Here is a 467,704-nt window from a genome sequence, read left to right on the forward strand (position 1 = left end):
GTGCTGTCCCCATATTTCACAGACCCATTATAGCTAATTAGATTCTACAGATAGGCGCTGATGGCCTGTATGAAAAAAAAAATCGCAGCATGTCCTATTTTTGTCCATATCAGATACGAGAATCAGACATGCAATGTCCACTGGCCGCGGCTATCAGACGTCACGCCGACATGTGTCCTGTGCTGTTCAATGAGAAGTCAGGTGCACCTCGCATACAGCTACCGTATGTGAATTCGGCCTTAGGGCCTCTTCAGACAACCGGATTTTCGCATGTTTTTGTGTGCGTTAAATATATGTGCATAATGTACAGAGAATAGAACCCATGGAAGTCAATGAGTTCGTTCTAATGAACGTTTTGGGTGTGCGTTTTGTGCGCGTGCAAAAAAGTAGGTGCCACTTTTTTTCCTGCGTATTTGCGCACCAAGGGCCCCATAGAAGTCTATGGGAGATGCGCAAATACTAGAGATGAGCGAACACCAAAATGCTCGGGTGCTCGTTACTCGGCACGAAATTTTCGCAATGCTCGAGGGTTCGTTTCGAGTAACGAACCCCATTGAAGTCAATGGGCGACCGGAGCATTTTTGTATTTCGCCGATGCTCGCTAAGGTTTTCATGTGTGAAAATCTGGGCAATTCAAGAAAGTGATGGGAACGACACAGCAACGGATAGGGCAGGCGAGGGGCTACATGTTGGGCTGCATCTCAAGTTCACAGGTCCCACTATTAAGCCACAATAGCGGCAAGAGTGGGGCCCCGCCGGCCCCGCCCCCCCCCCCCCCCCCGCACTGTCAGCGTAAAGATCGTTCTCCTCTGGCACAGCTGTAACAGCTGTAGCAGAGAAGAACGATGTTAGCCCATTGAATTCAATGGAACCAGCAATACAGCAGGTTCCACTGAATGCAATGGGCTGCCGGCGATCGCAGGATGAATGGTCGGGAAGGGGTTAAATATATAACCCCTTCCCTGCAATTCATCCAGAAATGTGATACACTAAAAATATATACCGGCGTATAAGGCGACGGGGCGTATAAGACGACCCCCCAACTGTCACCTTATACGCCGGCAATACAGTGGAGCAAAGAATAAAAAGCATTACTTACTTCTTCAGACGATCTGCGGCGCTCCTGCAGACTGTCACTCCTTCCTGGTCCACGGACTAAAGCTTTCTCTATGAAAGGCTTGAAATCCCCGCCTCCAGAAACACAGCCAATCACAGCAATTCAATGACATCACTGTCATTGGCTGTGATTGGCTGAAGGCACGTGTGTTTCTGGAGGCGTGGATTTAAAGCCTTTCGTAGAGAAAGCAATGCTCTGCCGGGAACCAGGAGGGAGCGACAGCCTGCAGGAGCACCGCAGAACACCAGGAAGGAGTGACAGTCTACAGGAGCGGCGCAGATCGTCTGAAGAAGTGAGTAATGCTTTTTATTCTTTGCTCCACTGTATTGCCGGCGTATAAGGTGACAGTTGGGGGGTCGTCTTATACGCCCCGTCGCCTTATACGCCGGTATATATTTTTAGTGTATCACATTTCTGGATGAATTGCAGGGAAGGGGTTATATATTTAACCCCTTCCCGGCCATTCATCCTGCGATCGCCGGCAGCCCATTGCATTCAGTGGAACCTGCTGTATTGCTGGTTCCATTGAATTCAATGGGCAAACATCGTTCTTCTCTGCCACAGCTGTTACAGCTGTGGCAGAAAAGAAGGATTTGTCTTCTATATGTTCTCAATGGGGTCGGCGCTGCTGCCGCCGGCCCCACTGAGCGCATATAGAGACGATTTATGGCCTTTAGAAGGACCGTTGGGGTTCTTGAAGCCTACAATACACCTAACACTCTCCCTATAGCAGCTCCAACACGATACCACTTTCCCTGAACTAATGTCAGAATACATCCGTAGCGAGCCGCGGGAAGGGCAGATTTCAATACTCGGGTGACACCTAATCTCGCCAGCCACTCACAGCAGGGGGGTGGTATAGGGCTTAAACGTTGCAGGGGGAAGTTGTAATGCCTTCCCTGTCTTTCAATTGGCCAGAAAAGCGCGCTAACGTCTCACAGAGGAAAGTGAAAGTAACCCGAACACCGCGTGGTGCTCGTTAAGAGTAACGAGCATCCCGAACACCCTAATATTCGCACGAATATCAAGCTCGGACGAGTACGTTCACTCATCTCTAGCAAATACGCATTCAATATGAAAAAGAACACATCTGGACCTCATTGGGCAAAATAGCCTTTTAAATTACGGAACGGCGTGTGTCGCGCGTCGTGGGAACTGGCCCTTTGTGGGCAAAAAGTACAGTACTGCGCGCAAGTAACCCATGTTAAATTTACGAATACGATTCGCTGATTCAAGTGTATTTGCACATGTGCTCATGTAAAGCTGCCTTTAGAATGTGAAAATCAAGAGATCTGTGCAGGTTCCAATGAAGCCTGGTTATCAGTGCCAGACTACCCGGGGTCAGGATTTTATAGATTGTGGGGTTTTCTCCTTTAACAGTGTAAGAGTATACCAAGAATAGTGTGATCAAGGAAAAACATCCAGCGAAAGGGGATGCTGTGGTCATAAACATCTTATCAAAGAAAGGGGTCAGAGGAGGATGTCAAGAATCATTCTGATGAACAGGCGCTGCACAGTCAAGTATATTGTAGCAGAATACAATGCTGGGGCTCCAACTTATATGTCCAAATGCACAGCTTGCCTTTCTTTAGCACAGATGGGCTATAACAGCAGACCACCAGTTCCTAAGAGAAACATAATGGCAAGGCTCCAGTGGGCAAATGAGTGCGAAAATAGGATCACTGAGCATCACCTGGTCAGATGAAGCCAGATTTCATTTACTGCAAGCAGCATGAATCGATGACCCCTTCCTGTTAGCTGTTCACAGCATGGCAGTACCTCTATCTAATTTATGCCAACTACAAAACGTTTCCTGTCCACATGGGCCGATATTCCTAAAGAATGATTTCAACACCTATTCTGGAAGCTTCAGACATTGTGGCAGGGCTGTAATGGGAACATTGTGAGGTATGGCCACACAAACACAATGGCTGCACTACCTATAAAGGTATATGTACATAGTGTGGCCGTTCTTGCTGTCTTCTATAATGATGCATTTGAAATCTTCTCCCCTTTTTAAATTAAGGTTTTAGGCACAAAAAAGTTGTGAGTTTATTTTCCAATGTTGGTTATGCAATGTGTACCCATAAGGGGGGGGAGTGCGTTATGTCATTGGTCATCCTGGATCTCGCTGCAGATTGTTTTGGAGGTGACATCACTTAAACATGTTTCATGGAAAGCTAAGGGTCTTAATGTGCGGATTAAGAGAATGCTAGTGTCTATATTTATCCAACGGATCACAGATTCTTCCATCAGACCCGGCACCGTTGTAAACTCTCCTATTCTGTCCACGGTCTGGCTCTACATCTCATACCTCTACATGTTCGCTGCGGAGCTGACAGATGGCATCTTCCACTGTGAGATAATTGCTCACCAATAACAGTACATCATAAAGAAAGATTTTTTATTTGAAACTACTCCGTGCTCATTCATATCCAGGGACCATCTGGCTGCTGATTACTGGCTTCCCCCTTTATGGCTCCATGCGGACAAACTATGTGGACACTGGTTGGAAGTGAATAGGTAGTTTATGGCACTTTCTGGGCAATGTATTCACAAAAGTTACTGTAGAACATTATTTATGTAGGGCACTGGCATGCATCCACTGGACCATGGATGGCTGTAGCTACATGCAACCTGTGCGGTCCGCCAGCTTGTAGGGGGATCACCAGGCACATGTAGGCTTAGGACAATCACCCCCACCCCCTAAGGTCCATCTGGCCAGGTGATCATCTTCCTCTATGTGGCAGTGTCTTTTGGAGTGACATGAATCACCCTCCTCTTCTTGGCTCTGCCTCCTCCCTTCTGATATTCAGAGGCACTGCTGTTAGGCCATCAGCGCCCCAACAACGCAATTGTTGATTTCTGCTACTGTATTTGTTATGAGATTGGTTCTGGTATTGTATCTATGTACTAAGGTTGATTTAGGCCGTTTTTATGTTAAGAGTTTGATTCTGGTGCTGTATTTATGCCATGAGGTTGGTTCTGGTGCTGTATTCATGCTATAAGGTTATTCTGGTGCTCTATTTGTGCTATGAGGTTGGTTCTGGTACTGTATGTATGCTATTAGGTTATTCTGGTGCTGTATTTGTGCTATGAGGTGGTTCTGGTACTGTATTTATGCTATGAGGTTATTCTGGTGCTGTATTTATGCTATGAGGTTATTCTGGTGCTGTATTTGTGCTATGAGGTTGGTTCTGGTACTGTATTTATGCTATGAGGTTATTCTGGTGCTGTATTTGTGCTATGAGGTTATTTTGGTGCTGTATTTAGTCACTAAACTGTTCTGGTGTGGGTATGCTGCTATTTTGCTGCCTTCTCCACAAGCAGAATACAGGTAAACTACTTATCAGTACAATATATTTTTTTTCTTATGATGGGGAAATGCCAAAAAATGTTTTGCATAGAATGCTATGTAACCTAAGGCCGGCACTGCACTTTATGAAAACCCTGCCACTACTGTGTGGCCCATGGGTTGGGGTAGCCTGCTACCTAGCAGCTCCATCAATGTTAGGAAATTTCTCTTCCCTTTTAGCTTCTACCACTTCTACTTTCTCCTTCAACATGTTGCAAAATTTGCATAAAATCAAAACATTTGTTGTTTTACAAAAGTGTATTATTTTATGAAATAAATGCAGTCTATGAAAGGAGTCAATAAAGGTAAAAAGTGGAAGCAAAAAAATGCAACCTGTAAAAAAGCAGGGAAGGATCTCTTGGTGTCCTCTGCATTAAGGTGAGTTCATAATGGATGGATTTTCTGAGGATCCTCACCATAGAAAGTGAACAGACGACTTTAATACAATGTAGATGAATGGAGGTATTGAAGAATTTAAAAGGGATTAGCATGATGGAGTAACAACTTTTGGCTCCCTTCTACATAATGGTTCGTAAATTGTAGGCAGTGGATCCTCAAGACCCTTTCCAGTTGTCCTCGCTTGCCATGATATGGTTTCTTATATACTACTGTTCTGTATTATATCAATAAACTCTGGAGAAACCTTTGTAACCTTCTACCTAAAAGTAAGAATTATCTTACAGTACATTATATTTGTGATGAGGAAATGCATCATCTTCAGAAAGCAGTAAGGATATGTTTCCCAAAAAAAGATGATATTGTAATCTTTCTTTAAAGGGGTTGTCCGGGACTTTTACTATTGATGACCTATCCTTGAGATAGGTCATCAATAGTTATTCAGTAGAGTTCCCCTGCTCGGGATCCCCACGAGCAGCTGATGCCTGGGTATGCTGTCTGTGTGGACCATCAACATCACTGCACGGGAGCTGTGTCTGCAGTACCAAACTAGACCACTGCAATATGGGCAGCACTATCTGCTTCCAGCGCTGTCCACACTGACAACAGGCTCCGGAATCAGCTGATTGGTGGGAATTCCGATTGGTGGACCTTCGCTGATTACCTGTTGATGACCTATACTGAGGATAGGTGATCAATGGTAAAAGTCCAGGACAATCCCTTTTAAAAGAGATTTTTTTTCTGAATTACCATGTAATGCTTTCTGGGATCTGCTTATGGTCTAAAATAAGACATTTACACTTATTCACTATTTATATTGGGACTTTTCTTTATATCATCTTGATTTTAGCTTTTATCTCATGACCCCTTTAAGACTGTATAGTATTTCATGATAACCAGGTTGTCTCTTTTCAGTGTCCACCTGCAGAACCATGAATACAGCTTTTGGCTATAACTCACAGCCTGCATCAAATAGTCAATATTGAACAATTTAGGCTACCCGCACGGGTGGATTTGCATTGCGGAATCCGGAGCGGGTGTCCGCTTCTGGATTCCGCCGCAAATATCGCCCATAGAATGCAATGGAAAAGCAATTTTTTTTCCCTGTACACGAGCGGAAATCAATTGCGATTTTCCACTCACGGAGGAAAAATTGCAGCTTGCTCTATTTTTAGGCGGATTCAGTGCGGACGGCTTCCATTGAAGTCAAAGGAAGCTGATTGACCGCAATCATCATTGCAGAAAAGTGACAGGATCCGCGTCATCGCCTAGCGACGGTGCGGCAAAATCTGTACTGCGCATGTGTGCCTGCCAGACTATCCGCAGTGTAGGTTATGAAGATTCCGGACAGGTACGCAGGGTCACCAGCCGGACACAGGGTCAGATTCCGCTGTGGGATCCCGCATGTGGAATCCAACCTGTTTGTGTGCAGGAGGCCTAAAGAAAAGTATTTATAAAGTTACCCAACTGTTTATGTAAATGATATCTGACTATATACTATGAAATGATGATTTTGAAGCACAACGTTACCACCTGGAAGTGTGAATTCTAGAGGAATATAGAAAGGCTCATTTAAAGGAGTATTCCTATCTCATGGTTGGCAAAGGCTATTCACCCTAAAACTGCCCAAACACACATATTTGCCATTAATTGCCCCGGTGGGAGATTGTTACACTCAACAGGGGAAATTCTTGACAAATTCCAAAAATATTATAAGGATCTGTATAACATTAAAAATAAAATAAATGAAACTCATTATGGCGAAGACGAAACCTTGAAAGCTTATCTGAACGAAAATGCTCCCACTAGTATCCCGCTGGAAGATGTGCAGGCATTGGAAGCGGATATTACGGACCAAGAGGTTGCGGCAGTAATTAAAGACCTGAAAATGGGCAAAAGTCCGGGACCAGACGGTTTTACCCCACGATTTTATAGGGTGCGTGGGGATTTGTTGGGCCCTATGCTAACAAAGTCATTCAACGCCATATCCAGGGGGTGTCCTTTCCCCCCGCAGGCACTCCAGGCCATCATTACGGTGTTACCTAAACCAGGGAAGGACCCTCTCGAATGCAGTAATTATCGTCCTATTTCCCTCCTAAATTTGGATACAAAAATTTTCTCCAAAATTATAGCCACTCGGTTACAGCCACTTGTTTCATCTCTAATTCACGGAGATCAGGTGGGTTTTGTGCCAAGCCGTGAAGCTCGGGACAATACTCTCAGAACTTTCTCCATCATATTGAGGGCGCGGAAATTGGGAAATTCACTCAGCTTATTAACAGTTGATGCGGAGAAAGCATTCGACAGGGTCCACTGGGGCTTCTTGGAAGCGACGCTACGTAGGGTAGGTCTGGGTGACCGAGCGAGGGAATGGATTATGGCCCTCTATAGGAACCCCTCAGCTAGAGTGAGGGTTAGTGGATCCCTGTCACAACCGCTGCAGATAAGAAACGGGACAAGACAGGGATGCCCTCTCTCACCTACACTTTACATTCTGGTCATGGAATCACTGGCAAATGCCCTGAGAAATAATCCTGATATTAGAGGATTTAAAACGGGGACTTCGTTCCAGAAACTGGCCCTATTTGCAGATGACCTCTTAATCTATATGACCAATCCCAGAATTGATCTCCCTAATATACTCAAAGAATTTGAACAATTTGGTAGATTAAGTAATTTTAAGGTCAATGCGCATAAATCCGAAATTCTGAATGTCACGCTCCCACTAGAGGAAGTGTCCCAGCTAAGTAAATCCTTTCCCTTTAAGTGGCGCGGCAATAATAAGTATTTGGGAATTATTATATCTTCAAACCCAGATCAGCTATATGAACTTCACTATATACCGGCGCTATCTAAACTAAAGAAGGATTTACAACAGTGGCGGTCCATTAAGATGTCATGGTTTGGTCGAATCAATGTCTTAAAGATGGATTCTCTTCCTAGATTCCTTTATTTGTTTCAGACCATTCCCATTAAGCTCCCTAGAAAGTATATGCTTACTATTAGAAGAGAAATAAAAAAGTTTGTCTGGGGGGGGGTCCAAGCCGCGATTAAAATTCTAAACACTATCCAGAACGAAAGACACAGGAGGAACGGGCTTACCCAACTTTGATCTATATCATAAAGCAGCGATTTGCAAGTGTGTCCTGGATCTCCTACACAATAGGAGTACCAAAAGGTGGGTGGCCATGGAACAGGATTTTTCATCAGGGCAGGTGCTAGGTATGTTTTGGATACCCGGGGGAGAAAATAGGAAGAAACTGAATCTATCACCCCTCATGACAAAAATTCAGAATATATGGGATGGTTTCGCAGAAAAGAAGGGTCTAGTATCACGCCCAGGACAACTTACACCTTTAACAGGAAATCCCGGGCTACCAATTCCAACAGATGACAGCTCTCTGCTGGCCAAATTGGGGGTTATGACCCCTCGTATCAGAGATTTATTGGAGAATGGGAACATAAAAACACTACAAAGTATTTTGGGATCTGGGGGACCGGTGACGGGAGCATGGTTTCAGTACCTCCAAATTTGTAGTTATGTCCACTCCCTGGGCACAATGGGAGAACTGCGTAGGCCCTTGACTAGGTTTGAGGAGTTGTGTGTGGCAGCTGATCCACCTAAAGCTGAAATCTCTAGCTCATACCGCATTTTGCTAGCAGAGGAGACAAAGAACGAAAAAGTGGGGTTTAAATCACGCTGGGAAAGGGAGTTGGGGCACCCAATATCAGAAGGAGATTGGGTAAAGGCATTAACTTTAACACATAAATTATCTATTTCCAACAAACTTCAGGAAACAAACTACAAATTGATCCCTCAACGGTATAGCGTTCCATCTAAATTAGCCAAGATATATCCACAGCAAACAGATAGATGCTGGAGATGCCTAGTAGAGGAGGGCACGTTGATTCACATATGGTGGTCGTGCCCTTTGATCCATAGTCTATGGACAGATGTAAATAAACTTTATAACGCACTGACGCATGCTGGGATCACCTTCTCCCCTGAGTTGGCCCTTCTGTCGATTTTCCCGGGTTCCATCTCAGGTGCAGGAAAAGGATTGCTAAGATTTTTCATTCTAGCCATAAGACAGGTAATCCCGAGGCTACGGAAATCAATAACACCCCCATGCAGAGTACTATGGTTGGAAGCTGTGGACACACTGAGGCAACTAGAAGAAACCATAGCTACAGACGACAACAGATTTCAAAAGTATTATAAAACCTGGGCGATATGGCTAACAATACGTTCTTCCAGTCGACTTAGGCCGCCTGCACACGGGCGGAAATCCCGCCGCGGGATTTCCCGGGGGATTTCCGCCACTGAAAGTTTGCATAGGAGTGCATTACAATACGCACTCCTATGCAGACGGCCGCGGTTTAGCCGCGCGAAATCTCGCGCGGCAAACAAACCGCGGCATGTCCTATTTTTGTGCGGGGCTCGCACTCACCCGGCTCCGGTCTGCGCATGCGCCAGCTGCGCCGCAGCCGGCACATGAAGGAGCCGGGGCCGCCAGGCGCAGGTGAGTACGCGCTCGTCCCTGCAGGCTCTCGGGTCGGGTCCCGCGGCGAGAATTCTTGCTGCCGGATCCGACCCGCTCATCTGCAGGCGGCCTTAGTGACTGGCTCCTTAGAGGGGAAATTTACTCTTAAACCAGTAAGAAACTAGCAAAAGATGATATAATTAGGGCGGGCGGCCCGACCTGCCGAACACAGAGAAGCCTTTCTTTTCCTTTTTTTCTTCTTGTCGTCTTTTTTTTTCCCTTTTCACTTTTCTCTATCTTTACCTTGAATACTTGATGGCTTTCGCTACTCTATGTCCTGATACTTTATACCTGCACAGGGAGGCTCTCCTCTCGAGGACCTCCTCAAACTATTTTGTTGATGTTGAATATAGTTCTATATAAGGAAGATTCGATACTCATATAGTGAAAGTTATATGAACAAAAATTATTTTTCAAATTTTTTTGCTGTGACTGTGTATGAAGCTGTCCTTATTGATTGATTGTACGATCAAATAAAAAGTGTTTGAACCATAAATGAGCCTATCTCGGCTAATCATGGCCAAAATCGCAATACTTCTCTGTATGCAGCAGCTGGGAGTTTAGAAACAGCCGAAGAAGCTATTCTATGGTCTTTCTATAAAACTCATCAAAGTGAATGGAAGTTATGTAAAGAGTGTAGCACAGGGAGCTATGCTGTTTTTACAACTTGGGAACTGCAGAAGCAGTGTAGGTCACTGTGCTACATGGTTTCTGTTACTCCCATTCACTTCTATGGGAGTTATGGAAACAGTACGAGACAGCCTGCTAGGCTGTTCATGTACTCCTGACCACCTCTGACTACTGTATACAGCTGGGTCGGTGACCAGGGAGGCCAGACCTGGAGACAGGTGTGAATCACATAAGTGAGACCCATATCTATCAAACTTTTATGACATATCCTATGGAAATGCTATAAAAGTGTGAGATGGTTATACCAATTTCAGGTAATCTAATATAAATAAGACTACATGCCTTTCCGTGCACCGCACTTTGACCCCTTTGCTGTAATGGTGGTGAATGATGCTGGTGTCATTAGATGACACACATGCTCACCGCTGCCTTAAAATCATCAAATGTGAGTTTAATACATTCAGGGACTGTCAGGCGGGGGGGGGGGGGGGGGGGGGTGACAATGTTAAGTCTACGGGCGGCGCTGCTGTACTTCAGGCATGTGCTGGAATGAGTGAAGCGTTGCTAAGCAACACAGCATACACTGCTCAACCAAGAGCAATAGGGAGAGCAACAGACAAACAGAGAGAGACAGACAGAGAGAAAGACAGACAAACAAACAGAGAGAGAGAGAGACCTGTAGGCTTTTTTATATTAGATATCTGCTCCAAATACAAAGTGACACTCTAAATAATCACCTAACCAAGCAGATTAGAAGTTCGCAACAAAACTTTTGAAATATTTTATGTTCGCATAGCGAACACCGGGTCAATCTTATATAATGAAATTGAATACGTATAAGGCTATTGGCTCTATGCTCACCCGTGAACTGTACATTGCAATGTAAATACAGTGGTACCTCGGGATGCGAGTGCCGCAGCTTGCGAGTTTTTTGACTTGCGAGCAGACTCTCTTCCGAATTTTTGCTCTGATTTAAGAGCAAAAACTGGGGTTACGAGCCTACTTGTAAGTAAAAAAAACTCGCAAGCTGAGGCTCAGTGGGGGTGTCTATACTCACCTATCGCCAAAAATGGCAACAGCACGCAAAATAAATTTACTATCAGAGGCATACATACCTATAATCCATACTCTAACCACATTAAATAATGCAAGGTTCTTGGTATATAATTTGATCAAAGTTCTACTTACCTGTCGCTGGCGTTTTCAATTACCTCATTGAATGGCTGTGATTGGTTAACCCAGCGCTGGCTTTCATTGGCTGACGCAGTGCTGAGTTAACCAATTAGAGCATTAGCTTGCTGGAGGCGGGGCATTCAAGCCCCGCAGCCAGAAAGCAATGCTCTGTCAGCGTGGAGGAGGACGCGACAGCCTGCAGCAGCGCCGCAGACCATCGCAGAACGCCGGAGGTAAGTGAGTATTGATTTTTTTTTTTACTTGTAGTTAGTTTCCCTATTGAAATGAATTGGAACGCACTAATAGCGTTTCAATTCATTTCATTGGGGAAAAGTTTTTTGACATAGGAGGCTTTTGGCTTACGAGCTCCGTGACGGAACAGATTAAACTCGTATGTCAACGCACTACTGCACAATACTTTTTATTGGTGATTATTGTAAACAAGTACAAAACCAACTTGGATACATTTTTATTGCTCGTTGCTTAAAATAAAAATGAGAGAAAAAAACAATTTGCTGTATTACTTTTTAACATAACTTCCTGTCTGAGGATTGATAGAAAAAAAGCCTGGCTGTAATCAATTGCACTGGATTCTATGAAATAAGAAGTTATCTATTAAAATGTAGCCTCATTTTCACTTTTGCCCCCCTGTAAAGGGAATATCTTAAATAACAACTTACAACTGCAATATAATTCTTGAAAACTCTCATAATTTCCAAAAATCCATTGCATCAATTTCCAAGTACTCATTTATACTTGGCTGTAGTCTGAATGATGTAGGGTTGGAATGGGGCAGGTGGTGGGAATTAGTATAATATCACTCCCATGCCTATACAGAACATATTAGAGAATTTATAGTTAAAGGGGTTGTCCAGATGTAAACGCTCAAAGGCCTATTTTTAGGATAGGCCACCAATAGTAAATGGGTAGGGGTCTGCCACCCAGGATCCTTGCCAATTGGTTGTTCGCTGGGTAAGTTTACTTGTGCACTGAGCTTATTTCTGTAGGAAGTAGATGGCTCCGTTCCTACTGCAGTGGCCACGCTTGGTATTACAGACAAAGTTCCCATTCAGTTCAGTGTTATCTTCGCCATCAAAAATAGCAGAGCCTCACAGAAATCTGATGGACACCTTTAGTTAATATGATTGCTCAAGATGTATGGCGATTTTTACATTTTGGGTGAAAAACCACTTTAAATTGGTATTGTCATCTTACACATTAAAGCATATGTATAGAATGTGCTATAAATGCCTGACAGGTTGGATCTAACATATGGGACTTTCAATTATCGGTATAATGAAGGTCCTGTAACATTCATTCACTGATATACAATGATCAATTTCCCCATTGAAGTCACTAATTATAACCCCTCTCAATTGAGGAGAGTTAAGAAAGGGGCCTAGCAAGAAACCCGGCTATCTCTCTATAGAAATGAATGGGGAAAGCGGTCAATGTAAATTGGCAAATGGGGTTTATCAACATTTACAGTATATCAAGTGGATATGACAGGGCAGGAAAGGTATGCACTGTGCCACATGTAGTGGTTATTCGGAAACACTATTGCATTTCAGAATAAACACACTTAAAAATTTAAAGTCGGAATGGATCTCTTGAGTCATGGAGGTGGGTCGGGCCGGCCTGTTCCTGCCCGCAGCATGTTGACTTGTAGTGGCCCAGAGTTAGCGGAGCCCCCTACATAATGTTATGTGTATGTCTCGTGCTAATTGTATTGTCAGTGTCTTACATGTAGTGTGCATTTGATGTGTATTGCACCTCTTCAGCACTGAATGGGTTAATGTCTGTGTTATGTCTGAGAAATGTATCTTGTTATATGTCATGTGACTGTGTTTCATATATATGTTTGCAAGGTGAATGCAGGAAGTTGTTGTTGCGAGTCAGTCTAGAGAGAGAGTCTAAGTCTGCAAGCACTTTCTGGTCTGTGTGGGAAAGAATGGAAGAGGCTGAGAGATACCCATCAGCTTGGCCTAGGACTGCTTTACCCAGGATGCGCTGGTGCTACTACTAAACACTGAGAAGGAGAGAGAGAAAGCAGGGAAGCACCTGAAGTGTGAGTGGTGACTGGTAGAGAGTAAGAGAAGAAGTGAGTCGCCGGGAGTAGGATCACACAGATAACTGGGACTGTGGATTGTCTGAATTTCCCAGAGAGAACCTCCCTGTCACACCACCTTCAAAGAGTGTAATTGTCATTGTTTTGCTGTTACTCTATTGCAAGTTGAAGTAAATGGACATTATTGACCGTTCCCGGTTGTGTTCAGAAAGTTATCTCTGTGCGTGGACTACTTTATTGCAACTTCAGGATTCACCACAGAGGATAGAACAGTGGCGTCACGAGTGACAATGGACTTTAAGGTAACCGCTAGTTACCATTTTCCTGTGACCCCCCCCAGCAGTAACTTGCAGAGGTCACAAGCTAACCTCAGGGGAGGAGATGTTAGAGCCACCATGACAGAAACCCTTATCTACTCCGCCATCTCTTTGGCTGTGGGCCCACTCCTCGGATGCTGCAAACTGACACCTCTTTCCTTATAGGCAAGCAAGGAGAGAGCTGTCACTCTACATGATCATGGCAGGGAGATGCCAGCGCGGCCCAGCTTTTGACTCGAGGGCTCTGTTTTGATCCAAACTTTATAGTGTGTTTATTCTGAAACACCACAGCACTTCAGAAAAAACACTTACATGGTGGCAAGGGGCGTATCTATCTTGGATTTATGCTGCCTATGGTTCATGCAGCATGTATCTGGTGACAGGTTCCCTTAAAAAGGAGAATACGCCTTTTAATATAATGTAGTACAGATTTTCCCCAAAATAAGACCTGCCCCGATAATAAACCCTACCCTTATTTTCAGGTGGGGCGCCTTGAAATATAAGCCCTCCCCTAAAAATAAGGCCCAGCTACACTACAAGATAAAAAAATAATAATACTCACCTAGGAAGCGGCGTTCGAGTCCCTCCCACTGGGCTGCAGTGCTCCATCAGGCTTTCATTTAGTCCTCAGCGCTGAGCTAGCATTCTCTTCCTGCTTGAATGCCACGCCTCCAGCAAGAGATTGCAGTGATTGGATCACTAGCGCCGTGCCTCAGCTAATCAGAGGCGGCATGATGAACCAGCCCAGCGTGAGGGACCCGAACGCCACCTGGTAGGTAAGTATTAAGACGCCCTCTGACTCTTTTGGGGCCAAACTTAATATAAGACAATGTCTTATTTTCAGGGAAACATACTATTATCTAAGGGTTCGCTACCAGACTATCAGCTAGCAAGGCAGAACATGCATCTCAGTCTAAAGTTTTATTTCTTCACAGTAATATTTTAGTCAAAAGATGCTCTAACTTCTCTCCCATTGAGGGCTTGGGTGGGCCGGTAATTGTTCGCCATCTTCACTGCAGTTTCGCACTCCATAGTTGATAAAATGCTTCGAAATTTCTCCATCTGCAAGAATACGATAATAAATGAAAAATATACATTAAAATGCATGAATACAACACAGCCATAAGAGCAGTTACTACTAGTACCACTAGCAGTGACTCCTCCATAGGGACACATATTTGGTGTGTATATACACTACCGTTCAAAAGTTTGGGGTCACATTGAAATGTCCTTATTTTTGAAGGAAAAGCACTGTACTTTTCAATGAAGATAACTTTAAACTAGTCCTAACTTTAAACAAATGCACTCTATACATTGCTAATGTGGTAAATGACTATTCTAGCTGCAAATGTCTGGTTTTTTGTGCAATATCTACAAAGGTGTATAGAGGCCCATTTCCAGCAACTATCACTCCAGTGTTCTAATGGTACAATGTGTTTGCTCATTGGCTCAGAAGGCTAATTGATGATTAGAAAACCCTTGTGCAATCATGTTCACACATCTGAAAACAGTCTAGCTCGTTACAGAAGCTACAAAACTGACCTTCCTGTGAGCAGATTGAGTTTCTGGAGCATCACATTTGTGGGGTCAATTAAACGCTCAAAATGGCCAGAAAAAGAGAACTTTCATCTGAAACTCGACAGTCTATTCTTGTTCTTAGAAATGAAGGCTATTCCATGCGAGAAATTGCTAAGAAATTGAAGATTTCCTACAACGGTGTGTACTACTCCCTTCAGAGGACAGCACAAACAGGCTCTAACCAGAGTAGAAAAAGAAGTGGGAGGCCGCATTGCACAACTAAGCAAGAAGATAAGCACATTAGAGTCTCTAGTTTGAGAAACAGATGCCTCACAGGTACCCAACTGGCATCTTCATTAAATAGTACCCGCAAAACACCAGTGTCAACATCTACAGTGAAGAGGTGGCTGCGGGATTTTGGGCTTCAGGGCAGAGTGGCAAAGAAAAAGCCATATCTGAGACTGGCCAATAAAAGAAAAAGATTAAGATGGGCAAAAGAACACAGACATTGGACAGAGGAAGACTGGAAAAAAGTGTTGTGGACGGATGAATCCAAGTTTGAGGTGTTTGTATCACAAAGAAGAACGTTTGTGAGACGCAGAACAAATGAAAAGATGCTGGAAGAATGCCTGACGCCATCTGTTAAGCATGGTGGAGGTAATGTGATGGTCTGGGGTTGCTTTGGTGCTGGTAAGGTGGGAGATTTGTACAGGGTAAAAGGGATTCTGAATAAGGAAGGCTATCACTCCATTTTGCAACGCCATGCCATACCCAGTGGACAGCGCTTGATTGGAACCAATTTCATCCTACAACAGGACAATGACCCTAAACACACCTCTAAATTGTGCAAGAACTATTTACAGCAGAAGCAGGCAGCTGGTATTCTATCGGTAATGGAGTGGCCAGCGCAGTCACCAGATCTGAACCCCATTGAGCTGTTGTGGGAGCAGCTTGACCGTATGGTACGCCAGAAGTGCCCATCCAACCAATCCAACTTGTGGGAGATGCTTCTAGAAGCATGGGGTGCAATTTCACAAGCTTACCTCAACAAATTAACAGCTAGAATGTCAAAGGTGTGCAATGCTGTAATTGCTGCAAAAGGAGGATTCTTTGACGAAAGCAAAGTTTGATGTAAAAACAATGTTATTTCAAATACAAATCATTATTTCTAACCTTGTCAATGTCTTGACTCTATTTTCTATTCATTTCACAACGCATGGTGGTGAATAAGTGTGACTTTTCATGGAAAACACAAAATTGTTTGGGTGACCCCAAACTTTTGAACGGTAGTGTATATATAGATATATACATATATGGTTTTTAAAGAGTTAATAATATATACAGTGAGACTTTGCGGGGATGGATTTACCTGTTCTGAGCTGAGTGTGATCGGTTCTCTTAAGAGCAGCCAGGTCACACATTCCTCACATGGCGGGGTTGTGTAAGAGCCTTGGTATATCCAGTAATCCCGGGAAGTAGGGAACAGGACTGAAGGGTCAAAATCCGTAAAATGAGCTTTCTTTCCCTAAATGTCAGAAATGCAATAATTATGGTCAGGATGATAAATGAGGGTTTTACCAGGGAGTATTAAGGCAGCTATATTTAACCATATGGATTTCATTTAGCAACCTTGTAGAAGTAACACATTTTCTATGTCACCCAGTAATCCCAATGAAGCAAACATCCTATTGTTCTGCTTACTCTATAAATCATCCCAGTGTGACGTCGCTTCATTTGTACCACTTGTCACCGGCTGGGAAAGAGATTAATTACTGTGCTGCTGGAAACAATAGCACAAGTCCCACATGTGAAATAATTGTAAGAAATTGAATCAATGGGCAAAAACTACATAAAATCTGCTTGGAGGTGAAACTGCAAGAGGTACTTTATCCTGCTGAAATGTTGCAGGCACGTTTTGGGTGAAAACGGGGATTATCTAGAGGCACAACGCTCCTAACAGTTGCCACCTTATGTGGTACATAAGCAGAATAGTTACAGTCTCTACCAGAAGAACACAAGTGTAACTTTGTAAAGGGGCAAGTATCTCATTTGCAGTTAAAACAATCCCCCGGGCTTGAAGAAACAAAGATGGCCAAATCGCTTTTCTGACTACCTGATGCATAGTATCCATCATTAGGCGAAGACACTACGTGCAGCTCTGACTGGTCAATAGTACTCATGTGGACAGCACGGGTTAATCAAAAGAGATGTAATGTCTTAAGGCCCATTTAGACACAACAATTATCGCTCAAAATTCGTCCAAACGATGGCTTTTCAGCTATAATCGTTGCGTCTAAATCCTAACATTGTTTGCTTTTCTGCTGAATGATGGATTTCATGTGAGCATGAAATCCATTGTTCGTGATGGCAGAGACCACATGCTGAGTTCTCCACGGGCAGCATTGAAAACATTATTATTAGCCGGCAGCCTGCTGGTAGAACAAAGGAGCTCAATTTAAAGAACAGACCACCTGCTGTTCTGTAAATACATCTCCTGGAGGCTCATTAACATGCAAATGATGTTAATGGACATTAGTGCCAATTGGCAGCTATGCAAAATGATCGCTCAAAACTGTCACTGAAACTGTCTTTTGAGCGAATTTTGAGCGACCATCTTTGTGTGTAAATGGGGTTTTGGACTAATGATGCATGCAGATAGATGAACAGTGTCCATCAAATAGTCGGAGAAGCGGTTGGGCCATCTTTGTATCTCCAGGCCCGGAGGGTCGCTTTAACCCACCTTACAGCATGATCATGTCACTGCATCAATATGCTTCTACTCATGGCTGAGTGCTTATGATGCCACTCAGTGTAGTTGATGATTGGTCTCTAATAGAGATGAGCGAGCATACTCGCTAAGGGCAATTACTCGAGCGAGCATTGCCCTTAGCGAGTACCTGCCCGCTCAGAAGAAATGATTCGGGTGCCGGCGGGGGAGAGCGGGGAGCGGCTGGGGAGGAACGGAGGGGAGATCTCTCTCTCCCTTCCCCCCCCCCCCCCCCCCCCGCTCCCTCCCGCAACTCACCGCTCCCCCGCGCCGGAAGCCGAATCTTTTCTTCCGAGTGGGCAGGTACTCGCTGAGGGCAATGCTCACTCAAGTAATTGCCCTTAGAGAGTATGCTCGCTCATCTCTAGTCTCTAACCAGACAGAAAGAAGAGCAAATAAAGCTTGAAAATGTATTTTTTTTGTTGTCTGGACATGGACTGCTGTGCATGGCACCATCATAGCTGAAGCAATAATTGGCTCTAGGGTCACATGAATGATGCCTGGCACATGACCACTGCAACAGCTTATAGGAGGAGAGCAATTGCACTGGAATGATAGGACATTAAATAGGTGAATGGTGTTGAGCAAACTGAACCATTAGAACCCTGTTTGCGGTCAAACTTTGCTAAAAGCTTAGTTTGCTGAAAAAAGGAGCTTTAGGCAGTTTGCTCTAGCCGAACCAGCAGTTCATAAAACCTCAAACTATTATTAAATAGTGTCTAAGAGCCCTGAAACAACGATGGTTGTGGTGGCCCTTCAATGGATGACGTGCGGTGGTTATCTTGTCTTCTATCAAAAACAACATCTGCATGGAGATTTTGAAAGTCCATGGAGGTGTTTTCCTTCATGAGATTTGAAACTAGGGCTACAGCACTGCAAGGCAACAGGGCTAAACACTGAGCCACCATGCTTCATCTTTGGAGGAAGAGGAGGAGAAAAAGAAACACAAAGAGAACATATGAATACCATGCAGATGTTGACCATGGTTAGATTTGAACCCAGAATCTCAACACTGAAAGGCAACAGTCCTAATCACTGAGCCACATCAACTGATGGACCACCGCTGTTTCAGGTCTCTTAGACACTGTTTAATACTAGTTTTAGGGGTTTTTGATTCAAACAAATTCCGACTGAACCAACAATTTTACGAAATTTGGTGAACCACCGAACTGAACTTTTGAAAGGTTGCTCATCTCTATAGGGGAATGCTGAAGACTTTCCTTTTCTACTCCATTCCCTGCCATTAACCAGTTTTACAAAAGTCCTCTGAAACCGCTTTAATTGCCGTGTGTTGTCAAGCAGTTAAAAAGCATTGGTTCGAATATCATTCTCATGTCTCAGATATGCTAGAAATACTGAAGTTTGTATTAACAGTTCATACTTCAAATTGAAGTTCGTTTCATTACACACCTTCACCTTGATGCAGTCCAGTGCTTCTAAAACTGCTTTCAGCTGCGGCCTTGCTTTGCCAAGCTGTTAAAACATAAGTTAGAATCAGAGGCGTAACTTAAAGCTCCTGGGCCCCAATGCAAAACCTGGAACAGGGCCCCCAACTATAATGCTTTATTCATAGTACTGGGCTCCCTATATGGAGAAGGGAGGCCTTATGGGCCCCCTAAGTCTCCTGGGCCCGGGTGCAACCGCATCCCCTGCATCCTCTATAGTTATGCCCCTGGTTAGAATCAGAGGTATAATTTAAAGCTTCCAGGCCCCGCCATAAACTATCATATTTCAGAATTATTGGGGCTAGTACACAGAACACACATGGGCTCGATATCTATTTCTTGTACCTGTGCCTTGAAATGATCCAGCCAGCTTTAGAGCCTCCCATATTACCCTATGCCAATATCCAGTAACACCAATGATAGGTTCATCTTACTTTTAAAAACACAGATATTATAACCACTCCATCCGGATGAATCTTGGCTTCTGTAACATTGTCATACTTTGAGTTCCAATGAATGAATTGCATCTGAAAAACAAAACAATTGTATTTCAATTTTTTAAATGCCCTTGCCAATGAAGCGGCATAGACCTTACATTTCTTTTATCTTGATTTGATAAATGTAAACTACAACTATTGTCCCCAATAGCATAGTGTGTAAGGATGAAAAAAACACATGTCCTTCCAGTTCAGCCTATTGTCCTGCAATGTTGATCCAGAGGAAGGCAAAAAACCCCAATGAAATAGAAGCAAATTTTCCTTTTTTTTTATAGGAAAAAATTCCTTCCTGACTCCAATCTGGCAATCGGATTAACTCCGGGATCACTGACCCTTTTGAAGTAATCAGTGGCTATAACATGTAATATTGTTACACTCAAGACGTCCAGGCCCCTCTTGTACTCTTTTAGTGAGTTCGCCATCACCACATCCTCAGGCAAAGAGTTCCATAGTCTCACTACTCTTACAGTAAAGAACCCCCTTCTATGTTGTTTCTCATCATTTTTAATTTTTGGTCAGAAAAGCAAAACGTCATGAAAAAGTTTGCAATTGTGTGACGCCTTTAGGGCACCTTTAAAAAAAGAAAAAAAAAGTGCTATGTACTTCAAAAGTTAGCAGAAGCTAAATACTCTATGTGGGCCTTTCTGTATCTAGTGGCTTGGAGGTCTAAGAAGTCAGAGAAACAAATGAAAGAACAGTCAAAGGCAGTTATTCAACTAGTCTGGTAAGGTTTTGGTTCTGATGACCCCATTAATAGGGCTTTCCCATCACAAAAGTGGTGGCATATCGCTAAGATATGTTATTATTTTTGATCAAGGGGTGCCCAACTTCTGGGACAACCAGTGATCCTGAGGTTTAAATCCAAGCTGCTGTACCCAAGTGTAAAATCTGTACAAAGTCCCCCAACGTTAAAGGGGTTTTCCAGGATTACACTATTCATGACAGGTCCTCAGGATAGGTCATAAATAGTTAGTTGACAGGGGTCTGTCTGTACATGGTTATCTTTTCCTTCTGGAGAAGACTCTGGCTTATATCCCCAGTCATTGTTACAAGGCCTTTTGAAAGGTCAGACAGTGACTTGCAGAAATGCTGCCTTCTAATAGGTGGCGCTGTAGAGGCACTCTTCAATTTTCTTATTTACATACATTTCCCAGGAGCATGCATGGCTTTATAAGTCTCCTCACACCTACTAGGTGTTCTCCCTAAGGCCTCATGTCCACGGGGAAATTCAGGCCCGCTACGGATTCTACATGAAGAATCTGCAGCGGGTCCCTCCTGCCCCGCGGACATGAGCGCTGAAAATAGGAATTTAAAAGAATTTACTCATCCGGAGCGGGCGGGGAAAGCCTTCTCTTTCTCACGGCCGGATCTTCTTTTTCGGCCGGCGGATGAACTCGTCACGGCGGCGGCACGTCGCCAGCACGTCGCCGACGTGCCGCGCGCATGCGCCGGGCACATCCGCCGAGCCGAAGCAAGAAAGATCCGGCCGTGAGGAAGAGAAGACCTTCCCCGCCCGCTCTGGATGGGTAAATTCTTTTAAATTCCTATTTTAGGTCTCCCGCGGATCCGGACGGCTTCCATAGGCTTCAATAGAAGCCCGTGGGAGCCGTCCCCGCGGGAGACCCGCATGAAAATGGAGCATGGTTCAGATTTTTTAATGCTCCATTTTTTTTAAAATCCCTTTTATTGACCATCCGCGGGTATTAATCTACCCGCGGGTGGTCAATGCATCCCTATGGGGTGCGGATCCGCGGGCAGGAGAAGAGTCAAAATCTGCTGCGGATTTTAATTCTTCTTTTGCCCGTGGACATGAGCCCTAAGGAGAAACTATGCTCTGACCCACATCATGGGAAAATGCTTTTTGATCCTGTGTGTAGCTAGGCATACACTATTGATGGGATGCAATGTACTATATCTTGACAAATCATTTAGAGAAAGCATTAAACAATACACCCTTAAATAAGCAATATATGTTATATTCAGTACCTCTCCTGAATATCTCAGTCCGTCTATAACATGCTCAGACCCCTGGTCATCTGAAGAACCCCAATGAAACTGCAACTGGCGCAGTCTGTAGCTTCCAATGAGAGGCCCGTCTTTTAGCACTAAGGAAGACAAGATTACACTATCTTCATTCATGCAAAGGTCACAAAAAACATTTTTTATATAATTTGCTTTCCATTGCTTTTACAGTCATTGAGGCATATCTATTATTCTTTGTACATTACATTTCTGGCATACAAAAATAACAATTTTGGCACACACACCAAAATTATGATTTTTTTTTTTTTTCAAAAAGTCAGTCAGTCCTAGCTTTAGGAGTGTAAAATCCATCAGATTTCTTATAATATATTCCAATAACTGGTGTACATTATAGCTGGAACTTATGCTAGCTCAAAGCTGTCTCAGGTTTCAGTCTGGCGCAGAGGTGCTTCCAGACAGGACAAATCTATTAAAGGGGTTGTCCCGCGGCAGCAAGTGGGTCTATACACTTCTGTATGGCCATATTAATGCACTTTGTAATGTACATTGTGCATTAATTATGAGCCATACAGAAGTTATAAGAAGTTTTTCACTTACCTGCTCCGTTGCTAGCGTCCTCGTTTCCATGGAGCCGACTAATTTTCGGCGTCTAATGGCCAAATTAGCCGCGCTTGCGCAGTCCGGGTCTTCTTCTTTTCTCAATGGGGCCGCTCGTGCAGGATGCCGGCTCCGTGTAGCTCCGCCCCGTCACGTGCCGATTCCAGCCAATCAGGAGGCTGGAATTGGCAATGGACCGCACAGAAGCCCTGCGGTCCACCGAGGGAGAAGATCCCGGCGGCCATCTTCAACCGGTAAGTAAGAAGTCACCGGAGCGCGGGGATTCAGGTAAGCGCTGTGCGTTTTTTTTTTTTAAGTCCCTGCATCGAGGTTGTCTTGCGCCGAACGGGGGGGGGGGTTGAAAAAAAAAAAAACCTGTTTCGGCGCGGGACAACCCCTTTAAGGCCGAATGCACACGGGTGGGTCGGATTCTGCCCGCAGAATCCCGCACGAAATCAGACTCTGCCTGCAGCTGGCATCCGCGTGTACCTGCTGTTTCTTCTTTTCTCCTGTACTGTGGATGGTCTGCACGGCGAGCTGTCGGACATGCGCAGTACAAAAATGTTTTTAAAACCGCCTACCGATAACACAAAATCCACAACGGCTTCCATGCTGGAGTAGGACATGCTGTGATTTTCCAAGCCGAAAATCGTGATTGACTTTCGCTCATGGACATGGAAAAGCGATTTTGCACAGCATGTCTATGGGCAGTACTTGCTGCGGAATCCGGAGGCAGACGCCCGCTCCGGATTCCACAATGAAATTACGCCCGTGTGCATTGGGTCTAAGACATGATAATATATATATTTGTCTCGCTCACAAATATTGTCCCTTAATCTAATTGTCTCACTGAAGCAAACTCATAGTTTACTTAAAGGCAGCACTGGCCAATCAGATCAGCATGTAGTGTCTTAGGGCCCTTATACATGGAACGGTTGTCCCAGTGAAGATTGTTCTTGTACGTTTACACAGGCGCGATCATCGCTCAGTGACCGGAGGCGGAGTGGGTTGGAGATCGTTCCATCCCGCCTTCTCCATTCATTGCAAACTGGCAGTGGTTCATAGATGCAGAGGCGTAACTTGAGGCTCCGGGGCCCCAATGCAACCGCATCCCCTGCATCCTCTATAGTTACGCCAGTGCATAGATGAATGATTGCCTGTTTACCAGGCCGATGCTCATTCACTTTTTATGCCTGCACGTGCATTCGTGCATTTCAAAATAATGCACCAATGCTCCCAGCCTTTGAAATGGCTAATTAGTCTGAGTTCAAGATGTATCTCGTGCATCTCCTAGCATATTACATACAGATTTGCGCATCCCCATTGACTATGGGGACTTTTGGTGCACAAATGCACAGAAAAATAGAGCATGCTGCGGGGTTTTCTTGACGTGACTGAAATGCACAGAAAAATACATGCATGTAAACAAACCCATTGAAATCAATGTGTTCTATTCACAACGTATTTCGCGCCCAAATTTTGCATATACAAATACGCCCGTCTGAAACTGGCCTTCGACTACCAATGCACTGCCAATACACAGTGTGCAACAAGTAGTCAGAGAAGTGATGAAAACCCCAACCTTAGTCTGAAAAGGACCTTGTTGACTATTGGCACTTCTTCTTTTATAAAAAAATGAACTTTACTGAACAGCAACCGGGTGAATATTTCCACCCCATAGAAGGGCTCGGTACTTTAAATGTTACTTAAATTAATAATCTTGGACTTGTTTCAACTCGGACTGGCAAGGCACTTCTATTCTGCTTCTTATGACTATTCATCTCCATCTGTAGTGCAGCGTACTTTATTTCCAGGGGTCCGCGGCACGCACTATCCCTGTGGCCTCAATGCACCGTAGGTGCCAACGTACATCCAGTACAGAAAAGCCGCACAGCATGTGGTACATACCACTTCCCTCCTCATCATCTTACATGGCGTGTAGCGACAATGTCAAGTGCCATGCAGTCCCGTTTCACATAGCGCATTGTTCCTCTTCCTGATACTAATTAACCCCTTTGTAACAATACACTGTATTAGGCCGCTCTCACGTGACCAGGTTTGAATTGTGGAATCCATGAGCTTCACACCCACGAACGATCCATGGTATTCCGTATTCACTAAAAAAAATAGAACATTCACAGGGCCGCTCACATGAGCGGACAACGATTGCGATTTCCGCTCGTGGAAATAAAATCGCAGCATGTTCTGTGTTCATGCGGATTCTGCACAGACGGCTTCCATTGAAGTCAATGGAAGCTGTCCGAACCATGGCCCATCCACGTTGACGTTGCAGATAGGTTGCAGGTACCCGCGTCATCTCTTAGTGACGGTGTGGGAAAAAGAAAAATTAAAGAAAAAAAAATCTGTGCTGAACATGTCTGACAGCGTCTTGCCGTGGCCATTCGCAATACGAGAATTAAAGGAACGTGTGGTGGCCGGCCGGGAACAGGGCCAGGTTCCGCTGCACGGTCATCAGCTACTGATTCTGAGCGGCTGAATTGCTGACATTGTAAGGGAGGGGTCTGGACACCTGCCTTACAATTAGTGATATGCAACTGACAACAACACATCAGTATGTAACCGGAAGATCGCACTAACAATTATTTGGCCATATACAGTAAATAGAGCCAAACAAGCGTTATTTCACTCGCACTATTGTATCATTGATTGGCGCTTATTACCAGCAGAGAATCTGCCAGTGTACAGAGCAGGAGAAGCTGAGCGGACTGATAGTATTATGGGGAAAGATTCAGTATAACTTGTATTTTATTCATTTATATCTCTGCACATCCTGAGCTGAACAGTCCAATGGGCGGAGCTATCAGTGATTGACAGTCTTCCATTTACATATAGTCATAGCTGTCAATCACTGATAGCTCCGCCCACTGGGCCTCTAAACTCACAATAAGCAGGGATGTAAATTAATAAAATACAAGTTATACTAAATCTTTCCCCATAAATCTATATATCAGTCCGCTCGGCTCCTCCTGCATGTTGCCTGCAGTTTGGACTTCTTGTTCGAGCTGACAGATTTTCTTTAACGTTTCTCTTAGCTTGAGTCAACATTTTAATATGAGTGGTTCAAGATTACATAATCTCCCATGTTACTAAGTGTATACATGTAACGAATGCCGCTGATGGATGCCATCCGTATCACATAAGCTTCTATGTTAAACAAGAATCTTATGTTCAATAGGGCACATTTCTTACTGGAGTTGTGGCAGAATTCTGGCATACATTACAATTTTTTTTGGCACAGAGCCTTTTAGAGAGATTTACTATAGATTTGTGCCAAAAAGAACAGAAGTTATGCCTCTGACTTCACTTTTCAAACGTGTCTAGAAAAGGGGGCGTGGCTTGCTGCTTTGACAGAATGTAGAGACATTTATGACATGTGACTTATTAAAAAGTTGCAAAATATGTTGCAATCTCACTCCAGCAGTTGGGTGTTGTACAAAGTGACTCTACATCTCCAGACGTATTTAAAAGTGTATCATATATGTATACATATTTATCAACATTGGGTAAAACTGGCAGCAAAAAATCCCTAGATGAAAAATGCTCCCCAATGTATGTACTGTATGTTTGGGTTTTTTTTCTGGGTGGAACAAATGTATATCTACTGGCATGCCATCGACCAGACATGCCATCCATCGGCCATAAGAACCCAAGCTAAAGAAATGTATACATTTAACGTGTACGTTTTTATTGGATGGCATAAGAATATATTGATTTTGTCAGTAATTGGAGTCCTTAGCCGAATTTAATCAAAGTTATGGATGACTCATCTGTACAGTTATCCTGTCTTTTTGGTGATATAAACTATGTTTTGCAATGTATGCTCTTGCCTAATGTTTTAGACCATATTTGCTTTCTATCAAATCAATTGTCTAAATTTATCAATTGTTTGTACAACTTTTTGTAAAGTGTTGTAATTCTGGAACCCCAAGAATGAGTAATCCTCAAGGGTTAATGTGATTACTATATGTATATTATTGAAGGTATACAAAATACATATGTCTCCATACGAGCTCAGGTGTACCATACATGGAAGCATCATTTTATAGAATACAATGAAAATTACCCGATGAACCATCAAACATCACTTTGACTGTATTTCCATCATTGGCAATAGTCATAGAAGATGCTGAGCGGTAGGAAACAGTCCATGGTCGCAGACTGGCATCGTGCTTAATATATCGCGTATGCAGTTCAATAGGTGATTGGTTTTGCCCCTTGGCACATGGGAAATAATCTGCCCATGTGTCTGGACCTATAAGAGTGAAAAATCATATACGTTTTAGTGAGTAGATACCGTTTACTATTTTCATACCTACTTAGCCACGTGCAAAAAATAATCAAATAATGATATATAGTACTCACCGTAGACAGCACCGTATCCCCAGTCGTGTCTTCGTGACATCACTATATTGTGTGTCCTTTTTACAAGCACCGATCGGCTATTTGTACTTTCCCCTCCGTCCTTTATAGATTGCTATATCCCTCAGTTCTGAGGCTGGGTTGATTCTACCCCTCCCATATGTGTTGGGTGGACTTCGGGGAATGGAAATGTTATGTCGACTAACAAGCCCTTCTGCCCTGCAGGATGCCATTCGAGATATTATGATCCCACTTCATATTTAGAAAGAGCAGAAGATAAAAAGCTAATCTGATCACAAGGATGCATCACAAAGCCAAATGCATTCAGACACGGGCCATTAAATTTTGACAGTAACCAAATCAGCCGAGATGATGTGCGAAAATGTGTCACCCAAGCAGATGATATTGTTGGTGCTTAGCACATACATGATTAGAACATTTATAAGTTCGTCTCGCCATTCTACAACGTGTCATTGAGGTGAGTCTGCTACAAAAGAGACGAGCAGTTTCAGGTTTCAGGATTATATCAATCATAATTAAGTTATAACAACAATAACTGTTGAAATCTCAGAATGTGAGCAATGCAATTTGTAGAAATAATAGAAAAAATGGACATATAAGTCAGCGTGCCATTTTTTCCATTACTTCCTATTACGTAACCATATTCTCATCATATAAGGGATCTTTCACCTGTTCCTGAAAATTCCACCATGGATCAATTAACCTAAAAAATCCAGATGTCTTATAAGCTGAGTGATTTAGCTTTGGACTATTTTTGAGGCTTTTTCACCCTTTAAACCCCTTCTAAAGAATCTGGTCTTCACAGCAGGGAAACCTTCAGGTTGCTTCTCCAGGAGTAGTCTTAGTGACGTGACAACTAACCCAGGCAGGTCAATGCCACCAAAGCATAATACCAGAGGAGTAGGGAAGGACATCGTCAATATAACAGGCCAAGGTCTGGACAGGGGGAGTTCATGCACTATGATAAATAGAAGAAAGGGAAAGCCAGGCGGCAATCAGGCAAATTGTAGTCAGGAAAAAGGCCAAGTGTTATGTCCGTGCAACACCAGGGCACCAAGCCTCAGCACGGACACAAGACAGCGTTCACACAAACACCATAAGCACACAAAATGCACACTGAACACCAAGGTATGACTGCGTACTAGTCTCACAGGCAGACATAACATATTCCTGTAGTAACGGGACAACCACCATGTGAAAACCTGCCTGCAAGCAGGGGGATCGTCCCGATAAGGACGACCCTGCGCTGGAACCTACCTATCCCTGGATGACAAACAATCCACAGCAGGACAGGACGTAGCTCACACCAACTCACAAAGCAGGATAGTTCACACCTGATGTCTAGAAACCTACAGACACTGAACATGTCGCTGTTCACACCAACATATTTGGGATTGCATGCAACACAGAACAGGACTGTTCATACACCTTGTCTGGCGCCTGCACAGACCCAATGAACACGTAACTGTTCACACACGTCTGGCACCCTGCACAGACACGCACCACACATAATGCATAAAAGCAAAACCCTACGCTGACAGAGACACCCAACACAGAAGCTCCACTCTGAGCTCCCATGCATACAGATACACCATTGCTAGCGCAAGTGTCCTCACACCAAGGGGAAAACGTGGATTGTAGCACAGATTTGTCCGTGGCAGACATGTGAAAGCCTCCTAAGACATTGGAGGATAGAACTTGAATTCAAACTTTAGCTTGGATTTCTTTTAAACAGGAAATACATATCTATAATAGGAAATTTGACAACTGGAAAAATACAGCTTGGATTGGGAATAGGTGATGTGGGGTGAGCAGTGTTGTGGTCAAAGACCGGGGAACAGTTAACATATTCTGGCAGTGATTAGAGACAGACTGTTGGACAAGGAGACAATCCTGAAACATAGCCTGATGGTACAGTGATGAGATAGGCTGAACTGTATATTAGGAGAGATAGTATTACAGGGACCCAGAGATAGACTGGGTACAATGTGGAGGTTAGGCTCTTTGCATATTACGTTATGTGAATCCAGCGATGGTACCATCCTGACTTCTGTCCTCCATGTACTGTAGAAAACTGCATGGCAATGGAAATCAGGACAAAGCCTGAACAGCACCATAATTGAGAATGCGTGTGACGGAAACCTCTCAGGCCTCTGTCTCACATAGTTTCCATCCCTATCAGCCTTTTACACTGCGCACTGGGTGACTCTCTAAGCTAATAAATGAATTTAGTAGCATCTCTGGGGAACAAGAGACAGACAAACATAGATGCAGCAAGTAAAAGATCATCTCAGTCCAAACATAAATCCATAAATCTAAATCCCTACATGGGGGTGTAGAAAGCCATAAGCAGGGTGAACTCCATACATCCTCAGCATGTACCTTAGATAATCATAAAGACCAAAGTATGTATCAAATAAGTAAGAAAACTTGTAGCAGAAAATCATCTATAAACAGATAATAAGAGAGTAAAAGCAGTAGAACCCCAATATATGTAGCATAAAAGCTAGGTAAACAGTTTTGCGTGGTGAATTCATAAAAGTGGCCAGAAGTAAGCAAGGCCGGTTTATTGGTTGATGGTTTATTCTATATTATTTCCCCATCATGTCCGTCCCTTGTCTCTGAAGTGTAATTTCTGATGAGGGAGTGTGGGGGGATGTCCAGGAGGATGAGCCCAGTCACTGCTGTGGGGTCCTACAATGAAATTCATCTCATTATGTATCTTGCCTCATCCTTCTCATCATTACCCTCCAATTCCTCAGTCTCCTCCATGTTTATCCCATCTGCAGCATCCGAGGAGCGGGCCCTAGCCTAGGAGACAGTGGGGTAGTGTTTGGGCCTTGTCACGGGGCTCTACCATCTCCCACCCGGAGGGTAACCAGGGACATGTCCATGGGGCCGAGGACAGGCTATTAAATAGGGGATAACCCAACTGCTTTACGTTAAGCCCTTTTGTCTTGTGACGCCACCGTTCCATCCGCTGTGGTGAATCCAGATGATGTCGCAAACAAAACAGTCCACTCACAGGGATAACTTTTAAGGAGCAGAGCCAGGAACGGACGTCAAAGCTCGTTTACTGAACAAACTTAGTAAACAGTCCAAAACCTTTTACATGCAGCAACATTTGAAGGAGCAAATCGGTATGCGTTGTGACAAGGAGGATTCACGGGTAGGCAGGAGAAACCAGAGTCCCATTATCTGTGGGTCCTGGTCCCAGTAACACCCTTTATTCTCTTAAACTCTCTACCGGTACACACTCACAAGTCCCATTGCACTCTGTGTTGGCTGGCAACTCCTCTCATTCCTTTCTCTCTTTAACTCTTTAGGCGGCAAAATCCTGAGGGTAGTAGTCCCCAAGGGTATTAGTGTATCTGGATGCCACCAGGAAGTCCTGGTGGAGTCAAGATTGAAAGGGTGGTGACACCCCCTGTAGCTGATAGGCTGCATAGCATCCAGTCACAGTAGGTCCTGGATGGTCACTAGAATGTGCAGGAAAATACATTGAGCGGTCCGTGGTGCAAAGGCACAGCCGGCGCGCTGTCCTGCCTGCCTGCTGGTAACCACGAATACAGCTGTGGAGGGGGGGGGGGGACAAACCTGCTTCACCCCCCTGTAGCCTCCATCATTCCGACCCAACTCTGTGCTTCACCAGAGATCGAGGTGGGCGGCTTCTGCACGTGCATTGTGGAAGGGGTTACAGCATCCATAATGGCCGCCTGCAGCGGACGCCGGGAGCCAACAGACCATGGCCCATGGGGGAAGGTGTTAGATGCCGGCAGCCAACGGAGCACAGCCCGTCAGGGAATGGGTTTGAGCTGCCAGAATGGCCGATTGCAGTGGGAGGCAATAATGCACGGCTGGAGCAGGGGCCGGGAGCCTACGGAGATGCAGGGCGGCCTGACGGCGGCAGGCAACCGAGATTGCTTAAACCGTGCAAAGGGATTTGGCGCAGGAGCGCGAGGAGGTGCAGGGAGAACAGCATTCCAGCAGCAGCATTAGCGTTGTGGGCTGCCAGGACCTGAGGCAAACCCACATTTTCAGCCAATCAGCTACAGGGGGCGTCACACCCCCCCACCCTCCACTGTCAATCTTGTCTCCACCACTTGTTCATGGCACGTCAAGATACACTAAGACTGTCCCCAAGCAGCCATTAGGCTATTCTCTCGGCCTCCTCCATTCTGGGTCTCAATCAGGCAAGGCAGTTTCTCCTAGGGCATAGCAGACTTGCTTGTGCCCTCCTCTGCAGAGTTTCAGACAGACTCAACTAGCTCACTTGCTGACTTGCTTAGACTAACTCAGACTGACTTGCACTCACTTTCTGCATGCATTAATATAAAGCATGGTCAGGTGACCACAAAATCACCACACAAAACAATACATTTTAAGACAGCGACAGATCATTTGCAGACATTAACCCTTTAATTCCTGCGAACACCAATACACATCCTGCTGAATCATACCACATTCAAAGACAATATACATAGAATTATAGAATGGTAGAGTTGGGTCATCGGGTCCAACCCTCTGCTCAGTGCAGGATTTACAAGACAATACAGACTACATATAGCATGCATTTCTGAGGGGCCGCGTTGTTCTGGGCCACTACATATCCTTTTCCATCCTATTGCAGACACTTATCAATCATCAATTACACATCTCTAGTGTAGTGTAATATGTGGTGTCTTATACAATGCTCTCAAAGCCAAATACTTTCTCTGTATCCATCACTGCTAGTTCAGCATTGTCTCCCTCTGTATTTCTTCTATCTGCATCTTGTTCTTTGTCTTCTTCACTATTTAACAACACATAACTCTCTATCTATCTATCTATCTATCTATCTATCTATCTATCTATCTATCTATCTATCTATCTATCTATCTATCTATCGTATTTCCACCGGAACTGTGGGTGGAGACACGGGGTTGTGCTGCTGGAGTAAAATGCGATGCCCACAGTTGACTATTGGTCCTTGACTCCCAGGTAATTTCCACCCCCACCCCCCTCATTTCATCTTGCTGCTGTCAGGGTCCCTGCCACTTGGATTTATCTGCTCCTCGTTTCGGACAACCACTCTTCGCCGATGCTGTCACTGTCACTGCTGCTTGGAGTTATCAGCTCCCCGCTCCAGCGCTGTCCATACTGACTCTCCCCGGCGGCCTGCCATCAGCACTGCAATATGTCTAGCGCTTTTAGACTCCCCTCCTGTCACCCCTCTCTGCTCCAACTCTGTTCGGTTCCCACTGTCATTCTCCGTTCTAAACTTACATCAGCGCTCCCAAATCTTGCAACGCTGATGGCAGGCCGCCGGGGACACTCATAATGGACAACGCAGGAGCGGGGAGGCAATAACTCCAAGCAGCAGGGACAGTGACAGCAGCGGGGAGGTGAGATTGCCAGGTGGGAGAGTGCTTGTCCAGGTGCAGGGAGCAGATAAATCCAAGCGGCAGGGACAGTGACAACAGCAGGGAGGTGAGATGAGGGGGAAGGGGGGTGGCCCTAGGGGAATTAGCTGGGAGTCAGGGACCAATAGCCAGCTGTGTGCATTCCATGTTACTCCAGCAGCACAACCCCTTGTCTCCATTGTCTCCACCCACTGTTCCAGTGGAGACAAGATACAGCATCACTATATATATATATATATATATATATATATATTACACATACATACTAGTAATTGTTAGGAGATTATAGTGCCAGTGTTTCTGATTGTGCAATGTGCCACACAGCTCTGCTACATACACGTCACACACACAGCTCTGCTGCTTTCTTTTGCATATGAGCTGCACGAGATTTACAAACTTCAGCTGTGGCTGAGGTGAAATCGTGGCTTGTCGATGTATCATGTAAGCTGCATTAGCTTCACAGCGGCGTTGAACCCTCTGTGGTAACATGTTTGCCTACAGTGACAGTTTGTTTCAACCCTGGACAATGGTTAACGATTAGATGAAGACTGGACTCTGTGGCGGCATTAGCACTTGAGATGACAGGATATCACATTCAAGAGATGTGAAGATAGTGGGGAAGGACTATGCTTCATTGTTGTTGGTCAATATGCACCACCACCTGTGTTCGCGGAGATTTGTGAGGTGTCATTTATTGGAGTCTCCACACAGGTGTCCAGCTGTCTCACAACTAACTACAAACTGCCAAACTGAGTACTGCTGTATCCATAGCAACAGAGACCACGGGGGTTTGTGGGGGATGTAATCTGCCTGTAATCCCTCATTCAGCTCAGAGACCAGGTAACTGATCACATGATGGTGACATCATCACTGGTCCTGTGAGCACATGAGCTATGTATGTTTTAATTTTGTGTGGTCTCATTTATTGGAGTCTCCACACAGATGTGCAGCAGTCTCACAATCAGGTACAAACTTGCAGACTGAGTACTGCTGTATCCATAACAACTGAGGCCGCAAGGGTTTGTGGGGAATGTAGTCCACCCATAAGCCCTCATTCAGTGCACAAGGAGGATTAAGGACCTGTGATGATGTCACCATCATGTGATCAGAGGGCGAAGCTAAGAGCAGGTAACTAATTACAAGATACTGACATCATCACAGGCGCTGCGTATAAAACAGTCCAAGAGCAGTATAGAAGGTGCAAATATTCACATTACATCAGAGCTTGATAAAGACCACTATATGTGGTCGAAAAGTTGTGGATGTATGTGGAAACAATAAAGATGCATCTGATGTGATGCGAATATTTGCACCTTACATGCTGCTCTTGGACTGCTTTATACACTGGAATATTTGGATTTTGGGTCGAGATCCCTCCATTGAGCGTCCATGTTTAACACTTCCCGTTTATTGGTATGGTGTTTTGTGCTGCTGACTTAACAATACATTGCAGAGCATCACAGGTGCTGTTGGGCTCTGCATGTAACTCACACAGCACACACGGACTGACGGACAAGTGATTGTTAGCACTTGGAAATGTTGCAACATCTGGACCTGCATTACATTCTGATTCTTGCGGGTTATCCTGAAAAGCAATTTTCTGGCACACTGCCTCCCACAAGTGAAATAAAAAAATTCTCAAATGCAACGAACTTACAAATATGAACAGTGCTCTAAATTTCATCCCCCAAAGATTGCTACGCTACATGTTTTTTCATACCTGGTTGCAAAAGAATATGTCCTCTAGTAGGCAGCACGAGCAGTGCAGATATCATCTATCAGTGTGCTAAGACGGCACATAAACCTGTCATCACTTCTGAGGCTATTAAAACTCCTACATCTATACAACATTGAAGTAGGGCCCACAACACCGCTGGAGATTGCAGTGCATAATAGTACTCAGAATCTGCCTATAAATGGGCCAAATGAATTGCGCATGCGCCAGGCAGCAATCTCCTGTTGCATGCACAAGATTTCAATCACCCTGTGGATGACATCTTGTACATCATTCATGTGACAATGACAAGTGGGACGACATTATAGAACGTACTATGTGTATCCTAAATGGCCTGACTTGACCACTGGACCACTCAGTCACTATCAGCATATAAATAAGAGAGCTGGAACAATACCTCTGCAGCTCCGCCTATTGGAAGGCAGCATTTCTGCAAGTCAATGTTAGACTCTTTATACAAGTTTTTTAACGATGACTGAGAATTGAAAGCCAAGCCAGATACTATACACAGACAGCTGTTTCAGGGTGTTTGCCCCTCATCACTGTGCAGTAGGTTTCTGGCTTGGCTAATGAGAGGCATACAAAAATGCTAAAAACCTATTTTTCCAGGTATGATTTAATCAGTTATTATAAAGGAATACGTTTCAGAATGAACACTTCTTCAATGTTGTACACATGAAAGCAGCTTGATAGCCTCAGAAGTAATTAACAGGCTCACTTTAAGGGTGCGTTCACACGAGCGCATAAACGGCGCATTTTTGCGCCCAATCGTATAAACGTGGCCATCTGAGGCGTTGGTTTCCAATGTATTCGTTCACACGGGCGATTTTACGGCGCGTAAAAAACGGCAACCAGAAAAAAAGACGGAACATACGCGACCGAAATACGTGCCAACGCATATTCGATGGCTGAAAAGATAGTTTGCAAAGTAGGAACAAACGATAATACGCTTTCTAGCTCTGGTCATGATCGCCGAAAAACGTTCTTTCCGGCGATTAAACGCTGCGCATGTGCGAACGTAAATACGCCTACGCTCGTGTGACCGCACACTAAGGGTGCATTCACACGAACGTATATCGGCTCGGTTTTCATGCCGAGCCGATATACGTTGTCCTCATCTGCAGGGGGGGAAGGCTGGAAGAGCCAGGAGCAGGAACTGAGCTCCCGCCCAATCTCTCTGCCTCCTCTCCGCCCCTCTGCACTATTTGCAATGGGCAGAGGCGGGACGTGGGTGGGGCTAATTCTCGGAACTTAGCCCCCGCCCCCATCCAGCCTCCTTTCATTGCAAATAGTGCAGAGGGGTGGATAGGGGGTGGAGAGGAGGCAGAGAGGGGGTGGGAGCTCAGTTCCTGCTCCTGGCTCTTCCATCCTCCCCCCCCCCCTGCACCCGAGGACGACGTATATTGGCTCGGCGTGAAAACCGAGTCGATATACGTTCGTGTGAATGCACCCTAAGTCCCAGCTTGTAGAGTGTGTTAGTACTTGGCCTCCGTGTCTCTGCCTATAGCACAGCTGAGGAGTCTTACCCAATCAAGTCCTAGGTGCTTAGCTAGCGGGGCGGGGAGCGGAATGCAGAAAGTAAGCATGCTATTACATTAGCGCTAGCAGCAGCCACCAGTAGTTGCTTTTTAACAGTGTGTAATAGCGCTAATTGCCGGGCTACAACTGCACTTGCAAGTGCAGCCCGGCATTTGTCAGGAAAGTAATAACTGCTAGTACTCCTGTGATAGCACTCTACAGACAGAGGAGAATGGAAGCTCCAGACCAGTGTTCATCATCAGTAATCCCTGCCTCTTCTGTCTGGCTGTGTATATGAGTAGCCGGCTCCTGGACATGGACTGGGAAGATGTCCAAAGATTTGTGATCAGCACGGCCCTTATCAGGGCTTAGGGTCTTTTTACACGAGGCGATTGTCGACAGCTTAAGCAATTACTTCTCCTGTGCTTTTGTAACCGGTCGTGGGTGGTGGTGCGACACAGGTTCAGGATGGCATAACGATTACAGACAGAGGCAATTTATAAAAATATATTTGACTGAGCGAACAGGTTAATTAGTGCTTTTGCTCCATAGGAGAGTACGGGGACTTTAAACGTTATATAAACATGAACCGGACGTCACACAGCAATAATGTATATCTCCGTCCCAGTATTCTGCAGCATGCGGGTTAAATGCACTAAACTGCCGGATTACATCGTTCTCCTTCCTCAGGATGACAAGGCAGCTTGTAATATCCAGTGACTCACATCTTAGTAGTGCAACACCCCAGAGGGGAACTCCAAACACTTGACAAACATGAAGTGCTGGGAGGGTTGATGCTGGCTTGTCACGGCGGCACTTACCAGGCTCCTTTCCCAAAAGGATGACAGGTAGTCAAGGCCAGAGCTGGATTGCAGGCCACCTTCGACACCCCTAGGATAGGGAATGCCAATAAACTGGATGACGAGGGTAATAGTTATCACGCGTGACGCCACCGTTCCCACACACCGGTGCACTGCAGAGAATAAACACAGAGACTTGTGTATAGTACCTGGGGTCCCCAGGAACGGTTAGGGCCCGGTATAACTTTACTTTTTTTACCTTTTGGCAAACAATTATTCACAGTAATGCAGGTACAATTCTTCACAGTAACAGTAGAACAGAGCTCACAGATCAGGGAGGTTACACAGGATGAAACCGGTCCTACAGTCCAAGTTATCTGTCAAACACCGCTCCTGGACTGGGAGCACTCCGGAGAAAGCTTGACAAAGACCATCTATGTAACGGTTGAAACGTCGCTGTGTCTTATGATGATGTGATGTTCTGATGAAAATACAAGTCTTTTATTGCACCTGAAGATTTGGACTCTGCTGCCTACTTTCTCTTTCTATTTTGCTAACCTGTGGGATTAGGATTCATTCCCAGTTAGGCGTGCAGTACCCTGCGTGTGGAAGAAACCCCCCTCCCTTATGGGTTATGGTGAGTGCTGCTGAATACAATTTTTTTTGTCTATTCCACAGACATTCTGGCAGCAATTATTTACTTAAAGAATTATCAATAACACCCCACACCGGAGACGTGTGGGTGTGACTAGTAGTGTACTTCTGCGCGGTAATCCTATCTTTGGACAGTCGTACAGGAACAACTTGTAATTTGAATTAGTACCTTTAGGATGTGTCTCTCTGTACAGAAGTACGGTTGTCCAGCGAAACAAAGTGGGGGTATACACTTCTGTATGGCCATATTAATGCACTTTGTAATGTACATTGTGCATTAATTATGAGCCATACAGAAGTTATTCACTTACCTGTTCCGTTGCTAGCGTCCTCGTCTCCATGGTGCCGTCTAATTTTCAGCGTCTAATCGCCGGATTAGACGTGCTTGCGCAGTCCGGTCTTCTTCTTTTCTGAATGGGGCCGCTCGTGCCGGAGAGCGGCTCCTCGTAGCTCCGCCCCGTCACGTGCCGATTCCAGCCAATCAGGAGGCTGGAATCGGCAATGGACCGCACAGAAGACCTGCGGTCCACCGAGGGTGAAGATCCCGGCGGCCATCTTCACAAGGTAAGTAAGAAGTCACCGGAGGGCGGGGATTCAGGTAAGCACTATCCGGTTTTCTTTTTTAACCCCTGCATCGGGTTTGTCTCGCGCCGAACGGGGGGGGCTATTGAAAAAAAAAAAACCTGTTTCGGCGCGGGACAACCCCTTTAGGAATTCTCTCTCTCACAGTTGTAGGACTCAGTCCACTCACATCCAGATTTCAGTCGCTACGGGATATCTCTCCTTCTCCATCTTCACCATAAGGAAGCTGAAGGTGCTTCCATGTGGTTCTGTATTAGGTCAGGAATAGAGATGAGCGAACACGTTCGGCTCCGCCCCTTTTTCGCCCGAACACCGAACTTTGCGAACACTTCAGTGTTCGGGCGAAAAAGTTCGGGGGCCGCCGTGGCAGCGCGGGGGGGTGCGGCGGGGAGTGGGGGGGAGAGGGAGAGAGAGAGGGCTCCCCCCTGTTCCCCGCTACTGCCGCCCGCGCCGCCGCGCATCTCCCCGCCCCCCGGCGGCACCCGGACACTTACGCGCGAACACTGCAGTGTTCGGCAAAGCCGGTGTCCGGGTGCGGATGTGTCCGTAACGGACACGTTCGCTCATCCCTAGTCAGGAACTATCACTGAAGATGGAGCTCAACTACCCTCCCCGCTCTCAGTCACTCCTATTTATACTCTCACTTATACCACATGACATGACAGACCGCTACATTTGCAAGTATGCAATGATTTTATTAGAGTTAACCTCTCAAGTGCTGCAGCTGTGCAACACGCACACTTGATATGACAGGACAAGCCTTGCATGAGATGAGATGCGCTAAACAGCCAAATATAGAACAACCCGCTCGAAAATCACAGTGCTGGAAAGCTCCATCCAGCGCTGCGATTGAATGCATGTCTGTGAAGCTACATTGATTTCCATGTGATCGTTATACAGCAATTAACACGGCGTTCAAAACTCTGCGTTAATCACGGTAAAAAGCGCCTGTGTGAGAGAGGCCTGTCAGGTTGGACCATTCTTACGCCATTCCTGCAGCGTTCGCCATTTCCAGGTCTACTGTGCAGATCTGTCTTGGATTGCGGGTCATCGGGGCAATTACAATCATCTCTTGGCATTATGGCAGCACTAGGGTCCCCATACTGACTGGCCGCAACAAGGCAATCCACGAGACAAATGTAGGGAAAAAAATAAACTTGGTTGTATGCGCAATCCCATTTATATCAAGGAGGCGCGAGACGAGTTTTTGAGTTCAACTCCTCTTTTTTTATTGAAAATTAATCCGGCATATAGACACGTTTCGGGGGTGTTACGCCCCTTGCTGGATATTTTAGCTGGGAATGCACAGCCAGCAATGGTGTGTTCTCTATGCATAGCCCTAATTATGGTCTTGCTGAACACAGATCTGCAGGCACTTTCCTCCCTTCCTGATTTTTCGATTAGGGCTTCTTCAGACGACCATATTTGCACGTGTATATGCACATGTAAAATATCCGTGTGCAAAACCCAGAGGCTAGCACTTATTGAATTCAATGGGTTCGTTCTCATGAAACGTTTTTTGTTGGTATAGGACCTTCTATATTTTCCTGTCTATCTGCGCATCAAGAGCCCCATAGAAGCCTATGGGAGGTGTGCAAATGCGCAATACGCTGTGCATCACCGCAGGGAAAAGAACACATCTGGACCTTAGCATTTTAAATCAAGGTGGGGGTATTTTGTGCACACGTGAACATGCCATGCATGCGCAAAACATACAGTACTATGTGTCGATGTGCACGCAAAAATGACTGGCTCATTCTCCTCCTTGTTTCTGCAGGAGGAGAGAAGAAGGGAGGAGTAGTCCACGCGCATAAACTTCCACCTGCAGCAGCGCCAAGCAAAGGGGCAGTGGCGCCGTGAAGACCAGGAGATGGGTGAGTATATGGGTCTCAGGGGGCTCTCTTACTACTAGGGCTACTGTGGGGGTCACTGCTACTATTGGGGTCGATTTTAAAATCAGGATAGAGGTGATTCCCCCGCCTATGTGAATGAATGGTGGCTGCGCAAATATGCTCAGTATTTGTGCAGGCACGGGCGCATGAAAACACTCCTTCACTGTACAAATACGTTGCGCAGGAGGGGGCGTTTTTATGCTTATGCTCGTGCACGGCTGCCTTTATCCTGCTAAGATCATTTGAATTGGATAGCTTACCTTGCTCCTTATCTTTCTGTCTTGTCATTGTCTATGGCCGAGCACACAAGCATGTTGTAAAACGCTGCGTGTATAAAATGCGCAGCTTGAATTTCTTTTTTAAAATCTCCTGATGTGTCGTTTAGCGATGTTGCGTATAAACACCGCACCTAGACAATATTATTGCATATGTACAGAGTTTATTACAAACAATGGGGCTCTATACGCGGGAAAATAGAACATGATGCATTAATTTTTACATGCCTATTATACGCAATGAATTACGCAAGTGTGAATGGATCAATGAAAACCAATATACTTTTGTTGACTCCAATCACGAGTTTACCGAGGAATCTACAGTCCCAGTTATCCGTAGGGCTCCACGGGAAAGTTGGCTAATGGGAGATGCAATATACTTCATCTGTAGGGCTGGCTTCATGCAAGCATAAGTGTATTTGTGTGCGCCTGAGTGCAGTGTATTTGCGGAATGAACAATGCATTTTTACGCAAGGCATGCGTATTTGTGCGTAACAAAAAATAGCACTAGCGTCCCCGGCCATTGAAATGGTTAATTAGTCTAATGAATTAACCCCTTCCCGCCCCATGATGTAAGGGTACGTCATGGGAGCGGGGCAGATCTCGCGCTATCCCGCAGTGGGAGCCGGAGATGCGCCCCCCCCCTGCTGTTAACCCCTTTCCTGCCGCGATGTAAAAAAAAACTTTTTTTATGCTTTTTCTCATATTAGCATAAAAAAATAAAAATACCACATATTTGGTATCAACACATCCGTAACCATGCGTACAACACATTTAATGCACTTATTATCCTGCACAGCAAAAAGCCTTTAAAAAAAAATGCTAAAAAACTGAGGCAAAATGCTAATTTTTAGCATTTTTTTCTCCCAAAAAACGCAATAAAAGTGATTGAAAAAAAACGTGTGTACACCAAAATGGTACCAATAAAAACTACAGCTCGACTCGCAAAAAATAAGCCCGTCCATGAAAAAATAAAAAGTTATAGCACTTTGAATGCAGTGAGTTTAGAAAAAAAAAATAATTTCCAAAAAAAGGGGTTTTACTGTGGAAAAGTGGAAAAACCTAAAAATAAATAAGAATTTTGCTAACGTAACGTTGTAACCGTACCGATCCGCAGAAAAAAAAGTAGTGTGTTATTTATGCTGCATGATTAACGCTTTTTAAAAAATCCAAAAATCTATGGCAGAATTGATGCGTTTTCTCTTCCTACGATCATAAAAAAATTAAAGTTTTACAATGTAGTCTGTGTACCCAAAAATGGTACCAATAAAAAATACAGTTCACCACGCAAAAAACAAGCCCTTACACAGCAGCGTCGACGGAAAAATAAAAAAGTTATGGCTTTTAAAAAATGGAGATGAAAAAATACCAAAAATCGTTTGGTCCTCAATGCCAAAATAGGCCGTGTCATTAGGGGGTTAAAGATGTGTTTTTCCTGTACAATTACACAGTGTTTCATGTATCTCCTATCATATTGTGCGCACATTTGGGCATCCCCATTGATTTCTTTGGGAATTTTGGTGCACAGATTTGCCAGACAATAGAGGGGGCTGCTTTTTTAAGGCCAATTTTCCAATTAGGATCTGCTGCAGAATATCCACTGAAGACATTCTGCAGCACATCCACCCCGTGTGAATACAGCCTAAGGTCTTCTTCACTTGACCATATTAATGCATGCATTTTGGCGCGTAAAGAAAATCGCACAAAAACGCGACCTGGGAAAAAGAAGACAGCTGGCCGTAATTAGGCATTATTGGTCATTCAGAACATTTTACAATAATCGCTGGTTTTCATCGCTTCTGCATATTTTTTGCCAATACGCAGCAGTGGCCGGGTGAATGGCTGAAAATATGCGAATAAAGATCAGGACTCAATTGGGTCAAATATTCATTCATGCGAATAAACGCTGTATACGTGCAAAAGCGTGGCTGAAAGTGTTTTCCATTTTTTTCTATGGGAAACCTTGCATCGCATTATACTGGCATGCACCTCGCATGCTGTGCGATGCTTTTGCCGACCCCATTTTAAACAATGGGTGAGGGAATGCCCAAAGATTGGACATGCTATAATTTTTTCCTGCATCACATCACGGTGTATGACCCCATTCAAAAGAATGTGGTTCATATTTGCGCGTCTCACAACGCACAAATTTTGTGAGAGTTTCTCGGACGTGTGAAAGCGGCCTAAGGCCAGGAATCCATGAACAGTCCTTTTGCTTTTGTGGTGTTTTATTCCTCTGCGCCTTATTACTTAAGCAAACAGGATTGTTCCTCTGTGCCTTGTGGTTTAAACAAATAGGATTGTTCTTCTGCCCCTTTAAATTAACAAACAGGTTTCAAGCCTCTGCACCTTAAAATGCAATTTCAATCTAAAAGATGGGTTTTTGTGCTGTAAAAATTGACTTTGAATCTGTGTCAGCACACAAAGGGTTAATTGGCCATCTTGGAAAGCTATGTGTCAGTTATTTAGGCCGCCTGTAGACGGGCGGGTCGGATCCGGTGGCTAGAATTCTCGCCGCGGGACCCGACCCCAGCGCCTGCATGCGCAGACCGGAGCTGGTGGCCGGGTGAGTGCGAGCCCCGCACGAAAATAGGACATGCCGCGGTTTGTTTGCCGCGCGACATTTCGCGCGGCCAAACCGCGGCTGTCTGCATAGGAGTGCGTATTGTAATGCACTCCTATGCAGACTTCCAGTGGCGGAAATCCCGCGGGAAATCCCGCCGCGGGATTTCCGCCTGTGTGCAGGCGGCCTTAAAGAGAATGATGGAAGCAGAATGTATTCACTGTTAAGACATGCAAAAGAAAGTATGTGATGTGCTGTTTTTCACTGTGAGGCCTTAGTCAGACGGGCGTTTTTTCGCGCGATTTGCGCATGCGTCCGGCGATTTTATAAAACCATTGCTTTGCAATGGTATCGGACACATGAGCGCTTTTTATGCGCTCGTCCGTTAAATTTTAGAACAGAAATCGCAGATCGCACCTATCTGCGATCTGCGATTCCTGTTCTCTTCTCTATATGCGCCCAACGGGGCCGGCGGCAGCAGCGCCGACCCCATTGAGAACATATAGAAGACAAATCATTCTTCTCTGCCACAGCTGTAACAGCTGTGACAGAGAAGAACGATGTTTGCCCATTGAATTCAATGGAGCCGGCAATACAGCAGGTTCCACTGAAAGCAATGGGCTGCCGGCAATCGCGGGATGAATTGTCGGGAAGGGCTTAAATATATAAGCCCTTCCCTGCAATTCATCCAGAAATGTGTAAAAATAAAAAAAATATATATACTCACCTTGTCCCGGCAGACGGAGTTCAGCACGGCCGGCCTGCAGTGGGTGTGAGTGAGAGCTGCCCCTGATTGGCTCAGCGCAGGGACCAATCAGGGGCAGCTCTCACTCACACCCACTCACACCCACTGCAGGCCGGCCGCGCTGAACTCCGTCTGCCGGGACAAGGTGAGTATATATGTGTATATATATATATATATATATATATATATATATATATATATATATATATATATATATATATATATATATATATATATATATATATATATATATATATATATATATATATATATATATATATATATATATATATATATATATATATATATATATATATATATATATATATATATATATATATATATATATATATATATATATATATATATATATATATATTTTTTTTTTTTTTTTTTTACACATTTCTGGATGAATTGCAGGGAAGGGCTTATAATTTTAAGCCCTTCCCGACAATTCATCCCGCGATCGCCCGCAGCGCATTGCTTTCAATGGAGCCGGCTGTATTGCCAGCTCCATTAAATTCAATGCGCTGGACAGCTCCGGACTGTTTCTATTGAAACACGGCTAGGAGCAGTTTTTTCGGGCGATTTTTCGGCCACGGTCACGCGATTTGCGGATGCACATCCGTCATGCGATACGCAAATCGCAGCAAAAAACGCCCGTGTGACTAAGGCCTTAGGCTGCATGTCAGCCGCTGGATATTGCTACGCCCGTGGACAGGCAGCTTTAGGGCTTCTACCCACTAGCATTTTTTAAACGCTACAATATCGCTGCATTTTTTAATGCAAATGTCAATGGGACTTTCTAATGTTATAATTGCATTGCACAAAAATCGCAGGTTTGCGCTTCTGCGATTTCTGAGGGATGCGATTTTAACATTAGAAAGTCCCGTTGACATTTGCATTAAAAAAAAAAACGCTGCGATTTCACAGCTTTAAAAAAAAACGCTAGTGGGTAAAGGCCCTTATAAGAGACTTTCTTAAACTTTTTTGCCACACTAGAGATGTTCAAAGTTGCGCTAAGAAATTGGAGAATTTTTGCTGCGCCACAGATTCACCAAATGACACCAGACAGCATAGGAAAGAGCGTGAACAGAACGCACCTAAGAGAGCCCGCCAAGACACAGGTCAGAGAAGGGGTGAAACTAGCCCCCACAGTGGAACGTATAGAGCAGCAGGGAAAGCCCTGCCCCTGGGCGAATACTTGCACTAGTGGCGCCAAGCTCCTGCTGAGAAAGTTCAGTTGCACCCTGGAGTTTGAAGAGAAAAGAGTTCCACAGCAATTTGCAGCAATGGAAAGCAAGGCCTTTAGGTGCTTCCCTTTGTTCCATAGAATGTCTATTAAGGGAACGCCAGCTGACTATTCTTCGTGGGAACCTCAGTGGTTCTCTGGGGATGAAATGGAGGAACAGGAGCTGCTGCCCGAGAAGGAGCATACCTCCACTGCTAATCATGATACCCTCGCTACTGCCGCTGATATGGTCGCTAATGCTGCTGATACCCTTACTAATCCTGGAGAGGGTACATCGGCAGGTAAGGGAACTACTACTGCCCTTATGCCTACTAGTGTCAATACAAGCAGCCTTGCCCTAGCAGACATTACAGGCCCGGAAGAAAGAGAGGTGTTCAAGACGTCCCCAGAGGGAATTGCTAGGTGGAAGGCCACAGTGGCAGATAGAGCTGTGTTTCCCTTAGGAAAAGACTACACAGGCACTTCAGAGTTTCCCCCCTGGATCTTATGACTTAATTGGGGGATGACTACCCCATCACTTGTGGCCACATGTGGTCCTAAACCCTGCATATGATGTTACTTTCTTATTGCGCCCAAGGGGGTGGTCGCGGAAACCTACTCTTAGGAGTGAAATGTTGGCCCGGGCTGAAGCTGTAGTACCAGCAGTTTGGGGGCCTATCCCTGCACTGAAGCCTGCCCAACACACCGCAGCCCAGGCCATAGTCAAACCTGCACCCCGACCTATAATGAAAAATGCACCAAAAAACATGCAAAATCCCGCGCATTTAATAAGGCCCACATCTCTACTAAAATCAGCGCTGAAAACCGCGCAAAAGCCTGCAATAAAAGGCATGTCTACACTTACACCTAAATCCATGCTGCAAACTATGCAACAAGCCACCCAAGAAACCGTGTCTCAGACGGGCACGTCTGAATATACGCTTAGACCTATGCAAGCTATCGTGCCAGAAGAGGCAACATCACTGAGGCCTGCCTCTGATAGAAAGAGACCCCGTCAGCCCTGGAGGACTTATGTAGATGGATCGCTGAGAATCAGGGGAGTGTTAACTCAACTTTGGATCGAACCTCTGCCCTGATATCAGGGTCTTTCTCAAAGTAAACCGACCTCACATGGGATCATGATGAGGAGCTCTACTTTTATTGGAATGCACCGCCATTTTCCTCGGAAGTCGGTAGCTCTTTTGTGTCCGCAGTGTCGCCAACAGGTTTCACTACAGACTTGGACTCCCTTTCATATAAATAAATCCAGCAAAAGGGCTGTTTATGGACTCCTGTATTGTTGAACGATTATTTTTTTATATTCCCAGTGTATTTATTCTAGTAACTAAAACTTCAAAAGATTCCCACAAGCGTTGAGCATTATTTTCAATTTACGGATGACTCCTGTTATATGGGACGCCTGTTGTAGAGCCATTTCCATGTTTATCAGGAACACCAAATCTCATGGACTCCCCTATGCAGAGCCACTATACTGTTTTCCAAGAGTGTTCATTCTAAGCATTATTATTACAGCCCGGTGCAGAATATTTAAATATGGTCTGTGCGCCCTGAGCTGCACCCAGGGCCGAAATAAAGAAGAACCCATCTTTATTTATGGCTGTTCATTAGAGATGAGCGAACGTACTCGTAATGAGTACTTACGCACCCGAGTACCGCCATTTTCGAGTACTTCAGTACTCGGGCGTAAAGATTCGGGGGGCGCCGGGGGGCGGGGAGAGGCGCGGCGGTGCGGGGGGTAGCAGCGGGGAACAGGGGGGAGCCCTCTCTCTCTCCCTCTCCCCCCCCACTCCCCACTGCTACCCCCCGTGCCGCCACGGCGCCCCCCGAATCTTTACGCGCGAGTACCGCTGTACTCGAAAATGGTGGTGCTCGGGTGCGCAAGTACTCGTAACGAGTACGTTCGCTCATCTCTACTGTTCATCTTTCCAAGAGATGTGTTTTGCACTTTATCGTTTAAAGTACTTTTCTAAGATTGTATTTCGAGGCCCAAGTGCCATTGTAAAACAGTTCTTATAATGCTAAATAGTCGGTTATGGTTTGAGCAATGTTAAAAAATGTGCTGGAGGAAGTAAGAAGCAGATATGTAATTGTTATGTAACGTTTTTTAAGTATTTTGCAGGAGGAAGTAGGAGTACCATCATTGTAAGTCTATCTTTAAGAAAATGTAATTTTCCTGTAGGGTTCCCCTTTAACATTAAAACAACAGTAGAGGGTTAATTTAGTGTTTTGCTTGGGACCCAGAAATAAATTTATTATGACCCATCGCCCCATAGTTCTATATGCAGGTTGTGAGACAAAGTAATTGCCGTACAGACATTGGGAAGCAAGTAATATAGTTTCCGCTCCTTACTGTCACGTCTACCCAGGACGTCCTGGAACTGTAACCCACTGATCTCGCACATAAACACACAAACTGTGTCAAAACTATATTAACCCTTTGCAATCCAATTTTGGATTCAGGGTTTCTTAGGCGGCTTTCTCTTTGTGCCATTATACAATGGCGCCATCTGCTGGCTAGAGCCAGTACTGCTGTATTAGACATCCTGGGAAGGCCCCAGACAACAGAGCAGCCAGTAATATACAGTAAGAATACCCTGCCGGACATCTTCCAACATCAGAGCTGTACAGCCTTCAATCAGAATATCTTCAGACGTCAGACAGTGGATTTGAAAGGGTTAAACTAAAAACATGGGAATTCTTTTCCCATCTAAATAACCTCAGGGACGGGGACCTGCCTATACGCAGGCAATTTGCCCTGACAAGGACGTACTTGACCTTGTACCTCGATCCTTAGTTAACCCAAGTGGGACAGGGGAATAACATAAGAAACACAAAAGAAAAAAAAACACAAACTTAACTTTGAGCAGCAGCCAAATGATAGGTCCAGGACCAAGCTCTAACTGAGACCACGGTCAGAGCTAGACCAAAGATTCAATGGCAACTCAGTCCAGCATCAGTCAGACTAAATAGCCGTGACAATTCCCCACATGTGCGGCTAAGCATGTCTTACCTAAAACACACTCACCACGGCCAGAAGATGGAGAACCACCTGTAAAACCTGCACCAGCCTATCAGCATGGCAGCAATCCCAGAACCGCCGCAACACTTACCCTTACTTTCCTCTTACTTTACTCTTCCTAGCAACTCTTTTCTATCCATGTGTCAGTTTCAGTGTGCTTTCTCTGTTTATACATTTTTGGGAATAAGTATTATGAAAAAGCCCCTTAGCTATTGCTGATGTTCCCAGGTTATGCCTGGCCCAGCACAAATACTAAAAAGAATTATGGTAGATCGATCTGTTGTTATTTACCCTATTGGTTACCGGAAGTGATGCTCCCTAGCCTAGGCCGGAGTGGATTGAAATTTAACAAAGGGGGAAAGTGTAGTGATTCATTCCATGGCACTACCTCCAGCTCAAGAAGGCTTGGACCTCTTCTCATGCTTTTATTTAATAAGCAGCTTTGTTAGGGAATGAAGAAGTGTCTTAATGTGGGGTCTGCTTACAGGTAAACTGCTCATAAGGAGCTCAGAGTGATCATGTAGCAAGTGAATGGACGCTCGTTGATTTAACAGTTATGTCACAATTATCATAGATTTTTTTTCCCTATGAAGAATCGCTCGTGTGATCCTTCGTCCTCCACCTCATACAGTTCCCATTGTTGTTGGCACTGCATTGCTGTTTACACGAGGGGCTGCGTAGCCAACAAATAATAATTTTTACGGACATTTTCTAAAAAATGCGATCAATGACAATTGAGAGAATTATCGTTTTTCTTGTTCATTCATTGGACATTTTTACACTGGGTGATCATTGAGAACGAATGCTCATACAAATGATGATGGTTGTCTATTATTACCCTGTGTAAAAGGCCTTTTACTTCTCGTTATCTTATCATGTGAACCCCTCCTTTCTTTATGAGCTCATCCATTATCATTATTTATTTTCAATCCTTTGATGTGTTAGTTGTCTCATGTAAAGCCACACTGTCGGCCCAAAAAAAAATTGCTCGAACAAGCAATTTTCAGTGATAGCTGTGCCGTGAAAACACAAAGGCCAACAGAGTACTGGGTGAGAAATCACTTGTTAGTCGCCAGTTGCTTTCATTCAGCTCACTGAAAACGAAGTGACTAACAAGCGACTCTGGCGCCGTATGAACAGGCAGTCGTTCATCTTTGAATGACTGCCTGTTCACTGTGAATGGAAGCGAGCTTCTGGAAAAGATCTACAGCATACTCTGGCTCCATTCACTGATCAACTGCGATATTCATTAGGGCAGCAGTCAGGCTCTTATGCATCCTACATTTGCCTTGTGTACAGTAACCATTAGGCCAGTATCAAACGAGGGTATTGTAACAGATTCGTGATACGGATCTGTAATACAGATGTGTTACAGATGACATTACAACCGTATGTCAGTATTTTGATCTGTATCTTCTGCTGAACAAATACTGATCCATATTTACAGAGTAGAAAATAACTATATGCAGGCGAAAATGGAAAAAATAGGTCATGCTGCGTGAAAAATACCGTCATATGAATAGATACTGCGGATGGTCGGCACGTCGAGCCGTCGGACATGCACAGTACAGATTTTTATTTTAAAACCTATGCTTTTCCCGCGTCATCGCCTAGCGAAGACGCAGACTCTGCGAGTGGGGAAATTGCAATTGATTTACGCTCGTGTATAGGAAAAAGCGATTTTCAATAGCATGTTATAGGTAGAATTTGCTGCACAATCCAGAGGCGGACGCCGGCTCCAGATTCCGAAATGCAAATCCACACACGTGCTTGCAGGTATTCCTCAGACCAAATACGGAGGTGAAATATGCTCATCTGGAAGCTCATCTGTTCTGTCATTTATGGAGATGCTGCTACTGTGTTTCCCTGAAATAAGACCTAGTGGAGGTTTTGCTGAAGTGCCAAATAAAGGGCCTCCCCCAAAAGTAAGACCTAGCTATGTCCCTGCTGTGTGAGTCTGCTGTGATGAGCTCCCCCTGGTGGCCGGAAGCTGCAATACCGTCCCTGCTGTACAATGGTCCAAGAACTGCTGTTGGTGATCGTTACAGTCTGCAGACAGTGTGTGAGAGCCAGGTACTTTATAGCCCTTATTTTTTGTGGCCCTGTGTGTGAGTCAGGCAACCAGTGTGTCACTTTGATTCTTTAGGGGGTGATCATTACAGTCTCCAGACAGTGTGTACATGGAAATAATGGTACCCTGTTTCTCTGAAAATAAGACGTGTCTTATATTAATTTTTGCTCCCAAATATGCGCTACGTCTTATTTTCATCAGGTGTCTTATTTCGCCGCGGCAAATCCGTCTGTGGAAGCTAATCCCTCAATTGGCCAGCTTTGTGGACGAAATTTCTCAGAAATCTCGTCCACATGGGACAGCGAATCTGTCACGGCAAAGTTGGGAGAAGCCTGCGTTGTGGTGCGGATTCACCGGCCACAGAAACTGAAAAGCGTGTAGCCAGGTCACTTCAAAACCCGTGGCTAAGTGCCGTGGGTTTTGAAGCAGCGCTTTCCCGGTGGATATCTCGCTGTTTATCGCTGTGGCCAAATACGCTCTGTGAGAACCCAGCCTTGAGAATCACACACAGGTTGCCTGACTCACACACAGAAGGTTCTGTACCACTTGTAATCAGGGATGGTATTGCAGCTTCCGGCCACCAGGGGGAGCTCATCACAGCAGACGTGTACAGCAGGAACAGAATGTACAGTATGGCATTTTCCGGCCAGCAGGGGGAGCTCACGACAGCACAGTCGTACAGCACAGCAGGGACAGGATAACGGCGTCAGGAGAAGGGGTAACGGCAGACTGTCTACAGATCTACCGATACATCTGGCAGTAGGAGACAACGGGGATGGCAGCAGGGGACGGGCCTCTTGACATGCCTGCACATTTACAAGCGATGGCCGCGGAAGGGAACATCGGGATTGGCGGCAGGTGACGGTCTTCATATCCTGCATGCAGCTGCTCTGCAACGGACGGTGTAGGTAGGGGACAGCAGCGGTGGGCTAAAAAGCATCACAGCTGCATGCTCTGGTGTTCTGTTCGGCGGGCATGCTTACATACAAACACACTTTACTATGCCTTACTATCGGGCGGGGGGGGGGTGCCTTATATTTGGGACTTCTTTAAATGTCGTACTATGTCTTACTTTCAGGGAGTGCCCTATTCCTGGGGAAACACGGTAGTAACAAGAAATTCTTGATAGGATTCACAGTTTATCTGGTTATGCTGGTTTGTGATGACAACTACTGTGCAGTATATAATAAATGTTCATTTTTTTGTTCAACAATACATGTGAATTCTTCTTCATGGAAAAATAAAACATTCCCTGAAAATAAGACCTAGCACATCTTTGGGGGCAAAAATTAATATAAGACACTATCATATTTTCGGGGTCACAGGGTATTTCCTGGATGATGTGTGGGGTGACTATAAGATTTCCCATATAAATCCATATTCATAAAAGAAGCCTGGAAGTGTCCTTGTGTCGGGGACGTCCTGATGTCTTTAATATGACAATCTGCGCCTAATAAGCTCCTCCCATTATATGACATCATTTCACCTAATATAATTGAGGCCATAGTCTTTCCTGGTATAATGGGATACTTCAGTAGGATCCATATTGGACAGTTTGTAATGATAAAGCTCACCTGCAGCAGCCGCGCCAATTACACATGAGCAATCCTTCAGTGCTGACGAGTCCTGAACCTTCAAGGGAACCGTCACTCCCCCTAAATACCTAAAAGATACATTTGGTGGTATATCTTGTAGGGGAGCATCCGGAGGGAATGTACCCGGGTCTGGATAAGACAAGACAGATTTCTACCAATATCTGATAGGCCAGGAAAAAGTTAGATAAAAAAAGAAAATACTAATTATGATAGAGATGGCAGAAGTGATATTTTCTACTTATGAGCATATAGGGAGACCTTTCTTGGTTCTGCGGCTACATACATTCACAGGGGTGAGCGTGATATTGGGCCGAGAAACGCAGCTGGCAGTGGGGCATTGTGGGAGATATAGTTTTTGCACTCTCTAGTGGCCATTTTGAATAACAATGGGAAAATCTGAAGCCGACTGGAAAGCAGCAGTGGCGCAGGTCAGCCAGGATCCTGCTCTGAGGTCCAGGAAAGAAGAAACTTCAGTCATTTAACCCCTTGCATGTCACTGTCAATAGAGGTGGTGCCTTATAAATGGTTGACAGAAGGAGGTGCTCCTTCTGTCGCCCTGTGAAGTTGCCAGGCCAACCAGAGGCTCGTCCAAGGCCTCAGAGTCTGCGATGTAACCCAATTTATTAGACTCGGGCAGGGTCTAACAGGAGAATATACCTCACAAGTGTCCATATTTTGGAGGGACGTTCCCTACTTTTGATACAAAACCCTATATCCTTCTTTGCCCTTAAATGTCCCTCTTTTTGACCTGGAAAATAGATTTGCACTAATAAACTTACTATATTGCTTCATAAACTATCAATATGGTTACTAACTGTACCCTAATTTGCATATTATTTCATCATATGGTGTGATTTAGAATTGTAAAAATTTTCAAATTCCAACGATTTTCATGCTATTTAAATTAAAATTATACTAAGGCATATACATATGCAATGTGAAAATGAATCTATTGCGCAATGAACCATAAGTGAGCGTCCAAAAAGTTGGTAGGTGTGGGTGAGCTGTCATTGGCATACTACTCTGCACTACATAAGTACACACTAAACCCTATTTTTAATTAAAAGAAAGGGAGAATGAAAATATATCTAATAGATATTGTTACATTTGTAATTACCCAAACTATAAAAATGTTTTAAAACGATAAATGGAATGGGTGGACTAGAATACCCAGAGAGTTTATCAAAATTGGGGTTATTTAGTTTAGAAAAAAGATGGTTGAGGGGCGACCTAATAACTATGCATAAATGTATAAGGGGACAATACAAGAATCTCTCCCATCATCTATTTGTACCCAGGACTTTGACTGTAACAAGGGGTCGCTCTCTATGTCTAGAGGAAAGAAGGTTTCGACACCGACATAGAAGAGGGTTCTTTGCTGTAAGAGCAGTGAGACTATGGAACTCTCTCCTGAGGACGTGCTGATGGGGAACTCAATAAAAGAGAATAAGAGGGGCCTGGATGTCTTTTTTGAGAGATACAATATTACAGGTTATAGTCACTGATTACTCAGAAGGGTCAGTGATACAGGGATTATTCTGATTGCCAGATTGTAATAGGGAGTAGGGAAATAATTTTTTTCCCTTAAATGCAGAAATTGGTTTCTACCTCAATGGGGATTTTCTTTTGGTTGAACTTGATGGACATGTGTCTTTATATACTATGTTATGGCTCTTTCACACGGGTGCTGCGATTTTTGACCGGCCATGTCACGGCCACAGCGCGATCGGAAATCACATGAACGAGAGGCAGCCATGACCAAGTCATGGCTGCATCTCCTGTTTATGTTCCCGTTCAGACGGCCCGGGTCCGGCGAGTATACGCCGAGCACAGTATACCATCGAGCAGGGGGAGAGAGTTTAAACTGCCACCCCCTTACCCCTCCCTCTCTGCTGGCAGTCTGGAATTGGAGGGGGTGGGAGCTAGATTTCTAAACTCCTCCCCTTCTCCGCCCCTTGCTGACTGTCTGCAATGGGAAGTACTGGGCGGGAGCCAGTGTGCTTCCCACGCCCTCTCTTTGCCAACAGCCATTAAGAGGCGGAGAGGGAAGTAAAGCAGACACTGCTAAGCTCCCTCCAACCTCCTTTTTTCACCAGCTCCTATAAGCTCCCAAATTCTAGAACTATTTTTTCCTGGCAGCGTAAAAATGGCCGACCGGAATGCGTACCATATGTGCTATCTTTGCTAGCCGTCCGTTTTTAAGCACCACAAAAACGGCCATCTGAACTAAAGCACTAGAAACCAATGCCTCAGATGGGTAGCGTATATCGTCCGACCGTGAAAATGGGACCAATATATGCTCATGTGAATTAAGCCTTACTATGTTATGCTAGTTATCAAATTTTAAAAACTCTGCTAGAATTGCAGTTTTTCATTCCTTCGCCTCTGAAAAACACAATAAAAAAGCAATCAAAAAGTCACATGTACCCCAAAATGTACCAATGGAATCTACAATTCATCCCACAAAAAGCAAGAACTCATACAGCTTCATTGTCAGAAGAATAAAAATGTTACAGACGCCAATAATATATTTTTAAGAAATGTTTAATCATGCGAAAATATTTTTAAAAACTGTATATATTTGGTATCACCATAATTATATTAACCCTCAGAAAGAAGTTAACATCTTACTTATATGGGTGACTACCCACTACAGGTTTTTTTCACTGCGAAATTCGCAGCGTTTTTTTTCTGCAGGGGTCTATGGGACTTGTAATGTTAAAATCGTGATCACGCAAAATCGCAATTTACCACAAAATGCGATTTTTAACATTACAAGTCCCATAGACCCCTGCAGAAAAAAAAACGTTGCGAATTTTGCAGGGAAAAAAAACTGTAGTGGGTAGTCACTAGAGATGAGCGAACGTGCTCGGCCACGCCCCTTTATCGCCCGAGTACCGCGATTTTCGAGTACTTTCGTACTCAGGCGAAAAAATTCGGGGGGCGCCGTGGGTGAGTGGGGGGCTGCAGCGGGGAGTGGGGGGGAGAGGGAGAGAGAGAGGGCTCCCCCCTGTTCCCCGCTGCTACCCTCCACTCACCCACGGCGCCCCCCGCCCCCCGGCGACCCCGAGTACTTTGCACTCGAGTACTGACGTACTCGAAAATGGCGGTACTCGATCGAGTAATTACTCAAAACGAGTACGTTCGCTCATCTCTAGTAGTCACCCTACCACAGAGTAAAGAACATTTAAAATTTTTTAAAAGATCAGTGTCTGAATTGCTGTTTTACGTTGATCCGTCTTCCCAAAAACTTTATAACGGGTCAAAAAGTCATATGTATCCCAATATTGTACAAATTACTATAACTTGTCCCATAAAGAACAATACCTCACACTGCTCCGTTGGCAGAAGAATAAAAATGTTATGGATCACTGCGAAGTAACTTTCAAATTTATATTTTTTAGTGTTACTATTTTTCCAGACTAAAAACACTTAAAAAAAATTGTATCACCGTAATCATGTTGATCCACAGAAACAGTGTATGGTGGGCACTGTAAAAACAAAATGCAAAAAATGATGGCAACATTTCTGATTCCATTTTTCAACCCCACCCCCCTCATAATTAAAATGTATAAATGTTAAGTAATAAATTGTATGCATCTGAAAAGTAGGGCCATTAAAAAATACAACTTATTCTCCAAAAAACAACCCTTCATATGGCTAGGTCAATGAAAAAATAAAAATGTTATTCCTATTGGCTGCAAGGATGAAAAATAAAAAATATTACTTGATAATAAATGCAAAATAAGCCAGTAACGAAGTGGTTAAAGAACTTTTTTTTAATTGTTGACAAGCTACTGTTTACCGATGGGTTATATGTTAAACTACAGCGTGGCTTTCAGGGTGTTTGTGGTATAATCCAGCTTATTCGCCCATTTCCAATGAGGTAATGTCCCAGACATGTTGGCACCTGTGAATTTTTGCAGGAGGGATTTCTGGAAACAAGGACATTGCTATGTTTGGAGACATATACCAGTTGATGTTTGCTTTACTAGAAATAAACTCATCAAGCCATTGATTTAGTAAAGAATGGCTTTAGGATGGGATCTGAACTATTAATGCACAGCTGCCAAGCTGGTACTTAACTAAACATGCCAACATCACGAGGATATCCTTTAATACCCTCAGATACATCCCGCCAGGTTTTGCTGCAGCTGTTTTGTGGTTAGTGATTCTCCAAAGTAAAGCCATTTCATTTTGCAACTGAGAAATGATAAATAATTCACTTCTTTCTAGGATTTAATTATTTTACTGTCGGACGGTAAAAAAATAATCACCAAGAAATTATGGATTTTGTTTTATGCGAATTGTCTACATTTTTATGGAATTTGTCTGCAAATGTAAAGGGACAATCATTTCTACATTTTTAGGATAAATTTCATCTTTTCAATAGTTATAACAGTATATAATATCAGGCATTATACTTCGTTATATTGGTGATTCTTTAACCCCCGGTATCCACTGTGGAATACCGCAATGTATTAATTTACTGTGGGGTCATTTTTGTAAAACTTTATGGGCCTGAGCCCATGGGAGTATGCGCAAAATGCTGCATGTCTCCCACAGAGTTTTACCCATTACAGACCATAGACTCTACCGGCAAAGACTGCGTATGGGTTGAGTATGGCACTGCGCATGCCCGTGAATGTGACATCACGGAAACACGCAGTGTGTGGTTTTTTTGTTTGTTTGTTTTTTTATTTCTCCGCTCTGTTCATAGCAGGGATGCGTATCGAGACGCTGCCTGTACACTGAGAAATAGAGCATGCTGCGATTTATTTCTCTTGCGTATGGATACACAGTGTCCACATGCCGGTGTGCATGGAAGAATGAAAGTCCATAGACTTTCATTGCCTCCATCCACCGTGCATCATGTGTCCGTGCAATGCACGCGTAATACGCGGTGAAAAAACGCTCTAAGGCCTGGCTCACACCACTGTATCATATTATAATCGCAGCGTATGACTGGAGTATTACTGCCGAACCGAATTGCATATGCCCACGTTATGTCGTGTATGCATACGTTTTGATGTGCGTATGTACAGTATGCAAAAAGAAATGCAAGGAGGGAATGATGTCAAAAAGTTGCCCAACCCCCTGGAAACCGACTTTTATTGCCCAGGTGAAATGTTCTTGTGCTTTCGTCGTGGTGAGAGCTGTTAGCTTTGCTCTGAGGAGCATGCCTTCAGAACGGGATACTGCTCTCTTGGCTTGGCTGGTCTATGCTACTTTTTTTGCACAGTCACATCCGATACTGGAGGAAGAGCCCAGAAGAAAGAAGTGGTGGTTCTGGGTTTACCCTCTAGTGTCGCAGCGAACCAGTAAGGGTGACTTCAACAGCTTTACTGCGAATTGTGCCAGCATCTGGAAACGTTTTCAGCGTTCTGTCGCATGCCCGTGTCATCATTCGACAAGCTCCTTAGGGAGGCACGTTCCGGATTGAGTTAGAATGTGTTTCCTTTCTTTCTTTTGTAATAGCTTTAATACTTGTGTCTCTTTTGTCTTTTCAGGTTCCACACCACCAGGAACTCATTTGCATCACTGCATTTTGAGTTATACCCTCAACCGGGCCCTGTTTCTAGCCTGGCCTCCAGTGGATCCGATGTGGCCAAAACCTGACCCAGCATTATATGCAGTTGCAGTGTCTATGGCGGAGGAGAATTCTAAACTAGTTGGTCGAGGTAAGCCAGAACAAATGACTGTTTTACTGATCTGTTCCAATGAGCCTGTACCTAAGGCACCAACTGCCAGCAGCCCCATTTGCTGGTTCACTGCTTGTCCTAACTTGAACCGCTTCTGGTAGGTACTAACCACTACATATACTCTGTTGTTTTGGAGGTGCTCTGACTTCTTCATCTAGACATCACCTTCACAGGTGTCATGTAATGAGGTAATCACTGTTATTCACTTCAGTGGTTCTAATATCTTGTCTAATCGTGGAACAGGGGTCTATGACAGAGTCCTCTGCCCAAGTATCGGGATCCTAATAGGTGTTGTAGTACTCGGACTCAGGGGGCTACTTGCGTCATGTGATGCAGCGTCATCCTTGGGATACCTGGCTTCCAGTTCACCAACATTTTTTCAGTAACCATTTTGCTCTCCGCTTGGTAACCAGTTTTCCTTCCGCCCCTCATCACCGCTGGCAGTAATCCAGTCTACACCCATTGTTAAATTTTTAACTAAACTTTATTCAACAATGCGTGGCTTTTCTCCCTGGGCGCTGGGGTGGCACACACTGTGGAGTCAGAATCTAGTTCACACCTCACTTCCTCTTGCTGGTCTGTAGGCCTGCCCACTAGGTACACTAACTCAGACTGGCTTACTTCTACTCTGCCAGGGGACGGGTACCACTGGGGTTGGTATAACAGTTTTATACCAACCCTAGTGTAACGGGGGCTTTTGGCATGTTGAACGAAACACGAGTTCCCTATCTAGCACCCAGAGGGTTCAGTGTTTTAACCAAACGTTGCAAAACACAGTACTCTTTGTAAAACACAGTACAAATATCATGTATAATGTCCATATATAAACTCAGCGACTATGCACGACCTTCTTACATAATTAATCTTGTGGTTTTAATATTTTGTCTACATGAATGAGACAATGCCAAATCCTCTGAACTACATCAAGGAGAAAAGAGCCAAGATTGTGTGAGTGATGCAATGAGGACGCTGGCAGTGCTAGGAGGAACTGCACTCTGCATAATGCTCATTGTGTTTTTGCTTCCTTTATGACAACTCTTCTTTCAAGACGGGCACCCGGACCAGAAGATAGTTCAGTAAGTCCTCATCATCACTGTGTAATATTCTTTATTGTGGTCATTTGTTAGACTGATATCTTTGCTTACTAATTATTATATAACTAATGGAACAATTGTTAACTTACCGTTGCTAGCGAGCACTATCTGCAGTAATAATAGCCCTATCTGCAGTAATAATAGCCGGTTAAGGATATATTTGTTGTCTAGTTACATGTAGACTGAATAGTCACTTCATTAGAGACACCAGAAATATGCAAAGTTCCACCAGCAACACAGAGGTAATCCCACTTCAGGGTCAGGCTGGTAAATGCAACGCCAGACAGGAGTCCAAAACCAGAAAGACTCCAAGTAATCAAGCAGCAAAAGAAGTGACTGGCAGCATATGCGGATGTAGATAGCACAAAGACTTTTTATTGCCCCATCACAATAAAAGCGACGTTTCGGCCGTGGTGGCCTTCCTCAAGCTTATACAAACAAGTACAAATACATACTATTTATAAAAACATCACCTACAATCTACCAATGACAGTGCTGAACACACCTTTGCCCCATGTGTAGATCCCGCGCCACTGATTGCCTCGCCACCGTCACATACCTTCTCCACCCCATGCCTGCACTCAATGAAACAGAAACTCCGCTGTATATGATAGAGACCAACCGCGCATGTGCGGGAGTGTCAGGATCGCGAGAATACAGCGCCAACAGGGACCAAAGCCCTGTCCTACAGCGCATGCGCGGGAGTGCCGGAATCGCGAGACTCCGGCCTGCTTGGGGATTGTTCTCCATCATGCATGCTAAACAGCGCATGTGCAGAGGTCCACAAACCTCGTGACCTCAACACACACCGCATCTTGTTAGCGCATGCATACCGGCACTACAACCGCCGCAACCATCAGTTACTGAACTACACCATCCGGACATCACTACTCGGTACCAACCAGCTGTATCACCGCCAAGATAGCCATATGTATTATGTATTCTACAATACTCAATAGGGAAGATTACATATCTAGATGTAAGCTATCCCATTTATGTCAATAATAAATATACCAATGTATATATGTATTCTATTCGGGTCTGTGATATTGTATACATTCAATTACTCAAAATACTATCATATGTAAGTCTATTCCATAGAGGAAAAAGGAAAATACTATGTTGAATGTCACAATGCACACCCATAATCAATGTCTATACATATAATAAAATATACCCAATAGATTTATTTGGTTACTAATTCGCAGAACGATATAGTGTCCAGGGTATCCCAAATACACCGCCCAATAATATAAGCGGGTGATGTATTGATAGAGGCATACAGCTAAATTCACCCAACCAGAGAATAACACCCATATGTGGGCAAAATATAATAAATGGGGTTTGTTGTCTAGTTACATATAGACTGAATGGTCACTTCATTAGAGACACCGGCCTTTTCACGGTTAGAGTTTCTCTGTCTGGAAATTATCGCTGTGACCCGTGAATCATTTTCACTGTGAATCCATATTAGATGGTAGAATCCAGCAATCTGAGCGACTTCCAACTTGGTCTGGTCATCCGTGCTAGACTAGCCGGGCCTCACCGCCAACCTTGTGGGGTTTTCTCATGCAACGGTGTGGAGACTATACCCAGAATGGTGTGATCGAGAAAAAACATCCGGCGAAAGGAGATCCTGTGGACCAAAACAACTCATTGTCGAAAGGGGTCAGAGGAGGATGTCAAGAATCATTTTGCTAAACAAGCAGTGTGGAGTCAAGTAAATTTCAGATGAAAACAGCGTTAGTGTTCTAATGTCTGAATGCACAACTGATCCTTCCTCAATATGGATGGGTTATAACAGCAGATTACCGGTTCCAGCACCATTGTTGTCTAAGAGAAACAAAAAGGCTACACTCCAGGGGGCAAAAGAGCACAAAATTGGATTACTGAGCAGCAGAAAAACATCACCTGGTCTGATGAATCCAGATTTCTGTTGCACCGTGCTGATGGGAGGGCAGAATTTTATGCAAGCAGCATAAATCAATGAACCCTTCCTGTCAGGTGTAAACAGTTTAGGCCGCTGGAGGTGCAGTAATGGTGTGAGGAATGTCTTCTGGGCATATTGTGGGTTCTCCGATACCTGAAATTTGATGCTATGATGAATTGCTGCTGTTCTGAAAGCCGAAAAAAATCTAACCTGCTATTGAGTGAATGTCTTTTAAAGTGACCATTCTTTACATAATTAGCATAAATAAACTATAGTTCTTGCACCATTATAATACAATGTAGGTTAAAACATACAATATGCAATACTTAAGTATTTATCCTTACTAGAGATGAGCGAGCATACTCGCTAAGGGAAATTACTCGAGCGAGCATTGTCCTTAACGAGTACCGGCCCGCTCAGAAGAAAAGATTCGGGTGCCGGCGGGGGGCGGGGAGCGGCGGAGGAGAGCATGGGGGAACGGAGGGGAGATCTCTCTCTCCCTCTTCCCCCCCCCCCCCCCCCCGCTCCCTCCTGCTCACTCCCGCAACTCACCTCTCACCCGCGCCGGCACCCGAACCTTTTTTTCCGAGCGGGCAGGTACTCGCTAAGGACAATACTCGCTCGAGTAACTGCCCTTAGCGAGTATGTTCGCTCATCTCTAATCCTTACATATCTGCACTTGATATACTGTGTATGTGCCGGACAATTTGCTAAGATCTGTGTTCTTGGAAGAGCACCTCGATTGTAACACAAAAAGCAAGAGCTCGGGACTTGATGGCAGAAAAATGTCCACTCATGCGATTTGAGGCCACATTAGACTGATGTGTAACCAGAGAGCAGATTGGGAACTTTAAGTGGGCTTGCAAAAAAACTAAAAGTAGCCTTATGCTGTAGTTGAGTCCGAAGTGGTGGCAGGTAGGGCCAGTGTAAGTAGGTGAAAACAGGAAACAACTAGCCATTACCATAGGGCTGTAATAGCGATAGTAATAGTGATATTGGTAGGGATGGATTGTCAATACCGTAAGACTTTGTAATGTAACATTTTCTTCTGTTCCACAGATACTATGAAGATAGATACACAAGGATCTACCTGCTTCCAGGTCAGTTATCATAAAAAAAAAAAAAAACGCCACAGTGTCCTCTCATAAGAAACTCAATGTTTATAGTGATATTGTATACCTACTGTAGTTTATCTTGTAGGCACACATCTAATATGTAAAGGCCCATTTAGACACAATGATTATCGCTCAAAAGATGTCTTTTGAGCGATAATCGTTGTGTCATTTACAGTGCAAGATGATCGCTCAAGTGCTGAGCGATCACCTTGCGCTCCGAGCGGAGGATGCAGAAGACAAGTGGGGCCGCTTGTCTTCTGCATCCAGCTGTTCCCTGCTCAGAGCGCCTGGCTGTTATACAGCCAAGCGTTCAGAGCGGCTGATGCAGAAGACAAGCGGTGCCGCTTGTCTTCTGCATACAGCTGTTCTCCGCTCGGAGCGCCTGGCTGTTACACAGCCAAGCGCTCCGAGCAGGGTATGGAGAACAGAGCTGGACCGCTCTGTTCTTCATACACAGCCTGTTATCAGGGAGCGGGATACAGCTGAAACAATAGTATCAGCTGTATCCCGCTGTGAATCCCTGATAAGGCTCATTGTCATCTTTCAGCACGCTGAAAGACAACGATGAGCGATGGCTTAACGAAAACTGCACAATGTCAGTGGAGTTAGACACAACGTGACAGGCTTGCTGATTGCAGCGATATGTCTGTCCTATATACATGTGAAGCAATTTGTCAGAAACTTAACATAACATTTCTTCACGTAGCACCCACACATAGAAGACTACAGGAAGTAGTCCTCAGTGTTCGTGAGCTGCAGGTTAACTCTGCCCATCAGCCATTGATTGACAGCTGTATTTCTATTACTGTTCATAGAGAGATAGCAGTCAATCAGTGGCTGGAGGGTGGGGTGCGCGAAGCTAGCCTGAAACTCATGAATATAAAGAACTACTTCCTGTAGTCCTCAATGTATGTGCTGCTACTGATAAAATGTAAGTTTCTCCCAAATACACAAACAGCAGACATATCTCTGATCAGTGAGCCTGTTACTACCTTATGCTGCCCTCAGAGAAGACACCATAAGGGTCGTGGCAGATGCCCTTTAAATAACAGTTTCTGTTTCCCCTATTTTTTAACATGAAATCAAAGCTATTTCAATGTCAAATATCAATATTTACATATTAATGCAAATTAAGTAGAAGGGATGATTAGTGACATTATTATTACTGTATGTTGTTTTAGATTTTTCTTCAACGCTGTTTGCTGTGGCTCGGCTGTAAAAAGAGAGGTAAAAGTTCATCAAAGAAGAATGTAACTAATTCGTTTAATTATAGAGAATATGGGTCTTCTTTTATATTACATGAGTATTTAAACACTGAAATGTGCAAGACAATTAGACAACATTTGCATGGTATGGTTTCACAGCATTTTAGGAAAAAGAAGGTTTTTGTGGTGTTTTCATGGTGGGGGTTTTTTCAAGCATTTTTTTCTGCAGCCAGATGTTAGTTTACAGCCAAAAAACAGACTACAAACTATTTGGGCTGGGGTTGTGACTAGAGATGAGCGAGCATATTCGATAAGGCAAACTACTTGAGCGAGTAGTGCCTTATTCGACTGCCTGCCCGCTCGTCTCTAAAGATTCGGGTGCCGGCAGGGGGCGGGGAGCGGCGGGGGAGAGCGGGGAGGAACGAAGGGGAGATCTCCCGCTCCTCCCTGCTCACCGCCGCAACTCAGCTCTCACCCGCGCCGGCAGCCGAATCTTTAGAGACAAGCGGGCAGGTACTCAAATAAGGCACTACTCGCTCGAGTAGTTTGCCTTATCGAGTATGCTCGCTCATCTCTAGTTGTGACTTTTTTGTTTTTTAATTTACTTTTCAAGTATTGTTTTTGGAACAGTAGTAGTAAAAAGTTATCTCACCTTCTGAAGAGCTTGCAGTGCTTGTGGTCTGTACACGCATAGAAAATCAACCTCCGGTCCGTTTAGCCATCCGGTCCTGTGGCTTGTTCAATGGCAGAGAAATATGTAGGAATCCGGACACGTGAGTTGAATTTTCTTTGCTTTATTTTCGTTTAAGCTTGCATGATCAGGTACATGGTATCACAAGAAGGCGTTTCGGGTAATGCCTTGTTCACCTCAATGTATGATACATAGCTTACTAATTTATAGGCTAAAAACAATCACTACTGATTAGTAATCAGGTATTTGGAATCAGTAGTAATTGTTTTTAACCTATAAATTAGTAAGCTATGTATCATACATTGAGGTGAACAAGGCATTACGCCGAAACGCGTTCTTGTGATACCATGTACCTGATCATACAAGCTTAAACGAAAATAAAGCAAAGAAAATTCAACTCATGTGTCCGGATTCCTACATATTTCTCTGCTTTTGGAACAGTAGAGTGTTTTTCAAAACACAGAATACTCTTGGTATGGCTTTTTTTCTTGCATTTCCTATAAGATTATCTAGAGGACTAGAAAAAAACACAAGTAAATAAAAGTATGAATTATAAAAAGTCACCCCCAAAAAATTGACAAAACTCTTGAAATGCGTTAAATTCATAGCAATTCAGGCCATAGAACTGTGCCCAAGGACCCTTGGCTAGAAAGGGGGCACAGCTCTTGAGTTAGGCAGGCCATATACATTAGATGTATATCAGCTGAACCAGCCAATCTCAGTTGGATCAGCCAACCGTCTAATATGTAGGAGGGCCTCCCGATCCTCTTTTGCCAGCATTTGGAAAAAAAATAGGGGGAAGCGAAGTTTGCAGTTGAATTTGGAATTATATTGTATGAAATATTCCTTATTTTAATCCCACAGATAATGTCAATACAATTTCAAGCAGTAACTTTCCCCATAAAGAGGAAGGTACAATAGATGACTTACATGTAAGTATATGTTTTGTATTCTGGCCTTTGTTTACCTTTTATGATATTTAACATATTAATTAATTTGTCATAAATTATGTTTTTGCAATACTTATAATGTCTTTATTAAAGTAATTGCCGCCATGACAAAAAATGATATGTTCAGTACCTACACAGTATGAACATATCCTTTATCTGCCTCAGTATTTGGTCTTTGACTGTTTTTAGCTTATCTCCATTAAGGCACAACTGTGATCTGTGCTTATAGTTTATCTACAGTGTCTTCACGAGTTTGTCGTAGTCTGAGACACACCTCCTCTCTCATCATTGGTTCAGGTTGCTGCACTCTCTTCACCCAGCTACACTGCCTTCTATGGTTGGTTGCTGTGCATAATACAAGTCTATCACGGCTCACCAGGAAGTCCGTGCATGGAGAGCTGATTGATATTACAGCAAGAGAGTACAAGTATAAAGTACAGAATACAAACTTCCATTGATGGTCTTTTGCCATTCAACCACTGTAAAAGCTGTGTTATACATGTAGCACAGCATATATGCAGGGCCCAAGGCTTGTCTTGGTCGCCAATCTTGCATCCGAAGTAAAGATGATATGCCTTCTTCACTTGAGAAGTGATACTTTTCTTCTGGTTGGCAAATGTCACTTTCCCACAGATATAGCAAAAATTGATCACGGTATTAATGCATTTTTGAGGCATTAGGCCTCATGTCCACGGGGAAAATCAGATCCGCTGCAGATTCTACATGTAGAATCTGCAGCTGGTCCCTCCTGCCCCGCGGACATGAGCGCCGAAAATACAAATAAATGAGAATAAACTTACCTCCGATCCGCTCCGTTTCTTCTCTTCGCGGCGGCGTCATCTTCTCTCGTCGCGGCCGGATCTTCATTCTTCGGCTCGGCGGATGTGCACGATGACGTCGGTGACGTGCCCCGCGCATGCGCCGGGCCGAAGCAAAATGATCCGGCCGCGGCTGAGAGAAGATGGCGCGGCGCCGAAGAGAAGAAACGGAGCGGGTAAGTAAAATATGATTTTTGTGTCCCGCGGATCCGGACGGCTTCCATAGGCTTCAATAGAAGCCCGCGGGAGCCGTCCCCGCGGGAGACCCGCATGAAAATGGAGCATGGTCCAGATTTTTTCATGCTCCATTTTTTTTAAAATCACTTTTATTGACGATCCGCGGGTATTTATCTACCCGCGGGTGGTCAATGCATCCCTATGGGGTGCGGATCCGCGCGCGGGAGAAGAGTTAAAATCCGCTGCGGATTTTAATTCTTCTTTTCCCCGTGGACATGAGCCCTTAGTGTTCTGTATTGTAACTAAATGGATAAAATAATAACAGTTTTATGTAACAGCAGCTTAAACGGTATCCCACGAAGTTTGAAATATATTTAATGCTCAGCCTTTCCGACTGGGCTTAGTACACTAGGGATTAGGTGTTGAAACATACACTGGTAATGTGGGAGTTAACATGCTGTACTGGTTATGTTGGGGTTAGGTGTGATGGAGAGTTGAGCGAACATACTCTTCCTTGCTTGATGCTCGTTCGAATACTAGCATACTTGATGGTGCTCGGTACTCGAGTGAGCATCATGCCATGTTTGTCCCCGCCCCAGTTTTGGCCCCTCCCCGCGGCTGACGTGTCAGATTTGACCCCTCCCCGCTGCAACGCTGTGCACGTCAACAGTAGTTTGTGGCTGGAGGAGAGAGAGAAAGAGAGAAAAAAAAGAGCTCGGCAATCGGCGGGTCCCATACAACATTGCTCGAGTCTCCCATTGAAGTCAATGGGGTTCGTTACTTCAATAGAGCTCTCGAATTTTACGAAAAGCTCGACTCGAATAACGAGGACCCGACATTTCGGTTATCGCTCATCTCTAGTGTGAGGTAATGAGCTCACAGGCAGTGACTGACCACATGATGATGACATCATCACAGGTCCTGTAAGCACACGGCTGCTGTCTGGCTCAAACTGTAAGGATGTTGTTACAGTGCTACTGGATAGATTTACACGGTGAAACAGAAAATAAACTATATGAAATATCTTCAAAATGAAAGCCAATAAAAATCTTTCATGGTCATATTGGTGTTCAGTACACCAAGATACTACAGATTAGGACCTTTTTAAGTCCATAACAATTTCAGTGTCGACCAGTGTAACAGACCAGAGGTTACTACAGAGATACAATACCAGACCAGAGCTTACTACATAGCTACAATACCAGACCAGAGATTACTACATAGATACAATAACAGAACCAAGCTTACTACATAATAACAGGTGATGTCCTCTCTGACTGGAGTTGTTCACATTCTCTTTTCTTCTCCATCTGACCCAGATCACTTCATCTGATCGAAAATGTATCTGTAGAATAATATGCACAGACATCCTTGGCTCCAACCTGATTTTGTTTCCCACACCTCTTTATAATTTCCATAGTGCCCCAGATATTCATCACAGTAGTTAGCGCCACTCCTGTCCTCCACTGACTTTGTGGTAACGCGATGACTTTATGTAATTGCTGTGGCTAATCCCAGGTCTTACCAACGCTGAGCTTGGGGACTAGCCACGGTAATCACTTAACTTGATCGTTCTGCCACAAATCAGTGGAGGACAGGAGCGCCACAGACTGAAGCAGCCAGGAGGTGAGCATAAGAGGTTTTTTTAATTTATTCAAAGCCTACACACTGGCCATAGCACCCAGCCAGCCAGCCAACCAGGAATGTCCTGGTGAGGTCTATGGCCAATCCGCTATTGTGTGGAATGTTGGGATGGCGGCGAATAGCGGATTGTAATAAGGGCCATGTTGGTGGCTGTGGGTCTCCCTGGAGACTCAGGGCCAAAGTTGCTGCCCCTACCATCCCTATTATAATTTGCCATTGCTACTAGGTGTTACCATTTATCTTGTCAATGGACCATGTTCCTACATACACTAATATTGTCCAGACAGTAGGTATTAGGGAGTTTTAGGAGCAATTGTGAAAATCAGTATTTTCCCCATTTAACCCCTTAACGACCACCCCATAGTGTTTTTACGTTCTCCCGAAGTGGGCTTTATTCTCTGAGGACGTAAAAACATGCGTCCTACAGAGAATAAAGCCCCTCGGGCTCTGGATGTGACAGCTCCATGCTGTCGGTGCCCGCAGGTAGCCGACAGCATGGAGCTGTCATCCCGGGCTGCGGGGACACCCCCCCAGCATAAAAGTTAAAAAAAGTTTTTAAAAAGTTAAAGATTCAGCTGCCCTGATGGATCGGATCCATCAGGGCAGCTGAAATCACTCACCCCCGTCCGCCGCACCGCTCCCTGCTGTTCTGGTTCTCCGGGCCCTGAAGCCGGCCTTCTGCGCATGCGTGCCAGGCGGCATTACATCAGCCGCATACGCAAAAGGCCCGGCGGCGCGGGAAATTTAAAATCTCCTGGCTCCCGGCTCCTGTAGGTAGCCGGAAGGCAGGAGATGTCAGCGGTGACCGCTGGATAACGGCGGTTGCAGAAAAATGAAGAAAGATGTTAATAAAAAGAAAAGTTCACCTCCCCTCATGGATCGGATCCATGAGGGGAGGTGAAAATACTCACCCCGCTTCCTCCATGTTCTCCGACCGGTCTCGGGACCCCCCGCTGGCATCTGCGCATGCGTGCCACATCGGCGATGTGGCACGCATGCGCAGAAGGCCGGCGAGCCCGGCAAATTCAAAATCTCCCTGCACCCGGCTGTCACAGATAGCCGAATGCAGGGAGATATGACTGGGGACCGCTGTATGCGGTTTCCAGTGATATGATCACCGTTATCCATCGGATAACGGTGAGTTTATAAAGTTAAAAAGTAAAAACAAACAAAAAAGTTAAAGTTTCATCTCTCCTCACGGATCGTATCCGTAAGGGGGAATAAAATTACGTACCCAAGGTCCTCAGATTTATTCCCTGATGGGACCTTACCCCAGCTTTGGCGCATGCGCCCGTCAGCATGATGGCGGACGCATGCGCAAAAGTGAAAGATTGCCCAAGAAATTTAAAATCTCCCTGCTCCTGGCTACCAAAGGTAGCCAAGAGCCTGGAGATATCACGGGGAGCCGCGGTATGCGGTTACTGGTCACGTGATCGCTGTTATCCAATGCATAATGGCGATTACGTAAAAGTTCTTTAAAAAGTGGCAGTTTCATCTTCCCTCACCAATGCGATCGGTGAGAGGAGATGAAACATCTTCTCAGAGGCTTCCGCATTTGAATCCAGATGCGATTATCCTCCATGGACCCTTCCGGCTGCTGCGCATGCGCCCGCCGGCAAAATGCCGGACACATTCGCAAGAGCCGGGGAGCCCAGGAAATTTTAAATCTTGTTCCCAGCGACCAATGGTCGCTGAGTGCTTCGAGCAGTGACCGGAAGCCTCGTTGAGCGGTCCCCGATCACGTGATAAATTGGCGATATAACATTAGGCCGGTCACGCATGACCGGAGAGGAATTACGGGTTCTGCATCCGCTTGTGCTCTATGACCGCGGAAATACTCGCAGCCCATGTGCAAATACATTGTGTACGGGCTGCGGGTACCCGGGTCATCTCTAAGCAACGGCGCACGAAATATAAACAAACAACGGTGTACTGCGCATGACCGCCTGTGTGAGTAGGCAGTTATGCGCAGTACATTACGCGGCCGTACGCAGGGTCACAGCCGGGCTCACAGCTGGAATCCGCTGCAGGCCTCCTCAAGCGGATTCTGCATATGGCCGTGTGAGCCCGGCGTTATTCAGACCGCTACCTGTAATCCGTCATTTACAAGAAGCCCCGGGAACGTTCGCCTTCATGCAGTTCCAGGAGCAGCTTGTTGAGCGCCTTCTCTGTGAGACCGCTGCACCGCAGCAAGATTACAAAGCCTCACAGAGCGCCACTTTTTACACCCCATCCCTGCCGCTGAGGTTACGAAATACCCCCCAAAAAGCATGAGAGGAGGGGGGATACCCGGTTTTCTTGCCCCATGTGCCCAACCCTACCAGCCTCCGTAATTACCCCTGTCTTCGGACATAAAACGCAGTTTATATTATTACCTTTATCTAATATTTAGGGAATGCCAAAAAATGGGGATGGGAGATTATTTTTAGGAAGTCAATTTTTTTCCGTATAAGTGAGCAATGGGGCCTGGAATTTATTCAGTTCTGCCCTGAAATCCAGAGGGCATTCCCTCCATTATGGGCCTAGCGATGTGTCCTGTAAGTAGATTAGGGCCACAATGGGTATGTTTCTGAACACGGGATAAACGGGGGTATCCATTTTGGGGTGAAAGTCTTCATTCCTGTACAAAAAAACTGTTTTTAAATTGACAAAATTATCAAAAAAATGAAAATCGTAATTTTTTCCTTCTGCTTTGCTTAGATTCATTCAAATACTGGGGGTTCAAAATACGCAGTACACCCCTAGATGAATTCGTTAAGGGGTCTAGTTTTCAAAATGGTGTCATTTGTGGGGGTTCTCTATCGTTTTGGCCGCTCAATGGCTCTTCAAGTGGGCAATGGGGACTGGAATTTATTCCGTTGTACCCTGAAATCCAACGGGTGCTCCTTCCAATTTTAGGCCTAGCCATGTTTCCTTTAAGTAGATTAGGGCCATAATGGGTATGTTTCTGAACACAAGACAAACGGGGGTATCCATTTTGGGATGACCGTCTTCATTCCTATGTACACTGTACAAAAAAACCTGTTTTTAAATTGACACCATTGCCAAAAAAATGAAAATCATAATTTTTTCCTTCTGCTTGGCTTAGATTCATTCAAAAACTGTGAAGTCAAAAAAGTCATTGTACCCCTAGATAAATTCGTTAAGGGGTCTACTTTTCAAAATGGGGTCACTTGTGGGAGTTCTCTATCGTTTTGGTCACTCAATGGCTCTACAAGTGTGCAATAGGGCCTAAATCTCCTTCAAGCAAAATTTCTGTTCCAAAAGCCACCGGTTGCTCCTTTCATTTTGAGCCCCATTGTACATCCAGACATAACATTAGGGCCACAATGGGTATGTTTCTGAGCACGGGACAAACAGGGGTATCTATTCTGGGGTGCAAATCCTCATTTTTATGTGTACTATAGAAAAAAGTCCTGTCTTTAAAATGACATATTTGCAAAAATATGACATTTTAGTTTTTCTCTTCTAAATTGCATTGACTCCTTAAAAAAAACTGTGGGGTTAAAATACTCATGACACCCCTCAGTGAATACGTTAAGGGGTGTAGTTTTTAAAATGGGGTCACTTGTGGGGGTATCTATCATTTTGACTCCTATGAGCCTTTCCAATCTTGGCTTGGTGTAGGAAAACAAAGTGTTCCTCAAAATGCTGAAAAGTAATGTTAAATTTGTACATCTCCTAAATGGTTTAAAAAAAACGAAAGTTTTTCCAATGTGCGCCCAAAATAAAGTAAACAGATGGAAATATATATCTTAGCAAAAAATTCTATATTATGTTTGCACATATTTGAGATATTGCAGTTGGAAATGTGAAAAAATGACTATTTTTTTCAAAATTTTCCCAATTTTGGCGCTTTTCATTAATAAACACTAGGGATGAGCGAGTATACTCGCTAAGGCACTACTCGCTCGAGTAATGTGCCTTAGCCGAGTATCTCCCCACTCGTCCCGAAAGATTCGGGTGCCGGCGCAGGGCGGGGAGCTGCGGGGGAGAGCGGGGAGAAACGGAGGGGAGATCTCTCTCTCCCTCTCTCCCGCCCGCTCTCCCCTGCTCCCCGCCGCAACTCACCTGTCAGCTGCGGCGGCCCCCGAATCTTTCGGGACGAGCAGGGAGATTCTCGGCTAAGGCACATTACTCGAGCGAGTAGTGCCTTAGCGAGTATACTCGCTCATCCCTAATAAACACAAATTCTATCGCTCTTTTTTTTCCGCCTAAATGAAGTACAACATGTGGCGAAAAAACAATGTCAGAATCGCTGGGATATGCAAAACCTTTCTGGTGTTTTTCCATGTTAAAGTGACACATGTCAGATTTGCAAAATTTGGCCTGGTCATTAAGGCGCAAACAGGCTTGGTCACTAAGGGGTTAATAGCTACTGAATGAATTGTAGAGGTACCTGTGATCAAATTTGTATTTTTTGCCTCCAGTTTCTATAGTGTATAAATTCTTACATTATAGTCATTATCCTTTGTATTAATACACACAATATGCCTAATATAAATGGAAATAAAGATGTATTTGATTTTTGTAATTTTGTGACACAGGTATGGGAAAGGAAACAAATAATCTGTGAAGATTTACGTAAGATCAACAATGGCTCATGGAGAATGGAGGATATCCTAGAAGCTGTTTCGTCCTGTCCAGATTACAAATCTGCTCTACAGTACTTATCACACGAGTGTCAGATATGCTGTGAACAATACCCATATTCTAAGGTTACTTATTTTATATTACTGAAAGCAATATTTTAGGGCAAACAGAATAACACAATAACTGCTGTCAATAATGTCACAGAATTATAAAGTCCATGGTACAATAGCATCAGACCCAATGGTGTACCACGAGGGGTCACAGTTGCGGGCTGGCTCTCCCTGTCTATAGTCATATGGAGCATGCTGGTATAACCTGGGTATCTCCTGTATATAATTATATAGGTACAGCTGGTATAAGTTATACGTCTCCTGTATATAGTGACATGGACCATGCTGGTATAACCTGGGTATCTCCTGTATATAATTATATAGGTACAGCTGGTATGAGTTATGCATCTCCTGTATATAGTGACATGGACCATGCTGGTATAACCTGGGTATCTCCTGTATATAATTATATAGGTACAGCTGGTATAAGTTATGCATCTCCTGTATATAGTGACATGGACCATGCTGGTATAAACTGGGTATTTCCTGTATATGATTGCACAATTAACACACAATTAAAAAATGCATCAAAAATCTGCATTCAGTTTAAAAAATAAAAATCGCATGTATTGTTTAAATCCCCATGCGGTTTTAATAGTGTTTCTTAAATCTATATGTGGTTTTGGAATACTGCATGCCAATTTTTGATGTGTTTTTTGATTGTTCAAAAATGCTACAAAAAACATGAACACAAGCTTGCTAAGAACTCCTGCACACTGGCGAGAGCGATTAGGCCACGATTCACGGCCCAATATCATAAACCTTCTAAAAACCCCTGGATGCGAGGCGTTTTCATGTGAAAACAGCCTCGCATTACTGCGGGGGTTCCCTTCCTCCCATTGCTTTCAATGGGGCAGCAGCAGCACTAGCCGCTTTGAAAGCAATGGGAGAAGATCGTGATCCTCTGCTGTAGCTGTGACAGCAGCGTCATTGGATTCCTTCATCCCCGTGGGGAGTCCCCTCATCACTGAACACTGTGACAGCAGCAGCAGGGGATTTCTTCATCCCTGTAGGGAGTCCCCTCATCACTGAACACTGTGACAGCAGCGGCAGGGGATTTCTTCATCCCCGTAAGGAGTCCCCTCATCACTTAACACCCTGGATGAAGCAAAACAATGCAGTATACTCTGTTGGAAGTTTGCATTATGGCAGTATTTGCCTTAAAGCATGGCGTTGTGGAGGCGTATGGAACTGTTCGCTGCTATACAGTGTAAGTGTTGTTTATATGAAGCCTTATCTAGACTTTATGGTTTCAGCCGGAGTTAGACCTGAAGCTGCTTTCACACCAGCTAGACTACGTCCCTGGGTTCCATCTGAATCCTGTTTTTCGAGACCCCATGATGGAACCATAGAATTTCATTGATCAAATGGAGTCCAATAAGGACTTAGTTTAAGCAGAGTTCTGCTCATGTCTGACCTTACCACACAATCGCATAGTTGACCTTACTGCAGCATGATCTATAAGAATACAGATGGCCCAGGAAGCATATCCCATTCCCACTCTAGAAAGATTCATTTTTTTTAATGCCAATGAATCACGCCATGCTCTTTTGTGTAAATAGATGTGTTTCTTCAGACATATTGTGTTATACCAGCCTGATGAAGAGGCCTGAGTAACCTCTGAAAAAATTGGGCCAAGGAAAGTGAATGCTAATTATTAATTTTAACGATTATAATCGTTAAGTTTAAATATGAGCCAACAGCTAAACAATGAAGGAGAAACAAGAGCTTCTCATTCGTTGTTCAGCTTCAGCCGGCATAAACTTCAGCATCGGCTCATTAGGAATGTAAACCACTGAGCGAGACGTTCACGATTCTCAATGATGATTTGCCCGGCTGTGATGACGTCTCCAGCTCGTTCGCTCGGGCAAATGAGAATTGTGAGGTTCTCATTTAGTGTAAAAGGGCCATTAAAAGGCGTCATATCATCAAGATTATTTAGTTTTTTCTGAGCTCAATAACATTTTGTTCCACCTGCCAACAGAGTACCAAACCTTTTTCTTTTTAGGTAATGGTATGGGCACACAGCTGTAATCCATTTAAAAAACAGTTTTTGGCCACCTGTAGCTGCCGCTTCCTGTGCCGTTACCGAAAAAGAAGCGTCAATCTGTATTGACAGCACAGTTAATTAGAGATACAAATTTACACAATATGTTTCAGGTTGTAGTAATTTTTAATTACAAAAGAACAATTAGTCACTGCATAGAAAAAATAATCTATCCATTTAGGCCGGCTGTCCACGGGCGATGCGGTATTCCATGGCAAAGCTCTAGTAGATAGGCTGACCGAGGAGAACCGGGGCAATTCGCAGCAATGATTCTCCACTTGTGAACAGGTGCTGGCGCTTTCCATAGTATGGAAAGCGCCGGCCGGCGGGATTTGCCGGCGGTTTACCGTCGGCGAATACACTGCTGTGGACAGGGGGCCTTAGTCTTGTCCGACTTGGATGACTTTATAGGCGAAAATTCTCCATGCTTTCCTGTCAAGCATGGCTTCTTTTAACTGCTTGATGCACCTATTGGTATCCATTTTGATGGCGTCAAGTCAGAGTTGTTCTTTGTCTGCCCTTTTTCTGGATCCACTGGTTATTCCCAATGTCATTGACTTCTCTAGCGAGTTTGCACACATGACGTGGCCAAAGTAAGTCAGTCTAGTGACTTTAGCTTTTAGCGATGTCCCCGGTTTTGTGCAATCCAATACTCATCTGTTTGTTACCCCAGGTGTCCATGGTATTCTTAATAATTTCCTGCACCATATTTCGCATGCATCGATTTTCCTTCTGTCAGCCTTTTTTAGTGTCCAATTCTTGGACCCATACATCACCCTAGGAAAGACGATGACTCTAACGAGTCTGCTTTGGGTAGTTAGAGTGATATCTTTGCTCTTCCAGATCTTATTCATGCCAACCATTGCAGAGCGGCCCAATGTGATCCTATGCTTGATTTCTGGGGTGGATTCACCATCGCAGACGATTTTTGAAAAAATTATAGAAAGAGTAAAAAAAGCAAAAGGGAATAGTTTGGGGAATTACAGAGGTACCAAGTAAATATATGTTGCGGTACACATTTCTCAGAGGTCACCATACTTTCTTTCAGTTTGTGAAGATGACACACTGCGATTGCTCCTTCTGTGAAACGTGTTTCATTTACCATTTCTCCTCGGTGATCAAAGAGAAGAATATCATCCATGCAGTGTGTCCTATCTGCAGAAAGCCTGATCTGGAAAATGAAGGTAACCCTGAGGAATCCATGGAGTTCTTCAACTTACTGGACACACAGGTATCCTATGGAAATGTATATTTATCCAAGGGGAGATGTAGCAGTAAAAAGAATGTATAGTTATAGGATAAAAGGAAAGCTTTACCCATATGTGGTATAATCGTAAATGTTTACACAAACTTAATAACATTTTCAGTTACTCTGATCTCAGTCTCTTTCTGCATGCAGTTCATTTGATGTTACCATAAATAAATGTCCAACTGCTTAGAATGATAAAATGGTATGGGAATATACATCATATGAGAAAGCGAATTTTCTGATCTAAAACCCACCTTGACCCTGCCCCTGATTAGCATGACCACACCCCCTAAACCACCCCAGCTTAAATTTCTCCGACCTTGTAGCTTGGCTGTAACAGCTGAATTATGAATTAAAGTGTGGCAGACTGTTCCTACAGTGTGCCACATAGTACCTACATAATTGTGCCACCTTACAGATATAACTCACAGTAATGCCTATATAGTAGCACTGGACAATTAGAAGTGTCAAGAGTTATTAACAGCTACATTTCAAACACAAACTTTTGACAGCGATATAGTAGTGTCCATAAAGTACTTCAGTTCATATAGTGCTAACATGGTGGACATCTCCAAAGATTAGCACCATCAATATAAAAATACCTATATAACTATGGCAGCCATGACAGTTTCTATATAGATTTTTCAATTGCGAGCCATAGCAGTACCTACACCAATATATCTTGTATTGCAGCGTGTATGCAAACCATAGTAGTATCAAATACAATTGTAGTGGCCCTACCAGTATCCATGTAAATGTGGCAGCCATGTAACTTTTGGACAATTTTTTTCATGTCCATTCACTCAAAATATTTCTTTGCACGTTTCAAAATCTTTGGTGATTATTCATCCTTAACCCCTTAACTCTACAGGTCATATATTTACATCCTGGAGGTTAGGGGGTTGTATGGAAGGGGATCTGGAGTCGACCCTGCGCCATACAATGTGGGTGTCGGCCAGAGGCGTAACTTGAAGCTCCCGGGCCCCGATGCAAAACTTGTAACAGGGCCCCCAACTATAATGCTTTACTTATAGTACTAGGTTCCCTATATGGAGAAGAGAGGCTCCTGGGCCTGGGTGCAACTGCATCCTCTATAGTTACGCCCCTGGTGTCGGCTGTTTCTTACCCTCAACAGCTCTGATCAGCATTGCCGCTGATCAGAGCTGTTACCCTTTAATGTTGCCATTAGTTCTGATATTGGCATTTAAATCCCTTGATTCATGTTCTGAGGTCCCGCACTGCCCCCCACATTGTGCGGTTATCATGGCAGGTGGGGGCCTTCTGCCATTGCAGATTGCCTATCAGATCATGATATACCATTGAAAGTTCTTGTCCCCTATGGGGACTAAAAAAAATGTAAAAATTAATTTTAAAAAGTTTTATTAATTGTTGAAAAAATAAAAGGTAATAAAAGTTAAAAAAGAAAAACCTTTTGCCATTATAATAAAAATCTAAAAAACCCCAACATATTTGGTATTGCTGCGTCCATAAAAGTCTGATCTATCAAAGTACTGCATTATTTATCCCGAACGATGAACGTCATCAGAAAAAAAAATAACAATCCCAGAACTGCGCTTTTTTTTGGTCACCCCGTTTCCAAGAAAAAATGTAATAAAAAGCGATCAAGAAGTCATATGTACTCCAAAATTGTACCAATAGAAACTACAGGATGTCCTACAAAAAAATGAGCCTTTGCATAACTATGTCGACGGAAAAATAAAGTTATGGCTGTCAGAAGATGGCGGCAGAAAGTAATTTATGTTTTAAGTAGTAGATCAAATACAACTATAAATTTGTTGTCGTAGTAATTGTACTGACCCATAGAATAAAGTTATCATGCCATTTTTGCCGCAGTGTGTACACTGTAGAAACAAGACACCCCCCCCCCCCCCCCTCCATCCCCAAGATCGCGGATTTTTTTTTCCACTTCACACCACTTAGAGTTTTTTTAAAGTTTTTCAGTACATTAAATGGTGTATTAAATAGTATCATTGAAAAATACAACTCGTCCCGCAAAAAACAAGCCCTCATACAACTAATGCTGATAGATAAGTGAGTTATAATTTTGCAAAACTGGGGAAGAAAAAACTAAAATGAGGAGAAAAATAGGTCTGCGTCCTTAAGGGGTTAAACTTAATATATAATTTCTATGCATATCTAATGTAACATTTGTATTTCCTGCTTTTTCAGATTCATCACTATCTTGATTCAGCAACACATGAGTTGTTTCAATGTAAACTGAGAGATAGAGCTCTAATGGAGATGCCCAACTTCAGCTGGTGCAGTCATGTAAGTGACGAATAGTAATCTGTATGTACTGAAAAGTCATATACATTTATCAGATGTCACCTTTCTTATTTGCCAACATACTTTTGCATTTAATCATAGTTATTACTTATGGAGGAGAATATGGAGGAACCTTTAACATGTGACAAAATATTTTGCAACAGTGTTGCGGAATACGCCACCCCTGAATACTGCACCAAAATCTATACGGTACTAGTGCAATATGTTGACACCAGAACTAAGGGGGGTGACATGGGTTGGCCGGCATGAGTGAGAGGGAACGCCCACGTAGCACCGCAGCTGTGATCAGCACCCCCTCTGGCGCTCTGCTCGGTTGCCCTCCCGAGGACTAATAGCCCATGTTCCGCCCCCTCACTTTCTGTGTTGGCGGATTGCTGTGGCTTCAGCAGATTCTAGTCCCTCATCCCCGGCGGACAGCTTCCACAAGGTTCGGCCTCTGCTGCTCCCTCCTGGATGAGGAACCAACATGCACCATAAGTGGGGTCGATGTCACCCCGCGCAAGTTGTACATGCACCCGGCGGGAGCTCCGAGAAGGTTGCCATGTGGGTCTCTAGATGAGCGTTGATACAGGCAGGAGGAGGAAGCGACAGCACCCGGTAGGAGCTTCTTCCCTTCATGCAGGAGGAAGTGACATGCGGTATCAGTCAATTGATCCATGCAGCCGCTGCTACACTGTCCGCTATTGTCACTAAGCTGGCCACCGCTGCATGTGCGCATCTGGCGCTATTGCAGAATCCACTGATGCGGGGAATGGAAGAACTCTACTGTACTAGGTGTCCACGAAGGGAGCTATGGGAGGCGTGCACTGGGAGTTCCCTGTCACTGAGGCTGGCCAACCTATTTCCCCACCCATTTTTCTGGTGGAGACATATTGCACTAGTATCAATCTATATAGCTAACAGCGGATTTCGATGCAGAATTGCCAGCAGGATTCTGCTATTTTCAATTCTGCACAAAAATCTGCACGTAAGCAATGGGGATTTTGGTGCTAAATATTCTGCAAGAGGGCATATTCCGCAATGCTGTTGCAGAATATCCCGTCCTGTGTGGAAGGTGCCTAAGGCATCATATAAGGGCATTTAGAGTGGTTATGAGTCCATAACAAACTCAGTGTGCACAGATTCTGGGCATGTGGCTTTGATTCTGAACTAATTTGATTATATTAGGAAAGCATGCTAAACCCAGTAGGGTGTATTCATATGTGATGAAAAAAAAACACAATAATTGCAACAGCAGATCCGCGGCAAATCTAATTATTGCTGCATATATTTTGCCCTGTTTACTGCAGAATTGCAAATTTTGGTGCTATATTAACATAGCATTGAAGTATATGATCCGTTAAGTCCCGTTTGGACACACAGATGATCGCTCAAAAAGATGGCTTTTGAGTGATCATTTTGCATAATCTGCTAACTGGTACTAATGCCTATTAGTACCAATTAGTAGCCTGTGAACCACCAGGAGCTGATCTCTGAATTAATTCCTTGTGTTCTGCTGGCGGGCCTGACAGCAGAGAACAGCTGAGACAATGTTATCAGCTGTAATCAGCTCTCCTTGGGCAGAACACAGCGTGTGGTCCTGCTTATCAGCTGTTCTGCTGAATGACAGAAAACTGAAAGATGGGCACATTTAGACACAATGATTATATCGCTCAAAAGATGGCTTTTGAGCTATAATTGTTGTGTCTAAATGGTCCTTAACACAATGTAGAAAACATAGCAGAAAGTATTTCCGCAGCGCAAAAACTCCACTGTGAGAAATGTTTCTATGTATGTGTTGTGGATTTTTTTATCCCCATAGAAATCCGTAGGGTAAATTTCTGTTATGGATTTTTGTGCTGCTCAAATTACGTCACGCAGACACTCCATCTGCATGTTTTATTCTTGAGCGAGCCTCGCATGAAAATAGAACCTGCTGCGATCTTTCTGTATTACAGCATCGCTGAGAGAGAAAAGTCGCCCATGTAAATAACCCATTACAAGTAATAGGTTCCATTTTCATGCATCTCACGAAACCCGTATACAATATGTGCGGTACCTAAAACTGGCCAGTAGAAGGCACTGTACCTCTCTCTTCACTCGTGCTTCTCCTCTGCTGGTATAGTGGCATTCCATGCTAATTGCTTCTGCAGCATATAAATTGAAAACCGTACTATATTTCTCAGAAGTAATTTTCTTATTATTTGTTTTGGATTTAGTGTCAATTTGGTGTTTTGCATGAAAGTAAAACTTTAGAGATGAAATGTCCAACATGCTATAAGAGCACGTGCTTCAAATGCAAAGAACAAGTAAGTGAATGATTTCAGTATGTATATAGGATCTAATCTATGTACACTTCAGGCTGCTCTCACACAAGAGTTCACAAAACACCGTGTCCAAAACCACAGCGTTTTACTGCGATTTTGCACAGCATTGTCAAACGCATGTTATAGCATTTGACAGCGTTTTTTTAACACACCCCATCATTGTGATGGGTGATGAGGTGCGTTAAGTGCTAAGATGCGCGAAAATAGAGCAGATAGCGCTCAAAGATTACGGCGATAGAAACGCTGCGTTCCACCGCTGGTCTGTGAAGCTTCATTAAAATCAATGGAGGCATTGTGCCGCGTTTGAAACGCCGCACTAATTGCGGTAAAAAGTGGGATGTGTGAGAGCAGTCTTAGCCTTGTGGTGCTAGTCGATATCAAAACTCTGCCCTCATGTGTATGCATTATGTAACTACACGTTATGCGTCATACTCATCTGTATTTGTATACAGTGGTGGCTTTAGGTTAAATGGCTCCTCCTGCAGGATTTTTTTGGGCACTTCTCCCTTCATAAGAAAACAATATATATTTCACTAATAGGCAGCTTGTACAGAAACCAGAAAGATAGCAGAAACACACACCAGAAAAGCTCAGGGAATAAATACTGTACCAGAACCAGACCACCATAGTATAAATACAGTACCAGAACCAAGCTCAGCACAGATACTAGAACCAGGTTCACAACATAAATACAGCACCAGAACAAATAACATGAATACAGAACAAACCAAGCTTAGAATATAGATACAACCCCATAACATAAATACAGTAGCAGAACAAAGCAATTGTGTTGCAGGGGTGTCAGTGGGCTGACAGTGGTGTCTTGGAACATCAGAAGGGAGGAGACAGAATCCGGAGGATGATTCAGGCAGCTCCATAAGACACAGAAGATCAGGCGGACCTGCGCAGTGGGGAGGGGGTGACTGCCTCCAGTTTACAAGCTGGTAGCCGACACCCTGTACTACTGCATAAGTCGCACATAGCTAAGATTTGCCATGTTTGTATAAGGGTTGATTTTGGAAGAAATCCACACAATACAAAGAGACAATACTGAAACTGCATTAGGATGTTACTTTGGTTAGATTTATATTTGGGAATGTAGTGCTGTATGTGACAGTATAAACCATTTATTTAGCCACCATATACTAGAAACCTATACCCATCACATTGGGGCTACTCATTTACCTTAGGAAAAATAGTGTGCCTTCCTATGTCTATTGGGTTTCTAAACTATAGTCCCTGAACTTACAATGGCGCCATGTTACAATGTGGTCATGCATGTGTACTACCGCTCCTTCCATTTCAATGAGACTGCCAGATAGCCGAGTGTTTGTGCTGTAGAAATGAATGATGCAGTAGTTCGATGCATCCATTCATTCAAGGACACCTGGGACATGCATTCTCAGGAATGGAGGGGGTACCAGTGATCAGACCCCCACCAATCAGATACTTATCCCCTATCCTGTGGATAGCGGATAACTTCTTTTCGTAGAACAACCCCTTTAACATTCACTAGCTTGAAGATGACTTTAATATGTAAGGACTTGATTTATCTGTATTCCTTATCTACTTAATTGCTCTTTAATCCATAGATTTATGGTTTACACTTACAATCCTGGGCCCAATGCAATATCTAACAGGACACCCCACCTACTATGTGCTATTTGTAATATTGTGCTGGTCTCAGAAAAGTCCATACAGCACAATATTGTTGGGGTAATGGAAAGATATTGGATAACTGGCTCAGTCCACACAGCAGATCATAAAGAGCAGATTCCTAAATCCCTGTCTCCCCTCATTACATGCTCTTGTATAATAGTCGTCCAACCCTACCTCTAATCAGTGGTATGTTTTAATAATATGTAAATTTCTTAGCAAATTTTATAATGATATGTACATAACTTTTTTTGCCTAATTTGATGTTTTAAATGTTTGATTTTCTGTTCCGCAGTGGGACGATGTCCATAAATACATGAGTTGTGATCAATTCAAGTTGTGGAAGATGCAATGTCAAGATGGAAAAGTGTGGGTTTATCTTGCCAAGAATGGAATCGGTAATATTCATGTAGTTGGCTATCCCAATTATCATGTATAGAAGTTAATGTGACAAGCCTGCAGTACTCAGAATGGCTGCTATGAAAATGATGGTGTTTTTGAGTAAGAGCAGCTTGCCTTGACCAAAGAAAACATTGAAGAGGTCTCAGTACTTGCAGAAGTGCCTTGGGTTCTTCAGTCATTGATCTGGGGTGGGGTGTTTGGAGTGGAGGACTCCCACCAATCAGAAATTCATGGCGTATTTTGAGGATACGCCATCACTAGAGATGAGCGAACGTACTCGTCCGAGCTTGATACTCGTTCGAGTATTAGCGTGTTCCAGATGCTCGTTACTCGTGACGAGCACCACGCGATGTTCGAGTTACTTTCACTTTCATCTCTGAGACGTTTAGCGCGCTTTTCTGGCCAATAGAAAGACAGGGAAGGCATTACAACTTCCCCCTGCGACGTTCAAGCCCTATACCACCCCCCTGCAGTGAGTGGCTGGGGAGATCAGGTGTCACCCGAATATAAAAATCGGCCCCTCCCGCGGCTCGCCACAGATGCATTCTGACAGAGATCAGGGACAGTGCTGCTGGTGCCGGAGCTGCTATAGGGAGAGCGTTAGGAGTTATTTTAGGCTTCAAAAACCCCAACGGTCCTTCTTAGGGCCACATCTAACCGTGTGCAGTAGTGTGGAGGCTGCTTTTTGCAGTGTTGCACATTTTTTTTTTTTTGTATATCGGCCGTGCAGAGCATTGCGTCCTGCAGTAATTTTACATTGTCCAGGGCCAGTAGTGGTGAGGCAGGGACAGAAGACATATTTAGTGTATATGGGCAGTGGGCCTTTCCAAAAACATTTGGGAAAAAAAAAATATTTGGGCTGCCTGTGACCGTCCTCAGTGTACTGGGTCTGTGCTGGGGGTAGTTGTCCTAGTTCATACGCAGCCAGCTAAGTGTTACAGCAGGCTTGCGCAAAATTCTTTCCTGCCTCTGTGTTGCCTCTTACATCACCGCTGTATTCCTGTCCACAAGTGTACTGGGTCTCTGCTGGGGGTAGTTGTCCTAATTCATACGCAGCCAGCTAAGTGTTAGAGCAGGCTTGCGCAAAATTCTTTCCTGCCTCTGTGTTGCCTCTTACATCACCGCTGTATTCCTGTCCACAAGTGTACTGGGTCTCTGCTGGGGGTAGTTGTCCTAATTCATACGCAGCCAGCTAAGTGTTACAGCAGGCTTGCACAAAATTCTTTCCTGCCTCTGTGTTGCCTCTTACATCACCGCTGTATTCCTGTCCACAAGTGTACTGGGTCTCTGCTGGGGGTAGTTGTCCTAATTCATACGCAGCTAGCTAAGTGTTACAGCAGGCTTGCGCAAAATTCTTTCCTGCCTCTGCTGTGCGTTCCGTAAGCGAAGTCAGCCTCCAACCACAGGCCAATAAGCGGCACATTTAATTACAGCGTTCTGTTTCTGCACTACTGGTAATACAGCATGCTGAGGGGTAGGGGTAGGCCTAGAGGACGTGGACGCGGGCGAGGACGCGGAGGCCCAAGTCAGGGTGTGGGCACAGGCCGAGCCAGTGCGGTGGCCAGGGGTAGAGGCAGGGCCAGACCGAATAATCCACCAACTGTTTCCCAAAGCGCCCCCTCGCGCCATGCTACCCTGCAGAGGCCAAGATGCTCTAAGGTGTGGCAGTTTTTCACAGAGACGCCTGACGACCGACGAACAGTGGTGTGCAACCTTTGTCGCGCCAAGATCAGCTGGGGAGCCACCACCACCAGCATGCGCAGGCATATGATGGCCAAGCACCCCACAAGGTGGCACGAAGGCCGTTCACTGCCTCCGGTTTGCACCACTGCCTCTCCCCCTGTGCCCCAACCTGCCACTGAGATCCAACCTCCCTCTGAGGACACAGGCACGAGTGCCTACCGGCCTGCACCCACACCCTCACCTCCGCTGTCCTCGGCCCCATCCAGCAATGTCTCTCTACTGCCAAGGTCCACTTAACAATGGACACGTGGACAAGCACAGGCGGGCAGGGCCACTATATCTCCCTGACGGCACATTGGGTGAATTTAGTGGAGGCTGGGACAGAGTCAGAGCCTGGGACCGCTCACGTCCTACCCACCCCCAGAATTGCGGGCCCCAGCTCGGTGCTGGTATCTGCGGCGGTGTATGCTTCCTCCACTAAACCATCCTCCTCCTCCAACGCAACCTCTGTCTCGCAATCAAGATGTGTCAGCAGCAGCAGCACATCGCCAGCAGTCGGTGTCGCGCTGCGTGGCAGCACAGTGGTGGGCAAGCGTCAGCAGGCCGTGCTGAAACTACTCAGCTTAGGAGAGAAGAGGCCCACGGCCCACGAACTGCTGCAGGGTCTGACAGAGCAGACCGACCGCTGGCTTTCGCCGCTGAGCCTCCAACCGGGCATGGTCGTGTGTGACAACGGCCGTAACCTGGTGGCGGCTCTGCAGCTCGGCAGCCTCACGCACGTGCCATGCCTGGCCCATGTCTTTAATTTGGTAGTTCAGCGCTTTCTGAAAAGCTACCCACGCTTGTCATACCTGCTCAGAAAGGTGCGCCGGGTCAGCGCACATTTCCGCAAGTCCCACACGGACGCTGCCACCCTGCGGACCCTGCAACATCGGTTTAATCTGCCAGTGCACCGACTGCTGTGCGACGTGCCCACACGGTGGAACGCTACGCTCCACATGTTGGCCAGACTCTATGAGCAGCGTAGAGCTATAGTGGAATACCAACTCCAACATGGGCGGCGTAGTGGGAGTCAGCCTCCTCAATTCTTTACAAAAGAGTGGGCCTGGTTGGGAGCCATCTGTCAGGTCCTTGGAAACTTTGAGGAGTCTACCCAGATGGTGAGCGGGGATGCTGCAATCATTAGCGTCACCATTCCTCTGCTATGCCTCTTGAGAAGTTCCCTGCAAAGCATAAAGGCAGATCCTTTGCGCTTGGAAACGGAGGCGGGGGAAGACAGTATGTCGCTGGATAGTCAGAGCACCCTCATGTCTGTATCTCAGCGCGTTGAGGAGGAGGGGGAGGAGCATGAGGAGGAAGGGGAAGAGACAGCTTGGCCCACTGCTGAGGGTACCCATGCTGCTTGCCTGTCATCCTTTCAGCGTGTATGGCCGGAGGAGGAGGAGGAGGATCCTGAAAGTGATCTTCCTAGTGAGGACAGCCATTTGTTGCGTACAGGTACCCTGGCACACATGGCTGACTTCATGTTAGGATGCCTTTCTCGAGACCCTCGCGTTACACGCATTCTGGCCACTACGGATTACTGGGTGTACACACTGCTCGACCCACGGTATAAGGAGAACCTTTCCACTCTCATACCCGAAGAGGAAAGGGGTTCGAGAGTGATACTATACCACAGGACCCTGGCGGACAAACTGATGGTAACATTCCCATCCGACAGCGCTAGTGGCAGAAGGTGCAGTTCCGAGGGCCAGGTAGCAGGGGAGGCACAGAGATCAGGCAGCATGTACAGCGCACGCAGGGGAACATTCTCCAAGGCCTTTGCCAGCTTTATGGCTCCCCAGCAAGACTGTGTCACCGCTCCCCAGTCAAGGCTGAGTTGGCGGGAGCACTGTAAAAGGATGGTGAGGGAGTATGTAGCCGATCGCACGACCGTCCTCGGTGACGCCTCTGCCCCCTACAACTACTGGGTGTCAAAGCTGGACATGTGGCCTGAACTCGCGCTGTATGCCCTGGAGGTGCTTGCTTGTCAGAGAGGGTGTTTAGTGCGGCTGGGGGAATCATCACAGATAAGCGTACCCGCCTGTCAACCGACAGTGCCGACAGGCTTACACTCATCAAGATGAACAAAGCCTGGATTTCCCCAGACTTCTCTTCTCCACCAGCAGACAGCAGCGATACCTAAGTAATACGTAGGCTGCACCCGCGGATGGAAGCATTGTTCTCTATCACCATCAAAAACGGGGACATTTTTGCTTCATCAATCTGTGTATTCTATTCATCCTCCTCCTCCTGCTCCTCCTCCTGAAACCTCACATAATCACGCCGAACGGGCAATTTTTCTTAGGCCCACAAGGCTCAGTCATATAATAATTGTAAACAATTTTTATACGTTTCAATGCTCATTAAAGCGTTGAAACTTTCACCTGAACCAATTTTTATTTTAACTGGGCTGCCTCCAGGCCTAGTTACCAATTAAGCCACATTAACCAAAGCGATTAATGGGTTTCACCTGCCCTCTTGGTTGGGCATGGGCAATTTTTCTGAGGTACATTAGTACTGTTGGTACACCAATTTTTTTGGGCCCTCGCCTACAGTGTAATCCAATTAATTTTTTGCCCACCTGCATTAAAGCTGACGTTACATCAGCTGTGATGGGCAATGCAATGGGATATATTTATGTACCGCCGGTGGCTTCCTGGCACCCACCCATACTGTGGGTCCACAGGGAGTTGTAGCTGCATGTGTCTACTTCTAAAGAACCCCAGTCTGACTGGGGCATGCAGTGTGGGCCGAAGCCCACCTGCATTAAACATGACATTACCTCAGCTGTGATGGGCAATGCAATGGGATATATTTATGTACCGCCGGTGGGTTCCTGGCACCCACCCATGCTGTCGGTCCACACGGAGTTGTAACTCCATGTGTACACTTCTAAAGAACCCCAGTCTGACTGGGGCATGCAGTGTGGGCCGAAGACCACCTGCATTTAATCGGACGTTACCTCAGCTGTGATGGGCACTACAATGGGATACATTTATGTACAGCCGGTGGGTTCCAGGGAGCCACTCATGCTGTGGGTGCACACGGAATTCCCATTGCGGAGTTATACCTGCCTGTGACTATTTATAAAAAAACGCGGTCTGACTGGCGCATGCAGACACCTTGACAGAATGAATAGTGTGTGGCACATAGGTTCCCCATTGCTATGCCCACGTGTGCAGCTCCTGATGGAGGTGGCACAGGATTATATTTCTCATTGCTTCTGTACAGCATTGTGGGCTATCGCCCCGCCTCTTTTAAAGAGGGTCGCTGCCTAGCCGTGCCTACTCTCTGCAGTGTGTGCCTGCGGTTCCTCCTCATGGCAGACGCACTTATAAATAGACATGAGGGTGGTGTGGCATGAGTGCAGCTGAAGGCTGCGCAGAGACACTTTGGTGTGCGCTGTGGACACTGCGTCGTGTGCGGGGGGGGGGGGGGGGGGTTGGGCAGCATGTAACCCAGGAGAAGTGGCAGCGGAGTGTCATGCAGGCAGTGATTGTGCTTTGTTGGAGGTAGTGTGGTGCTTAGCTAAGGTATGCATTGCTAATGAGGGCTTTTCAGAAGTAAAAGTTGTTGGGAGGGGGGGGGGGGGCACTCTTGCCGCTATTGTGGCTTAATAGTGGGACCTGGGAACTTGAGATGCAGCCCAACATGTAGCCCCTCGCCTGCCCTATCCGTTTCTGTGTCGTTCCCATCACTTTCTTGAATTGCCCAGATATTCACAAATGAAAACCTTAGCGAGCATCGGCGATATACAAAACTGCTCGGGTCGCCCATTGACTTCAATGGGGTTCGTTACTCGAAACGAACCCTCGAGCATCGCGATAATTTTGTCCCGAGTAACGAGCACCCGAGCATTTTGGTGCTCGCTCATCTCTAGCCATCACCCGTTAGAAGACCAATAGCATGCAACAGTGCCACATTATGTGTAACCATTAAGGTTTTGTGTCTCACCTGCGTATTCCAACTGTCAAGTTGTAGCACTGAATGTGAAAAAGAGTAAAGCTGAATTGTTTGAACTGAACTTGGTGTGGAATTGTATTTTAAGAGGAACCGCTCGAGAACCCCACATTACACATGTATGAGGCCTGAGGAAAATTGATTTTATTCCATTGCCATACTCATGTATTCTGACTGCCCATCTGACCTCAAAAATGGCATAAAAGCTGGAAAATGTCCCCAAATGTTATTGTAATAATTGCTTTATTGTTGTACAAAATTTGCATTGCCTGTTCTCATATCTTTTTGTGTCTCCATACAGAATGCCCTTCTTGCAGATTTCGGTTTGACTTGTGGAAGGGTGGATGCTTACACTTCAAGTGCACACAGTGTTTGCATGATTTTTGTGGAGGATGCAGAAAACCTTTTAATCAGGGATCTGTACGTGTGAACTTACTGTTCCTAAAATCTCAAAACCTGTTGAGTCTGAAATTTGAACTCTCCACAAGTTGTACAATTGGACAGATGATATTTGTATATCCTTATATCTTGTTTTTTGATCATAAAATAGAACATATGTCCACTTCAGCCCTCACTTTTATTTCCAAAGGAGATACAATCTGGTCATTAAACTGGCTAAATAATTCTAGCATCTGTTCACATTCACATAGATACCTTTACAACAGGTGTTGGAGTTTTTTTCTCTAAATGTACCTGTTACATTCTTGCCAATTTGTGAGAAGGGACACCGGGGCACATGATTTTGGGGCCCTCTATCTAGACATTTAGAGCATCTATTAATTTTGAAAATAATCTTGATTACAAATATCCTTCAGCTTTTTGTATACAGGTCTCATACAGACCTATCTGTATCTATGGTTACAGACTACAAACAAAATCTCATCCAATACATAGAGGTCCGGCAGCACTCAAACACAGATTTCCCAAATGGGCGAGGTAGATATATGCACAACTACCAGTCAATGGGATCATGGACCTCCAATCCCGGGTCAATCCATAACAGTAAGGCAGAGGCGGCAGCATCAAAGGTGTAGAATAAAGTTTAAAATCCTTTTATTGCTTAAAGGAGATGTCCCGAGGCAGCAAGTGGGTCTATACACTTCTGTATGGCCATAATAATGCACTTTGTAATGTACATTGTGCATTAATTATGAGCCATACAGAAGTGATAAAAAGTTTTTCACTTACCTGCTCCGCTGCTGGCGTCCTCGTCTCCATGGTGCCGACTAATTTTTGGCCTCCGATGGCCAAATTAGCCGCGCTTGCGCAGTCCGGGTCTTCAGCAGTCTTCTATGGAGCCGCTCGTGCCAGAGAGCGGCTCCGTGTAGCTCCGCCCCGTCACGTGCCGATTCCAGCCAATCAGGAGGCTGGAATCGGCAGTGGACCGCACAGAAGAGCTGCGGTCCACGAAGACGGAGGATCCCGGCGGCCATCTTCAGCAGGTGAGTATGAAGACGCCGGACCGCCGGGATTCAGGTAAGCGCTGTGCGGGTGGTTTTTTTAACCCCTGCATCGGGGTTGTCTCGCGCCGAACGGGGGGGGGGGTTAAAAAAAAAAAAACCCGTTTCGGCGCGGGACATCTCCTTTAAATATAGTAAAAGGCAATGTTTCGACTACATGTCTTTTTTATCCGAGTATATATTACCACGATGTGAGGACATAGAAAACAGTTTGACTGTAGGGTCAGCACTAGAGATGAGCGAGCGCACTCACTAAGGCAAATTACTCGAGCGAGTATTGCTACTTTTGAGTACATGCCCGCTCGTGCCAAAAGATTTGGGGGCTGGGGGAAAAGCTGGGAGGAACGGGGGGGGGATATCTCTCTCTCCTCCCCGCTCCCCCATGCTCACTCCCGCAACTCACCGCTCACCCCTGCCAGCCCCCGAATCTTTTGGCACAAGCGGGCATGTACTCGAAAATAGCAATACTCGCTCGAGTAATTTGCCTTAGCGAGTATGCTCGCTCATCTCTAGTCAGCACCCAAAGACTTAAAACTAGAGTAAGCAATTCACTTAATTCAAACCAATTATGTTCTCCTATCTTGTAACTTTTAGGAATGTGGCTTCTCTGAGAACTGTTGTGGGAGGGGTTTACACGCGCATCACCCACGTGATTGTTTCTTTTACTTGAGAGACTGGGATGTAGAGAGACTGCAGCAGCTTCTTCAGGTAAATGATCTGCACATAAAGATACTTGAGATATCTTGAGAGGTAAAATCTGATCCATCTAATGTTAATACTTACAGCACAATGAAATACAGTACAAGAGTGACTTCACCAAAGGACCCTTTGAAGGTAAGTTATATTCCAGTAATGAAAGTCACCAACAAATATAAATGATATGCATAACTCCAATTTATTAGAACAGATCTAAACTCTGACTCATAATCCCACGGATTATGCCTTTTATGCTTCCCGCAATTAAATATCAATACTCTTGTGATAGACATGATGATTATTTATAAAATGTCTATCGATTTGTATAACCCAAATGTATTATGCTATTGTAATGACTTCAGCCTAATGTGGAACTCTGCTGCATAAGGAAAGAGTTAAATCACAGTGTTATATACAAGATAGATATATATATATATATATATATATATATATATATATATATCTATCTTGGATGAATCCCCAGCTCTGCCCCCCACGCTGAAACTTCTACAACAAAGGAATTCCTTCAGCCTGAGCACATGTTGATAAGACTTGCCACATACACAGAAACTGCTTAAGGTTGTCTGCATGCTAAAGAAGACAAAGTCCATACTATGGCGGACGTGAGAGAGGGTGGGCAGAGAGGTGGGCAGAGAGGTGGGGGATTCTATATGATCCGACGAATGAGAATCTTATATGTTACTGATGTAATCTGTTGCACGCCCATTGAAGGGCGGTTGTCATGTGTTATAATAAAAAGCCTGAGCCTCTACACATGGTAGAGACTCTCCCGGTTTTAGACCAGCATTTGTGTCTGATTCTGGTCGACGATGTGTGCACACGACATAATTCGGAAGCGGCAAAATACCCCAAAGCCTGCTGGAGAAATCATATTCCAGATCACTCTATTCTGGTAGATCATGCAAAACAGACCAATTTTCCGATTTGCAATCATTTAAAAAAAATGTTCCTGCACATCCGTATTTTGATATGGCAGTTACAGACGTGTAGTGGCGCCCCCTGCTGAAGACCCACCTAATGTGTTCAAAATTATTATGTTTTCTATGAACAAATAATTTTGTATTCATTGGACAACTCTTACCCTCCTGTTTCCGGGTGTATTGTACAGTCAGAGGTTCCTTGGCCTTCTAATAAGTGAGGGTTCTAGAGGTGGGACCTCACCTATCAGTCATGTTTGACATATCCTGTGGATATGTCTTGAATGTTTTTGGTCCTAAAAACCCCTTTAAAAAACTTGGTATTTGACTTCCTTACTTAAAGGAGTTGTGCCAAGATATAAAGTTATTCCTTTTCCACAGAATAGAAAATAACTTTATGATTGATGATGGTCTGACCATTGGGACCTCCAGCGGTCCTGAGAATGGGCTTCCAAAGACCCATGTATGAATGAAGCAGAGGTTGTGAATGCATGCAACTACTTCATTAATTTCAATGGGAGTGCCAGAAATTGGCAAGTACAAGCACTTGTAGTGTTTGATGCTCCCATTGAAATGAATGAAGGTGCGCATGCGTGACCTTCAGGGCATCATTCTCAGGATCAGTGAAGCACAAAGATAGAGAAAATCAGCGCTCAGGGGCCCATAGAGAACTATATATTATATTACAGGAAAGATCAAAAGTTGATAACTTACACTTTTCAGATATGTGGCACTACCGTGAGGGGGTTGGATTCCCTTGTAGAAGAGTAAATGATCAGATTTTGATCTTTTCTATAATACACACTTTGTAAAAAAAAAAAATTCAGCCCCTAGAAGGAGTAGCCATTTGTTGCAATATCTACTCTCAGGTAGATATGCAAATGATTAGAGTTGTGGCGTGATTAGATGAACGGTCTTGCCACCTGAGACCTTAAAAGTGGTTCTATCTTTAGCCTATAAAAAGCCTCTAAGAAGCTATTAGGGTGTAGTGACCTCTTCTTCCACTTGTGTCAAGCTTGTTGACCAGTAGTCGTGTCTCCACGACACAATAGAAGGGATTTTACCTAGTAAATAGAATTTCAGAGGGGGTGCATTATTGGAATGCTAGAAGCTGGATGGTCGTATCAACAAATTGCCTGCCAAGATTGACTAGCCTGTTAGGTGATGGGACCAGTGGATGCGTCGAGGCACCAAGGCGACCGGGCTCAGGATGCCCTCGCCAGACCACCAGTAGAGTGGATCATCTGATTTTCCGACAAGTATTAGCAGCTCCAACTGTTTCATTGACCATATCCAGAGACAGGTGGCACAATCGTTACACCAGTGTCTGTCTGAACCATTTCCAGTCGCTTAGCTGAAGGATATTTGGTCTCACAGCACCCATTACATCTACTGCATTTGACACCCACCCACTGTCGCCTCTTTCGCAATGGTGTCATGAACGACAAAACTGGACTGTTACGGAGTGCAACGGGTTTGTCTTCAGCAACTAATCTAGATTTAGTTTGGGCACTGACGAAGGCTGCATTTGTGTCTGGAGACCTAGGGATAAGCACCTCAATCCTGCCTTTGCTGTGCAGGGGCACACTGCCCCCCCACTGCTGGTGTGATGGTCCGGGGGGCCATGACATACAACAGTCAGTCACCCCTAGTAGTGGTATGAGGAACAATGACAGCTCAGCTATATGTTTAGGATATCCTACAGCCACATAATGGATAATGCCCAGCCGCACACACAAGGGTGTCACAGGAATGCCTTCACAACATTGCCACACTTCTGTGGCTGCCTGATCACCACATAGTCCCATACATGTTCTATTGGGGATATATCTGAAATGCCAACTTCGACAGCCTATGAGTTTGCATGACTTAGAAGCCCACTTACAGCAAATGTGGACCGATATGCTGCAGGATACCATACAGAACCTGTATGCCTCCTTGCCCTACCATATCACATCTTGAATCCAAGCTAGAGGAAGCCCAACAGGGTACTAGAGACTCCATACCCACCCGTATCACATCTTGTATCCAAGCAAAAGTGGTAAAACAGGGAATGAGAGCCTCCAATGTCCGCCTGTATCATATCTTGTATCCAAGCTAGAGGTGGTATAACAGGGTACTAGAGCCTCCATGCCTGCCTGTATCACATCTTGTATCCAAGCTAGAGGCTCACCTTAAAAGTGTTCAGTTTTCTGCAATAAATACTCCTTTTGCTCTGATATTGTAATCACTTACTTATATCAATATTAGAATCACACAGAGGAAGTTCCATTTGATTCTGAGAACTCTTTCTAGGTGCGTGATTTTTTTTACATTAAGTGTATATAGTTTTCTATGGTTCCCTGACTACTAATTTATTCTATTTATGTAATACTGCACCAAGACCATTGTAGCCTGCGGGTAAGAAGCGCCCTCCTTATGTGGATGTCTGAGACAGGACGGGGAGTCTAGTGAAGTCTTTAGACTATCATTATAAAGGCTTCTTTGGCCATCGGTGTTGGAGACGGACCGTTAGTAGATCCAGTCCCAGCATCCGGTGAGGGTGTTCCTTTGTTTATATCTAAGGTGTGGGGTGCTGTACTCCCAAGCTTTCTCTATACTAACAGGATATGGGAGGGCCCCAGTGTTGGTTCTCCACTGAGTCGAAAGTTACCTGCATCTTGTGGATTGGGGATAACTTTTAAACATAGAACCTCTTACCAATCTTCGGTATGCTTGCCTATCCTGTTTCTATTTGAATTGGATGCATCCTCATATTAACCCTGGCAGCTGTCAAGGGTTACTACTTCTTCTTGTGGAGATCCAGTTGATGCAGGGAGTCTAGGGATACTTTTATACAGGCTGACATTTGCCTGAGTAATCACTCAAAAGAGCAATTTACAGGAGACAGTCAGCCCATGTAAACTTGAGTCCCGACAGGGCAAGTGAGTGAGAATTGCTCACTTGTTTGTAGTTACTCGGTTTTCAGCTCACCTAAAAAACCAAGCGAGCGTAGGCCTGTTTTAAACAGGCAGCCGTTCATCTATGAATGACTACATATTTATTATGAATGGAGGCGGGCGGTCAGAAGACATCTCCAGCACATTCTGCCTCCATTCGCTGAGTGATTATCGCTCCGGTGTGAAAGCACAGGAACGATAATCGTTGGGAGGACTGAGCACTTAAGCACCCGACAGCCATCCCTAGTAAAAGTATCCTTAGAGGCAATGCATTCTGGGAAAAAAATATGGAAATTAGCTCTCCTCTATAAGATAAAAAAACTGCCTCTTTAGTGCCACCTATAGGCAGCTACCAACCATGACTAACCCATTTAAGAGACATGACTAACAATCTCAGCCAAGCCAGAGTGGCTCTAGATTATATAATGATACACATGGCAGGCAATGTGTTCATAAACTTATGAAATGCATGTAGTCAAATACTCAACCAAATGTATTTTTTTAAGGTTTCTTTGAATCCCTAAGAACCACATTTCAATTGGACATGGAGACAGACGAAGAAGATAATGCGAATGATAAGTAAGCACTTTACAAATGTGTTTGGAAATTTGACTATATAATGCTCACATTATTTTAGGACTTGATTAAATCTCTGTATTCCATGGCGTAAAATACGTTGCCAAAAACCAGTCCGGGATGCAAAAACATGGCCTCAATCCCAATTGAGTATTTAGTCAGTAGTTTTCTTTTTTTCTTAAAGCCCAAATGAGTTTTCTGTTGCCACCTAATCTGTCACATCCCGACAGCATCATAAACTAAGCTATGGCGCTGTTAAGGGATGTAAGAGGGCGCCAGGTAATGTGTGTTTTTTAATAATACTCATCTGCTTCAGCATTGTTACCCAATGAAGATCTGACTCTCTTCGGGTTGTTGTGTACGCACTGTCCCATAGATTCGTATAGGACAGTGTGTGCATGGCAATCGAAAAAGAGGCAGATTTTCGTGCACTTTGCTGGATGACGGCACTGGATCGTGGGCAAGTATAAAAAAAATAATACATATATCCGACTGTCATGTCCCTTAACAGCCCAATAACTTAGTTTAGGGAACATGACAGGATCCCTTTAGCTTCCATTTAGGGGTATAGATGCTTTTTTGATCACCTTTAATAACAATTGTGGGAGGCAACATAAGCAAAAAAACAAACAAACACAATTCTGCCTTTTTTTTTTACAGTGTTCACTAATCAGTATGAACACAATGTTAAGTTTACTCTTGTCTGGAGTAGAGGAGTCACTGTAGCGTCGCAGCCACTTCACTAAGCCGCTTAACAGACATCCTGGGAATTGAACCCCTACTGATGTATCTCAAGCATAGGCCATCAATATTGTATTCCCAGAAAACTTTTAAAATTTTTAGTTGGTTAACATATCAAACTTTTAACTTTATTACAGAACAGAAGACAAGGAATACTTGGTGAAAATAATAAATGCCAATGTCCTGGATCCAGTTGACCTGTACACCGAAGAAGAAATGACAACAGAGCTTCTACGATGGAATGTACCTAGTCCACAGAAGTGTGGCGAGGAGAGTCCGCAAGCATACCTAAAAAGTCTTCAAATGGTAAGAGATCAGGGCAAAACATACCATGTAACTTGTCTCTGTGTTACGGAATTGAAGATCCACCAAAAATCTAGTGTCCAAGTATGCAAATAATTTTCCACATAGCTTTAAACTGCATGTTCCTCAACCCCTTCCAGACCAACTCATGTAAATATACAGCAGCCAGTTTGCTGAGCTGCCGTTTATTTACGGTCCCCCATCAGCAGCGATTACTGGCTTCCAGCCTCTGCTATGGCTGTAATTAACAGCTCCTGGTCTGGATGCTGACAATAGGAACTGATTGGTTCATCCGGATCAGAAGCTATTAATTGCAGTCATAGCAGGAGTTTTGAAAAAGCAGGAAGCCTGTGATTGTCCCACAGAACAGGAGGGATCAGGTCAAGCTGTGAAGCGGTGGGCTTCCATATGCACACACAGGCTTGGAGGCATGCAGAAAGGACATGATGAGCATCCTTTCTTTAGGTCTGAATATAGATACTGCCAACAGTGATCAATAGGTTGCTACAAGTGATCACTGTTCAGTGATGTGTATGTGAGGACAGCAGGGAACACAAAGAGAATGTGCTCTCTGCTGACCTGCACCCCTATAGTAAATAATAAAAATAGTACACTGCATACAAAATGTAAAATTAAAAGGAGGAAAGAATAAAATCCCGTCATCCCTCCAAAACCTTGTGTACTATGTCTCGGTCACGCAGAATGTTTGAAAGCTAAATCCCCCCCAGCCATCAATTTTACTTTCTTCTACCCAGAACCTAACTGCTTTTGCACCATTTAAAAAATTTATATATACACTTTTTGGGGTAATTATTAATAGAACAAAAACTACCCTAAAAAAAGGCACAGAAAAATGAAGGAAAACTGTTTTTTCCTATTTCTGACCATTTTTCCCTAAAAAAAAAATTAGGCAAAATTAAATATCCATTACAATTTTAAATAAAAAGCCATGTGTTTAAAAAAAATATATAATTACATTTTTGTAGTTACTGAAAAATCTTTCTTGTCTTGTTCACAGCTTAGAACGATGGGTATGACTACTGCCACGCCACTAGGTAGCGGATACTAAGTAAAAGAAAGTGTCAGCTGCTCCTACCAGCTATACCCCTGCTGCAGGCACTAATATAGCCAGTTTGTATGCAAGCAGTAGGAGCAGCAAGTAGGATAGAAACAGGTTAAAAAAAACAGTTAGTGAATACTATGCAAGGAGAGATCCGCCTTCTACGGCCGCCAAGCTAAAACTGACTAGATTGGTGCCTGCAGTAGGGGTATAGTTGGTAGGAGGAGCTAACACTTTTTCCTTAGTGTCTGCCTCCTTGTGGCAGTAGCTATGCCCATGGTCCTAAGCTGTGTCCCCCAATGCAACGGACAAGAAATAAAACATTTTGGTAGAAACAAAAAAAAAAATAAAATAAAATATTGCCTTTAGAATGTAGAATTCCAAAAGGTTAAATTTTGCTCTGGACACGAATGACGAAAATACTCCTGGTTCATGAAGGGTTAAAACGGGATGTGCCAAGATAGAAAGTTAAACCCTACGCCAGTGGTGGCGAACCTATGGCACGCGTGCCAGAGGCGGCACTCAGAGCCTTCCCAGCTGGCACTCGCCACCATCGGCCGCTCACCACATTAGTAAATACCGGCAGGGGTGCCGCAGCTTCCCTGCTGGTATTCACTCAGCAACGCAGCTAGAGGCGCTCATCCCGGCGCACACTGTGATGTCAGTGTGCAGCCGGGATCCTCCTCCCCCTCCTTTGACGTCTCCTACTTGGTTCCGCGAGAGCAGGGGAGAAGGTGTCCAGCAGCACGTCACATTGTGCTCCTGGGATCAGTGGCAGCAACAGCACCAAGCAGAGGAGGTGGGGGGTGGGGGGGAAATTTGGGTCTCAGAGGGGGGCGCTATTACTACAGGGGCCACTATGGGATGTCGCTATTACTACTGCTCTGGGGTTGGTCACTATTAGCACTGGGGCTGCTCTGGGGGGGGGGGGTCACCCTTACTGCTGGGGCCGCTCTGGGGGGGGGGGGGGTTCAATATCACTTCTGGGATATGTTTACACGAGGTGGAAATGCTGCAGAATGTCCTCAGTGGAAATTTCTGTGGCAAATTCAACAGCATTTCCGCATCCAAAAGCAGTCAAAATCTGCACCTGGTCTATTTTGAAACAGACTTGTCCTTTTAAGAACGACGGGGGTAAAAATCATACGTCGTGACAAGCCCCGCCCCCTGACATGTTGGCACTTTACAATAAATAAGTGGGTTTTGGGTTGCAGTTTGGGCACTCGGTCTCTAAAAGGTTCAGCATCACTGCCCTACGCGAAGGATAGGCAATAACTCCGTGACTGGTGTGAAAAATGTACAAAACGTATCAGTTTCACAATGTAAACGTTACGGTACAGTGACTTTTCCGAGTAACAGGATCTTGTGTAAGATGTACCTGGTTAGTTTATTTTTATTTTTTATTTATTTTACAGAAAATAAAGCAAGAAATTCCCCTCTGTGTGAAATAAAACAGCTGGTCTGCCCTTTGGATTCATTCTTCATATTAATTCAGCTTCACGCTCAAGCAATCGTGAACCTTCCTAGCAACACATGGCCAGTGCTAAATATCAAATACACTTACATAGGAATGAGCGCACAATACTGGTTGTATATTTTACAAAAGAGGAAAGAGCATGTGCAGGTTTACAAAGCAGTCTACATTACCTCTCAGCTACAAGGGAGCGAGGTTTGGCTTCCACAGGTTTGGAATATTGGACCTGGTTTTTCATGGTTTCCGCCCCCCCCCCCCCCCCCAACATGGCCCGCTCCACAAGTCAACGGGGGCCCGTCCAGCACTATTCAGTTTCATTCAAGCAGTTCGGTGACAGGGATTCCCATTTCCATGAACAGAGCAGGAAAGTTGTCCCCCGGGCGCAGGTGCAAAACACCAGTTCTGAGCAGCATACAGTAAAGTAAACTGCTGAAAGGGGAGGTAGCAGGGGAGCAAGATACTGATGAACAAGCACTCATACCAGTTATCTTTTTTGGAAAGGGGCTGCTTAGTATTGGGGCTCTTTTAGAAGGAACTATTATCATTCAGTTTATCACTGAATCATGTAAAACTGAATAATTTATTCGCCCTTCAGTTCATGCAGACATAAAAAGTAAATGATCGGCCTGTGCAAATTGGGAGTGATTCAAATATGAATGACTGACTGTTTAAATGAAAACAGACGGCCAGAAGCCATCGCTGGTGTGCTCTGCCTCCATTCACTGAATGATTATCGCTCCTATGTAAAGGTACAGGAACAAAAATCTGGGATGACTGCGTGTAAAAAGACCCTTATACCTGCACATAGATTAAGGCTAGAGATGAGCAAGCATACTCGTTAAGGGACAATACTCGAGCGAGTATCGTGCTTTTAGAGTACCTGCCTGCTTGTCAGAAAAGATTTGGATGCCGGCAGGGTAAAGCAGGGGGGCAATCTCTCTCCCCCTCCCCCTCCATCCTGCTCACTCCCGCAACCCACTGCTCACCTCCGCCAGCACCCAAATCTTTTCTGACGAGCAGGCAGGTACTCGACCAGGACGATACTCGCTCGAGTATTGTCCCTTAACGAGTATGCTCACTCATCTCTAATTAAGGCCCCTTCAGATTTTCCTAGCATTTCAGTGATTCCATCCACCAAAAGTGCAGGGTACCATATTATGGCTCTGTACAAGCAGAGCCTGAACTTTAAAGAGTACCTGCACTTTCACTGTGCAGTGCTCCTGCTCCATCGGCCATTTTCATCTGCTTCTGGCACCTTGAGACAATCACATATAGCTTTATATGTGGCTGCCTTCAGCTGCCAGAAGGAGCCAATAACAGGCGACGGAGCAGGAGCACTGCACAATGAAAGTGCAGGGACTCTAACTGAAAATTTTGACAACTTACACTTAAAGGGATGCCCCACAAAAAATATTCTTGATAATCGGAGAAACTCTGATCCGCTGTCAGCCGCGGCGGAGGATTGCTACTTCCTCTAAGTGGTGTGGGGAGATTTTAACATAAAAAGGTCTTCCATCTGCGGGGAATTCACATGTTGGCGAGTGCAATTTTGGGCCGTGATTCACAGCCAGATATCGTGCTCGTCCATGTGTAGTTAGCCTAAGAAGAAAGGACAGCTTATATACAGAAGATGAATTGAAAGTCTTGAACTGAGTTAAGGCTCAATTTACACCTGTGTTTTCCCTCCATTCAGGGTTTCCATTTCTGTTCCGTTTTTGGAGTGGAGAGACGGGAATAAATGTATCCAGGTTTTTTCTCCATTGATTTTAATAGGCGTTTAAAAAACACTAAATAACAGAAACCAAAAACAAAACAGAAGCAAGCCGAAAGCTTTGCTGTTTGCGTAGTTTGCAGCACTATTTCTTCCAATTAACACCAGAAACCAAATACAAGCAAACTGACAGCTTTCCTTCTGCTTCCTGCCTTTTAAAATCACACTGAAACCAATGAGCGGGTTGGGGGTCAGATCCTGTTTAATTCTGTCTCTCGCATCACAGCATGTTCTATTCAGTGCGGAAAATCGCGCGGACGGCTTCCATTGCAGTCAATGGAAGCAGTCCGTCCCGTGATGCTTCCGCAGTGAGCACCGCGAGAATCGGCGTCACAGCCCAGCACTTGCGCGTCAGGCGCTGCACTGCGGATGCACGCCGGCTTGCTGGGCGAGACACTTGCTGCAGATCCGGAGAGGCGAGTATAGGGTCTTTGAGGGGCGCCGAGTCTGATTCCATGAGGCCTTATGCACAAAAAGTATTCATCAGCACATTACTGGTACGAGGAAATGACTTTTCAGACGAACTATTATTTTCCTACTATTCAATACATTAAACAGTTGACGACATTCAGAAATAAAAATAAATAAATACATCTTTATTTCAGCTTAGCAAACACTGGAATCGCTCAGTGCAGTATTAGAGATATACAGTACATGTGGCCAGTAAGGATACACTCAGGTGCGATTGCATACGGGGTTACAGTAAATCTACTATACATGGATGATTTCACGTTCTGGGTAGGAAATCTTACAAGGCAGCAGCAGCCGTCCCCCAAGACATTTCTCACTTATTCAATTCTCCATTGTATGACTATTTTTTGTAAGGGATTAACAAGCATTTACCATTGGAATGTCATAAGACATGATGTGGCGCAGATACTGGCATAAGGCTCTTGGAAATGTTGTATTTGGAACTGGAATTATTCTCTAAAGATAGAATGGCTTATTCTTAAATCAAGTGCAAAGTGAATAAATGCCAGAGTATCTCAAACCAACACATTTTGAAATGTTTACTCCTTCTTGCCATCATCTCGCACCAACGGTATGAGTTGAAGTTCTTTGGAGATTCGTTCTCCAATTTCCTTACTGCTTGCTGCAATCACTCTACAGGACATCAAGTCAAAAGGTCCTCCTGCAAGAAAAGGGATACATTTATGTAAAGCCTTCGAAGTGTTCTTGATTGCTTTGTATCATCAGATTGGACAGACAGTTATCGTCACATTTCAAATAAGCGAAGGTTGACAATTTGGATATGGTGCACCCCGATACCCAGGTATGAATGCAGGACCGCCCCATGGGAGAATAGAGAAGTGTCTATTTTGCTAACATTTGCACATCTGCTTGAGATGCCATTTTGCAGTTACAACGTCTAGGGGCTTGATTTTTTTTCTTAAATCACATTGATTATAATGTAAAAAACAGAAGTGTCTTTCCTGTTTGCTTTCTGTTTTTTGCATAAAAACAACAACACCGCAATCTGTACAATTATGTTTAAAAATACAGAAATCAAAAACAGAATGGAGGTAAGCTGAGCTGAACTAAAGCACTTTAGTTCCCACTGAATTCAATGGAAACTTAAAAAGTTGTCCAGGCAGTGACCCCTGCCGGTGCCCGGGCATAATGGGGTCGGAGCAGAGGCCATTGGCGCTTGTAATTACAGGCGCGGCTCCTCACTGATTTATTGAGAGCTGCGCCTGCAATTATGAGCGCCGGCCCCTGCACGGGGTCAGAGCAGCAGCTTCCGCTCCGACCCGGCTATATCCTAGCTTTGACAGGAGCCGATGCCTGGAAAACCCCTTTAAAAGAAACGTGTCTTTTCTGTTTGGATGTTTTCCTCAAACAGAGCAGCTAAATGGAAAACAAAAGCACAAATGTGAGAGAGCCCTTGGACGGCTTATTCCATGACAAAGACCCCCATGACCAGTAGAGCAGTGGTCTCCAGCGCCCTGTTCAGGTGGTATTTGAATGGAGTGATGGTCAGACATGGACCCTGTGGCTCCATTTAGTGCCTACAGGGCTAACAGATATAGTTGAGTGCCGTATATTAGTTTCCTACAGCGTCTATTAATGTTGCAATGCAAGATAGTTACAAAGGATTACCAAGGGTTGTCTAATAACCCCCTTACACTTTCTTTAACTTGAACTTTATACACATACAAACCTTTTGCATCCAGGACAACCCCTCCAGCCTCCGTAACAATGACTGCTGCAGCTGCCATATCCCAGCAATGGATTCCCATCTCATAATAAGCATCAGCCCCTCCTGAAGCCACCAAGCACATATTTACGGCAGCCGTCCCCACTGCCCTGATCCTAGAAGGTAGAAGCAAAAAGATACAGCTCATCGTTGGATGATCGCTTTATTACATTCTCTCTTGGTGATAGGGTGACCAATATATATATAAAAAGAAAAAAAAACAACAACAACCTCCACCAAAAACAAACGGAATTCTGGTGTGCATTTTTTTTTGTTTACTTTTGGTGAATGCAGATGTCCGGGTCGGATCTCGCTGCGAGAATTCTCACAGCGGGATGCGAGCCGTGCCCCTGCAGTGACCCACGGGCTCACCTCCTCTGGCGTCTTCTCTCTGCTCTGCGATGTGCCGGATGGCTCACAGCCGCAATGCAGAACCGGCACATCAGTGGTGACGTTTCTGTGTGGGCCTCTGCGAGGCTCGCACAGAAATAGGACATGCCGCAATTTGTTTACTGCGCAAATTTTCACGCGGTCAAATCGCAGCTGTCTGCATAGTATTGCATAAACAAATGCAATCCAATGGCCGTGTGCACGGGCGGAAATTCTGTGGGAAATCTCGACGCAGAATTACCAACCGTGTGCATTTACTCAAATAGATCGGACTTTTATGGACGCAGAGTTACTAGAGGGGTTACTACTGGAATACCACAGGGGTTGGTTTTGGGCCCTATTATTTTTAATATGTATTAATGACCTGGTGGAAGGATTGTGCAGTAGAATATCAATATTTGTAGATGATACAAAAGTATGTGAATAAATAAACACAACAGAGGACAGAATGTGGTTGCAAGAGGATCTGGATAAGTGGCAAATGAGGTTTAACACTGATAAATGTAACGTTATGCACACAGGCAGGGAAATACATGTCACCATTAGACACTAAATGGGAAACCACTGGGGAACACTGACATGGAGAAGGACTTGGGGAGTTTAGTGAACTGTAAACTTAACTGGAGGAACCAGTGTCAGGCAGCTGCTGCCCTCTGCCCAACGACGTGCTGATGGCAAACTCACTAAAAAAAGTACAAGCGTGGTCTGGACGCCTTTCTTGAATGTAATATTACATATTATAGTAAATGATATAGTAAGTGATCTAATGAGTTATTCTGATTGCCAGATTTGGAGTTGGGAAGGTTTTTTTTTTCCATAAAAATGAAGAAAAATGGCTACTACCTAATGCATTTTTTTGCCTTCCTCTGAATCAACATTGCAGGATAATACATTGAAGTGGATGGACATGTCTTTAGGCCTTACACACGCTGTGTAACTATGTACATGTGTGACATCATTGAGGCTGCTGACGTCACTTCACATGCACCACAGCTGGAAGTCTGGCGCAGACACGTCGTATCCGCCTGAGCTGGGGACATCCGTCATCGTGGTGAGAGGAAACCTTTACCAGCTTGAAGCGGGGAGAGAACTTGTACAGCTTCAGCATTAGAACTGCCCATAGGATGGTTCTATACTGACATATACATAGAAGTGCATAAAGCGGGATACTTCATGTATGAAACAAGAGTGAAAAAAAGTCTACCTGTAGCCATTATGAGCACATGCTATATTGGGGTTAGCGTCATATGCTAAACGTATCTGACAGACTTCCAGCATTTAATATACCGTAGCATTTAATATACAGTATATACTCGAGTATAAGCAGAGTTCTTCAGCACATTTTTTTGTGCTTAACAAGACGCCCTCGGCTTATACTCGAGTGAAGTAAAAAAAAACAAAAAAAAACCCAATACTCACCTCCGAGCCGGCGTCTGAGTTCCCGGTGTGATGGTCTCCCCGGAAGGAAGCGCTATGATTGGATCAAGCGCCCGGCAATCACAGCCAGCGCTCGATCATTCACAGCCATTCAGTGAATGAAATCACTGAATGGCTGTGATTGGCTGGCGCTCGATCCAGTCACAGTGCTAACTTACACAGCACTGATGGCGGGGGAATTCAAAGAGCAGCAGGGGGATGACAGCAGGAAGAAGTCTCAAGCAGCTTGCCGCACCGCCAGGGAGACCATCACGTCCGAAGACATAGATAACGGCTGGGTGGGGAGTATTGCGTTCTTTTTTTTCCACCTAGCATATTCGAGTATAGCAAAGCTTATACTCGAGTCAATAAGTTTTACCAGTTTTTTTGTGGTAAAACTTATTGACTCGGCTTATACTTGGGTCGGCTAATACTCAAGAATATACGGTATTTGCCCTTTAATTCTGCATTGATCCCATGCTGTTGGCCATCTGGACTCCCATCGTGACTATCGTCCTAGGCAGCACAATGTTCTGTTGGCTCATGGGCATGTGACCGCACAGAAGGTGCTGGTTATAACTATGACCTCAGTATACACAACATGCCATCACACTAGATGCAGGAAGGAGACTGTTCTGTATGTACTAGTAATTATTAGGAAATTATAGTACCAGTGTTTCTGGTGGCGCAATGCACCAAACAGCTCTGCTATGTAGCTTTTGCATATGAGCTGTATGTGATTTACAAACTTCAGCTGGTGGCTGAGGCGACATCGCGGCTTGTCGCTGTATTATATAAGCTGCATTAGCTTTACGGCAACGCTGAACCCTCTGTGGTGACATGTTTGCACGACAGCGATGGTTTGTTTCAATACTAGACAATGGCTGACAATTAGATGAAGGCTGGACTGGTGTTGGCGGCATTAGCATTTGAGATGACATGATATCATGTTCAGGAGATGTGAAGGACTATGCTTCAATGTTGTTGGTCAATATGCACCGCCAGCTATGTATGTGGACATTTGTGAGATGTCATTTATTGGAGTCTCCACATGGGGGTGCAGCTGTCTCGCAACATACAAACTGCCAGACTGAGTACTGGTGTATACAAAGCAACTGAGGCCCACGGGGGTTTGTGGGGGATGTAGTCCGCTCATAACCCCTCATTCAGTGCACAAGAAAAATAGGACGTGATGAAATCACCGCCATGTGATTAGGGGGTGGAGCCAAGACGGTAACTGGCATTCACAGGTGGTGTCATGCTCTGCAGTTAACTCACACACGAATTGACAGACAGGTGGTCGTTAGCACTTTGATAACACAAGGAAGTAAAAGATAAAGCAAGTCCAATCACAAAAGGTGTGATTAGTTTTCCTGAAAAGTCTTTGGTATCGATATATGAAAAAGGTAATCACCCGTGGATTGGAATACACAGCAGCCTCTCCATGTTAGACAGAACTATTTTAATAATCTCAGGGTTACGATTTGACCCCAGTTCTGTGATAATCATGGACTTTGTTATATCTGAAAAATATGAAAACACAGTTAAAAACATTTAAAAATATTAGGGTGTGTTCACACACGGGTGACTGCTGCAGGATATCCACAGCAGAGCATCCAACTTTGCAGCAGCTTTCACCTTTTCAATTGAAGGGGTGAAATCTGCATCAAAATGATCACCAAATAGTGCAGATTTTAATGCAGATTTGCTGCAAAATTCATCCCTTGAAGTAAAGGGTGAAATCGGCACCAAAACTTCTGCAGACAGTCACGGGTATTAACCCTTAAAGGGAACCTTTCACCATCTGCAGCACCATAACCTGTAGGTTGAGTGATGTAGCTTTTACACTCACCAGCTCCCTTGATCCCACGGGGTCCCCCGATGAAGTCCGTGCGCCGTATGAAAGTTTAACTCTCCAATATCTTAGTTTTTGAAGCTGTACGGTCGGTGACAGGGATCCCAGCCTACCAAGATTAGAGCTACACAAAAGTTTGGCGCACCACTACCTGATTTTTAACTATCTGGCTAGAGCTAAAATTGTACAATGAGCTGGATGAGATCGAGGACTACAGCCGTCACTCGATAAAAAAAAAAATCTCCTGCTGGCAGTTTAGACACAATTTCAGAAAACCATGGCAAAAACGGCACAGAGAGGAGTCAATATCTAGCTAAGCATATTGTACAGAAGTTCTTACCTTTCTGCCCCGAGACTTGCAGTTTCTGACCATTGCAGTATGCCCCCTTTCCCTTTCTGCCAGTGTACATCTTATCCTCTACACAGCTGTATACAACACCAAATTCAACCTAGGGGGAGTAATCACAAAATCATGTCATTCTTGGTCTTCAGTAGACTCCCTCTATGGTGACTGCAACAAAACTATTTACTAAGGCACATTTACACGGGAAGTGCAATATTAGTCCAAGAAACTCGTATTGCAAAATCGCGATTGCAAACCCGTGATTTTTTGCAAGTGTGATGCGTTTTGCGAGAAAATTGCATCACTGCACTTGCGATATTTACTCGTGTGAGAATTACCTATTATTCCCAATAGAAGCAAAAGCTCATTCAAACACACTCATGTACATGTGAGCGTAATGCAATTATTTTCCAGCTCCTATAGGGAATCGTCCAAAAATAGGACATGCTGCAATTTTTCTCTCACATTGCTTCTTCTCACAGCGTGGCATAAGAAAAATCGCACATGTCAATGCACCCATTAAAAGCATGGCTTCTTTTCCCATGCATCTCGCAACGCACAGAAATCATGCGGGAAAATTGTCCGTGTAAACGCATCTTAAAACTAGCTTTCACTACCCGCTGATTGATTATAGCAGTCACATACAGTTATGCCGGGTTCACACAAACGTATCTGCATTGTGTATTATACGCTCGTAATATGTGGTGATTGGCGTCAATAAAAGTACATTGATTCATTGTTCGACTCGCATTACTACTGTATGTGGCAGATTGCTGTGTGCGCACTCGCCCATACAGATCTATAGGAGAACGCGTGCATGGCAAGTTGATAAGTGTCATATTTTCGTGCGGGCTTCTGCGGCAGACACCGCAGGGGTGAGGGAGCAGGCGAGTATAACAAATACATCACCCGGCTCCCTGTCACCTCACCTAACAGTGTTGTAACTTAGTTAATGGTGCTTTAGGCAGGTGACCGCTTCCCTTTAATGTGCTAACTTATGTAAAGATCTGATACTTCAGCTACAGGTCCGTAGTAGCCAAAACGACATACAGAAAATGGTGTGCTGTCTAGGGGCACTGGAAGAATACAGTTTACGAGTCTGCTGTTTTCACAAGACCCCTTTTCTTGCCCCCTAGGGTGGTGAATGACAAACAACTGTGTGTGGGAACCTATACCCCACCAGCCAATGAGCTGCGCTGCTCTAAACCACAAATTAAAGGTTTTAAGTCTAAATTTATATATAAATTTCAACCTTCTGAAGAGATTTACTAATGACAGGTCTGATGCACGTTATTTATAAACATTAGTCAGCGCTTCAGAACACGGTAAAATAAATTACCAGTGAAAGCTCTTCAGTGCTAAATGTAGGGCTTCGTGGGAAGACAAGAAAATACAACAACAGACACAATGTGTTACACAGTATTTTCTTCTTCCCATTTCTTGCTGTATCTTCAGGCAACACAACTACTGCAGCTCTCTTGGTGCACGGTGAGATTAAAAGGTTCACAATTGCATTAAAGTTCCCAATTAAATGAACATTATGTTCATCTGATTGGCAAGGCCAGACTTGTATCATGAATTGTCACCTATCAAATTAATTTACTCAGAATTTGGTTTCAAATTGGCATATTTGTTACCGTTGTACGTTTTGCCAATCAGCAGTGATTAACACAAACGAGGCATCTGCAAACAGCGGATTAAAATCCCTAACGTATAGCCAGCATTTTGCCTGTTCCGCATGCTGCTGGGAATTGGTTTGTACCTGCCCATGTACCCCTCTGTATTAGGAAGGCCCAATGTTCATGGGCAGATCCGATTGCGGGGTAGATCCGTCAGGGGCTTCATCACCGGCTCCCTACACCCATCTCCAGATAACCCCTTTAAATTACTAAGCCAACCCACCTGCTTGTTCACTGCAAAACCAATTGATACAGCCACAAAGGGAAACCTGGATAAACAAGAAAAAAAGAAAAAAAAATATCACACAAACAGCTTCACCATGCTTACAGCTGCACATAATTATATATATATATATATATTATCTGTACAATACAAACCACTTAGGAGTATAGAACAACCCACAACATACCGAGGGAGTTGAAATAGTTCAATTAGCACCCCCCATCCTACTCCCGCAGACAACAGTCAGTAGAACTATTTGTAAATGGCCTACTGCTGGGGGCACTGCAGGAGGAGCAATAGAGTGAGGAGGTGGCCACCTAGCAGAGCCTACCTGGTCCGGAGCGGTCCCTAAACTGCCAGTTGCTAGATGTGGTGAAGAGCACATCAGAAGAACCACTGGTCTCAGTAGGTTGCAGGGAAATGTGCAGGAAGGAAGAGGAAGGTGGGAGGCAATAATGTAGCTGATGCTAGGCGCAATCAAGAAGGGCATGCGAAAAGGCAGAACGTCCTCCCCTTTCCAGAAACAGGCTATGATTGGCCTATGGCGGTAGCGAAGCAGGTGCTGCCTGAACTGCCACGGCTAGGCCAAAGCCGAGGCCCATAGTAGTGAAGGAGCCCATAGCTAGAAAAGCAGGCTGCAACAGTGTGCCGCGAGTCCCTCGCCGGCACGGTGCTGTGAGGATGATCCCGCACTACGATAGTGTACACAGGACAATAGAGAGGGGAAGGCTAAGAGAGCAGAGGGTAAAGTGAGTGTTCATGCCAATGGTGGTGGTGATAGGACAGGATACTTATCTGGCGGAGAAAACACTCACCTTTCCACCATGGGTTGGAGGCCTACAGGACCCTAGCAGTGCGCGCCCCTGTGCGCGACTGCCATTGGATAGAAAGCGAGTGCTGTGATAAGGCACTACTGTAGTTGGTGGGTCAGGGCCAAACAGAAATTGACCACCTTGTCTTCTGAGGGTCGGGCTGACAACAGACTGGTTAGCTGCAGTCCGTTTGCCCTCCTCGGCGGGGTAACAGGGAGAATTCAGTGCCAGCCCTGCATTTCCAAAGCTGGATGCGTAACAGTTGAAGATTGGTGGATTGAAGATATCTGCCTCATATGGACATTAGGCTAAAACTGATTAGCTTGGGGTCCACCTTCTTGTGGCAATAGCTATACCCCATTGTCTAAGCGGTGTCCCCCAATGCAACGGACAGATATAAAAAAAAAGTTATTCCCTATCCACAGAATAGGGGATAACTGTCTGAATAGTGGAGGTCCAACTACCAAGCCCACGCACTACCACTGCATTCTTTTCAATGGATCTGATGGAAATAAGAGTACAAATGCTTGGCTATCACTAGCAGCCCCACTGAAATGAATGAAGTATCAATGGTCATCACGCTATTTGTTCGGTGACTCTCAGGATCCTAAATGCTGTGCTCAGGGTCCCCGCTGATCAGCTGACCACCGGATGGACATAGGGGCGCCCATCTCTTTTTCATATACATTTCAGATTCCTAAAACTGTGCTGAATCCACAAATTTACCTGTGAACAAAATTAGTTGTGCCGTCAATGGGATCGATAATCCATGTAGGGTTCTCTGTCAAAGTACTTTCCTGACCGGCAGCCACAGACTCCTCACCAATAAAGCTGGAACAGATAAAATGGAACATTTTAGCCACTTTTCCTGTAATATAAATTGACGGAGGAAGATTCCCACCGGACATGTCCTTTTTTCTATTACAGTTATGTTAAAGTATATATCATATATATCCAGAGCAGGTTTATATAGCAAAAGTTTAAAGATATTTCGCCATGCGAATTAAAGCGACAGTCGTCCAATCCTAGATAAACAAAGATGGCCGCACCGCTTCTCTGACTACCACATGTGCATTGGTAGGCTAAGACACCACATGCTAATCTGAGTGGCCAGTGCTATTCACATAGACAGCACTGACCAATCAAAGCAGTGTGTAATGTCTTAGAATGATGTACATCAGGTAGTCAGAGGAGGAGTTGGTCCATCTTTGTTTATCCAGGACCGCAGGAGGGTCGCTTCATGTCCTGCCACATACGGAAATCCCCGCAGCCCATTGGCAGCTTGACGCAAATCTAGACTTCTCAAAAGAAATGACAGACAAGTAGATTATACAGAACTGCGGGTGGAAGTCATCACTGGCTGTAAGCTAGAATTGTGATAGAGATTTGGGTCAATTTAGGTCAAATTTTAGCATATATCAGTTTCCGACAAAAAAACATCAGCTGAATTTCACACACCTTCCCCCCTACCTTTTTTTGCGACGTGCTCGGCGTTTTTTTTTTTTTAAAGTGGACTGGGATTATCAGCTTGGGTCCTTCAGTGACCTGATAAAATTAGAACAAATTTACGCCACTTGATAGCTGCTGCAGATTCGCTTTTCTGGCGCACTGATTAGACAAAAATGCATCAAATTTACAAATTTGGCCCATGTTACTGCAGCACACGGCTACTAAAAACATTGAACCAAGATCGCTAGTCTCAACGAAGTTTCCCACTGTATACGTTACGAGTCATGCAGCCAATGTCAGGTCCGGTAATTTTTTTTTTATTTATTTTTTTATTCATTCCAGGGTGGAGGGGGGATAGGTTATTTATTATTGAATCACTGAACAGTACTGAGCTGCTCTCAAGCCATGTGAGCAATGAACGTAACGTCACATGTCCTTCAGATAACTGATCGGCAGGAGTCACAATCAGGGGACCTCCACCAATCTGATGGCTGATCCCGAGGATAGGTCAGCAGTATTTTAATCCTGGAAAATTCCTTTAATGTGACCACCACCAGCCAACCATCTAAAGGGTACGGTGGTGTCCTGACTTTTCCTCAAAGGCAGATGTGGATGGAGGAGAGGGCATGCTGACTGAATACGGACACACTGGATTAAAATGGCGTTTACAGTCGTACGTATTTCACAAGCATTTAATAAGAAAAATGCATCAAAATAGTCTACAGACGTCTATGACAGCATAAATATCCCATAATTAGAGATGAGCAAGCATACTCGCTAAGGGCAATTACTCAATCGAGCATTGCCCTTAGCGAGTACCTGCCCGCTCGGAAGCAAAGTTTCGGCTGCCAGCAGCAGGCGGGGAGTGGCTGGGGAGAGCGGGGAGGAACGTAGGGGAGATCTCGTTCAAGTAATACTCGCTCAAGTAATTGTCCTTAGCGAGTATGCTCGCTCATCTCTACCCATAATGAATATGGAGGTTACAAGTGTATTCAATACTTTTTTTTAATGCATGTTGCCAGGAGACACTGTGTTTAAAAAAAAAAAAAAGTAACATCAAATGGATTGTTTTTTTGCAAACATCAAACTACGCACCACATACAATGAGTTTTTCACAAAACTTTGCATGTGCAGCAGATCGATATCGGCATGGAGGATCCTCAGCTAAACGTGGGCATTGAACAGCATGTAAAATCACTTTTTCGCTCACACTTACGAATACGGATTGCATATTCCATGTGGGGAGGAAAAACAGCAGCATGCTCTATTCTGCCGCAGATTCCGCATGGATGGTCAAGTCAATGGAGGCCGTCTGACCCACAGCCCGTACGCAATTAACACTGCGTATGGGCAGCGCGTACCCACGTCTTCGCTAAGCGAGGGAAATACAGACCTTGAAAAAGAAAGAAAAGGTACTGCGCATTTACCGACAGCGAACTGCCATGGTCATCCGCAATACAAGGAAAGACAATACATAGGTTAGCTGGCCGGGCTCACAGCTAGATCCAGTCCGCCCGTGTGAGCCAAGTCTTAGTCAAGCCTTATAGGAATTTGTGAATAAAAACAACTAAATATATTCATAAACATGGGGCACATTTTACAGCTACACTTCAGATATCTGCTGAGCTTATCACACATAACAATTCACACACAATCCCAGAACAGTACAATAAGGCCTCATGTCCACGGCAAAATAACATTTAAAATCCGCAGCGTTTCTCCTGCACACGTGATCCGCGCCCGATAGGGATGCATTGGACACCCGCAGGTAATTAAATAACCTGCGGATGTCATTTTCCCCTGAGGCGCGGATTGCATGTGCGGGAAAACACCCGCGGCATGCTCTATTTTATATGGCCTTGCCTGTGATTTGGATATTTCTCTTTGATTGATGAAATAATCATCTCTTCCACCTTCTGATCCGTAGCGGTCACCAGATCCGCCGGCGAGCTCTTCAGCATCACGGACACGTCCTCTTTCAGGGCTTCGCGTATCACCTGCAATCAGTTTAGAAGATCATAATAGTTTACACGGTTGGATACTTTTTAGGACTATCAGCGTTATCTAAAAGTCATTGATGTGACCAAAATGCTGCATAATTCAGAAATATTTAGGCGATTGACAAAGATAAGCTTTTAAATTGTGATCAAAGGTAGAACAAATGAAATCTTTCCCGTTCACAATCTTCTGAGGGGGGAAGATGCCAATGATTGTATACCTGATGGAGGAGCAGTCTAACAAATGAATAAGCTATACTCTGAACATGTCCACGTTGGGCAACCCTGTCCCCTAAGTTCCATTAGCCCCAATGTGAAGAGATACATAATGTCCTATGGTGGCCATTTCCCTGGTAGAAGATGAGTGTTAGACAGCCCATACACATCAGATAGGGGTCTGCCAGAAGCTCGGCCAAGCATGCTTATGTTCTGGATGTAGAGAGGAGGGGAAAGCCATTGCCAGCGCCTTTAGCAGTAGCTTATCTCCCGGAAAACAAAAAGATGGGACAATCCAACAGGCCAATCCTCATCTCCCCTGACGTCTGCCTATACACATTACATTATACATCTAACGTACGGTCACCCTCAGGGACGTTTCACACAGATGGGATATTTTTGCAACACCACTGGAGAATTTTTTCGCCATGCCAAAAATTCCGCATCAGATTCCAAATGTCCAACGTGCCCTGGAGACCAGCGATCTCTATGACATACAGCTGCCCACTCCCGATTGGGACACTGTCACTGCAAACGCCTTGTGATTTAGCTTGAAAAAGGGTCGCTGACTCAAAACGTTGAATTTTCTGGAGTTACACAATAAAAAAATATATATATATACATTTTTTTGCATAACTATTTTTCGTGTCCTCACTCTTTCTATGCAATATAAAATCATTGACAGTGTGGCTTACAGCTGTGCACCACATTCACACTTCATCTGGGGTTGTGCTACTTAAGGCCCAACGCACACGGGTGTATTTGCATTGCGGAATCCAGAGCGGGTATCCGCCTTGTATTCCACAGCAAATACTACCTATAAATATGCTATAGAAAAATTACTTTTTTATGTCCATCACCGGAAATCAATCACAATTTTACACTCGCAGAGTGAAAATCGCAGCATGTTCTATTTCAGCGCAGATTCCGTACGGTCAGCTTTCATTGAAGTCAATGGAAGTCGTCCGATCCACAGAATCCACGTCATTGCCAAACGAAGGCGCGGTATTACGTGTACTGCGCATCAGCAGGCACATCCACATACAGATAAGAAGAAATCCGGACAGGCACACAGGGGTCACAGGGTCAGATCCCGCATGTGGAATCCAATCCGGCAGTGCGCATTCGGCCTTACTCTTCTATAACATGCGGATTTTGACACGGAACTGAAAATAGCTGAGTTCTGCATCAAAATGCACATTTAGACTTGCAGATTTTAGTTGTGTTGTGGAAATATTCCACCCGTGAGAGAGGCTTTTATTGAGAAAAACGCCTTGTTTTTAAATGGCGCTTTTCCTCAATTTTGCAGATTTTTTGGGGTTCATGGCGTTTTTTCAAAGGACACAGGGGGCTTTGGGTCTGGCAATTTGTCTGCAATTTTCCCACTGGCTTCTCTAAAGAAAACATCAAAGAAATTAAAAAGAAGCCGCAAAATAAAAGGCAGTAAAACAACGCAGACATAATTCAAAAACAGATGCAAGTTCTCTGGCTTTTCTTTCCTCATACAAAAAAGTCAAAAAATAAAAGGACTGTCTGAAGGAAACCTAAAAGGAACAGTACCAAAATGTAAAGTTACCCCCTGCGTAGGGAATGACTTTGCGATCGGTGAGGATCTGACCGCTGGAACCCCCAGTGATGCCTAGAACAGGGCTGTGGACGGTTTCTACATGAATGAAGCAGAAGTCGCACATGCGCATCTCCGCTCCAATCATTTCAAAGGCAGTGCCAGACATGGCGAAGTACGAGAGCTCAGTAATCCCCAGCACCAGCACTGAAATGAATGGAGCCGCAAATGCAACCACCACTTCATTCATACAAGGACTGTTGGGACTTCAAGATAATGGATTGCCAACAGGGGCTTACAGTCAGATAACTGCGGCGGATTTTAGCAGATCCACACGAGGATTATTGATATTCAATACAACTTTTCCTACTTATTTTCAATCGGTATTTTAGCACGGTGCCAGCAATCTGAATGGAAAACGGTTGTGGCATGTGAACGGGATTGTGGAAACCTCATTCCCATGTATGGGCGGCTCATTGACGGATCTGACATAGCATCCTTGTAAGGGACACTTCATCGCAAATTTTCATGCAAAATTGACGTCGATTTAAGCCATTTTCATCAAAATCAGCATGAAGCCGCCGTGCAGATGTTGGTGCGGAATGTACAAGTCTTGTGGTGAAAAGGTCCCACCCGTGTGAGCGGTACCTAAAGCTGCTCCGGGACCTGTGAAGTGATTGTTCATCTTCAACCTTCCTGCTTGCATATGGCTGAACTTTATATGGAAGGGGTATGAAGACGCGTAGTGGAGATACTGCAGAATGTACTTAGATAACAATCCCGAGCGTTCTACGATAGCAGCAGTGAGGAGGAGACTTCAAGAAATCTGGGCTACATGCTGCAGGAAGAAAAAGGAATCTGCAGCACAAACGGACTTGCGGTGAAGAGAATTTATGCTATGAATGTTCAGAGCCGATTTCCCCTCTTTCAATGAGAGGGCGATATCTGTCGCAGATTCCCATGATGCTCCAAGTTCAGGTCAGGAAACCCGCAGTCAATCCAGGATACACGTCTGTATTAAAGATACATAAATGCATCTGGAATATGCTGCGAAATCAGACCCGGCGCCCCCCAGAGACCCTATACTCGCCTCTCCAGATCAGCCGCAAGTGTCTCGCCCGTGAGCCTGCATGCATGCGCAGTGCATGCCGACCGTCGCTGGGCTGTGACGTGGATTCTCGCGGTACTGCCGCAATGCTCACTGTGGAAGTATCACGGGACAGACGGACAGCTTCTATTGACTGCAATGGAAACCGTCCGTGCGATTTTCCACACAGAATAGAACATGCTGCAATCCCCCCCCATGAGCGGAATATCGCAGTTGATTTCTGCTCGTGGGCAGGGGAGAATCATTTACCACAGCATGTCTATGGACGGACATTTCTGCGGAATTCGCGGCGGGTGTCTGATCGTGAATTCCGCAGCAATTATCCGTCTGTGGGCATTCGGGCCTGAGGGTTTAGAATCCACAGCATTTTGCAAAAACACTGCAGATTTGTTGCCAAAAATGTTCCGCTCCATGTGCGGGAGACTTGAGAAATCTCCTCCACACGGATTGTACCGTAAATTCTGCAGAATTTCCACACCTGGGTGGATATTTCGCAGCATTTACACTGTGTGTGAAGATACCCTTAGGCCCCCTGTCAACGGGTGTCGCGGTATCCGGCGGCGGATCTCCGCCGTCACCCGGGAGCAGGAGCCGCAGGCAAATCTCCGTGGGTCAGCCTATCTGACAGATAGGCTGACTGCGGAGAATCGCAGCAATTCACAGCATGCTGCGAATTGCCGGCTGCGAGCGGAGAATCTCTAGGATTCTCTGCTTATGGACAGGGGTGCTGCGCTTTCCATAGCAAAGCTCTGGAAAGCTTCAGACTGCGTGATCCGCAGGGGGGCCTTACTGTGGATTTTGGTACGAATCTACAACATAATCCGCAGCTGATCTTCTACTGAGGACAATCCACTGTGTGGCCGTAGCCAAAGATTTCCCACCCCTATGGCACAGGCAGTCAGAAGCCCTAGGAAGATACATCCACACAAAGTACATTGCGGTGCTGATCCGCATTCTAACATGTTACACAGCCATTTAATATCTTCAATACATACCGCTCCGGCTTCTTTTGCTACTTGGACAGCAAACTCCATAGCTTCTCGCCACTGATGAGCCATTATAACCTAGGGGGGGGGGGGAATAAAAAAAAAAAAAAAAGCTTTAAATACTATTTCCATACTGATCCTGTTCAGTGTTAATCACAGAGGCGGCAATAACCGTTAATTATGCAAATTAATTACACCTATTCCATCAGTGCAAAAACATCATGCTGAAGGAGAATCTGTAACGTCCCCAACGTGGCCAGCTGCAGGCGTTACAGGGTAGTGACAATCGGATTAGCGCGGTCCGTCACGCGACGTTTTTGAAAACTTACATTCCAAAGTTTGTAGCGGGGGAGAGCCGAGTCCTGTGCAACTCATCACTATATCCCCAGCTCCCCCTCCACTGACTGAGGGGCCTGTCTGTAGGACAGCGCACACGGCCTGTCAATGCCGACCTGTTAGTCAGGGGGAGGCGGGAAGAGCAGCGACTATACCAATATCATTGAGCAGCACCAAACTCATCTGCAGTTAGCTGCAAACTTCAAAATAAAAGTTTTCAAAAACTTCTGTAGATTTTAGTCACGGGGAATCCCGCGGCCCGATCATCCCATAGGAACATTCCTTCATCTGATCACCGGCGCACGTGGAAGTGGCAGCGATCAGTCGCTGATTAAGCAAACGCTCATTCGCCGGGTGATCCCATCTGTTATGCGGCATCAGAAAACATTGTGCCTGCAGGACTAAGACGCAATACGGACGGCGCGATACGCTTCCAGCGCGGTCTGTACGGACGGCGGAGTTGGAAAGCAGTGGGGATCCTGGAGAACCCCTTTAAAAGGAAGTCTGTCACCTGCAGGTTTTTTTTTTTGCGCTCGCATATTACGCAATTCTGACACGCAGGGGCACTATGTATGGCAACATAACCGATGACCTGCGAATTAACCGCTAACGCACGGGCGTACAGAGCACCTGTAATACGCGGTAAACATACCCCCGTGTGACCCCGGCCATACACAATATAATTGCGTTTATTACGCACCTATAGAGAACTACACGGCTCTATCGCGCCTAATACGCTGTAAAATACAGCATGCTGCGGCCTTTTTTTATGCCAGCGTTATACGCAATTAAAACCGCTAGCGTGCGTGCGCCAGCGAAAGTCAATGTATTTTCATCAACCCCATTCACCGTGTAATACGTGATGGAATTACGCTCGCGTGTATCAGGACTAGTCTCACAAGCGAGCGCGGTATCGGGCGGTGACACTCGGCTTGGTATCGCGCTCGCCGGTGTGGGAGGTACCCACGGGTGCGTCAAAACCACCTCTAATCACTTCCGAAAGCCACGCCGGAGAATCGGCCAGCGTGTCTCACCGTTGTCACCCCGTGCGCTGCGTTTCACAGCCCGCTTTCGAGGAATGTGAGAAGATCGGACGCGCAGGACGCACCGCTCATGTATATGACTCCATTCAAAAGAACGGGGTTAATATTTGCGAGTCTCACAACGCACACATCTCACGCGGTTTTCTCAACTGTGTGAAAGCAGCCCAAGAGCAAAAACCGAACTTCAGGTACGTTTATATTAATCGCCATGGATGCCAAATGAAGTAATATTGTCCGCCACGTGTGCAGCGCAGCCAATCACAGGGCGGCGAGGAAACGCTAAAAGCGGTATAGATTGTGCGGTGCGACAACCGCGTGCAACAATACGAAAAACCTCAATAGGAGATACAAGAGAGCATCGGAGGCGATGAAGACGCCCAGCGACCACTAGAGAGGGGGGCGCTGCAGAGCTGAGGGGAGTTCCAGCACTGCTATAGTGTGCGACTACTTATAGGACTCAGTCCAAGTCCCGGTAACCCGGACTCCTGCATCGCTCTATGTCAGACACTGCATCACCACTACAGCCTCCATTGCTACAGCGTTACGAACTTGCCTCAGTCTCTGCGCTGCTTCAGCCCGGTAGCAGGAAGTAGAGTGCGCCTCACAGACACTGCCGGCCGCCTGATAGAGTGCGCATGCGCAGACACTGCCGGCCTCCTGCGAGAACACGCATGCGCAGACAGCTGGATTCCCTCTTCCCGCCCAGATTCTGTCATCGTCGTCGCGAGCCGCTCTGGTAGGAATGGCTGTCCATATTTACCTCACGTGAGGCGGGGGAGTAATGGCAGACTACAGGGCGGTAATATGTGAAAACCTAGAAATGGTGGAAGTCAAAAATGTCATTCTTTTACCAGGAGAACGGCCCCTTCACACAGTTGTGTTCATGTTCGCACACGCCCGAGCGCTGCATTTTGGGGGAGTGATTAGCGCCTTTGTGTGTACGCATCGCTTGTCTTTCTCACATTTTGCGCCCGCACAGCGTGTTCGCACAAAGACGCACCGATATAAACGTCTAATTAGTCCACGGAGTTCTTTTTCCATCACAATTACGCAGCGTATCACTGGACTCACGTAAAACGGCAGCGTTTTACCACCAGAGGGCGCTGCGTATTTTCATCTCTTTGTTCGCGTATGCTTGTACAGCGCATTTTACGCACGCAATCCTGCATCTGCATTCTGGTTTCTTTCTCACGTTTCCTAGCAACGGGCGTAAAAAAAAGCCACACCTACGCAATTGTGTGCGATGTGTCAAAGCTGTAGCTAGGCTGATGGAGAGACTCTGTCCATAAGGGCTCTTCACGATGGCAATCGCTATATCGCTGCTAGAATGTCGCAGTTTTGCTCATGAGATGTCTGGGCGTCAGAGATGCTTTTTCTTGCAAAAACATGTCTGCTGCTCGCGATTTTCTCACGCGTTTCTCACAATAGACCGCAGGAGCTTCTAATGTTAAATCGCATCACACGAAAATCGCAAGTTCGTGCGATGCGATAAAAGGGAGGCTCCATAGGGAAACATGGGGGCTAAAAAGCCAAACGCAGAAAGATCGGACGCTCCTTATCGCTTGAGTGAAAACATCTCCAATGGGAATGAAGCCATTGAAGATCATTGGTTTCATAATTCTGTGTTTTTACTCTCGCTTCGCTCCAAAAGCACACCATTTTCTTGCGAGTGTGAAGGCACGCTAAGGGCTCCTTCACACGGGCGCTGCGAATTTTGGCTGGCCGTGCTGCGGCTGAAAATCGCATGAACAGGAGGCAGCCATGACCAAGTCACGGCTGCATCTCCCATGTAAGCGCTCATTCCAATGACCTGGGTGCGGCAAGTATACGCCACGCCATGAATCCCGTCGTCTGACGGCAATAGGAGGAGGCGGGAGCTAGTGTGCTAATGTCCCGCCAGCAAGGGCCAGAGAGGGGGAGGGAATTTAGTAGACATGCTGCTAAACTACCTCCCTTTTCCGGCAGCTCCCATTGGAGTCTATGGGAACGGCTGGAGTATGCTGGTCCAGAACCATCTTTTCAGGCCAACGTAAAACCATCTGTCTGGAATGCGCACCGTATGCACGATCTTTTCTGGACGGCTGTTCTTACCCACCGGAAAATCGCCCATCTAAACTGATGCATTGGAATCCAACGCATCAGATGGTCGCGTACATCGGCCGGCCGTGAAAACGCGTCTGATATATGCTGGTCTGAATAAAGCCTAAGGCCTCCCTCACACAGGGCGTTTGCAAAACGCTGCCTTTTCAGCTGTGTTTTCAGCTGCCTTTTTAGCTGTGCTGAAAACGCTGCCCATTCATTTCAATGGAGACTCAGCTGAAAATGCCCAAAGATAGAACATGCAGCGTTTTTCAGCGCAGCATTTTCAGCCCTGTGTGAGCAGCCCCATTGAAATGAATGGGAGCCTTGTACAGCGTTTAGCACAGGGCTGAAAGCGCCCTGTGAGGGAGGCCTAAGGCTCGGTTCGTACAAAGCGTATCTATACAGTGCAAAATCTGCTTCAAAATTCAGCACAGAAGGCCACTTTACACGTCCAAGAAATGTGCATGAGATTTGTGTCTTGCAATACACACAAATATTGCACGAACCTGAACCCCATTTTTTTGAACAAAATTGTGGCACGTTCTTGCTTTTCGTGTTCATTGGAAGGCATCGCCCATTGATTTCAATGGGAGCTTTAACGACCGCCAATACTCCTTTTGACGACCTGCAGCTGCATTTAAATCCTCCAAACTCTATTTAGGGGTCCTGTACGGCTCCCCACGATGAGATCGCAGGGCGCCATGTGGGTGTCATGGCAGGAGGGGCCTTCTGAAAAGCCCCAAGGCTGTCATGGCAAAATGCCTCTCAAGCCATCTGCGTGGTGTGCATTTTTTTTTGCAGGATGAGTTATATTTTTCATTGGTACTATTTAATGTACCAACTAATATACTGAAAAACTTTTACAAAATTCTAAGTGGAGTGAAATGGAAACACACCGCGTACTGACTGAACACTATAAGGGCTTATTTACATGAGCGTATATCGGCAGGTTTTTTCAGAGCCGGCTGATATACGCTTCCATCAAAGCCATCCTCCCCCATCCATTATACCATGATTTGACCATGGGCAATCTATCAAGCCACTCCACAACCATGGCTTGATAGGCAATCTGCAATGGCAGCCCTGGAGCCTTTCAGAAGGCTCACGGCTGCTATGACAACCACACAGCAACCCGCAAGATTATCGCGAGGAGCAGTGCGGGACCCCCGAATATCAATCGGGGCATTTAAATGCCACTTTCAGAATTGACAGCAGCATTTAAGGGTTAACAGCTCTGATCAGCGGTGCTGCTTATTGAAGCAGGCGAGTGTCCGCTGTAAGAAAGAGCCAGCACCCACATTGTATGGAGCTGGATCGACCCCCAACCCCCTCCATAAATACCCTGAACCTGTGCGTCCTGTAGCAATAAGAGCTCACGCCCTCAGCCGTATGCTTAAAACGTTGCTTGTCTCATGGCAGCGTTTTGCACATTTTGCAGCCATATGCTCTGCAGGCAGAGGCCGAGTATCAATGCGTATGGCACTGCCCATGCCCACAAATATCACACGCACACAGACGTGTGCAGTGTGATATATATTTTTTTATTCCGTCTACAATGTATAGGGTCTCGATCACGTACGTACACAGAGAAGTAGAGCATGCTGCAATTTATTTACCATGTGTATCGATATGTAGTGTCCACACGCTGGTGTGCAAGGATCAATGAAAGTCCACGTATACGTGATACGTGGTGAAAACACGGTCATGGACATGAGCTCTATCGGGTTAAGGGGGTGCAATCAGTATAGAATCTGCCATGAGGGCCCCTTCACACAGGTGTATGCTTATTTGCGCGTGCCTGAGCGCTGCATATTTGTGGAAGGAACTATGCTTTTTTTGCTTGCTCATTGACCTTTTTTACTGTACTTTTTGCACCCGGCAAGCAAAGTCACACCGATTGAAATGGCTAATTAGTTTTAGGGCCCATTCATATGAGCCTGTACTAAAATGCAGTGTTTTACCACTGCGTGAGCCGGCGTGTCGCAGCGGTTTTGGACTACGCCTGACGGCGTATTTCATACAGGCTGTCATGTGCAGTCTTCCTGGTTTAATTTTTTTTTTTAATTTCCCTCTCTGTCAATTAGCGACATTGCATATTATCGCCGCACATATGCAATGTAATTGCGTATGTACAGCGTTTTATAAGCACCCATAGAGAATAGGGTTCTATCGCGATTAATACGCCGTAAAATAGAACATGATGCGTTCTTTCTTTCGCACATATTATATGTAATTGTGAATGGATCAATGAAAATCGGTGTACTTTCATTGACTCCATTCACCGCCTATTATGAGCCCTTACTGAGTTCCAGATGTGTTCGTTTTCTACACAATTGCCCAGTGATTCACTCATCTCCTTGCGTATTGCGCACGCATTTGCACACACGCCGATTGTCTTCTATGTGGACTCTGAGTGTACAAATACGCAGAAAGATAGATCATGCTGCATTATTTTTTACTGCTACCGAAATGAGCACGAAAAATACGGAAATGTGAGCAAACCCATTGAAATGGGTTCTATTCTCTGCATATTGGGCACACAAATACTCCCATGTGACATTGGCATTACTCGCGCAACACACAGAAAATAGAACCCATTGTTTTTCTGTGTATTTGCGCTAGGAGATGTGTGATACGCTGCGTAATTCCGCTGGAAAAAGAACACATCTGGGACTAATTAGTCATTTAAATCAGTGCGTCTTTGTTTGCCCTGTCGCTTTCCCATGCGGATCTGTGCAGAAACACATCGGTAATTCTGCACATACATTTTGCCCATTAACAGAGCAAAATCCATGTGCAGATCCATAGCAGAATGACGGGGGATTTGGCACAGAAAATCAATAAAGGAATCAACTGTGTGAACGTACCCAACATATTTTGCAGTGACCTGGCTTAAAGGGCCATGCGCACGCAGCTTCCTGCTCTGCGGTACATCAAGTCCACATCCAAAAGGGAGCAGCTCTGTGCTACTTGAACTGAGGACAAGGGGAAAAAAGTAAGAGCTAGGGCCGGGCATACCCTCGTGTGTCATCACAGCATATTATGCGTGCAGGTTTTGCATGCGTAATGCTCTGTATCAATTTCCCATAGGCTGACACGTTGCTGCTGACACGAATAGCGACACATATGCACACAATTAAATCGAAGCATGTACTATTTTTGCACGTCTTACGTGTGCATACATGCCAAGAACTGCATGGCGAATGGCACGCAGCGAGTATGCAATGTTATTATGTACTTGCTGTGTATCACGCACGTGTTTCTAGTGGGTGGCACGCAGAGAATTACGGCTCTATGAGTCCGGCGTAAGGAAAGATTCAGAGTTCGAAAGAAAGCGCAAGATAGGCTTGCAGCAGGAGGTGGCGAAAGGGTTGACAGCCATTGGTTGAAGCCTGTCAGCGGGCTTCTCTTTTCTTCGACCCCTTCATCTTCTGCTTCTGTTGCGCTCTAGATTGGCCTGCAGCGCATTGCCTCCTGCAGCCCTGCTGCTGCTGTGGAAGATGTACGTCGCTCCTGTTCTCGCCAAGCCTGCCAATACAATAAAGAAGCAACAACGCTGCTGGCCGCCATCACAAGGATGCTAGGCTTCTGCAAGCTTTAACCCTTTAAGAACATGGCCTATTCTAGCCAGAAATATGCCAACAATTACCTTAACACATAAATATGTGCGAGTGATCCTTGATTGAACAGTCCTTACTGGTTTTCAGAAGAACATTCGCTGCTGCAGTCACTCGCTGGTTGGCCTTTGACAAAACACTTAGTATTGCAGCCTTTTGAAGACCCTATGTATGTATTTTAATGTGTGCTAATTCAACTCAATGAGCATGCATTGCAGAGGGGTCAAAATTTCAAGTACACGCCAGCCAAAGATCCTCACACCCCCTATCTAGTCTACAAATGATGATATGATATTTCAGCCCATATGTATTCTCCCAACAATTTGTTCAGCAGTTGGGTGCAAAAAGCTGCTATACGTCATATCGGCCACTGACACAGAGGTGATATTACAGACTTGGTCCTCTTATTATCTATGTATGGATAAATTATGTTTCATCTTAAAAATGGAGCCGAACAAAGAACAACAGATGCAAAGATGTCTTTTTTTAAACCAGAAAAAGTTTTATTTATAAGATACCACTGAACAATAAGGAAACAATACGAGACCGTTTCCAATCCATGCTCTGGTATCACGACCAGCTTCTCCTGGGACCAGCTTTGGTGTGATCACCACTCATTATCTATGGTTTGTTAGAGGTGTTGGAGGATCCTTTGCTTATTTCGAGTTGCCATTGCACTCTGATTTCTGCCTTTCACTCTAAAGAAAAAGAGATAAGTGTTGGGAATTAGTTTTCTTCATACATATATTTTCCCTCTCCCACCTCCGTTCTTTTTTACCCTTCCAATTTCTCATAAAGATATTCCAGCAAAGTTTGTTTTCCTTTTTTTTGGTCAGTGCAGACCAGGGTATCTAAGCCAGACACTATTTCAGCAACGTCAGTAGGAGTTGCCATTGTAGCCCGTGGCCTAATGAAGGCTCCCAGGGCGAATGAAAAAAGTATAATATAGTGCAACACAGAGGTATTGCAGTACATTGTAAGCACTAAAACAGTTAAACGCTCAAGTCCCCCAGTGGGAGCAAACTTCATAAAAAATTTAAAAAAAATAGGGGAAATATGTTTCATAAAATGTTTTAAAATATTACGTTTTTTAAGGTTTCAAAATAAAATCTCATTCTTTCTTTTGAAAATGAAAACAAAACAATAAAGAAGTAAACAGAATTGGTATTGCCATGTCAGTTAAAGTCTAATCTATCGTATTCTTGCCAGTTAAGTTTGTCGATACATTATATGGTACCTTTAAAAAAATACAACTTCTCAAATGCAGGCCGCATTCAGACGACCGTATATCGGCCGGGTATTCACGCCGGCCGATATACGGCGTCTCTCTCTGCAGGGGGAGGAGGCTGAAAGAGCCAGGAGCAGTGCTCTGAGCTCCCACCCCCTCTCTGCCTCCTCTCCACTCCCTCTCTGCCCCTCTGCACTATTTGCAATGAGAGGAGGCGGGATGGGGCAGGGGCTAAGTTCTGGGAATTAGCTCCGCCCCGTCCCGCCTCATTAAAAATAGTGCAGGGGGTGGAGAGGGGGCGGGAGCTCAGAGCACTGCTCCTGGCTCTTCCAGCCTCCTCCCCCTGCAGAGAGGGATGCCGTATATCGACCGGCGTGAATACGCGGCCGATATACGGTCGTCTGCATGCACCGGAAAGATTTTAAAAAGTCCTCATACGACTATATCAATAGAAAAATAAATGTTACATTCTTGAAAGGCAGGAAGATGAAAACGTTGAAAAATAGCTCCTGAGTGAGGCCGGGCTCACATGAGTGTGTGGTAAAACGCTACGTATATAAGTGCTTATTCAGACAACTGTATTTATGCAGGTACTTAGCCACGTAAAAAAATCTCTGAAAAAACGCAACCATGTGATGCATTGGATTTCAATTGCTTCATTCAGATGAACGATTTTTTGGCAAGTAAAGTAATCGCGATGGGAAAAATAGCACATATGCGAGCGTTTTTGGTCACCAGTTTTATAGGTGTTGCCCTATCTTTTGCCGAAACACGCAGCAAACTCCCATAGACTTCTATGGAAGGTGGAAAAAAGGGAGGGGGAGGGCGTTACCCTGCCTCTGCCCCTAATTAAGCAATAATTCTCAATCCGAGGATTTCTGCCAATTGTTGTTTTTAACTCTCCTGAATATTTTTTTGCTTATACGCAGCAGCGCCCCGTGTGAATAGCATGAAATATGTGAATAAAGATTAGGACTTCAGTGCGAAAATTCTTGATTCATACAATTATATGATGCATACAGTGAATGTAAAAACTTTTTTTTTTTTATTTTACGCTCTGTTGCGTACCGAGATTGCATATAAATGTCACACATACGCAATGTATGCAGTGTTTCGTACGCACCCATAGAGAATAATGGGCTCTATTGCGTGTAATACACGATAAAATAGAACATGATGCCCAGCTAAACACAATGACTCATGTGGCAGAAGACAATGGCTTTTTCTTCGCACCAATTAAAAACCTCCGGCCTAGAGATTCTTCGCGTATACGCACGCCCACCTGAGCAAACAACAAATGGTTATTTTTACGTGTAAACGCTCAGCATTTGAAAGCAAAAAAGGTGTTGAGTCGTTCAATCGCTCAAACGACAATTGATGCATGCTAATAGGCTTTAAGACAAGTGACTCTGCGTACCTTATTTTGTTGTATTGCGGAGAACCGTGGCGGTCATGCGCAGTACAGTTTCTTTTTTTGAATATGTGTATTTACCTTGCTGTCGCTTAGCAATGACGAAGGTACCCGCAGCCCTTACACTATTTTAATTGTGTATGGGCTGCGGGTCAAATGACCTCCATCGACTTCAATGGAGACCTTCTGCGCGGAATCTGCAGCAAAATAGAGCATGCTGCAGTTTTTTCATCATATCAGCAAATGTGAGAGCAAAAAGCGTTAGTACATGCTTTTCAATGTTAATGACCGCAAGGTTTTGCAGGCAAAACTGCTATTTACCTATAAAAGCACATAACTGTTTAAAAAGCTCAACAGTTTGCAGTCAAATCGCATATCGACGCGGTTTGTGGTTGCATTGCTACACGTCAGCTCATGTGATACACTGTGGTTTTAATCACTGATTAAATAACCACTGGCAGATGTATTAGTCTTTGATAAGTGCTGCACACATACATAGACCATCGTCACACAAGAGTAATATGGGTACACCTATGGGACTATATTACAGATGAGTATCCTACCTCAACCGTGGGTCTACTGATCCTAACTCACAGCATCAGGGCTTAAACTGATGGGCGTGTTTTAGTCCCGATAAGCGGCCGTGAAAATCATGGCCGCATAATGGCACGAAACAAAACCATTGATTTTCAATGATTTTATTTCCACTATGGGGATAATCACACGTTAATAGTACGCGCAAAAAAGATAGGGCAGGACCTATCTTTTTGCTTTTTTTTTCTTCAGACTCACGCACAATAGTGCAGAGTTTAAATAGTCCGAAAAAAAACCCCTTGGTTCATTCGCTAATACGCTCTGTAATGGTGAGCGTATTAGCGCATACACCCGTGTGTCTTTGCCCTCATAGTGATTTATGATGCTGTGAGTTGGTCATTAGTACCGCGGTCAGACCAGAACACTCAACCATGAAACGGGCGCAAAAATACATCCATATTACAGTCGTGTGAAAGCGGCAATGCACACAATCACATATTCAGTGCTTTATTATTAGGTCCTAATTAGAGATGAGCGAATATACTCGTTTCGAGTAATTACTCGATCGAGCACCGCGATTTTCGAGTACTTCCGTACTCGGGTGAAAAGATTCGGGGGGCGGGGGGAGGTGTGGCGGAGCGGGGGGTAGCAGCGGGGAACAGGGGGGAGCCCTCTCCCCCCCACTCCCTGCTGCAACCCCCCACTCACCCACGGCGCTCCCGGAATCTTTTCACCCAAGTACGGAAGTACTCGAAAATCGCCGGGCTCGGGCGAAAAAGGGGCGTGGCCGAGTAGGTTCGCTCATCTCTAGTCCTAATTTTTTTTGTCGACACACTTGTTTACTGCTGTTCTTAATTGTTTCTGGCTTCATCATTACCTGTTTAATAATAAATAAAATATAAAGAACTTACAGGATTTTTATAAGGTGACCGGTTTTGTCCCCAAAATGCATGGAACTAGAATAAATACAAATATGAAAATTCACAGTGTTTTTATTGCATGGAGAGCCAGGCCAAAATAATTGATTTGATGTGCGCTTGATAGGCGCTCTGCATAGGCAGCCCTAGGGCCTTTCAGAAGGCCCCCGGCTGCCTAGCAACAGCCCAGTGTCCCACGATCTGACCGGACAGGCTTGATAGAAGCCTGTCCGTTCCCTGCACAGCATAATGTAATGCCATAGCATTACATCATACTGTGCAGGACAGATTGTTCGCAACTTGCAAAGTTCGTAACTCGAACGTTTGCAAGTTGGGGACTATCTGTATTTGGTGTGTATGCATTAGCATTTAAAGGGCCACTCTGGTGAAATCACATTTTTCCATTCCCACACCTCTAACCTGATTGCTCTCTCACACTCTAGAGGTCTCCTCTGTTTATTGCAGTCAGTCTTATGCAGCCTCCTGCCTGATGCTTATCAGGCAACATCTTGATGTTGAAATTTCTACTTTCACTATTCTATGCTATCAATCCCATGATGCATCTGTTCTGCAGTGAAAACACTGCCATTAACATTGTGTATTCACCTAAATTAGGTACAGACCATAAGTATACAGCAATGAGAATGAGCCCCGATCTGAAACCTATTGAAAATCTTTAGAATGTCAGGTCAGGAAATATTAAGAGCGTCCATCTTATTTGAGAGAACCCGCCAGATGTTTGCTCGATGAATGGAGGGACATAGCTGAAGTGCATATTCCACGGAGGGTATCCAATGTCATTAGAGCCAAAGAAGCCCCACTAAGTATTAACATATGGAAATAAATACTAGTACTGAGTCTTGATCAGGTGTCCAATTACTTTTGGTAGGATGGTGTATTACCTGCAGTTGTTCTTTTCTGCCAATATTGGGCCTTGTTTTTGGATGTTCAAGATGGCCAACACAATCTTCAGCAGACTATCTAATAGTGTTAGGCCGAAAGCCCACGGCCGGGTTGGATTCCAACTGCGAAATGTCACAGTGGAATCAGCCCCGGTGCCCAGCCAGAGACACATACTCACCTGTCCAGATCTGCCGCGAGTGTCTTGGCCAGCACGCATGCGCAGTGCAGGGCATGAGGCGGCCTGGCGATTGACATTTTGGAATCGCTGCGGATCGGACGGCTTCCGTTGACTGCAATGGAAGCTGTAGATGCGATTTCCCGAACGAAATAGAGCATGCTGCGATTTTCCCCCGCGAGCGGAAAATCACTGTTGATTTCTGCTCGTGGGCATGGAAGAATCTTTTAACATGGCATGCTATGGATGAACATTGCTGTGGAATTCGTGGTAGGCATCTGGCAGCGAATTCCGCAGCGAAAATCCACCCCTGGGCATTGGGCCTTAGACTACCAGTGTACTATACCTGCTCTCTGATTGGTCAGTGTTCTCACGTCATCAGCACTTGTCAATCAGAGAGCAATGCATATGTGCTACATAGAGAATTGCAGCAGTCATCTTGGACTACTGAAAATCAGAACTGATTCGCTAGATTGACGGCAGAGAAGGACAAGTGCAGGTAATATACCCCCAAACCCTCTGCTCCTGACATGTTAAATGGTCACTGCGCTTTTAGACAACTTGTGTTACTATAATAGCCAATGTAATAAGCAAAAGTGAAAATTATTTCAATTAACTAAAATGGCCATTTAGTGCAGAAAAATCTCGCTGCACACTAGGGTCAACCTTCATTCTAATTTACTGCCCACTGCCTGTTGTCAAGTAATACCTGTCACGGTCTGTTGGCCACAATGGGGTCCTGGCATGGTGGTCTCCACACGTAGATGGACTGCCTGCACTGTTCCAGTCCGTCAGAAAGGTTGATGTTAATGCTCTGTTCCGCAGTCTGCTCCCTTTGTAAACACAACCTTATGTTCATCCTGAGCATGGTGAACGGAACAATGCCCATCTCTCGTAAAGGAGATGGCAAAATGGAACACAGGAAGTGGGGCATGCCAATAGAAGGGTATGGAGAGGAGGAGAGAGAGAGAGACTCACACAGACTCTGCTGCACCTATCTGGTAAGTTATTTATGCGACTGAGATCACATCTACACTGTTCAGTACCTCTAGTATTCTCCATGATGATGTTACTTATTCTCTGTAGTATGAAAAGAGAACTTACAGAATCTGCTATTTCCATGAGTTGTGTATGGAAGATGCATAACAGCTAGACTCCTCCCATCAGTTTAGAGAGAAGGGACAAGCAGCCGATTCAGTGTCATATAATTTTATACTTCGTCGCTGTATCTTGTGGCATGTACCCAGCATTAGAAACATCATGAACTATTTTATTTGTAACGGCCACTCATATATTTATAGAGATATAATGTGGATATACATCTTTATGAACTTACCATTTTAAGCGTTAGCGGATCAGGAGTAGGCATATATTCCTGCCAAGAGTAAAAGAAGTACATCACTTTATCAGTCAGCTTAATGCAATAGAACATATCTAGAATTGTCTCTTAATACGGAGTTATTACAAATGATCTTCAAGATCTGAACCTCTCAAAACTCCTATTTAATGACACTCAGATACAGAAATTTGATATCAATGGAAACAGAAACGCAAAGATTTTAATTTAGCAAAACTGTCTATCATGGTCCTTGTTGTCCATAACAACCAGTCACAGCTCAGCCTTCATTTCTCAGGCTGCTGAGATAAAATGAAAGCTGTGTCGTTACTGGCTGTTAGGGGCAACAAGGATAGTCTTACTGCTAGACAGTTTTGCTAAATGAGGCCCAAAAAGTTTTATTCTGCTGTAGTAAATAACTAGGGGGATATGAGACAAAATGTCTGCCAGCAAAAACAGGAGAGCTTTTTGTGTCCTTCCTTTTCCCATTTACCAGTCTGTTATTGATTTGCAATGTCATTTTCGTCAGTTATTGATGTGCAACGTCATTTGCCACACTCGTCCAAGCCTTTCGTTGTTGAGGTGGATGCTTCAGAGGTCGGGGTGGGGGCTGTTCTGTCTCAAAGCGCTGGCGAGTTAAAGAATCTTCGTCCGTGCGCATTTTTTCTCACAGAAGTTTACCTCTACTGAACAGAACTATGACGTTGGGGACAGAGAGTTGTTGGACATTAAGTGGGCTTTCGAGGAATGGAGACCTCTTCTGGAAGGGGTTCAACATAAGGTGACAGTTATCACCGATCACAAGAATTTGATTTATTTAGAATCAGTGAAAAGACTTAACCCTAGACAAGCTCGGTGGTTGTTGTTTTTTGCTCGGTTTGATTTTGTGGTCACATACCGACCTGGCAGTTGTAATGTCAGGGCGGATGCTGTCTCTAGGAGTCTTGTTCCGGTGGTCTCTGATGAACCCCCTGCACCCATTCTTTCTGAGAGGGTGGTGGTGTCCGCGGTGTCCCTAGATCTTGAGGAGCAGATGCATAAGGCACAAGATTTGGCTCCTGCTGGCTTGCCTTAAGACAAACTTTTTGTTCCGCTACATTTGAGATTTCAAGTACTTTCGGAGATGCATAGCTCTGTTCTGGCAGGTCATCCTGACATCAATAATACTTGTAAGTTAATAAGACGAGCTTTTTGGTGACTGTCTTTAGGACGTGATGTTTTTTGTTTTGTGTCTTAATGTGAGGTCTGTGCTAGAGCCAAATTGCCTCGTCATCACCCTCAAGTTGTTGCCTCTACCGGTACCGAAGAGACCCTGGACAGATCTGTCCATGGATTTCATCATAGACTTGCCCTCCTCTGAGGAAAACACAGTTATCTGGGTGGTGGTTGATCGTTTCAGCAAGATGTGTCATTTTGTGGCTCTGCCCGACTTACGTAATGCTAAGAAATTGGCTAAGCTGCTCATAGCTCATATTATTAGGTTACACAAGGTACCGTCTTACATTGTCTCAGATCGAGGGGTTCAGTTAGTATCTGGGTTCTGGCATTTTGTGTGTCACCAGTTAGGCATACAACTGTCTTTTTCGTCCGCTTACTATCCAGAGACAAATGGCCAGACGGAGAGGTGTAACCAGAGTCTTAAGCAATATCTGCAATGTTTTGTTACAGAGAATCAGGATCTCTGGTCTGGGTATTTACCTCTTGCAGAATTTGCTTTGGTAAACAAATCATTAGAGTCTACAGGCACATCTCCTTTCTTTTGTAATTATGGGTTCATTTACTAAATTCTCGTCAGCAAAAAATGCATTAAAAAAACTGCATGCAGTTTTTGGAAAAATACCCATAACTCCTTTTGTAAATTACCCATAATTCCCATTGTAAATTATCCCTAATTTTTATAATATAAAGAGAGATTTCCTGCCAAATGGATGTGTGGATCATCTTGTGAAGCGTAGAACATCTTCTTGTTACTTTCTAGTGTAAAGTAGCCTGGCACTATTACCCAAAAGAGACGTCTACAGAGCAAGAGGAAGATGAACCCTAGAGACTTAACTTGCGGTTCATTGGTCTAGGTCGCCGGTTACTAACTCACTCGTCCTCCCGAGTTTTCTCGATGTTATCCAGTGACTTTAGTTGTTTCTAACAATTTAGAAGACCTGCCAAGCCACGATTGCATGCCAGACGCTCATAGGTGTCAGAATGATAGATACTCCCACAAATGAACCCATTTTAAAAACTACAGCCCTTTAGCCTTTCCAATCCACTGTCTGACATCTAAAGACATTCTGATTGAAGGCTGTACAGCTCCGATGTGGGAAGACGTCCGGCAGGGTATTCTTACTGTATATTACTGGCCGCTCTGTTGTCGGGGGCCTCTCCAGCATGTCCCATACCGCAGTACTGGCTATAGCCAGCAGATGACACTATTGTATAATGGCGGAAAGAGAAAGCCCCCTAGGAAACCCTGAATCCAAAATTGGATTGCAAAGGGTTAATGTATTCACTGAGGGATGTCATGAGTATTTTTACCCCACAGTTTTTTTTAGGAGTTGATCCAATTTAGAGGAGAAAAAATAAAATGTCATATTTCTGCAAATATGTCATTTTCTATAGTGCACGTGAAAATGAGGATTTGCACCCCAAAATGGAAACATACCCGTTGAGGCCCTAATCTTATGTCTCTATGCACAATGGGGCCCAAAACAAAAGGAGCAGTCGGGGCTTTCAGAACAGACATTTTGCTTGAAGGTGTTTTAGACCCCATTGTCTACTTGTAGAGCCCTTGAGCGGCCAAAACAATAGAGAATCCCCACAAATGACCCCATGTTGAAAACTAGACCACTTAATGAATTCCTGTAGGGGTGCACTGCGTATTTTGACCCCACAATGTTTGAATGAATCTAAGCAAAGAAGAAGGAACAAATTACGATTTTAATTTTTTGGCAATTGTGTCATTTTAAAAACAGTTTTTTTGTACAGCATACGTAGGAATGAAGACTTGCAAAATGGATCCCCTGTTTGTCCCGTTTTGAGAAACATACCCATCGAGGCCCTAATCTTATGTCCGTATGCACAACGGGGCCCAAACCGAAAGGAGCATTAAACTCCAACTGTCTTTTAACTTTTACATGATCGCCATTATCCATTGGATAACGGCGAATATGTGACCGGGGACCGCCCACTGCTGCCCTCGGTCACAGCTCCAGGCTCTCGGCTACCTGTAGTAGCCAGGAGCAATTAGATTTTAAATTTCCCGGACAAGCTTCTGCGCTTCCGTCCCCCATTTTGGCTACGGTCACATGTCCCAAGGCTGGGGTAAGGTCCGTGAATAAATCTGGGCCCTTTGGTAATTTATTATATCTCCCCTCACGGATATGATCTGTGACGGGAGATGAAACAAAACCTTTTCCCCTCGTCATCCTGACAGCATACACATGGAGGTTGTCCGCTGGACACCTGTTGGGACAGGAAGCGAAAATACAAAAGGCAACTCCCACCACCGGCTCACCAGTGTCTTCCTGTCCCTACAGGACAGTCCAAGCGGGCCTCCAGGTGAATGCTGGAGGTGAACAAGAAAAAGAAAACTCCCATGCAGCCTGCCCGTCCATGGGGGGACGTCTCTCTGTTTGGGCTGGCAGGGCTTGCGCGGGTAAGACCCTACGTGGGGACCCTCACCCGCAGGAATATACCCAGCACTGTCCCCCTGTGGGAAGATCCTCCCCCAGTACGCTGCCCAGTGGGGTTGTCGTACCGGTAGGAAAACAGCCCCGGTACCTGCAGGGCTCGGATGCCGACATCTCCACAAGATCAGGTATGCCAGCGGGGTAGAGGCGCTCGGCGCGGTCCGGTCGGCGGGAGAGCGGCACCGTGTGGGTCTCCTAGGCGGCGGCTCTCGGGTGCGGGTCTGGTCGGCGTGCGCGGCGTCCCCACGTGTATCCTAGGCAGAGCGTCCCAGCGTATTCCCCGGGTCCGGCGTGGCGGCGTGACGTCAGCGTGGCCGCGTCACGGGGGGCGGGGCCTCACTTAAAGGGGGCGTGTCGGCGCCAAATTTGAAAAGTTAAAAGGAACTGGATTGCCCTGAGCTCTCCTGTCTGCACCTTACTAAAGATGTCAGCCAGAGAGGACGCTGAAAGCAGCCTGCTGGTAAGTAGACTGCTTTGGATCTTGTAACGGGGGGGGGGGGGGGGGAGATTGGAGAAATAAGTATCTGGTGCTGGAAGTCCTTTTTGCTGTCTCCCTCTCTTTGGACAGGGATGCACAAAAGGGTAGAGAGGCCAAAAAACGTGTGCGCAAAGGCCCAGTTTGTTTGCGGCGACTAGAAGAGAGCCACACCAAGCCACTATGTGCGGACTGTACGGAGAAAGTGGTCCGTGAAGAGGGCTCCTCGGGCATGTAGGACGTCCGGTCCATGATCCGCGAGGAAATTGAAGCCTCTCTCTCTTCTCTTTCTCTGCCACCCCCCACGAAAAGGGTAAGGCGGTCACGTATAGAAGAGTCAGACTCTGAGGAGGGACTCTTAGAAGACTCTCCTTCAGAATCCATGCTGCCCATGGAAGATACAAGAAAGTATTTCTTTTCATCGGCGGATCTGGGTCAGCTGTTATCTGCAGTCCGGAGCACCATGCAGGTGGAGGAAGAGGTGCCGCAGCAGCCATCCTTTCAGGATAGCCTGTTCAGGGGGCTCCTACCACAGCCAAAACCGTCATTCCCAGTCAATGACATCTTGAGACAGCTGATCCTGACAGAGTGGAAGCAGGCCGATCAAAACAATTTTCTGTCCAAAGAATTTAAGGATCGGATGGTCTTCACACCAGGGGATATTGAGTTCTTAAAAACCGTTCCTAAAGTAGATCTGGCGGTCGCCAGGGTCTCAAAAAAAGCAGCCCTCCCCTTTGAGGACATTTCCCAGCTGCGGGATCCACTAGACACCAGGGTGGATTCGGCTATGAAAAAGGCCTGGGAGACCGCAGCCCTAACGCTCAAAGCCAACATCACGGCAACATCTGTGGCAAGATCTATGTCGGTCTGGTTGGATCAACTCCAGACGCTGGTTTCTCAGAAGGGCTCGAGGGAAGACATCTCCAACTGCCTTCCCCTGCTCCAGCAGGCAACCGGCTTTCTGGCAGATGCCTCGATGGAGTCGGTGAGATTCGGGGCCCGTTCAGCAGCCCTCTCGAACACGGCCAGGAGGGCGGTCTGGGTTAAGGCCTGGACAGGGAACAACGCTTCCAAGAATAGGCTCTGTTCCCTGCCCTTCCAAGGACACAGAATTTTCGGGCCCTCCCTGGATACTCTCCTAGAGAAGGCATCGGATAAGAGCCAGGGACTACCATCGGAGAAATCCTTTAAACGGCCTTCCTCCTCCTACCCTCCTCCCTTTGTGTCCTCCAGAACATACAAGGGGAAAGGGAAAACCGGACGCTGGTCCTATCCCAAAGGCGGAAAGGGTGAGAATCCACCTTCCAGGATCCTACAAGTAGGGGGTAGACTGAAGGGGTTCACCCTTAGATGGAGTGAGATGACCTCCAATCCCTGGGCCTTACGCCTAGTCTCGGAGGGTTATAAAATTGAATTCTACTCCCCGGAGGTTCGTGGTCACCCCCTGCCAGTTACCTGCGTCTGCTCAGGCCCTCCAGTTGGGGGTGCAGGAGCTGTTGTCCCTAGGGGCCATCACTCGAGTTCCCGCAGAAGAACTATTCAAGGGATGCTACTCCCCCTTGTTCCTAATTAAAAAACCCAACGGAACCTATAGGACCATAATTAATCTGAAATTCCTGAATAAATCTATCGCATATCATAGATTTAAAATGGAATCGGTACGGTCAGCAATCCCCTTAATTGCGCCGGGTAGCGTCATGGCCACCGTGGACTTAAAAGACGCCTATTACCATGTCCCTATACACACAGATTCCCAGCAGTTTCTGCGGTTTGCCTTTACGTGCCTGCCGTTCGGGATTTCCTCCGCACCCCGGGTGTTCTCCAAACTGGTGTTAGAGATGGTGGCGGCACTAAGGACTGACAAAGTGTTGATCGTCCCATACCTCGACGACTTCCTGATTATAGCAGGATAGGCCGCAGAACTCCGGTTCCAGGTCGACTGTGTACTCCGTCTGTTCGAGTCGTTGGGCTGGATCATCAACTCCGCCAAATCCAGTCTTCTGCCCGAGCAAAGGAAAAAATTTCTGGGAGTGATTCTGGACTCACATCGCCAGTGCTCATCCCTTCCCCTAGAAAGGCAAAAAGCGATCCAAGACGAGTGTCGGGCACTTTCTCTAACCACCAAAGTCTCCCTTAGGAGAGGCATGAGGGTCCTCGGCCTCATGACATCTTGCATCGGGGTATTCCCTTGGGCCCAGCTACATTGTAGAACTCTCCAAGACTTTATCCTAAGCAACTGGGATAAATCCCCCGCCTCCCTGGATCGAGATGTCATCCTTACCCACAAGATAAAGTCCTCCTTGGAATGGTGGATGTCTATCTCCAACCTTGCCAAAGCCATGGCTTGGTACCCCGCATCCCCAGTATCCATCTTTACTGATGCAAGTGCAACTGGCTGGGGGGCCCACTTAGGCCGTCATTATGTCCAAGGGGGGTGGAACCGGGAGGAAGCTTCTCAATCCTCCAACTACAAAGAACTGTGCGCTGTCTGGAAGGCCATTCAGGGCCTCGAGACAGAGATCAGGGGTAGACACATTAAGATCTTTTCGGATAACATAACAACTGTGTCCCTCATTCGCCACCAGGGATCCACGCGGAACCCCTGACTCCAAGACCTAGCGGCGAAAGTTCTCGGGTGGATACAGCAGCGGACACCTTCCGTCACAGCATACCACGTAAGGGGCCCAGAGAACTCCATGGCGGACCATCTCAGCCGCAGGAAGATAGATCACGGGGAGTGGACTCTGCATCCACACGCATTCCAGTTAATCTTAGAGAGATGGGGGACACCCAAGGTGGACTTGTTCGCCTTTCGAGAGAACACCAAGTGTCCCCGGTTTTTCTCCAGGGGAGCAGATGGGGGTTCCCTGGGAATAGACGCACTGTCCCAGGCCTGGGATTGGGACCTTGCATACGCCTTCCCGCCTATCCCCCTGATTCCTCGGGTCCTAAGGAAAATTCAGGGGTCCCCAGGCTCCGTTATCTTGGTGGCCCCATTTTGGCCCAAGAGACCCTGGTTCCCGCTCCTGGCCGCTCTCTCGACACAGGAGCCTCTACATCTGCCGCAGAGAGACGACCTTCAGCAGGGTTCCCTGATATGCCCCAAGGTCCGACAGTTCAGGCTGGCGGCCTGGAAGCTGAGCGGGTAAAGTACCTGAGCCAGGGCCTATCAGGGAGGGTAACCACTACCTTATGTGAGAGCCTTAAAAGATCCACCAGAAAGATATACTCTAGGGTGTGGGATACCTTCTCTAGGTGGTTGGGGCATAGTATACATAACCTCCAACAGCCCGACATTAACAAAATTTTGGAGTTCCTACAGGATGGATTGGACATGGGGCTAAGGCCTGGTACCCTTAAGGTCCAGGTGGCCGCCCTTGGGGCCTTCTTTGACTTCCCCTTAGGCGACCATAGGCTAGTTAAGAAATTTCTTAAAGGGGCAGTCAGACTCCATCCCTTTATAAGAGAAACCATGCCCCCATGGGACCTGAACCTTGTTTTGCAGGCCCTCTGCGCACACCCCTTTGAGCCCCCTGGAAGATCTATCAGTAAAGATCCTCTCCTACAAAGTTGCCTTTTTAGTGGCCATCACATCCGCCAGACGGATCGGGGAGATCCAATCCCTCTTGATTAGGACCCCATACATGACCACCTTCCCAGATAAAATCGAGTTCAGGCCTGACCCCTTCTTCCAACCAAAAGTTCTCACAGACTTTCACAGAGAACAGCGTATAGTACTTCCCTCCTTCTGCCAGGAACCCCGTAATACCACGGAACAGAGGTTCCATAACTTAGATGTTAGACGAGCAGTCCTGAAGTATTTGGAGGTCACACATTCCTTCAGGAAGTCTAACAACCTCTTCATTCAATTTCAGGGTCCACGCAGAGGAGGGGCCGCTACTAAGGACTCCTTAGCGCGTTGGGTCAGGAGGGCCATAGAAGAGGCATACAGATCCCAGGGGATCCCACTCCCGGGCGACGTTAGAGCCCATTCCACTAGGGCGGTCGCCTGTTCCTGGGCGGAGAGAGCCCAGGCGACAACCGACCAGATCTGCAGAGCCACCACGTGGTCGAGCACACATACTTTCGTTAAACACTATCGCCTGGATTTGGGGCCCAACCGTGATATGGCCTTTGGGCGGAAGGTGCTACAGGCAGTGGTCCCTCCCTAAAGCCCTTGGGCGTTGGCATTCCTCCATGTGTATGCTGTCAGGATGATGAGGGGAAGACAGGAATTAGGTCCTACCTGTTAATTCCTTTTCTTGAAGTCATCCTGACAGCATAGGGGCTTTTCCCTCCCCTTCGGTTATTTTTTACGTGAAGTAACGTATTGTACTATGATTTCTATATTAAAAATGATTGGTTAAGCAAAGTCGGGTCACTGTAGTTATTTGGTACACACTGGTGAGCCGGTGGTGGGAGTTGCCTTTTGTATTTTCGCTTCCTGTCCCAACAGGTGTCCAGCGGACAACCTCCATGTGTATGCTGTCAGGATGACTTCAAGAAAAGGAATTAACAGGTAAGACCTAATTCCTGTCTTTTCCTACACTTTAACTTTTTTTTTCATTTACATGTTCGCCGTTATCCAGTGGATAACGGCGATCCTGTGAACAGGCACCGCATACAGCTGTGCCCAGTGACATCACCCTGCTCTCGGCTATGCATACAACCCGGGAGCAGGGTAATTTTAAATTTCCTGGGCCTACCGGCCTTCTGCACGTGTGCATGATGTAATGACGTCTGGCTCGCAGATGCCGGCATCATGTCTTGGAAGACCAGATCGCCGCGGCACATAACGGAGGATGGGGGTGAGTACTCTCAGCTCCCCTCACGGATCTGATCCATGGGGGAAGCTGAAACTTTAACTTTTTTTACATTCTATTTACTTAAATGCGATCGCCATTATCCATTGAATAGCGGTGATCGCGTGATTGGGGGTCAGATACCCTGGCCCCCCCCATGACAGCTCCAGATTGTCGGCTGCCTCCGGTAGCCATCAGCATGGAGCTGTCATGTCTGCAGGCCCCAGGGCTTTAATCCTCAGAGCGAGCATCTTTTAACAGCCCTGAAGATTAAAGCCTACAAAACCAGGATGTAAAAAGGCAATGGGCGGTCACTAAGGGGTTAATGCTTCCAATAGTCGTGTTATTCTTACCTTGAAAAGCTGCTCATAGTCAAACGGGATTTCTGTCTGCAGGATGAAAATATGAAAAATATGCAGAAAACATGAAATATTACAGTCTATGGTATACAGTAATTTACGTTGGCAAGAATTTCTATAAGGTAACAAAATTTGCTTTGAACAATATTAAAATGATGGAAAGTTGTCTCCCAGCCGGGATTCGCAGTGATCAGAGGGACCAAAGGGGAAATGGAGTGTTTTTCTTGAAATCAGTAAGGGGTCATCCAGACTAGCTTATTTGCTGTCTGTATTACATCAGCATTTTTTACGGGTGTAATGCTGACAACATGAAGGCGGATTCAGACGAACATAGATTTGTCCCCTTGTACAGTCGTGATAATCACAGCTGTATAACGGGAACAAAATGAAACCACTCATCTGTTATTTGTACAGCCGGGAAAAGATGGGACCTGCCCTATCTTTCCCGCACGTATTTAAACTATGTACAGGTAGGGTTGCCACCTGACCAGTGTTTTTCCTGCCAGGCCAGTGCCTTTTTTTTCTTACCGGCCCTATTAAAGGCAGGTATTTTGGTCAGGCTGCCGTGTCCCCCAAGAGGATGAAGAACACTTCTGCAACATGCGGCAGATGTTTTCTTCATCCCCGTGGGGAATAAAGAATTCCCTACTGCAGCTGTCACAGATGACAGCTGCGGTAAAGGATCCAGCTGCCAGCACCCCATAATTGTTTATCAGGGAAGGGCTTTAAATATAAAACCTTCCCTTCAAAACAACCCAAATTGGTGTAAAAAATAAACAAAAAAATCATACTCAACTTTCTTCAGCTGCCGAGGCTCAGCCACATCCTGTCTCCGCTGTCCTCGGCTCTGCACTGAAGTTCTTTCAGCAGGCGAGGAATTAAAATCCCCACCTGCTGAAAGAGCTGCTTCTGACTGGCTGAGGCGCTCAGCCAATCCCAGGCAGCTCTCGCCTGTCATTCATTGAATGGCTGACAGCTGCCTGGGCCACTCTGTGGGATGTCACTATTGCTACTGAGGGCCACTGTGAGATGTCACTATTACCACTGGGGCCACTCTGTGGGATGTCACTATGCGAGCTTCTGCAGACAGCAGCGTGTTTCCCCGAGTAGTGATCTGCGCCTGCGTGTAAACTGTACGCGAGCGTCTGCAGCGTGTTTTAGCGAGTAGATGACGTTTAGTGTGATTCACACTAAATGTCATCTACTCGCGAGAACATGCTGGCCTGGATCCATGCTCACAGCCGCTAGACGGGATCCAGGAGATAAAGGAGAAAAAAATGCCTTAAACTACGCCTCCCCAAGACATGCCCCTTTTTAACCATATCCGGTGTTTTCTCGTGACAAAAGTGGCAACTCTTTGTACAGGGAAGATCGGGCAGCCGCTGTCTTCTCGCCTCTTTTTCCAAACTCCTGTGACCTGGCGCAGAGTTGCTGAGTTTGATCTGTCCGTGAAGGGGAAGGGATTCTCCTTGTTCAGGTGCAACTACGCTCTGTGCTGCCGAGCGTAGTTGGGCCTACGGTACTGTGAAAAAGACCCATTGATTTGCATTGGGCTATTCGGACATATGTTAAAAAAAAACAAAAAAGCAGCATACCCTATTGGTCCGTATCACGGACTGAAATTGCCTGTTAAAGTCTATGGGATCACGTAAAGGTGCAGCAAATACACAGTTGCGACAATATTCACTTTGTTTTTATGTATGATAGCAGGAGACATTGGTTAAAAAAAAATAGTGACACGTTTGCACCAAATACTCACCAAAAACACACACATATATATTTACTAGATGATATACCCGACCTCGCCCAAGTTAACTTGGTACAGGTGTTTACCTGTTGTTCGCACTGAAAATTTTATGAGGTCGTGGTTACGTCAGAAGAACTGAGGAATAAAATGTGTTCAACATTTTGCATGGTTCTTCATGTTACCTGGGAAACACCACGTGGAGGTGACCGCAGGCAGGAACCATCAGGAGGAATATTTGCCACATCAACAAGAATGCATTCAATAGACATTTTTTGTTTAGAAATAACTTTAGATAAGATAGATGCCTACAGCTCACCATCAGAGCTGCAGGTGCTGCTGGAGATCACTCCTGGCACTCCTCTTGCCCTGCTCTATACCTTCTGTCTCGCTCTATAAGCTATTACAGCTAATTCTGCCTTACTGAATGCAAGCCTTATAGCCAGTTTAAAATGCTTTTTGCCATTGTGGCAGTTACTAGTAGGTCTTAGCCTGAAGTGGGGCTGTATATCCTGCATGCTATCACTGTGCTGGGCTAATAGGTGTTTAACCTGACAGTTATTTTTCCAAGAGCCAAGGTCTCTTGGTGTTAACCCTACGAAAATCACCAAGGATCTTGAGACACGATTGGAGGTGGACAAAATTCTGGCTATTTTGCACATGCATCATCGCCGTGTATAATACACGATGCACAGTTACTTTACTCTATCTTAGAGTTACACTATCTAATGCGAATACGGCATTCAGTTGCGAGGCAATAGGATCCAGTTGAATAGCTTTCTGGACCTTATAGTTTTCAAGCATACGTAGGATTCACTCTACAGATAGAATCCAAGCGCAATTTATAAATGAGGCAATTTTGAGGAATCTAGGAATCTCTTTATTGAAAAGTGACAGGCACATTTTAGCTATCGTTTTGGTGATCATTTCTGATAGAAAACTCTCTCCTACTTCTCTAGGGGCGTATTGTTGCCCAGCTCCTGACGAACTATCGGCTATCCCGATAGGGAAACGCGTAGAGCAAAAACAAATGAGAGTCAAAAATAATATGAATACAGTGTAAACAATGCACGAAATGATACAATGTAAACAATGCACCAAACGACACTGATTTAAATACCATACTAAAAATCATACGAGTCCTTATAAATAAAAGGGCTGTCTGGTTCGCACTAAAAAACAATCGCCATCTCAAGGGGATGCGAATCATAACAGCTCAAGTACTAAATACTTACCTTGATAGTGAACCATCTTATATAAGTGACTCCTGAGGACCTCTGGAGGGCTACACGGGAACTGTAGATATACTCCCCCCTCCCTTACCCCCCATAAGATCCTCCCTTTTTATGTTAACTGTTTGTCCTGTCACTATGTGACTGTTTTTTTGTTGGTAGGCTTTGACTTTTTAAATTAATTACTAATAAAATTTATTCTTTTTAACTCTATATCTGTGACGGCCTTAACTTTAGATAAGATAGATTTAATAGTTCAATGAGAAATAGATTTAATTTTACATACCGATTTTTCAAGATTTGCGTTTTGATTGAGATTTATTACTGTTAGACAATTAATTTCTCAAAACGCCTTCGTGACCTGAGAGTAGTGTGTGTGCAAAAAATAATTTCCCTAGGCTTTAAGGTTTCTGAGAAAAAAACTAACTCATGTATCACTTTTTTGTGAATTTTTGCGCTTAGAGTTAAATAATCATGTTTTTTCCTTCCCTTTTTAGGACCTATAAAACAGTTGTACCAAATTTCACATTTGTACAACAACAGGAAGTTAGAAAATTAGTGATGAGCCAGTAAGTCAGTCAGTGGGTGAGGGCTTTTGCACTTATATAGATGTGAGGTAGATTCTCCTCAGTATAAACTTTTATATAGGTGAGGTAGATTGTCATCAGTATATACACATAGAGGTGAGGTAGATTCTCCTCAGTATAAACTTTTATATAGGTGAGGTAGATTCTCCTCAGTATGTACACATAGAGGTGAGGTAGATTAAAGTAAAAAAACAACAATGCACTCATCTCCGCTGCTCTGGTCCTTGCCTTTCTACTCTCCCCTTGTTTCTCGACATCAGATCACATGGTACTGCTGAGGCCAGGGATTGGCTACAGTGGCCGCGGGCTTAGACAGCACATGACTGATGCAGCCAAATCCTGGCCTCATCCGTACTAGGTGGCAAGAAGAGAGCAGAGGGAGCTTAGAAGTGAGTATAAGGCTTCCTTCACATGGGCGACATGGCATTGCTGCGGGAAAATCGCAGCGGTATCGCATCGCTGGTCCGTGCAATATCGCTGCGTCTTCTTGCGACAATACTGCAATTTTGTAGCACCACATGCGAGGATTTTCGGTGGGAGGGGGCTTGGAATATAAGCCCTACCACAAAAATAAGCTGCAGTTGAAGAAAGAAATAAGTATACATCACCTCTCCCGTGCTGTCCAGGGCGCCACTGCAGCTTCTTCTCAGTCCCCGGCACGGTTTCTCTTCATCATCTTCTGGCCAGGGAAGCGCTGGCTGCGATTGGCTGACACTTAGCCAATCACAGCCAGCACTCGATGAATGACTGTGATTGGTTCAATCACAGCCATTTATCGAGCACTGGCTGTGATTGGCTAAGCATCAGCCAATCACAGCCAGCACTTCCAGGAGTAGGGCAATGTCAGTGCCCGGCCAGAAGATGATGAAGAGAAACAGTGTCGGGACCCGGGAAGAAGCTGTGGCGGCGTCGGAGAGAGCTTCTAAGTTGATGTATGTGTTTTTTTTTAAATTTCTGCTGCTAGGGCTTAGATTAGCCTTTAAGAGTAGGATTTCCTACTGTCAAAGTTGCCTCTCACCGCATGAAAATCGCGTTTTCGTGCGATGCAACAGAGAGAAAGGCTCAATTAGGGAAACATGGGCTATAAAACCTGGCGAGTCGCGGGCATATCGCCGAACCCGTGAGGTTTTTGTGTCAGGTTGTTGCATGCTACAAAAAATCACATGTGTGAAGGAACTCAGGAAAGCATGGACTTCTCATACATGCGATTTGTAGCAATGCGACAACGTTGCACGACGTTGTCGCCCGTTTGAAGGAGGCCTAATGTTCATGCTAGCAACTAATAGATATTCGCTATTCTTACCTTGTAATAACACCCAGCACCCCTTCGGTTTCGATGGACTTCCTCTATTTTCTCGGTCTGCAGGATCAAAATATGAACTAAGGGTTGGCCCAATAAGTAGCATAGAAATATCACAGCATTTATGATGTAGTTCAAGTTGGGGAGAATTTTTACAATGTAACAACATTTTCTTTGGACAATATTAAAGTGATTAAAGGTGTTTTCAGGCAGCGCCTGGCACACCGGAGTCTGAGCGGAAGCCACTGCTTTGACCCCTGTGCAGTGGCTGTGCTTGTAATTGCAGGTGCAGTTCTCATAGAAATCAGTGGGTCAATAAGAAATCAATGGGAGCTGCACCTGCAATTACCAGCACAGCTCCCATTGATTTCAGTGAGAGATGCGCATGCAATTTTAAGCGCCAGCCACTACATAGGGGTCATAGCACTGACAGTGGGTGCTGCCTGGAAAACACCTTTAACTCCTTGAGGTTGGGCTCACAAGAACATATTTTCGTTGCATATTACGCCCTCAATGTACCCCTGCATAATACGCGATAAATGGCGTCAATGAAAGTACATAGATTTTTATAGTTCCATTCACACTTGCGAATATTTATTGTGTATGTTACGCGCGTTAAAAAAAGAATGCAGCATGTTTTATTTTACTGCATATAAAGCTAATAAGAGCTCTATTGTTCTCTATGGGTGCGTTGTAAACGCAGTGCATACGCAATTGCATTGCACATTTGCGCCACTTTTAATGCATGTTGCTAGAGGAAATGAAAAAAAAAGAAGAAACCAGGAAGCCTGTGCAGGACAGCGTGCGTAAATTGTCCTGTGCATGTGCAGGCATACACAAAAGAAAATGCAATAGTACACAGGGATGCGGGATTCCTTATACCGGTTAAACACTGCGGATTTTACACAGCGTATTACCATACGGTTGTGTAGCCTAGCCTAAGGGCTTATTCAGGTGTGCGTATATCGGACGGGTTTTCATGCTGCGGCCGATATACGCTGCCCCTCTCTGCAGAGGGAGGAGGCGGGAGGGGCCAGGAGCAGTGCACTGAGCTCCCGCTCTTTCTCCGCACCTCACCACTATTTGCAATGGAAGGGGGTGGAACGTAGCTCTGACCCTGTCCCGCCTTTCCCATTGCAAACAGTGGCAAGGGGCAGAGAGGGGGCGGGAGCTCAGTGCACTAGCTCCCGGCCAGGCCCGCCTCCTCCCCCTGCAGAGAAGGACAGCGTATATCGGCCGGGCATGAAAACCTGGCCGATATACGCACATCTGAATAAGCCCTCAGGACCAGGGTGTTTGTGCCCTGATGGACCAGACACTTTTTAGGGATTTTACCCATGTGGTTGTTTTACTGCCCTATTTTTTTTCTTCAGCTACCAAAATTATTTTAGCTAGTTGTTTGTTCCTTCTTGACATATAGGGCTTTTTTTAATATCTTTTTTCACTAGCTTTTTTTCATTTCATTATTGGTGAAAAGCAAAGAAAAACATTGTTTTTATTTAGACTTGTTTATTTTTAAAATTAGTATACTTATGCTAAAATAAAGTACAGGAATGGGTTCCTCATTTTGTTGTAGCATTTTGATATATAATTTGTATTGTTTTGGATTACAGGGCGCATACGGCAACAGTTTTGGTTGCAGGTGGCGATGGGTCAATTTCTTTTTTGTATATATACTTTTATTTTATTCTGTAATTTTTTTAACTTATTTTTGTAACTATTTTTTTAACATCTATGTATCCCCCATTACGACATATAAGACCTCTGGGGGTCATTCACATTGTCTTTGAAAATGGGGCAACCATAGGAGTCCTACCTAAAGGAAAAAACATCCCACTGTAGTGAAAGTCACCAACGGAGTTGATGTGGGCCTGCTAGGATCCTGCAGCTCTGTCTTGGCAGGTAGGGTAGATTCTCCTCAGTATATACACATAGAGGTAAGGTAGATTCTCTTCAGTATATACACACCGAGGGTAGGGTAAATTCTCCTCAATATATACACACAGGGGTAGGGTAGATTCTCCTCAATATATACACACAGGGGTAGGGTAGATTCTCCTCAGTATATACACATAGAGGTGAAGTAGATTCTCCTCAGTATACAAATTTCCATCTCATGTAGCACAGATTTTCGCAGTTTTTCACACTTAGAGTTGAATATTGAAGTTGCAACCCCTTTACTTTTCCTGTTTAGGACCTAAAGAATGGTCATGCCAAATTTCATGTTTGTGCGATACCGGGAAGTTAGATAATTAGATTAGGTACTTAACATAGGGGGGTCACTTACTTTTGCTCTGGCAATTGAATAATCAAGTTGCGACCCCTTGATTTCTCCTATTTGGGACCTAAAAAATGGTTGTGCCAAATTTAAGCTTGTGCGGTACAGATGTGTGTTATTAGTTATATTTCATAGGGGATCACTTACTTTTCCTGTTTAGGACCTAAAGAATGCACGTGCCGAATTTCAAGTTTGTTTCCAGTACCAGGAAGTTAGAGAATTAGTGGCGAGTCAGTCAGTCAGTGAAGGCTTTCGCATTTATACATATAGGTTAGGTTTTTAAAAAAGAAAACAATTTTACCTTTGAAGCGCGTTCCAAACACGTTGTTGTGTTAGCATCGGCGCATGATGAATCATTCCGTGAAGTTGTATTCTGACTTGGTAAAACTAAATCAGGCAGCATGTATTCCACACATAAAAATAAGCAGTTAAGTACTGTAAATCCACACAAATCTTAGTATACAGATAAAATGTGGTAACTATACTTACCCATGCAGACACTGACAGCAGCCAGTGCTAAGAATATGATGATCTTCATTGTGATTGTGTAGATCCTGAAGTTCAGCACAAATGTGTCTCAACCAGCTGTGCCATTCCCCTTTTATAATGAGAAAATCAGTGACTTCATCACCTGCCCAGTATGGCTCCGCCTTCTTGGAAACTTGTTTCAGTTTCTGCCAGATTTTTTGTGCAAAGATATAAAAACTTGGAAAGAAAACTATCAGCATCTGCCATTTTTTTTCTCCCTCTCATTATGGGTCAATATTAATTTGCGCAGTTTTTCAAAAACAGGTTTGTAAAACCTGAGTTTTCACCTCCTAGCCCACAAATACACCTAGAAGACCATCACTTCTGCAATTTGAGGGTCCTGACAACCATATCCCCATGTTTCTGTTTCCTGGACTCCTATATGTGCGGCATCAAAGTTCCAAAATTGTTTTAATTGAGTTTGCAAAAATCATTTGGATTATAATTTTTTGCAGGTTATATTCTGTTTTTGGGCGACATCTCCCGACTTCCTGTTACCTCACCAACCATTCACTGATGTGGGAAAATAAACCAGGAAGTGAGGAGGACAGGGGAAACGGGACCTCCTTTCTCGGATCGATGGGGGTACCAGGGGTTGGACCCCCACCGATCTGTCAGGTGCAACTCTGTCAGGGGATGGAAGAAAATTGGAAAATTCATCCCCTAACTGGAATACCTCTTAAAGGCTTTCTCCCCCACAAGGGGGTGCCTACTGTCTCTCTAGTATGCTAAGGTATGGTATTGTCCTGTTTGCTATCCTGGGTTCGATCTGTGTTTGTTCAATTGTTCCATCTGGCTTTACTGTCTTCTCCACCGCTGACTTTGGCTAATTTATTGACCACTCTTACTCTTCCTACTGCTTGCCCTGACTCTTAACCTGTTTCATCATTACATAATAAATCTGCCTGTCCTGACCTCAGCTCTGTTCTGTGACCAAATTTTTGTCTACCCCTCTAGTAGCGCATTACAGTAACCCTGATCAGTTTACGTCAGCTGAATCATAACCAATTCTTTTTCTAGTTTAATGGTCAAGAAGACCATATCCAGATCAGTGGGGCTAAAGGGTGAAAACAAGGAAACACCCATATCTAACTCTAAGCCAGATTGGTTTTGTGGCACTGCTGATCCTCATCTGCTGCCGTTACAACTTCAGTCCCGTCTTCTTTCTATCAACCTATATACGCGGTTCACAGAAAGAAGACGTATGTCTCGTATGTCTACTTGTCTTCCAGAAGATTGTTAGTATTATATCGTAGTGCATTAACTTCAGGCTAGTGATGTTTTAGGCATATCCCCTCACAACGTTTTGCTTTTTTATATTAAAGAGGTTGTTTGGTTACCAGACAACCCCACTTCAATAGGACTGTATGGGTTAGGATAGCAGACTGTAATATACTTACCACTCTGTTGCTGCCAGGATCCAGCGCTGCATTTCTGCTATGGTCTCGGTGGTTGTCGTGATGGCTGCCTTCACTTTAACTCAATTGACCACTACAGCCAATGATAGGCTGCAGTGTCACGTTCACGAACTCCTGGAATCATGGTGCTCAGGTTGTGAGGGCTGATGCTAGGAGAATGAGTGGTAATGCTGCAACCTTTCATTGGCTGTAGCAGTCATTTGAGTTACTGTGATCGCAGCCATCACAACAACCACTAGGACCACAGCAAGGCTGCAGCGCGGGATTATGGTGGCAGTGGAGGAGGAAGTATGCTTCAGTTTGTGATTTTTTTTTTAAAGCCATACAGCCCTATTGAAGCAGGGTTGACCGGTCAATCACAAAACAGGGATTACACACCCCATATAGTGAGCGCACCCCAATACTAATATGATTTTTTTTTTCCCACATTAGATTTTTATTAGAGTTTTTTTGTAGACATGAATATATATTACAGTATCATAGTATTCAGAGAGACTTGTGAATAGGGAATGACATTGCGTATAAACATAGATGTCCATCAGTTATATTGTAACTAGAGATGAGCGAGCACCCAAATGCTCGGGTCCGCGTTATTCAAGTCGAGCTTTTCATAAAATTCGAGAGCTCTACTCGAGTAACGAACCCCATTGACTACAATGGGAGACTTGAGCATTTTTGTATGTGGAACGCAGGGTCCCGAGATTTTTTTTTCTTGGTTCGTCTCTCTCTCTCGCCAGAGTACATTCGCTCAACTCTAATTGTAACATATCCATAGAAAATGTCAATAACAAAACAATTCTTGTCCCTTACATCCATATGTTAAAGAATCATTAGCTTATTTAGACACTTTCTCATATTTTTTGCAACAGTTTAATAAAACATAAACTTAAACCAACTAGGCATTGTATTTTCCTCTAGTAGATATTAATGTGATCTTTTTCCATTCGTCCCATACTTCACCATATTGTTTCATAGAATTATTGCGAATTGCCAACCACCTTTCAGACATACATTGTTCTGCCATACGATCCAGAAACTCCCCTATATCTGGTGGGAGAATTTCCCTCCAGTGCTTAGCAATCATGGCCTTTGCTGTTATTAAAGAGCGGCAAAGCAAGTACCTAGTACACGGAGGGACACTCTCCGAGTCTATTAAAAGTAATATTAACTTGGCATCTCTGGGGACACCACATCCTAGGACGCCCTGAAGAACTTTCTCCCCAGAATAGTTTTAATTTGGGACAGAACCAGAAGATATGCGATAGGGAGCCCTTCTGCCCGCACTCCCTCCAGCATAAACCATTTCCGTTTTTTAATCTACTGTCTAGCAGTGAAGGGGAATAATACTATCTTATTTGCAATTTTGCTTGGGTTTCTAGTATCCCTGAACCTTTGGTAGATTTTAGAGATACTCTATATGCCTTTTCCCAAGCTTCAAAAGATATCGTTTATCCCAATTCCCTCTCCCAACTTAACATATGTGCTTTTTTCTGCATATTTTTATTATCTGTCATTATATCATAAAATAGCCTGGTTTCTGATTTATCTACAATACTAATATGATTTTTGAAAGTCAGGCACATGAGCTCTGACCACGTGTAGGTTTCATCATCCTATTCATAACGGCAGTATTGTCATTTGCTTTATCCTTTGTTGTATAACCTCGAACGCGGATACATTGGCAGATGAAACTTTATTTAATGTCCTAACTTTTATTTACTCATCCTATTCTTCCCTATAACAGAGTGCTCGATCAAACATTGTTGCTCATCTTATAATGGAAGTTAGTTCCCATTAATCTGAAGACTTGGGGCAATGAAACAATATAATAAATACTGCTATTATTCTTCGATGAACATTGTGAGCCGATACAGACTTAAGAAAGCTTACATGGAAATTAGGAAGCTCTTTGATTTTTCCAGTGACCTGGTCCAGTTTACATCTGTTATTGCATTGAACCATAGATTGTAGGATTGTCACACTTTTATATAGATAGACCAGTACTCATGGTACAGTTTTTATTCTAGGCAACTCATTGGCTACATAAGGGTACACTCGCATGTATGGGATTTGCATGTTGCAAATCTATCATGTATTTAACTGCGAGATCTGTGGCAAAAATCCAAGGCTTACATAGGAATATTAGTTACGGTGTGCAAGAGATACGCACAAGAATGCCATTCAATGGGGTTAATCCTTGGAGTTTCAGTGCAAAATAAGTAGCATTCTTTAAGTGACCCGCCACTCTAATATAAAAATGTAATATTATAGTGGGAATGATTAGTGGGATTTCATTCATTGCAGATTCCTGGGCCCTCCATTTTTCTGCCAACATGGCCGCAGCACTTTGCAGACTGCGGTGTATCGGCAGTCTAAGCATTCTCACTATTCTCGGAATGGCCAAAGCTGCTCACTTGCTCCATGCTCTCTTCTCCCTCACAGATGTCTCTGCATTTCTTTCCGTCTTCCTCACAGACTGCTCTCCTTTTGTTCTTACTCCCTTACTTTCCTCCACTGTAGCATCTTCTTCCTCTCCACTTCTTTTCCATCCATTCTGCATTAGGGGTCAGTTCCCTGGTGCAAGTGTACCATGTCTCCACTGGAAGTATGGGTTGGCCGGCCTCAGCTAGAGGTCATGCCCAAAAAGCTCCCTATTGGCTCCTGCACACACCTTCACAGTTTCTCAAGTTCCAAAGAGCTGTCCAGCCACGCCAACCTCCGACCTCCCAACTTCCGGTGGAGACATGGTACACTAGTACCCAGTCCCCTTTCAGTCCTGTCATGTGAGCTCAAGACCATGTGACTCTCCAGGATAACCTCCACTCTAGAACATTTAGGCCTTTTTCACACACCAAATTGTCACCAATTTGATGTGGCATCTGCACTAATTTCACAGCACATTTGGTATGAAGTTAATGGGGTCATTCCGTGACAGTTCAACCAACGCTCCCGGTCGACCATCTCAGATTTCAATGAAACTTTGCACAAAGATAGACCCTGACCCTAAACTAAGATAGCCAGAATATTAGGCTTCAAAGTGCTTTGGTTCACGAGCTACAGGTCTTAATCTAGGGGGTTGTCATGTGATTACAGCGCGCAACCTGAAAAAAATGGCGATTTCAATCCATTGCCAAGCCAGTTCCAATGACTCTAGAGCAATGAAACTTCACACACTAGGAGAACTTTTGGTGCTGAATCCAGCTAAGCTACTCAGACTGCCACTCTTATCATCATTCTGCCACCATTGCATGTCAAAGTAGCTGAAAAATTCTATCGCGCAAAATAAAACTCATATTTTAAGCAGTAATAACTCATAATCAATGCAATCCAACTCAGCTATGAATTTATCAATGTGTACTCCATAGAAATGTTTCTCATTATTCACATTATGGACCCAAAAGGATGCATAGCTCTTAAGATACAATGAGTCAAAAATGGCAAAAAAAAACACTTTTTTGCTAATTTTTCCCTTTTTCAAAGGCGAAAATCGGAATGTACTCCTTTTTTTTCTCATTTTTGTTCTATTTGGAAGAGAATTTTTTGCTCTACAAGATTCAATGTTTTTCATTTTGTTCCCAGACCTTCTAGATGGGAAAATATCAATGCCTGTGAAGGTCCTATGCACTCGCGGAGGTCAAATAATAAAATAAGTGTAAGTTTTGCATGGATGTATAATTAGTTTAGAAATCATGAGAAGGTAAATTATTTTTGGAATGAGACAACTTTTTGTGCTCAAGAAACTTATGTGATCAAAAATTGCATGGCGAGTTCAGGTGAGCCACAAGCTTTGGCCTAAGATGGTCAGAATATCATTGAGTGTTGCATAATGATTGTGGTATATTACAGTGATCACTGGGCTTATTTAGCACTCTATCCATATTGGATACTAAGATTATCTAAGGCTAGCATTTGTGTAATAAATAACTAGTTATGTGATCAAAAATTGCATGGCGAGTTCAGGTGAGCCACAAGCTTTGGCTTAAGATGGTCAGAATATCATTGAGTGTTGCATAATGATTGTGGTATATTACAGTGATCACTGGGCTTATTTAGCACTCTATCCATATTGGATACTAAGATTATCTAAGGCTAGCATTTGTGTAATAAATAACTAGTGTAATATTAAGTGTTTCATTGCTCTAGAGTCATTGGAACTGGCTTGGCAATGGATTGAAATTTTCACTTTTTTCAGGTTGCGCGCTGTAATCACATGACAACCCCCTAGTTTAAGACCTGTAGCTCGTGAACCAAAGCACTTTGAAGCCTAATATTCTGGCTATCTTAGTTTAGGGTCAGGGTCTATCTTTGTGCAAAGTTTCATTGAAATCTGAGATGGTCGACCGGGAGCGTTGGTTGAACTGACACGGAATGACCCAATGCCCAAAAATGTCCCATTCATTAGAATGGGATTCTGCACCATAGTGTATATGGCATTTAGTTTTTTCCAAGACGTGTATGGAAAAAAGTAGTATGTCATGTCTTGACGTATATTTTGCTCAAAGTCTGCATTGGGAAATCCACATGTGGATTTTTCCTATTAAATTATGTTAAATCTGTGTGCAGATCTGCGGTGTCATGTTTGTGCTCCTGGGACGTAGTTCTGTGGGTTTCCAGGAGCAAACATCTACAGGTGTGGGAAGATTGAACTGGCTGGGTGTGTATTGCTCCAGTCAGCCAATCACCACCGGTCTGCTGCACATAAATACCAGCAACTCTTGCTAGTGGGAGCTGGTCATTTATATTTCTTATCATTTCCTCTCAGAACCCTGGTGTTTGGAGGCATACATGTTTTGCTTGGTGTTGCTGCATGCTTGAAGTTCTGGGTGGAATTCCCATGTCTGTTGGTGTGAACAGTGTCCTGTTCTGCTTGTACGCTGTTTACCATCTATGGCAAGCCGGGCCCCTAGGTTCTAATGTGGGGCCGTCCCTATTCGGACAATCGCCCTGCTTGCAGGCAGGACTTCCTGTGGTTTAAGTTGTCTTGTTAGAGTAGAGACTCACGAGACAACGAGGACCCTTGTTGTGGGATTGTGAGCTTAAGTATCTTGGCCAAAGTATAAACTAATACCTTGTATTAGTGGTAGAAATGACATATTAATTTAACTGTATGAGGCAATATCATTATGTCGATACTAGCTTTAGAAATCTTTTTCACGTTTTACTACTTTAATGACAATGAATAACTCTAAGCAAAAAAAAGTTTTTTGTCGTCTTATTCAGTCATGAAGTTCTAATGTGCCTTTTGCAAAATTGTTTCGGTTTTTAGATCAATTATGCCAGTTTCAGCATGACTGTTGTCTGGATTCTGGCATAAAGAAGATGCCCGACTTCATTTTTTTATTATTATTTGACTGTTCTCAGTAAGAGAAAACAAGTAATCTTGTAGATATGATACCTTTTAATCGCTAACAAAAATGCATGATGTTATAGCGAGCTTTCAAACCTACTCTGGGTTCTTCCTCAGGCTTAAATGAAATAGATCAGAAGCGGCATGCATATATACACACACACATATACATATGACAAGGCACAGACATGGTGTGATTAATTTGCACTTAAAACAATACCAAAACAGAATTAGTAGAGGAGTGAATACTTAATTAGTCCACTGGTAAGGAACGTGAAAGTTTTATGGTCTCTGAATTTGTGTTAGGGGGTCACCAGGCCAGCGTGTTTTCTTTGCTCCAGATTTATCACATGCTCCACTGATTCAAGAAGCCTCTTCCGAAGTTCATTCTGGTCCTGACAGTGTCAAAGGTTCTTAAAAAATTTGTACTCCCAAATTCTTCTATGACGTTGGGTTTTGAAATTGCCTTTTAATATAATAATTTTCATATTTTCTATGTTGTGCCCATTACTAGAAAAAATCTGGGCCACAGGTAATTCTGTCTTTCTCTCTTTAATTGTGTGGCAGTGAGATCTCATCCTGGCCCTAAGTTTTTGTCCTATTTCTCCAAAAGGACATTTACTGCACAGGATCAGGTGCACAACATCGGACATGGGACATGTGAATGTCCCTGGGATCTTATAGTCCTGCTGTGTGTTGGGGATTTGTATCCTGTCCGCAGTCAGTATATGTGAGCAGGTCTTGCAGCTCCTTACATTACAGGCATAAATTCCCTATTTGTGTGCCAGAGTGCAAAGCACTCCTGATTATAAAGTTCCTCAAATTTGAGGGTTGCCTGTAACACAGAAGGGGAGGCTCCGGGAATATGGTTCTCAGACGGTCATCCTTTGTAGGGTATAATGGAGTTTCTTTGCAGTTTTCCTTAGTTCCTGAAGCTGTGGATTGTTGGGCACTACTAGAGGTGCACAATCATTTCCTTCCTTTTTTGTGTATTGGAGTAGTTGATTTCTGGGTATCCTGGTAGCTCTGGTGATTTGGTCATCAATTAAGGTGGAATGGTAGCCCTGATTTAAAAATGTCCTTTTAAGATAGGATAGATGTTCCTCTCTGTCTGCTGGGTTGGAGCAGATCTGGTTGTATCTGATGGCCTGGCTGTATACAATGGACTTTTTGATGTGTTTATTATTATGCTCTAGCTTTTCACTTTGCATTTATAAACTTCAATGTACTCAATCGTTTAATTATCCATGCATTTATTCTGTTACTTTGTATTTATAAATTTTATTTGAGTATTTATGTAGCTTTTACTCCAAACGCTTTGCATTCATTCTTCTAACCATCATAATTGTTCTTTGTACAACCCATTAATTCTCCCATTTCTATTAATACTATGTTTGCTTAAAGGTCATAAAGTCCTAGTATATACATAAGGTCTATATTATATAGCCACCCTGGTTCCACTACCTGTTATGGATGGAACACTATTAGGTTCTTCCTCTCGTTTACTTTAACCCCTTAAGGACCAGGGTGTTTGACCAGACACGTTTTAGCGATTTTACCCATGTGGTGGTTTTACCGCCCTATTTTTTTTTCTTCAGCTCCCAAAATTATTTTTACTGCATCTTTTTTTTTCTTGACATATAGGGCTATCTTTTTTCACTGACTTTTTTTTTTTCTGTTTTGTAGTTTTATTAGGGTACAAAGCTACATTTATCTCTCTCTCTCTCTCTCTCTCTCTCTCTCTATATATATATATATATATATATATATATATATATATATATATCGTATATACTAGAGTATTAGCTGACCCGAGTATAAGCCGAGTCAATAAGTTTTACCACAAAAAAATTGGTAAAACTTATTGACTCGAGTATGAGCCGAGGTAAAAAAAAAGAAAAACAATACTCACCTATCAGCCGGCGTCTGTGTCCCCAGCAGTGCGGCCAGCTGCTGCATTCTTCTCCCCGCTGTCTTCTCCCTGGCTTGCTTTTAAAATCCCCGCTGTCAACGCTGTGATTGGATCGAGCGTCGGCCAATCACAGCCGGCGCTCGATAAACCAATCACAGCCATTCAGATGCCGGGAACAGCATCGCGCCGGGAACACAGACGCCGGCTGATAGGTGAGTATTGAGGCTTTTTTTTTTTTTTACCTCACTCAAGTATAAGCCAAGGGGGCTTTTTCAGCACATTTTTTTGTGCTTAAAAACTCGGCTTATACTCGAGTATATACGGTATATATAGTTTATTTTTAAAATTAGTATATTGCATTAAAATATAGTTTGGGAATGGGTTCTTCATTTTGTTTCAGACATTGTAATATATCGGATTACAAGCCTCATATAGCCTCGGATTACAAGACTCATATGGTGACGGTTTTGGTTTGCGTTTGCAGTCGGTCATTTTCTTTTTTCTATAAATTTTTTATTTTATTCTGTAATTTTTCTTAAACTTATTTTAGCAACTATTTTTTTCATCTATGTCCCCCATGATGTCATAAAAGACCTTTGGAAATCATTCATACTGTATTTTTTTTATTTCACACTTTACCACTGTAACTGGGGCATCCATAGGAGCCCCAGTTACAGGGGAAAACATCTCCTTGTAGGGACAATAGTCACTAACATTGCTGATCTGGGTCTGTTACGACCCTGCAGCTCTGCTGGGGCAGGGAACACTCGTTGGTCACGTAATCGCTGGGTCGAGTAGTGGAAGTAACACTTTCACTACATAGTATTCATTGAGCGCTATGTAGCCTGCAAGAATGAAGGCAGAAGCAGTTGAAAATGTCTTCTGCCTTATCCTCAGGGTCCTTGGCTGCTCAGCGTTTTTGCTATCGGCTGGGATTAAGGCCTAATTTACTGTGCTTGGTCCTTAAGGGGTTAATAAGGCTTAGCATGCAATACTAACCTGGGTCACTGCACAGTGTACTGAGATGTCACAGGCACCAGCCAAGGGGAACAACTGATCACCATCGGAGCCATGCGGCAGACACTAGCCAATCTGCTATAGTTGACCTATCTTAAATGGGTTGTCCAGTTATAAACTGCATATAACCTATCTGGGACCCCTTTCGATCAGGATCAGTTGTTTGCAGGACTGCTGTCCTTCTAAACTGAGCTTATTTCTGTAGGAAGCAGACAGCTTCATTATTCACTGCAGTGGCCAGGTTTGGTATTACAGGAAAAGTTCCCATTGAAATGAAGGAGACAAAGTCTGCAATATCAAGCTTAGCCACTGCAGTGAGAACAGAGCTACAAAAATCAGCTCATTGCATTGACACAGGATTCTAGGAGGCAGACTCCCCGCCAGTTGTCTAGTGATTGCCTTTCCTAAATCTAGGCCAATGGTTGTTTACAATTGGACAAGCCCTTTAGGTATAGCTTATCAATATCTAGAAGTGGGAGAACCAACATTTCCTTTCTGCTCCCAAAAAGTGATCTGACTTGATCAACATTCAGATAAGGAGTCTATGCTAGTGGCTATCCTAAAAGTATACTGGCAGCAGTACACCTACTGTAGCATTGTGTAAGGTTAGGATAAGATTATATCAGTCACTAAATGTAAATACCGTATGGTGTTTCTGTGAGGCACTGCATTCTCTCCTAGACACAATGGTGCTTATTTATTATATTATTTGCACTAGAATTCTGCTGGGAAAAAGTTGCAATTATGATGCAAATGACAAAATTCCAAGTTTTTGATCTTTACCCTTGAACCCCGCTACTTTTACAAAAGTCAGTCAAGTGTAGCATAAAGGGGCATGGCTGCATCCGGCCCGTTAAATTATAATAAATCTATGTCAGAAACTGAGTTGCCACCAGATGCGATAAGTTTATGAAGGTGCTTGTGCATCTTGGTACATTTGTCTCAGGTAGCCTGGCACAAAGTTTACTTGGACTGACGTTCATATTAAATGCCGGTTTAAGTAAATAGGTCCCAATACTTGTAGGAGAACACACCTCTCTAAGGCCTTAGTCAGACGGGCGTTTTTTCGCACGATTTGCGCATGCGTCCGGCGATTTTTTTTAAAACCATTGCTTTGCAATGGTATTGGACACATGAGCGCTTTTTATGCTCTCGTCCGATAAATTATAGAACAGAAATCGCAGATCGCACCTATCTGCGATCTGCGATTCCTGTTCTCTTCTCTATATGCGCTCAATGGGGCCGGCGGCAGCAGCGCCGACCCCATTGAGAACATATAAAAGACAAATCATTGTTACAGCTGTGGCAGAGAAGAACGATGTTTGCCCATTGAATTCAATGGAGCCGGCAATACAGCCGGCTCCATTGAAAGCAATGGGCTGCCGGCGATCGCGGGATGAATTGTCGGGAAGGGCTTAAATATGTAAGCCCTTCCCTGCAATTCATCCAGAAATGTGTAAAAATAAAATAAATATATATACTCAACTTGTCCCGGCAGACGGAGTTCAGCGCGGCCGGCCTGCAGTGGGTGTGAGTGAGAGCTGCCTCTGATTGGCTCAGCGCTGAGCCAATCAGGGGCAGCTCTCACTCGCACCCACTGCATCTCGGCCGCGCTGAACTCCATCTGCCGGGACAAGGTGAGTATATATTTTTTTTTTATTTTTACACATTTCTGGATGAATTGCAGGGAAGGGCTTATATATTTAAGCCCTTCTTGACAATTCATCCCACGATCGCCGGCAGCCCATTGCTTTCAATGGAGCCGGCTGTATTGCCGGCTCCATTGAATTCAATGGGCAAACATCGTTCTTCTCTGCCACGGCGATCGCCCGCAGCGCATTGCTTTCAATGGAGCTAGCTGTATTGCCGGCTCGATTGAATTCAATGCGCTGGACAGCTCCGGCCCGTTTCTATTGAAACGCGGCTAGGAGCAGTTTTTTCGGGCGATTTTTCGGCCCCGGTCACGCGATTTGCGGATGCGCATCCGTCATGCGATCCGCAAATCACGGCAAAAAACGCCCGTGTGACTAAGGCCTAATATGTCATGCAATGCTGCCTGCCTTGTTTTCTTAAGGAATCGTACTGTATGGGATCTGTTAGAAAAATGTTTAGCTTTATATAAAAAGAAAACCATACTAGGTGACCATTTACAGATCTTTACATCTTTGTATAGTAGGCGACAAGGCAGACTACAGAGTTACAAAAATAGAAACTTTTATTACAACTAATGAACTGCAAAGGAATAAGCTTACAGAATTTGTTGTCAAGAAATGTAAATAATTATAGTAACATTCTTGGGCCATCCTGTGTGATATGACCAATCCTTCCAGAAGACTGCTGTCATCCATATGAGTGAACAAGCAGTCAACAGTACACCTATAGGGACAGAAGGAAGCAAAATATAACTTTACTTGTAAATCCATGTTGACTATTGTATTCTGTGGAAAAAAGTGGGGTGATCGGCCTGATAAGGATTGCTCCACTTTGTCCATAAAAAAGATGACACTGTTATAGTCCTAACTCAGGTTCCAGAAGAAAGTGTGCCAAGCGTTTCACCCTACTAAATTGGGACAGACTATATCAATGTGATGACTTCAGAGTTCCATCTACAGCAAAATAGATTATAAGGATTTACAAAAGACGCTGCAATAAGAGATTACAGCACAGCAGCATTAGTAATATGGACAAAATACTGTTCCAAAGCATCCTAAGATGGAGGTACTACCCATATGGGATACTGCTCTTTAGAGGGACCAAATAACTACTGCAACAGTGTAACAGTGAGTTAATGGAAGTGAACTTATGGTAAATGCTGAATAGGAGTTCACGATTATTTGTTTTGGGACAGTTTCTTTTGAGTTAGGAGGATCATCCTTTCCAGGGCCAATGTAGAGCCGCCCTTATCAGAGCAATCGCCCCATATTTTTCCATAAGACATAATAGTCGATAGGGATTTGTAAGGACAGGTGTACTATTGACTGCTCATTCATTCATATGGACAACAACGGTCTTCTGGAAGGGTTGGTCATATCACATAAAACGTGGTAAGACTGCTGTGAGCCCTCCTGCATACCGAAACTCTGGCGACAGACGACCCCGGCCACAGCAGCATTGTGGTTCAACACGATACAAGGGATTATGAAAATGGAGGACCTTACGACATCATTTAGAGGCACCCAAGAAAAGTTCACGAAGACATGGTACTACTGGCTGGAGTTTCAGAACTCGACGGAATACCGGACGCTTCTAAACACCAATTACCAGAGGTCATAGATTCTCCTCCGTAGCATTAAGAAAGGCGCTCCATTAAGAAAATTCAACACCTCTAAAATCCCCCAATCATACACTATTCAGGTAGCAAACAGATTCACACTGCTTTACACATCAGAAATGCATCTAGAGGAACTAAGGCACGATATACAGTCCACAGTTATGGAAACAGTCAGTGAGCATCTCACCTATAAGAAGCAGGAAAAACGCTATTGGTTTTCCGAGCAAACCCTCAGAATAGCCGATAAAAGAAGAGCAGCAAAGGAGGCCGGCAACAAAGACAAAGTTCTGCAACTACATGCCAATTTTCAGCGAGCGGCAAGGAAAAACAAGGAAATGAACCTGAATAAGAATTGCAAACAACTTGAAGCAAAAGTCATGAAAGGCCATATCTGAAGGCCTATTCTCACAGGCCAAGACGACCAGCAGCAGAATCAAAGGCAGCAATGGGAAGGAACTGAATGACAGAGTATCAAGGATAGGTGGAGGGAATTCGCAGAGGAACTCTATGCCTGCAACCTCATACCTGGACCATTGCATGAGGTGGAGCCTGTGGGTTTGTGTGGTGGCCCAGAATTAGTGTCTCCCTGTGACATTTGTCCTCTTCTGGTGTAGTCATGTTTGTCTATGTTTTGTGTTGCTTCAGCCTATTTTGGTGGTGTGTTTTGTCTACCTAACCTGCTGATGTGTGACGTCTGTGGTTGGTTAGGAACATTGGGGGAATGAGTTAGAGAGTGAGTAGCAGTCGGGACATGAAGGAGAGAGGAGGTGTGATGCGGTGGTGCAGTAGTCAGCGTTACCAGAGAAGAGAGTGGATATGCAGTTGGTAAAGGAGGACTTGCGAGGAGGAAACAGGAGATCTGATGCTGGTACCTGAGCCAAGTTTCAGGCCTATCCTTGCACATATGTGATATCTCCCCTCTGGGGAACGCGGAGTGCAGAACCTGTTTTCCTGGAGTCGGCGGTGGCAAATGCATAGTCCCTCCACTTAATTACCTCCATGTTGGGAGCGAATCAGGACTGAGTAACCAAGCTGGTAATTTTGACTGGAATGGTGAAAGAAAGGACGTAGCGAGAAAATGGAGGGGTATGTGTTGTGTTCCTTTCAAGTGTCAGAAGCACCCTCAGGGATCGTCTGTCAGATAACTGAGACTGCGGACGTTCAGAGGTTGAGCAGAGTGATTCCTGAATACAAACCTGCTGAGGTGAAGAAAAATACTAATGTGCTTGAAAATGTCATGCCTAAGCCTGTTGTAACACTATTGTCGTGGAAGAATCTAAGTTGATTGTACAAGTAAAAGAAAATCCTGTGCCTTCCCTTTGGAACTATTCTTTTGACTGTTGACTTTGTTATTCAGTTCGCTTACTGTAAATAAGCACTGGCATCATGAGAACAAACAGGTAATAAAGATTATTCACCACGGTTGCTATTACCGGGTCCTGTGTGCGGCTGGTCCAACTACGCTTTGGATCTTCTTGGAGAAGTTCGTAGAGCCACCCATGACACTTTATCAGGTTGTACCCTGCCATCTTCTCCAGCCAGAGAGCTGACCCTGTTCGCTACACTTGGAGCCCTCCATTCTGGAGTCAGAAGTGGTTATGGCAATGAAATAACTAGCCAAAAAAAGCACCAGGCATAGATAACATACTAGCAGAGCTACTGCTGTCAGTACCAGTGAAAACCATCACAGCCCTCTGCCAGGCAGTATGGGCATCCACACAGTGGCCGCAGGACTGGAAAAGATCTGTTTTCATCCCTCTACCAAAGAAAGGCGGCTCCCAGAATATCGAACAATAGCCCTCATTCCGTATGCAAGCAAGATCCTTCTTAATATTATACAGGAAAGATTGAGATCAATATTCGAAGCAGCACTCCTTGATGTGTAGGCAGCATTCTGGCGAGGATGCGGCACCCACAACCATATTGCAAACCTGCAATCGACCATGGAAAAAGCTTGAGAATACCAAAAGAATATCTACATGTGCTTCATCGAGCACATCAAGGCCTTTGACTGTGTCGACCATGACAAACTATGGCACACCCTACAAGAGCGAGGCGTATCGGCACATCTAGTCAAGCTGATAAAATCACTTTATACCAATCAAGAAGTCACTGGGAGAACACAGTATGGGGGCACAGATTGGTTTGGGATTGGCAAAGGCATCTAACAGGGTTGCATCTTCTGACCTTTGTTTAACCTATAGAACCTGTGGAAGTGACCATGTGTAAAATGGACCTAGACAAATTGGGTTAAAAATAGGTGGAAGAAACATCAGCAATGTCAGTTATACAGACAACACAACTTTTCTTGCAGAAACAAAAGCAGGTCTGAAACAGCTGATATGTAAGATTAAAACTGAAAGTGAAAAAATGGGTCTCTACTAAAGATGAGCGAACATACTCGTTAAGGGCGATTTCGCAATTCAGCATCGCTATTTTTGAGTACCTGGCTACTCAGGTCAAAAAAGATGGGGGGCGGCAACCCCCACTCACCCCCGGCGCCCCCCGAATCTTTTCACCCGAGTAGTCAGGTACTCGAAAATAGCGATGCTCGATTGCGAAATCGTCCTTAACGAGTACGTTCGCTCATCTCTAGTCTCTACATGAATGCAAAGAAGACAAAAATTATGACAACTGCAAAAAGTGGCCAAATTCAAATCAACGAGGCTGTAGAATGCGTGTGAGACTTCATCTTCCTTGGCTCAAAACTTGACCAGGCTGGAGAATCTATGCCTGAGGTAAAACATAGGATAGCATTAGGCGAAGCGCGATGTTAAACATGGACAAAATCTGGAAAAGTAGGGATATCAGCATAGCAACTAAACACAGGATAGTGCGAACCACCATTTTCCCCATAGCCATGTATAAATGTGAAATCTGGATTGTGAGCTGTGGTGCTGGTGAAAGCTGCTGCATATACCCTGGACGGCGAGAGGAACAAACAGAAGTCCTGAATCATATAAGACCTGATATATCACTGGAGGGCAAGATGACTGGGCTTAGGCTCACGTATTTTGGCCTTGTAATATGAGATGTTGTGGGAATAATATCATATTCCAGAAAATGTCACCAGTCTGCTCCAAATTGGTTATAATTAGAAGATTCATGCATGAATATGTATTTGAGCTTGACTGATGTTATCAGTCAGTCTCTAATACCCTTCTGATTTATTCAAAGGAATACAATTTCTTTTACGGACAACCGTTACATCACCAAATAGGAGTATACAAAAAGAGTAATTATGCTCATACAGGATTGGTTAATACAATAATATGGCAATTCACATGTTAGTAAACTATCAAAAGTGAAAGGATTATTCCTCTCTGCAAATTCTATCTGTAAGGGAGTAGCTTATCCAATCAGAATACACAACTACTCTGAGAATCATGTGTAGGAGGCATACACATGATTCTAACACATTCTGATGTTATACGCAAACACGTTTAACTGCTAACCATCCTTTGCCTAGGCTGATTTAAGAAACACATTTATTATTACTACAACAGAGCAGAGTTCCTAGAAAAATCTATAATGCTTGGACAGATCAGATGGTAAAAGAAGACCCGTCCGCCAAAGGACACGATGGCTGATACTGTCAGAGCTGATGCTGGCATGGATATCACACAACTGTAAGACCCCCTGTCCACAGCCGAGGCGGAATATCGCTACGGGGGAGGAGGGGTGTGTGCTGACAGATCTCCGAGGTGAGTCTGTTTCTGCTGCACTGTGTTCAACCAGCTCCAGGTTTCCTCCCCACAAACAATAATATTATGGGTGCAAATTACATTTTTTTTGCGGTCCGGTTAAGCCCACTTAAAAGTTACACCATTATAATTTCTCTGCCAGACATGTTTCCAAGGGAACTTTGCTTCTTCCTCTCATAGAGACTGGCTGTGTCTGTGATAATATTACATGACTATCCATACCTGTGGAACCGTCTCACAACAATACTGTGCCTGCTGTGCTGCCCAGTGCCTAAATTTAGTATTGCAGAGATAATAGTGCCATAACTATAGTCAACCCCAACAAAATATTGCCACACACATTGCGCCCCCAAATAATTATGAACAGATAGTGTCCCTGATTGTTATTAGTACCACACAAAGGACCATAGAAAATAATTATGAGTATATAGTGCCACACAGTGCCCTCTGAAATAATTATGCTAAGCAGATACTGTGTCCCCATATGGTCGCAAAAGTAATACTGTCAAAAGTGTCTCCTAAAATAATTGTCCAAGCATTGCACCCCCATAGGGCCTCTGACATTAACTTCCTTCACCATACGTATTCCAAAATGCTAGTTGACACTGTTTAACCCATTAAGTATGCAACCTAGTTTGGTACTTTAGGATGCAACTATTTTGGGGGGATTTTCACCTCCACTTTTCAAAAGTCATAATTTTTTTTCTGTCAACACAGCAAGATGAGACCTTGTACGTTGTGTTATGAGTTGACGTTTGGTGGCACCAAGGTTTATGCTAGCCAGTGACTGATGTGATCCACCAGCAGCAATAAACATTAAAGGGGCTGTCCCACAAGAAAAATGTATCCCCTATCCACAGTATAGTGGATAACTTGCTGGTTGGTGGGAATCCAGCTGCTGGGACCCCCACAATACCGAGAAGGGGGGTCCTGAGCATTCTGAAGTGTAGACAGCAGCAGTCACACTTGCATATCACCATTCCATCCATTTAAATTGAACTGCTGGACAAAGCCAAGTTTAAGCACCTTGCTATATTCATAGTCCCATTCACATGACAGGAGCAGGAGTGCGAATGTGCGAACACTGCTGCTTATACTTTAGGACACGCCAGAAACCCATTCTCATATTTGGTGGGCGTCTTGTGAGTAATAAGTGACTTGTATGGTGGAATAACTCCCCTTTTCCAAATATAGATTAACCCATTAGGGTGCATTCATATGAGCATGTGTGTATGCGTGCTGTAGAGGTGCACTACAGAGAATGACCGGTAGGGGGCAACAGACAGGCAGTCTGGTGCCTGAGACAAGGGGAAAACACCAACAGGTATGGTCAGTAAGTAGGATAAAGGTGTTCCCTCCTGCTACAGTCAGTGGTGAAGTGGGCTGCAAGGCCGAGACAGGTCCAGTGTGAGGGACCTGGGCTGTGAGAGCCCGAGACGGGTCCAGTGAGAGGGACCAGGGCTGTGAGAGCCCGAGACAGGTCCAGTGAGAGGGACTGGGGCTGTGAGAGCCTGAGACAGATCTAGGGGGAGTCCTGGACTGGGAGCAAGAGGTCTGGTGAGAGACCTGAACACTAAAGACAAGCTGTGCTTCTGGACTATTACAGGTCTGTGAAAGTAAATGGATTTATTGCTGTTTAGCTGAGTTGTGGACTTAATTGCTCCTCCTGTGGACTGTTGGAGGAATAAATTGATGGACTTTGCAAACTTTATCATTCTTCTGGAGACCCAGTCATTTCTATCATGCTAAACGTATGTTGAATAAACTGAACAAGAAGTAAAAGCTACCATTGATGTACCCATTAACCCCCGTGTTGCTACATATGGTGTAGGATGCGCTGGCACAAGCGGTGAATGTCCCAGCTCAAAAACGGCAGTGAAAATTCAGACAGCCTCTAGGAGTATGGAGGAATTGCTGAAGCAATTAATAAAGGAGAAGGTGCAGCAACAGTAGACCATGGCTCAGCGGCAAAAAGCCCATGTAGAGGCTATGCAGGTGCAGCTGGAAGAAAGGCAACTCCTAATGAGGCAGTGATGTGTGAACAAGGCTTGAAAAATTCGAAGACACAGCAAGGAGAAATGTTGAATGGGAAGTTCAGATAAATCAGCTCAAGGAAAAGCAGGAAATGGAGAAAGCTGCTTGTAGCTGAGCAGAGAAGCAAGCAGAGGTATTGAGAAGCATACTGGACTTTAAGAAAGCCCAAGAAGCTTGTCAGGAGCAGGTGCTGACCCAGCTACAGATAAGCAGGGATGAAGAAATAGAACTATATGAAACTCAGATCCAGAACCTTAACCAGACTCATGCACTAGCTATGAGGAAACTGTCCCAACGGTTGGAGCAAGCTGAAAGAGGGAAAGAGACCTTGGAAGAGGTCAAACAGGCTGTGGAAAGCAAGTCTACTGAGCTTACCCATAAGCTGAAGGTGCTTTTGCAGGCTAAGAAGGAGTCTGAATGCAAGAGAAATACAGTTGAGATGCAGCTTCAAGAGCTACAAATAAAAATTACTGAAGTTGACAGTGTGCAGACAGCATTGTCTGAGCAGGTGAGCAGGCTGCAGTTGGAGCTGGAAGCTCAGAGTGAAGAGTCCCAGAAGCTACTGCAAGAAGAGACTCAGCAGAGTCTTGGTCTTTGCGCACACCTGAAGACAATGCAAGATGAGAAAAATGTGTTCCTCAAGCAGGTAGAAGATGCAGAAGCTAAGCGAAACCTATCAGAGCAGATTGCAACACTTCAGGCTGAGGTGGTGGATCTGGAATATAGGCTGGAGAAGAGTGCTGTGTGCTTGGATTCTGTGAAAGAGCAGAAAAGAGAAATATAAGGGGAATTAGAAGCTACAAGGCAGCAGTGTGAAAAGAAAACAGCCGCCTATGATAAACTTGAGAAGGTTAAAGTAAGTCGAGAGTTAAGGTTAAGTAACAGTGAGAGTTAGAAGATGTTACTGTGAAGCTTGCTCACCAACAGGACCTTGTGTCCAAACTGGAGAAGAAACAGAAGCTATGTGAACAGGGGCTGACTGAAGAGAAAGCCAGATCGGCGAGATATGCCAATGAACTTGAGCATGCAGAAGAAAGGGCTAATGAGAAAGAAACAGAGGTACTAACCCTGACACGCACCCTGAAAGTGGCGTCAGAAGAAAGAGCAGAGCTTCAGCAGTTCTCAGAGAAGTTGTGCATGAAGATGAAATGCTGGAAATAAAATAGTCAAGTGGCTGAAAGGAGGGTTCAGAGACCAGATATGTCTAAAACCCAGTTCAGACAGAAAAGAAAAAATGTTCTTGTTAAAGAATCTGAAAAAATAGTTACAAGTAGTAAAGAATGCCAAATTATGTTTACAAAGTGAGGCTACTAAAGTTGAGAAAGTCTCAGAAGTAGCAGCAGAAATCTTGGAAGAACTGCAGCAATAGAATAATGACTTCAAAAAGCCAACCCAGAAAGTGAAGAAACAGTTTGTGCAAGTGGTAGAAGCCTATCACAAGTATGCTGGCTCCAGGGACCAACTCATCAGTAAACTGAATACTACCAAGCAAAAGTCAGATTCAGAGGTAAAGGAACTTCGAAGAATGCTATTGGTTCTAACCGATGACAACACTGTACTAAGTCCGGCTGCACACGGCCGTGACGGGCTCCGCCGCGGAATATTCCGCGGCGAAGCCCATCACGGCGCCCCCCAGAGACCCCATACTTACCAGCGGATCCGGAGTCCTGGGTCCCGCATGACGCTTCAGCGTGACGCGCCGGCCACGTCACAAGACACGCCCACAGCGTCACATGACACGGGCGACCGTGTCATATGACGCGCCGGCCGCGTCATATGACGCTGCGGCTGCGGGCGGAGAGGCGATTTCACGCTATCTTCCGCTGTGCTACAGCGGAAGATAGCGTAAGCGGACGGCTTCCACTGACTGCAATGGAAGCCAGCCGCGCATACACCCGCGGCAAATAGAGAATGCCGCGGGTGAGAACGGGAGATTTCACGGTGCAGAATTCAGCGATGGAATTCCGCACCGTGATCATTGAGCTATTAGGTTCAATAGAACCTAATAGCTGCGGGCAACGCGGCCAAAATTGGTCCGTGGGAAGGAGGCCTAAGAGAAGAAATAGAATTGTTACAAAGTGAGGAAGAGCTAATAATTTTAAAGCTGAATGGATTGAAAATAATCTATGGCAAGGCCATGCTGGAGCATGAGCTACAAAAGGAACTGGAAGAATACAGAGAGAAGGTTCTTGAGCTAGAAGAGACCTTCAAAATAAAGGCTCAGTTTGAAAAACTTAACAAGCCGTTGTGCACTGAAATGGAGGACTTAGTTAGCTCCAAGGCTGATGTTGGGAAGAGTGTACATAAACTAGAAAAGTCTACTAAAGCCTTGGAAGAGCAAGGAGAAGAAATTAAGATTCAGATAGAGAAACTTGAAGATGAGTTACAAGCCGCAGAGGATACAAAGTTGCACTTGGAAGCCGACTTGCAAGTGGTGAGGGCACAGTCTGACAGAGATCTGCAAGGATGTGATGAGCAGAGGGAAGACAAGAAGAAAGAACTTGTCAGACAAGTGAAAATAGAAAGAGACCCCTGAGGCTGGAGTTTTGTCCCTGGAGGGCCAAAAGAAGAAAAGTGTGATATGGCCTACCGCCTTTATTAAGGGGGAGGGATATGTAGAGGTGCACTACAGAGAATGACCGGTAGAGGCCAACAGACAGGCCGTCTGGTGCCTGAGGCAAAGGGAAAACACCCACAGGTGTGGTCAGTAAGTAGGATAAAGGTGTTACCACCTGCTAAAGTCAGTTGTTAAGTGGGCTGCAAGCCGAAGCCAGGTCCAGTGAGAGGGGCCGGGGCTCTGTGAGAGCCTGAGACAGGTCCAGTGAGAGGGGCCGGGGCTCTGTGAGAGCCCAAGACAGGTCCAGTGAGAGGGGCAGGGGCTCTGTGAGAGCCCAAGACAGGTCCAGTGAGAGGGGCAGGGGCTCTGTGAGAGCCCGAGACAGGGCCAGTGAGAGGGGCCGGGGCTCTGTGAGAGCCCGAGACAGGGCCAGGGGGAGACCTGGACTGCGAGCAAGAGGTCTGGAGATAGAACTGAACACTAAAGACAAGCTGCGCTTCTGGACTACTACAGGTCTGTGAAAGTAAATGGATTTATTGCTGTTTAGCTGAGTTGTGGACTTAAAGGGGTTGTCCCGCGGCAGCAAGTGGGTCTATACACTTCTGTATGGCCATATTAATGCACTTTGTAATGTACATTGTGCATTAATTATGAGCCATACAGAAGTTATCAAAAGTTTTATACTTACCTGTTCCGTTGCTGGCGTCCTCGTCTCCATGGTGCCGACTAATTTTCGGCCTCCGATGGCCAAATTAGCCGCGCTTGCACAGTCCGGGTCTTCTGCTTTCTTCAATGGAGCCTCTCGTGCAGGATGCCGGCTCCGTGTAGCTCCGCCCCGTCACGTGCCGATTCCAGCCAATCAGGAGGTTGGAATCGGCAATGGACCGCACAGAAGAGCTGCGGTCCACGGAGGAAGAAGATCCCGGCGGCCATCTTCACCGGTAAGTATAGAAGTCACCGAAGCGCGGGGATTCAGGTAAGCGCTGTGCTGGTTTTTTTTAAGTCCCTGCATCGGGGTTGTCTCGCGCCGAACGGGGGGGGGGGGGGTTGAAAAAAAAACAACCCGTTTCGGCGCGGGACAACCCCTTTAATTGCTCCTACTGTGGACTGTTAGAGGATTAAATTGATGGACTTTGCAAACTTTATCATTTTTCTGGAGACTCAGTCGTTTCTGTTATGCTAAACTTATGTTGAATAAACTGAACAAGAAGTAAAAGTTCCCATTAGTGTACTCATTAACCCCTGTGTTGCTACAGTACATAGGTGCGCACAAAACCACACACACACACGTAAGTGCACAAACACGCGTGAATACAAGTCAGTGCAGCATTGCTTTCAATGGGTCTGCTGCTGCTGCCAACGGCCCCATTGAACGCAATAGGATGCTGGCAACCCCTGCACTGATTTTCAGGGAAGGGCTTGAAATAGCCCTATCTTTGACAGCCGGGTGCGGGCAGATTTTAAATGTGCCGGACTCTCTGGCCATCGGCGCGTGCACAAAAGCCTGTGGCGGGTCCCGATTGTCGTAGGACATAACTGAGGATGGGGGTAGTATTTTCAGATGCCCCCATGGATCTGATCCATGAGGGCAGCTCATCCATTGGATAGCGCCAATCGCATTGCCAGTGGGGTGGGGGGCTCCCCATGGCCCCTCATTTTACGTCCTCTAGGATTAAAGCCCACTTAGGAAGGAAGTAAAAAGACAATGGGGCTGTCACTAAGGGGTTAAACGACATGTTGATAGTTCACTTCTGCGGTGACTTAGGTCTCTTTAGGCCGTAGGCGTTTTTATGTGCGCCTGCTGCCGCCATAAAAATGGGTGAACGGGCGCACAAATATAACATTTGTGCGCCCGTTTAGACGACATGGGCCTGGCGCAAATACAACTAGCCTGCATTGCCCTCAGGCTTAGCTCTGCTAAGCTGTCTCCCTCTTCCCTCCCCCTTGCCAGCTTTCTGCTAGGGAAGGGGGCGGGAGCTACCGCCCCTCTTCTCCCCACTTCGGCAGCCAGCAATGGGAGGGGGCAGGACGGGGCGGAATTTTAGCAACTAGCTCCATCCCCGCCCACCCCCTTCCATTGAAAAGAGGCGGCAAGGGATGGAGAGGATGCCGCGGGAATACGCCCGTATGATCTGATGCATTAGAATCCAATGCATCTGATGGTAGCGTATATAGGCTGGCCGTGAGAATGGCGGCCAATATACGCTCATGTGAATAAAGCCTTAGTCCTCATTCATACTATCATGAAAATCACGCAGAAATTGTCCATTCACACCATTACTACTCTGCTGCTCTGAAAGGAGAAAGAGAGGTGAAAGAAAGCCCCTTCTCTGCAGGTCTTCCCTTTATCCCAGCGGGGCTATAGGGATATCCCCAGCAGCTGCAAGACTGGGGTTCACCTGCAAGGGAGAAGAAGGAATTCCCCGCGGGGCTAGAGAGAGAGCGAGGCTAGAGGGGCGCAGCTAGAGAGTAGTTCCATCTAGTCCCGTCCTCTCGCAGCAGCACCCCCATGTGACTAGCTTTTAAATACACTAATTAAGATTGGGACTCGATAATGTCAAAAAGTCATTCATGTATATATACACTGTATACGGGCAAGCGTGAAAACACATACTGCCATGTGAAGTAAGCCTTAGGCCGGGTTCACGCAGGCAAAATGCAGATAATAGAACCCATTGATTTCAATACGTTTGTTTACATTTATGTATTTTGCGCAGGCATTTTAGTTGCACAAAAAAAAAAAAAATAAAACCTGCTACATGTTTCTGCATATTTGCCCACCAAAGGTCCCCTTATAAAGAATGGTGTGATTGACGTCTCCTTCACATGGACTATTTTCTGTAACAAAGTTACATGCATCAAAAAATTGTGTCTAATAGAACCAATGATTTCCTATGGAAACCTTCAGATGAACAATTGGTAGCTGTGTCAAAAAATTGCACAAAAAAGCATAGGGCATCAGCGTGAAAAAATAGGTCAAGACCTATCTTGTTGCAGAAAATCGCAGAAGCCAGATAGACTTTAATGGGAGACTATGCGAGGCGGCCAACAAAGAGTGATTAATTCCCTGACAGCGGCAAGACCAGGGTTTCCTTGCAGGAAAGAAGAAGGAATTCCCCAGCAGCGGTAAGACCGGGGATACCCTGCAGGAGAGAAGAACGGATTTCCCAGCAGCAGCGAGACTGTAGTTTCCCTGCAGGGGAGAAAAAGGAATTCCCCAGCAGCAGTGAGATCAGGGTTTCCCTGCAGGAAAAAAAGAAGGAATCCCCACGGTCTAGCTGCTGCTGGGGAATTTCATCCAGCCCCACTGAGATGAAGGGAAGCCCTGCAGAGAAGGAGGTTCCCTGCAGGGCTTTCCTTCATTTCTGCTCCTGGAGCTGCAGCACTTCTTTTCAGCAATATGTAGCTCTCAATTCTGTGAACAGGCAATTTCACCACTAATTAAGCTCAGGACTTGATAGCCGGAAATCGTCCATTCACATGATTCTCTGCAGCGCTAGCTGGAATTTTTTCTTTTAGCGCAGCTAGATTGTGTGTGATTTTGTAGCCTGTGTGAAGAAGGCCTAACTCTCCACACCGCCATATGAATAACCCCATGCAGTTGGCAGTAAAATCCTGGCCCCAACTAGTCCAGCACCGATAACCAGGCTTCATTGGAAGCCTTTGAATTTTCCCATCTAACGCAGCTCCACGGAAAACTTGTCACTTGGTTTTATGTGGCACTGAGGTCACAGATCTAATCTCTATGCAGGGAAGCCCCAATATTGAGAGGGACGGTGCTTTAATAAAGTGGCCTTCAGTGTATGTTACGTGTGAGGCGATCTTTCCCTACTTCAATGGATTGTAAAAACGTTCTTGGTTTATTGGCATTGCATTTGTCACATACTTAACGTTGTCCTGTAGCCCTAGCCATTTCCATTTGACAAGCTGCAAGCTAAGACTAAATGACTCTCCTTTCCCAGTGATTTTTGGTGCTAACGCCCTATAAATGACACGTGTGAATATTTTTGCTGTAAATTAGGAGCCTTTATGAAGTTTGAATGACGGGGCGCAGGCTAAGGGTCATATTGCATCCTAGAGGAATGTATCATCATGTCGGGTCAGGTAGATGGAATGGAGCTGTGGGGTGTCAATTATCTGGATCTCCACTTTTTGCATAACTCGCTCATCCGATGCCAGAGGGGTAGGACTGTAGGGTGGTCCAAAGTCACGCAGGACCCCCAGGCTCACAGGGGATCACTTGGCTCTCATGTAACACACGGTCCTGATAATCCTTCCATTTACTTACAGTCAGTTTTTTAAGTGAAGCTCTTATGAGGCGGCTGCAGGACTAATTACTTCACAGGTAGACGGGGTCAATCCCTTAATACCTCCAAAGTGCATCTGACACTTAAACAAAAGCTACCAACTTATCAGGAATACTACTGACATCATGACAGCAAACAAGGAAACGAGCAGTTCATGTAAAAATGTAGCAGAGCCAAATCTGTAATTTAGGGCTTATTCACACGGGGACCTACGAGCGCAGAAATCACTTGCGGCTATTGAAACAATGGTTTCCTATAGGAACGTTCAGATGTTTTTTGCGCATATAAAATTCCTTCATCTGAAAGTTCCCATAGGAAACCATTGGATCTAATAGCCGCTCTCTGATGGGAGCAGGAAAGTGGAATCCCCAGCGCAGATGTGAAACCACCCTAAGGGCTCCTGCAGACAGCCGTTTTTGTGCACGTTTTCACGTGCTTAAAATCGTTTGCGCAAATTACTAACAATAGAACCCATTGATTTCAGTGGGTTCTCTCACATTCAGTGTTTTTATGCTATATTTTTGCACGCGCTAAGATATACATGACATTCAGGAGTCTATGGGGGTGTACAAATGCACCCTGTCTGCACAGAACTGTGTGATTTAGCGGTGTTAGTAGATAACACCGGGGATTAATTAGGCTGCTCAGCCGGTTCAATCAGATGTGACCCGTATGGATTTGAATGGGCTCGGTAGTGTGAAAAAGTACAGTAACAGCGATGCTATGCGTGCAAAAGCATGTGTTAGCGCTCCTTTCACAGCTCAATCACGTCCCGCTCTCAAAAACGTATACACGTATTCCTATGCTCACCTGCAAGAGCCCTAACAGGGTTTTACTGGTATAGGAAGGGTGGTTTCACATCTGGGTTGGAACCTCTACCCGGAGGGCCTGTCGTAGACTGAGCCGGAGATACCAAAAGAGAAAAAGCACTGCATGCATGCAGCGCTTTTTCTTCCGTCCCAAAACCAGACAAAAGGGTGGAAAGTGGGCGGAACCCATTATAGTAAATGGGATCTGCCCTGGTGCTGTTTGGTTCCATCAACAGGGATTCCCCTTTCCTGCTCCCTGAATGGAGCAGGAAAGCGGAATCCCCAGTGCAAGTGTGAAACCACTCTTAGGATAAGCTGGCTACCGAGTCCTAAGTTTCCTCCATACACATCATTCTGCAGCTCCTGCCTGCATCCACCTGGCCTGAAAGTTCTTCTTCATTGCAGTGTTCAGTATAGGCTAGTTCTACAGCCAAACTATGGAAGTCCCAAGTCTTTCTTCCACCGAGCACCATAACCCAAAGCTTGCAGTTGTGACCACTATGAGAGGTATAATGCCGGGTCACACCGGTCAAACAGGCAGCTGGAGCCGGTACGGACTTGGTCTCTTCGGAAGCAAACTCCCCTGCGCCTGACCCCCACCTGCAAATCCCTACGTCCACCACCGCCCGGGTTACAACAGGACCCCCATCTACTATGTATCACTTATAATACTAGTGTCCTTTAATGTGGCAAAGGTACCTATGCCCCCTGAGGCACCAGGACCTGGATGAGAGTGCTACCCTCACACCTCCTATAGCTATGCCTCTAGAACCTCATTCATTATTGGTACCATCTTTACAAGGAGACCATAGCTATAAAGGGGACAATATTCATAAGGGTCGCCATCTTTGTAAGGGGAAACATTTTAAGAGGAACCATCTTCATAGATATGAGGGGTCACGTTTATGAGGGTGACCGTCTTCATAAGGAAGACCTATATAAGGGTGACTATCTCTGTAAGGAGGATCTTCTATACAATCTTATAAAGATTGTAAGCATTAGGGCTTATTCACACAGGCGAGAATCTCACGTGAATTGTGTGCTCTGTGGGTCAGACAAAACTCGCATGAACTCCATTCTTTTGAATGGACTTATCACATGGGCGATTATGTTCGTCGCAGCTTGCTCTATTTTTTGGTGTTTCCTAGGAACGTCTCGCCCATTGTTTTCAATGGGACCTAAAAAGACATTGCATGGCACTCGCAGGCCGTGCGATGTGCATACAAGTGTGATGTGATGTTTCCCATTGAAATCAATGGGAAACACTTGCGATCCTCTGATGTATGTGAAGCACGCACGTGAAGATCGCAATTTCACTGTAGTGACCAAAGGCGTTTTTTAATCAAGAATTGGTGCGAAAAACACACGTTAGCCCCATACCGTGATCGCCTATGTGAATTTAGTCTAAGATATGAAGAACATTATAGGTTGTGGATGGATTGGGCCAAGATTTAATTTGGCTTTTGTAACATTTTACAAGATGACCACTAGATGGCGCTTTTACTTCACATAATAGTTTTCCAAACATCTGTCTCAATGCTGTCAAAAGCTGGGCATACACTTCAGAGACGTGCTATAGTCTGATATACTGCAGGATCATATGTGCATCAGTTAGGTCTGTCACCTTTAAGGTCCTGTGGCACAATGGCTAGCATCGTTACCTTGCAGCATTGGGGTACTGGGCTCAAATCTGACCAAGGCCAACATCTACATGGAGTTTGTATGTTCTCCCTGTGTTTGCATGAGTTTCTAGTGAATTTAGATTGTGAGCCCCATGAAGGTCAGGGCCCATTGCAAGTGATGAGAATCTCTATACGGCGCTGTGGGTATATAAATGAGTAAAATCAATTAATAATGGAAACATAAGGGAACATCTATCATCAAAGGAACTATTGGTATCCATTTTCTGGTAACTTTTCTTCCTTTATGAAGCTTAAAGATGCAACAAAGATGTTGTAAAATGTTGATAAATTTGTCACATACAGCTTTTTGATCGCATTTATTGTGCTTTTTGAGAGGTAAAACAAACAAAATAAGTATTTTGCCTCAATTTTTTAAACATTTTTTTGCTGTGCAAGATAAATAGTGTGCTCAAATTATAGAACAGGTCGTTATAGACATGATGATACCAAATATGTGGCTTTTTATTACATTTTTATATAAATAGAGGAAAATGAGCACAATTTTTTTTTGTTTTCTTACACTCTTTATGTCCCTTAAGGGGACCTGAACCATGGCAGCTATGATTCCTATGATGAGGCATTGTAGGATTTCTGCAATGCCTTATCGCTTGTAATAGCGATCATGGGCAATGGAAAGCCGGGACACCAGTATCAATGATACTACAATGATTACATTGTGGGGGTTCGATAACGTCACAGAGGGAGCACCCTCCCTCTGTGAACCCTATGTAGATCGCGGCATGTAGGGGGTTAACAGCAAGGGACGCTGTCCTTATGTACACCTGCTGTTGCAGTGGGAGGCCGACTATCAGTAACAGCCGGCTCCTGCTGCGGGATAGCGTGGGCTCACTTCTGAACCCGCGACATCCACATGATGTAAGCTTATGGCCTGTGGTATTAAGGGGTTAACTATGACAGGAGATGGGCAGCCACTTTGTAAATCACCCAGCTACTAAAGTGAGATTGCAACAAATTTAGTGACTTTTTTAAAAGTTGCAAGTCATAAATGTCTCTAAAAACCTCCCGTCACTCCAACCCCGCTGCCTTTTCCAGACGCTTTTTAAAAAGTGGACTAAGATACGTAAAATTTCTTTTCAGTGCAAATCACTACTAAAACTGAATTGCAGGAAAAAAAAGTTGCAACTTCTGGGGCAACACCAATAGTAAATGTGCCCCTTTGTGTTTCAGTTCTTTACCATTTGAAGAACGTCGCAGTGAACAGTAACATTAGGGCGTATTCACTTAAATAGCGTTTCATACAGCGGTCCACGTAACCTATGTGCCAGGCGAATTGCGCCAAATGTGTTAAGGTGCTTGCACCTCTTAATATATTAGTCGACTCTGACGGCACCTCAGTACACCAGATTGAAACCCACGCCAGTTCCATGCTGCTGCAGGTTTCCGCTGTAATTTACGCTAGTTTCTGGTATAACATATAGTAAAAGTGACAGGCCGCGTACTGCCTTGCCCAACATTTTGAAAGTGGTGCGGCTCAGCGTAAAGTCTTGAAAAGGTGCCATTTTTGCACGTACACCAAAATTGTAACATATGCCCCATAATTTTGGTCCTGGGTTGTAACATAATGGTACATATGCCCCATTATGTTTTTTACATCATGAGGCTTATAACCCGCCGACCTCCTCCTGCTCACATATACGTCCCTTCTTGAACTTGACGGACCTACAGAATGTCTCTTTTCAGCCATACAATGTATTCAGACAAGGTAATACTCCATTAGTTGGACACAACAGCAGGACAAGTCACTTTCCTGTCCTTGACTGAACTGATACGTTGCAACAAACTCTCAGTTCAGAACAGATTTTGAACCTGTGGATATGAACATGAAAGTTCTATTCAGTGACCAGTAGCAGAGATCTTTGGATTTTGGTTACCAAAGCCAAAAAAATCCACCCTTCGGTTCTGAGACATAATTCTGTCTTGGGAGATATATTGCCTGCAGTTGTTCTTCTCTTCTATCCCTTTGCAATCTTCAGGCTACCTAATCCACACATCGCATTGATAAATGCACAATGTGTGCTCTGTGATTGGCCAAAGCCGATCATGTGATCAGCACTGACCAATCAGAAAGCAGTGCAAAGTATGCATTAGGAAGTTAGAGAATTGCTGCAGCTATCTTGGACAGCTGAAAATGGGGCCTGAAATCAGCGGATTGAAGGGGCGGCAAAGAAGTCCTACTTCTAGCCTGGGATAGAATTTTGTCCCAAAATCAAAGCGTTACTTTAAAGAGACTCTGCCACCTCCTTTTAGTCCTATAAGCTAAGCTTACGGGCTGAAAGTAGGTGACCCATGGAGTCCGGGGATGTAAGTGTTATACCTACCTCCCTTTTCGTTCCCCTGGTGTGAGCGCTGAAAGCTGCTAAATAGTCCGCCAATTATAAAATGAAAATGGGTGGACTATGTAGCGCATTGCTCAGTGCATTGAGTGGCGACTTTCAGTGCTGCCCCCTGGAGAACAACGAGGGAGGTAAGTATAACACTTACATCCCCAGAGTCAGCCGGTCACCTATTTTCAGCCCATAAGCTAGGTCATAGGGCTAAAAATTGGTGACAGATTCCCTGTTATGTAACTTTCGCTATCTCCATACAGCACCTCAATTTTCTTTTCTGCCTATGGGGCAATTAGTAGGGGTACAAAAAAAGGTGTGTGCACATCTCGATCTTTAATTACAACCCCACTGAAGATGATGCCTAGGTTAAAAGAAACTTTTTTTTACTATATTTTAAGAAGTTTCCAGCAGGTAACTGTAATATGACTGCACATTGTACCATCTCAGCCGAGCAGAACCACCTCATATATTAGCAGCACTGCAGGAGATCCCTCCTCTGTGGGCTTGGATACGGTGGGTATTTTATTGTTTGCTAAACTTTTGAACCCCTTGCCCAGTAGGCCACATCTGTGCCACTTGCCCTTTTAACTTTGATGATAAAGGGAAAGAATTAATCATTGAATTCAATAGCTACAAATGAACACCTTCCTCCATGAAGCTGACCGAAGTAGTCCCAACCTGACAGCAGAACACAATAGCTGTTACATTTATAGTAACCTGTGCCTACATGTCACTTGACCTAGGACATGGTGCCCACCTAGAGTATCATGCTAACAGGAGTGGATGGTACAGTGTTCACCAGCATTGTATAGTAGGAGGCATCTGGGTTGAATGTTCTCTACAACGTCTAAAAATGTAATGCTATATAGTGCCCCAATAATACTGCCATATACCGACTATGTAATATTGCTTATACTGTCTGCAGATCATAGAGCTCAGGTCCCAATTACACTGGAGAACTGTAGTTTTGACACATCCTGAGAACGTTGATGGAGGCTCCCTCACATTTGTACTTTTTGCTAACTATCATTTGGCTCTGTCACCAGGGCTGAGCTCACACATTACCCGGCGTGCCATGTGCGATAGTCTCACAATGAAATGTGTACTTGCTGCGTGCTGCCAATCCCCAGGCACTATCTTGGTGTGTGTGCGTGCAGATTACGCACCAAAATGGAGCAGGCTGTGACTTTTTTGTGCGAGTAATATGCTGGAGTGAGTGGCCTAATACAAGTCAATGGGCTATTGGCACACAGGAAAATTGTGCCCGCAATGACAATTCACCCGTGTGAGAGCACCCAAACACTGTACACACCACAGCCATAGGTAGAATTTCCTTGATTCAGGTCAAAAATGTAGTTTGCCATCATACACTTGCAAATAAGGCCATATTTACACGGTCAAGAGCGAGTTGTGCCTGAGATTCCTGGGTGTAACTTGCATCGCACAACACGCGGGACACTGTCCATGCTGTGTGCTGTACGATGTGCAGGAGGCCACATCTTGCAAGTCCTATTCATGCACGAAAATAAGGCGTAGCGTGAGATCAAAAAATGTCAGCATTGGTTCGAGTGAAAAATCACTCATGAACATAATGGGCTATCACAAGTCGCGAGTTCTCGCAATTGCACAGAACATGCGCATTATTGTTGTCCATGTAAATACAGCATAAGAGCTTATTCAGACGACCGGATTTACTCAGGTATTTAGCCGTGTACAAAAATGTATGAAATAACACGACCGTGCGAAGCATTGGTTTACAATGAGTTCATTCAGAAGAATGATTTTTGTGAAACGTTAAATAATTGCGCTGGGAAAAATAGCGCATACTTGGTTTTATACGCCGCATGAAAAGATAGGTCTTGCCCTTTTCTTTTGACGTGATAAGCAGCTAGCTCACATAGACTTCTATGGAAGCTTGAAAAAGGGGAGGGGGGAGGGAGTTACCCTGCGTCCAACACTGTGAAAAGAAGACAGCTGGACCGATTTAAGCATTCTTGGTGCTCATGCCGAGCATTTTACAGCGATCGATGGATTTCATTGCTTCAGCGTATTCTTTTGCCTATACTGAATGGCATAAAATACTCGAATAAAAATCAGGACTCGATCACAGCAAATTTTCATTCATGCAATTATACGGTGCGTATGGACAACTGTAAAAACGCATACGGTTGTGTGAAGGAGGTCTAAGGGTTAGTAAATCCCTTGGAAATAACTGGATTTCTGTGCTGCTAACTGACAAAATGGGGTCTGATTGTTAGCTAAGATACAATTATAGACAAACTTGAGGACAAGTGAACCTCTGTGTTAATGACTTTTTCAAGAGCTATTTGGCAAAAGGTGTTTCTGTGTAAAAGATGAGATTGGAAATATGTAATTCACAGGTGTTTTGCTCATTAAATAAAGAAGCATAAAGCCTGGTTGCTGACAAATCTCTCCTTTTCAAAAAAGATTGGTCAGTGTGAACTATGCCTCAATGCAAATTACTTTCAGAAGAACACAGAAGACATTTTTTATAGAGACACATGTAGCTGGAAAAGGCTACAGAAGCTAAAGACCTGGGTGTATACCAATCCACAATTAGTCAAATTATCTACAAATTGGAGAAAATTCAAAATTGTTGCCACACTCCTTATGAATGGGCATCCTGTTAAGTTTATTCCAAGAGCACCATGTACAATCCTGAAAGAGATGAGAAAGAACCCAATGGGAACAGCAGAAGTCCTACAGAAGATTGTACAAACTTCAGAAACCTCTGTTCATATGTCCACTATTAGAAAAACTCTGACCAAGAATGGTGTTCATGGAAGTACACCATAAATGAGGCCACTGCTGTTAAAGAAAAAAACATTGTGGCCTATCTTAGGTTTGTCTGAGTCCAACTGTGTTGTGATGTTTCTCAGTGCTTTTGGAAAATGCTCTCTGGATATATAGGACAAAAGTAGAACTTTTTAGCACAAATGCACAATGCTATGTCTGGAGGAAAATGAACAAACCAACACCAAAACTTCATTTGAGACTTTATTCACACTAGCGTCTTTACGTGGCTATCTAGCTGCGTTTTTACATCAGCCGAAAATTGCAACTATTGGAAGCCTTGGTTTTCAATGTATTCGTTCAGGTGACAGATTTTTTAGCTGCGTAAAAACATTGCGTCCAAAAAAATAGCACATACGCAACTGCAATCGTCGACCGAAATTATATGCTGATAGGTCTTGCTTTATTTTTTGACCGATATACGCTGGCCACTCCCACAGAGTCCTATGGGAGCTGGAAAAAAAAGGGGGGGAAGCCAGTTTAGCTGTGTCCAACGCAGGAAAGAGCTTACAGGTGCCTCTATTTAGGCATTAGAAGTTATTCCGAGGATTTATGCCGTGCGAGGGATTTACAGGCTGCGGCGTATTTTTTTGCTAATACATCGTACTCGGCCATGTGAATGGACGAAAAAGCACTAATTAAGCTCGGGCCGTCATCGTGTCTTTTCTTCATTCACGTGATTTAACGGCGTGTGCAGGCGACCGTCAAAACGCATACGCTTTTGTGAAGGAGCCCTAATTGTGTGAAGCCTGGTGGAGGAAGCATCATGATTTGCTTTGCTACTTCAGGGCCTGTAAATACTGGGATCTTTGAGGGAACAATTTATTCTAAGGTGCATCAAATCATTTTACAGGAGAACGTAAAGGCAGTTGTCCATGACTACAAGCTGAAGAGACGTTGGGTGATGCAACAAGATAATGACCAAAAGCACACGAGTAAATCAACTAAGGCTCCCTGCCCCCCTCCTTATCCTGAGCAGTGCCAGGGTGTCAGCCCTCTGCATCACGACCAGTGCCGGAGTGTCAGCCCACCGGATCCCGACCAGTGACGGAGTGTCAGCCCACCGGATCCCGACCAGTGACGGAGTGTCAGCCCTCCGCATCCCGACCAGTGCCGGAGTGTCAGCCCACCGGATCCCGACCAGTGACGGAGTGTCAGCCCACCGGATCCCGACCAGTGACGGAGTGTCAGCCCTCCGCATCCCGACCAGTGCCGGAGTGTCAGCCCTCCGCATCCCGACCAGTGCCATAGTGTGAGCCCTCCGCATCCCGACCAGTGCCGGAGTGTGAGCCCTCCGCATCCCGACCAGTGCCGGAGTGTGAGCCCTCCGCATCCCGACCAGTGCCGGAGTGTGAGCCCTCCGCATCCCGACCAGTGCCGGAGTGTGAGCCCTCCGCATCCCGACCAGTGCCGGAGTGTGAGCCCTCCGCATCCCGACCAGTGCCGGAGTGTGAGCCCTCCGCATCCCGACCAGTGCCGGAGTGTGAGCCCTCCGCATCCCGACCAGTGCCGGAGTGTGAGCCCTCCGCATCCCGACCAGTGCCGGAGTGTGAGCCCTCCGCATCCCGACCAGTGCCGGAGTGTGAGCCCTCCGCATCCCGACCAGTGCCGGAGTGTGAGCCCTCCGCATCCCGACCAGTGCCGGAGTGTGAGCCCTCCGCATCCCGACCAGTGCCGGAGTGTGAGCCCTCCGCATCCCGACCAGTGCCGGAGTGTGAGCCCTCCGCATCCCGACCAGTGCCGGAGTGTGAGCCCTCCGCATCCCGACCAGTGCCGGAGTGTGAGCCCTCCGCATCCCGACCAGTGCCGGAGTGTGAGCCCTCCGCATCCCGATCAGTGCCGGAGTGTCAGCCCTCCGCATCCCGACCAGTGCCGGAGTGTCAGCCCTCCGCATCCCGACCAGTGCCGGAGTGTCAGCCCTCCGCATCCCGACCAGTGCCGGAGTGTCAGCCCTCCGCATCCCGACCAGTGCCGGAGTGTCAGCCCTCCGCATCCCGACCAGTGCCGGAGTGTCAGCCCTCCGCATCCCGACCAGTGCCGGAGTGTCAGCCCTCCGCATCCCGACCAGTGCCGGAGTGTCAGCCCTCCGCATCCCGACCAGTGCCGGAGTGTCAGCCCTCCGCATCCCGACCAGTGCCGGAGTGTCAGCCCTCCGCATCCCGACCAGTGCCGGAGTGTCAGCCCTCTGCATCCCGACCAGTGCCGTAGTATGTCTCCGCCAGCTTTGGGCGTTACCTGTAGGTGAGCCTGGCCAACCCATACTTTTGATGGAGACATACTACACTAATACCGTACCTCTTGTTTGCAGCTCCATGAAACATTCAGTGGAGGTGATTGCTGATAGAGGGGGAACTACAGGTTATTAAATACAAGGGCTCACTTACTTTTACTTGGGATGATATTCAATGTGCTTTATAAAAGAGATGAACTGTACAGCTGTATGTGACTTAGTATTAAAATGTGACCTCATTGTTTTCTATCAATGTAGAAATCCTGATCATTCTAAAGGGCTTACTTACATTTTCTTGCAATTATATATTTTTCTCTAGTTTTGTGCTATTATTGGCTTTTCTTTTCCATCAGAGACAAGCATGCACCTGTATATCAGTGAGCTGGCATGGTTTCGGGCTCAGTGGCGTGCCTCGGTGTCTCTGCATTTCCCATCATTCAGGACTTGGAAGGTAACTGTGGAAGGAGGGGCAGACAAGCAGATGTGTCAGGGATTAGCTGCTGGGCTTCCCTCTATCCACCTTCTATGCTATAATTGGCCGCCTGGCTTCTGTCTTCCCTCTTTTCCACTTCTCTATCAGATTTAGTGCTGAGGAGCAGCTGCCACAGAAGGACCCTCATACATCACCCTGAAGGAGGCCAATGAGAACACCAGAAGAAAGCTGAACTTCTCTGTAACATTCTGGAGGAAGTTAAAATCTCAAAGTTGATAATTACTAATGACTTTACTGGTAAGTAACCTTTAATTCTCAATAGATTCAATAGAATGCATGCCACCTATTAAATATCTGCAGATGTAGAAGAGCTGAGTTTGTAATTTGGTACTCATGGTGATATTGTAATGTGTTATCTGTGGCTTTACATGGGACTGATGGTAAATCCTTCTGCAGTATCTTAACTCAATCTTAATATTAAATGACAGATGAAATGTAATATGTGTTAGATATAAGATACTGTATGATATAGATAGATAGATAACGGTGTTGAGTTTTTCCCACAATTCCCCATGATATCACTTCCATGAATCTATTTGCACTACAAGTACACCTTTACTTTATTAGTTACAGAAGTGAAGGATACTTCTGTCTTGGCTCGGCACCTGAGGGCTGTTGTCTCCTGCGTTCAGTCCTAAATCCTAGTTTTCTCCCGACATTCTACATCAGATCTCGTATGATTAGAGGCTCCAGTTGATTTACTGGGATGCGCCCTGTATAGAGAATCCAAGACTCCACATAGTAGGGAGAAGAATCTGCCAGTCTGGCACATTATAATGTGTTGTTGGCAGCTTCTTGTTCCTTTCTTCTGTTCTTATAGTTTACTTCATTCCTGACCTTATTTGTTTATGAGATGACCCAACCTGATAGTGTAATATTGCTCTGGATGCATGTATGCAGTCATTAATACTGGAAGTTGTAGCAACACAACGGGAGCACTGCAGGACATTCTATGCAGGACTAAGAAAATACTCTAGAAATCTTCATTCATCAGTGTGCAATATGCAGTGTCGATAGATACAAAGGTGGATATGAGATGGATGGATAGTTATGAGATGGATGGATAGTTATGAGATGGATGGATAGATATGAGATGGATAGATAGATATGGGATGGGTAGATAGATATGAGATGGATGGATAGATATGAGATGGATAGATGAATAGAAAGGTGGATGGAAGATAGAAAGATAGGAGATAAATAGATACAAGATAGAGAGATAAATGGAATATAGATAGATAGGAAGATAGATAGATATTAGATGTCATACTGCTTCGGCCACTACTTGACCACTGTCTGTGTGTATAACATCCCTCACTCTCCACCCCGCCATACTGGGCACATCTCCAGCCCCTTTACCTTCTGTATCACCCCATTGACTGTTTCCACCAATTGATTACTACATTTAACTTTTGTTTCTGTTCCCCCTGTCTTGTAAGCACTGCGGGATATGTTTGTGCTATATAAATAAAGATTATTATTTATTATTATAGATAGAAAGATAGGAGATAGATAGATAGGAGATGGATGAATAGAACGGTGGATGGAAGATAGATAGAAAGATAGGAGATAAATAGATAGATAAATGGAATATAGATAGATAGATGAATAGAAAGGTGCATGGAAGATGGATAGATATGGTATAGATGGAAAATAAATAGAAGATAGATATAAGATAGATAGATATAGGTAGATGGATGGATGGATGGATGGATGGAAGATAGATGGATGAATGGATGGATGGAAGATAGATGGATGGATGGAAGATAGATAGATATAGGTAGATAAATAGATGGATGGATGGATGGAAGATAGATAGATATAGGTAGATAGATATGAGACTAAGGCCAAGCTTACACAAATGTATGCTACTTGTATATTACCCACACAGTTTTTGTGCACCTGATACTCAGTAACAAAATCCAATATACTTTACACGAAATGAGCACGCGAAAAAACTCGCAGCAGTTCTATCCTGGCCCATATTATACGTGTATACACACCAAGATAGTGTATTGGGATTGGTGGTGTGCAGCAAGTACTCATGTCACTACGCACTTGCTGCATGCATGCGCGGGAGTCTCTCGTGGCACGCAGCTAATTACTGCTATGTAAGCCCAGCCTTAGATAGATCTGCTAAATTACCTTATTACCTTCAAGGGGTTGTTCAGGATTTTGGAATTTTTTTAATTAATGACCTATTCTCAAGATAGGTCAGCAATAGATAACTACAAGGGTTCGCCACTCAGGTTTCATGACGATCAGCTGATTATGGGTGCTGCCGTCCATGTGGCCAGCAATAAAAGTAGATAACGTTGTCTACATTCCAGCGGCTTGATTTGGTACTGCAGGCACAGATGCCATTGAATTCAATGCAAGCTGTGCCTGTAGTACCAAACTGGGCCGCTGCACTACTGTCATGGGTGGAGGTGTAGTGATGCAGGATTTAGGATACGATGCAGCAGATGGAGTAACCAAAGTGTGCAACAATTAAGAAACAAAAATAAAGAAGAACAATGGAAGAATAATGAGTAATTGAACTTTCCTTTTTTGACTCCCTAGACACAGTGTACAACACATGTAGTAATACCTTCAAGGCAAAAAAATTGCAGCTAACTTGCGAGAAACTCGTGTGAATAGACAATTTCCCGCTATTAAGTTCTGAATGTAATTAGCGGTGAAATTGCCCATTCACATGATTGGGAGCTGCGTGTTGCTGAAAAAAAGCACTGCTGCTCCAGGAGGAGAAAAAGAGATGAAGAAAAGTTCCATGGGGCTTCCCCTCATTGCTGAGGAGTGCCTTCATCTCAGCGAGGAGAGAGCAGTTACACTGAAGGGGAATCCCTCTCTCCCAGCTGCAGAAATATCCTTCTAGCTTTGCTGCTGGGGAATTCCTCCAGATCCACTGCTGGGGAATTCCTCCAGACCCGCTGCAGGGGGCAGCAGGGGAATCCCTCCAGTCTCGCTGAGATGAAGGGAGTCTCCTGCCAATGAAGGGGGTTGCACTGGGGCTTCCGTTTATCACTCTCTCTCCCTGCTGCAGGCGAAATCCCTTCATCTCCCTTTGCTGGCCAGCTCGCATAGTCTCCCATAGGAGTTTATGGAGGCTTCTGAGATTTTCTACCAAAAGATCGGTCAAGACCTATTTTTTGATGCAGCAGGAAATTGCACTCGCTGATGTCCAATCTTCTTTGTTGCAATTTTTTGATCTGGCTACAAATCGTTCATCTGAAGGTTTACATAGGAAACCATTGGTTCTATTAGTCGCGATTTTTTTGACTCATGTAACTTAGCTGCAAAAAATCGTCCATGTGAAAGAGGCCTTAGGGCTCATGTCCACGGGGAAAATAGGATTTAGGATCCGCAGCGGATTTCCTGCATGCGGATCCGCACCCCATAGGGATGCATTGACCACCCGCGGGTACATAAATACCCGCGGATCGTCAATAAAAGTGATTTTAAAAAAAATGGAGCATGAAAAAATCTGGACCATGCTCCATTTTCATGCGGGTCTCCCGCGGGGACGGCTCCCGCGGGTTTCTATTGAAGCCTATGGAAGCCGTCCGGATCCGCGGGAGACCTAAAATAGGAATTTAAAGCATTTACTCACCCGCAGCGGACCGCGAAGCTCTTCTCTTCCTCACGGCCGCATCTCCCTTGCTTCGGCTCGGCGGATGTGCCCGGCGCATGCGCGCGGCACGTCGACGACGTGCCGCCGGCGTCAGGAATTCATCCGCCGGCCGAAAATGAAGATCCGGCCGTGAGGAAGAGCAGAGCTTCGTCGCCCGCGCCGGATAGGTAAATTCTTTTAAATTGCTATTTTCGGCGCTCATGTCCGCGGGGCAGGAGGGACCCGCTGCAGATTCTACATGGAGAATCTGCAGCGGATCTGATTTTCCCCGTGGACATGAGGCCTTAGGCTATTTTGGATGTTCCCTCACATCACCCATTGTTTTCAATGGGGCTGGCACCAGCATCACAACACATGCTAGATGCATGCAAGGCAAGGCTTCCCCATTGAAAACAATAGGAGACACTCCGCGATCCTCCACCACAAAGTGATGCAAAGTGATGCAAGGTGGTTTTGATACAAAAATTCCTTGCATTTATGGGGAAATCACGTGTTGGCGAGTGAGATATCAGGCCATGATTCACGGTCTGGTATCACGATCGCCAATGTGAAGTTAGCCTCTCACATGGGGCGGAATTAGTCTGCTCAGACATTTCTGCGCCACAATGTTATCCCTATGGGTTTTTTCAATCCGCGCCTCCTTACTTCAAAACTGCAAGCTTCTATTCTGGAGCGCAAAAGCTTTCTGCTGCGGTACTAAGGACATCTTGTGGAATTGTTGTGGATTTCTAACATGTAGGAGATGTAATTCAACAATTAAAGCAGGAAAAACTGCAATTAATTCTGCAAGATGTCCGCACTAATTTACAAAATCTGCCTCTGTGCTGTGTGCTGCGGACGATTGCGTCCCATGTGAAAGACCCCTAAGCCTGGGTTCTCACAGGGTGGAATCCTGCCGAAAATCTTGCGGTTTTGCTGCAGCAAAAAACTGCGAGACTTCTGCCGGGGAAGCGCAGTTTCAAAACTCACGGCACTTAACTGCGGGTTTTGGAGCAAGCTTTTCTGTTGTGGCTTGCGCTCCCATAGAGAGCAGCGCGGCCGCAACGGAAGAAAAAAAAATAGACATGCTGCGGCCGGGGAATCCGCGCCGCAGCGCCGACTTCGCCTGGACAGATTGCCTGTCCTGTGTGGACAAGATTTTTGACAAATCTCGTCCACATGGCTGTCCAATCCTGGGATTAGCAGCCGCAGGCGGTTTTGCCACAGCGGAATTCCGTGGCAAATCCACCCTGTGTGAACCCAGCCTAAGGGCGCCCACCCACTGGCGATTTTTTTGCCCTGCGAAATTCGCAACATTTTTTTCTCTGCAGGGGTCTATGGGACTTGTAATGTTAAAATCGCGATCGCGGTAAATTGCGATTTTGCGCGATCGCGATTTTAACATTACAAGTCCCATAGACCCCAGGAGAAAAAAAATGCTGCGAATTTCGCAGGGAAAAAAAAACGCCAGTGGGTGGGCGCCCTAAGGGTGCAATATCGGGCCGCATTCTCATGGGACGGAAACCCCGCAGAAATCTAATGCAATGTCCAGAGCAGGACCCCTTCAAAACCTGCGCCATTCCGCTGGTTTGAAGTCGCCTATCTACCTGTATTCAGCTGCGGCCATCTCTCCCCATAGAGAGGAGAGAGCTTGCAGCAGAAATGGCGATACAATTAACATGCTGCAGCTTTGAATCTGTTTCAGTGCGGCTTCGCTGTGAGATTTTTGCAAATCCTGTCTACTTTCCTGCTTAGTCTCGGCTGAAGATCGCCGGCGAAATTTCCTCACGGAAATTCCGCGGCAATTCTGACTCGCATGAACCCCGCCATTAGGGCTCATTCACACAGACATAGGAGCATTCCTGCAGTGCAAATACATCATGGCCAAAATACGCTTACGCCAGCAAATTTCGCCTGCTCCCACATGACTTGTGTGCACAAATATGCTGCGTGTTTGTGCATACAAATACTCACAAAATCACTGCAAATATGCAAGTTTTCTGCTGCGAGAAGAACGCATCACATCTCTGCAACACGCGATATTCACGTGCCTGAGAGTCGGATGTTAAATTAATTGGAAAAATAGCAAAGTCACATCGCACTCGCATGAGTACAACGCTATTTTTTACAACTCCCGTACAGAATATCGGGTGAAATTCGCCCGTGTGATTGTACCCCGATTAGGGTTGTCTAAAAGACAGTCCTTGTTGCCCATAGCAACCAATTACAGCGCAGCTTTCATTTCTTTTATGCCTCTTTCCCACAGGCGACAGCGATTTTGCAGCGAGGAAATCGCGGCAAAATTGCATCTTTGCTCCCACAATTGTTCAGCGATGTCGCTGCTTTTTTGTGAGAATAATCTCACATTGCGTCCGCTTGCAAAAAAATTGCGCGTCTTTTATCACAAAAATCAATAGGACTTTCTAAACACACATCGCACGAAAACTGCAAGATAAACAAGGAGGGAAACACGGCCTACAAACAAATCGCAAATTGTGGCAAGATAGAGGATGCCATCAAGCTAGCATCAGAGAAAACATGGCAAATGTGAGGGAGACCATAGAAAAACATCAGTTTCAAAATTCCGCATTTTTATTCACTCTCGCATGGTGCAAAAATCATGCAATTTTACGGTCCGTGTGAAACCGCGCTTGGGTGCCTTCACACTTGCGATTGCAATATCGTTGTGTTTTTTAACGCAAATGTCAGTAGGACTTTCTAATGTTAAAAACGTATTGTACAAAAATCGCAAATCACAAACTTGCAATTTTTTGTGCGATGTGTTCTTAACAGTCACGTTAAAAAAAAGCAATATCGCAAATGTGAGTGCACTCCTACTGTTGAGGTCAAATGAAAGCTGCGCTGTGATTGGTTGCCATTTCCTATATTACTGAGGTAAATTGAAGGCTGTACTGTGATTAGTTGCTATTTCTTATACTACTGAGGTAAATTAAAAGCTGCGCTGTGATTGGTTGATATTTCTTATACTACTGAGGTAAAATGAAAGCTGCGCTGTGATTGGTTGCCATTTCCTATATTACTGAAGTAACATGAAAGCTGCGCTGTGATTGGTTGTTATTTCTTATACTGCTGAGTTAAATGAAAGCTGCGCTGATTGGTTGGTTTTCCTTATACTGCTGAGGTAAAATGAAAGCCGCACTGTGATTGGTTGCTATTTCTTACACTGCTGAGGGAAAATGAAAGCTGCGCTGTGATTGGTTGCTATAAGCAACAAATAGATTTTCTTTAAGACCGCTTTCATAAGAGTGTGGCGCCGGCTACTGTTCTGTACACATCCTGCACAGCAAACTTCACGCCTCGCGTCATCTACATCCACACCAGCGGCATGAAGTTACCTCTCTCAATGAACCAGCCGACGCCTCGTATTATAACTCAATATTATATTTAACCCCAATATTGCGCTTGCCAAAATGTGTTTTTCTCGCTGATGTATGGCGTGTTGCATTCAAAAACGTCTCACAACTAGAGATGAGCGAACGTACTCATTTCGAGTAATTACTCGATCGAGTACCGCTATTTTCGAGTACTTCAGTACTCGGGTGAAAAGATTCGGGGGGGGCGGGGGGAGGTTTGGCGGCCCTCTCTCTCTCCCTCTCCCCCCCACTCCCTGCTGCAACCCCCCCCCCCCCCCCACTCACCCACGGCGCCCCCCGAATCTTTTCGCCCGAGTACGGAAGTACTCGAAAATCGCGGTACTCGGGCAAAAAAGGGGCGTGGCCGAGTAGGCTCGCTCATCTCTACTCACAACGCTTCTGTGAAATTGCGATCCTCAGGCGCGGGTGTCACTCACGTCAGATGAGTTGGCCACCTGCAAATAGTCTTATCTTACGTGTCGCAAGGCGGAATGACCACTTCTCTGCCGTGCTCCCCTGTATTTGGGGTACTTGCTCTTCCCCATGTAGGAGGGTGAGCGGAGGGTAGTAATGCCCCAGGCCCCATCATGCCCTCTTATCTGCTGATGTGGGGAGGGGGGTTATTGCTCCACCTGAAGAAAGAGATAAGTGTTTCCTCAAGAATCCCACTGCAGAAGGTGGCCTGAAGCTACAAATACTGTGCTCCAGCTGTCAGGCTGTGTCACTGATGAATGCTTGTGAGCTTCTCCACCCTGCATTCATCTCCTCCGCGCCCCACGGCTCCGTTTGTAGGCATCATTCCACTGATGAAAGGGACAGCGGTCTGCTGTGCTTGTCAGGACAAAGTCACTACGGAACGCCGTAGCATCACTAGTCCAATACAGCTCAATGCACAGATGGAGCAACATGACAGGCTCACTAGGAAAGACAGGCTCACTAGGAAAGACAGGCTCACTAGGAAAGACAGGCTCACTAGGAAAGACAGGCTCACTAGGAAAGGCAGGCTCACTAGGAAAGACGGGCTCACTAGGAAAGGCGGGCTCACTAGGAAAGGCAGGCTCACTAGGAAAGGCAGGCTCACTAGGAAAGGCAGGCTCACTAGGAAAGGCAGGCTCACTAGGAAAGGCAGGCTCACTAGGAAAGACAGGCTCACTAGGAAAGACAGGCTCACTAGGAAAGCGCATTGTTTTAGATGGTTATGCGGTAATGAGAAAGCTCCGAAGATGTCGAGTGAAGCTGTAGGTTGGATTCATGTGCGCCTATTCGGGTGTGAAATTTGTTTGCGAGCAATATGTAGAAAATAGAACCCATCAATTTCAACGGCTGGGAGTATCGGTGCAAAAAGAAAATGCCCCCCAAAACATGATGCCCATTCTGCCAAAACACTGTGCAAATACACTTACGCGTGTGTGAAGCCGGCCTTACACTGATGCTTTATCCTCAGGATACTAAATTGGTCAGGGTCCAACGATCAGTTGCATGAAAGGAACACTGCATGCCCTTCATTATTAATCCTGGCATTATGAAAGGGCACTGGGGATATGCTGGGGCTCAACCTCGGAAGAGGGTGGCAACTGGTAGGCCGACTGATGGCACATCCGGGAGTGAGAGACCCAGCTCCTGTGGGGTCACCATCATTTCCCAATCTACATGGAAGCTTTGTGGCCTGGTTCTGACTAGACCGGTTCGCTGGAGGGTCTTGATTTAAAGTAGGCCCAAGGAATCATAGGAACCAAAAGGCGCTGTGGGTAACTTTGTAAACCTGCAGACTCCATTGGGAAGGCTGAAGAACTTTTTAATGAAGCGGCAATAATAGATGGCCATTCTCTGGCTAGAGACAAACGTTTGCTGGGTGCAGTTCAGTAACACTTTGCCATTTACGTGGATTGTAAGTCCAGATCCAAGTATTGCCAGTTCAACCATCCAGTTCACCAGAACAAGGTCTCTCCCGAATATTGAATTCAGTATTAGGGCCCCTTTACAGGAGCGTATGTGCAAAAATGCTCACCTCAGCGCAATGTATTTGTACAGTGAATTAGGCGCTTTTACACACATATTGGCACATTTTACTGTGCTTTTTGCACACGCGGGTATGTTCACATGGGTGCAGGACACCCCCCTTCCACCGTGGTGTAAAAGGCTATTTAGCCTAATGGGGCGCGGATGTGTGTTTTTGTGCAGTAAAAATTTTGCGCACACGTTCCTGTGATGCTACATAGACATAAAACGCGTTTCGACTCTGTGAAAAAAGAGTCTTGATCACCCCTGATGCTACAGTATTGGTGATAGGCGGGGTTTCCAACCCAAATTTTTCAGAACAATTCATGCAAAAATCACGGACAAGTCCTTTTTTTTTTTTTTTTACGGACACTAGAAAAAAATTACGAATTCTCCAGAAATTTCTGGCCGGTTTGGCAATACTGGTGGTAGGGTGCTAGTTAAAGGCGTATATAGGCATCCAGCTATGGATATACTCCTCCACAGAAGGAAGTTGCAATGAACAGCGAGCGTCAGTAGAGGGCAGCAAAGAGGACACAACATTTTAAGTGAAGGTGTTCTCTGTACATCTCCAGTGTTCCCTAAATGTATGTTCTCATTTTACAACGTCCCACTAAACATAATTGAACATGTTGGGAGTTGTACTTTCTCAACCGCTGGAGAGCCACAAGTTGGGGATCACTGCATGATGCATCTAACAACCATTCTTCTCCGGGGTGGGATTTCCCTCATTGGCAATACTCACACCTCGAAAGCCACAACCAACATATAGAGATGTAGCAGAGCTAAGGTTGTTACTATTTGGTGACATCACATTTTATCTATAGTTTTCCATATTGTGGGTAAACCCATGAAGTTATGATAAAATGATCCATTTTCAAAATCCCGTTGAGAGAATAGGATGTGACTATCAGTCACATCCAACTCCCACTGGGGAATGGTGCGGGCTCACTTATGATCCTGTGCCATCCAAAGTTTACATCTTGCTGTGTTAGCTACCACCCGGCAAGGACGTAAACTTACACCTGTTGTGTTAGGTACCACCCTGCCAGGACGTAAACTTACACCTGTTGTGTTAGGTACCACACTGCCAGGACGTAAACTTACACCTATTGTCTTAGGTACCACCCTTCCAGGATGTAAGACGTCTTGTGGTGTTAAGGGATGAATACCCAGCATGACATGCTACAAAGTGCCCATCAACATCTAAAGCTTTTGTGTTGTTTTTTCCAATACTATACACGTAATTCTTTTTCTTCATTTACGAATAGTACATCCTGTATAACTCAAATTGCAACAGTTGCGAATCATATTGTCTATGACAGAGGTGTCAAACTCATTTTCACCGAGGGCCACATCACGCTTAGGCCTCCTTCCCACGAAAGGATTTCCGCCGCGTAATTTGCGGCGAAAATCTGTTGCGTTGCCCGCAGCTATTAGGTTCTATTGAACCTAATAGCTCAGGGCTCACGGTGCGGAATTCTACCGCGGAATTCCGCACCGTGAAATCTCCCGTCCTCACCCGCGGCATGCTCTATTTGTCGCGGGTGTACGCACGGACGGCTTCCATTGCAGTCAATGAAAGCCGTCCGTTCACGCTATCTCCCGCTGTAGCACAGCAGAAGATAGCGTAAAAACGCTTCCCCGCCTACCGCCGCCGCGTCATATGATGCGCCTGGCGCGTCACATGACACAACCGGCCGCGTCATGTGACGTGGCCGGCGTGTCACATGACGCGGCAGCGGTGGGCGGGGAAGTGTCATGCGGGAGCGAGGACGCCGGATCCGCAGGTAAAAATGGGGTCTCCTGGGGGGCGCTGTGACGGGCTGATGGACTCAGGGGAGGAAGATCCCGGCTGTACACTGATGTCAGAGTGTGCGCAGAGATCAGCACTTCCAGTGTGATTACCAGCGGGGAGCTGCGGCATCCCAGCCGGTAATTGCTACAGTGGTGAACGACTGTCAGCACACCCCGGGCCAAGTAAAATGAGGCAGCGGGCCTTGTGTTTGTTATACAATATAATCAATGCAACGGAGGACAATGTACGGCTACAAACGGACCTAGATAAGCTGGGGGCTTGGGCAGAAAAATGGCAAATGAAGTTCAATGTTGAGTAAGGTTGTGCACATGGGTAGGAGAAACGGATGTCACCAATATACAGTAAATGGGGTACTGCTAGGGAAAAGTGATATGGAAAAAGACCTGGGAGTACTAGTGGATAGTAGACTAAACTGGAGTAACCAATGCCAGTCAGCTGCTGCAAAAGCTAATAGAGTCTTGGGGTGCATTAAAAGAGGTATAGGGGCGAGGGGCGAGAACATTATTCTTCCACTATATAAGGCACTTGTCAGGCCCCACATGGAATACTGTGTACAGTTCTGGTCACCGGTGCTCAGGAAAGATGTTACAGTGCTGGAGGGGGTTCAAAGAAGAGCAACTAAACTAATACATGGAATGGGAGGAATGGAATACCCAGAGAGGCTATCCAAATTGGGATTATTTACTCTAGAAAAAAGGCGGCTAAGGGGCAATCAAATAACTATGTATAGATACATTAGGGGACAATACAAGGATCTCCCCCAGGATCTGTTTATACCCAGGACTGCGACGATAACAAGAGGACATATGAATCTTAGGTTAATTGTTAATCCGGGTATACAATCAGGTAGGAACTATTAGGGGTTGATCCAGGGAACAGTCTGATTGCCATTAGGGAGTCGGGAAGAAATTTTTCTCCCAAAAGGGCTAATTGGCTTCTGCTCTTGGGGTTTTTTTGCCTTCCTCTGGATCAACAAAACAGGAGGATAGACAGGCTGGACTAGATGGACATTGTCTTCATTCTTACAAACTATGTTACCTGTGGTCTATGACATGCTTGGTATCACAATTAATAAATGGTCTAATTGGAAAACTGGCATTACCTTCCAAATTCCAAAACTCCTGTGTTTTTATACTATATCCGCATGCATTACAACGTGCGGTACCGCAAGTAGGAAAAACGTTTAGAGATAAGCAACATCTGCTATTACTGGTCGATGGGAAATAACTTGGAGGGAGCCTGCTACCTCAATTTTGGTTTCTCTTTGATACACGATGAACACCTTGCTTATAAGATGTCTCTCAGACTTTCTTCTTGCTTCCAGAAAGGTAAGTAAAACAAAAAAATGTCTTTCATTTTATTAAAATTCCTACTGTATGCAGTTGCATCTGTTTCGCCTTTCGGCGTGGATATCGCCTTGTATGGCAGCTTTTACTATGTGAATTTAAATTTGTGAATAAAGAAGAATCCTTTTTATGGAGCCGGCATTTCTCTATTGTTCAGCGGCCATAGAAGAATCGCCATTGAAGCCTGTGTGTGGCTGCGTGGTCATGTGCACAACGAACAGCATATGACCGCCGCCGCTTCTTCTGAGTACTGTGCAGCGGGCACCGCGGCTGCAGTGTTGGATGGGGAGCCGCAGGGATGACTGAGTATTCAATGTTTCTTTATTTTAAGGCCCTATATTTTTTTATGCCCTGGAAAACTCCTCTAAGCGCCCTGCAGCCATCCAATTATTATCCCTCCTGTGCTTTCATACAGGAACAGGAGCGAAAGCATGCTAAAATCTCATAGATTTCCACTCATAGATGAATGACTGCATATTTACATGGGCCGACAGTCGTTTGCAATTTTTTGCTCACTTACCTAAGTCCCACATATACATGGGGGGTAGTTTCCCATAAGCAGTTTTTTCAGCAGTTGCCGTCGGCCTGTATAAAAGTACCCATAGACAGATCATTGAGTTAATTGGGAACTGTGTAATACCTTATTTCTCCTGTGGGGGAGCTGCAAAGAAATTGAACACTTACTGCCAGGTTCTTCGAAAGATTAAAGCTGATCATTGAGGCTCCCAGGAGCTTGTAACTGTAGTGCCTGGAGCAGATAAATCCTAATAAATATCTTAGTGTATCATTCAGTCAAAGACCACCAAGGACACCTTGAGGCCGCCTGCAAATTAATGGATTTGCGTTGCGGAATCTGCAATCGGCGTCCGCACTGCGGATCCGCAGCAAATACCGTTCGTTACATGCTGAGGAAAAGTGCTTCTTCCTGCACAATTGCCGAAACGAATTGCGATGTCTGCAAGCGAAGGCAAAATCACAGCATGTTCTATTTGGGTGCGTATTCCGCACAGGCGGCTTCCATTGAAGATATGCAGCGGAGCGGAGAGCGCCTGTTAGGTCATGTATTGTGTTTTTTTTAATGTGGCTAGGGTTTATTTAAGGCTTATATTTCAAGTCCCCCGTTCCCCCCCTAAAAAATCCCGTCAAAAGAGCGCTACAAAGTCGCGATATCGCTGCGAGAAAATGCTGCGATATCGCACAAAACACAGCTGCAGTATCGCTGCAGTTTTCTCACAGCAGTATTGCTGTCACCCGTGTGAAAGAGGCTTAAAGCAGCTAAATACTCTAACTGCTTTATGATACATCAGAAGCCTGTTAATACCGGAATATTCCTATAACTCACGATGTTACGCAAAACAAGAATGACCAGTTCAGCTCTGCTACATCTGTATCTCGCAATATATTTTGTATTTCTAACACACATGCATTTCTTTGCAGACTTGCTGACGGGGACCAAGTGGATACAATGAGGACGCAGCACGGCGTACATACGATGGTTTTTGTGTCGCTCCTTGCGGTGACATTTTTCTTATCCAATCTTGGGCAGAGTCAAGGTAATTATTGTAGATGTGCATTATACCCTGCGTTATATCTCCACAGTTATCTGGTGTGCAGAGATCAAATGTGATTACCCATAGCTGAATATTACAATGTAACTGTGTGTATATATATGCTAACTGACATATACTCACAGATCAGGATTGCATATGACATAATAATCATTGCTCTACTGCCTGACACATGCTGCCTTATGTAATAACATTTTTGCTATTGTTTAGTAGGTTGAGTAGATTGTGGGTTACTCTAAATTGACTTGGCATAATATGTTCTTGTTATCTTTGCCTCATTATTACATTTTTGCTGAGTTTTTCATCATTTTATCATTATTATGGTAGTTGTATTGTGCATGTCGTACGAACTTGGGTGTATGTACTTGCTCTACAGAATAGAAGGGCCAAGGAGAGCTTGGAGAATCAAGAGATATGTGATCTAATGCTATCTTCCCATTCTATTAGCAGTGTATGTAAGTATTCACATGGTCTTATAGACCTGACGTCAGCCGAAACACTGGGGCTTATTAACTTAGACCAGCATTTCATATGCCAGTCTAATGGCCCTTTTATGTGGGCCGACAGTTGGGTAAACGGCTGCAGGAGCGCTGACGTCACTGTTAGGGTCATTAGCGCCCGTGCAGAGCGTTTACACTGAAAGACTTCACCGCTCAGCGCTTCACCTTCTATGTAAAGAAGATTGACAAGCCCACGATCCAACAATTGGTTTTTTTTGGTTAACAAAATTTTTTTTGATTTTCAAAAGGTCAAAACATGTTAATCAAGACTTTAAACATTACACTCATGTATATAGTCAGGGCATTACAGAGTTGAGCAAAATGCCCAAAAGTTACATTTCAAATATTAATTCTTACAAAGTAAAATAAAGTACTAATCAAAGTTCTGTTCCTTCAATAGCTTAACCCCTTAATAAAGTAGAATAGAATCAGCCTAAATAGAACAGAAACAATAGTAATAGTATACTCGCTAAGGCACATTACTGGAGCGAGTAGTGCCTTAGCCGAGTATCTCCCCGCTCATCTCTAAAGATTCGGGGGCCGGCGCGGGTGACAGGTGAGTTGCGGCGGGGAGCGGGGGGGGAGAGAGGGAGAGAGAGATCTCCCCTCCGTTCCTCCCCGCTTTCCCCGGCCGCTCCCCGCCCTCCGCCGGCCCCCGAATCTTTAGAGACGAGTAATGTGCCTTAGCGAGTATACTCGCTCATCTCTAAATAGTAACAGTTGGGGGAAGACAGAAAAAATGGGGAAAACACATAAGGAGAAGATCAGGGGAGTGAAGGCAGTTGGCTGTGCTTATTGCTTGTCATATCGGTGCAGTTGTGTTGGGAAAGTGAAGTAAACTCTTCTGTTGATATGTACCTCATAAGTTTGTTGGGGAATTGGATGATATACTTGATAGTAAACTAGATTCCCCTGGGAGGAACAAGGATCTGGTTGTTGGGTTCCATAGATGCATAGTGAGCGAGTATTGGTTCCAAGAAGAATAGATTCTCTCATATACCGTTTTCCTCCAGGAGCGAGCGATTGCTGTACATGCAGCTAAGAAACAATAGGATATCCATTTATGAGTGTGTTTGGGAATGTTAGGAATACGTTTGCCCAGTAAAATTTCCCAGGATGACTTTTATAATGAAATATTAGTAATGGAAAATATAAGAGTGTATACCTGAATCCAGAACCTGCGGAGCCTAGGGCAGTTCCACTAGATATGTAGAAAGGTTCCCTCCCCTCCGCATCCCCTAAAACATAGGCCTGAAGTCCGCGGAAACATGCTGGAGATTCTTTTAGGACTGAGATACCAACACATTAGCAGTTTATAACCCGCTTCTGTAATTGATCAGTTTTGCAATTGGTGTTGCGATTTTATGCCGCTCTGAAATTGGCAATTCCTCACCTAGCTCCCCTTCCAATCTCCTAATGTAGGGGAGTTTGTCCTTGGGAGTATAATTGGAGTATAATTTGGCAATTATTCCAGGGCCCCTGGAATTTGTGTTACAAAGGCTTTCGAAGATAGTTAATTCGGCCAGATTTCGTCTATCTTTGGAAGAAGCCAATACATAATGCTTAATTTGCTGTAGACGAAAAATCTCTGCATTTGGAATGGAGTGAACAGCACAAAACAACTCAAATTGTCCGAAGCCTAGTCTATCCACGAAATCAATCATTCTGGTGAGATCTCTGGTTATCCATCATCCAAAGTTGGTTTTGTTCATACCAGGAGAGAAGGCCGGATTACCAAATATATTTGACATGGGGAGATGTTTAGATATCAGGCTATATCTTTTTTAGAGTCTATCCCAAAGCGCCAGGGAAGAGGACAGATTAGGGTTCACAGTGATGACTGAAAGGATCCAGGAATAGTGCCATGTTGCATAGTAAACAGGCTTTACACATCTCTTCTAAAGCAGTAGGGTGTCATTGAGTGAGAAAGAGAACTGCACAGGAGCCCAGGAGCTTATACTACTACTGTTAGATGCTGGGACTTCTTGCTGTGATAGAGGCAGAGAGAAATGCGTCTTTCAGTGTAGATAGAGAAAAGCAACTATATTGCTACTGCAGAGGCCTTATACTGTTAAAACCAGGTGAAAAGGTAAAGCCTGATGGTTTTGCTTGAGGCTGGAAGTAGTCCCATCCACTTTACATGCAGTGTTGCATTTAAACCACTATAAAGGAGTTGTTCACTTTGGACAAGCATTATATGGTGTCCATTCAAATCATTGGGTTGTTTTATGTAATGACGGACAGGACATGCCCCCCACAGTGAGAAACACCTACAGTATCTATAACCACTGTGCATTTTGTTTACGAGATGAACTTCCTGAAAGGGAGACCCCCTCTACTGACTTAGAATTCAATAATAGCACATACAAAAATGGGTTTTCTATACTGGAAAGCTTCATTTAATTCTATCCTACATAACTATTACATCAACATTGTCTTCCCTTAGATCTTATTTAGTAGCGTGAACACCCCAGCATGAAGCTGGTTTCCCAGATGGTGAGTGTTGGCCGGAATCAGCTTTTTTTTGTTGTTTCAATACATTGCAATCTTCCCACAATTCCGCATTGGTTCGGGAAAAATGTCATTATGCCTACAAAATATTTCAATGGCCAACAATGGGTCAAGATAGGTCAAACTTGAATGAGTTTCCTACTGTTGAAGGGTGTGTAAAGTCCACAATAGTCTTAGTTTCACTGTGGCAATATCCTAGTTGTTTATGAATCTTTTGCTGCTGTTTTACTTCAGTTTTTTATTGTTGTTCTTTTCAAAATGTTCAATCTGGTAAGAATTTATTCTCCTCTATCCAATGTCACAGACAGTTATCTTCAGGTCTTTATCATATATAGGAGATAATCCAAATCTTTTCACCATGTAAGATTCCCTAAAAAATGTTTGTCTTCTCCCAGCAGGGCTAGCAAAACCAAGCAAATGTCAGGTCCTACTTGTCAAAACCAGTGTAACACCCAACCATCTTTAGGTCTTTATCATATATACATTTCCAAACTTTTTAATATGGCGGATTTTCTAAAAATATTTTTGAAAAAATACAGTATCAGCGCCTCATATTTTGTAATAGCTTTTTGTACCGGTGAATAAGAGGTTAACTCACCTGGTGTCTAGTGGAACTCTCTGGCCTGAGAGTCCACCGACACCTGTTATCCACGTTGGCTTGAGTAAACCACCCTGGGTCCTTGATCCGGATCTCCGGAGAGTCGTCTATGGGTTACAGCTCTAATATGGCTTTAGCATAAAATAGCATACAGGAGAATACAAAGAACCCCGCGCTCGTAGGAATCCAAGGAATTAAAATCGGACACGGCGGTCCTTAAGTTATATATTTATTCAGGATGCAACGCGTTTCATAACTTAAGGACCGCCGTGTCCGATTTTAATTCCTTGGATTCCTACGAGTGCGGGGTTCTTTGTATTCTCCTGTATGCTTTGTTCTCCTGAATATTTTTGTTCTCCTAGGAAACCTCTGCAGGGCGGGCATCAACTCCCAGCAAACCCAAGCAAATGACAAGTCCTAACAGAGGACAGGCCCACACTTATTTCAGTTATATCAAGACCAATGTCACACTCGGCTGTTTTTAGGTCTCAATTATACATAGAAATATTTTTTTTTACATAGCATATTACCTAAAAATGTTTTGTTTCAAGAAATCCCTAGCCAGGGACTAACAGGGGCAGATCCATGGTCATTTGTGTTAATATGCTCTACACTTGCCATACTTGTCAAAATCGTAGTCATACTCATCCATCCTTTTCATCTTTGGGTCTTCAAATGGTTCTCAATCTTTTTATCATAAGGGAAACCTTTAAAAAATTAATGTCCTCCCAGAAAACCCCAGAAGGGCTGGCATCAGAACCCAATAAACCTAAGCAAATGCTAGGGTCTACCAAAATTTGCCCTAGACTGATTTAACACTGGCCCATCATTGGGTTTTCATCCTATATAACATTTTTTTCTAATCCTTTACCATGGGGATCTCCTAAAAATGTCTGTCCTACCAGGAAGCTCGTAGCCCAGGCCATGGAGATTTGAATTGACCTGTCACAATCGGTCATCTTTGCGTCTTCATCATATCATTGTCCTCCTATGAAACCCCTACTGCAATCTTAAGCAAGCATGATGGCCCAAGCAATCAATAATTCTTAAAGGGATAATGTGCCGATTTAAAGTGAAAGCTAAATGCTACATAATGTAATTTTGCAATACAATATTATAACTTGTTTTACAAATCTGCAGAGATATCACTTTACCCTTTGCCCCCCTCCCCCCTGCTTAGTTCTGCATTGGTATCTAATGGATACGACCTGTATGCTATGCGGTATTACTGGTCAGACATGCTCAGTGCCTTCCAATTCTGGAATAACAATACAGTTTGTACAGCTGTGAATGTGCACTCGTCAGTAACTGTCAATGGGGCATTGTGGGAGATGTAGCCTGTGGTGCCCAGTGGCCATTTCAAATAATAAAATGGAAATCCGAAGCTGGCTGGAAAGCAGCGGTGGCGCAGGTCAGCAGAAAAGGCACTGGAGTTCAGTTTAACTTTTTACGTAGACCTTTGGAATACTGGTACTAAGTGGAAACGTTGGGGAAAATTTTAAAATTTCGGCCTGTTTTCGTAATACCCCTTTAACTGTTGCTATGTTCTGTCTGAGACTCGCAAGGTGTCTTTACATGTTCAACTGCTTTTGGCTGCATGCTAATTCAGCCAAATTTGCCTCCTTCATACACATGCACGCTTGGTTCAGCCAAGTGTGCATATGCTCTCAATGAGGAGAGGGGAATAAGCCACTGCCTTACACCTCCAACAGCGGCTTATCTCCTTTGAGAACAAACGATCAGGAAGCTGAAATTCAACATTCCAAATCCTTAATTCCCTGGCATCTGCCAAATAAAGTAAAGCCAATCAACAATACACCTTGGATAGTCGTTCAGTCTTGCTGAAAGCAGCCTGTTTGACTGACTTGAGTCTAATGTGTGATGGCCACCCTTGGTCTTTGGTGTCTTCCAGTGAACCCCTGACTAGATTCAAAGGAAAACACTGTATGCAAAGCTTTGATTTAAAGTCAACATTAAATTATGACCTATAGTGGTACATTTTAGTACCGTGCAACCATCGGGGTTTATGGAATATGCTTTTGAAGATGGTGCCAAGTCACACACTCCAGATAAGGGTGGTTTCACACCTGCACCCGGGGGTTCTGCTCTGTTTGGGAAGTAGGAAAGGGAAATTCCTGTGGCCAAGCGGCTCCCTCTCGGGTTGGAACTGAACAGCTCCAAATGGACCCCATTGACTATAATGGGGTTCGTTCGGTTTCTACTCAGCCAACTGGCCTTTAGACAGAACAGAAAATGCTGCACCTAGCATTTTTCCTCAGGTATTTTGTGTCGGATCAGTGGCAGAACCTCCGACCAAAGGTTACAAGGCTTCTGTGAAACCACCCTATTTTGGTGGTAAGTACTGAAAGATGGAGCCCTGATTTAATTGCAACTGTTTAAAGAGCTTTTCTAAACTATTTCTGCACAGAATCGGCAACAAGTCAATAGTTGCAATCGGACAACTTCCCAGGACAAGCTATATCATAAAAATAGTACATTTTTTAGAGTGGAGAAGACCGAACCACAGAAGCTGAAAAAATGTTTTCTTAGGGCTCCCACCCACTGGCGTTTTTTTGTCCACTGCGCTGCGAGAGTAAGTGAAAAATCTCGCAGAACAGTGTGAGAAAATCGCTGAGATATCGCTCCGACATCGCCAGTCTTTTCAATGGGGCCAGCGGCAGCAGCGCTAGCCCCATTGAAAAGATATGGAGAATGCCGCGGACTTCTGCCACAGCTGTGACAGTTCTTAGCTATTCATTCATGAATAGCTAAGATATTGCTATTCATGAATGAATAGCTAAGAGCTATCTGCCATTGGCTGAGCGCTCAGCCAATAGCTAAGCACTAGCTGCTATTGGCTGAGCCCTCAGCTAATCCGCACAGCCCTTTCAGGAGGCGGGGATTTTTAAATCCCCGTCTGCTGAAAGTGCTGGACAGCAGTGCCAGGGAGCCAGCCGGAGGACGCGTCTGAGCGCCGGAGAGGTGAGTAATTTTTTAATTATTTTTTTAACCACTTTTTGATGATTATCAGCGAAGGGCTTATATTTCAAGCCCTTCTCCGATAATCATTCTGTGGGGCTTGTCAGAAACCACTGCTTTCAATGGGATTGGCAGCAGTGCCGATCCCATTTAAAGCAATGGGATAGCATGCCGCGGACTTCTGCCACAGCTGTGACAGCGGTCACAGCTGTGGCAGAAGTTAGCAGCATTCTCCATATCTTTTCAATGGTGCTAGCACTGCTGCCGCTGGCCCCATTGAAAAGACTGACGATGTCGCAGCGATATCCCAGCGATTTTCGGGTATCTGCCGGCGTTTTTCTCGCACTGCGATGCGAGACTTTAACTTTAGAATCGCATCACAATGGAGAAAAAAACGCCAGTGGGTGGGAGCCCTTATGGTAATAATAAATTGGCAGTAAATAAAAACCTCTTCTTCCAAGGTATTAAAAAAATCTTGTTCTTGTCTGGAAAAAGTAGGTGTCAATGGCCAGAATTATGTACCTTCCCAGGGGTTGTTTTCATCCTACTTTGCAAGAGCTGTAAACAGCAACTTTGCCTAGTTGTGTAGCCATATTTTTGCATAATTGAGCAGCAGGGTTGGCATTGGAACTTAGCAAATCCCAGGGCTGACTGGTGTTGGAGAAGCCCATGGTGAGATATGAAGCCAAGGATGAGGTAAATAGAGGATTGACTATGGCTCTGTTACATAAGAGCTCACATACATCTAGTGCCATATTTGTCATGCAGGAGTTTAGTAAAGGGTTTATAGTCCCTGCGGGTACATAAATGCCATTTTGGTTGTTACTATACATTCATAGATACAAATAGAAGAAATGGCTCCCAACTCCTCTGTAATCACGAATGTTTAGATTGCACCAAGCAGACATGTTTATTTCAACATGGAGGGTGGGATTCTACTAGGTGCTTATCTTCCAGTAGGAAAAGGAAGGGAAATGTTGCTAAGGTTCTATTTACACAAGAGAGTGTGATGTAGGTCCAAGAAAATCTGACTTACTGTACATCACACTCGTTTTTTCTGTGGTTTTGCTTTGATTGCGATTGGGTTTTGGCGTTAAAGGCATGTTGTTCCAATAGTTGAAATAGAAAAAAACGCATTGCAGTTGCATGCAAAATGCATGACATGAGTGCGATGCACACATAGGTAATAATGGTCAATTCTTGAATGAAATTAGGACATGCTGGGATTTTCTATCTCAGACTCTTTATATAAACCCCTTGAAAATAATGGGTTCTTTTCCCATGTGAGTTTGGTCCATATTGCAGTCAGGTAGAACTCGTGCAGGAAAATCACCTGTGTAAATACAACCTAATGGGAGCATTGAACTCCATGAACAATACGTTCAACCTTGTTCCTCTGATGGTCAGGGTAGGGGACAGTCAGTTTAACCCCAATCAAGCATGCACTCTGCCATTCAATTCATTACAATGGGACTGCTGGAAATAGCAGAGTTCAAATAGTCATTTACCTCCAGCAGTCCCACTGAAATGAATGCAGCAGCACTATGCATGCTTGACCAATGCTCCATTCATTTTTGGACCTTCAGAACCCCCCATCTTGTGATGAGAGAGGGTCTCAAAGTCCCCAATCCTGTGGAGACAACTTCCAAACTTGGTATAACCCCTTTAAAGGGCTTATCCATTTTTTTTATAATCCCTTCTCATGTGAAAGATCCCCTAACAATCAGCTAATCACATTTGGCTAGTCTTCATTCCTGCAGGAATGAAGCATTCCACTCTACCCATTGAATTTAGGAGGCCATCCCTGTAATGTACAGATATGCTGCTTCCTCTAGATCAGTGCTTCCCAAACTTCAGTCCTTGCAATTCCCCAAAAGCTCATGATATCCATCTGGCAATGTCTAAGGCACTTACAATAATTACATCACCTGTGCAATACTATGGTAATCCTTAAAAAGATGACCTGTTGGGGAGTCGTGAGGACTGGAATTTTGGAAACACGGCTCTAGATGGAGATACCTCATTGCAGCCACTGGTTAATTGATGGGATCCCAAGTAGAAGATTCCCCTCTACTGCATTCATATTCTTTAGTAGGTCCAATTGATTGCTATGAAATTGCAGTAGCCAGATACGTTTAACTTCTGGTGTAGCAGTCCAAAGAGTAGTCCTAAATCAAAGCATTAGTAAGGCATGCATGACTTGTTGGGTGTCCTAATGTACATCCCACAGCAAACCTGCCCATATACATTTCTTATGTGTGCAGTTATGAAGAACAACCCCAAGTCTTTGTTGGACACTTTTTTTTAGGGCCAAACTGGCCCACCAGTGTACCATAAGATTTTTCGATGCCCAGGCTCTTAGAAAATAGTAGACCCCAAAGGTCCTAATGAAGAAAACCCCATTTGTAGCTAATTTTGAACAGTGGGCTATTTTTTCATTCATCGCAGCTGCAGTTTTTGGAAAATCATAGCATTTTCATCATTGAAATACTTTCTCTTTGTAATCTGTCTTCAGGCCCTGCTCTTGAGGAATAATGCTCATCACTATACATCCATATTTTTTGTCCTGTCCTGAGAAGAGCTAGAACTGGAGCAATACGGGGGCAACTTCTAGAAGTCCAAAATTCGCAATAACACAACATTATGGTCCCAAGCACATCAGATTTTTATCAGAATTTTTTGAATTAGGTTCAGACATCTAAATGATTGCATTAATTTCCAAGTCTGACTATTACTGTGGTTATTACATGCTTTTACAGCACATGCAGGTTTAACGGTGCAGTGATGTCCCAGCCAAGAGTAGTTTGCCACAGGGCCTGTAAGTAGGTGACAGATGATTTCATTTCATTTGGGGCTAGGCTGGAACAAGTGCCAAAAAACACAAGCCTTGGGATCTCGATGATTTACATAGATAATATCAATAGATTGTCCCTCGTTCTACAAATATCAGTTTAGTGCATTTCTCAGCAAGATTTACAAAAAATGTATACTGTAAATATGCAAATAAGGAACATGGAATAATGTTGTTGAGGGATGGATATCTGACAGGTTTCCACTCGTCTCTATCCCTCTTATAAAGGAAGTCAATCCAAGAATGTTGAAAAGTACTGGTTTATTGCCTTGTTAAAAGCCAAGGAGCTGCAGACTAGGTAAAAGTTATATTTAATGAGAGTTTTCTGACTTTCGCAGATGCTATAGGTAAATGATTGCTCCAAAGTCGTCTCTAAATGAACTTTTGGGGCTCATTATGTGTCAGAGTCTTGGACCCATTGAAAGACCCTCTAGTGCTCTGGTGGGTTAGTTTAACCCTGTAAAATGCAATCTCAACATTCTCCATCCTCCATGTCTCACAGTAGCTGGGTGGTGTTTTAAGTACAGCATTACTGAAGTACTGTAGAATGTGAATATGGATATACAAGTCTTTGGGGTATGCACATGCTAAGAGTCTATTTCTAAAGCAGTTTCGGGACACTTATAAAGTATACTAGTATGGAGGCTCTACTTCACCCTCCCAACATATTCCATAGTTTGCACCACCTTCTTCCATGATTAGTCAAAAGTACTTTGCACAGAGTCTAACAAGTCTTTGCCAGATTTTCCATCTGTGCAAACAATGTATATCACCAGCTCAACATCATAGATGGCCATTACACAGATGCGCCCTTTAGGTGTTCTCCACTAGAAAGTCTTCTTTGGGTTCCTTCAAGCACAAGAGCCTGGGTGGGACTACTATCTCTTTAACCCCAAAGCAGCCCACCATAGAAAGGGCCACATAGATTCTTGTCCATCTCTCTATCTATCTCCTTACATGAGCTGCCAACCATCATCGGGGAAAGGGATTTCTCCACTTTAGTGCTCTGCGGGGGTTCCAGTGGTCAAACTCATACTTGTATAACTTTGGATAGTTGATAAATGTTCTTTGTGAGGAGCCATTTCAAGTCACATCATTTCTTATTCTTATTTCACACGCATTCACAATTTCATTCAGAATTGCCATTTACCTCTTCATAAATGATGTTGTAACAGATTTCCTAAAATCTATAGCAATAGAAAGGGAACTGTTGCACTGCATTTTTTGGGGATAGTTTTCTTTTGCATCATATTACTGTACAGTACCTGGAGTAATTACTATCCATTCCAGAGTGCCAATCAGCTGAACATGCTTTGCAGACGTTGAACCAGCAGGAAATGCTGATAGATGTGAGCTCAGGAGACAGCAGAATTGTGAAAATAGCTATGGATAAGAATTGCTATAAGAAATTACATAATTCAGAATTAATGATGACTGGGGTTTTGAATAGTTTAGCTCGACTAGTTTACCTAACTTTTGCACAAAGTTCAGTTCGGTCCAAATTAGATCAAGCCAACTGCGAGGGGATTTAAGAATGTTACAAGCCTGTTTTATGTTTGAATATAAAACGCAATAAAATCCTTTAAAACTAAATTAGTTCAAGCCAAACCGGAACTTCACCATAACGCCTTAAACTGGTATATAGCTCTGTCTTAGGCTTCGTTCACACGAGCGCTGTTTTCACGCATTAGAGGTGCATGAAAAGAGTTCTTCTATAAGAACCAATGGTTTCCTATAGAAGCGTTCACATGAAGGAATTTTAGACATGCTAAATACTCGCACTAATCAAAGATGACACATGCGAGTGCAAAGCTCGCATCTAAGGTCCGTGCTGCAGGAAAAGATAGGACCTGACCTATCTTTGGTGCGTGATATGCAGGAGTTTCCGTAGACTCCTATGGCAGCGGGAGTCTATGGAAACTCCTGTACAGAAAAGAAGATTACAAATCTTATTAGGAGGATTTCTGCTGATGGAAGGAATTCCCCGATGCTTACAGTGGGACATTTAAAACTTGCTGCCCAGAAGCACATTTTAAATGTCCCGCTGTAAACTCCTGTTAGTCCCTGCTAGGATGAGGGGAAGCCCCAAGGGTTCCCTTTATCTCCGCAGTAACTAACAGGAATTTAAAGCAGGACATTTAAATGTGCTTCTGGGCAGAAAGTTTTAAATGTCCTGCTGTAAGAAGTTGGGAATTGCTCCAGTCCCGCTGCTGGGCAATTCCCTAGAGGAAAGGAGGGGGGGGGGAAGGGGGGCAGTACAGAACTTACTCCACCTCTGTCTTCAAGGGATTTCCCTATAGCGGGGAAAGAGAGTGGGGCGGCGTTATAGGGCTTCCCCAAGAGTGTGGGAGGAGAGGGCAGGGCTAGAAGGATCCACCCTCTAGCCCCACCGCCTATCTCTTTGCTATGGGGAATCCCTGTGAATAGCCCTATAGCCATGCCCCTCTTTCTAGCCCCGCCCCTCTTTTTTTGGGTATGGGTATATCCACGTGGGACCCCCAGATCAGGGAGGGAGAGAGCAGTGCTATGGGGGCTTAACCCATAGCAGGGAGAGACAGAGAGGGGCTATGGGTTAATCCCCCATAGCCCCGCTCTCTCTCTCTCCTTGCTATGGGGAAATCCTGAATCCCTGTGGGGCTTCTTCTCTCTGTACTCCTGAAGCAGCTGCACTCTTTTAAGCACAGCTGTTCCAGTGAGCAGCTGCCGGTTCACACGATTTTTAGCACAGTATGGGCACGATTTTTTTTCGCGCACCTATACTGCGCTAAAAGCACGCTTGTGTAAACGAGATCTAAGAGCCATAAATGCCCTGTATAATTATATGGCTCTCAGACAGTGTTATACCCCAGTGTTCAGAACTTGCATTAACCCCTTGAGTGGAGGGTTTCCTACCACCCTGTCGTGCCCACCAGGGCAGGTTTTTTAAAATGGTCTAATCATTGAATTTCAACTAATTTTGCAGTTGCGTCTCAAGAGCCATAACGTTTTCATTTTTCCATTGACATGGCCATATAAGGGCTTGTTTTTTACGGGACAAGTTGTGATTTTTTAAACAGGAGGGAGGAAAAACAGAAATGAGGAAAAAAGAAAAAAGGCCATGTCATTAAGGGGTTAAATAATGCATTAACTTCCTTCTCTGGGTCATAACGACGCATGGATACCACATGTGTGATTGTATTTTTGATTTTTTTTTACAAAGTAAAGGGAGACAAGTGTTTTTATAATTTTTTTTTATAATTTTTTAACTTTTTTTTTTTTTGTCCCTTTAGGGGACTTCCACAGGGACCCATCAGGACCCCTGATCACATTCCGGGGGTCCGATGGTGACAGCCCTTTACATGCTGCAGTGACAGCCTTTTACATGCTGCAGTCACATAGACTGCAGCATGTAAGGAGTTAACACAGCAGAGATCGGAGGTTTTCTCTGATCTCTGCTGTAAGAGCTGGTACCTAGCTGTCCTCTGACAGCTAACAACCAGCTCTCCCTGCCACAGAGACCATCGGCTTGCTTCTGACAAGCCGATGGTCTCTATGGCAACCTGTAAACAAAGCAGGAGATTGCCGACATATCGGCAATATCTTCTGCTGGTTTTTCAAAGCCCTTGCTTTGTTCTCTGTGGGTCTGTGCAGGCAGAGCACACTGTCACAGCTTGTGGCATTGTGCTCTGCAGCTCCCATAGTGATGCATAGCCCGGAAATCTTCCGGGCTATGTTGCTATGAGCAGTGGAGCTCGTCCTGGAAATTTTCCGGGCGTGCCACTCAAGGGGTTAAGTCATTTGAAGCAGCAGAACACTGTTTCAGGTAGAACTTTGCTAAAAGTTCGGTTTGGGTTTGTGCCAAACTGTACTTTTAAGCAAAGTTCATCCTGAAAAGGGGCTCTACTAGTTCGGTTCACTCAACACTAATTAGGATCCATACAAAATAAATGGACTTTGTACGGAGCTTTACTCCATTCATAAAGAAAAGGGAAAAATTAAGTGGTAGGAACTGCAGCTACTACATATAATCATAACATAGCCGGGACAATACAGCATGTAGAAATGTCTGCCAAAACCCGTTTTACAGTAGGTGCTTTGAGGTGACTGAACATCACCAGGAGTCTTCATGACATATTATTACAAGTGATAAATCATGCGGATCTTGGCACTGAGCGCTAATTCCCGTACAGACAAGTTTCATCAACGGGGATTAAAAGCAGATAAAGGTAAATTGAGCTATTACATTCCCCGGGGAATACAGTGGTTGAGGTACAGTATGTTTTATCTTCTTACATACCGTAATATTGTGCCACACAGGAAGCTATTACATGGTAGCACAATGGGATATTAGTATACTGACAAAGCGCTTAAAGGGTATGTAAAGTTTTGTTTTGCTACCTTTTATTAATCCTTTTATTAATGGACAGAAGCGAGACCATTGATTGCTATGGAAGACTGTTCTAGGCATGCTCTGTGACGTGCGGTATTCATTTTTCAGGGAGGGGGAGGAGGTGAGCTTTGACCATCACCTAATTGGGAATAGTGGATTCTGTATTATCTATAGGTAGTTGTCACCTGTCAGTGTAATCCTGCCTGTGATGTTAGTGAGATGACTGCTCAAAGTTCTATCTACACAACAGAAATGTCAGACTATTATTAGGCTTAGTGGTCAGTGTGAAAACTGCAGGATTTATGTTTTGTTTTTTTAAATGTACAGATCGTAACATCAAAAAAAAAATCACTAAAAATTCTTAAAAATGTTTATTATAAAATGCAACAGGTCATTTTCTCATTTCATAATCCCATTAGGTTTAAGTAATAAACATAGAGGGATAAACAATGAGAAAAAAGGCGAGGCCCCTGACCAATGTACAGTAGAGTGGTCCCTGACCAGAAGTGTAGGGGTGGTTTCACATCTGCTATGGGGATTCCTCTTTCCTGCTATGTTTGGGGAGCAGGAAAGGGATATCCCCGTGGCCGATATCCCCGTGGCCGAATGGCTTTATCTCTGGACGGAATCGAACAGCATCGGATGGACCCCACTGACTATAATGGGGTCTGTCTGCTTTCCACCCAGCTGCCCAGGTTTTGGGTGGAAGAAAAAGCGCTGCATGCAGCAACTTTTCTTCCAGTATTTTCAGCTTATTCTGTGACAGAACCGCCCGCCGGAGGTTCCGATTTAGATGTAAAACCGGTTCAACTTGAAGCTGCTGAGCCCCCCCCCCCCCCCCCCAACTGCAATGCTTATTTCTAGTATTGGTCTCCTCATATGGGGAAGAGAGACCTTTTTGCCGGCCTAAGGCTTCAGAGATCGGTTGCAGTTGCATCCTGTGCATCTGTTAGGCTGGGGTCACACGGGGCGGATTCCCGCCAGAAATCTCGCGGTTTAGCCGCAGCAAAAACGGCGAGATTTCTGCCGGGAGAAGCGCTGCGGAAAAACCCGCGGCGGCTTTGAAGCGGCCTGCCGCTCGCTCTTCCGCTGCGGCCGGCGCTCCCATAGAGGAGAGTGCGGCCGCAGCGGTAAGAAAAAAGAATGGACATACTGCGGTCGGCAAAGCCGCGCCGCGGTTTCAGCCGGATTAACCGCAGCGGATTGGCCGTCCCGTGTGGACGAGATTTCTCAGAAATCTCGTCCACATGGCTGGCTAATCCCGAGATTAATGGCCGCAGGCGGATTTGCCGCAGCGAAATTCCGGACGGAATTTCCGCGGCAAATCTGCCCTGTGTGAACCCAGCCTTATAGTTACACACCTGCCTGGGCACTGCTTCTACAACATTTATGCAAGATAGAAAAAATAAAACAAACCTTGTTACTTATATTCCTATTCTGCAGCACTTTCAGCTAATTTATTTATTTCTTTTTTAACCCCACCACCACCAAGTTGGGTACTCATTTTACCAACCTCGGAAGGATGAGTCAACCTTGAGCCGGCTACCTTCAGGTCATGAACGAGAGCTTAGGACTGCATTTCTGCTGCCAGACGAGGCTCTAGATGAAGACATCTTGTCATGCTCTGCTTGCCCCTTCCCTGCACCATGTTTAATGTCTAACAATTCACAAACTCTGGATGTGTAATATGTAGATATCACATGGTAACGTTATAGCACAGCAATTTATACCACCAGTGGTCGACACAAATTTCTTTTGTGTGTCACGTTTATTAAATAGAAAGCCTGACCATGGTGGAAATGTTGGGGGAAATAATTCCTTCCTGACCCCACATGCGGCGATTGGATATCACCCTGGATCTAATATAACCTGCCACATGTTGCTGTAAAGGTAACTATAACCTCAGGAGAGCTGACGCTCTAAAGATACATATACAACCAGCCCATAAGAGCTTACAATCTAATATACAGAAGCTTAGGCTCTAATAGAACAACAGATATTCTACTAGTAAGACTGTCCATATATCTTCAATAGCTGTCAGCTGAACCCTTGTTTAACAGACCGCTCTTCCTCCCAACTTATGTATGGGCATGCTCAACCAAGGTCCAATAGGGAGAGAGGAACAAACTGCTGTTAGCCCATCTGGTGGAGATTGTCCTCACCAGACCATATACTTACGCTCCTGGATCTTGCTTAGATTTAGATGCTACTCTACACTGGTTGCTGACTCTGACCAGCATCAGCTTGTTGTGTGCACACATTCTAGATCCTAATGCTAGATGCGGTCAGGAACCAGTGCAGCAGCAGCTAAAGGAGCATACTCTAAGTATATAGGCCCCCAATATGCATTTCAGACCCCAGACCAGATACATAACTTTATTCATACCCCAGATCAGACCAAAAAATGATATTTAGTCCCCAGACAAGAATATCTCTAACCCCAATTCCAAAACAGTTGAGACGCTGTGTAAAATTTAAGTAAATGTAAAGAAAAAAATGCAATGATTTGGAAATCTCCTCTAACCATATTTTATTCACAACAGAACACATATCAGAAGGGGAAAGGGAGACCTTTTTCCCTTTTATTAAAAAAAAGTCATTTAGAAATTGATGGCAGCAACACATCTCACAAAGTTGGACAGTGCCATGTCTACCATTGTGTAGCATTTACTGTTCCTTTTACAACAGTCTGTAAACATCTGGGAAATAAGGGGACCAATTGCTGGAGTTTTGGGATGAGAATGTAGTCCCATTCTTGTCTGATGTATGATTCTAACTACTAAACACTACTGGATCTTCTTTGCTGGACTTCTTGTTTCATAAAGTGCCAATGTTTTCTATTAGTGATCGGTCTGGACTGCAGGCAACCAGTTCAACATCCAGACTCTTTTGTGAAGCCATGCTGTTGTGATGGATGCAGTATGTGGTTTAGCATTGTCTTCCCTAAGAGAGACGTTGTCTGGATGAGAGCACATGTTGTTCTAAAACCTCTATATACTGCTCAGCATTGACAGTGCCTTTCAAGATGTGTAAGCTGCCCATGCCATAGGCACTAATGCAACCCCATACCATTGAACTGTGTCCTGATAAGATGGATGGTCCCTCTCCTCTTGAGTCTGCAGAACGTGGCGTTCGTGGTTTCCATAAAAAATTTCAAATTTTGATTCATCTGACCACAGAACAGCTTTCCATTTTTCCTCAGTCGATTTCATATGAGCTATGGCCCAGAGAAGATGCCATAATTTCTAGATTGTGTTGACGTATGGCTTCTTCTTTGCATGATGCAGCTTTATCTTGCATTTGTGGATTGCACAGTGAACTGTGTTCACAGATAATGATTTCTGGAAGTATTCCTGAGCCCATGCAGTGATTTGCATTACAGAATCAGGCCTGTTTTTAATGCTGTGACGCCTGAGGGGCCGTAGATCTCGAGCACCCAATGTTGACCATCAGCCTTTACCCTTGTGCACATGAATTTCTCTAGATTCTCTAAATCTTTTGATGACATTACATTCTGTAGATGGTGGGATATTCAAAGTCTTTGCAATTTTATGTTGAGGAAAATTTTCCTGAAATTGGCCCACAATTTTTATATGCATTTTTTCACAGATTAGTGAACCTCTGAGCATCTTTGCTTGTGAGAGACTCTGCCTTTCTAACATGCTCTTTTTATACACTGTCATGTGACTCAGTAGGAAATTGACTATCCAGCTGTTTTTAATTAGTACCGCTTACTTTTCCAGTCTTTTATTACCTGTGTCACAACCTTTGTGAGATGTGTTGCTGCCATCAATTTCTAAATGAGTTAGGTTTTTAAATAAAATGGAACAATGTCTCCCTTTCCCCTTCTGATATGTGTTCTATATTCTACTGTGAATAAAATATGGTTATGAGATTTCAAAATTATTCTTCTTTTTTTCTTTACATTTATTTACATTTTACACAGCATCCCAACTCTTTTGGAATTAGGGTTGTACTTATCCTTCCCACTCCCGGGTCTTGCTTAGCTCTGGGCACTGCTGTACTGGTTTGTGCCGATGTTCAGACCTCAGAAAAGAGAATAAACAATATTTAGTGCCTCAATTCTGTTCTTAACCTCCTCACTCCCAGCTCTTGCTCACCTCTGGGCACTGTGATATCAGTTTCTGACACCATCCAACATCATGTTTTGTGCACGTCAGGACACGTTTCTGAGGAATATAAGTATACAGGCTAGTATTAATTGGATTAAGCCCATAGTTAAAGGGGTTTTGTCATTAAAAAATTCTATACTCACCTACCCCCCCCCCCCCCCCCTCCCAGGCAGACTCTTATACCGCATCTTTTCCTTACCGATTTTCTTCAGTCCCATGGGTCACCTCACAGCAAGGTGGCCGGATCCTCTTCTTCTGTTATGAAGGCTGCATTCCTCGAATTCTCCTTCCTGAGGTCAGTGAATGTCACGTCCCTTGGACGTAGTGTTCACTGCCTAGGAAGGAATGCTGATCTCCTGCAGAGACAGCGCACATGCGCAGTCTCTGCAATAGTTCAGCACTCCCTGCTAGGCTGTGAATTAATAACGTGGCGCACATTGCTGGGCAGGAAAAAGAATGCCTGTGAATGGACAGTTCATCACAGGAAGCAGAAGAATCAGCCAGCTGGAGGTGAGGTGGCCCCGCAGTACTGCAGGAGACAGGAGAAGATGTGATAAGTAGACTGCCTGGGGGAGGAATAGGTGATATAGATTTTTTTTAATGACCAAACCCCTTCAATGTCTGATTTTCTTTTTTTCCTCTTATGTTTGTTTTGCCTGCTCCTGAGGTGAAATTGTATATCACAAGGTGAAAGGTATATATGTCTGCACCTCTTGTTTAAAGGATGGGATAAAAAGTGAGTATTAGTGTGTACTCACTTGGTGCTCAGTGGAATTCTCAGGACCAAGAATCCACTGGCACTTGATACCCACGAAGGCTTTCTAACCACCCTGGGTTCCTGATCCAGATGACTGGAGAGACGTCCTTGGGATGCAGCCCACTTGTGGGCTGTGAATCGACATATGAAGTATATCTGGTGAAAATATCCCAAAGCTCCGGAAACCCCAGGGACCAACAAAAGACTCTCCGGTTCGTAATATCTTTTATTTTATGCAACGCGTTTCGGCAATGAGCAGTATTTGCTGCTTGAGAAGGGCAAAGATTGCTTATTGCCGAAACGCGTTGCATAAAATAAAGAATATTATGAACTGGAGAGTCATTTGTTGGTCCCTGGGATTTCCGGAGCGCTGGGATATTTTCACCAGATATACTTCATATGTCATATCACAAGGTGAGATATTAACGGGATTGTCTGGTTACTGGACAACCCTACTTCAATAGGGCTAAAGAAATGAACAAATAAACTGAAACATACTTATCCTTAGTGCTGCAGGCCCGCTCTGGTCCCGGTGATTCTTGTGACAGATGATGTCACAGGAAATCATGTGACCGCTGCAGCCAATGAGAAGCTGTAGGATCTTGTTCCTGAACTCATGGCATCATGGCGATCAGACTGGAACCGCAGGCACAGGTGTGAATGTAACCTAACATTGACCACCAGGTTATTCTTTTCAGCACAAATGCTGGAAAGAAGTAGAATCCTTCTGCCTACTGTTAGTGTCTCTTTATCACAGACTTGTGTTATTTTAGCCATATGGACAAGATAGGTGGTTTAACCCTTACCCTGTCCCCTTAAAATAATTTTTTTACAATCACTTCAGGGAGGCAGGGTAAGGATTAAAGCCCCTGCCTTGTCTGTAAAAACCACAAGTGTCAGATAAGGAGCTGTCAGGAGAGAAGGAAACACAACAGTGGGGGTCATGTGGAAGAGGGATAACTTGATAAATCACAGTTTAGGTTGTCCACTAAGCACAAGATAACAATATTGTTACTCACTTGGGGGTCTGCAGCCGCCTTGCAGTACAGGAGACACAGGAACAGGGAGTCTGGAAGTCCATGTCAGAACTTCGGCCAATGAGCGCTCTTTTTCACTGAGACTCCTCCTCCTGTAAGGTCTTGTAAGTTCCTATGCTCACTCACCTTCTCTTCAAGGTGGTTTGTGAGTACTGGCTAGCCGTGTCAGTTTAGTAGCAGAGGCAGGAGTCTATTGAATGCTACTCTGGTAAGAGGGGCCTCTGGGCTCCACTAACTTAGGGACCGGTAACAATTGCAACCCCTGCAACCCTTATATCTATGCTACTGTGAATATCATAAAGTGGGGGTCCCACCGGAGATCCCCCTTAGCTGGTACGAATATACGTTTCAGTCTGGTGCATTGGGGAGCAACCGGATGAGACAAATCTATTAAAGGGGTTGTCCCGCGCCGAAACAGGTTTTTTTTTTTTCAATAGCCCCCCCGTTTGGAGCGAGACAAACCCGATGCAGGGATAAAAAAAAGCAACGGAACAGGTAAGTGAATAACTTCTGTATGGCTCATAATTAATGCTCAATGTACATTACAAAGTGCATTAATATGGCCATACAGAAGTGTATACCCCCACTTTGTTTCGCGGGACAACCCCTTTAAGTGTCTTGCACATCTTAATACATTTTCTGCACTTAGCCCAGCTCATAATTTACTGGGATCGTATATGAAATACCTGCCTAAGTAAATATACCCCATATTCCCCAGATGCAACCATTTTCCCAGCTACAGGATGTGTGAGCGAGGCCTCAGCACTTACTACATACCTGGACTTGTCAAGCTCAAGTGACACAAGATAGTTCAGGCTTAGAGCTTCGGACTTTTCTGCTCCAATTGTGATGATGTGTACTGTATATGCAATTAATGTCACCTCCTCCCAGTACAGGTATATATATTGGAGCACATTTATTAATAGTTTCTGGCCTATAAAAGTTACGCATTCTGGTACATGCCATCTTGTGAATCGAAATGTGCGACTTTTTGCGATTTAATGCCAGCCCTGACACTTAAAAAAAAAAAAACTACCGTTAAGAAACCATTTTAGTCACACTTGCTTTACCCATGATTAAACTATGTTGTATCATCCTTACTGCATTGTGTCATTCCTCTGTTATTACTCCTGGAAATGTGTGGATAAGGCTCTGTTCACATCTGCATTGGAGGTTCCATTTAGGGCTTCTAAGAGTGTATTAACATGGGGGATTTCCCCGTACAAGTTCCATCAGATTGTGATATGGATAGAACTCACATGTTAAAAGGACCCATTATTTTCAATAAATGTATTCACATGACCGATTTTTTTTTTAATTTTTTTTTTACTCAGAGCATGCCCTATTTTAGGCTGCATTTACATGGATGAGTGCGATATCAAGCCAAGAAACCCTGAAGGATATTGCACTTTTAAACATACAATTTTCTATGTGTGTGTGATACGTTTTGTGAGAAAAATGCATCGCATCACTGTACATGCGATTTTCATGCACATTTTCCTGCGTGTAAAAATTGCATACTATTTCATTAGTAAAATAATAAAAATCGCTTTGCACTCGCATGAAAATTGCAATGGTATGCGAGTGTGCTACAATTTGTTTTGTGGTCCCATGGGAAATAATGGGCAAGATCGCCCCAAAATAGCACATGCTGCGAATTTTCTATCTCACACGATGTGACGTCCTGACTATGGTCTTGATCTGGATCTTGATGTGATGTCCTGACTATGGTAAGGGTAGCGTGGCGCTCACATTGATTTCAATGGCAGTGAAGCCGGCGCTCCAACTCCGTCCTCTGACCAGTGATGACAATGTCCTACCCGCTGCACTGGACAGCAGTCCAGATGATCAGCTGATGAACAGGGGTCTCAAGCAGCGCACCCCTGTCCATCAGCACCTGGTGAATAGTCCAGGGGATAGAACATCAGTTAAAAAGGGCAGAAAACTAATTTAATTCTGTAAGAAATGAGTAACCAGTATAATTAATGAGAGTAGAGTATAATCAAACTACTAACGATAACCTGTCCCTCCGTCCGTGTGTGAGTGGCTTACATGATCTGCCCCATATCACATGATGGTGACATCAACAAAGGTCTTTCATCCCCAGTGAGGGAGTTACATGCTCCGCCCGGGATCACATGACGGTGACGTCATCACAGGTTCTGTATGCACATCGCTGATGTCTGGCTAGGTCTTCATTAATATTCCATAGCAACTGAGACTGTAGGGGGTTTGTAGTTTGCCCGTAATCTGCACAAGCAAGCAGGATCTTTGATAACGTGACTGTCATGTGATCAGGGAGGAGCATGTAAGTCATTCACTCGGTTTGAGCGTCACCATCATGTGATCAGGGGGGAACATGACGGTGACATCATCACAGGTCCTTCATCTCCAGTGCCTTGCTGCTTCTGATCCCTGTTGTATGGGATGAACAATGTATATAGTAGTGTTGTGTGTGTGACGTGCATGTAGCAGAGCTGTGTGGCACGTTGCACCACCAGGAACACCGGTGCTATAATTTCCTAAAAATTACTAGTCATTACATATAAAAGTCAGTGTGGCTGCTGTGTACTTGGTGGTTGAAGAACAGCCAGTGACTTTAGTGTCATGCCAATTAGTAGTGAATTGCAAAAGTCAAAGTTAGAAATTAGTACCTGGATTAGTGTGTTAGCAGTGCCAGTGGTGAAGTAGGAATGCCTGGGAGAGATATTTTTAGGGGAAAGTGACAAAATTTGGCAGATCAATGTCAAGCATAACTCCAAACGAAACAAAAAAAAAATCTACAGTGTTTTTTTTGTATGCGGTTTCTGCGCAGACCTCTGTGTCTACATGTTTGCAGACTGTAAACAAACTCTATGCAGTTTGATCCTGTACTCATGTGTTACTCTCTTCCATCTGACTTATCTAATACTCTTTGCAGGTTAAAATCTAAGCAGGGTTAGAATAAGTGGAGCAACACTGTAAGAGTAACCTGGAATAGTGTTTTACACATTATTTTATTTCAGGGTTATTATGGTTCATAACTGACTCATAAAAACAGTCAAAAACAGAAGTTATGAGTTCAGTCAGGGAGGCGTTAGCAAAAGTATGCAGTTGAGATAAGATAACTGTTGGCTTTTGCAAAAATATATGTTCACTTGTAAACTGGAGCTAATGTAACTGCGAGGTCAATTGTAACTTTTATAATAATTTGATTATTCCTGAGTTGGGGGAACCTAACCCCTCCGTCATATGATGATTAGATGACAGCCAGGTGGTGTATGCTTGTGGTCAATTTGTGCGACAATGTGTTTCTGTATTTACTTTATGCTCAATAAAGGGCTTCAGAAAACCAAGTGAATCTTGAAATGCCACTTGTATGTTTCACACTGTATTCTTCTCCGATGCTTCATATATACAGTTTGGCCTGCGTAATTGATAAGACTATGATACCCTTTGAGTATCACCTAAATTAAGTCATTACTCCAACAAACACAGCTGTGATGATATGAATAAAGTTTGCATTGGGCATAAGCAACTTTCTTGGTACAGTAGATGTGAGCGCTTGTTAGCAGTTGTATCACTGAACTCTTCATTAATACTCATGACATCTTATAGCACTGATGTGGCGATTGTGTCATTTAGGTATATTATCACCAATCTCCTTGTCAACATTGGCACAAACTTAAATAATCAGAGGCGTATGCTTTAATAGAGATGATGTATTTCTATAATCCAGGTAATGACACAGAAACCTTTCCATAAATCTCCTTGTACATTTAATATTGAAATACATATAAATCCTCAATGACAGGCAGCAGCTGTTAAAGCAAATAAATCTTGTTAAATCCGTGAATTAACTAAAGAGATCTGTAAAGGACCCTGGCCACAAGGATTGTATAATTTAGTTGTCTTCAAAGAACTCCAACTAAATCTCACGAAGTGGGATATTTTTCAATGTTCTAAGAATTTAAATGCATGTATATGGTTACTTTATTAGAGACCCCCATCTAGTAGCGCTTTGAACCTCCTATGGCTCTTAGAGGCGATTTGATGTGGTATCCATCCAAACATATCAGAGGACCCAAGGTGTGCCAAGAGAACATTCCCCGCACCGTTAATCCACTAGCCGGAAATGTTGACACCTTGCAGGAAGGGTTCATCAAGTCATGCTGCTTGCGCCAAATTCTGACCCTCCCATCACCATCGCGAAACAGAAATCTGGATTCATCTTTTATTTTATATGTGTTTACAAGTGTTGTATTGTAATCTTTGTATGCCGTTATATGCACTTTATTTTCCTTGACATTAGGACCATCAAGACAAACCGTCTTCAAGTTGGGACATGATGTGAAATACCATTGTCTTTACTTCACTCGTTTTCAACATATCTATTAATCTTATCTGAACGGAGTATAGTGTTTGTTCAATCCTTAGCTGTAATCCAAAAAGCGGCCATTTTTTACATCTTTCTGATTTAAACTAATTTAGAATTTTATTTATTAATATTTATTTGATTATTAACTTGCTATTTTTTTACGCAGGAAACTGATTACTTGATTATTTACTTTAAATGCTTATTTTTTAATTTAACATTTCTTTCGTACCGCAAGAAATTAGCTTTTGTACCCCAGACGCTAGGTGCCCACTGACATAAAAAGACAATCTTCAGAGGTTGGTGACTCATCAGAGTAATCCTGATTTTATTTTCTGTGTAGATTTATGTCTTGTGTGTGTTTTTATTTGGGTGTGCCAATTCTGTTTTTTCAAACTAACTAGTTGTAGGTAAAACTAAAAAATTGAAAAGATAATGCAAGATATACATGTTACGTGTGCTGCTGGGATCTGTAGTTCTATCTGTAGTTGTACAAAATGTGAAAGCTAGCAGGCCACTTCATGCCTCCTGGTTATACTGCTAGTCCCTACACTAACCAGGAGTCCAGCAGAACCAGACACAGTTCACACAGAACGCTGCAACAGCACAGGACACAGATAGCAGGTCACACAGCAAGCTAACACAAAACTGACAAAATATAAATGAACAAACGGACATGAACCAGCAAGACACAGATCACATTGCAAGCTTCAACAGACAAGGATTCATGACTGCTCACACTGAACACCAAACAAGGACTGACCAGGAGCTGGGTTTATATGTGAGCACAAACTTAGGAGATTGGCTAGCAGGAAGTACCACACCCAGCCAGCTCAATCAATTAACCCTGTGAGGTCTATGCTGCTAGGAAGCTTAGAACTACAGATCCCAGCAGCACACGTAACAATACATATATATGTACACTATTAGTCAAGAGTTTTAGAATACCTCAATTTTACTAGTTATTTTTGACAATAACAGTCCATATCCAGTAAATGACATGAAATGGTTTAAAGGTTCAAAAATACGTTAAAAACATAAAAATCTTACGAAATTTTAATCTGAAATACAATAGTCTGAATTAATGATTTTAACCACAGGAAAAATATCAAGGACAGCTGCTCTGCAGCACAGAAAGCAAATTATGGTTTGAAATTGGATGCAAACTATTCCTACAGGTGTCTCAACTTTTGTAGACTACTTTCAAACCTTCTGATTCTAAAATATGGTTAAAATCATTAATTCAGAATATTGTTGATTAAAATTTAAAAAAAATTTTAGGCTTTAAACTTTGGATCATTTCATGTTATTTGCTGGACTTGAACTTTGTTATTGTCAAAAATAACTGAAAAAATAGAGGTTTTCTAAAACTTTTGACCGATAGTGTATTTAATCTTTTATATACTTTTAATATTTCTTTGGAACACATTTTAAACTATTGCTATGCACTAGTTATGTTAAACTGTTGGCACATATCCTGTAGTCGTGAAATTCTTTTGTAGTTTATTATGTGTCAGGGTCATTGGGGCATGGTTTGTTCTTCGTTGGTGATGGTTATTTCCTTGTTGTAATTGCTGTTTAATTTACTGTAATAAGCAGGATTGTACATACAATGGTTTAAATGTTTCTTTTATATACATGTATATTAAAATGTCAGCTTATCAATGTATTCAATTTTTGTATCATGATAAAAATGACCATATTTCACTCCTCCAATCTATAAAATAACCTGTAAGGGATTATGAGATTACAAAAAAAACTCAGTTGTTTTTTTTTTTTTATAACAGCCCCACTCTTGTCAATAGGTTGTGTCTGGTATTGCAGCTCAGTTCCATTTACTTAACCCCTTCCCGCTGCAGGGCGTAAGTTTACGTCCTGGCAGCCTGGTACTTTCCGCAACAGGATGTAAACTTACGTCCTGGAGATAGCGCGGGATCACATATGATCCCGCGCTATCCCGCAGCGGGAGCCGGCTGTCAGTCACAGCCGGCGTCCCGCTGCAACAGCGGGGCGGCATCGGAGATGTGCCCCCCGCTGTTAACCCCTTCCCTGCCACGATCTAAGTAGATCGTGGCAGGTAAAGAGTTCACAGAGGGACCGCACTCCCTCTGTGTCTCCGTCCGGAACTCGCGATGTCATCGCGAGAGCCCGGCCTGTCACCATGGCAACAGGACACCAGACACTGGCGTCCTGTATTGCCTATGATCGCTGTATAAGTGATAAGGCATGGCAGAGCAGTAGCTCTGCCATGCCTTATGACAGCGATCATCAGGGCAGTGGTTAAAGTCCCTCAGAGGCACACAAACAGTGTAAAAAAAACAAAGATTTAAAAAATAAATTAAAAAAATTAAAAAAAGAGTAAAAAGCCATTTTTTTATGCTTTTTCTCAGATTAGCATAAAAAAAGGTAAAAAAAAAATAAAACCCCACGTATTTGGTATTGTCGCGTCCGTAACGATGCGTACAATAAGTTGCACATGTCTTTGTGCAGGGTAAAAAACGCTAAAAAACTGAGGCAAAATGCTAATTTTTAGCATTTTGCCTCACTAAAAACGCAATAAAAGTGATCAAAAAAGCCGTATGTACCCCAATATGGTACCAGTAAAAACTGCAGCTCGTCTCGCAAAAATAAGCCCTCACAGAGCTCCGTACATCGAAAAATAAAAAAGTTACAGGACTTTGAATGCAGCAATTTAGAATAGAAAAAAGATTTGCAAAAAAAAGGGTTTTAATTGCAGAAAAGTGGGAAAACCAAAAAAAAATGTAAGAATTTTGGTATCGTTGTAACTGTACCTGTCCACAGAAAAAATGGAATGTCTAATTTATGCTGCATGATTAACGCTGTAAAAAAAAAATAAAAAAATCTATGTCAGAATTGATGCGTTTTCTCTCCCCGCTATCATAAAAAAAAAAGTTTTACAATATAGTCTATGTACCCAAAAGTGGCACCGATAAAAACTACAGTTCGCCACGCAAAAAACAAGCCCTCATACGGCCGCGTCGACTGAAAAATAAAAAAGTTATGACTTTTGATAAACGGAGAAGAAAATCCGCCAAAAATTGTTGCGTCCTAAAGCCCAAAATAGGCCATGTCATGAAGGGGTTAAGGGGGTTGTGTCAAGAGCACAACTCCTGTTCACATGCTGAATGTCATAGAGTGGCATCCCTCTTTCAGGACTCCATTCTGTGTCTCAGATCAGACAGCTGTGCAGTAAGACTAGTTCTTGTTCTGGAAGACCTTTTTTTCCGGAAGACCTTGTTCCATCCTATAATACAACATTTTCCCTGCAGCATCTGATGCAGGGAAAATATTTGGACATCATTGGACCTCCACAGCTTCCAATGGTAAAGTCAGTTAACTACTGGGGTCCTGAAAGCAGGACCTGGGGTGATCAGTTGTTCTCCCAGTACTTGCATTCTGGGAGGGGTGGTGCATTTTGGTACAACCTGTTTTAAAATGAGCTGAGCAGCAATTACATGCATAACACATGGACCAAATCTTCACTCTTTTAGAGTAAAAAAACAGACCTTTTTTTGAAATTTCATGCACCCCTTTAAATAAATTCTTCAAAATGCTTCCAAAAAATAGATTCAAATTTTCCCTAGCCTGAGTATTCCACTATAAAGTTACAGTAGGTGACCTACTTTCCCTGTAGTTCTGGGACAACTGCACTAGTCTTATTTATAGTTCAAGACAATGGTTGTCACGTTTGTTAAGACTTAAGACTACACACTGAATCAATTAATAATTAATGAATAATCAAGTTATTATTAAAAGGGCTGTACCAGGCTGACCAGCTGTTCACTATCCACAGCATAAGTTACTGACCAGTGGGTCCTGTGTCCCCCATCTTCCTCACGATGGGATTACCGCACCCCCCGCAGTGAGGAGGAGATTGAATGGAGTGCTGGTCGTGAAAACGTGCTGAAGCTCTACTCACTTTCAGTGGGATTGTGGAGATAGCTCCCTCTAGTGGTGGGTGAAGATAGCTGGAAATTTTTGATTTGACTTTGTTTATGCAGGGGATTTGGAGTTCTGCATTAGAAAACCGGAGATCCAATCACTATAAATACATTTTTAGACCTATGTAGATAAAGAAATGGTGTTGAGGGGTGAACATTCTTTACTTTTTATATATATATATTTTTTTTTAAATTGACATTTCTACACATAAAATTCTTAGTAGATAGAAAATCCCAGCAGTGTCTATACCTCTGTCTGATCTTGCAGAGGAAGAATGGAAAATATGTAGGTTAATTAACAAAGGCCATGCTAGAAATAGGCGGCCTTGGAGCTATTAATAATGGGATATTCCCTAGAGCATTCTACGCATCTGAATACGTTAAAGGCTATGAGGTAACGTAGGTCACTTGAGATTCAGCGCTGCTGAAAATTCCTGTTTCATCTTGCCCAAAAACGTTATTACCTCTCCAAAGTGAAGTTACTTATTTTAAATGATTAATAATTAATTTGTGCCAAATGTAAAGACAGCAAGTAGAGTTTTATCAAATAACACAATACTTAAAGTCAGTGCCAACCTATCATCATGAAAATGATCTATTGTTTAATACTTAGCCTCTCTCTTTATGGAGTAGGAGGATTTGTTACAGGAGCACAATGGCTGCTTGGTGGATCTATCCAGCCGAAAGCGGTGAAGACATTGGGAGTCAATGACCCAGCTATCCCTATAACTCCTACAGACTTCACTGGAGAAGGCCACTTACATGTGTGGTCACTCTTCTTTATGTGACTTCTAAAAAGAGTCTAAAATCCAGAGGAAGGAAGGAACCATTACCCAATTTTTTTTGCCCAGGTTGTTCCCCCAACCTTAAAGGGGTTATCCTGGATTTTTAGTATTTTTTTTTCTATTGACCTATCTTCAGGATAGATCATTAAAGGTGATCGGCGTGGGTCTGCCACTTCGAATTCATGCCAATTAGCCAATTCCTGGCGCCACTGTTACTACACACAGCACAGGATGATCTCAGTCACACCCATTCATGAATTCATGAATGGGTGTGACTGAGACTTGCTTCTGATTGGCTCAGCGCTGAGCCAATCAGGGGCAAGCCTGAGTCACACCCCCTTCACACCCACTGCAGGCCGGCCGCCGGGATCTCCAGCTGCCAGGAGCAGGTAAGTACATACATTTTTTTTATTTTTTCACTTTTCAGGATGCATTGCAGGAAAGGGGTTATATATTTAACCCCTTCCCGACAATTCATCCCACACTCGCCCGCAGCACTTGCATTCAATGGAGCCGCTGTATTGCCGTCTCCATTGAATGCAATGCGCTGGACAGCTCCGGCCCGTTTCTAATGAAACGCGGCTAGGAGCAGATTTTCGGGCGATTTTTGGGCCGATTTTTCGGCGCCGGTCACGCGATTTGCGCATGCGCATCCGTCATGCGATGCGCAAATCGCGTGAAAAAACGCCCGTGTGACTAAGGCCTTAGATGGCGGCAAACAACCGATTCACTTCAGTCTAAGGGTCCTTTTAGATGAGATGATTGCTGGGCGCGACAGTCATCTCAGCTATTATTGCTCTTGTGCTTTCTTGTGCCCTTAAAGAGCCCCTCCTTTTGCACCCCCTAACCTTTGATATGAGCCCCACGATCAGCATTCTTACCATAACCCCGGTCATACTCCACCCGGTTATCTACACTACCACCATTTAGTTATAAAAACACAATATATGCATCAGTTGTTTGAACGATACTAAACTCTATTGGCTAAAGATGGCCAGGAAAATCTGCTCTGGATACCAGACCGAAATTCTGAGCAAACCCGTTAGTCTGTGTTTTCAGTCTTGTGACTAATGTTCTAACCTCTAACATGAATTGTCTTGTCTTACTTTAGGGGAACTGTCAGTGGTATGTCATGCGGGAATGTAATCCGTGTTGGATTCCGGTGTTTATAACATGTGTTCATATGTAATTATAAATTCTGTCCAGTTCATTAACGTCTGTTTCTTTCTACTTTTGCAGTGACTCCACCAACAAAATTAAAGTACCAAGTAATAGCACATGATAGTGTACAGATTTCATGGAAGGCCTCCAAAGATAAAATTAAGGGCTATAAACTCCTTGTGACCCCCAAATCAGGTAAATTATGGTGTCATACAAGGGAACTGCACTTTCTTGTCAAGGCAAAAAAAAAATCTATCTATCTTTTTTATATCTATCTCCTACCTATCTATTTATCTATCTCATATCTATCTATCTATCTATCTATCTATCTATCTATCTATCTATCTATCTATCTATCTCATATCTATCTCATATCTATCTATCTCATATCTATCTATCTATCTATCTATCTATCTATCTGTCTCATATCTATCTATCGGGAGTCAAAAACGCTATATATTCTCCTTAGGGAGAGCAACTATAAACTAAGTAAGGAGACTCAAATGGCCATGCACGCTCCTCTGGGTAATATGCAAATAAGGGAGATGGAATAAATCCTCCACAGTGCCACCTAGTGAAAGGCAGCATTCCTTCAAGCCAAAGTCAAACTTTTTAGACAAGCCTTGTTACAATTCCCGGTCATTGTAACAAGGCTTGTATAAAAAGTCTGACTTTGGCTTGAAGGAATGCTGCCTTTCACTAGGTGGCACTGTGGAGGATTTATTCCATCTCCCTTATTTGCATATCTATCTATCTATCTATCGTGTATCGATGGTACTGCACAGCAAATCTGCTAATAGTCTGCCTAGAAGGGTCTGTGTAGGTAGAAAAGAGGAGGGTATCTAGGACCAAACCGTGAGGCTTCCACCCCAATAGCAAGGAGTAGAGAAGTTCTATTTATCTATCTTCTATCTGCCTATCTATCTATTATCTATCGATCTTCTATCGATCTATTTTCTATCGATCTGTCTTATCTCATATCTATCTATCTATCTATCTATCTATCTATCTGCCTATCTATCTATTATCTATCGATCTTCTATCGATCTATTTTCTATCGATCTGTCTTATCTCATATCTATCTATCTATCTATCTATCTATCTATCTATCTATCTATCTATCTATCTGCCTATCTATCTATTATCTATCGATCTTCTATCGATCTATTTTCTATCGATCTGTCTTATCTCATATCTATCTATCTATCTATCTTATATCTATCTCATATCTAGCCAGATAATTTCTACTTTTCCAATGCAAAATTTCTGACAAGTTGATACTGTCATTTTGTATTTGTGTAATATACTGCAGTGATTCAAAGAACTCACTAATTCAATGAGAGAACACAGTCAATGAAAATCTGACTTCACATCATACAAAGTGTGTGACATTGTTTCTGTGCATAATTAGCTCTATGTCATAGACGGGACTGAGGGTGGAACATGCCTATCAGTCTGGATGGTCTAACAAGATTACATTGTCCTAATGGGTTGAGGGAATTTACCAAACAAAACATCCTTCTCAACCTATACTGTTGGCTAGAAGAAATGAAAGCAATATATCCATGGACAGAAGCTTGCTGAAAGAAATATGGTCATTTCTCACTCTCGTTTTCTCCATCGCCAGGAGCTCACTACACATTAGATTTTTGATGAATTTAGATGAAAACCTGCAGAATCTGTAAACAGCAGACTAAGTATAAGTGGCCCATAATGGCTCAACAGATAACACTCTGGGATATTTATACATTTCTATGCACCCAAAATAGCTTGAAATTTTACATATAACATTGCGTTTCTATCTACAGCTGTTATTAATTAGATCTATGTCTGTGAAAACATCATTTGGTGTCTGAGACACAATAGTATATTGTTCTCAAAATGGCTTGTCTCATTTCATAGGCAGCTGACATATGATGGGAACAATACACTAGTTTATTTCTGTTCCCTCACACTATTTACTGTCATTGTCCCAAACCGAACACAAAGCATCAGATGAGACTTCAGAATTCGTATACTGTGATCCCAAAGCTGAACAGAATGTTGAGTTCTGATGGAGCACAATGTCACTCTGGGGGCAGAAAGGAAATCATGTTATGTACTATTTCCCATTTTAAAGGCCAGGTTACATGCCAGCTCAGCTATACTGCAATGTGTATCTTCTGAGATCAGTTGAAGCTGCAGAAATGCAATATGGGGAAAAACTTGCATTTGCCATTTTATCAAGAAGCGATATCATTGGCTATTATTCTCACTACATTCGCGAACTACATAGTGTAAGCGTATATTAAAGCATAAAACAAAATACTTCTCCTACATAGAGAAACATAACTACTATAATACTGCTCCTATGTAAAAGAATATAACTACTATAATACTGCCTCCTAAGCACAAGAATATAGCCACTATAATACTGCCTCCTATGTACAAGAATATAACTATTATTATACTGCTACTATGTGCAAGAATATAACAACTATAATACTGCCCCCTATGTATAAGAATATAACTACTATAATACTGCTCATATGTTCGAGAATATAACTACTATAATATTGTCTCCTATGTGCAAGAATATAACTACTATAATACTGATTCCCATGTACAAGAATATAACTACTATAATACTGCCTCCTATGTACAAGAATATAACTACTATAATACTGCCCTCTATGTGCAAGAATATAACTACTATAATACTGTTCCCTATGTACAAGAATATAACTACTATAATACTGCTCCCTATGTACAAGAATATAACTACTATAATACTGCCTCCTATGTACAGGAATATAACCACTCTAATACTGCCCCCTATGTACAATAATATAACTACTATAATACTGCCTCCTATGTATAAGAATATAACTACTATAATATTGCCTCCTATGTACAAGAATATAACTACTATAATACTGCTCCTATGTGCAAGAATATAGCTACTATAATACTGCCTCCTATGTATAAGAATATAACTACTATAATACTGCCCCCTTATGTACAAGAATATAACTAGTATAATATTGCTCCCTATGTACAAAAATATAACTACTATAATACTGCTCCCTATGTACAAGAATATAACTACTATAATACTGCTCCCTATGTACAATAATATAACTACTATAATATTGCCTCCTATGTACAAGAATATAACTACTATAATACTGCTCCTATGTGCAAGAATATAACTACTATAATACTGCCTCCTATGTATAAGAATATAACTACTATAATACTGTACCCTATGTACAAGAATATAACTACTATAATACTGCCCCCTTATGTACAAGAATATAACTACTATAATATTGCCTCCTATGTACAAAAATATAACTACTATAATACTGCTCCCTATGTACAAGAATATAACTACTATAATACTGCCCCCTTATGTACAAGAATATAACTACTATAATACTGCCCCCTTATGTACAAGAATATAACTACTATAATACTGCCCCCTTATGTACAAGAATATAACTACTATAATACTGCCCCCTTATGTACAAGAATATAACTACTATAATACTACCACTTATATACACTCTTTGTCCCAAAAAAATCAAACCCTTTTGAAGGAGTTGTTGTTTTGCTGCAGAACCTGGTATGCAGTTACATCTCAGGCAGATATATTAGAGTTGTGGTGTGATTAGATGAATTGTCTTGCCACCTTAAATTGGTTCCACCCTGACCTATAAAAAGGCTCTCAGACACTACTTGTGTGTAGTGGACCTCGTTTTCCGTTTTCTGTGTAGAAATTGCCGAACACTAGACAACTCTACAACGTAGAGAAAATATTTCTCCCAGTAAGCAGAGTTTGAGAGGGGGCACATTATTGGGATGTGACAAGCTGCAGGGTCGTATTGATGAATTACTCATACCTGGGCAGTTATGACCAGACTGTTAGGCGGTATTGGCACCAATGGATGCGTGAGGGCACACACACAAGAGGGGATCATTTGATTGTCTGACAAGCACATAGAGCTCCAACTGTTTGGTTGTCCGCCATCCAGAGACAGTTGGCACCATAATTACAGAATGGTCTCACTGCACCCATTATGAGTACTCCCCTTCACACCTACCCACTCTTGGCTCCATTTTCAGTTGAGTTGTGAACAATGAAACTGGACTGCTATGGAGTGGAAACGGGTTGTCGTCAGAGACTATTCCAGGTTTAGTTTGGGCATTGATGATGGCCGTGTTCTTATCTGGAGACTTAGGCCTCATGTCCACGGGGAAAATAAGAATTAAAATCCGCAGCATCTTTCCCGCACGCGGATCCGCGCCCCATAGGAATGCATTGACCGCCCGCGGGTAGATAAATACCCGCGGATGGTAATTGAAAAATTTCTGGAGCTTGAAAAAAAATGGACATGCTCCATTTTAGTGCGGATCACACATACGGAAGCTCATAGAGCACATAGCTCAATTGATCTCCCGCATGAAAAATAAAAGACAATTACACTGCATCCGCAGCCCAAATCCGCATATCAGTGGACATGAGGCCTTAGGGATGTGCACCTCAATCCTGCCTTTGCTGTTGAGTGGCACACTGCCCCCACTGCTGTTGATCATTCCTAGTAGTGGTACGAGGGGTAATGATAGCTCAGTGATATGTTCAGGACATCCTGCAGCCACGTGTGTTCCTCTCATGGCGGCTTCCAAGAGGCAGCAGGATAATGCTCGGCCGCACACACAACGGGTCACAGGAATGCCTCCACAACATTGTCACACTTCCATGGCTGCCCGGTCACCAGATTTTTAGAACATCTATGGGACTATCTTGGACACCAACTTCATCAGCCTATGAGTTTTCATGATCTAGAGGCTCAGTTATAGCAAATGTGGATCGATATCCCGCAGGATGCAATACAGAACCTGTATGCTCCATGCCTACCTGTTTTACATCCAAGCTAAAGGTAGCCCAACAGGGTACTAGAGCCTCAATGCCCGCCCGTATCATATCTTGTACCAAAACTAAAGGCGATACAACAGGGTAGTAGAGCCTCCATTCAAGAGTTCAGTTTTCCGCAATTAATTCTACTTTTGCTCTGATATTGTAATCACTTATATTAACGTTACAATCACCCAGAGAAAGTTTCATTTGATTTCAATAACTCCTTCAAGGGGATGGATTTTTTTTTGACAATTAGTGCATATTAAGATAAATAATATCACATTATTTCATATCAGTAGAATGTTCATATCTGACTTGTATTCATATTTTAACTAATTCTACAGTAAATGTTCATGAATATTTTGATTATCAGCAAAAAATGATTCCCTTGTTCCCTACTGACTGTAGATTCTGTGTCCAGCATTACTGGTGACCATTGGATTAACCCTATCATGCTTTATAAACAGATGCAGTGGTGCTATGCGTTCTTTATTCCAGCACGATGACAGATGTCTGACTCATTGTCTTCTCATGTTCAGGTGGGAAAACCAACCAACTAAATCTTCAAAACACGGCGACCCGAGCAGTCATTCAGAGACTTGATCCTGACCGCAGTTATACCGTACAGGTCATTGCATTTAATGAAGATGATGAAAGTGTGCCAATACGAGGAGAATTTAGAAGTAGGTAACCGTAACGGTGACTTTGATGGCAGATACCCAAGAATGCCCAGAGCAGATCACACTGGTGACAGTGCCTTTCAATCATATCAACATGACTTTTCACTCACATTAGTGGGTCATGAATCTACCAGTAAATTTTTGTTCTCCGTACATATCTATTCAGTTTTCTAGGGCGTTGGAATGGGGAGGTGACACGTAGCTGCTGGTCTCTACTACAAAATTTTTAACAGAATCCTCAACCTAGACACATCATTTGTAGTACTCATCTCCTCATATAGGACCAAGGGACTTTTTGGACCCCCTCATGCTCCAGAACCTGCAAATACCCTCAACCTCTTCCCACTTATAATTATAGTTTTCAATTTTTTGCACATACTTTTTTGTGTTTTGACGTAGGTTGAGTGAAGTCATCTACCACACAGTACAAGCTGTTTAGCTCTAGCTTCATAAACCTATTTGAACCTAATGGAGTTTTACACCCAAAACTTTTATTACCTATCCACTAGATAGGTTTGAAAAGGTTAGATTTGGGGAATCTAATCACAGGGACCCCAAGCATAGCTAGAATGGAGGGACCCTACATTCACTCAAACAAGCCAAATGTCCACCACTCCAATCAGACTTCTCCATGCTGTGGAGTAGAACATGTTCCCCCATTCTAGTATTCAGTGGGGGAACCAGCAATTGACCCTCAGTGGATAGGAAATAAATATAAGATATTCTCAAAAGCAATGCTTCTAAGAGAGAGTAGCACCTTAATGAGTGTAATTGGGAGCATATGGAGGTACAGTGGGGCCCCTTAGAAATATATGCGTGCTATATTACGGCTCCATACAACACGTTAGTTTAGATTCTCCTTATACTTTCTTCATACTCTGTGCATTTCATTTTCAGTTAAAGATTTGGACAAGAAGAAAAAATCTGGTCGAAATCGTAAGGTTGAAAGTAAAAACAATGTCCCAGAGGAAGGTAAGACATGAAATATCTTGATTCCTTCTACTTGGCTGTTAGTACAATAAAACATGTCTTCGCACTTCCTAATTTGTTGGCATGTAATAAAGAAAAAAATGCTCTGTCCTTTTCAAATACATAAAGTAGAGGCTGTAAATTGTAATTATTCTTCATGTGATTGTGCACATTCCCCATCTCTACACCCTACGGAACAGTCCTTGCGCACTGGGCCTCATTCACACTATGAGTTTTGTTTTACATTAGAGATGTCCTATAAAAAAGAACAAGTTTTATTGACGGATTCCATTCATTAAAGAGACGCAAAACTATGTTCAATGGCTATTAAATCAAATCCATGCTACTAGGATCAGTTTTTGCACACAAGTATAACCCGTCAATGACTCAGACGTTTTTGCGTGTACTAGATCATTTTAGCGTTGTCTTTCATAGATGTGTGTACACTGGAGATCAAGGTTTGCCAAAATTTTTAGTATGGGATTTCCTTTTAATGGCTTCTTATCTAGGTGAGCATCATACCTGCTATATATATATACAGAAGTGGTCCCAGGAAGTTCTCTCTGCACTACAGTGTGTTGTTTCTTCATCCTACACAGGCTTGTTCGTTCACACACTATGATATATCCATCTCCACAACTAATTTTGTTTATTGTCCCAAGGCATTTACAAATAGAAATGAAGCAACTTTGCAATAGGTCTTAATTAAAACTTTTCTACTGTTTTGTGTGTGCAGCTCATATACTGATTTATGTGTCTCCATGGTAACAGACAACAAATAAATTACATGTAGTCTGATCCTGCAGTCATATTCTTTTCTATCTGTTCTTTACAGCTTCCTAAACTACCAAACGTATGATTGTATAAAGTAGGGGGCAAGCAGCAGGATCAGACTACACAGGATGCCTGTTACCATGGAAACACATGGGTCTGCTTAGGAGCTGTAAAAAAGAAACAATAATAAATTTTAAATTAAGACTTATTGCAAAATTGCTTCATTTTACCATTTTAGAGACAATGAGAAAAAAAAGATGTCTTTTAAGGTGGCCTTTAAAGGGTAACTAAACTTTTACTCAAGTTCTAACATGTCATAATAGTCAGAAGTTTTGAACGGTGGGGGTTCTGTTTGTTTGCTGAGACTCCTACCGATCACTAACACTAATGGGTAGAAATGATCCTATGAGTGCTGTGCTTGTTCGGCTGTTTCAGTCACTGCTCAGAGCAGTATATGGGCTCCATAGAAGTCCATACACCCCTCACAATGACAGCTGAACAGACACAGCCCTCAACTCAATGCTTCTGGCTATTCATTTTAGCAGTTGATGGGGGTCTGAGCACCTGGAACCCTACCAATGAAAAATGTCTGAAATTTCACTATGACATGTCAGAAGTTTGAAATAACTTTGGTTATGCCTTAAGGTCTTTACTTCTTGAACAGCATGCATTTTCACAACATAAAACAATCAAGACAGGGAGGTAAATGTGAGGAACATGAAATAGATATGTACTGAGGAGGCTTTGCATTATGTTCTATTACATTCTATTGCAATGAAATGTTTAATCTTTCAGCAGGACATTTATCAAGAAGGGAACAAGTTTGTAATGTCCTGTTTATGTGACCATAGTTTTGTTTTCAATGTTTTTCTAGTTTTTCTTGGCATCATTTGTAACAGTCTATTCTACTATGCTGTGCCTGGTTTGCCTGTACAATATAGAAGAATGCTGTTATTTTGGAGAGTCTTAAGTAACAAAACCTTTTGTCATGTCCTGAAATGACTGTTACATCATTTAACAAGAAGAGAAGGAGAAATAACTCAGAAGGTGGCCTCGCTCCATAGGGCTGGCATACCCATGCATTATACACGTGTCTCATTGATTTCAAAGAAAATTGTGCAATGCGTCACGTCTCCTCTGGGAGTGCTGCAGGGAAATTGATCACTTGCTGCTGTGTTCTTCAACAGATTGCAGCTGATTATTTAAGCATTGCAATAGCAAACTCTGAGCAAACCCTTAGAATGGCCGATAAAAGAAGAGAAACAAAGGCAGCCGGCAACCAAGATGAAATTTGGCAACTAAATGCTGATTTTCAGTGAGTTGCGAGGAAAGACAAGAAATGGACTAGAATGAGTGTTGCAAACAATTCAAAGCAGAAGCCATGACAAACCATATCATGACATGCAGCGGCACACTCAAAGGCAAAAATGGGAAGGAACTGATTGACCAATAGAGTATAGGTGGAGGGAATACACAAAGGAACTATATGCCTGCAACCATGTACCTGGACTATTGCCTAAGGTGGAGCGTGTGGACTTGGAGCCCTCCATTATGGAGTCAGAAGTCGTTATGGCAATGAAACAAGTAGCCAAAACGAAAGCACCAGGCATTAGATAACATACCGGCAGAGCTATTGCTGTCAGTACCAGTGAAAACCATCACAGCGCTGTGCCAGACAGTATGGGCATCCACACAATGGCCACAGGACTGGAAAAGATCTATCTTCATCCCAAAGAAAAGTGACTCCCTGAATTGTTCCAACTACCGAATACCTCTCATTCCGCATGCAAGCGAGATCCTTCTCAAAACTATACAGGAAAGAGTGAGATCAGTAGTTATGGCAGCACTCCCTGATGGGCAGGGAGGATTCTGGCGAGGATGCGGCACCCATGACCATATTGCAAACATGCGATGGACCATGGAAAAAGCTTGAGAATATCAAAAGAATATCTACATGTGCTTCATCGAGTACATCAAGGCCTATGACTGCGTCGACCATGACAAGCTATGGCACGCCCTACAAGAGCTGGACCTATCGGCTTATCTAGTCTAGCCAATAAAATCACTTTATACCAATCAAGAAGCCACTATGAAGGGACACAGATTGGTTTGGGATCGACAAAGGCATCCGACTGGGCTGCATCCTCTCACCCTTCTTTAACCTATATGTAGAAGTGATTGTGCGGAAAATGGACCTAGACAGATTGAAAACAGAGGTGTAAATAGGTGGCAAAGACATCAACTATTTCTGTTATGCAGATGACACAACCCTGCTTGCAGAAACAGAAGCAGGTCTGAAGCAGCTGATATGTAAGATTAACACTGAAAGTGAAAACATTCAAATGAAAATCAACAATGAGGCCATAGAATGCGTGCGAGACTTCACCTTCCTTGGTTTGAAAATTTAACTAGCATAGAGAATCTACGTCAGAGATAAAATGTAGGATAGCATTGGGGTGAAGTGCGATTCTAAACATCGACAAAATCTGGAAAAGTAGGGATATCAGCATAGCAACTAAATGCAGGATAGTGCAAACCACCATTTTCCCCATAGCCATGTATGGATGTGAAAGCTGAACTGCCAAAAAAGTTGATAAAAGGAGGATTGATGCGTTTGAGCTGTGGTGCTGGCGATAGCTGCTGCATATGCCCTGGATGGCAAGAGTACCTAACAGAGAAGTCCTGAATCGTATAAAACCAGATATATCACTGGAGGGCTCAGACTCACGTATTTTGGCCATAAACTGTGAGCAGAGACGCTAGAAAAATATATAATGCTTGGTCAGATAGAAGACCTGGCCACCAAAGGACACAAAGGCTGATACTGGCATGGATATCAATCAACTAAAAGAAGCAGTGCAAAACCAAAAAACATGGTGGGAGCTCGCCTTTAGGGTCGCCGAGGGTCATCAACGACTAAACGGCTAATAACAACCCAATAGTCGATTACATCCTGATCTGTTTATCACCAAGAGACCCTTCTAACATAAAACGATTCCACTTTAGATTCCAGCTGATCATGGAGGCTTCCAGCAGCAGGGTAGGGGATCAACTTATTTCAGGAGGAGCCGTAATTTAAAGTATGGTTAGCAACAGCGGACAATCTCTGGTCATATATATTAAAATTTTTGCAAAACAGATGAATTGTTAGAAAAAATAAAGACAAAAAGGATTCATTGTATCTTCCGCTGATAGAATATCCATGCCTGTTTAAATTATTGCATTGGACCTGACTTGGAGGCAGCAAAGTATTTGGATGAAATCTAAAGTTGACTTTTCCACGTTGCCCAGAATTTAAATGTGGAAATTCCTCGCAGTGAAGTTCTGGATAGTAAATCTGAGTTTTGCCCTTTTTTCTCCTTGGCAGACATAAAAGTGCTGTATGCCATGTGGCACTCTCATCTGCCTTGCCTCATGATGAGCCTTACATCTGTTGTGTGGCTGCAGATTTACTGACATGAGCCTTTATACAGTCACACAGATTGAATCGATATAATGACGGATTATATTCTATTCTGTTTGAAGAAAATTTGACCCTTTATAGGAGAGCGAATGAAACCTTTTTGATCTTTGACTTTCTGAGGGTTCCTGCTAATCCAACATCCCAAAGAGATTCTAAAGGAGGGAAGCCACAGGGCAAACTGGTACAGGAGAGCGTTCGAATTTATGCCCTGGAGAAGTACTGTACTTATAGAGGGCGGTACGGGGCCCAATGACACTTCTGCTGCATAAAAGTATAAGAGGCATGCATTCAGAGTGGGTTTTTTGTACTGTTGCAAATGCTGTATCTCTTCTAAGGGTTTAGGAGAGGTGGTACTCGGCGGGCTCCTGGGCTCCTACAAGGAGAGAGGAGTCCGGAGCATATATAAACCCCATTATGGCAGTAGAGCTTGTTGTCGCTGGTGGAACAGATAAACGCTACAAGCAGAAAACACTAAGTAGGTATGGTAATACTGGCAAGCTGTGCTTGTTTTAGCCATGGGAAAGGGAAGGCTATGCCTGTAATCACTGGGTATAGAAGCAACGAACTGTACTGGATGCTAGGACTCTGCAGCTACGCCATGAACCAGTTCTCTTCACTCGCGAGGGGGTAGTCGTTGAGCAGCGAACCTCTCTGAACCAGACATCCGCTTACCAGGTGAGGCTGTTAATTTCCTCTGTTGGAGGACAATTAAAATTAAGCATAAAGGGTGGCAGAATGTGATCTTGTACTAATCATCCAATTACAACCCCACTGTACGTGCCATATGTTGGGGAAGCTGGCACAGGACTGAAACTCATGGGCCTCTAGAACTTTACCCATAAACTGCTAGCTGGTGCCATCCATATTCAACTGGCTCACTTCCTACTGTAAGATGACATTATACAGGGGCTGTTCCAAAGTGTAGTAGTATCTCATGATGAATTCATAATAATGTTATTTATTTTTATATATATATATATATATATATATATATATATATATATATATATATATATATATATATATATATATATATATGTATTTTTTACACCCGTAATATGGACAGCATAAATTCTACTGATTTGCATCAGAGTATTGAAATGCACTTTTTACACACTTAGGCTGGGTTCACACAGGGCGGATTCCCGTCGGAAATCTCACGGTTTGGCCGCAGCAAAAACCGCGAGATTTCCGCTGGGAGAACTGCCGCGGTTTAAGCCGCGGCGGCTTTGAAGCGGCTCGGCCGCATGCTTTTCCATTGCGGCCGGCGCTTCCATAGAGGAGAGCGCGGCCGCGACGTAAATAAACAAAAAAGGAAAGGTAAATAGACATGCTCAATCTCTTGAAACCACGGCTGCGGCGGCCGCAGCCGCGGTTTCAACCAGATTTACTGCAGCGGATTAGCCCTCCCATGTGGACGAGATTTCTGAGAAATCTCATCCACATGGCTGACTAATCCCGAGATTAGCGGCCGTGGGCAGATTTGCCGCGGGCGGATCTGCTGCGGCAAAACCGCAGCAAATCCGCCCTGTGTGAACCCAGCCTTAGAGAAAAACAGCATGTCTTATTTTGCTTCATATCACAGAACAACATTGCCCATTAAAGTCTATGGGATTGCATAAAAATGCAGCAAATATGCAGTTGCATGGATGTTAACTGCGTTTTTATGCATGTTGGCAGCAGACAGTGGTTAAAAAAAGGGACATCAATTGGTCCTTCATGTGTTTTCTTGCATGCGTGAAAAAAACAGCATACACTTCAAACGCCTCACAAACTGAAATTGCAGACGCCTGTGTGAATGAGTCCTTAGGCCTCATGTCCACTAGGAAATTCGGGCCCGCGCAGATTCTCCATGCTGAAACCCGCAGCGGGTCTCTCCTTTTCCGCGGACATGAGGCCTGAAAATTGATTTATCTTACTGGTCCGAGCGCAGCGGATCTTCCCTCCGTCACGGGATCTTCCTTCTTCGGCTCAACGGATGTGCTTGGCATGCACTCTTTTTTTCCTTTGAACTCCTGCTCTCCCGCGCCAGAGAACAGAAATTCAGCTGCGGGTGTGCCGCGGATACGGACAGCTTCCACAGGCTTTTATGGAAGCCTGCGGGAGCCCCGCGGAAAATGGAGCATGCTGCGGGTGATTTCCCGCACCTGCGATCAACACGGCAGGGAAAAAGGACATCTGCAGGTATTTACTTACCTGCGGGTTTCTAATGCATACCTATGGGCGCGGAAAACGCGTGCGGGACACCTGCACGGATTTTTTAATTATAATTGTCCAGTGGACATGGGGCTTTACTGTCAGTGTTGCCATCTTCCTCCTTCTGTCACAATCAGTGTAGGTATGATTGACTCTTGGGAATGTAATTACTGGGGGAATGGTTAAATTCCAGATGTGATTAGGGTGAAACTGAATGTGATTACCCTGGTGGTCTAGAAATAGTGAAACTATGGATGTGACTAATAGTTTCGGAGGATGAAGCTCTGGATGTTATTACTGCAGGAAGGGGAGGGTGAAGCTCTGGATGTTATTACTGCAGGAAGGGGAGGGTGAAGCTCTGGATGGTATTACTGCAGGAAGGGGAGGTTAAAGCTCTGGATGTGACCTGGCCTAAATTGTTAAGGGTTCCCGGCTGGGAGATTCTTTTCCCCAGGGGTTCCCTAGTTGGGAACCACAGAAATATATATATATATACTGTATATGAGATTAGTCCAAATTATGTAATTAGGATATGTGAACAACTATATTGCAACTTTAGCTATATTTATACCCCATCTACAGAAAACTCCTTTATCGTTTGTGATAAAAAAATTGCCTTTTTTGAAAGATGTGCTAGGTGCCTTTGGGGAAGGTGCAAACAACAAATCAATCTGCCTTGCCTAATGTGATTGGGTAAGGGGCATGGCCAGTGCTGAAATTTGGCTACGGTTGAAGGAAAAACTAGATACTATTTTGCCAAGGGCAGTAAAATGCCAATTTCTATCGACTTTATGTTGAAAACGATCCTATATTTATTATATATGAAAGTGTACCAGTCACTAGGACAGCATAGGAACAGACACAGTAAGCCCTTGTGCAAGAACAGTATATGGCCCCTAGCTCTCGAAGAGCTCACCGTAGAGCAGCCCTCTTCTATAACAATATCCAAGTAATTGTGAGCTATGAAGTTAATTAGCTCATACCCTTATACACAATCCAGTCGTCAGGATCCTACTTTTAAGGCATCAGTAGGCACATATGGTCTGTCCACCTCTGCATCTCCACTATGTATGGTCATGTTAGATACTTAAGAGAAGAAGTAGAGTGAATTGTGTAAATCCTGAAGTTTATGTCATTTGAAGGCAATAACCGCCTTAAGCAGTAGGGCTTGAAGTGAACTCAATCAGTGCCAATAAATAATCCCTGGGCTCTATACATGAAAGAGACTGTTGTTGATTGTAGTGATATTACAGGCTTTCTGCCAAAGAAAGTTAATGACAAATTTCCGGCATCTCTGCTTCAGTCAGCAGCATCTAAGCCGAGTGCATATCGGGACAATGGCTGTAGTTCTGTAATATCAGTAGATAGAGATTATGCAGAATACAAGGCAGCTACTCCACCTCCATATCAATTTGCTAAAAAGAAAAAGAAAAAAAGTAGACCTCTCCCTAGGGCGGTATCGTCCGATCTGAGATAAGAAACATCGGGCATAGGAACAGTGCTGCAGTCATGCTTAATCAGGCACAACGCTATTGTGAGCCTTTGATTCCACGTTGTAATCAGCTGCTACCGATTTTGCATTGGGGCCCTTGGAGCTTCAAGTTACGGCTCTCAAAAGACCGTACAGAAGAGACAATCCAGGGGACCTAGAAGAATCCCCAGCCATCCCTCTTAGCATGGAGTTACCTTGCGCTGACCCATGTGTTTCTACTACTAATAATAAGGATATTACATTTTCTGTTGAGCATCAACCTAATCCTCGTACTAGACATGGATTTCCCCTTAGACTTTTAAAGAAATGGTATTTCCAGCCTTTCTCTATGGAAGCAGCATCTTCAATGCAATCATAGTAGTAGAAGTTTAATGACTGTGTAGATGGAGAGGGTGATCGATGACTACTCAGCAGCACATAAGAGGGTCAAAAAATAATGTTTTCCCATAAGAACGGAGAGCATTACCATTCACATAATATAATGGCTTACAGGAGTTATACAGTCAAAATGTAGGCATCATGCACACAGAGTAGATGCCACGGACAGCATAAAGGACAGGGACACTAAGCTAAATGCAAGTTGTGATCTTCATCATGGTGCAAGTTCACCCCAGTACAACTATAAGAGTTCTGGCACTTGTTTGCCCCCTCCTCCTAATGCCTTATATAATAGGTGATTTCACAGCATGAACCCGTGGCAGGGATGCCTGTTGGCCCCCATTGGTATTTCACTCTGAAACACTGCAGCGTTTCAGAATAAATACACTTTGAAGTCTGATTTAGAGTTGAGCTCTGAGCCACGCTGGCGGGCCGACTTCTGCCTGCTCAGTCCCTTTTCTGTATAGAAAGAGAGCTGTCAGTCTTCATGATATGGGCGTCCATAGGCCGCCCCCGTGACTCAGAGCTCCACTCTAAATCATACTTCAAAGTGTGTTTATTCTGAAACGCTGCAGTGTTTCAGAATAAAACACCCACGGGTCAACAGAGTTCCCTGTCCCGGGTTCTTGCTGCCTGTGGTTCGAGCAGCATGAACCTGATGATAGAATCCCTTTAACCTCTTAAACCTTTTAGTTTTCCTCCCCCTTCAAAAAAATCGTAACTCCTTTATTTATCCATCGACGTCGCTGTATGAGGGCTTGTTTTTTGCGGGATGACTTGTATGTTTCAATGATGCCATTTACTGTACCAGATGATGTACTGAAAAACTTTAAAAAAATTCTAAGTGGAGTAAAATGGAAAAAAAGCGACATTCTGCCATCTTTCAGTGCGTCTTGTTTCTACGGCGCACAAATTGCAACATAAAAGCGACATGATAACTTCATTCTATGGGTCAGTACGATTACTACGATACCAAACTTGTATAGTTTTTTTCCACTGTACTACTCTTTTTTTTTCAAAGACATTTAATTTTTTTAAAATTATATTCTGCCGCCATCTTCTGCGCACAATAACTTTTTAATTTTTTTGTCGACATAGTTGTGCGAGGGCTCATTTTTTGCGGGATGACCTATACTTACATTAGTACCAATTCGGAATACATACAACTTTTTGATCGCTTTTTACTGCTTTTTGTCTCGGAGACAGGGTGACTGAAAAAGTGCATTTCTGGCGTGACACCCATACTGAGGAGAACAACCTCCTACCTCTTCAGAGGCTAAGCTACAACTCTCTCAGCCCTAGGTGTATAGTGAGGTGTATCTCCTCCATACACACTCAAATTTTAATGAATTGCGTACTTTCTGCATGCCAACAATCCCCATACACTATCTTGGCATATATGCGTGCGTAATACGTGCCATGATAGTGCAGCCTGCACATGAAAGAGCCAGGGCCGCCGGGCGCGGGTGAGTACGCGCTGCTCCCTGCAGGCGCTGGGGTCGGGTCCCGCGGCGAGAATTCTCGCCGCCGGATCCGACCCGCCCGTCTGCATGCGGCCCAAACATTGCAGTACATTGTGCATTGAGTAAAATGCAATAACAATATATACATTAAATAAACAGAAATATACAATATACTTGGTTTTCAAGAGATGTCCACTTGTAGGATACCACACAGATTCCCCATATGTAGTTCCTTCCAGAGATAGCACCACAAAGTGCATGCCAAAGATCCCAACATAGTTCCTGTCATCGATCCTACTCCAAAGTATGCAACAAGAATACTCTGTTGTGGTGCACTATGGAAGATGCATCAGAAAATTAAAACCATCTGTGCAAAGTGACTACAACTATATTGGCTCATGTGGCAAGTGACTACAACTATACTGGCTCATGTGGCAAGTGACTACAGCTATATTGGCTCATGTGGCAAGTGACCAACTATATTGGCTCATGTGGCAAGTGACTACAGCTATATTAGCTCATGTGGCAAGTGACCAACTATATTGGCTCCTGTGGCAAGTGACTACAGCTATATTGGCTCATGTCATCATAAATTGAGAAGAGTTTTGTCATGTCTTCTATTTATTCTTTACCTTTTCATCTAATGATCTCACTCTTCTTTATTCCATTTTAGGGTTGTACAGACTTGCTGGTTAAAATCATCTTAAAGGAGCTGCCGAAAGCAAATAGTTATGAATGGTCTATGTATTTAATACCTAAAAAGACCTTCAGCCTCCAGACACCGCTGCCGGACGCCATCCTAACTCAAAATCTTTTTCTTTTCCATATTAAACTTGAAATTTGCTTTTACAGGCGACTAATTTTATAAACTCTTTTTTTCAGGAACTGTGGTTAAAAAAAATTGAACATTTTTTAATTCTTTTTTTGCTCAAGATGAAAACTCGCATTTCTAGAAAATAATTAACTGAGTGAATTCATTTTTTCTGGTAATTTAGTGGGACGTAATCTGCAAACCACTGAGGAGAGTTAAAGAAAACGGAGCAGTTGTCCATAGCAAGCAGTTGGATTTAAGCTTCCGATTTTCTTTAGCCCTTTGGAAAAAGAAAGTAGAGATGTGACTGGCTGCTATTGGCCACTGCTCCACTTTTTCTTTGTACCAGAATTGATAAATCTCTATATTGTTTTATACCATTGATTAATTATGGATGGCTCAGTAGACACAAGTCAGAGTGGGAAAATTCAAGTGTGAAAGTGGTTGACTCCAATATCCCAATGTGACACTCACCAGGGTCCTGGAAGCTGAGATATGGGGTGCTTGTTGGGGTTCTCACACTGTAACACCATAAGTTACTCCTGAGGAAACACTGGTTTAGATTTATCAATTTATTAACGGCAGAAAACTGGCTAATCTGAAGCCAAACAACATATTTATGAAGCCCTGTAATCCAATTTACATATAATAGTGTCAGTATGATAGGAAAGCAACTCATTTATCAAAGATATATTAATGTACAAAAGGGTCAGAAAACACTTACCATTGGAGACAGAATTGTAGCATCGAAAAGTCATAATTATATTGAAGTACCAAAATTGTGCCTTTTTCAAGGTAGATTTGCTGTGGAATTTTGGCAGTGGATTTCATGTGCATGACAATATAAGTGAATGGGGTGTTAACAAATCACATTAGCTTACACTGGAAAATAGTTAAACTTTCAAATCTGCAGCATGTTTTATTTATTGTAAATAAGGGAGATGAAACAATACCTCCACAGCGCCACCTATTGGAAGGCAGCAATACCTAAAGTCAATGGTAGACTCTTTGTGCATGGGCTCTGACTTTGCTTTCAATTCCTGGTCATTCCAAGGCTTGTATAAAGAGTCTAACATTGACTTTAGGCATTGCTGCCTTCCAATAGGTGGCGCTGTGGAGGTATTGTTTCATCTCCCTTATTTGCATATTACCCAGAGGAGCGTAAATGCCCTTTTAAGTCTCCTCACTCACCATATAGGTACTCTCCCTAAGGAGAAAAGATAGTGTTTCTGGCCTATTTATTGTGAAAGGACTTCATCAAACAAGACCACGTATTATATACCTTAGCTTCCTGAGTGACTGTGTGACACAATTGGAGATATGTTCTAATAGGGACAAAGGAGTTTTCTGGTTTAGAAATACTTTAGTTGGATTTAATTAAAGTGAGTTATCTCATATAGGACTGTAGGTTATTGTAAAACATAGACAGCCCATTGAATAGGAAATGTGCAGTGCTTCACTTCTCCTGTGGAGGTGCTGCAGGGAGACTAAAGGGGCTCAAAGGTGAGGGAACAGTGAGCATGGAGTGCTGTGTTTCACACTTACCAGGCACCCTGGAGGTTGGAGTGTGCACATAGCGGGACTCTTTTCTGTCGGCTATGTACGTGTACTGTCCAATTCATCTCTATGGCAGATCACACACACACAGCCATTTGAAAAGAGTCATACTGTGTGCACACGCCAACTTCCAGGGACACAGAGCAGGAACGGGGAGCTCAGTGAGCATAAAATGCTTCTCCCCAGACTCCCCCTTTCTTCACGTTTGAGCTCTATGACAGGATGACAGGTTCCCCTTAAACACTTTCTTCCAGATTCCTCCAAAAATGACAGCTGATTTCTGACTCAATATGATCATCGTATTGTCGAGGGAACCCTACTATGGAGAACCACTTGAACCACAACCTATGTAGTGTTCATCTTTATTATTTACTATCTGCACACCAGATAACAGTAAAGGACTGGACTGATAAATGATAATAAATTCATTGTATCACTAGCATTGTGATTTTGTCTATGTTGACTGATTCTCTTTCTTTCTCTTAGATACTACGTTTTCTTGTAGAACTCCAGCAAATGCGGACATTGTCATTCTTGTGGATGGCTCGTGGAGTATCGGAAGACATAACTTTAGACTTGTGCGCCTATTCATAGAGAACCTTGTCAGTGCATTCAACGTTGGTAATGATAAAACCAGAATAGGTAATGTGATGTTAACTGGCTTCTCTAATCATTTTGCTAATATTTGCAGAATTCATGTTTAGTGATAAGTGAGTATTTTTCTAATTCAGGTTTGGCCCAGTACAGTGGAGACCCCAGAATAGAATGGAACCTGAACACCTACGACACCAAGGATACTGTGATAGATGCAGCCCGTAACCTGCCTTATAAAGGTGGAAACACACTCACAGGTAATGTCCTATGGATAATTTATCTGTCTGTATGTCTGTCTATACACAAAATCAGCATGATAAAATGATACTGACTGCCACATTACTGCCTCTATGTATATGAATGTAACTACTATAATACTGCCCACTAAGTACAAGAGTATAACTACTATAATACTGACCCCTATGTACAAGAATATAACTACTATAATACTGCCTCCTATGTACAAGAATATAACTACTATAATACTGCCTCCTATGTACAAGAATATAACTACTATAATACTGCCTCCTATGTACAAGAATATAACTACTATAATACTGCCCCCTATGTACAGGAATATTACTACTATAATACTGCCTCCTACGTACAAGAATATAACTACTATAATACTGACCCATATGTACAAGAATATAACTACTATAATACTGCCTCCTATGTACAAGAATATAACTACTATAATACTGCCTCCTACATACAAGAATATAACTACTATAATACTGCCTCCTATGTATAAGAATATAACTACTATAATACTGCCCCCTATGTACAAAAATATAACTAATATAATACTGCTCCTATGTACAAGAATATAACTACTATAATACTGCCTCCTACATACAAGAATATAACTACTATAATACTGCCTCCTATGTATAAGAATATAACTACTATAATACTGCCCCCTATGTACAAGAATATAACTACTATAATACTGCTCCTATGTACAAGAATATAACTACTATAATACTGCCTCCTATGTACAAGAATATAACTACTATAATACTGCCCCCTATGTACAAGAATATAACTACTATAATACTGCCTCCTATGTACAAGAATATAACTACTATAATACTGCCCCCTATGTACAGGAATATTACTACTATAATACTGCCTCCTACGTACAAGAATATAACTACTATAATACTGACCCCTATGTACAAGAATATAACTACTATAATACTGCCTCCTATGTACAAGAATATAACTACTATAATACAGCCCCCTATGTACAAAAATATAACTAATATAATACTGCTCCTATGTACAAGAATATAACTACTATAATACTGCCTCCTACATACAAGAATATAACTACTATAATACTGCCTCCTATGTATAAGAATATAACTACTATAATACTGCCCCCTATGTACAAGAATATAACTACTATAATACTGCTCCTATGTACAAGACTATAACTACTATAATACTGCCTCCTATGTACAAAAATATAACTAATATAATACTGCTCCTATGTACAAGAATATAACTACTATAATACTGCCTCCTACGTACAAGAATATAACTACTATAATACTGCCCCCTACGTACAGGAATATAACTACTATGATACTGCCTCCTACGTACAAGAATATAACTACTATAATATTGCCCCCTATGTACAAGAATATAACTACTATAATACTGCCTCCTATGTACAAGAATATAACTACTATAATACTGTCTCCTATGTACAAGAATATAACTACTATAATACTGCCCCCTATGTACAAGAATATAACTACTATAATACTGCCCCCTATGTACAAGAATATAACTACTATAATACTGCTCCCTATGTACAAGAATATAACTACTATAATACTGCCCCTATGTGCAAGAATATAACTACTATAATACTGCCTCCTATGTACAAGAATGTAACTACTATAATACTGCCCCCTATGTACAAGAATATAACTACTATAATACTGCCCTCTATGTACAAGAATATAACTACTATAATACTGCCCCCTATGTACAAGAATATAACTACTATAATACTGCTCCCTTATGTGCAAGAATATAACTACTATAATACTGCTCCCCTATGTACAAGAATATAACTACTATAATACTGCCCCCTATGTACAAGCATATAACTACTATAATACTGGCCCCTATGTACAAGAATATAACTACTATAATACTGCTCCCTATGTACAAGAATATAACTACTATAATACTGCCCCTATGTACAAGAATATAACTACTATAATACTGCCTCCTATGTACAAGAATATAACTACTATAATACTGCCCCCTATGTACAAGCATATAACTACTATAATACTGGCCCCTATGTACAAGAATATAACTACTATAATACTGCTCCCTATGTACAAGAATATAACTACTATAATACTGCCCCTATGTACAAGAATATAACTACTATAATACTGCCCCTATGCACAAGAATATAACTACTATAATACTGCCCCCTATGTACAAGAATATAACTACTATAATACTGCCCTCTATGTACAAGAATATAACTACTATAATACTGACCCCTATGTACAAGAATATAACTAATATAATACTGCCCACTATGTACAAGAATATAACTACTATAATACTGACCCCCTATATACAAGAATATAACTACTATAATACTGCTCCCCTATGTACAAGAATATAACTACTATAATATTGCTCCCTATGTACAAGAATATAACTACTATAATACTGCTCCTATGTACAAGAATATAACTACTATAATACTGCCCCCTATGTACAAGAATATAACTACTATAATACTGCTCCTATGTACAAGACTATAACTACTATAATACTGCCTCCTATGTACAAAAATATAACTAATATAATACTGCTCCTATGTACAAGAATATAACTACTATAATACTGCCTCCTACGTACAAGAATATAACTACTATAATACTGCCCCCTACGTACAGGAATATAACTACTATGATACTGCCTCCTACGTACAAGAATATAACTACTATAATATTGCCCCCTATGTACAAGAATATAACTACTATAATACTGCCTCCTATGTACAAGAATATAACTACTATAATACTGTCTCCTATGTACAAGAATATAACTACTATAATACTGCCCCCTATGTACAAGAATATAACTACTATAATACTGCCCCCTATGTACAAGAATATAACTACTATAATACTGCTCCCTATGTACAAGAATATAACTACTATAATACTGCCCCTATGTGCAAGAATATAACTACTATAATACTGCCTCCTATGTACAAGAATGTAACTACTATAATACTGCCCCCTATGTACAAGAATATAACTACTATAATACTGCCCTCTATGTACAAGAATATAACTACTATAATACTGCCCCCTATGTACAAGAATATAACTAATATAATACTGCCCACTATGTACAAGAATATAACTACTATAATACTGACCCCTATGTACAAGAATATAACTACTATAATACTGCTCCCTTATGTGCAAGAATATAACTACTATAATACTGCTCCCCTATGTACAAGAATATAACTACTATAATACTGCCCCCTATGTACAAGCATATAACTACTATAATACTGGCCCCTATGTACAAGAATATAACTACTATAATACTGCTCCCTATGTACAAGAATATAACTACTATAATACTGCCCCTATGTACAAGAATATAACTACTATAATACTGCCTCCTATGTACAAGAATATAACTACTATAATACTGCCCCTATGCACAAGAATATAACTACTATAATACTGCCCCCTATGTACAAGAATATAACTACTATAATACTGCCCTCTATGTACAAGAATATAACTACTATAATACTGACCCCTATGTACAAGAATATAACTAATATAATACTGCCCACTATGTACAAGAATATAACTACTATAATACTGACCCCTATGTACAAGAATATAACTACTATAATACTGCTCCCTTATGTACAAGAATATAACTACTATAATACTGCCCCCTATGTACAAGAATATAACTACTATAATACTGCCCCGTATGTACAAGAATATAACTACTATAATACTGGCCCCTATGTACAAGAATATAACTACTATAATACTGCCCCCCTATGTACAAGAATATAACTACTATAATACTGCCCCCTATGTACAAGAATATAACTACTATAATACTGTTCACTATGTACAAGAATATAACTACTATAATACTGACCCCCTATATACAAGAATATAACTACTATAATACTGCTCCCCTATGTACAAGAATATAACTACTATAATATTGCTCCCTATGTACAAGAATATAACTACTATAATACTGCTCCTATGTACAAGAATATAACTACTATAATACTGCCCCCTATGTACAAGAATATAACTACTATAATACTGTTCACTATGTACAAGAATATAACTACTATAATACTGACCCCCTATATACAAGAATATAACTACTATAATACTACCCCCTATGTACAAGAATATAACTACTATAATACTGCCCCCTATGTACAAGAATATAACTACTATAATACTGCCCCCTATGTACAAGAATATAACTACTATAATACTGCTCCTATGTACAAGAATATAACTACTATAATACTGCCCCCTATGTACAAGAATATAACTACTATAATACTACCCCCTATATACAAGAATATAACTACTATAATACTACCCCCTATGTACAAGAATATAACTACTATAATACTGCCCCCTATGTACAAGAATATAACTACTATAATACTGCCCCCTATGTACAAGAATATAACTACTATAACACTGCTCTCCTATGTACAAGAATATAACTACTATAATACTGCCCCCTATGTACAAGAATATAACTACTATAATACTACCCCCTATGTACAAGAATATAACTACTATAATACTGCCCCCTATGTACAAGAATATAACTACTATAATACTGCCCCCTATGTACAAGAATATAACTACTATAACACTGCTCTCCTATGTACAAGAATATAACTACTATAATACTGCCCCCTATGTACAAGAATATAACTACTATAATACTGCCCCTATGTACAAGAATATAACTACTATAATACTGCCCCTTATGTACAAGAATATAACTACTATAAGACTGTCTACTTTGTACTAAAATATAGCTATTAGTATTGGGCATTGACAGGAATTCGGCTTTTAATATATAGAAAGATAGTAATATGTGACCAAAGGGACTTCTTAACTATTTGTTTAGGAATGCTTTTTGATCTTGTTAGCTAATAGCTACAGTTCTCTGACATTTACCTCCTATGATTTAATGTCTCTTCACTATTTCATTTCCCTCAGGGCTGGCCCTAACATACATCCTGGAAAATAGCTTTAGGCCAGAAGCAGGAGCAAGAATGGGCCTTCCGAAGATTGGAATTTTGATTACAGATGGAAAATCTCAAGATGACGTTATTCCACCTGCCAAGAGTCTGAAAGACGCGGGGATCGAACTGTTTGCTATTGGTAAGAGCTGAGATATCGCTCAACTTACGTGTAATTGTAATTTATGTTTTACTATTATTATTGATTTTATAGCACTATTACCTTCCAGGCTGCCGTGCACGTGGCATACAGTACAGAGGATTGCAAAAACACAACTTCAACCAACACTAAAAAGTGCAATAAATATAAGCTTACTGAGTGACAGTCTGGTATTGAGGAGAAAGGGCCCATCTTGGGAGGACTTGCAGTCTACAAGGGAAAGAGTGGAGAAATGTTTCTTCTACAGTTCTTAAAGTTATTGCAGGCTTTCAAACATCTGGATAGCGAGAACCTGATGTGTTGGGGTATATAGTTCTAGAGTATGGGGATGCATAGAGGAAATGTTGAAGATGTTTGGAGCAGAGAAGAGAGAGTTGACTAAGAGAAGGAGGTCTTGCGAGGAGTGGAGATTACAACTGGGGAGGTATTGAGAGATTAGGGCCAAGATGTATGGAGGTTATGGAGGTTGTGTCCTGCCTTATATATCAATGGCAGTATTTTAAAATTAATTTAGTGGGTGACAGGTAGTCCCAGAATGTACTAACAGGAAGGAGAGTTGGTAGAAGAATGAGAGGAGAGGTAGATTAACTAAGTAGTGGAACGGAGGATGGACTGGAGTGGTGCATGTGTGTTAAGGTGGCCATATACATTAGGTAGAAGTAGGTTGATGGATGAACAATTGTTGAACAAACAATCTCCTGGTGAGCATTACACTGATGCAGCCATACACGTTTTAGTCCATTTTGGCCATTACACTTGTTCAAATTGGCAATACATTTGTAATGTGGACGAGGAGGAAAGAGAGGGGTGAAGCAAAACCCATACAGTTGTGTTTGTTGTGAACAATGATACTACACACGTGGTGAAGAGAGTGAAGTGGTAACTTCAATAGTGGAGGTGCTGCCTGACCAGAGGAAGCACCACCTGGGTTGGCGTGATAGAGCAAGAGGATAGGACTAAAAACTGGCTACGGAGAAGGCGCAACACTCCAGGTTATAGCAAGCAGGAAGTGACCAAAGGTGTGGAAAACTTCTCCTTTTTTTTTATAAAGTACATGATCATCTGGATTTTTGCGCCTTCTCCCCTGCCAGTTTTTAGTCCTATTCTCATACATTTTTAATGACACCTGGTGCCGAACAATCTTTCTGGAAACATGCTTTCAAAGCAAGATCTGTCAAAAACTATGTCCGACTATCGCATGAAAAATTCAAACACTGCGAACTTCCTTCCAGACTATGACAATCTGATGATTCATTATCATACATGGTTATACTCGTATTTCACCCACTGAATGATCATTTTATTTGAAGTCGTCCATTTTCATCAAATTTAGTCCAATGTGTATGTGCACCTTTTAGATCGGAGGGCACAAAGGGGATGTTGCAGTAGTCATGATGGTAAAGAGTTTTGGTTAATTGGAGGTTGAACGCGAATCTGAGAAATAAGTAGTATTAATTGTAGAACCTTGATGTGTACGTACTGTATGTTAAGAAAACAACCTCTGTTTGCTCAAAATTCATCTGCATCATAACCTTTTCGGAGTTGGGTTATCTCTTTTTTCTGTCTTCTTTTTCAAACTATTGAAGGCTGTTGAAAGTTTTTGAAGGGTTTGAATTGTCATGCAAAAAATTTGACCCCCTCAGGCGTAACCTTTGACATATGATTTTCCTTAGATGTTGAAAAGTACAAATTAGCTTTCTTTCACAGTAGATAGGGTAGTTATAAGGGTAATAGAGACCAAATTACGGTTGATTTGCAATTAAAGAGGTTTTCTAGGAGTTATTAAAAAGTTGTCAAGGGCAGGGAATGGGCTAATGTTGTTCATGTCCACATGACCGCTGAGTTCAATGATTGGCCACAGTGGTGACGTGAATGATGAATGGCACATAACCGCTGCAGATGCTTCCAGAACTGAAGTGGCTATGCTGGAGAGGGGAGGCAATTTAACAGGTGAATACTACTTAGTTTTTTTTTATTTTAGCCCATTCCCTTTCCTTTGTTAACTTTTTAAAAACTTCAGGAAAATCCATTTAACAACTATATTTTAGTGGTAGTTCTTTAAGGGGTTGTCTGCCTTACACAGTCCCTACTCATTTGTCCTGATAAGGTTTGAGAATTTATCTCTCGTTTGGGATACCCCTTCTATTTGCCTGGGATTCCCCCTACTTGCCAGAGCGGAAAGTGGCTGCAAAGAGTATCTTGCACTTAGAAGGACTTAGGATATCCATACATTACACATACAGCCCATTGTCTTCAATAGATAGTATGTAATACCTCATTTCCCCTGTAGTAGCGCTACAGGAAAAATTTTAAAACTTTGCCAGCTTCCATCACTGATTACGGTTGATTGCTAACCCCTTGTGATCAGTTGATCATCAGGGAACCCTTCTAACTAATGGATTGACCAAAAGGGAGAAATTCCTTTAAGGATGGATAGGTGGATGAATGATTTGGAAGTGGCTAAACAATTACATCTATATATACATTTTATTGATTTTACATGTGATGACATATACTATTCCACTGTGTAGTACTAACACCTTTTTTTTGTATCTGCTCTATTTCAATTTAAGGTGTGAAAAACGCTGATCTCAATGAACTGAAGGAGATTGCTTCAGAGCCGGACAGCGACCACGTGTACAATGTGGCAGACTTCAACATCATGAACTCCATTGTTGCATCACTTACGAAAACCGTGTGTGAGAGAGTGGAGGACATAGACATAACTCTGAAAGGTGAGCAAAGAAGATCATAGGTTTGGCTGTCTTTACAAAGACAAACGTTTCATCATCATGAATTGGGGGGTAGCTATAGGGGGACAGACTAAGCCGTTGCATGCAGGCCCAAAGAGCCTTCTGCCACATAAGAAGACGCCAGAATTATAAATGGCACAAGTTGGGGGCGAGGTTACAGATTTTGCATTGGGGCATTGGAGCTTGAAGTTACATTGACGCTCATAAATGATCATGTGGAGTGAGAGCTCAGAAGTTTTGAAAGGCAAATGAGTTTCCATAGATGCATGTTGTATATCCCTGGGCAATCAGTTGGCTCTGCTTATTACATAGATATAATATGTCAAAAGCAGTCATCTCTTATATTAGACTGTTGCCAACAAATCTGTTGATGATAATAAATTACCATTGCATAAAGTGATGACTCATTAGTCATTAGTCTTTGTTTGTTAAGACTTTGCTCTTATTCATCACATTTTAGAGTTACTTCTCCTCCAGGCTACATTTTAGCAATAAAGTCAATAACTGCTGAGGCTGAATTATTATTATTCAGAGCTGTACTCTATAAATGTATATTTTTTTGTAGACCAGACAAGACTCAACCTGAAATGGCCCCACAGGGTGACTTAATTACGCTTGTAATGTATCTGTATAATTTTATTTCATTACCAAAATCCACCCATCTGGCTTTTGTTTTTCCATTGTAATGATCTTATCACTGCAATAGGTAGCAAACTACCTGGATGGCACTTATTTCACCTACAGCACCTCCCTTTTTCACAGCTTTGGTCAGAGTTGAGGTACTTAGGTGCCCCTAGCTGGCTCAGTGATTGATTCCCTGGATAACATCTGGCAGGAACCAGACCTATTAGGAATAGTTACAGATGCTATGAGTGATGAGAAAAGTAAAAATCACACGGTACCAGGAAAGATAGCATGGGGATATGAGATTTTATTAGCATAGTTAGGCCATTCAGTAGTTTGTACTGTATAAGTGAATGAGAATGGCTGAATGATTGGTAGTTAAACCGAATGATTAGTGACCAAGCCAACAATGATTTTTATGTATAAAATGACTGATGAACGAAAAGCGAACTGTTTATCCTTCATTATTAGGGCTCAGTCACACGGGCGCATCGGCACCCATACACCGGCGCCGATGCGCCCGTGTGACTGACAGTTAGAAGACGGGCGTACCTGAAGACAGCCGTCTCTTTCCAGCGCTGATGAAAGAACGCATGACCAGCAATGGAGCCGGTCACATGTTCTTCCATCCCGGCACTGCAGAGAGACGTCCGTCTTCAGGTACGGCCGTCTGCTGGCTGCAGTAACATGGGCGCCGATCCGCCCATGTGACTGAGCCCTTAAACCGTTGGCTGCATTTACACAGAACGATTTATTTTCACTTGTTTGAACGATTTTTTAAATTATAATCATTCTGTTTGAAAAAGCCTTTACAGTGGTGAGAAAAACTCATTAACCATTGGAAAATCCCAGAAACTCCTTCCCTTTGATAGCCATAACTTCCTATTGCAACCTTTTGAAATAAGAGAAGAACTAGATGTAACGAAGAAGAATTTCAACAACTAATGTAGAAGATAATTCAAGGACTTCGGTTCTTTCTAAACTTAGCTTGGTTGACACTCTAAGCTCCCTAATAGCATGTAATTGGCCATAGAGTGTTCTGTCCCATGTTTTGTAGTTCCACAGTGGAATGGCCCTTTATCCACACAACCTTCTAAATTTCCTGATTGCTTCACTAGATGCTTGGGAATAAAGCCGTAGGAATGGTTGAACATGTCAGACTTCAGAATATGGTGAATAAAACTGACAGGGAAATTCTCTGTTTCTAGCGGACATAGTTGAGGAAGTTGGAGCTCCATCTGAATTAGAAACGTCAGAAGTTACAGCAAGAAGTTTCCGTGTTAGTTGGACTCATTCTCCAGGAAATGTTGAAAAATACCGCGTGGTGTATCATCCAACTAAGGGAGGACGGCCAGAAGAGGTAAGCACTGGCTTAGAAGGCAGTGAATTATTATTACTTCTCAACATTGACAGGGCCTGGACAACAAAAAGAACCAGCATGGTCTCTGATATCTAGAATGTATTTAAGAGCCACCTAAAAGAGCTTGGTATTTGCATATACTATATGAGGAGCCTGAAGGACACATGCCTTATTGGTTTTGCAGGTTATAGTTGATGGCAGCGTCTCCACCACCATGCTCAAGAACTTGATGTCTTTGACAGAATATCAAATAGCTGTGTTTGCTGTATATTCAAGGAGTACAACAGACGGTCTGCGGGGTTCTGAGACCACATGTGAGTAATTTGTCTCCTCTTGCATAGGAATTGTCTATTCAGACCTAGGGCACTTGAGGTGTTTCTGTGGTGGTATGGTGGGATCTTGCTGCAAAATACCAGTATGTAATCTAAGGCCTCATGCATTTTGTACAAAGTCATAATAGAGCTCCCATGGGGCCTGTACTGTAATCCCATCACCTTCCATATGATACAATGACCTAACAAAGTTTTCCTTTTGTGGCATGCTTCTGAAAACCCCAAATAATGCAGCAAGCCACATTTTACCTGTGTAGTAGATGCGGCATATAATTCTGGTCAACCACATAATACACTGCCAAGACTGTAGTGGTAGGAGTCACTCTTTCTTAGTGGCACATTTAACCACATAACCATTTCTTTTTCTGCTGTGGTTTGAGAACCCATCAGGACATCCATCTCTGGAGGAGCTGAATTTTTCTGCAAAAAAGGGTGTGCCTCTACATGGAGCAACAAATACCAAGTATTTCAGTCCTGAATAGCTAAAACCAGCATTCTAATGGGGTCTCAGACAGATTGGGTGTACTAAGAAATGCTAGTTATCATCCCCATATGTTTCCACTATCTTAAATTAGTTCATCAGGTGATTTATATGAACCAATAACAAAACTCATAAAAATCCAGTGAATGCAATAGAAAAGTCTTACCAAATGTCAAGTAGTTAAGAGCTGCATAACCAGTGACCCCATTTAAACAAGGCAGATTGAATCTCTTATCTGTCAGGCCTGAACTTGCAGACGTGTCCAAACAAGTCAGGACCAACTTTCAACGGTATTACAATTCATTCCTTTCTCCATTATTGTTACTCTACATTTTTCCTTTCCAGTGGCGTTACCAATGGCCTCTGATCTCGAACTGTATGATGTCACTCACCGAAGTATGATGGCAAAATGGGTTGGTGTCGCCGGTGCTACTGGGTACATGATCCTCTACGCTCCTCTAACCGAGGGATTGACTGCAGATGAAAAAGAGGTAACTTGTAATGCTGCATCTGAAACTGAACATTCATTATGTAGAAGTTCCCTTTTTCACGGGCTTGTTCTATAAAAGTTTACTGGTAACCAATATAGTAATAGTATTAATGCACACCAGTTACAAGACAACAACATTTTAAGACCAAAGATGGATTTCGGACTCTTGTAAGGACTCATAAAAGAGAGCAACCAACGCCCAACAGGTCGTTCTGTGTAAAAGAGCCTTAAAGGGCTTGTCTCGCGGCAAACCTCAAAATTGTACCTTACCCCATTCCCCCTGTCACCCCCCTGGCATAAAATAGCAAAGTAAAGCGGTTTTTAAGCCGCTTGCTACTTACCGATCCGACGAAATAAGGACTTTAAAAAATCTTCTCCCAAGATGGCCGCCGGTCCTTTCCCAGGGATGCACTGCGGTTTTCTCCCATGGTGCACCGCGGGTCTTCTCCCATGGTGCACCATGGGCTCTGTGCGTTCCATTGCCGATTCCAGCCTCCTGATTGGATGGAATCGGCACACGTGACGAGGCGGAGCTACGCGATGACGCGTAGAAGGGGGCGAAGCCAGAACGCCGCTCGTGCCTGGACCGAGCAGAAGGGGAGAAGACCGCACAGCGCAAGCGCGTCTAAAAAAGCAAGAAGACATCAGAATTAGACGGATTCATGGAGACGGGGACGCTAGCAACGGAGCAGGTAAGTGAATAACTTCTGTATGGCCAATATTTAATGCACGATGTACATTACAAAGTGCATTAATATGGCCATACAGAAGTGTATAACCCCACTTGCTGCCGTGAGACAACCCCTTTAAGATAAGTTCTCTTGGTGCCCGGGGCAAGATTTCAGAATGTAACCCTCCCATAACTAAGTCCCTGAAATTCAATTGGACAGAGCACTTTTTTTAATTGACATCCTAGGTCCTTATCTACTCTGCTCACCCATCATCCCAACCCTGGTAGAAATTGTACAGAAGGGCAACACTGTAAAAAGCTCCTTCTATGTCAGTAGCCAATGACCTAGAAGTTTCTTGATTAAGTGGTAATATAAGACATATGGAAGCAGAGGATGTGTTGGGTTTAAAGTATTATAAGCGAAGTAGATCAAGCTGTTGGTAATAATAATAATTTTACATATTTCAGATGAAAGTTGACAATTCAGTGACAGATCTTGAGTTGGATGGATTGACTCCCAGTACCGAATACACAGTCACAGTCTATGCAATGTTTGGAGAAGAAGCAAGTGATCCACTAACTGGGCAAGAGACCACATGTAAGGACTTCATAGATAGATAAAACTTAGCCAATGCTACAAATGTTTCAGACTCATCATGCTTAATGTTTTACGTTTTGCACAGTACCATTGACCCCACCTAGAAACCTACGATTTTCTAATATTGAACACAGCACCGCCACAGTGTCTTGGGACCATTCTCATAAGAATGTACATGGATATCGTATTATATATGTGAAGACCGGGGGTGTTGACATCAAAGATGTAAGTCGATTCTAGCCTCAGCATAAGAGATAATACATATTCTATGTTCTTCTCTCTTAGTCTAACAGCCACTAATGCTTCACCAGCTACCCTAATACTCTAATGTATTCTAAGTCCCTCTAGTAATACCTTTCACTGCTGTCTTTCCTTATAATGACATATTACCCATGCTGTATGCCATTTTTCTAAGTGAGCCAATTAAGAAATAAATTAATAATCAATTTACATATTACTATCAATGATTATGATCCCCCGCGTTGTCCTTTACACACTTGACCCCCCGCAGCCAATCACAGACTACAGAGTTCAGATAGGTTGAAATATTATCGCTAGGGGCCAGGAGACCGACGGGGTAGCAGGCAGACCTGTCAGTGGAGGGTGAGAAGATGCAGAAAGTATCTTTTTATTTCTTTGGGTCCCAATCCACAGCAGAAAATCGGTACCAAAATGAGTAGATTTGCTGCTGTGGAATTCCTTGCAGATTTGCTGCCGTATGGTTTTTTTTTTTAGCAGAAAATCTGCTCCATGTGAGTAACCGCATGTCACATCTTCATACGGATTTGGGTTTTTAATGTTTGGACTAAAGCTGATTTTACTCCAAGTCTGGTGCTGGATTTGCATTGGTTTTGCTGTACGTAGCCAGAGTCCCGGATGTTTTTGTGCAGACTGGATGAGTAGGGCGGTGAGCTGGGTGTCTGAGCTTTTGTATTGCATCAGTTACTAATAAACACTCATTTTGTTATTGAGCGTTTATTGGACTTTGTATGCACTTATCAGTGTGCTGGAGTGCAGTATTCAGTCAGGGTGGAGATCTGTAATGTCACCAATGGGAGCCATGCTAATATTTACCCTCATTGGTTACAATGGTCAACTTTACAATTCTTAATTACTGTTTTTTTTCTCTTCAGTTTTGCTTCTATGCTTGTCCAACCTTTGTGTATTTTACTAACCGTTGTTCTCCTGATATTCCATTTTCTATGTATTTTCTTTACTAGTCTCTCCTAACCCGGCCAATCTTTCTGCTGTCAGAAGGCCCTTCCATCATATTGCGTTAAATACACCAGGTATCGACAATCTGTAAACTATTAGTGACAATGCGTAGACTTTCTGAGCTTTAGATTATATAAATCTATGTATTTGACAGGTGGAAGTTGGAAACGTGGCAACCTACAACTTAAAGGCGCTATCCTCCTTGACAGAATACACAGTGGCCATCTTCTCTCTTTTTGATGAAGGCCAATCTGAGCCTCTCACTGGCACTTTTACCACAAGTAAGTCTCAAATAGTAGAGGTGACTAGACCTGAATTTCCTAAAATGTGCCAGATAAAAGGGGAAAAGGCAAAACAGACAGCTTCTGCAGTATCCAAGAAAAAGAGGGAGTAGAGTGGGCTAACTTATATTGACACTGTGGATAGAAGAATTAACTTGCGTGTAAAGACAGGATAAGGTGCTACCTGTTCACTAATCGCCAACCGTGTGGAACCGGGCATGGTAATTAGGCTGGAGGAAAATATTGAAAATCATGGGCTTTAGGGCTCCTGCTCACAGCTGGATATTTTCTGCGGAATCTGTGGTCGGCGTCTGCACCATGGATCCGCAGCAAATGATACTCATAGCATGCTATGCAAAATCGATTGTCATTTTTTCGCGCGTACGACTTCCATTGAAGTAAATGGAAGCCGTCCGATCCGGGGGCCTTCTGCAATGACATTGCGAAAAGGTCATGGATTCTGCGTCATTGCCTAGCAATGATGCGGGAGGAGCAGGAGCTCAAAGAAAAAATTTGTACTGTGCATGCCCGACGGCTTGCCATGTGAACTATCCGCAGTAAAGATAAAAACTAAAGAAAGCAGGTACGCACGGACGCCGCTGCTGCCAGGGCCGGATTCCACTGCGGGATTCCACATGCGGAAGAGAATAAGGGAATTTAACACTTGCTCCATACTTTAAAGCTGGTCTTAGCAGTATATCAACCTGTGATGTGCTTATTTATGCCCCGCTTTTAAAATAAAAGTAATATAAAAAGCACTCAACTCCTGTAAATGGGCTTTCCCATTAAAGACATTGATAAATGTTTGATTGCTGCGGTACTGACTACTGGAACCCTCAGCAATCCCGAGATTGACACATCTGAAGGCCCCTTTATTGCTGCTTCATTCACTTCTATGGGAGTGTCACAGATTTATACTCTCAACAATCTCTCTCAGTCCTATAGAAGCGAATGGAGCGGTGGTCGAGCATGCGCATCATTCACATGGGGCATTCAGGTACAACAGTCTCAGGAACGCTGGGTGTCCTAATGGTTGGACATCGAGCGATCAGGCATTTATTTTCTATTCTGTGGATAGGAAATACATGTCTTTTATGGGAAAACCCCTTTTAATGAAGAAAACAAGCACTATATGCCTTGGATGAGAGGGTGTGGTGAAACAATTAATCCTTCCAGGAGAAGAAATTAATAATCCAGGAAAACCCCAGGATTTCAACATTCTGGGAAAGCAGGCAAGAGTCAAATTTGGCTTGCCGATACTTTAAGGGGTTTTTTGGTTCTTCTTAAAACTTAGTGGCCAGAAGGGTCCATTGACAGTAAGCTGATCACAAAATGTTCTTCTGCTGGGATCTCCAGCGATCAGCAGTCTCAATCTGTTGAGAAACACAGTGTAAGCCTGGGTTCCCACACAGCGGAATCCCGGCAGAAATCTCGCGGTTTGGCCGCAGCAAAAAAACGTGAGATTTCCGCCAGGAGAAGTGCTGCTTCAAAACCCGCGGCACTTAGCCGCGGGTTTTGAAGCGGCCCGGCTGCTCGCTCTTCCGCTGCGGCCGGCGCTCCCATAGAAGAGAGCGCGACCGCAGCGGGGGAAGAAAAAGAATGAGCATGCTGCGGACGGCTACTCCGCGCCGCTGTGCCGGCTTTGCCGTCCCCTGTGGACGAGATTTCTGAGAAATCTCGTCCACATGGCTGACTAATCCCGGGATTAGCGGCCGCAGGCGGATTTGCCGCGCCGCGGCAAATCCGCCTCATGTGAGCCCAGCCTAAGTATTCTAATTCCCTGCAGCACCACCACAGGGGAAATAAAGTATTGCAGTGTGTTCATTCATATCAGTGGGAGGTCTCTGTAGTACAGGGCAAGACTGGTCCTCCTGAGCGGGAGGTAATCTTTGTAGAAGCTCTCAACTTTGGTCAAGAGATGAGAACCTGAATAGGAGACTTCCTCCTCTATGATCTGCACTCCATTTTCTGATATGCTACTAATGTATTGTGCTATTATACAATTATATACAGTATATATACATTTCTTCCCATGAATACATTGTCATTTCCGCACACAGAGCCGGTCCCCTCTCCTCGCAGTCTGCATGTCAGAGATGTAACCACACACAGTTGCAGAGCTTACTGGATACGATTTGCTCCAGATATTAACATGTACAAACTGACTTGGACGCCTCGCAGCGGTGGTGACACTCAGGAGGTAAACTTCCTCTCTACTCGGCAATGTTAGATTTTGGATTTTGTTTTGAGAGGACCTTCAGTCGATGGTAACAGTGTACACGCACATATGTATGTATTCCAGGAAAGATCTATTTTATCTCCTCTTTCTTCCCATCCAATGTTAGTGCTTATTCATTGAACAATCACTGCATTAAGAACAACTGGTTCCTGACATCATATGATCAGTAAAGCAGGACCACGTGGTGGGTATATCATGATCTGCTTTCAGAAAATGCGCCCATCTCTCCTTTGCACAGCAGAGGCAACATTTGGCAGTAAACATGGTGACTTGAATAACTTTGGCAGCGGGAAGATCATTGGTACCTGGTGATGTGGCGGCAGTATTTCTGAAACAGTCGCAATTTTTGGCTTTTCCTTAACAATAGAATTAAGTGTACCAAGACTAGTTGTACAATGGTCAGATATCCAACAGAAGATCATACGGTGGCAGGCCACGTGTGGTTGATCCTTAAGGCATAGCTTGTATCTCAGTAACTACGTGCCATAATGAACCAAGGGAGCCAGCAGTACAGCAGTAGGAAAATTTGCCGAATGTCTACAATGATCATGCGGCGTATGTTGCATCAACTGTGGTTCAATAGCCGAAGACCAACAAACGGGCCCCACATCATCACCAACAATGCCTCACATGGGCCCAGTAAGAAGTCAGTGGACCTTAGAGACAAGGCAGAAGGTCATCTGGAGTGATGAGTCCCATTTACTTCCGAATCATATAGATGGCCTGGTACACATCTAACATAAACATCATGAAGTCTTATCTCATAGGTCCACCATTGGGGTTTTACAGGCTGGTGGTGACAGTGTTATGGTTTGGGAAGCGTTTTTCCTAGCATGACGTAGGTCCATTGAATGTTGGTCACTAAAGGGACTGGTTAGCTGACCATTTGCACCCGTATTTTCAAGAAGTCATCGCCAACCACAGTGCCTTCTTTCAACAGGACAACAGTCCCGGTCATCTGAAAGCAATGATCACTGAAAAAGGTGGACCAACCTGTTGTTAAGTAGGTGTTCCTAATGCAGTGATGGTTCAGTATGTATCAAAATATTTCAGAAAAGGCAGATTGTTCCTCTGTTCTGTAACCATTGGGTATTTCTGACCAACTTCAACAGACTTATACAGCTTGAAGAAAGTCTTTTAGACTAGCAAATTGGTGTTCACTTGCTTTTAATTTTTTTCATTGATTTTTAATTTTACTGTTCCTAATAGTCAAAACATATAAAACATTTTTACATTTTTTAACCAAAGCTATTTCATTATTTTTCTTAGGCCCTTGTGCAGGGAGATGTCACCTCCTATCTTATGGATGGTCTTACTCCGAGCACAGAATATGAAGTTTCCTTGTCCGCCATCTTTGCTGATGAAACCGAAAGTGATTCCCTATCAGCTTTAGCTACAACTTGTAAGAAATCTCTTCTCCTAGATTTGGAAAATAAGCCTATAAGCATTTCCCTAATGTATTTTTTTTTACAACAGTGGAAAGTTAGGAAAGTCATAATGTAGAAGTAAGGCAGCTCGTGCAAACAAAAGTCACAAATTGTATTCCTGTCAGATATAGGCTAGTGGCACACAGCCGTAGCTTTGTGCTATGTCCTGTCCGTGTAATTACATAGGTAGGAAATGCCTTTATTATAGATAATGAGGCTATACATGAACATTTTTTCCAATGGACCCATGGAACCTGTGAAAAAACGTATGGTATGTCCTATTTCTATCTGTATGATGGACAAGAAATAAGACATAATGCCTGTGAATGTGCATTGTCTATGTATATTGGACAGCAGATGGAAGGGTTTCCATGTGCTATCCGCTGCAAGCTGCGCCCAAATCACAGTTTCGGTCTTGTTTTATTGTATTATTAGTAGATTTTGGCCTGCTGATAGATTTCCAGTCTTTATTATTATAATCAGGGTTGGAACAAGATCTGTGGAGTCCCAAGGCAGGAGCTGTTGGGATTTGTAGTTTTGCAACACTAGGAGAGTCCTAAGTTGGAGGTCACTGGGCTAAAGTGTCCATTGACTTAAAGGTATTCATAAATTATAATGCTGTAATATTGTGTTAGTGCCCAAATAATATAACAAAGCAATGCCTACAGGGTTTTGGCAGTCCTACAAAATTGACAGCCTATCTTTAGGCTGTCAATTTTGTAGGACTGCCGAAACCCTGTAGGCATTGCTTGGTTATATTATTATTATAAGTCATCAATATCAGATCAGTGGGAGTTTGTCTCTCGGCACCCCCGCTGGTGGGCTGATTGAAATGGCTTTGGGCTTCCCTTCATTGTTTACCAGGCACAATGCCTTAAGGCCCTTTTAGACGGGAAGAGTGTTGGGCAAACGATGTCCGCCACTTATCCCTGCACATACTCGCTCTCGTGCTGCTGCATAGATGCTAGTATCGCTGGCTCCTAGCGGAGAGGCTGGAGGAAATTTCTCTCCACTCGCTCCCCCGCCCCTCTCCATTGACATAACACAGCGGCCGTTCAGTACTGAACGGACGCTATTTAGACTGAACGCTGAGCGATCAGCTCATCGTCCATTGTTTATGCTGCATAAACAATGGACAATGAGCTGATCGTTCAGTGTAAATAGCGGCCGTTTATTACTGAATGGCCACTGTGTTATGTCAATGGAGAGGGGCGGGGGAGCGAGAGGAGAGAAATCTCCTGCTGGCCGCTCTGTGAGTGAGCCAGCGATACTAGCTCCTGTGCAGCAGGACATCCGTCCCATGTAAACCCAGCTTCAGGGTGCTTTTAGACTTGAGGTTTCTGATTTGCATGGGCGAAAAAGTGGGTAATGTCATCACCAGCTTGTTCGCTCTTATGCAGCCCACTTAGACAGGCAGATTCATCATTGACTCATTCAACGAGAATTGTTTAGTATCATTCAGCGTTTCACATCCGCTATGTGAAACACTGAATGATCAATATTTAAACTGAACGAGAAGTGAACAGGCCAATGATAATTTGTATGCCGGCATAAAATGCACGAGGGGCGAGAAGTGAACAATTCTCGTTTGTCATTCAGTCGTTGGCTCGCGTTTAGACTGAACACTTCTGCTCGCTTGACATTTTTTTGAATGGTAATTGTTCCATCCAAAACCACCCTTACTTTTAGTACTGGCTATACCTGGCATTGCAGCACACTCTCATTGACTTCAATGGGACTGAGCTGCCCAGCGAGCGTTGTATCTCCTTCAATCAAGTGATCGGCAGTAGTGCAAGGAGTTGGACTCCCACAGATCAGAGGTTGATGACATGTCCCAAAGATAGGTCATTAGTTTTGTAGGACTAGTGAACCCTTTTAATAACCATACCATATTTTACTCACATAATAACCTATAATATCATACAGTAAAGAAGTAATGACGGCATACAGTACCAAAATAACTACTTATATTTAGGCCATAATGGTGGTAGGGTGATGGATGTACTTTGGGAATCCTGCCCAATAGGTAGCAGCTTTCCTGTCATGGCTGATATTTTACTGGAGTCAGTTAGTTTATAGTGTAACATCTTGTGTAACTTAATTCTTATAATCTAGTTAACATGTATAGAAATCTTTATTGTATGTTACCAATGCTTCTACTTTCAGTGACAAGAACTACAACTGCTCCAACTACAGCAAGACCTACCACAGCAGGTATGTGAAATAATGCGTTTGATGTTTATTACGTTCATTGTTCTACAAATGCAGCAAACTTTAACTTGATTGTGATAACTTTCTGTGACAAGTTATCTTAGGCCATTGAAAAAACTATTGTACTCTTATCTTAACACAACAACACCCATTGTATAGCAACTAAGAGTGTGAACAAACTGTGGCACAGAAAGTTATCAAAATGCATTAAAAGTCTTGTTAAACTCTGATCTGGTAAGTCTGTAAGTTCGGCTATTTTTGTGACAGGAAATCATATGTTTTAACATTTTATTCCAATGTTAACAAGCAGATAGGGCTGTATATATTAAGCCCCATTTACATGGGACAAATGTTAGGCAAACAATGCCCAACACTCGTCCACGCATGTACTCGCTCCCATGCTGCTGCTGCACAGGAGCGAATATCGTTGGCTCGCAGCGGGGCTGCTGGAGGAGATTTCTTTCCTCACTCTCCCCCGTCCCTCTCCATTCACTTAACGCAGCTGCTGTTTACACTGAATACTCATCATTCAGCTCATCATCCATAGTTGTCCACAGCCGCTGTTTTAAGTGAATGGAGAGGGGTGGGGGAGAGTGAAGAGTGAAATCTCCTCCAGCAGCCCCGCTGCGAGTGAAATCTCCTTCCGTCCCAGCCCCCGCTGGCTGCTCTGTCAGGCTGGGGTCACACGGTACAGAATGTCAGCGGAATTCTCGCAGAAGGGCCGCAACGAAAAACTGTGAGCATTCCGCTAGAAAAGCACAGCTTCGAAACCCGCAGCCTTTAGCCAAGGGTTCTGGAGGGTTCTCGCCATCGGCATTGGCGAGGAGAGAGGCCGCTGCAGAAAAGAGAAAAGAATTGACATGCTGCAGAATTGTCAGTTTTCGTGCGGCAACGGGTTGGCCACAGCATGTGGACGAGATTTTTGCAAAATCTCGTCCACTTTGCTGGCTAATCCCGGGACTAGGAGCCGCAGGGAAATTCTGCTTCAATTCTGCTCTGTGTGAATCCAGCCTCAGAGAGCCAGCGATACTCGCTCCTGTGTCCTGTGGGACGAGTGTCAGGCATCGTTTGTCCGACATTTGTCCTGTGTAAATGAGGCTTAACATAGACAAGCAATCACTTTACATATTAGAAGGCAGAATTGGTATAGTTACTCCATCTTCACAAACAGTGAAAATACTGCAGAATTTCTACTGCCACAATCACAGATTTCTAAAATCCGTATCACATGGGGTGGATTTCAACCCTTGAAATGCAAGCGTTAAATCCTGCAGTAGATCCGTTTCCTAAAACCATGGCCAAATACGCACCATTTGGGTTTGCTTTCAGCCGCTTTATGGTGTGATTTTATGGTGTGATTGCTGCGATTACACTGTCTGTGGAGGTACCCAAAACGGTTTATACAGTCTTTTGTTGATGAAGCGTAATCATTGTATAGTGAAAAGTTATGTAAGTTTCTAATGTACTTTATTTAGCAATTCCTCACAATTTTTTAAATCCCTTCTTGCTGTCAGTGAATAAAAACATTGTTAAATTCAGAAACTTAACAAATGTGCAGACGTTATATTTATCTCAGATGGAGGTTTGTTTTCATTGAGCCTAAATAATCCTTTGTGAGCTACTTCATCAGTAGCACAAACCTGTCCTGATAGTTTGTTACGGTGTTTCAGTAGAACCCTGGTTATCAACATACCAGAATTATACAGCATATGTTAAAGAAAACCTGTTATTGGGTTCAAGCTTGTGTATATTGTGCTCCCTATATACATTATACACAAGCAAGGAGATAGCTATCAGTTTTCATGCTGTGGGTTGGGAGGGCACAGAGCGGACCGCTTCTTTGACTCAAGAGCTCCATTCCCTAGGAAAACAGGCAAACTTTAAGGTGTGTTTATTCTGAAATGCTGCAGTGTTTAGGAGTAACACTTATATGGGTCCACTGTGCATATCTGTCTCAGGTGCATTCAGACGACTGTATATCAGCTAGGTTTTCACGTCCAGCTGATATACGGCGTCTCTCTCTGCACGGGGAGGAGGCTGGAAGAGCCAGGAGCAGTGCTCTGAGCTCCCGCCCCCTCTCTGCCTCCTCTCCACCCCCCCTGCGCTACTTTCAATGAGGAAAGGCGGGACGGGGGCAGAGCTAATTCCCGGAACTAAGCCCCGCCCCGTTCTGCCTCCTCTAATTGCAAATAGTGCAGAGAGGCGGAGAGGAGGTGGGGAGGAGGCAGAGAGGGGGTGGGAGCTCAGAGCACTATCCTGGCTCTTCCAGCCTCCTACCCCTGCAGAGAGAGACGCCGTATATCGGCTGGGCGTGAAAACCCAACCAATATACAGTCGTCTGAATGCACCCTCAGGCTCATGCTGCCTGTGGTTTAGGGAACCTAATCATAGGTGTAGCTTTGCTATAACTTAATAGTCTTCATCTACAGTTGCAATCAAAATCATTCTAATTAAGACATTTAAACCACACTCTTGGCTTAGCCATATTTCTAACATGCAGTCAAATGTCATAGTCACCAAAGCCCTAAGCAGAGCAGGTATTTGATGTGTTTTATCTCAAGCACACCTGATACAACTAATGAGGCCCTTGATTAGTTGCATCACGTGTGCTTGAGACAACACCTGATTTAAAACTGTGTGCCCTTCTGAGGGATTCTATTCAGGGGGTTGAATAATTCTAAGGCTGAGTTCATACTTGCCATTTTCGTGAAGTTCTGAACTGCAGCAAAAAAAACTGCATTAAAAAATGCGGTGTGCATAAATCGCATGCGTTTTTTGGTTGCCTTTTTTTTACTGCAGTTCAGAAACACGATAAAAATGCCAAGTGTAGATGCTGTCTACAATTGCAACAGACATTAAAAGTGGTATTTTATGTTGAATTTGAAGGGACCATTTGTGATGTTAGTTATGTTGAGCTACACCTATTGCCAAAAAATAATCAAGCACCTAAAAGTAGTTGTTGGAATCAAATGAAACTTCTTCTATGTGAGTGTAATATTGATATAAGTGATTACAATATCAGAGCAAAAGGAGACTTTATTGTGGAAAACTGAACACTTGAAGGGAGGCTCTAGTACCCTGTTGTACCGCCTGTAGCTTGGATACAAGATGTGATTCAGGCGGGCATGGAGGCTCTAGTACCCTGTTGTACCGCCTCTAACTTGGGTACAAGATGAAATACAGGCGGGCATAGAGGCTGTAGTACCCTGTTGTACTGCCTGTAGCTTGGATACAAGATGTGATACAGGCAGGCATCGAGGCTCTAGTACCCTGTTGTACCGCCGGTAGCTTGGATACAAGATGTGATCCAGGCGGGCATGGAGGCTCTCGTACCATGTTGTACTGCCTGTAGCTTAGATACAAGATGTGATACAGACAGGCATGGAGGCTCTAGTAACCTGTTGTACCACCTCTAGCTTGGATACAAGTTGTGATACAGGCAGGCATGGAGGCTCTAGTACCCTGTTGTACCACCTGTAGCTTGAATACAAGATGTGATACAGGCGGGCATGGAGGCTCTAGTACCCTGTTGTACTGCCTCTAACTTGGATACAAGATGTGATACAGACGGGCATGGAGGCTGTAGTACCCTGTTGTACTGCCTGTAGCTTGGATACAAGATGTGATACAGGCAGGCATGGAGGCTCTAGTACCCTGTTGTACTGCCGGTAGCTTGGATACAAGATGTGATCCAGGCTGGCATGGAGGCTCTAGTACCCTGTTGTACTGCCTGTAGCTTGGATACAAGATGTGATACAGGCAGGCATGGAGGCTCTAGTACCCTGTTGTACCGCCTGTAGCTTGGATACAAGATGTGATCCAGGCGGGCATGGAGGTGTCAGGACAGTGTCCGGGATATGGGGTTCCCTGAGATATCCCGCAACCCCTGTCCCTGCCTACTTGCCCCCCTGGGCTAACCCCCAGGGCGACAACTGGGCGACGGTCCCTACCCTCGCTAGGGAAGCGGGACACGGGAGACAAACAGACACTGAGACAAACAACGGTAGAATGGTCAGACAATCCGGGTAGGCAACAAGAGGGTACGCAGTACGGAGGGGTCAGGCAAAAACGTAGTCAGGTCCAAAAGCAGGTGTCAGAAAAGCCGAGGTCACAGAGCAGTCAGGATAAACGCGGGTGCAGCTGGAAAACCAAACTAACACTGGCAACGCCTGAAAGGAAAACACACCTATTTAAATGCTGTCAGCGCTCCCGCCCCAGAAGCTGATTGGGGCGGGGAGCCTGACAGCAGCAGGGCTAATCAGGGCGGTGCTGGGGGCACGCCCCCAGTCTAGCTGCACAGACAGTTACTAGGGAAGCCAGCCTGGTAGTCAAGCGACTAGAAGCACCAGCTGCCTCCCTAGCAAGCCGGCGGCGACCAGTCTTACAGCGGCCCGGGGAGATCACAAGAACCGGGGTACCTCTGCGCCGCGCTCCTGTACCCCGGGTGGCCGGACCGGTGGTGCGGGCACGGAGGCCCCGAGAGTTGCCGGTTCTGACAGTACCCCCCCTTCTACGGGGGGACACCGGACCCCCATGGCCAGGTGCGGGCTTAAGCGGGAAAGCCCTGTGGAATGCCTGGACTAGGCGTGGCGCATGAACGTCCCTGGCAGGGACCCACGTCCTATCCTCAGGGCCAAATCCTCTCCAGTGGACCAGGTACTGCAGCACCCCTCTAACCCGTCGGGCATCCACCAGCCTTTCTACTTCATACTCCAGTTCCCCCTGTACCAGAGAAGGAGGAGGCGGGTTCTGGGTGGGTAGAACTGGAGTCACATACTTCTTAAGTAAGCTTTTGTGAAAAACCTTGTGGACCTTCCAGGGGTCAGGAAGTGCCAACTTATATGACACCGGGTTGATAACCTGAGAAACAGTAAATGGGCCAATGAACCGAGGAGCAAGTTTCAGGGAGGGAACCTTGAGTCTCAGATTCTTGGACGACAACAAAACCTGCTCCCCGACTACAAAAGGTGCAGAGATGGTACATCTTTTATTTGCGTATTTACGCAGTTTCTCTTGGGAACCCTGAAGGTTCTTACGAACCTGGGCCCAAACTGTGCACAGTTCCTCAGAGGATATGTCGGCGGCCGGATTGTTCGAGACCACAGGAGTGGAAAGCGAGAACCGGGGATGAAACCCATAGTTACAAAAAAAAGGTGACAATTGGGTCGACGAGTTAACATGGTTGTTGATAGCAAATTCGGCGAGAGGTAAGTAGTTGGCCCACTGATACTGGTTATCAGAGACAAACAGTCGCAGATACTGGATAAGTTCTTGGTTCATTCGTTCCGTTTGTCCGTTACTCTCGGGATGGAAAGCGGAGGAGAAGGACAAATTTACGTTTAGATTTTTACAGAAGGCTCGCCAGAAGCGAGCGACGAACTGAACCCCTCTATCTGACACAATGTCCTCGGGGATCCCATGTAACCGAACAATCTCCTTGATGAACATTTCAGACAGAAGTTTGGCGTTAGGCAACTTGCAAAGCGGAACAAAATGTGACATTTTAGAGAAACGGTCTACTATTACCCAGATGACCGTATTCCCCAGCGAGGATGGCAGATCAGTAATAAAATCCATGGACAAATGGGACCATGGCCTGGACGGAATGGGCAAGGGAAGAAGAGGACCCTCAGGACGTCTCCTGAGATTCTTCCCCCTTGCGCAAACCGGGCACGCGGACACAAATACCCGTACCTCCTTGGCCATGTGCGGCCACCAATAGAGTCTGGACACTAATTCCAGCGTACCCCTGATGCCGGGGTGTCCAGCTAGGACTGAAGCATGTGTCTCCTCTAACACTTTCAATCTCAGTGACAACGGGACAAATAATTTGCCTTCCGGAAGGGCTTCAGGAGCAGATTGTTGAGCGGCGTGAATGAGAGGTGAAAGGTCGGAGGAGACAGCAGCGAGGACCACCCCAGGGGAGAGAATGCTCTCAGGCTCCGGCTCGGCGGGTTCCGGAGAACCAAAACTCCTAGACAGGGCATCCGCCTTGACATTCTTAGAACCGGGTCTATAGGTAACCACAAAATTGAAACGAGAGAAGAACAAGGCCCAGCGGGCTTGCCGAGCATTTAACCTCTTAGCGGAATCTAGATAGGTGAGGTTTTTATGGTCTGTGAGTACCGTGATCTGGTGATGGGCTCCTTCCAAAAAATGCCTCCACTCTTCGAAAGCCCACTTAATCGCCAGCAATTCCCGGTTGCCTATATCATAGTTCCGTTCGGTGGAAGAAAACTTCCTAGAAAAATAGGCACACGGTCTAAGGTTGGTGAGAGTGGAGGGACCTTGGGACAGTACCGCTCCCACACCAAACTCAGAGGCATCTACCTCCACCACAAAAGGGCTGGACAGATCCGGTTGTACTAGGACAGGTGCAGAAGAGAACGCCGCCTTTAGGGTATCGAAGGCCCTCAGAGCCTCAGAAGACCAGGTCCTCACATCTGCCCCCTTTCTGGTGAGGTCCGTTAGAGGTTTAGCCACCACGGAGAAGTCTTTAATGAATTTGCGATAGTAGTTGGCGAAGCCGAGGAAGCGTTGAAGGGCTTTCAACGACCCTGGCTGGGCCCACTCCGTGATGGCTTTCACCTTTTCAGGATCCATCTGGAAGTCGCATGGCGTGATGATATACCCCAAAAATGATATCTTTTGTACCCCGAAAACACATTTCTCGAGTTTAGCAAACAGTTTGTTATGTCTGAGTCGAGCTAGTACAGTCTGAACGTGAGTGTGGTGACTCGGCAAGTCGGAGGAAAAAATCAAAATGTCGTCTAGATATACAACCACGAACACCCCCATGATATCCTGAAACACTGAGTTCATGTACCCCTGAAAAATGGCGGGGGCGTTACACAATCCAAAAGGCATAACTAGGTATTCAAAATGCCCGAGGGGCGTATTGAAGGCGGTTTTCCACTCATCCCCCTCCCGAATGCGGATGAGGTTGTATGCTCCCCTGAGATCAAGTTTAGAAAACCATCGGGCACCAGCGACCTGGTTGAGGAGGTCAGGAATGAGTGGAAGAGCATACTGGTTTCGGACTGTGATTTTGTTTAGCTCTCTATAGTCAATACAGGGCCGGAGACCCCCATCCTTCTTCTCAACGAAGAAAAACCCGGCACCCACCGGGGATTCCGAGGGCCGGATGTGCCCCTTGGCCAGGCTGTCCTGGATATAGTCCCTCATGGATTCTCTCTCAGGAACCGTAACGTTATAAATGCGGCCCTTAGGAAGTTTGGCCTCAGGAATCAAGTCTATTTTACAGTCCCATTCCCTATGAGGGGGCAGAGCTTCAGATAATTGTTTGGAGAACACGTCAGAGAACTCGGAGAGGTATTCTGGTAGGGGGGTCCCCTCGCAGGTGGAGATTCCCACCTTCACCGCACAAAGGTGGTTGGCACAGCGGGGACCCCACTTTACCAGTTCCAACGTGTCCCAATTTACTACCGGGTTGTGCTCCCGGAGCCAGGGGAGGCCTAGGACGACGTCCACAGACAAATCTCTCATCACTAGAAAGGTGCAGGTTTCCACGTGTAAGGCTCCTATAGTAAACCTTACTTCAGGGGTAACCAGATTAACCACCCCTGCTTGCAATGGGGTGGAGTCCACTCCTGAAACCAGAATCGGAGTCTCTAAACGTAAAAAAACCCCGGACAGTTGAGCAACGAAATTAAAGTTAACGAAATTCGCCGCAGCCCCAGAATCAACAAAGGCTTGCCCAGTACGGTGGAAAGCATGAAATTCTAGGGTGCACGGCAATAACATTTTGGATAACACAGGGAGTACCTTAGCTCCTAGACAGTCCTCCCGACAACTGCCTAGGAGCGGGAGTTTTCCTGCCGTGGCTTCTTAGTGCAGGTGGCAATGCGGTGACCCGGCTCCCCACAGTAGAAGCAAAGATTCTTCTTCAGGCGATATTCCCGTCGCTGCTTGGGGTTCATGGCTCCCAGTTCCATGGGCTCGGTGGTGGGAAGTGAGAGAGTCAGGTCAGTAGAAGAAGTGGGCGTGGGGAGTGGAGTGGCCCGAGCGGCGTGTCGGCCCCTCAAACGTCGGTCGGCCCGAATAGCAAGCGTCATGGCTTGCTCCAGGGTTCTAGGCTCTGGGTGGGCCACAAGTAGGTCCTTGAGACCCTCAGACAGACCGGTCAAAAATAAGTCTTTTAGGGCGGCATCGTTCCACCCGGATTCCGTACAATGTTGACGGAATTGGGAACAGTAGTCCTCCGCCATTTTACAACCCTGGCGCAGGGCCAGAAGTTTGGAGACTGCGTAGCCCGCCCGGTCGGGTTCGTCATAAATTTGACCCAGGGCGGAAAAAAAGGCGTCAAGGGATAGTCGGGCTGGAGAGCCTGCTGGTAGCGAGAAAGCCCAATTTTGGGGGTCCCCCCTCAGGCGGGTAATTACAATTCCCACTTTCTGGTATTCAGTACCAGAGGAGTGGGGTCGGAGATCAAAGTAGAGCTTGCAGCTCTCTCTAAATGCAAAGAACTGACCTCTCTCTCCAGAGAAGCAGTCCGGCAGCGTGGCTCGGGGTTCTGACATAGTCCCGGGAGCGGAAGGGGGCTGCATGGGACCTGTAGCCGCCACATGTTCCTGTAGCTGCATGCGGGCGGTTAGGTCCTGGACAAGGTTAGTAAGGACCTGGACCTGGTTCGCTAAAGCAGCCACGGCCTCCATCGAGGGATTCAAAGTAGCCGGGCGGATGCACGAGTCTGACCTACCTTCGGCCAGTGTTACTGTCAGGACAGTGTCCGGGATATGGGGTTCCCTGAGATATCCCGCAACCCCTGTCCCTGCCTACTTGCCCCCCTGGGCTAACCCCCAGGGCGACAACTGGGCGACGGTCCCTACCCTCGCTAGGGAAGCGGGACACGGGAGACAAACAGACACTGAGACAAACAACGGTAGAATGGTCAGACAATCCGGGTAGGCAACAAGAGGGTACGCAGTACGGAGGGGTCAGGCAAAAACGTAGTCAGGTCCAAAAGCAGGTGTCAGAAAAGCCGAGGTCACAGAGCAGTCAGGATAAACGCGGGTGCAGCTGGAAAACCAAACTAACACTGGCAACGCCTGAAAGGAAAACACACCTATTTAAATGCTGTCAGCGCTCCCGCCCCAGAAGCTGATTGGGGCGGGGAGCCTGACAGCAGCAGGGCTAATCAGGGCGGTGCTGGGGGCACGCCCCCAGTCTAGCTGCACAGACAGTTACTAGGGAAGCCAGCCTGGTAGTCAAGCGACTAGAAGCACCAGCTGCCTCCCTAGCAAGCCGGCGGCGACCAGTCTTACAGCGGCCCGGGGAGATCACAAGAACCGGGGTACCTCTGCGCCGCGCTCCTGTACCCCGGGTGGCCGGACCGGTGGTGCGGGCACGGAGGCCCCGAGAGTTGCCGGTTCTGACAGGAGGCTCTAGTACCCTGTTGTACTGCCTGTAGCTTGGATACAAGATGTGATACAGGTGGGCATAGAGGCTCTAGTACCCTGTTGTACTGCCTCTAGCTTGGATACAAGATGTGACCCAGGCGGGCATGGAGGCTCTAGTACCCTGTTGTACTGCCTCTAGCTTGGATACAAGATGTGATACGGACTGGTATGGAGGCTCTGGTACCCTGTTGTACCGCCTCTAGCTTGGATACAAGATGTGATATGGGTAAGCATGGAGGCTCTATTACCCTGTTGTACTGCCTCTGGCTTGGCTACAAGATGTGATACAGACGGGCACGGAAGCATACAGGTTCTGTTTGGTCTCCTGAAGTATATCAGTCTACATTTGCTGTAGCTTCTAGATTGTACAAACTCGTAGGCTGTCAAAGTTGGCTCCCAGATGGCCCCATATATGTTCTATTGGCAATAAATCTGGTGACCGGGCAGCCACAGAAGTGTGGCAATGTTGTGGAGTCTCCTGTGACCCCCTTGTGTGTGCGGCTGAGCATTATCCTGCTGGGAAATGCGTCTTGGAAGCCGTTATGAGAGGAACACATGTGGCTGCAAGATGTACTGAGCATATTGCTGAGCTGTCATTGTCCCTCGTACCACTACTAGTGGCGACCGACTGTCGAATGTGATGGCCCCTCAGACCATCACACCCGCAGTGGCAGCAGTGTGTCGCTCCACATCAAAGGCAGGATTGAGGCACTCACCCATAAGTCTCCAGACACGGACACTACCATCGTCAGTGCCCAAACTAAACTTGGATTTGTCGCTGACGTCAACACAGTTCTATTCCATAGCAGTTCAGTTTCATTGTTTATGACACCACTGCAAATGGAGGCAACAGTGGGTGGCTATCAAAGGCAGTATATGTAATGGGCACCATGAGAACACAAGCACCTGGAAATGGTTCAGTCGGCCCCAGGGCCTGTAACGATGGTGCCATCTGTATGTGGATGGCGGACAACCAAACAGTTGGAGCTGCTCATGCTTGTTGGATGACCAGACGATCCTCACTACTGGTGGTCTGTTGAGAGTATCCTGAGCTAAGTTGCCTTGTGTGCAACTGGTCCATTGGTCACACCTCCAAACAGTCTGGTCAGAACGGCCCAGGTGGTCGTCATTTTGTCGATACGACCATCCAGCTTCTCACATTACAATAATGCGCCCCTCTCAGACTCTGGTAACGGGGTGACATCTTTTCTCTGCGTCGTAGAGGCGTGTAGTAGTCAACAAGTGGAAGACGAGGCCACTACACATGAGGAACCTCCGAGAGCCTTTTATAGGGGGAACCACTGTGAGGGCCTCAGGTGACAAGACCGTTCATCTCATCACACCACAACTCTAATTATTGGCATATCTGCCTGAAATGTAACTGCATGCCAAGTAGCAAAACAACAAACAATTTCTTCTAGGCGTTGTTTTTTTTTTACAAAGAGTGTATTTAAATTGTTCTTGTTTGATTGTTTTGTTTTTTTTTGCAAACAGCTTAAGGTTTGTAAATTTGGCAAATAAACCCAACTTGCATTGTGAGTTTTGTTGGCAACTGTACATTGCTATAGTGTGTATAGAATATAATATACTGTATTGTTATTGCAGTGAACCGCATAGGTGTCAGAAACCTTTACATCGATGATGAAACCACATCCAGCCTACGTGTTTCATGGCAAATGACAGATGCCAACATTCGCCAGTATATTGTATCCTACATTACTGCATATGGAGATCAGGAAGAAGAGGTAAGATGTGTAAAGTACACACTACATATATGTAACCAGAGTTGTAGCTAGGATTTCTTTAACAAAGGGTCGAGATTCAGTGTGTTGCACTAGCCTTGTATATCAATACCCTGACAAAGGCAGAGTGGCCTGTTGGCTCCACTTGGCACAACGCTATCTACAATACTGGGTGTAACTCCTCTTTTTATTTTCCTAGGCCAGTAGTCTTGAACCTGTAGCTCTCCAGCTGTTGCAAAACTACTACTTCTATCATGCTTGCAGTTAGTGATGAGCGAACATTTGAAAAGTTAGGTTTGGATGGTTCGCCAAACTTTTGTGCAAAATGTGTTTTGGTCTGAATTAGTTTGAACTTGGACGTGCACCAAAATCCCTAAAACTGGTGTAACTTGAACGAAAATTTGGGGGGCTCAAGGGTCCGCTAGGGTTAAATTGTAAGGGGGAGCTGGTCTTTTAGCACAGAGCCTCATGTTGTGTATCCTGCAAAAGTTCATCAAACATATTGCGCTTATGGCAAAGGCTGTGTTGGGATTGGTTAAAACTGGTGTATAACACTGAGAGACATAAAAGCTCCATATAACACTCTATGGGCTCTTCCACACGGGCGCTCTCCCCGCGCTGGTTAGGAGCGCACAGAAAGCACTTTTATAGAAACAAATTGTTTCCCATAGAAGCATTCACATGAAGGAATTGTAGCCACTCAAAGCGCTCGCATGTCTGAAAGATAGGACATGAGTGCTATGCCCGCATCTAGCTTCGTGGTGCGCGCAAAGATAGGACATGTCCCATTTTTGGTGCGTGCTTTCCATAGGCTCCTATGAGCCTTTTCATAGGCATCGGATCGTGTGAACGGGCTATTTCTAGTAGCTTGAATTAACCCTTTCACACTATCTTTACAGCTGTATAGCCACAATCTTTATTTGCAGCTATACAGCACAGGGACCGCGCTCGTATGAAAGAGCCCTAACAGTGTTTGGGACTAGCCCTAAGAGAACTAAAGCAGTAGAACCCTGTTTTGTTCGGCTCTGAACCAAGCTTTTAACAATATTCAATCCAAAACAGGGTTCTACTAGTTTAGTTCGCTCAACACTACTTGGAGTTATAGTTTTACAGCAGCTGGAGATCCACAGGTTAGGGGCCAATCTTCTAGGCTAAGTAAGCCATAGATATGACAACCAATAATGATCCACAGAAAACACAAATGATTATTGATCATTGCTTATGTGCTACTTATAGTGCTGATTTCAGCACTCCTGTCTATACGCTGTTTGGGCATATTGTTGTTTGCCTCTAATATTCCCTATTAGCCAAAGTGAACAGCTTCTACATAAAGTGGTTTCAAGGCAATCATGTATTACATTCATTTGATTGGGCTTCATGTAATACTACTTCTTTCCTGTAGTGGCCACTGTAGGTTAAATGTGTAGTTGCTTGCAGCTTAAGTTCTTAACAGCTGGATCGGCTGATCACTGGAGGTTGCTTGTTGTAGAGATATTGCTCCAACTAACTCTTATGTCAGTAGTGAAAAATATGTGAACACTTGATCAGAGACAAATCCTACCATGTATAGCCAGCTGTAACTAGTGCAAAAACAGTGCCGTATGATATACAGTGTGTCCTGGTATGTTCTATCTTCGTAACATTATCTTTCTTGCCTTCCTTAGAAAGTTGTATCTGGAAGAGAAAATGAAGTCGTACTTCAGTCTTTGCTGGCTGACACTGAATACAAAATATCAGTGACCCCTGTGTATTTCAATGGAGAAGGAAATCCAATCTCGTCATCTGGGAGGACATGTATGTATTAGTATTTAGAGTTATTACATTATTATTATTATCATACATATACAGTATTTATATTAACAGAGGTTATTATAGTCTAGACTGGAGTCACAACCCTACTGGAGACAGTCAACAAGTTTGTCATGAGACAAACTTGTTTAGCTGAGCTACTATAATGAAGGGAACAGTTACTTATCCTGTACTGATCCTGAGTTACATCCTGTATTATACTCCAGAGCTGCACTCAAAATTCTGCTGATGATGACACTGTGTACATAAATTACTTACCCTGTACTGGTCCTGATTTCTATTTTAAAGCCTGCAGAATAGTGAGTGCAGCTCTAGTGTATAATACAGGATGTAACTCAGGATCAGTACAGGATAAGTAATGTATGTACACACAGAGACTCCACCAGCAGAATAGTGAGTGCAGCTCTGGAGTATAATACAGGAGGTAACTCAGGACCAATACAGGATACGTAATGTATGTACACAGTGTCATCATAAGCAGAAAAGTGAGTGCAGCTCTGGGGTATAATACAGGATGTAAATCAGGATCAGTACAGGATAAGTAAGGTATGCACAGATATTACTAACAGGAATATCATTGTCCCAGTTTGTGCCAGTGATGCATAATTGTCTCTGCAGTGGCGTTATCTGCTCCCCGGAATCTGCGTGTTTCCGATGAATGGTACGATAAGCTGAGGATTTCTTGGGACCCAACACCGTCCCCCACGATGGGCTATAGAATTATATACAAGCCTACGAGCGGTAAGCTTTTCATTTTTCCCTCTGAACCTGTTAGTGGTGGAGCGTCCAAGAGGGAACGTTAAATTTATCCTCTTGGATTTGACTAATGCAAAGTGACAGTCGTGTCATTACTTTATCCTTCTGCAATGTTTTCTTGGACAGTGCGACCACATTTTCTTGTCTGTTATATAACGGGAAGGTGCAATTTCCTGAAAAGGAAGAGTTTACCCCCAAAGTGGGTTTGATGTTCACTAAGAAGAAATACCACTGGGAATGAAGAAATGCAAAGTGCAACGTGCTGCCATCGCCGACTTCTGTAACAGAAACCTCTAACCCGGGCCAAGTGTTAGAACCTTGTATTTAATGTCCAAGTTTTCTACCAGGAAATTTACTTTGTGTAAAAAGAAAAAAAAAAATCTCTTTTCAACTCAGGAAACGTTTGGACAGCTCGGCAATGAAGCCGTTCAAATATGTGGCTCACCACAAGTATTTTAATGCTTCCAGATGGCACGGAGGGTAAATGTTCTGAGAGTGATACATAGACTGACAGTCCAGTACAGTAACAGAGAACCGGAGTCATAAATTAAGATAAATGTCCACCTTTTAACACCGTGGCATTTTAAAGGGAACCTTTTAGCACGATTTAACCTCCCAAACCAAGTGTATAGTCAGAGTGTATTAAAAATCGCGTTTCTTAGATACTTAAAGGGGTTGTACCACAACAGATTCACCTGTCCATTGGAAAGTCTGATCGTTGGAGTCTCACTACTGAGACCCCTACTGATCCCTGAGAATGGGGGTCCTGGGTCCCTCTATCCTCACTGTGAACTCGTTGTACCCCCGCAGTGAGAAGATTGAATCCAACAATGGTCATGCATGCGCTGCGCCACAGCATTCATTTTCAATAGGACTGCCAGTGATAGCCGAGTGCTGGTAGTTGGCTATTTCTGTTAGCCCCATTGAAATGAATGGAGCAGCGCTGCGCATATATGACCATCCTGCATTCAATCTGATGTCAACGCTGGTGGGGGTAGTAAGCCCGCAATGATGATAAGTGAACCTTGTCTTGGGGTATCAGTAGTAGGACACCCATTGATCAGAATTTTATCATCTATAACCATGCACCGTATATTTATGGCATGCGTTTCTCAATGGGGTAATGTAGTTCTACATAGATATAAAGTGAAGACTCATCAGTACACTTCACTTTAGTGATGGCCTTAATTTTATTCATCTGGCCAAAAGCCCCAAATCTCCTGTATAGCCATAGAGTTAAATACTGAAATTCAGACTGTCTGCAACCACCACTAGGGGAAGCTCACTGTAGGCATATATTGTAATTGTATGTGTATCTACGTGGTGCCCAACAACCAATGAGTTTGCTGTAATCGTCTATGCTGCTTAAGTGTAGAGGAATTACAATATATGCTCACTGTAGACATTTAAATTGAACTAAATAATACAGTATACAGTGAGCTCCCTCTAGTGGTGGCTGCAGACAGTAAGCATTTTATTTAATTTTGTCAAATGCTTATAACACGGTTGTACAGGAATGAAAAGAACATGGCTGCTTTCTTCCAAAGTCAGCGCTACAACTGTCCACAGGTTGTGTGTGCGACTGCAGCTCAGAACAAAGCTACAGTACCAGACCCAACAGACAGGTGTGTTACTGTTTTTTGTAGAAAACATGTGTTTTTTGGAACATCAGCCGCTTAATATGACATCCTGTCCTTTGGTCAGCACCTGCAGATATGTTTTCTGTGTGTTTTTCGTCTATGGTTCCTAAAATATTAAAATCTCACATTAATATAAAATCTTTGAAATTTGGTTAATTATAACAAACTTATTAAAATTTTGTGAACTTCACTTTATCTGTATTGGATCCTAGAGCGCAGGGACTCACTCATTCGCATCTATAAGTGTGAGCTTTGGAAGAAACCTTTCTAGGAAAAAAATTACTCTGGAAACAAGTTTTATGATATAAAAATATTTGCAGGCCTGAAACTTCCAAGTTTTACATTTCCTTGTGCTTCGAATACACAATCCATATGAATGGTGCATATTGTAGACAGGTCAGAATCGTTTCTAAAATTAGGAGCCTGGTATAAGTTTTCCAAGACTGTCGTATATGTTGGCCCGGATATGTGATAATTCAGGGTTTCTGGACTGCATTTCAGGAGTTGGCCCGGCTGTGGAGACCTTCGTTGGAGATGATGTGAATACCATTCTCATTCCCAACCTTCTCAGTGGAACCGAATACAGCTTAAAGGTCCTAGCATCGTATTCAACTGGATTCAGCGACCCTTTAATTGGAGTGGGAACAACATGTAAGGAAAGGTTTATATTCTACTGCATAAGACCTGCCATGTCCTCATTCAGCGGGTCTGGCGACATTACTTTACAGCCACAGCCTGACACCAATGAGATCTTTCTTTTGTTTACTTTGTTAAAACAATTCTGCCCTTATGCATTATGTAACTACACCATATGCCTCACACTCACCATAGGATCTACAGGCTGGGCCACGGAAAAGTAGCCCAGCACCACACTACAAAGATTTTCTTTTTGACAGCTTTCATAATAGTGTTGTTTACATGGGAATATTTTAATTAGATACGCTAAGAATAAAAGAAAAGTCTGCAGAGGTTTTGGAAAAATTCCACCAGTGTCTACAAAAGTAGGTCAGTGGGGGCAACACGCAAAGGAATCTCCATGTTGGTTTGTCCTGAGGTTTCTTTTTGTATTCCAAACACCTGTCACCTCTGTATTATGACTATTATTCCTAATTCCAATTAATAATTTTCCTGAGCGCGGAGATTTACATAGATAGATCACAGTCGCCGTCCTGGGACCCGCTTTTTACTAGTAGTGCATAAACCCTCTGTAAGTACATTGCACAGTCAGTTTCAGGCACAGTCCTAAGCATTTTGACAGTTTGGCCATCCACAGCTCATTTTCATCATCTGATCTTTGGGGATTCTGAATGGCAGACCCTGCCAATTGGCTAATACCGTGTTTCCCCCCAAATAGGGCCTACCTCGAAAATGAACCCCATCCTTATTTTTGGGGGATTTTCGTGGAGTCTTGAAATATATGCTCTACCCTGAAAATAAGCCCTAGCTGCTATACATAAAAAAAGCATAACACTACCTAGCAGGCTTGGTCCGCTGCTCTCCGGACCTCCGGCAGGCTTCCTACAGTCCTCAGTCGCCCATGGAAGATCGTTTCCCGGTTATGGAATTCATAAATGCCGCCTCCAGGAAGTGATGGCTCTTATTGGTTCTCGAGTGCTGCTCAGCCAATCAATGCAGTGTTTGATGAACCAATGTGATGGCTGTGATTGGTTCATCCAGTGCTGCACTGATTGGCTAAGCAGTGCTAAGAACCAATCACAGCCATTGTGTTGTGCAGGCGTGATTTATGAATTGGCCAACCAATGCCGTGGCTCAGCCAATTCATAAAGGTCTTATTTTCGGGGAAACACGGTAGTGCCCTATCCTGACGATAGGTCACCAATAATTTTTCCTGTGGAAAACCCATTAAAAGCCACTGCTTGGTCATTGATTAAAAGGATATACACTCGGCATCTCACACATCCAACAAGAGTCCAACGCAACAACTCCTAAACAGCAGTGTCTACAGATGGGTGTAACAACCTATAGGTGGCAGTTTCTTCCATCTGTGGGACTGATATTTTGCAGACCACAAAACAATAAAAATCACCAGAAACTATAAACCTTCAGTGGATCTCTTCTATTCAGTCCTTATTTAATTCTATATCTGTATCAGCTGAAAGGTGGTTGACAACTCATTCCAGGATCCAGTAGAGTTGTCAGCCAACTGTTCTAGTCTTATGAATGGCAAATATCAGTCAGACAAATTATGAGGTTTGGGTATTATATAGTCGCATACATAGAAGTTCAATGGGCTCCCCCATTATGGTATCTGATTTTGAAATCCAGGAGAGGAGGGCCTAGTGTTTGATTTACATTTCACACCCTTTAAAATGACCCTTGGACCAATTCTCTACATCCTTGTTTGCTATCAATACAGTTCTTTTTAGGGGATCCTACAAACATTCTTGCTACCAAGTAGCAAAAGGCATGGTGCAATAAGAGCTGGGGCCCCCTCTTTCCAAGGGCCCCATAGCAGTCAAATGGTTTTCTTCTATCGCACGTACGTCCTTGATACTATAGAAAAATATCAGTTTGGGAAAGTTGTAGGGATTATCCCATGAAAAACATTTATCACTGATGCTAGTGTATGTTCACTGGGGGCCAAACTGATCACTCGAATGTGGGTGCCAAGACCTGTTTATGAAAGAGTTTGAATGAAGCAGTAGTCACACTTGTTCCCTGCCACTCCATTCAGTATCTATGGGACTGATTAAGGCAGTCAAGCGCTATACTCAGCTATCTCCTATCCAGAACAGGGGTTTAGGACTCCCATTCTAGTGATCTTGGTGGTCCCAGAGATTGGGGCCCTAGTGATCATGCATTTATCACCTAGACAGTGGATCAATGATAAATATATTTCATGGGATAACCGCTTTAATTGAAAAACCTTGTGGAAGCTGTGAGAATGACCACATTTACGACTTATGCAAAAGGCTTCTTGATATTGGCCCATACCATATGTCTATGTGCCTGGTATACAGAAACACACAAAGCTTTTTATTCTCTAATTCAAGCCCTTCTATGGGAGATTAAGGTGCCAACATATAGTAGGACATGAAATACCTACAGGTACTCCACATACTGCTGTTCAGGGTCCTCTTGTAAGAGGGTCCTCAGAAGCATATAACTACAGTATAGAAAGGGCTTTAATTATCTTGTCCATATGCCTTTTGGGTGTTGTAGAAGTTGATTCCCCACTATCAGCCAGAACCAGGACCAATTCATGCATTACATATGATTGGCCATTATGTAATGCTACTAATGAAGGGGAAATGAGTGGTCAGGTGCGGGTTAAAGATGGATCCACAAAAATAAGATGTCCTCATATCAATTTTTTTGCTTTTTATCTTTGACATTGTTGAATTCTCAAGTCCTAGCATTATATATCACCACCTTAATCATTGCAATGTCTATAATTACTTTACAGTGTATCTCGGAGTCATGAACCTGGTTGCTTATGAAATTCAGATGACGACCATTTGCTCTCAGTGGCAGCAGCAGAGACATGCAACGTCCTATAGGATCATCATAGAGTCACTGAAAGGTATGTCTAGCTGCTAAGATGAATGTTTCCTGTTGGCTAATATTTGGGGTGCAGAATTTTGTACTATTGGGAACATAAAGAAGTTAGGCATTATTTAGTGTAGTATTTGTCAAAGTAACCACAAAGCTATGATTATTCTCTTTACTGCACCTATTCTAATCATGGCATCCTCTACCGCTGAGCTATATGTACCACAGAGCCCATGACAAGCTTATAAATAATACTTCTCATTGCTAATAAGCACATTGAGTCTTGGTATCACTTGATTAATATCTCTGGAGCATTGCAATGGCATAATATATTAAAAGGATGCTTTCTACATGTTATATTATATAGTGCAGCATATATCATTTAGTGATGTTAAATGGGACCTCAGCAAATTATAGAATTCCCATATTTATTGATATGCATTGGAAGAACTTCTGGTTGTTTCTCCTTCTATGCCATTTCCATGACTTTGGACTAATTACCCAACCTGTTCTTTGCTAATAATGTAGGTTACCCAACTGAGGTGCAAGAGGCATTGGACAATCTCCGCCATGGTTCTCTGTCAAAGGCCCCATAGTAGACCCATGGAATGCTTCAAAAGTATGCATTGCCTTGCTGCAAACCTTCATCAAGATGTTCATTAGGCTTGGCCAACTGTTCATACCTGACCAGAGTGGAGGGATAGATGGCTGTCTCACACCTTAAATAGTAAAGGCCAGCAGAGCTGGATTATGGGGAGGATATAAGGCCAATGCTCAGGGAGCTCCACCACCTTGAGGATCTAGGAGCCTCCACTACACTGCAGTTTTTTGATTTGGCTCACCCAGAATTTTCGTGTTATTTACTGTATATTGGTAGTATACACACTGTTTACTTCTAGGACCCCTACCTCTGAGGAAAATAGGGGTCCCCTTATTGTTGTCTGGCGTTCCTATCCAGCTGACAAGTGGTGGAGATAGGCGGTCTGTTAAATATAGGCACCCCACCAACCATAATTTGTCCGTGTGGCTCCATAATCATTGTTAGGTTAGAGTTGTTATGCCTAATACAATCCAATGCCCATAGTCATTGTCTTAAACAGACTTAATCAAGCAAGGATAATCATGGACAACTATAAAGATGGATGGATGCATTGTAGAAGGATTTCATAGAATCCCACCCACATCTATACAAAATGTCCTTTTCAGCCACCAAATACAGCATGTAGAAAAAAGTTGATCTTTTTCTGAAGTCAAAGTAATATTTTTGGACAAGTAATGGACAATCTGTCCAAGATGTTTAGATAATGCTCTATTTTGCCAGTATCCCACCAGCACTGGTTTCTGTTCTATAAACTTTCAACTATTATATTAAATTCCTATGTCTGCCACATACCTCCTAAACATAGTTTTAGAGCAAAGCGTTGCAGACAAGGCAACTCATAAGGGTCTTATTTTCCCTTACATACACGTGGAATAAGAGACAGACCACGAAATCTGGTGAATAACAATAAGCTTTACTTGGCAACTGAATCAGCAGCACATTCACCTACAGGGCTTGTACTAGAATTATACGCTCTCTCCGCAAGATAGTGGATAACTTGCTGATTCTCAAGGGTCTCATTACTGTAATCCCAACCGATCCTGATAGCAGTGGTCCTGTGTACCTTGTCCTCTTCACTGCGGGCTTATAGCACCCGCCTGCGATGAGGAGGAGACTGAATGCACAAGCACTCTGATGCTTCATTAACTTTCAATGGAACGGTGGTTGCCCAGGACATCAAGTCAAGAACGGCTCCTTTAGCAAATACTGGTGATACGGTAACTGGGATAGGGATGACGATCACGGTGGCTGTCTTAGTGCCAGTCACTCCCCAACTGGCTACTCGCAATGAAATGTGGGTCGAATTTGATGGATAAAGGCCTGATCTCTGTTCCCTGGTATGCTGATATGGTGTAGCACAGGGTCTACTGTATAAAACACAAAGAGACAGGATCAGGAAAATGGTTCAACCCATGTTTACTTGTCTCAAAAGCTTGTCAGTTCAGCATCCAAATGATAAATGCACCAAGCTTTATAATCCAAGTCAGAGTCCAGCCCTGAGGATGGTGGCTTTAGTTCCTGCTACCCTGCTGCTCCATACTGCCACGTATGGGTTTTGTACCACAGCCCTGCAGCCTGTAACCTGCCTGTAGCTTCATACTACTTATGTGGGTTTCTCACAATGGCCCTGGAGGCTACAGCTTTCAATATACACAACCTCTCTTTGAGGACTAGATCCAGAAATCACTGTGAGATACTGTTCGCTAAACCAGCTTACTTGTTTGCACTACACTCTACTCTATTCTTTGTAGAAGATTACAAGAACTTTAATAACTTCTGTTCCTCCCACTGCTTAGTACTGAGCCACTGGGCTGTTCTATCCCTCCCTGATCTATAATCTGCTCAAGCCACCATCTTCAAGGCAGGACATCAATACAGTGTATAACCTATTTAAAGACAAATACACACTCTACCATAAATATTATGTAGTGACAGTTCTGGATCACCACAGTGATGTGCCCTGTGCATCCAGAAAGGTAGCCTACCCCTAACTCCAGCCCCAAATACACCTCTTATTTATCATTATGCTTCAAATACAGAACCATTAAAGACCTTAGTAGATCCTGTCCTCCTCGTGTAGCTGATCATTTTATAGAACTTTATTTCAGAAACATCATATTAAGAACTTTGCGTTATATTTGGATTTAAGACCTTGGATGGTTTTTAACCACAATTTTATTTGTAGCCAAGTCACAGTTGTTTCCATTAATAACAAGAGGCCTATTCTTATGGCAATGCATGTAAGAATGCGTTAAAGCCACAAGTGAGAGCATTCAAGGAAAATAGTTCCGTTTCCAGATTAACATATTACCAGATTTGGAAATGTTTAAGTGTTAAATTAATAGTACAAAGCAAAAAATTCCATTATGTACTGGAAGAATTCTATATTAGAGTGTTGGATATGGGAAAATAAGGCCTAAGATAATATCGATAGGTCAAACAGTTGATGACCTCTTCTTAGTTAAGGGGTAATCACTGGAGGTTCTATCCTGAGCCCCCCACTGATCAGCAATATAAATAGACCATAGCCATCTAGTGGGCACTGTGGTCTTGAAGGCAGGTAGAGATGTTATAAATGGTGCACAGTAAACGGGCGGAGGCAAGTTGTTTGTAGCAAAACCAAAAACTTTTTAATACATATGATACATTTCCTCTCTTTGCAAGAGGGAACGACAACTGGGCATAATACCCACTACATGGGCAGTCTCTTAACATTGTTTACTTAGGCCTACCAGTACTTAGGGATGGATATGTACAAAAGGTTTATCACCGGCTGCACCTGCCCCTACATTTGCTGTAGCAGTCACTAAAGTAGGATTTTACTCTGGAACCCTTCTCTACTGATCATCCTGTGAGCCATCACGGGGGCCCCTGACTTGGCACACACCAGAGGGACTTCTTCTGCATCCCTGGCAGAGGGATGTGGCCTATCAGGTGGCTTATGGTGCTCTGCTTCTATCAAAATTGCGTTTATGAGCAACTTTTATATGGCCCCTCCTCTCACAGTCCTGGGTGGGTGACAGGCGACCTGCATTACCCACATATCACGCCGGGGCAGCACTTCCATACGGTTACCTCTTCTTCTTCTCAGGTCTGGTGAGGTGCTATGCGCAGCCGCACTTGGACTGGTCATGAGGATGGGCTCTTCCATGATGTGTTGCCTTATCATCTAGGGGCAGGCTTACGTTGCATGCATCGAAATGAATGTCTGGAGCTATTGGTTCTTCAGTGGAGGAGCAGGTAGTTCCTCTACCACCGTACTGGCTATATGGTGTTTATCCAGACACATAGACTTGCCACCAGACCAGCGTTGTTCATTTGTTCTGTAGATCATTGGGGGTCTTGCATTTCTTTTGCATAATGTCACAGCAAGTTGTTTATGACACAAACAGAAATAATTATCTACTGAGCCTAATCTGACAACGGGGAGTGACTTGGTAATAAAGAGGGATCGTATGACAGGAAAGGAAGCATGACTTAAATAGTGCAAAGTACTGTAAGCCAACCAATAGGTGGTGAAAAGTTAAACTAAAGTGTCTCCAAATTTATAATCCAGCATGAGCCGCTGTCATACATCTGGTGCATTTGTAGACTGCCTGGTTGAAGACCGCATTAGTATATTTGCCCCATTATCTCCCTTCTTCTGTGCTTCTAGAGCAATTCTTTCCAGCTGATATACAGTAGAAGATAAACCTGGATGTGATTCATATTCACGTTATGTAATTGTTCTGAGCTCTGTTGGCTCCATCATTGTGAATGTCCTTGTTATCTGTTAGTAATATTATAGATCATTTTGTAGCCTTCCCTGTGGAATATGTGCTGCATGTACTGTAATAACTTGGTAACAAAACAGTTTGCATCTCATTTTTAGGAAGCAGTATTATAGTAGTAGTAATCTTCTACATATTAGACAATATTACAGTAGTTATATTCTTGTACGTAGGGGCAGTATTATACAGTGTTTCCCTCAAAAATAAGACCCGGTCTTATATTAATTTTTGCCCCAAAAGAGGCACTAGGTCATCTTTTTGGGGAAGTCTTATTATACTTACCTAGCAGGCTTGGTACAGGTCCCTCCCACTGCTCTCCACAGTTCTGACGCGCTTTCCGCAGTCCTCAGGCGCCCATCCAATATCACTTCCTGGTTACTGGATTCATAAATCCTGCCTCCAGGAAGCGATGATTGTAACTGGCTAAGCAGCGGTCGAAGAACCAATCAATGCAGCACTGGATGAACCAGTGTGATGGCACCAGCTCTGCATTGATTAGCTAAGCAGCCATGGAAGAACCAATCAACAGCCATCGTGTTGTAGAGGTGGGATTTATGAATTGACTGAACTGTAGCCAATCACAACTATCGCATTGGTTCATCCAGCGCTACATTGATTGGTTCTTCGACCGCTGGTCAGCCAATCGTAGCCACCGCTTCCTGAAGGTGGTATTTATGCATCCTGTAACCAAAAAGGGATGCTGTACGAGTGGCTGCGGAGTGCGGGAACTGCACCGAACTTCTTAAAAGCAGCGGGAGGGATCTGGACCGAGCCTGCTAGGTAATGTATTATTTTTTTATGTAGTATAACTAGGGCTTATTTTCAGGTACAGCTTATATTTCAAGCCTCCCCAAAATTAAGCTAGGGCTTATTTTCGGGATATGTCTTATATTTGGGGGAACAGGGTAGTAGTTATATTCTTGTACATAGGAGGCAGTATTATAGTGGTTATATTCTTGTACATAGGAGGCAGTATTATAGTAGTTATATTCTTGTACATAGGGGGCAGTGTTATAGTAGTTATATTCTTGTACATAGGGGGCAGTTTTATAGTAGTTATATTCTTGTACATAGGGGGCAGTATTATAGTAGTTATATTCTTGTACATAGGGGGCAGTATTATAGTAGATATATACTTGTACATAGGAGCAGTATTATAGTAGTTATATTCTTGTACATAGGGAGCAGTATTATAGTAGTTATATTCCTGTACATAGGAGGCAGTATTATAGTAGTTATATTCTTGTATATAGGGGGCAGTATTATAGTAGTTATATTCTTGTACATAGGGGGCAGTATTATAGTAGTTATATTCTTGTATATAGGGGGCAGTATTCTAGTAAATATATTCTTGTACATAGGAGCAGTTATATAGTAGTAATATTCTAGTATATAGGGAACCGTATTATACTAGTTATATTCTTGTACATAGGGGGCAGTATTATAGTAGTTATATTCTTGTACATAGGGGGCAGTATTATAGTAGTCATATTCCTGTACATAGGAGCAGTATTATAGTAGTTTTATTCCTGTACATAGGGGTCAGTATTATAGTAGTTATATTCTTGTACATAGGGGGTAGTATTATAGTAGTTATATTCTTGTACATAGGGGGTAGTATTATAGTAGTAATATTCTTGTACATTGGGGGCAGTATTATAGTAGTTATATTCTTGTACATAGGAGCAGTATTATAGTAGTTATATTCTTGTACATAGGAGGCAGTATTATAGTAGTTATAATCTTGTACATAGGAGCAGTATTATAGTAGTTATATTCTTGTACAGAGGAGGCAGTATTATAGTAGTTATATTCTTGTACATAGGGGGCAGTATTATAGTAGTTATATTCCTGTACATAGGAGGCAGTATTATAGTAGTTATATTCTTGTATATAGGGGGCTGTATTATAGTAGTTATATTCTTGTACATAGGAGCAGTATTATAGTAGTTATATTCTTTTACATAGTGGGCAGTATTATAGTAGTTATATAATGACAATTATAATATTCAGATTTGTGTAATTGCACTCAGCTGCTTAAAATATATTGCACACTGTTCTACAGCTTTATATATTAGTAGTAACATTAGTGTGTGTCATATATACAGTTTAATAAATAATTTGCCAATTACATAATATAAACCAACATTCATTTTAACTGTTTTTTTTCTACAGATGGATCCAAGCAAGAAGCCAATCTTGCTGGAGGAACATCCAGACACTGTTTTTATGAACTTCTACCAAATTCTAGATACAGAATCACTGTTTATGCACAAATGCAGGAGTCCGAAGGTCCCGGCGTGAGCATTGTGGAAACTACATGTATGTTGATTCATTGTGAGATAACACTGGACAACAAAATTGAAAAAATTGTTTGGTGCCGGGAATGTTACAACTGATTTAGTGTATATTTGACCTTTTATTTGCAAATATGCAAACAGTTTCTCCCTATCAGCTATAGTTTCGGCGCATGCGCATGCCCAGTCATGCTGTGTCACATAGCCAATCTTATTCGTACATTTAGTTTGTCCCGACCAGTAGTGAGGAATGGTTGTGTACATTTGTCGCCCGAGGTGTTGTGGGGTGTTGTAGCTATACAATCATTGTGTTCAGGGGCATACCTAAAGGCTCAGGGGCCCAGGTGCAAAAGTTCAGTTTGGACCCCTCTCTTCTTCTTAAATCGTGCTGCATACAGCTGCAAAACACATTTCCATACATGAACTAGCCCCTTGGTGTAATCTTTCCAAATATAACACATTTCCTGCGCTACATGAAAATTTATTTGTAGCCCCTTTGGCCACTCCTACACACACGCTAGAGTACTAGAATACACACACACTAGGGTACTATCTGATTGCTGACTCCTACCACACTGGTGACATCACCACAGGTCCTGGAAGCTGCTGTCCGCTTTGCCAGTGGGGGTCCATGTGAGACGGCTGTGAGGTGAATGTTAGCAGCGGCTGTCCTCTCCTCTTCAGGACAACTGGGGTGATCTTAGGCTGGCATCCTTTCCTCCTTTCCCGCAGCTGCTACACACTGCTGGTGACCAGCCAGTCAAGCACTCAGCATACCCACTGCTTACCCCCGCCGGCACCCGAATCTTTTCTGCTGAGCAGACAGGTACTCGAAAAGGACGATACTCGCTCGAGTATTTTCCCTTAACGAGTATGCTCGCTCATCTCTATCAATTTCCCATTAGGCCAACAAAGCGGGTACACAAAATATCCGTGTTTTATGTGCCTCTGGGACACTAGGGCCAAACAATATTGTAGAAAAAAAACACTAATTTGTACGGTATTTGTTTAATTATATCAATCATATGTCTAATATGGAATATGGTAACAAAATTCAGTCGGTGCCTATATCACAGAAATTAGAGCTGATAGGGGAAAATGGATGGCACATTTGAAATCAGGGCACAAAATATACCTTATAACAGCTGGTATAGGGGCGAAGGATGAGAACATTATCCTTCCATTATATAAGGCACTTGTCAGGCCTCACATGGAATACTGCGCACAGTTCTGGACACCGGGGCTCAGGAAAGATGTTACAGTGTTGGAGGGGGTCCAAAGAAGGGCGACTGAATTAATGGGAGGACTGGAATATCCAGAGAGGCTAACAAAATTGGGATTATTTACCCTGGAAAAAAGACGGCTAAGGGGCGACCAAATAGCTATGTATAAATACATGAGGGGACAATACAAGGATCTCTCCCATGATCTGTTTATACCCAGGACTATGACAGTAACAAGGGGGCATCCACTATGGTTAGAGGAATGAAGGTTTCATCAGCAACATAGAAGGGGGTTCTTTACTGTAAGAGCAGTGAGACTGTGGAACTCTCTGCCTGAGGAGGTGGTGATGGCAAAAAGCGATAGAGGAATTTAAGAGGGGACTAGATGTCTTTCTAGAACACTATGATATTGCAGGATATAGACATTAGGTGACTAGTGGGGTTGATAATCTCAAATATTGATCCAGGGATTACTCTGGCTGCCTTTATGGAGTCAGTAAGGAATTTATGTCCTCCAAATGAGCTAAATAGCTGCTTGGATTTCTTTTTTTTTGCCTTTTTTTTAGACCAACAAGGGGGGAGGAAGTGAAGCACGCTCAACTAGATGGACATTCAAAGTGACTTGCAAAGAGGAAGAACAATGTTCTCGTCATGTGCCCCTAGACCTCTTTTGATACACCCCATGACCCCCTATTTACCTTGGCAGCAGATGCCTGACACTGGTTACTCCAGTTGAGTTTACAGTTAGGTATAATCCCCAAGTCCTTTTCCATGTCAGTGTTCCCCAGTGGTTTCCCATTTGGTGTGTAATGGTGACATGTATTTCCCTGCCTATGTTCATAACCATACATTTATCAGTGTTAAACCTCATTTGCCATTTTCTGCCCAAGTCCCCAATCTATCCAGATCCATTTACAACCATATAATGTCCTCTCGTGTTAATTACTTTGCATAATTTTGTATCATCTGGAAAGATTGATATTTTACTGTGCAATCCTTCTACCAGATCATTAATAAATATACTAAGAAAATAGGGCCTAAAACTGACCCCTCTGGTACCCCACTATTGGTGACCCAATCAGAGTATGTACCATTATGTGGCATTCGGGCACTGGATTGGAGCCGTAGGTGTGTTAGCCGCAGGTCAGGAGGATGAACAAGGAAAGCCAGGAATTGGTAACTGTTGATCTTGTGTTGCGATACATATGGAGGAGGCAGGTAGCGTTATCAGGAAGGAAGCCAGAGGTCGGTATCAGGAGGCCTCTAGTTGAAATAGCAGAGCAGTAGAATGGAGTGAAGGTCGATCAAGGCTGTGGACCACAATATTCAGGCGCTGGTGTAGTGGTAGCATTAGGCTTTTATAATGAGCCTGATTAGAAGCAAGGCGGGCCAGGACAGGAACTAGTTTAACAGAAGCATGGAATAAGGCTAGGTTCAGTAGGGAAGCTTATCCAGCAGGCTGGATAACTTTACTGGGAGAGACACCATCCGGAGCACAGAAGGTCCCATGTTCAAGTCCTGGCATAATAATAACCACCCTCTGCTTTCCATCACTGAGCCAGGTACTTATCCACATTCTTGACCAGACCACACATTCTCATTTTATATACCAACCTTTTATGCGGCACAGTATCAAATGCTTTTGAAAAATCCAGATACAGAAGATCCAGTGACTCTCCCCGGTCCAGTCTAGAACTTACCTCCTCGTAGAAGCTGATCAGGATGGTTTGACAGGAGTTATCTCTCATAAACCCTTGCTGATATGGAGTTATATAGCTATTTTCCTTGAGATACTCCAGGATAGCACCTCTTAGAAACCTTTCAAACATTTAGCCCACAATAGAAGTAAATCTCTCTGCTTTAACCATCATTTATTTTTTTGCTTATAGGTTTTTAATGCTTCTTCGTTGCCTTCTTGTTTTGGTAGTTTAAATGCTTTCTTTTTACTGTTTATTGCCCCCTCTACATCTTTATTAAGCCATATTGGTTTTCTCCTATTACGAAGTCTTTTATTCCTGTAAGATATGCATCGCTCACAGAAAGTAATTAGGATGTTTTTAAACATTTCCCATTTATTGTTTGTACTCTTTATTTTTGAGGACATTATCCCAGTCAATAGGTTAAGGGCATCTCTGAGCTGATCGAACTTGGCCTTTCTAAAGTTTAGTATTTTTGTAGCTCCCTAATAAAACTCCCTTTTATAAGACAAGTGGAAATATATTATATTATGTTCACTATTTCCCAGATGCCCTCCAACCTGCACCCCTGTTATTCTGTCAGGTCTGTTGGTTAAAGGGGTTGTCCCGAGGCAGCAAGTGGGGTTATACACTTCTGCATGGCCATAATAATGCACTTTGTAATGTACATTGTGCATTAATTATGAGCCATGCAGAAGTTATAAAAAGTTTTATACTTACCTGCTCCGTTGCTAGCGTCCTCGTCTCCATGGTGCCGACTAATTTTCGCCCTCCGATGGCCAAATTAGCCGCGCTTGCGCAGTCCGGGTCTTCTGCAGTCTTCTATGGGGCTCCGTGTAGCTCCGTGTAGCTCCGCCCCGTCACGTGCCGATTCCAGCCAATCAGGAGGCTGGAATCGGCAATGGACCGCACAGAAGAGCTGCGGTCCACGGAGGAAGAGGCCATCTTCAGCGGTGAGTAGAGAAGTCACCGGAGCGCGGGGATTAAGGTAAGCGCTCCGGTGAGCTTTCTTTACCTCCCTGCATCGGGGTTGTCTCGCGCCGAACGGGGGGGGGGTTGAAAAAAAAAAAAACCCGTTTCGGCGCGGGACAACCCCTTTAACATTAAGTCCACAATGTCCGTCCCCCTAGTTAAGTCCTGTACAAGTTGGGCAAGGTAATTATCTTTAGTAATTTACAGAAACTTGTTACCTTTATTAGATTCGCAGGTTTCGGCTTTCTAGTTTATTTCCGAATAGTTCAAGTTCCCCATAATAATTACTTCATTGTGATTTCCTTCTTCATCTATTTGCTTCAAAAATAGATTTTCAGCAGCTTCTGTCAAATTTGGTGGTCTATAGAAAACCCCTATGAGGATTTTATGGTTACTTTTCCCTCCATGTATTTCCACCCATAGAAATTCCACATGTTCATCTCCCTCCCATATATCTTCCCATAATGTGGCCTTTAAACAGGATTTTACATAAGGATAAACTCCTCCCCTTTCTGGTTTTTATGTTCCCTTGTTAACAGATTGTAACCCTGTAAGTTTACCGCCCAGTCACCGCTTTCATCTAACAAAGTCTCCGTTATTCCCACTATGTCGTAGTTTTCCTCAGGCATCATTACTTCTAGTTTGTCTGCTTTGGTCAGACTTCTAGCATTAGTCACCATACAGTTTAGAAGGTTTTGGTTATTTTTTTATATTAATTGTATTTCTATTACCTATTCTACCAGTTCTAACTGTACTAACTCCTCCCATCACTCCTCCCCCATTTCCATTGCTTAGTTCCAGGTCACTGTCTATCTCCCTCTCTCTGGTTGCCCTCCCCGCAGTCCCTAGTTTAAACACTCCTCCAACCTTCTAGCCATCTTGTCCCCCAGTACAGCTGCACTCTCCCCACAGCAAAGTCAGCCCAGTTCTCCAGAACCCAAACCCCTCCTTCTTACACCAACTTTGGAGCCACTTGTTTACCTCCCTAATCTCCTGCTACCTTTCTGGTGTGGCACGTGGTACACATAGTATTTCAGAAAATACTTCTTTGGAGTTCCTTGGCCTAAGCTTACATCCTAATTCAATGAAACTGTTTTTAATGACCTTACACCAACCTATAACTTTGTCATTGGTGCCAATGGGCATCATAACCCCTGGTTCCTCACCAGACCCTCCTAATAATCTGTGAACCCAATCCATGATGTGTCAAACTCTAGTGCCAGGAAAACAACACAGCATTCAATGATCCCAGTCTTTGTGGTAGATAGCCCTGTCTGTGTCCCTAATAATTGAGTTTTCCACTACCAGGGCCTGTCTAGCCTGCTCTGCACTCCTATTCCCCTTATAGATTGGAGCATACATACCCCTGGTAGTGCTAGTCCTGTAATGGAATTCCCCTCATCTGCCAACTGTGCACACTTGTTGAGATGTGCCAGTTCAGGACTAGCCTCCCTGGATCTTTTCCCTCTACCCCTTCTTCTGTTACCCAGCTGGCTCCTGCACTCCCATGCTACTGTCCACCCCCACATTTACCCCAGCAAGTGCCTGCTCAGTGAGCAGCAAACCTTTTTCCAGGTTGCCAATGGATCTCAGTGTTTCAAGTCGCACGTTTAGATCCAAGATCTGGGCTGCCAAATGTGCAACATGCCCACATTTCACAGCAGTATGCACCTTTGAATGGCTGTTCAAGGACTGCATACATGGCACAAGATGTACACTGGACGGCATTGTCAGTCATGGAGTGTATTCTAAATGCAGATCGTAGAGATAGATTAGATGAAAGTAATATATGCAAAAATTAAAATAAGCAGAAAATAAATACAAGAGAGTGTTTCAAAGTCCCTGAATCCAAAGCCACCAATCCCAAGTCACACACTTAAGAAACAGCACCTTTTAAATATAGCATGTACACGCGCCACACAATGATGGGAGTTGTAGCTTTTCAGCAGCTGTAGGTTAGTGGGATGGAGACTACTAGTCAGTTTAATAAAGGAGAATACTAGACCTCATTATATTGGACTTTTTTTCATTTCAAGAGATTCTAGACAACTATTTAACATAAGTGGGGTAGACATAGATAGCAAAGGGCAACAGCTGGGCCCATTGCTCCCTAATAGCTTAGAGCTTCCTCCCTCCCATGCCTCTCTAATAGTCCACCAGTAATTATAAGCCATAAAGTTCATTAACTCGATCCTTCCATACAATTTAACAGATGCTGCTAGCTGCTTTAAGTTTAGCAGTAGGTATCCTTATCTGCTTAACTACCCATTGCCAATGCACAGGTTACATTCCCAGGAGACATAGTGGCATATCACTTTTGTAGCACCGCCTACTTGTTCTTTTCAATCAAGGGTAAGGGGCACAGCAGTCAATCCCATTTTGATTTGGCATTGATGACATATAGCATCCAAATGCCACTAGTATCTGTGATCATACTGTTATGCCCACCATCCGCTTTTGACAGTGCTATTTCTCACTTCCCCCTTCTTGTGGCCATTGGCACCCTTCTTGTCTCCATCTTCAGTATGGCAGATACCTCTCTATTCCTCCAGCTGCTACCTTTGCCAACATGTGCACATGTACTCAAGCTGACTCTTACAGGGCCAGTGCAAACCCAGAATTCATATCCCCAGCTTATCCCAGTTATTCTCGAGTTAGTTAAGACATTTGATCCCACTGGAAAGTGCTAGAGCAAAAAGTTCCTAATCTTCCAAGTGAAGGTTTTCCAGATTTCTGCTTGCTACTTGCTTTTGACCATGTACCTGGTTACCTATCTTTCCCGATCTCTGCCTGTGCTGACCTTGGCCTATTTTCTTACTGTGTCTCTCCTGACCGCTACCTGCCCTGACATCCAGCCTGATTACCTTTTTGCATGAACACTATTGAACCCGGTGGACTACGTCTTTGGCTGTTCATTTAGTATCACACGGCTAATTGCCTTTTAGGCCGTCTGGGTCAGCTATTGCTGCACTGAGACGACTAGTGAAGAAATTACCTTAGGTTTCCTGCAGCAAAGACCAAATCCCTCAAAAGGGGGTGAAAATCTGGGGCCTTCTTAGAGAGTTGCCATCAGGAAGAGCCCAAAGCCAAATCAGTCAGTGGTGACGCAACAGGTCTACACTTGCTGTTTTATTAATACGATATATTTATTTGTGCATCTAGTCTGTCTATCCATCTATAGGTTTGTATATGTATATACAGAATGATTAGTTGTATATGGTGCAGGTAAATGCATAGTGGAGCTGGTCTTTGCTAATATGTTATTTATCATTTATTATTTTATTTGCTACATATTATGTTGTACAGTCCGATTATACCCACAAATAAGGCTGCCTTCTCCGCTGCGTTGGAACCTCTGTCGCAGTTTCGGGACAAAATATCAGAAGAAATAGTGCTTGCATGCAGTACTTTTTCTTTAGGTAGAATGCCGAGCAGCTGAGCAGAAACCGAATGGGCCCCGTTATAGTCAAGGGGGTCCGTTCGGTGCTGTTCGGTTCCATCATAAGACGGACCCGTTCGGCCAGGGGATTCCCCTTTCCTGCTCCCCGAACGGATCAGGAAACCGGAGCCCCCGAAGCAGATGTGAAACCGCCCTTAGGGATCCTTCACACGGGCGTAGTTTACATCAGTATTTTATGAGCCAAAACCAGAAGTGGAGCGTACAGAGAGAAAGTAGAATGGAAAGATTTGCATTTCTTCTGCATTTTGGACCCGATCCTGGTTTTGGCTCACATTATACTGATGAAAAGTACAGTTGTGTGAAGGAGCCCGTAGATATATAGTATTTGTTCAGCTTTAGTCATTTACATCTCGTATTTGTTCTTAGTGGCATTTCGAATTGCTGCAACAACCCGACCGCCAACAATTCCTCCACCATCCATTCCTCCTGCTAAAGAAGGTAACGCCAACAGGCTGAACTTTGTTTTTGGCAGATTTAAGCTATTTATGGGTTTTTAACACTCTGCAATAAATACGTTTCAAAGAAAAGTATAACCAATGTTGTTGGCCAAATATTAGGTGTTATTCAGGTAAGTATATGAAAAACTGATGCCAGTCGGCATTCTACACCATATTTAGGTATAGTTCCAAATAGTGTTCCATGTTCTATATGGAGGTCCACATATAGTTCTGTACGTATATGATGCGCAGGTTCCACACACATCCATTTACATAGATGCAACTTTTCACTTTCTATTGTTTTCTTTGGGAGGAAAAAACCTATATCCATTAACAGGTTCCAATGGAGCATGGTACCATTGTTTTTAATACACCGGCACATCAAGTGCATATAAGAACACCTTGTTACAAACATCCAGGGCTGCACTATGGTACGCATTCCCCTTTAAGGGTAAAATTGCTGCTTTATTACTCCTCTGTATCATACAAAGCTGGTCTAGAAACACAAGACAATTGTGTGCTTGAGCTCTAATACCCCATTTAGACACAATGATTATCGTTCAAAAGCCGTCTTTTGAGCGATGATCGTTGTGTCTAAATGCGCGGCCATCGTGCACTGTTCTTGCATGATTCGCTCATAGTTGGCTTTCAGCTAGCTGAAACTTAATGATGAGTCTCATCAGGACCACATGCTGATTTCTCAGCGAGATACCACTGATACTATTGTTTCAGCTGGTATCCCGCTTGGAGAACACAGCAGGAGTATGCAGAAGACAGCACTCCAGCTGTGTTCTGCATAACCCGCTAGCAGTGCTCAGCTGTATACCAGCTGAGTGCTCTGTGAGCACAGCAGGAGTATCCAAAGACAGCGCTTCAGCTGTCTTTTGTATATCCCACTTAGAGCGCTCAGTGGGATACCAGCTGAGCGCTCCGTAAACACAGCAGGAGTATGCAGAAGACAGCGCTTCAGCTGTGTCTTGTATATCCTGCTTGGAGTGCTCAGTGGGATACTATCTGAGTGCTCCAAGAACACAGCAGTTCTCGGAGCTTGTAAACTGGCCTTACATGCACAAAAATTACAGTAATATGCACAACACTCAGACTAGGTACTTCTTTAAACCTCGTTCATGCGCAAATATGCTGTGCAGCAGCGAGCATTGTTGCTCATACACTCAAGTGATGCCACCCTAAGAGACTGGCACCAGTCTTAAAGTTGTTACTTGGGAGTTAAATATTGATGACCTTTGGTTAGGTCATCAATATCAGATCGGTGGTGCTGCTTGAGATTCCTGCCGATCAGCTTTTTGAAGAGGCTGTAAAGCTTCAGTGACTGCTGAGGACTTTTCTCAGGCCTGCAATGTCATGTCACGGCATAAGAGCAGCTCAGTCCCATTCTGAGTGACACTGCCGCTATGAATCACGTTGCTGTGCCAAGTATGCAGGGAAGTGGTTACTGTGGAGCTTACCCAAGCACTGCAGCCTCTGCAAACAACTGATTGGCAGGGATCCCAGGCAGTGGATGTCTATTGATCTGATATGGATGACTTATCCCGAGGTTCGCTCATCAATGTCCTAGTCCATTGAAAACTCCTTAATTAATCTTGGAAACCATGCTCTTTGTAAACAATGTGTACTTTTCAAACTTGGCGAGTGGCAAAAATGCCACAATTTTGTGGTGCAAATTTTCGGGCCTTGATGATTTGTGACTTTTTGCCACAATTTATTGGAATTTAGTCTTCAAACTGTGGGATATGAGGTTTCGGATGGGGAAGGGGGGTGGGGTGGAAATATTCTTTCACAGTTTCCCATGTTCTGAAGGTCATTCAGTAGCGGGAGAAGCAATAAAACATTAACTCTAGGATGATACTAGATACTGACATTTAATTGGTCCCATATTGTCGTACCATTCCCCTCATGTGGTTTCTATATGCTCCCTATATTTTAGTGTGTAAATCTGCCAGAGCCGATCTGGTCTTCCTTGTGGATGGATCGTGGAGTATTGGAGATGACAACTTCCACAAAGTCATCCAATTCTTGTACAGCACTGCTGGATCCCTGGATGAGATAGGACCAGACGGAGCACAAGTAAGATCATACATCATCTGTAGTCCTGTACAGTTTACTGCATCGATAGTGGTAGATGTATGCAATTGGAGAATATACCATCTCACGTCCATTGAAAGAACCACAGATCCTTACTTAAATTTATGTGGTGAGACCGAATAGCCAGTAAATTCACTTTAAAGAAATCTGATTAAAAAAGGTGTTTCACACTGAATGACCTATTTATTAGAGACCCCGTCCCTTCAACAACTGGAGCTCCTCTGTATAGAAATTAGACTCATGTCCCCGAAGTGCAACTTAAAATTACATGACATGTTTTCCCTGGGGCAGTTTCAGTATGAACCCACATTAAATGGGAAAATCCAGCGATCCGAGTAACTTGCAACAAGGCCTGACTAGCCGGGACCAACATGTCACTGTCAACTGTCATGCAGCAATGTGGAGCATATATCCAGAGAGCGGGGTGATCGAGGTAAAAAATCCAGAGAAACGGGATCCTGTGGAAGTAAACAACTCATCAGTTAAAGGGGTCAGAGGAGGTTGTCAAGAATCATTCTGGCGAACAGGCGCTGCACAGTCACATAAATTGCAGCCAAATACAATGCTGATGCTCCAACTAGCATGTCTGAACACAGAACTCATCGTTCCTTAGAACGAATGGGCTATAACAGCAGACGACCAGTTTGTTGCTAAGAGAAACAGAAAGAAGAGACTCCAGGGGGCAAAAACCCCCCACAAAACTTGGATTACTGAGCAATTGAAAAATATCTCCTGTTCAGATGGATCCAGATTTCTGTTGCACCGTGCTGATGGGAGGTCACAATTTGGTGCGAGCCACATGAATAGAAGACGACTTCCTGTCAGCTGGTCAGAACATGTCAGTACCTTCATCTAATTTACAGCAACTACAAGAAGCTTCCTGTCCGCAGGGGCCGATATTCCCGCAGAATGATTTCAGCATGTAGCAGAATGCATGCCATGGCAAATTTATGTGGTTATAAAGCCAAAGAAGGTCCAATTATCCACTAAAGGGGTGTATCTAATAAAGTCGTCAGGGTATATGAGCCACGGTCTTCATTTGACCAATTTAAATTCTTCTCAATTCAAACTAAGTCACTTAACTTAAAGCATTGCAAGGGAAAGTGCATTTATCAGTGCAGTTGTCCAAAGGAGAAGCTAAGTAGACCTCAACAATATAGAAAAAATATGTGCTGCATAAAAAACATAAAGCGCTCCCTTCTGCTTTTCTTGGCATTATACCTGCCTTTATCCATGACCACTTCAGTTCATATACCCTGTTTTCCCAGAAATAAGACCTACCCTGAAAATAAGCCCAACCCTGATATTTCAGGATTTTTTGGGTGGCTTGAAATATAAGCCTTACCCCAAAAATAAACCCTAGCTGTATTACAATAAAAAAAAAATGAATACTTACCTAGCAGGCTCGGTCTGTCTCCTCCTGCTGCTGTCTGGAGCTCCGACATGCGAGTCCTCATTCGCCCACAGAAGATCACTTCCTGGTTACGGGATTCATAAATCCCACCTCCAGTAAGCAATCTCTCTGATTGGCTGAACAGCGCTCAAGAACCAATCAATGCAGTTCTCAATGAACCAATGCGATGGCTGTGATTGGTTCATTGAGTGCTGCATTGATTTGCTGAGCAGCAGTCCAAGATCCAATCACAGCCATCACGTTGTGGAGGAGGGATTTATGAATTGGCCAATCAATGCTGCGGCTCAGCGTGTCGGAGCTTCGGAGAGCAGCAGGAGGGACCTGGACCGAGCTTGTTAGGTAAGTATAAGACATCCCCCAAAAATAAAGCCTCTTTTGGGGCAAAAATTGATATAAGATGGTCTCATTATCGTGGAAACATGGTAGATACTTATGGTAGTACATGGTACTTGTGTATAAACATGGTAGTACATGTACTTGTGTAGAATGGTCATTCAGCTAGGAGATGGTGATCAAGACACAAAGTCACATGATTGCAAAGCAGCCTAAACTAATCTGGTTTGCAGAATTCACTAAATGGAAGTGGCAGTAAGAGAAATAAAAAGTTTATGCAAAGGTACATGACCTCCAACTCCGTGCTCAGTAACGCTAATAACTGAGGTACCGTATAGCCCCAATCAACCAGTAAAATATGGTTGGATCTCACGATGCTTGAGGTGTATACATTCTTCACACCCAATCTGACTGTATACTTAAGGTTTTTGCTATTAACAAGAAATATTCCTTTCTAGGTTGGGATTGTTCAGTATAGTGACGACGCCAGGACAGAATTTAAGTTAAAGACCTATAAAAGCAAGGAATCTCTATTGGCGGCAATTAACGGCATATCTTACAAAGGGGGAAATACAAAAACAGGTACGGATTTTCTTTCTGCTTCCTTCAAGTTTTGTCTGCTGGTATTAAGGAAGCGTTGTAAGGTGAGATAAAGGGATCTTGGCACCTTATAAAACCTAGTCCTGTTTATTTGACTTGTAGATATGGAAAGCTGCATGTTTTGGCTCGTGCTTTATTGATGCAGCATTATTTGGTAATGTTGGAGAGCCGTCGTTGGAACAATTATTGAGCTGTTTATTTAAGCTGACTGACTGGAGTTTGGGCCAAAAATATAGTTTATGCAAACCGTTCTAGTATGAGAAAATAGTCATCTGTATTATTACAGTAGTCTGGCTTCCAAAAGTTAGTTCATATCTTGCAGTTTGTTAATGGCATAGGACTGCAAAATAACCCAGTCTGCATCACACAAGACCAAAGAAGAGAGAATCACAAGCATAGATCCAGATCAGATAGAGTAAACAGAATTGTCATCAGTGGGTTCTCACTGCTGAGACCCACACCGATTTTGAGAACGGGGTCCAATGTGCCCCTCTTCTCATCACTGTGGGAATGCTTCTCCCAGAGTCAATGGAGCACTAGCTGAGCATGCATGATTGGTGTTCCATTCATTCCAGTGGGACTGATGGAAAAAGCTGAGCACTTGCACTGAGCTATCTCTACAGTCCCACTGAAATTGAAGGGAGCTGCAGTGTGTTTGCATGACCATCACTCCATTCATTCTCCTCCTCACTGCAAGGGGTGCAGTAAGCCTGAATCAAGGAGGACAGGGAACAAGGGGATCCCTTTTCTTGGGATGGGTTGTGGTATCCACGGGAAGAATTTGTAATTCTGGTACAATCCCTTTAGAAGTGTTTTCTGGGAATTTAATATTGATGGCCTATCTGTAGGCTGGTGGGGGTCCGACTCATAGCACCACCACTGATCAGCTGGTTGAAGGGGCCATGACATCTGGTAAATGTTATGGCCTCTTCATTGGCCATACATTATGTAGTGGCTATGCTTGGTTCTGCAGCTTACTGCAGCTCAGTCTCATTTAAGTGAGTATGAATGAGCTGCACTACCAGACACAGCCACTATGAAATGTACAGCACTGTGCCTAGTAAACAATAAAGAGCTCCCAGAACTTACCCAAGTGCTGCAGTCGTTTCAATTAGCTGAATTGACAGAAGGTACCAGGAGTCAGATGCCCACTAATCTGATATTGATGGCCTATCCTAAGGATAGACCATCAATATTAAAGAGGTTGTCAAGTTGTAAACTACTGATGGCCCATCCTTAGAACTGGCTATCAATAGTAGATTGGCACAGATCTGCCACTTAGGACCTCAGCTATTTGCCTTGCTGATGCTCCAGGTCTCCTCTGTAATGTATTAGCTGGTTTATTCTTCTTTGCCATGAAGAACCTACTTACCTAAAAATTAAATAACCCCCTTTAGAGTCTTAGAAACCCCTTTAAATCGTGTTTTTATTGTACTCCTGATATAAGCACTTAAAGATTATAGTTTTCATACTGGCCGCTATAGTGCTCACAGTATGTTGACATTTCCTTTTTACTGCAGCTCCCTTCACTCTTGTCAGCTTTGCTGTGTAGACTAGGGCAGGAGCAGCAGATCCACCTCTACTGTACTGTTGGAGACCTAGATAAGGCAAGAGAGCAACACTATATACACAGATAAAGTTTTGTATGCAGCTCCCCTATCATTGCCTGGTCTTTGTGAAAGGCAGTAAGAGGATTGTGATATTTCTCTGTCAGTTAATGGGGTTGTCTGGGTACCAGACAACATCGCCTCTATAATTCCAACTGTTTTAAAATAACAAAAAGTGCAGTAGTTATACCTCCTCTGCTGCGAGGATCCAGTGCTGAAGCTCCACCATCCTCCTAATTTTTGTTCTGGAAGATGATGTCACTGGGAGCCACCTGAGCGCTGCAAGCAGACGCTGCAACATCATTGCGCAGTCTCCTGTCATCACTCGCATCCTGGGCGGCATGATGCCAGGTGATGCTGCAGCCTGTGATGGTCTGCAGCAGTAAGATGACATCAGGAGATGGGAAGGGGGGGGGGGGGGTTGGTGCTACCCTGTATTAGAGGACTGGTAAGTACTGCTCTTTCTATTATTTTAACACAGTAGGAGCTATAGCGGCAATATTGTCTGGTAACCAGACAACCCCGTTAACTCCCATTCATATTCAGCTGCTAGACTGTGTACATATTGTTGCACTTTCTATGCAGACAACACAGGAAGGAAGTGTGTGCCTCCAATATAGTAATTGTACAACACTGCATGCAATGCAATTCCTCCTGTCAAATCTGACATAATTAGCAACGGAGGCTCCTCTGCTATTGTGAAAAGAGCATTACAAATAACTTAGATTTACACTGTAGAACTTGCTGTGCAAGGATTGTACAATATAGTCTACTGAACCATATACTTACATATGTTCTAGGCCGGGCACTGAAGCACGTCCGAGAGGAACTGTTTACCGTGGAATCCGGCATGAGGAAAGGTGTTCCAAGAGTCCTGGTGGTGATCACCGATGGACGCTCTCAGGATGAAGCCATCAAAATTGCTAATGAGATGCAGCTGGAAGGTGAGAAGTGGTTCCCATTCAAAGTGGTGATACAGGTATACTAGTAATAATCCTTATGTGTATTGTGCCAGTATATTCATCAACACTTTATAGGGGAAGCAGACCGGATAGTTCTACCACAAAAATAAAGATGTAACTGAGCTGAATTCGTCATTTGGCAACACTCAAAGTAATGTCACAATGTGTACTCCATGATCTTAAACAGGCATATAAACAAACCTATTAGAGCATTATAAATGATTCTCCAGTTTCAAGTTGATACAGCTTACTTACTGTGTAAATGAAAAGTTCTACAACTTTGTGTTTAACTCCTCTTTATTTTTCAGGTATTAGCTTGCTTAGGGTGCGTTCACACGAGCGCATAAACGGCGCGTTTTTGCACCCAATCGTATAAACGTGACCATCTGAGGCATTGGTTTCCAATGTATTCGTTCGCACGGGCGATTTTACGGCGCATAAAAACGGCAACCCGAAAAAAAGACGGAACATATGCGACCGAAATACGCGCCAACGCATATTCGATGGCCGAAAAGATAGTTTGCAAAGTAGGAACAAACGATAATACACTTTCTAGCTCTGGTCATGATCGCCGAAAAATGTTCTTTCCCGCTATTAAACGCTGCGCACGTGCAAACGTAAATACGCCTACGCTCGTGTGACCGCGCCCTTAGGCTGGGTTCACACGGGGCGTATTCCCGTCGGAAATCTTGCGGTTTGGCTGCAGCAAAAACCGCGAGATTCCCGCCAGGAGAACCGCCGCGGTTTAAGCCGCGGCGGCTTTGAAGCGGCCCGGCCGCATGCTTTTCCATTGCGGCCGGCGCTCCCATAGAGGAGAGCGCAGCCGCGACGTAAATAAACAAAAAAAAGAAAGTAAACAGACATGCTCAATCTTTGGTAACCGTGGCTGCGGTGGCCGCAGCTGCAGTTTCAACCGGATTTACCGCAGCGGATTAGCCGTCCCGTGTGGGCGAGATTTCTGAGAAATCTCATCCACATGGCTGGCTAATCCCGAGATTAGTGGCCGCGCGCGGTTTTGCCGCGGGCGGATCTGCTGCGGCACAACCGCGGCAAATCCGCCCTGTGTGAACCCAGCCTTAGTCACCTTTACAGGCAGTAAACCTGCATATAGTTAGACCTGCTGTCAGCTGAGAAGTGGATACAATTGTATCCAGTGTGGACAATGCTCTGTGAGCTAAAGCGCTCAACAGCTGCTGCCCAAATCATTACAATGTATCAGTTTGGCATCCAGGCTGTTGAGCTCACAGAGGATAGTGTAGACTGGATACAATTGTATACACTTCTCAGCTGAGAGCAGGACCAAATTGTATACAGGATTACTGCCTCTAAAGGTTCTCATTCACTGACCGCAAGCTAATGTCTTGATGATTATGAGGAATTGAAGCAAAAAGTATGTTAGAAAGTTGTAGAACTTTCCATTTAAACACTGATTAAGCCTTCTTTTTTTCAAAACGTCACTCAGTTATCACAATGCACAAAAAAGCAGACACATTCCACTCTTCTACATTTGTGCCCTAATCCTGAATTTTCCTGCAGAATAATGAATTCATAACATTGTAGAAGCCATGAAAGCCATGAAAATAAGATTTAACAGGAATTGGCTCATTAAAATGCTCAGTCCTAGGGCTGCTCTGAAGAGGTTTGTTATTGTCTGATACAAAAGGAAGGTATTTGGCCAAGAAATTTCTTTTTTCTTTTTGAGCCGACCTCAGAGCAGACAATACAGGCAAGATGATGATGATTGAAAGCTCTGCTGAGCTCTTGAAGGGACCTCGCTCTGTGCCCACAGAAGCTCAGTATTATCTATGAGAGTGGTTTAAGGAGCTGCTCTTGGGAGAACAACTATATTTGACTAGCTGACATACCCGGCTTTGCTGAAGTTAATAAGAACATGGTTTATGCCCTTACCGATGAGTAATTCAGATAGTATAAAATCAGTGAGGGCTTTCGCATTTATATGCACTTTAAATATACAGATGTAAGGTAGATTCTTCTCCGTGTATACACATAAGGGCTTCTTCACAGTGTGTTTTAGTCCTATTATGCGGCCATGATGAGCACAGCCATATAACAGTACAAAACGAAATTGTTAATATCAATGGCTTTGTTTTCATTAGCAGTATTGTCACCGTTAATAGTACAGGCGAGAAAACATAGTTGCCCCATCTTTCTCACATGTACTATTAACCCTTTCCAATCCACTGTCTGATGTCTAAAGACATTACGATTTAAGTCTATACAGCTCTGATGCTGGAAGACATCTGTCAGGGTTCTCTTACTGTATATTGCCAGCCTCTCTGCTGTCGGAACCTATCCAATGTGTCACCTCATGCAGTACTGGCTTTAGCCAGCATATAGCACCATTGTAAAATGACAGAAAAAGAGTAAGCCCCCTAGGAAAACGGGGATACTAATTAGATTGGAAAGGGTTAACTACATGCAGAAAATATTGGGCAGGATCCATCTTCCTGTTGTTTTTTTCAAACTCGTGCTATGACGCTGAGTTTGGATGGACCGATAAAACAAAAAGAAAAACCCCTGGTTCATGCACATCTATGTTCCGTAGTGGCGAGGGCAGAGGGACATACGCCCATTAGTTTTTGCCCTATAAGTGACGTAGATTCTCCTCAGTATTTGCAAATAAAGATGGGGCAAATTCTCCTCAGTGTGTACAGAAGGTGAGGTAAATTCTCCTTGGCATATACACATAGAGGTGAGGTGGACTCTCCTGAGTATATACACATAGAGGTCAGTTTGATTCTCCTCAGTATATACCTATACAGGTGAGGTAGATTCCCCTCATTATATACATTCAGAGCTGAGGTAGATTCTCCTCAGTATATACACATAGAGGTAAGGTAGATTCTCCTCAGTATATAAACATAAAGGTGAGCTGGATTCTCCTCAGTATACAAACATAGAAGTGAAGTAGATTCTCCCCAGTATATACACATAGAGGTTAGGTAGATTCTCTTCAGTATATACATATAGTGGTGAGGCAAATTCTCTTAAGTATATACACATAGAGGTGAGGTAGATTATCCTAAGTATCAAACTACTAATGACCACTTGTCAGTGAGTATGTATGTGAGTTCTTCTCATACTCTGGTGATGTAATAGCTTCGCTCCTGGTGATGTCACCGAAGGTCCTACAACATATAAAACACAGAGCCTGACCGACAGAAGAACAGCAAAGTTAGGGCTCTTGAAAAGGGGAGGACAAAAATAAGAAAATGAGAATACAACTAAGCCGTTATTATCTCTGACACAACTCAGCTGTCCTGACAGAAGACACTGACCTACCACCACCATAGATATCCGGTGAGCTGAAGGACCCATGTTGATGCCACTGCTGTGGGAGGAGCCAAGCTGTGTTTGTCTAGTGTGGAAATCAAGATGGATGTAGTAGAGCTGTGTGTGTGATGTGTGGGGATCATAATGGATGTACCATGTAGCAGAGCTGTCTGTGTAATGTGCTGTGTGTGAAATGTGTGGGAATCAAGATAGATGTAGTAGAGGTGTGTATGTGATGTGTAGGGATGCAGAAACACTGGTACTATTTTTTTTTCTAATAATCACTAGTATACACATAAAGATGAGGTAGATTCTCCTCAGTATTAACACATAGAGGTGAGGTAGATTTTCCTCAGTATATACACATAGACGTGAGGTAGATTCTCCTCAGTATATACACATAGACGTGTGGTAGATTCCTCCTACTGAATTTCCAAGATTTGCATTTTGATTCCAACTCTGCGAAAAGAGAATTATATATGGTCTAGCTAAAATCCGCGATGCACTGAAGGTAACTCACTGTATAGGTAACTCGAAGCAGTGAGATATCTTGTGATGTGTTAATAGTTTGCTTTGCCCTAAACGGTGGCATTGCCAAGCATTTCAGTCATTTTTAGTGGCACTGCTGTTACGCAGTTTGATGTCTTTAGCACTTTAGGGACCTTTCACACAGAATGGAATTAGTCCCTGCGAACATTTCTGCATCATAATGTTATCCCCATGGGGCTTAAATTTCACACCTGTTAAAATCCACACGTCTTTACTTAAAACTGCAAGATTAAATTCTACAGCAGAGAAGCTTTGTGTTGCAGAATTAAGGACGTCTTGCAGAATTGTTGTTGCTGATCTATAAGTCTGCAGAATAAAATGGAAGAAAATTCGCAAGACATTCCACAGAACGTATTCTGCAGTTAAAAACGCAATTAAATCCATACTAATTGACGAAATCCGCAGCTGCGCTACGTCCTGCGGACAATTCTGTCCTGTGTGAAAGGTGCCAAAAGGGACTGGCTGGGATTATACTATTGATGACCTATCCTCAATAGTTGATCATCAGGAGTCCACAGCTCAGGATTCTCTCCAGTCAGCTGTTCGCCAGGCCTGCTGTCATTGCAGACAGAGTCAGAAGCAAAAAGCTCTGTCCGAAGTGCAGCAACCCAGATTGGTATTCCAGGTGCAGCTGCCATTGGATTCAATGCAATACCAACCTGGGTTGCTGTACTATGCCTAGAGCTGTCTGCTTCCACATTGCAGCTGGCCTGATTATCAGCTATGTAGTAAGAATTCTGAGTGACGGACTGCCACCAATCCTGAGGATAGGTCATGAATAGTAAAGTCACGAATAGCCACTTTAAAACACCGAAAGAAAACAGGATGTGTATGTTCTCCTCGTATTCACATTAAATCCATTAGGTGTTCCACATTCTCCTAGCATACCAAAGAGGTGATCATGACCGTAATCAACTTCTATGGAAATCAGCCAAGCGAAGCAGAGATTACACTAGGGCCCAGCACAGATCCTAGTGCAGAAAACTATAGCAGAATTTCTACCATAGGCATAAGACGATCATTCAGCCAACAGCAATCCTCCCAAACTCCACTATTAGATGTTTAGAGATAAGTGGTAACCAGTGATCTCTGGCACTTCTTATCTATGGGGAAACAAAAAAGCAGGTAGGCAAAATACAACCAGTTTTATACCTATATTCCCCAGCCGGTGGGCTGAGCCAACTTCCATTCAATGGTCAAATTATTCTCTAGTTATCTGATATGTATAATCAGCATAACAGTCCAGGATTAGGCATTACCTTAGTCATAAAGTGAAGAAGACCCCCTAAATGAAATCAGAATGAAGCCCTTCTACGGCCTCCTTCACACCACCACATACCCATATCCAGAAAGTGAAGGAAAGCACTTTGTTTTTGTAATACTGACCTTCTGGTAGAAAAAGGAAAACGTACTTTGGTGTTCACAACCAAATGGGAATACAGGCAAACCTTGCTACTGCTATGGAGATCTTGGAGAGATAGGGCCCAGACGTAGCTGTTCCATCAGCTGTGCAACTGGATGGGGAGAGACGGTGCAGGACTTTTCTCCCCAGAAGGGCATCGCTAGCATATGGTTGAGAAGTCATGTGGTGCATGGAGGGAGAAACAATCACTTGGCCTTCTGTCCTGCGTGGCAAAACCAGACACCATAAGGGGGAGTCCTATTTGATTTTGGCTATGGGGGTTCCCTTCTCTCTTATGTCTAAGATATGTAGCTGCTTCGATACGGTCCCAATAGCTTGGAGAAGGTAGGATAAGGTGCCTGAACCCGTAAATTGGGTTGATAGCTCTTCACAGCTAGGCATTTGATTGGACAAACATGTCAATTTAATTGAAGGTTTATACAGCCTGTCTTAGTTCCATTGACTTTATTTGTCCACAGCAGAGTACAGAAAAGTTTGACTTTTATTACCGTAAACATCCAATTTCTCCATATATTGCATGCAAATGGTGGATGGTCCCTTGTTGGAGCTCAACACTTGGAAGCAACAGTGTTAAACTTTGTATCATCCACTTCCCTGATGCATAAGGGAAACTGCTTAATGTCAGGTTCATTTTAAGTGAATGTTATTTTTCAGTCTGGCTTCTAAAATAATCCTTATCGACCTCAGGCCTGCCGCACCTTTCATCAACAATCTATGTCTTTGATGATCGCACATACCCAGTTGGCTGTGACCTAAACTCACAGTAGAGGGAAATTGACTGACTGATTAAACTCCTCTCCTCCTGCCAGGTGTCAGCATTTTTGCAATCGGAGTGGCGGATGCAGACTATGCGGAGCTAGTGAACATTGGCAGCAAGCCCAGCGAGAGACACGTAATCTTTGTCGACGACTTTGATGGCTTCAAGAAAATCGAAGATGAACTGATCACTTTTGTCTGCGAGACAGCAACAGCAAGTACTTGCCAACTTCTTATGATTACTTGTTTCATTCCATACAGATTGAGCATTGATATACATAAGAAAGCTCCATCAGAAAGACAAAAAGTTCCCAACTGATCCTCAACCCTCGCCTTTTTTAGGGCAAAACAAAAATCTTTGAGGCAACTATCCAAAAATGGTCTCCTAGAGGGGTGGTCCTCTCAAAGATGGGATATGTAAGAATTGAAAATCCATCATCTGATCTAGATGAGGGGTGAGGTTCAGGTACAGTTTTGAGTCCCAGGTGCCTTTCTTCAACACATAAGAGTAAAGCTGATATCCATACTCTCTATTATTCCTTTTACTGAACATGAGTGACAACACTGACTTTCCACAAGAACATGGAGCTCCAATATTGTCCCTTGGCCCTGCAGGCTATGTCCTTTGCTACTAGGCAACAGTCCAGTTAAATTTATATAAATGGGTTTTCCAGGACTTAGAGGGATTCTTGCATGGGCAAAACTGTTAACAGATCTATGTAGGGGCTGGGAAGCAGGTAGGTCTTATACCTTTATTAAAGCTGTCAGCAGCTGTATCAGGGTGAAAATCAACTTTTAATCCCTGCTATGCGTCCACCACAAGTGCTCTGTAGGTGGCACTTCTTCCTCCAGTGTTCTTCTTCTCTGTCCAATCAGATACTCTACTTGACAGCAATGACTGACAGCTGTAGTGATCTCCTCCTTGGATGCTATAGCTGTCAATCACCTCTGTAGAGCATCTGATTGGACAGAGAGGGAAAGCACTGGAGTAAGATGTATCAGCCCAGTAGAGCACTTAAAGTGGGCATGTTGTTGGGCTTAAAAATCGAATTTCACCCTGATGCAGCTGCTGACAGCTTTAGTAGAGGTAGGATATCAGCTGGAATGTGCCATCACTTTATGATCGATAAGGGTCTGACCTATGAGACCCCCATTGATTCTGAGAATAAAGTCCCTGCAGCTCTAGCTTAGCGCTGCATCCTTTTCACTGCTTTTCCCCTCACAATGAAACCCCACCACCTGGCTGTGCAGAGAGCTGCAGCTGGCCTATTCACGTGAAGGGAGCTGTGCTGTAGTTCCCCTGCACAGTGAGTGTCCGGGAAGCTATCTGTAGGATCAGTGGGGGTTCTAGGGATACACCATAAGTTTGTGAGATGGAAATATCCATTTAAATACTCATAGTCTATCCTTAGAATAGGGAATGTCCAGTTGTGAACTATTGATGGCCTATCCTCAGGACTGGTCATCAATAGTAGATTGGCTGGGGTATGTTGCCTGGAACCCCCCCCCCCCCCCCCCACACACACACACACACTAATCAGCTGTTCACCAAGCCTACATATGTGAACTGATTTTTGCAGGAAGCAGATGGCTCCATTCTTACTGCTGTGGCCAAGCTTAGTATTGCTGTCCAAGTTCCCATTCATTTCAGTGGGAACCTAACCTGCAGTACCAAGCCTGGCCACAGCTATAAGAATGGAGCCGTCTGCTTCCTGCAGAAATCAACTCAGTGCACAAGTACTGCAGCCTGGCAATCAGCTGATCCGGAGTAAGGTATCCCTACCAATCTATTATTTATGACCTGTCCTGATGATACGCCATCAATAGGTTACTACTGGAAAGCCCCTTTAATTTGTAACCAGCGAAGAATGCCAGCTCACCCAGTCTTCCTCAGAGTGCACAGACACAGAAAGCCACTGTTTGAAAGAAGTCCTAGCACCTCAGGAATGTTAAAATGAATTCCACATGCCTAATCATAGAGCAAAAACAGTAGAGGATATGTAATATTCCTACGTGTTTTGAGCCATGATTAGAAAAGCGTAGGCCTGTTGTAACTATGTATATAGCATGCACAGTTTTTACTCTGTGATTATACAAGTGAAATATAGCTTTTTTCACATTCTTGAGTTGCTAGATCTTCTTCCATGTTTATGGTTTCCAATCAATGTTTAATTGCTGGGGGTGTGATTCTTAGGAAACCTGCTTATTAGCAAAAGGAAGTGTCATAGCACTGCAACAAGTGCTGAATCTCCTTCATCATTTATACTTGAACATTGGGTTGCAAAGCAATGGGTTGCAGGTAAGCACCGCAGCAATGCTTTTCCGGGAAGCTGTAAAGAAAAAAAAAAACTTAACTCACCTAGAAGAGCCATCCGGCTCTTCTCTCCGGCCCTGGCAGATGTCTTCTGTAGGCCATGGATTGAAAAATCCCCGCCTCCAGAAAGCGCTGCCCCTGATTGGCTGAGCGCTGTAACCAATCACAGGCAGTGTTCACCTGTCAAACAAACAGTTCGAACAGTTCCTGGTTCAAGTCTTCAAGCTAATATGTGAAATTAGGTAAGCAGGTGGTTATCGTAAGAAGGAGTTTTGCATGTAACAAAAATTGCTCTGGATGCAGGTTTCCTAATTTTTCACATATTTCCTGTTTTTTCTAAAGGCGCAGGAGTACATATACTCGAATCAGCTATTGTTGTTTACAGCTTTAATGATGTCAGTTAAGGATGGGATGGAGTTACCATTCCAGAATTGAGCAATAGATATCCTGCTAGCTACTAGAATATGTAACAAAGGAGTATGGATATTGCAGGGTAATTGATCAGCGTCTAAATTTAATAGAGCCAATGCTGAATTAGGGAGAATCTGTATGTCACATAAGGTGGATATTAATTGGAAAACCTGGGTCCACAAGCCTGAGATGTAGGGACATTTTCACCATAAATGAAACAGGGCCCCGTCTGATGAGCCGCATCTCCAGCAGCACTCAAAATAACGAGCATAACTAGAGGAAGCATAACTAGATAGTGATTGGTCTTCTGTTATGGGGGTTTGCAACTCTGCTGCCCACTTTTCTTTCATCGCTGCCAGCGGGTCATATGTGTAGGAAATTAGTATTTGATAACATACAGATACAGATATGCTTTTCTTGGAGCCCTGAGAGGAGTTTAACCAGGCTTCCACTTTCGAAGGCACATTGATTCTGGTGGAGGAGATTTTTGTAGTAGGTGGTGTATTTTAAAACATTTAACTAAATCTGCTCTAGGAATTTTTAACATAATTATGAGCTCAGGGAAGGAAATGAAACCCCGATCTGTCCAAAGCTGATCTATTTTGGTAACTCCCTTGCTTTTCCATTTGGAGAGATCTAGACCTTCTATTGCAATAGCAAGTGTATCTGTGTTTGCTTTATGGATAGTAGAAGTGATTAGGCCCTTTTTAACGGCTATTATATTCCACACATTTGTTGTAGCCTGTTTGACATCCTGATACTTATCTATTTTTCAGCTTGCCCGTGGGCTTACATTCAAGGCAGCAGTGTGTCAGGTATGAATTATTTCCATACGGACCTCTTATGACAAGTGATTGCAGTTCTCAGCTTTGACAATACTTTTCTTCTTACCTTATTATAGACATGTTATACTCCTACATTGGTAAGACCGATCAGTGTGCATCACTGCCACAGAAACCCACATTGTAATATCTTTGCATTTTAACTAGTTATTTCTATGACATTGTGGGATAACAATGTGTATTTTATTCTAAACTATAATTGATGTCCGTTCTGTAGAGTTTAAAGAATTAATCTGCTTTCTAATTGTACAAATACTTTGTTTTACTTTTTTTTGTACTAATTTTGAGTTATTTTATGTCTTTTTTCCTGCAAATGTACTTAGTTGCTTTCAAAATTTTGCTGGCTGGCAGAAACAGACAGCAGTTTAGCTCCACCCCTTTGTCAGCAAGTTATAACTCTCAGCAGAATTCATACAATGTATGGCTTTCAAATGAAATGAAACCATTAAAATCCTTAAATCAGCTTAAAGGGATTGTCTGTTTACCAAACAACATCCCTTTAATAGGGCTACCTGTACTAAAATAATAAACTGCCAGTTCTTACCTCTCCACCAGTCCGGGCATTCAGCTTTCCACCTCCGCTCTGGTCCTGGCATTTGCTGTGACAGCTGACATAATGTGAAATCAGGTGGCCACTGGAGCCAATCAGAGGCTGCTGCATTCCATCTCCAAACTCCTAGCATCATGGCTTTTGGAATATGAACGACAGTGCCAGAAGAACAAGTGATGACACTGCAGCTTCTGATTGGCTTCAGCAGTCACCTGATTTCCTGTGATGTCAGCTGTCACAACAAATTCTAGGACCAGAGTGGCGCTGCAACTCTGGATCCCGGCATCGACAAAGAGGTAAGTACTGCTCCATTTATTATTTTACTACTATTAAAGGGATGTTTTCTGGTAACCAGACAACCCCTTTAAGACATTTATAGAGGGGAAAATATGTAATGTACAATTAGGGCAAGTAAAGTAAAGCAAAGTATTTACAGAGCTTTAAAGAGGTTGTTCATGTTATTACAAGGGTCCCCCAGAGATAAAGTGATTATAAGGATTCCGGCTGCAGAAATGCACAGTGATCAGCTATAATTTGTGGAAAAAACAAATATGAAGTGTACAGTTTTCCTGCAGCGCCACCACGGGGGAAATTAGGCATTACACAATGTCCATTGAAATCATTGATCTGTCCATGTAAATTATGGACAGGCCAGGTCCTATAGCATGAGCAACACTGTTTGTAAGCACATTCTGCCCTCTTTAATTTCAACCTCTAAGTATCAGTACATGGAGTTTTCATTGGAGGATCGAAATATTTATTAGTTTTCAGTCTTGTACACAGCTAACGTGCTGGGTGCCAACCAGATATTATGTTGATCATAAGGGTTGACATCCAGTTTTTCATAGAACCTTAATTGCAATTATTAGAGTCTCATTAAAGCAAAAAAGTCTTTAAATTTGCTATCTGTAACCACTCGAGAGTCCTCACTTTCTGTTGAACAACTCCGAAGCAATGATAATCCTTTTAAGTATTTAACATTTATCTGAAATTTGAATGTGTCAACCTTACAATCTATAGGAGGATCAATGTAAATAATGATACATTCACGATGCAATTCCAGGGTTCAAAATGATGGAAATGTTTGGCTTAGTGGAGAAGGAATATTCAGCCTTGGATGGGATCTCTATGGAACCGGGAACCTTCAATAACTTCCCATGCTACAGAATACACAAGGATGCACTGGTGTCTCAACCTACCAAGTATGTAGAAGACTAATGCCAAGTATATTTTAATATGTATAGTTTACACATCCTTCTCCATTGGCCATAAGCCTAGGACTGAGCCTAGATCTGCTTCATCCAACCCCTTCCGTGAGGCCAATCATTTATGTAGAATACTACTGTGGATATTATAGCCCTTACATAGAAAACTGTTGTAACCAGTGTCTGTGTAGCCATTCCATTTGGAAAAGACTTAAATTAGGGGTGCCATAAAATCAAAATAAACAACTGACTGGCAGCTCTTTCCGTGTACAAACCTATACAAAGTCTATGCAGAATCCGTACAAATCAATCACTGTGCGTAGTTGGGGAATCTCACAAGCTATGTACGAGAGAGGGTATCAGTACTCAGGCTTTCTTTAGGAGTGGGTGGGGGAAACCAATCGAGCATTTATGGGATGTGATGAAGAGGTTCACACCTGGGATCCTACACCTACAACTACCACAGAGCTGTGGGTAATTTTCCAGATAGCATGGCTCACCATCCCTCCAGACGTCTTCCATCGCAGAGGATTACATATATCCCAGACATGTCAAGTTGCTATGCCACACTAGGCTGGAGGAGGTCCTACATGATATTAGTTCCTGTCCCATGACTTGAACTCAGAGTTCAGGATCTCCTGTCTATCATATACTGCATTTAAATAAGGTAGCACAAAGACCTGAGAGAACCCTTCTTAGACCTCTTTGGATCAAAAAATTAGGATTTCTACTAGATGCCATAAATACACTAACCTAGTGGACACATTAAGCCACTTCCTTGAAGTCCCAAATTGGGTAGTCAATGAAAGTTCACGGTATGCTGACCCCCTACTGCATGTAAAACATAAATACAAAGAAATTACGTCGGTATTTTGTAACACAAAAACTTAATGTTCTCTTTTTGCAGATATATTCATCCAGAGGGCCTCCCATCAGATTACACTGTTTCTTTCCTTTTCCGAATTCTTCCGGACACTCCTAAAGAACCGTTTGCACTCTGGGAAATCTTAAATAAAGAATATGAGCCACTAGTTGGTGTAATACTTGACAGTAGGTTCACAAAAGACAAATGGATGTGAGATAATTTTTGGTATGTGAAAGGTATGTAGACTTTTGCAAACATTTCTTGTCCATGGGTGGGAGCCTACAGCGGAATCCCACCCTGCCCGCAGCAAGAGGACATTACTTATCCTGGATACTCTGCGTGGCTGTGCGGGTCTTCCGTCTTATCCTCTTCGCTGCCGCACATGCGCAGTGGAGATTTTTTTCTTTAAATCTCCTGCCTTCCTACTAATCGGACCGCTTCTATTGACTTCAATAAAGCATGCTGCGATTTTTTTTTCTTCCCCTGACCAGAAGGTCCACAAAATAAATCGGCATGCTTTAATTAAGCTGCGGATGCTCATGTCTCCCTATGGGCGGCTTGAGCTGCGAATCATCGGCAATTCAAACCCACCCGTGAACGTGAGGCCTAACGCTCCGATATAGTGTATACCGCTCCATAGTTGTAGACTATAAGCAAGTCTAGTGTAGTCTGATGCTGCTAACCTGCAGAAGCTCTATACACAAACCAGTAGGGGATATTTTTTCAAGAGAAAAAATTGCAAAGTTGCTTTATTTTTATTTTTAGAAGCATTGAATCAGTAAAATTGGTTGCAAAAGTTTACACACCTTTAAAATGAATGTGGTTATAATGTAAACACTGGAATTACTCAAGTCTTTGTCTAATATTATATTTTGTACAAAGGTGTATGACCAATATAATGGGACATTTTAAAGGGGAATTTACACTTAATCCTAATGTTTAAGTTGACTTATAACCATACTGATACTCATATGACCTTGTGTTTCCGCACAGACAGTGGAAAGACGTTGACATTTTTCAATTATGATAATAAGGGACAGTTTCAAACCATCACCTTTGAAGGTCCAGAGGTCAGGAAGATTTTCCATGGCAGTTTCCACAAGGTCAGTATAAATGTTCTACATAGAATATAATGTATATAATGTCAGAAAATATAATCTACTGTATATTGTGCAACACCATGAATTGTATGTCCTAACAATAAGCCATGTAGTAATGTCTAGACACTTGTGCTCTGGTGCAAAAGTAATACCAGCCTCCCCAGAATACTCCTCCCGAGGAGCAGATACATTTAGTATGATTCAGTTCATAATGTCTCAAGGAAATAGTAACTAGAAGTCAAATGATTTGGCAAGAAATTAGAGTCTTCTTACCTTTGACCTATCACCTTAACTATGCATACACTTAGGATAGTTAGTGGCCAAAAGCTCTTTATCTTCTCTTTAGAGGGAATGTGTCATCAGAAAATGTTTTCTTTCGGCCACATTCTACAGTCTTAAAACTGACCACAGAGCGTTTTACTCGGCTGATACTTTCCGATCTGTAGAGAAAACTTTGCATCTCATTAACATCACAGGCAGGATTACACTGAGAGGTGACACCTATATACAGATAACACCGGATCCACCATTCACAATAGGTATAAGCTTTAACTATCTACTCCTCTCCCTGCAAAATGTCTTCATGAAAGTTGATGGGTCCCCTCCTGTCCATTGTGTGAATGGCCCATGAAGCTGCAGTAAAGCATCTCTCTAAATGCTGTTAAAGAAAATGTGACATCAGAAAATGACTTATTATAAAAATCACATTTTTGTGTTAAACATATTCTAATAATATTTAGTGTTTTTGTCACAACTATTTTTTTTAAATATCCTAACATCCTGAATTTTTCACACTGACTACAAAGCCTAATAGGCTGATATTTCCTGATCTGTAGAGAAAACTTTTCAGCAGCCATCTCACTAACATCACGGGCAGATTACACTGAAGGTTAACACCTGTATGTAGATAACACAGGATCCACCATTCACGAGAGGTATAAGCTGTGACTATCTTCTCCCCTCCCTGCAAAATGACCACTTCACAGGTGACAGAGCATGTCTAGAACAGTCTCTCATACAAGTCAATAAGTCTCCTCCTGTCCCTTGTGTGAATGGCCCATGAAGCTGCTGTAAAGCATCTCAATAAAAGCTCTTAATGCTGTTAAATGCAAGTTAGAAAACAGAATAGAAATTATACAATCAGTAAATAAAACAGATTAGAAAAATTCAAAATGTTTCATTATCTGGTTTTAATTAATTAAAAAAAATCGTGATATAGTCCCTCCTAACATGCATATTTTGTGTAACATATCTATATTTATAAGGATGGGGAGGAAAAGTAGGTGGTAGGAAAGTTCAGAATCAGGTCATAAACCTCAATAGGGGCTGACGAATTTCACCTCAAAATGACAGATGCCACAGTGGAACCACAACAGACCACGTTGTAAGGCAATGGACTCCTGGGATATCTGTCTTGGCCAGATCTGGCACCGTGTCATGATATCCATTATAAATGGACACAAGTGTGGACAGAGGATTGCGTATATCCCAGACATTAAAGGGGTCCTACCACAAAAACAATGTATCCCTTTCCCACAAAATGGGGGATAATTTTTTGGGGGGGTTAAATCTCTTTTCTATTGAAGTTTCAAATCAATTTCACATATAATAACGTCATATCTCAATAAACATTTCACATCAACATAAATTCATCATAAAGCCTACAGTTACAACACTGTTGAGAGCATACAATATCAAAAGTGTAACTTCCTGAATTCTTCCACATGACATTTCCTTTAAAATAGGGGATAATTTGCCGATTGCTGGGAGTCCAAAAGCTGAGACCTTCTCCCATGGATCCTGAGGATGTGGGTCCAGAGCATACTGTCATGAATGGAGTGTTGGTGACATATGCACACCGCCGCTCCATTTATTTCAATAGGATCACTGCAGATAGCCAAGTTCAAGCCCTCAGGTAACTGTAGCAAAACCACTGAAATGAGCGGAGTGGAAGTGCAAATATGCAAACACCACTCTGTGCATTCAGGGATGCCACAGACTCCCGTCCTTGGGATCAGTGGGGGTACCAGCGGTCACACATGCACTGATCAACAATTATCCTCTATCCTGTGGATAGGGAATAACCATTTTATTGCAACACCCTTTTAATATTAACTGTAAAGCCCCCCTTTGTCTGGAATCACTATTTAGTGTCTATCGCCATCTTTAGAAAGCAAGTAGTGGGCAGCAGGGTGGCTCAGTTCATTGCACTGTTGCCTTGCGGCACTGAAGCCCTAAGTTCAGATTTGACAACCTCTGCATGGAGTTTGTATATTCTCCCTATGTTTGTGTACTCTGGTTTGTTCCAGCACTAAATATACTCACAGGTGATTCTAGAATGTGAACCCGATTTGGGACAGAGCCCAATGTGAAGTCAACAGCCTGTGTACAGTGCTGTGGAATTAATGACATTGTCTATCCTCTAGGTACACATAGTAATAACAAAGATGACATCTAAACTGGTCATCGACTGCAAACAAGTGGCCGAGAAGCCAATAAATGCAGCTGGAAATATCACAGTTGACGGCTTGGAAGTCCTGGGAAGGATGGTTCGATCTAGAGGACCAAAGGACAACTCTGCTCCGGTAAGTGCAGCGAGTCAGATACGCATTGACTGCTCTACTATTAGCGCATAGATGTAGTGAAACCTTTCCAGACAATGGGCCATTCATAACTAAACCCACTCAACAAATTCCTGCGGTCTGTGTTTTCCTGTTAGGCAATAAATTTACATTTATGATATTATTCCATTGTCTAACCGCGCTATGAAGATAATGTGTTAACGCAAAGAGGGCACACGCAAGAGATAGTAAAGATAATTGGTTATTGGAGATCGGCCTAAAAAGTAGAAAGAGCCTTATACATAATGGCTGCTACGTTAATAGTCTTACCCCACTCACAATAAGAGGGAATTCAAGGACCACATGGCGGAATTCCAACAAGACGTCAACGTAATGAGTCCTGCTCGTTAAAGAACGCCATTGTTTAGTAGACGGAAAGGAAGTTTTGTGTTTTTGTGAATGTCTTACAAATTTTATTGGTTTACTAAGCTGCCCACACAGTGAAAAATCCTCTGTTAGGGTGGAAATTACTGAGGGATTTTGTAGTCAGGCTATTTATCTCTATTAATTAACGCAATAAACCATAAACCCTGGAACTCTACACCAAAGGACCCAGTTGCATTGAGTATTACACTAGTCCAAGTCTAATGTCTTAGGACTATATTAAAGCCTCGTTCAGACGCATGTAGTTGTCGTTCTGCTAGCAGCGCAAAAAGATCGTGGCTATAGGAGCTGTAAAGATCGAATGAACGGGCTGCTTCCAGCTACTTGAAGTAGCCCGTTCACATGATCCTAAGTGCAAGCTGAGTGCTTTCAAAGCTACCATAGGAACCTATGGAAAGCACAGGGCATATCCTACCTTTGCTCGCACCTCAGAGTCGACATGTTTGCACTTGCATGTTCTATCTTTGTTAGGTGCATGCAGTTTTGCGCACCTAACAATCATCCATGTGAACGCTTCTATAGGAACCTATTGGTTCGTCTAAACGAGCCCTAAAGTTGTGAGTAGATGATAATCATGCTGTTGACCCAATGGTGCAATGTCTATTTAGTGGTGATCTAATGATGTAGTGTCTACTTTCCATTGATCCCTTGTTGCAGGATGACCACATCCATAATCATCTACAAACAATAGTAAAAAAAAAATCTTTCATTAACTCGTTTTACCTAGTAAAAAAAAATTAATGATACATTACTCTTAGTATAGCTCTCTCATCATCCAGTTTCCATACTTGCTGATCCAGTAGTTTAGAGTTCTAGAGTTGAAATTTGGAAAAAAAAACGCAGTGAAATCGCAGTGAAAAAAAAAGCGCCAGTGGCTAAAAGCCCTAACACACAGGTTTTTTTGCCCGAAATGATATAGTTTTCGAATTAGTCCTGAAAAGAACCACTTTGATACAGCGGCGATGTTCTATAGTTGTTTTCTGGCTGTTCCATCTTGGGGCAACTCTGGCTCGCTGTCCCACCTGTGCCTAAGTAACGGGGCCTTTATTCGGAGAGCTTCTACACTTCCGTGGTCAATACCGGTTGTTCCCCTCTGCTCAGTCACATCATCAGTCGTCATGGGTAATGGCAGGAATTAAGACTCCCTCTCTTCCCACGCTCTGGTAGCTTGCTCACAGGTGGATGGCTCGGCACGCTTTAGAGATAATATCACAATGCTGGCTATGTCATGTACACTTGGCCTTCTGCCGACAACATCTCTCATGGGAGCACAGGTTCGCATTTTTTCTGTGCCTCACTTTGCTGCCTTGGTGATCTGTTGATGGTCTCCATTACTTCACCTACAGCCTCTCAGCAGACCACTACTTCACTGGATGTAGCAGCTGCAACACCCTACATTTATGCTGGGATCCCTGGCTGCTTCTCTACATAGGATGTGGCCCAACATGTGGCCTACACCGCTCTTGTCAGTGGTGGTTGGCCTCCACCACTTCAACTGGTTGCCCTTGTGCTGCACCCCAGCTATGCTTCTCAAAATGGCATCGCTCCAGAGCCTAATAGTGGCCCTGCCTACTTGATATTATTGGTGACATGTTAGTTACATCTCCAAGTGGGTTGCACTGTTCCCTAATAGAGCTTGGTTTTTGGGGCCAGTGATGCACTGGTGTGTTATCACCTGTGTCACATAAATGGCAGAGCTTTTTCTGGCGCTCCGAGTACCTATTAACCAGTCACTTCCTGGCGGTGTCAATCAAGGGGGGCATGGTTTTGGGCTAGGAGTGTCAGAGTGGCACTGCTGCTCATTCTCTTCAGTGATGGAGTGGTCCTCTACCACCTTACTCCCACACCTAGGTATAGGGTCTGTTCTTGGTGATCCAGTGGTCTACCGTTGCCCTCTCATCTGCTACTTTCCATCTTTGGTTATTCAGTAGTTTGGGATTTTCTTCTGGTCTAGATACCATCTTTAATAATCTACTGGTTTCCTAGCTATAATCTATCCCCGGGCTCCAATCTTGTCACCTACTCCAACAAACTTAATTTTATCATATTACAACTAGTTAACCGAATCTAAAAACTATATAAAGAAAAAGACATTGAAGTCTGAGCAGTAGATTCTATAATGTTACCAAGATTACTAAACATCAGGGATAAACTTGGCAGCTGTAATAGCAGTGTATAAACCAGTGATTTCAATGTATCTGTATGTGACATCTACTCTACATGCTGTGTTTTTGTCTTTAGTTCCAGCTCCAGATGTTTGATATCGTTTGTGCATCTTCTTGGGCCAGTCGAGATAAATGCTGTGAACTTCCTGCCCTGGTGAGAAGTCTTCATCTAATTAATCTACATTGTTCTTCACATTCACAACACATTATGTTGTAAAAGTGAGCAGTACGGAGTCCATCTACATTAAACACCCGGGAGCAGCAAACAATATGAAAAAGTGCTTCTCCGGGAGATCCAAGTACAAATCAACCAAGAGCAACCTCTTCCTTCTCATCTCCAAGCAAAACTGACAATTCACAGCAGCCACTGCAGCTCCGCATGACACTTAGCACATCATCTTTTCCTGTTTAGAAGACAAATTAGCACGTGGACGTAGATCAATCGACTCTCAACTGGTTAAAAGGCCTTATAAGGCTGGGTTCACATCTGTGTTGGAATCTCTAGTCGAGGGTTCGGCTCAAAATGCCAGAAAAAAAGGGCTGCTTGCAGCTCTTTTTGTTTCGTCTAAAAGCCAGGCAGCTGGCGGAAAGCAAACAGAACTCATTATAGTCAATGGGGGCCGGCTTGGCGCTGGTCAGTTCCGTTCTGCCCAAATGGAGCAGGAAAGTGGAACCCCAAGCGCAGATGTGAAACCACTCTTAATGTGTTTATTCAAACTCACAAATAGCAATAAGATGTATGTAAGAATCAAATCAAGTCCTATTAGCACTCAGCCTCCATCACTTGACTTGAGTTTTGCCTTTAGTTCTGCCTTCACCATAGGAGCCGATATATGGCTTATTTATAATCACCATTCCACCAGTGGCTTTTCATGGCTCTTCATCATTACAAGCAGTGTACTCTGCCGTAGTTTTTACAGTGATACAGCCTCCTACTACACCTAAGAACAAACAAGGGATCACAGACAATTTGATCTTCTAACAGTGAGCCACCAAGTGGATGAACACAGTAGGATTATAGGTTGGAGATGATGGACCTGCGTCTTCTTTCAACCTGACCAACTATGTTAGTGTTTTATGGAAATAACCTTTTACATTTGCAACTATTGAAGTGTCTTTGTCCCAGTGTGTGTACTTGTACAAAAGCCGTGGTCTTTGTGGTCACTCTACATTAAAGTATAATAAGTGGAAGACAAACAAAGTAACTCAAGGAGTGGTGGATGGATACCTCCACTGATCAGACATTTAGACGTTTGTGTTTTAAAGTAAATCTGTCACCTACTTTTAGCCCCTATGAGCTAAGGTTATGAGCTGAATGTAGGTGACCCATGGAGTCCAGGTATGTAAGTCTTATACTTACCTCCTATGTCATTTCCCCGGTGACAGTGCTGGAAGCTACAGCTCAATGCATTGAGCAACACTGCTAAGTAGTCCGTCCGTTCTAATGGGCGAACTGCTTAGCAGCACCGCTCAATGCAATGCAGCGACAGCTGCCAGCGCTGGCATTGGGAAAATGACGGGAGAGGTAAGTATGACACCTACATCCCCGGATTCAGCGAGCCACCTACTTTCAGCCCATGAGTTTAGCTCATAGGACTAGAAGTAGGTGACACAATCTCTTTAACTTATGTTTCTTTTCCAGAGAGATGAGGCCAGCTGTCCCCCGCTTCCAAATTCCTGCTCCTGCTCACAGGAAAATAAGGGGTTACCCGGACCTCCTGGACCTCCAGTAAGAAGCCTTATAGATTTTTGCAATCTCACTTTTAACGTTGAGGCTTGTTTATTTCTGGACTTCTAATGCATATGGGAGGGTCGTGGGACTGACGAGTGCTGTGTTTTTACACCTGGAGTAATGTGTGTTCTCAGCCGCATCACTTATGTTATATGCCAAATACAATAACAAACATCTGACGTATATGAAAAATAATGTGCAGTATTATATCTACTGTATATACCAAGCAACGGGGCGATTGACCCCCCCCCCAAACAAAGGTTTCTCATATCTTCGTAGGTCAGGCCTTCAATTCCGCAATAACGCTGACTGCACATATATTCTGCCATAGTGTAGCATGTATGACCTTAAAGGGTTACTCCCGTCACACAAAGTGATATCACTAGGATAAGCCATCACCTTATAATTGTTGGCAGTCTGGCACAACCCTGACAATGAAGTGGCCATAGTTCTAATTTCAGTGGCGGCGGTGGCCGGGAACACTGCTGGAAAACTTCAAAGGGTACACAGCGGTGTGGCTCCTTAATTCTCAGAAATGATAGGGGTCCTGCCTGGCAGTAAGATCCCCATCAATCACAAAGTGATGGCATATCCTAGCAATATGCCATCAATTTGTGTCATTTGTCATTCAGGAATTTAGTCTGACTGCCATATTTGGAGTCAGGAAAGCATTTTACCTCCTGATACAGAACAGTTAGCATCAGTCTCACGGAGATTTTTTGCAGTAGGATAATAGGGTACTCCACGAAGGAGAGATGGAGTGCTGTCATCTCTCCAAGGGGTCTCGTGTGGCGCAGAGTGTCAAGGCAGCAGAATGCAGTCCTAAGCTCTCACTCACGACCTGAAGGGTGCGGGCTCAATCCCCACATGGTTCAGGCAGCCGGCTCAAGGTTGATTCAGCCTTCCATCCTTATGAGGTCGGTAAAATAAGCTTGCTTGGGTATTAAACAAATTACCTGAAAGCGGAGTAAGTTATACAAATAACAAGTCCCTCCCTCTCCCCCTAAAGCTTCCCATGCGCTGCTGTTTCTCCCTAAGTAGTGATGCACTTGTGAGGAGTTTTAAGAGGACTTTCACTTCCACTTGATGACCACCTGAGGACTGAGGACATGTTGTAGTCTTCAATCCCTGTATGCCGCCTGAAGCCCTGACACCTTTTTCAGAGGTTGACATATGCGGAAGTTCCAGTCATTAAGACATTTTTGCCGCAACAGAAATGCCTTCACCGAGCCTACCAGTAGGACCTGCTGCAGGAACCCTTTCCAGCTGATTGGCAAGGGTCCTGAGCAACAGATCCCCACCAATCTCACCAATCGGATATTATTCTTATGGCCCATTTACACGGATTACTGTTCAGACTTGTTCAAATTCCCGAGATAGTCGTCCAGTGTAAATGCATGCAGAGACAGAACGACTGAACAAGAGTATTTCAGTTGTTTACTTTCTGCATGCAGGAACCTGAACGACTAGCCGTTCAGTGTAAACAGCAGTCGTTCATTTGCCCATAAATATGCTTCCGTCAGCTTATTGGGGGCATATTTACACTGCCCCACAATCTAGTTGTAAACTGTCAATGGACTATCCTTTGACTCAGCCACCAATAGAAAATCGTTGGAGGTACATCACCTGGGACCTCCACTGATCAGCTGTCCATCAGGCTGGTTGGCTCGGGAAATGATTTGATTTATGCAGGAAGCAGACAACTCCATTCCCACTGCAATGGTAAGGCTTGGTACTACAGGCAAATTTCCCACTGAAGTAAATGAAAACTGTACCTGCAATACCAAGCCTTGCCACAGCAGTGGGATTGAAGCTGTCTGCTTCTTGCGGAAATCTGCTCAATACACATGTGTACCTGCCTGGCGAACAGCAACTTACCTCCACTGATCTATTATTGATAGCCTATGTCTTTGTTTTGTTCTTTAGGGCGGTTCAGGTATGAGAGGCCCCAAAGGATCTTCAGGAGAAAAAGGTCCACCGGTAAGCTGTGATGATTATACCCACAATTAAAGCCAGTGGAAAGGTATCGGCACTTATCAGATGAGTGCCGGCACATATAAACCCTAAGGGCGCCCACCCACTGGCGTTTTTTTTCCCTGCGAAATTCGCAGCATTTTTTTCTCTGCAGGGGTCTATGGGACTTGTAATGTTAAAATCGCGATCGCGCAAAATCGCGGTAAATTGCGATTTTGCGCGATCGCGATTTTAACATTACAAGTCCCATAGACCCCTGCAGAGAAAAAAATGCTGCGAATTTCGCAAGGAAAAAAAACGCCAGTGGGTGGGCGCCCTAAGGCTGCGTTCACACAGGACGGAATACTGCTGGAAATCTTGCAGTTTTGACGCAGTGAAAAACCGCAACATTTCCATCAGGAAAGTGCATCTTCAAAACCCGCAGCATTTAGCCGCGGGTTCTGGAGCGGCTTCGCCGTATGCTTTTCCATTGCAGCCAGCGTTCCCATAGAGAGGAGTGCGGCCGCAGCAGAAAAACAAAACAAATAGATGTGCTGCGGCCGGGAAATCCGCACCATAGCGCCGACTTCTGACAGTTTTGCTGTGATGGATTGTCCGTCCCATGTGGACGAGATTTTTGACAAATCTCCTCCACGTGGCTGGCTAATCCTGGGATTAGCGGCCGCAGGTGGATTTTCCGCAGTGAAATTCTACACTGAATTTTCCCGGCAAATTTGCCCTGTGTGAACCCAACCTAACTCTCCATTAACATACTTGTATGGCTTTCAGTGGTGCTTTAGGGATAACAAGCCTATGGACATCACTGCAGGTGCTTATCTCCATGGAAAACAAAGAAGAGACAAGTCTAACCTCTCAGATCTATGGCCTCCCAGATCTGGGTCTGGCATAATCAAATACAGATGTAGCTAAGTTTAACTTGACTGTAAGGGCTTTTACCCACTAGTGTTTTTTTTAACGCTGCAATATCACTGCGATTTTTGTGCAATGCGATTTTAACATTAGAAAATCCCATTAAAAAAAACACAGCGATATCGCAGTATTAAAAAAAAAGCTAGTGGGTAAAAGCCCTTACCATATTAAGATAACTTTCTGCTGTTTCTTTACCCTTTCAATTGCTTTACATTGGCTGTTATTTTGTTAGGATAAAATAACTTTTCAATGGCTTAAGATAACTTGTGGTAGACAATTATCATAGCCAGGTTAAACTTGGCTACACCTGTATGTTGAGTCAGTCTTTACATAAAGGAATTCTGTTGTAATGAAGATACAGGTTCTGCTACCTTTGTGGATTTCTGGCTGTAACCAAGGCCGATTTAACCATAGAGCAAACGGTACACATGTACCGGGCTCCTCTGGCAATGGGCCTCCTGACCACGACGTCATCTTCAACTATTTGCATTCTCTGAATGCAAATGTAATTGAAACCTTAGCAGAAGGAGGGAAACACAAAGGGGAGTCTGACTGCATTGTTACTTGCTTTAATGAGCTCCTTGCCCGTAGTTAATAGTTCATTTGTGACTAACTCTCACACATATCGTGGCGCCCGGCCAGCACCACAGAGGGGACTTATTCTAATGGGAGCACAGAAGGGGCAATATTATTTTGTGGTGGACATAGTGAAGGTGGGACTGAGAGGAGCATAAAGGGTAGCAGGAGGGGAACAGTGTGCATATATGAGTAGTGGCTGGAAGTCTTCATGGTAGTGCAGTGTCCGAGCTGGAGGCACACCATTGCGGAGGCCTCCACGGGGATGTTCTTAAGATAGTTGTCACGAGTGGTTCTGTGATTCCTCCTGGCAATGGTGGCAAAGGCCTAGCTTGGTCGCGCACAGGTGCAAAAAATAAAACAAACAAAAGTGTAGATGGTGGCAATAAATCTCCACAGTATTGTCACGTGACGCCAGTACCTCTTTTCTAGTAGTTAGTCCCCCGTCAGTAAATACCAGAGTTTACACAAAGTTAACTTTCAAAAACGTAAGTACACGGTTTCCTTTACTCACAATATTCAACCTTAATTTTCCAAGGATGCAGCAAGATGACAGTTCAGACACAACACTTTTTAAAGGCTTCCTTCCTGACTTGTTTCAGTTGCACACACTCACACATCCTCTTAGGAGGCACTTTTCTTCCCGTTACTAGGTGTCCTCAGCCCAAGTTATCTGAAGAGACAGTTCCTGGGGGTACTCTCCTGATGTGACGTTCCTCTCCTGTCTCTTGCCCTTTGGTTGTCCAGTTGTAAATCTCTGCTGGCACTCTTTCAAGCTATTGTCTCTTATTGTAGTCCTGTGGTTTGTATGTCTCACAGATTGAGATGTCCTCACGGCTGTGCGGCGGCAGAAGCATGAATATGCTTCAACCTCACGCTGACACGTCCTCCTCTACCGACTACATCTCTACAACTCCATCCTTTTAGCTCCGCCCTCCTCCTACCCCCTCCTCGCAAGATTACACATAACTCACAGGTTAAAGGGGGGTGTGTGGGGAGGCGACAAGACGGGTTATTAGTACTTTTACAAGACATACTTCTACAAAACAGTTCATACGAGACAGACATACACCTAACCTAACAACACCCTAACTCCAGGCCACTACAGTAGTTTCGGTCCAAATAGAGAGTGGGACCTGTTGAGGGTGAAGAGCTGGCTTGTGGTTGAGCATGCAAGCAGGAAGAAAGTAGGTCAAGAGGGGTTTTGTCTCTCCTTAAGGAGAGCACCCAAAAAAATGTGTGGAGACTCGCCTAGGGGGTGAGTAGGTCAGGGAATGGCATCATCTCTCCCCAAGGAGAGCACCCAGAAGGGGTGTGAGAAGACACCTGAAAAGTGAGTGAGGAGACTTATAAGGCCATGCACCTGAAAAGTGAGGAGACTTATCTCCTAAATTACCCAGAGGAGTGTGCATGGCCTTATAAGTCTCCACACTCACTTTTCAGGTGTCTTCTCACACCCCTTCTGGGTGCTCTTCCTTATTAGCGGGAAGAAAGGGGGTCCTTTAAGGAGCAGAGTGGCTGCACTGAAGGAAGACAGAAGAAAAGGTGAGCAGCTACATCCAGACAGACGGTGCATCAGTGGCAGGTCACAGCACCAGGTGGGGGCAAAGTTTTTATTATGTTTTCATAATAGACTTTCAGAGTGAGGACTTAAGTCACCTTTGCACTGGATCCATCAAGGTGTTAAAATGGCCCTAGCTGCAACATTGTGTGTCCAAAGATCCTAAACTCCTCATAGTGGATGAGTTCATGCCTTTTTTCTTAAATAAAGCAGTTGAAGTTGTCTGTCTTTACAGTTTTTAATGCTTCACATATGCTTTTTATTACAGGGACCAGAGGGACCTCGAGGTCCAATAGGTGCACCAGGAGTTCAAGGACCACCAGGACCCCACGGGCAAAATGGCCATTCTATTCAAGGACCACCTGTAAGATCTTCTTACTTTGTATCAAAACTAATACACTTTACACTCCTCAATGCAAATTCAATCATTTACAAGAGTGCTATCTGACCATCAACCTGGAATTTATGTCATTTCTGAGTATTGGTGCCTCACCCCCAGTGGCGTACATGCTACAGAGCCATGGCGCATATCTAGCATGGCCCCATGATGGGAGACAACCTTTCACTAATGCTTCCCCTGTTTGCTGTGATACTATTGTAAGACCCTACAAGGGATGGGAGCCAAATCAGATTCATGGAAATGCTCTGGGATAGCTCAGGTTCAGGATTCAATAACCTTATGGCAGTTTTCTTTGGGGTAACCATTCGGGAAGTAAGAGAGTTGGGACCACATGGCTGAGGTAAAAACAAAAGTCTCTTTTTACATGCAGTTCTCAAATGGCAATGGTGCATATCACAAACTCTTTGGGGTAGCAGAAATAACACCTTGCTCACATGTGCCACGGTTTCTTGACTCAGTTTTGCTGAGTGACAGAGCGATTACATGCGGGGACGAATGTCGGGCATTGTTTGCTTGACATTCCTCCTGTGCAAATGAGGCTTTAGTCACGCCATGTATCTACCGGTACTTACTTAACGTCACTCTAGGCACTTGCTTTTGCAGGGTACTAGATGGATCTGCTCCTTTCATGGGAACACTCTCTTGGGATTTCTCCATAATAGCATAGAGTTACAGCTCATTTCTTAGCACTATGTTCACACAGGCACTGCACACGTTTCCCATGAGTAGCACACCACAGCAACTCATTTACATGGGAAATGGGCCCTACATAACACTGCCCACCCCATTCAGACAATCCCACATGCACACATCATCACAGGTTGTACTTTGGCTGATGCTGCTTCATGCCATAACAATATCCTTAAAGGGTTTGTCTGGTTAACAAACAACATTGCCCTTATAGGTCCAACTGTGTTAAAATTAAAATAACAGTACTTACCCCTCCTCTCTCGGGGAGATCCAGGGCTGTAGCCCTGCAGTCTTCCCGGTGTGTTTTGTGAAAAGTGATGTCACCGCAAGTCACCTGACCACTGTAGCTAATTAGAGGCTGCAGCATCACTTTTCTGAATTCCTAGAATTATGGCAACCAGGATGTGTGCGGTGATACCAGGCGAATGGGCAGTGACACCGCAGCCTCTCATTTCCTGCAGCCGGCAGGTGATTCCCGTTGACATTATCTTCCACAACAAACACCGGGAGGATGGCAGGACTACAGCGCTGGATTCCCGCTAAGAAAAGGGGTAAGTGCTGCTCTTTTTGATATTTTAACAGAATTGGAGCTATAAGGGCAATATTGTCTAGAAACCAGACAACCCCTTTAATCACTGCAAATAAAGGGGTTGTACCAAAGTCTAAAATGATCACCTATCCACATAACAGGGGATTACTTTAGGATTAGTGGGGATCCGACCACTGAGACCCCCACCAATCCTGAGAACGGTTGTCCCGACTGTCCCCAGATGAATGAGTCTTTATACTTGGCAATCTCCAGCGCTGTCAGTCAAATAAACGGAGCGGCAGCGTGTACCGATCATAACATTATTCTCTAACCTGTGGATAGAACATAACTTTAGGTATTGGTACAACCCCTTTAAAAAAAAAGTTCAATAAATGATGATAAGATTATATTGTCTCTAAACTGTTGTTGGTATGCCCATACATACCCTAACCCATATAGAAAGAACCTAAAACGGCTCTAAAATGCCCGAGCATGCCCTTGTACTGTCATAACAACTACCTGCAGCTGAGCAGTGGGCAATTGACAGAGCTCTCCGTAGGGTAGGGTACATTCTGGAATTTGTGAAGGGTCCCTATGATTACGTCTACTCATACCCATTGATATCACTGGTGTATACCAACCTGATTTCTAGAATATTGGAGGAACATGCAAATTGTTCCCACATTGAACACTGCACTTCATCGTTTATTTCACAGTTAGCAGGAAGGTATAAACAGCAGAGAAAAATCCCCAATTATTGTGAGGCTCATGCGAAGAGAACATCCGTGAGATGAAACAGACCTCGTGCTGATATTAGAATGTGTATATAATGGCTTGGCCGGATATCAGTGTTCACCCAAGAAGAAGTTTTTTATAATCTACAAAGGTCTAAAATTCCCTGCTGATTAATTTCTTAATATATTATAATACTCAGAGCTCCACTTTTTCTGAGTATTTACCAATCTGATGACTTGTGAAAGATACTGTAGTTACCCTGTGGCACATTAATCAGATAAATGATGGTTTTTCCATAAGCAGTAAATTTTAGAAATTTTCAAAGTAGCAAAGGTAAAAGATATGAAATACTTAAAAAAAAAAAAATTATAAAAATTTTTTTTTAAAAATTATATATATATATATATATATATATATATAATAGTTACATCCAGGTTCAGCTCAGCTGAGCATGTGACTCACAAAAATTATAGTTATGCTTTAAAGGGGCTGTCTCATGAAGACAACTCCATTTACAAATGAGGGTAGCACGGAGAGCAGTTGATAATCATGGTTCAAACTGATGATGGGCTAAACTTGTCACAGCCATACATTGCTCCTGAAACAGCTGATTTCAATATTTAATGCTGACCTACTGGAAACCCTTCCTTCAAGAATAGTATAGCCTTGTACCAAATGGTGAGTGTTCAAGTGCTCTTGACTGCATTGAAATAGATCTTTGTAAATATTGGTCTGAAGAGTTCAGTATTGAGAGAGTCTGTTTTATTCTATCCTTAGGGACAACCTGGATCGAAAGGTGAAAAAGGGGAAAGTGGAAGCCAAGGAATTCAGGTATTTACAATAGAATCCCATTATTATTTGTAATATGTTAAACAAAAATAGCATGTTATCATTACTAAAAGAAGACCACACCAAGAAATGTACAGAGAAACTAAGACATACCGCCAATTATGTTGACCCAACATCATCCTTCCTACTGGGCAATCCAAAAATGGGCACCTTCCACATGTTACCCAAAATACTTAAAGAAGGCAACCCAGGAAGATCAATCATTTTTGGCATTGGAACCTTAACTGAGAATATCTTGGGCTGGCTTGAAAATATCCTAAAACCCCAAGTAAAGCACATGCCCAGCTATGTCCATGACACCACAGACATACTCTATAAACTCTTAGTGCTGGGCCCACTACCAGATGGCTATATACTCGCAACTCTGGACATAGAGTCCCTGTACTCAGCATCCCACACAAGGATGGCATAGCCACATGCCAGCACTTCTTTCAAAAGAACAATCTAGCCCATGAGCCAACCCTACAGTTGATCAGATTTGTACTCTATCACAACTACTTCTCATTTTGTAAAAACATATACTGTACCTGCAGTATATGGTAGCGCCATGGGGAGCGGAATGTCACCACAATATGCTACACTTTTCATGGCCAAACTAGAGGAATAATTCTTGTCTGCTTGTGTGGTTAGACCTCTATCATACTTCCAGTACATTGATGATCTATTAATAATCTAGACAGGCTCTGAAGTTGAGCTGCTAACCTTCCACAAAAACTTCAGCAAGTTCCATCCAACCATCAGACTCACTCTTAGCCACTCATAATCTCAGATGCATTTCCTGGACATGACCATATACATAAAAAACACCACCATACAAATATCAATCTACCAATATCCAACAGGCCGTCCAGCATATCTAAGATGAAACAATCCACGACACATAAAGAAGTTGATCATCTACAGTCAAGCTCTGCGGTATCTGGATCTGCTCAGACAGTGAAGACCACAAACCTCTATCTTCTCTGAGGAATACTTTCCTACAACAGGGATACCATCCACTGGTTATAGATGAGCAGATCAACAGAGCCACAGGGATTCCACGGAGCAACCTCTTAGAATACAAACGGGAGAGAACAACAGGGTGCCCCTAGTGGTCATGTACGACCCCCAGGAAAACCACTGCTGATCTCCAACCCAAACTCTGCAAAGACAAGCGTTAAAGAAATAATTCCAGGATTTACTTCTCCTCTCATACAAACAGCTCCCAAACTTAAGAAATCTTCTTGTCAATAATGCCCTCTCATCACCATCAGAGGCGGGTACTTTCCCTTGTAACAGCAGAAAATGGGAGACCTGTAGCCATACCCTACCAATGGACACAGTCCACATACCCAACATCACTGACACTTTTTCTGTACATCCTCCAATGTGGTGTATATGATACAGTGTACAAAGTGCCCTGATAGTATCTATGTTGGAGAAACTAGACACAAACTACAGTCCAGGATGAATTTGCACAGATATATAATAACATAGGAGCTGGATACACCCATGAGGAGCCATTTCTCTGGACCGGATCACAGTTTAATGGATCTAAAAGTTTTGATACTTTTTGAAAATTACAGAAACAGAAAAATATGGGAATTTAAACTAATGAGAACTAACAGGTGGGCTTAACATTACGCCAGGGCATATGTCTCATTATATGGATACTTCGCACCCATCAACTTTTTCTTTGATTTTCTATTCATCACATCACACCCTTTCATCTCATACACAATCCGTAGTCCTGTAACTCTATGTCTCATCATATAAATGCTGAGCTTTTCCTCCCATTAGTCTTCCTGCCTGTTTTAAATGTAATCTAATCACATTATGTCCCTGATCAGTTGTGTATAAGGCCACTCTCACACATGCACTTTTAACCATGATTACCGCAGCATATTAGACGCCGCAGTAATTGCGGTATAACTCTCCCATTGATTTCAATGGGGCCTCGCAGACAAGTGCTTGAATGTGGCGATTTCTGGCTCCGCAATTTTCTAGCGCTGTCTGCTCTATTTTGCCAGGATTAATGCACCTCATCACCCATCAGAATGATGGGATGCCTCAAAAACTTGCTGTCGGAGGCAGTAATCTGTGCCTGAAAACGGTAGTAAAAATGCTGCAATCGAAATAGCGCCATTTTGCCAACACTATGTGTGACAGTGGCTTAAATGTCCCCTCAGTTGTCTGATGAAGGGGCATTAAATAGCCTTGTAAGCTTGCATATATGTAATGTTTCTGGTTAGCCGATATAGTTATTACCGCTATAATGCTTTTTGCCTTTTTCATATAATAAGTATTTAATATTACTGTTCTTTTTAATATGAAATATTCAGCCTTGCATATCACAGGATTTATACATCAGATAGTCTATATGGTGTCTAGTATATACAGGCTCCATATTGCATAATGTAAACCAAAATGCTTACCTCTTCATAATTTGCTTTATTCTCAGGGGCTTTCTGGACCACCTGGTGCTCCTGGACGCGATGGGCCTGAAGGGCAACGGGTGAGATATCTCATACTAAATCATATTAGATAAGAGGTTGTGACTAATAATCAGCGGGGGAGGTTCTAGTGTCAGGCATCATAAGTGGAGGTGGGGACACTAAAAAGTCTGCACCAGCACCATGCAGCTCTTTAAATGTAGCAAAACCATAATTTTTTAAAGTTCATTCCAGGTCAATCATGTGCAAGTAACAGTTTTGAGAAGGATATACTAAAGACACAATTTCGTCGCTTGTGCAGGTTTACACTAAGTCCCGTCAACTTTTCAAAAAGTCAGAAGCTGGCGTACATTATATCAAAAACATACACTGGCTTGAAGCTGGCATAGATTTCCATCCATGTGCCTCCTAATACATTTGTTGCAGGAACGCTGGCGCACACTCTACTCGGAACAGCATACGAAATACTGGTCTAAGTAAATGTGCCCGTATGCTTCAAGTGTTTACCTGCATGCATGGCAGATGCCCAGGAATGTGGTGAAGTGCGTGATTTTGTACATGGGCACTGGCAGAAACCTTCTTGGGGACATTGTAGTCTCTAATTTTGAGCATCCATTGGCTGTCTTTGTTGTGGCATACCTGGCTGTCATTGTTTTATGGGCACTTGACTGCCACTGTTGAAAAGGCACTCAATGTCAACATTATGGGGGCACTCCAGGGTTTTTAAAAAGGGACATAAAAAATTGCTCCACTTTTTTGTCCCATAGGGAGCAGTGACTATTTTTGGTTACAGATTGTTGGAGGGTTTGCTTTATAACACATGGAATATAACTACATTGTGTGCCGAGTGCTGCCACAATTATGATTTATGGTGTTTACAGCCTTCCTATCTGCCTTCTGTGTAGAACATTTGATTCCCGAATGTTGATATTTGTTTCTTTGAAAGTATTCTAAATGCTTAGAGACTGCCAAGCGCTCTTGTTTGGGGAGTATCCTAAACATATCAAGTTAATCCGCTTAATGGTTTAACCTTGTGCCAAACCCATCAGATCAGGCAGGAATGTGCTAGGCATCGAGCCGTGAATGTTATTTCCCCAATGTAAACACTGTAATGTAAGACGCCACATGGCACCTTCTGTTCTGTTTTAAAGGGCCATTGAAGTCTGAAATATCACCTATTCAGAATTGCACCTGCCGGGGGCAGTATTACAGGACTTAAAGCTGATGTATTTAAGGGGGTTGTGCCAAGATACAAAGTTATCCCCTATCTATAGAATAGGGGATAACTTTGTGATCACTAGGGGTCTAACTCCTGGGACTCCCACCGATCTCAAGAAATGGAGTCCTGAAGGCCCCTGCTTGAATGGAACGGCAATTACATATTGCATTCATTGCAATGGGAGCGCTGAAGATTGCGAGTGATTAAAAGGGTTTTCTCACTTTTTAGTACTAATAACCTATCTTCGGAATAGGTCATCAAGTTCCCGCTTGGCATCCCAACTGATCAGCTAATCCTCCAGCCCACTGTCAGCACAGCGGAGCTGGATGCCATCATCGATGGTCAGGGCCTGAAGCGTAAGAGGAAATTTCACTCCCATTGAAATCAATAGGAGTCAAGCCATTTATTACACATCCGGCCCCACTGCACTAACAGTGGGCCAGAGTATCAGCTAATCAGTGGGGATCCCAAGTGACAGATCCTCACCTATCTGCTATTGATGATCTATCCTGAGGACAGCTCATCAGTGGTAAAAAGTAGAAAAACTCAGTTAAACTCGGTAATCTCTGGCATTTCCTTGGAACTGAACAGATTTGCAGCATGACTGTATGACCACTGCTCCATTAATGCGGGGACCTTAAAGAACTCTGTTCTTGGGAACAGTGAGGGTTCCAGTGGTTGGACCCCCCATCAATCAGAAAGTTATCACTTATCCTGTGGATACAGGATAGCTTTCTACCTTGGCACAACCCATGTAATATAGTTAACTAATTCAGGACAATGGAACAATGGGAACTAAAATGATTTTTTTTTTACTCAGATGTGTGCACAGAGCAGTTCTCACATTTCTTCCCTCGCTGCTCTTGGCAGAACCTACAAAGTTTATTATTCAGCAAGAGAAAGCATTCAGCACAGAAGAAAGTTTATAGGAGGGGGAAGGAAATATGAGATGTAGGACAATAAATGGGATATAGCCACACTATACTAAATCACAGTGGACACAAGGATGGGACTAGTAATCATCAGGGGCGGTTCTTGTAGCAGCATCATAAGCATGGGCGTGGACACTTTTCAATTAAACAGAAATCTTTGCTCAATCCTGTAAGGGTTCCTTTCACATGGAAAGATTTGCTCAGGTAGACGGGGCACCTATGCCAGATGAATGATCATTCATGTAATCTTTTGTCCCCCAAAGAGAATGTGCCATTAGCAGCACAAAGGATGCGGACAGCCAATGATGAAATTGTTTGCGCATTCGTCAGCTGGTAGGCAGCATCACAAGGGTCGACAATCGGGCAAACACACATTCCTACAATCGTTCATGCTTGACTTTTGGGCTCTATAAAAGGTGCTTTACTTGGTGGCTCCTCGATCCTCATATGCCCCTAAATCAGAGTAGTGCTGTATATTGGTCTGATACAAATGGGAATTTTTAGGAGTTGATGATCCCTTGTGAGATAATTTTTTCCATGCTGATTGATTGTTTTTTAAGATCTAACTAAGAAGCATAAGTTATGAATAACTGGACATTACTAATTTGTACATCTTTTCGGCCAAAGTGACTTCGGCCAAAACATTCCACCCACGCTAGACTTCCAAAGTACAAAAAAAGAAAACTAGAGGATTAACCAAGGACAGTAATAATAATAACTTCTAATTTTCTTTTTATCTGTTCAGGGATTGCAGGGAAAAGATGGCGCTACTGGCTCACAAGGACCTCCAGGCCCAATGGTAAAGTATCCGTCCGTGGTTCCAACCTTTGTAATCTGCAGGTGGCAATGCGACCCACACTGACTTCAATTAGACTAGGCGTTCACAGGGCTGCACTGCCATCTTTGGACTCGCAGTTGCTGGGTAGTCCTAGCCTTAGGCCTTAGGCGCTAACGTATTTGGGTCCTTGTGCTGTCTTTCTTAATTCACAAACAGCACAAAGACCCATTATACTCTACAGGGCTATGCATATTAAGGTTTTTTCAAACTGATTGATGGATCGTGTGAAAAAACTCATCACATGTTCTATTCCTGTCTATATCACGAAATAGCAGATGCTTATACGTGTCAATGAGCTGTATTAATTGGACAGCACACTGATAGGTGTCTGTGTGCTGTCCAATGTGCGTTAGAACCAAACCTCTCAGGTTCAACTGGCGCATACGGGAAGTGTTCACTTGGTCTTATGGAGATTTTGGCAAGGCCATTTGCAACTTTCTTTACCATTGCGAAATATTAAAGTAACATCTCAATTCTCCAGCAAATCGAAGGCGATTTTGTGTCCCTTTTTTATTTATTAAAATGATGCACAGAGATGGACAAATCTTACCCAGAGGGGTTTACAAGGAGCTGTGGGTCTCAGATAACAGCTGAATTTGTCATTTGGCCCAATACATGGTGATATCATGAAATGATATCCGTGGCTCTACATAGGACTGCAAGGAAATCTATTGTCTTATATTAAAGAATTATCTCAATTAATGAACAATTCAGCTCCGGAGAGTTAAATGATCAGTTCAGCTTTGCTGCATTGGTATATGGAAGATGTATAATATGTGACGTGCATTTGTTCGTTTTTATTGCAGGGTGCACCAGGAAACCCAGGATCTCCCGGTGTTCCAGGCAGCACAGGATCTCAGGGTGAAACAGGAGCCCCGGTATGTCAGCCATGTTATATTACCTGAGTAATTCTATGTAGCCCATACACATTCAACAACTGTTCATCCAACAGCTATTTCCACCGGCTCCCCCATACACATGAACCATCGGCTCGGCCGAACGGTAATATGATTAGGGAGGTAAGCCTCAGCCAGACACCCCGTGTGATGGTTTAGCTCTTGGTGGACAAATGGATCGGATGTTGAAATTAAACATTCACGTTCCTTCTTTCCCTCATCATCATCTGTTGAGGGAAAGTTGAGCCATCACTACACACAATAGCGTATCTTCTGCCACTATCAGCGGGTTTGGACAACTAAAGTTTAGTGTTTCGCCGTTCTTGTTTCGCTCATGTTTTGCCGGTGCCCACAACCCTGCTGTTCTCCACTTCCTGCTTCAGCATTGGTGTCACCAACACCAATGATATTTTTCTGCTGCAGCCAATCACCAGCTCACTTCAGCCACATGTCCCATTGTCGTGACGTTAGTGCTGCTGCAGCAAGAAGTGATGAGCTGCGGATGACTTGGCAGCAGCAGAGCAGGAGTAGACGGGGATTGAGTGACATTAGTATATACTTCCTTTTATGTTTTATATCTATGCTGCCTTTGTTTTCCCTGGATAACCCTTTTAATACATTTGTCTCAAACATGGAAATAACACCCACTCCATAGTGACTACAACCATTTCCCCAACTACTTGCGAGCATGACATAAAAATTGAAACTATTGTGCAACGTTTCCTGCACCCAGCAATCTGTGACAATTTTTTAGATTGTTTACTATAAAAACCGGCATTTGTGTTTCTGCTACTTGCCATTTTTAAGATTTCTGCTTGCTTTCAGTAAATGTAATCTAAAGGCCAAGCTATTTCACTTCAATTAAGGCCCATTTACATGTAACAATTACCGCTCAAAATTCGTTCAAACGAACAAATTATAGTGGGAATCGTGCAATGTAAATGCAAACAAATCACTCGCTATTCGTTCGCAAGTCATCATCGCTGACTTTCAGTCAGTGTAAAAACTATTGGTGGTTCGCTGGCTTCTCGTTCTGTGTAAATGCTTCCCGTTGAGCACTTCACATGGGAAGTGAAGCGCTGAGCGGGACGCCCTCGATAAAGTGGAGAAGTCTGCCTGTCTAAACGCTCTGCACGAGCGCTAATGACCTGAGCGGTGATGTCAGCACTCGTGCAATCATTTAGCCGACTGTTGTCCTGTATCATTAGTCTGGAGCTCTTGTAGCAAGTGTTCAACTGTGAGAATTATTAAGTCTGAATGGGCTTTAACCCTTTCCAATCCAATTTGGGATTCAGGGTTTCCTAAAAGGCTTTCTCTTTTTGCTGTTAAACAACGGTGCCATCTGTTGGCTAAAGCCAGTGTGTGCGCCAGAGAGGCTCCGACAGCGGAGTGGCTGGCAATAGACGGTAAGAATACCCTGTCGGACGTCTTCTGACATTGGAGCTGTACAAGCTTCAATCAGAATGTAGGAAGATGTCAGACAGTGGGTTGGAAAGGGTTAAAGGGAGCTTGTCATGACGATTTTACAGTGTAATCGACAATAAGCTTTTAACAGTGCTGCTAATGGGATTTCCTTATTGCTAATTGGTTTTGAAATACGTTCCCCGATACCTTTACAATCTGCTTTTGAAGTTTTCCTGCGGTATATTAAAAGGAGTTGAAGAGAGTCAGATATTTCCCTCAGTGCTGTGCCAGGCAGCCCCTGTTCTTGATTGGCATGCATACGGATTTCCCATCTTCGCTGTAATCCCGCCTGAGCACCATAGCAAACCCTACCTGCACCACAGCTTTCCCTTACTTCCTGAGAACGCAGTGCGTACTGCGCATGCGCCTTGAGGATCGTTATTCCCAAAGTCATCTGAGCTCGGACTCAGTGTAAGTAACGATCCTCAAGGTGCAGGTAGGGTTTGCTTCGGCGCCCGTGCGAGATTACAATGAAGAAGAGAAATCAGTATGCATGCCAATGAAGACGACCATAATGTCTGGTGCGGCGCTGAGGGGAAAAATCTGACTCTTCTCTGCAAAATCTGACTATTTTCACCTCATTAGAATACCGTACAGGAAAACTTCAAGGGCAGACTGTAAAGGTAGCGGGTCATGGATTACAAAACCAAATCGGGATAAGGAAATCTCATTAGTGGCATTGTTAAAGTTTATTGTGGATTACATTGTAAAAACTTGATGACCGGTTCCCTTTAACCCTATGAAATGTATACAAGAATGTCTCACACACAGCAAGCGAATATCTCAAAAATATTAAGAAATTCCAAAACAGATTATCTTTGAAAGTTGTATAATGCTTCATAACTAGAAAACCCCCAATAGCAATTTGCCATCTGCTCGACTGGATCATTGCAATTTCACTTGTATTCGTTGTCGGCATCCTGGAATACCCCTGCATATGTGCATCACAGGTCAGGCAGCTTTCCTATATGGGTACATACACCTTCACTTTATTTAGTCTGGGACATAATCAATGTAGCCTTTATTAGACTTAGGTAAAGCCTGAGCAAATATGAAATACCTGGAGCCGTGCATTGGGAGGACTCGCCAGGAAATTACCCGGGGCTGAAAATACTACCATGGAGTTACACGGGGGGCATTCTGCACACTGTTCCAGCACCACAGCTGTCAGTGCAATGCTGACAATATCGCATTGTTGTACTGGTGCCCTGGGGGGCGATACATTATTCTGCTAAATGCAGGATAATTACATAGAAAAACATAAAGTTAAATGAACGGTAGCAGAAGATTATGTGTCGTCTGTAATCAGTATCACCTTTGTCTTTAAGCAGATTACTGTACATAAACAATGGCTGGCTGTCAGGCTATCACTGTAAAGGCACGCCCCAACTGAACGTCGACAAGAATTTGTTTGCTTTTCGTCCATCATTCAGTTTCTGCATGCAGAAAACTCGATGAAGGGTCGGACCGTGTAAACTGGCCATCATTCACTTATGAACGACTGCTTGTTTATTGTAAATGGAGGCGAGTGGCCAGCCGAAACGATTTGTATAACACTTTATATGCTTTTCTAATACAGATTTTGAGGTTCAGCCACATCCTACATCAAAAGTCCTTAAAAAACAGTTTAACTCCTTGAAGACCAGACGTTTAAGGGAAGGGACTTGTTATTTGTGCAGCGCTTTTAGGTACTCATTTTACCAACCTCAGAAGGATGGAAGGCTGAGCCAACCTTGAGCCGGCTACCTGAGCCATTCGGGGATTGGACCCGCAACATTCAGGTTGTGAGCGAGAGTTTAGAACTGCATTTCTGCTGCCTTAACACTCAGCGCCACACGAGGCCCTTTGTAGGGATTTTACCCATGTGGTGGTTTTACTGCCCTATTTTTTTTCCTTAAAGGGGTTGTCCCGCGCCGAAACGTTTTTTTTTTTTTTTTCAACCCCCCCCCCCCGTTCGGCGCGAGACAACCCCGATGCAGGGACTTAAAAAAAAAACGCTCAGCGCTTACCTGAATCCCCGCGCTCCGGTGACTTCTATACTTACCTGCTGAAGATGGCCGCCGGGATCTTCTCTCTCGGTGGACCGCAGGGCTTCTGTGCGGTCCATTGCCGATTCCAGCCTCCTGATTGGCTGGAATCGGCACGTGACGGGGCGGAGCTACACGGAGCCGGCATCCTGCACGAGCGGCCCCATTGAAGAAAGCAGAAGACCCGGACTGCGCAAGCGCGGCTAATTTGGCCATTAGACGGCGAAAATTAGTCGGCTCCATGGGAACGAGGACGCTAGCAACGGAGCAGGTAAGTGAAAAACTTCTTATAACTTCTGTATGGCTCATAATTAATGCACAATGTACATTACAAAGTGCATTAATATGGCCATACAGAAGTGTATAGACCCACTTGCTGCCGCGGGACAACCCCTTTAAGCCACCAAAATTATTTTTGCTCCTTTTTTCCCCATGACATATAGCACTACGTTTTTCAGATATTTTTTCACTGCCTTTATTTTTGCCATTTTCTAGTTTTATTGGGGGTAAAAAAGGATATTTCTTAATATTATATATATATTATTTTTTTTCAATTGGTTTACTTTCACTAAAATAAAATACGCGAATGAGTTTCTCATTTTCTTTTGGATGTTTTGATATAGAATACTCGTAGTTTTGGACTACATGGCGCATACGGCGACGGTTTTGGATGGCTTCCGCTTTGGGTCATTTTCTTTTTTCATATATATTTTTCATTTATTATGCCTTTTTTTTACATATTTTTGTAACTATTTGTTTACTATCTATGATCCCTATGACATCATATAAGACCTCTGGGGGTCATTCACATTGTCTTTAATTTCACACTTTTCCACTGTAACTGCGGCATCCATAGGAGCCCCAGTTACAGGTAAATACATCCCCCTGTAGTGACAATAGTCACTGGCAGAGCTGATCAGGGTCACATAGTGGAAGTTATACTTCCACTTTTTAGTACATAGCACTCATTATAAGCTATGTACCTGTGTAAGGAGAAAGCAGAAGCTCTTAAAAACTGCTTCTTCCTTGTCCTCCGGTTCCTTAACTGTGTCTGACAGCTGAGAATCCGACCTGCTCCTGTTTAATTGCAGCAGCAGAGGCTTTAATCACTTGTTGTACTTTTGCTATCAGCAGGGATTAAAGCCCAGGACCAAGCACCTTATATTTACCATGCTTGCCCTTAAGGGGTTAAAGTAGAACTATTGGCAGATCTATATATAAACTCCAAAGTTCAAGCCAAGCAGGCACATTTATTCCTGATGTTTTGCCAAATTTCTGGTGTAAATTATGCCTCTTTTGGGCATAAATCAATATAAACAAATTTAAAAGTGAGCGGGGTTAGTGGGTGGGGTTAGAATGGACATAGGTTTTTAAAAAGTCGCAATATTTTTGTGTAATCTCACTCTAGTAACTTGATTGCGTATAGAATGACTTCACACCTTTACACATATTTAAATATGCAACAAATTTTTCAACGTTGTGCGACATTTTATAAATTTGTCCCATCGTTAAATTGGAGAAGGGAAGAAAAGTTGCTAGACGGGCCGGGGGTGACTGTTGGTAGGTTGTCTCAGGTATCTGGAGTCTTGCTGACTGCACTGCATCTAATAGTTGCTGGAGAGTGCGTGGGGGAGGATCAATAGAACAAACACAACGATCGAAGTGGTTCCACAGACATTCAAGTCTGGGGAATTAGGGGGCCAGGGAATTACCAATGTTGGACATTTCTAGCCATGTGACATGTCGCATTGTCTTGTTGAGAGATACCATCTGCCCCAGGGAAGACAAACAGCATGTATGGGTGTACATGATCTGCAAGGATGGATTTATAACCAAATCGGTTCAGGGTGCCTTCCACGTAGATGAGCGGCCCAGAGAATGCCACGAAAAACTACCATCAGTTTGTGCTCTTCCAGCAATGGTTGAAGGGTTCTCTGAAATTTCTCGCTTGACACACCAACGTCTATCCATCCAATAAAGCAGAAAATGTGACTCATTGGAGAAGGCAACCCTTTGCCAATCAATGGTGGTCCAATCCTGATACTGCTGTGCAAATTAGAGCCTTTTTTTCATGCGCCTTTCTTAAGAAGATGGTCACTGAACCTGTGCTATGTACAGGATAATATTATGCAAAGTACCCAGGAAAGAGCAAAACTTTCTCTACCGTCACCCATTGGAAGATGCCTTCCCTATAAATCAATGCCCAACCTTTTAACAGGTCTTGTGACAGTTCTAAGGATATAAGCCAAACCAGTCTTCTCCAAAAGGAGAAGACGCCCATGTACAGACAGCTGTTTTGGGAGTCTTGTCTAGGGTGATGGTTGCCTATGTAAGCGGTCTTTGATGTAGGTCTGGGGAATGAGTACTCTTTTTCCCTGTGGAAGGAGAGCTAATTTCCATACTTTTTACCCAGAAAGCATTGCCTGGCCTATAAAACTCCCCATACCAACGATGTGTTCTCCTCAAGGAGAAACAGCACTCTCCCTGACATATGTATAATATTCAATTATAAACCCCTTTGACTATAGCATTATTAGATATCAGAGGTCATTATACGTTCCTTCCACTGAACATATAACACATTTTTATTGAGTGGATCCAGCTGTTCAGCTCCTTGTCATATTTCCATTGATCTTTTAGTAATCTCTTGTCGGAGTAATTAGTCTTAGAGCCCATTCAGACGGGCATATGTGAGTTGTGCCCAAAATTCTTGGGTACAACTTGCCTCGGACAGCACACATACGCATGTCCATGTGCCGTCTGAGCAGTGCGGGCAGTGGACATTGCAGGGCCTACCCTCGCTCATGACATGGACCAGAACAAGACATGCAGCGATTTATTTTCAAGAGGATCATTGTGTAAATAGCCTAATTGGCTAAAGTGGGTCTGTGTGCTATCCGTGAAATCACAGACAACACACGGACTGAATGAATAGGCTCTAAAGGAAACATTGTAGAACACAGTAAACATGACACGAAGCAACTGCTGAGGCGCCATGATGTTTCTTTGTGAAATGTACAACACACAACATCTATTGTGTAGTTCAATGTGTGCTGGGTGTGATAAATCATACACAATGGTAGTCGCAGTGGGTTTGCACTCCCAGTGCTATTGTGTGTAAGAGGGAGAGCAATGCGAGACTTCTGTGGACAAAAGGGTGCAAAAACTGCATCACTGTGGAAAAACATTGCCTGATCAGATGGATCCGACTTCTGTTACCCCGTGCTGATGGGAGGTCAAAATTTGGCTTAAGCAGCATGAATTGATGACCCCTTCCTGTCAGTTGTTCAGAACATGTTAGCATCTCTGTCTAATTTTTAGCATCTGCAAGAAACCTCTTGTCCACATGGGCCGATATTCCTACAGAGCAATTTTATCATCTAGCAGAATCTATACCATGATGAATTGCTGCAGTTCTGGAGACCAAAGGAGGTCCCAATCCTCTAGTAGATGGGGGGGGGGGGGCATTTAGTGTACATGGACAGAGCCTATCACATCTAAGCCAGTCATACGGTGTCAATAAGCAACCCCTTGAAGGAGCCACTGTAAATAGGATCCCTTATATATAAATACATTAATGCCACCACTAGGGGCAGACTGCTTATATATAGAACTCAATAACAATGGAGTATAGAGTAAGCTTCCCTTGTGGTGGATGCAGACAGATAGAATTTAATATTGAACTCTATGTCTGTGTAGGGGATTTGGAGCTCTATATCAGAAACTCCTAGGTTTGGCCACTAGAAAAATAGATAAGGATATTAATCTGCAAAATTCAAAGTTAGAATTACCATATGTGCATTACTAATACAACTGTTGTTTTTATGTTAGGGTCCTCCAGGCACAAAAGGTGAAAGAGGAGAAAGAGTAAGTAATTTCTATACACATGATTAAATAGTGTTGTACGATACATGATACACTCCTTCTAAGGCCGGCTTCCACCGACCGGATTCCTATTGCGGATTCCTATTGCATGCTCTATTTTGCTGCAGATTCCGAACGGATGGCCTCCATTGAAGTCAGTAGAGGCCGTCCAACTCGCAGCCCATCCGCAATCGATGTTGTCGATGGGCCTTTAGGTTCCCACGTCATCGCCTAGCAACAGCGTGGGAAAAACAAATATATATTTTTTAAAATCTGTACTGTGCATGACCGCCGGCGAGTGTCCGTGGTCATCCGCAATATGGATTTCGCAGCAATGCAGGGGCAGAGACTCATTCCGCTACGGGAAGCGGCATGCAGAATTCGTATCGTTCGTGTGCAGCCGCCTAAGGAAATAGAAAGTTTCAGAAACAAATTCTGTAGGCTCATGTTACATTATAAACAATTAAGGCAAGTTGGTTAAAGTATGGTAACAAGAATACAAGAATTTCAGTTTACTGGTGCAGCACAGACGTTTTTAAGAATTGTATGCAACTATTGAAAAATCATTTGCTTTGTTCAATAAAGATCAATAGAATAATAATTCTATAGCCGCCTTTATACTTAATAGTGTAACCACCATAATCCCACAGTGCTATGTAGTCCTCATCGTATGCTCAAGTACGGAGATATTACTCCTTGTGTTTGTCCCTCCGCAGGGTGACACCCAGTCCCAGAACATGGTCCGTATCATTGCTCGGCAGGTGTGTGAGCAGATCATCCAGAGTGAGTATCTAAACCTCTGCTCACCTCCATGTGGGAATTGGTGCCTTGGGAATTATCTCCAGTCAATGAATATTACATCCTAAAGAATGGGAAATTACAATACTGGGGTATATGCATGGGGCATAGCTATCGGCGGTGCAGAGGTAGCAGTCGCTACCGGGCCCTGGAGCCTTAGGGGGCCCAAAGGCCTCTCTATCATATAAGAAAACACCAGTATTATAAATGGCACTAGGATGGTTGAGGGGCCATGTTACAGATTCTGCATTGGGGCCCCTACATTTAGCCTCTGCCTAATCTTTTAAGATTCTACCCATGCCCTCGCCTGCTAGTGTTGCATTGATGGGTTTCTTAAGAGACCCAATGATCCAGAAGAAAGTTGTGGGGGAGGCTCCATGCTGAAATTCTGAATCCGGACCCAAGAGCCCTTAGCTACGCCTTGCATTATATCTGGTACATAAACGTTACAATTTTGAAACTTGTGCCAAAATTGTGACTTTTTGGTTTGTTATGGTGGGCGTCACCACTTTTTCAAAAGCGGATTGGGTTTAGCTTTAGGGCGTGCATGGCCCGTCAGATTTATTATATTTTACTCCAGAAACCGGTGTAAATTATAGCTAACACCAATGGCAGCTTTCAGCTGCAGCTGGCTTCGATCTGGTGCCGCCAGATGTGATCCATGTATTAAGAGGCTTGTGCCTGTCAGTACATTTGTCACTCTTACACCGTCACAGCTTTTACTTGGGAACTTTTACACAGAGCTAGAAATCGTTCACCCAAACAAATGGTGACACAGTTTGCTCGTTCACTTGGGTGGTCCGCTTAAACACACAGATAACTCATTTGTTGTTTAACAGGTTCGTTCCGTTCGCTGTAGCGGTAAATGAGAACGGCTGAATGATCAGTGTTTTTTAACTGAACGATTAGTTAACGAGCCAACGATTTTTATACTTGTATAAAATGAACGATGAATGAGCAAATTATCGTTCATCGTTCAGTCATTGGTCGTGTTTACACTGGAGGATCGATTACATTTTAATCATCCCTTAGACTGGAAGATGGAACTTCGGTCTAAGTAAATGTGCCCCATTGTGTTTACACATGTCTGAAATGTTAAAGGTTTTGATCTTCCAGTTGCCTGGATGTGTATTATGTCTATCTTCAGGAATAGGTTAGGTTCTTGGAGAAGTCAATTTGACCTTGTCCGCACTGTGATGGTCCCACTCGTTCAGCTATGGAGCCGATCTGACTTTTCGGCATAGTGATCCACTTCACTGTTGGCTGTATTTTTTAGTATTAATGATCAACTTATGGTGTTTAATTTGGCTGGGGGTTGTCAGACAAGAGTTGACCTTGTGCCTAACTTAGGCATTGGCGGGACCAGTGAAGGAGGTGACCACTGGGATTCTTGTAGCTCTACCATGGACTTTTAGGTTTTTTTTTCTGTAGACCATTGCTTCTTATGTACTGTAGGAGCAACAATTTAGGCACCATGTTTCACGTTTGTACATGTTTTGTAGGTCACATGGCAAGATTCAATTCACTCCTGAACCAAATACCAAGTCAGCCTCTAGCAGTTAGGAGCGTCCCAGGACCACCTGGGCAACCTGGCCGACAAGGTCCGGCAGGACCACCCGGAGAACAAGGATCATCTGGAAGATCAGGATTTCCTGGCAGTCCTGGAAGCCCTGGACCACCCGGAGAAAGAGGTAAATGTTGCTCAGACACCGTAAATTGTATCTACTGAAAGTTATGGTTGAGTCAGTCAACTTTTGGACTCCAGAATTCTGACATCCAGAGCATAGTAAATAGTGTTTTCGCTATATTTCCCTGACATTATGTGATGTTCCATTACATCCAGAAGTACATGTAAAATTTTGCTGATTTCTACTTGTGCTTACAGACCCTCCCAAAAATATCCTATAACACACTGAATACTGAAACTAAACATTTTTTCTGAAATTACTCAAGTATCTGATGTAAATACTAATTCTCCCACACTGAACGAGCAGGGGGAGCAGGAAGATGTGAAGTCAACCAGCTTGAGAGCTTATAGCAAACTAGCAGAAATTTTGTTGTAAAACTGGACTAGACTGGAATAACGGAGCATTGAACGGGTGGCCTGTGTTTGACAGCTTAAGCTGGTGCTACATGGGGATTATTTGTAGTGGGACTTCTGCAGTTCACGGGAGTGCGCTCAGTTGGTACTGTGTACAATGTGGTTCACTTTAAAGAGCACGCAGCCCGACGAACTATGATGGCGTCATTAATAGGTTGCTAGTCTGCACGGTGAACAACATGTACCAGAATGCTCGGACGCTTTGTGAGTGGTTGTCTCATCAGTGTCTTTCACAGGTGTAAGTTGGCTCCCTCATTTGGCAGTTTTGGCTGCCTGCATGTTGAGGTGGTGCACATGCTTGCCCTCCTGTGTTAGTAAGTATATGGCCGTTTTCAGTGAATGTTTGTTTTTAATTTTCCCCTTCTGTGATACATTCTCTGACAAACCGGAGCAAATTGAATGTCTTTTTTTCAATTGGGGTGCCCAGAACTGGCCACAGTATTCCAGATGAGGTCTGACTAAGGAAGAGTAGATGGAGGGTTAATTACCTCACATGATCTAGACTCTATGCTTCTCTTAATACATCCCAGCATTGTGTTTGCCTTTTTGGCTGCTGCATCACATTGTTGACTCATGTTCAGTCTATGATCTATTAGTACCCAAGTCTTTCTCACATGTGCTGCTGCTTAGCCCAATTCTCCCCATTCTATATGTGCTTTCTTCATTTTTCTTGCCTAGATGTAGGACTTTGCATTTCTCCTTGTTAAATACCATTCTGTTAGTTGCGGCCCACTGTGCAAGCTAGTCTAGATCTTTTTGAATCCTCTCAATTAGAAATTTGAGGAGTTCTTTGCTGACTAGAACTAACTCACCGGGTACTGGTCCTTATTGATGAGACACAGTGAGTGTATGGAGATTTATTTTTTAGGCAATGTACAATGGAAAAAAATGCAATTCGGCTCATGTTAGCCAAACAAGAGACTCTGCTCTATCATTCAGAGGAATCTTTGGTTTGGTTAACACAAGCCGATTTGCTGTATAATACTACTTTAACAACTACTTTCTGTCCAAAAAGTCCTTCACAAGACTGTAAGATGTTCTCAACATTTTCAGATCTAATAGCGATCTGTAGGAGGTTTATCATGGTAAGCTTTGACAATGTGCACTTTGAAGGAGTGTGAAATAAACGTGGCTACTTTTTGGGCTTGTTTTAAGAAGTCAAAAGATTTCTTGAGCTATCACGAAATCAGCTGGTCATACTTTTGGCCCATTTTCCATGACAATGTTAGTGTAGACCTAACTGGCAGCAGGTGACTTTGTCACAGGTAAGGAAGCCCAAGTCAACCAAAGTGAAGTTACAGTCATCTACAATCTGAAAGAGGATCACATTGAGGTGAACACCTTGTCCAGTTGTATGACTTCAACAGATAAATGTCAGTGCATGACCAAAGCCATTGTCTACTCAAGAGGTCATCCAACAACTAAAAACTATTCTAATTATCTCTCAACAGGTCTCACTGGTGAAAAGGGAGAAAGAGGCAACCCAGGAGTGGGAAATCAAGGCCCACGAGGTCCCCAGGGACCTCCAGGTAAAAATAATCAATGGAACAACGGCTCGTTTGTCTGAAAAAGCTTTTGATAGAAATGTATAGAATATTCTACAGGATGTGCCAGGTTGTCTGATAGCCAAAAAGCCAAAAGGAAAACTGTAAAGATGCCAAGATTTACAAATCCTTTCTATACATCATTACATCTCACGGGTTATAAAATCTGGAGAATTCTTTTAGCTTCTTTCCCTACAGAAATTGATTCCTCCCAACATTATATATTCCAGATCTTGATAAAAATGCTGAATGCAGTTGAACATTATTTCTGTGAGGAAATGATTAATAAACTATGACTAGTTCTATAAAAACTATACATTTCCTAACAGGATCCCCAGGAGAAGGTCGAACGGGAAGCCAAGGACCCAATGGGCCACCTGGACAACGTGGATTGCCAGGTCCACAAGGAAATCTTGGTCCAACCGGACCTCCTGGGTCACCGGGTTACTGCGATGCTTCTTCTTGTGCTGGATATGGTGAGCGCTTTGTGTTTTCCAATGAATATGCATAATTGCGACTGATGGGGATTGTGAGAGAATTTTATTAAAACAACAGATATGATATTTCCATACAACATATGGCCAAAGTTGTCAAAAACATTTATTACACATTATTCATCAACATAACTTATCAAGTATTAGCCACACATCGGTCTCGATTTTGCAGCAGTTTTTAGAAAACTGTTGCAAAATGTGACAACAAAAGAGCGTCATGTGGCCTCATCGTTAAATACTCAAAAAGCAGCTGTTTATATGTACCTGATCCACAATCCACCAGTAATTGAAAGCCATCAAATTTCTTCGCCCCTCTGTATACATTATGTACTCCACTTTTTTAGCTCACCTTAGTGAATCTCCTTCAGTATTTCTGGGCGTTAAAGCCTTTTTACACAGGTTAATGACTGGGCACGAACGCTCATTTGCCTGATCATTGGTCCGTGTGAAATTACACATGATCAGCTAATGAATGAGTAAGGCCTCCTGTCCACTGTGAAAATCAGGCCCGCTACGGATTCTCAATGTAGAATCCGTAGCGGGTCCCTCCTGCCCCGCGGACATGAGGCATTAAAATAAGAATTAACTCACCTCTCGCCCGCTCCGGGTCTTCCCTTCGCTGCGGCTTCATCTTCTCTCCGTCGCGGCCGGATCTTCTTTCTTCGGCCCGGCGGATCCGCAGGGCACGTCGGTGCGTGCCCCACGCATGCGCCGGCCCGAAGAAAAAAAGATCCGTCCGCGACGAAGAGAAGATGAAGCCGCCGCGAAGGGAAGATCCGGAGCAGGTGAGTAAATTCCGATTTTGGTCTCCCGTGAATCCGGACGGCTTCCATAGGCTTCAATAGAAGCCCGTGAGAGCCGTCCCCGCGGGAGACCCGCACGAAAATGGAGCATGGTCCAGATTTTTTCATGCTCCATTTTTAAAAAAATCACTTTTATTGACCATCCGCGGGTATTTATCTACCCGCGGGTGGTCAATGCATCCCTATGGGATGCGGATCCGCGGGCAGGAGAAGAGTTAAAATCCGCTGCGGATTTTAATTCTTCTTTTGCCCGTGGACATGAGGCCTGTGGGCATAAAAATGCTCATTTGTCAACAATACATTCTCCCATGTAAACAGGGAGATGTGCCATCGACAAAATCATTCTCTATGGGGATAAACAATTGTAATAATAATCGTTCATCCCCTTACCAGCGATACTCTACCATGTGTGTACAGCAGGAGGGAGTGCTGATCGACATTACAACGGATGTTGTTGTATTTGTCAATCAACACTCGTTAACAGCGGCTTGAGAATTGTTTTGTGAAAAACAGCCTTTACATACATAGGGTGGCTTCAGATCTGCGTTGGAGCCTCTGGTCAGCGGTTTTGTCACAGATCCGGCACAAAATACCAGAAGAAAAAGTGCTGCGTGCTGTGATTTTTCTACTGGCTAAAAGCCAGGCAGCTGAGCAAAAACCCAACGGACTCCATTACAGTCAACGAGGTGCGTTTGGCGCAGTTCGGTTCCTTTCCTGCTCACCCAGCCAGGCTATCTGAGTGTTAAATCGCGTAAATGAATAGCTGCCGCGAGCATGTCGTTGCTGCTATTAGCGAGATTACTGTTCCTCTCCCTCTCTTTGGCAAGCTCCCATAGGATTCTATTGGAGCCGCCGATGCTGCGCTGTCAAAAAATAGGACATGTACTATCTTATGAGCCAAGAAATCTTGGTGTCAAAAAATCGCTCATCTGCAAGAACCCATAGGGAATCATGGGTTCTTTTAGATGCAATTTTATGACACACCTAATCAGCATCAAAACGACGATCGTGTGAAAGAGGTCTTAGCAAAACTTACTTGTATTGACTCCTCAATTATCATTTTCAGTCACTTTGTTACCGCACATTGTAAATGATCCTATTAATTATGATATGATAATATATAGGAAATTCTGAACTCTGAAAGTGTAAATCACTGATGGCTGATATTGAAGTTTGCATTAGGGCACAGTAATGGAATAACTACGAACATCACGTTAACCCCGTATGACATTGCAAACTCAGATTTGCATGTCCTCGTCATTATTTGTTGGTGATGTTTTGTCCGTGTTGCATGTGTTTGTGTATTCACAATTATAAAGCACCATTCTTAGGGATTCAGATGGGCGTGATTTAGTCCCATTGTGCGGCCTCGATAAACACGGCCGCATAATGGGACGAAAGGAAACCACCGACTTCAATGTTTTCATTTTCATTAGCGGTATTCTCACCCATTAATATTACGGTGGAGAAAAGATACAGCTTGCCCTATCTTTCTCGCATGTAGGTAATACTACAGGGTAGGACCTATATCCCGCTGTCTTTTCCAAACTTGCATGCTATGGCACAAAGTTTGAATGGACCGATAAAAGACAAACAAACCCAGTTCAAGCACAACTGTGCTCTGTAGCGCGAGTGTAGTTGCGCATTCGCCCATGAGTTTTTGCCCTTAACCCCTTGAGTGGCGGGTTTCCTACCACCGTGTCGTGCCCACCAGGGCAGGTTTTTTAAAATGGTCTAATCATTGAATTTCAACTAATCTTGCAGTTGCGTCTCAAGAGCCATAACTTTTTCATTTTTCCATTGACATGGCCACATGAGGGCTTGTTTTTAGCGGGACAAGTTGTGATTTTTTAAACAGGGGGGAGGAAAAAAAGAAATGGGGAAAAAAGAAAAAAAAGGGCCATGTCATTAAGGGGTTGAATAATGTATTAACTTCCTTCTCTGGGTCATTACGATGCACAGATACCACATGTGTGATTGTATTTTTGATTTTTTTACAAAGTAAAGGGAGAAAAGTGTTTTTATAATTTTTTTTTATAATTTTTATTTTGTATTTTTTTGTCCCTTTAGGGGACTTCCACAGGGACCCATCAGGACCCCCTGATCACATTCCGGGGGTCCGATGGTGACAGCCCTTTACATGCTGCAGTCACATAGACTGCAGCATGTAAAGGGTTAATAGCAGAGATCGGAGGTTTTCTCTGATCTCTGCTGTAAGAGCTGGTACCTAGCTGTCCTCTGACAGCTAACAACCAGCTCTCCCTGCCACAGAGACCATCGGCTTGCTTCTGACAAGCCGATGGTCTCTATGGCAACCTGTAAACAAAGCAGGAGATTGCCGGCATATCGGCAATATCTTCTGCTGGTTTTTCAAAGCCCTTGCTTTGTTCTCTGTGGGTCTGTGCAGGCAGAGCACAATGTCACAGCTTGTGGCATTGTGCTCTGCGATACATAGCCCGGAAATCTTCCGGGCTATATCACTATCGGCAGTGGAGCTCGTCCCGGAAAATCTCCAGGCGTGCCACTCAAGGGGTTAAAGGGTTTTTATGAGTAAACAGGATCTGTTCTTTCCAGAAATAGCACCATTCTTGCCCATGGCCAGTGCCTGGTTTTGCAGCTCCGCCTCATTCATGGGAACGGAGCTGGGTAATAATATCACATGCTTTATCATTCATTTGAATAGGACCGACCTGCAATACCAGACACAGCCCAGGAACAAAAATGTCACTTTCTTTTGTGAACAGACTTTTCCTTTAAATGTAATGGGAATAGTCTAGATTCCTGCCAAAACTGAAGGACGTGTAGTTAAAACGGTGGTCCAGGATTTGGAAAACATGTTCTAAAACAGCGCTTCACCCGGGTTTGCAACTCAGCCGCATTCACTTCAATGGAGCTGAGCTGCAAAACCACACACAAGGCATGGATGGACAGGACCACCATTCCTCTATACAGAGCATGTAGGTGGCCACTGGTAATTGCATTGTAGTCCTTGTTATCACTGTACACACATAACAGATCATTATAGGAAATAACCTCTAGTGGTAAGTGATTTGCTCTAAAGTCACCTCTAAATCAGGTTGTCGTCTTCTGAAACTTTGGGGTCCAAGCCTGGGCCAGCCGACTGCAGGATCTTCTAGTCTAACCCCAACTGAGTGTTGGAATTTGCTACACCATCCAATTATAGTCATATGTGAATCAAACGAAAACAATGATGGGAAACCATAACACATCAGCAGCATCTCAAGTTGTGGAAGTAGATGTGGCAAATGTCATCATGTACCCCCCCCCTCCCCCCCAAAGTCAGACTTTCTGAAAGCAAGGTCCTTAAAATATGTTGGCAGTCTGCCAATAGTCACAACATCCATACACTGCAGACACGCCAACCAATGTTTGCCAGCGTAGGTCATTCTGTGTGTTCGTTCTTGTTATTGTCAGTTTGCATTTGTCTCTTGGTGTAATAATATTTATGTACTGACGTCTGTTTTTTCTCTTTTGTTCATTTTTCTCTCCAAATGTTTCGTCTTATACAATTACACACATATCCAATGAGAAGGCCTAATACCTTACAATGACTACCAGCCTTGAAGAGCACGACCCATTATGGTACAACTCCGTTTTGTCAATTGGCTTAAAATCATCAATGGAAAATAGTCTGTAAAATAGACCGTAACGAGCCTGTCCTATAAACATTCACTAAGTGATGAAGAGGAGAGGGTAATGTTTCATGGAAGCTTCTCCTTTCACTTCTAATAGCTGCATATCAAGCACATAAGCCAATGTACTTTGCTTGGGACAGCCCGATTTACTGTAGGTTTGCTCCCAGAGATGAAAGAAACCAAGATACTGTGACATTATTCACTTCATCGATGTAAATGTCTGTGTTCGATTACTCGTTCCTGGTGACGGTTTCCTAGTGGAGTCTTCGACTATTTTTGTCTTGTTCGAATTAATCACTTCATGTTGTAAATAAGAGTGCAATATTTAAACCTATGTATAGTATCTAGGCCCGGTTACCGTTTGTAGTGTTTTGTTTATATCCTGTTGTTTATGTATTTAATCATTTATACACTCGTGGTGGTGGTGGGTCAAGGTGGATATGGCAGTGAGCCTGGGCAAGGCAGCCCTGGATCCTATGGCCCAGGAAGCCCTTATGATGAAGATGACGAGGAGGATGAGGAAGAAGAAGATCCTTATGGTGGATACCAAGTGCCTTACCCCAATTCCTACTCCCAAGTTGGTTATCACCAACCAGAGCTTACACCAGTCCGAGAGGCAGATTCGGTGGAGGTGAGATCACCTGGGATCAACCGTTTTTCCAGAAGCATTTCGAAAACACCATCCGAATCTCTGAACAAACATCAGGATGGCTAAGTGGGACTCATTGAGTAGGTATTCATATTTCTGTGGCAGGACGGCCAACAAGCATTGTCTACAATACATTGTACATAAGTCATGCTCTATGTTCACGGAAATTCTTTACGTAAATTGAAACTCCAGTTTTATGTGTTTTTAATTAATATAAATTGTGAGATTAAAGGTAAATGCATATTCTCCCACTGTGGCAGGTCCTGTAATATGTAAGTAGCAGTAGACAAAGGATATAATGAGCTAAATACGAGCTCAGCACCCCAATGATTTATCACATGACTGTGACATCACAGGTCCTGTAAGCACACTGTTGCTGTCAGGCTCTGCATGTTTTAGGACCTGTAATGACATCACCATCATGAGCTCTGAGCCACAGTGACTGATCACATGACAGTGATATCGTTGCATGTAACTCACAGGCAGGTGGTCATTAGAGATGAGCGAACGTACTCGGTAAGGGCGATTTCGCAATCGAGCACCGCGATTTTCGAGTACTTCACTACTCGTGAAAAGTACCCGGGTGCGCTGTGGGTGAGTGGGGGGTTGCAGCGGGGAGTGGGGGGGGGGGGGGAGAGGGAGAGAGGGCTCCCCCCTGTTCCCCGCTGCTACCCCCCACTCCCCTCTGCAACCCCCCACCCCACAGCGCACCAGAGTACTTTTCACCCGAGTAGTGAAGTACTCGAAAATCGTGGTGCTCGATTGCGAAAATCGCCCTTACCGAGTGCGTTCGCTCATCTCTAGTGGTCGTTAGTATTTTTATATCTCAAGCTATTGCTTGGTAAAAAGGCCTTTCAATTGAGGGAATAGCTAAAAGGGGCGATGGATGGTTGTAGAACAGACAATCTTGTAGAATTTTTGGGTCAGGCCAAGACAAAAGTTACACTTCTTAACTTGAGGAGGATCCTTCCGATTGAAGCATCATCTAGTTACACCATGGCATAAAGGGGTTTCCCCGTGACTTAAAATTGCTTCACAGCCACTCTGTCCTTCCTGGTTACTTCTGACCGGGATGAATAGTTGTGAGGTAATTTTAGCTCATGGGAAAAGGACCAGGCAGGGAATGATTTTTAGGAATGTTCTTTTGCCTGATCATGAGAAGATTGCATCGTATATTCAGTACAAAAAATTATCAATTGGTGGCACATCTTGTGGCAATTGTGAAGCTCTAAGGCCTGTATAATTTTATGATTAACAGTTTGTTCCTCGTTGGAGTACGAATTGGCCCATGTGAAGGCCCAGTAGGTGAGCACTTAATGGTGCTCCTTATTGGCGCATAATCTTCTAATGTAAAAGGACCCTTACTCTTACCATCATCTCTCTGAATCTGTAGATACTATGTTTTTCTTAGATCTCACAGAACATTGAGACAGTCATTGAGTGGTGGAAGGCTGGTTGTGCTAAAGGTTGTTAGAGCCAACCCTGGCATTGGCTTATTTTGGGGGATAATTGGGATCAATCTGAAAGCTCCACTTCATTAGTGTTTTCCCAGACATCAGTTGGATATTGTGGCTCCTGCCCATCGATGTGATGGTGGTGATGTTAGTCTGAAGAAATCAGCTGGATGACCAGATGGTCTTTGTCTTTTTGACGTGAATAGTACCAAATTGGTCATCCAAATTGAATACACGACTCCTAAATTATGTACAATGGCGGCATTTATCATGCGTTTGAATTAAATGAACACCACTTGTCTAAAGACAATAGGACAAGCCCCTAGTAAGCATCGGCTTTAGCCATGCTGTTATATAGTTGTTTACTGTTGAAATGTCTTTTACTTCAATTCGACATGGCAGTCATCGGTAGAATAACCTAAAACAGTGGGGAGCGGTGTTGTAGGGTCCCATACTCGCAGTGGGGTATGCTCAACAACCTCATTTGGGTCGATTAGGAGATCACCATGCCATTGTCATCATCAGGACATCCAGCCATTGTTGCCTTATGTTCCCATCATCTCCCATTCAGGCGTAGAATTTTAAAAACCTTCCATTGTCAAGATATTTCCACCGAATTCTTCATAGATGAGTAAATATTTGTATAAACCAGAGCTTTACGGCCAAATGATTGATTTTAGATTCCTTCTAGCGGTGTTACAGATCAGTTTAGTTATACCTTCATTGATACCTTTTGTAGTAATGTAAATGACTGGAGACGTCGGTCCACATCTTTATATTGTATCTAGACTTTTCCCAGCTTCTTGGTCATTTGTGCAATAAGTCAGTATACCATCGCTTACTGTAATTTCTTTGCCAGGTGCTAAATCGAGCAGTGGAGGTGATCATGAGGGTAATTTATTGTAAACCAATTTCCATTCTTTTGTAAAGACGAATAAAAGATTGTTACAAGTTCCAGCGGGCCGTGCTTGTGTAATGATTTAATAAAGCTGTGAGCAATTTACAGAAGAGTGAATGAGACTATGGACAGAGATTATAGAAATAGCTGCAAAAGGTGGCCGGACACAGAGAATTAGGCTGATGAACAATGGCTGAACGATCACTGTGCAGATGTAGCCGCACACATTTTAGTGCATGTTGGGTGTCACAGTTGTAGTAAGTGGCCATAAATGTTCATTGTCATCAGAAGATGAATGAAAGAACTTTCTGGAAATATTCTTCGAAAGAAATGGCTTTCATGGACGAAGACCAAACGTGGCCGACTTCTTTCCAGACAATGACAGTAGGTCATTGTTAAATTTCACCCAATGAACGGCATTTGATATGAATCAGGTATTTGCCTCTCCCTCTCTTCAGCCCTAGCAATAATAAGCTTGCAAGAAGTTATCAGTCTATTTAAAGGAGCCAAACCCAGGCTTTTCAGATTACGAAAGAGATTTAATTTCACAAAAAGCAGAAATTCGCAGCACGTAAAAGGGCCGCCGACTGATCGAGAGCCACGAGGACTGTATATGCCATTAACATTCTGCCTGGAATGTGTCATTCTGCCAAGAAAAGGCAGACGACAGACATCCTAAATAAAATCCTATAGCAGAGGGGAAATCTCTACATATAGAATATCCATCTGTTACCTTACAGCTGGGGGCGCTCACCTCAAACAGAAGTTCACAACCTACGGTCCATTGGGTAAAGTACAAGAGGTTTATAAACTGGAAAGGGAATTTAGAATTATTACGCTGAAAACAAGAAGTTTGTCCATTATCTTCAAAAAACAAAAAAGTCAAAAGGGTCCATAGCACGAAAAAAAGTACCCCTAACACATTGCACATGCCTCCTCAGTGACCGCTGTCTATCCATCCCTCTTCATAGGTTTCCTTACGTTCTTGTTTCACAATCTCACCCTGCCGGACATATTTGGATTGGTGACTCTTCTCATTTCCATCTTTCCTATAAAAGCTTCTCGCAACCTCAGCATTTTCCTCACCCTCCTTTTTGACTGTCACTGGTACTGCCGTTTTTTGTAGACCTCTTTAACCCCTTCACAGTTGATGTGCTGCTATGTGCTCATATGAAAGCGGTTTAAAAGGAAAACCTGGCATGAAGAAATGATTGGAAATTTATTACAGGATCATAGAATGGTAGAGTTGGAAGGGACCTCCAGGGTCATCGGGTCCAACCCCCTGCTCAGTGCAGGATCACTAAATCATCCCAGACAGATGTCTGTCCAGCCTTTGTTTGAACACTTCCATTGAAGGAGATCTCACCAGCCCCGTGGTAACCTGTTCCGCTCATTCATCACCCTCACTGTCTAATATCTAATCTGTATCTCCTCCCTTTCAGTTTCATCCCATTGCTTCTAGTCTTTCTTTGCACAAATGAGAATAGGGCTGATCCCTCTGCACTGTGACAGCCCTTCAGATATTTGTAGACAACTATTAAAGTCTCCTCATCTGCATGACAATAGAACACAAACTATGGCATATAGTTGGTCCTAGTACCCAAGTATGTCCGAAAGTCCAGCTATACCATAAGCGGCTGTGCATAAGTGTGATTAGGCAGGACAGGACATTCCATGCCCCATAGGCCCCTATAATTGGCATGGCCTACCAATGACTATTTTATCTGCTAGAAATATGGATAGTTAGTTCGGTAAACTTATGGGTCGTTTTTCGATCTACTCGTGTCTGTGTGAAAATGGTTATAAAGCCATCACTGCACCAGCCTTGTTCAGCACAGGAAAAGGATTTATTGTCAAGCAAATTACAACATCCATATAAACATAAAAAATCCATATACATCATGAGCTATGTGGTGGCGGCTGACCACCTCGGTCCTAGGGTTCCTTCACCAGTCTCCGAGCTATTTGGGCAGGTAGTCCATGGATCTGCAATGTAAAAAGAAACAATCAATTGACTTTAGTATTTCTTTATCATGATGCTGACATCAACGGTGGCAACATTCACTGACAATCTAATACATAGGGTTCAACGTTTTTTTTTTTCTCACGCTGTTCAACTGCTACCCTCAAAATAAATTGCACCAGAGGTATCTGACAGCCGCTTATCTCCTCCCTTCATAAAAGGAACTGGACACTGCAGATGTTGGCCAAAGGGTGAAATCTATAGAAGGGCGGAGTCGTTCGCCTTCTGCATACTCAGGCTCCAGTTGCCTTTAGGCTGGGTTCACACGGATTGGAATTCCCGCTAGACCGTACGGAAATTCAGTGAAATTCCTGCAGCGGAGATGCAGCTTCAAAACCCGCCCGTTTGGTGCGAATTTTGAAATGACTTCGACGGCTGTATTCCGCTACGGCCATCTCTCCCCATAGTAAGGGGAGAGGCGGCAGTGGAAACTGCAATACAATTGACATGCTGCGACTTTGAATTTCGTACTGCATGTCAGTTTCAGGACGGTTTAATCCCGGAGTTTGAGTTTCCGTGCAGAAATTCCGCGGCAACTCCACCCCGTGTGAACCCAGCCTTAGAGTAATACTAAACACAGAAAATGCACAAAAGCCCATTCCGGCACTTCCTCCCTCAGGGCTCCTTCACACTGGCGATCGCAATATCACCGCGAGAAGATCGTAGTAAAAATCACATTTTGGTTCATGAGATGTCTGAGCGACAGCAATGCTTTTCCTGTCAAATAATCTCACATCGCTGCCGTTTGCGATTTTCTCGCACGATAGACAATAGGAGTTTCTAATGTTAAAAACGCATCGCACTAACATCACAAGTTTTTGCGTTGCAATGCGATAAAACAAAGGCTCCATAGCGAAACACGGGCGATAAAAGGTAAATTACAAAACGCAGCAACATCACGAGAGAAAACATCGCAGATGTTAAATAAAAACCGCACTCTCGCATCGCGGAATTTAATGGCAAGTGTGAAGGCAGCCCTAGTCTCTGAAGACACGGCCTGCTGGGGTGCCTTGTGGACTGGAGTTGGACTGCCCCATCTTCACACAAATCTTTAATTCCTACCTGTTAGTAAGATCACTCTCACACAGACCGGCTATAAAACGCAGTGTTTTCGAATGGCGATTTCTAACGCAATAGACAGTTTTTTTAGCGCGCCGCATCATTACAATGGGTGATGTTGTGCGTTAAAGTGCTGAAACGCACTAAAATAGTGCAGACAGTGTTCGAAACGCCACATTTGAACAGTCGTCTGAGAAGCCCCATTGAAATCAATGGTGGCTTTTTACAGCGTTTATCGCCACGCTAAGGTGAGCGACAGTGACCTAACGCGTTCCTTACATAGCACAGGCATATAAGGCCACTCTCACATGGCTCAATGGGAAAACGCTGCTTTTTTAAATGCATTTAATTGCGCAGAAAGCTGCATTTTTTTGCATTTTCGTGTGCATTTTCCTGCGTTTTCATTGCGTACTTTGACACAGTAAAGACGCAGACAAGCAAGCTAATGATGTCACAACGTTTTTTCCCCCCCATCCTGGTGGCATAGCAACCTGCGTAATAAAAGCACAGTATTACAGGCGCAATTGCATATTTAGGCTGGGTTCACACGGGGCGGATTTGCTGCGGAAATTCCGTGCGGAATTTCACCGCGGAAAATCCGCATGCAGCCGCTAATCCCAGGATTAGCCAGCCATGTGGACGAGATTTCTCAGAAATCTCGTCCACACGGGATGGCAAATCTGCTGCGGCTAAGCCGGCAGAAGCCGCTGCTGCGGCGCGGATTTGCTGAACGCAGCATGTCTATTTTTTTTTCCCCCCGCTACGGCCGCACTCTCCTCTATGGGAGCACCGGTCACAGCGGAAGAGCCGCCACGGCTTTTTCCGCGGCGGTTCTCCCGGCGAAAATGTTGCGGTTTTTGCTGCGGCCAAACCGCAACATTTCCGTCGGGAATCCGCCCTGTGTGACCGTGGCCTTACTGTGTTTTTTTTTTTTTTTCCATTTTAATGGGCAATTCATGTGGGAAATACATGCTAAACCACCCAAAAGAAGACAGGCTGTGAGTGATTTAGCGCATGTAAAATACGCTGCGCAAAAATGCAAGTGTGAGCGACCCTATTGAAATACATGGAGGTTTAGTGATGCAGATTTTGCACGCTCATGTGAGAGCGGCCGTACACGGCACTGCCCGTCACTACATTCACCTATCTGTGGGGGTAAACCCACACAAACTCCATGCAGATGTTGTCCTGGTGGGATTTGAACCCAGTGCTGCAAGGCACTGATGCTAAGCCACCGCGCTGCCCCATCCCTCGCCGGTGACCCACCTGAAAATCCGAGAGATCTGCAAAAAAAATTAACCCTTGTGTTCTCTACAGGGCTTTTTTCCCTTTTAAAGAACACAGAAAATGCCAGCCTGACGGACATCCGGGACAAAACCATCTCCTGCTCCTAGATAAGGAGCCCCTCAGGCCGTTACTTGCTGCCCGGGCAAATTGCTTCACAAGTTTTTGAAAACTTGCATTTCAAAGTTTGCAATGAACTGCAGAGGAGTCCGGAGATTGATGGGTGTCTTCAGGGCACCCAAGATACAGGGTGCGTTACCCCATCAGCCAGGTTGGGTATTCAGAAGGTCACGTCCTGCACGCTAAGGCCAAGTCGGCCTTGTATGTGGAGAGCGCGGCTGGCAGTTACATTATATTCACTGCGCCCCAGCTGTTACTTCTAATCTCCCTGCGATAGAAAACAGGTGCTTATAACATTAAGGATCACATAGAGCCTTCTGGATTTTCCATAGAGGGGAACGCCAGAGACTGCCGAGACGTGGAGCGCAGTGCCGGTACTACGGGCGGTGGAGGTTATAGAACACCAGGCAATGCGTCGGACATGAAGGAAGATGGGATCCCAATAACTCCTGGAGGCTTCTAAAAGTAACCTAAAGTGAACCTGCTGCCCTATATTACTATAATACTACTGGGAAATTACTTCATTCTATTCACTGCTGCAACTTTTTTTTTCTATTTTTTTTTTTTTTTTTACAGCACAGCAACTTTGTGAATAGTTGTGTGTATGCAGCCTCTACGCACACCAATGCGTCTCCACAGTAACAGACTGTAAAACTAACCGGATGTAGTCTGATCCGGCAGTCATACTTGCTTCCATCCTCCCCCACTTCTTAAAAAGCTACCAGTATAATGTCCCTTTTACACGGGTCGGCAGTCGGGTAAATGGCTGCAGGAGTGCTGACGTCACCGCTCAGGTCGTTAGCGCTCGTGCAGAGCGTTTACACTGAAAGACATATCACTGGATCGCGGACTTCTCACTCAGTGCTTTACTTTCTATGTGAAGCGATGAGGGGGAGCGTTTACACGCAATGAGAAGCCAGCGATAGGCTTCATGTCAACTGAAAGTCAGCGATAACAACAAGCAAGCAAATAGTGAGCATTTTTTTCTCTCTCGCATTCACACCGAACGATAATGGTCGCTCAAATTAGTTTGTTTGGATGAATTTTGAGCGATAATTGTTCCGTGTAAATGGGCCTTAAGTAAAGGTGCTTTTACCTGGGATGACCTGTCGGGCAGCAGATGTTAGACTGGTCATTCCAGCGATAATCTTCCTTGTGCATTGCTGGTGAATGGAGGCGGAGTGGCCGGGGGTGGTTCTGTCCCGCCCGCCTCCATTCACAGTAAGCATGCAGTCATTCATGGAACGATGCAGCGGACAGTTTTCTGCATGAAGAAACTGAATGGTGAATGAGAAGCGAATGACTTCTTGTTCGTCGCTCAGGCGGTGCGCACATTCACACTGAACGACAATCATTCAGACTCTTGCTGGATCGCGGGAATATGAAATCATTCTGTGTAAAAGCATTTTTAGGAAGAAGAGGCAGTATATGATCAGGTAAGATTAACCCTTTCCAATTTGTATCCTGGTTTTCCTAGGGGGCTTATTCATTTTCTGCTATTATACAACGGCGCTATCTGCTGGCTAAAGCCAGTACTGCATGAGGTGACACATTGGATAGGCTCCGACAGCAGAGAGGCTGGCAATATACAGTAAGAGAACCCCAACGGATGTCTTTCAACATCGGAACTGTACAGCCTTAAATCATAATGTCTTTAGATGTCAGACAGTGGATTGGAAAGGGTTAAGAACCTTGTGATGAACTACTGCTACATAGATAGGGAAGATGCAGCCGGGCATCTAACGGTTAATCACTAGCGCTCATGTGCTGGGACCCGCATGCTCAATAATTATTAGTGCTTTGTAGAACTCTTCATTTCACACCTTGACACTTTCATGATCTCTGCTTGCTGTCATTGGTCATAAGGGGCTCGTCCCAATGCAGTACAGTGACCAGCGTTGTACCTTGGAATGAGCCGTGCACCTCTGTGCCCATCGTATCACCAGGGCAGAGGAACATTCACTGGAAGTCAACAATAGAGGTTCTATGGATGACAACAAGCAGAGATCTTGAAAACTGCCAGGAAGTGATGTAGAAAGTATATTGGATAGTTGTACACGGGTGGCCTCACATCTGTCTTGTGTCAGACATACGATGGGCACTACTGAAGGTTCACTATAAGAACTTGCTGCACTTGATCTAAACTAATTTCATTTCCTTCTTCGGAAACTCCCAAATCCCAGATGTACGGTAATATAAGCGCCGGCCTCCGTGGGATCGCTCCAGTGAGTAGCGGCCTTGGAAATATTCCTGCACAGACGGTATATCTATACTGGGGCACGGCCTCACTCTGCGGGCAGCTTTAGAGCTTCACAGGTTGGGCTCAGCGTATGAGGTCTGTGCATCAAACCCTCAGTATACAATACACAGATGTAGCAGAGCCGAGTCCGTCATTTAGTTCTCCACAGAGCTGCAGACAAGTATTCGGTTTAACACTCAGTGCTGAGCATTTAAAGGGAATGGATCAATTATTATTTTTACTAATTAAAACCCAATAGAGAAGCACAATCCCGTCTTCTAATCTCTCTTATTTTCACATGTTTGCATATGATTATGGGCGCGGCCATCTTGGCTTTACTGCAGAGATATACATTACAGCTCCTTTTAGACAGCTGTAGACACAATGGACAGGAGAAGACCGTTGACTTCTATGGGAGAGTTGTGGGCATGCCCTGTGCAGGGAGGAGGAAGAGGTGAGCTGTGACCATCCCCTCTTGTGAATTGGTGGATCCTGTAATCCTGTCTGTGATCATAATGAGATGACTGATAAGAGGTTCTCTCTACAGCACAGAAAGTGTCAGACCTTTATTAGGCTTAGTGGTCAGAGTGAGAACTGCAGGAGTTTAGGACTTTTTACAAAATATAAAATCATGAAAAAAAACAAATCTCCCAAAAGTTCTTAAAAAACAATGTTAAACATAAAAACTTATATAAGAGTCTGTTTTCGGACGATGCACTCCCTTTAGTGTACAGCAGATGTCTGTCCAACCGCCGGTCTGGGGTGAGGGGTTACATCAGCAGTAATCTGAGAAAGCTGCCTCCACACATTTAACCCCTGAGATGCTGCGACCCAGCATGACCCCTGAGCAGTAATGGCTTTATAGTAACAGCCCCCCCCCCCCCCCCCCAACAGAAAAAAAACTACAAGCCTACTTTATGTACAGTATGAATAAAGTGAAACCAGGTGGCGACCAGCATATTGCAACAGATCCGCTCCATTGACAGTCCAGGTGGTGTAAATAGTAGAAGCAAGGCTGCTGCGGGGAATGAGAATTCTTTGCAGCTCCCCTATACTATTACCTGTAAGACACACGGACGAATTTAAAGTCATTCCCGGATGCAACCCGCATCGGACGTCCAGTCCGTGAGCGGTCTAAAGGCCGGGGACCCCACACATCTACACGTCATAATTCATCTGAGAATCGGACAGAAATTGGACATGCTGTGATTTTTTTTTTTACTTGGACTTTCCATCCAAATTATGAAAGAAAAAAGGCCGAAATCAGAGAAATATTGTCTGCGTGTGAGTAGCCTAATAGGAACAAGAGCTACTATGGCAGCACAAGGTATCAGTGGGAGCAAAGGAAGAAACAATCCAGTGGTCCTACAGGGATCTATGGACTTTATATAAGGGATTCTTACAACTCTGCCACAGCCCGGTACATGAGGCTTTACACAGACTATTGCCTCTGGTCTAAACTTTCTAGGTTTTCCCAGAGTTCCTTTCCAAGTGGCGATATGGCAGTAATCCCCCTTGTGATGCAGGGAATACGTTCGGCCAGTAGAATAATTCTACATCTGGTTCAGGCTTATTACCTAGCAGACATTTGGGAATAGTAGTTGGGGGTGGAGAGACCTTCGAGGCCAACAGACGGAGCCCGCTCCTCTCCCCTGTAATCCCCGCACACCGGAGTGTCGCCTACAACTTACTGCTGTGAAAGCACTTAGGGAAACACTTGAGGATGAAGTGACATAATTGGGCTCTTCTAGACAAACGGCAGGTAACACCAGTCATCTGTATCCGATTCCCTCCGGACGTTCGCGCTCATGTCATGTCTTGATCTCTGTGTTTAGGGTCGTCGGTCTTGGAGAAGCTTCTTATGATCATCCAGGGTTACTGGCAGCTCACAGACACATAATGGATTATACACAGAAGCGGATCTGGAGAGTTTAAGAAACCTTATAAAAGAGAACTTGAAGGCTGCGGCCGCCCGGAACACAACAGGGGTTTATAGGTTTATGTCTGGGAAATATTAATATGGGGCGACGGGGGCTGGAATATTGCAAAATGCAGATACTGACATTTCATCATAGTGTATCCATCACAGGGGTCCGCACCGGGCAAAGAACAAATAGGTAGACACTCACGCTGGACTGCCGTGGCTTCTTCACTGCAGTACCTGGTAGTGCAGCTTACCTCATTCAAGCGAGCAGGACTGAGCTGCAGCACGTATAGACCTCTATGCCAGTCACTGCAGCAGAGTCACTCCAGCTCCTCTCTGGCTGATTGTGGGGTCCCCAGGGATTAGACATCCACCATACAGATGGGGCATACTAGAAAACCCATTAAGGGACATGCTATCAAAATCTAGTGGAGGTTCAGTCATTAGAACCCTCAATATTGAGGGAATGCCCTATAGCCGCCATACAGTTTAAAGTGTACTTGACTTTTCAGAATAAACTACCATGGGTGGACATGAGGAATAACACTATATCGGCCATTATATGGCTTGGATCCTGCATTTATCGCTAGTTTTCCCATCTGCAGGCTGTATCTGTAATTCTCAGTGCTCTCTAAGTTGGCAAGTGTAGACTACCTGCTCTGTCATTCCCTATATACAACAGAAAACTGCAGATTCTGCCTGCTATCTCTCTATAGTACGCACAGAGGGGGGAAAAAAGCATTAAAGACAGTGTACAGCAGTACTGAGAAGTGGAGATGTGAATTCAGTAGCTGTGAGACAGTAAATTGCTGTCTGTGCCTCTTTTCCCTCCCCCTCTTCGCTTCATGGACTAATTTGAGCAGCATGAGACATTGCAGGATTACAGCGAGAGGTAACAACTGTTTATAAAAACACACAACATAGGATCTACCATTCACAACACAGGTCATGTGCATAGTTCACCTCCTCCCCCTCCCTGCACTGATCACAGAGCATACTCACAACATTCTCCCATAAAAGTCATTTCCAAGCTACAGGTTCCTATGGTTCATGTTGCTGCCGTAAAGCAAATATCTAAATGCTCACAAGAGCAGCATGGGCAAGATGGCCGCCCCAATAATAGTCTACAGAAAACAGAATGAAAAAAAAAACCTAAAATAAGAACAGATTTAAAAAAAAAGTAATATATTTATCAGTATTTGGTTTTACAATAGTAAAAAAATATATACAGGTGATGCATACGTGAGACTGGTGGGTGCTGGGAGGAAATGCAGTACAAGTCCATCAATGGTAGACGTTCAGTAGTGCAAAAGTATGCACAGATTTCAAGCAACCCCCAACTGCCTAAACAAATGGATTTTACATCAACTCTTTCCAATCCATTGTCGGACGTCTAAAGACATAAGGATTTAAGGCTGTACAGCTCCGATGTTGGAAGGCATCCATTGGGGTTCTCTTACTGTATATTGCCAGCCTCTCTGCTGTCGGAGCCTATCCAACGTGTCACCTCATGCAGTACTGGCTTTAGCCAGCAGATAGCGCCATTGTATAACAGCAGAAAAAGAGTAAGACCCCCTAGGAAAACCAGGATACAAATTGGATTGGAAAGGGTTAAAGGGGTATTTCCATCTCGATTTTCAAAGCCAAGGTGTGAAACCGCTGCCATGGCTACCGGCCACAGCTTACGCATTGGTACAGTGCTGTATCCATTCACTTCAATGAGAGCTACGGCGGCAGTTCTGCGGAAGCACTTGACTCTTTCCGACAGGCGGCCCGGGACAGAACTTCGGGGTTTTCTCATCTAGGCCATGTATACCCCTTAAATACGAGAAGTCCAGTATAACAAAATGCCTAAAAGGTATAAATAAGCTTGTAAGTCCGTCTTCAGACCATACGGAGCCTCCCCATGACATGCCAATAAATCTCAATGTACTGTCCCAAGCTCAAGCTTGACTAATAACCGTTCCTGAAAGGGCGCTCAATGGTCTCAGTTGACTATGGAGCAACCAGCTTTACTCCCAGCACAGCGAGACGACGGGAAGCGTAACCGCAGCGTCCGGCCATGTCCATCTTACTTCAAAGCATTCTTTCATCGCTTAACTATCCGACGTACATTGAAACTTCTAGAACGATTAAAAAAAGGGTCTGAAATTCATTTCTATTGAGGATATTCTGAGCGGCACATTTATATTTTAGCAGGCGGCGGCGGAGTATAAATGCGGCAATATAAAGAGATCTTAAGGAGACGACATGTGAGACCGGAATCCCGGACAATGGGGAGTAAACGGCATTTATTACCCTGGATTATCCTCACCATGTGACCCCGAGCTCCGCAGGGTGGAGACTTTTCATACGCCGCTTTTCAGGGAAGTTAAATACCTTGGAGATCCTTTGCAATGAGCCGGAAACAAAAACACGTCTCCAAGACATAAAGGGACCGGCTTAGCGCTGCCTAAACCAATACAGGACAATCTACAGGCGGGGCGCTCGCAGAGGTGTACTCGTCTTAACCCCTTCCTTTATAAGGGGGGATTCCGGTTTTCAGAAAGTCAGAGCATTACATAAGGAAAAGTTCTGCAACTTATGGATAGACTTCGTTTTAAGATCCTGAAAATGGTGAAATCTTGAAATACAAAAGATTTTTGCTAAAATTGTATCCAGAACATCAGTCTACATTATGTCTGCACTGAAACACTGTAGCAAACTATCAGGGCAAGAGAGATTTGTGCTGATCAGAAGCCTGAAATGAAGCTCCTGGACCCAAGTGCAAAATCTGTAACCACCCCCACCCGACATGTTCCGATCAGCTGACAGGAAGAGGTAATTGATTCCTGCTGCTTGCGCCAAATTGTGACCTCCCATCAGTACGGTGCAACACAAATCTGGATTCAACCGACCAGGCGATGGTTTTTTACTGCTCGATGATCCAGTTTTTGCACCTTTTTACCCACTGGAGTCTCGTCCTTCTGTTTCTCGGACAGCAATGGTGCTGGAACTGGTTGTCCACTGCTATAGCCATCCATGCTAGAACACGAGTGGTGTGTTTCGACATGTTAGTAGCAGCACCACGTTGTATTTGGCTACTCTTGACTGTGGAGCGCATATGCATCAGAACAATTCTTGACATCCTCCTCTGACCCCTTACCGAGAACGTTGTTTCCATTCACAGAATCCCAAGAAGGCCAAATTGATGTCACTATTTCTTAACCATCTGCCAACATGCATAAAAACGCTGTAAATACGTACGCAGCTGTGTACTTGCTGTGTTTTTACATGATACCATAGACTTAAATGGCCAATTTCAGTCTGTGACACGCACCATAGTAGAGCACTCTGTAATTTTTTATGCTCATTAACAAAATTTAAAAAAACACATATCTGAATACCCCTGATGCAAATAAATGGGGTTTATACTGTCTAAATTGGGTGTGCAAAAAATATGCATGGAATACGGACCAAGAATAAGCCCATATGAATGAAAGCCATAACTGTAATGTGAACGGACCTAAAACAACAAGGTCTTCATTTACTGCACACAGAGCAACTAAAAAAATAGTGAAACAAAGTATATTACAGGGCTCTCTGGGACTTTTACCATCAATAACCTGTCCTCAATAGTTAGCAGGTGGGAGTCCACCACTTGGGATCCACCAATCAACTGATCCCCGATGCCAACAGTGCTGGACGCTGATAGCGCTGTCCATATTGTAGTGGCCAGTTTTGGAACCACAAGCACAGCTCCCACTGACTTCAATGGGAGCTAGGGGTGAAGTTCTAAACCGGGCTGCTGCAATACAGACAGCTCTATCTACTTCCAGTACTATTGGCACCGAGACCAGGCCAGGGAATAAGCTGTTGGCGGGGATTCCATCGATCAACTATCTTGAGGACAGTCCCTCACATAGCAGATAGTAGCAGCCATGGTGTCCTCACAGTGAAGGAGAGCACAAGACGTCAAGACGGATCAATCTAAATCCATCCAAGATGTCAGCTCTCCACGCGGCAACACTTTACTGATCAAGTTGATTGGGTTGTCTGAAAAAAAAGGCTCAGTGTTGGGCAGAAACATCGCTGGTGTACTTTCTGCTTGAGGACAGGTCATCAATAGGAAAAGTCCTGGAGAACCCCTTTAAACGAGTCCTCCTAATTAGGACAATGGCTTCTACACTACAAGATACGTACGGGATCCAGAGTCTGGGGAAAGTCTCAATCTCCTCCTTTGAGTATTCATTCAGCCTCCTGGGAATGATTCGTGGCTGTTTAAGTTCCTCAACAAGATTCTTCAAGATTTCTTCTGGAATCTCCTGCAAGAGATAATCGGAGATCAGTAACTGTGATCGATTATACAGCGCCAGAACGACAACTCTCATCATTACTTCACTACAGTCGCAGAATATAATGCACTTCAAGAGGTTCTCCAGGCGTAAACTACTGAGGATATAACTTTAGGAGAGGTCATCACTAGTTGATCGCTGGGGGTTCACTACTCAGGATCCCCACCGATCAGCTGATTGAAGAGGCCACGGTGCTGGGGTGAGCTCTTCTCAGGCCAGTCATGTCATGTTCATTCGTCAAGTGGCCTGAGAGCAGCCCCATTCAAGTGAGTGGGATTGAGCTGTGATACCAGGCAGTGCCACTCAACAATGTACAGCGCTGTGCCTGGTGTGGAGTGAAGTGACGGCGGCCCTCACCTGTCCATCAATAGTGTAGTCCCAAAAATCCCCCTAAATTGTGCTGCTAGAGGCGTTGTAAAGGCTGGGCTCCCACGTTTTGGCTCTTAGGACTCACAGTGCAGTTGCAGACGTGTGTACACAGCTTTACACCCTGAAGGGTCTGCACGAATAATTACTTGTTGGTGGGAGGTGAAGCCCCGGCAGGATTAGCAGTGACTAGAGCAAGGTTCACAGCAGAACAAGACTCGGCACGTCCGGGGATTTCCAGATTTCCTTCGCTCTTGTTCACTTGTACAAATGATCTTCCTGACGTGAAGCCCTCAGAACTCCGAGAAAGGACACTCCGATGCAGAAACGTGATATAAAGGGAAACAGAAACTCAAGCAGCTCTGTTGCACAACTTCAAAAATGTTTCACCCATCAGAGGTCATACATGGTGGGTGGTGAGGCGTGTGTGGGTAGAGGGGGGCAGACTAAGACTCCCCCGGAGGAAAACATCACAAGACGTAAGGTCCAGGGAACATGGAGGCCAAGGAAGAAGTTCACTATTGTCCCAACCTGCACGGTCCAATCCATCTGTTTGGCAGCCGCCCGTTGAGCTCACTTCTGACTTCATGTGATAAGGGGTTGGGTGGTGCCCGCCCTGTTGGAAGATGAACCCGGCGATTCCTTGTTCCAGCTGCGGCAGCAGCCATATCTGTAGCGTGCAGGTACCAGATCCCCAGGATCGTTTCCTCATGGAGAGAGAAGCGGCCGTACGCTTTCCTACAAGTTATAGAACACATCACCTTGGGGGGAGTCGTTCATACGCTCCACGTAGGCAGGTAGGTTTTCTGAGGACGTCATGTGACCCCTGTACGGACGCGCTGTGCTATTTCTTCACTTACTGGTAGACGGACAGGTGATTTCCACTTACAGATGCCCCCCATTTCTCAGCACTGGGGCACCACTTACGATCTGTGCGCCCACCGGGGGGGATCTTTACCAAAGTATGTTCAAAAATAAGGTTGCACTCTAACTGTACACAGACCGGAAAACGTGAAAATCAAGGACACAAAGTGCTCTTCTGCCTTCATTCGCAGCCATTTTGTCTCATATCCCTCTAGTGACGACTATGGCAGAATACAACTTTTTGGGTCTCATTTTGCAAAAGTATCCAACAATAAGACGGTCCTTGTTGCCCATAGCAACCAACCACAGCGCAGCTTTTATTTTACCTCAGCAGCTTAAGAAATGAGAGCTGCGCTGTGATTGGTTGCTAAGGACCGCCTTATGGTAGACCGTTTCGTTAAATGAAACTTTTTGAATTTCTGTTCAATTGATATCAAATTTATGTATCCAAATGTCATTAAATGGGAGTTCTGAGGGATTCAAGCCGGGAAGATCATTTGTAATAACCCCGTATATAATGGTCCCTGCATGGAAACTAGTAACAGAAGGACATGGCGGCAAGGAGGACGTACGGTATACGGGTGAACTGCAAGAGTTTCTGCAACGGTGGCCTTCACCTAAGCGGAGCATGCAGACCTCCAAGCACCCGCTGCAGAAACCACTGTGGTCACATGACCGGACCCCCAAACGCCAAGCAGGGCATTTAACTGCAGCGATCAACATGTATGGAGTGGGCTCGAGTTATATATTAACCCATTCACATGATCATTGGGGGCAATAGCAGTAGGACCTCCAGCGACCAATCGCTGACCACCTATTCTGTGTATAGGCGATAAATTATTTCTATGTGAGAACAGATATATAATGGAGGTTCGGGGTTTTATGGAGTGGAATTGGGGGTCGATCCCATTCCATACAATGCAGATTATGGCTGTTAACCCTTTAAATGCCACCAATTCTGGCTGTGGCACTTAGATTCCTCGTTCGGGGGTCTCAAACAGCCAACTCCGTGATGAGATCCCAGTGTGCCATGGCTTTCTGAAGGCTCTCAGGGTTGCCTATGCAGACTGCCTGTGGCATGGCTTGATAAGGCTGCCTCAGATTGCGGTATTATGTAATGTTCCGGTATTACATTACACTGCAGGAGCGATCAAACGAGTGTAAGTTCAAGTCCCCTATGGAGACTAAAAAGAATGTTTAAGTGAAAAAAAAAAAGGTAATAATTTAAAAAACCCTTTCCCCATATTTATAACACAATCAAACAAACCAAAGCAAAAACAATCATATGTGGCATCACTGCGTCCGTAAAAGTCTGATCTATCAAAGTAACTCAATATTTATCTCACACGGTGGACGTCCTTAAGGGGGTTAAACTCTGGGCAGCACCCTAAGACTTCATTCTCCTGGTTCAGTTGGACTCACACGTCTCTCCCCATTGGTGTCCAAGCAGTACTGATACATGTGCAGGTAACGCATATCCCCAGACTCACCGCTTCAGGAAATATATGCAGTCTCAGCATCAGCGTTCGCCTGTGAAGGTTTTTCGGCAACATCCCGTAAACGGCCTTCCTGACAATCTGAAAGATGAAGACGTAGGTGGTTAGCACAAGTAATGCTGCGTCACAGAGCACGATGCAGACGGCCGGCAGACATCCCGGCGCTGGAGACTCTTCTGCGGCTATACCTGGCTTTATAGCAAAATCATCCAACATGTTCCAAGATTTCATAGAATCATAGAATGGTAGAGTTGGAAGGGACCTCCAGGGTCATCGGGTCCAACCCCCTGATCAGTGCAGGAGTCACTAAATCATCCCAGATACAATTGGCGCAGCAGCCATAGGCCAGTGCAGGACGCCCAACTCATGTCAGTTCTCCATTGGGAATATGGTGTTTGCGGAAGATGAAAAACTCTACCCATTGATGGAACTATAGATACAATAAGTGGTTGTCCCATCATCCTCCTATGGCATATGGATGTCACCCTCCACCAGCCACAGAGAAGGAAGCAACATCTCTTGATCCGACAAACTTGGGGCACCCATATATTATGGACGGCCATAAAAAGTAGTGTTCATGGACTTTTAGGGTAGGACAGGTCATCACCAACTGATCAACGGGGGTCTGCCTCTCCGCTGATCCCAGATGATAGGCTGACACTGTGTCAGTGCAGCAAGCCAGACGCCATAATTTGTGGTCCAAGCCAGAAGTGTAATAGGCGGCTTCATTCCCAGTGAAATTAATGGGAGCGCTACCTCTTATTACACATATTTCCGGCTCCTCGATGCGGTCACGTTCAGACATTTCGTATGGACCATAATGAGGAGCAGGAAGCGTAATAGGAGGCAGCGCTCCCATTGGTTTCCATAACAGTGGGCTGGATGATCAGATGATTGGCAGGGGTCCACTACTCAGGCCCCCCACCGATCAACTATTGATGATCTTTCCTGAGGGAGGACAGGTCATCAAGTGTAAAAGTGTTGGAATACCACTTTATTCTGAATGGCCGTCATAAATACTACATTTCCTTGCAGTGGCTGCTACACGGAAAATGATCAGGAGATGGCTACTGTCCCTGGCAAAAACAGTGGACAGCCGGGGGTCTCGGGAGCAACAAGATTAAGGGGGTTGTCAGTAATGAAAAACAAGCCAATTCAAATAAAAAAGGATCTTTTATAGTTTCCTAGTTCATCCCAATGATGCTCGATGGGATTGAGATCCAGACTTTTGGGCCAAAAAAGTTTGCAGAGGTTCTGCTCTTAAAACCAATCCTTAACACTGCGTGCGGTGGACATGGTGCTCGGTGGAGACATGGAGCTGTATCAAAGTGTTGCCACAAGGTAGCCGATTCCACGTTGTCCAGAATATCTCTGTGCCCATTGCTATTGAGGGTTCACTATAACCAATGGCCCTAGTCCATCCCAGTAGAAACACCCGACCCCACAACAGAACCTCCTGCGAACCTCACTGTTGGGATAATGAAGTAACGTAGAAACTGTTCCTCAGGCAACCGCCACACTCAAGTGCGGCCATCCGATCAGAAGACTGTGTCCTGTGATTAATCAGTCCACAACGCTTGTTTCCACTCATTTACAGTCCAAGAACGACGCTCCAAGCGCCATCACAGGCGCCGCTGTGCATCCACCGCTGTGATGTGTGCAGCCGCTCGTCAATAGTAACCCTTCACCCTGTCAGTCAACGAGGTCTCCCTGAACGTGGCTGCACACTGGATAAGTGAAGAAGATCCGCAGCAGACAAGGAGACAATGTAAAAAGATGTTCTTTTATTCCAAATCCATAAAAGCAAATGGTACAGGCTGTTTTGCATATCCCCTTCGCCTGACAGCACAGGATTGGTGGAGATCCCAAAACCCTGGTCAGCTTGTGCCTGCTAATTCTAAGACCTAAACTTTGCTATTCTCCCATAGCGCTGCATGGATTGGTCCCTTAGGAGGCCGAGCGATGCAGCAGAACATTAGGGACAGACCACAGGGGGCGAGGTAACCAGAATTACCACACTAGCCTATAAGCCTTGCTCATGGAAAGAATGCTAGTAAGACGTAAGAAAAGAGTGGAACGGAGTCTGAAGGCAGGAGCAGACGACACGGAGCTCTGCATACAAAGTGGACATATAACATGCTTTTTAATCAAGTTTATGGGCAAACTGGCTTAACTTTTTTTATATCTTTGGTGCATTGGAGAAAATATCAGCTGTTTACTGCTAATCTAAGTATTTTACAAAGACCTTACTACATCTTAATACCCATTTTAATGTGTTCTTCCACCAAATGCCAGTCACATTTCCTGACAGCGCCTTGTATTTCCTGTAGCATGGGTATGAATGGCACGATCCCAGCTGCCACGAGGAATCCTATGCGTAGGGGTGCAACATACGTACCGGCACCTGGTTCATAGGGATGATTACAGAATAGCTGAGGGTTGTCCATCACAAGAGATTAAAGCCCTCCTAGAAGGAAGGAATGTGATCTCCCCTCCTGACGGATTAGACTTGTACACGGAGCACTAGGAGACTATTAGTGGAATGTCTGCTTTAGGCGATGGAGTCTCTTTCATACTTCATCTAAATATTCGGAGCGGGAAAAGTCACTGAGGAAAAGTGCGACTCTCGCTCCGGGGGTCCCAGACTGTTTGTATATTACACAGCCGGCCAATTACGGAGTAAAGGGTTGTTGATTTATGTGAATGTGGCCAGAGCGCTGCTGTGCAGGGGGAAACCTCAGCACCGCAAACCCTTCATTCTCCGGATCGGCGGGGGTCCTAGCAGACGGCCGATATACCGCCACTTGCCATGATGGGAAAATGCCTTACTATTTAATCTGCGATCGCCTGCCCGTCCGCCTATAGTGCAGACTCACATTTTTCCATGGCTGCAGAAATAATTTGCACTAACAGCTGTTAAGTGAACTGCGCCTTCAGACCACTTTATTTTATTGGCGTCTACATACCGGTCTGCGGACTGAAAACCCATTCTCACTGCCTCTGCTTCTGACTGCCACGAACAGCCAACATTACATACAGTCAGGTCACATTTTTCACAATTATAGATGACATCTATGGCTGCAACTAGAAGATGACCTCAGGAGGTCTATCAGGAAATCTAGTGCAGCATGCAAAACTAATCTGCCCACTGGCACATTACATCCTTAGAAAAAAATACCTTCTTATGAGCGGCACATCAAGGACTTATGGCCAATAATGCAACTAAATAGATTTCAGCCCATCAATGGAATTGGGAAAAAAGCAAACAGCACAAACTAGAAAAAGGTTTTACTGCCATCTAGTGGTTACTTCTTAAAACTGCAGGGCGAACTCAGATGAAACACAAAAATTAAGCGGTTTAGTAATTATTTATGTAGCACGAATACATTCTACAGCTCTGCTCATACACTACATTTATATCAATCCAGGTTTCCACCTGAACTCACAATCTAATCTCAAGTCCCTGGAAAGAACTAGAAACTAAAATATAACCTTTACTGCTTAATCTTAAAACCTGAAGGCCCGTGTTTGTATTTAATTGTATCCTTTCAATAAAACCACCCAAATGTAAGAGATCTATCAGTGCCACAAAGGTCAATGTAGATTCACAGATGCCCAAATAACAGGAGTAGTAGAACCCTGATCATTGTTTAACCCCTTCATGACACGGACCCCTTTTTTTCCATTTCAGTTTCTTCCTTTCCCCTTTTAAAAAAAATCAGAACTCCTTTTTTTATCCATCGCCGTCGCTGTATGAGGGCTTGTTTTTTGTGGGACGAGTTGTAGTTTTTAATGGTGCTATTTAAAGTACCATGTAATGTACTCAAAAACTTTTAAAAAATTCTAAGTGCAGTAAAATGAGAAAAACAAAACAAAACGACATTCCGCCATCTTTCGGTGCGTCTTGTTTTTACGGCGCACAAAAGCGACACGATAACTTTATTCTATGGGTCGGTACGATTGCTCCGATACCAAGCTTGTATAGGTTTTTCTTTGCTGTACTACTCTTTATTTTTTTTTTTCAAAAACATTTAATTTTTTGTCAATTATTTTCTGCTACATCTTCTGCGCGCAATAAGTTTTTTATTTTTCCGTTGACATAGTTGAGCGAGGGCTCATTTTTTGCAGGATGTCCTGTAGTTTCCTTTAGTACCAATTCGGAATACATACGACTTTTTGATGGATTTTTATTGCATTTTTCTGGGAGACAGGGTGACTGAAAATGTGCATTTCTGGCGTTCTTTTTTTTTGGACGATGTTCACCATGCGAGGTAAATAATGGGCTACTTTGATAGAGCGGACTTTTACGGACGCAGTGATACCAAATATGTACTTTTATTTTGTTATTTAGACTTTTTAATTATAGATATAATAATAATAATCTTTATTTGTATAGAGCCAACTTATTTTGCAGCGCTATATGTCAAAAGGGGTGTGATTTACACTTTTATTACTTTTTTTTTTTTTTTTACAATTAAAATCAACTTTACTTTGAAGTCCCCCTGGGGGACTACAACCAGCGATACTTTGATCGCTCCTGCAGTATGACGTAATGCTATAGCATTAAGTCATACTGCATTCTGACAGGCAGCCTATCAAGGCCTTTCAGAAGGCCCGCAGCTGCCATGACACCTGCACGGCTCCCCCGATCTCACCGCGGGGAAGGGGGGCCGTACGGAATTGACAGCAGCATTTAAAGGGTTAATAGCTGCGATTGGCCAGACGGCCAATCGCGGCTATTGCCCGTGGGTGTCAGCTGTGGTAAACAGCTGACATCCTCGCTGTATGCAAAGAGGTCGCCCGGTGACCTCTCTGCATACATACCCCGACGCTCCAGGATGTAAATGTACGTCCTGCAACGGGAAGGGGTTAAGGCACAGAAATAAACCAGGTCGATACCAATTGGCTTATGTCTCATTAAATATTCCTCCCACACTATTGCTGTGCGGTTATTGTATTCTGATATCAACACACCAGTTCTCTCTTACTATTTATGATTGATTCCCATTCACTCATATGTTGATGGAAAACACCTATCAAAGAGGGGCAAATATGCCAACTGGAGTACCTACTGCGGAGTCACACTTTATTGACTGCTACTCTTTTTAATCCTTATAATTTAAACCATATTTTCAGATGGGTTCATGAATAAAGGCCACCAAAAGGAGAAAATTCGCTGTGAGGTCTATTAAATGCACATCCCCAATAAACGGGTGCGCATACCAATTTATAGACCACCGCAATGATTAAATTCTCCCTATATGAACGCACTCATGGCATGAAAGTAGCAGATACATGTATATACCAGGTGGTACTAGCACAATTCTGTCCACCTGAATCTGCTGTTATTTCAAAGCTGGTCACACCTTAGGAGGAAACTGCTGCAGAACCTCTTATATGCACAACCTAGATACACGGCTGCGCATACTAATCAATGGAGAACTGCAGCAATTAATTCCTCCCAACGAATTCACCAACAGGTGAACACTAATAGTATAGAGACAGTGATTACACCTGTGAGCCAGGTGACATTAACACAAATCTGTCATCCTGTAGCTATTACTATCTCAAACTTGACAAGGAAAGCACCATCTGCATTTGTAAGTTCACTAGTGTATACTCCTCCATCTATTACTCGTTCCACATAGGTGTTAAACATCTCCCTTATTCTACTCTCATGTAAGATCGGTTTACATGACAGCTGATATTTCACTTTGCTGACTATGTATAACTATCTCCCTCTATCAACGAGTTACCTCAGTCAGATATTACAGACTGATTCAACAGGATAGATAAACTGTCTAGGAGATGCAGCCATTACAGCTCTGATCTAATCTCCCACCAAAGTCAAACACTACTATAATACTGCCCCCTATGTACAAGAATATAACCACTATAATACTGCCCTCTATATACAAGAATATAACTACTATAATACTGCCCCCTATGTACAAGAATATAACTGCTATAATACTGCCCCCTATGTACAAGAATATAACTACTATAATACTGCCCCTATGCACAAGAATATAACTACTATAATACTGCCCCTATGTACAAGAATATAACTACTATAATACTGTCCCCTATGTACAAGAATAGAACTACTATAATACTGCCCCCTATGTACAAGAATATAACTACTATAATACTGCCCCCTATGCACAAGAATATAACTACTATAATACTGCTCCTATGTACAAGAATATAACTACTATAATACTGCCCCTATGTACAAGAATATAACCACTATAATGCTGCCCTCTATATACAAGAATATAACTACTATAATACTGCCCCTATGTACAAGAATATAACTACTATATTACTGTCCCCTATGTACAAGAATAGAACTACTATAATACTGCCCCCTATGTACAAGAATATAACTACTATAATACTGCCCCTATGTACAAGAATATAACTGCTATAATACTGCCCCCTATGTACAAGAATATAACTACTATAATACTGCTCCTATGTACAAGAATATAACTATTATAATACTGCCTCCTATGTACAAGAATATAACTACTATAATACTGTCCCCTATGTACAAGAATAGAACTACTATAATACTGTCCCCTATGTACAAGAATATAACTACTATAATACTGCCCCTATGTACAAGAATATAACTACTATAATACTGTCCCCTATGTACAAGAATATAACTACTATAATACTGCCCCCTATGTACAAGAATATAACTACTATAATACTGCCCCTATGTACAAGAATATAACTGCTATAATACTGCCCCCTATGTACAAGAATATAACTACTATAATACTGCTCCTATGTACAAGAATATAACTATTATAATACTGCCTCCTATGTACAAGAATATAACTACTATAATACTGTCCCCTATGTACAAGAATAGAACTACTATAATACTGTCCCCTATGTACAAGAATATAACTACTATAATACTGCCCCTATGTACAAGAATATAACTACTATAATACTGTCCCCTATGTACAAGAATAGAACTACTATAATACTGTCCCCTATGTACAAGAATAGAACTACTATAATACTGTCCCCTATGTACAAGAATATAACTACTATAATACTGCCCCTATGTACAAGAATATAACTACTATAATACTGCCCCTATGTACAAGAATATAACTACTATAATACTGTCCCCTATGTACAAGAATAGAACTACTATAATACTGCCCCCTATGTACAAGAATATAACTACTATAATACTGCCCCTATGCACAAGAATATAACTACTATAATACTGCCCCTATGTACAAGAATATAACTACTATAATACTGCCCCTATGTACAAGAATATAACTACTATAATACTGCCCCCTATGTACAAGAATATAACTACTATAATACTGCCCCTATGCACAAGAATATAACTACTATAATACTGCCCCTATGTACAAGAATATAACTACTATAATACTGTCCCCTATGTACAAGAATAGAACTACTATAATACTGCCCCCTATGTACAAGAATATAACTACTATAATACTGCTCCTATGTACAAGAATATAACTACTATAATACTGCCCCTATGTACAAGAATATAACTACTATAATACTGCCCCTATGTACAAGAATATAACTACTATAATACTGTCCCCTATGTACAAGAATAGAACTACTATAATACTGCCCCCTATGTACAAGAATATAACTACTATAATACTGCCCCTATGTACAAGAATATAACCACTATAATACTGTCCCCTATGTACAAGAATAGAACTACTATAATACTGTCCCCTATGTACAAGAATAGAACTACTATAATACTGCCCCCTATGTACAAGAATATAACTACTATAATACTGTCCCCTCCTATGTACATGAATATAACTACTATAATACTGTCCCCTATGTACAAGAATATAACCACTATAATACTGCCCTCTATGTACAAGAATATAACTACTATAATACTGCCCCCGATGTACAAGAATATAACCACTATAATACTGCCCTCTATATACAAGAATATAACCACTATAATACTGCCCTCTATATACAAGAATATAACTACTATAATACTGCCCCCTATGTACAAGAATATAACCACTATAATACTGCCCCTTATGTACAAGAATATAGCCACTATAATACTGCCCCCGATGTACAAGAATATAACCACTATAATACTGCCCTCTATATACAAGAATATAACTACTATAATACTGCCCCCTATGTACAAGAATATAAATACTATAATACTGCCCCCCTATGTACAAGAATATAACCACTATAATGCTGCCCCCTATGTACAAGAATATAACTACTATAATACTGCCCCTTATGTACAAGAATATAGCCACTATAATACTGCCCCCTATGTACAAGAATATAACTACTATAATACTGCCCCTCTATGTACAAGAATATAACTACTATAATACTGCCCCCTATGTACAAGAATATAACTACTATAATACTGCCCCCTATGTACAAGAATATAACTACTATAATACTGTCCAACCAAGCATTTAAATCCCCCAGCTGATTATCGGTGACCCCATATGACCCCCCTGCGATGAGATTACAGGGAGCTGCATGTGGGTGTCATGGCAGCCATAGACTTCCTGCCCGATCACAGTATGAAGTAATGCTATTACATTACATCATACTGCAGGAGAGATCAAAAGTATCACAAATTGTTGTTCCCCTTTGGAAAACATAAAAATAAGATTAATAAAGCTTTACTAATGACTATAAAAAAAAAGTAATAAAGAAAAAAAAACCCTCAGTCGCCGTAAGTGCATTTTTACCACTTAATGATGAGACTAATTTTAGCCTTAAAGGGGTTGTCTCGAGGAAGCAGTGAAATTTTTTTTTTGCCCAGTCCCCCTAATTAAGCATATATTACTAAGCCCCCCTGTAAATGACTTTTCTAGCTGGTTTGTACTTACAGTTCCAGCGTTTCAGCAACTTATAAAAAGTTTCCCCAAGATGGCCACCGTCTCTTTTCCCGTCGCTTGCTGTAGCCTGACGTGCGCGCTCCCGAGACGCTACCAGCTGTGTCTCCCTGACAACCAGACGCCCCGCAGCCGCCGACCGGACCCCGGGATTAAACGCGGCCGACCAGTCACCCACCGCCAGGCAGCAGGTAACCGGCGCTAGGCCCCTGCTCCCCAGCGCTACGCCCCGGCTCCCCAGCGCTACGCCCCGGCTCCCCAGCGCTACGCCCCGGCTCCCCAGCGCTACGCCCCGGGGCCACAGCGGCAGTCAGTCACGTGTCACCCCCGTCAGTCCGTCACCCATCACTTACCTGGGCGGCTGGGCGGCTCTGCTGGGCGGCTTCTCGGCACGGCTGGGCGGCTCTGCACCTTCCTCTAAGAGAGGATGGTAGCAGAATGGCCGCTCCAGCGCGCTCCCGAGAAGTTACAGCTCGTCTGCGCATGCGCAGAAGAGCTGTAGCGGCGAGCACGCTGAAGCGGCTCGTGCTCACAGCAGAAGAACGGACTGCGCAAGCGCGTCTAAAAAAGCAAGCCGCCAGCGAATTTAGACGGAACCATGGAGACGAGGACGCTAGCAACGGAACAGGTAAGTGAATAACTTCTGTATGGCTCATATTTAATGCACGATGTATATTACAAAGTGCATTAATATGGCCATACAGAAGTGTATACCCCCACTTGCTGCCGCGAGACAACCCCTTTAAGAACCAGTAAATCCCATCCCTTTTGTGTCCCAACGGCCATAACGGTTATTTTCCGCCGGAGTAGCTGTGCAGCACATTGTATTTATAGGGGACAGATTCTAGTTTTTATAAGAACTCATCTGTGGAACATATAATAACGCGCTGGATTAGTCATCTTTTTGCTGGGGGAGCAGTGGGGAAAAGTAATTTCACAACTGTTCTATGGGATTCCCCATATGGTAGAAGTATTATATGAACCTTATTCTACCGGTCATTCTCATTAGGACCGCACCACATTTATAGGTTTTACTAGGTTTTTATTAATTTTGCAGAATATACATTTTTTTTCTTACAAAAATACCTTTTTTTGTGATGCCAAAAATTCCAATGCCAGAACTTTTTAATTTTTCCATCAACAGCTGTACTAGGCTTTTTTTTATTTTTTACAGGAAGCTTTGAAGGTTTTTTTTGGTGCTGTTTTGAGGTATATATGACTTTTTGATTATTTTTTTCCCTGTTCTGAAAATGCAAGATTAACAGAAAGTGGGTATTTTGGCATTTTTTAACAGAATCTACTTGTGCTGGATAAGTAATGTAATATTTTATAGTACGGGTTGTTATGGATCGGGCGATACTAATTAGGTGTAGCTTCTGTTTTTATTTTTTTTCAAATGTTTAAAACCTTGTATTAAAAAGGAAAAAAAAATTCTGTAAAAACATCTAGATGTTGCAGTCAGCAATGACTGCAGCATCTGTGGAGTTTAAAGGGTAGAGGAGAGATTAGATGAGCAAGCCTCATAATTTCACTTCTTTTCGGGGGGGGGGGGGGGGGGGGAAGACCCCCAAATGTGACAGTTAGAGAGCAAATACACTTTTTGATTGATGGGGGTGTGGCTGACAATATAAAGAAAAGTCCATGTCCCCCTTCGCTGGGATAGGGAGATATACAAGAGAATCACAGATTATCTCTGCTCCCACTCCCTCTCTGTTTTGCATATACAAAGTGAAATCATAGCTGTAAATTCAGTATACCCAACCCAACTTCAAACGGCTGTAGCTCTGGTTGTGTAAGGGCTACAGACATGCTTTGGTGCCAAGAATCTTGATTTTAAACTAACACCAAAAGTTTGTTGATAGCCCTCACAGAACGGAGCTACAGCCGCTTACAGTTTGGTAGGTACAGAGATCATTCTATTTTAATGTCCTTTTCCTGCAGAATGAACAGAGCTCAACCTAAATTACTGGGGGTTAAAAAGGTAAGTGCACCTGAGACAAGTCAGAAGGTTGTACTATTAGGGTTCCAAACTGGGCTCCGCATGCAAAAACAAGGGTCTTCCTACCTCCACCAGGTACCGTGACAAAGTTATAAACAAACTGTCTTCTCCTTACGGATCGCTGATGGCCACCAGATCTGCATTAGATTACAGGAGCGTTAACCCAAGGACGCGGCCTATTTTGGCCCAAAGGATGCAACGATTTTGGGGGATTTTCATCTCCACTTTTCAGAAGCCATAACTTTTTTATTTTTCCACGGCCGGAGCTCTGCGAGGGCTTGTTTTTTCTGTGGCGAGCTGTAGTTTTTATTGGAACCATTTTGAGGGACATACGGCTTTTTTGGTCACTTTTATTGCGTTTCTTGGAACAAAATAAGCATTTGCCTGTGTTTTTTAGTCTGTTCGTTTTTTGTGTTCAATATATTGTACGGGTCATTACGGATACGATACCAAATACGTGGGATTTTTTTATACAAAAAGGGGAAAGTGCGCAAAAAATGGGGTTATGTTTTTTTTTTCCATCGCTGTAGAGGCGGATTGCTATGATGATGCATTGCAGGACGTCTGTACTGCAACGACTTATCGCACAGGAAAACGCAGTAGGTCCAGCGTCGGGTAAAAAACATTTTCTGTTTATTGAAAAATCCAGACGGACATGAAGGAACAGGAAGCATGCGCCGTCTTACATGTTTCATGGACTATAATTGAGGACAACATGCTTGCCTGAAACATACAAGACGGCGCATGCTTCCTGTTCCTCCATGTCTGTCTGGATTTTTCAATAAACAGAAAACGTTTTTTACCCGACGCGCGACCTACTGCGTTTTCCTGTGCACTTGTTGTGGTTTTCAGCCAGTCCTTGAGTGGGAGCGACTGCAGAGGAGCTGGTTTCTGGTTTGCATTTCACAACGCCTTATCACTTCAAAATAGTGATCATAGGCAATGGCAAACCAGGAGGCCAGTAGCCCCGCCGATGACATTTGTAAACCCTGTACATGCCACGGTCCACATAGATCATGGTGTGTAGGGGGTTAACAGCAGGATCAGAAGCAGTCAGTTTATGTCCTGTTGCGTTAAGTACCCTGCAGCCAGGACGTAAACTTACATCCTGTGGCTTTAAGGGGTTAAACCAGCAGTGTCCATATCCATGGTCCTAAAAAGATCAAAAGGGGCATTACTGTCCTATGAAGTTATGACACATCACTGGATCATTAGGACAGGATTTTAGGAACCCCCAACGATGCGGTTCATAATGGCGCTCCACTGTGGCCAAGAAATGAGGATTCTTAACATATCCCCCCCCCCCCCCCCCCCCGCAATATTAACTCAGAAGTCACTAATATGATGAATCCTAGGACTCTCCAGTAATCTGTGTGTCCACCTTATCTCGTGCGAAGGGCCGGAATACTGTATTCTATTGAGGAACCGAAGAATACGGAATACTCACGGCGGTGGGGTCCTTCCGGTGGAGGGTAGCAGCTGTGATCTGTTTAAAGCCTCCTGGATACCTGAAATAAAGGGACAAATTACTTTAGCGCCCATCACTCTGCCGAAGGACATCGGGTCCTGTAACAGTTCTGGACCGAGACGCAGAAAAGTAACATTAAAGATGATAATGATAGGGACGTTGATGTTGCAAACGGATAGTCTGCTAACCGCCTGATGCTTCCCGGCAGTGTTGTGGGGGTCCCATTTACCATCCACACATAGAAGCACATAAGGGTCACTGTTCAGATATTGTTGTATATTTGGCTCTTGGACAGTATCCCCTTTGCGCACAGATACCGCCTGCATACGGCCAAGTGCGAGAGCTGGAAGTGACCCCCCGGGTAAATAATCAGAATCCGTAAGACGCAGCCTTTTGGGTCATATAACATACTGGAGTCATTAGGACTTTCATGCTGATCTCTCAAACGCAAGTTTCCAAAAAGTGTTCTGTACACCGAGGAGGGGGTGGGGGGTAATAGAGACCAGCATTTCATATGTCAGCCTTAATAGAATTCCTGCTGGTGCACGATGAATCTAACGAGGCAGATTTACTAATACTCCCTGCCAGCGGCCATACTTCCAGATATACTGATCCAAAGTACAAGGGCGAGTGCAGAAGTACAACCCTCAGCATGCAGGCAGCCCAAATATTAATTACCTTGTATTTATCGCTATTTTTGCAGGAACAAGCGAGTGACGTCACCGCTAGTTGTTGGCGCTCGTGCAGCCCGTTTAGACAGACAGATCAGCTGACTGCTCGTTCAATGCTCACATTCCCATATAAACACGGAGGGGGAGTGTTTACACCCAATGAGAAGCGAGTGAGCCAACAATGACTTTTATGCCGGCTGAAACCGAACGAAAAGTTAACGACTCTCGATCGGGCGTTGGTTCGCGTATAAACCGAACGATTATCATGTGATTTTTCTCGTTTGAACTATTTTTGTGAACAATCGTTACGTTTAAGCGCACCTTAAGACTAGACCCTCCTACAACGCACCATTTAGCACTGTAGCTCATTCTACATGATAAATCTGGTGAATTTTCTTATTCAATGTTTTTCAGGAAATTAAAAAAAAAAAAAAAAACACATCCAGACAAACAGCCCAAAAACAAAAATGCCAACTATTTAGTACTTTGTACTAGATAGTTGGCATAGTTTACAGCAAATATTGCACCTTTTTTGGCACACGATGTCATGCTTAGGTCACCACCCTTTTTCCATAAATGAAAAAATACTCCTTTGTTGCACGCAGAGGCAAATAGTGTCCAAAATGGTCTAAACCACAGAATTAATGTGGCGTGAAGAAGCTCAGACTCTCCTGGGGCGTTTGTGGCAGAAAACTGTGGAATTTTCAATAGTAAATCTGCTCCAATGTACGAGGAGGTGCGCGGCTGTCGGGGCCATCTGTACACCTAGAAGGATGAGGAACTGAGGATGAGGAACAGGAACTCCTGGATCTCGAGCGTTGTAGGGTCTCATCTGTAAAATCCCCAAACAATCCCAAGTTATGACCTTAGTGGAAGCCACTTGTATGTCTACGGACTTACCCCGTATGTGAAGAATAAACCTTCTGTTCCCACTTATTTCCAGAGAAGGCGATGTGTCTGGTGTTCTTCACCACCACGTGGTCCCCGCAGTCACCTGCACAACACACCGTGAACAGAGGAGGCCGTTACTGTCACAACTCTTTACAAGTGGAAGCCAAATCACTAATGAAGTTGTTGGAAGAAGAGAAAGTAGTAGTTGTGTGAACTAAACAATAAAGCACTCTAAGGGCACGTTCACACAAAGCAAGAACGGTGAGGATGTCTCACAGCAGAAAATCGTGAGAAAATTTTTTTTAAAAATTGACAAAATTTGCACCATTGGATTTTGATGTAGATCTGCAGCAGATTTCACCCTTTTAATTGAATGGGGTAAAATCTGCCTGGGGAAGGCTTAAAAAAAATAAAAATGTTTATATATATAAAAAATAATAATATATATTATATATCTCGCACCAGTGATGCATCGGTGCAGATTTCAAGCAGCGGAGAATCACCATTTTCTGCTATATGAGACGAACCTTGAGGGGTGTTTGACGTCACCCGAGTCATCATTCAAAAGAGCGACTATCAGCGACTGTCGTCCCGTGTATGCACAGAACCCAACAAGTCACGCGAGCAAATAATTCTCACCTAAAAAAACAAGCGACTATCATGCCGTACAAACAGGCAGTCCTCTGTCTATTAAGGCTGCCTGTTTACTCTGAGTGGAGGCAGGCGGCCGGAAGAGATCCCCGCTGCGCTCCGCCTTTATTCAGTGAATGGGTGGAAGCACAGGAGTGATAATTATCAGGATGGCTGTCGGGTGTCTAAGTGCCCGATAGTCGTCCTGTATAATACCACCCTAAGGCCGTGTTCATACAGCTTGGAGGGATCTGCCATGTAATCCACGAAAAAAAAATCTGATACACTGTCACGGATTTACATTGACAGCTGCAGCGGTTCTGCACGCAGATAAACCCCAACTGCAACGAGAAGCGATGCATTACTTCTCTTTCTGCAACATTCTGAGCTGAGCGGTCCAATGGGCGGTCCTATCAGTAACCGACAGATATTTCTGTATTGACAGTCATACAGGGAAGGCTGTCAGTCACTGATCGCTCCGCCCACTGGACTGTTCAGCTCAGACTATAAGCATACAAGTTCTAGTGGATCTATATATCCGTCCGCCCAGCTCCTCCCGCTCCATAACACGATGCCTGCAGGTTGGACAGTAGTCTGGGCTGACAGAGTCACTTTAACAGTAACAGGCGCCGCTAGATGGCTACACGGTGCTCCCTAGGAATTCCCCGATCTGCACAACGGATGCCACTTAGTGCGCCACCGATGTGGCAGCTGGTGCCAATTTGTAATTCTCGCCACCATGGAAGCACGGCCCACACTTGCATTGTCACTTTTGTCTATGTGTCCTTTAATACAAAGCCTTCTATACAAGATTATGGAAACTGCGTGCAACTACACGAAGCCTGTAGATGGGGCATTACATAGGGCTAGTCTTCCTCTATCCCCCATGTCCTGAGAGGTCATGTAAGATCATTCTTCGTCAGCCAAGGCCGGTCATCCACCATGACTACACACGGACAAGTGCAAGATCTAACAGGTGCGTTCCTAAAAATGATGAACTAGAAGAATCTGCCCCTCCTGTACCATAGTATATAGACCATAGAACTATCTTAGATGATGGAAAATGGGTGAGCTGGCTCTTTAAAAAGAAAAAGAAATAAATAAATAAAATAAAACTTCATACATCTATGTGACTAGGGGGCAAGTGGCGCCTGTCCAGAAATGATGAGAACGTGTCAGAAAAGGGCAGCGGTCCCACCAACACCGCGTAGCTGCCGGCTCATGGATGAATTATTAACATTTCCGCTGTGTTCCTACATGTTCTGCACAACCACCCCCCCTCTTCAAATTAACTTCGACAGTCTACGAGTTTACACGATCTAGAGGCTCAGTTATAGCAAATATGGACCGATATGCTGCAGGACACTAAGGAGCCTCCATGCCCACCCGTATCAGATCTTGTATCCAAGCTAGTGGCAGTACAACAGGGTACTAGAGCCTCCATGCCTGCCCATATCACATCTTGTATCCAAGCTAGAGGCAGTACAACAGGGTACTAGAGCCTCCATGCCTGCCCCTATCACATCTTGTATCCAAGCTAGAGGCAGTACAACAGGGTACTAGAGCCTCCATGCCCACCCATATCACATCTGGTATCCAAGCTAGAGGCAGTACAACAGGGTACTAGAGCCTCCATGCCTGCCTGTATCACATCTTGTATCCAAGCTAGAGGCAGTACAACAGGGTAGTAGAGCCTCCATGCCTGCCTGTATCACATCTGGTATCCAAGCTAGAGGCGGTACAACAGGGTACTAGAGCCTCCATGCCTGCCTGTATCACATCTTGTATCCAAGCTAGAGGCAGTACAACAGGGTACTAGAGCCTCCATGCCTGCCTGTATCACATCTCGTATCCAAGCTAGAGGCAGTACAACAGGGTAGTAGAGCCTCCATGCCTGCCTGTATCACATCTGGTATCCAAGCTAGAGGCGGTACAACAGGGTACTAGAGCCTCCATGCCTGCCTGTATCACATCTTGTATCCAAGCTAGAGGCAGTACAACAGGGTACTAGAGCCTCCATGCCTGCCTGTATCACATCTCGTATCCAAGCTAGAGGCGGTACAACAGGATACTAGAGCCTCCATGCCCCCTGTATCACATCTTGTATTCAAGCTAGAGGCGGTACAACAGGATACTAGAGCCTCCATGCCCGCCTGTATCACATCTTGTATCCAAGCTAGAGGTGGTACAACAGGATACTAGAGCCTCCATGCCTGCCTGTATCACATCTCGTATCCAAGCTAGAGGCGGTACAACAGGGTACTAGAGCCTCCATGCCTGCCTGTATCACATCTTGTATCCAAGCTAGAGGCGGTACAACAGGGTACTAGAGCCTCCATGCCTGCCTGTATCACATTTTGCATCCAAGCTAGAGGCGGTATAACAGGGTACTAGAGCCTCCATGCCTGCCCGTATCACATTTTGTATCCAAGCTAGAGGCGGTACAACAGGGTACTAGAGCCTCTATGCCTGCCTGTATCACATCTTGTATCCAAGCTAGAGGCGGTACAACAGGGGACTAGAGCCTCCATGCCTGCCTGTATCACATCTTGTATCCAAGCTAGAGGCAGTACAACAGGTTACTAGAGCCTCCCTACAAGGGGTCAATATTCTACAATAAATGTTCCTTTTGCTCTGATATTGTAATAACTAATACCAGTGTTGAATCAGAGATTCATCCCATCCGACAACTTGTAGGGGGGAGATTCTTTTTCTTACAATGACTGTATAAACCGACAGACCTCTAGATATCCCAGTGCTGTACATACATTTTCTTTATCAAGTATCGCCATCTTCTGTTAAAAATTGGCATTACACATACAGCAAATTGTTATCACTGCTTGGAATAAACCAGATATTTTTGCCTAGAGACAGTTCTTAAGGCCTTATAATTGATCTGGAGGAGGGAATTGAGGGGAAATTGATCAAAATTTGCCGGCAGCACAAAGCTAGGAGGGATAGCTAACACTAGGGAAGAGCGAGGATTTAAAAAGCAGTGACTAACAGAATGCATTCCTTCTTGTTAAATGCCAAAGTTCTGCATCTGGGCAAGAAAAGTGAAAAAAAAAAATAAAAAAAATCACATACAGAATGGGAGGAATTGGGCCGAGCAGCACATGTGAAAGAGAGTTGGGTATACTAATAGATCACAGACTGAACATGAGCAACCTCCAAATCTGAGGCACTTTATAATCAGGAGTGCATTGCCCTCCGACACACAAAAAGGAACTTATCCCTGTAATGTAAGGAGCTGCACGACCTGCTTACATGTACTGACTGCAGACAGGATACGGATCCCCAACACACAGCAGGACTATAAGATCCCAGGGACATTCACATGTTCCACGTCTGATGTTGTGTACCTGATCCTGTGCAGTAAATGTCCTGTTGGGGGTCTTTATGTTGGAGAAACAGGACAGAAACTGAAAGCCAGGATGAGATCTCATCGCCACACGATTAACCAGAGGAAGACAGAATTACCTGTGGCCGAGCACTTCTCTAACCATGGACATGACATAGGAGATATGAGAGTTTTGATACTGAAGGGCGGTTTCAAGTCCCAAAACCATAGAAGAATTTGGGAATATAAATTGATAACAACCTTTGACACGTTCAATAGAGGGTTAAATTATTCTGGAGGATTTATGCGTGAATGGGAGGTATAAGACATCTATAACACAGATAAGACTGCTGGCCTGGTGTAATTTATGTAATTATTTCTCAAATCAGCTGCAGTGGAGGATGGGCAAATGTTTCCCATTGTTTTCAATGAGAAATCTCCCATTGTACCTGCGTGTACATCGCACATGTACCTGTTTCCGGGGGTCCCTGAGAGCTGCGCAACGAGGAACATCTTACCAACATTGACGAAGAGACCCCTACTGGACGAGTGCTGGTCCTACACAAGACCCTCGTCTACAAAGGACGTCATCTGCTCTGAGAAAGTAACTATGTGGCGCAATGTCTTTTCTCCGCATAAGAAAAGATGGCGTTTAGGGGTTGGGGCAGCGGGAGAAAATACCATCTTATTGGACTGCTGAAGTTTGCAGTGATTGTCTGGTTTGGACCTTGGATTGTGTCATCATGGAATAGGCTTGTCTGCCGACTGCCCTGATCCCGGACTGGTTTATGGGATAGGCTCGCCCGCCCTGACCATTAGTCTATGTGAAGAAAAATAAAAAATACGCCCATGTGAGCAGCCTAATTGGTTAGAATGCTGACCATGAAATAGACAGACGGGAACTACGCCTGTGTGAACGGGCCCTTGGGCTGTTGTAGTCACATGCTGCAGCCATATCACATTTGATGCCACTTACTGGTAGAGCCAACATGCTCCATTATTGGGCACAATATCTATACGGCTCTCAGCCTCCTCAGTACATATGGAGATATTGTCTGCCAGAAGGAAGGCTCCCGGGGGAGGAGGCCATTGTACATACAGAGTATTGGGGTACAGATCTCGGGATCACTTGGTACCCCCAGTGGTCAGATCCCCCAGTGATTAGTTACCTATGACCTATGCTGTATGTAGGGAATAGATGTGTTTAAGGTAAAAAAAACTCTTTAACCCCTTCATGACACGGCCTATTTTGGGCTTAAGGACGCAACAATTTTTGGCGGATTTTCTTCTCCGTTTATCAAAAGTCATAACTTTTTTATTTTTCCGTCGACGCGGCCGTATAAGGGCTTGTTTTTTTGCGTGGCAAACTGTAGTTTTTTTTTATGATAGCAGGGAGAGAAAACGCATCAATTCTGCCATAGATTTTTTTTTAATTTTTTTTTTACAGCGTTAATCATGCAGGATAAATGAGACATTCCATTTTTTCTGCGGGCCGGTACGGTTACAACGATACCAAAATTCTTACTTTTTTTTAGGTTTTCCCACTTTTCTGCAATAAAAACACTTTTTTTTGGAAATCTTTTTTCTATTCTAAATCGCTGCATTCAAAGTCCTGTAACTGTTTTATTTTTTGATGTACGGAGCTCTGTGAGGGCTTATTTTTTGCGAGACGAGCTGTAGTTTTACTGGTACCATTTTGGGGTACATACGGCTTTTTTGATCACTTTTATTGCATTTTTAGTGAGGCAAAATGCTAAAAATTAGCATTTTGCCTCAGTTTTTTAGCGTTTTTTTCAGCTTTTTTTCCGTGCACAGTCAAAAGCATGTGCAACTTATTGTACGCGTCGTTACGGACGCGACAATACCAAGTATGTGTTTTTTGTTTTACCTTTTTTTATGCTAATCTGAGAAAAAGCATAAAAAAATGGGTTTTTTACTTTTTTTTTTTAATTCTTTTTTTAATCTTTGTTTTTTTACACTGTTTGTGTCCCTCTGAGGGACTTTAACCACTGCCCTGATGATCGCTGTTATAAGGCATGGTAGAGCTACTGCTCTGCCATGCCTTATCGCTTATACAGCTATCATAGACATAGGCAATACAGGACGCCAGTGTCTGGCGTCCTGTTGCCATGGTGACAGGCCAGGGGCTCGCGATGACATCGCGAGTTCTGGCCGGAGACACAGAGGGAGTACGCTCCCTCTGTGAACTCTTTCCCTGCCGCGATCTACTTAGATCGCGGCAGGGAAGGGGTTGACAGCGGGGGGGGGGGCGCATTTCCGATGCCCCCCCCCCTGTTGCAGCCGGACGCCGGCTGCGACTGACAGCCGGCTCCCGCTGCGGGATAGCGCGGGATCACATATGATCCCACGCTATCTCCAGGACGTAAGTTTACGCCCTGTTGCGGGAAGTACCAGGCTGCCAGGACGTAAACTTACGCCCTGCAGCAGGAACGGGTTAAAGGAAGTCTTTATAGATACCTCATCACAACCCCCACATACTGTCAACCACCTCCAGTCATTGCAGGTCCAAAATAATGTACTCTCTCTTAGCCATCATGGTGCCCATATATCACACGCCAATCATCACAGCCCCCATATACCGCCCCGACAGTCATCATAGTCCCTCTATATACCGCCTCCTCACTCATCGCAGCTCCCATGTACCGCCCCGACAGTCATCGGGACCCCCATATACCACCCCTCCTCCCAGTCATCATGGTCCCCATATACCACCCCTCCTCCCAGTCATCATGGTCCCCATATACCGCCCCACCCCACCCCGTAGTCATGATGGTCCCCATATACCGCCCCCCCCCCCCCCCCAGTTATCGTGGCCCCCACGTCATCACGGCCCACATATACCACCCACCTAGTCATAACAACCCCCATATGACTGTCAATCAAGTCTGACATTACGCATTAAAGATAAGCAGTGGGAAACGGCCAGCAGAGGTCGAATCTAAAGGACCTTTTACACAGCAAGATAAATTGGAGTGCGCTGTGTAAAAAGGCTTAACCCCTTCAGGATGCGGCATCTTTTGGTGTTGAGGACGCAATGATTTTGGAGGGATTTGCATTTCCATTTTTTCAAAAGCTGTAACTTTTTTTTTCTTCCACCGACACGGATATACCAGTTTTTTTGTGTAACAAACTATAGTTTTTATTAGTATCATTTTTTGGTGCATACAATGTATTGTAAACATTTTATTATTTTTTATTTTGAGGGCAGGAAGAGAAAACATCAATTCTGCCACTTTTTGTTTACAGCGTTAATCATGCAGCATAAATGGCCGGATGCACTTTTTCTGCGAGTCGGTACGATGTCAAAATTATTAGAATTTTTTAGGTTTTTCCACTTTTGCATCTTTTACATCACAGAGTGCTGTTGACATCACAGAGGGAGCCTACATAGGTCCCTACGTAGATTGTGGCACATAGGGGGTTAACAGCGGGGATCGATATTCATAGCCGTCCTCGCTGCTGCAGCAGAAGGCCGGCTCCAGCTATGGAATGGCGCTGGCTCAGCTTCTGCTCACGCCCCTTCCACTGGACGGAAGTCTACACCCTTTAAGTACCCAGCAGCCAGGACATAAACTTACGTCCTGTGGCATTAAGTGGCTAAAGGGGTATTCCCGGCAGGGACTAAGTTTACATCAAGCGATCTATTGTTTGAATGAGCAAATGATGTCAGAGTTCGCTCTCATGCAGCCGGTTTATACAGGCTGATACATTGTATTCGCTGTATACGTGACCGAGAATGACTAAACGAGTGCCATTTGAAGCAAACAATTAGTGAAGGCGCCAACGACGCGTTTTATGCCTGTAGCAGATGAACGAAAAGTGATTCACAGTGAGCGACACTTAGCTGGACCTCCTAGATTTCAGCATTTTCAGAATTTCCATTTTGTGCCCAGAAAACTGCTTTAAGTAGAACCCACACAGGCGAAAGGAGACGAGGAGGACAGAGCCAAAGGGCCACGCTGCACAGCTATACCGCCTGCCCTGCTGACCTTACCCCATGACAGCCCTCTTTAAATGGCAGAAGGGCCTATGGCGCTCCTCAAGCGTCAGCGCCCGGGTGCGACTACAAGGGCCAACCGCTGAAATAAACTTTTCTTTCTTTAAGGCCAGCTTCACACGGGCCTATTTGCGCACACAATATTCAGGTAATACAACCCATTGGTTTCCTTCCCGTTTCCGTATTTTGTGCGCACATTTCGGTCGAGCAAGAAAAAAAAACAAAAAAGAAAATGGAAAATATTGTATTTTTCAGCATATTTGCGAGCAAAAGGTCCGCACAGAAGTCAACGGGGGATACACAAATACACAAATGTGCACGCAGTATGCAAGGGGATACTTAAAACACCGCCAAAAAGCCACGGCAAATTCTGCACCAAATCGTTACACGCGGACGACCCTTAGGCTGGGGTCACACGGGATGGGAATCTCGTGGAATGTCTGCAGCGGGACCGCACGTAAATTCCACAAGATTTCTGCAGAGGAAAGGCTGCTTCAAAACCCGCGCCATTTCACACTGGTTTTGAAGCGTTTTTTCATCCTGTAATCTCTCCCCATAGCGAGTAGAGAGCCCGCAGCGGAAACGGCGATACAATTGACATGTCACGGATTTGAATTCCCCCCCGCATGTCAGTTTCCACGCGGCTTCTCCAAGCATACTGCCGGCAGCGTGCGAACGAGATTTTTGCGAATCTCATCCACGTTGCTGCTTAGTCTCAGTTTTAAAAATGCTTGCGGAATTTCCGTGCGGTTAGGGAAGGGGGGGGGGGTCCGCATGGAAGTTCCGCAGCATTTCCGCCTCATGTGACCCAGCCGTAGTGCGTTTTCCACCAGGTTATGTCACCAAGCAGCATCCTTCTACTTGTGGTCCTCCTGAATACTCACTCACTGCATGGTACACGGGCTTGTGGAGACCCTGCAGACGCAGCGCACACATCGCCGCGATCTTCCCTGGCGGCTGCATGGTGGCGTCGATGATATACCACATCCTGGAGAAGGTCGCCCATTGCTGATCAAGAAAGAAAAAATAATAGATCAGTCACCATGTGCATCAGATGAGGGCCGTTACCTAAAGGGGGTTTCAGCACTATCACCGTTTTCCATATATTGCGTATTTTTGCGCCAATGCTGTTGAATAACACCTCTATTTCCCATTTAGTACATTTTCTCACATTCTGCCCTCAACTTGCTGTTGTTACTTCTAGCCCGGCTTTCCCCTGCAATACTACATTTCCCAGCATCCTTAGCACCGGCATTGGACCCTCCGCTTGGGCTGCACTTGTGGTGCGAGCGTGCGCAGTAGCAAGTGGTGATGGTAGGACCGTGCACACGCCATTTTCGCTATTTTTTTCCACCCAGGCCTTCCCATCTCTAGGTATAGCAATCCTGTAGGGAAAAGTTTGAATAGCGCACCAAGGTTTGCAGAGCGGCTGCATTACAGGCCGTTTCCAGCAGCAGATTCGTGACTGTCAGACCGCCGTTCGTACGTTTAGCTGCTGCTGCCTTGTGGCGGCATCATTTGTGAAAGGAAGCAACATTTTGGACCCCCAAAGCCACTGCGCCCCCCAATCAGCACTACTATGCAGGGAGATGTCATGTGCTAGGACGAAGCAGCAATACCTACATAACAGACCAGGACCCCCTCCCCTCACAGAGGACATCACATAAGTCACTACCTGGGCAGCTCTGCTGTAACTCGCCATCACATGGAGGTCACCATGACACACAAGGCTAAGCCTCTCACAGCCTCCGCCTCCTTATACACGAGGAAGTAGAAAAGTCGCCGTGACTAGGAGCCATTTTGCCTTAGACTTTATCAATAGAGACTCATGTAATATGCTCTACGGCAAAATGGCCGCCGCCGCAGATCACTGAGCGCATGACTAGGGACATATTTGTCACGTGTATTTAATCGTCTCCCTCTAACACAAGTTTACTCGTGAAGTCCTTCACATTCTGCATCCTACAGACATTTAGCAGGCAGGCCGGTCCCCTGAGGGATAAGTGCTGCGGGAGCTTTTGGTTCCAGGAACTTTATTGGCCTGACTTAGTTTCCGGGGGAAGGGTCTATTCGCTGTGACAGCTGGCGGAAATACGTCACTGGCGGGCTGATTTGATTTTCCCGGTCTCTACAAAAGGTTGGGACGCGGCTCTCTCCGCCTTTCATGTTTCGGAGTAGTCCTCTGTGTCCGAGGCGGGCGTATGGAGCGCTACGTGCTGCTTATTTACTGGCAGAAGCAGGCGGACAGTCTCCGGGAACCGTCGGCGACCGCTTCAGGTATCTGCCAGTGTGATTACAGGGCACAGCCACTAGAGGCCGCTCATTCTCAGCAGTTCCCCGTAGTGCGCGCAGAGAAAAGTTTGTGGCAACTTTGGTTCAAAGTTGTACATTTTAATAGAAACTTAGGCAACTATATATGGTGGGTTCACTGTGACACAGTGGATGGCCTGACTGCGTTGCATGTTAGGGTTCATGTTTTCACCGTGTATTAGGCATGATATGCGGTGAATGGAGTCAATGAAAGTCAATCGCCTTTCACTGATCCATGCGCGTGTCGATGCTGTGTATGGCTACACATGAGAAACAAATGGCAGCGTGCTCTATTTCTCTGCACCACGCAGCATGCGCCCTATACACTTCTTTAGACTGCTAGTAAAAAAACGCTGATCATACGCAATACGTTATGTATGGGCAGCGTTTTCATACGCAAACCCGCTATGGAGTGGGGAATTAAAAAAAAAAAAAAGTTACACTGCACATGTCTGTGATTATGTGGGCATGGGCAGTGCCATAGGCGGTCTCTTACAAACATCGGTAGAACACTATGTGCATTTTGTCAATATGTTAGTGGGCATGAGCCCTTAATACCTTGGATGTGGTTGCGTTTTTACCTGAGGATTACGCCAATTTCACACAGGCGAGTACGGTGTCAGGCTGTGAAACTCAGCCCGATATTGCGCTCGGGAATGTGCGACTTCCCTACAGATGCGAGGTGTTTTTGTCCTCACCCTTCCCCCGCATTTATACAGAACTATCGCTCGAATCCGTTCAGTGATACGAATTTTAAGCAACAGTTCCGTGTAAATGAGCCTTAAGACTGCGCCTGTCCCTGAGAGCGATCAGATGTCACCATTCGGCACTTTGTTCACACGCTGGATTGAATTCAATTATGTAATTTTGCAGCAGAGATCGGCGGCCCTCGGATTTCTGCTGTAAGCGTGCAGCAGACTTGTAAGAAGATTCGCTCCACGGGGCTTATTTATGAAGTTTCTATGTGAAATAACTGACCTGCTGTTTAGTTTCAGGTTGGAATTTTTTTTTCTGCCCTTTAACCAGAAATCGACCAAATCTTCCAATACGTGTGAACCCTGTTGTGGAAGTCCTGTTCGTGTGCCCGTGACGCAGGCTTCATGTGGAACTTGTGAAAACATTCACGTCTGACCGTACACTTGGAGGCTGTCCCATGAACCGCGCCACTTACCTGCCCGCAGCATTGTTAGGAGCTCCGCTCATCATTAGAGCAGGGGTTCTGGGCTCCCCGTGTGACTGGAGCAGTGATCATACGTGTGCGCCACCTCTGCCCTCACTGTCTACAGGACCAACAGATGCCCAAGCACTGCACTTGGCTGTTTCTGACGGTCCCATAGACAGTGAATGTAGTGGCAGCACAAATACTTGAGCGCGCTTGCATTCAAATTCTTCCTTCCTACAGCCGTGTGTTGAAGGCTAATGGACCCTTTTCAAGTGATCGGTGCAGATCCCAGCAACAGGGGAAGGGTCTGTTTCTCTAATGCCATTTCCCAATCCAGTACTGTCAGACTCCTTTTGAAGAGGTCGTCTCACCAAATAAGTTATCCTATATACAACAGTACCCTATATACTTTGGATAGGGGTTGTTACTTATCGATCGGTGGGGTCTGACTGGTTGTGGTGACCGCCACTGATCCTGAGAGCAGTCATGCAGAGCGTCCCTAAATGAACGTGCGCTGCCGCTCTCGCCATCTCGGTGGGTCTGCTGGGTACTGTAGCGCTGTTGTGTTGCTTGGCTCAAAATCGCACAGTTTTACCGCAGGTTAACATCATCCTGCCATATTTGTTTCCTGCTGCCCTGCTTGGACAGGTGAGATGGATGACGCTTTGTATTGTATGTGTAGAAATCGTCTGTTTGCTTGGATTGATTAGTTTGTGTTCTTACCCTGCAGTAACTCTTCTGTGTTGTTCTCTCTTCTAGGTTTGGCGCTTGTGAAGGATTTCCACACCCATCTGAAGGAGCGTTGTATCTCACACACTGACACCTTCCCCGGTAATTCTCCGTCAGCGCTTAGATCAGTGGTTGCCATTTTCCAGGGTCTGGCAGGTTTCATACGGTGCATTGTAGGGTCTGTTACAGCTGCAAGACCTGTCGCCTCACTCCAGCGCCATAAACTAAGTTATGCTGTTGCTAGGGAATGTGACGGAGCCGGGTGAGGTATTATCGTTATCCTCTCCTGCTCCCTCGTTCATGTGGTGTTCCCCTCTTGAAGTCTGCGATCCACACTGACCATCCGATTATTTATTTATTTTTTAAACAGTGTTTGCGTTCTGCCCAATATACATCTATGGGAGAGCGTGCGCACAGCACTGCGAAAAGGGTCAGATGTTCATTGCCATGTGAGGACTTCAGGAGGTGGACACCACAGGAACGATCGAGGATAAAAAAAATAGCTCACCCATCTCCCTGTCACCTTCCCTATTAGCAACATAACTTAAAGGGGTTGTCCCGCGGCAGCAAGTGGGTCTATACACTTCTGTATGGCCATATTAATGCACTTTGTAATGTACATTGTGCATTAATTATGAGCCATGCAGAAGTTATCAAAAGTTATTCACTTACCTGTTCCGTTGCTGGCGTCCTTGTCTCCATGGTTGCCGTCTAATTTTCGCCGTCTAATGGCCAAATTAGACGCGCTTGCGCAGTCCGGGTCTTCTGCTTTTCTGAATGGGGCTCCGTGTAGCTCCGCCCCGTCACGTGCCGATTCCAGCCAATCAGGAGGCTGGAATCGGCAATGGACCGCACAGAAGCCCTGCGGTCCACCGAGGGAGAAGATGCCGGCGGCCATCTTCACCGGGTAAGTAAGAAGTCACCGGAGCGCGGGGATTCAGGTAAGCGCTGTCCGGTGTTCTTTTTTAACCCCTGCATCGGGGTTGTCTCGCGCCGAATGGGGGGGGGGGGGGGGGGGGGGTTGAAAAAAAAACAAAAAAACGTTTCGGCGCGGGACTACCCCTTTAAAGCCCTTTTACACGGGATGATTATCTGCTGGGTTTTAAACGATAATCGTCCTGTGTAAAAGCATGCAGAAACTAAATGACTGGATGTGAATTGTCCAGTCGTACAGTTTAAGCTGCTTAAAAATTGACCCATACATCGCTGAGTGTAAACAGCAGCCGTTCAGTACTGAGCGACTGCTGCTTATAGTGAATGGAGAGGGGCGGGGGAGAGTGAAATCGCCTCCTGCAGGCCACTCTGTCAGCGATACTTACTGCTGCGTAACAGCAGGGGAGCGAGTATACCTGAGGACGAATGTCTGGCATCGTTTGCCTGGAACTCGTTGCATGTAAAAGAGCCTTTAGTTTATGGTCCTGTAGGGTGATGACGGGTTCCTTTTTAAGCTTGGGTCAACAGAACTGAGCTGGGTGTTATGTCCATAATGAGTCCTGCTTATGGCGTGATGCATAAAATAATTCTTTATATCCTCAACCTTAAAATTCAACTCCTGCACTGCTGTTTTCTTCTAGTACATGCCAGGCTTCAGTGACACCACGTCCGTAGTGATGCCATGTCTGGAGCAGAATCTTGGCAGCAAGTCTTAGTGATTTTATATTTAGATTTTTTTTCGTTTGCACTGAATGGCCCCTTTTATTAATGACCCCGGCCCTTTCATGATTAGAACCTGCCTGTATGAAAATGACACCGGAGTGCAGTATAAAATCCCATGCCAAGTTTTCTGTGGATTGCTTTCAGCGTGAATCCACAATAGAACAGGAAAATCCAGTGATCTGATTGACTTCCAACGAGGCCTGATCATCAGTGCTAGACTAGCTGGGGATGAGATTCCACTGCCAACTGCGTGGGGTTTGAGGAGTAAACAGAGAATGGTGTGATTGAGGAAAACATCCAGCAAAAGTGAGTCCTGTGGACGTAAAAAATTCATCACCAAAACAGGTCAGAGGGGATGTCAAGAATCACTCTGATGAACGCACGGTGCAGTCAAGCAGCTTGCAGCAAAATACAACGCTGTTGCTCCAACTAATGTATCCGAATGCACAACTCGCTGTCCCTTAGCCCGGATGGGCTATAACAGCAGATGACCAGTTCCAGACCCATTACTGGCAAAGAGAAACAGAAAGGCGAGACTCCAGTGGGCAAAGTAGAGCAAAAATGGTATCACTGAGCAGTGGAAAAACATCACCTGGTCAGATGAATCCAGATTTCTGTTGCACCATGCTGATGGGAGGTTAGAATTTGGTGCAAGCAGCATGAATCGATGACCCCTTCCTGTCAGCTGGTCAGAACATGTCAGTACCTCATCTAATTTGCATCAATTACAAGAAGCTTCTTGTCCGCAGGGGCCGATATTCCTACAGAACAATTTCACCACCTAGTGGAATCTACACCACAGTGACCTCCTGCACTTCTAAAGGCCAAAGGTCCAACGCGCTAGTAGATGATGGGGCCTCTTATAAAGTGTCCAGTGTGTATGTAGGGGGATATGTATATATACAGTTTTAGCATAGTTTGGAAAAAAAAAAACCCTTTCCGGGCATTATTAATGTTACATATTTAATTACAAATCAGGATCTGACTGAGATTTCTGTGCACCCATGTAATGTATTAGCTCTGATTGTTGCTACTTTTCAGCTTGTTCGTTAGCCGGAGTGCCAGGAACAAGGAAATGGTTCTTCGCTCTCCAGGCCACTGACGGCTTCTCCCAGGTAGGATGTCCTCTTGTCCTTATAATAGTTCTCTACTCCGTAATGTCTTCTGCTGCTCACTGCTCTCCTCCGTCTAGTACTGCAGTGCCGATTGGGAGGACTTGTGTCCGGTGACTGACGACAGTGAGGATCTGTCCCCGAGCTCCGTTGACGAGTGTGTATGTGCACTACAAAGTGCCGAGGATGAAGAGGAGGACATCAGCAGGGACTCGGTGTCTCAGACCAGGTACCATTAGTCATTCTACAGGGTGGTGTAGAAGTAGTTTATATCCATTTCAGTGCAATGCAAGTAGAAAACCAGTTCAAAGACATGAATTGTAAGAAATGAAAAGTAAACATTCAAAAAGTACAACTGTCTGTTTTCAACCTAATGATCAACCATCACGCCCTCAAGATGGATGCAAGCTTTGGAGGTAAGCCACGTGTCCGCATGCACCCAGGCATGTTTGACCTGGGATGTTATTGAGTTCCTCAGTGATGACAAGCTTCAATTCGTCGACTGTTAAAATGTGATGTGCATATACTCTAGGCTTAAGATAGCCCCAATAGAAAAATTCAGGCGGTGTAAGATCTGGGCAGCGAGCCGGCTAGTCTATGGACTCACGTCTGCCTATCCAACGCTCTGGAAATGTCTGGCCTGACCAGTCACGAACACGGAGTACTTAATGAGCTGCGGCCCCGTCCTCGCCGACTCGTTCCCCATATCTTATCCCACCTGACTTTTTTCCTATGAGGCTATCCTAAGGACATATTCATTGGCTCCTCTGCTGCCCATCACCAGGCATGAGACCATTTTGTAAGACTGCGGTCTTGTTGTTCAGCCCCACATCACAGTATGTAGCAGTCATCTAATGATGCAAGTTGTTGGGGTCTACGGTCTGTAGCAAAGGGTGACGTCCTTGTGAGCCCCTCACCACATGACAAACGTGTCTGGGATTTGAAGAAAGTCTGTTTTTTGCTTTCCCCAAAAAGTTGCTGTAGTGGTGAAATTGAGCTCATCAGTCTGTGGAAACGAATATTTATTGTTGGTGTGCTCTATAGAATACAGTTTAAACTCCTCACTGTCATTCCTAAGGCCAGATTCGCATGGGTGTATTTACGTATGTAGTGAATAGAACCCATTGATTCCACTGGGGTTGTTCACATGCACGTATCTCTCCTGTGCATTTTGGTTGCACCAAAAAAAAAAAAAATACACAGCATGCTCTACTTTACTGCATATTTAAGCACGAAAAGTCACCACAGAAGTCAATAGTAATGCGCACAGAATGCTGGGAGATGCACGAAACGCCATCTAATTATGCAGGAGAAAGAACTCATTAGTCGTCTCAATCAGTGCATGTTTTTTTCTTTTTTTTTTTTTTTTTTTGCTATGCACATGCCTTCTGCATGAAAAAAGTACATCGATGTGCCTGTCTGCAAATATGTAGCGCTCATGCACGTGCAAATATGCGTACGTTTGAATCTGGCCTAAAGCTCTCCACTGTGCTGCACCGCTCTATATCTCCTCCCTCATCTGTCTACCACCCTACCTGTGCTCCCACTCTGCTAATGACCTTACACTAGTCCAAACCTCCTGATTCTGTCACCAAGACTTCTCCTGAGCTGCACCAGTTTTCTGGGATGCACTGCCCTAGACAATCGAGTTAGTTCCTAACACCCATAGCTTTTGTTTGGTTATTAGTTTGATAGTATATGTAATGTGTGATTTATTTGTAGGCGCTCCCTCTGGTTTGTAAAGTGCTGCGGAGTATATTGGTTTTATAGATAGAGATGGTTATTGTTACATAAGGTGATTTGGGTTTTTCCCTCAGCTTATTTGAAGAATCAGCAGAATCAATCCACCAGCTGTCTGACAAGCTCCCGGCTCCAGGTAACATAGACTTTTTACTCTTTTTAATTAGTTTGGCGGCTTCACACAGGTGTAATTCAATGTGTGGTGCGCACAAGTACACAATGACATTGCTCACTTGCTGCGGGCCACCAATCACCGTGTTCTATTTTGGCATGTATGCGCATATATTACAAGCCAAGATAGAACATGCTACGATCTTTCTTGTATGTGTATTTTGCGCAATGTGTTAGCGGCAACATAGGAGCCTACAGCAGATTGGTACAGCGTACTAAGCACATAACACACTGTCACCACACTCCCATGTAAAAGAACCCTAACTGATACTGCTGAATGATGGGACCTTGTTATGTAGAGGGGGATTCAAAACGAACGGTGCAAAAGTAAAGCCGATACTTTTTCTTTTCTTCCCTTTTTATTCATGTCTTGACATACAGCAGCCAGAGTGACATGAGCTTTAATGCACCTTACAGATGTTGCATGTGGGTGTCATTGGTGACAGGGCAGATGTCAGGTTGGCAGTCCACTTCTGCCCACATGAGTCGCGGACGGAGGTGCATTGTTTTAAAGTGGTTGTCTGCCATCTTTTCAACTGGAGACCTATCCTGGTCATCAGTAGAGGATGGACCGGGGTCCTCTGCTTGGTACCCCTACCCATCAGCTGATCGACTGAACCCTGTTGTCCAGTACAGCAGGCCGGACATCGTAGTCAGCACAGGAAGTGGGGAAAAAAATAAACATTTGAAGAAAAAAAATCAGTACTGCGCATGTCTGATGGCTTGCCTTCTGGACCATCCGCAGTACAGATGACAACGACAAAAGACAGGTACGCAGGGTCAGCGGCTGCGGGCTCCTGCATGTGGAATACAGCTCTGCCTTGTGCAGGTGACTTTAATCTGTTCCTGTTTTAAAGTAACATAAAACCATAGTTTTTTTTTTTTTTAACTAAAAATGTAAAAAAGAAATGCAACAAAATGCTGCATGTGTATCCAGCCTTGGCACCACCTGCATTCTAGGGATTGGTGGGGTCTCAGGGGTCAGACCATAAAGTGATTGCATATACTAGTGGGTGCCGTACAAGTGGGGAAACGTCTGCACTGACTGTATAATCCATAATATAGGGTGTGTAGCTAATGCCTAGGAATATTAAACATAATGCAAACAAAACCCTGATTTATTTTAATTTTTTTTTTCTGAAAAGGGACCAGGATTTAATGGGTTAATATAAATCATTTTTTCTTTAACGACCTGTTTTGTCTGCCCCTCTCACCTCTGTTAGGCCGGGTGTTGGTGGATGTCCTGCTGATTTCTCTAGATCTTCCAAAATTGAAAGAGTGCGTTCTTGCAGTGGGAGCGCTGAAACATCTGAAGGAGTGGCATGGGGCCAAGGTCACCATCGTCACTAAGGAGCGCAAAGGGTAATGTGTTCTCTTACTAATTAGAGTTTTAGTCTTAAAGGGACTAGATCGCTCACATTTTTTATTAATTAAAACCTGATGGGGAAACCTTTTTCTAATCTGTTTATTTTCTGACTGCAGAATTGTTTTATTCTATTCTCTCCATGTAACCCCATGGGCAGCTTTACAGCAGCTTCATGGGCCATTCACACAATGCACAGGAGAGGACCCATTGACTTGTATGGAGACTGTTCTAGGCCTCCTCTGTGACCCGTGCAAGGGAGTAGATGGTCACAGCTTATACCTCTTGTGAATGGTGGATCCTGTGGTATCTACATATAGGTGTCACCTCTCAGTGACTGCCTGTGATGCCAGTGAGATAACTACTGCAAAGTTTTCTGTACAAATCAGACTAGTATCAGGGTCTGTGTGAAAACTGCAGGATTTTAGGATGATTTTTTTATTTTATTTTTTTAAATAAACATTGGGACTAAAAAAGGGGGACAAACATTTGATAAAATGTTTTAACATATATTTTTTAGTTTTCATAATGGGTCGTCTTCTGATGAAGCAGTTCTTTTTATTGTTTTTTTTTTTTTTTTAGGGAATGTATCGCCTATGGATTTTTTTTGACTAATGAAAACCAAATAGTGACACTTTTTTTCCCCCATTGTTTTGATTGATTTTGATTCTCTGACTGCACATTTTTTTTATTCTATTGACTATGCATGGCTATAGAAGTCCTCTTTCCTGAGCTGTAGGGAACAGCTTTTAAAGGGATTTTCCAGGGAAAATACTATTGATGACCTGTCCTCAGGATAGTAAATGGAGTAAATCAGCCAGCAGCAACTGAAGGCCAATCGAGCCCCTCGTGTGTTATAAATCCTATGCAGGACGAGGAGAGAAATGAATGCAAAGCCCAGCCAGCGTCCGGATCATGACCCCAATAGATATCCAAGTGAGATATGCGGTCCAGGCAGCCTTTAGATGAATAATAAATATAAAAATTCTTTATTAACAAAGAATAAAGAATTTTTAGATTTATTATTCATCTAAATGCTGCCTGGACCGCATATTTCACCTGTCAGGATAGGTCATCTATAGTTGATCGGCTGCACCCCAACCAAGCAGCTGATTGTGCACCCGCTGACAGCAGCATAATTACACAGGGGTCAGAGCAGAAGTCGCTGCTCCAACCCCTGTGTAGTGACCAGCTCTTGTAACCGAAGACATGGCTCCAACTGACTTCATAGAAGTGACTGGAGAGCCACAGACATACAAGGCCACCACTCCATGCAGTCAGTTGAGGGACCTGCATCTACCAGACATACTTGATTTATGCTGTGGATACTCCTGTAACTGTCTGCGGTGGGATTACTGCTTTAAGAGTCTTATGTGTAAGCTTCTTTAGTACTAATTTTAAGAAATGTTTTTTTTTTGTTTTTTTTAAATTCTTATCCATTTAGGTGGCAGAAAATTTCAAATTACCTGTCGGCAAATCTAATCTATACGGAGGGCCTCACCAGTGCAATAGATCCCCAGGAGTTATGGAGGGGATCCTTGGAAATCAGTGAACGAAAGGTATGACATTTTGGCAAGCAAATGGGAGAGGGTACACTGACTCCAGAGCACCACTTATTTGAAGGGTACTTCCCTAAAATTCAATGTTTGACCTTCTATCGGGCCTTATAACATGACTGGGAATATGAGCTATAGACTTATAGGGAAGTCCTCTTCTAATTGGCGACACCGCAGAGGCATTGTAACATCTGCAGTTTACATGCCAGATTTCCCAGAGGACCATTGCATGACCTTTAAGTCATCTCGCACCAACTTGGCACTCTCCACAAGGAGAACTGTTACCCTTCCTGACCTATTTTAGCCAAGTAAATGGTTGCTTTAATGGTATTGTCACAATGTGTTCTTTGGAGGTGTGGTTTGGCGATGACCATCGCTGATTCTAGTTAAAAGTCCAGTTGTCTTTATTTAGTCCAGACAGACAGGTTTTGTGGAAATGCAGTCACGTACCGCACATGGACCCGTGCAATAAAACAAAATAAACCCCTTCCTGTCTTGGCCCTAACTCTGAGTTTTGATCACCTTCAGACATAAGTACTGCAGAAATGATGCCATAGTTTCTCTACAATAAGGATGTGTGTCTCCCACAGACTGCTGGGGTTGCAGCTTATTATGCCCCATTAAGGAGCTCCGTAAATTAATTTGATCTGATTGGGGAAAACCCCAAGGAAAACCCCTTACTAATCATCCCAACTAAAATCCGTCTCGAATCACACTTAATTAAAAGACTGAGCAAACTAAGAGGTCCCATCTCACACATTGACTCCTGATTCTCTCCTGGTTTACACCCCAATGCCGTTTTCTACACAGAAGATGAAAACCAGGACTGAACCAATGCTGGATTGTAGAAACGAAGTTTGAAGAGAACCTGATTTGCTGTTCACACCACCGATGTGCCAATTGGCTGTTACCAATCAGACATTTTACTAGCAATCGTACACACTGGCCGAGTCTTCCAGAGAATCAAATGTTACCGATCAGCACTGCATGTGGCATTATAAGCTGAATGTAGTTACGAGTTGGAGTAGTCATAGAAAAGGGCAGTCCACAAGTAGCGGCCCTCCACCTGCATGATGTCAATGATGTTGTTGCAGCCGGGTGGCTAGTCGGCTCGTTTTAATAACTAAGCTGGCCCCGTTCTCTGTCACAGTCGATGCAGAGTTGGAGAAGGGGCTGGATTAGTTAATGAAATGAGCTGAAAAGTCAGCCTGCTACAATGCTGCCTGCATAGAAGAGAAAGGGGAACTCCATACCATGAGACCTAGTGCTAGAACAGTTCTGGAAGTGTTAGGCTGGGTTCTCACTGGGCGGATTCCCGACGGATTGGCCGCAGCGAAAAACCGTGAGATTTCCGCCAGGAGAACCGCTGCTTCAAAACCCGCGGCGGTTTTGAAGCGGCCCGGCCGCTCGCTCTTCCACTGCGGCAGGGGCTCCCATAGGGAAGAGTGTGGCCGGAGCGGGGGGGGGGGGATGAGCATGCTGCGGTCGGCAAATCCACGCCGCAGCGGTGGCTTCTGCCGGCTTAGCCGCAGCGTATTTGCCGTCCCGTGTGGACGAGATTTCTGAGAAATCTCGTCCACATGGCTAGCTAATCCTGGGATTAGCGTCCGCATGCAGATTTGCCGCGGCGAAATTCTGCACGGAATTTCCGCGGCAAATCCGCTTCGTGTGAACCCAGCCTTAGCATTGCTGGACCGCAGACTTAATTAGGTATTTCCCTCTCTGGATGAAACTCCAAGGAAAACCAAAATCGACTTTTTTTTGTTTTGTTTTCTTCTTCTCAGTTTAGTTCGGAGGTAGAATTCCAGGACTTCTGCATCAGATCCTGCTGTGATCAATCAAGTTCCCTCACACTGAGTGGCATGCTTAATGATGAAAACCATAAGAACCAGAGGTCCGTACTCCCAGAGGTAAGTCTCCTGCAGTGAGGTTGTTGCGCTGTAGTTTGCTGTATCTACAACATCGTTACAAAAAATTCATCGGATAATTTGGAAAATTTGCTGTTTTGACAGGATATGTTTTCATGCATAAAAATCAGTGGTGTTGTCCATATTCAGAGTGTTGAATCCAAATACGACAACCAAACTTCTTTGTCAGGCAAGATAATGAAGATATAGACCTCATAAGAAAGTAGGATATCCAATATTGTACCATTTTGTTACACTATATTGAAAATGAAAACCATATAGGGCCTAATATATCCAAACTGCCTAATAGTGAAACGGCCTTTGTTGTCCATAACAACCAATCACAGCTCAGCTTTGATTCCTGAAACTGCTTAGACAAAATGAAAGCTGCGCATTGATTGGTTGTGGTGGACAACCGAGAGTTATATGGTCAGCCTGTTTTAATAAATGAGGCCCCATGTTTTCCTAATTAAAGAATATGGCACCTCGCACAGACCAAAACAAACCAGACAGCTTTCTATGAGGGGAGTTAACATTTGAGAGGCGCAAGAAGATGTCATCTGTAATACAGAAGGCCTGTGAGCATTACTTTGGATGGGCAATCAGACATCGGAACAAGACTTGGGCTGCACGTTTCTGTTGCGCCACTTCCTTTGTGAAATTAATAAAGTGGTGGAAAGGTCCCTGTAGATCAATGTCATCTGTGGTACCTATGAATGGGGGGGGGGGGGGGGGACGACAAAAGGACCATGTGACAGACTGTTGCTTCTGTCTAACCAACGTCAAGGGCTTCACAAACAGAAAACTTAAAAGTTACGTTTGCAGATGGCAAGTTGGGGTACACAGTCTAAAAAAAAAAAAAGAAGGCAGAACTTCTTGGCTCCAAGTTACAAGAATGGAATCTTCTCCAACCCAAGACAAGTGAAACCGTTTATAGGCACAGAGAATGAAATCATGTGCATCTTCACTAATGATGGGACCATAACTTTTTATAACGCCATAAGTTATTTGATGTCTGCTCTGGGTCACTCTTATGATGTCCAAGAGTGGAGACTTTTCATAGACTCCTCCAAAATTAGTTTGAAAGCAGTTTTGCTTCACAACAGCAATGTGCTGCGTTCTGTTAGTCGGTTATGCTGATCTGGCAAAGGAGTCCTATGAAATGCTGCCGTGTATGCTTCACACAAATACTCTGAACACAAGTGGAAGATCTGTGGAGACTTGAAGGCCATTGCTGTCCTATTAGGAATGCAGACAGAGTTCACACAGTATTTATTTCTATTTTCTGTGTGAGTGGGTCAGCTGCGACAGGCAATCTCGCTACATAAGCAAGGGCTAACCAGACAGCATTTTGAGAGTTGGGGGCAAAAATATTCAATAGGAAAGTCTTGTGTCCTCTGAAGACGTCCAGCTTCCTCCGTTATAGATGAGGTTAGGCCTTATGAAACAGTTCATCAAGGCAATGGATCAAAATGGCAGAGGATTTGCATATCTCAATCTGCTGCTGTTACCATCTTCAGACCCCCATAAGGTTTTGCTTTTCATCGATTTAGACCATGTGAAGGCTTTCTTTTTGGGGATTGAGCTGTAGTTTTTATTGGTATTATTTTGTTGTGGTATGTGCAGCTTTTAATAAAAATTGCTAAAATGGGGTGACCCTCACCCTTCAATGGGAACAAAAATCAATTCTGGCGCTATTAAAAACAGTTGACACCCCTCTGGGTTTATATAAAGGCGAAAGCCCTGACTCACGGGCTACTAATTTTAACTTCCTGATGTCATACAAACTTGAAATTTGGTACAACCATTCTTTAGGTCGTAAATGGGAAAAGTGAAGAGGTCGCCACTTGATAATTCAACTGTAAGCGCCAAAATAAGTGAACCCCCCCCCCCCCCCCCCCCCCCCAACCTATGTAATGTAAGCATTAACACATCTGTACTGCACAAACGTGAAATTTGGCATCACTATTCTTTGTCCTAAATGGGAAAAGTAAAGGGGTCGCAACATCAGTATTCGATTCTATGCCTGAAAATCTGTGCAAAAATCTGCAATGAAGGCGAGTTCTTTTCTCAGAAACCATAAAGCCTAGGAAATTATTTATATACTGAGGAGAATCTCCCTCACCTCTGCATATACGGAGGACACTCTAACTGACTTCGTGTGCATATACTGGAAGGCTGTAAAGTGCATAAGGAAGCGGCCATGGATGCAGGGATGGAGCATGCCTTTATGGCTAAGAAAGGGCTGCAACCTCCAGTCCGGGGGGTAAATTTGAATAAAAAAGGGCATTACCTGGGGGGGTAAGCACTTTCTACAGAGAAACATCGGTACATGCAGCCTGAGGGGATCATACCGTGTGATAGATATATATAATCGATGTATATTTTTTATATATATTACCAAATTTAACTGTGGCGAAGCCGGGTATATCAGCTAGTGATGCATGTGTGTTCCTTATGCAGTTGGGAAGGCATTGAAGCAGTTTTCCCATGATTCACTGTTGTTCTGCTTTACAGGATAACTGATTCAATGGAAGGGGTCCAACCACTGGGACCATCACTGATCACAGGAATGGTAGTTTTATGTACCCTGGATAATGAAGTCACGGTCGAGCATGCACATTGCAACACCATTTACTTTAACCCTTTCCAATCCACTGTCTGACGTCTGAAGACATCATGATTTAAGGCTGTACAGCTCTGATGTTGGAAGACGCCCGTCGGGGTTCTCTTACTGTATATTGCCAGCCTCTCTGCTGTGAGAGCCTATCCAACGTGTCACCGCATGCAGTACTGGCTTTAGCCAGCATATAGCGTCGTTGTATAACAGCAGAAAAAGAGTAAGCCCCCTAGGAAAACCAGGATGCAGATTGGATTGGAAAGGATTAATAGGACTGTCAAATATTTTTACTTGGGCTAAAATACAGCAAAGTCACTAACATGGCAGAAAAAGAATAGCTGCTGTGAATCTGTGGCAACTTTTTTTTTTTTTTCCCTTGTTAAAGGGACCCTCGTCTCCTGGACAAATAAAGATGACTGCACTGCCTCTGACCATCTGATACTCATGGTGCATTGGTAGTGTTGGACACTACATGCTGCTTAGATTGGCCAGCGCTGCTCATAGTGTTCAGCAGGCAGTCAGAGAGGCGGCGCAAGCATCTTGATGTGTCAGACCGGAAGGATGCTTTGAGCCACTTAACTGAACATCCACTTTTTGTCTTTGCAGGTTTTCCATTATTATGGATCATCCCTGGAGTTCATACAAATGGTGTCCCTGTCAGATCTTCCTCCTTACTTCATATCAAGCTGTTCCTTTGAGCTGTATCCTTGCGAAGGTTCATTTTTCTACTCTTGATCTTGACAGACAATTGATTTTTACCAAGTTAAAGTACTTTTAGACAGAACTATTATCCTTTAAAAAATTGTTCAAATGAGCGAAAGTGAAGGATAATCATTTGGTCTAAATGAGTCAACGACTGATCGTGAAACACAAATCGCTCACTGTTCGTCCATTTTATGCAGGCATAAGAACCATCGTTGGCTCGTTTGGCTTAAACAGCAATCACTTAGTCCCTCTCATTCACTTTTATAGCAAATGTGAAAGACTGAATGATTGAGTTAACGAGCCAACGATGCATCTGCTTGTCTAAACAAGCTAGCGGTGGTCAGTTTGTTCTTGTTGAGTTGAACAAAGGAAAATTGGGCAAGTGTAAGGATCTGATTGACTTAACAAGGGCCAACTAGTGGTGTCTAGACAGCCGAGTCGGAGCATCTCCAAAATGTCAGGTCTTTTGGGATGTTTCTGATATATAGTCATTTCAATAGCCGAAAGTGAGTCAAGGAAGAATAACCAGTGACTGGGTTGAGGGCACCCAGGACTTATTGATGCAGTTGGAGTGTGAGGACAAGCCTGTCCAATCCCACAGAAGAGCAACTATAGGATAAGTGGCTGAAGACGTTCTTTCTGGCAATGATAGAAAAGTGTCAATCACACAGGACATCACAGATTACTATATATGGGGCTGTGTTGCTGCAGGATGGTCAGAGTTCTCATGGGGAACTCTGTCCACTGCCGAAAGCACCTACAACGGGCACGTGAGCATCAGAATTGGACCATAGAGCGGTGGAAGAAGATAACATGGTGTAATTAGTCTTGCTTTCTTTTACCACGTGGGTGATTATGTATGTGAGCATCAGAATTGGACCATGAAGCTGTGGAAGAAGATGACCTGGTGTGATGAGTCGTGTGTAACTATGTATGTGTGCATCACTTACCTGCAGAAGAGACGGCACCAAGATGTTCTATGGGAAGAAGGCAAACCAAGGGAGGCAATATGATACTCTGGGCAATGTTCTGCTGGGTACCTGAGTCTTGTGACACATACCACTGCCCTAACCATTGTATGCCGAAATCTCCTTTTAATCGGTTATCATTTTAGGTGGTCAAGGTAGTTTTATTTTTCTTTTCAGCACTCACATCATCGTTTCCACAAAGCTTTAACTATTCTTGAAGCATTTTAGTCTTTTCTATGTGTTTTTTTTTTTTCTTTAACTTTATTCAGATGTTTGACAAGAAATTCTCTTCAGGGAAAATCAAAGCTGATGTTGGGTCAACTCTGCTCCTTGAATGACCAGGTATGGTGTCTGGAGGAAGTTCCATGAATGGTTTGGTATTTTAAAGAACTCCACTTTTCAAGAAGTTGTATAGGACTAGAAAAGATGGCTGATTTCTTTCAAAAGAGCTGCAATACTAAACGCAAGCTGTAAACAGGCATTTCACTTAAAGGATATCTGTCGCTATCTTTTGCAGTGCTTTCTGAGGGTAGTGACCGTCACGCTGATTACAAGGGTATATCTGCTGTGTATCTGTGAGTAGTTTTGTGGGAAAGTTCGATTCTATTAGTAGCGGCATACATGGAGGACTACAGGAAATGGTCCTCTGTATTCATGAGCTGCAGTCTAACACCGTCTACCCACCATCCAGCCACTGATGGACAGCTGCTCGCTTATTACTGTGCATAGAGAGACAGCTGGCAGTCAGTGACTGGTGGGCATAGATGGCCTGTAGCTCATGAATATCAAGGACTTCTTCCTGTAGTCCTCTGTCTGGCTGCTACTAATAGAATGCAAGTTTCTCCCAAATTGCTGCACAAATACAGCAGACATATCACTACAATCAGCATGACTGTCACTGTTATGTCGCCATCAGAAAGGGCTGCAAAAATATGGTGATTCCCTTAAATTATCAGTTTATGGGATCTTAGATGGAGTTAGAGCGAAACTATTAGGTGGAGATGCACTGCTGTCTGTTTCTGGGGGTCACCAGCAGAAGTTTTAAATCAATTTGTGTTTAGGAATGGAGGAAAGACATGAAATGTCTCAAACTTGGTACAAAATAATTAGCTGCTTTCACACCGTTGGGAGCTTTATGTTAGTGGCAAAAACATGATCAGATTCTGTAATCTCCTTTAAGTCATGATCTTGAAGAAACACCCAAATAAAAAAAATCCTAGCCCTTCCTCCCTTAGGCTGCCTGCACACGATCGAGAAAACACGCAAGATTTGAGTGTTGAGCATGATATGTGGCTGAGATTCACGCTCGCCCGTTAGCCTTAACTTCCTCTTTCTTTGTTCCTATTTTGTCTCTTACTTCTATTAAAACTAAGGAAAAATATAAAGAAATCCCCTGCATGTGTCCCTGCAGATCAGCCATATTCTGCTCTTCCTCACTGCCCTGTTTCTATGAGCCAGCTGACTGCAGCAGGAGCCTCTCCCCTCTGTCTGCAGTATGGAGAAAAAGCTTAAGGCTGCATTCACACAGGGCGGTTCTGCCGCAGCAGATCCGCCCGCGGCAAAACCGCCCGCGGCCGCTAATCTCGGGATTAGCCAGCCATGTGGATGAGATTTCTCAGAAACCTCGTCCACACGGGACGGCTAATCCGCCGCGGTAAATCCGGTTTCAAAAGATTGAGCATGTCTGTTTACAGTCGTTTTTTTTGTTTATTTATGTTACGGCCGCGCTCTCCTCTATGGGAGAGCCGGCCACAACGGAAAAGCATGCGGCCAGACCGCTTCAAAGCCGCCGCGGCTTAAACCGCGGCGGTTCTCCCAGCGGAAATCTCGCGGTTTTTGCTGTGGCCAAACCACGAGATTTCCAGCGGGAATCCGCCGTGTGTGAACCCTGCCTAAGCCTGCCCATTCTGTTCCATTTTTGCCCAAGAATTGCTGATAAACAAGAGATTAACCCTGTATTGTCTGGGGGAATTCTACAGGGATTTGTTTCGGAAGGGGAGGGGGTGATTATCTGCTGTTTACTTTCCTCATTTGTATATAGGTTACAAGCAGGCTTATGGAGTTGGGGAGTCAAACTTTTGACTCCAACTCCTCCATTTTTTTTTCACACATCCTTCTCCAGCTTTGACTCCTTCCTAAAAGGTTCATGTGTAGTAATTAGTAATAGTAAATTTACATGAGTAACTGGTAACATCAGGCCTAATACGCTTGTCAGAAAAATTATAGGAACACTTATGTATCACAGCATAACCCCAGGTTATTTACACTTTAGGGAGATCAATCTGTTCAGTTGGGAGGCATACGTGATTGTCACCACAGCGTCCCCAGACATCCACGTCTGTCACGTGCTCAGTGTGGACCTGCTCATCTGTAAAAAGAACAGATGGCAGACCTGCCAATTCCAGTGTTCTCTGGCAAATGCCAATGGAGCTGCACAGTGCTGGTCCAGACAGGACATCAGACCCTCATGCCATTCTCATGGAGCCCCTTTTTTGGGGGTTGCCTTGCTGTTGCCTCTCCAATGCACCTGTTGTCAGATTAAATTGATTCACAGTTGTATAAGATCCCCAAGGCTGCATTCACACTTGCTGTGTTTTTGAACTACAGCAAAAAGTTGCATGTGGTTTTTCAAAAACCGCATGCATTGTCAATCAAAAAAAAAAGTTTTGATGTGTTTTGTATAAAAAAAACAAACAAAAAAACACATGCTTAGGGAAAAAAAAGTGTGAACGCAGCCTAAGGTTGCTGTTACATGTGTGCTAGTGGCTGATGCTAGTGCCAGCGCTTCAGCACTAATTACCAGGCTGCACTTGCAAGTTCCTTCTGGCAGTTATCTGGTTAACACGAGTGCTAGCGGTAGCCGCTAGTTCTCATGTAATAGTCTTATTGGACAGATTGATATCCCTGAAGAGTAAATGCCCATTTACACTTGACTCTTATCGCTCAAAATGTGTTTGATCGACCGAAAATGACCAATAATCGTAACATGTAAACGCGGGCATCGTGCACTTCTTGTTTGAATGATTTTAAGGTGAACTTAAAATGCATCGTTTAGCTAGTGAGAGATAAAATATCACCCGATAGTCCGCAGGCTGTATTCTCCATGGCAGGCGGCAGATAACATTGTAATCTGCCACCAGCTGCAAACAGAACAATGCAGCTGCTTACACAGCTGAGCGTGTGATCAATCACATGCTGGGCTCTGCAACACAGTTCCTGGAGGCCCTTTTACATGCAAATGAAGATGATAGTGTTAATGGCCATTAACACTTATGCAAATCGCAAAATCTTTAAAGGGGTTATCCCGCGCCGAAACGTTGTTTTTTTTTATTCAATAGGCCCCCCCGTTCGGCGCGAGACAAACCCAAGGGATGGGTTAAAAAAAAAAAGGTTTAGTACTTACCCGAATCCCCGCACTGCGGCGACTTCTTACTTACCTTACCAAGATGGCCGCCGGGATCTTCACCCACGATGCACCGCGGGTCTTCTCCCATGGTGCACCGTGGGCTCTGTGCGGTCCATTGCCGATTCCAGCCTCCTGATTGGCTGGAATCGGCACACGTGACGGGGCGGAGCTACGAGGACCAGCTCTCCGGCACGAGCGGCCCCATTCACCAGGGAGAATACCGGACTGCGCAAGCGCGTCTAATCGGGCAATTAGACGCTGAAATTAGACGGCACCATGGCGACGGGGACGCTAGCAACGGAGCAGGTAAGTGAATAACTTCTGTATGGCTCATAATTAATGCACAATGTACATTACAAAGTGCATTAATATGGCCATACAGAAGTGTATAACCCCACTTGCTTTCGCGGGACAACCCCTTTAAGTCATTTGCAATATCAGCTTTGCGTGTAAATGGGCCTTTAATGACTTGGGGTTATAATGAGATGCTAAGTTTTTCACATTCTTTTAAGCAGTGTATGTTTGTACTTGAAGCGGAGTCGGTACATTTCTACTGACTCCTCAACCCTGGTTACAATCCCAAATTACTTTTTTTTTTGTTTAATACGTCTTCCTTGTTTTAGCTTCTTGTTACATGTATACATTTTCTCTTTAGGTAGGGGCTATATTTATGCTATCCTGCAATGTCTGCAGCCTTTCTCTACCTCCTGCGCTGCAGCGTAGCTCAAAGAAATGGAGAGATTACATGTCAAGGAAGCCAAAAGAAATCAAAGGTATGGAACTCTGAAAGCAAATATTCACCCACAACTTCATTTTCACTGCCCGTCACCCATTTGAATATATTTTTTTTTATTTTACTCATTCATGCCATGCCTACATCTTCCACAGCACTAAAAATCATAGGATTTTTTCCCCCTATTGCAGTTCACAATCTAAATTCGCCTATTTAATGTTTTTGGGGTGTGGGAGGAAGCTGAAGTATCCAGAGAAAAATCTCACAAATGTGTAGAGAACATATAAACTCCCTTCAAATGTTGTCTTTTGGTTAGATTTGAACCCAGGACTGCAAGGAAGAAAAAGCAAGAGTACTGCACGGGTTCATGGGTTTTTTTTTTGTTGTTTTTTTTTAAAATTTGGTGAAATTTGCTAGTCCTTTTGTGTGTTTTTTGTTTTCTTTTTGCATCATCCAGTGACTACTTTAAAGCCGCTACATGTGTAGAGAATTTTCAGGTTTTTATAAAACAATACATTCATTAATAGGTCAGCCATTAACAGTAGATCTGATTGCATCATACAAACTGTTGATTGACACCTGCCATATAAAAGGCTGGCAAGGGGTTTGTCTCGCATGACTCAGCTGCTCAGTGCAATGTGGCACTGACTGCAGTGAAGGAAAACATTCTGCAGCAGTCAGTGTCTCGGATTGGGAGGGGAGAGACTATTGCTCACAGCTCCAGCGAGTGTGGTGTCACCAGATTTCAGACCGAAAGCACAAATTGCCACCTGATCCAGTCTAATGCACTCCACAATGTCGCTCATACACATGCTGCCACCAACCTTTAAAGGTAAGCTTGAACCAAGACTATGAATTATGAACACAATCTCTTTGGAGTTATGGTTCGTTTTAAAATAGACAAGTCTTTACTAATAAATTGCAGATTTTTTCTAAAAAAAAAAGACTAGCAGTGCAAATATTGTCGCAGTACAAATAAAGGATAATAAAATATACAAAGGATGTACAAAAAGATTGAAATACGGGAGTATAAACGTATACAGGCATACACACAACACAGTGTTTTATTTTAAAAAACAATGAGAAAAATAAAAGAGTTACCAGATTTGGGATATCAGGCCCAAGGTTCTGATTCAAACAGGAACAGCCTTATGCCGAGTCGTATCTCTGAAGTTTGACACTGGGTCTCTGAGACCCTTAGTTTTAACCCCCTCCCACCCCTTTGTGGACATTCGTGTCCGTAAATATGTTTGGACCTGCGGAAAAACCATAATTTCCCATTTTGGCCGTATCTCTGCAGAAGATCCTCTGATCGGGAATATATACCTGTCATATTTCTTGTCATGATTTTATCTATTCAACTATATCAAGCATGACGGGTAAATTACGCTATTTGGGGGTGTTCTGGGCCACGCATCCCAATGTGATTAGGTGCCGTGTGTTCACAACCAATAACTTTAACAAGTACATGGACACGCAATGTGATTTAGGCTACTTTCACACAGGCAAGAAAATTATGCGTTTTTTTTTTTCTTTTTTCTTTCTTGCGACAGTGCTACAAATCACATGTTTGTGAAGCCCATGCTTTCCAATGGATTCCTTCATCTTAGCGATGTTTTGTACGCTGCTACATTACAAGAAAGAAAATTAAAATCCCGGCATGCTGAATATTGCCACGATTTGCTATGTCTTGCAGCCTATGTTTCCCTATGGAGTCTTACTTGGTGTTGCATCACACAAAGCCGCCCCCCCCCTCCCCCTTCCCTTTCTTTTTTTGTGGTATGATGCAACTTCTACAAGAGGAAATCTTACGGTTACCCCTAGCTTCACAAAATAAAAAAAACATCACTTAACAGAAGCTGTCCGCTCCAACGCATATCACTTCTGCACCTCCTGCTCACCTTTCTGTAGTCTTCAGCCAGTGCTTCCTAGTCAGGTGTTTAAAAACCCCACCCCCAGGAAGCACTGGCTCTGATTGGCTGAACCGCGGCGTTCGAGAACCATTTACTGCAGCGCTCGATGAATCAATCACAGCTATTCAATATGATTGGCTGTGATTGGTTCATTGACCGTTGCAGTGATTGGTTTTCGAGCGCCGTGGCTCATCTAATCAGAGCCAGCGCTTCCTGCAGGTGGGGTTTTTGAACCTTTGACCAGGAAGTGTTGGCTGAAAACTACAAGCAAGTGTGTTAGGAATCTGCGAGGAGAAGTGCGGTGGAGTTGACAGAGCCTTTTAGGTAATGTATTGTATTGTGTTTTTTTTTTTTGTTTGTTTAATGGCAGATGGGGCTTAATTTCGGGGCAGGGCTTATATTTCGATCTTCCCCCACCGAAAAGCCTGGCAAAAGAGTGGTACAAAGTTGCGTGACACAATTGAGATATTGCTGCGAGAAAATGCAGTGATATCGCATAGAATACGGATACGATATTGCTGCAAATATTTTGGTGGTGATATAGCTGTCGCCTGTGTGAAAGAGGCCTTAAGACCCATTTAAACACAATGATTATTGTTCAAAGTTCGCTCAAAGGCAATATTTTGAGCGATAATCGTTATGTGCATTTGCACGGCAAGATGATCGCTCAAACGTCAGTTTGACAGTTCTGAGCGTTCACTTTGCATAAGCTCTTAAGTAGCTAATTAGCTACTTAAGAGCTTAGTGTGTAAATGAAGGCTCTCGCTAGATCGGATCCATGGGGGCAGCTGAAAATACTCATCCCAATCCTCCATGTCCCACGGCGATCGGGACCTTCTGCACATGCGCGCGCCACATCACCACAAATTTAAAATCTGCCTGCACCCGGCTGGCAAAGATAGTGGAGTGCAGGGTCATGTGACCGGAGACCGCTGTATGCGGTTCCCAGTCACATGATCACTGTTATCCATCGGATAACAATGATCATGTAAAGTTTTAAAAAAAGTAAGTTAAAGTTTGATGTTTACGGATCGTATCCGCAAGGGGAGATGAAATTACATAACTAAGGTCCTCGGATTTTTCCCACAGTGGTATCTTTATCTGCCGTCTTACTATGGCTTCTGTGCATGCGTCCGTCAGCAAAAGTTGAAGATTGCCCAGGAAATTTAAAATCTCCCTGCTCTTGGCTACCAAGGTAGCTGAGAGCCTGGAGATGTCACAGGGCTCGCGGTATGCAGTTACTGGTCACGTGATCGCCGTTATTCCATGCATAATGGCGATCACGTAAAAGTAAAAAAAACTGAGATTTCCTCTCCCCTCACCGATGCGATCGGTGAAACTTTTTACCGGAGGCCTTTGTATTTGAACCCCAATGCGATCCTCTACGGACCGTACCCAGATTCTGCGCATGCACCTGTCTGCAAAATGCTAGACACATGCGCAGGAGACTGGAAGGGCCTGGGAAATTTAAAATCTCCTTGCTCTCGGCTACCAACGATCGCTGAGAGCCTGGAGTAGTGACCGGTGGCCTCGTTGAGTGGTCCCTGGTCACATGATAAAAAGGTAGTGATCTACCTCAGACTGGTCTCGTACAACTGGATAGGATTTACGGATTCCACAAGCGTCTGGTCCGCGGACCAATCAAATGCATTGGATTACACAATTTCGCTCACATTAGCGGTTTGGAATTGCGTAATCCACTCGCAGAAAACAGAATGCAGCAGTTTCTATTTTACCGCGAATATCCATGCCATAGAGCCCATTGTGCTCCATGGTCGCGGATATACCCGCAGCCTATACGTAACTACATTGTGTACGGGCTGCGGGTACTCGCGTCCTCGCAAAGTGACGGTGCAAGAAATACAAACAAAACTTTGTGTACTGCGCCTGACCGCCTGTGTACATTACATGGCCATACACGAGGCTTTGGCCGGGCTCACAGCTTGGATCTGCTGTGGGCCTCTGCAAGCAGATTCCACATCCGTCCATGTGAGCCCGGCTTTATTCAGATCACTACATGTAATACGTAATTTACAAGAAGTCCCTGGGGACGCTCACCTTCCTGCCGTTCCAGGAGCAGCTTGTTGAGCACTTTTTTTTTTGTGTGAGAGACCGCTGCGCCGCAGCCAGCTTACGAAGCCTCAGAGAGCCACTTTTTACACCCCATCCCTGCCGCTGAGGTCAAGAAATGCCCCCAAAAAAGAATGGGAGGAGGGATACCTGGTTTTATTGCCCCATGTGCCCATACCAACCAGCCTCCATAATTACCCCTGTCTTCGGACATACCACGCAGTTTACATTATTACTTTTATCTTAGATTTAGGGAATGCCAAAAAGGCGCAGAGAAGGGGGTAGAAGTGTTCTTTTTAGAGTCAATTTTTTTTTTCTGCACAAGTGAGCAATGGGGCCTGGAATTTATTCAGATGTGCCCTGAAATCCAACGGTTGTTCCTCCATTATGGGCCTAGCCATGGGTCCTGTAAGTAGATTAGGGCCACAATGGGTATGTTTCTGAACACGGGACAAACTGGGATCCATTTTGGGGTAAAAGTCTTCATTCCTACATATGTTGTACAAAAAAAGTGTTTTTTAAATTGACAATTGCCAAAAGAATGAAAATCGTAATTTCTTTCCTTCTGCTTTGCTTAAATTCAAATACTGTGGGGTAAAAATACGCAGTACACCCCTAGATGAATTCGTTAAGGGGTCTAGTTTTCAAAATGGGGTCATTTGTGGGGATTCTCTGTCGTTTTGGCCGCTTAAGGGCTCTACAGGTGGGCAATGGGGCCTAAATCACCTTCAAGCAAAATGTCTGTTCTGGAAGCCACCGGCTGCTCCTTTCGGGTTGGGTCCAGTTGTGCAAAGAGACATCACATTAGGGCCATAATAGGTATTCTTTTGAACACGGGACAAATAGGGGTACCTATTTTGGGGTACAAGTCTACATTCATGTGTGTGCTGTACAAGAAAACTGTGGGGTCAAAATACGCAGTAGACGCCTAAATTAATTTAAGGGGTCTAGTTTTCAAAATCGGGTCATTTGTGGGGGTTCGCTATTGTTTTGGCCGCTCAAGAGCTCTACCAGTGTTCTATGGGGCCTAAAATACCTTCAAGCAAAACTTCTGTTTTGAAAAAGCCATCGGCTGTTCCTTTCATTTTGGACCCCGGAGTGCATACAGGCATAAGATTAGGGCCACAATGGGTATGTTTCTAAACACAGGATAAACAGGGGGATCCTCTTTGGGGTATAAATCCTCATTTTCACGTGCACTATAAAAAAAAAAAAAAAAAAGCCTTTTAAAATTATGCAAAAAAATATGAAATTTAATTTTTTTCTCATCTAAATTGCATTAAAGGGGTTGTCCCGCGGCAGCAAGTGGGTCTATACACTTCTGTATGGCCATATTAATGCACTTTGTAATGTACATTGTGCATTAATTATGAGCCATACAGAAGTTTTTCACTTACCTGCTCCGTTGCTAGCGTCCTCGTTTCCATGGAGCCCGCCTAATTTTCGGCGTCTGATGGCCCATTTTAGACGCGCTTGCGCAGTCCGGGTCTTCTTCTTTTCTCAATGGGGCCGCTCGTGCAGGATGCCGGCTCCGTGTAGCTCCGCCCCGTCACGTGCCGATTCCAGCCAATCAGGAGGCTGGAATCGGCAATGGACCGCACAGAAGCCCTGCGGTCCACCGAGGGAGAAGATCCCGGCGGCCATCTTCAGCCGGTAAGTAAGAAGTCACCGGAGCGCGGGGATTCAGGTAAGCGCTGTGTGGATTTTTCTTTAGGTCCCTGCATCGGGGTTGTCTCGCGCCGAAGGGGGGGGGGGGGGCGGTTTGAAAAAAAAAACAAAAACCCGTTTCGGCGCGGGACAACCCCTTTAACTGCTGGGAAAAAAAAAAAATTGTGAGGTAAAAATACTCATGACCCCCACCCCCCTCCTCAGTAAATACATTTAGGGGTGTAGTTTTTAAAATGGGTGTCATTTGTGGGAGGTATCTAGCATTCTGACATCTATGAGCCTGTGTAATCTTGGCTTGGTGTAGGAAAATAAAGCGTTTCTCAAAATGTTGACCAGTGTTAAATTTGTACGTCTCCTAAATGGTTAAACGAAAGCTTTTCAAATGTGCGTCCAGAATAAAATAAACAGATGGCAATATATATGCAATATATATGTTAACAAAAATTTGTAACAGTATGTTTGCACATATTTGAGATATTGCAATTGAAAGTGTGAAAAGTATGATTTTTTTTTTGTTTTTTGTTCAAACTTTTCCCAATTTTGGCGCTTTTAATAAATATGCCTTAATTCTATCGGTCTATTTTTACCGCCTAAATGAAGTACAACATGTGGCAAAAAAAACAATGTCAGGATCACTTGGATATGCAAAACCTTTACGGAGTTAATCTTTGTCAATTTCCAAAATTTGACTCGGTCACTAAGGGGTTAAAATGCTCCAGACTTATGACATTGGCTCTGCTGGACGATAAATTTTTAGACACCTTTGTTTAACTTTATGCAGCCTATTGGTTTTTGGTTAAAAAAAACAAAAAAACTTGTCCTTCGAGGTCACGCCCTTTTGTCATTTTTCTTTGAAAGAAAAAAAAACAAAACCTTAAACTCCTAAATGTGGTGCAAGGCATGTGAGACAATTATTGCGCCATCTGCGATGACTAATGTGCCCTGTTGTCAGCTATGAGCATTTCTGTACGGAGGCACCACATGGCGCACACGTTGCCTCCAGTAATCTGGCCTATTACTGTACTAATGAAGGCGACAAAGCGGCCTTGTGCTTGTTATGCCAGCGCTGCCTCTAGTAACCCGTCGCACATTGCTGCCGGCGGGCGAGTTGATCACTCTGTAGACTTTCGGCTCCCTCTGTGTACTTTGATATTTCACATGTAGGAATTCCAGGTTTAGACTGGAGGAGCCGCCGGTCGCTGTGTGAACGCTGTTATGTCTGTAACCAACATGATTGTTTTTCTGCAGCTCCGGGGATCGAACTTAAAGGCGAGTACTGCAGTTACTATTTCCTAATTCAAGGGAAAGACAATGGCGTCTGCAGAGCCACCATGCTTCACTCCGCCAGCCAGATTAATGGTGCCGCTTCTCTTGTGGTGGTGCACCGCCAGCTGCGGGATAAGCCCAACGCAGACGAAGCAAGTAAGAACAGATTGTATTTTTCCCTGTCTCTGTAGGTCACTCTGGGAAGATTTTCTCAGTTTTCTGAGCTATGGTGTATTACAGATTGTCTTCAAGGAATAGTCCAGGACCAGGCAATGCATTTTAGTTAATGTATATTGAAAAGTAAAACCATTTTTTTGTGTGAATTCCAAGCCATGATGCTATAGGAACCATTATGGTTTACCTCCGGGGATGAAATCTGCATCTGTTGGATGTGGGTGACATCTATGGTGAATATCTGCAGTAGGTCCACACAAGCTCCAGAGGAAAACTGGATGATCCAAAGAGTGGTACCTGATTTAGTCTGTATTCCTCATTGCACTCCAAGCTTGCTCTGAGTGTAGAACACCTAAAATCCAGGACTGTAGTACTAGGTAGTGACCGCTGTCGGCTCTCTTCCTCACTCCTGGCTGGCTGAAGGGTGCTTTTATACTTGTCACAGAAGTCCAAGGATGTATTTGCTTTCATAGGGTTAATCTGGACAGGTCTAGTGAGCACACTTGTCAGGGGGAGTGTAAATGGTAGTGATGTCAGGGAAGACGTGGAGTGGGAAGGATAGAGCTGACAGCAGTTACTGCCGAATGCTACAGTGCTGGTTTCTATGTTGTGCACTCTCAGAGCATGCTCTGAGTGCAATGATGAATACACACTAGTAGACCTACATGAACTGACATCCAACAGACAGAATGACTTGAAAAGATAGAACTCTATGATTTAATGCCCTTTACAGATGGGGCCCCCCTGTCCATCAACTACTGATGACCTAAGTAACCTGTCCATCAGCTGATCGCCTGGTTGGCTGTCCAGTGCAGCGGGCTGGACATCCTCATCAGCAGTCTGCAAAGGAAATTGGAGAAACTGCTTCACTCCCATTGAAATCAGTGGGAGCGCTGCGCTGCTAATCCATTCCCTGATTCTCTCCTGGGCTGGACAAACAGCTAATGGACAGAGGGTCCTGAGTACAGACCCCGTCTATCAACTACTGAGGACTTCTCCATAGGACTTAAAACATTGCCGCTGCAGTGAAATCCATAACCCAAGGGTATGTCGGGACACATGGGCAGAAGTGGACTTGCAGACCCGACCTCTGCCGTGTCACAAGCTATGTCCTCATCCAACAGCGATGGGATGTATGAAAACTCGTGTCCTTCTGGCTGCTGTATGTCGGCTCATGTAAGAGGGAATCGGCATTACTTTTCATCATCCTTCTGAATTGTATAATTTTGGTACATTTTGTCTGTGGGATGAGGGGCTTCCCTCCTTTATTGCCTTACAGCCGCCGATCCACTGGTTCCTGGCCAATCGGAGCAGCGTACAATGTCTTAGTGCTATTGGTATAGTAGTAGTCTATGGGTACTTGTAGGTTAATCGTTTTGTTAGAGCGAACAAACGTCAGTTTGCTCGTTCACTCGGGTAGTCTGTTTAAACATGATGAACAAGCCTGTTTGTGCCTTAATGACCAACTCATTTTCCAGGTTTTTTTTTAATTACGTTGCAGGAGCCATAACTTTTTAAACTTCTTCTGTAGCTGTGGCCCTATGAGGGCTTTTATTTTTTTTAAGAGGGATTGGGGGCAATCTGCAAATTTTCTCAAGGGGCTTTATTTTTGCAGCTTTCAGCGTGCAAAATGTGGGATGTACTCTAGTCGTCATTTATTCAATTTTTTGGGGAACATATAACATTTTCTTTGCTCTTTATTCCACTTATTTTCTAGAGGTGAGATTAAGAACATCTAATTCTGCATGATGATTTTTTAATGGCATTCACGTGCAGTATATATGTTGAATAAATGATGCAGGCCGGTATGCAGGGGACTCGAATATGAACCTCTTTTTTTTTATCATTTTTCTGGTTCACTACTATACTTCCGTTATAGCTGTGTATTAGAAATCCTATGAAGCTCAGCCAGAGGGTTGGCCTCATAGGCCACCGTAGCTGGCAGACCTGATTGCCATAACAACCCATTGTGTCTGCATTTGTAGCGCGGAGTTCCGATGGGTGAGAGAGGGAGCCCTTTCTGTCAGTCTTTATATGTTGTCCTCGCACTGACCACGGCATGTAAGGGGTTAAACACAGAGAATCGAAGACTGCTGCAGATAAAGCACCTTAATGGTTCCTGTCAAGACGCATGGGCGGTCGTTAGGTGGTTAAACTGACTGTCCCAGTGAATGAGCAAACACGATGATGTGACATCATTTGCTTGTTTTCTCTGGCAAACTAATTATTGCTACATGTAAAAGAGTCCCCATAGACGACTAATCTACTAATATCACTCCGTGCGGATCGGGAAGTTTGAGACATTACATGCTGCCCTGATTAACCAGGAACCGGTGGATCGGCTTCTGTAATAAAGGAGGGCGCTCGCTCGTCCCACCCCCAGTCCAGACAAAATGTACCAAAACTGGTCAGCAAAATAAAACTATTAAAGATAAATTAAATTATATGGAATAGTCACTTATTAAGATGCTAATGGGGAAACCATTGTCTGCCGCTCTCCAAGAGAGAACAGGTGCGGACACAGCTGGAGCGCCCTCTACTGTTATGCAGCCCTGGCTTCACCTGTAGGAGTAGCAGAAGGCTGGTTTTGTAAGAAAAATGTACAAAATGGGCTAAATGCTGAGAATCGCCTATTCTTTATATTGACGTCCTCGTTAACGATAGGTTGATCAAAAAGTGTTTCCCTGCAGGGATCCCCAGAGATCTTCTGTAACCTGTCCAGCAACCTGGCAGTTAGTGTTCAATCCTCCTGCAGCGCCATCACAGGAGAAATGATGCATTACACAGTGTCCATGCATGTGGATGGGTTGCCTGTGTAATACAGGACAGGACGGGTCCTCCACAGAGAGAGGTGCGCTCTGTAACTGCTCTCACTATGACCAGGAGATGAGGATCCTGAACAGAGGACCCCTCTATTCTCAGAACTTACTAATGGGGTGAACGATGATAGGATATGTAAACTGAACAGGCCCTTTTAAAATAAAATCTGGTGACTGGTTTTATCATTATTAGTTTAGGTGGGGGGGGGGGGATCGTAAAAATCGTAGTCTTCTTTAATTAAGCTGTTGCACTGGATCCCATTAAGGCCGCCTGCATACGGCTGGATGTGCATTGCGGAATCTGGAGTGGGCATCTGGCATCTGCCTCCTGATTCCGCAGCAATTACCTGCCATAGCATGCTATGTAAAACAGCTTGTGGAAAGGTCGTGGGATCCGCATCATCACGTAGCGACGGCGCGGCATTATCTGCACTGTGCATGTGCGCCAGCCAGCGCTTCCACAGTACAGAAAGACTACAGACAGGTACGCGGGGGTCACCAGCCAGGCACAGACTCTAATTCTGGAATGCATGCGGAATCCGACCCAGTCGTGTGTAGGCAGCCGAACACCTGAATAGGCTGGTCAAAAATAGTAGCTTTTGGTGGGTTCATGCAGCTGTGTGTATATTTCCCAAACCAACCACGCAGAATGCATATAGAGTTCGAGTTCTCAGGGGTCAGTAGGAGCAACTTTCTTCTTCATGTCAGATACAGGAGGTCTCATGTGATGTCAGTTGCATCATACCACACCCTACGAAGTGCGTCAGCACAATCTACTAAATATATATAATTGCTCAATGGAAAACCAAAATCACTCTCTACAGTTAAGACCCTAATCCTTTGTTTACATAAACCCATGTAATTAGTCAATTATCACCTGGAGATGCAGTGACTGTGGCTGATATAATTGGTGTCTTTGTTTTCACCTTATTAAGAAGTTCCAGCCTTTGTTTTTGTTGCCTGCTTATTTAGTAAATACTTCTTGGCTCCATTTTTCATGTTCCTGCTGTGTAAGCGAATAGTCAGCAGGGTCTTTCCATAACATTTCAGCTACACTATTATGGGTTAAAAGGGGTCTTTTGGAGAAAACATCCCCAGTGAGATCTCCAGTGATGGGAGGGAACCTCGCTGTAAGGGCCCATCGACACGGATGGATTTAGCCAACTTCTTTAGTGACTGAATAGGGGCAGCGCATTATAGGGACGCTCGTCGCATTACATTGGTATAGAATTCATGCATCCTTTATGTGGCTCAATGTTGCACATGATAAATAAATCTCAGCCCGTCCTGTTTAGGTCCGTGTTTACTGCCCAAAATTTCCATTAAAATCTGTGTACGATAAAATAAAATAATGCAGTGACTATGCATTGGCACCCGTATTCACTGCGGATTTTCTGTGCACTGTTTTCTGCTGTGGCAAAGCTTTACTTTTTTTTTTTTTTTTTTTGCGTGTGAAAAAAGTAGTGAGCAGAGATGCCACATGGACGTAAAAACCATACATGCATGTACAAGCACTGAAAACAGTGCATTTATCATGGACAGAAATTGCATACGTGCATGTAAATGAGCCCTAAACCTTCCCCCTATAGCGCCTCTACAGGATAAATGAAGCATTACATTTATATCAATGAGTTCTCTGTGTGATACAGGGTAAGTCCTCCAGAGTGGAAGACACCATTTATAACCACTGTCTACTATATGGCCGGGAGATGAGGATCCTGAACGGGGATCCCTCGCTGTTAACGCTGAATGAAAAGGGATTTTCTAAACTGGACAGTCTCTTATAGACTGACATCTGATGGCAGATCCCCTCCCTCTATTAAAAAAAAAAACAAAAAAACAGCCTTAGGCCTCATGTCCACTCAAAAAAATACGATCCGTGCAGAATCTGCAGCGGATTTCCGCGGCAGATTTGCTTTAAATGGTATTTTTTTTTTTTGCATGCAGGTATCCGCGCACATTGCTATCAATGTGATAGCAATGTTGCCGATCCGCGCAGAATCCGCGGCAGAATGGAGCATGCTGAGTTTTTTTCTCCCGCGCGTAAAAAACGCAATTCTTTTAAAATGCCATCCGTGGGTGCAAAAATCAATTTAATGGACCGCGGATGGCCAATGATTCCCTATGGGCAAAATCTGCTGCGGAATCCGCAATTCCATTTAGCTAGTGGACATGAGGCCTTAGGGTGGCTTCCCACGCGCGTATATACAAACATGCATGAGCTAGCGTGACTTTTTTGCACCGTGAACGTTGCACTATGACGTGCATGTCTGCGTGTCTTACTGAACTTCTCGTGCTGACCTAGACCGTTTACGTGGGCGTGGGACATAGCCGCACCCCGGGTTAAAAGGCTATTTAGCCTAATTAGTCCCGTTGTGTTCCACTTTCCCATACCTCCCCCATTCTCCCCTCTTCCCTCACCAATGACTCCTATAGGACCTTTTTGGTGCGCAAATGTGCACGAAAATAAAGCATGCTGATTTTTATTTATTTTTTATTTTTTGTGCACGTGAAATGCATGCGCGAAAGCTAAAGTGAGGATTAACCCATTGAAAACAATACGTTCTATTCTGTGCTGTGCATGCGCAGGTACGCCTGTGTGGAACCACACTTAAGCAGCAACATTAACTGAGATGTTCTTTCTTTCTCCCAGGTCTTGGTACATTGACGACTCTCCCACATTTCCATGGTGATCGCCTCATGAAGAGAGAGAAATGTTTGGCTGAAGCTCAGGCGTTAGTGGTCAACGAGTATCTCCGTAAGTACTTAATAGATGCGCACAACTGCCCGAGACGGACCGCTGGACAAACGTATTGGAGAACAGTGTGCAACAGGTTTATGGTGTGTGTGGAGCCAATCTATATATTCCATACCAGCAGAATGCCCGTCCCGGGATAGCGACTGTAATCTATATAGAGGCATCCATACTTGCTCTTCTCCACTTTCAACGGCTCTTTGTTATCTCATTCTCTGCGTGCGTAGCTCAGTGCTCCTCTTCGACGTTATATATTGGGGGACATGAGTTCGGAATCCTTTTGTGGAACCTCAGCAACTGATTGATGAAGTGTACATTTTACCATGTAGGCTTGTGTGTGAGCTTCATGCCGCTTGTGTGGATGTAGATGAGAGACATGAGTTTGTTGTACAGGGTGGGTCACAGAACACTAGCCGGCACCAAACTCTTATGAAAGCGGCCTAAAAAAAGTTTGTTGCCCATAGCAACCAATGACAGAGCAGCTTTCATTTTACCTCAGCAGTATAAGAAATGAAAGCTGTGCTGTGATTGGCTGCTTTGGGCAGATTTTTATTTTTTTTTAATACCAAACCCCACCACATCGGGCTAAAATATATATTAGATCATTAGAGAAATTGGTTTGAGTCACACACAATACATTTTTCTACATTTCCTGAAGTGGATCCCATTGAAGACTACTTCCATACGCCTTGTTTGCTCTAAACTGTTTTTTTTTTTTTTTTTTTTTTTATGCAGTGGAAAATAACAATGCAGCATTAAACCGAACCGATCACCTGCCTACTGCACCACCGACTAAGTTATGGTGCTATTAGATGTGACAGGGTGCCGGGAATGTCTTTTTATACTCTCTGGTTCCCGTGGTGTCCCCCTCTAAAGATCAAGCAGCTCTAAAAACTGACTTTCAGAGCGGGACACCGCAGGAACCAAGGTGCAGGTGAGTACAGAAAAAAAATACATCCCCCGTCTCCCTGTTACCTGCCCTAACGGCACCATGACTTAGTTTATGGTGCTGTTGGGAGGTGACCGGTTCCCCTTAATATGTAATGTTAGTAAATGAGATTTTTTGAATAAGTATAGCTTTCCTATAAAAAAAAAAAAAAAAAATAGAATGGAAAAAAGAAGCGCCACTTTGGGCTGCGTTTTTCCATGTTTATTTCAGTGGAGATAAAATTGCAAAATTGAAAAATGCATTAAAATTTCTCAGTCACTGTTTATCAAAAGTGAATGCAATTCATGGAAAGTTGTTTTTTTTTTTTTTTCTTTACATTTTATTAAATTGCAAGTGAGTGTTTTTGTGTTTTTTTTTTTTTTTTTTTTTTTTTTTTTTTTTTTTTTTGTCGATGATGATGATGATGATGATTTTATTACATGACAAAAAAATCATTACAGAATTTTAACTTCTATTTTAATTTGCATTTCAAGAAAGACAAGAAGCTGGGCAGCCCGTCAGTGTCCCCTCCTTAAAAGCCTTGCTGAAGCTTACCCGGGAGAAGGTGCTGAGAACATTTGACTGCGAATTAAGCAGCACAATTTTCAATCAGGGCTGTGAACCAAATCTACACAGAGCTCCCCCTACAGGTAAGTGCCTGTAACATTCAGACAGGTTTCTGATTTTGTATCTGAACATCATTTATTGGCCATCTGTAGACCCCATTCTACATGATCCTGCCTGTGAACGTGGCACTCGGAGTGCCACAGGTGAATGGAATTGTGGAATTCAGCCACCACTCCATTCTCTTCTATGAGCTAGCTATCTTCGTGGTCATGCATGCACAAGATGACAGCGGTCAGACCCCTGGTATCAATGGATATGCAGAGAACAGTCCAGCATCCACATGGTACAATAAGTCTTCCCTAAAAATCCAAGCAGACTCTCGATTAACATTTTTACGTTTCACATGTCCTTACTTGCCTGCTTACGAGATAGCAGGGGCTCCCAGAGGTCAGAGCCGACCGCTCTGAATCATTTACCACATAACCCTAATGACCAACCAGTTTTACTCGTGTTTTTTTTTTTTCTTCTCATCATTGACTTTTTTCATTTTTTCCATCGACATATGAGCGGTATTCTTTTTAAAAAATTCTTTTAAAAAAAAAACAAAAACACATTAAAAACAGGCTGACGTGTTTCGTCTGTCATGCAGCTTTACGCATAGTAGAACTTCACATTAGAAATCCAAAGCTTTAAAGGATACAGAAGGATATGACATGTTATAGTTGTCCACCCCTCCCCCAGGTCTACCAATCATGGGCACTGACATTGGTCTCCAGACTTAACCATTGAATGAGTATCAGCTGGTAAACCTATTCACCAATGTGAGGGAAATCGTACCCATGGGGTAAAGCGTATACTAATAAAGACATTTTATGTTTGTCATAGGATAGCAAATTTGTGGTGGTGTGATTAATTTTTTGGAGTGTTATTTTTTACATACACAGGCGGTTTTGAATTGGGGATTCTGCTATCAGCGTCCGTAAGGACTTTCCGCAGTAAAAAGCAGGCATTAAGTCATGCATTTTCAAATTTTTCTTTAGTCCCAGATATGATTGGGGAATTCCGCGAGCAGAAGAAAAATCACAGCATTCTCTATTTTATCGTGGAAACCGTGTGGGCCGTCTTCATTGATGTCAATGGAGGCGTCCGACTCGCAGCCCATATGCAATGAACATTACGTATGGGCTGTGGGTACCAGCGTCCTCGCTAAGCGATGGTGCGGGAAATACAAACAAAAAAAAACTGTATTGAGCGCGACCACCTGTGAGCCTCCGTGGTCATCCGCCGTACACTGTAGGGAGGTACGCAAGGTCACTGGCTGGGCTCACAGCCAAAATCCGCTGCAGGCCTAAAGGAAAAAGGCGGGGTTGTGTGTGGGTGTGTGTGGGTGTGTGTGGGTGTGTGTGGGTGTGTGTGTGTGGGTGTGTGTGTGTGGGTGTGGGTGTGTGGGTGTGTGTGGGTGTGTGTGTGTGTGTGTGGGTGTGTGTGTGTGTGTGTGTGGGTGTGTGTGTGTGTGTGTGGGTGTGGGTGTGTGTGGGTGTGGGTGTGTGTGGGTGTGGGTGTGTGTGTGTGGGTGTGGGTGGGTGTGGGTGGGTGTGGGTGTGGGTGGGGGTGTGTGGGGGTGTGGGTGTGTGTGGGTGGGTGGGTGTGGGTGGGTGTGTGTGGGTGTGTTTTCTTCTACTTTTTGTCCGACTACAGGACTTGATTTTCACTCCTTTTCACTGTTCTTATACACTACTGTACTTCAGTATAGCAGTGCATCATACGTGGCAGATCCAGAGGCCATCTTCAAGCCTCCAGGTGCCATAGCAACCTATCAGGATCCTGCAATGACATTGTGGTGGTTTGATGGGTGAAAGTGGTAGGTCCTGTCCTCTGTCAGCCCTTTACATGCCACTGTTGCATTGACTAGCGATTTGTAAAGAGTTAAACAGCAGGGATCCGTGGTTTCTTCGGGCCCTGCTGTCATCCAAGCACCCACTACCCCTGGCACGGGAGACCCATGACAGGTTTCTGATGCAGCACCGTAAAAAGCAGATGCATCAAAATAAGGCCTCTGATCAGCCGCTGTCAAAAGGCATATGGGCGGTTGTTAAGGGGTCAATGTTGCAGTTTTCATACTGACCACTAGAGAGCACACTATAGGCTGACACTTCAATTTGCTGCTCACTTCTCAGCTTTGCTCTGTTTAAAAAAAAAAAAAATACATACACTAATTGGCTGATTAGTGTCACTGAATGTGGCTGATACTTGTGCAAATCCACGTCACATCGAACTGCACATCTGCTGCAGAAGTCGCAGTGTCGGCCATGGATCCGATCCGCTTGTAAACGCACAGGATTTGTCCTACGGGAATCTGACTTGTATGACCGTATCTAACGGGATTAACTGTATTGTCTGTATTAACTATATTCATTCTATAATGTTTTATGTATTTAAGGCTCAAACATAAGCTTGTTCTGCCAGACGAACTCCTCTGAATGGCCGGAAAGAAATGTTCTGCAGAACCTGGAAAATCTTGAGAAAATAAAGCAGAGGATTAGGTAAGTGCTTTCATTAACCCCTTCCCGACATTCACCGTACAGTACAGCCGGCCAGTGGTACCGAAGCTGAGCCCTGAGTAATCGGGGCGGGACGACGGCTGTTACTTACATCTGCGGTCCCGCTGCAACCACCAGAATGGAGCTTGACTCCAATCCTGGTGATTTAATACTTTAGATGCCGCAGTTTCTGCAGACGGCATCTGCAGGGTTTGTAGAAGGCTCCTTCCTTCTACCCATCAGCATTTCCGCAATGAGATCATTGGGTGCCTATGGTTGCCATGGCAGACCTGGAGGTCAGCATCTGATCTCCATTTGTTATGTATGGTGGCCTGTCAGTGTCAGTTCATCACTACAGGCTGTAGTGTCAGTGATGAACATGACATATGTAGTAAAGCGTTTTATCTAAGCGATCAATGGATCTTGTATTAAAGTTCTTTGTGGGATGAACAAATGTGGTTTGAAATAAATGTTTTCACACTAACTCCCACCTTCCCTTAAAAAAAAAAACGAAACAAAAAACGCAATTTTACCAGTTAAATCCTGTAATAGGAAAAATACAAATAAAAGAAAAGAACCACAACCACACTGACCCAGAGGATATGGATAACATCTAAAAAACGTCAGATTTGAAAAATGGCCAAACCTGCGTGCAAAGGAAGGGGTTAATCTGATAACTTTTTAGTAGTAGGACATTGCCCCATCTGGGCAGGGGAGTCTGCTGTTGCTGCTTTGTTATTTTGGGCATTGGGCTTTTGGGGTTATTAGGGCAAGCAGTCTTTTGATGCACCACATGCATCATAGATAGCCACTTCAGCTAACCTCATCTAAACATAGATAGCTAGCTACAGGTTAGGTTGGTAGCTATTTTAGCACCTGGGGCAACTATCAGATTAACCCCACCTATACCTTTTCATAGCTAGCCATAGTACAGAGCAGTAGAGGTTCGCCCCGTGTGGGCATCTCATAGGCTATATTAAGCCATTTCTGGTGTCCATTTCTCATAGCCAGTTCTGTTTCCTCAAACCAATTTTGGTTCCTGATGAGTTATACATGACGAAACACGTAGAACTTGTTATATAAAGCGATTCACAGAACAGAGCAACGTGTACAACAGCCGTTGTGCTAAGAGTATACACAACTTTACCCGAATATCAGTACTCGATCTATGTGGCAACCGGCAGATTTCCATTGCAGCATCATAGATGGAGAACGATCACTGATGGGATTAGTCTGGTTGCGCTCTATAGTGACTTAAATTGACACACGTGTATCACTCTAATACTAATCCAAATACACAGGACCGCTTGGCCCTGAGCGGTTCCATTGTGTATTTTTGGACATTTCTTCAATACTGGCTTGTAGCCTAAATTGGAGAAGTATATTTGTTTGTGGTCTTTTCATGTTGGTCCTAAATATAGGACCTTTTAATCTGTACCTATAGTTAAAGTGCCTAATATGAAGTGTCTGGGACACACCCACTGTCTCCTCATTGGTTCAAGTTGCAGAGGAGGCAGAGATTAGACACTTAAGCTAATTCACAGTAACACATCTTAACGAATCCTAACTGTCCAAATAAAGATGAGCTAAAAAGTAGTCACAGTGCAAGATCTGAGCAAAAATAAGTAGCGGGTAAGTGTCCTCCATATGTTATGACTTGCAGATCAACTTTGAGCCCTTGACTGGAGGGTCACTTTAAAGGTTACGTACACTTGATCAGTGTGGAAATTGAAATTTTTCATGAAAATCAAATTACAAAAAGTCTTAGATTAATTTCTGGGCTTGTATTGTTTTTCAAAGCACTGCAGACTGCATGACTCAAATCTTAGCACTTTCTGTTAGGTCTCGTTCATATGGGCGTAAATACGTTGTGGGTTTTCTTTTTACGTGCGTAATACGCAGTGCCTAGAACACAGTCATTTCAATGGGTCATTCAAATCTGCATATTTTGTCTCATGATTTTTGGTCCTGTGGGGGAAAAAATGCCATATAAGTTATTTTGATGCGTGTTGCACACCGAAATAGACCAGAGAACTGAATGGACCACCGCGACTATGCAGTCAATACACCGGAAACCTGCGTATTTGTGCATCAAAACAATGGACCATCTACGTAATTTTTTTTGCGCGCATAAATACGCAAAAGAAGCGGAAGTGCCAAAATACACAGGAAATAGATGGTGTTCTGTCTGTGAATAGCTGCGTTTTCATGGACTGAAAAACATGTCAGTGTGAATGAGCCCTTAGAGTAAACAGACAGTTCCTCCCCATGCCTGCTCCCTTGCTATAGATGTGCATTCATTGCCATTCCACTGAGCTATTAGAGTATGATAGTGTTGGGGAATGGTGCAGAAAAAGCTACTATTACAGAGGGCTGTGTGATAGCGCCGAGGAATGGTGGAGGAGTTCAGTAAGACAGAGCAGAGAAAGCTACTATTACCAGAGGGCTGTAATTCACTCCTGGTGAATTTTTTTTTTTGCTTTATCAGCAGTGATGAGAAACTGAACTGCAGCTGCTCAGAGGGAGGATGAAGAGAGCTGTGTAGTACTGAGTGGGAGCTGAGATTTTGTGTATTTTTATGTGAAAGACCAGCTGATTAGTGATGGAAATGGCCCTCAGCCAGAAACTTGAATGTAGTAGAGCCTGTGAAGCAAGTATGAGGCTTTCTAGATAAACAAGAAGGAAAACTCAATACAAAAACCTAATAAGTGCATCACTTTTTTCACTGTGACTTAGTCTGATGTGCATATTGATTTTTCATGCACAAAGGTTTCCATAGCCTTTAAGTACAGTATGTATCATTATGCTGATAGTCTGTTCTATATATTAGCATCCATTTCTCTGCTTCTCTTCAGGGCCTCTATACTCTCCAGTTCAGCAGATCAGCTGCTCGGCCGGAAGGATAATCAGAAAGAAGTGATTACTCTGCTGGATGCTAAGGAATTACTGAAATACTTCACTCCACAAGGTGCAGCAGTTGGGGAACTCCAACCTCTGCAGGTTCAGAGAGGGTAAGGATCCAAATTAATTACGTAGAACTAGATTCCATCAATCCACCATCCTGTATAGCCCCTCCAGCTGCAGTGTGCAGAACACAATGGTGAAAATGTATAAAAATGGTATACAGTGAGAAGACTCCTTCTGAGGAGGGACCTATGAGCAAGCAAGTACTAGTTATTTTCACTCCTCCAGGCTCCATGGCACATCGTTTGTTTTTATTTTTCCACTTTTTGTCAGGGGGGTTTGGAAATGCTTCGGAATGGTTTGCGAACAACTGAACGACCATTTTTTTTTTTCTTTACAAAGACTGGCAAATGGCTAATGATTTTTATGTCTGCGTAAAATGAACGACCAACGATATGCAAGCAAATTATCATTCAATAATTAACCATGTTTACACTGAATGATTACTAACTTTTGCCAATTCAACAATTATTTGCACAATAATCATTTAGTTTAAAAGGGCCCTAACTATATCTAGGGGAAACTTACTGTGGTCTGTAATTACAGCTGCCAGAGGGGGAAGATGGCTGAATGAGAACTAGATTCACAGCTGCCAGAGGGGAGAGGAGGGAGTCTTTCTGGTGGGTATGTACGGCAAGGGAGTAGTGAAAAGACAGACTTGCCATGACCTTGCCAATCTTCAGGCAGAAAAGAGCAAAAATGGGTCCTATGACGCCACCAAGTAGCCTGATCACAATAGTGCAGGTTAGCGGTGTTGCTTATGGGGGAAATACAGAGAGAAAAAAGGCCTGGCCATGAGAGGGTTAAACCAGAGGCTACAAAAGTCTTACCCTGGAAATATCCTTTGGGTTTTTTTATTATGAGGGGGTCATTTCAATATTGATAACCTGCGGAGCTTGCTGTGTACGCTTGGTGAAATGGATGGGGCTGCACTCTGCTTCTAGGCTCCAGTTATCTCTCCAGCTCCACTTTTATACCCCCTCTCCTTATTTAGTTTGGAAAAGCTGTTCATGCTGAGGTAGTAACATGCAACTTGTCATTCCACTCTCCTATAATTATTCCAGCAGTAAATTAAAATATTTGATACACTTGAGACTTGCCAAAAACGATAGCAACACCTGCAGTGCTTCGTTGTGGGCACTAGATGTCGCTACGGAATCTATTAATTACTTCTAGTTCCTATTTGTTACAGTTTTCCAACTTTTTGAAATGTACAGAGTTCAGAAGTATTCCGCTAAATGGTTCCACGTTGTAGCATTGTGAGGAAAACAAAGTGTAGATTGAAAATGACAACAAGTGTCTCACTAAAGTTTGTTACCGTTGGTACAACTGATTATCTTCTGTCTTTTGCATCCTGGGGAAATTTGCAATCCTTTTTACATCAATTTTCAAGCATTAAAAAGTTGTTAATTTTTGCGGCAGTCCTGCTTTTCTGCCTTTTTGCACCCTGTTCGCCACTTTTTACTAAAAGCGAGTAGGAGTTAAAAGGGGGCATAGCATCACATTTTACTATAATTTACTATTAGAAATTGGTGTACCTGCAGCTGAACTCTGTCAGCTCATAACTGGCATAGATTTCAGAATGGCCGCACATGTGTCACGTTTATTAAGATTTCCGGATCTGGGGGGGCGTGGCCTGACCGATGGAGGGTTAAGACGTGAGGTGCCTGCGCTCCGTCTTCCCCGCGGCAAATAAAGCCAGAAAAAGAGGCATCCAACCACCTGAAGACTCCCCAAACGCAGCCATGGGAAGGAGAAGAGGGGGAACCAACACTAACAGGTCCAGGGAGGAAGACTCCGGGCCCCTGGACCGTTACATGACCGCCGGCGGCGAGCGCCGCATGACGAGAGAAGAGGGAGCGATCCCAAAAGACCCAGAGGGAGCAGCGGAGGAGAGGGGGAGAAGACGCCGAACAGAAGATGCGGCAGGACAGGACGTAGAAGACGGCTCCCCATCAAGAGGAGAAGATCCCACGAGCCCACAAGGTACAGCGGACCGAGCGGTGGGAACGGAGGAAGGCAAGATGGCGCCGGAAGAATGCGCGCGAACATCCCGCGCGCCGGGTACACAGGCAGTACCGGGGACCCCCCCGGCGGTGACTCCGGACCTCCGCCCACGTCCAGAGATCCACTTACCAGCGGTGGAGAGGAGCCGGGAGCCGACGCCGAAGCCGGGAGAGCGGAGAGCCGCGCCGGAAGTCAGGGTCCGGCGGCCATCTTCCATGACCTCCGAACCGGAAGTGGAGGTGCACAGAGGCCTGCGGGTGCGGAGAGACGCGGCGGGAGCCCGGGAGTCACGGTGGGGGACAGTGAACAGCACAGGCACTGGGGAGGGATCGCACATTAGCCCCCCCATCACCAGAAGGGCCAGCCCAAGACCCCACAGTGCAGGGGGGAGCACAGAAAGGTCACCCTCACCCAGGGACCATACCTGGGAGGGGGGGGAGGAGTGGGCAACCACACCTGGACCCTCACCCATACCCCCTGGAAGGGGAGAGAATAAGGACATGCTAAGTCCCCAGGCCACCACACAAAGCCCAATGAGGCAGCCAGACTCCCCAGCCAGGGGCCCATCAAGGGGGGCAGAAAAGAGCAACAGCCCACCGCAACCAAGCAGGCGCAACATAGACAAGGATAAACACAGCTATGCTAAACTTCCAACTGATGCTAAGAACCCACAAAGCACACAGAAAACAGACACACAGACTCCAATTATGAACCAAGACCAGGCAGAGAAGAGAAATCCCAAACAAACTAAAGAAAACACCACAGATGAATGGGACTGGAAGGAACACCTCAGATCAATCCCCACCAAGGCGGACCTAGACAATCACTTTGCACAGTTCGCTTCCTCACAAAGGACCGCGCTGGAATCCCTGCAGAAAGAAATTCAGCATATGGGTCACCGCCTGCAGGAAACGGAAGAAACACAAGAACAAATGTTTCAATATATAAATGAACACCACGATATTTTAAGCGAACACGCCAACCAAATTGCAGAGCTAGCTACCCAGCTAGACGATATTGAGAACCGTCACAGACGGAATAATATTAGAATCCGAGGTTTAAGTGAAGAAATTGAAAATAAACACCTTGAGAACTGGGCCACCAAATGCTTCGGTGAACTCCTTAGTAGACCCCCGAACGATATAATAGAAATTGACAGGATCCACAGGGCCTTGGGCCCAAAATCCATAGACCCAGGGAAGCCACGAGACGTGATTTGCCGAATCCATTTCTTCAAAGAGAAAGAGGAGATATTGCGCCAGATCAGAAACAATGGACCGATCAAATTCCGGGGTAGAAATCTGCTGTTTCTTCCCGACCTTTCCAGGAAAACGTTACAGCAACGCAGAGCCCTTAGACCATTACTCGCACTCCTAAAAGAGAGGGAGATTCCCTACCGCTGGGGATATCCGTTCCAACTAGTCGCTGGAAGAGGAAGCGAGACAGCCACCTTCAGATCTCTTGGAGACCTCCCTAAATTCCTCACGGTCCTCAAACTGCCAATGGTCACACTTCCGGAATGGCAGAAAATGAGTCACCCCACAACTACCCCACCTAAGGGGCAGTGGCAAGTGGTGGACACTTACCGCAGAAGACCAAGTGAGACCGATAGAGACCAACAACCAAGAGCCCACAGATAAAGTACCCCAAACAGGATACTCCCCGACTAGAGAAAGCAAAGAGGACACGAAACAACCCAAAGGAAAGCAGAGAATCACCGACTCGCTATCCTATGATGGACTCAATCATAAGATAATTTAAAAGACTTCAGCTCGGACCCAAAGACCAAGAGATTCACTACGGGAATAGAAGGTCCTCTAAGAGCAAGGTGTCCCCGACAAAACACGGACATTGTACTCCCGAAATCTACGCTGCGTCGCCTTCCGTGTCTCCGGGACCGGCTGCAGATTCCAACTGACAAAGCGGGGGGGCCCGCCCCTCTCTGCTCTTGACTCGCCCCTCTCATCTATATCTCTGGTGTTTCCCCCTCCCCCCCCCCCTCTTCTTCTCTTCCCCCCCCTCTTCTATCTTTTATCCTCATGCTACCTAAGTGATTTATAGGATTGGATGCCCTACACAATGTTTTTCAGCCGCCGTGGGGAGGGTGGACGAGGCCCGAACCCAGACCCGACCGGACTCAGTCGCTCCCCCGCTAGGGACCGCAGCAATGCGTTGCTGCAAAGACGTTAGTCGAATGTTGAGAGTTAGTTTAGAACCACACGTTATGCCAGAAATGACCAGATTTCAAAATGTTATAAGTGGATATATGTTCCCCTTATTTTCCCCCTCCCCTTTACCCTCGTGTTTGACCCTTCCTTCCCCCCAATCTAGGTTGTGTCCCGAAAGAAGAAGATCCCAACCAGGGGTACTCGCCGACCCACAATACCACCCCCCCACATGACGGGATGGAGAGAATAAACGTATGCTCCTTTAACACAAAGGGGCTCAACAGTCCTAACAAAAGGAACCAGGTGCTGTATAGGCTCCACAGGAAATGGGTCACGATAGCCATGCTGCAAGAAACACACTTCCCACGTTCTGGAACTCCGGAATGTGGGAAAAACAAATTCTACCCCTTATGGGTTCATGCCACACACCCGGAGAATAAAACCTGTGGAGTCTCCATAGCATTTCACAAATCCATAACACCTGTCATCCTGTCTCAAGAGATAGGAACAGATGGGAGATATATATTTCTTAAGATATCAATCGATAACAGGATCCTCACAATTGCTAACTTTTATTTTCCTAATCAAGGACAGGTGGCTTTTGCCTCCAGAGCTCTTCGGGGACTGGTGGACTTTGCAGAGGGGACCCAGATTATACTGGGAGGCGATTTCAACATGTGCATGGACCCCCGACTAGACTCCTCCACGGGACGCTCGGCACTCACCAGACCAGCCATCCGTAGGGTTCAGAAAACGTTAGCGAGTATGAACCTGATTGACCTGTGGCGCACTCTCCACCCGGGTAAGCGCGATTACAGTTTCCATTCCGTGGCACATAATTCTTATAGTAGAATTGATTACATATTTGTATCACATAGCTTGCTCGACGGGGATCCTCAGTGTTCCTTAGACATAGCTCTATGGTCAGATCACTCCCCAGTGTTTGCATCCATGGGTCCTGGGGGTATAGAAAAGAAGCTACCCACATGGCGCCTTAACGATCATTTGCTTAAAGACACGGCCTGCCTAAACGAAATAAAACAAACAATAGAAAATTTCAAGATAGACCATGCCAACGACCCCACATCCGCCCCGATAAAATGGGAAACTTTGAAATGCGTATTGAGAGGGGTGTTCATTTCTCATGGAGCGAGAATCAAAAAAGACCAGACAGCAAGACTGACCCAGCTAATAAAGGACTTAAATGCTAAGGAAACGTCAAATAAGTCCCAAGCAACCCCGGCCCTACAAACAGAAATATCAGAACTCCGGCACAAAATTTTAGACATCTTGGATCAAAAAGCCCTAGCTAGAAGAGATAAAATCAAAGCCGGCTACTATGAATATGGTGATAAAAGTGGCAGATGGTTGGCTAGAGCGTTACACCCTAGATCGGCCCCTCCACACATACATTCCATCAATTCCTCATCAGGGAAACGAGTCCATTCCCCACAGGAAATAATGGAAGAATTCCGTCTATTTTACTCCACACTGTATAACATCCCCGGAGCACAGAGGGCACCAGACATCCAACATAAACAAAAGATAGAGGAGTACCTAGGGCTCCATGTAACGAGACACCTTTCTACGGAGGAGTCCCAGGCCATGGAGGTAGATTTTGAGGAGGAAGAGCTCACTCGGGTACTGAAAGGAATCAAAAAGGGGAAGAGCCCAGGTCCGGACGGGTTCTCCCCAGGATTCTATAAGGTATGTGGGAGCTTGGTCTCGGACATGATCTTGAGGGCCTTCAACGCGGTGTCTCGAGGCTGCCCCTTCCCTCCACAGGCCCTGCAAGCACACATAGTTTTAATCCCCAAACCGGGAAAAGACCCACTAGCGTGTGGCAACTACCGCCCAATATCGCTCATAAACTGCGACTTAAAAGTCTTCTCCAAACTCATAGCAAACAGGCTGAGCACCCTGATACCCCGACTTATACACGGGGATCAGGTTGGCTTCGTACCGGGAAGGGAGGCAAGAGACAACGCCGTTAGGACCTTGTCCCTGATAGATTGGGCAAAGAGAAGGAAGACACCGCTATGTTTGCTCTCTGTCGACGCAGAAAAAGCGTTTGACAGGGTGAACTGGAGATTCTTAGAGGCGACACTTCAGAAAGTTGGAATGGGACCCAGGACATTAGCTTGGATTATGGCACTATATAGAGGCCCCTCGGCACAGGTCAGGGTCAATGGTAACCTATCTGACCCCTTTGAGATCAAGAACGGTACGCGCCAGGGGTGCCCCCTGTCCCCTACCCTTTATATACTAGTGATGGAAACACTAGCTAATGCCATCAGGAGCAATCCCTCGATTAAAGGAATAAGGGTGGGAGGGGAAGAACACAAAACCTCACTCTTCGCGGACGATCTCCTAATCTACGCGGCTGAACCCCGAATAGGCCTTCCAAACATCATGCAGGAATTTACAATATTTGGCAAACTCAGTAACTATAAAATCAATGCTCAGAAGTCAGTGATACTCAACATAACGATTCCCAGAAGGGAGGCCGATGACCTAGCAGCGGGTTTCCCATTCCTCTGGAAATACAAGTCATTCAAATACCTGGGGGTCCATATCCCATCAGACCTATCCCAGATATATGAGCTTAACTATAAATCTATTCTAACAACCCTAAAAGGGGATCTGGAGAGATGGACGGGTGCCCCTTTATCATGGTTTGGCAGAATGAACACAATCAAGATGGATATCCTTCCAAGATTACTATACATCTTCCAAACTGCACCATGTAACCCCCCGAGTAGCTTCTTCAACAGCCTGAGAAGTCAACTGCTCAGGTTCATATGGAAGGGAGGGTCCAAAAGACTCAGCTACAAGAGTCTCACAAAACAGAAGGGAAAAGGGGGGGTGGGACTCCCAGACTTGCGCTTATACCATAAAGCGACCATAGGCACCTTAATCCTAGATTTATTCCACCACAAGACAGACAAACTCTGGGTGCAGATAGAGACTGAAAACAATGTCGTTGAGATAAGGGGGGTTTTCTGGATTCCAGGGAATACTAATTGGGGGAAGGCAGACACATCAAGTATGATACGAACAATGCTGGGAGCATGGAGGGGAGGATGCAGGATGGGGGTTCCGGGGCCTCTCACACCATTAGTTGGGAACCCTCAAATCCCGGCGACACTATCAACGCGTAGACTGGGGTTCATACCAGTAGAAAGTGAGGCTAGGGTGGGAGAAGTGGTAGAGCCTGGAGGCATGCGAGACCTGGGGTCCATGGGAGGATCACGGGGGGTCCCCCCGGGCTCATGGATGCAATACCTTCAAATACGTAGCTACCTAATAAAGATTAAACCGAGCTCGGGATGGAACACGAGCTATACTCCCTTCGAGAAACTATGCTGTGCCACGGAAACCCCTAGACACACAGTCTCAATACTGTACAATCAGTTACTGGACGAGAACCTGGGAAGTCATCAACCCAGGTGGATAAGAGCCTGGGAGGAGACGCTGGGCAGGCCGGTCCCCGAGGAGCTCTGGAGTAGGGCATTCCAACGCACACATAAAATGTCTGTCTCCAGTAGGCTTCAAGAGCTAAATTTTAAGATCATATCACGATGGTACATGACTCCAGAGAAGCTACACGCATTGTTCCCCTCATCCCCGAACGTATGCTGGCGTTGCCGGGCAGGAGCGGGCTCAATGCTACACATCTGGTGGGAGTGCCCTATGGTGGCACCCATTTGGCAGGACATGGAGCGCCTGTTCGTAGCAGTAAGCAGAGAACCACTCACATTAACACCTGAGCTGGCGCTCCTATCCATTTCATCAGGTGACGCTCCATCACTCCAAAAAGGTTTATTGAGATTCTTCATCATGGCTACAAGGCAAGTGATACCGAGATTCTGGAAACAGAGTTCAGGTATACCCAGAAGCGCTTGGGTGGGGGCGATGGATGAGATAGAACGCATGGAGAGACTTAGGCTGGCGGAGGAGGTGACAGGATATGACCAGTTCTACCGAATGTGGGCAGCTTGGATAGATATACGCAACACCCCTAGATTCCTGAGGTGGTTAAATACCGGTTCATGTGAGTGACAAGGATAAATCATGAGTACCTACGACAAAACAACGTACACAACCTAGTGCCCTGGCACTAACCCTGCCCCCCCCCCCCCCCCCCGTTTGTCTTCCCCTCTCCCTCCTACCTCACTAACCCCGTCCCCTATTGCAAAAGTTAACTGCAAGTTACAGCAGACGAAAGAAATTGGATGTTATAGAAAGTTTATTATTTGAAGCAGACAGATATATTACAGTTTAATCTTCATAAGTTGTATTTTCATAGCGGTATCCAAGTCAGTTGAAAGAATTGTATAAGTGATGTTAACAAAAAAGCAATAAAAATACTTTAAAGAAGATTTCCGGATCTGTCTTTTACAGAGCTCAATGTATGAAATCTCTTCTCATAAGTCTACATTGTGCTGTGCTTTTGTTCCTCTACGATTACTACAGGGAATTTATGAATAAATGGGCAACTGCGTGTTACCATTCTTTTTTGGGGGTGGGGTGGTGGTGGTGGGGGGTGAGCCACTGCAGTTTGGCATGGATTGGTAAAATCCACTTGTCAATTTATTCATAATGGAAAGGTAACCTCTAGAGGCCCATTCCCATGGTGTGGTGCTGTGTGGCAGCTGCTGTTGTGTCTGTAGTAGTATGACCCACATCCGTGGGGCCTTAGCCTGGCAACAGTTGTGTTGGGCAGCCAGGTTACTCCTCTTGTGGGTGCTGTATTGTGGCAGTGGGGGTTGCCATGCGGTGCTGCACCCAGTGGGGTAGGGATAGACCATCAGTATAAATAGGGCATTGGGAAGTGGTTAGTGACCTTATACAATGTAACAAAGACCCTCATGTTTGTAAATACTGAGACGCTACAGATTAACGTATAGTATGTGGATGTGCGTCTATTTCTTTTCTACTATATTGATCAATTTATTTATGAATTTCCAGTAGTAACAGAGGAACAGGACAGTGTAGACTTGTGAGAAGATGTATGCTCAGAATTGTTTCAGAGAGGGATACAAGTATTTACTAAGGGACCTGATAGGAAGGACCTATATTTCCTCCTCCCCCCACGCCCCTCAGAAATGATCCCCAGAAAATTGTAAATAAGTGATAGAGTACCAGCAGATGATTGCTGTCCCTCCGGTCATGCTTCATACAGCATGGCCCATCCACATTTGGGACAGATCTTGGTAAAGTTGTCTTGAGATGTGATTTATTGTACTAAGGGGGTCTTTTCTTCTGCACCAACTGCTGGAAATCGCCCTTTGTATGTTTAATTTAGTTACTTGATAGTTTGTTTTAACCATCTAAAGACCCATTTACACGCAAAGATAATCATTCAAAAGATCCTTGAGCAATTGTTTTGCATAAACTGCTAATGGACACTAATGTCCATTAGCAGCTTATCACCTTCATTTGCATGTAAATGAGCCTCCGGCGCTATATGCTGAGAAGAGCAGGTGGTCTGTTCTCTGCATTCAGCTCCTTTGTTCTGCCATGGAGCTTTAAGCTGAATACAGTGTAATCGGCGCTCCCATGGAAAAATACACCACCAGTAATGCTTCATTTCTACTGAGGTGACTACAGGAATTGAACATTGCTGAGAAGTCAAAACTGATTGTCACTGGGTCACATTGTGGTCTGCTTATTTCTGGGGAACTCCATCGTAAAAAAATATTAAGTAATTCACTTATTTCTTTTCGGCTCCATCTGGCCCAGACCGCCATGATGACATATTTCAGCCACAACCCATATCTACGGAATTTAACACTGCGACTTCTTAGACTCCTCTCGTTCCCTGCGCTTTTCCACCTCTGCACACGCACTCATCCCTTACAACCCCAGATGGTGGTAAAATATAATACAGGTCAATATATCCTAGGCTCCCGATTTGTATTCCACTTTTTGTCTCTTCCAGTGATAATGCTTTCCTGTTAACACCAGAACTTACCCCACGGAAACTGAGAGCTCTGCCTTTTGAAGAAGCATCAGAGTGCCATTATCATGGACTGGAGTAAGTTTTGTTTGTTTTTTTTGACTAGTTGGGGGGGGGGGGGGTTCTTTAGTGGGCATGTATTTGAAATTTTGACTTACTGCTCCCGACACACACTTATTGGTTGCCGAGTCCACTGAATGCACATAAATACATGGGAGCGGTCTTCGAGTTACATTCAGTATGGTCTTCAGCTGTTTTGACTGAACAGTCCATGCTGCAGCGAGTTTACAGAAAAAAAAAACAGCCACGATTTTTAGGCTTTTTTTGAAGACCACTAGGGACTGTCCCGTTAAGGATCACTCGCACGTATTTGTGGTTTTCTGTACCCAATAAGCATAAAGTGGGTACCAAACGGCGTTTGGTGGGAGGTGCAAGCTGAACACCCGCACACCTTCCTGCAAAGTTGTTGGCCAGCCATCAAAAGAACCTATGAGAATTACCTGTTTACTCAACACAATAATTAATCACCAGCAACTATTTCTCGGCAAGCTGGAGCGACTTGTAAATAAATTCTCGTTTGTCGCAAAGTTTTTCCTCTAACGGTCACCAAACAATGGTGTAACTATTTGATAGTTGTCCCCTGTAAAGCCACCTTCAGTATAACTTACAGCGTCATTCAAATCTTTAAGTGAATGGGACTGAGCTGCAAGGATAGACCTAAACATAGGTGCAGTTAGTGGGCAGGAGATGGTGTAAGTCGGCCTTTTCAGCCATCCAAATTGTCAAATGTATGGCAAGCTTAAAGAGCCACTCCGGTGAGTTTATTTTTTTACTTCATTCATTATGCAGCTATCCCCCAGGCATGTTAGCCTTTTACTCCCTACCTTGGCCCCAACAACCAATCAGGTTGAATCAGCGAACCCAAACAACCAATCAGGTTGCTATTGTTGTGAATCAGAACCAATGAGGTTGATGGAATTGCTCCATAGTACTGAGCTGGGGAGTGAAAGGCTAATATGCTCCCTGAGTATATATGTGAGCCTGTGTTACATTGGTTAGTTTTTTGTTTGTTTTTTTCCTGTCAAACTCACAACTTTTTTTTTTTTTTTTTCCCAGATGGTCATGTGATCGCAATTCTGACCAGCTGAGATCTACTTGGGTTACGGCTTTTTGAAACTAGTCCATTTCTCAGTCTGTGTGATGCTGTTACATGATCCTTACCTCAGAAACTGCCTAGAGGGGGATACAAAATCTCCTGTCAGTTACTGATAATGATCACATAGCTCCTGTCACACAGGTATAATAGAGGAGATCACCGCTGATCCTCCTGACTATATAAGGATTATATTAAACTGATCCACCAGCAGGCAGGAATGGTACAGCCTTTAATGTTGTGCTGATGCATTATGGGATAGATGTGAAACAAAGAAAAAAAACAAACAAACGAAACTCACTCTCTAGATGGTTACTCAAACCGCACCGTACTGCGCGGAAGTGGCTGCAGTACACATAGGCGGGGATGGAAAAATCTGTTTGTGTCCTTTTTAAGACTGCTGTTGGTTTATGCTCTACGTCTGCATTCCATTGTTTTGTTACATCGTGAGAGCAGGAAATCAGAAAGCCGGATCTCTTCTATGATTGAAATGAACGGTACAAGATGGACTCCGTTGATTATAAGTTGCTCCGCCCAACTTCCATGTTGGCCTCCGGCATTTTTCTGGATGACGTTGTCCAGCATTGTGTGCTGATTCTGAATGGAGCCTGCGTTTTAACGCTTGTCTGAGAAGCCCCATTGAAATGGTAGCGATCGACAGTGTTTAGCGCTGAAAACGCAGAAGAAACCTCCTATATGAGAGCGGCCTTACTGTTGTTGCCCTTTTAAATCAATCACTAATCAGTAACCTTGTTTGTTTTCTCCCACTTAGATATTGTCTCGATAAGCGGAAGGCTCTAGATCGGGATGTAGCTTTCTCGGAACTACAGTCGCGTCTCATTCGCTACGAAACCCAGACAACGTGCACACGAGAATGCTGTCCGGTCCCTTTTGTCCTCAGCCCTCTTCCTTCTCCAGCGGTTCTCTCTGAGCCAGGAAGTGTTCCAGATGGGGAATCCTTGCAAGGCGCCGACCCGCTGAGGCTCAAACGCCGCTCCAGGGACCTAGATGGGTTGATTGCAAGCAAAAGGTATATGTCTGTTAGAATATTCCCAGGAATTCTGGGCATCTGGCTCCTATTCATAGCAGACCATTGGCTTTGCATGCATCTTGGTTAGTCATTAAAGTGTAGCTAGTTGTTGGTTTTGATGTGTTTTTTGGTATTAAATGTATTTTATGTTTGTTGTCTTGAATCCAGGCTTGCTAAATCTGAAAGCTCGGACTCGCTACTGTCTCTCACTAGTGAAAGCAGTGGCCCTAATGCAAGCACTAGAGTAACCAGACCTCGATCGGAAAGGGCAGCGCAAGCGCCATCCGCAGTCAGACCGACATCCAGAGACCGGGGAGCATCTTTAAGCAGCAAACTGACCCAGCCGATGCAAAGTGTAAACCCTGAGAGTGACGTCAAGGAGTCTAGATCTCAGAAACACAATCGGGTAGGACGAATTGGAGCTTACTTTGCAGGTTGTGATGTGAATTATGTCATAGGGCAGCTATGTAAAATCATAAGGTAATGAGATCAACCACACCACAGATAAATGTAATATGGCTTTATATCAGTGTATGCACTAAAGACCCATTTAAACTCAACGATTATCGCTCAAAAGCCATCTTTTGAGCGATAACCGTTGCGTCTAAATGCGCTGCCATCGTGCACGATTCGTTTATCGGTGATTTCTAGCAAGCTAGAAATCACCAATGACTTATCAGCGCCGCACACTGATTTTCTCAATGGGCATCGCTGATGGCATTCTTTCAGCTAGTATCCCGCTGACAGTTCTTAGTGGGAGAGCAGCTGAAAGCTTCGAGAACAATGCAGCTGCTTTGTTCTCGCAACTATACACCTCTTCCCGTGACATCTCTGCACCTTTCCTCCAAAATATCATTGATTGTCTGTCCGCTGTCTCTAACACTATGTCCTCTCTCTACCTAAAACTAAACCTCTCTAAAAGTGACCACCTGATATTTCCGCCCTCTACTAACTGACGATCCTGACCTCTCTATATCAGTGTGTGGCAACGCCATAACTCCCAGACAGCATGCCCGCTGCCTTAAGGTCATATTCTACACCGATCTCTCCTTTACCCCCTACATCCAATCTCTGGCCCGAACATGTCAGCTGCACCTCAAGAACATCGCAAGAATCCGCTCTTGTCTCACCGTGGACACTCTAAAAACGCTAACTGTTGCCCTTCATCCACTCCCACCTTGTTTATTGCAACTCATTGCTGATCGGCCTCCCCTGCACCAGACTCTACCCTCTCCAATCCATCCTGAATGCGGCAGCCAGGCTCATCTTCCAGTCCAGCTGCTAATCGGATGCCTCTGCCCTGTGCCGGTCACTGCACTGGCTGCCCGTTAAATACAGAATTCATTTTAAATTGACTACCTTCATCCACAAAGCCCTTAGGCAATTATCCTCCATTGGCAAACTTAAAAAATATATATATATTTTTTTTAGTACTTTCCACTCTGTCACTTAGCGACATTATGTGTAATAGCATACGTACTGCGTTAAGTACATACCCATAGAGAACAATAGGGCTCTATTGGCAGTAATACGCAGTAAAATAGAACATGCTGCCTTCTTTTTTACTTGCGTATCATACACAATGAATATACAAAAGTGTGACTGGATCAATGAAAATCACCACATACTATGCACGTATAATACGCATTGAAATTATTCTCATGTGACATGAACGGATTTGAATTGCGTATTTCGTGATCGCTGTCTGTTCGTTAGATCCGCAATAAAGCGTGGGCATTGAAAGGCATGTATTCAAGTTTTTCTTCGCACTTGTGGGTAGGCATTGCGGATCCCACCAGCGACTGCATGCGAGAGCGATTTCTTCAGCGCAGAATATGCATTGTGCATGCACGGAAAGCCACACACGTCCGCGATCATGTGCAATTACTTTCCGCGATGGATCGTAGGTACATGCAAAATCTGACCTGTTTATGTGAGCCCTGCCTTACAGTCAGAGACACGTTTGTGTGTAGTAAGGAGCACAAGATAGTTGATTTCCTGGGGGAACATATAGAAGAATTCTTTATACTGAATGGCCCCTTTTTATTAGAGACCACAGCACCTTCCTGTATGGAAATTAGACCTATGACCCCAGAGTGCAGGATAAAACCAAGTGAAGAAGCTTTTCCATGGATCAGTTTGTCTGGATCTGCATTAGACGGTCAAATCCAGCGGTCTGAGCAACTTCCGACGAGGCTTGGTCATCGAGGCTTGACTAGCTAGGGCCAGGATTTGTGGAGTTTTCTCATGATGTAAAGAGTAAACAGAGAATGGTGTGATCAAGGAAAAACATCCAGCAAAAGAGGATCCAGTGGGCCGAAATAACTCCTCACCAAAAGCAATCCTTCTGAAGAATCGATGGCACAGTTAAAGAGCTTCTGGTCAAATACAATGCTGGTCATAGAGGCATACAGGTTCCGTATGGTATCCTGCGGCACATCGCTCCATTTTCCCTGTAACTAGATCATGCAAACTCGTAGGCTGTGGAAGTTGGCATCCCAGATAGTCCCATACATGTCCCATCGGTGATAAATCTGGCAACTGGCAAGCCGGGGAAGTGTACAGCTCCACAGCAAAGCCAAGATTGAGGCTCTGACCCCGAGGTCTCTAAACACATACATGGCTGTCGTCAGTGCCCAAACTAAACCTGGATTTGTCGGTGAAAAACCAGCTCCACTCTGTAGTGTCCAGTTTCGTCGTAAGTGATACCACTGCAAAAAGAGGTGATGGTGGGTGTCAAAGACTCTACATATAATGGGCGCCGTGAGACCAAATGTCCTTCAGCCAAGTGCCTGGAAATGGTTCTGACAGACACAGGGGTCTGTAACGATGGTGCCCCTGTCTCTGGATGGTGGACAACAAACCAGTTGGAGCTGCTCATACTTCTCTGATGATCAGATGATCCTCTCTCTATTGGCGGTCTGTAGGAGGCGTCCTAAGCCCGGTCGCCTCATGTGCCCTCACACACCCACTGGTTCCAACACCACCTAACAGTCTGGTCAGAACAACCCGGATGGCAGACTCTGGTAATGGGGTGACATGTCTTCTCTGCGTCGTAGAGACGTCTAGTGGCCAACAAGCTCTACACAAGTGGAAGAAGAGGTCGCTACACACAAGGAGCCTCTGAGAGCCTTTTATAGGCCAAGAGGGAACCACTTTTAGGGTCTCAGGTGAAAAGACCGTTCATCTCATCACCACAACTCTAATCATCTACATATCCGCCTGCCGAGTTTTGCAGCTAAATGACAACTCCTAGGGGGGCTGGACTTTCTTTTTTTTTTTTTTTTCGGCATTTTTTTTTTCTACAGCTTTTATTGATCTATATACAGTAGATAATTTACTTAAACAAAAAACGTAATGCATTTACAATGTTATGTTGTCCTATTCCCCAGCCAACAAGTGTCAGACAGCCCCACCGAACAACCCAGCTGGATTGGGGGATGTCCATGAGGAGAAGAGCCGTTATCATGGCCGTATTATATATCGGGGGATGAAGCCGGACGTTGCTGCACTTAGTTCAAGTTAACAAAATAGAACAATTCTGTAGTGTATAAGGGCTTTGCCAGAGGTCCCCCTTTTCCCTAATAACTATTTGCTCACCTTTTATTAGCGCTATTGTGTATAGATTAAACACAGCTGGACTGACCGCTATCCTCGCAGTGAAGCTCTGATGGCTTTAGGACAGGGGTCCCCAACTCCAGTCCTCAGGGACCACCAACAGTTCATGTTTTCAGGATATCCTATGGTAAGTACACCTATGGCAATGTCCGAGGCACTGACGATAATTACATCACCTGTGCAAGACTAAGGAAATCCTGAAAACATGACCTGTTGGGGATCCCTGAAGACTGGAGTTGGGGAACACTGCTTTAGGAGATGATTGAACTCAAAGGACTAAAAATAGTAGTTTTTTCGACTGCAGAATTGCTGCTTTTTCTGGATTCCAACAACCTTGGTAAAATGAAACTGAAAATGGGGCAGAGGAGGCCAAAGGTATGATGTGCTTAATGGTACGCTTCCAAGACGGAAGATGGAACAGTACCTCTGTAGCGCCTCCTGTTGGAAAGTAGCATTCCTGCAAATCAATGTCTGACCCTTTATACAGATCTTTATAACCATGATTGGGAATTGGTTTTCTGCTCTATCAATGAGGCTTTTTTGTGGGCTTTCAGCATATTTTGCTGCACTTTTTCTGCCCACTGGGCCTCTGTTCACTGCGAGCAGTCAGTCGTTCAAAAATGAAGAATCGCTTGTTTACACGGAGGGAGTAGTTGCTCACTAGTTTCATTTCAGTGAGCTAAAATTAAGTAAATGGCGACTACTAAGTGATTTTCTCACTCGCTTCCCTGTCGGGCCCCACATTTACACGGGCCAACTATGGCTGGGCTCACACAAACGTGTTGTCTCGTTTTTCACATGAAATGGTGTTAACAAAAGTATGTTGCTTTTCGTTGTTCCACTCACACCTGTTTTCCCCTTTCCTGCTCCATGGAGGTTCGGAGTGCTCGATGCCTGCCGCTCCTCAGCAGCCTTTCAGCAACGATCTGCCATACAGCTTCTCACAGTTGAGCTTTACTGCTGTTCCCTGCGGACAGGAGCATTGCTGTGTCGGGAGAACCGCTCTTTCCTACATGGCGCTCATTGAGCGTTCTGTAGCCTGCAAGTGGGAAGGCAAAAGCTGTTCTAAGCCCCTTCTGTCTTCCCCTCCGGGTCCTCAGCTGACTCAGACAGCTGAGCACCCAACCTACTCCTGCTAGGTTGCAGGAGCTTTAATCCCACACCATATTTTTGCCCAAAAATCGCAGCACCAAATGCAGTACATTTAAGTAAAAGACAGGATATATATTGATCACTTGCTTTATAGTCTTCCTCTTCTCCCATCTGCCCTCCTGTATTCGTGTCCTAAAATAACAGCGATCCGCATTCTTTATTTTCCCAGATGCTGAGGGAGGTGGTGTGTAAAACTCTTCTCAAACACAGCATTCAGGAGGGGCACCCATGCTTCGCGGCCTGCAGCCAGCGTCTCTTCGACATCTCCAAGTTCTTCCTTAAGGTATGTGGGTTGTTTGGTGTGGTATGTGTCTGTTTGTAAGTTTAAGGCGGTGGGAAGAAGGCTCCCTTCTCATTAGTACCTAAACTATGTAGGTGATTAACATGTAACTGCGCTTTCTAAAAACATTTTGACATGTTGAACGGACATATCAAAAGTTTTCATCAGTAGGGTCCGGCTGCTGAGACCCCCACGGCCATACAACGAGCCAGCTGAATCGCTTGTCCAAGCACTGTGACTACTCATTAGTTGAAGATGGGCTCATAGACTCTTTATTGAACCCATCTGCAGCTAACGAGCAGTGAAAGTCCTCAGACGAATGATTGGGGGTCTCAGTAGCCAAACCCTAAGCAATAAACTTTTGGCATGTCTTATGACTTGTCAAAATTTTAAAAGGAATTGTGCATTCTTAAGTAACCTTATCGCTGTTACAGTGGAGTGCAATTGTACTGTACTAATGTATTACCCGTCGCCGATGAAGGGCGTGTTGCATTAGCAGGAGGAGACGCCGAGCGGGAGACCACGTGGGTTCAGCAGCAAGGTCACGTGGGCCGGCACACGCCGGTGTTAGAGGCAACCAATGTTACTAGAGACAAAATTTTGGCTTAAAAAATGGCCTTACTCGAAATTGGCCTTAGTAGATGTCAATGCTAGTAGAAATTTTACTGTATATGTGTTAATTTGTGAGGCATCATTTATTGGAGTCTCCACACAAGTGTGCAGCTGTCTCAGAACCAGCTACAAACTGCCAGACTGAGTACTGGTGTATCCATAGCAACAGAAGCTGCAGGGGTTTGTGGGAGATGTACTCCACCCATAATTCCCCATTCAGCTCAGAGACCATGTGACAGATCACATGACGGTGACATGATCACAGGTCCTGTTAGCACACGAGCTATGTATGTGTAAATTTGTGAGGTCATTTATTGGAGTCTCCACAAGTGTGAAGCTGTCTCACAACCAGCTACAAACTGCCAGACCGAGTACTTCTGTATCCATAGCACAACTAAGGCTGCAGGGGTTTGTGGGGGATGTAGACTGCCCATAATTCCTCATTCAATGCACAAGGATGAAGGACCTGTAGTGATATCACCGACATGTGATCAAAGGGTAGAGCTAAGAGACGGTAACTGATTACATGATGGTGACATCACAGGTGCTGTCAGCACACGGCTGCTGTCATGTAACTCACAGCACTCATGGACAGGCGGTCGTTAGCACTTTGACATAAATCCTAGTAGATCTGAGCGGGTCAGAATAGAGATTGCACGCCCACCTGAGGAGAGGGTCTCCAAGAGTTTCCAGTAGAAAGGCCAAGGTAGCACTAGCTCACTGGGCCATAGCTACATAATGAATGTGGGGAAAAAAATAATCAGAATGGCCCTTTAAATGGTGAACTTTGTCATCCTTCTCATTCTCTCCGTTTAGGTGAATGCATGTAATGTAAATCCTGGAATAAGAATATTTTAGCTGTTGGTGGCCTGTGAGGTTAGACATCTGGGAGGAATTATTCTTCACGCTACCCAGATCAAGCATTGCTTAAACTTTCCTCTAACTGCTGAGCGTCTGATCAGCGGCGTACTGTGACAAATGAGATAGATCCCTTTTCAGAAAATGCAGGAAGTGCTTTCTGTCATAAAATGTGCAAACGTCTCATTTCTTCAGGATCTGTGAGTACAGCAGGTGGGTCGGCAGGTGATGCGTCGCCACGCTGGGCGCTATTGTGCAGATATTTTAGGTAGGAAAAATTAGACGTCGCCCTTCAGCTTCAAGCATTCACCGACCAACTGTCTACGGGTTGTTTGTATGTTCCTGTTTTTTTTTCTTTAAAGGCTACAATGAAATGTCTTCTATTACTCCTTCATTATGTGTTTTTCCCTTGTTTTTATGTAGTGTTCTTTAAGGCAGCTTTTTGTTTTCTCCTCTTTTACTGCCTTGAGTCACTTGTAGAAGTCAGAATGAAAAATACTTCAACTGCCAACCAGCCAAGTGTCCATCCTTAAACTTCGTTTTTTCGGTTCTCTATTAAAGTGAGTTTTGCACCAATTGGTATCGACTACCTATAGATCATCAATAGTTGATCAGTGGGGGTCTGCTGCTCAGGACCCCGACCAATCAGCTGTTCAGATACCTTCCATCAACAGTAAAACACCCAGGATACGGAGCGGGAGCAGATCGCTCTGACTCTCTTGTGGCATGGCCAGCGCTGCTAATTGTAGGCGCGGCTTCCATTAAAATGATGATTGCTCTGTGTTGGAGAAACGGACCGCTATAAAGACCTATTAGCACATTAATTGGCATTAACATTTGCACCATATTTATGTCTGATCTATGACTTCCTGTTAAGTTGATCGTTGCTGTTTTCTTAGGATTTGAAGACATCTAGAGGGCTCCATGATGAGATGAAGAAAGCTGCAAGTAACAACGTTAAGCAGGTGAGCTGTTCTATAGCATCAGACAGAAATGGCACCCATACATCTGAATAGTTGTACACACACGGGCTTTATTCATTCAAGTAGGGGGGGAAAAAATCGCAGCATTTCTTACAGGTCGACTTTTGGGCGAGAATGGCACATGCCAATCTATGGTCTCCCACACAACGAATAGGTCCGTGTGCTGACCGATGCAAGTTGCGCAACTGTTTATTTGTCTTTGTGCATGTATCCTCAGTATGTGTGCGTGTAAGAAGAAAAAAAATACAAATTTGGTATCGCTGTGTTTATAATCCAATTAAAACCGTTGTGTTATTTAACCCTTACACTGCAAACCGTGAAAAAAAAAAAAAAGGCGATGCTAATAGAGGGGGAATCCTGTTCTCAAGAGTAGAAAGCAGCTGTAAAGAGGACCCACACAAACAGCCTACTGAGAACTGTGTAATCTTCAGTTTCCCCTGTGGTGGCGCTGCAATCGTTTTGAACACCTCTTCCTCCCAGCTTACCCCACAGATCACAGCTGATTGCCCGGGGTCCCAGTAGTAGTTCTCTCTGTTAACTCTTTGTAACATCACGGTGAGATTTTAAATACAACGTAACCCTTCTGATCCTGCGTTACTTGATGATCTGCCCTCATCACATCCAGAGCTGCGTTTAGCATTCCACTTCTTTCTGGTGTAACCTTTCCTTTTGGGTATATTGTAACCAGAGACCACACTGGAGGTGGGAGGCCAGACGACTAAAGAGATTGTCGTCTCTAGTAAATCCTCTGAATACTTGGCATTCGACATTTTAGAACGGTGATGTAATAATCGTATTACAATCACAGAGCCCCCTATCACTTATTCATGAGCGGATGCCGCCGTTATGCGGCAGGTTAATCGCCCGGACGGAGCACGGTGTAAATGTTCAGTTCCCGCAGGTCTTGTTACTTGTTTCCTCAGCTCAGTCATGCAGAGAAGCCGTTCTGTAAAACTGTCCTTGATCCGTCAGGGATGACCCGAGGGGAATGGACCGGAACATTCTTGTTTCTCTACATCAACTCAAAGATTTGGTTGAAGAGTAAACTTTTTGTAACTTATTTCTTGCCCTCCGGAGAATGTGCAGCGTCTGTGACATAAAGCCAGATTATATTGTTACATCCGACTTGTAACTATTGATGATTAGGCTGAATAGCCGTCATATTCCCACAGCCGCGTGGGGGCTTACTGTCACTTTCTGGCCTTTTACGTGTTGGATTAAGGATGTAAGAAATCAGGGCTTATGTAGTGTAGTCATAAGCACTTCATCTGCATATCCTGACTTCTTTTTTTAATATATATATATATATATATATATATATATATATATATATATATATATATATATATATATATATATATATATATATATATATATATATATATATATATATATATATATATATATATATATATATATATTATATATACCTTAAAGCATCCACCTGCCACAGTACGAGGGCCTCAAATGCACATCACGTAGAGTCGGGGGGGTAAAGCACTACTTAATTATGTATTATCCACAGGATAGGCGATAAATATGCAGAATTATGTCAAGGGGGGTCTGACTGCTGGGACTTAAGCCTTCCGCCCCCCGTGAATGGAATGAGAAGTTCGCATTGGCAGACTGTTATTGGAGATGGGGGAACACGTTTGGCTAGCACTTGTAGAATTAAGTGGAGAGGTGGCACCACTGCTCCATTTGCTAGAAATGAGGACTTGAGGTGCCCTGTTATGATCTTTCGGGATCCCAGCAGTGATACGGACAAAAATCACGAATGGGAAGATGGAACAATCTTGGAAGGCAGCATTCTTGCAAGTCGATGTCAGATCTTTTAACAAATCTTATAAGAATGACTGGAAATATAAGCCAAAGCCAGCAACTTCTCCAGAAGGAAAAGAGACCCTTTTACACAGTGTTTCAGGTTTTTGCCCCTCTTTAATGTGCAGAAGGTTGATGGCTGGCTGGGTGAGAGATCTAGTAAAAGTAGACATTGACTTGCAGGAATGCAGGCTTCCAGTAGGTGGTGCTGTAGAGGCATTACTCCATCTTCCCATTTGTATATTTCCCAGGGGAGCATGCATGGCCTCAGAAGTCTCCTCACACCCACTAGGTGCTCTCCCTAAGGAGAGAAAATTTACCCCTCCTGACTAGAATAGGACATGCAGCAGTTTTTAGTTTTTTTTCATGTGGACCATTGATCTGTGTGGAAAGTTGTCTGTGGATAGCCTCATAGGCTATAATAGGTCCATGTGCTGTCCGTGAAATATGGCCTCCTGAGATAGGGGTGTAAGGAGAAAAAGTCTATAACCTTTCCGCCAAGGTATGGCTGCTTGTAGTTACAATCTTGCAGAGTCTCCATAGTCCCAACGACAACACTTCCTGCCTGTGTTCTGTCCCTGTTGTAGATTTAGCTTCAGGAAAGGTCATCAATATTGGGGGTCTGTCACTCGGGGGTCCCTGACAATGAGCTGTTCTGAAGTGGCTGTATTGCTCTGCGTACCATGGCCACCTCCATGCATACCAGCCACAGCTGTGTGTTTTTATAGGGGCTGGGTCCCAAGCGGCGGAGTGGAGCAATACCATAGGGTAGATGTATTATGGTCATAGGTACAAGTTGTGGCACAGTTTGTTTTTCTTAGGTTTTTGTTTCCCATGATAATCCCTTATCGCATCCAGTCTGCAGTGTTGGCACCTCTGCTTCCAGCCGAGTTCTGACCCCTGGTCAAGTGGTATCGAGTCTCACTCCTCCCTCTTGTTGCCCCTAATTGCCCTATACTGAGCATGCTCACGGGTCAGGCAAGGAAGTGTTGTCATGGGCACAGAAGAGTTGAAATCCTTCAGTCCTTTTAAACCATGACTGTAAGTGCTGATGGGAAATCTTATGAACTAAGTTCTTAACTTTTGAAAAGTCTAAGTTTTTGTTTTCTTTTCTCCCTCACCCCGTCTTCAGGTTATTCAATGGGAACTGGACAAGCTGAAGAAAAAGTAACGTCTGGATGAAGTGTCATATTTATTTGTGTGTCTCAGGTATTGTGTGGTTGTACATTATGATTTCCCTCCTTTAATAATAAACAGTTTACCTTCTGCTTCTCCTTCTGCGCTCCACCATGGTCATATATCATTCGGCCCTAACAATCCCTGCATTGTGTGCAGCTACTGAAAAGACTCCTGCTTCTCCCGGCCCTGTTTTGTTAACAGATATCATCAGTTTGCTTTGGAGGGATGTGCGAGGCAAGTTAACCCTTTCTTGCAGTACCCATATCAGCAAGTGATCCAAATTATTCTACAGAGGCCACAATATAATCAATAAGCCATAATGTACAGCTCACTAATTCACCAGATGCGGTTTATACATTGAACATCCTCAAGTTCCCTCTAAAATAAATCTGTGGAGGTTGTTGAGTCGCCCTCTTCTGTCAAGTTGATGGAATTTTTGTTCAGGCAGTCACCCAGCTTTCCTGGAGCCCTGGATGGTAAATCACATAGACAGGCAGTGCAACAACCAGCTTATTCGATGACTGTTGCCTGTATTTGCACTGTTGAACGATCATTTGGGCAACTATTGGCCCGTGTGAAATTACCCGAAGGCTACCTATGCACAGGCGTGTGTGAGAGATTCTGACCAATTATTGTGCTCACCAGTGTGCGTTTTTCAGTTATGCAAGGGGTTTTTCGTGAAAACGCCTCCTATCACTTCTGTGAAGTAGCGATCCTCAGGTACCTCTTTCAGCCGCACTTTAGAAGATCAGCAAGTGTGTTCCGTTATTCTCAATGGTAAACGATGTACCGTGTTTAGGCCTCCCTCACACAGACCTTTTTGTACAGCGTTTAGCGCTGCCTTTTCAGCGCAGCGCTCTACGCTGTAAAACGCTCCCATTCATTTTAATGGGGATGTTCACACAAGCTGCCTCAGCCAATCAGAGCAATATTCACAGTCAGCGGCCTCAGCCAATCAGAGCAATCTCCTGCTGGAGGCGGGGATTTCAGTCCCCGTCACTAGCAATAGATGCTTCATTGGCCATGACAAGTGGCTGGCAGCCTGCACGGAGCTCCAGAGAACAGTGGCAGGACTCGGACAGCGTCAGCTAGGTGAGTTTGTTTTTTTTTTTCCCAGCATCCTTGGCTGTGTTTTTTTAGCACAGCTGAAAATGCAGCCAAAACATTGTCAAACATGCATGCCAACGCTGCGGAAACCGCAGTAAACGCAAACACCTGTGTGAGGCAGGCCTTACTGTCCCATCAAAAACAATGGGCAATGCGTTCTTGGGAACGTGAATAAATAGGACATGCATCGCTCATGTATAAGAATGGGATTCATATTTAGGCCAGATTTGTGCATCTCGCAAATCACAAATCTCAAGCGCGTTTCCTGGCTGTGTGAAACCAGCCTAAGGCGCAAAAACTCATCTGTGCTTCATCTGCAAGAAAGACTTTTTTTTTTTTTCCATCTGAGTACATTTCCGTTTGCAGCCTGTAATCTGTTTTACTTCCGTATATCAAGTGTTTCACATCCGCAAAGAAGGCACAATATTTTTTTTTTTACATTCGTTAGAAACTGAGACATGAAAGTGATTGCACACGGATGGCGTCTGAGTGCTGTCCGTTTTTGTTTTGCATACCCATTGGCTGGAATAGGCGAGTCTAGTCCTCAAATAGGATCGACATTTATTTATTGTTTTAATTCACTCGTACGTTCCGTGTGAGAAAACAGATTTGTGAATTGGTACATCGCCTGCTATGGGCCCGTAGGTTTTCTGAGTCTAGCCTGTTGGATGAAGCTGATTGAAACGGCCAAGCTCAGCTGAGCTACGCACTTTCCATAACTCTCATAGAAGTCAATGGAATTGCACAAACAGGGAAGCTACAGAAATTGTAGCAAGTTATACGAAGTTACAGAAACAGTGTAGCTCACTTTATTATGCTTGTGTAACTCCCAGTGACTTCTATGGGGCTTACAGAATTGCATTGTGCATGGCACTCGCGTATTTCCAGCCTCCTAGCCACTGCGTCCAGGGTGGTCTGGGGGGCCAAAATAGGGGATATATGTGGGCCACCTCTGAGACCTGCAGCTATCAGACTCATCGCATTTCCTGTGGATATGCCATAGAAGTCTGAGATGGGAATACATCTTTAAATGTCAAGCAGCAATCCTTCCAGCCTTTGCCCTTAGAGCATAATGGCTTTTAGCATCTACATATTTTAATGACAAGTTTTTCCCACTTTCATTCTCTGTCAGACGTAATACAATCTGAATTCCTATTCTCCCGTTCTCTCGCGTCTACAATGGTTCCCCCCCCGCGGTTTTCTTGTCGAGGGTGATGTTTTAAAAGATCAACATAAATAATTCATATGGAAATTAAGAGCCACAATGGCAGCGCTGAGCCTGGTTGGGGTTCTGTACGCTGCTCTACAAATAAGGATCTGCAGGAAGAATTGCAATGTCTCTTAAGGAGCTTGTCCCTCTTGGGGCTTATGGCGGTAATGCCAGTGTGGGTGAGGGAGGTGTTCACTGATTGGAATCCCTCTTATGTGCAGATACCACGTTCTTCAGTGGGCACTAGGGCAGAATAAAACTGAGCCCTGTACTTGGCGTTTCCGGTAGTGCTATGAACTTTGACCGGTCTTAGCCTTGGTCTTGCGACTTGAAGGAATGGGGTTTCCCGTTCTGGAACTTAGTGGGGGGTCCTAGTGTTTGGGCCATCACAACTTACTATTTATTACCTGTCCCATAGGTGATTAATGTTTTGGGCTGGTTTTCCCCCTTTACCCTCTCTGCTACTCTAAAACACCAGATCATCCGCGTGCATGAAAAAAATCCGTAACCGCACCTCCCAGCCTTTTCCCCACCTCCTTAATTGATTTTAACCTTCAAATCCGCAGTGCATCCGCAATTGTATTTTTGCGGATCTTCCGCACCCATTGACTTCTATTGAGGCCGTCCGCGCAGAATCCGCACTGAAAAGGAGCCTGCTGCGATTTCTTTTCCGAACCAAACTGTCCGCAAATCAAATCCGCATGCCAATGCTTCCCTATAGGCAATTTGAAGTGCGGATCTTCTGCACAGGTGACCTGTGCGGATTCATCAAATCAAATCCGCCTGTGGACATTGGGCCTGTTTGAAAAAATTGGGTGTATATTTGCTTATTTCTGTATTTAATGGGTTACTTTATATTTTAGTTTTCATGCACTTGGCTAGAAGCGACCTCCGTTTTTAGGTAAACAACCTGTTTACTTGTGTTCTGGTTTCCTAGAGCAGGAGCGCCTGAGGCCGGCTGGAGCGTCTGGGTCTTATGATGATATAATCCTCTGTCTGCCGCAGTCAGAATGAGGTTAGAAAAATCAAAGGTTCTCATAGCAATAACCGGAATTAAAGTATTTCAGGAGCGTTGTGTAGAAGGCGCGGGAACTGTACGCACCGCAGGAAGCACACAAGGTCAACTCTCGTTTTTATACTTTATTTACAATAATTGTCAGCAAGAAAAAAGGTTTTTTTGTCAATAAAATTACAACCGAAGAATCCAATAAAAAGCTTCCTAGCAGTAAAGTCTAGTAAAATAATTAGTGGAATTCATCTTTTATGAAGAAAGTACCGTTACATTGTGTCCTGCGGGTGCAGAGGTCCCACGCAGAACAGTTGTTATGTAAGACAAGGCCCGCTAAATAAAAAAATCACAAGTAGATGTCGCTGGCTTGTCTGTTTATCGAAAAAGCTGGGTTACTGCCAGCAGATGCCTTTTCTTTTTTTTTTTATTATTGGGGTTGTCACTCAGCTTTTCCAGACTTCTGAATGATAAATCCACTTGGCAGCTGTAAAGGCATCTATTGGCTGTAGCGGTGGCCATGCTAGTTGTCACCCAGCTTTCCTTGACAGAGAATGGAGATTTGGTAGACCTGATGACAAATTCATAGGAAAAGGGCTTGAAACAGATGACTGCTTACTGGTGATTTTCTGTTCACTAGGTAATAAGTTGTCCTGTCAGAACTCTCAGGGAAGTGTTACAGTGACACGCAACATTTTATTACTAGCTAGGTAAATACAGTATTTAAAGGGACCCCGTCGCATTGTACCAACAGTTGTAGAACAGGAGCCGCTGACCAGATTGAATCTTTTCTCACAACGTTATATCGATTAAACTTGTATATTATTCATTTACATTCCTGCTCAGTCTGAGCTTGGGAGTCCAGTAGGCGGTCCTATCAGTAATTGACAACCTACCTTGTATGACTGTACATGGAAAGTCTGCTGTCAATCTGATAGGACCGCCTACTGGACTCCTAAGCTAGGAATGTAAGTTAATAACCTGTATCTATTCCACTACACTATGTTCCATAACATGCTGCTGCAGATCAAACACAATCATTACCAGTTCCCTTTAAAGAGGATATGTCCGCCCTCCTGACTTGTCTGCTTTAGTAAATACTCGTATTTCCCATGTAATAACACTGCTGGGGCATCTTGTAGAAGCCTGTGTTGTCTTCCCTTTATTATTTCTCTTGGAGATGTAGGAATAAACTGACAGCTTGATGTTACCATTTCCCTTGGCAATGGGACGTGTCACTACAAAGCATTGATTGGACATTCTCAGAATGTGGAAGGACAGGTTCTATTGACAAGGGGATTGGTAACTCCCAGTTGTCAGTTTAGTCATGCATTTCCAAGAGATTTATAATAAATGCGTTTGCCTAGGTTTAAAAAAAAAGAGGAAAGTATTATAGAGGGGATCATTTTTCTCTGGTCAGCCAATAAAGGTATGCCTGCAAGGCTGCTATAACACTAGCCTGATGAAGGAGCGTTAAGTGACCTTGAAAGCATCCATATATAATTTTTCTGGCTAGCCAATAAAGTGATCACAGCTGTAATACTTTGTCTTTTATTACACAAGCGTAGGTAATAGCCTAGATATTTCTGGTGCCACACAGTTTTTACGCTACATAATTTCCAGGAGGAATAATGGAGTAATCGCACAGTGCTAAGCGAAGCTGTTACAGCATTATTATTTCATGTGGAATACAAGTATTTTCTGAAGCAGACCTATCAGGAGAGCCATTAGCTGCTCCATCAATGAGATGAGCTCCTAGGACAACCACTTTACTTTGCCAGCTCCCCCTAAGGTGGGCAGCGTGCTGGCGGGAGCTGGTGCATCCACTTTTCCTGCAGTATGTAGTAATATATGGCACCTCCCCTGAAGTGAATAGGTTTATAAAAGTAATATTGCCAAGTCCTCTGGAGGATAATACTTACTGCTAAAGATGTTTTAAGGGGGGGTAAACTACTGATGGCTAGGCATCTGCCATTTGGGATCTCCACTGATCAGCGGACTGAAATGACAGCAGTGTTCACGTGAGCGCCGTTGTCACTTCAGTCCATGACAGGCACAGTGCTGTACATTGTATAGTGGCAGTGCCTGGTATTTACAGCTCAGTCTCATTCACTTGAATGGGACTGAGCTACACTCAGCCCATGTGATCAATGAATGTGTTATCACATACCTACAAAGAGGTCACAGTGCTTACCGACTGATCAACAGGGATCCTGAGTGGCGGACAGACCCTAATCTAGTATTGATGACCCATCTTGAGGATAGGTTATCAGTACTTTAGTCCTTCAAATTTCTAACCCACTATACATTTTTTTGCTGTGTATACAGTTTTTCATCTTCACCTATATACGTGTGGGTATCTTTCGGGGAGCTATTGCGATGTTTTGGGTTTTTTTTGTCTTTATGTGCAAGAATTAATGTAATTTGTTTGCCACGGGGGCGTTAAGTATATTATGACACTGTTACGATGACATGGCGTAGTGCTGGTGACGTAATGGGTATGAAAAACCAAATTGGTACCAATTGCTCAAGAGTATCAGCTGCCACGTTTTGAGAGCAGGTTTGGCTGCCATGGTCCTGCTGCATAGACTAGATGTGTCAACGGGGGAAGCTAAAGGGCTAGCAGTGGGGAGGTTGTGTGATTACTGAAGGATTTTGAGAAGTCTGGCATTTTCTTATACTTGTATTTAAAAAAAAAAATAATTGAGCAATTCTACTTTTATGAAAATTGGCTAATTTGAATGTTGCTTCTTTACCATAAGAAGCTGTTAGTGTCAGTGTAGTGCAGGTATTCTTAGTTTGT

General features: G+C 44.1%; 6 protein-coding genes across 8 annotated transcripts; 3 read left to right on the top strand and 3 right to left on the bottom strand.

Annotated features, from left to right (window-relative positions):
* Nucleotides 1–14,491: 14,491 nt before the first annotated feature.
* Nucleotides 14,492–26,830, bottom strand: LOC136578846 (carbonic anhydrase 3-like). Its single transcript, XM_066579028.1, has 7 exons — nt 26,791–26,830; nt 26,492–26,680; nt 21,814–21,932; nt 19,765–19,857; nt 19,296–19,358; nt 16,488–16,643; nt 14,492–14,662 (listed from the first exon to the last, which is right to left on the bottom strand). Exons 1-7 carry the CDS (start codon nt 26,828–26,830, stop codon nt 14,543–14,545), a joined length of 780 nt encoding a protein of 259 aa, XP_066435125.1. The 3' UTR covers nt 14,492–14,542.
* A 47,309-nt stretch (nt 26,831–74,139) lies between these two features.
* LOC136578847 (E3 ubiquitin-protein ligase RNF31-like) lies at nt 74,140–96,953 on the top strand. The gene is made up of 10 exons (XM_066579030.1): nt 74,140–74,218; nt 76,427–76,525; nt 78,742–78,831; nt 80,801–80,903; nt 86,894–87,012; nt 88,647–88,760; nt 88,838–88,886; nt 93,132–93,204; nt 94,080–94,248; nt 96,721–96,953. The coding sequence occupies exons 1-10, from the start codon at nt 74,189–74,191 to the stop codon at nt 96,754–96,756; spliced, it is 882 nt and encodes a 293-aa protein (XP_066435127.1). The 5' UTR covers nt 74,140–74,188; the 3' UTR covers nt 96,757–96,953.
* Nucleotides 96,954–99,125: 2,172 nt separating this feature from the next.
* Nucleotides 99,126–116,781, bottom strand: IMPA1 (inositol monophosphatase 1). Its single transcript, XM_066578456.1, has 9 exons — nt 116,718–116,781; nt 114,795–114,863; nt 110,778–110,911; nt 108,192–108,296; nt 106,654–106,699; nt 104,749–104,857; nt 103,968–104,076; nt 100,712–100,863; nt 99,126–99,682 (listed from the first exon to the last, which is right to left on the bottom strand). The coding sequence occupies exons 2-9, from the start codon at nt 114,855–114,857 to the stop codon at nt 99,561–99,563; spliced, it is 840 nt and encodes a 279-aa protein (XP_066434553.1). The 5' UTR covers nt 114,858–114,863; nt 116,718–116,781; the 3' UTR covers nt 99,126–99,560.
* Nucleotides 116,782–181,369: 64,588 nt separating this feature from the next.
* COL14A1 (collagen type XIV alpha 1 chain) lies at nt 181,370–357,200 on the top strand. Of its 3 annotated transcripts, none has more exons than XM_066578459.1 (48): nt 181,370–181,535; nt 194,883–194,998; nt 225,089–225,205; nt 230,450–230,593; nt 231,488–231,562; nt 244,180–244,335; nt 244,425–244,544; nt 249,585–249,749; nt 252,341–252,502; nt 254,353–254,504; nt 254,689–254,818; nt 255,663–255,808; nt 256,946–257,075; nt 257,161–257,300; nt 258,445–258,571; nt 260,632–260,771; nt 262,080–262,212; nt 264,404–264,451; nt 275,473–275,612; nt 277,274–277,403; nt 278,037–278,159; nt 280,316–280,465; nt 283,242–283,358; nt 289,874–290,020; nt 297,714–297,785; nt 299,730–299,869; nt 302,093–302,216; nt 304,642–304,785; nt 310,879–311,043; nt 314,327–314,365; nt 316,006–316,144; nt 317,055–317,197; nt 318,006–318,115; nt 320,539–320,697; nt 323,359–323,436; nt 324,925–325,011; nt 326,941–326,994; nt 330,303–330,398; nt 333,166–333,219; nt 335,678–335,731; nt 338,566–338,619; nt 339,465–339,536; nt 346,877–346,912; nt 347,626–347,692; nt 349,210–349,398; nt 351,260–351,337; nt 351,682–351,828; nt 356,203–356,731. In XM_066578459.1, exons 2-48 carry the CDS (start codon nt 194,911–194,913, stop codon nt 356,232–356,234), a joined length of 5,313 nt encoding a protein of 1,770 aa, XP_066434556.1. In that variant the 5' UTR covers nt 181,370–181,535; nt 194,883–194,910; the 3' UTR covers nt 356,235–356,731. The 3 variants fall into 3 exon arrangements, with proteins under 3 accessions (XP_066434556.1, XP_066434555.1, XP_066434557.1); XM_066578458.1 differs by lacking the exon at nt 356,203–356,731 and adding an exon at nt 356,740–357,200 and having other exon boundaries at nt 181,372–181,535; XM_066578460.1 differs by lacking the exons at nt 225,089–225,205; nt 230,450–230,593; nt 231,488–231,562; nt 356,203–356,731 and adding an exon at nt 356,740–357,200 and having other exon boundaries at nt 181,373–181,535.
* A 3,931-nt stretch (nt 357,201–361,131) lies between these two features.
* MRPL13 (mitochondrial ribosomal protein L13) lies at nt 361,132–398,709 on the bottom strand. Its single transcript, XM_066578461.1, has 7 exons — nt 398,629–398,709; nt 397,838–397,961; nt 388,975–389,068; nt 387,383–387,443; nt 375,010–375,096; nt 372,138–372,259; nt 361,132–361,292 (listed from the first exon to the last, which is right to left on the bottom strand). The coding sequence occupies exons 1-7, from the start codon at nt 398,653–398,655 to the stop codon at nt 361,268–361,270; spliced, it is 540 nt and encodes a 179-aa protein (XP_066434558.1). The 5' UTR covers nt 398,656–398,709; the 3' UTR covers nt 361,132–361,267.
* Nucleotides 398,710–398,929: 220 nt separating this feature from the next.
* On the top strand, nt 398,930–461,673 carry MTBP (MDM2 binding protein). The gene is made up of 22 exons (XM_066578462.1): nt 398,930–399,230; nt 401,185–401,256; nt 403,852–403,925; nt 404,003–404,151; nt 405,740–405,798; nt 407,057–407,195; nt 408,641–408,755; nt 410,537–410,662; nt 413,886–413,980; nt 415,222–415,294; nt 419,014–419,131; nt 425,991–426,164; nt 431,655–431,759; nt 433,179–433,334; nt 435,692–435,794; nt 438,647–438,802; nt 448,875–448,970; nt 450,818–451,075; nt 451,244–451,481; nt 456,015–456,128; nt 458,495–458,560; nt 461,532–461,673. The coding sequence occupies exons 1-22, from the start codon at nt 399,155–399,157 to the stop codon at nt 461,568–461,570; spliced, it is 2,601 nt and encodes an 866-aa protein (XP_066434559.1). The 5' UTR covers nt 398,930–399,154; the 3' UTR covers nt 461,571–461,673.
* The last annotated feature ends 6,031 nt before the right edge of the window (nt 461,674–467,704 follow it).

Source organism: Eleutherodactylus coqui, chromosome 9 (genome assembly GCF_035609145.1).
Source record: "Eleutherodactylus coqui strain aEleCoq1 chromosome 9, aEleCoq1.hap1, whole genome shotgun sequence".
Taxonomy (NCBI): Eukaryota; Metazoa; Chordata; class Amphibia; order Anura; family Eleutherodactylidae; genus Eleutherodactylus; species Eleutherodactylus coqui.

Excerpts from the sequence above, each read along its gene's own strand:
- LOC136578846 (XM_066579028.1), bottom strand. The coding sequence starts at position 26,830 with ATGTCACGAAGACACGACTGGGGATACGGTGCTGTCTACG. Across the intron at positions 26,681-26,790 it reads GGGATACGGTGCTGTCTACG|GTCCAGACACATGGGCAGAT; the intron begins GTGAGTACTATA and ends TCACTCTTATAG. Across the intron at positions 19,359-19,764 it reads TAATATCTGTGTTTTTAAAA|CTTGGCAAAGCAAGGCCGCA; the intron begins GTAAGATGAACC and ends ATGTTTTAACAG.
- LOC136578847 (XM_066579030.1), top strand. The coding sequence starts at position 74,189 with ATGGAGTTCTTCAACTTACTGGACACACAG. Across the intron at positions 78,832-80,800 it reads GCTTCAAATGCAAAGAACAA|TGGGACGATGTCCATAAATA; the intron begins GTAAGTGAATGA and ends TCTGTTCCGCAG. Across the intron at positions 80,904-86,893 it reads TCTTGCCAAGAATGGAATCG|AATGCCCTTCTTGCAGATTT; the intron begins GTAATATTCATG and ends GTCTCCATACAG.
- IMPA1 (XM_066578456.1), bottom strand. The coding sequence starts at position 114,857 with ATGGCTCATCAGTGGCGAGAAGCTATGGAGTTTGCTGTCCAAGTAGCA. Across the intron at positions 110,912-114,794 it reads TAGCAAAAGAAGCCGGAGCG|GTGATACGCGAAGCCCTGAA; the intron begins GTATGTATTGAA and ends AACTGATTGCAG. Across the intron at positions 100,864-103,967 it reads CTGTGTATTCCAATCCACGG|GATCAGGGCAGTGGGGACGG; the intron begins GTGATTACCTTT and ends TCTACCTTCTAG.
- COL14A1 (XM_066578458.1), top strand. The coding sequence starts at position 194,911 with ATGAGGACGCAGCACGGCGTACATACGATGGTTTTTGTGTCGCTCCTT. Across the intron at positions 299,870-302,092 it reads TAGGACCAGACGGAGCACAA|GTTGGGATTGTTCAGTATAG; the intron begins GTAAGATCATAC and ends ATTCCTTTCTAG. Across the intron at positions 338,620-339,464 it reads AAGGACCTCCAGGCCCAATG|GGTGCACCAGGAAACCCAGG; the intron begins GTAAAGTATCCG and ends TTTTTATTGCAG.
- MRPL13 (XM_066578461.1), bottom strand. The coding sequence starts at position 398,655 with ATGGCGAGTTACAGCAGAGCTGCCCAG. Across the intron at positions 372,260-375,009 it reads TGCATATATTTCCTGAAGCG|GAGATTCCAGAAGAAATCTT; the intron begins GTGAGTCTGGGG and ends TATCTCTTGCAG. Across the intron at positions 361,293-372,137 it reads TTCCCCAGACTCTGGATCCC|ATCCATGGACTACCTGCCCA; the intron begins GTACGTATCTTG and ends TTTACATTGCAG.
- MTBP (XM_066578462.1), top strand. The coding sequence starts at position 399,155 with ATGGAGCGCTACGTGCTGCTTATTTACTGGCAGAAGCAGGCGGACAGT. Across the intron at positions 410,663-413,885 it reads AGAGGTCCGTACTCCCAGAG|GTTTTCCATTATTATGGATC; the intron begins GTAAGTCTCCTG and ends TTGTCTTTGCAG. Across the intron at positions 433,335-435,691 it reads ACACAGAGCTCCCCCTACAG|GCTCAAACATAAGCTTGTTC; the intron begins GTAAGTGCCTGT and ends TATGTATTTAAG.